Raw genomic sequence first — 576716 nt, 5'->3', positions numbered from 1 at the left:
AAATGCTCTAGTTGAGCTGTTATAATGTCATAAACAAGCTTTCTGAGCTGAAAACTGCATTTTGTTACAAAGTGCATCAGTGGATGATGAGAATGTCAGTTTTGACAAAGAACACAGTTCATTACTAAAATGCTCTAATTGAGCTGTTAGAATGTCAGAAACGAGCTTTCTGAGCTGAAAACTGCATTTTGTGACAAATTGGATCAGTGGATGATGAGAATGTCAGTTTTGACAAAGAACACTGTTCATTACTAAAATGCTCTAATTGAGCTGTTAGAATGTCAGAAACAAGCTTTCTGAGCTGAAAACTGCATTTTGTTACAAAGTGCATCAGTGGATGATGAGAATGTCAGTTTTGACAAAGAACACTGTTCATTACTAAAATGCTCTAATTGAGCTGTTAGAATGTCAGAAACAAGCTTTCTGAGCTGAAAACTGCATTTTGTTACAAAGTGCATCAGTGGATGATGAGAATGTCAGTTTTGACAAAGAACACTGTTCATTACTAAAATGCTCTAATTGAGCTGTTAGAATGTCAGAAACAAGCTTTCTGAGCTGAAAATTGCATTTTGTTACAAAGTGCATCAGTGGATGATGAGAATGTCAGTTTTGACAAAGAACACTGTTCATTACTAAAATGCTCTAATTGAGCTGTTAGAATGTCAGAAACAAGCTTTCTGAGCTGAAAACTGCATTTTGTTACAAAGTGCATCAGTGGATGATGAGAATGTCAGTTTTGACAAAGAACACTGTTCATTACTAAAATGTTCTAATTGAGCTGTTAGAATGTCAGAAACGAGCTTTCTGAGCTGAAAACTGCATTTTGTTACAAAGTGCTTCAGTGGATGATGAGAATGTCAGTTTTGACAAAGAACGCTGTTCATTACTAAAATGCTCTAATTGAGCTGTTAGAATGTCAGAAACGAGCTTTCTGTGCTGAAAACTGCATTTTGTTACAAAGTGCATCAGTGGATGATGAGAATGTCAGTTTTGACAAAGAACAATGTTCATTACTAAAATGCTCTAATTGAGCTGCTAGAATGTCAGAAACGAGCTTTCTGTGCTGAAAACTGCATTTTATTACAAAATGCATCAGTGGATGATGAGAATGTCAGTTTTGACAAAGAACAATGTTCATTACTAAAATGCTCTAATTGAGCTGCTAGAATGTCAGAAACGAGCTTTCTGAGCTGAAAACTGCATTTTGTTACAAAGTGCATCAGTGGATGATGAGATAGTCAGTTTTGACAAAGAACACTGTTCATTACTAAAATGCTCTAATTGAGTTGCTAGAATGTCAGAAACGAGCTTTCTGTGCTGAAAACTGCATTTTGTTACAAAATGCATCAGTGGATGATGAGAATGTCAGTTTTGACAAAGAACAATTTTCATTACTAAAATGCTCTAATTGAGCTGCTAGAATGTCAGAAACGAGCTTTCTGAGCTGAAAATTGCATTTTGTTACAAAGTGCATCAGTGGATTGTGAGAATGTCAGTTTTGACAAAGAACACTATTCATTACTAAAATGCTCTAATTGAGCTGTTAGAATGTCAGAAACGAGCTTTCTGAGCTGAAAACTGCATTTTGTGACAAAGTGGATCAGAGGATGATGAGAAACTCAGTTTTGACAAAGAACACAGTTCATTACTGAAATGCTCTAGTTGAGCTGTTAGAATGTCACAAACAAGCTTTCTGAGCTGAAAACTGCATTTTGTAACAAAGTGCATCAGTGGATGATGAGAATAACAGTTTTGACAAAGAACACAGTTCATTTCTAAAATGCTCTAGTTGAGCTGTTATAATGTCATAAACAAGCTTTCTGAGCTGAAAACTGCATTTTGTTACAAAGTGCATCAGTGGATGATGAGAATGTCAGTTTTGACAAAGAACACAGTTCATTACTAAAATGCTCTAATTGAGCTGTTAGAATGTCAGAAACGAGCTTTCTGAGCTGAAAACTGCATTTTGTGACAAATTGGATCAGTGGATGATGAGAATGTCAGTTTTGACAAAGAACACTGTTCATTACTAAAATGCTCTAATTGAGCTGTTAGAATGTCAGAAACAAGCTTTCTGAGCTGAAAACTGCATTTTGTTACAAAGTGCATCAGTGGATGATGAGAATGTCAGTTTTGACAAAGAACACTGTTCATTACTAAAATGCTCTAATTGAGCTGTTAGAATGTCAGAAACAAGCTTTCTGAGCTGAAAACTGCATTTTGTTACAAAGTGCATCAGTGGATGATGAGAATGTCAGTTTTGACAAAGAACACTGTTCATTACTAAAATGCTCTAATTGAGCTGTTAGAATGTCAGAAACAAGCTTTCTGAGCTGAAAATTGCATTTTGTTACAAAGTGCATCAGTGGATGATGAGAATGTCAGTTTTGACAAAGAACACTGTTCATTATTAAAATGCTCTAATTGAGCTGTTAGAATGTCAGAAACAAGCTTTCTGAGCTGAAAACTGCATTTTGTTACAAAGTGCATCAGTGGATGATGAGAATGTCAGTTTTGACAAAGAACACTGTTCATTACTAAAATGTTCTAATTGAGCTGTTAGAATGTCAGAAACGAGCTTTCTGAGCTGAAAACTGCATTTTGTTACAAAGTGCTTCAGTGGATGATGAGAATGTCAGTTTTGACAAAGAACGCTGTTCATTACTAAAATGCTCTAATTGAGCTGTTAGAATGTCAGAAACGAGCTTTCTGTGCTGAAAACTGCATTTTGTTACAAAATGCATCAGTGGATGATGAGAATGTCAGTATTGACAAAGAACAATGTTCATTACTAAAATGCTCTAATTGAGCTGCTAGAATGTCAGAAACGAGCTTTCTGTGCTGAAAACTGCATTTTATTACAAAATGCATCAGTGGATGATGAGAATGTCAGTTTTGACAAAGAACAATGTTCATTACTAAAATGCTCTAATTGAGCTGCTAGAATGTCAGAAACGAGCTTTCTGAGCTGAAAACTGCATTTTGTTACAAAGTGCATCAGTGGATGATGAGATAGTCAGTTTTGACAAAGAACACTGTTCATTACTAAAATGCTCTAATTGAGTTGCTAGAATGTCAGAAACGAGCTTTCTGTGCTGAAAACTGCATTTTGTTACAAAATGCATCAGTGGATGATGAGAATGTCAGTTTTGACAAAGAACAATTTTCATTACTAAAATGCTCTAATTGAGCTGCTAGAATGTCAGAAACGAGCTTTCTGAGCTGAAAATTGCATTTTGTTACAAAGTGCATCAGTGGATTGTGAGATAGTCAGTTTTGACAAAGAACACTGTTCATTACTAAAATGCTCTAATTGAGCTGCTAGAATGTCAGAAACGAGCTTTCTGAGCTGAAAACTGCATTTTGTGACAAAGTGGAACAGTGGATGATGAGAATGTCAGTTTTGACAAAGAACACTATTCATTACTAAAATGCTCTAATTGAGCTGTTAGAATGTCAGAAACGAGCTTTCTGAGCTGAAAACTGCATTTTGTGACAAAGTGGATCAGAGGATGATGAGAAACTCAGTTTTGACAAAGAACACAGTTCATTACTGAAATGCTCTAATTGAGCTGTTAGAATGTCAGAAACGAGCTTTCTGAGCTGAAAACTGCATTTTGTGACAAAGTTGATCAGAGGATGATGAGAATGTCAGTTTTGACAAAGAACACTATTCATAACTAAAATGTAATAATTGAGCTGTTAGAATGTCAGAAACGAGCTTTCTGAGCTGAAAACTGCATTTTGTTACAAAGTGCATCAGTGGATGATGAGAATGTCAGTTTTGACAAAGAACACTATTCATTACTAAAATGCTCTCATTGAGCTGTTAGAATGTAAGAAACAAGCTTTCTGAGCTGAAAACTGCATTTTGTTACAAAGTGCATCAGTGGATGATGAGAATGTCAGTTTTGACAAAGAACACAGTTCATTACTAAAATGCTCTAGTTGAGCTGTTAGAATGTCAGAAACAAGCTTTCTGAGCTGAAAACTGCATTTTGTTACAAAGTGCATCACTGGATGATGAGAATGTCAGTTTTGACAAAGAACACTGTTCATTACTAAAATGCTCTAATTGAGCTGTTAGAATGTCAGAAACAAGCTTTCTGAGTTGAAAACTGCATTTTGTGACAAAGTGCATCAGTGGATGATGAGAATGTCAGTTTTGACAAAGAACGCTGTTCATTACTAAAATGCTCTAATTGAGCTGTTAGAATGTCAGAAACAAGCTTTCTGAGTTGAAAACTGCATTTTGTGACAAAGTGCATCAGTTGATGATGAGAATGTCAGTTTTGACAAAGAACACTGTTCATTACTAAAATGCTCTAATTGAGCTGTTAGAATGTCAGAAACAAGCTTTCTGAGCTGAAAATTGCATTTTGTTACAAAGTGCATCAGTGGATGATGAGAATGTCAGTTTTGACAAAGAACACTGTTCATTACTAAAATGCTCTAATTGAGCTGTTAGAATGTCAGAAACAAGCTTTCTGAGCTGAAAACTGCATTTTGTTACAAAGTGCATCAGTGGATGATGAGAATGTCAGTTTTGACAAAGAACACTGTTCATTACTAAAATGTTCTAATTGAGCTGTTAGAATGTCAGAAACGAGCTTTCTGAGCTGAAAACTGTATTTTGTTACAAAGTGCTTCAGTGGATGATGAGAATGTCAGTTTTGACAAAGAACGCTGTTCATTACTAAAATGCTCTAATTGAGCTGTTAGAATGTCAGAAACGAGCTTTCTGTGCTGAAAACTGCATTTTGTTACAAAATGCATCAGTGGATGATGAGAATGTCAGTTTTGACAAAGAACAATGTTCATTACTAAAATGCTCTAATTGAGCTGCTAGAATGTTAGAAACGAGCTTTCTGTGCTGAAAACTGCATTTTATTACAAAATGCATCAGTGGATGATGAGAATGTCAGTTTTGACAAAGAACAATGTTCATTACTAAAATGCTCTAATTGAGCTGTTAGAATGTCAGAAACGAGCTTTCTGAGCTGAAAACTGCATTTTGTGACAAAGTGCATCAGTGGATTATGAGACAATCAGTTTTGACAAAGAACACTGTTCATTACTAAAATGCTCTAATTGAGCTGTTAGAATGTCAGAAACAAGCTTTCTGAGCTGAAAACTGCATTTTGTGACAAAGTGCATCAGTGGATGATGAGAATGTCAGTTTTGACAAAGAACACTGTTCGTTACTAAAATGGTCTAATTGAGCTGCTAGAATGTCAGAAACAAGCTTTCTGAGCTGAAAACTGCATTTTGTTACAAAGTGCATCAGTGGATGATGAGAATGTCAGTTTTGACAAAGAACGCTGTTCATTACTAAAATGCTCTAATTGAGCTGTTAGAATGTCAGAAACGAGCTTTCTGTGCTGAAAACTGCATTTTGTTACAAAATGCATCAGTGGATGATGAGAATGTCAGTTTTGACAAAGAACAATGTTCATTACTAAAATTCTCTAATTGAGCTGCTAGAATGTCAGAAACGAGCTTTCTGTGCTGAAAACTGCATTTTGTTACAAAATGCATCAGTGGATGATGAGAATGTCAGTTTTGACAAAGAACAATGTTCATTACTAAAATGCTCTAATTGAGCTGTTAGAATGTCAGAAACGAGCTTTCTGAGCTGAAAACTGCATTTTGTGACAAAGTGCATCAGTGGATTATGAGACAATCAGTTTTGACAAAGAACACTGTTCATTACTAAAATGCTCTAATTGAGCTGTTAGAATGTCAGAAACAAGCTTTCTGAGCTGAAAACTGCATTTTGTGACAAAGTGCATCAGTGGATGATGAGAATGTCAGTTTTGACAAAGAACACTGTTCGTTACTAAAATGTTCTAATTGAGCTGCTAGAATGTCAGAAACAAGCTTTCTGAGCTGAAAACTGCATTTTGTTACAAAGTATATCAGTGGATGATGAGAATGTCAGTTTTGACAAAGAACAATGTTCATTACTAAAATGCTCTAATTGAGCTGTTAGAATGTCAGAAAGCTCGTTTCTGAGTTGAAAACTGCATTTTGTGACAAAGTGGATCAGAGGATGACGAGAAACTCAGTTTTGACAAAGAACACAGTTCATTACTAAAATGCTCTAGTTGAGCTGTTAGAATGTCAGAAACGAGCTTTCTGAGCTGAAAACTGCATTTTGTTACAAAGTGCATCAGTGGATGATGAGAATGTCAGTTTTGACAAAGAACACTGTTCATTACTAAAATGCTCTAATTGAGCTGTTAGAACGTCAGAAACGAGCTTTCTGAGCTGAAAACTGCATTTTGTGACAAAGTGCATCAGTGGATGATGAGAATGTCAGTTTTGACAAAGAACGCTGTTCATTACTAAAATGCTCTAATTGAGCTGTTAGAATGTCAGAAACAAGCTTTCTGAGTTGAAAACTGCATTTTGTGACAAAGTGGATCAGAGGATGATGAGAAACTCAGTTTTGACAAAGAAAACAGTTCATTACTAAAATGCTCTAGTTGAGCTGTTAGATGTCGGAAACAAGCTTCCTGAGCTGAAAACTGCATTTTGTGACAAAGTGCATCAGTGGATGATGAGAATGTCAGTTTTGACAAAGAACACTGTTCATTACTAAAATGCTCTAATTGAGCTGTTAGAATGTCAGAAACAAGCTTTCTGAGCTGAAAACTGCATTTTGTGACAAAGTGCATCAGTGGATGATGAGAATGTCAGTTTTGACAAAGAACACTGTTCGTTACTAAAATGCTCTAATTGAGCTGTAAGAATGTCAGAAACAAGCTTTCTGAGCTGAAAATTGCATTTTGTTACAAAGTGCATCAGTGGATGATGAGAATGTCAGTTTTGACAAAGAACACTATTCATTACTAAAATGTAATAATTAAGCTGTTAGAATGTCAGAAACAAGCTTTCTGAGCTGAAAACTTTATGCATCAGTGGATGATTAGAATGTCAGTTTTGACAAAGAACACTGTTCATTACTAAAATGCTCTAATTGAGCTGTTAGAATGTCAGAAACAAGCTTTCTGAGTTGAAAACTGCATTTTGTTACAAAGTGCATCAGTGGATGATGAGAATGTCAGTTTTGACAAAGAACACTGTTCATTACTAAAATGCTCTAATTGAGCTGTTAGAATGTCAGAAACAAGCTTTCTGAGCTGAAAACTGCATTTTGTTACAAAGTGCATCACTGGATGATGAGAATGTCAGTTTTGACCAAGAACACTGTTCATTACTAAAATGCTCTAATTGAGCTGTTAGATGTCGGAAACAAGCTTTCTGAGCTGAAAACTGCATTTTGTGACAAAGTGCATCAGTGGATGATGAGAATGTCAGTTTTGACAAAGAACGCTGTTCATTACTAAAATACTCTAATTGAGCTGTTAGAATGTCAGAAACAAGCTTTCTGAGCTGAAAACTGCATTTTGTTACAAAGTGCATCAGTGGATGATGAGAATGTCAGTTTTGACAAAGAACACTATTCATTACTAAAATGCTCTAATTGAGCTGTTAGAATGTCAGAAACGAGCTTTCTGAGCTGAAAACTGCATTTTGTTACAAAGTGCATCAGTGGATGATGAGAATGTCAGTTTTAACAAAGAACACTGTTCATTACTAAAATGCTCTAATTGAGCTGTTAGAATGTCAGAAACGAGCTTTCTGAGCTGAAAACTGCATTTTGTGACAAATTGGATCAGTGGATGATGAGAATGTCAGTTTTGACAAAGAACACAGTTCATTACTAAAATGCTCTAGTTGAGCTGTTAGAATGTCAGAAACGAGCTTTCTGAGCTGAAAACTGCATTTTGTTACAAAGTGCATCAGTGGATGATGAGATAGTCAGTTTTGACAAAGAACACTGTTCATTACTAAAATGCTCTAATTGAGCTGCTAGAATGTCAGAAACGAGCTTTCTGAGCTGAAAACTGCATTTTGTGACAAAGTGGATCAGAGGATGATGAGAAACTCAGTTTTGACAAAGAACACAGTTCATTACTGAAATGCTCTAGTTGAGCTGTTAGAATGTCAGAAACGAGCTTTCTGAGCTGAAAACTGCATTTTGTGACAAAGTGGAACAGTGGATGATGAGAATGTCAGTTTTGACGAAGAACACTATTCATTACTAAAATAGTCTAATTGAGCTGTTAGAATGTCAGAAACGAGCTTTCTGAGCTGAAAACTGCATTTTGTGACAAAGTGGATCAGAGGATGATGAGAAACTCAGTTTTGACAAAGAACACAGTTCATTACTGAAATGCTCTAGTTGAGCTGTTAGAATGTCAGAAACAAGCTTTCTGAACTGAAAACTGCATTTTGTTACAAAATGCATCAGTGGATGACGAGAATGTCTGTTTTGACAAAGAACAGCGTTCATTACTAAAATGCTCTAATTGAGCTTTTAGAATGTCAGAAACAAGCTTTCTGAGCTGAAAACTGCATTTTGTGACAAAGTGCATCAGTGGATGATGAGAATGTCAGTTTTGACAAAGAACACTGTTCATTACTAAAATGCTCTAATTGGGCTAATAGAATGTCAGAAACAAGCTTTCTGAGCTGAAAACTGCATTTTGTTACAAAGTGCATCAGTGGATGATGAGAATGTCAGTTTTGACAAAGAACAATGTTCATTACTAAAATGCTCTAATTGAGCTGTTAGAATGTCAGAAACGAGCTTTCTGAGCTGAAAACTGCATTTTGTGACAAAGTGCATCAGTGGATGATGAGAATGTCAGTTTTGACAAAGAACACTGTTCATTACTAAAATGCTCTAATTGAGCTGTTAGAATGTCAGAAACGAGCTTTCTGAGCTGAAAACTGCATTTTGTGACAAATTGGATCAGTGGATGATGAGAATGTCAGTTTTGACAAAGAACACAGTTCATTACTAAAATGCTCTAGTTGAGCTGTTAGAATGTCAGAAACGAGCTTTTTGAGCTGAAAACTGCATTTTGTTACAAAGTGCATCAGTGGATGATGAGATAGTCAGTTTTGACAAAGAACACTGTTCATTACTAAAATGCTCTAATTGAGCTGTTAGAATGTCAGAAACGAGCTTTCTGAGCTGAAAACTGCATTTTGTGACAAATTGGATCAGAGGATGATGAGAAACTCAGTTTTGACAAAGAACACAGTTCATTACTGAAATGCTCTAATTGAGCTGCTAGAATGTCAGAAACGAGCTTTCTGTGCTGAAAACTGCATTTTGTTACAAAGTGCATCAGTGGATGATGAGAATGTCAGTTTTGACAAAGAACAATGTTCATTACTAAAATGCTCTAATTGAGCTGCTAGAATGTCAGAAACGAGCTTTCTGAGCTGAAAACTGCATTTTGTGACAAATTGGATCAGTGGATGATGAGAATGTCAGTTTTGACAAAGAACACTGTTCATTACTAAAATGCTCTAATTGAGCTGTTAGAATGTCAGAAACGAGCTTTCTGAGCTGAAAACTGCATTTTGTGACAAAGTGGATCAGAGGATGATGAGAATGTCAGTTTTGACAAAGAACACTATTCATAACTAAAATGTAATAATTGAGCTGTTAGAATGTCAGAAACGAGCTTTCTGAGCTGAAAACTGCATTTTGTTACAAAGTGCATCAGTGGATGATGAGATAGTCAGTTTTGACAAAGAACACTGTTCATTACTAAAATGCTCTAATTGAGCTGTTAGAATGTCAGAAACGAGCTTTTTGAGCTGAAAACTGCATTTTGTTACAAAGTGCATCAGTGGATGATGAGAATGTCAGTTTTGACCAAGAACACTGTTCATTAATAAAATGCTCTAATTGAGCTGTTAGAATGTCAGAAACGAGCTTTATGAGCTGAAAACTGCATTTTGTTACAAAGTGCATCAGTGGATGATGAGAATGTCAGTTTTGACCAAGAACACTGTTCATTACTAAAATGCTCTAGTTGAGCTGTTAGAATGTCAGAAACGAGCTTTCTGAGCTGAAAACTGCATTTTGTTACAAAGTGCATCAGTGGATGATGAGATAGTCAGTTTTGACAAAGAACACTGTTCATTACTAAAATGCTCTAATTGAGCTGTTAGAATGTCAGAAACGAGCTTTCTGAGCTGAAAACTGCATTTTGTGACAAAGTGGATCAGAGGATGATGAGAAACTCAGTTTTGACAAAGAACACAGTTCATTACTGAAATGCTCTAGTTGAGCTGTTAGAATGTCAGAAACGAGCTTTCTAAACAGAAAACTGCATTTTGTTACAAAGTGCATCAGTGGATGATGAGAATGTCAGTTTTGACAAAGAACACTGTTAATTTCTAAAATGCTCTAATTGAGCTGCTAGAATGTCAGAAACGAGCTTTCTGTGCTGAAAACTGCATTTTTGTGACAAAGTGCATCAGTGGATGATGAGAATGTCAGTTTTGACAAAGAACAATGTTCATTACTAAAATGCTCTAATTGAGCTGCTAGAATGTCAGAAACGAGCTTTCTGAGCTGAAAACTGCATTTTGTTACAAAGTGCATAAGTCGATGATGAGAATGTCAGTTTTGACAAAGAACACTGTTCATTACTAAAATGCTCTAATTGAGCTGCTAGAATGTCAGAAACGAGCTTTCTGTGCTGAAAACTGCATTTTGTTACAAAATGCATCAGTGGATGATGAGAATGTCAGTTTTGACAAAGAACAATGTTCATTACTAAAATGCTCTAATTGAGCTGTTAGAATGTCAGAAACAAGCTTTCTGAGCTGAAAACTGCATTTTGTTACAAAGTGCATCAGTGGATGATGAGAATGTCAGTTTTGACCAAGAACACTGTTCATTACTAAAATGCTCTAATTGAGCTGTTAGAATGTCAGAAACGAGCTTTCTGAGCTGAAAACTGCATTTTGTTACAAAGTGCATCAGTGGATGATGAGAATGTCAGTTTTGACCAAGAACACTGTTCATTACTAAAATGCTCTAATTGAGCTGTTAGAATGTCAGAAACGAGCTTTCTGAGCTGAAAACTGCATTTTGTTACAGAGTGCATCAGTGGATGATGAGAATATCAGTTTTGACCAAGAACACTGTTCATTACTAAAATGCTCTAGTTGAGCTGTTAGAATGTCAGAAACGAGCTTTCTGAGCTGAAAACTGCATTTTGGGGCAAAGTGCATCAGTGGATGATGAGAATGTCAGTTTTGACAAAGAACAATGTTCATTACTAAAATGCTCTAATTGAGCTGCTAGAATGTCAGAAACGAGCTTTCTGAGCTGAAAACTGCATTTTGTGACAAAGTGCTTCAGTGGATGATGAGAATGTCAGTTTTGACAAAGAACACTGTTCATTACTAAAATGCTCTAATTGAGCTGCTAGAATGTCAGAAACGAGCTTTCTAAGCGGAAAACTGCATTTTGTGACAAAGTGGATCAGTGGATGATGAGAATGTCAGTTTTGACAAAGAACACTATTCATTACTAAAATGCTCTAATTGAGCTGTTAGAATGTCAGAAACGAGCTTTCTGAGCTGAAAACTGCATTTTGTAACAAAGTGGATAAGTGGATGATGAGAATGTCAGTTTTGACAAAGAACACAGTTCATTTCTAAAATGCTCTAGTTGAGCTGTTAGAATGTCAGAAACAAGCTTTCTGAGCTGAAAACTGCATTTTGTTACAAAGTGCATCAGTGGATGATGAGAATGTCAGTTTTGACAAAGAACACAGTTCATTACTAAAATGCTCTAGTTGAGCTGTTAGAATGTCAGAAACAAGCTTTCTGAGCTGAAAACTGCATTTTGTTACAAAGTGCATCAGTGGATTATGAGAATGTCAGTTTTGACAAAGAACACTGTTCATAAGTAAAATGTTCTAATTGAGCTGTTAGAATGTCAGAAACGAGCTTTCTGAGCTGAAAATTGCATTTTGTTACAAAGTGCATCAGTGGATTGTGAGATAGTCAGTTTTGACAAAGAACACTGTTCATTACTAAAATGCTCTAATTGAGCTGTTAGAATGTCAGAAACGAGCTTTTTGAGCTGAAAACTGCATTTTGTTACAAAGTGCATCAGTGGATGATGAGAATGTCAGTTTTGACCAAGAACACTGTTCATTAATAAAATGCTCTAATTGAGCTGTTAGAATGTCAGAAACGAGCTTTATGAGCTGAAAACTGCATTTTGTTACAAAGTGCATCAGTGGATGATGAGAATGTCAGTTTTGACAAAGAACACAGTTCATTACTAAAATGCTCTAATTGAGCTGTTAGAATGTCAGAAACGAGCTTTCTGAGCTGAAAACTGCATTTTGTGACAAATTGGATCAGTGGATGATGAGAATGTCAGTTTTGACAAAGAACACTGTTCATTACTAAAATGCTCTAATTGAGCTGTTAGAATGTCAGAAACGAGCTTTCTGAGCTGAAAACTGCATTTTGTGACAAAGTGGATCAGAGGATGATGAGAATGTCAGTTTTGACAAAGAACACTGTTCATTACTAAAATGCTCTAATTGAGCTGTTAGAATGTCAGAAACGAGCTTTTTGAGCTGAAAACTGCATTTTGTTACAAAGTGCATCAGTGGATGATGAGAATGTCAGTTTTGACCAAGAACACTGTTCATTAATAAAATGCTCTAATTGAGCTGTTAGAATGTCAGAAACGAGCTTTATGAGCTGAAAACTGCATTTTGTTACAAAGTGCATCAGTGGATGATGAGAATGTCAGTTTTGACCAAGAACACTGTTCATTACTAAAATGCTCTAGTTGAGCTGTTAGAATGTCAGAAACGAGCTTTCTGAGCTGAAAACTGCATTTTGTTACAAAGTGCATCAGTGGATGATGAGATAGTCAGTTTTGACAAAGAACACTGTTCATTACTAAAATGCTCTAATTGAGCTGTTAGAATGTCAGAAACGAGCTTTCTGAGCTGAAAACTGCATTTTGTGACAAAGTGGATCAGAGGATGATGAGAAACTCAGTTTTGACAAAGAACACAGTTCATTACTGAAATGCTCTAGTTGAGCTGTTAGAATGTCAGAAACGAGCTTTCTAAACAGAAAACTGCATTTTGTTACAAAGTGCATCAGTGGATGATGAGAATGTCAGTTTTGACAAAGAACACTGTTAATTTCTAAAATGCTCTAATTGAGCTGCTAGAATGTCAGAAACGAGCTTTCTGTGCTGAAAACTGCATTTTTGTGACAAAGTGCATCAGTGGATGAGGAGAATGTCAGTTTTGACAAAGAACAATGTTCATTACTAAAATGCTCTAATTGAGCTGCTAGAATGTCAGAAACGAGCTTTCTGAGCTGAAAACTGCATTTTGTTACAAAGTGCATAAGTCGATGATGAGAATGTCAGTTTTGACAAAGAACACTGTTCATTACTAAAATGCTCTAATTGAGCTGCTAGAATGTCAGAAACGAGCTTTCTGTGCTGAAAACTGCATTTTGTTACAAAATGCATCAGTGGATGATGAGAATGTCAGTTTTGACAAAGAACACTGTTCATTACTAAAATGCTCTAATTGAGCTGTTAGAATGTCAGAAACGAGCTTTCTGAGCTGAAAACTGCATTTTGTTACAGAGTGCATCAGTGGATGATGAGAATGTCAGTTTTGACCAAGAACACTGTTCATTACTAAAATGCTCTAGTTGAGCTGTTAGAATGTCAGAAACGAGCTTTCTGAGCTGAAAACTGCATTTTGGGGCAAAGTGCATCAGTGGATGATGAGAATGTCAGTTTTGACAAAGAACAATGTTCATTACTAAAATGCTCTAATTGAGCTGCTAGAATGTCAGAAACGAGCTTTCTGAGCTGAAAACTGCATTTTGTTACAAAGTGCATCAGTGGATTGTGAGATAGTCAGTTTTGACAAAGAACACTGTTCATTACTAAAATGCTCTAATTGAGCTGCTAGAATGTCAGAAACGAGCTTTCTAAGCGGAAAACTGCATTTTGTGACAAAGTGGATCAGTGGATGATGAGAATGTCAGTTTTGACAAAGAACACTATTCATTACTAAAATGCTCTAATTGAGCTGTTAGAATGTCAGAAACGAGCTTTCTGAGCTGAAAACTGCATTTTGTAACAAAGTGGATAAGTGGATGATGAGAATGTCAGTTTTGACAAAGAACACAGTTCATTTCTAAAATGCTCTAGTTGAGCTGTTAGAATGTCAGAAACAAGCTTTCTGAGCTGAAAACTGCATTTTGTTACAAAGTGCATCAGTGGATGATGAGAATGTCAGTTTTGACAAAGAACACAGTTCATTACTAAAATGCTCTAGTTGAGCTGTTAGAATGTCAGAAACAAGCTTTCTGAGCTGAAAACTGCATTTTGTTACAAAGTGCATCAGTGGATTATGAGAATGTCAGTTTTGACAAAGAACACTGTTCATTAGTAAAATGTTCTAATTGAGCTGTTAGAATGTCAGAAACGAGCTTTCTGAGCTGAAAATTGCATTTTGTTACAAAGTGCATCAGTGGATTGTGAGATAGTCAGTTTTGACAAAGAACACTGTTCATTACTAAAATGCTCTAATTGAGCTGCTAGAATGTCAGAAACGAGCTTTCTGAGCTGAAAACTGCATTTTGTGACAAAGTGGAACAGTGGATGATGAGAATGTCAGTTTTGACAAAGAACACTAATCATTACTAAAATGCTCTAATTGAGCTGTTAGAATGTCAGAAACGAGCTTTCTGAGCTGAAAACTGCATTTTGTGACAAAGTGGATCAGAGGATGATGAGAAACTCAGTTTTGACAAAGAACACAGTTCATTACTGAAATGCTCTAGTTGAGCTGTTAGAATGTCACAAACAAGCTTTCTGAGCTGAAAACTGCATTTTGTAACAAAGTGCATCAGTGGATGATGAGAATGACAGTTTTGACAAAAGAACACAGTTCATTTCTTAAATGCTCTAGTTGAGCTGTTAGAATGTCAGAAACAAGCTTTCTGAGCTGAAAACTGCATTTTGTTACAAAGTGCATCATTGGATGATGAGAATGTCAGTTTTGACAAAGAACACAGTTCATTACTAAAATGCTCTAGTTGAGCTGTTAGAATGTCAGAAACGAGCTTTCTGAGCTGAAAACTGCATTTTGTGACAAATTGGATCAGTGGATGATGAGAATGTCAGTTTTGACAAAGAACACTGTTCATTACTAAAATGCTCTAATTGAGCTGTTAGAATGTCAGAAACGAGCTTTCTGAGCTGAAAACTGCATTTTGTGACAAAGTGGATCAGAGGATGATGAGAATGTCAGTTTTGACAAAGAACACTATTCATAACTAAAATGTAATAATTGAGCTGTTAGAATGTCAGAAACGAGCTTTCTGAGCTGAAAACTGCATTTTGTTACAAAGTGCATCAGTGGATGATGAGATAGTCAGTTTTGACAAAGAACACTGTTCATTACTAAAATGCTCTAATTGAGCTGTTAGAATGTCAGAAACGAGCTTTTTGAGCTGAAAACTGCATTTTGTTACAAAGTGCATCAGTGGATGATGAGAATGTCAGTTTTGACCAAGAACACTGTTCATTAATAAAATGCTCTAATTGAGCTGTTAGAATGTCAGAAACGAGCTTTATGAGCTGAAAACTGCATTTTGTTACAAAGTGCATCAGTGGATGATGAGAATGTCAGTTTTGACCAAGAACACTGTTCATTACTAAAATGCTCTAGTTGAGCTGTTAGAATGTCAGAAACGAGCTTTCTGAGCTGAAAACTGCATTTTGTTACAAAGTGCATCAGTGGATGATGAGATAGTCAGTTTTGACAAAGAACACTGTTCATTACTAAAATGCTCTAATTGAGCTGTTAGAATGTCAGAAACGAGCTTTCTGAGCTGAAAACTGCATTTTGTGACAAAGTGGATCAGAGGATGATGAGAAACTCAGTTTTGACAAAGAACACAGTTCATTACTGAAATGCTCTAGTTGAGCTGTTAGAATGTCAGAAACGAGCTTTCTAAACAGAAAACTGCATTTTGTTACAAAGTGCATCAGTGGATGATGAGAATGTCAGTTTTGACAAAGAACACTGTTAATTTCTAAAATGCTCTAATTGAGCTGCTAGAATGTCAGAAACGAGCTTTCTGTGCTGAAAACTGCATTTTTGTGACAAAGTGCATCAGTGGATGATGAGAATGTCAGTTTTGACAAAGAACAATGTTCATTACTAAAATGCTCTAATTGAGCTGCTAGAATGTCAGAAACGAGCTTTCTGAGCTGAAAACTGCATTTTGTTACAAAGTGCATAAGTCGATGATGAGAATGTCAGTTTTGACAAAGAACACTGTTCATTACTAAAATGCTCTAATTGAGCTGCTAGAATGTCAGAAACGAGCTTTCTGTGCTAAAAACTGCATTTTGTTACAAAGTGCATCAGTGGATGATGAGAATGTCAGTTTTGACCAAGAACACTGTTCATTACTAAAATGCTCTAATTGAGCTGTTAGAATGTCAGAAACGAGCTTTCTGAGCTGAAAACTGCATTTTGTTACAAAGTGCATCAGTGGATGATGAGAATGTCAGTTTTGACCAAGAACACTGTTCATTACTAAAATGCTCTAATTGAGCTGTTAGAATGTCAGAAACGAGCTTTCTGAGCTGAAAACTGCATTTTGTTACAGAGTGCATCAGTGGATGATGAGAATATCAGTTTTGACCAAGAACACTGTTCATTACTAAAATGCTCTAGTTGAGCTGTTAGAATGTCAGAAACGAGCTTTCTGAGCTGAAAACTGCATTTTGGGGCAAAGTGCATCAGTGGATGATGAGAATGTCAGTTTTGACAAAGAACAATGTTCATTACTAAAATGCTCTAATTGAGCTGCTAGAATGTCAGAAACGAGCTTTCTGAGCTGAAAACTGCATTTTGTTACAAAGTGCATCAGTGGATTGTGAGATAGTCAGTTTTGACAAAGAACACTGTTCATTACTAAAATGCTCTAATTGAGCTGCTAGAATGTCAGAAACGAGCTTTCTAAGCGGAAAACTGCATTTTGTGACAAAGTGGATCAGTGGATGATGAGAATGTCAGTTTTGACAAAGAACACTATTCATTACTAAAATGCTCTAATTGAGCTGTTAGAATGTCAGAAACGAGCTTTCTGAGCTGAAAACTGCATTTTGTAACAAAGTGGATAAGTGGATGATGAGAATGTCAGTTTTGACAAAGAACACAGTTCATTTCTAAAATGCTCTAGTTGAGCTGTTAGAATGTCAGAAACAAGCTTTCTGAGCTGAAAACTGCATTTTGTTACAAAGTGCATCAGTGGATGATGAGAATGTCAGTTTTGACAAAGAACACAGTTCATTACTAAAATGCTCTAGTTGAGCTGTTAGAATGTCAGAAACAAGCTTTCTGAGCTGAAAACTGCATTTTGTTACAAAGTGCATCAGTGGATTATGAGAATGTCAGTTTTGACAAAGAACACTGTTCATAAGTAAAATGTTCTAATTGAGCTGTTAGAATGTCAGAAACGAGCTTTCTGAGCTGAAAATTGCATTTTGTTACAAAGTGCATCAGTGGATTGTGAGATAGTCAGTTTTGACAAAGAACACTGTTCATTACTAAAATGCTCTAATTGAGCTGTTAGAATGTCAGAAACGAGCTTTTTGAGCTGAAAACTGCATTTTGTTACAAAGTGCATCAGTGGATGATGAGAATGTCAGTTTTGACCAAGAACACTGTTCATTAATAAAATGCTCTAATTGAGCTGTTAGAATGTCAGAAACGAGCTTTATGAGCTGAAAACTGCATTTTGTTACAAAGTGCATCAGTGGATGATGAGAATGTCAGTTTTGACAAAGAACACAGTTCATTACTAAAATGCTCTAATTGAGCTGTTAGAATGTCAGAAACGAGCTTTCTGAGCTGAAAACTGCATTTTGTGACAAATTGGATCAGTGGATGATGAGAATGTCAGTTTTGACAAAGAACACTGTTCATTACTAAAATGCTCTAATTGAGCTGTTAGAATGTCAGAAACGAGCTTTCTGAGCTGAAAACTGCATTTTGTGACAAAGTGGATCAGAGGATGATGAGAATGTCAGTTTTGACAAAGAACACTGTTCATTACTAAAATGCTCTAATTGAGCTGTTAGAATGTCAGAAACGAGCTTTTTGAGCTGAAAACTGCATTTTGTTACAAAGTGCATCAGTGGATGATGAGAATGTCAGTTTTGACCAAGAACACTGTTCATTAATAAAATGCTCTAATTGAGCTGTTAGAATGTCAGAAACGAGCTTTATGAGCTGAAAACTGCATTTTGTTACAAAGTGCATCAGTGGATGATGAGAATGTCAGTTTTGACCAAGAACACTGTTCATTACTAAAATGCTCTAGTTGAGCTGTTAGAATGTCAGAAACGAGCTTTCTGAGCTGAAAACTGCATTTTGTTACAAAGTGCATCAGTGGATGATGAGATAGTCAGTTTTGACAAAGAACACTGTTCATTACTAAAATGCTCTAATTGAGCTGTTAGAATGTCAGAAACGAGCTTTCTGAGCTGAAAACTGCATTTTGTGACAAAGTGGATCAGAGGATGATGAGAAACTCAGTTTTGACAAAGAACACAGTTCATTACTGAAATGCTCTAGTTGAGCTGTTAGAATGTCAGAAACGAGCTTTCTAAACAGAAAACTGCATTTTGTTACAAAGTGCATCAGTGGATGATGAGAATGTCAGTTTTGACAAAGAACACTGTTAATTTCTAAAATGCTCTAATTGAGCTGCTAGAATGTCAGAAACGAGCTTTCTGTGCTGAAAACTGCATTTTTGTGACAAAGTGCATCAGTGGATGAGGAGAATGTCAGTTTTGACAAAGAACAATGTTCATTACTAAAATGCTCTAATTGAGCTGCTAGAATGTCAGAAACGAGCTTTCTGAGCTGAAAACTGCATTTTGTTACAAAGTGCATAAGTCGATGATGAGAATGTCAGTTTTGACAAAGAACACTGTTCATTACTAAAATGCTCTAATTGAGCTGCTAGAATGTCAGAAACGAGCTTTCTGTGCTGAAAACTGCATTTTGTTACAAAATGCATCAGTGGATGATGAGAATGTCAGTTTTGACAAAGAACACTGTTCATTACTAAAATGCTCTAATTGAGCTGTTAGAATGTCAGAAACGAGCTTTCTGAGCTGAAAACTGCATTTTGTTACAGAGTGCATCAGTGGATGATGAGAATGTCAGTTTTGACCAAGAACACTGTTCATTACTAAAATGCTCTAGTTGAGCTGTTAGAATGTCAGAAACGAGCTTTCTGAGCTGAAAACTGCATTTTGGGGCAAAGTGCATCAGTGGATGATGAGAATGTCAGTTTTGACAAAGAACAATGTTCATTACTAAAATGCTCTAATTGAGCTGCTAGAATGTCAGAAACGAGCTTTCTGAGCTGAAAACTGCATTTTGTTACAAAGTGCATCAGTGGATTGTGAGATAGTCAGTTTTGACAAAGAACACTGTTCATTACTAAAATGCTCTAATTGAGCTGCTAGAATGTCAGAAACGAGCTTTCTAAGCGGAAAACTGCATTTTGTGACAAAGTGGATCAGTGGATGATGAGAATGTCAGTTTTGACAAAGAACACTATTCATTACTAAAATGCTCTAATTGAGCTGTTAGAATGTCAGAAACGAGCTTTCTGAGCTGAAAACTGCATTTTGTAACAAAGTGGATAAGTGGATGATGAGAATGTCAGTTTTGACAAAGAACACAGTTCATTTCTAAAATGCTCTAGTTGAGCTGTTAGAATGTCAGAAACAAGCTTTCTGAGCTGAAAACTGCATTTTGTTACAAAGTGCATCAGTGGATGATGAGAATGTCAGTTTTGACAAAGAACACAGTTCATTACTAAAATGCTCTAGTTGAGCTGTTAGAATGTCAGAAACAAGCTTTCTGAGCTGAAAACTGCATTTTGTTACAAAGTGCATCAGTGGATTATGAGAATGTCAGTTTTGACAAAGAACACTGTTCATTAGTAAAATGTTCTAATTGAGCTGTTAGAATGTCAGAAACGAGCTTTCTGAGCTGAAAATTGCATTTTGTTACAAAGTGCATCAGTGGATTGTGAGATAGTCAGTTTTGACAAAGAACACTGTTCATTACTAAAATGCTCTAATTGAGCTGCTAGAATGTCAGAAACGAGCTTTCTGAGCTGAAAACTGCATTTTGTGACAAAGTGGAACAGTGGATGATGAGAATGTCAGTTTTGACAAAGAACACTAATCATTACTAAAATGCTCTAATTGAGCTGTTAGAATGTCAGAAACGAGCTTTCTGAGCTGAAAACTGCATTTTGTGACAAAGTGGATCAGAGGATGATGAGAAACTCAGTTTTGACAAAGAACACAGTTCATTACTGAAATGCTCTAGTTGAGCTGTTAGAATGTCACAAACAAGCTTTCTGAGCTGAAAACTGCATTTTGTAACAAAGTGCATCAGTGGATGATGAGAATGACAGTTTTGACAAAAGAACACAGTTCATTTCTTAAATGCTCTAGTTGAGCTGTTAGAATGTCAGAAACAAGCTTTCTGAGCTGAAAACTGCATTTTGTTACAAAGTGCATCAGTGGATGATGAGAATGTCAGTTTTGACAAAGAACACAGTTCATTACTAAAATGCTCTAGTTGAGCTGTTAGAATGTCAGAAACGAGCTTTCTGAGCTGAAAACTGCATTTTGTGACAAATTGGATCAGTGGATGATGAGAATGTCAGTTTTGACAAAGAACACTGTTCATTACTAAAATGCTCTAATTGAGCTGTTAGAATGTCAGAAACGAGCTTTCTGAGCTGAAAACTGCATTTTGTGACAAAGTGGATCAGAGGATGATGAGAATGTCAGTTTTGACAAAGAACACTATTCATAACTAAAATGTAATAATTGAGCTGTTAGAATGTCAGAAACGAGCTTTCTGAGCTGAAAACTGCATTTTGTTACAAAGTGCATCAGTGGATGATGAGATAGTCAGTTTTGACAAAGAACACTGTTCATTACTAAAATGCTCTAATTGAGCTGTTAGAATGTCAGAAACGAGCTTTTTGAGCTGAAAACTGCATTTTGTTACAAAGTGCATCAGTGGATGATGAGAATGTCAGTTTTGACCAAGAACACTGTTCATTAATAAAATGCTCTAATTGAGCTGTTAGAATGTCAGAAACGAGCTTTATGAGCTGAAAACTGCATTTTGTTACAAAGTGCATCAGTGGATGATGAGAATGTCAGTTTTGACCAAGAACACTGTTCATTACTAAAATGCTCTAGTTGAGCTGTTAGAATGTCAGAAACGAGCTTTCTGAGCTGAAAACTGCATTTTGTTACAAAGTGCATCAGTGGATGATGAGATAGTCAGTTTTGACAAAGAACACTGTTCATTACTAAAATGCTCTAATTGAGCTGTTAGAATGTCAGAAACGAGCTTTCTGAGCTGAAAACTGCATTTTGTGACAAAGTGGATCAGAGGATGATGAGAAACTCAGTTTTGACAAAGAACACAGTTCATTACTGAAATGCTCTAGTTGAGCTGTTAGAATGTCAGAAACGAGCTTTCTAAACAGAAAACTGCATTTTGTTACAAAGTGCATCAGTGGATGATGAGAATGTCAGTTTTGACAAAGAACACTGTTAATTTCTAAAATGCTCTAATTGAGCTGCTAGAATGTCAGAAACGAGCTTTCTGTGCTGAAAACTGCATTTTTGTGACAAAGTGCATCAGTGGATGATGAGAATGTCAGTTTTGACAAAGAACAATGTTCATTACTAAAATGCTCTAATTGAGCTGCTAGAATGTCAGAAACGAGCTTTCTGAGCTGAAAACTGCATTTTGTTACAAAGTGCATAAGTCGATGATGAGAATGTCAGTTTTGACAAAGAACACTGTTCATTACTAAAATGCTCTAATTGAGCTGCTAGAATGTCAGAAACGAGCTTTCTGTGCTAAAAACTGCATTTTGTTACAAAATGCATCAGTGGATGATGAGAATGTCAGTTTTGACAAAGAACAATGTTCATTACTAAAATGCTCTAATTGAGCTGTTAGAATGTCAGAAACAAGCTTTCTGAGCTGAAAACTGCATTTTGTTACAAAGTGCATCAGTGGATGATGAGAATGTCAGTTTTGACCAAGAACACTGTTCATTACTAAAATGCTCTAATTGAGCTGTTAGAATGTCAGAAACGAGCTTTCTGAGCTGAAAACTGCATTTTGTTACAAAGTGCATCAGTGGATGATGAGAATGTCAGTTTTGACCAAGAACACTGTTCATTACTAAAATGCTCTAATTGAGCTGTTAGAATGTCAGAAACGAGCTTTCTGAGCTGAAAACTGCATTTTGTTACAGAGTGCATCAGTGGATGATGAGAATGTCAGTTTTGACCAAGAACACTGTTCATTACTAAAATGCTCTAGTTGAGCTGTTAGAATGTCAGAAACGAGCTTTCTGAGCTGAAAACTGCATTTTGGGGCAAAGTGCATCAGTGGATGATGAGAATGTCAGTTTTGACAAAGAACAATGTTCATTACTAAAATGCTCTAATTGAGCTGCTAGAATGTCAGAAACGAGCTTTCTGAGCTGAAAACTGCATTTTGTTACAAAGTGCATCAGTGGATTGTGAGATAGTCAGTTTTGACAAAGAACACTGTTCATTACTAAAATGCTCTAATTGAGCTGCTAGAATGTCAGAAACGAGCTTTCTAAGCGGAAAACTGCATTTTGTGACAAAGTGGATCAGTGGATGATGAGAATGTCAGTTTTGACAAAGAACACTATTCATTACTAAAATGCTCTAATTGAGCTGTTAGAATGTCAGAAACGAGCTTTCTGAGCTGAAAACTGCATTTTGTAACAAAGTGGATAAGTGGATGATGAGAATGTCAGTTTTGACAAAGAACACAGTTCATTTCTAAAATGCTCTAGTTGAGCTGTTAGAATGTCAGAAACAAGCTTTCTGAGCTGAAAACTGCATTTTGTTACAAAGTGCATCAGTGGATGATGAGAATGTCAGTTTTGACAAAGAACACAGTTCATTACTAAAATGCTCTAGTTGAGCTGTTAGAATGTCAGAAACAAGCTTTCTGAGCTGAAAACTGCATTTTGTTACAAAGTGCATCAGTGGATTATGAGAATGTCAGTTTTGACAAAGAACACTGTTCATTAGTAAAATGTTCTAATTGAGCTGTTAGAATGTCAGAAATGAGCTTTCTGAGCTGAAAACTGCATTTTCTTACAAAGTGCATCAGTGGATGATGAGAATGTCAGTTTTGACAAAGAACGCTGTTCATTACTAAAATGCTCTAATTGAGCTGTTAGAATGTCAGAAACAAGCTTTCTGAGCTGAAAACTGCATTTTGTTACAAAGTGCATCAGTGGATGATGAGAATGTCAGTTTTGACAAAGAACACTGTTCATTAGTAAAATGTTCTAATTGAGCTGTTAGAATGTCAGAAATGAGCTTTCTGAGCTGAAAACTGCATTTTCTTACAAAGTGCATCAGTGGATGATGAGAATGTCAGTTTTGACAAAGAACGCTGTTCATTACTAAAATGCTCTAATTGAGCTGTTAGAATGTCAGAAACAAGCTTTCTGAGCTGAAAACTGCATTTTGTTACAAAGTGCATCAGTGGATGATGAGAATGTCAGTTTTGACAAAGAACACAGTTCATTACGAAAATGCTCTAGTTGAGCTGTTAGAATGTCAGAAACAAGCTTTCTGAGCTGAAAACTGCATTTTGTTACAAAGTGCATCAGTGGATGATGAGAATGTCAGTTTTGACAAAGAACACGGTTCATTACTAAAATGCTCTAATTGAGCTGTTAGAATGTCAGAAACGAGCTTTCTGAGCTGAAAACTGCATTTTGTGACAAATTGGATCAGTGGATGATGAGAATGTCAGTTTTGACAAAGAACACAGTTCATTACTAAAATGCTCTAGTTGAGCTGTTAGAATGTCAGAAACGAGCTTTCTGAGCTGAAAACGTCTCGGTTACGTCTGTAACCTCGGTTCCCTGATGGAGGGAACGAGACGTTGTGAGAGACTGACTGGGGTTTGATCCTGAGAACCTACCCTCTCCGAGATAATTAATAATTAAAAAACGCCAATGGGCTTGGCGAATGGCACGCGCACGCCAGTCTCCGCCCCGTGCATACGGGTATAAAAGGAAGATGGCGGCGGTCATTCACTTACCCTTTGTACTGAGGAACCTGGAACGTTCACTGCAGTGATTCGGTGCAGCGTTGTGGCATGAAGTCACAACGTCTCGTTCCCTCCATCAGGGAACCGAGGTTACAGACGTAACCGAGACGTTCCCCTTCAGTCGGTCTCTCGACGTTGTGAGAGACTGACTGGGGATCAATCTTAAACGCCACAGCGCTTGCACCGATATCACGACCTCTAGCGGAGCGACCCTGACTGGGCTAGTGCCAAATAGTGCTACCGCGAGACGTAATCTTCCAGTCACATAGTATTGGTCATACTGAGAAGCCTCTACTGACGGCCTCACGGACAGTGGCGTACGCCTCTAGTAGCGAGGAGCTGTCCGGAGCCGAATACTGGGGAACACTGCTCTTCTCTTAGAAGAGTGTGTTACGGAGGCCACATCCTACCAAGGGGAGGTTACATGTGGAGATACTAACATGGTCTCCCCTGCGGGGAGAACATCATGCGGAAGGTGTTAGCCCGAATAGGGGGACAATCCAGGTGGGATACCACCGGCGGGGAGGTCACAGATTCACCAATCGGGAAATCCTGAGTGAGGAATTCAACACACGGGACGACCCAGCGGGGAGTCACTACGTATGGGGCACTAGTCCTAATACAGGGGTCTGCCCGAGCGGGGATGACTCTACCTATAATGGACCTGGTTCTAACAGACGGCTCCGCTCAGTCTGTTACCAAGTGCAATGCTTAGTGATGGATGGAATGCCTATGCTTCGCCTAGAGGGGAAAGTAGGGAGGCTAATAACGCCGTAGTCTCACCTAGCAAGGGGAGAAGGCGTTTTCGCAGGCGTACGCCCAGAACAGGAGTCTGTCCTACACGCCGGGGGCGTTAAGGACATGGGCTGCTACTGGTTCTACGCGAAGATTGTAAAACCTTGCAAAGGTACTGGGTGTAGCCCAACCCGCAGCACTGCAGATGTCTGCCAGAGAGGCGCCTTGTGCCAGTGCCCACGAGGAGGCCACACTCCGGGTGGAGTGGGCCCTCACTGCCAGCGGGCACGGGCGATCTTGGGACTGGTATGCCACCATCCACAATCCAGTGCGCCAGTCTCTGTTTGGAGACAGCCCCCCCCGGGTGCTGTCCTCCGTAACAGACAAAGAGCTGCTCGGAGCTTCTTAGGCTCCGTGTGCGGTCCAGATAGAGGCGCAGCGCGCGTACTGGACACAACACATTAGAGGTTGGGTCTTCCTCCCCTGAGGGGAGCGCCTGCAGGCTCACCACCTGGTCCCGGAAGGGAGTGGTGGGAACCTTGGGCACGTAACCGGGCCGGGGTCTCAAGACCACGTGAGAGTCGCCGGGCCCGAACTCTAGGCACCCTTGGGACACGGAAAATGCCTGTAGGTCCCCCACCCTCTTGATAGAGGGGAGCGCCGTCAGGAGTGCAGCTTTCATCGACAGATGAGGGAGACTGGCAACTCCGAGGGGCTCAAACGGGGCCGTACCAAGGCCCTGTAGGACCACGTTAAGGTCCCAAGAGGGTACAGAGCGCGGTCGAGGTGGATTCACCCTTCTCGCGCCCTTGAGGAACCTGTTGACCAGGTCGTGCTGACCGAGAGACTTACCCTCCACGAGATCGTGATGTGCAGCAATGGCCGCAACATACACTCTCAGAGTGGAAGGGGAGAGATTACTCTCAAGTCTCTGCTGTAAAAAGGCCAGCACCGACCCGATCGGGCAATTCCGTGGGTTCTCCCCCCGGGGAGAACACCAGGACGAAAAGAGGCGCCACTTGTAGGCGTATAACCGCCTAGTGGCAGGGGCTCTAGCCTGTAGAACAGTCTCCCGGACCGCTACCGACAAGCCCCCTAGGGTCTCCTCGTCCCGTCCAGGGGCCAGGCATGGAGTCTCCAGAGGCCTGGGTTGGGGTGCCAAACCGTGCCCTTCCCCTGCGACAACAGGTCCTTCGACAGGGGAATGGGCCAGGGGGGGGCCGTCGTCAGATCTACCAGATCCGAGAACCAGGTCTGGGTGGGCCAGTATGGCGCAACTACCAGAACCTGATGCCCCTCTTCCCTGACCTTGCACAGGACCTGTGCAAGGAGGCTCACTGGGGGGAAGGCGTACTTCCGCTTGTCTCGCGGCCAGCTGTGTGCTAAGGCATCCGTGCCGAGGGGACCCTCGGTCAGGGAGTACCAGAGCGGGCAATGGGTGGAGTACGGGCAGGCAAACAGGTCCACCTGTGCTTGACCGAACCGCTCCCATATGAGCTGGACTGCGCGGGGATGGAGCCGCCATTCTCCGCGGGGAATGCCCTGACGAGAGAGCGCATCGGCTGCCTGGTTTAGGTATCCCGGGAGAAACGTGGCCCGCAGGGACTTCGTCACCTGCTGACTCCAGAGGAGGAGGCGTCGGGCGAGTTGCGACAACTGCCGTGAGCGTATGCCGCCCTGGTGATTGATGTACGCCACAGCAGTCGTGCTGTCCGACCGGACTAGCACGTGTTTGTCCTGCACGAGGGGCTGGAGCCTCCTCAGTGCCAGATGGACTGCTAGCAACTCTAGGCAGTTGATATGCCACCGCAGTCGGGGACCCGTCCAGTGACCCGATACTGCGTGCCCGTTGCACACCGCACCCCACCCTTGCAGGGAGGCGTCTGTCGTTACTACGACACGCCTCGAAACCTGTCCGAGCGGGACCCCCGCCCGGAGAAAGGTCAAGTCTGACCAGGGTAAGAGAGTGCGAAGGCACTGCGGCGTTACCGTAATCCGCCTGGTGCCGGCGTGCCACGCCGTCCAGGGAACCCGACTCTGTAGCCAGTGCTGAAGCGGCCGCATGTGCATCAACCCGAGAGGGATTACACCCGTCGAGGACGCCATGTGCCCCAGGAGCCTCTGAAAAATCTTCAGCGATGTCGAGGGATGCTGACTGATCAACCTCAGACAGCGCAGCACTGACTGTGCACGCTCGTTGGTGAGACGTGCTGTCATACGGACAGAGTCTAGTTCCATACCGAGGTAAGAGGTGCTCTGCGCGGGGGAGAGCTTGCTCTTCTCCTGGTTGACCCGGAGGCCTAGACGGTCTAGGTGCCGAAGCACAAGGTCCCTGTGCGTGCACAACACATCTCGCGAGTGTGCCAAGATAAGCCAGTCGTCGAGATAGTTTAGCACTCGCACGCCTTGCTCCCTGACAGGAGCTAAGGCAGCCTCCACTAGTTTGGAAAAAACCCGTGGAGACAGGGCCAGACCGAATGGCAGGACCCTGTACTGATACGCCCTTCCCTCGAACCGTAGGAACGGTCGGTGTCGGGGAAGAATAGAGACGTGAAAGTACGCGTCCTTCAGGTCGATTGCCACGAACCAATCCTGGTGACGTACCGAGCCCAGGATGCGTCTCTGCGTCAGCATTCTGAACGGCAGCCTGTGCAGGTGTTTGTTCAGGCGACGCAGATCCAATATGGGCCGCAGCCCCCCGCCCTTTTTGGGCACGATGAAGTACGGGCTGTAAAACCCGGACGACATCTCGGTTATAGGGACGGGTTCGACCGCACCCTTCGCCAGAAGGGCGGCAACCTCCTCCCGAAGCACGGAAGCATTCTCTCCTCGCACCGAGGTGTACAGAATGCCCCGAAACTTGGGGGGGCGCCTGGCGAATTGGATCGAGTAACCGAGACGGACTGTCCTCTCTATCCAATGTGACGGGCTGGTGCGCTGCCAAGCGCCCAAGAACCGCGACAGTGGGACCAGAGGGACAATCTGCTTCACCGTGCTGGCGAAGGCTGGTTCGGTGGCTGACAGTGCGGTCACCTCGCAAAGGGGGGACCCCCTGGGAGGCTGACGGCTCTGTAGTTTTACCTGCTTCCGGCGGCCTGACGCAACATCCGGGGGAGATTGCAGTCGGCGGCCCGATCCATCCAAGACACCGTCTGGACGAGAGTGCTGTGGAGGAAAACCCAGGGGAAATATCTCTCTTTGTGAGTAAGTGGGTGCCGGGCCCTGAAAAGGGCCCGGACTTGATGTAGACGCGGCAGGCAGCGTCCTTCCCCGATCCAGCGTTGGAAAGGCCGGGATCGGACCCAATGAAACTTCCCCTAGGTTCGTCCCGTCAGGGCCGCTTAGCAGCGCTCTTGGCGGACTGCTGACGGGGGACAGATGCCTTCTTCCGCGGGGCTCGACGTCTCTGGCGGGTCGTCCTATGGGAGGGTCCTGGAACCGGAGGTGCCACCGCTGGAGGGCGGGGCTGTTGGGAAGCAGACTGCGGCCGAGAACGTGACGACCTGCTGGTGGCCACGTCGCGGCGCGGCAGGATCTGCTTAATCGCCTCGGTCTGCTTCTGAACCGTGGAGAACTGCTGCGCTACGTCCTCCACGGTATCGCCAAACAGCCCGGCTTGCGAGATGGGCGCGTCTAGAAGGCGAGCCTTCTGGGCGTCGCTCATCTGCGCAAGGTTAAGCCACAGATGCCTTTCCTGGACCACCATTGTGGACATCGACCGACCCAGGGCGCCCGCCGTGGCCTTCGTCGCCCGTAGCGCGAGGTCTGTGGCAGTGCGCAATTCACTCATGCGAGTTGGGTCGGGCTTCCCGCCGTCTAAGTCCTTCAGGACTTTCGCCTGAAAGACCTGGAGGACTGCCATAGCGTGGAGTGCAGAAGCGGCTTGTCCAGCAGCACTGTAAGCCTTCGACACGAGTGTCGAAGAGAGCTTACATGCTCTGGACGGGAGTCTAGGTCGACCCCTCCAGGTGGCAGCCGTCTGCGGGCACAAGTGGCCCGCGACCGCACACTCCACCCGGGGAACGTCGACATAGCCTCTAGCCGCTCCTCCATCCAGGGAAGCCACAGCCGCCGAACCCTCCTGCCTGATACGCGCCGAAAAGGGCGCATTCCAAGACTTGGAGAGTTCTTCATGCACTTCCGGGAAGAACGGCACCGGGGCGGGGCGTGGCTTTTGACCACGCCCCGATCCCAGAAACCATGCATCCAGCCGCGAGCGTTTCGGGGAGGGTGGAGCCACACACTGCAACCCGATGCACGCGGCTGCCCGAGAGAGCATGGCCGACATCTCTGCGTCCGTCTCCTCTGGTACTCGACTGCCCGACGACAGGAGGTCAGAGGAATCTTCCGCATCAGATGCCAGCAGGCAGCTGTCCGATGCAGCGACAGAAATGGAGTCATCATCCCTATACGCAGTCTTTCCGCTATGAGACGGCTGTCTGCCGCTCATAGGGGACAAACCAGGTGAGCGTGCAGGGGTATGGATGGTCCGCGAGCATGTTGCTGACGGAGCGACATCCATAGGAATCCCCGAATCACCCCCGCCGCTCGCCAAAGCGATCAACCGCGCCGAAACAGCGGCTGAAGACGCCTGGGAAGCAGACGGGGTGGTGGCAGCGCTCGAAAAGAACGTAGCCAACCGTGACCGCAACACCCTGATTGACATGTCCGCACACACGGAACATGCCAAATCAGTGTAACCTGCCTCAGCATGCTTGAGCCCCAAACAAGTGACGCAGGTGTCATGGCCGTCAGACTCCGGGATGAGTCTGTCGCATCCGAGGACACAGCTACGAGACATACTCGTAGCCGGAGGGACTTACCTCTAAGGTCTGTAGCCTTCTGCCGAAACGCCCAGGGGAAGTCCACGAAAGGAGAAGTCCGCTGCTCCGCGTCGTAAATCCAGCAGGAAAAGTTTTCTCGAAGTCGAGTAAAAGTGCGTTGCATGAAGAAACACACAGGTTCCGAAGAACAAAGGATAAGTGAATGACCGCCGCCATCTTCCTTTTATACCCGTATGCACGGGGCGGAGACTGGCGTGCGCGTGCCATTCGCCAAGCCCATTGGCGTTTTTTAATTATTAATTATCTCGGAGAGGGTAGGTTCTCAGGATCAAACCCCAGTCAGTCTCTCACAACGTCGAGAGACCGACTGAAGGGGAACTGCATTTTGTTACAAAGTGCATTAGTGGATGATGAGATAGTCAGTTTTGACAAAGAACACTGTTCATTACTAAAATGCTCTAATTGAGCTGTTAGAATGTCAGAAACGAGCTTTCTGAGCTGAAAACTGCATTTTGTGACAAAGTGGATCAGAGGATGATGAGAAACTCAGTTTTGACAAAGAACACAGTTCATTACTGAAATGCTCTAGTTGAGCTGTTAGAATGTCACAAACAAGCTTTCTGAGCTGAAAACTGCATTTTGTAACAAAGTGCATCAGTAGATTGAGAATAACAGTTTTGACAAAAGAACACAGTTCATTTCTAAAATGCTCTAGTTGAGCTGTTAGAATGTCAGAAACAAGCTTTCTGAGCTGAAAACTGCATTTTGTTACAAAGTGCATCAGTGGATGATGAGAATGTCAGTTTTGACAAAGAACACAGTTCATTACTAAAATGCTCTAATTGAGCTGTTAGAATGTCAGAAACGAGCTTTCTGAGCTGAAAACTGCATTTTGTGACAAATTGGATCAGTGGATGATGAGAATGTCAGTTTTGACAAAGAACACTGTTCATTACTAAAATGCTCTAATTGAGCTGTTAGAATGTCAGAAACGAGCTTTCTGAGCTGAAAACTGCATTTTGTGACAAAGTGGATCAGAGGATGATGAGAATGTCAGTTTTGACAAAGAACACTATTCATAACTAAAATGTAATAATTGAGCTGTTAGAATGTCAGAAACGAGCTTTCTGAGCTGAAAACTGCATTTTGTTACAAAGTGCATCAGTGGATGATGAGAATGTCAGTTTTGACAAAGAACACAGTTCATTACTAAAATGCTCTAGTTGAGCTGTTAGAATGTCAGAAACAAGCTTTCTGAGCTGAAAACTGCATTTTGTTACAAAGTGCATCAGTGGATTATGAGAATGTCAGTTTTGACAAAGAACACTGTTCATTAGTAAAATGTTCTAATTGAGCTGTTAGAATGTCAGAAATGAGCTTTCTGAGCTGAAAACTGCATTTTCTTACAAAGTGCATCAGTGGATGATGAGAATGTCAGTTTTGACAAAGAACGCTGTTCATTACTAAAATGCTCTAATTGAGCTGTTAGAATGTCAGAAACAAGCTTTCTGAGCTGAAAACTGCATTTTGTTACAAAGTGCATCAGTGGATGATGAGAATGTCAGTTTTGACAAAGAACACTGTTCATTAGTAAAATGTTCTAATTGAGCTGTTAGAATGTCAGAAATTAGCTTTCTGAGCTGAAAACTTTATTTTCTTACAAAGTGCATCAGTGGATGATGAGAATGTCAGTTTTGACCAAGAACACTGTTCATTACTAAAATGCTCTAATTGAGCTGTTAGAATGTCAGAAACGAGCTTTCTGAGCTGAAAACTGCATTTTGTTACAAAGTGCATCAGTGGATGATGAGAATGTCAGTTTTGACAAAGAACACTGTTCATTACTAAAATGCTCTAATTGAGCTGTTAGAATGTCAGAAACGAGCTTTCTGAGCTGGAAACTGCATTTTGTGACAAAGTGGATCAGAGGATGATGAGAAACTCAGTTTTGACAAAGAACACAGTTCATTACTGAAATGCTCTAGTTGAGCTGTTAGAATGTCAGAAACGAGCTTTCTGAACTGAAAACTGCATTTTGTTACAAAGTGCATCAGTGGATGATGAGAATGTCAGTTTTGACAAAGAACACTGTTAATTTCTAAAATGCTCTCATTGAGCTGCTAGAATGTCAGAAACGAGCTTTCTGTGCTGAAAACTGCATTTTCTTACAAAGTGCATCAGTGGATGATGAGAATGTCAGTTTTGACAAAGAACAATGTTCATTACTAAAATGCTCTAATTGAGCTGCTAGAATGTCAGAAACGAGCTTTCTAAGCTGAAAACTGCATTTTGTTACAAAGTGCATCAGTGGATGATGAGATAGTCAGTTTTGACAAAGAACACTGTTCATTACTAAAATGCTCTAATTGAGCTGCTAGAATGTCAGAAACGAGCTTTCTGTGCTGAAAACTGCATTTTGTTACAAAATGCATCAGTGGATGATGAGAATGTCAGTTTTGACAAAGAACAATGTTCATTACTAAAATGCTCTAATTGAGCTGTTAGAATGTCAGAAACGAGCTTTCTGAGCTGAAAACTGCATTTTGTGACAAAGTGGATCAGAGGATGATGAGAAACTCAGTTTTGACAAAGAACACAGTTCATTACTGAAATGCTCTAGTTGAGCTGTTAGAATGTCAGAAACGAGCTTTCTGAACAGAAAACTGCATTTTGTTACAAAGTGCATCAGTGGATGATGAGAATGTCAGTTTTGACAAAGAACACTGTTAATTTCTAAAATGCTCTAATTGAGCTGCTAGAATGTCAGAAACGAGCTTTCTGTGCTGAAAACTGCATTTTGTAACAAAGTGCATCAGTGGATGATGAGAATAACAGTTTTGACAAAAGAACACAGTTCATTTCTAAAATGCTCTAGTTGAGCTGTTAGAATGTCAGAAACAAGCTTTCTGAGCTGAAAACTGCATTTTGTTACAAAGTGCATCAGTGGATGATGAGAATGTCAGTTTTGACAAAGAACACAGTTCATTACTAAAATGCTCTAATTGAGCTGTTAGAATGTCAGAAACGAGCTTTCTGAGCTGAAAACTGCATTTTGTGACAAATTGGATCAGTGGATGATGAGAATGTCAGTTTTTACAAAGAACACTGTTCATTACTAAAATGCTCTAATTGAGCTGTTAGAATGTCAGAAACGAGCTTTCTGAGCTGAAAACTGCATTTTGTGACAAAGTGGATCAGAGGATGATGAGAATGTCAGTTTTGACAAAGAACACTATTCATAACTAAAATGTAATAATTGAGCTGTTAGAATGTCAGAAACGAGCTTTCTGAGCTGAAAACTGCATTTTGTTACAAAGTGCATCAGTGGATGATGAGAATGTCAGTTTTGACAAAGAACACTATTCATTACTAAAATGTAATAATTGAGCTGTTAGAATGTCAGAAACGAGCTTTCTGAGCTGAAAACTGCATTTTGTTACAAAGTGCATCAGTGGATGATGAGATAGTCAGTTTTGACAAAGAACACTGTTCATTACTAAAATGCTCTAATTGAGCTGTTAGAATGTCAGAAACGAGCTTTTTGAGCTGAAAACTGCATTTTGTTACAAAGTGGATCAGAGGATGATGAGAATGTCAGTTTTGACAAAGAACACTATTCATAACTAAAATGTAATAATTGAGCTGTTAGAATGTCAGAAACGAGCTTTCTGAGCTGAAAACTGCATTTTGTTACAAAGTGCATCAGTGGATGATGAGAATGTCAGTTTTGACAAAGAACACAGTTCATTACTAAAATGCTCTAGTTGAGCTGTTAGAATGTCAGAAACAAGCTTTCTGAGCTGAAAACTGCATTTTGTTACAAAGTGCATCAGTGGATGATGAGAATGTCAGTTTTGACAAAGAACACAGTTCATTACTAAAATGCTCTAGTTGAGCTGTTAGAATGTCAGAAACAAGCTTTCTGAGCTGAAAACTGCATTTTGTTACAAAGTGCATCAGTGGATTATGAGAATGTCAGTTTTGACAAAGAACACTGTTCATTAGTAAAATGTTCTAATTGAGCTGTTAGAATGTCAGAAATGAGCTTTCTGAGCTGAAAACTGCATTTTCTTACAAAGTGCATCAGTGGATGATGAGAATGTCAGTTTTGACAAAGAACGCTGTTCATTACTAAAATGCTCTAATTGAGCTGTTAGAATGTCAGAAACAAGCTTTCTGAGCTGAAAACTGCATTTTGTTACAAAGTGCATCAGTGGATGATGAGAATGTCAGTTTTGACAAAGAACACTGTTCATTAGTAAAATGTTCTAATTGAGCTGTTAGAATGTCAGAAATGAGCTTTCTGAGCTGAAAACTGCATTTTCTTACAAAGTGCATCAGTGGATGATGAGAATGTCAGTTTTGACCAAGAACACTGTTCATTACTAAAATGCTCTAATTGAGCTGTTAGAATGTCAGAAACGAGCTTTCTGAGCTGAAAACTGCATTTTGTTACAAAGTGCATCAGTGGATGATGAGAATGTCAGTTTTGACAAAGAACACTGTTCATTACTAAAATGCTCTAATTGAGCTGTTAGAATGTCAGAAACGAGCTTTCTGAGCTGAAAACTGCATTTTGTGACAAAGTGGATCAGAGGATGATGAGAAACTCAGTTTTGACAAAGAACACAGTTCATTACTGAAATGCTCTAGTTGAGCTGTTAGAATGTCAGAAACGAGCTTTCTGAACTGAAAACTGCATTTTGTTACAAAGTGCATCAGTGGATGATGAGAATGTCAGTTTTGACAAAGTACACTGTTAATTTCTAAAATGCTCTCATTGAGCTGCTAGAATGTCAGAAACGAGCTTTCTGTGCTGAAAACTGCATTTTCTTACAAAGTGCATCAGTGGATGATGAGAATGTCAGTTTTGACAAAGAACAATGTTCATTACTAAAATGCTCTAATTGAGCTGCTAGAATGTCAGAAACGAGCTTTCTAAGCTGAAAACTGCATTTTGTTACAAAGTGCATCAGTGGATGATGAGATAGTCAGTTTTGACAAAGAACACTGTTCATTACTAAAATGCTCTAATTGAGCTGCTAGAATGTCAGAAACGAGCTTTCTGTGCTGAAAACTGCATTTTGTTACAAAATGCATCAGTGGATGATGAGAATGTCAGTTTTGACAAAGAACAATGTTCATTACTAAAATGCTCTAATTGAGCTGTTAGAATGTCAGAAACGAGCTTTCTGAGCTGAAAACTGCATTTTGTGACAAAGTGGATCAGAGGATGATGAGAAACTCAGTTTTGACAAAGAACACAGTTCATTACTGAAATGCTCTAGTTGAGCTGTTAGAATGTCAGAAACGAGCTTTCTGAACAGAAAACTGCATTTTGTTACAAAGTGCATCAGTGGATGATGAGAATGTCAGTTTTGACAAAGAACACTGTTAATTTCTAAAATGCTCTAATTGAGCTGCTAGAATGTCAGAAACGAGCTTTCCGTGCTGAAAACTGCATTTTGTAACAAAGTGCATCAGTGGATGATGAGAATAACAGTTTTGACAAAAGAACACAGTTCATTTCTAAAATGCTCTAGTTGAGCTGTTAGAATGTCAGAAACAAGCTTTCTGAGCTGAAAACTGCATTTTGTTACAAAGTGCATCAGTGGATGATGAGAATGTCAGTTTTGACAAAGAACACAGTTCATTACTAAAATGCTCTAATTGAGCTGTTAGAATGTCAGAAACGAGCTTTCTGAGCTGAAAACTGCATTTTGTGACAAATTGGATCAGTGGATGATGAGAATGTCAGTTTTTACAAAGAACACTGTTCATTACTAAAATGCTCTAATTGAGCTGTTAGAATGTCAGAAACGAGCTTTCTGAGCTGAAAACTGCATTTTGTGACAAAGTGGATCAGAGGATGATGAGAATGTCAGTTTTGACAAAGAACACTATTCATAACTAAAATGTAATAATTGAGCTGTTAGAATGTCAGAAACGAGCTTTCTGAGCTGAAAACTGCATTTTGTTACAAAGTGCATCAGTGGATGATGAGAATGTCAGTTTTGACAAAGAACACTATTCATTACTAAAATGTAATAATTGAGCTGTTAGAATGTCAGAAACGAGCTTTCTGAGCTGAAAACTGCATTGTGTTACAAAGTGCATCAGTGGATGATGAGAATGTCAGTTTTGACAAAGAACACTGTTCATTACTAAAATGCTCTAATTGAGCTGTTAGAATGTCAGAAACGAGCTTTCTGAGCTGAAAACTGCATTTTGTGACAAAGTGGATCAGAGGATGATGAGAAACTCAGTTTTGACAAAGAACACAGTTCATTACTGAAATGCTCTAGTTGAGCTGTTAGAATGTCAGAAACGAGCTTTCTGAACTGAGAACTGCATTTTGTTACAAAGTGCATCAGTGGATGATGAGAATGTCAGTTTTGACAAAGAACACTGTTAATTTCTAAAATGCTCTCATTGAGCTGCTAGAATGTCAGAAACGAGCTTTCTGTGCTGAAAACTGCATTTTCTTACAAAGTGCATCAGTGGATGATGAGAATGTCAGTTTTGACAAAGAACAATGTTCATTACTAAAATGCTCTAATTGAGCTGCTAGAATGTCAGAAACGAGCTTTCTAAGCTGAAAACTGCATTTTGTTACAAAGTGCATCAGTGGATGATGAAATAGTCAGTTTTGACAAAGAACACTGTTCATTACTAAAATGCTCTAATTGAGCTGCTAGAATGTCAGAAACGAGCTTTCTGTGCTGAAAACTGCATTTTGTTACAAAATGCATCAGTGGATGATGAGAATGTCAGTTTTGACAAAGAACAATGTTCATTACTAAAATGCTCTAATTGAGCTGTTAGAATGTCAGAAACGAGCTTTCTGAGCTGAAAACTGCATTTTGTGACAAAGTGGATCAGAGGATGATGAGAAAATCAGTTTTGACAAAGAACACAGTTCATTACTGAAATGCTCTAGTTGAGCTGTTAGAATGTCAGAAACGAGCTTTCTGAACAGAAAACTGCATTTTGTTACAAAGTGCATCAGTGGATGATGAGAATGTCAGTTTTGACAAAGAACACTGTTAATTTCTAAAATGCTCTAATTGAGCTGCTAGAATGTCAGAAACGAGCTTTCTGTGCTGAAAACTGCATTTTGTAACAAAGTGCATCAGTGGATGATGAGAATAACAGTTTTGACAAAAGAACACAGTTCATTTCTAAAATGCTCTAGTTGAGCTGTTAGAATGTCAGAAACAAGCTTTCTGAGCTGAAAACTGCATTTTGTTACAAAGTGCATCAGTGGATGATGAGAATGTCAGTTTTGACAAAGAACACAGTTCATTACTAAAATGTAATAATTGAGCTGTTAGAATGTCAGAAACGAGCTTTCTGAGCTGAAAACTGCATTTTGTTACAAAGTGCATCAGTGGATGATGAGAATGTCAGTTTTGACAAAGAACACTATTCATTACTAAAATGTAATAATTGAGCTGTTAGAATGTCAGAAACGAGCTTTCTGAGCTGAAAACTGCATTTTGTTACAAAGTGCATCAGTGGATGATGAGATAGTCAGTTTTGACAAAGAACATTGTTCATTACTAAAATGCTCTAATTGAGCTGTTAGAATGTCAGAAACGAGCTTTTTGAGCTGAAAACTGCATTTTGTTACAAAGTGCATCAGTGGATGATGAGAATGTCAGTTTTGACCAAGAACACTGTTCATTACTAAAATGCTCTAATTGAGCTGTTAGAATGTCAGAAACGAGCTTTCTGAGCTGAAAACTGCATTTTGTTACAAAGTGCATCAGTGGATGATGAGAATGTCAGTTTTGACCAAGAACACTGTTTATTACTAAAATGCTCTAGTTGAGCTGTTAGAATGTCAGAAACGAGCTTTCTGAGCTGAAAACTGCATTTTGTTACAAAGTGCATCAGTGGATGATGAGATAGTCAGTTTTGACAAAGAACACTGTTCATTACTAAAATGCTCTAATTGAGCTGTTAGAATGTCAGAAACGAGCTTTCTGAGCTGAAAACTGCATTTTGTGACAAAGTGGATCAGAGGATGATGAGAAACTCAGTTTTGACAAAGAACACAGTTCATTACTGAAATGCTCTAGTTGAGCTGTTAGAATGTCAGAAACGAGCTTTCTGAACTGAAAACTGCATTTTGTTACAAAGTGCATCAGTGGATGATGAGAATGTCAGTTTTGACAAAGAACACTGTTAATTTCTAAAATGCTCTCATTGAGCTGCTAGAATGTCAGAAACGAGCTTTCTGTGCTGAAAACTGCATTTTCTTACAAAGTGCATCAGTGGATGATGAGAATGTCAGTTTTGACAAAGAACAATGTTCATTACTAAAATGCTCTAATTGAGCTGCTAGAATGTCAGAAACGAGCTTTCTAAGCTGAAAACTGCATTTTCTTACAAAGTGCATCAGTGGATGATGAGATAGTCAGTTTTGACAAAGAACACTGTTCATTACTAAAATGCTCTAATTGAGCTGCTAGAATGTCAGAAACGAGCTTTCTGTGCTGAAAACTGCATTTTGTTACAAAATGCATCAGTGGATGATGAGAATGTCAGTTTTGACAAAGAACAATGTTCATTACTAAAATGCTCTAATTGAGCTGTTAGAATGTCAGAAACGAGCTTTCTGAGCTGAAAACTGCATTTTGTGACAAAGTGGATCAGAGGATGATGAGAAACTCAGTTTTGACAAAGAACACAGTTCATTACTGAAATGCTCTAGTTGAGCTGTTAGAATGTCAGAAACGAGCTTTCTAAACAGAAAACTGCATTTTGTTACAAAGTGCATCAGTGGATGATGAGAATGTCAGTTTTGACAAAGAACACTGTTAATTTCTAAAATGCTCTAATTGAGCTGCTAGAATGTCAGAAACGAGCTTTCTGTGCTGAAAACTGCATTTTTGTGACAAAGTGCATCAGTGGATGATGAGAATGTCAGTTTTGACAAAGAACAATGTTCATTACTAAAATGCTCTAATTGAGCTGCTAGAATGTCAGAAACGAGCTTTCTGAGCTGAAAACTGCATTTTGTTACAAAGTGCATAAGTCGATGATGAGAATGTCAGTTTTGACAAAGAACACTGTTCATTACTAAAATGCTCTAATTGAGCTGCTAGAATGTCAGAAACGAGCTTTCTGTGCTGAAAACTGCATTTTGTTACAAAATGCATCAGTGGATGATGAGAATGTCAGTTTTGACAAAGAACAATGTTCATTACTAAAATGCTCTAATTGAGCTGTTAGAATGTCAGAAACAAGCTTTCTGAGCTGAAAACTGCATTTTGTTACAAAGTGCATCAGTGGATGATGAGAATGTCAGTTTTGACCAAGAACACTGTTCATTACTAAAATGCTCTAATTGAGCTGTTAGAATGTCAGAAACGAGCTTTCTGAGCTGAAAACTGCATTTTGTTACAAAGTGCATCAGTGGATGATGAGAATGTCAGTTTTGACCAAGAACACTGTTCATTACTAAAATGCTCTAATTGAGCTGTTAGAATGTCAGAAACGAGCTTTCTGAGCTGAAAACTGCATTTTGTTACAGAGTGCATCAGTGGATGATGAGAATGTCAGTTTTGACCAAGAACACTGTTCATTACTAAAATGCTCTAGTTGAGCTGTTAGAATGTCAGAAACGAGCTTTCTGAGCTGAAAACTGCATTTTGGGGCAAAGTGCATCAGTGGATGATGAGATAGTCAGTTTTGACAAAGAACACTGTTCATTACTAAAATGCTCTAATTGAGCTGCTAGAATGTCAGAAACGAGCTTTCTGAGCTGAAAACTGCATTTTCTTACAAAGTACATCAGTGGATGATGAGAATGTCAGTTTTGACAAAGAACGCTGTTCATTACTAAAATGCTCTAATTGAGCTGTTAGAATGTCAGAAACAAGCTTTCTGAGCTGAAAACTGCATTTTGTTACAAAGTGCATCAGTGGATGATGAGAATGTCAGTTTTGACAAAGAACACTGTTCATTAGTAAAATGTTCTAATTGAGCTGTTAGAATGTCAGAAATGAGCTTTCTGAGCTGAAAACTGCATTTTCTTACAAAGTGCATCAGTGGATGATGAGAATGTCAGTTTTGACAAAGAACGCTGTTCATTACTAAAATGCTCTAATTGAGCTGTTAGAATGTCAGAAACAAGCTCTCTGAGCTGAAAACTGCATTTTGTTACAAAGTGCATCAGTGGATGATGAGAATGTCAGTTTTGACAAAGAACACAGTTCATTACTAAAATGCTCTAGTTGAGCTGTTAGAATGTCAGAAACAAGCTTTCTGAGCTGAAAACTGCATTTTGTTACAAAGTGCATCAGTGGATGATGAGAATGTCAGTTTTGACAAAGAACACAGTTCATTACTAAAATGCTCTAATTGAGCTGTTAGAATGTCAGAAACGAGCTTTCTGAGCTGAAAACTGCATTTTGTGACAAATTGGATCAGTGGATGATGAGAATGTCAGTTTTGACAAAGAACACAGTTCATTACTAAAATGCTCTAGTTGAGCTGTTAGAATGTCAGAAACGAGCTTTCTGAGCTGAAAACTGCATTTTGTTACAAAGTGCATTAGTGGATGATGAGATAGTCAGTTTTGACAAAGAACACTGTTCATTACTAAAATGCTCTAATTGAGCTGTTAGAATGTCAGAAACGAGCTTTCTGAGCTGAAAACTGCATTTTGTGACAAAGTGGATCAGAGGATGATGAGAAACTCAGTTTTGACAAAGAACACAGTTCATTACTGAAATGCTCTAGTTGAGCTGTTAGAATGTCACAAACAAGCTTTCTGAGCTGAAAACTGCATTTTGTAACAAAGTGCATCAGTGGATGATGAGAATAACAGTTTTGACAAAAGAACACAGTTCATTTCTAAAATGCTCTAGTTGAGCTGTTAGAATGTCAGAAACAAGCTTTCTGAGCTGAAAACTGCATTTTGTTACAAAGTGCATCAGTGGATGATGAGAATGTCAGTTTTGACAAAGAACACAGTTCATTACTAAAATGCTCTAATTGAGCTGTTAGAATGTCAGAAACGAGCTTTCTGAGCTGAAAACTGCATTTTGTGACAAATTGGATCAGTGGATGATGAGAATGTCAGTTTTGACAAAGAACACTGTTCATTACTAAAATGCTCTAATTGAGCCGTTAGAATGTCAGAAACGAGCTTTCTGAGCTGAAAACTGCATTTTGTGACAAAGTGGATCAGAGGATGATGAGAATGTCAGTTTTGACAAAGAACACTATTCATAACTAAAATGTAATAATTGAGCTGTTAGAATGTCAGAAACGAGCTTTCTGAGCTGAAAACTGCATTTTGTTACAAAGTGCATCAGTGGATGATGAGAATGTCAGTTTTGACAAAGAACACTATTCATTACTAAAATGTAATAATTGAGCTGTTAGAATGTCAGAAACGAGCTTTCTGAGCTGAAATCTGCATTTTGTTACAAAGTGCATCAGTGGATGATGAGATAGTCAGTTTTGACAAAGAACACTGTTCATTACTAAAATGCTCTAATTGAGCTGTTAGAATGTCAGAAACGAGCTTTTTGAGCTGAAAACTGCATTTTGTTACAAAGTGCATCAGTGGATGATGAGAATGTCAGTTTTGACCAAGAACACTGTTCATTACTAAAATGCTCTAATTGAGCTGTTAGAATGTCAGAAACGAGCTTTCTGAGCTGAAAACTGCATTTTGTTACAAAGTGCATCAGTGGATGATGAGAATGTCAGTTTTGACCAAGAACACTGTTCATTACTAAAATGCTCTAATTGAGCTGCTAGAATGTCAGAAACGAGCTTTCTGTGCTGAAAACTGCATTTTCTTACAAAGTGCATCAGTGGATGATGAGAATGTCAGTTTTGACAAAGAACTATGTTCATTACTAAAATGCTCTAATTGAGCTGCTAGAATGTCAGAAACGAGCTTTCTAAGCTGAAAATTGCATTTTGTTACAAAGTGCATCAGTGGATGATGAGATAGTCAGTTTTGACAAAGAACACTGTTCATTACTAAAATGCTCTAATTGAGCTGTTAGAATGTCAGAAACGAGCTTTCTGAGCTGAAAACTGCATTTTGTGACAAAGTGGATCAGAGGATGATGAGAAACTCAGTTTTGACAAAGAACACAGTTCATTACTGAAATGCTCTAGTTGAGCTGTTAGAATGTCAGAAACGAGCTTTCTGAACTGAAAACTGCATTTTGTTACAAAGTGCATCAGTGGATGATGAGAATGTCAGTTTTGACAAAGAACACTGTTAATTTCTAAAATGCTCTCATTGAGCTGCTAGAATGTCAGAAACGAGCTTTCTGTGCTGAAAACTGCATTTTCTTACAAAGTGCATCAGTGGATGATGAGAATGTCAGTTTTGACAAAGAACAATGTTCATTACTAAAATGCTCTAATTGAGCTGCTAGAATGTCAGAAACGAGCTTTCTAAGCTGAAAACTGCATTTTGTTACAAAGTGCATCAGTGGATGATGAGATAGTCAGTTTTGACAAAGAACACTGTTCATTACTAAAATGCTCTAATTGAGCTGCTAGAATGTCAGAAACGAGCTTTCTGTGCTGAAAACTGCATTTTGTTACAAAATGCATCAGTGGATGATGAGAATGTCAGTTTTGAAAAAGAACAATGTTCATTACTAAAATGCTCTAATTGAGCTGTTAGAATGTCAGAAACGAGCTTTCTGAGCTGAAAACTGCATTTTGTGACAAAGTGGATCAGAGGATGATGAGAAACTCAGTTTTGACAAAGAACACAGTTCATTACTGAAATGCTCTAGTTGAGCTGTTAGAATGTCAGAAACGAGCTTTCTGAACAGAAAACTGCATTTTGTTACAAAGTGCATCAGTGGATGATGAGAATGTCAGTTTTGACAAAGAACACTGTTAATTTCTAAAATGCTCTAATTGAGCTGCTAGAATGTCAGAAACGAGCTTTCTGTGCTGAAAACTGCATTTTGTAACAAAGTGCATCAGTGGATGATGAGAATAACAGTTTTGACAAAAGAACACAGTTCATTTCTAAAATGCTCTAGTTGAGCTGTTAGAATGTCAGAAACAAGCTTTCTGAGCTGAAAACTGCATTTTGTTACAAAGTGCATCAGTGGATGATGAGAATGTCAGTTTTGACAAAGAACACAGTTCATTACTAAAATGCTCTAATTGAGCTGTTAGAATGTCAGAAACGAGCTTTCTGAGCTGAAAACTGCATTTTGTGACAAATTGGATCAGTGGATGATGAGAATGTCAGTTTTGACAAAGAACACTGTTCATTACTAAAATGCTCTAATTGAGCTGTTAGAATGTCAGAAACGAGCTTTCTGAGCTGAAAACTGCATTTTGTGACAAAGTGGATCAGAGGATGATGAGAATGTCAGTTTTGACAAAGAACACTATTCATAACTAAAATGTAATAATTGAGCTGTTAGAATGTCAGAAACGAGCTTTCTGAGCTGAAAACTGCATTTTGTTACAAAGTGCATCAGTGGATGATGAGAATGTCAGTTTTGACAAAGAACACTATTCATTACTAAAATGTAATAATTGAGCTGTTAGAATGTCAGAAACGAGCTTTCTGAGCTGAAAACTGCATTTTGTTACAAAGTGCATCAGTGGATGATGAGATAGTCAGTTTTGACAAAGAACACTGTTCATTACTAAAATGCTCTAATTGAGCTGTTAGAATGTCAGAAACGAGCTTTTTGAGCTGAAAACTGCATTTTGTTACAAAGTGCATCAGTGGATGATGAGAATGTCAGTTTTGACCAAGAACACTGTTCATTACTAAAATGCTCTAATTGAGCTGTTAGAATGTCAGAAACGAGCTTTCTGAGCTGAAAACTGCATTTTGTTACAAAGTGCATCAGTGGATGATGAGAATGTCAGTTTTGACCAAGAACACTGTTCATTACTAAAATGCTCTAGTTGAGCTGTTAGAATGTCAGAAACGAGCTTTCTGAGCTGAAAACTGCATTTTGTTACAAAGTGCATCAGTGGATGATGAGATAGTCAGTTTTGACAAAGAACACTGTTCATTACTAAAATGCTCTAATTGAGCTGTTAGAATGTCAGAAACGAGCTTTCTGAGCTGAAAACTGCATTTTGTGACAAAGTGGATCAGAGGATGATGAGAAACTCAGTTTTGACAAAGAACACAGTTCATTACTGAAATGCTCTAGTTGAGCTGTTAGAATGTCAGAAACGAGCTTTCTGAACTGAAAACTGCATTTTGTTACAAAGTGCATCAGTGGATGATGAGAATGTCAGTTTTGACAAAGAACAATGTTCATTACTAAAATGCTCTAATTGAGCTGCTAGAATGTCAGAAACGAGCTTTCTAAGCTGAAAACTGCATTTTGTTACAAAGTGCATCAGTGGATGATGAGATAGTCAGTTTTGACAAAGAACACTGTTCATTACTAAAATGCTCTAATTGAGCTGCTAGAATGTCAGAAACGAGCTTTCTGTGCTGAAAACTGCATTTTGTTACAAAATGCATCAGTGGATGATGAGAATGTCAGTTTTGACAAAGAACAATGTTCATTACTAAAATGCTCTAATTGAGCTGTTAGAATGTCAGAAACGAGCTTTCTGAGCTGAAAACTGCATTTTGTGACAAAGTGGATCAGAGGATGATGAGAAACTCAGTTTTGACAAAGAACACAGTTCATTACTGAAATGCTCTAGTTGAGCTGTTAGAATGTCAGAAACGAGCTTTCTGAACAGAAAACTGCATTTTGTTACAAAGTGCATCAGTGGATGATGAGAATGTCAGTTTTGACAAAGAACACTGTTAATTTCTAAAATGCTCTAATTGAGCTGCTAGAATGTCAGAAACGAGCTTTCTGTGCTGAAAACTGCATTTTGTTACAAAGTGCATCAGTGGATGATGAGAATGTCAGTTTTGACAAAGAACAATGTTCATTACTAAAATGCTCTAATTGAGCTGCTAGAATGTCAGAAACAAGCTTTCTGAGCTGAAAACTGCATTTTGTTACAAAGTGCATAAGTCGATGATGAGAATGTCAGTTTTGACAAAGAACACTGTTCATTACTAAAATGCTCTAATTGAGCTGCTAGAATGTCAGAAACGAGCTTTCTGTGCTGAAAACTGCATTTTGTTACAAAATGCATCGGTGGATGATGAGAATGTCAGTTTTGACAAAGAACAATGTTCATTACTAAAATGCTCTAATTGAGCTGTTAGAATGTCAGAAACAAGCTTTCTGAGCTGAAAACTGCATTTTGTTACAAAGTGCATCAGTGGATGATGAGAATGTCAGTTTTGACCAAGAACACTGTTCATTACTAAAATGCTCTAGTTGAGCTGTTAGAATGTCAGAAACGAGCTTTCTGAGCTGAAAACTGCATTTTGTTACAAAGTGCATCAGTGGATGATGAGAATGTCAGTTTTGACCAAGAACACTGTTCATTACTAAAATGCTCTAATTGAGCTGTTAGAATGTCAGAAACGAGCTTTCTGAGCTGAAAACTGCATTTTGTTACAGAGTGCATCAGTGGATGATGAGAATGTCAGTTTTGACCAAGAACACTGTTCATTACTAAAATGCTCTAATTGAGCTGTTAGAATGTCAGAAACGAGCTTTCTGAGCTGAAAACTGCATTTTGGGGCAAAGTGCATCAGTGGATGATGAGAATGTCAGTTTTGACAAAGAACAATGTTCATTTCTAAAATGCTCTAATTGAGCTGTTAGAATGTCAGAAACAAGCTTTCTGAGCTGAAAACTGCATTTTGTGACAAAGTGCATCAGTGGATGATGAGAATGTCAGTTTTGACAAAGAACACTGTTCATTACTAAAATGCTCTAATTGAGCTGCTAGAATGTCAGAAACAAGCTTTCTGAGCTGAAAACTGCATTTTGTTACAAAGTGCATCAGTGGATGATGAGAATGTCAGTTTTGACAAAGAACAATGTTCATTACTAAAATGCTCTAATTGAGCTGTTAGAATGTCAGAAACGAGCTTTCTGAGCTGAAAACTGCATTTTGTGACAAAGTGGATCAGTGGATGATGAGAATGTCAGTTTTGACAAAGAACACAGTTCATTTCTAAAATGCTCTAGTTGAGCTGTTAGAATGTCAGAAACGAGCTTTCTGAGCTGAAAACTGCATTTTGTTACAAAGTGCATCAGTGGATGATGACATAGTCAGTTTTGACAAAGAACACTGTTCATTACTAAAATGCTCTAATTGAGCTGTTAGAATGTCAGAAACGAGCTTTCTGAGCTGAAAACTGCATTTTGTGACAAAGTGGATCAGAGGATGATGAGAAACTCAGTTTTGACAAAGAACACCGTTCATTACTGAAATGCTCTAGTTGAGCTGTTAGAATGTCAGAAACGAGCTTTCTTAACTGAAAACTGCATTTTGTTACAAAGTGCATCAGTGGATGATGAGAATGTCAGTTTTGACAAAGAACACTATTAATTTCTAAAATGCTCTAATTGAGCTGCTAGAATGTCAGAAACGAGCTTTCTGTGCTGAAAACTGCATTTTCTTACAAAGTGCATCAGTGGATGATGAGAATGTCAGTTTTGACAAAGAACAATGTTCATTACTAAAATGCTCTAATTGAGCTGCTAGAATGTCAGAAACGAGCTTTCTGAGCTGAAAACTGCATTTTGTTACAAAGTGCATCAGTGGATGATGAGATAGTCAGTTTTGACAAAGAACACTGTTCATTACTAAAATGCTCTAATTGAGCTGCTAGAATGTCAGAAACGAGCTTTCTGTGCTGAAAACTGCATTTTGTTACAAAATGCATCAGTGGATGATGACAATGTCAGTTTTGAAAAAGAACAATGTTCATTACTAAAATGCTCTAATTGAGCTGTTAGAATGTCAGAAACGAGCTTTCTGAGCAGAAAACTGCATTTTGTGACAAAGTGGATCAGAGGATGATGAGAAACTCAGTTTTGACAAAGAACACAGTTCATTACTGAAATGCTCTAGTTGAGCTGTTGAATGTCAGAAACGACCTTTCTGAACTGAAAACTGCATTTTGTTACAAAATGCATCAGTGGATGATGAGAATGTCAGTTTTGACAAAGAACAATGTTCATTACTAAAATGCTCTAATTGAGCTGTTAGAATGTCAGAAACAAGCTTTCTGAGCTGAAAACTGCATTTTGTGACAAAGTGCATCAGTGGATGATGAGAATGTCAGTTTTGACAAAGAACACTGTTCATTACTAAAATGCTCTAATTGAGCTGCTAGAATGTCAGAAACGAGCTTTCTGAGCAGAAAACTGCATTTTGTGACAAAGTGCATCAGTGGATGATGAGAATGTCAGTTTTGACAAAGAACACTGTTCATTACTAAAATGCTCTAATTGAGCTGTTAGAATGTCAGAAACAAGCTTTCTGAGCTGAAAACTGCATTTTGTGACAAAGTGCATCAGTGGATGATGAGAATGTCAGTTTTGACAAAGAACACTGTTCATTACTAAAATGCTCTAATTGAGCTGCTAGAATGTCAGAAACAAGCTTTCTGAGCTGAAAACTGCATTTTGTTACAAAGTGCATCAGTGGATGATGAGAATGTCAGTTTTGACAAAGAACAATGTTCATTACTAAAATGCTCTAATTGAGCTGTTAGAATGTCAGAAACGAGCTTTCTGAGCTGAAAACTGCATTTTGTGACAAAGTGGATCAGTGGATGATGAGAATGTCAGTTTTGACAAAGAACACAGTTCATTTCTAAAATGCTCTAGTTGAGCTGTTAGAATGTCAGAAACGAGCTTTCTGAGCTGAAAACTGCATTTTGTTACAAAGTGCATCAGTGGATGATGACATAGTCAGTTTTGACAAAGAACACTGTTCATTACTAAAATGCTCTAATTGAGCTGTTAGAATGTCAGAAACGAGCTTTCTGAGCTGAAAACTGCATTTTGTGACAAAGTGGATCAGAGGATGATGAGAAACTCAGTTTTGACAAAGAACACCGTTCATTACTGAAATGCTCTAGTTGAGCTGTTAGAATGTCAGAAACGAGCTTTCTTAACTGAAAACTGCATTTTGTTACAAAGTGCATCAGTGGATGATGAGAATGTCAGTTTTGACAAAGAACACTATTAATTTCTAAAATGCTCTAATTGAGCTGCTAGAATGTCAGAAACGAGCTTTCTGTGCTGAAAACTGCATTTTCTTACAAAGTGCATCAGTGGATGATGAGAATGTCAGTTTTGACAAAGAACAATGTTCATTACTAAAATGCTCTAATTGAGCTGCTAGAATGTCAGAAACGAGCTTTCTGAGCTGAAAACTGCATTTTGTTACAAAGTGCATCAGTGGATGATGAGATAGTCAGTTTTGACAAAGAACACTGTTCATTACTAAAATGCTCTAATTGAGCTGCTAGAATGTCAGAAACGAGCTTTCTGTGCTGAAAACTGCATTTTGTTACAAAATGCATCAGTGGATGATGACAATGTCAGTTTTGAAAAAGAACAATGTTCATTACTAAAATGCTCTAATTGAGCTGTTAGAATGTCAGAAACGAGCTTTCTGAGCAGAAAACTGCATTTTGTGACAAAGTGGATCAGAGGATGATGAGAAACTCAGTTTTGACAAAGAACACAGTTCATTACTGAAATGCTCTAGTTGAGCTGTTGAATGTCAGAAACGACCTTTCTGAACTGAAAACTGCATTTTGTTACAAAATGCATCAGTGGATGATGAGAATGTCAGTTTTGACAAAGAACAATGTTCATTACTAAAATGCTCTAATTGAGCTGTTAGAATGTCAGAAACAAGCTTTCTGAGCTGAAAACTGCATTTTGTGACAAAGTGCATCAGTGGATGATGAGAATGTCAGTTTTGACAAAGAACACTGTTCATTACTAAAATGCTCTAATTGAGCTGCTAGAATGTCAGAAACGAGCTTTCTGAGCAGAAAACTGCATTTTGTGACAAAGTGGATCAGAGGATGATGAGAATGTCAGTTTTGACAAAGAACAATGTTCATTACTAAAATGCTCTAATTGAGCTGTTAGAATGTCAGAAACGAGCTTTCTGAGCAGAAAACTGCATTTTGTGACAAAGTGGATCAGAGGATGATGAGAAACTCAGTTTTGACATAGAACACTGTTCATTACTAAAATGCTCTAATTGAGCTGCTAGAATGTCAGAAACGAGCTTTCTGTGCTGAAAACTGCATTTTGTTACAAAATGCATCAGTGGATGATGAGAATGTCAGTTTTGACAAAGAACAATATACATTACTAAAATGCTCTAATTGAGCTGTTAGAATGTCAGAAACAAGCTTTCTGAGCTGAAAACTGCATTTTGCTACAAAGTGCATCAGTGGATGATGAGAATGTCAGTTTTGACCAAGAACACTGTTCATTACTAAAATGCTCTAGTTGAGCTGTTAGAATGTCAGAAACGAGCTTTCTGAGCTGAAAACTGCATTATGGGGCAAAGTGCATCAGTGGATGATGAGAATGTCAGTTTTGACAAAGAACAATGTTCATTACTAAAATGCTCTAATTGAGCTGCTAGAATGTCAGAAACGAGCTTTCTGAGCTGAAAACTGCATTTTGTTACAAAGTGCATCAGTGGATTGTGAGATAGTCAGTTTTGACAAAGAACACTGTTCATTACTAAAATGCTCTAATTGAGCTGCTAGAATGTCAGAAACGAGCTTTCTGAGCTGAAAACTGCATTTTGTGACAAAGTGGATCAGTGGATGATGAGAATGTCAGTTTTGACAAAGAACACTATTCATTACTAAAATGCTCTAATTGAGCTGTTAGAATGTCAGAAACAAGCTTTCTGAGCTGAAAACTGCATTTTGTAACAAAGTGCATCAGTGGATGATGAGAATGTCAGTTTTGACAAAGAACACAGTTCATTTCTAAAATGCTCTAGTTGAACTGTTAGAATGTCAGAAACAAGCTTTCTGAGCTGAAAACTGCATTTTGTTACAAAGTGCATCAGTGGATGATGAGAATGTCAGTTTTGACAAAGAACACAGTTCATTACTAAAATGCTCTAGTTGAGCTGTTAGAATGTCAGAAACAAGCTTTCTGAGCTGAAAACTGCATTTTCTTACAAAGTGCATCAGTGGATGATGAGAATGTCAGTTTTGACAAAGAACGCTGTTCATTACTAAAATGCTCTAATTGAGCTGTTAGAATGTCAGAAACAAGCTTTCTGAGCTGAAAACTGCATTTTGTTACAAAGTGCATCAGTGGATGATGAGAATGTCAGTTTTGACAGAGAACACAGTTCATTACTAAAATGCTCTAGTTGAGCTGTTAGAATGTCAGAAACAAGCTTTCTGAGCTGAAAACTGCATTTTGTTACAAAGTGCATCAGTGGATGATGAGAATGTCAGTTTTGACAAAGAACACTGTTCATTACTAAAATGCTCTAATTGAGCTGTTAGAATGTCAGAAACAAGCTTTCTGAGCTGAAAACTGCATTTTCTTACAAAGTGCATCAGTGGATGATGAGAATGTCAGTTTTGACAAAGAACGCTGTTCATTACTAAAATGCTCTAATTGAGCTGTTAGAATGTCAGAAACAAGCTTTCTGAGCTGAAAACTGCATTTTGTTACAAAGTGCATCAGTGGATGATGAGAATGTCAGTTTTGACAGAGAATACAGTTCATTACTAAAATGCTCTAGTTGAGCTGTTAGAATGTCAGAAACAAGCTTTCTGAGCTGAAAACTGCATTTTGTTACAAAGTGCATCAGTGGATGATGAGAATGTCAGTTTTGACAAAGAACACTGTTCATTACTAAAATGCTCTAATTGAGCTGTTAGAATGTCAGAAACGAGCTTTCTGAGCTGAAAACTGCATTTTGTGACAAATTGGATCAGTGGATGATGAGAATGTCAGTTTTGACAAAGAACACTGTTCATTACTAAAATGCTCTAGTTGAGCTGTTAGAATGTCAGAAACGAGCTTTCTGAGCTGAAAACTGCATTTTGTTACAAAGTGCATCAGTGGATGATGAGAATGTCAGTTTTGACAAAGAACACTGTTCATTACTAAAATGTTCTAATTGAGCTGTTAGAATGTCAGAAATGAGCTTTCTGAGCTGAAAACTGCATTTTCTTACAAAGTGCATCAGTGGATGATGAGAATGTCAGTTTTGACAAAGAACGCTGTTCATTACTAAAATGCTCTAATTGAGCTGTTAGAATGTCAGAAACAAGCTTTCTGAGCTGAAAACTGCATTTTGTTACAAAGTGCATCAGTGGATGATGAGAATGTCAGTTTTGACAAAGAACACAGTTCATTACTAAAATGCTCTAGTTGAGCTGTTAGAATGTCAGAAACAAGCTTTCTGAGCTGAAAACTGCATTTTGTTACAAAGTGCATCAGTGGATGATGAGAATGTCAGTTTTGACAAAGAACACTGTTCATTACTAAAATGCTCTAATTGAGCTGTTAGAATGTCAGAAACAAGCTTTCTGAGCTGAAAACTGCATTTTGTGACAAAGTGCATCAGTGGATGATGAGAATGTCAGTTTTGACAAAGAACACTGTTCATTACTAAAATGCTCTAATTGAGCTGCTAGAATGTCAGAAACAAGCTTTCTGAGCTGAAAACTGCATTTTGTTACAAAGTGCATCAGTGGATGATGAGAATGTCAGTTTTGACAAAGAACAATGTTCATTACTAAAATGCTCTAATTGAGCTGTTAGAATGTCAGAAACGAGCTTTCTGAGCTGAAAACTGCATTTTGTGACAAAGTGCATCAGTGGATGATGAGAATGTCAGTTTTGACAAAGAACACTGTTCATTACTAAAATGCTCTAATTGAGCTGTTAGAATGTCAGAAACGAGCTTTCTGAGCTGAAAACTGCATTTTGTGACAAATTGGATCAGTGGATGATGAGAATGTCAGTTTTGACAAAGAACACAGTTCATTACTAAAATGCTCTAGTTGAGCTGTTAGAATGTCAGAAACGAGCTTTCTGAGCTGAAAACTGCATTTTGTTACAAAGTGCATCAGTGGATGATGAGATAGTCAGTTTTGACAAAGAACACTGTTCATTACTAAAATGCTCTAATTGAGCTGTTAGAATGTCAGAAACAAGCTTTCTGAGCTGAAAACTGCATTTTGTGACAAAGTGGATCAGAGGATGATGAGAAACTCAGTTTTGACAAAGAACACCGTTCATTACTGAAATGCTCTAGTTGAGCTGTTAGAATGTCAGAAACGAGCTTTCTGAACTGAAAACTGCATTTTGTTACAAAGTGCATCAGTGGATGATGAGAATGTCAGTTTTGACAAAGAACACTGTTAATTTCTAAAATGCTCTAATTGAGCTGTTAGAATGTCAGAAACAAGCTTTCTGAGCTGAAAACTGCATTTTGTTACAAAGTGCATCAGTGGATGATGAGAATGTCAGTTTTGACAGAGAACACAGTTCATTACTAAAATGCTCTAGTTGAGCTGTTAGAATGTCAGAAACGAGCTTTCTGAGCTGAAAACTGCATTTTGTTACAAAGTGCATCAGTGGATGATGAGATAGTCAGTTTTGACAAAGAACACTGTTCATTACTAAAATGCTCTAATTGAGCTGTTAGAATGTCAGAAACGAGCTTTCTGAGCTGAAAACTGCATTTTGTGACAAAGTGGATCAGAGGATGATGAGAAACTCAGTTTTGACAAAGAACACAGTTCATTACTGAAATGCTCTAGTTGAGCTGTTGAATGTCAGAAACGAGCTTTCTGAACTGAAAACTGCATTTTGTTACAAAATGCATCAGTGGATGATGAGAATGTCAGTTTTGACAAAGAACAATGTTCATTACTAAAATGCTCTAATTGAGCTGTTAGAATGTCAGAAACAAGCTTTCTGAGCTGAAAACTGCATTTTGTGACAAAGTGCATCAGTGGATGATGAGAATGTCAGTTTTGACAAAGAACAATGTTCATTACTAAAATGCTCTAATTGAGCTGCTAGAATGTCAGAAACAAGCTTTCTGAGCTGAAAACTGCATTTTGTTACAAAGTGCATCAGTGGATGATGAGAATGTCAGTTTTGACAAAGAACAATGTTCATTACTAAAATGCTCTAATTGAGCTGTTAGAATGTCAGAAACGAGCTTTCTGAGCTGAAAACTGCATTTTGTGACAAAGTGCATCAGTGGATGATGAGAATGTCAGTTTTGACAAAGAACACTGTTCATTACTAAAATGCTCTAATTGAGCTGTTAGAATGTCAGAAACGAGCTTTCTGAGCTGAAAACTGCATTTTGTGACAAATTGGATCAGTGGATGATGAGAATGTCAGTTTTGACAAAGAACACAGTTCATTACTAAAATGCTCTAGTTGAGCTGTTAGAATGTCAGAAACGAGCTTTCTGAGCTGAAAACTGCATTTTGTTACAAAGTGCATCAGTGGATGATGACATAGTCAGTTTTGACAAAGAACACTGTTAATTTCTAAAATGCTCTAATTGAGCTGCTAGAATGTCAGAAACGAGCTTTCTGTGCTGAAAACTGCATTTTCTTACAAAGTGCATCAGTGGATGATGAGAATGTCAGTTTTGACAAAGAACAATGTTCATTACTAAAATGCTCTAATTGAGCTGCTAGAATGTCAGAAACGAGCTTTCTGAGCTGAAAACTGCATTTTGTTACAAAGTGCATCAGTGGATGATGAGATAGTCAGTTTTGACAAAGAACACTGTTCATTACTAAAATGCTCTAATTGAGCTGCTAGAATGTCAGAAACGAGCTTTCTGTGCTGAAAACTGCATTTTGTTACAAAATGCATCAGTGGATGATGAGAATGTCAGTTTTGACAAAGAACAATGTTCATTACTAAAATGCTCTAATTGAGCTGTTAGAATGTCAGAAACAAGCTTTCTGAGCTGAAAACTGCATTTTGTTACAAAGTGCATCAGTGGATGATGAGAATGTCAGTTTTGACCAAGAACACTGTTCATTCCTAAAATGCTCTAGTTGAGCTGTTAGAATGTCAGAAACGAGCTTTCTGAGCTGAAAACTGCATTTTGGGGCAAAGTGCATCAGTGGATTGTGAGATAGTCAGTTTTGACAAAGAACACTGTTCATTACTAAAATGCTCTAATTGAGCTGCTAGAATGTCAGAAACAAGCTTTCTGAGCTGAAAACTGCATTTTGTGACAAAGTGGATCAGTGGATGATGAGAATGTCAGTTTTGACAAAGAACACTATTCATTACTAAAATGCTCTAATTGAGCTGTTAGAATGTCAGAAACAAGCTTTCTGAGCTGAAAACTGCATTTTGTAACAAAGTGCATCAGTGGATGATGAGAATGTCAGTTTTGACAAAGAACACAGTTCATTACTAAAATGCTCTAGTTGAGCAGTTAGAATGTCAGAAACAAGCTTTCTGAGCTGAAAACTGCATTTTGTTACAAAGTGCATCAGTGGATGATGAGAATGTCAGTTTTGACAAAGAACACAGTTCATTACTAAAATGCTCTAGTTGAGCAGTTAGAATGTCAGAAACAAGCTTTCTGAGCTGAAAACTGCATTTTGTTACAAAGTGCATCAGTGGATTATGAGAATGTCAGTTTTGACAAAGAACACTGTTCATTACTAAAATGTTCTAATTGAGCTGTTAGAATGTCAGAAATGAGCTTTCTGAGCTGAAAATTGAATTTTCTTACAAAGTGCATCAGTGGATGATGAGAATGTCAGTTTTGACAAAGAACGCTGTTCATTACTAAAATGCTCTAATTGAGCTGTTAGAATGTCAGAAACGAGCTTTCTGAGCTGAAAACTGCATTTTGTGACAAAGTGGATCAGAGGATGATGAGAATGTCAGTTTTGACAAAGAACACTATTCATAACTAAAATGTAATAATTGAGCTGTTAGAATGTCAGAAACGAGCTTTCTGAGCTGAAAACTGCATTTTGTTACAAAGTGCATCAGTGGATGATGAGAATGTCAGTTTTGACAAAGAACACTATTCATTACTAAAATGTAATAATTGAGCTGTTAGAATGTCAGAAACGAGCTTTCTGAGCTGAAAACTGCATTTTGTTACAAAGTGCATCAGTGGATGATGAGATAGTCAGTTTTGACAAAGAACACTGTTCATTACTAAAATGCTCTATTTGAGCTGTTAGAATGTCAGAAACGAGCTTTCTGAGCTGAAAACTGCATTTTGTTACAAAGTGCATCAGTGGATGATGAGAATGTCAGTTTTGACCAAGAACACTGTTCATTACTAAAATGCTCTAATTGAGCTGTTAGAATGTCAGAAACGAGCTTTCTGAGCTGAAAACTGCATTTTGTTACAAAGTGCATCAGTGGATGATGAGAATGTCAGTTTTGACCAAGAACACTGTTTATTTCTAAAATGCTCTAGTTGAGCTGTTAGAATGTCAGAAACGAGCTTTCTGAGCTGAAAACTGCATTTTGGGGCAAAGTGCATCAGTGGATGATGAGAATGTCAGTTTTGACAAAGAACAATGTTCATTACTAAAATGCTCTAATTGAGCTGCTAGAATGTCAGAAACGAGCTTTCTGAGCTGAAAACTGCATTTTGTTACAAAGTGCATCAGTGGATTGTGAGATAGTCAGTTTTGACAAAGAACACTGTTCATTACTAAAATGCTCTAATTGAGCTGCTAGAATGTCAGAAACGAGCTTTCTGTGCTGAAAACTGCATTTTGTGACAAAGTGGATCAGTGGATGATGAGAATGTCAGTTTTGACAAAGAACACTATTCATTACTAAAATGCTCTAATTGAGCTGTTAGAATGTCAGAAACGAGCTTTCTGAGCTGAAAACTGCATTTTGTAACAAAGTGGATCAGTGGATGATGAGAATGTCAGTTTTGACAAAGAACACAGTTCATTTCTAAAATGCTCTAGTTGAGCTGTTAGAATGTCAGAAACAAGCTTTCTGAGCTGAAAACTGCATTTTGTTACAAAGTGCATCAGTGGATGATGAGAATGTCAGTTTTGACAAAGAACACAGTTCATTACTAAAATGCTCTAATTGAGCTGTTAGAATGTCAGAAACGAGCTTTCTGAGCTGAAAACTGCATTTTGTGACAAAGTGGATCAGAGGATGATGAGAAACTCAGTTTTGACAAAGAACACAGTTCATTACTGAAATGCTCTAGTTGAGCTGTTAGAATGTCACAAACAAGCTTTCTGAGCTGAAAACTGCATTTTGTAACAAAGTGCATCAGTGGATGATGAGAATAACAGTTTTGACAAAAGAACACAGTTCATTTCTAAAATGCTCTAGTTGAGCTGTTAGAATGTCAGAAACAAGCTTTCTGAGCTGAAAACTGCATTTTGTTACAAAGTGCATCAGTGGATGATGAGAATGTCAGTTTTGACAAAGAACACAGTTCATTACTAAAATGCTCTAATTGAGCTGCTAGAATGTCAGAAACGAGCTTTCTGAGCTGAAAACTGCATTTTGTGACAAATTGGATCAGTGGATGATGAGAATGTCAGTTTTGACAAAGAACAATGTTCATTACTAAAATGCTCTAATTGAGCTGCTAGAACGTCAGAAACGAGCTTTCTGAGCTGAAAACTGCATTTTGTTACAAAGTGCATCAGTGGATGATGAGATAGTCAGTTTTGACAAAGAACACTGTTCATTACTAAAATGCTCTAATTGAGCTGCTAGAATGTCAGAAACGAGCTTTCTGTGCTGAAAACTGCATTTTGTTACAAAATGATCAGTGGATGATGAGAATGTCAGTTTTGACAAAGAACAATGTTCATTACTAAAATGCTCTAATTGAGCTGTTAGAATGTCAGAAGCGAGCTTTCTGAGCTGAAAACTGCATTTTGTGACAAAGTGGATCAGAGGATGATGAGAAACTCAGTTTTGACTAAGAACACAGTTCATTACTAAAATGCTCTAGTTGAGCTGTTAGAATGTCAGAAACGAGCTTTCTGAGCTGAAAACTGCATTTTGTTACAAAGTGCATCAGTGGATGATGAGATAGTCAGTTTTGACAAAGAACACTGTTCATTACTAAAATGCTCTAATTGAGCTGTTAGAATGTCAGAAACGAGCTTTCTGAGCTGAAAACTGCATTTTGTGACAAAGTGGATCAGAGGATGATGAGAAACTCAGTTTTGACAAAGAACACAGTTCATTACTGAAATGCTCTAGTTGAGCTGTTGAATGTCAGAAACGAGCTTTCTGAACTGAAAACTGCATTTTGTGACAAAGTGCATCAGTGGATGATGAGAATGTCAGTTTTGACAAAGAACAATTTTCATTACTAAATGCTCTAATTGAGCTGCTAGAATGTCAGAAACAAGCTTTCTGAGCTGAAAACTGCATTTTGTTACAAAGTGCATCAGTGGATGATGAGAATGTCAGTTTTGACAAAGAACAATGTTCATTACTAAAATGCTCTAATTGAGCTGTTAGAATGTCAGAAACGAGCTTTCTGAGCTGAAAACTGCATTTTGTGACAAAGTGCATCAGTGGATGATGAGAATGTCAGTTTTGACAAAGAACACTGTTCATTACTAAAATGCTCTAATTGAGCTGTTAGAATGTCAGAAACGAGCTTTCTGAGCTGAAAACTGCATTTTGTGACAAAGTGGATCAGAGGATGATGAGAAACTCAGTTTTGACAAAGAACACCGTTCATTACTGAAATGCTCTAGTTGAGCTGTTAGAATGTCAGAAACGAGCTTTCTGAACTGAAAACTGCATTTTGTTACAAAGTGCATCAGTGGATGATGAGAATGTCAGTTTTGACAAAGAACACTGTTAATTTCTAAAATGCTCGAATTGAGCTGCTAGAATGTCAGAAACGAGCTTTCTGTGCTGAAAACTGCATTTTCTTACAAAGTGCATCAGTGGATGATGAGAATGTCAGTTTTGACAAAGAACAATGTTCATTACTAAAATGCTCTAATTGAGCTGCTAGAACGTCAGAAACGAGCTTTCTGAGCTGAAAACTGCATTTTGTTACAAAGTGCATCAGTGGATGATGAGATAGTCAGTTTTGACAAAGAACACTGTTCATTACTAAAATGCTCTAATTGAGCTGCTAGAATGTCAGAAACGAGCTTTCTGTGCTGAAAACTGCATTTTGTTACAAAATGCATCAGTGGATGATGACAATGTCAGTTTTGACAAAGAACAATGTTCATTACTAAAATGCTCTAATTGAGCTGTTAGAATGTCAGAAACGAGCTTTCTGAGCAGAAAACTGCATTTTGTGACAAAGTGGATCAGAGGATGATGAGAAACTCAGTTTTGACAAAGAACACAGTTCATTACTGAAATGCTCTAGTTGAGCTGTTGAATGTCAGAAACGAGCTTTCTGAACTGAAAACTGCATTTTGTTACAAAATGCATCAGTGGATGATGAGAATGTCAGTTTTGACAAAGAACAATGTTCATTACTAAAATGCTCTAGTTGAGCTGTTGAATGTCAGAAACGAGCTTTCTGAACTGAAAACTGCATTTTCTTACAAAGTGCATCAGTGGATGATGAGAATGTCAGTTTTGACAAAGAACAATGTTCATTACTAAAATGCTCTAATTGAGCTGCTAGTACGTCAGAAACGAGCTTTCTGAGCTGAAAACTGCATTTTGTTACAAAGTGCATCAGTGGATGATGAGATAGTCAGTTTTGACAAAGAACACTGTTAATTTCTAAAATGCTCTAATTGAGCTGCTAGAATGTCAGAAACGAGCTTTCTGTGCTGAAAACTGCATTTTCTTACAAAGTGCATCAGTGGATGATGAGAATGTCAGTTTTGACAAAGAACAATGTTCATTACTAAAATGCTCAAATTGAGCTGCTAGAACGTCAGAAACGAGCTTTCTGAGCTGAAAACTGCATTTTGTTACAAAGTGCATCAGTGGATGATGAGATAGTCAGTTTTGACAAAGAACACTGTTCATTACTAAAATGCTCTAATTGAGCTGCTAGAATGTCAGAAACGAGCTTTCTGTGCTGAAAACTGCATTTTGTTACAAAATGCATCAGTGGATGATGAGAATGTCAGTTTTGACAAAGAACAATGTTCATTACTAAAATGCTCTAATTGAGCTGTTAGAATGTCAGAAGCGAGCTTTCTGAGCTGAAAACTGCATTTTGTGACAAAGTGGATCAGAGGATGATGAGAAACTCAGTTTTGACAAAGAACACAGTTCATTACTAAAATGCTCTAGTTGAGCTGTTAGAATGTCAGAAACGAGCTTTCTGAGCTGAAAACTGCATTTTGTTACAAAGTGCATCAGTGGATGATGAGATAGTCAGTTTTGACAAAGAACACTGTTCATTACTAAAATGCTCTAATTGAGCTGTTAGAATGTCAGAAACGAGCTTTCTGAGCTGAAAACTGCATTTTGTGACAAAGTGGATCAGAGGATGATGAGAAACTCAGTTTTGACAAAGAACACAGTTCATTACTGAAATGCTCTAGTTGAGCTGTTGAATGTCAGAAACGAGCTTTCTGAACTGAAAACTGCATTTTGTTACAAAATGCATCAGTGGATGATGAGAATGTCAGTTTTGACAAAGAACAATGTTCATTACTAAAATTTACTAATTGAGCTGTTAGAATGTCAGAAACAAGCTTTCTGAGCTGAAAACTGCATTTTGTGACAAAGTGCATCAGTGGATGATTAGAATGTCAGTTTTGACAAAGAACAATGTTCATTACTAAAATGCTCTAATTGAGCTGCTAGAATGTCAGAAACAAGCTTTCTGAGCTGAAAACTGCATTTTGTTACAAAGTGCATCAGTGGATGATGAGAATGTCAGTTTTGACAAACAACAATGTTCATTACTAAAATGCTCTAATTGAGCTGTTAGAATGTCAGAAACGAGCTTTCTGAGCTGAAAACTGCATTTTGTGACAAAGTGCATCAGTGGATGATGAGAATGTCAGTTTTGACAAAGAACACTGTTCATTACTAAAATGCTCTAATTGAGCTGTTAGAATGTCAGAAACGAGCTTTCTGAGCTGAAAACTGCATTTTGTGACAAATTGGATCAGTGGATGATGAGAATGTCAGTTTTGACAAAGAACACAGTTCAGTTACTAAAATGCTCTAGTTGAGCTGTTAGAATGTCAGAAACGAGCTTTCTGAGCTGAAAACTGCATTTTGTTACAAAGTGCATCAGTGGATGATGACATAGTCAGTTTTGACAAAGAACACTGTTCATTACTAAAATGCTCTAATTGAGCTGTTAGAATGTCAGAAACGAGCTTTCTGAGCTGAAAACTGCATTTTGTGACAAAGTGGATCAGATGATGATGAGAAACTCAGTTTTGACAAAGAACACCGTTCATTACTGAAATGCTCTAGTTGAGCTGTTAGAATGTCAGAAACGAGCTTTCTGAACTGAAAACTGCATTTTGTTACAAAGTGCATCAGTGGATGATGAGAATGTCAGTTTTGACAAAGAACACTGTTAATTTCTAAAATGCTCTAATTGAGCTGCTAGAATGTCAGAAACGAGCTTTCTGTGCTGAAAACTGCATTTTCTTACAAAGTGCATCAGTGGATGATGAGAATGTCAGTTTTGACAAAGAACAATGTTCATTACTAAAATGCTCTAATTGAGCTGCTAGAATGTCAGAAACGAGCTTTCTGAGCTGAAAACTGCATTTTGTTACAAAGTGCATCAGTGGATGATGAGATAGTCAGTTTTGACAAAGAACACTGTTCATTACTAAAATGCTCTAATTGAGCTGCTAGAATGTCAGAAACGAGCTTTCTGTGCTGAAAACTGCATTTTGTTACAAAATGCATCAGTGGATGATGACAATGTCAGTTTTGACAAAGAACAATGTTCATTACTAAAATGCTCTAATTGAGCTGTTAGAATGTCAGAAACGAGCTTTCTGAGCAGAAAACTGCATTTTGTGACAAAGTGGATCAGAGGATGATGAGAAACTCAGTTTTGACAAAGAACACAGTTCATTACTGAAATGCTCTAGTTGAGCTGTTGAATGTCAGAAACGAGCTTTCTGAACTGAAAACTGCATTTTGTTACAAAATGCATCAGTGGATGATGAGAATGTCAGTTTTGACAAAGAACAATGTTCATTACTAAAATGCTCTAATTGAGCTGTTAGAATGTCAGAAACAAGCTTTCTGAGCTGAAAACTGCATTTTGTTACAAAGTGCATCAGTGGATGATGACATAGTCAGTTTTGACAAAGAACACTGTTCATTACTAAAATGCTCTAATTGAGCTGTTAGAATGTCAGAAACGAGCTTTCTGAGCTGAAAACTGCATTTTGTGACAAAGTGGATCAGATGATGATGAGAAACTCAGTTTTGACAAAGAACACCGTTCATTACTGAAATGCTCTAGTTGAGCTGTTAGAATGTCAGAAACGAGCTTTCTGAACTGAAAACTGCATTTTGTTACAAAGTGCATCAGTGGATGATGAGAATGTCAGTTTTGACAAAGAACACTGTTAATTTCTAAAATGCTCTAATTGAGCTGCTAGAATGTCAGAAACGAGCTTTCTGTGCTGAAAACTGCATTTTCTTACAAAGTGCATCAGTGGATGATGAGAATGTCAGTTTTGACAAAGAACAATGTTCATTACTAAAATGCTCTAATTGAGCTGCTAGAATGTCAGAAACGAGCTTTCTGAGCTGAAAACTGCATTTTGTTACAAAGTGCATCAGTGGATGATGAGATAGTCAGTTTTGACAAAGAACACTGTTCATTACTAAAATGCTCTAATTGAGCTGCTAGAATGTCAGAAACGAGCTTTCTGTGCTGAAAACTGCATTTTGTTACAAAATGCATCAGTGGATGATGACAATGTCAGTTTTGACAAAGAACAATGTTCATTACTAAAATGCTCTAATTGAGCTGTTAGAATGTCAGAAACGAGCTTTCTGAGCAGAAAACTGCATTTTGTGACAAAGTGGATCAGAGGATGATGAGAAACTCAGTTTTGACAAAGAACACAGTTCATTACTGAAATGCTCTAGTTGAGCTGTTGAATGTCAGAAACGAGCTTTCTGAACTGAAAACTGCATTTTGTTACAAAATGCATCAGTGGATGATGAGAATGTCAGTTTTGACAAAGAACAATGTTCATTACTAAAATGCTCTAATTGAGCTGTTAGAATGTCAGAAACAAGCTTTCTGAGCTGAAAACTGCATTTTGTGACAAAGTGCATCAGTGGATGATGAGAATGTCAGTTTTGACAAAGAACACTGTTCATTACTAAAATGCTCTAATTGAGCTGCTAGAATGTCAGAAACGAGCTTTCTGTGCTGAAAACTGCATTTTGTTACAAAATGCATCAGTGGATGATGACAATGTCAGTTTTGACAAAGAACAATGTTCATTACTAAAATGCTCTAATTGAGCTGTTAGAATGTCAGAAACGAGCTTTCTGAGCAGAAAACTGCATTTTGTGACAAAGTGGATCAGAGGATGATGAGAAACTCAGTTTTGACAAAGAACACTGTTCATTACTAAAATGCTCTAATTGAGCTGCTAGAATGTCAGAAACGAGCTTTCTGTGCTGAAAACTGCATTTTGTTACAAAATGCATCAGTGGATGATGAGGATGTCAGTTTTGACAAAGAACAATATACATTACTAAAATGCTCTAATTGAGCTGTTAGAATGTCAGAAACAAGCTTTCTGAGCTGAAAACTGCATTTTGTTACAAAGTGCATCAGTGGATGATGAGAATGTCAGTTTTGACCAAGAACACTGTTCATTACTAAAATGCTCTAGTTGAGCTGTTAGAATGTCAGAAACGAGCTTTCTGAGCTGAAAACTGCATTTTGGGGCAAAGTGCATCAGTGGATGATGAGAATGTCAGTTTTGACAAAGAACAATGTTCATTACTAAAATGCTCTAATTGAGCTGCTAGAATGTCAGAAACGAGCTTTCTGAGCTGAAAACTGCATTTTGTTACAAAGTGCATCAGTGGATTGTGAGATAGTCAGTTTTGACAAAGAACACTGTTCATTACTAAAATGCTCTAATTGAGCTGCTAGAATGTCAGAAACGAGCTTTCTGAGCTGAAAACTGCATTTTGTGACAAAGTGGATCAGTGGATGATGAGAATGTCAGTTTTGACAAAGAACACTATTCATTACTAAAATGCTCTAATTGAGCTGTTAGAATGTCAGAAACAAGCTTTCTGAGCTGAAAACTGCATTTTGTAACAAAGTGCATCTGTGGATGATGAGAATGTCAGTTTTGACAAAGAACACAGTTCATTTCTAAAATGCTCTAGTTGAGCTGTTAGAATGTCAGAAACAAGCTTTCTGAGCTGAAAACTGCATTTTGTTACAAAGTGCATCAGTGGATGATGAGAATGTCAGTTTTGACAAAGAACACAGTTCATTACTAAAATGCTCTAGTTGAGCTGTTAGAATGTCAGAAACAAGCTTTCTGAGCTGAAAACTGCATTTTCTTACAAAGTGCATCAGTGGATGATGAGAATGTCAGTTTTGACAAAGAACGCTGTTCATTACTAAAATGCTCTAATTGAGCTGTTAGAATGTCAGAAACAAGCTTTCTGAGCTGAAAACTGCATTTTGTTACAAAGTGCATCAGTGGATGATGAGAATGTCAGTTTTGACAGAGAACACAGTTCATTACTAAAATGCTCTAGTTGAGCTGTTAGAATGTCAGAAACAAGCTTTCTGAGCTGAAAACTGCATTTTGTTACAAAGTGCATCAGTGGATGATGAGAATGTCAGTTTTGACAAAGAACACTGTTCATTACTAAAATGCTCTAATTGAGCTGTTAGAATGTCAGAAACGAGCTTTCTGAGCTGAAAACTGCATTTTGTGACAAATTGGATCAGTGGATGATGAGAATGTCAGTTTTGACAAAGAACACAGTTCATTACTAAAATGCTCTAGTTGAGCTGTTAGAATGTCAGAAACGAGCTTTCTGAGCTGAAAACTGCATTTTGTTACAAAGTGCATCAGTGGATGATGAGAATGTCAGTTTTGACAAAGAACACTGTTCATTACTAAAATGTTCTAATTGAGCTGTTAGAATGTCAGAAATGAGCTTTCTGAGCTGAAAACTGCATTTTCTTACAAAGTGCATCAGTGGATGATGAGAATGTCAGTTTTGACAAAGAACGCTGTTCATTACTAAAATGCTCTAATTGAGCTGTTAGAATGTCAGAAACAAGCTTTCTGAGCTGAAAACTGCATTTGGTTACAAAGTGCATCAGTGGATGATGAGAATGTCAGTTTTGACAAAGAACACAGTTCATTACTAAAATGCTCTAGTTGAGCTGTTAGAATGTCAGAAACAAGCTTTCTGAGGTGAAAACTGCATTTTGTTACAAAGTGCATCAGTGGATGATGAGAATGTCAGTTTTGACAAAGAACACTGTTCATTACTAAAATGCTCTAATTGAGCTGTTAGAATGTCAGAAACAAGCTTTCTGAGCTGAAAACTGCATTTTGTGACAAAGTGCATCAGTGGATGATGAGAATGTCAGTTTTGACAAAGAACACTGTTCATTACTAAAATGCTCTAATTGAGCTGCTAGAATGTCAGAAACAAGCTTTCTGAGCTGAAAACTGCATTTTGTTACAAAGTGCATCAGTGGATGATGAGAATGTCAGTTTTGACAAAGAACAATGTTCATTACTAAAATGCTCTAATTGAGCTGTTAGAATGTCAGAAACGAGCTTTCTGAGCTGAAAACTGCATTTTGTGACAAAGTGCATCAGTGGATGATGAGAATGTCAGTTTTGACAAAGAACACAGTTCATTACTAAAATGCTCTAGTTGAGCTGTTAGAATGTCAGAAACGAGCTTTCTGAGCTGAAAACTGCATTTTGTTACAAAGTGCATCAGTGGATGATGAGATAGTCAGTTTTGACAAAGAACACTGTTCATTACTAAAATGCTCTAATTGAGCTGTTAGAATGTCAGAAACGAGCTTTCTGAGCTGAAAACTGCATTTTGTGACAAAGTGGATCAGAGGATGATGAGAAACTCAGTTTTGAAAAAAGAACACCGTTCATTACTGAAATGCTCTAGTTGAGCTGTTAGAATGTCAGAAACGAGCTTTCTGAACTGAAAACTGCATTTTGTTACAAAGTGCATCAGTGGATGATGAGAATGTCAGTTTTGACAAAGAACACTGTTAATTTCTAAAATGCTCTAATTGAGCTGCTAGAATGTCAGAAACGAGCTTTCTGTGCTGAAAACTGCATTTTCTTACAAAGTGCATCAGTGGATGATGAGAATGTCAGTTTTGACAAAGAACAATGTTCATTACTAAAATGCTCTAATTGAGCTGCTAGAATGTCAGAAACGAGCTTTCTGAGCTGAAAACTGCATTTTGTTACAAAGTGCTTCAGTGGATGATGAGATAGTCAGTTTTGACAAAGAACACTGTTCATTACTAAAATGCTCTAATTGAGCTACTAGAATGTCAGAAACGAGCTTTCTGTGCTGAAAACTGCATTTTGTTACAAAATGCATCAGTGGATGATGAGAATGTCAGTTTTGACAAAGAACACAGTTCATTACTAAAATGCTCTAGTTGAGCTGTTAGAATGTCAGAAACGAGCTTTCTGAGCTGAAAACTGCATTTTGTTACAAAGTGCATCAGTGGATGATGAGATAGTCAGTTTTGACAAAGAACACTGTTCATTACTAAAATGCTCTAATTGAGCTGTTAGAATGTCAGAAACGAGCTTTCTGAGCTGAAAACTGCATTTTGTGACAAAGTGGATCAGAGGATGATGAGAAACTCAGTTTTGAAAAAAGAACACCGTTCATTACTGAAATGCTCTAGTTGAGCTGTTAGAATGTCAGAAACGAGCTTTCTGAACTGAAAACTGCATTTTGTTACAAAGTGCATCAGTGGATGATGAGAATGTCAGTTTTGACAAAGAACACTGTTAATTTCTAAAATGCTCTAATTGAGCTGCTAGAATGTCAGAAACGAGCTTTCTGTGCTGAAAACTGCATTTTCTTACAAAGTGCATCAGTGGATGATGAGAATGTCAGTTTTGACAAAGAACAATGTTCATTACTAAAATGCTCTAATTGAGCTGCTAGAATGTCAGAAACGAGCTTTCTGAGCTGAAAACTGCATTTTGTTACAAAGTGCTTCAGTGGATGATGAGATAGTCAGTTTTGACAAAGAACACTGTTCATTACTAAAATGCTCTAATTGAGCTACTAGAATGTCAGAAACGAGCTTTCTGTGCTGAAAACTGCATTTTGTTACAAAATGCATCAGTGGATGATGAGAATGTCAGTTTTGACAAAGAACAATGTTCATTACTAAAATGCTCTAATTGAGCTGTTAGAATGTCAGAAACGAGCTTTCTGAGCTGAAAACTGCATTTTGTGACACAGTGGATCAGAGGATGATGAGAATGTCAGTTTTGACAAAGAACACTGATCATTACTAAAATGCTCTAATTGAGCTGTTAGAATGTCAGAAACGAGCTTTCTGAGCTGAAAACTGCATTTTGTTACAAAGTGCATCAGTGGATGATGAGAATGTCAGTTTTGACAAAGAACACTGATCATTACTAAAATGCTCTAATTGAGCTGTTAGAATGTCAGAAACAAGCTTTCTGAGCTGAAAACTGCATTTTGTTACAAAGTGCATCAGTGGATTATGAGAATGTCAGTTTTGACAAAGAACACTGTTCATTACTAAAATGCTCTAATTGAGCTGTTAGAATGTCAGAAACAAGCTTTCTGAGCTGAAAACTGCATTTTGTTACAAAGTGCATCAGTGGATGATGAGAATGTCAGTTTTGACAAAGAACACTGTTCATTACTAAAATGTTCTAATTGAGCTGTTAGAATGTCAGAAATGAGCTTTCTGAGCTGAAAACTGCATTTTCTTACAAAGTGCATCAGTGGATGATGAGAATGTCAGTTTTGACAAAGAACGCTGTTCATTACTAAAATGCTCTAATTGAGCTGTTAGAATGTCAGAAACAAGCTTTCTGAGCTGAAAACTGCATTTTGTTACAAAGTGCATCAGTGGATGATGAGAATGTCAGTTTTGACAAAGAACAGGTTCATTACTAAAATGCTCTAGTTGAGCTGTTAGAATGTCAGAAACAAGCTTTCTGAGCTGAAAACTGCATTTTGTTACAAAGTGCATCAGTGGATGATGAGAATGTCAGTTTTGACAAAGAACACGGTTCATTACTAAAATGCTCTAATTGAGCTGTTAGAATGTCAGAAACGAGCTTTCTGAGTTGAAAACTGTATTTTGTGACAAATTGGATCAGTGGATGATGAGAATGTCAGTTTTGACAAAGAACACAGTTCATTACTAAAATGCTCTAGTTGAGCTGTTAGAATGTCAGAAACGAGCTTTCTGAGCTGAAAACTGCATTTTGTTACAAAGTGCATTAGTGGATGATGAGATAGTCAGTTTTGACAAAGAACACTGTTCATTACTAAAATGCTCTAATTGAGCTGTTAGAATGTCAGAAACGAGCTTTCTGAGCTGAAAACTGCATTTTGTGACAAAGTGGATCAGAGGATGATGAGAAACTCAGTTTTGACAAAGAACACAGTTCATTACTGAAATGCTCTAGTTGAGCTGTTGAATGTCAGAAACGAGCTTTCTGAACTGAAAACTGCATTTTGTGACAAAGTGCATCAGTGGATGATGAGAATGTCAGTTTTGACAAAGAACAATGTTCATTACTAAAATGCTCTAATTGAGCTGCTAGAATGTCAGAAACAAGCTTTCTGAGCTGAAAACTGCATTTTGTTACAAAGTGCATCAGTGGATGATGAGAATGTCAGTTTTGACAAAGAACAATGTTCATTACTAAAATGCTCTAATTGAGCTGTTAGAATGTCAGAAACGAGCTTTCTGAGCTGAAAACATTATTTTGTGACAAAGTGCATCAGTGGATGATGAGAATGTCAGTTTTGACAAAGAACACTGTTCATTACTAAAATGCTCTAATTGAGCTGTTAGAATGTCAGAAACGAGCTTTCTGAGCTGAAAACTGCATTTTGTGACAAATTGGATCAGTGGATGATGAGAATGTCAGTTTTGACAAAGAACACAGTTCATTACTAAAATGCTCTAGTTGAGCTGTTAGAATGTCAGAAACGAGCTTTCTGAGCTGAAAACTGCATTTTGTTACAAAGTGCATCAGTGGATGATGACATAGTCAGTTTTGACAAAGAACACTGTTCATTACTAAAATGCTCTAATTGAGCTGTTAGAATGTCAGAAACGAGCTTTCTGAGCTGAAAACTGCATTTTGTGACAAAGTGCATCAGTGGATGATGAGAATGTCAGTTTTGACAAAGAACACTGTTCATTACTAAAATGCTCTAATTGAGCTGTTAGAATGTCAGAAACGAGCTTTCTGAGCTGAAAACTGCATTTTGTGACAAATTGGATCAGTGGATGATGAGAATGTCAGTTTTGACAAAGAACACAGTTCATTACTAAAATGCTCTAGTTGAGCTGTTAGAATGTCAGAAACGAGCTTTCTGAGCTGAAAACTGCATTTTGTTACAAAGTGCATCAGTGGATGATGACATAGTCAGTTTTGACAAAGAACACTGTTCATTACTAAAATGCTCTAATTGAGCTGTTAGAATGTCAGAAACGAGCTTTCTGAGCTGAAAACTGCATTTTGTGACAAAGTGGATCAGAGGATGATGAGAAACTCAGTTTTGACAAAGAACACCGTTCATTACTGAAATGCTCTAGTTGAGCTGTTAGAATGTCAGAAACGAGCTTTCTGAACTGAAAACTGCATTTTGTTACAAAGTGCATCAGTGGATGATGAGAATGTCAGTTTTGACAAAGAACACTGTTAATTTCTAAAATGCTCTAATTGAGCTGCTAGAATGTCAGAAACGAGCTTTCTGTGCTGAAAACTGCATTTTCTTACAAAGTGCATCAGTGGATGATGAGAATGTCAGTTTTGACAAACAACAATGTTCATTACTAAAATGCTCTAATTGAGCTGCTAGAACGTCAGAAACGAGCTTTCTGAGCTGAAAACTGCATTTTGTTACAAAGTGCATCAGTGGATGAAGAGATAGTCAGTTTTGACAAAGAACAATGTTCATTACTAAAATGCTCTAATTGAGCTGTTAGAATGTCAGAAACGAGCTTTCTGATCAGAAAACTGCATTTTGTGACAAAGTGGATCAGAGGATGATGAGAAACTCAGTTTTGACAAAGAACACAGTTCATTACTGAAATGCTCTAGTTGAGCTGTTGAATGTCAGAAACGAGCTTTCTGAACTGAAAACTGCATTTTGTTACAAAATGCATCAGTGGATGATGAGAATGTCAGTTTTGACAAAGAACAATGTTCATTATTAAAATGCTCTAGTTGAGCTGTTGAATGTCAGAAACGAGCTTTCTGAACTGAAAACTGCATTTTCTTACAAAGTGCATCAGTGGATGATGAGAATGTCAGTTTTGACTAAGAACAATGTTCATTACTAAAATGCTCTAATTGAGCTGCTAGAACGTCAGAAACGAGCTTTCTGAGCTGAAAACTGCATTTTGTTACAAAGTGCATCAGTGGATGATGAGATAGTCAGTTTTGACAAAGAACACTGTTAATTTCTAAAATGCTCTAATTGAGCTGCTAGAATGTCAGAAACGAGCTTTCTGTGCTGAAAACTGCATTTTCTTACAAAGTGCATCAGTGGATGATGAGAATGTCAGTTTTGACAAAGAACAATGTTCATTACTAAAATGCTCTAATTGAGCTGCTAAGAACGTCAGAAACGAGCTTTCTGAGCTGAAAACTGCATTTTGTTACAAAATGCATCAGTGGATGATGAGAATGTCAGTTTTGACAAAGAACAATATACATTACTAAAATGCTCTAATTGAGCTGTTAGAATGTCAGAAACAAGCTTTCTGAGCTGAAAACTGCATTTTGTTACAAAATGCATCAGTGGATGATGAGAATGTCAGTTTTGACAAAGAACAATGTTCATTACTAAAATGCTCTAATTGAGCTGTTAGAATGTCAGAAGCGAGCTTTCTGAGCTGAAAACTGCATTTTGTTACAAAGTGCATCAGTGGATGATGAGATAGTCAGTTTTGACAAAGAACACTGTTCATTACTAAAATGCTCTAATTGAGCTGTTAGAATGTCAGAAACGAGCTTTCTGAGCTGAAAACTGCATTTTGTGACAAAGTGGATCAGAGGATGATGAGAAACTCAGTTTTGACAAAGAACACAGTTCATTACTGAAATGCTCTAGTTGAGCTGTTGAATGTCAGAAACGAGCTTTCTGAACTGAAAACTGCATTTTGTTACAAAATGCATCAGTGGATGATGAGAATGTCAGTTTTGACAAAGAACAATGTTCATTACTAAAATGCTCTAATTGAGCTGTTAGAATGTCAGAAACAAGCTTTCTGAGCTGAAAACTGCATTTTGTGACAAAGTGCATCAGTGGATGATGAGAATGTCAGTTTTGACAAAGAACAATGTTCATTACTAAAATGCTCTAATTGAGCTGCTAGAATGTCAGAAACAAGCTTTCTGAGCTGAAAACTGCATTTTGTTACAAAGTGCATCAGTGGATGATGAGATAGTCAGTTTTGACAAAGAACACTGTTCATTACTAAAATGCTCTAATTGAGCTGTTAGAATGTCAGAAACGAGCTTTCTGAGCTGAAAACTGCATTTTGTGACAAAGTGGATCAGAGGATGATGAGAAACTCAGTTTTGACAAAGAACACAGTTCATTACTGAAATGCTCTAGTTGAGCTGTTAGAATGTCACAAACAAGCTTTCTGAGCTGAAAACTGCATTTTGTAACAAAGTGCATCAGTGGATGATGAGAATAACAGTTTTGACAAAAGAACACAGTTCATTTCTAAAATGCTCTAGTTGAGCTGTTAGAATGTCAGAAACAAGCTTTCTGAGCTGAAAACTGCATTTTGTTACAAAGTGCATCAGTGGATGATGAGAATGTCAGTTTTGACAAAGAACACTGTACATTACTAAAATGCTCTAATTGAGCTGCTAGAATGTCAGAAACGAGCTTTCTGTGCTGAAAACTGCATTTTGTTACAAAATGCATCAGTGGATGATGAGAATGTCAGTTTTGACAAAGAACAATGTTCATTACTAAAATGCTCTAATTGAGCTGTTAGAATGTCAGAAGCGAGCTTTCTGAGCTGAAAACTGCATTTTGTGACAAAGTGGATCAGAGGATGATGAGAAACTCAGTTTTGACAAAGAACACAGTTCATTACTAAAATGCTCTAGTTGAGCTGTTAGAATGTCAGAAACGAGCTTTCTGAGCTGAAAACTGCATTTTGTTACAAAGTGCATCAGTGGATGATGAGATAGTCAGTTTTGACAAAGAACACTGTTCATTACTAAAATGCTCTAATTGAGCTGTTAGAATGTCAGAAACGAGCTTTCTGAGCTGAAAACTGCATTTTGTGACAAAGTGGATCAGAGGATGATGAGAAACTCAGTTTTGACAAAGAACACAGTTCATTACTGAAATGCTCTAGTTGAGCTGTTGAATGTCAGAAACGAGCTTTCTGAACTGAAAACTGCATTTTGTAACAAAGTGCATCAGTGGATGATGAGAATAACAGTTTTGACAAAAGAACACAGTTCATTTCTAAAATGCTCTAGTTGAGCTGTTAGAATGTCAGAAACAAGCTTTCTGAGCTGAAAACTGCATTTTGTTACAAAGTGCATCAGTGGATGATGAGAATGTCAGTTTTGACAAAGAACACTGTACATTACTAAAATGCTCTAATTGAGCTGCTAGAATGTCAGAAACGAGCTTTCTGTGCTGAAAACTGCATTTTGTTACAAAATGCATCAGTGGATGATGAGAATGTCAGTTTTGACAAAGAACAATGTTCATTACTAAAATGCTCTAATTGAGCTGTTAGAATGTCAGAAGCGAGCTTTCTGAGCTGAAAACTGCATTTTGTGACAAAGTGGATCAGAGGATGATGAGAAACTCAGTTTTGACAAAGAACACAGTTCATTACTAAAATGCTCTAGTTGAGCTGTTAGAATGTCAGAAACGAGCTTTCTGAGCTGAAAACTGCATTTTGTTACAAAGTGCATCAGTGGATGATGAGATAGTCAGTTTTGACAAAGAACACTGTTCATTACTAAAATGCTCTAATTGAGCTGTTAGAATGTCAGAAACGAGCTTTCTGAGCTGAAAACTGCATTTTGTGACAAAGTGGATCAGAGGATGATGAGAAACTCAGTTTTGACAAAGAACACAGTTCATTACTGAAATGCTCTAGTTGAGCTGTTGAATGTCAGAAACGAGCTTTCTGAACTGAAAACTGCATTTTGTGACAAAGTGCATCAGTGGATGATGAGAATGTCAGTTTTGACAAAGAACAATGTTCATTACTAAAATGCTCTAATTGAGCTGCTAGAATGTCAGAAACAAGCTTTCTGAGCTGAAAACTGCATTTTGTTACAAAGTGCATCAGTGGATGATGAGAATGTCAGTTTTGACAAAGAACAATGTTCATTACTAAAATGCTCTAATTGAGCTGTTAGAATGTCAGAAACGAGCTTTCTGAGCTGAAAACATTATTTTGTGACAAAGTGCATCAGTGGATGATGAGAATGTCAGTTTTGACAAAGAACACTGTTCATTACTAAAATGCTCTAATTGAGCTGTTAGAATGTCAGAAACGAGCTTTCTGAGCTGAAAACTGCATTTTGTGACAAATTGGATCAGTGGATGATGAGAATGTCAGTTTTGACAAAGAACACAGTTCATTACTAAAATGCTCTAGTTGAGCTGTTAGAATGTCAGAAACGAGCTTTCTGAGCTGAAAACTGCATTTTGTTACAAAGTGCATCAGTGGATGATGACATAGTCAGTTTTGACAAAGAACACTGTTCATTACTAAAATGCTCTAATTGAGCTGTTAGAATGTCAGAAACGAGCTTTCTGAGCTGAAAACTGCATTTTGTGACAAAGTGCATCAGTGGATGATGAGAATGTCAGTTTTGACAAAGAACACTGTTCATTACTAAAATGCTCTAATTGAGCTGTTAGAATGTCAGAAACGAGCTTTCTGAGCTGAAAACTGCATTTTGTGACAAATTGGATCAGTGGATGATGAGAATGTCAGTTTTGACAAAGAACACAGTTCATTACTAAAATGCTCTAGTTGAGCTGTTAGAATGTCAGAAACGAGCTTTCTGAGCTGAAAACTGCATTTTGTTACAAAGTGCATCAGTGCATGATGACATAGTCAGTTTTGACAAAGAACACTGTTCATTACTAAAATGCTCTAATTGAGCTGTTAGAATGTCAGAAACGAGCTTTCTGAGCTGAAAACTGCATTTTGTGACAAAGTGGATCAGAGGATGATGAGAAACTCAGTTTTGACAAAGAACACCGTTCATTACTGAAATGCTCTAGTTGAGCTGTTAGAATGTCAGAAACGAGCTTTCTGAACTGAAAACTGCATTTTGTTACAAAGTGCATCAGTGGATGATGAGAATGTCAGTTTTGACAAAGAACACTGTTAATTTCTAAAATGCTCTAATTGAGCTGCTAGAATGTCAGAAACGAGCTTTCTGTGCTGAAAACTGCATTTTCTTACAAAGTGCATCAGTGGATGATGAGAATGTCAGTTTTGACAAACAACAATGTTCATTACTAAAATGCTCTAATTGAGCTCCTAGAATGTCAGAAACGAGCTTTCTGAGCTGAAAACTGCATTTTGTTACAAAGTGCATCAGTGGATGATGAGATAGTCAGTTTTGACAAAGAACACTGTTCATTACTAAAATGCTCTAATTGAGCTGCTAGAATGTCAGAAAAGAGCTTTCTGTGCTGAAAACTGCATTTTGTTACAAAATGCATCAGTGGATGATGACAATGTCAGTTTTGACAAAGAACAATGTTCATTACTAAAATGCTCTAATTGAGCTGTTAGAATGTCAGAAACGAGCTTTCTGAGCAGAAAACTGCATTTTGTGACAAAGTGGATCAGAGGATGATGAGAAACTCAGTTTTGACAAAGAACACAGTTCATTACTGAAATGCTCTAGTTGAGCTGTTGAATGTCAGAAACGAGCTTTCTGAACTGAAAACTGCATTTTGTTACAAAATGCATCAGTGGATGATGAGAATGTCAGTTTTGACAAAGAACAATGTTCATTATTAAAATGCTCTAGTTGAGCTGTTGAATGTCAGAAACGAGCTTTCTGAACTGAAAACTGCATTTTCTTACAAAGTGCATCAGTGGATGATGAGAATGTCAGTTTTGACTAAGAACAATGTTCATTGCTAAAATGCTCTAATTGAGCTGCTAGAACGTCAGAAACGAGCTTTCTGAGCTGAAAACTGCATTTTGTTACAAAGTGCATCAGTGGATGATGAGATAGTCAGTTTTGACAAAGAACACTGTTCATTTCTAAAATGCTCTAATTGAGCTGCTAGAATGTCAGAAACGAGCTTTCTGTGCTGAAAACTGCATTTTCTTACAAAGTGCATCAGTGGATGATGAGAATGTCAGTTTTGACAAAGAACAATGTTCATTACTAAAATGCTCTAATTGAGCTGCTAGAACGTCAGAAACGAGCTTTCTGAGCTGAAAACTGCATTTTGTTACAAAATGCATCAGTGGATGATGAGAATGTCAGTTTTGACAAAGAACAATGTTCATTACTAAAATGCTCTAATTGAGCTGTTAGAATGTCAGAAACGAGCTTTCTGAGCAGAAAACTGCATTTTGTGACAAAGTGGATCAGAGGATGATGAGAAACTCAGTTTTGACAAAGAACACTGTTCATTACTAAAATGCTCTAATTGAGCTGCTAGAATGTCAGAAACGAGCTTTCTGTGCTGAAAACTGCATTTTGTTACAAAATGCATCAGTGGATGATGAGAATGTCAGTTTTGACAAAGAACAATATACATTACTAAAATGCTCTAATTGAGCTGTTAGAATGTCAGAAACAAGCTTTCTGAGCTGAAAACTGCATTTTGCTACAAAGTGCATCAGTGGATGATGAGAATGTCAGTTTTGACCAAGAACACTGTTCATTACTAAAATGCTCTAGTTGAGCTGTTAGAATGTCAGAAACGAGCTTTCTGAGCTGAAAACTGCATTTTGGGGCAAAGTGCATCAGTGGATGATGAGAATGTCAGTTTTGACAAAGAACAATGTTCATTACTAAAATGCTCTAATTGAGCTGCTAGAATGTCAGAAACGAGCTTTCTGAGCTGAAAACTGCATTTTGTTACAAAGTGCATCAGTGGATTGTGAGATAGTCAGTTTTGACAAAGAACACTGTTCATTACTAAAATGCTCTAATTGAGCTGCTAGAATGTCAGAAACGAGCTTTCTGAGCTGAAAACTGCATTTTGTGACAAAGTGGATCAGTGGATGATGAGAATGTCAGTTTTGACAAAGAACACTATTCATTACTAAAATGCTCTAATTGAGCTGTTAGAATGTCAGAAACAAGCTTTCTGAGCTGAAAACTGCATTTTGTAACAAAGTGCATCAGTGGATGATGAGAATGTCAGTTTTGACAAAGAACACAGTTCATTTCTAAAATGCTCTAGTTGAACTGTTAGAATGTCAGAAACAAGCTTTCTGAGCTGAAAACTGCATTTTGTTACAAAGTGCATCAGTGGATGATGAGAATGTCAGTTTTGACAAAGAACACAGTTCATTACTAAAATGCTCTAGTTGAGCTGTTAGAATGTCAGAAACAAGCTTTCTGAGCTGAAAACTGCATTTTCTTACAAAGTGCATCAGTGGATGATGAGAATGTCAGTTTTGACAAAGAACGCTGTTCATTACTAAAATGCTCTAATTGAGCTGTTAGAATGTCAGAAACAAGCTTTCTGAGCTGAAAACTGCATTTTGTTACAAAGTGCATCAGTGGATGATGAGAATGTCAGTTTTGACAGAGAACACAGTTCATTACTAAAATGCTCTAGTTGAGCTGTTAGAATGTCAGAAACAAGCTTTCTGAGCTGAAAACTGCATTTTGTTACAAAGTGCATCAGTGGATGATGAGAATGTCAGTTTTGACAAAGAACACTGTTCATTACTAAAATGCTCTAATTGAGCTGTTAGAATGTCAGAAACAAGCTTTCTGAGCTGAAAACTGCATTTTCTTACAAAGTGCATCAGTGGATGATGAGAATGTCAGTTTTGACAAAGAACGCTGTTCATTACTAAAATGCTCTAATTGAGCTGTTAGAATGTCAGAAGCGAGCTTTCTGAGCTGAAAACTGCATTTTGTTACAAAATGCATCAGTGGATGATGAGAATGTCAGTTTTGACAAAGAACGATATACATTACTAAAATGCTCTAATTGAGCTGTTAGAATGTCAGAAACAAGCTTTCTGAGCTGAAAACTGCATTTTGTTACAAAGTGCATCAGTGGATGATGACATAGTCAGTTTTGACAAAGAACACTGTTCATTACTAAAATGCTCTAATTGAGCTGTTAGAATGTCAGAAACGAGCTTTCTGAGCTGAAAACTGCATTTTCTTACAACGTGCATCAGTGGATGATGAGAATGTCAGTTTTGACAAAGAACAATGTTCATTACTAAAATGCTCTAATTGAGCTGCTAGAATGTCAGAAACGAGCTTTCTGAGCTGAAAACTGCATTTTGTTACAAAGTGCATCAGTGGATGATTAGATAGTCAGTTTTGACAAAGAACACTGTTCATTACTAAAATGCTCTAATTGAGCTGCTAGAATGTCAGAAACGAGCTTTCTGTGCTGAAAACTGCATTTTCTTACAAAGTGCATCAGTGGATGATGAGAATGTCAGTTTTGACAAAGAACAATGTTCATTACTAAAATGCTCTAATTGAGCTGCTAGAATGTCAGAAACGAGCTTTCTGAGCAGAAAACTGCATTTTGTGACAAAGTGGATCAGAGGATGATGAGAATGTCAGTTTTGACAAAGAACAATGTTCATTACTAAAATGCTCTAATTGAGCTGTTAGAATGTCAGAAACGAGCTTTCTGAACTGAAAACTGCATTTTGTTACAAAATGCATCAGTGGATGATGAGAATGTCAGTTTTGACAAAGAACAATGTTCATTACTAAAATGCTCTAATTGAGCTGTTAGAATGTCAGAAACAAGCTTTCTGAGCTGAAAACTGCATTTTGTGACAAAGTGCATCAGTGGATGATGAGAATGTCAGTTTTGACAAAGAACACTGTTCATTACTAAAATGCTCTAATTGAGCTGCTAGAATGTCAGAAACGAGCTTTCTGTGCTGAAAACTGCATTTTGTTACAAAATGCATCAGTGGATGATGACAATGTCAGTTTTGACAAAGAACAATGTTCATTATTAAAATGCTCTAGTTGAGCTGTTGAATGTCAGAAACGAGCTTTCTGAACTGAAAACTGCATTTTCTTACAAAGTGCATCAGTGGATGATGAGAATGTCAGTTTTGACTAAGAACAATGTTCATTACTAAAATGCTCTAATTGAGCTGCTAGAACGTCAGAAACGAGCTTTCTGAGCTGAAAACTGCATTTTGTTACAAAGTGCATCAGTGGATGATGAGATAGTCAGTTTTGACAAAGAACACTGTTAATTTCTAAAATGCTCTAATTGAGCTGCTAGAATGTCAGAAACAAGCTTTCTGTGCTGAAAACTGCATTTTCTTACAAAGTGCATCAGTGGATGATGAGAATGTCAGTTTTGACAAAGAACAATGTTCATTACTAAAATGCTCTAATTGAGCTGCTAGAACGTCAGAAACGAGCTTTCTGAGCTGAAAACTGCATTTTGTTACAAAATGCATCAGTGGATGATGAGAATGTCAGTTTTGACAAAGAACACTGTTCATTACTAAAATGCTCTAATTGAGCTGTTAGAATGTCAGAAACAAGCTTTCTGAGCTGAAAACTGCATTTTGTTACAAAATGCATCAGTGGATGATGAGAATGTCAGTTTTGACAAAGAACAATGTTCATTACTAAAATGCTCTAATTGAGCTGTTAGAATGTCAGAAGCGAGCTTTCTGAGCTGAAAACTGCATTTTGTGACAAAGTGGATCAGAGGATGATGAGAAACTCAGTTTTGACAAAGAACACAGTTCATTACTAAAATGCTCTAGTTGAGCTGTTAGAATGTCAGAAACGAGCTTTCTGAGCTGAAAACTGCATTTTGTTACAAAGTGCATCAGTGGATGATGAGATAGTCAGTTTTGACAAAGAACACTGTTCATTACTAAAATGCTCTAATTGAGCTGTTAGAATGTCAGAAACGAGCTTTCTGAGCTGAAAACTGCATTTTGTGACAAAGTGGATCAGAGGATGATGAGAAACTCAGTTTTGACAAAGAACACAGTTCATTACTGAAATGCTCTAGTTGAGCTGTTGAATGTCAGAAACGAGCTTTCTGAACTGAAAACTGCATTTTGTTACAAAATGCATCAGTGGATGATGAGAATGTCAGTTTTGACAAAGAACAATGTTCATTACTAAAATGCTCTAATTGAGCTGTTAGAATGTCAGAAACAAGCTTTCTGAGCTGAAAACTGCATTTTGTGACAAAGTGCATCAGTGGATGATGAGAATGTCAGTTTTGACAAAGAACAATGTTCATTACTAAAATGCTCTAATTGAGCTGCTAGAATGTCAGAAACAAGCTTTCTGAGCTGAAAACTGCATTTTGTTACAAAGTGCATCAGTGGATGATGAGAATGTCAGTTTTGACAAAGAACAATGTTCATTACTAAAATGCTCTAATTGAGCTGTTAGAATGTCAGAAACGAGCTTTCTGAGCTGAAAACAGCATTTTGTGACAAAGTGCATCAGTGGATGATGAGAATGTCAGTTTTGACAAAGAACACTGTTCATTACTAAAATGCTCTAATTGAGCTGTTAGAATGTCAGAAACGAGCTTTCTGAGCTGAAAACTGCATTTTGTGACAAATTTGATCAGTGGATGATGAGAATGTCAGTTTTGACAAAGAACACAGTTCATTACTAAAATGCTCTAGTTGAGCTGTTAGAATGTCAGAAACGAGCTTTCTGAGCTGAAAACTGCATTTTGTTACAAAGTGCATCAGTGGATGATGACATAGTCAGTTTTGACAAAGAACACTGTTCATTACTAAAATGCTCTAATTGAGCTGTTAGAATGTCAGAAACGAGCTTTCTGAGCTGAAAACTGCATTTTGTGACAAAGTGGATCAGAGGATGATGAGAAACTCAGTTTTGACAAAGAACACCGTTCATTACTGAAATGCTCTAGTTGAGCTGTTAGAATGTCAGAAACGAGCTTTCTGAACTGAAAACTGCATTTTGTTACAAAGTGCATCAGTGGATGATGAGAATGTCAGTTTTGACAAAGAACACTATTAATTTCTAAAATGCTCTAATTGAGCTGCTAGAATGTCAGAAACGAGCTTTCTGTGCTGAAAACTGCATTTTCTTACAAAGTGCATCAGTTGATGATGAGAATGTCAGTTTTGACAAAGAACAATGTTCATTACTAAAATGCTCTAATTGAGCTGCTAGAATGTCAGAAACGAGCTTTCTGAGCTGAAAACTGCATTTTGTTACAAAGTGCATCAGTGGATGATGAGATAGTCAGTTTTGACAAAGAACACTGTTCATTACTAAAATGCTCTAATTGAGCTGCTAGAATGTCAGAAACGAGCTTTCTGTGCTGAAAACTGCATTTTGTTACAAAATGCATCAGTGGATGATGACAATGTCAGTTTTGAAAAAGAACAATGTTCATTACTAAAATGCTCTAATTGAGCTGTTAGAATGTCAGAAACGAGCTTTCTGAGCAGAAAACTGCATTTTGTGACAAAGTGGATCAGAGGATGATGAGAAACTCAGTTTTGACAAAGAACACAGTTCATTACTGAAATGCTCTAGTTGAGCTGTTGAATGTCAGAAACGAGCTTTCTGAACTGAAAACTGCATTTTGTTACAAAATGCATCAGTGGATGATGAGAATGTCAGTTTTGACAAAGAACAATGTTCATTACTAAAATGCTCTAATTGAGCTGTTAGAATGTCAGAAACAAGCTTTCTGAGCTGAAAACTGCATTTTGTGACAAAGTGCATCAGTGGATGATGAGAATGTCAGTTTTGACAAAGAACACTGTTCATTACTAAAATGCTCTAATTGAGCTGTTAGAATGTCAGAAACGAGCTTTCTGAGCAGAAAACTGCATTTTGTGACAAAGTGGATCAGAGGATGATGAGAAACTCAGTTTTGACAAAGAACACTGTTCATTACTAAAATGCTCTAATTGAGCTGCTAGAATGTCAGAAACGAGCTTTCTGTGCTGAAAACTGCATTTTGTTACAAAATGCATCAGTGGATGATGAGAATGTCAGTTTTGACAAAGAACAATATACATTACTAAAATGCTCTAATTGAGCTGTTAGAATGTCAGAAACAAGCTTTCTGAGCTGAAAACTGCATTTTGCTACAAAGTGCATCAGTGGATGATGAGAATGTCAGTTTTGACCAAGAACACTGTTCATTACTAAAATGCTCTAGTTGAGCTGTTAGAATGTCAGAAACGAGCTTTCTGAGCTGAAAACTGCATTTTGGGGCAAAGTGCATCAGTGGATGATGAGAATGTCAGTTTTGACAAAGAACAATGTTCATTACTAAAATGCTCTAATTGAGCTGCTAGAATGTCAGAAACGAGCTTTCTGAGCTGAAAACTGCATTTTGTTACAAAGTGCATCAGTGGATTGTGAGAATGTCAGTTTTGACAAAGAACACTATTCATTACTAAAATGCTCTAATTGAGCTGTTAGAATGTCAGAAACAAGCTTTCTGAGCTGAAAACTGCATTTTGTAACAAAGTGCATCAGTGGATGATGAGAATGTCAGTTTTGACAAAGAACACAGTTCATTTCTAAAATGCTCTAGTTGAACTGTTAGAATGTCAGAAACAAGCTTTCTGAGCTGAAAACTGCATTTTGTTACAAAGTGCATCAGTGGATGATGAGAATGTCAGTTTTGACAAAGAACACAGTTCATTACTAAAATGCTCTAGTTGAGCTGTTAGAATGTCAGAAACAAGCTTTCTGAGCTGAAAACTGCATTTTCTTACAAAGTGCATCAGTGGATGATGAGAATGTCAGTTTTGACAAAGAACACAGTTCATTACTAAAATGCTCTAGTTGAGCTGTTAGAATGTCAGAAACAAGCTTTCTGAGCTGAAAACTGCATTTTCTTACAAAGTGCATCAGTGGATGATGAGAATGTCAGTTTTGACAAAGAACGCTGTTCATTACTAAAATGCTCTAATTGAGCTGTTAGAATGTCAGAAACAAGCTTTCTGAGCTGAAAACTGCATTTTGTTACAAAGTGCATCAGTGGATGATGAGAATGTCAGTTTTGACAGAGAACACAGTTCATTACTAAAATGCTCTAGTTGAGCTGTTAGAATGTCAGAAACAAGCTTTCTGAGCTGAAAACTGCATTTTGTTACAAAGTGCATCAGTGGATGATGAGAATGTCAGTTTTGACAAAGAACACTGTTCATTACTAAAATGCTCTAATTGAGCTGTTAGAATGTCAGAAACGAGCTTTCTGAGCTGAAAACTGCATTTTGTGACAAATTGGATCAGTGGATGATGAGAATGTCAGTTTTGACAAAGAACACTGTTCATTACTAAAATGCTCTAATTGAGCTGTTAGAATGTCAGAAACGAGCTTTCTGAGCTGAAAACTGCATTTTGTGACAAATTGGATCAGTGGATGATGAGAATGTCAGTTTTGACAAAGAACACAGTTCATTACTAAAATGCTCTAGTTGAGCTGTTAGAATGTCAGAAACGAGCTTTCTGAGCTGAAAACTGCATTTTGTTACAAAGTGCATCAGTGGATGATGACATAGTCAGTTTTGACAAAGAACACTGTTCATTACTAAAATGCTCTAATTGAGCTGTTAGAATGTCAGAAACGAGCTTTCTGAGCTGAAAACTGCATTTTGTGACAAAGTGGATCAGAGGATGATGAGAAACTCAGTTTTGACAAAGAACACCGTTCATTACTGAAATGCTCTAGTTGAGCTGTTAGAATGTCAGAAACGAGCTTTCTGAACTGAAAACTGCATTTTGTTACAAAGTGCATCAGTGGATGATGAGAATGTCAGTTTTGACAAAGAACACTATTAATTTCTAAAATGCTCTAATTGAGATGCTAGAATGTCAGAAACGAGCTTTCTGTGCTGAAAACTGCATTTTCTTACAAAGTGCATCAGTGGATGATGAGAATGTCAGTTTTGACAAAGAACAATGTTCATTACTAAAATGCTCTAATTGAGCTGCTAGAATGTCAGAAACGAGCTTTCTGAGCTGAAAACTGCATTTTGTTACAAAGTGCATCAGTGGATGATGAGATAGTCAGTTTTGACAAAGAACACTGTTCATTACTAAAATGCTCTAATTGAGCTGCTAGAATGTCAGAAACGAGCTTTCTGTGCTGAAAACTGCATTTTGTTACAAAATGCATCAGTGGATGATGACAATGTCAGTTTTGAAAAAGAACAATGTTCATTACTAAAATGCTCTAATTGAGCTGTTAGAATGTCAGAAACGAGCTTTCTGAGCAGAAAACTGCATTTTGTGACAAAGTGGATCAGAGGATGATGAGAAACTCAGTTTTGACAAAGAACACAGTTCATTACTGAAATGCTCTAGTTGAGCTGTTGAATGTCAGAAACGAGCTTTCTGAACTGAAAACTGCATTTTGTTACAAAATGCATCAGTGGATGATGAGAATGTCAGTTTTGACAAAGAACAATGTTCATTACTAAAATGCTCTAATTGAGCTGTTAGAATGTCAGAAACAAGCTTTCTGAGCTGAAAACTGCATTTTGTGACAAAGTGCATCAGTGGATGATGAGAATGTCAGTTTTGACAAAGAACACTGTTCATTACTAAAATGCTCTAATTGAGCTGCTAGAATGTCAGAAACGAGCTTTCTGAGCAGAAAACTGCATTTTGTGACAAAGTGGATCAGAGGATGATGAGAATGTCAGTTTTGACAAAGAACAATGTTCATTACTAAAATGCTCTAATTGAGCTGTTAGAATGTCAGAAACGAGCTTTCTGAGCAGAAAACTGCATTTTGTGACAAAGTGGATCAGAGGATGATGAGAAACTCAGTTTTGACAAAGAACACTGTTCATTACTAAAATGCTCTAATTGAGCTGCTAGAATGTCAGAAACGAGCTTTCTGTGCTGAAAACTGCATTTTGTTACAAAATGCATCAGTGGATGATGAGAATGTCAGTTTTGACAAAGAACAATATACATTACTAAAATGCTCTAATTGAGCTGTTAGAATGTCAGAAACAAGCTTTCTGAGCTGAAAACTGCATTTTGCTACAAAGTGCATCAGTGGATGATGAGAATGTCAGTTTTGACCAAGAACACTGTTCATTACTAAAATGCTCTAGTTGAGCTGTTAGAATGTCAGAAACGAGCTTTCTGAGCTGAAAACTGCATTTTGGGGCAAAGTGCATCAGTGGATGATGAGAATGTCAGTTTTGACAAAGAACAATGTTCATTACTAAAATGCTCTAATTGAGCTGCTAGAATGTCAGAAACGAGCTTTCTGAGCTGAAAACTGCATTTTGTTACAAAGTGCATCAGTGGATTGTGAGATAGTCAGTTTTGACAAAGAACACTGTTCATTACTAAAATGCTCTAATTGAGCTGCTAGAATGTCAGAAACGAGCTTTCTGAGCTGAAAACTGCATTTTGTGACAAAGTGGATCAGTGGATGATGAGAATGTCAGTTTTGACAAAGAACACTATTCATTACTAAAATGCTCTAATTGAGCTGTTAGAATGTCAGAAACAAGCTTTCTGAGCTGAAAACTGCATTTTGTAACAAAGTGCATCAGTGGTTGATGAGAATGTCAGTTTTGACAAAGAACACAGTTCATTTCTAAAATGCTCTAGTTGAACTGTTAGAATGTCAGAAACAAGCTTTCTGAGCTGAAAACTGCATTTTGTTACAAAGTGCATCAGTGGATGATGAGAATGTCAGTTTTGACAAAGAACACAGTTCATTACTAAAATGCTCTAGTTGAGCTGTTAGAATGTCAGAAACAAGCTTTCTGAGCTGAAAACTGCATTTTGTTACAAAGTGCATCAGTGGATGATGAGAATGTCAGTTTTGACAAAGAACGCTGTTCATTACTAAAATGCTCTAATTGAGCTGTTAGAATGTCAGAAACAAGCTTTCTGAGCTGAAAACTGCATTTTGTTACAAAGTGCATCAGTGGATGATGAGAATGTCAGTTTTGACAGAGAACACAGTTCATTACTAAAATGCTCTAATTGAGCTGTTAGAATGTCAGAAACAAGCTTTCTGAGCTGAAAACTGCATTTTGTTACAAAGTGCATCAGTGGATGATGAGAATGTCAGTTTTGACAAAGAACACTGTTCATTACTAAAATGCTCTAATTGAGCTGTTAGAATGTCAGAAACAAGCTTTCTGAGCTGAAAACTGCATTTTCTTACAAAGTGCATCAGTGGATGATGAGAATGTCAGTTTTGACAAAGAACACTGTTCATTACTAAAATGCTCTAATTGAGCTGTTAGAATGTCAGAAACAAGCTTTCTGAGCTGAAAACTGCATTTTCTTACAAAGTGCATCAGTGGATGATGAGAATGTCAGTTTTGACAAAGAACGCTGTTCATTACTAAAATGCTCTAATTGAGCTGTTAGAATGTCAGAAACAAGCTTTCTGAGCTGAAAACTGCATTTTGTTACAAAGTGCATCAGTGGATGATGAGAATGTCAGTTTTGACAGAAAACACAGTTCATTACTAAAATGCTCTAGTTGAGCTGTTAGAATGTCAGAAACAAGCTTTCTGAGCTGAAAACTGCATTTTGTTACAAAGTGCATCAGTGGATGATGAGAATGTCAGTTTTGACAAAGAACACTGTTCATTACTAAAATGCTCTAATTGAGCTGTTAGAATGTCAGAAACGAGCTTTCTGAGCTGAAAACTGCATTTTGTGACAAATTGGATCAGTGGATGATGAGAATGTCAGTTTTGACAAAGAACACAGTTCATTACTAAAATGCTCTAGTTGAGCTATTAGAATGTCAGAAACGAGCTTTCTGAATTGAAAACTGCATTTTGTTACAAAATGCATCAGTGGATGATGAGAATGTCAGTTTTGACAAAGAACAATGTTCATTACTAAAATGCTCTAATTGAGCTGTTAGAATGTCAGAAACAAGCTTTCTGAGCTGAAAACTGCATTTTGTGACAAAGTGCATCAGTGGATGATGAGAATGTCAGTTTTGACGAAGAACAATGTTCATTACTAAAATGCTCTAATTGAGCTGCTAGAATGTCAGAAACAAGCTTTCTGAGCTGAAAACTGCATTTTGTTACAAAGTGCATCAGTGGATGATGAGAATGTCAGTTTTGACAAAGAACAATGTTCATTACTAAAATGCTCTAATTGAGCTGTTAGAATGTCAGAAACGAGCTTTCTGAGCTGAAAACTGCATTTTGTGACAAAGTGCATCAGTGGATGATGAGAATGTCAGTTTTGACAAAGAACACTGTTCATTACTAAAATGCTCTAATTGAGCTGTTAGAATGTCAGAAACGAGCTTTCTGAGCTGAAAACTGCATTTTGTGACAAATTGGATCAGTGGATGATGAGAATGTCAGTTTTGACAAAGAACACAGTTCATTACTAAAATGCTCTAGTTGAGCTGTTAGAATGTCAGAAACGAGCTTTCTGAGCTGAAAACTGCATTTTGTTACAAAGTGCATCAGTGGATGATGACATAGTCAGTTTTGACAAAGAACACTGTTAATTTCTAAAATGCTCTAATTGAGCTGCTAGAATGTCAGAAACGAGCTTTCTGTGCTGAAAACTGCATTTTCTTACAAAGTGCATCAGTGGATGATGAGAATGTCAGTTTTGACAAAGAACAATGTTCATTACTAAAATGCTCTAATTGAGCTGCTAGAATGTCAGAAACGAGCTTTCTGAGCTGAAAACTGCATTTTGTTACAAAGTGCATCAGTGGATGATGAGATAGTCAGTTTTGACAAAGAACACTGTTCATTACTAAAATGCTCTAATTGAGCTGCTAGAATGTCAGAAACGAGCTTTCTGTGCTGAAAACTGCATTTTGTTACAAAATGCATCAGTGGATGATGAGAATGTCAGTTTTGACAAAGAACAATGTTCATTACTAAAATGCTCTAATTGAGCTGTTAGAATGTCAGAAACAAGCTTTCTGAGCTGAAAACTGCATTTTGTTACAAAGTGCATCAGTGGATGATGAGAATGTCAGTTTTGACCAAGAACACTGTTCATTCCTAAAATGCTCTAGTTGAGCTGTTAGAATGTCAGAAACGAGCTTTCTGAGCTGAAAACTGCATTTTGGGGCAAAGTGCATCAGTGGATTGTGAGATAGTCAGTTTTGACAAAGAACACTGTTCATTACTAAAATGCTCTAATTGAGCTGCTAGAATGTCAGAAACAAGCTTTCTGAGCTGAAAACTGCATTTTGTGACAAAGTGGATCAGTGGATGATGAGAATGTCAGTTTTGACAAAGAACACTATTCATTACTAAAATGCTCTAATTGAGCAGTTAGAATGTCAGAAACAAGCTTTCTGAGCTGAAAACTGCATTTTGTTACAAAGTGCATCAGTGGATGATGAGAATGTCAGTTTTGACAAAGAACACTGTTAATTTCTAAAATGCTCTAATTGAGCTGTTAGAATGTCAGAAACAAGCTTTCTGAGCTGAAAACTGCATTTTGTTACAAAGTGCATCAGTGGATGATGAGAATGTCAGTTTTGACAGAGAACACAGTTCATTACTAAAATGCTCTAGTTGAGCTGTTAGAATGTCAGAAACGAGCTTTCTGAGCTGAAAACTGCATTTTGTTACAAAGTGCATCAGTGGATGATGAGATAGTCAGTTTTGACAAAGAACACTGTTCATTACTAAAATGCTCTAATTGAGCTGTTAGAATGTCAGAAACGAGCTTTCTGAGCTGAAAACTGCATTTTGTGACAAAGTGGATCAGAGGATGATGAGAAACTCAGTTTTGACAAAGAACACAGTTCATTACTGAAATGCTCTAGTTGAGCTGTTGAATGTCAGAAACGAGCTTTCTGAATTGAAAACTGCATTTTGTTACAAAATGCATCAGTGGATGATGAGAATGTCAGTTTTGACAAAGAACAATGTTCATTACTAAAATGCTCTAATTGAGCTGTTAGAATGTCAGAAACAAGCTTTCTGAGCTGAAAACTGCATTTTGTGACAAAGTGCATCAGTGGATGATGAGAATGTCAGTTTTGACGAAGAACAATGTTCATTACTAAAATGCTCTAATTGAGCTGCTAGAATGTCAGAAACAAGCTTTCTGAGCTGAAAACTGCATTTTGTTACAAAGTGCATCAGTGGATGATGAGAATGTCAGTTTTGACAAAGAACAATGTTCATTACTAAAATGCTCTAATTGAGCTGTTAGAATGTCAGAAACGAGCTTTCTGAGCTGAAAACTGCATTTTGTGACAAAGTGCATCAGTGGATGATGAGAATGTCAGTTTTGACAAAGAACACTGTTCATTACTAAAATGCTCTAATTGAGCTGTTAGAATGTCAGAAACGAGCTTTCTGAGCTGAAAACTGCATTTTGTGACAAATTGGATCAGTGGATGATGAGAATGTCAGTTTTGACAAAGAACACAGTTCATTACTAAAATGCTCTAGTTGAGCTGTTAGAATGTCAGAAACGAGCTTTCTGAGCTGAAAACTGCATTTTGTTACAAAGTGCATCAGTGGATGATGACATAGTCAGTTTTGACAAAGAACACTGTTAATTTCTAAAATGCTCTAATTGAGCTGCTAGAATGTCAGAAACGAGCTTTCTGTGCTGAAAACTGCATTTTCTTACAAAGTGCATCAGTGGATGATGAGAATGTCAGTTTTGACAAAGAACAATGTTCATTACTAAAATGCTCTAATTGAGCTGCTAGAATGTCAGAAACGAGCTTTCTGAGCTGAAAACTGCATTTTGTTACAAAGTGCATCAGTGGATGATGAGATAGTCAGTTTTGACAAAGAACACTGTTCATTACTAAAATGCTCTAATTGAGCTGCTAGAATGTCAGAAACGAGCTTTCTGTGCTGAAAACTGCATTTTGTTACAAAATGCATCAGTGGATGATGAGAATGTCAGTTTTGACAAAGAACAATGTTCATTACTAAAATGCTCTAATTGAGCTGTTAGAATGTCAGAAACAAGCTTTCTGAGCTGAAAACTGCATTTTGTTACAAAGTGCATCAGTGGATGATGAGAATGTCAGTTTTGACCAAGAACACTGTTCATTCCTAAAATGCTCTAGTTGAGCTGTTAGAATGTCAGAAACGAGCTTTCTGAGCTGAAAACTGCATTTTGGGGCAAAGTGCATCAGTGGATTGTGAGATAGTCAGTTTTGACAAAGAACACTGTTCATTACTAAAATGCTCTAATTGAGCTGCTAGAATGTCAGAAACAAGCTTTCTGAGCTGAAAACTGCATTTTGTGACAAAGTGGATCAGTGGATGATGAGAATGTCAGTTTTGACAAAGAACACTATTCATTACTAAAATGCTCTAATTGAGCAGTTAGAATGTCAGAAACAAGCTTTCTGAGCTGAAAACTGCATTTTGTTACAAAGTGCATCAGTGGATGATGAGAATGTCAGTTTTGACAAAGAACACAGTTCATTACTAAAATGTTCTAATTGAGCTGTTAGAATGTCAGAAATGAGCTTTCTGAGCTGAAAATTGAATTTTCTTACAAAGTGCATCAGTGGATGATGAGAATGTCAGTTTTGACAAAGAACGCTGTTCAGTACTAAAATGCTCTAATTGAGCTGTTAGAATGTCAGAAACGAGCTTTCTGAGCTGAAAACTGCATTTTGTGACAAAGTGGATCAGAGGATGATGAGAATGTCAGTTTTGACAAAGAACACTATTCATAACTAAAATGTAATAATTGAGCTGTTAGAATGTCAGAAACGAGCTTTCTGAGCTGAAAACTGCATTTTGTTACAAAGTGCATCAGTGGATGATGAGAATGTCAGTTTTGACAAAGAACACTATTCATTACTAAAATGTAATAATTGAGCTGTTAGAATGTCAGAAACGAGCTTTCTGAGCTGAAAACTGCATTTTGTTACAAAGTGCATCAGTGGATGATGAGATAGTCAGTTTTGACAAAGAACACTGTTCATTACTAAAATGCTCTATTTGAGCTGTTAGAATGTCAGAAACGAGCTTTCTGAGCTGAAAACTGCATTTTGTTACAAAGTGCATCAGTGGATGATGAGAATGTCAGTTTTGACCAAGAACACTGTTCATTACTAAAATGCTCTAATTGAGCTGTTAGAATGTCAGAAACGAGCTTTCTGAGCTGAAAACTGCATTTTGTTACAAAGTGCATCAGTGGATGATGAGAATGTCAGTTTTGACCAAGAACACTGTTCATTTCTAAAATGCTCTAGTTGAGCTGTTAGAATGTCAGAAACGAGCTTTCTGAGCTGAAAACTGCATTTTGGGGCAAAGTGCATCAGTGGATGATGAGAATGTCAGTTTTGACAAAGAACAATGTTCATTACTAAAATGCTCTAATTGAGCTGCTAGAATGTCAGAAACGAGCTTTCTGAGCTGAAAACTGCATTTTGTTACAAAGTGCATCAGTGGATTGTGAGATAGTCAGTTTTGACAAAGAACACTGTTCATTACTAAAATGCTCTAATTGAGCTGCTAGAATGTCAGAAACGAGCTTTCTGTGCTGAAAACTGCATTTTGTGACAAAGTGGATCAGTGGATGATGAGAATGTCAGTTTTGACAAAGAACACTATTCATTACTAAAATGCTCTAATTGAGCTGTTAGAATGTCAGAAACGAGCTTTCTGAGCTGAAAACTGCATTTTGTAACAAAGTGGATCAGTGGATGATGAGAATGTCAGTTTTGACAAAGAACACAGTTCATTTCTAAAATGCTCTAGTTGAGCTGTTAGAATGTCAGAAACAAGCTTTCTGAGCTGAAAACTGCATTTTGTTACAAAGTGCATCAGTGGATGATGAGAATGTCAGTTTTGACAAAGAACACAGTTCATTACTAAAATGCTCTAATTGAGCTGTTAGAATGTCAGAAACGAGCTTTCTGAGCTGAAAACTGCATTTTGTGACAAAGTGGATCAGAGGATGATGAGAAACTCAGTTTTGACAAAGAACACAGTTCATTACTGAAATGCTCTAGTTGAGCTGTTAGAATGTCACAAACAAGCTTTCTGAGCTGAAAACTGCATTTTGTAACAAAGTGCATCAGTGGATGATGAGAATAACAGTTTTGACAAAAGAACACAGTTCATTTCTAAAATGCTCTAGTTGAGCTGTTAGAATGTCAGAAACAAGCTTTCTGAGCTGAAAACTGCATTTTGTTACAAAGTGCATCAGTGGATGATGAGAATGTCAGTTTTGACAAAGAACACAGTTCATTACTAAAATGCTCTAATTGAGCTGCTAGAATGTCAGAAACGAGCTTTCTGAGCTGAAAACTGCATTTTGTGACAAATTGCATCAGTGGATGATGAGAATGTCAGTTTTGACAAAGAACAATGTTCATTACTAAAATGCTCTAATTGAGCTGCTAGAACGTCAGAAACGAGCTTTCTGAGCTGAAAACTGCATTTTGTTACAAAGTGCATCAGTGGATGATGAGATAGTCAGTTTTGACAAAGAACACTGTTCATTACTAAAATGCTCTAATTGAGCTGCTAGAATGTCAGAAACGAGCTTTCTGTGCTGAAAACTGCATTTTGTTACAAAATGATCAGTGGATGATGAGAATGTCAGTTTTGACAAAGAACAATGTTCATTACTAAAATGCTCTAATTGAGCTGTTAGAATGTCAGAAGCGAGCTTTCTGAGCTGAAAACTGCATTTTGTGACAAAGTGGATCAGAGGATGATGAGAAACTCAGTTTTGACTAAGAACACAGTTCATTACTAAAATGCTCTAGTTGAGCTGTTAGAATGTCAGAAACGAGCTTTCTGAGCTGAAAACTGCATTTTGTTACAAAGTGCATCAGTGGATGATGAGATAGTCAGTTTTGACAAAGAACACTGTTCATTACTAAAATGCTCTAATTGAGCTGTTAGAATGTCAGAAACGAGCTTTCTGAGCTGAAAACTGCATTTTGTGACAAAGTGGATCAGAGGATGATGAGAAACTCAGTTTTGACAAAGAACACAGTTCATTACTGAAATGCTCTAGTTGAGCTGTTGAATGTCAGAAACGAGCTTTCTGAACTGAAAACTGCATTTTGTGACAAAGTGCATCAGTGGATGATGAGAATGTCAGTTTTGACAAAGAACAATTTTCATTACTAAAATGCTCTAATTGAGCTGCTAGAATGTCAGAAACAAGCTTTCTGAGCTGAAAACTGCATTTTGTTACAAAGTGCATCAGTGGATGATGAGAATGTCAGTTTTGACAAAGAACAATGTTCATTACTAAAATGCTCTAATTGAGCTGTTAGAATGTCAGAAACGAGCTTTCTGAGCTGAAAACTGCATTTTGTGACAAAGTGCATCAGTGGATGATGAGAATGTCAGTTTTGACAAAGAACACTGTTCATTACTAAAATGCTCTAATTGAGCTGTTAGAATGTCAGAAATGAGCTTTCTGAGCTGAAAACTGCATTTTGTGACAAATTGGATCAGTGGATGATGAGAATGTCAGTTTTGACAAAGAACACTGTTCATTACTAAAATGCTCTAGTTGAGCTGTTAGAATGTCAGAAACGAGCTTTCTGAGCTGAAAACTGCATTTTGTGACAAAGTGGATCAGAGGATGATGAGAAACTCAGTTTTGACAAAGAACACAGTTCATTACTGAAATGCTCTAGTTGAGCTGTTAGAATGTCACAAACAAGCTTTCTGAGCTGAAAACTGCATTTTGTAACAAAGTGCATCAGTGGATGATGAGAATAACAGTTTTGACAAAAGAACACAGTTCATTTCTAAAATGCTCTAGTTGAGCTGTTAGAATGTCAGAAACAAGCTTTCTGAGCTGAAAACTGCATTTTGTTACAAAGTGCATCAGTGGATGATGAGAATGTCAGTTTTGACAAAGAACACTGTTAATTTCTAAAATGCTCTAATTGAGCTGTTAGAATGTCAGAAACAAGCTTTCTGAGCTGAAAACTGCATTTTGTTACAAAGTGCATCAGTGGATGATGAGAATGTCAGTTTTGACAGAGAACACAGTTCATTACTAAAATGCTCTAGTTGAGCTGTTAGAATGTCAGAAACGAGCTTTCTGAGCTGAAAACTGCATTTTGTTACAAAGTGCATCAGTGGATGATGAGATAGTCAGTTTTGACAAAGAACACTGTTCATTACTAAAATGCTCTAATTGAGCTGTTAGAATGTCAGAAACGAGCTTTCTGAGCTGAAAACTGCATTTTGTGACAAAGTGGATCAGAGGATGATGAGAAACTCAGTTTTGACAAAGAACACAGTTCATTACTGAAATGCTCTAGTTGAGCTGTTGAATGTCAGAAACGAGCTTTCTGAATTGAAAACTGCATTTTGTTACAAAATGCATCAGTGGATGATGAGAATGTCAGTTTTGACAAAGAACAATGTTCATTACTAAAATGCTCTAATTGAGCTGTTAGAATGTCAGAAACAAGCTTTCTGAGCTGAAAACTGCATTTTGTGACAAAGTGCATCAGTGGATGATGAGAATGTCAGTTTTGACGAAGAACAATGTTCATTACTAAAATGCTCTAATTGAGCTGCTAGAATGTCAGAAACAAGCTTTCTGAGCTGAAAACTGCATTTTGTTACAAAGTGCATCAGTGGATGATGAGAATGTCAGTTTTGACAAAGAACAATGTTCATTACTAAAATGCTCTAATTGAGCTGTTAGAATGTCAGAAACGAGCTTTCTGAGCTGAAAACTGCATTTTGTGACAAAGTGCATCAGTGGATGATGAGAATGTCAGTTTTGACAAAGAACACTGTTCATTACTAAAATGCTCTAATTGAGCTGTTAGAATGTCAGAAACGAGCTTTCTGAGCTGAAAACTGCATTTTGTGACAAATTGGATCAGTGGATGATGAGAATGTCAGTTTTGACAAAGAACACAGTTCATTACTAAAATGCTCTAGTTGAGCTGTTAGAATGTCAGAAACGAGCTTTCTGAGCTGAAAACTGCATTTTGTTACAAAGTGCATCAGTGGATGATGACATAGTCAGTTTTGACAAAGAACACTGTTAATTTCTAAAATGCTCTAATTGAGCTGCTAGAATGTCAGAAACGAGCTTTCTGTGCTGAAAACTGCATTTTCTTACAAAGTGCATCAGTGGATGATGAGAATGTCAGTTTTGACAAAGAACAATGTTCATTACTAAAATGCTCTAATTGAGCTGCTAGAATGTCAGAAACGAGCTTTCTGAGCTGAAAACTGCATTTTGTTACAAAGTGCATCAGTGGATGATGAGATAGTCAGTTTTGACAAAGAACACTGTTCATTACTAAAATGCTCTAATTGAGCTGCTAGAATGTCAGAAACGAGCTTTCTGTGCTGAAAACTGCATTTTGTTACAAAATGCATCAGTGGATGATGAGAATGTCAGTTTTGACAAAGAACAATGTTCATTACTAAAATGCTCTAATTGAGCTGTTAGAATGTCAGAAACAAGCTTTCTGAGCTGAAAACTGCATTTTGTTACAAAGTGCATCAGTGGATGATGAGAATGTCAGTTTTGACCAAGAACACTGTTCATTCCTAAAATGCTCTAGTTGAGCTGTTAGAATGTCAGAAACGAGCTTTCTGAGCTGAAAACTGCATTTTGGGGCAAAGTGCATCAGTGGATTGTGAGATAGTCAGTTTTGACAAAGAACACTGTTCATTACTAAAATGCTCTAATTGAGCTGCTAGAATGTCAGAAACAAGCTTTCTGAGCTGAAAACTGCATTTTGTGACAAAGTGGATCAGTGGATGATGAGAATGTCAGTTTTGACAAAGAACACTATTCATTACTAAAATGCTCTAATTGAGCAGTTAGAATGTCAGAAACAAGCTTTCTGAGCTGAAAACTGCATTTTGTTACAAAGTGCATCAGTGGATGATGAGAATGTCAGTTTTGACAAAGAACACAGTTCATTACTAAAATGTTCTAATTGAGCTGTTAGAATGTCAGAAATGAGCTTTCTGAGCTGAAAATTGAATTTTCTTACAAAGTGCATCAGTGGATGATGAGAATGTCAGTTTTGACAAAGAACGCTGTTCAGTACTAAAATGCTCTAATTGAGCTGTTAGAATGTCAGAAACGAGCTTTCTGAGCTGAAAACTGCATTTTGTGACAAAGTGGATCAGAGGATGATGAGAATGTCAGTTTTGACAAAGAACACTATTCATAACTAAAATGTAATAATTGAGCTGTTAGAATGTCAGAAACGAGCTTTCTGAGCTGAAAACTGCATTTTGTTACAAAGTGCATCAGTGGATGATGAGAATGTCAGTTTTGACAAAGAACACTATTCATTACTAAAATGTAATAATTGAGCTGTTAGAATGTCAGAAACGAGCTTTCTGAGCTGAAAACTGCATTTTGTTACAAAGTGCATCAGTGGATGATGAGATAGTCAGTTTTGACAAAGAACACTGTTCATTACTAAAATGCTCTATTTGAGCTGTTAGAATGTCAGAAACGAGCTTTCTGAGCTGAAAACTGCATTTTGTTACAAAGTGCATCAGTGGATGATGAGAATGTCAGTTTTGACCAAGAACACTGTTCATTACTAAAATGCTCTAATTGAGCTGTTAGAATGTCAGAAACGAGCTTTCTGAGCTGAAAACTGCATTTTGTTACAAAGTGCATCAGTGGATGATGAGAATGTCAGTTTTGACCAAGAACACTGTTCATTTCTAAAATGCTCTAGTTGAGCTGTTAGAATGTCAGAAACGAGCTTTCTGAGCTGAAAACTGCATTTTGGGGCAAAGTGCATCAGTGGATGATGAGAATGTCAGTTTTGACAAAGAACAATGTTCATTACTAAAATGCTCTAATTGAGCTGCTAGAATGTCAGAAACGAGCTTTCTGAGCTGAAAACTGCATTTTGTTACAAAGTGCATCAGTGGATTGTGAGATAGTCAGTTTTGACAAAGAACACTGTTCATTACTAAAATGCTCTAATTGAGCTGCTAGAATGTCAGAAACGAGCTTTCTGTGCTGAAAACTGCATTTTGTGACAAAGTGGATCAGTGGATGATGAGAATGTCAGTTTTGACAAAGAACACTATTCATTACTAAAATGCTCTAATTGAGCTGTTAGAATGTCAGAAACGAGCTTTCTGAGCTGAAAACTGCATTTTGTAACAAAGTGGATCAGTGGATGATGAGAATGTCAGTTTTGACAAAGAACACAGTTCATTTCTAAAATGCTCTAGTTGAGCTGTTAGAATGTCAGAAACAAGCTTTCTGAGCTGAAAACTGCATTTTGTTACAAAGTGCATCAGTGGATGATGAGAATGTCAGTTTTGACAAAGAACACAGTTCATTACTAAAATGCTCTAATTGAGCTGTTAGAATGTCAGAAACGAGCTTTCTGAGCTGAAAACTGCATTTTGTGACAAAGTGGATCAGAGGATGATGAGAAACTCAGTTTTGACAAAGAACACAGTTCATTACTGAAATGCTCTAGTTGAGCTGTTAGAATGTCACAAACAAGCTTTCTGAGCTGAAAACTGCATTTTGTAACAAAGTGCATCAGTGGATGATGAGAATAACAGTTTTGACAAAAGAACACAGTTCATTTCTAAAATGCTCTAGTTGAGCTGTTAGAATGTCAGAAACAAGCTTTCTGAGCTGAAAACTGCATTTTGTTACAAAGTGCATCAGTGGATGATGAGAATGTCAGTTTTGACAAAGAACACAGTTCATTACTAAAATGCTCTAATTGAGCTGCTAGAATGTCAGAAACGAGCTTTCTGAGCTGAAAACTGCATTTTGTGACAAATTGCATCAGTGGATGATGAGAATGTCAGTTTTGACAAAGAACAATGTTCATTACTAAAATGCTCTAATTGAGCTGCTAGAACGTCAGAAACGAGCTTTCTGAGCTGAAAACTGCATTTTGTTACAAAGTGCATCAGTGGATGATGAGATAGTCAGTTTTGACAAAGAACACTGTTCATTACTAAAATGCTCTAATTGAGCTGCTAGAATGTCAGAAACGAGCTTTCTGTGCTGAAAACTGCATTTTGTTACAAAATGATCAGTGGATGATGAGAATGTCAGTTTTGACAAAGAACAATGTTCATTACTAAAATGCTCTAATTGAGCTGTTAGAATGTCAGAAGCGAGCTTTCTGAGCTGAAAACTGCATTTTGTGACAAAGTGGATCAGAGGATGATGAGAAACTCAGTTTTGACTAAGAACACAGTTCATTACTAAAATGCTCTAGTTGAGCTGTTAGAATGTCAGAAACGAGCTTTCTGAGCTGAAAACTGCATTTTGTTACAAAGTGCATCAGTGGATGATGAGATAGTCAGTTTTGACAAAGAACACTGTTCATTACTAAAATGCTCTAATTGAGCTGTTAGAATGTCAGAAACGAGCTTTCTGAGCTGAAAACTGCATTTTGTGACAAAGTGGATCAGAGGATGATGAGAAACTCAGTTTTGACAAAGAACACAGTTCATTACTGAAATGCTCTAGTTGAGCTGTTGAATGTCAGAAACGAGCTTTCTGAACTGAAAACTGCATTTTGTGACAAAGTGCATCAGTGGATGATGAGAATGTCAGTTTTGACAAAGAACAATTTTCATTACTAAAATGCTCTAATTGAGCTGCTAGAATGTCAGAAACAAGCTTTCTGAGCTGAAAACTGCATTTTGTTACAAAGTGCATCAGTGGATGATGAGAATGTCAGTTTTGACAAAGAACAATGTTCATTACTAAAATGCTCTAATTGAGCTGTTAGAATGTCAGAAACGAGCTTTCTGAGCTGAAAACTGCATTTTGTGACAAAGTGCATCAGTGGATGATGAGAATGTCAGTTTTGACAAAGAACACTGTTCATTACTAAAATGCTCTAATTGAGCTGTTAGAATGTCAGAAATGAGCTTTCTGAGCTGAAAACTGCATTTTGTGACAAATTGGATCAGTGGATGATGAGAATGTCAGTTTTGACAAAGAACACTGTTCATTACTAAAATGCTCTAGTTGAGCTGTTAGAATGTCAGAAACGAGCTTTCTGAGCTGAAAATTGCATTTTGTTACAAAGTGCATCAGTGGATGATGACATAGTCAGTTTTGACAAAGAACACTGTTCATTACTAAAATGCTCTAATTGAGCTGTTAGAATGTCAGAAACGAGCTTTCTGAGCTGAAAACTGCATTTTGTGACAAAGTGGATCAGAGGATGATGAGAAACTCAGTTTTGACAAAGAACACCGTTCATTACTGAAATGCTCTAGTTGAGCTGTTAGAATGTCAGAAACGAGCTTTCTGAACTGAAAACTGCATTTTGTTACAAAGTGCATCAGTGGATGATGAGAATGTCAGTTTTGACAAAGAACACTGTTAATTTCTAAAATGCTCTAATTGAGCTGCTAGAATGTCAGAAACGAGCTTTCTGTGCTGAAAACTGCATTTTCTTACAAAGTGCATCAGTGGATGATGAGAATGTCAGTTTTGACAAAGAACAATGTTCATTACTAAAATGCTCTAATTGAGCTGCTAGAACGTCAGAAACGAGCTTTCTGAGCTGAAAACTGCATTTTGTTACAAAGTGCATCAGTGGATGATGAGATAGTCAGTTTTGACAAAGAACACTGTTCATTACTAAAATGCTCTAATTGAGCTGCTAGAATGTCAGAAACGAGCTTTCTGTGCTGAAAACTGCATTTTGTTACAAAATGCATCAGTGGATGATGACAATGTCAGTTTTGACAAAGAACAATGTTCATTACTAAAATGCTCTAATTGAGCTGTTAGAATGTCAGAAACGAGCTTTCTGAGCAGAAAACTGCATTTTGTGACAAAGTGGATCAGAGGATGATGAGAAACTCAGTTTTGACAAAGAACACAGTTCATTACTGAAATGCTCTAGTTGAGCTGTTGAATGTCAGAAACGAGCTTTCTGAACTGAAAACTGCATTTTGTTACAAAATGCATCAGTGGATGATGAGAATGTCAGTTTTGACAAAGAACAATGTTCATTACTAAAATGCTCTAGTTGAGCTGTTGAATGTCAGAAACGAGCTTTCTGAACTGAAAACTGCATTTTCTTACAAAGTGCATCAGTGGATGATGAGAATGTCAGTTTTGACAAAGAACAATGTTCATTACTAAAATGCTCTAATTGAGCTGCTAGAACGTCAGAAACGAGCTTTCTGAGCTGAAAACTGCATTTTGTTACAAAGTGCATCAGTGGATGATGAGATAGTCAGTTTTGACAAAGAACACTGTTAATTTCTAAAATGCTCTAATTGAGCTGCTAGAATGTCAGAAACGAGCTTTCTGTGCTGAAAACTGCATTTTCTTACAAAGTGCATCAGTGGATGATGAGAATGTCAGTTTTGACAAAGAACAATGTTCATTACTAAAATGCTCAAATTGAGCTGCTAGAACGTCAGAAACGAGCTTTCTGAGCTGAAAACTGCATTTTGTTACAAAGTGCATCAGTGGATGATGAGATAGTCAGTTTTGACAAAGAACACTGTTCATTACTAAAATGCTCTAATTGAGCTGCTAGAATGTCAGAAACAAGCTTTCTGTGCTGAAAACTGCATTTTGTTACAAAATGCATCAGTGGATGATGAGAATGTCAGTTTTGACAAAGAACAATGTTCATTACTAAAATGCTCTAATTGAGCTGTTAGAATGTCAGAAGCGAGCTTTCTGAGCTGAAAACTGCATTTTGTGACAAAGTGGATCAGAGGATGATGAGAAACTCAGTTTTGACAAAGAACACAGTTCATTACTAAAATGCTCTAGTTGAGCTGTTAGAATGTCAGAAACGAGCTTTCTGAGCTGAAAACTGCATTTTGTTACAAAGTGCATCAGTGGATGATGAGATAGTCAGTTTTGACAAAGAACACTGTTCATTACTAAAATGCTCTAATTGAGCTGTTAGAATGTCAGAAACGAGCTTTCTGAGCTGAAAACTGCATTTTGTGACAAAGTGGATCAGAGGATGATGAGAAACTCAGTTTTGACAAAGAACACAGTTCATTACTGAAATGCTCTAGTTGAGCTGTTGAATGTCAGAAACGAGCTTTCTGAACTGAAAACTGCATTTTGTTACAAAATGCATCAGTGGATGATGAGAATGTCAGTTTTGACAAAGAACAATGTTCATTACTAAAATTTACTAATTGAGCTGTTAGAATGTCAGAAACAAGCTTTCTGAGCTGAAAACTGCATTTTGTGACAAAGTGCATCAGTGGATGATGAGAATGTCAGTTTTGACAAAGAACAATGTTCATTACTAAAATGCTCTAATTGAGCTGCTAGAATGTCAGAAACAAGCTTTCTGAGCTGAAAACTGCATTTTGTTACAAAGTGCATCAGTGGATGATGAGAATGTCAGTTTTGACAAAGAACAATGTTCATTACTAAAATGCTCTAATTGAGCTGTTAGAATGTCAGAAACGAGCTTTCTGAGCTGAAAACTGCATTTTGTGACAAAGTGCATCAGTGGATGATGAGAATGTCAGTTTTGACAAAGAACACTGTTCATTACTAAAATGCTCTAATTGAGCTGTTAGAATGTCAGAAACGAGCTTTCTGAGCTGAAAACTGCATTTTGTGACAAATTGGATCAGTGGATGATGAGAATGTCAGTTTTGACAAAGAACACAGTTCATTACTAAAATGCTCTAGTTGAGCTGTTAGAATGTCAGAAACGAGCTTTCTGAGCTGAAAACTGCATTTTGTTACAAAGTGCATCAGTGGATGATGACATAGTCAGTTTTGACAAAGAACACTGTTCATTACTAAAATGCTCTAATTGAGCTGTTAGAATGTCAGAAACGAGCTTTCTGAGCTGAAAACTGCATTTTGTGACAAAGTGGATCAGAGGATGATGAGAAACTCAGTTTTGACAAAGAACACCGTTCATTACTGAAATGCTCTAGTTGAGCTGTTAGAATGTCAGAAACGAGCTTTCTGAACTGAAAACTGCATTTTGTTACAAAGTGCATCAGTGGATGATGAGAATGTCAGTTTTGACAAAGAACACTGTTAATTTCTAAAATGCTCTAATTGAGCTGCTAGAATGTCAGAAACGAGCTTTCTGTGCTGAAAACTGCATTTTCTTACAAAGTGCATCAGTGGATGATGAGAATGTCAGTTTTGACAAAGAACAATGTTCATTACTAAAATGCTCTAATTGAGCTGCTAGAATGTCAGAAACGAGCTTTCTGAGCTGAAAACCGCATTTTGTTACAAAGTGCATCAGTGGATGATGAGATAGTCAGTTTTGACAAAGAACACTGTTCATTACTAAAATGCTCTAATTGAGCTGCTAGAATGTCAGAAACGAGCTTTCTGTGCTGAAAACTGCATTTTGTTACAAAATGCATCAGTGGATGATGACAATGTCAGTTTTGACAAAGAACAATGTTCATTACTAAAATGCTCTAATTGAGCTGTTAGAATGTCAGAAACGAGCTTTCTGAGCAGAAAACTGCATTTTGTGACAAAGTGGATCAGAGGATGATGAGAAACTCAGTTTTGACAAAGAACACAGTTCATTACTGAAATGCTCTAGTTGAGCTGTTGAATGTCAGAAACGAGCTTTCTGAACTGAAAACTGCATTTTGTTACAAAATGCATCAGTGGATGATGAGAATGTCAGTTTTGACAAAGAACAATGTTCATTACTAAAATGCTCTAATTGAGCTGTTAGAATGTCAGAAACAAGCTTTCTGAGCTGAAAACTGCATTTTGTGACAAAGTGCATCAGTGGATGATGAGAATGTCAGTTTTGACAAAGAACACTGTTCATTACTAAAATGCTCTAATTGAGCTGCTAGAATGTCAGAAACGAGCTTTCTGTGCTGAAAACTGCATTTTGTTACAAAATGCATCAGTGGATGATGACAATGTCAGTTTTGACAAAGAACAATGTTCATTACTAAAATGCTCTAATTGAGCTGTTAGAATGTCAGAAACGAGCTTTCTGAGCAGAAAACTGCATTTTGTGACAAAGTGGATCAGAGGATGATGAGAAACTCAGTTTTGACAAAGAACACTGTTCATTACTAAAATGCTCTAATTGAGCTGCTAGAATGTCAGAAACGAGCTTTCTGTGCTGAAAACTGCATTTTGTTACAAAATGCATCAGTGGATGATGAGAATGTCAGTTTTGACAAAGAACAATATACATTACTAAAATGCTCTAATTGAGCTGTTAGAATGTCAGAAACAAGCTTTCTGAGCTGAAAACTGCATTTTGTTACAAAGTGCATCAGTGGATGATGAGAATGTCAGTTTTGACCAAGAACACTGTTCATTACTAAAATGCTCTAGTTGAGCTGTTAGAATGTCAGAAACGAGCTTTCTGAGCTGAAAACTGCATTTTGGGGCAAAGTGCATCAGTGGATGATGAGAATGTCAGTTTTGACAAAGAACAATGTTCATTACTAAAATGCTCTAATTGAGCTGCTAGAATGTCAGAAACGAGCTTTCTGAGCTGAAAACTGCATTTTGTTACAAAGTGCATCAGTGGATTGTGAGATAGTCAGTTTTGACAAAGAACACTGTTCATTACTAAAATGCTCTAATTGAGCTGCTAGAATGTCAGAAACGAGCTTTCTGAGCTGAAAACTGCATTTTGTGACAAAGTGGATCAGTGGATGATGAGAATGTCAGTTTTGACAAAGAGCACTATTCATTACTAAAATGCTCTAATTGAGCTGTTAGAATGTCAGAAACAAGCTTTCTGAGCTGAAAACTGCATTTTGTAACAAAGTGCATCAGTGGATGATGAGAATGTCAGTTTTGACAAAGAACACAGTTCATTTCTAAAATGCTCTAGTTGAGCTGTTAGAATGTCAGAAACAAGCTTTCTGAGCTGAAAACTGCATTTTGTTACAAAGTGCATCAGTGGATGATGAGAATGTCAGTTTTGACAAAGAACACAGTTCATTACTAAAATGCTCTAGTTGAGCTGTTAGAATGTCAGAAACAAGCTTTCTGAGCTGAAAACTGCATTTTCTTACAAAGTGCATCAGTGGATGATGAGAATGTCAGTTTTGACAAAGAACGCTGTTCATTACTAAAATGCTCTAATTGAGCTGTTAGAATGTCAGAAACAAGCTTTCTGAGCTGAAAACTGCATTTTGTTACAAAGTGCATCAGTGGATGATGAGAATGTCAGTTTTGACAGAGAACACAGTTCATTACTAAAATGCTCTAGTTGAGCTGTTAGAATGTCAGAAACAAGCTTTCTGAGCTGAAAACTGCATTTTGTTACAAAGTGCATCAGTGGATGATGAGAATGTCAGTTTTGACAAAGAACACTGTTCATTACTAAAATGCTCTAATTGAGCTGTTAGAATGTCAGAAACGAGCTTTCTGAGCTGAAAACTGCATTTTGTGACAAATTGGATCAGTGGATGATGAGAATGTCAGTTTTGACAAAGAACACAGTTCATTACTAAAATCCTCTAGTTGAGCTGTTAGAATGTCAGAAACGAGCTTTCTGAGCTGAAAACTGCATTTTGTTACAAAGTGCATCAGTGGATGATGAGAATGTCAGTTCCCCTTCAGTCGGTCTCTCGACGTTGTGAGAGACTGACTGGGGTTTGATCTTGAGAACCTACCTTCTCCGAGATAATTAATTAATAAAACGCCAATGGGCTTGGCGAATGGCACGCGCACGCCAGTCTCCGCCCCGTGCATACGGGTATAAAGGAAGATGGCGGCGGTCATTCACTCATCCTTTGTTCTTCGGAACCTGTGTGTTTGCTGATGCTACACGCGATACTCGACTTCGAGAAAAACCTGCTGGATTTATGACGCGGAGCAGCGGACTTCTCCTTTCAGTGGACTTCCCCTGGGCGTTTCGGCAGAAGGCTACAGACCTTAAGAGGTAAGTCCCTCCGGCTACGAGCATGTTTCGTAGCTGTATCCTTGGGTGCGACAGACTCATCCCGGAGTCTGACGGCCATGATTCCTGTGTCACTTGCTTGGGGCTCAAGCATGCTGAGGCAGGTTTTCACTGATGCAATGTCCCGTGTGTGCGGACATAGCAATCAGGGTGTTGCGGTCACGGTTGGCTACGTTCTTTCGAGCGCTGCCACCACCCCGTCTGTTTCCCAGGCGTGTTCAGCTGCCGTTTCGGCGAGGTTGACCGCTTTGGCGAGCGGCGGGGGTGATTTAGGGACGCGATAGATGTCGCTCCGTCAGCTTCACGCTCGCGGACCATCTATACCCCTTCACGCTCACCTGGTTCGTCCCCTACGAGCGGCAGACGGCCGTCTCATAGTGGTAAGACTTCGCACACGGATGATGACGCTATCTCTGTCGCTGCGTCGGACAGCTGCCTGCTGGCATCGGATGCGGAAGAGAGCTCCGGAGGAGACTCAGGCTAAGATGTCGGCCATGCTTTCCCGGGCAGCCGCGTGCATCAGGTTGCAGGGTGTAACAACATCCTCGCCGGAACGCTCGCGGCTAGATGCGCGGTTTCGGGGGCGTGGTCAAAAGCCACGCCCCGCTCCGTTACCATTTTTCCCGGAGGTGCATGACGAGCTCGCCAAGTCCTGGAATGCGCTCCTTTTGGCGCGTTTCAGGCCGGAGGGCTCTGTGGCTGTGACTTCCCTGGTTGGTGGGGCGGCTAGAGTCTATGTTGACGTTCCCCGCGTGGAGCGTGCAGTCGCGGGCCACTTGTGCCCGCAGACAGCTGCCACTTGGGGGGGCTAGACCTAGACTCCCGTCCAGAGCACGTAAGCTCTTCGACACTCGTCGAAGACTTGCAGTGCTGCTGGACGAACCGCCTCCGCTCTCCACGCCATGGCGGTCCTCCGGGTTTTTCAGGTAAGTCCTGAAGGATTTGGACGGCGGGAAGTTCGACCCAACTCGTATGAGAGCTACTTACTGCCACAGACCGCGCGCTACGAGCGACGAAGGCCACGGCACGTGCACTGGGTCGGTCGATGTCCACAATGGTGGTCCAAGAGAGGCATCTGTGGCTTAGTCTTGCGCAGGTGAGCGGCGCCCAGAACGTCGGTTCTGGATGCGCCCATCTCGCAAGCAGGGCTGCTTGGTGATACCGCGGAGGACGGCAGTTCTCCGCGGTCTGGCAGACTGAGGCGATCGAACAGATCCTGCCACGCGCCAACGTGCCCGCCAACAGGTCGGCATGGTCTCGGGCACAGTCTGGTTCCCAGCAGCCCTGCCCTCCCGCGGCGGCCCTCCGGTTAAGGAACCTCCCAGAGGACGACCCACCAGAGGTGGACCCCCGCGGAAGAGGGCATCTGTTCCCCGTCAGCAGCCCGCCAAGAGGTTCTTTAAGCGGCCCTGACGGGACGAACCAGGGGGAGATTTTACTGGGCCCGAATCCCGGCCTTTCCAATGCCGGATCGGAAAAGGACGCTGCCTGCCGCGTTCCATTGAGTCTGGGCCCTTTTCAGGGTCCGGCGCCCACATACTCTCAAAGAGACAAATCTCCCCTGGGTTTTCCTCCACAACACTCTCGTCCAGACGGTGTATGGGATGGATCGGGCCGCCGACCGCAATCTCCTCCGGACATTGCGTTGGGCCGCCTGAAGCAGGTAAACATACAGAGCCGTCAACCTCCCTGGGGGTCCCCCCTGTGCGAGGTGACCGTACTGTCAGCCACCGAACCAGCCTCCCCCGGCACGGTGAGGCAGATTGTCCTTCTGGTCCCGTTGTCACGGTTCTTGGGCGCTTGGTAGCGCACCAGCCCGTCACACTGGATAGAGAGGACGGTCCGTCTCGGTTACTCGATCCAATTCGCCAGGCGCCCCCCCCAAGTTTCGTGGCATTCTGTACACCTCGGGGCGAGGAGAGAATGCTTCCGTACTTCGGCAGGAGGTCGCCGCCCTTCTGGCGAAGGGTGCGGTCGAACCCGTCCCTATAACCGAGATGTCGTACGAGTTTTACATACTTCATCGTGCCCAAAAAAGGGCGGGGGGCTGCGGCCCATTTTTGGATCTGCGGCACCTGAACAAGCACCTGCACAAGCTGCCGTTCAGAGTGCTGACGCAGAGGCGCATCCTGGTCTCGGTACGTCACCAGGATTGGTTCGTGGCGATCGACCTGAAGGACGGGTACTTTCACGTCTCTATTCTCCCCCGACACCGGCCGTTTCTACGGTTCGCGTTCGAGGGAAGGGCGTATCAGTACAGGGTCCTGCCATTCGGTCTGGCCCTGTCTCCACGTGTTTTTTCAAACAAGTGGAGGCTGCCTTAGCTCCTGTCAGGGAGCAAGGCGTGCGAGTGCTAAACTATCTTGACGACTGGCTTATCTTGGCACACTCGCGAGATGTGTTGTGCACGCACAGGGACCTTGTGCTTCGGCACCTAGACCGTCTAGGCCTCCGGGTCAACCAGGAGAAGAGCAAGCTCTCCCCCGCGCAGAGCACCTCTTACCTCGGTATGGAACTAGACTCTGTCCGTATGTCAGCACGTCTCACCAACGAGCGTGCACAGTCAGTGCTGCGTTGTCTGAGGTTGATCAGTCAGAATCCCTCGACGCCGCTGAAGAATTTTCAGAGGCTCCTGGGGCACATGCCGTCCTCGACGGGGGTAAACCCTCTCGGGTTGATGCACATGCGGGGGTCCCGCTCGGACAGGTTTCGAGGCGTGTCGTGGGAACGACAGACGCCTCCCTGCAAGGGTGGGGTGCGGTGTGCAAGTGGGCACGCAGTATCGGGTCGGTGGACAGGTCCCCGACTGCGTTGGCATATCAACTGCCTAGAGTTGTTGGCAGTCCTTCTGGCACTGAGGAGGCTCCAGCCCCTCGTGCAGGACAAACACGTGCTAGTCCGGTTGGACAGCACGACTGCCGTAGCGTACATCAATCGCAAGGCGGCATACGCTCACCGCAGTTATCACAACTCGCCCGACGCCTCCTCCTTGGGAGTCAGCAGGTGAATCCCTGCGGGCCACGTTTCTTCTGGGCAACCTGAACCAGACAGCCGATGCGCTCTCTCGACAGTGTACTCCCCACGGAGAGTGGCGACTCCATCCCCGTGCAGCCCGGCTCATGTGGGAAGCGGTTCGGCAGGCACAGGTGGACCTGTTGCCTCCCCGGACTCCACCCATTACCCGCTATGGTATTCCCAGACCGAGGGTCCCCTCGGCACGGATGCCCTAGCACACAGCTGGCCGCGGGACAAGCGGAAGTACGCCTTCCCCCCAGTGAGCCTCCTTGCACAGGTCCTGTGCAAGGTCAGAGAAAGGGGCATCAGGTTCTGGTGAGTGGTGCCATACTGGCCCAACCAGACCTGGCTCTCGGATCTGGTAGATCAGTTTTGACAAAGAACAATGTTCATTACTAAAATGCTCTAATTGAGCTGTTAGAATGTCAGAAACGAGCTTTCTGAGCTGAAAACTGCATTTTGTGACAAAGTGCATCAGTGGATGATGAGAATGTCAGTTTTGACAAAGAACACTGTTCATTACTAAAATGCTCTAATTGAGCTGTTAGAATGTCAGAAACGAGCTTTCTGAGCTGAAAACTGCATTTTGTGACAAATTGGATCAGTGGATGATGAGAATGTCAGTTTTGACAAAGAACACAGTTCATTACTAAAATGCTCTAGTTGAGCTGTTAGAATGTCAGAAACGAGCTTTCTGAGCTGAAAACTGCATTTTGTTACAAAGTGCATCAGTGGATGATGAGATAGTCAGTTTTGACAAAGAACACTGTTCATTACTAAAATGCTCTAATTGAGCTGTTAGAATGTCAGAAACGAGCTTTCTGAGCTGAAAACTGCATTTTGTGACAAAGTGGATCAGAGGATGATGAGAAACTCAGTTTTGAAAAAAGAACACCGTTCATTACTGAAATGCTCTAGTTGAGCTGTTAGAATGTCAGAAACGAGCTTTCTGAACTGAAAACTGCATTTTGTTACAAAGTGCATCAGTGGATGATGAGAATGTCAGTTTTGACAAAGAACACTGTTAATTTCTAAAATGCTCTAATTGAGCTGCTAGAATGTCAGAAACGAGCTTTCTGTGCTGAAAACTGCATTTTCTTACAAAGTGCATCAGTGGATGATGAGAATGTCAGTTTTGACAAAGAACAATGTTCATTACTAAAATGCTCTAATTGAGCTGCTAGAATGTCAGAAACGAGCTTTCTGAGCTGAAAACTGCATTTTGTTACAAAGTGCATCAGTGGATGATGAGATAGTCAGTTTTGACAAAGAACACTGTTCATTACTAAAATGCTCTAATTGAGCTGCTAGAATGTCAGAATCGAGCTTTCTGTGCTGAAAACTGCATTTTGTTACAAAATGCATCAGTGGATGATGAGAATGTCAGTTTTGACAAAGAACAATGTTCATTACTAAAATGCTCTAATTGAGCTGTTAGAATGTCAGAAACGAGCTTTCTGAGCTGAAAACTGCATTTTGTGACACAGTGGATCAGAGGATGATGAGAAACTCAGTTTTGACAAAGAACAAAGTTCATTACTGAAATGCTCTAGTTGAGCTGTTAGAATGTCAGAAACGAGCTTTCTGAACTGAAAACTGCATTTTGTTACAAAGTGCATCAGTGGATGATGAGAATGTCAGTTTTGACAAAGAACAATGTTAATTTCTAAAATGCTCTAATTGAGCTGCCTTAATGTCAGAAACAAGCTTTCTGAGCTGAAAACTGCATTTTGTTACAAAGTGCATCAGTGGATGATGAGAATGTCAGTTTTGACAAAGAACACTGTTCATTACTAAAATGCTCTAATTGAGCTGTTAGAATGTCAGAAACAAGCTTTCTGAGCTGAAAACTGCATTTTGTGACAAAGTGCATCAGTGGATGATGAGAATGTCAGTTTTGACAAAGAACACTGTTCATTACTAAAATGCTCTAATTGAGCTGCTAGAATGTCAGAAACAAGCTTTCTGAGCTGAAAACTGCATTTTGTTACAAAGTGCATCAGTGGATGATGAGAATGTCAGTTTTGACAAAGAACAATGTTCATTACTAAAATGCTCTAATTGAGCTGTTAGAATGTCAGAAACGAGCTTTCTGAGCTGAAAACTGCATTTTGTGACAAATTGGATCAGTGGATGATGAGAATGTCAGTTTTGACAAAGAACACTGTTCATTACTAAAATGCTCTAATTGAGCTGCTAGAATGTCAGAAACGAGCTTTCTGTGCTGAAAACTGCATTTTGTTACAAAATGCATCAGTGGATGATGACAATGTCAGTTTTGACAAAGAACAATGTTCATTACTAAAATGCTCTAATTGAGCTGTTAGAATGTCAGAAACGAGCTTTCTGAGCAGAAAACTGCATTTTGTGACAAAGTGGATCAGAGGATGATGAGAAACTCAGTTTTGACAAAGAACACTGTTCATTACTAAAATGCTCTAATTGAGCTGCTAGAATGTCAGAAACGAGCTTTCTGTGCTGAAAACTGCATTTTGTTACAAAATGCATCAGTGGATGATGAGAATGTCAGTTTTGACAAAGAACAATATACATTACTAAAATGCTCTAATTGAGCTGTTAGAATGTCAGAAACAAGCTTTCTGAGCTGAAAACTGCATTTTGTTACAAAGTGCATCAGTGGATGATGAGAATGTCAGTTTTGACCAAGAACACTGTTCATTACTAAAATGCTCTAGTTGAGCTGTTAGAATGTCAGAAACGAGCTTTCTGAGCTGAAAACTGCATTTTGGGGCAAAGTGCATCAGTGGATGATGAGAATGTCAGTTTTGACAAAGAACAATGTTCATTACTAAAATGCTCTAATTGAGCTGTTAGAATGTCAGAAACGAGCTTTCTGAGCTGAAAACTGCATTTTGTGACAAATTGGATCAGTGGATGATGAGAATGTCAGTTTTGACAAAGAACACTGTTCATTACTAAAATGCTCTAATTGAGCTGCTAGAATGTCAGAAACGAGCTTTCTCTGCTGAAAACTGCATTTTCTTACAAAGTGCATCAGTGGATGATGAGAATGTCAGTTTTGACAAAGAACAATGTTCATTACTAAAATGCTCAAATTGAGCTGCTAGAACGTCAGAAACGAGCTTTCTGAGCTGAAAACTGCATTTTGTTACAAAGTGCATCAGTGGATGATGAGATAGTCAGTTTTGACAAAGAACACTGTTCATTACTAAAATGCTCTAATTGAGCTGCTAGAATGTCAGAAACGAGCTTTCTGTGCTGAAAACTGCATTTTGTTACAAAATGCATCAGTGGATGATGACAATGTCAGTTTTGACAAAGAACAATGTTCATTACTAAAATGCTCTAATTGAGCTGTTAGAATGTCAGAAACGAGCTTTCTGAGCAGAAAACTGCATTTTGTGACAAAGTGGATCAGAGGATGATGAGAAACTCAGTTTTGACAAAGAACACAGTTCATTACTGAAATGCTCTAGTTGAGCTGTTGAATGTCAGAAACGAGCTTTCTGAACTGAAAACTGCATTTTGGGGCAAAGTGCATCAGTGGATGATGAGAATGTCAGTTTTGACAAAGAACAATGTTCATTACTAAAATGCTCTAATTGAGCTGCTAGAATGTCAGAAACGAGCTTTCTGAGCTGAAAACTGCATTTTGTTACAAAGTGCATCAGTGGATTGTGAGATAGTCAGTTTTGACAAAGAACACTGTTCATTACTAAAATGCTCTAATTGAGCTGCTAGAATGTCAGAAACGAGCTTTCTGAGCTGAAAACTGCATTTTGTGACAAAGTGGATCAGTGGATGATGAGAATGTCAGTTTTGACAAAGAACACTATTCATTACTAAAATGCTCTAATTGAGCTGTTAGAATGTCAGAAACAAGCTTTCTGAGCTGAAACTGCATTTTGTAACAAAGTGCATCAGTGGATGATGAGAATGTCAGTTTTGACAAAGAACACAGTTCATTTCTAAAATGCTCTAGTTGAGCTGTTAGAATGTCAGAAACAAGCTTTCTGAGCTGAAACTGCATTTTGTTACAAAGTGCATCAGTGGATGATGAGAATGTCAGTTTTGACAAAGAACACAGTTCATTACTAAAATGCTCTAGTTGAGCTGTTAGAATGTCAGAAACAAGCTTTCTGAGCTGAAAACTGCATTTTCTTACAAAGTGCATCAGTGGATGATGAGAATGTCAGTTTTGACAAAGAACGCTGTTCATTACTAAAATGCTCTAATTGAGCTGTTAGAATATCAGAAACAAGCTTTCTGAGCTGAAAACTGCATTTTGTTACAAAGTGCATCAGTGGATGATGAGAATGTCAGTTTTGACAGAGAACACAGTTCATTACTAAAATGCTCTAGTTGAGCTGTTAGAATGTCAGAAACAAGCTTTCTGAGCTGAAAACTGCATTTTGTTACAAAGTGCATCAGTGGATGATGAGAATGTCAGTTTTGACAAAGAACACTGTTCATTACTAAAATGCTCTAATTGAGCTGTTAGAATGTCAGAAACGAGCTTTCTGAGCTGAAAACTGCATTTTGTGACAAATTGGATCAGTGGATGATGAGAATGTCAGTTTTGACAAAGAACACAGTTCATTACTAAAATGCTCTAGTTGAGCTGTTAGAATGTCAGAAACGAGCTTTCTGAGCTGAAAACTGCATTTTGTTACAAAGTGCATCAGTGGATGATGAGAATGTCAGTTTTGACAAAGAACACTGTTCATTACTAAAATGTTCTAATTGAGCTGTTAGAATGTCAGAAATGAGCTTTCTGAGCTGAAAACTGCATTTTCTTACAAAGTGCATCAGTGGATGATGAGAATGTCAGTTTTGACAAAGAACGCTGTTCATTACTAAAATGCTCTAATTGAGCTGTTAGAATGTCAGAAACAAGCTTTCTGAGCTGAAAACTGCATTTGGTTACAAAGTGCATCAGTGGATGATGAGAATGTCAGTTTTGACAAAGAACACAGTTCATTACTAAAATGCTCTAGTTGAGCTGTTAGAATGTCAGAAACAAGCTTTCTGAGCTGAAAACTGCATTTTGTTACAAAGTGCATCAGTGGATGATGAGAATGTCAGTTTTGACAAAGAACACTGTTCATTACTAAAATGCTCTAATTGAGCTGTTAGAATGTCAGAAACAAGCTTTCTGAGCTGAAAACTGCATTTTGTGACAAAGTGCATCAGTGGATGATGAGAATGTCAGTTTTGACAAAGAACAATGTTCATTACTAAAATGCTCTAATTGAGCTGTTAGAATGTCAGAAACGAGCTTTCTGAGCTGAAAACTGCATTTTGTGACAAAGTGCATCAGTGGATGATGAGAATTTCTGTTTTGACAAAGAACACTGTTCATTACTAAAATGCTCTAATTGAGCTGTTAGAATGTCAGAAACGAGCTTTCTGAGCTGAAAACTGCATTTTGTGACAAATTGGATCAGTGGATGATGAGAATGTCAGTTTTGACAAAGAACACAGTTCATTACTAAAATGCTCTAGTTGAGCTGTTAGAATGTCAGAAACGAGCTTTCTGAGCTGAAAACTGCATTTTGTTACAAAGTGCATCAGTGGATGATGAGATAGTCAGTTTTGACAAAGAACACTGTTCATTACTAAAATGCTCTAATTGAGCTGTTAGAATGTCAGAAACGAGCTTTCTGAGCTGAAAACTGCATTTTTTGACAAAGTGGATCAGAGGATGATGAGAAACTCAGTTTTGAAAAAAGAACACCGTTCATTACTGAAATGCTCTAGTTGAGCTGTTAGAATGTCAGAAACGAGCTTTCTGAACTGAAAACTGCATTTTGTTACAAAGTGCATCAGTGGATGATGAGAATGTCAGTTTTGACAAAGAACACTGTTAATTTCTAAAATGCTCTAATTGAGCTGCTAGAATGTCAGAAACGAGCTTTCTGTGCTGAAAACTGCATTTTCTTACAAAGTGCATCAGTGGATGATGAGAATGTCAGTTTTGACAAAGAACAATGTTCATTACTAAAATGCTCTAATTGAGCTGCTAGAATGTCAGAAACGAGCTTTCTGAGCTGAAAACTGCATTTTGTTACAAAGTGCATCAGTGGATGATGAGATAGTCAGTTTTGACAAAGAACACTGTTCATTACTAAAATGCTCTAATTGAGCTGCTAGAATGTCAGAAACGAGCTTTCTGTGCTGAAAACTGCATTTTGTTACAAAATGCATCAGTGGATGATGAGAATGTCAGTTTTGACAAAGAACAATGTTCATTACTAAAATGCTCTAATTGAGCTGTTAGAATGTCAGAAACGAGCTTTCTGAGCTGAAAACTGCATTTTGTGACACAGTGGATCAGAGGATGATGAGAAACTCAGTTTTGACAAAGAACACAGTTCATTACTGAAATGCTCTAGTTGAGCTGTTAGAATGTCAGAAACGAGCTTTCTGAACTGAAAACTGCATTTTGTTACAAAGTGCATCAGTGGATGATGAGAATGTCAGTTTTGACAAAGAACAATGTTCATTACTAAAATGCTCTAATTGAGCTGTTAGAATGTCAGAAACGAGCTTTCTGAGCTGAAAACTGCATTTTGTGACAAAGTGCATCAGTGGATGATGAGAATGTCAGTTTTGACAAAGAACACTGTTCATTACTAAAATGCTCTAATTGAGCTGTTAGAATGTCAGAAACAAGCTTTCTGAGCTGAAAACTGCATTTTGTAACAAAGTGCATCAGTGGATGATGAGAATGTCAGTTTTGACAAAGAACACAGTTCATTTCTAAAATGCTCTAGTTGAGCTGTTAGAATGTCAGAAACAAGCTTTCTGAGCTGAAAACTGCATTTTGTTACAAAGTGCATCAGTGGATGATGAGAATGTCAGTTTTGACAAAGAACACAGTTCATTACTAAAATGCTCTAGTTGAGCAGTTAGAATGTCAGAAACAAGCTTTCTGAGCTGAAAACTGCATTTTGTTACAAAGTGCATCAGTGGATTATGAGAATGTCAGTTTTGACAAAGAACACTGTTCATTACTAAAATGCTGTAATTGAGCTGTTAGAATGTCAGAAACAAGCTTTCTGAGCTGAAAACTGCATTTTGTGACAAAGTGGATCAGAGGATGATGAGAATGTCAGTTTTGACAAAGAACACTATTCATAACTAAAATGTAATAATTGAGCTGTTAGAATGTCAGAAACGAGCTTTCTGAGCTGAAAACTGCATTTTGTTACAAAGTGCATCAGTGGATGATGAGAATGTCAGTTTTGACAAAGAACACAGTTCATTACTAAAATGCTCTAGTTGAGCTGTTAGAATGTCAGAAACAAGCTTTCTGAGCTGAAAACTGCATTTTGTTACAAAGTGCATCAGTGGATGATGAGAATGTCAGTTTTGACAAAGAACACTGTTCATTACTAAAATGCTCCAATTGAGCTGTTAGAATGTCAGAAACAAGCTTTCTGAGCTGAAAACTGCATTTTGTTACAAAGTGCATCAGTGGATTATGAGAATGTCAGTTTTGACAAAGAACACTGTTCATTACTAAAATGCTCTAATTGAGCTGTTAGAATGTCAGAAACGAGCTTTCTGAGCTGAAAACTGCATTTTGGGGCAAAGTGCATCAGTGGATGATGAGAATGTCAGTTTTGACAAAGAACACTGTTCATTACTAAAATGCTCCAATTGAGCTGTTAGAATGTCAGAAACAAGCTTTCTGAGCTGAAAACTGCATTTTGTTACAAAGTGCATCAGTGGATTATGAGAATGTCAGTTTTGACAAAGAACACTGTTCATTACTAAAATGCTCTAATTGAGCTGTTAGAATGTCAGAAACTAGCTTTCTGAGCTGAAAACTGCATTTTGTGACAAATTGGATCAGTGGATGATGAGAATGTCAGTTTTGACAAAGAACACAGTTCATTACTAAAATGCTCTAGTTGAGCTGTTAGAATGTCAGAAACGAGCTTTCTGAGCTGAAAACTGCATTTTGTTACAAAGTGCATCAGTGGATGATGAGAATGTCAGTTTTGACAAAGAACACTGTTAATTTCTAAAATGCTCTAATTGAGCTGCTAGAATGTCAGAAACGAGCTTTCTGAGCTGAAAACTGCATTTTGTGACAAAGTGGATCAGAGGATGATGAGAAACTCAGTTTTGACAAAGAACACAGTTCATTACTGAAATGCTCTAGTTGAGCTGTTGAATGTCAGAAACGAGCTTTCTGAGCTGAAAACTGCATTTTGTTACAAAATGCATCAGTGGATGATGAGAATGTCAGTTTTGACAAAGAACAATGTTCATTACTAAAATGCTCTAATTGAGCTGTTAGAATGTCAGAAACAAGCTTTCTGAGCTGAAAACGTCTCGGTTACGTCTGTAACCTCGGTTCCCTGATGGAGGGAACGAGACGTTGTGAGAGACTGACTGGGGTTTGATCTTGAGAACCTACCTTCTCCGAGATAATTAATTAATAAAACGCCAATGGGCTTGGCGAATGGCACGCGCACGCCAGTCTCCGCCCCGTGCATACGGGTATAAAGGAAGATGGCGGCGGTCATTCACTCACCCTTTGTACTGAGGAACCTGAGAGGGCACTCCCGTTCACTGCAGTGATTCGGTGCAGCGTTGTGGCATGAAGTCACAACGTCTCGTTCCCTCCATCAGGGAACCGAGGTTACAGACTTAACCGAGACGTTCCCCTTCAGTCGGTCTCTCGACGTTGTGAGAGACTGACTGGGGATCAATCTTAAACGCCACAGCGCTTGCACCGATATCACGACCTCTAGCGGAGCGACCCTGACTGGGCTAGCGAGTCCCAGAGTGCTACCGCGAGACGTAATCTTCCAGTCATATAGTATTGGTCATACCGAGAAGCCTCTACTGACGGCCTCACGGACAGTGGCGTACGCCTCTAGTAGCGAGGAGCTGTCCGGAGCCGAACACTGGGGAAACACTGCTCTCCTTTTAGAAGAGTGTGCTACGGAGGCCACATCCTACCCGGAGGGGAGGTACATGTGGAGACATGACATGGTCTCCCCGGCGGGGAGAACAACATGCGGAACGGTGTTAGCTCGAATAGGGGGACAATCCAGGTGGGATTACCACCGGCGGGGAGGTCACAGATTCACCAATCGGGAAATCCTGAGTGAGGAATTCAACACACGGGACGACCCAAAGGGGAGTCACTACGTATGGGGCACTAGTCCTAATACAGGGGTCTGCCTGAGCAGGGATGACTCTACCTGTAACGGACCTGGTTCTAACAGACGGCTCCGCCCAGTCTGTTACCAAGTGCAATGCTTAGTGATGGATGGAATGCCTATACTTCGCCCGAGAGGGGAAAGTAGGTAGGCTACAATAGCGCACTAGTCTCACCTGGTGAGGGGAGAAGGCGCTTTCGCAGGCGTACGCCCAAACCAGGAGCCCACCCTAAACGTTGGCGGCGTTTAAGGGATGTGCTGCAACTGGTTCCACGTGGAGATTGTAAAATCTCGTGAAGGTACTGGGCGTAGCCCAACCCGCAGTTCTACAAATGTCTGCCAGAGAGGCGCCCTGTGCCAGTGCCCACGAGTGGAGTGGGCTCTCACTGCCAGCGGGCACGGCGATCCTGGGATTGGTACCCAGTGCACCACTTCTGTTTGGAGACAGCCCCCCCCGGGTGCCGTCTCCCAGAACAGACAAAGAGCTGCTCAGAGCTTCTGAGGCTCTGTGTGCGGTCCAGACCGAGGCGCAGCGCGCGTACTGGACACAACACATAGAAAGGTTGGGTCTTCCTCTCCGGAGGGGAGCGCCTGCAGGTTCACCACCTGGTCCCGGAAGGGAGTAGTGGGAAGCTTGGGCACGTCGTCGGGATAGGATCTCAGGACCACGTGAGAATTACCGATCCCGAGTTCCAGGCACCTTTGGGACACAGAGAATGCCTGTAGGTCCCCCACCCTCTTGATGGAGGTGAGCGCCACAAAGAGTGCATCTTTCATCCGACTGAGGAAGATTGGCAATACTTAGGGGCTCACCAGGGCCGTACCAAGGCCCTGTAGGACCACATTAGGGTCCCAAGAGGGTACGGAGCGCGGCCAGGGTGGACACACCCCTCTCGCGCTCCTGAGGAACCTGGTGACCAGGTTGTGCTGACGGGGATACTTACCTGCGGGTCAGCACTGATCCGATCAGGCAACTCCGCGGGTTCTCCTCCCAGGGAGAACACCAGGACAATTGGCGCCACTTATAAGCGTATGACCGCCTAGAGGCGGGGCTCTAGCCTGTAAGACAGTCTCCCGGACCGCTAACGGGCAAGCCCTCGTCCCGTCCAGGGGCCAGGCATGGAGGTTCCAGAGGCCTGCGTTGGGGTGCCACAACGTGCCCTTCCCCTGCAACGGAAGGTCCTTCGTCAGGGGAATGGGCCAGGGGGGGCTGTCGTCAGATCTACCAGATCCGAGAGCCAGGTCTGGTTGGGCCAGTATGGCACCACTCACCAGAACCTGATGCCCCTTTCTCTGACCTTGCACAGGACCTGTGCAAGGAGGCTCACTGGGGGGAAGGCGTACTTCCGCTTGTCCCGCGGCCAGCTGTGTGCTAGGGCATCCGTGCCGAGGGGACCCTCGGTCTGGGAATACCATAGCGGGTAATGGGTGGAGTCCGGGGAGGCAACAGGTCCACCTGTGCCTGCCGAACCGCTTCCCACATGAGCCGGGCTGCACGGGGATGGAGTCGCCACTCTCCGTGGGGAGTACACTGTCGAGAGAGCGCATCGGCTGTCTGGTTCAGGTTGCCCAGAAGAAACGTGGCCCGCAGGGATTCACCTGCTGACTCCCAAGGAGGAGGCGTCGGGCGAGTTGTGATAACTGCGGTGAGCGTATGCCGCCTTGCGATTGATGTACGCTACGGCAGTCGTGCTGTCCAACCGGACTAGCACGTGTTTGTCCTGCACGAGGGGCTGGAGCCTCCTCAGTGCCAGAAGGACTGCCAACAACTCTAGGCAGTTGATATGCCAACGCAGTCGGGGACCTGTCCACCGACCCGATACTGCGTGCCCACTTGCACACCGCACCCCACCCTTGCAGGGAGGCGTCTGTCGTTCCCACGACACGCCTCGAAACCTGTCCGAGCGGGACCCCCGCTCGGAGAAAAGGTCAAGTCTGACCAGGGTAAGACAGTGCGAAGGCACTGAGGCGTCACCGTAATCCGCCTGGTGCCGGCGTGCCACGCCGTCCAGGGAACCCGACTCTGTAGCCAGTGCTGAAGCGGCCGCATGTGCATCAACCCGAGAGGGTTTACCCCCGTCGAGGACGGCATGTGCCCCAGGAGCCTCTGAAAATTCTTCAGCGGCGTCGAGGGATTCTGACTGATCAACCTCAGACAACGCAGCACTGACTGTGCACGCTCGTTGGTGAGACGTGCTGACATACGGACAGAGTCTAGTTCCATACCGAGGTAAGAGGTGCTCTGCGCGGGGGAGAGCTTGCTCTTCTCCTGGTTGACCCGGAGGCCTAGACGGTCTAGGTGCCGAAGCACAAGGTCCCTGTGCGTGCACAACACATCTCGCGAGTGTGCCAAGATAAGCCAGTCGTCAAGATAGTTTAGCACTCGCACGCCTTGCTCCCTGACAGGAGCTAAGGCAGCCTCCACTTGTTTGAAAAAACACGTGGAGACAGGGCCAGACCGAATGGCAGGACCCTGTACTGATACGCCCTTCCCTCGAACGCGAACCGTAGAAACGGCCGGTGTCGGGGGAGAATAGAGACGTGAAAGTACCCGTCCTTCAGGTCGATCGCCACGAACCAATCCTGGTGACGTACCGAGACCAGGATGCGCCTCTGCGTCAGCACTCTGAACGGCAGCTTGTGCAGGTGCTTGTTCAGGTGCCGCAGATCCAAAAATGGGCCGCAGCCCCCCGCCCTTTTTTGGGCACGATGAAGTATGTAAAACTCGTACGACATCTCGGTTATAGGGACGGGTTCGACCGCACCCTTCGCCAGAAGGGCGGCGACCTCCTGCCGAAGTACGGAAGCATTCTCTCCTCGCCCCGAGGTGTACAGAATGCCACGAAACTTGGGGGGGGCGCCTGGCGAATTGGATCGAGTAACCGAGACGGACCGTCCTCTCTATCCAGTGTGACGGGCTGGTGCGCTACCAAGCGCCCAAGAACCGTGACAACGGGACCAGAAGGACAATCTGCCTCACCGTGCCGGGGGAGGCTGGTTCGGTGGCTGACAGTACGGTCACCTCGCACAGGGGGGACCCCCAGGGAGGTTGACGGCTCTGTATGTTTACCTGCTTCAGGCGGCCCAACGCAATGTCCGGAGGAGATTGCGGTCGGCGGCCCGATCCATCCCATACACCGTCTGGACGAGAGTGTTGTGGAGGAAAACCCAGGGGAGATTTGTCTCTTTGAGAGTATGTGGGCGCCGGACCCTGAAAAGGGCCCAGACTCAATGGAACGCGGCAGGCAGCGTCCTTTTCCGATCCGGCATTGGAAAGGCCGGGATTCGGGCCCAGTAAAATCTCCCCCTGGTTCGTCCCGTCAGGGCCGCTTAAAGAACCTCTTGGCGGGCTGCTGACGGGGAACAGATGCCCTCTTCCGCGGGGGTCCACCTCTGGTGGGTCGTCCTCTGGGAGGTTCCTTAACCGGAGGGCCGCCGCGGGAGGGCAGGGCTGCTGGGAACCAGACTGTGCCCGAGACCATGCCGACCTGTTGGCGGGCACGTTGGCATGTGGCAGGATCTGTTCGATCGCCTCAGTCTGCCAGACCGCGGAGAACTGCCGTCCTCCGCGGTATCACCAAGCAGCCCTGCTTGCGAGATGGGCGCATCCAGAACCGACGTTCTGGGCGCCGCTCACCTGCGCAAGACTAAGCCACAGATGCCTCTCTTGGACCACCATTGTGGACATCGACCGACCCAGTGCACGTGCCGTGGCCTTCGTCGCTCGTAGCGCGCGGTCTGTGGCATCATACGAGTTGGGTCGAACTTCCCGCCGTCCAAATCCTTCAGGACTTACCTGAAAAACCCGGAGGACCGCCATGGCGTGGAGAGCGGAGGCGGTTCGTCCAGCAGCACTGCAAGTCTTCGACGAGTGTCGAAGAGCTTACGTGCTCTGGACGGGAGTCTAGGTCTAGCCCCCCCAAGTGGCAGCTGTCTGCGGGCACAAGTGGCCCGCGACTGCACGCTCCACGCGGGGAACGTCAACATAGACTCTAGCCGCCCCACCAACCAGGGAAGTCACAGCCACAGAGCCCTCCGGCCTGAAACGCGCCAAAAGGAGCGCATTCCAGGACTTGGCGAGCTCTTCATGCACCTCCGGGAAAAATGGTAACGGAGCGGGGCGTGGCTTTTGACCACGCCCCCGAAACCGCGCATCTAGCCGCGAGCGTTCCGGCGAGGATGTTGTTACACCCTGCAACCCGATGCACGCGGCTGCCCGGGAAAGCATGGCCGACATCTTAGCCTGAGTCTCCTCCGGAGCTCTCTTCCGCATCCGATGCCAGCAGGCAGCTGTCCGACGCAGCGACAGAGATAGCGTCATCATCCGTGTGCGAAGTCTTACCACTATGAGACGGCCGTCTGCCGCTCGTAGGGGACGAACCAGGTGAGCGTGAAGGGGTATAGATGGTCCGCGAGCGTGAAGCTGACGGAGCGACATCTATCGCGTCCCTAAATCACCCCCGCCGCTCGCCAAAGCGGTCAACCTCGCCGAAACGGCAGCTGAACACGCCTGGGAAACAGACGGGGTGGTGGCAGCGCTCGAAAGAACGTAGCCAACCGTGACCGCAACACCCTGATTGCTATGTCCGCACACACGGGACATTGCATCAGTGAAAACCTGCCTCAGCATGCTTGAGCCCCAAGCAAGTGACACAGGAATCATGGCCGTCAGACTCCGGGATGAGTCTGTCGCACCCAAGGATACAGCTACGAAACATGCTCGTAGCCGGAGGGACTTACCTCTTAAGGTCTGTAGCCTTCTGCCGAAACGCCCAGGGGAAGTCCACTGAAAGGAGAAGTCCGCTGCTCCGCGTCATAAATCCAGCAGGTTTTTCTCGAAGTCGAGTATCGCGTGTAGCATCAGCAAACACACAGGTTCCGAAGAACAAAGGATGAGTGAATGACCGCCGCCATCTTCCTTTATACCCGTATGCACGGGGCGGAGACTGGCGTGCGCGTGCCATTCGCCAAGCCCATTGGCGTTTTATTAATTAATTATCTCGTAGAAGGTAGGTTCTCAAGATCAAACCCCAGTCAGTCTCTCACAACGTCGAGAGACCGACTGAAGGGGAACTGCATTTTGTGACAAAGTGCATCAGTGGATGATGAGAATGTCAGTTTTGACAAAGAACACTGTTCATTACTAAAATGCTCTAATTGAGCTGCTAGAATGTCAGAAACAAGCTTTCTGAGCTGAAAACTGCATTTTGTTACAAAGTGCATCAATGGATGATGAGAATGTCAGTTTTGACAAAGAACAATGTTCATTACTAAAATGCTCTAATTGAGCTGTTAGAATGTCAGAAACGAGCTTTCTGAGCTGAAAACTGCATTTTGTGACAAAGTGCATCAGTGGATGATGAGAATGTCAGTTTTGACAAAGAACACAGTTCATTACTAAAATGCTCTAGTTGAGCTGTTAGAATGTCAGAAACGAGCTTTCTGAGCTGAAAACTGCATTTTGTGACAAATTGGATCAGTGGATGATGAGAATGTCAGTTTTGACAAAGAACACAGTTCATTACTAAAATGCTCTAGTTGAGCTGTTAGAATGTCAGAAACGAGCTTTCTGAGCTGAAAACTGCATTTTGTTACAAAGTGCATCAGTGGATGATGAGATAGTCAGTTTTGACAAAGAACACTGTTCATTACTAAAATGCTCTAATTGAGCTGTTAGAATGTCAGAAACGAGCTTTCTGAGCTGAAAACTGCATTTTGTGACAAAGTGGATCAGAGGATGATGAGAAACTCAGTTTTGACAAAGAACACCGTTCATTACTGAAATGCTCTAGTTGAGCTGTTAGAATGTCAGAAACGAGCTTTCTGTGCTGAAAACTGCATTTTCTTACAAAGTGCATCAGTGGATGATGAGAATGTCAGTTTTGACAAAGAACAATGTTCATTACTAAAATGCTCTAATTGAGCTGCTAGAATGTCAGAAACGAGCTTTCTGAGCTGAAAACTGCATTTTGTGACAAAAAGCATCAGTGGATGATGAGAATGTCAGTTTTGACAAAGAACACTGTTCATTACTAAAATGCTCTAATTGAGCTGTTAGAATGTCAGAAACGAGCTTTCTGAGCTGAAAACTGCATTTTGTGACAAAGTGGATCAGAGGATGATGAGAAACTCAGTTTTGACAAAGAACACAGTTCATTACTGAAATGCTCTAGTTGAGCTGTTGAATGTCAGAAACGAGCTTTCTGAACTGAAAACTGCATTTTGTTACAAAGTGCATCAGTGGATGATGAGAATGTCAGTTTAGACAAAGAACAATGTTCATTACTAAAATGCTCTAATTGAGCTGTTAGAATGTCAGAAACGAGCTTTCTGAGCTGAAAACTGCATTTTGTGACAAAGTGCATCAGTGGATGATGAGAATGTCAGTTTTGACAAAGAACACTGTTCATTACTAAAATGCTCTAATTGAGCTGTTAGAATGTCAGAAACGAGCTTTCTGAGCTGAAAACTGCATTTTGTGACAAATTGGATCAGTGGATGATGAGAATGTCAGTTTTGAAAAAGAAAACAGTTCATTACTAAAATGCTCTAGTTGAGCTGTTAGAATGTCTGAAACGAGCTTTCTGTGCTGAAAACTGCATTTTGTTACAAAGTGCATCAGTGGATGATGAGAATGTCAGTTTTGACAAAGAACACTATTCATTACTAAAATGTAATAATTGAGCTGTTAGAATGTCAGAAACGAGCTTTCTGAGCTGAAAACTGCATTTTGTTACAAAGTGCATCAGTGGATGATGAGATAGTCAGTTTTGACAAAGAACACTGTTCATTACTAAAATGCTCTAATTGAGCTGTTAGAATGTCAGAAACAAGCTTTCTGAGCTGAAAACTGCATTTTGTGACAAAGTGCATCAGTGGATGATGAGAATGTCAGTTTTGACAAAGAACACTGTTCATTACTAAAATGCTCTAATTGAGCTGCTAGAATGTCAGAAACAAGCTTTCTGAGCTGAAAACTGCATTTTGTTACAAAGTGCATCAGTGGATGATGAGAATGTCAGTTTTGACAAAGAACAATGTTCATTACTAAAATGCTCTAATTGAGCTGTTAGAATGTCAGAAACGAGCTTTCTGAGCTGAAAACTGCATTTTGTGACAAAGTGCATCAGTGGATGATGAGAATGTCAGTTTTGACAAAGAACACAGTTCATTACTAAAATGCTCTAGTTGAGCTGTTAGAATGTCAGAAACGAGCTTTCTGAGCTGAAAACTGCATTTTGTGACAAATTGGATCAGTGGATGATGAGAATGTCAGTTTTGACAAAGAACACAGTTCATTACTAAAATGCTCTAGTTGAGCTGTTAGAATGTCAGAAACGAGCTTTCTGAGCTGAAAACTGCATTTTGTTACAAAGTGCATCAGTGGATGATGAGATAGTCAGTTTTGACAAAGAACACTGTTCATTACTAAAATGCTCTAATTGAGCTGTTAGAATGTCAGAAACGAGCTTTCTGAGCTGAAAACTGCATTTTGTTACAAAGTGCATCAGTGGATGATGAGAATGTCAGTTTTGACCAAGAACACTGTTCATTACTAAAATGCTCTTAATTGAGCTGTTAGAATGTCAGAAACGAGCTTTCTGAGCTGAAAACTGCATTTTGTTACAAAGTGCATCAGTGGATGATGAGAATGTCAGTTTTGAAAAAGAACACTGTTCATTACTAAAATGCTCTAGTTGAGCTGTTAGAATGTCAGAAACGAGCTTTCTGAGCTGAAAACTGCATTTTGGGGCAAAGTGCATCAGTGGATGATGAGAATGTCAGTTTTGACAAAGAACAATGTTCATTACTAAAATGCTCTAATTGAGCTGCTAGAATGTCAGAAACGAGCTTTCTGAGCTGAAAACTGCATTTTGTTACAAAGTGCATCAGTGGATTGTGAGATAGTCAGTTTTGACAAAGAACACTGTTCATTACTAAAATGCTCTAATTGAGCTGCTAGAATGTCAGAAACGAGCTTTCTGAGCTGAAAACTGCATTTTGTGACAAAGTGGATCAGTGGATGATGAGAATGTCAGTTTTGACAAAGAACACTATTCATTACTAAAATGCTCTAATTGAGCTGTTAGAATGTCAGAAACGAGCTTTCTGAGCTGAAAACTGCATTTTGTAACAAAGTGGATCAGTGGATGATGAGAATGTCAGTTTTGACAAAGAACACAGTTCATTTCTAAAATGCTCTAGTTGAGCTGTTAGAATGTCAGAAACGAGCTTTCTGAGCTGAAAACTGCATTTTGTTACAAAGTGCATCAGTGGATTATGAGAATGTCAGTTTTGACAAAGAACACTGTTCATTACTAAAATGCTCTAATTGAGCTGTTAGAATGTCAGAAACAAGCTTTCTGAGCTGAAAACTGCATTTTGTTACAAAGTGCATCAGTGGATGATGAGAATGTCAGTTTTGACAAAGAACACTGTTCATTACTAAAATGTTCTAATTGAGCTGTTAGAATGTCAGAAATTAGCTTTCTGAGCTGAAAACTGCATTTTCTTACAAAGTGCATCAGTGGATGATGAGAATGTCAGTTTTGACAAAGAACGCTGTTCATTACTAAAATGCTCTAATTGAGCTGTTAGAATGTCAGAAACAAGCTTTCTGAGCTGAAAACTGCATTTTGTTACAAAGTGCATCAGTGGATGATGAGAATGTCAGTTTTGACAAAGAACACAGTTCATTACTAAAATGCTCTAGTTGAGCTGTTAGAATGTCAGAAACGAGCTTTCTGAGCTGAAAACTGCATTTTGTGACAAATTGGATCAGTGGATGATGAGAATGTCAGTTTTGACAAAGAACACAGTTCATTACTAAAATGCTCTAGTTGAGCTGTTAGAATGTCAGAAACGAGCTTTCTGAACTGAAAACTGCATTTTGTTACAAAATGCATCAGTGGATGATGAGAATGTCAGTTTTGACAAAGAACACTGTTCATTACTAAAATGCTCTAATTGAGCTGCTAGAATGTCAGAAACAAGCTTTCTGAGCTGAAAACTGCATTTTGTGACAAAGTGCATCAGTGGGTGATGAGAATGTCAGTTTTGACAAAGAACACTATTCATTACTAAAATGCTCTAATTGAGCTGTTAGAATGTCAGAAACGAGCTTTCTGAGCTGAAAACTGCATTATGTGACAAAGTGGATCAGAGGATGATGAGAAACTCAGTTTTGACAAAGAACACAGTTCATTACTGAAATGCTCTAGTTGAGCTGTTGAATGTCAGAAACGAGCTTTCTGAACTGAAAACTGCATTTTGTTACAAAATGCATCAGTGGATGATGAGAATGTCAGTTTTGACAAAGAACACTGTTCATTACTAAAATGCTCTAATTGAGCTGCTAGAATGTCAGAAACGAGCTTTCTGAGCTGAAAACTGCATTTTGTTACAAAGTGCATCAGTGGATGATGAGATAGTCAGTTTTGACAAAGAACACTGTTCATTACTAAAATGCTCTAATTGAGCTGCTAGAATGTCAGAAACGAGCTTTCTGTGCTGAAAACTGCATTTTGTTACAAAATGCATCAGTGGATGATGAGAATGTCAGTTTTGACAAAGAACAATGTTCATTATTAAAATGCTCTAATTGAGCTGTTAGAATGTCAGAAACGAGCTTTCTGAGCTGAAAACTGCATTTTGTGACAGAGTGGATCAGAGGATGATGAGAAACTCAGTTTTGACAAAGAACACTATTCATTACTAAAATGCTCTAATTGAGCTGTTAGAATGTCAGAAACGAGCTTTCTGAGCTGAAAACTGCATTTTGTAACAAAGTGGATCAGTGGATGATGAGAATGTCAGTTTTGACAAAGAACACAGTTCATTTCTAAAATGCTCTAGTTGAGCTGTTAGAATGTCAGAAACGAGCTTTCTGAGCTGAAAACTGCATTTTGTTACAAAGTGCATCAGTGGATTATGAGAATGTCAGTTTTGACAAAGAACACTGTTCATTACTAAAATGCTCTAATTGAGCTGTTAGAATGTCAGAAACAAGCTTTCTGAGCTGAAAACTGCATTTTGTTACAAAGTGCATCAGTGGATGATGAGAATGTCAGTTTTGACAAAGAACACTGTTCATTACTAAAATGTTCTAATTGAGCTGTTAGAATGTCAGAAATTAGCTTTCTGAGCTGAAAACTGCATTTTCTTACAAAGTGCATCAGTGGATGATGAGAATGTCAGTTTTGACAAAGAACGCTGTTCATTACTAAAATGCTCTAATTGAGCTGTTAGAATGTCAGAAACAAGCTTTCTGAGCTGAAAACTGCATTTTGTTACAAAGTGCATCAGTGGATGATGAGAATGTCAGTTTTGACAAAGAACACAGTTCATTACTAAAATGCTCTAATTGAGCTGTTAGAATGTCAGAAACGAGCTTTCTGAGCTGAAAACTGCATTATGTGACAAAGTGGATCAGAGGATGATGAGAAACTCAGTTTTGACAAAGAACACAGTTCATTACTGAAATGCTCTAGTTGAGCTGTTGAATGTCAGAAACGAGCTTTCTGAACTGAAAACTGCATTTTGTTACAAAATGCATCAGTGGATGATGAGAATGTCAGTTTTGACAAAGAACACTGTTCATTACTAAAATGCTCTAATTGAGCTGCTAGAATGTCAGAAACAAGCTTTCTGAGCTGAAAACTGCATTTTGTTACAAAATGCATCAGTGGATGATGAGAATGTCAGTTTTGACAAAGAACAATGTTCATTACTAAAATGCTCTAATGGAGCTGTTAGAATGTCAGAAACGAGCTTTCTGAGCTGAAAACTGCATTTTGTGACAAAGTGCATCAGTGGATGATGAGAATGTCAGTTTTGACAAAGAACACTGTTCATTACTAAAATGCTCTAATTGAGCTGTTAGAATGTCAGAAACGAGCTTTCTGAGCTGAAAACTGCATTTTGTGACAAATTGGATCAGAGGATGATGAGAAACTCAGTTTTGACAAAGAACACTATTCATTACTAAAATGCTCTAATTGAGCTGTTAGAATGTCAGAAACGAGCTTTCTGAGCTGAAAACTGCATTTTGTAACAAAGTGGATCAGTGGATGATGAGAATGTCAGTTTTGACAAAGAACACAGTTCATTTCTAAAATGCTCTAGTTGAGCTGTTAGAATGTCAGAAACGAGCTTTCTGAGCTGAAAACTGCATTTTGTTACAAAGTGCATCAGTGGATTATGAGAATGTCAGTTTTGACAAAGAACACTGTTCATTACTAAAATGCTCTAATTGAGCTGTTAGAATGTCAGAAACAAGCTTTCTGAGCTGAAAACTGCATTTTGTTACAAAGTGCATCAGTGGATGATGAGAATGTCAGTTTTGACAAAGAACACTGTTCATTACTAAAATGTTCTAATTGAGCTGTTAGAATGTCAGAAATTAGCTTTCTGAGCTGAAAACTGCATTTTCTTACAAAGTGCATCAGTGGATGATGAGAATGTCAGTTTTGACAAAGAACGCTGTTCATTACTAAAATGCTCTAATTGAGCTGTTAGAATGTCAGAAACAAGCTTTCTGAGCTGAAAACTGCATTTTGTTACAAAGTGCATCAGTGGATGATGAGAATGTCAGTTTTGACAAAGAACACAGTTCATTACTAAAATGCTCTAATTGAGCTGTTAGAATGTCAGAAACGAGCTTTCTGAGCTGAAAACTGCATTATGTGACAAAGTGGATCAGAGGATGATGAGAAACTCAGTTTTGACAAAGAACACAGTTCATTACTGAAATGCTCTAGTTGAGCTGTTGAATGTCAGAAACGAGCTTTCTGAACTGAAAACTGCATTTTGTTACAAAATGCATCAGTGGATGATGAGAATGTCAGTTTTGACAAAGAACACTGTTCATTACTAAAATGCTCTAATTGAGCTGCTAGAATGTCAGAAACAAGCTTTCTGAGCTGAAAACTGCATTTTGTTACAAAATGCATCAGTGGATGATGAGAATGTCAGTTTTGACAAAGAACAATGTTCATTACTAAAATGCTCTAATGGAGCTGTTAGAATGTCAGAAACGAGCTTTCTGAGCTGAAAACTGCATTTTGTGACAAAGTGCATCAGTGGATGATGAGAATGTCAGTTTTGACAAAGAACACTGTTCATTACTAAAATGCTCTAATTGAGCTGTTAGAATGTCAGAAACGAGCTTTCTGAGCTGAAAACTGCATTTTGTGACAAATTGGATCAGTGGATGATGAGAATGTCAGTTTTGAAAAAGAACACAGTTCATTACTAAAATGCTCTAGTTGAGCTGTTAGAATGTCTGAAACGAGCTTTCTGAGCTGAAAACTGCATTTTGTTACAAAGTGCATCAGTGGATGATGAGATAGTCAGTTTTGACAAAGAACACTGTTAATTTCTAAAATGCTCTAATTGAGCTGCTAGAATGTCAGAAACGAGCTTTCTGTGCTGAAAACTGCATTTTCTTACAAAGTGCATCAGTGGATGATGAGAATGTCAGTTTTGACAAAGAACAATGTTCATTACTAAAATGCTCTAATTGAGCTGCTAGAATGTCAGAAACGAGCTTTCTGAGCTGAAAACTGCATTTTGTTACAAAGTGCATCAGTGGATGATGAGATAGTCAGTTTTGACAAAGAACACTGTTCATTACTAAAATGCTCTAATTGAGCTGCTAGAATGTCAGAAACGAGCTTTCTGTGCTGAAAACTGCATTTTGTTACAAAATGCATCAGTGGATGATGAGAATGTCAGTTTTGACAAAGAACAATGTTCATTATTAAAATGCTCTAATTGAGCTGTTAGAATGTCAGAAACGAGCTTTCTGAGCTGAAAACTGCATTTTGTGACAAAGTGGATCAGAGGATGATGAGAAACTCAGTTTTGACAAAGAACACTATTCATTACTAAAATGCTCTAATTGAGCTGTTAGAATGTCAGAAACGAGCTTTCTGAGCTGAAAACTGCATTTTGTAACAAAGTGGATCAGTGGATGATGAGAATGTCAGTTTTGACAAAGAACACAGTTCATTTCTAAAATGCTCTAGTTGAGCTGTTAGAATGTCAGAAACGAGCTTTCTGAGCTGAAAACTGCATTTTGTTACAAAGTGCATCAGTGGATTATGAGAATGTCAGTTTTGACAAAGAACACTGTTCATTACTAAAATGCTCTAATTGAGCTGTTAGAATGTCAGAAACAAGCTTTCTGAGCTGAAAACTGCATTTTGTTACAAAGTGCATCAGTGGATGATGAGAATGTCAGTTTTGACAAAGAACACTGTTCATTACTAAAATGTTCTAATTGAGCTGTTAGAATGTCAGAAATTAGCTTTCTGAGCTGAAAACTGCATTTTCTTACAAAGTGCATCAGTGGATGATGAGAATGTCAGTTTTGACAAAGAACGCTGTTCATTACTAAAATGCTCTAATTGAGCTGTTAGAATGTCAGAAACAAGCTTTCTGAGCTGAAAACTGCATTTTGTTACAAAGTGCATCAGTGGATGATGAGAATGTCAGTTTTGACAAAGAACACAGTTCATTACTAAAATGCTCTAGTTGAGCTGTTAGAATGTCAGAAACGAGCTTTCTGAGCTGAAAACTGCATTTTGTGACAAATTGGATCAGTGGATGATGAGAATGTCAGTTTTGACAAAGAACACAGTTCATTACTAAAATGCTCTAGTTGAGCTGTTAGAATGTCAGAAACGAGCTTTCTGAACTGAAAACTGCATTTTGTTACAAAATGCATCAGTGGATGATGAGAATGTCAGTTTTGACAAAGAACACTGTTCATTACTAAAATGCTCTAATTGAGCTGCTAGAATGTCAGAAACAAGCTTTCTGAGCTGAAAACTGCATTTTGTGACAAAGTGCATCAGTGGATGATGAGAATGTCAGTTTTGACAAAGAACACTGTTCATTACTAAAATGCTCTAATTGAGCTGTTAGAATGTCAGAAACGAGCTTTCTGAGCTGAAAACTGCATTTTGTGACAAAGTGGATCAGAGGATGATGAGAAACTCAGTTTTGACAAAGAACACAGTTCAATACTGAAATGCTCTAGTTGAGCTGTTGAATGTCAGAAACGAGCTTTCTGAACTGAAAACTGCATTTTGTTACAAAGTGCATCAGTGGATGATGAGAATGTCAGTTTTGACAAAGAACACTGTTAATTTCTAAAATGCTCTAATTGAGCTGCTAGAATGTCAGAAACGAGCTTTCTGTGCTGAAAACTGCATTTTCTTACAAAGTGCATCAGTGGATGATGAGAATGTCAGTTTTGACAAAGAACAATGTTCATTACTAAAATGCTCTAATTGAGCTGCTAGAATGTCAGAAACGAGCTTTCTGAGCTGAAAACTGCATTTTGTTACAAAGTGCATCAGTGGATGATTAGATAGTCAGTTTTGACAAAGAACACTGTTCATTACTAAAATGCTCTAATTGAGCTGCTAGAATGTCAGAAACGAGCTTTCTGTGCTGAAAACTGCATTTTGTTACAAAATGCATCAGTGGATGATGAGAATGTCAGTTTTGACAAAGAACAATGTTCATTACTAAAATGCTCTAATTGAGCTGTTAGAATGTCAGAAACGAGCTTTCTGAGCTGAAAACTGCATTTTGTGACAAAGTGGATCAGAGGATGATGAGAAACTCAGTTTTGACAAAGAACACTATTCATTACTAAAATGCTCTAATTGAGCTGTTAGAATGTCAGAAACGAGCTTTCTGAGCTGAAAACTGCATTTTGTAACAAAGTGGATCAGTGGATGATGAGAATGTCAGTTTTGACAAAGAACACAGTTCATTTCTAAAATGCTCTAGTTGAGCTGTTAGAATGTCAGAAACGAGCTTTCTGAGCTGAAAACTGCATTTTGTTACAAAGTGCATCAGTGGATTATGAGAATGTCAGTTTTGACAAAGAACACTGTTCATTACTAAAATGCTCTAATTGAGCTGTTAGAATGTCAGAAACAAGCTTTCTGAGCTGAAAACTGCATTTTGTTACAAAGTGCATCAGTGGATGATGAGAATGTCAGTTTTGACAAAGAACACTGTTCATTACTAAAATGTTCTAATTGAGCTGTTAGAATGTCAGAAATTAGCTTTCTGAGCTGAAAACTGCATTTTCTTACAAAGTGCATCAGTGGATGATGAGAATGTCAGTTTTGACAAAGAACGCTGTTCATTACTAAAATGCTCTAATTGAGCTGTTAGAATGTCAGAAACAAGCTTTCTGAGCTGAAAACTGCATTTTGTTACAAAGTGCATCAGTGGATGATGAGAATGTCAGTTTTGACAAAGAACACAGTTCATTACTAAAATGCTCTAGTTGAGCTGTTAGAATTTCAGAAACGAGCTTTCTGAGCTGAAAACTGCATTTTGTGACAAATTGGATCAGTGGATGATGAGAATGTCAGTTTTGACAAAGAACACAGTTCATTACTAAAATGCTCTAGTTGAGCTGTTAGAATGTCAGAAACGAGCTTTCTGAACTGAAAACTGCATTTTGTTACAAAATGCATCAGTGGATGATGAGAATGTCAGTTTTGACAAAGAACACTGTTCATTACTAAAATGCTCTAATTGAGCTGCTAGAATGTCAGAAACAAGCTTTCTGTGCTGAAAACTGCATTTTGTGACAAAATGCATCAGTGGATGATGAGAATGTCAGTTTTGACAAAGAACAATGTTCATTACTAAAATGCTCTAATTGAGCTGTTAGAATGTCAGAAACGAGCTTTCTGAGCTGAAAACTGCATTTTGTGACAAAGTGGATCAGAGGATGATGAGAAACTCAGTTTTGACAAAGAACACAGTTCATTACTAAAATGCTCTAGTTGAGCTGTTAGAATGTCAGAAACGAGCTTTCTGAGCTGAAAACTGCATTTTGTTACAAAGTGCATCAGTGGATGATGAGATAGTCAGTTTTGACAAAGAACACTGTTCATTACTAAAATGCTCTAATTGAGCTGTTAGAATGTCAGAAACGAGCTTTCTGAGCTGAAAACTGCATTTTGTGACAAAGTGGATCAGAGGATGATGAGAAACTCAGTTTTGACAAAGAACACAGTTCATTACTGAAATGCTCTAGTTGAGCTGTTGAATGTCAGAAACGAGCTTTCTGAACTGAAAACTGCATTTTGTTACAAAATGCATCAGTGGATGATGAGAATGTCAGTTTTGACAAAGAACACTGTTCATTACTAAAATGCTCTAATTGAGCTGCTAGAATGTCAGAAACGAGCTTTCTGTGCTGAAAACTGCATTTTGTTACAAAATGCATCAGTGGATGATGAGAATGTCAGTTTTGACAAAGAACAATGTTCATTACTAAAATGCTCTAATTGAGCTGTTAGAATGTCAGAAACGAGCTTTCTGAGCTGAAAACTGCATTTTGTGACAAAGTGGATCAGAGGATGATGAGAAACTCAGTTTTGACAAAGAACACAGTTCATTACTAAAATGCTCTAGTTGAGCTGTTAGAATGTCAGAAACGAGCTTTCTGAGCTGAAAACTGCATTTTGTTACAAAGTGCATCAGTGGATGATGAGATAGTCAGTTTTGACAAAGAACACTGTTCATTACTAAAATGCTCTAATTGAGCTGTTAGAATGTCAGAAACGAGCTTTCTGAGCTGAAAACTGCATTTTGTGACAAAGTGGATCAGAGGATGATGAGAAACTCAGTTTTGACAAAGAACACAGTTCATTACTGAAATGCTCTAGTTGAGCTGTTGAATGTCAGAAACGAGCTTTCTGAACTGAAAACTGCATTTTGTTACAAAATGCATCAGTGGATGATGAGAATGTCAGTTTTGACAAAGAACACTGTTCATTACTAAAATGCTCTAATTGAGCTGCTAGAATGTCAGAAACAAGCTTTCTGAGCTGAAAACTGCATTTTGTTACAAAGTGCATCAGTGGATGATGAGAATGTCAGTTTTGACAAAGAACAATGTTCATTACTAAAATGCTCTAATTGAGCTGTTAGAATGTCAGAAACGAGCTTTCTGAACTGAAAACTGCATTTTGTGACAAAGTGCATCAGTGGATGATGAGAATGTCAGTTTTGACAAAGAACACTGTTCATTACTAAAATGCTCTAATTGAGCTGTTAGAATGTCAGAAACGAGCTTTCTGAGCTGAAAACTGCATTTTGTGACAAATTGGATCAGTGGATGATGAGAATGTCAGTTTTGACAAAGAACACAGTTCATTACTAAAATGCTCTAGTTGAGCTGTTAGAATGTCAGAAACGAGCTTTCTGAGCTGAAAACTGCATTTTGTTACAAAGTGCATCAGTGGATGATGACATAGTCAGTTTTGACAAAGAACACAGTTCATTACTAAAATGCTCTAATTGAGCTGCTAGAATGTCAGAAACGAGCTTTCTGTGCTGAAAAATGCATTTTGTTACAAAATGCATCAGTGGATGATGAGAATGTCAGTTTTGACAAAGAACAATGTTCATTACTAAAATGCTCTAATTGAGCTGTTAGAATGTCAGAAACAAGCTTTCTGAGCTGAAAACTGCATTTTGTTACAAAGTGCATCAGTGGATGATGAGAATGTCAGTTTTGACCAAGAACACTGTTCATTACTAAAATGCTCTAGTTGAGCTGTTAGAATGTCAGAAACGAGCTTTCTGAGCTGAAAACTGCATTTTGGGGCAAAGTGCATCAGTGGATGATGAGAATGTCAGTTTTGACAAAGAACAATGTTCATTACTAAAATGCTCTAATTGAGCTGCTAGAATGTCAGAAACGAGCTTTCTGAGCTGAAAACTGCATTTTGTTACAAAGTGCATCAGTGGATTGTGAGATAGTCAGTTTTGACAAAGAACACTGTTCATTACTAAAATGCTCTAATTGAGCTGCTAGAATGTCAGAAACGAGCTTTCTGAGCTGAAAACTGCATTTTGTGACAAAGTGGATCAGTGGATGATGAGAATGTCAGTTTTGACAAAGAACACTATTCATTACTAAAATGCTCTAATTGAGCTGTTAGAATGTCAGAAACAAGCTTTCTGAGCTGAAAACTGCATTTTGTAACAAAGTGCATCAGTGGATGATGAGAATGTCAGTTTTGACAAAGAACACAGTTCATTTCTAAAATGCTCTAGTTGAGCTGTTAGAATGTCAGAAACAAGCTTTCTGAGCTGAAAACTGCATTTTGTTACAAAGTGCATCAGTGGATGATGAGAATGTCAGTTTTGACAAAGAACACAGTTCATTACTAAAATGCTCTAGTTGAGCTGTTAGAATGTCAGAAACAAGCCTTCTGAGCTGAAAACTGCATTTTGTTACAAAGTGCATCAGTGGATTATGAGAATGTCAGTTTTGACAAAGAACACTGTTCATTACTAAAATGCTCTAATTGAGCTGTTAGAATGTCAGAAACAAGCTTTCTGAGCTGAAAACTGCATTTTGTTACAAAGTGCATCAGTGGATGATGAGTATGTCAGTTTTGACAAAGAACACTGTTCATTACTAAAATGTTCTAATTGAGCTGTTAGAATGTCAGAAATGAGCTTTCTGAGCTGAAAACTGCATTTTCTTACAAAGTGCATCAGTGGATGATGAGAATGTCAGTTTTGACAAAGAACGCTGTTCATTACTAAAATGCTCTAATTGAGCTGTTAGAATGTCAGAAACAAGCTTTCTGAGCTGAAAACTGCATTTTGTTACAAAGTGCATCAGTGGATGATGAGAATTTCAGTTTTGACAAAGAACACAGTTCATTACTAAAATGCTCTAGTTGAGCTGTTAGAATGTCAGAAACAAGCTTTCTAAGCTGAAAACTGCATTTTGTTACAAAGTGCATCAGTGGATGATGAGAATGTCAGTTTTGACAAAGAACACTGTTCATTACTAAAATGCTCTAATTGAGCTATTAGAATGTCAGAAACGAGCTTTCTGAGCTGAAAACTGCATTTTGTGACAAATTGGATCAGTGGATGATGAGAATGTCAGTTTTGACAAAGAACACAGTTCATTACTAAAATGCTCTAGTTGAGCTGTTAGAATGTCAGAAACGAGCTTTCTGAGCTGAAAACTGCATTTTGTTACAAAGTGCATCAGTGGATGATGAGAATGTCAGTTTTGACAAAGAACACTGTTCATTACTAAAATGTTCTAATTGAGCTGTTAGAATGTCAGAAATGAGCTTTCTGAGCTGAAAACTGCATTTTCTTACAAAGTGCATCAGTGGATGATGAGAATGTCAGTTTTGACAAAGAACGCTTTTCATTACTAAAATGCTCTAATTGAGCTGTTAGAATGTCAGAAACAAGCTTTCTGAGCTGAAAACTGCATTTTGTTACAAAGTGCATCAGTGGATGATGAGAATGTCAGTTTTGACAAAGAACACAGTTCATTACTAAAATGCTCTAATTGAGCTGCTAGAATGTCAGAAACGAGCTTTCTGAGCTGAAAACTGCATTTTGTGACAAAGTGGATCAGTGGATGATGAGAATGTCAGTTTTGACAAAGAACACTATTCATTACTAAAATGCTCTAATTGAGCTGTTAGAATGTCAGAAACGAGCTTTCTGAGCTGAAAACTGCATTTTGTAACAAAGTGGATCAGTGGATGATGAGAATGTCAGTTTTGACAAAGAACACAGTTCATTTCTAAAATGTTCTAGTTGAGCTGTTAGAATGTCAGAAACAAGCTTTCTGTGCTGAAAACTGCATTTTGTTACAAAGTGCATCAGTGGATGATGCGAATGTCAGTTTTGACAAAGAATACAGTTCATTACTAAAATGCTCTAGTTGAGCTGTTAGAATGTCAGAAACGAGCTTTCTGAGCTGAAAACTGCATTTTGTGACAAAGTGCATCAGTGGATGATGAGAATGTCAGTTTTGACAAAGAACACTGTTCATTACTAAAATGCTCTAATTGAGCTGTTAGAATGTCAGAAACGAGCTTTCTGAGCTGAAAACTGCATTTTGTGACAAATTGGATCAGTGGATGATGAGAATGTCAGTTTTGAAAAAGAACACAGTTCATTACTAAAATGCTCTAGTTGAGCTGTTAGAATGTCTGAAACGAGCTTTCTGAGCTGAAAACTGCATTTTGTTACAAAGTGCATCAGTGGATGATGAGATAGTCAGTTTTGACAAAGAACACTGTTCATTACTAAAATGCTCTAATTGAGCTGTTAGAATGTCAGAAACGAGCTTTCTGAGCTGAAAACTGCATTTTGTGACAAAGTGGATCAGAGGATGATGAGAAACTCAGTTTTGACAAAGAACACCGTTCATTACTTAAATGCTCTAGTTGAGCTGTTAAGAAAGTCAGAAACGAGCTTTCTGAACTGAAAACTGAATTTTGTTACAAAGTGCATCAGTGGATGATGAGAATGTCAGTTTTGACAAAGAACACTGTTAATTTCTAAAATGCTCTAATTGAGCTGCTAGAATGTCAGAAACGAGCTTTCTGAGCTGAAAACTGCATTTTGTTACAAAGTGCATCAGTGGATGATGAGATAGTCAGTTTTGACAAAGAACACTGTTCATTACTAAAATGCTCTAATTGAGCTGTTAGAATGTCAGAAACGAGCTTTCTGAGCTGAAAACTGCATTTTGTGACAAAGTGGATCAGAGGATGATGAGAAACTCAGTTTTGACAAAGAACACAGTTCATTACTGAAATGCTCTAGTTGAGCTGTTGAATGTCAGAAACGAGCTTTCTGAACTGAAAACTGCATTTTGTTACAAAATGCATCAGTGGATGATGAGAATGTCAGTTTTGACAAAGAACACTGTTCATTACTAAAATGCTCTAATTGAGCTGCTAGAATGTCAGAAACAAGCTTTCTGAGCTGAAAACTGCATTTTGTTACAAAGTGCATCAGTGGATGATGAGAATGTCAGTTTTGACAAAGAACAATGTTCATTACTAAAATGCTCTAATTGAGCTGTTAGAATGTCAGAAACGAGCTTTCTGAACTGAAAACTGCATTTTGTGACAAAGTGCATCAGTGGATGATGAGAATGTCAGTTTTGACAAAGAACACTGTTCATTACTAAAATGCTCTAATTGAGCTGTTAGAATGTCAGAAACGAGCTTTCTGAGCTGAAAACTGCATTTTGTGACAAATTGGATCAGTGGATGATGAGAATGTCAGTTTTGACAAAGAACACAGTTCATTACTAAAATGCTCTAGTTGAGCTGTTAGAATGTCAGAAACGAGCTTTCTGAGCTGAAAACTGCATTTTGTTACAAAGTGCATCAGTGGATGATGACATAGTCAGTTTTGACAAAGAACACAGTTCATTACTAAAATGCTCTAATTGAGCTGCTAGAATGTCAGAAACGAGCTTTCTGTGCTGAAAAATGCATTTTGTTACAAAATGCATCAGTGGATGATGAGAATGTCAGTTTTGACAAAGAACAATGTTCATTACTAAAATGCTCTAATTGAGCTGTTAGAATGTCAGAAACGAGCTTTCTGAGCTGAAAACTGCATTTTGTTACAAAGTGCATCAGTGGATGATGAGAATGTCAGTTTTGACCAAGAACACTGTTCATTACTAAAATGCTCTAGTTGAGCTGTTAGAATGTCAGAAACGAGCTTTCTGAGCTGAAAACTGCATTTTGGGGCAAAGTGCATCAGTGGATGATGAGAATGTCAGTTTTGACAAAGAACAATGTTCATTACTAAAATGCTCTAATTGAGCTGCTAGAATGTCAGAAACGAGCTTTCTGAGCTGAAAACTGCATTTTGTTACAAAGTGCATCAGTGGATAATGAGAATGTCAGTTTTGACAAAGAACACAGTTAATTTCTAAAATGCTCTAGTTGAGCTGTTAGAATGTCAGAAACAAGCTTTCTGAGCTGAAAACTGCATTTTGTTACAAAGTGCATCAGTGGATGATGAGAATGTCAGTTTTGACAAAGAACACAGTTCATTACTAAAATGCTCTAGTTGAGCTGTTAGAATGTCAGAAACAAGCTTTCTGAGCTGAAAACTGCATTTTGTTACAAAGTGCATCAGTGGATTATGAGAATGTCAGTTTTGACAAAGAACACTGTTCATTACTAAAATGCTCTAATTGAGCTGCTAGAATGTCAGAAACAAGCTTTCTGAGCTGAAAACTGCATTTTGTTACAAAGTGCATCAGTGGATTATGAGAATGTCAGTTTTGACAAAGAACACAGTTCATTACTAAAATGCTCTAGTTGAGCTGTTAGAATGTCAGAAACAAGCTTTCTAAGCTGAAAACTGCATTTTGTTACAAAGTGCATCAGTGGATGATGAGAATGTCAGTTTTGACAAAGAACACTGTTCATTACTAAAATGCTCTAATTGAGCTGTTAGAATGTCAGAAACGAGCTTTCTGAGCTGAAAACTGCATTTTGTGACAAATTGGATCAGTGGATGATGAGAATGTCAGTTTTGACAAAGAACACAGTTCATTACTAAAATGCTCTAGTTGAGCTGTTAGAATGTCACAAACAAGCTTTCTGAGCTGAAAACTGCATTTTGTAACAAAGTGCATCAGTGGATGATGAGAATAACAGTTTTGACAAAGAACACTGTTCATTACTAAAATGCTCTAATTGAGCTGTTAGAATGTCAGAAACGAGCTTTCTGAGCTGAAAACTGCATTTTGTGACAAAGTGGATCAGAGGATGATGAGAAACTCAGTTTTGACAAAGAACACCGTTCATTACTTAAATGCTCTAGTTGAGCTGTTAAGAAAGTCAGAAACGAGCTTTCTGAACTGAAAACTGAATTTTGTTACAAAGTGCATCAGTGGATGATGAGAATGTCAGTTTTGACAAAGAACACTGTTAATTTCTAAAATGCTCTAATTGAGCTGCTAGAATGTCAGAAACGAGCTTTCTGTGCTGAAAACTGCATTTTCTTACAAAGTGCATCAGTGGATGATGAGAATGTCAGTTTTGACAAAGAACAATGTTCATTACTAAAATGCTCTAATTGAGCTGCTAGAATGTCAGAAACGAGCTTTCTGAGCTGAAAACTGCATTTTGTTACAAAGTGCATCAGTGGATGATGAGATAGTCAGTTTTGACAAAGAACACTGTTCATTACTAAAATGCTCTAATTGAGCTGCTAGAATGTCAGAAACGAGCTTTCTGTGCTGAAAACTGCATTTTGTTACAAAATGCATCAGTGGATGATGAGAATGTCAGTTTTGACAAAGAACAATGTTCATTACTAAAATGCTCTAATTGAGCTGTTAGAATGTCAGAAACGAGCTTTCTGAGCTTAAAACTGCATTTTGTGACAAAGTGGATCAGAGGATGATGAGAAACTCAGTTTTGACAAAGAACACAGTTCATTACTAAAATGCTCTAGTTGAGCTGTTAGAATGTCAGAAACGAGCTTTCTGAGCTGAAAACTGCATTTTGTTACAAAGTGCATCAGTGGATGATGAGATAGTCAGTTTTGACAAAGAACACTGTTCATTACTAAAATGCTCTAATTGAGCTGTTGAATGTCAGAAACGAGCTTTCTGAACTGAAAACTGCATTTTGTTACAAAATGCATCAGTGGATGATGAGAATGTCAGTTTTGACAAAGAACACTGTTCATTACTAAAATGCTCTAATTGAGCTGCTAGAATGTCAGAAACAAGCTTTCTGAGCTGAAAACTGCATTTTGTTACAAAGTGCATCAGTGGATGATGAGAATGTCAGTTTTGACAAAGAACAATGTTCATTACTAAAATGCTCTAATTGAGCTGTTAGAATGTCAGAAACGAGCTTTCTGAACTGAAAACTGCATTTTGTGACAAAGTGCATCAGTGGATGATGAGAATGTCAGTTTTGACAAAGAACACTGTTCATTACTAAAATGCTCTAATTGAGCTGTTAGAATGTCAGAAACGAGCTTTCTGAGCTGAAAACTGCATTTTGTGACAAATTGGATCAGTGGATGATGAGAATGTCAGTTTTGACAAAGAACACAGTTCATTACTAAAATGCTCTAGTTGAGCTGTTAGAATGTCAGAAACGAGCTTTCTGAGCTGAAAACTGCATTTTGTTACAAAGTGCATCAGTGGATGATGACATAGTCAGTTTTGACAAAGAACACAGTTCATTACTAAAATGCTCTAATTGAGCTGCTAGAATGTCAGAAACGAGCTTTCTGTGCTGAAAAATGCATTTTGTTACAAAATGCATCAGTGGATGATGAGAATGTCAGTTTTGACAAAGAACACAGTTCATTACTAAAATGCTCTAATTGAGCTGTTAGAATGTCAGAAACAAGCTTTCTGAGCTGAAAACTGCATTTTGTTACAAAGTGCATCAGTGGATGATGAGAATGTCAGTTTTGACCAAGAACACAGTTCATTACTAAAATGCTCTAGTTGAGCTGTTAGAATGTCAGAAACGAGCTTTCTGAGCTGAAAACTGCATTTTGGGGCAAAGTGCATCAGTGGATGATGAGAATGTCAGTTTTGACAAAGAACAATGTTCATTACTAAAATGCTCTAATTGAGCTGCTAGAATGTCAGAAACGAGCTTTCTGAGCTGAAAACTGCATTTTGTTACAAAGTGCATCAGTGGATTGTGAGATAGTCAGTTTTGACAAAGAACACTGTTCATTACTAAAATGCTCTAATTGAGCTGCTAGAATGTCAGAAACGAGCTTTCTGAGCTGAAAACTGCATTTTGTGACAAAGTGGATCAGTGGATGATGAGAATGTCAGTTTTGACAAAGAACACTATTCATTACTAAAATGCTCTAATTGAGCTGTTAGAATGTCAGAAACGAGCTTTCTGAGCTGAAAACTGCATTTTGTAACAAAGTGCATCAGTGGATGATGAGATTGTCAGTTTTGACAAAGAACACAGTTCATTTCTAAAATGCTCTAGTTGAGCTGTTAGAATGTCAGAAACAAGCTTTCTGAGCTGAAAACTGCATTTTGTTACAAAGTGCATCAGTGGATGATGAGAATGTCAGTTTTGACAAAGAACACAGTTCATTACTAAAATGCTCTAGTTGAGCTGTTAGAATGTCAGAAACAAGCCTTCTGAGCTGAAAACTGCATTTTGTTACAAAGTGCATCAGTGGATTATGAGAATGTCAGTTTTGACAAAGAACACTGTTCATTACTAAAATGCTCTAATTGAGCTGTTAGAATGTCAGAAACAAGCTTTCTGAGCTGAAAACTGCATTTTGTTACAAAGTGCATCAGTGGATGATGAGTATGTCAGTTTTGACAAAGAACACTGTTCATTACTAAAATGTTCTAATTGAGCTGTTAGAATGTCAGAAATGAGCTTTCTGAGCTGAAAACTGCATTTTCTTACAAAGTGCATCAGTGGATGATGAGAATGTCAGTTTTGACAAAGAACGCTGTTCATTACTAAAATGCTCTAATTGAGCTGTTAGAATGTCAGAAACAAGCTTTCTGAGCTGAAAACTGCATTTTGTTACAAAGTGCATCAGTGGATGATGAGAATTTCAGTTTTGACAAAGAACACAGTTCATTACTAAAATGCTCTAGTTGAGCTGTTAGAATGTCAGAAACAAGCTTTCTAAGCTGAAAACTGCATTTTGTTACAAAGTGCATCAGTGGATGATGAGAATGTCAGTTTTGACAAAGAACACTGTTCATTACTAAAATGCTCTAATTGAGCTATTAGAATGTCAGAAACGAGCTTTCTGAGCTGAAAACTGCATTTTGTGACAAATTGGATCAGTGGATGATGAGAATGTCAGTTTTGACAAAGAACACAGTTCATTACTAAAATGCTCTAGTTGAGCTGTTAGAATGTCAGAAACGAGCTTTCTGAGCTGAAAACTGCATTTTGTTACAAAGTGCATCAGTGGATGATGAGAATGTCAGTTTTGACAAAGAACACTGTTCATTACTAAAATGTTCTAATTGAGCTGTTAGAATGTCAGAAATGAGCTTTCTGAGCTGAAAACTGCATTTTCTTACAAAGTGCATCAGTGGATGATGAGAATGTCAGTTTTGACAAAGAACGCTTTTCATTACTAAAATGCTCTAATTGAGCTGTTAGAATGTCAGAAACAAGCTTTCTGAGCTGAAAACTGCATTTTGTTACAAAGTGCATCAGTGGATGATGAGAATGTCAGTTTTGACAAAGAACACAGTTCATTACTAAAATGCTCTAATTGAGCTGCTAGAATGTCAGAAACGAGCTTTCTGAGCTGAAAACTGCATTTTGTGACAAAGTGGATCAGTGGATGATGAGAATGTCAGTTTTGACAAAGAACACTATTCATTACTAAAATGCTCTAATTGAGCTGTTAGAATGTCAGAAACGAGCTTTCTGAGCTGAAAACTGCATTTTGTAACAAAGTGGATCAGTGGATGATGAGAATGTCAGTTTTGACAAAGAACACAGTTCATTTCTAAAATGTTCTAGTTGAGCTGTTAGAATGTCAGAAACAAGCTTTCTGTGCTGAAAACTGCATTTTGTTACAAAGTGCATCAGTGGATGATGCGAATGTCAGTTTTGACAAAGAATACAGTTCATTACTAAAATGCTCTAGTTGAGCTGTTAGAATGTCAGAAACGAGCTTTCTGAGCTGAAAACTGCATTTTGTGACAAAGTGCATCAGTGGATGATGAGAATGTCAGTTTTGACAAAGAACACTGTTCATTACTAAAATGCTCTAATTGAGCTGTTAGAATGTCAGAAACGAGCTTTCTGAGCTGAAAACTGCATTTTGTGACAAATTGGATCAGTGGATGATGAGAATGTCAGTTTTGAAAAAGAACACAGTTCATTACTAAAATGCTCTAGTTGAGCTGTTAGAATGTCTGAAACGAGCTTTCTGAGCTGAAAACTGCATTTTGTTACAAAGTGCATCAGTGGATGATGAGATAGTCAGTTTTGACAAAGAACACTGTTCATTACTAAAATGCTCTAATTGAGCTGTTAGAATGTCAGAAACGAGCTTTCTGAGCTGAAAACTGCATTTTGTGACAAAGTGGATCAGAGGATGATGAGAAACTCAGTTTTGACAAAGAACACCGTTCATTACTTAAATGCTCTAGTTGAGCTGTTAAGAAAGTCAGAAACGAGCTTTCTGAACTGAAAACTGAATTTTGTTACAAAGTGCATCAGTGGATGATGAGAATGTCAGTTTTGACAAAGAACACTGTTAATTTCTAAAATGCTCTAATTGAGCTGCTAGAATGTCAGAAACGAGCTTTCTGAGCTGAAAACTGCATTTTGTTACAAAGTGCATCAGTGGATGATGAGATAGTCAGTTTTGACAAAGAACACTGTTCATTACTAAAATGCTCTAATTGAGCTGTTAGAATGTCAGAAACGAGCTTTCTGAGCTGAAAACTGCATTTTGTGACAAAGTGGATCAGAGGATGATGAGAAACTCAGTTTTGACAAAGAACACAGTTCATTACTGAAATGCTCTAGTTGAGCTGTTGAATGTCAGAAACGAGCTTTCTGAACTGAAAACTGCATTTTGTTACAAAATGCATCAGTGGATGATGAGAATGTCAGTTTTGACAAAGAACACTGTTCATTACTAAAATGCTCTAATTGAGCTGCTAGAATGTCAGAAACAAGCTTTCTGAGCTGAAAACTGCATTTTGTTACAAAGTGCATCAGTGGATGATGAGAATGTCAGTTTTGACAAAGAACAATGTTCATTACTAAAATGCTCTAATTGAGCTGTTAGAATGTCAGAAACGAGCTTTCTGAACTGAAAACTGCATTTTGTGACAAAGTGCATCAGTGGATGATGAGAATGTCAGTTTTGACAAAGAACACTGTTCATTACTAAAATGCTCTAATTGAGCTGTTAGAATGTCAGAAACGAGCTTTCTGAGCTGAAAACTGCATTTTGTGACAAATTGGATCAGTGGATGATGAGAATGTCAGTTTTGACAAAGAACACAGTTCATTACTAAAATGCTCTAGTTGAGCTGTTAGAATGTCAGAAACGAGCTTTCTGAGCTGAAAACTGCATTTTGTTACAAAGTGCATCAGTGGATGATGACATAGTCAGTTTTGACAAAGAACACAGTTCATTACTAAAATGCTCTAATTGAGCTGCTAGAATGTCAGAAACGAGCTTTCTGTGCTGAAAAATGCATTTTGTTACAAAATGCATCAGTGGATGATGAGAATGTCAGTTTTGACAAAGAACAATGTTCATTACTAAAATGCTCTAATTGAGCTGTTAGAATGTCAGAAACGAGCTTTCTGAGCTGAAAACTGCATTTTGTTACAAAGTGCATCAGTGGATGATGAGAATGTCAGTTTTGACCAAGAACACTGTTCATTACTAAAATGCTCTAGTTGAGCTGTTAGAATGTCAGAAACGAGCTTTCTGAGCTGAAAACTGCATTTTGGGGCAAAGTGCATCAGTGGATGATGAGAATGTCAGTTTTGACAAAGAACAATGTTCATTACTAAAATGCTCTAATTGAGCTGCTAGAATGTCAGAAACGAGCTTTCTGAGCTGAAAACTGCATTTTGTTACAAAGTGCATCAGTGGATAATGAGAATGTCAGTTTTGACAAAGAACACAGTTAATTTCTAAAATGCTCTAGTTGAGCTGTTAGAATGTCAGAAACAAGCTTTCTGAGCTGAAAACTGCATTTTGTTACAAAGTGCATCAGTGGATGATGAGAATGTCAGTTTTGACAAAGAACACAGTTCATTACTAAAATGCTCTAGTTGAGCTGTTAGAATGTCAGAAACAAGCTTTCTGAGCTGAAAACTGCATTTTGTTACAAAGTGCATCAGTGGATTATGAGAATGTCAGTTTTGACAAAGAACACTGTTCATTACTAAAATGCTCTAATTGAGCTGCTAGAATGTCAGAAACAAGCTTTCTGAGCTGAAAACTGCATTTTGTTACAAAGTGCATCAGTGGATTATGAGAATGTCAGTTTTGACAAAGAACACAGTTCATTACTAAAATGCTCTAGTTGAGCTGTTAGAATGTCAGAAACAAGCTTTCTAAGCTGAAAACTGCATTTTGTTACAAAGTGCATCAGTGGATGATGAGAATGTCAGTTTTGACAAAGAACACTGTTCATTACTAAAATGCTCTAATTGAGCTGTTAGAATGTCAGAAACGAGCTTTCTGAGCTGAAAACTGCATTTTGTGACAAATTGGATCAGTGGATGATGAGAATGTCAGTTTTGACAAAGAACACAGTTCATTACTAAAATGCTCTAGTTGAGCTGTTAGAATGTCACAAACAAGCTTTCTGAGCTGAAAACTGCATTTTGTAACAAAGTGCATCAGTGGATGATGAGAATAACAGTTTTGACAAAGAACACTGTTCATTACTAAAATGCTCTAATTGAGCTGTTAGAATGTCAGAAACGAGCTTTCTGAGCTGAAAACTGCATTTTGTGACAAAGTGGATCAGAGGATGATGAGAAACTCAGTTTTGACAAAGAACACCGTTCATTACTTAAATGCTCTAGTTGAGCTGTTAAGAAAGTCAGAAACGAGCTTTCTGAACTGAAAACTGAATTTTGTTACAAAGTGCATCAGTGGATGATGAGAATGTCAGTTTTGACAAAGAACACTGTTAATTTCTAAAATGCTCTAATTGAGCTGCTAGAATGTCAGAAACGAGCTTTCTGTGCTGAAAACTGCATTTTCTTACAAAGTGCATCAGTGGATGATGAGAATGTCAGTTTTGACAAAGAACAATGTTCATTACTAAAATGCTCTAATTGAGCTGCTAGAATGTCAGAAACGAGCTTTCTGAGCTGAAAACTGCATTTTGTTACAAAGTGCATCAGTGGATGATGAGATAGTCAGTTTTGACAAAGAACACTGTTCATTACTAAAATGCTCTAATTGAGCTGCTAGAATGTCAGAAACGAGCTTTCTGTGCTGAAAACTGCATTTTGTTACAAAATGCATCAGTGGATGATGAGAATGTCAGTTTTGACAAAGAACAATGTTCATTACTAAAATGCTCTAATTGAGCTGTTAGAATGTCAGAAACGAGCTTTCTGAGCTTAAAACTGCATTTTGTGACAAAGTGGATCAGAGGATGATGAGAAACTCAGTTTTGACAAAGAACACAGTTCATTACTAAAATGCTCTAGTTGAGCTGTTAGAATGTCAGAAACGAGCTTTCTGAGCTGAAAACTGCATTTTGTTACAAAGTGCATCAGTGGATGATGAGATAGTCAGTTTTGACAAAGAACACTGTTCATTACTAAAATGCTCTAATTGAGCTGTTGAATGTCAGAAACGAGCTTTCTGAACTGAAAACTGCATTTTGTTACAAAATGCATCAGTGGATGATGAGAATGTCAGTTTTGACAAAGAACACTGTTCATTACTAAAATGCTCTAATTGAGCTGCTAGAATGTCAGAAACAAGCTTTCTGAGCTGAAAACTGCATTTTGTTACAAAGTGCATCAGTGGATGATGAGAATGTCAGTTTTGACAAAGAACAATGTTCATTACTAAAATGCTCTAATTGAGCTGTTAGAATGTCAGAAACGAGCTTTCTGAACTGAAAACTGCATTTTGTGACAAAGTGCATCAGTGGATGATGAGAATGTCAGTTTTGACAAAGAACACTGTTCATTACTAAAATGCTCTAATTGAGCTGTTAGAATGTCAGAAACGAGCTTTCTGAGCTGAAAACTGCATTTTGTGACAAATTGGATCAGTGGATGATGAGAATGTCAGTTTTGACAAAGAACACAGTTCATTACTAAAATGCTCTAGTTGAGCTGTTAGAATGTCAGAAACGAGCTTTCTGAGCTGAAAACTGCATTTTGTTACAAAGTGCATCAGTGGATGATGACATAGTCAGTTTTGACAAAGAACACAGTTCATTACTAAAATGCTCTAATTGAGCTGCTAGAATGTCAGAAACGAGCTTTCTGTGCTGAAAAATGCATTTTGTTACAAAATGCATCAGTGGATGATGAGAATGTCAGTTTTGACAAAGAACACAGTTCATTACTAAAATGCTCTAATTGAGCTGTTAGAATGTCAGAAACAAGCTTTCTGAGCTGAAAACTGCATTTTGTTACAAAGTGCATCAGTGGATGATGAGAATGTCAGTTTTGACCAAGAACACTGTTCATTACTAAAATGCTCTAGTTGAGCTGTTAGAATGTCAGAAACGAGCTTTCTGAGCTGAAAACTGCATTTTGGGGCAAAGTGCATCAGTGGATGATGAGAATGTCAGTTTTGACAAAGAACAATGTTCATTACTAAAATGCTCTAATTGAGCTGCTAGAATGTCAGAAACGAGCTTTCTGAGCTGAAAACTGCATTTTGTTACAAAGTGCATCAGTGGATTGTGAGATAGTCAGTTTTGACAAAGAACACTGTTCATTACTAAAATGCTCTAATTGAGCTGCTAGAATGTCAGAAACGAGCTTTCTGAGCTGAAAACTGCATTTTGTGACAAAGTGGATCAGTGGATGATGAGAATGTCAGTTTTGACAAAGAACACTATTCATTACTAAAATGCTCTAATTGAGCTGTTAGAATGTCAGAAACGAGCTTTCTGAGCTGAAAACTGCATTTTGTAACAAAGTGCATCAGTGGATGATGAGATTGTCAGTTTTGACAAAGAACACAGTTCATTTCTAAAATGCTCTAGTTGAGCTGTTAGAATGTCAGAAACAAGCTTTCTGAGCTGAAAACTGCATTTTGTTACAAAGTGCATCAGTGGATGATGAGAATGTCAGTTTTGACAAAGAACACAGTTCATTACTAAAATGCTCTAGTTGAGCTGTTAGAATGTCAGAAACAAGCTTTCTGAGCTGAAAACTGCATTTTGTTACAAAGTGCATCAGTGGATTATGAGAATGTCAGTTTTGACAAAGAACACTGTTCATTACTAAAATGCTCTAATTGAGCTGTTAGAATGTCAGAAACAAGCTTTCTGAGCTGAAAACTGCATTTTGTTACAAAGTGCATCAGTGGATGATGAGAATGTCAGTTTTGACAAAGAACACTCTTCATTACCAAAATGCTCTAATTGAGCTGCTAGAATGTCAGAAACAAGCTTTCTGAGCTGAAAACTGCATTTTGTTACAAAGTGCATCAGTGGATGATGAGAATGTCAGTTTTGACAAAGAACACAGTTCATTACTAAAATGCTCTAGTTGAGCTGTTAGAATGTCAGAAACAAGCTTTCTGAGCTGAAAACTGCATTTTGTTACAAAGTGCATCAGTGGATGATGAGAATGTCAGTTTTGACAAAGAACACTGTTCATTACTAAAATGCTCTAATTGAGCTGTTAGAATGTCAGAAACGAGCTTTCTGAGCTGAAAACTGCATTTTGTGACAAATTGGATCAGTGGATGATGAGAATGTCAGTTTTGACAAAGAACACAGTTCATTACTAAAATGCTCTAGTTGAGCTGTTAGAATGTCAGAAACGAGCTTTCTGAGCTGAAAACTGCATTTTGTGACAAAGTGGATCAGAGGATGATGAGAAACTCAGTTTTGACAAAGAACACAGTTCATTACTAAAATGCTCTAGTTGAGCTGTTAGAATGTCAGAAACGAGCTTTCTGAGCTGAAAACTGCATTTTGTTACAAAGTGCATCAGTGGATGATGAGAATGTCAGTTTTGACAAAGAACACTGTTCATTACTAAAATGCTCTAATTGAGCTGCTAGAATGTCAGAAACGAGCTTTCTGTGCTGAAAACTGCATTTTGTTACAAAATGCATCAGTGGATGATGAGAATGTCAGTTTTGACAAAGAACAATGTTCATTACTAAAATGCTCTAATTGAGCTGTTAGAATGTCAGAAACGAGCTTTCTGAGCTGAAAACTGCATTTTGTGACAAAGTGGATCAGAGGATGATGAGAAACTCAGTTTTGACAAAGAACACAGTTCATTACTGAAATGCTCTAGTTGAGCTGTTAGAATGTCAGAAACGAGCTTTCTGAACTGAAAACTGCATTTTGTTACAAAGTGCATCCATCAGTGGATGATGAGAATGTCAGTTTTGACAAAGAACACTGTTAATTTCTAAAATGCTCTAATTGAGATGCTAGAATGTCAGAAACGAGCTTTCTGTGCTGAAAACTGCATTTTGTTACAAAGTGCATCAGTGGATGATGAGAATGTCAGTTTTGACAAAGAACAATGTGCATTACTAAAATGCTCTAATTGAGCTGCTAGAATGTCAGAAACTAGCTTTCTGAGCTGAAAACTGCATTTTGTTACAAAGTGCATCAGTGGATGATGAGAATGTCAGTTTTGACAAAGAACACTGTTCATTACTAAAATGCTCTAATTGAGCTGTTAGAATGTCAGAAACGAGCTTTCTGAGCTGAAAACTGCATTTTGTTACAAAGTGCATCAGTGGATCATGAGAATGTCAGTTTTGACAAAGAACACTGTTCATTACTAAAATGCTCTAGTTGAGCTGCTAGAATGTCAGAAACTAGCTTTCTGAGCTGAAAACTGCATTTTGTTACAAAGTGCATCAGTGGATGATGAGAATGTCAGTTTTGACAAAGAACAATGTTCATTACTAAAATGCTCTAATTGAGCTGCTAGAATGTCAGAAACGAGCTTTCTGAGCTGAAAACTGCATTTTGTTACAAAGTGCATCAGTGGATGATGAGAATGTCAGTTTTGACAAAGAACAATGTTCATTACTAAAATGCTCTAATTGAGCTGCTAGAATGTCAGAAACGAGCTTTCTGAGCTGAAAACTGCATTTTGTTACAAAGTGCATCAGTGGATGATGAGAATGTCAGTTTTGACAAAGAACACTGTTCATTACTAAAATGCTCTAATTGAGCTGCTAGAATGTCAGAAACGAGCTTTCTGAGCTGAAAACTGCATTTTGTTACAAAGTGCATCAGTGGATGATGAGAATGTCAGTTTTGACCAGAGGCGGACAGAGTACACAGGTTCATTACTTGAGTAAAAGTACAGATACCCCTTGCTAAATTTTACTCAAGTACAAGTAAAAGTACTACAGTCAGATGTGTACTTAAGTAAAAGTACTGAAGTTCATGTTTTTAAAAGTACTTGAGTATCAAGAGTACAAGAGTACATTTTCTAAATATTGCATTACTACTGCCACAGTGCTTACATTTATGTACAGAAACGTCCTACATGGAGTTATGAAAAATGTTAATGTTAATACCTTGGAGAATGTTAAAGGAATTTAAAGTAAAATAAAGTAATTTTAATCTTTTTACCATGCTTTATTCTTTTCACCTCTGCTAGAGTTTTAATGGATTTTTTGCACCCACATTTGAACCGAACAGTTTTAAACAACACACCGCATACTCAAGAACATCAAAGCAAATACTCGGCTTACATTAATGAGTAATATTAGAAAATACAATTCAGCTAACAATTGTGTGTACATGTGAGTTTCTCTGTTTTTTCATCAATCAGTAGTGGCGTTTCATCAAAACCTAGGGTATGGCGAAATTTCCTCAGACCATACAAAAACGAACCACAATGAAACCAAATTATACCACATATATGTAACCACAAAACTTAAAGTAGTAAAAAATAACCCAGCCAGATGTTGTCATAACCACCACCAACTACGTTAATCGACTATGAGACTAAAATATAAACCAACCATTGATCAGATTCAGCAAACAAGATTAAATATAAAACATGTCTTGTCGCAGGGTTGTTAAGCCTTGATTCTTTTCATTTTTAAGCTAATCCTGGCATAGCTAGTGGCAAATCGCAAAATACATAATAGCCTAAACTGCGACTGCACTACAAAGTCTTTCCGTACAATATATTTTTTTAATTTTTCACAGATAGCGTTGTACATTATGAATGAAATACAATAACAATAGTGTAAATTATTCGATTTATTAAAATTATTAAATGGATGCCAACTAATTGGGAAAGTAAAGACCATCCCCACTACCCATAACCTCACACTTGATTCCAAAACCACTGTTAGGCATTTTGTAGACAGTTTCTTTATTTTATTGAAAATAAATGCCTGTATATGATCTTAAATGTGGAAAATGCAGACAAACGAGTTTAGCCAAAAAGAGCTTCGAACCAACATTACGATGATGTCACGTCAAAACTACATATCTTCGGTCTTACCGACTATACGTCAATGACGCTATGTGAATTAACGGTGTTTATACATTCTCAAATACACATGCTTCCGACGCCTATGCTACATGTACACATCAGTGTAAAGTAGTTTAATTATCTTTAATGAGTCTCATTATGCACACGTACTTTGTTTCAACAATGTTTTCTGAACGCTAGGGCCATACACAAACGCCGCCCCTGAAATCATTAAACCTAAACCAGCAAAGAAGGCGATATAGCAATGTTCTGACACACCTCTGAACCTGACCGTGTTATACACGCAGCATAGAGCAAAGAAGAGAAAATAATAATGATTAAAGAAAATCAGCTGACCGGTCGCGATGTTTTCAAGTTCATTTCATGTTATATTTACCATTTTATATGACGCTATTGGCTACTCTTCCCTTACCTTTATTCTTTATTCGTATAAAAATACACACAAAACACATATTCTTCAATCGTGCATTTATTAGCTTCTTGTTGAAGAAATGTTACTTTAGCTTCATCGCGGATGTCCTGAATGAGGAAGTGTACACAGGACGTGTCATGCAGACGTGAGATGATTGACAGCTGTGTACAGCAAATGATAGAGCTCTGAGGTCTGGGTGATTGTTGCTGATAGGCTCGCCCAATAAGTGGCGCCTGCACAATCCAATCACGTTTGAGAGGGAAAAAACAAATTGGTGGTTTCCGAGATTTTTCTTTTTCCTTTTTAGAAGTAACGTGTACTTACGGTTATGGATAGAAATGTAGCGGAGTAAAGAGTACAATATTTGCCTCTCAAATGTACTTGAGTAAAGTCATGAGTACTCCCCAAAAATTATACTCAAGTAAAGTACAGATCCCTCAAAATTGTACTTAAGTACTGTACTCGAGTAAATGTACTCCGTTACTGTCCGGCTCTGGTTTTGACCAAGAACACTGTTCATTACTAAAATGCTCTAGTTGAGCTGTTAGAATGTCAGAAACGAGCTTTCTGAGCTGAAAACTGCATTTTGGGGCAAAGTGCATCAGTGGATGATGAGAATGTCAGTTTTGACAAAGAACAATGTTCATTACTAAAATGCTCTAATTGAGCTGCTAGAATGTCAGAAACGAGCTTTCTGAGCTGAAAACTGCATTTTGTTACAAAGTGCATCAGTGGATTGTGAGATAGTCAGTTTTGACAAAGAACACTGTTCATTACTAAAATGCTCTAATTGAGCTGCTAGAATGTCAGAAACGAGCTTTCTGAGCTGAAAACTGCATTTTGTGACAAAGTGGATCAGTGGATGATGAGAATGTCAGTTTTGACAAAGAACACTATTCATTACTAAAATGCTCTAATTGAGCTGTTAGAATGTCAGAAACAAGCTTTCTGAGCTGAAAACTGCATTTTGTAACAATGTGCATCAGTGGATGATGAGAATGTCAGTTTTGACAAAGAACACAGTTCATTTCTAAAATGCTCTAGTTGAGCTGTTAGAATGTCAGAAACAAGCTTTCTGAGCTGAAAACTGCATTTTGTTACAAAGTGCATCAGTGGATGATGAGAATGTCAGTTTTGACAAAGAACACAGTTCATTACTAAAATGCTCTAGTTGAGCTGTTAGAATGTCAGAAACAAGCTTTCTGAGCTGAAAACTGCATTTTGTTACAAAGTGCATCAGTGGATTATGAGAATGTCAGTTTTGACAAAGAACACTGTTCATTACTAAAATGCTCTAATTGAGCTGTTAGAATGTCAGAAACAAGCTTTCTGAGCTGAAAACTGCATTTTGTTACAAAGTGCATCAGTGGATGATGAGAATGTCAGTTTTGACAAAGAACACTCTTCATTACCAAAATGCTCTAATTGAGCTGCTAGAATGTCAGAAACAAGCTTTCTGAGCTGAAAACTGCATTTTGTTACAAAGTGCATCAGTGGATGATGAGAATGTCAGTTTTGACAAAGAACACAGTTCATTACTAAAATGCTCTAGTTGAGCTGTTAGAATGTCAGAAACAAGCTTTCTGAGCTGAAAACTGCATTTTGTTACAAAGTGCATCAGTGGATGATGAGAATGTCAGTTTTGACAAAGAACACTGTTCATTACTAAAATGCTCTAATTGAGCTGTTAGAATGTCAGAAACGAGCTTTCTGAGCTGAAAACTGCATTTTGTGACAAATTGGATCAGTGGATGATGAGAATGTCAGTTTTGACAAAGAACACAGTTCATTACTAAAATGCTCTAGTTGAGCTGTTAGAATGTCAGAAACGAGCTTTCTGAGCTGAAAACTGCATTTTGTGACAAAGTGGATCAGAGGATGATGAGAAACTCAGTTTTGACAAAGAACACAGTTCATTACTAAAATGCTCTAGTTGAGCTGTTAGAATGTCAGAAACGAGCTTTCTGAGCTGAAAACTGCATTTTGTTACAAAGTGCATCAGTGGATGATGAGAATGTCAGTTTTGACAAAGAACACTGTTCATTACTAAAATGCTCTAATTGAGCTGCTAGAATGTCAGAAACGAGCTTTCTGTGCTGAAAACTGCATTTTGTTACAAAATGCATCAGTGGATGATGAGAATGTCAGTTTTGACAAAGAACAATGTTCATTACTAAAATGCTCTAATTGAGCTGTTAGAATGTCAGAAACGAGCTTTCTGAGCTGAAAACTGCATTTTGTGACAAAGTGGATCAGAGGATGATGAGAAACTCAGTTTTGACAAAGAACACAGTTCATTACTGAAATGCTCTAGTTGAGCTGTTAGAATGTCAGAAACGAGCTTTCTGAACTGAAAACTGCATTTTGTTACAAAGTGCATCCATCAGTGGATGATGAGAATGTCAGTTTTGACAAAGAACACTGTTAATTTCTAAAATGCTCTAATTGAGATGCTAGAATGTCAGAAACGAGCTTTCTGTGCTGAAAACTGCATTTTGTTACAAAGTGCATCAGTGGATGATGAGAATGTCAGTTTTGACAAAGAACACTGTTCATTACTAAAATGCTCTAATTGAGCTGCTAGAATGTCAGAAACGAGCTTTCTGTGCTGAAAACTGCATTTTGTTACAAAATGCATCAGTGGATGATGAGAATGTCAGTTTTGACAAAGAACAATGTTCATTACTAAAATGCTCTAATTGAGCTGTTAGAATGTCAGAAACAAGCTTTCTGAGCTGAAAACTGCATTTTGTTACAAAGTGCATCAGTGGATGATGAGAATGTCAGTTTTGACCAAGAACACTGTTCATTACTAAAATGCTCTAGTTGAGCTGTTAGAATGTCAGAAACGAGCTTTCTGAGCTGAAAACTGCATTTTGGGGCAAAGTGCATCAGTGGATGATGAGAATGTCAGTTTTGACAAAGAACACTGTTCATTACTAAAATGCTCTAATTGAGCTGCTAGAATGTCAGAAACGAGCTTTCTGAGCTGAAAACTGCATTTTGTGACAAGGTGGATCAGTGGATGATGAGAATGTCAGTTTTGACAAAGAACACTATTCATTACTAAAATGCTCTAATTGAGCTGTTAGAATGTCAGAAACAAGCTTTCTGAGCTGAAAACTGCATTTTGTAACAAAGTGCATCAGTGGATGATGAGAATGTCAGTTTTGACAAAGAACACAGTTCATTTCTAAAATGCTCTAGTTGAGCTGTTAGAATGTCAGAAACAAGCTTTCTGAGCTGAAAACTGCATTTTGTTACAAAGTGCATCAGTGGATGATGAGAATGTCAGTTTTGACAAAGAACACTGTTCATTACTAAAATGCTCTAATTGAGCTGTTAGAATGTCAGAAACGAGCTTTCTGAGCTGAAAACTGCATTTTGTGACAAATTGGATCAGTGGATGATGAGAATGTCAGTTTTGACAAAGAACACAGTTCATTACTAAAATGCTCTAGTTGAGCTGTTAGAATGTCAGAAACGAGCTTTCTGAGCTGAAAACTGCATTTTGTGACAAAGTGGATCAGAGGATGATGAGAAACTCAGTTTTGACAAAGAACACAGTTCATTACTAAAATGCTCTAGTTGAGCTGTTAGAATGTCAGAAACGAGCTTTCTGAGCTGAAAACTGCATTTTGTTACAAAGTGCATCAGTGGATGATGAGAATGTCAGTTTTGACAAAGAACACTGTTCATTACTAAAATGCTCTAATTGAGCTGCTAGAATGTCAGAAACGAGCTTTCTGTGCTGAAAACTGCATTTTGTTACAAAATGCATCAGTGGATGATGAGAATGTCAGTTTTGACAAAGAACAATGTTCATTACTAAAATGCTCTAATTGAGCTGTTAGAATGTCAGAAACGAGCTTTCTGAGCTGAAAACTGCATTTTGTGACAAAGTGGATCAGAGGATGATGAGAAACTCAGTTTTGACAAAGAACACAGTTCATTACTGAAATGCTCTAGTTGAGCTGTTAGAATGTCAGAAACGAGCTTTCTGAACTGAAAACTGCATTTTGTTACAAAGTGCATCCATCAGTGGATGATGAGAATGTCAGTTTTGACAAAGAACACTGTTAATTTCTAAAATGCTCTAATTGAGATGCTAGAATGTCAGAAACGAGCTTTCTGTGCTGAAAACTGCATTTTGTTACAAAGTGCATCAGTGGATGATGAGAATGTCAGTTTTGACAAAGAACACTGTTCATTACTAAAATGCTCTAATTGAGCTGCTAGAATGTCAGAAACGAGCTTTCTGTGCTGAAAACTGCATTTTGTTACAAAATGCATCAGTGGATGATGAGAATGTCAGTTTTGACAAAGAACAATGTTCATTACTAAAATGCTCTAATTGAGCTGTTAGAATGTCAGAAACAAGCTTTCTGAGCTGAAAACTGCATTTTGTTACAAAGTGCATCAGTGGATGATGAGAATGTCAGTTTTGACCAAGAACACTGTTCATTACTAAAATGCTCTAGTTGAGCTGTTAGAATGTCAGAAACGAGCTTTCTGAGCTGAAAACTGCATTTTGGGGCAAAGTGCATCAGTGGATGATGAGAATGTCAGTTTTGACAAAGAACACTGTTCATTACTAAAATGCTCTAATTGAGCTGCTAGAATGTCAGAAACGAGCTTTCTGAGCTGAAAACTGCATTTTGTGACAAGGTGGATCAGTGGATGATGAGAATGTCAGTTTTGACAAAGAACACTATTCATTACTAAAATGCTCTAATTGAGCTGTTAGAATGTCAGAAACAAGCTTTCTGAGCTGAAAACTGCATTTTGTAACAAAGTGCATCAGTGGATGATGAGAATGTCAGTTTTGACAAAGAACACAGTTCATTTCTAAAATGCTCTAGTTGAGCTGTTAGAATGTCAGAAACAAGCTTTCTGAGCTGAAAACTGCATTTTGTTACAAAGTGCATCAGTGGATGATGAGAATGTCAGTTTTGACAAAGAACACAGTTCATTACTAAAATGCTCTAGTTGAGCAGTTAGAATGTCAGAAACAAGCTTTCTGAGCTGAAAACTGCATTTTGTTACAAAGTGCATCAGTGGATGATGAGAATGTCAGTTTTGACCAAGAACACTGTTCATTACTAAAATGCTCTAATTGAGCTGTTAGAATGTCAGAAACGAGCTTTCTGAGCTGAAAACTGCATTTTGTAACAAAGTGGATCAGTGGATGATGAGAATGTCAGTTTTGACAAAGAACACAGTTCATTTCTAAAATGCTCTAGTTGAGCTGTTAGAATGTCAGAAACAAGCTTTTTGAGCTGAAAACAGCATTTTGTTACAAAGTGCATCAGTGGATGATGAGAATGTCAGTTTTGACAAAGAACACAGTTCATTACTAAAATGCTCTAGTTGAGATGTTAGAATGTCAGAAACAAGCTTTCTGAGCTGAAAACTGCATTTTGTTACAAAGTGCATCAGTGGATTATGAGAATGTCAGTTTTGACAAAGAACACTGTTCATTACTAAAATGCTCTAATTGAGCTGTTAGAATGTCAGAAACAAGCTTTCTGAGCTGAAAACTGCATTTTGTTACAAAGTGCATCAGTGGATGATGAGAATGTCAGTTTTGACAAAGAACACTGTTCATTACTAAAATGTTCTAATTGAGCTGTTAGAATGTCAGAAATGAGCTTTCTGAGCTGAAAACTGCATTTTCTTACAAAGTGCATCAGTGGATGATGAGAATGTCAGTTTTGACAAAGAACGCTGTTCATTACTAAAATGCTCTAATTAAGCTGTTAGAATGTCAGAAACAAGCTTTCTGAGCTGAAAACTGCATTTTGTTACAAAGTGCATCAGTGGATGATGAGAATGTCAGTTTTGACAAAGAACACAGTTCATTACTAAAATGCTCTAGTTGAGCTGTTAGAATGTCAGAAACAAGCTTTCTGAGTTGAAAACTGCATTTTGTTACAAAGTGCATCAGTGGATGATGAGAATGTCAGTTTTGACAAAGAACACTGTTCATTACTAAAATGCTCTAATTGAGCTGTTAGAATGTCAGAAACGAGCTTTCTGAGCTGAAAACTGCATTTTGTGACAAATTGGATCAGTGGATGATGAGAATGTCATTTTTGACAAAGAACACAGTTCATTACTAAAATGCTCTAGTTGAGCTATTAGAATGTCAGAAACGAGCTTTCTGAGCTGAAAACTGCATTTTGTTACAAAGTGCATTAGTGGATGATGAGATAGTCAGTTTTGACAAAGAACACTGTTCATTACTAAAATGCTCTAATTGAGCTGTTAGAATGTCAGAAACGAGCTTTCTGAGCTGAAAACTGCATTTTGTGACAAAGTGGATCAGAGGATGATGAGAAACTCAGTTTTGACAAAGAACACAGTTCATTACTAAAATGCTCTAATTGAGCTGTTAGAATGTCAGAAATGAGCTTTCTGAGCTGAAAACTGCATTTTCTTACAAAGTGCATCAGTGGATGATGAGAATGTCAGTTTTGACAAAGAACAATGTTCATTACTAAAATGCTCTAATGGAGCTGTTAGAATGTCAGAAACGAGCTTTCTGAGCTGAAAACTGCATTTTGTGACAAAGTGCATCAGTGGATGATGAGAATGTCAGTTTTGACAAAGAACGCTGTTCATTACTAAAATGCTCTAATTGAGCTGTTAGAATGTCAGAAACAAGCTTTCTGAGCTGAAAACTGCATTTTGTTACAAAGTGCATCAGTGGATGATGAGAATGTCAGTTTTGACAAAGAACACAGTTCATTACTAAAATGCTCTAGTTGAGCTGTTAGAATGTCAGAAACAAGCTTTCTGAGCTGAAAACTGCATTTTGTTACAAATTGCATCAGTGGATGATGAGAATGTCAGTTTTGACAAAGAACACTGTTCATTACTAAAATGCTCTAATTGAGCTGTTAGAATGTCAGAAACGAGCTTTCTGAGCTGAAAACTGCATTTTGTGACAAAGTGGATCAGAGGATGATGAGAAACTCAGTTTTGACAAAGAACACAGTTCATTACTGAAATGCTCTAGTTGAGCTGTTGAATGTCAGAAACGAGCTTTCTGAACTGAAAACTGCATTTTGTTACAAAATGCATCAGTGGATGATGAGAATGTCAGTTTTGACAAAGAACAATGTTCATTACTAAAATGCTCTAATTGAGCTGTTAGAATGTCAGAAACAAGCTTTCTGAGCTGAAAACTGCATTTTGTGACAAAGTGCATCAGTGGATAATGAGAATGTCAGTTTTGACAAAGAACACTGTTCATTACTAAAATGCTCTAATTGAGCTGCTAGAATGTCAGAAACAAGCTTTCTGAGCTGAAAACTGCATTTTGTTACAAAGTGCATCAGTGGATGATGAGAATGTCAGTTTTGACAAAGAACAATGTTCATTACTAAAATGCTCTAATTGAGCTGTTAGAATGTCAGAAACGAACTTTCTGAGCTGAAAACTGCATTTTGTGACAAAGTGCATCAGTGGATGATGAGAATGTCAGTTTTGACAAATAACACAGTTCATTACTAAAATGCTCTAGTTGAGCTGTTAGAATGTCAGAAACGAGCTTTCTGAGCTGAAAACTGCATTTTGTGACAAATTGGATCAGTGGATGATGAGAATGTCAGTTTTGACAAAGAACACAGTTCATTACTAAAATGCTCTAGTTGAGCTGTTAGAATGTCAGAAACGAGCTTTCTGAGCTGAAAACTGCATTTTGTTACAAAGTGCATCAGTGGATGATGAGATAGTCAGTTTTGACAAAGAACACTGTTCATTACTAAAATGCTCTAATTGAGCTGTTAGAATGTCAGAAACGAGCTTTCTGAGCTGAAAACTGCATTTTGTGACAAAGTGGATCAGAGGATGATGAGAAACTCAGTTTTGACAAAGAACACCGTTCATTACTGAAATGCTCTAGTTGAGCTGTTAGAATGTCAGAAACGAGCTTTCTGAACTGAAAACTGCATTTTGTTACAAAGTGCATCAGTGGATGATGAGAATGTCAGTTTTGACAAAGAACACTGTTAATTTCTAAAATGCTCTAATTGAGCTGCTAGAATGTCAGAAACGAGCTTTCTGTGCTGAAAACTGCATTTTCTTACAAAGTGCATCAGTGGATGATGAGAATGTCAGTTTTGACAAAGAACAATGTTCATTACTAAAATGCTCTAATTGAGCTGCTAGAATGTCAGAAACGAGCTTTCTGAGCTGAAAACTGCATTTTGTTACAAAGTGCATCAGTGGATGATGAGATAGTCAGTTTTGACAAAGAACACTGTTCATTACTAAAATGCTCTAATTGAGCTGCTAGAATGTCAGAAACGAGCTTTCTGTGCTGAAAACTCTATTTTGTTACAAAATGCATCAGTGGATGATGAGAATGTCAGTTTTGACAAAGAACAATGTTCATTACTAAAATGCTCTAATTGAGCTGTTAGAATGTCAGAAACGAGCTTTCTGAGCTGAAAACTGCATTTTGTGACAAAGTGGATCAGAGGATGATGAGAAACTCAGTTTTGACAAAGAACACAGTTCATTACTGAAATGCTCTAGTTGAGCTGTTAGAATGTCAGAAACGAGCTTTCTGAACTGAAAACTGCATTTTGTTACAAAGTGCATCAGTGGATGATGAGAATGTCAGTTTTGACAAAGAACAATGTTCATTACTAAAATGCTCTAATTGAGCTGCTAGAATGTCAGAAACGAGCTTTCCGAGCTGAAAACTGCATTTTGCTACAAAGTGCATCAGTGGATGATGAGAATGTCAGTTTTGACAAAGAACAATGTTCATTACTAAAATGCTCTAATTGAGCTGTTAGAATGTCAGAAACAAGCTTTCTGAGCTGAAAACTGCATTTTGTTACAAAGTGCATCAGTGGATGATGAGAATGTCAGTTTTGACCAAGAACACTGTTCATTACTAAAATGCTCTAGTTGAGCTGTTAGAATGTCAGAAACGAGCTTTCTGAGCTGAAAACTGCATTTTGTTACAAAGTGCATCAGTGTTTTGTGAGATAGTCAGTTTTGACAAAGAACACTGTTCATTACTAAAATGCTCTAATTGAGCTGTTAGAATGTCAGAAATGAGCTTTCTGAGCTGAAAACTGCATTTTCTTACAAAGTGCATCAGTGGATGATGAGAATGTCAGTTTTGACAAAGAACGCTGTTCATTACTAAAATGCTCTAATTGAGCTGTTAGAATGTCAGAAACAAGCTTTCTGAGCTGAAAACTGCATTTTGTTACAAAGTGCATCAGTGGATGATGAGAATGTCAGTTTTGACAAAGAACACAGTTCATTACTAAAATGCTCTAATTGAGCTGTTAGAATGTCAGAAACGAGCTTTCTGAGCTGAAAACTGCATTTTGTGACAAAGTGGATCAGAGGATGATGAGAAACTCAGTTTTGACAAAGAACACAGTTCATTACTGAAATGCTCTAGTTGAGCTGTTAGAATGTCAGAAACGAGCTTTCTGAACTGAAAACTGCATTTTGTTACAAAATGCATCAGTGGATGATGAGAATGTCAGTTTTGACGAAGAACAATGTTCATTACTAAAATGCTCTAATTGAGCTGTTAGAATGTCAGAAACAAGCTTTCTGAGCTGAAAACTGCATTTTGTGACAAAGTGCATCAGTGGATGATGAGAATGTCAGTTTTGACAAAGAACACTGTTCATTACTAAAATGCTCTAATTGAGCTGCTAGAATGTCAGAAACAAGCTTTCTGAGCTGAAAACTGCATTTTGTTACAAAGTGCATCAGTGGATGATGAGAATGTCAGTTTTGACAAAGAACAATGTTCATTACTAAAATGCTCTAATTGAGCTGTTAGAATGTCAGAAACGAGCTTTCTGAGCTGAAAACTGCATTTTGTGACAAAGTGCATCAGTGGATGATGAGAATGTCAGTTTTGACAAAGAACACTGTTCATTACTAAAATGCTCTAATTGAGCTGTTAGAATGTCAGAAACGAGCTTTCTGAGCTGAAAACTGCATTTTGTGACAAATTGGATCAGTGGATGATGAGAATGTCAGTTTTGACAAAGAACACAGTTCATTACTAAAATGCTCTAGTTGAGCTGTTAGAATGTCAGAAACGAGCTTTCTGAGCTGAAAACTGCATTTTGTTACAAAGTGCATCAGTGGATGATGAGATAGTCAGTTTTGACAAAGAACACTGTTCATTACTAAAATGCTCTAATTTAGCTGTTAGAATGTCAGAAACGAGCTTTCTGAGCTGAAAACTGCATTTTGTGACAAAGTGCATCAGTGGATGATGAGAATGTCAGTTTTGACAAAGAACAATGTTCATTACTGAAATGCTCTATTTGAGCTGTTAGAATGTCAGAAACGAGCTTTCTGAACTGAAAACTGCATTTTGTTACAAAGTGCATCAGTGGATGATGAGATAGTCAGTTTTGACAAAGAACACTGTTCATTACTAAAATGCTCTAATTGAGCTGCTAGAATGTCAGAAACGAGCTTTCTGAGCTGAAAACTGCATTTTGTTACAAAGTGCATCAGTGGATGATGAGATAGTCAGTTTTGACAAAGAACACTGTTCATTACTAAAATGCTCTAATTGAGCTGCTAGAATGTCAGAAATGAGCTTTCTGTGCTGAAAACTGCATTTTGTTACAAAATGCATCAGTGGATGATGAGAATGTCAGTTTTGACAAAGAACAATGTTCATTACTAAAATGCTCTAATTGAGCTGTTAGAATGTCAGAAACGAGCTTTCTGAGCTGAAAACTGCATTTTGTGACAAAGTGGATCAGAGGATGATGAGAAACTCAGTTTTGACAAAGAACACAGTTCATTACTGAAATGCTCTAGTTGAGCTGTTAGAATGTCAGAAACGAGCTTTCTGAACTGAAAACTGCATTTTGTTACAAAGTGCATCAGTGGATGATGAGAATGTCAGTTTTGACAAAGAACAATGTTCATTACTAAAATGCTCTAATTGAGCTGTTAGAATGTCAGAAACGAGCTTTCTGAGCTGAAAACTGCATTTTGTGACAAAGTGGATCAGAGGATGATGAGAAACTCAGTTTTGACAAAGAACACAGTTCATTACTGAAATGCTCTAGTTGAGCTGTTAGAATGTCAGAAACGAGCTCTCTGAGCTGAAAACTGCATTTTGTGACAAAGTGCATAAGTGGATGATGAGAATGTCAGTTTTGACAAAGAACACAGTTCATTACTAAAATGCTCTAGTTGAGCTGTTAGAATGTCAGAAACAAGCTTTCTGAGCTGAAAACTGCATTTTGTTACAAAGTGCATCAGTGGATGATGAGAATGTCAGTTTTGACAAAGAACACTGTTCATTACTAAAATGCTCTCATTGAGCTGTTAGAATGTCAGAAACAAGCTTTCTGAGCTGAAAACTGCATTTTGTTACAAAGTGCATCAGTTGATGATGAGAATGTCAGTTTTGACAAAGAACACTGTTCATTACTAAAATGCTCTCATTGAGCTGTTAGAATGTCAGAAACAAGCTTTCTGAGCTGAAAACTGCATTTTGTTACAAAGTGCATCAGTGGATGATGAGAATGTCAGTTTTGACCAAGAACACTATTCATTACTAAAATGCTCTCATTGAGCTGTTAGAATGTCAGAAACAAGCTTTCTGAGCTGAAAACTGCATTTTGTGACAACGTACATCAGAGGATGATGAGAATGTCAGTTTTGACAAAGAACACTCTTCATTACTAAAATGCTCTAGTTGAGCTGTTAGAATGTCAGAAACAAGCTTTCTGAGCTGAAAACTGCATTTTGTTACAAAGTGCATCACTGGATGATGAGAATGTCAGTTTTGACAAAGAACACTGTTCTTTACTAAAATGCTCTAATTGAGCTGCTCTAATTGAAAGTGCATCAGTGGATGATGAGAATGTCAGTTTTGACAAAGAACACTGTTCATTACTAAAATGCTCTAATTGAGCTGTTAGAATGTCAGAAACAAGCTTTCTGAGCTGAAAACTGCATTTTGTTACAAAGTGCATCAGTGGATGATGAGAATGTCAGTTTTGACCAAGAACACTATTCATTACTAAAATGCTATCATTGAGCTGTTAGAATGTAAGAAACAAGCTTTCTGAGCTGAAAACTGCATTTTGTTACAAAGTGCATCAGTGGATGATGAGAATTTCAGTTTTGACAAAGAACACTGTTCATTACTAAAATGCTCTAATTGAGCTGTTAGAATGTCAGAAACGAGCTTTCTGAGCTGAAACTGCATTTTGTTACAAAGTGCATCAGTGGATGATGAGAATGTCAGTTTTGACAAAGAACAATATTCATTACTAAAATTTTCTAATTGAGCTGTTAGAATGTCAGAAACAAGCTTTCTGAGCTGAAAACTGCATTTTGTGACAAAGTGGATCAGAGGATGATGAGAAACTCAGTTTTGACAAAGAACACAGTTCATTACTGAAATGCTCTAGTTGAGCTGTTAGAATGTCAGAAACAAGCTTTCTGAGCTGAAAACTGCATTTTGTGACAAAGTGCATCAGTGGATGATGAGAATGTCAGTTTTGACAAAGAACACTGTTCATTACTAAAATGCTCTAATTGAGCTGTTAGAATGTCAGAAACGAGCTTTCTGAGCTGAAAACTGCATTTTGTTACAAAGTGCATCAGTGGATGATGAGAATGTCAGTTTTGACAAAGAACAATGTTCATTACTAAAATGCTCTAATTGAGCTGTTAGAATGTCAGAAACTAGCTTTCTGAGCTGAAAACTGCATTTTGTGACAAAGTGCATCAGTGGATGATGAGAATGTCAGTTTTGACAAAGAACACTGTTCATTACTAAAATGCTCTAATTGAGCTGTTAGAATGTCAGAATCGAGCTTTCTGACCTGAAAACTGCATTTTGTGACAAATTGGATCAGTGGATGATGAGAATGTCAGTTTTGACAAAGAACACAGTTCATTACTAAAATGCTCTAGTTGAGCTGTTAGAATGTCAAAAACGAGCTTTCTGAGCTGAAAACTGCATTTTGTTACAAAGTGCATCAGTGGATGATGAGATAGTCAGTTTTGACAAAGAACACTGTTCATTACTAAAATGCTCTAATTGAGCTGTTAGAATGTCAGAAACGAGCTTTCTGAGCTGAAAACTGCATTTTGTGACAAAGTGGATCAGAGGATGATGAGAAACTCAGTTTTGACAAAGAACACAGTTCATTACTGAAATGCTCTAGTTGAGCTGTTAGAATGTCAGAAACGAGCTTTCTGAACTGAAAACTGCATTTTGTTACAAAGTGCATCAGTGGATGATGAGAATGTCAGTTTTGACAAAGAACACTGTTAATTTCTAAAATGCTCTAATTGAGCTGCTAGAATGTCAGAAACGAGCTTTCTGTGCTGAAAACTGCATTTTCTTACAAAGTGCATCAGTGGATGATGAGAATGTCAGTTTTGACAAAGAACAATGTTCATTACTAAAATGCTCTAATTGAGCTGCTAGAATGTCAGAAACGAGCTTTCTGAGCTGAAAACTGCATTTTGTTACAAAGTGCATCAGTGGATGATGAGAATGTCAGTTTTGACAAAGAACACTGTTAATTACTAAAATGCTCTAATTGAGCTGCTAGAATGTCAGAAACGAGCTTTCTGAGCTGAAAACTGCATTTTGTTACAAAGTGCATCAGTGGATGATGAGATAGTCAGTTTTGACAAAGAACACTGTTCATTACTAAAATGCTCTAATTGAGCTGCTAGAATGTCAGAAACGAGCTTTCTGTGCTGAAAACTGCATTTTGTTACAAAATTCATCAGTGGATGATGAGAATGTCACTTTTGACAAAGAACAATGTTCATTACTAAAATGCTCTAATTGAGCTGTTAGAATGTCAGAAACGAGCTTTCTGAGCTGAAAACTGCATTTTGTGACAAAGTGGATCAGAGGATGATGAGAAACTCAGTTTTGACAAAGAACACAGTTCATTACTGAAATGCTCTAGTTGAGCTGTTAGAATGTCAGAAACGAGCTTTCTGAACTGAAAACTGCATTTTGTTACAAAGTGCATCAGTGGATGATGAGAATGTCAGTTTTGACAAAGAACAATGTTCATTACTAAAATGCTCTAATTGAGCTGTTAGAATGTCAGAAACAAGCTTTCTGAGCTGAAAACTGCATTTTGTGACAAAGTGGATCAGAGGATGATGAGAAACTCAGTTTTGACAAAGAACACAGTTCATTACTGAAATGCTCTAGTTGAGCTGTTAGAATGTCAGAAACAAGCTTTCTGAGCTGAAAACTGCATTTTGTCACAAAGTGCATCAGTGGATGATGAGAATGTCAGTTTTGACAAAGAACACTGTTCATTACTAAAATGCTCTCATTGAGCTGTTAGAATGTCAGAAACAAGCTTTCTGAGCTGAAAACTGCATTTTGTTACAAAGTGCATCAGTGGATGATGAGAATGTCAGTTTTGACCAAGAACACTATTCATTACTAAAATGCTCTCATTGAGCTGTTAGAATGTCAGAAACAAGCTTTCTGAGCTGAAAACTGCATTTTGTGACAACGTGCATCAGAGGATGATGAGAATGTCAGTTTTGACAAAGAACACTGTTCATTACTAAAATGCTCTAGTTGAGCTGTTAGAATGTCAGAAACAAGCTTTCTGAGCTGAAAACTGCATTTTGTTACAAAGTGCATCACTGGATGATGAGAATGTCAGTTTTGACAAAGAACACTGTTCTTTACTAAAATGCTCTAATTGAGCTGCTCTAATTGAAAGTGCATCAGTGGATGATGAGAATGTCAGTTTTGCCAAAGAACACTGTTCATTACTAAAATGCTCTAATTGAGCTGTTAGAATGTCAGAAACAAGCTTTCTGAGCTGAAAACTGCATTTTGTTACAAAGTGCATCAGTGGATGATGAGAATGTCAGTTTTGACCAAGAACACTATTCATTACTAAAATGCTATCATTGAGCTGTTAGAATGTAAGAAACAAGCTTTCTGAGCTGAAAACTGCATTTTGTTACAAAGTGCATCAGTGGATGATGAGAATTTCAGTTTTGACAAAGAACACTGTTCATTACTAAAATGCTGTAATTGAGCTGTTAGAATGTCAGAAACGAGCTTTCTGAGCTGAAACTGCATTTTGTTACAAAGTGCATCAGTGGATGATGAGAATGTAAGTTTTGACAAAGAACACTATTCATTACTAAAATGCTCTAATTGAGCTGTTAGAATGTCAGAAACGAGCTTTCTGAGCTGAAAAAATCGTTTTGTGACAAAGTGGATCAGAGGATGATGAGAAACTCAGTTTGACAAAGAACACAGTTCATTACTGAAATGCTCTAGTTGAGCTGTTAGAATGTCAGAAACAAGCTTTCTGAGCTGAAAACTGCATTTTTTTACAAAGTTCATCAGTGGATGATGAGAATGTCAGTTTTGACAAAGAACACAGTTCATTACTAAAATGCTCTAGTTGAGCTGTTAGAATGTCAGAAACAAGCTTTCTGAGCTGAAAACTGCATTTTGTTACAAAGTGCATCAGTGGATGATGAGAATGTCAGTTTTGACAAAGAACACTGTTCATTACTAAAATGCTCTAATTGAGCTGTTAGAATGTCAGAAACGAGCTTTCTGAGCTGAAAACTGCATTTTGTGACAAATTGGATCAGTGGATGATGAGAATGTCAGTTTTGACAAAGAACACAGTTCATTACTAAAATGCTCTAGTTGTGCTGTTAGAATGTCAGAAACGAGCTTTCTGAGCTGAAAACTGCATTTTGTTACAAAGTGCATCAGTGGATGATGAGATAGTCAGTTTTGACAAAGAACACTGTTCATTACTAAAATGCTCTAATTGAGCTGTTAGAATGTCAGAAACGAGCTTTCTGAGCTGAAAACTGCATTTTGTGACAAAGTGGATCAGAGGATGATGAGAAACTCAGTTTTGACAAAGAACACAGTTCATTACTGAAATGCTCTAGTTGAGCTGTTAGAATGTCAGAAACGAGCTTTCTGAACAAAAAACTGCATTTTGTTACAAAATGCATCAGTGGATGATGAGAATGTCAGTTTTGACAAAGAACACTGTTCATTACTAAAATACTCTAATTGAGCTGTTAGAATGTCAGAAACGAGCTTTCTGAGCTGAAAACGGCATTTTGTTACAAAGTGCATCAGTGGATGATGAGAATGTCAGTTTTGACAAAGAACAATGTTCATTACTAAAATGCTCTAATTGAGCTGTTAGAATGTCAGAAACTAGCTTTCTGAGCTGAAAACTGCATTTTGTGACAAAGTGCATCAGTGGATGATGAGAATGTCAGTTTTGACAAAGAACACTGTTCATTACTAAAATGCTCTAATTGAGCTGTTAGAATGTCAGAAACGAGCTTTCTGACCTGAAAACTGCATTTTGTGACAAATTGGATCAGTGGATGATGAGAATGTCAGTTTTGACAAAGAACACAGTTCATTACTAAAATGCTCTAGTTGAGCTGTTAGAATGTCAGAAACGAGCTTTCTGAGCTGAAAACTGCATTTTGTTACAAAGTGCATCAGTGGATGATGAGATAGTCAGTTTTGACAAAGAACACTGTTCATTACTAAAATGCTCTAATTGAGCTGTTAGAATGTCAGAAACGAGCTTTCTGAGCTGAAAACTGCATTTTGTGACAAAGTGGATCAGAGGATGATTAGAAACTCAGTTTTGACAAAGAACACAGTTCATTACTGAAATGCTCTAGTTGAGCTGTTAGAATGTCAGAAACGAGCTTTCTGAACTGAAAACTGCATTTTGTTACAAAGTGCATCAGTGGATGATGAGAATGTCAGTTTTGACAAAGAACACTGTTAATTTCTAAAATGCTCTAATTGAGCTGCTAGAATGTCAGAAACGAGCTTTCTGTGCTGAAAACTGCATTTTCTTACAAAGTGCATCAGTGGATGATGAGAATGTCAGTTTTGACAAAGAACAATGTTCATTACTAAAATGCTCTAATTGAGCTGCTAGAATGTCAGAAACGAGCTTTCTGAGCTGAAAACTGCATTTTGTTACAAAGTGCATCAGTGGATGATGAGAATGTCAGTTTTGACAAAGAACAATGTTCATTACTAAAATGCTCTAATTGAGCTGTTAGAATGTAAGAAACGAGCTTTCTGAGCTGAAAACTGCATTTTGTGACAAAGTGGATCAGAGGATGATGAGAAACTCAGTTTTGACAAAGAACACAGTTCATTACTGAAATGCTCTAGTTGAGCTGTTAGAATGTCAGAAACGAGCTTTCTGAACTGAAAACTGCATTATGTTACAAAGTGCATCAGTGGATGATGAGAATGTCAGTTTTGACAAAGAACACTGTTAATTTCTAAAATGCTCTAATTGAGCTGCTAGAATATCAGAAACGAGCTTTCTGTGCTGAAAACTGCATTTTGTTACAAAGTGCATCACTGGATGATGAGAATGTCAGTTTTGACAAAGAACACTGTTCTTTACTAAAATGCTCTAATTGAGCTGCTCTAATTGAAAGTGCATCAGTGGATGATGAGAATGTCAGTTTTGCCAAAGAACACTGTTCATTACTAAAATGCTCTAATTGAGCTGTTAGAATGTCAGAAACAAGCTTTCTGAGCTGAAAACTGCATTTTGTGACAAAGTGGATCAGAGGATGATGAGAAACTCAGTTTTGACAAAGAACACAGTTCATTACTGAAATGCTCTAGTTGAGCTGTTAGAATGTCAGAAACAAGCTTTCTGAGCTGAAAACTGCATTTTGTCACAAAGTGCATCAGTGGATGATGAGAATGTCAGTTTTGACAAAGAACACTGTTCATTACTAAAATGCTCTCATTGAGCTGTTAGAATGTCAGAAACAAGCTTTCTGAGCTGAAAACTGCATTTTGTTACAAAGTGCATCAGTGGATGATGAGAATGTCAGTTTTGACCAAGAACACTATTCATTACTAAAATGCTCTCATTGAGCTGTTAGAATGTCAGAAACAAGCTTTCTGAGCTGAAAACTGCATTTTGTGACAACGTGCATCAGAGGATGATGAGAATGTCAGTTTTGACAAAGAACACTGTTCATTACTAAAATGCTCTAGTTGAGCTGTTAGAATGTCAGAAACAAGCTTTCTGAGCTGAAAACTGCATTTTGTTACAAAGTGCATCACTGGATGATGAGAATGTCAGTTTTGACAAAGAACACTGTTCTTTACTAAAATGCTCTAATTGAGCTGCTCTAATTGAAAGTGCATCAGTGGATGATGAGAATGTCAGTTTTGCCAAAGAACACTGTTCATTACTAAAATGCTCTAATTGAGCTGTTAGAATGTCAGAAACAAGCTTTCTGAGCTGAAAACTGCATTTTGTTACAAAGTGCATCAGTGGATGATGAGAATGTCAGTTTTGACCAAGAACACTATTCATTACTAAAATGCTATCATTGAGCTGTTAGAATGTAAGAAACAAGCTTTCTGAGCTGAAAACTGCATTTTGTTACAAAGTGCATCAGTGGATGATGAGAATTTCAGTTTTGACAAAGAACACTGTTCATTACTAAAATGCTGTAATTGAGCTGTTAGAATGTCAGAAACGAGCTTTCTGAGCTGAAACTGCATTTTGTTACAAAGTGCATCAGTGGATGATGAGAATGTAAGTTTTGACAAAGAACACTATTCATTACTAAAATGCTCTAATTGAGCTGTTAGAATGTCAGAAACGAGCTTTCTGAGCTGAAAAAATTGTTTTGTGACAAAGTGGATCAGAGGATGATGAGAAACTCAGTTTGACAAAGAACACAGTTCATTACTGAAATGCTCTAGTTGAGCTGTTAGAATGTCAGAAACAAGCTTTCTGAGCTGAAAACTGCATTTTTTTACAAAGTTCATCAGTGGATGATGAGAATGTCAGTTTTGACAAAGAACACAGTTCATTACTAAAATGCTCTAGTTGAGCTGTTAGAATGTCAGAAACAAGCTTTCTGAGCTGAAAACTGCATTTTGTTACAAAGTGCATCAGTGGATGATGAGAATGTCAGTTTTGACAAAGAACACTGTTCATTACTAAAATGCTCTAATTGAGCTGTTAGAATGTCAGAAACGAGCTTTCTGAGCTGAAAACTGCATTTTGTGACAAATTGGATCAGTGGATGATGAGAATGTCAGTTTTGACAAAGAACACAGTTCATTACTAAAATGCTCTAGTTGTGCTGTTAGAATGTCAGAAACGAGCTTTCTGAGCTGAAAACTGCATTTTGTTACAAAGTGCATCAGTGGATGATGAGATAGTCAGTTTTGACAAAGAACACTGTTCATTACTAAAATGCTCTAATTGAGCTGTTAGAATGTCAGAAACGAGCTTTCTGAGCTGAAAACTGCATTTTGTGACAAAGTGGATCAGAGGATGATGAGAAACTCAGTTTTGACAAAGAACACAGTTCATTACTGAAATGCTCTAGTTGAGCTGTTAGAATGTCAGAAACGAGCTTTCTGAACAAAAAACTGCATTTTGTTACAAAATGCATCAGTGGATGATGAGAATGTCAGTTTTGACAAAGAACACTGTTCATTACTAAAATACTCTAATTGAGCTGTTAGAATGTCAGAAACGAGCTTTCTGAGCTGAAAACGGCATTTTGTTACAAAGTGCATCAGTGGATGATGAGAATGTCAGTTTTGACAAAGAACAATGTTCATTACTAAAATGCTCTAATTGAGCTGTTAGAATGTCAGAAACTAGCTTTCTGAGCTGAAAACTGCATTTTGTGACAAAGTGCATCAGTGGATGATGAGAATGTCAGTTTTGACAAAGAACACTGTTCATTACTAAAATGCTCTAATTGAGCTGTTAGAATGTCAGAAACGAGCTTTCTGACCTGAAAACTGCATTTTGTGACAAATTGGATCAGTGGATGATGAGAATGTCAGTTTTGACAAAGAACACAGTTCATTACTAAAATGCTCTAGTTGAGCTGTTAGAATGTCAGAAACGAGCTTTCTGAGCTGAAAACTGCATTTTGTTACAAAGTGCATCAGTGGATGATGAGATAGTCAGTTTTGACAAAGAACACTGTTCATTACTAAAATGCTCTAATTGAGCTGTTAGAATGTCAGAAACGAGCTTTCTGAGCTGAAAACTGCATTTTGTGACAAAGTGGATCAGAGGATGATTAGAAACTCAGTTTTGACAAAGAACACAGTTCATTACTGAAATGCTCTAGTTGAGCTGTTAGAATGTCAGAAACGAGCTTTCTGAACTGAAAACTGCATTTTGTTACAAAGTGCATCAGTGGATGATGAGAATGTCAGTTTTGACAAAGAACACTGTTAATTTCTAAAATGCTCTAATTGAGCTGCTAGAATGTCAGAAACGAGCTTTCTGTGCTGAAAACTGCATTTTCTTACAAAGTGCATCAGTGGATGATGAGAATGTCAGTTTTGACAAAGAACAATGTTCATTACTAAAATGCTCTAATTGAGCTGCTAGAATGTCAGAAACGAGCTTTCTGAGCTGAAAACTGCATTTTGTTACAAAGTGCATCAGTGGATGATGAGAATGTCAGTTTTGACAAAGAACAATGTTCATTACTAAAATGCTCTAATTGAGCTGTTAGAATGTAAGAAACGAGCTTTCTGAGCTGAAAACTGCATTTTGTGACAAAGTGGATCAGAGGATGATGAGAAACTCAGTTTTGACAAAGAACACAGTTCATTACTGAAATGCTCTAGTTGAGCTGTTAGAATGTCAGAAACGAGCTTTCTGAACTGAAAACTGCATTATGTTACAAAGTGCATCAGTGGATGATGAGAATGTCAGTTTTGACAAAGAACACTGTTAATTTCTAAAATGCTCTAATTGAGCTGCTAGAATATCAGAAACGAGCTTTCTGTGCTGAAAACTGCATTTTGTTACAAAGTGCATCAGTGGATGATGAGAATGTCAGTTTTGACAAAGAACAATGTTCATTACTAAAATGCTCTAATTGAGCTGCTAGAATGTCAGAAACGAGCTTTCTGAGCTGAAAACTGCATTTTGTTACAAAGTGTATCAGTGGATGATGAGAATGTCAGTTTTGACAAAGAACACTGTTCATTACTTAAATGCTCTAATTGAGCTGCTAGAATGTCAGAAACGAGCTTTCTGTGCTGAAAACTGCATTTTGTTACAAAATGCATCAGTGGATGATGAGAATGTCAGTTTTGACAAAGAACAATGTTCATTACTAAAATGCTATAATTGAGCTGTTAGAATGTCAGAAACAAGCTTTCTGAGCTGAAAACTGCATTTTGTAACAAAGTGCATCAGTGGATGATGAGAATGTCAGTTTTGACAAAGAACACTGTTCATTACCAAAATGCTCTAATTGAGCTGCTAGAATGTCAGAAACAAGCTTTCTGAGCTGAAAACTGCATTTTGTTACAAAGTGCATCAGAGGATGATGAGAAACTCAGTTTTGACAAAGAACACAGTACATTACTAAAATGCTCTAGTTGAGCTGTTAGAATGTCAGAAACGAGCTTTCTGAGCTGAAAACTGCATTTTGTTACAAAGTGCATCAGTGGATGATGAGATAGTCAGTTTTGACAAAGAACACTGTTCATTACTAAAATGCTCTAATTGAGCTGCTAGAATGTCAGAAACGAGCTTTCTGTGCTGAAAACTGCATTTTGTTACAAAATGCATCAGTGGATGATGAGAATGTCAGTTTTGACAAAGAACAATGTTCATTACTAAAATGCTCTAATTGAGCTGTTAGAATGTCAGAAACGAGCTTTCTGAGCTGAAAACTGCATTTTGTGACAAAGTGGATCAGAGGATGATGAGAAACTCAGTTTTGACAAAGAACACAGTTCATTACTGAAATGCTCTAGTTGAGCTGTTAGAATGTCAGAAACGAGCTTTCTGAACTGAAAACTGCATTTTATTACAAAGTGCATCCATCAGTGGATGATGAGAATGTCAGTTTTGACAAAGAACACTGTTAATTTCTAAAATGCTCTAATTGAGATGCTAGAATGTCAGAAACGAGCTTTCTGTGCTGAAAACTGCATTTTGTTACAAAGTGCATCAGTGGATGATGAGAATGTCAGTTTTGACAAAGAACAATGTTCATTACTAAAATGCTCTAATTGAGCTGCTAGAATGTCAGAAACGAGCTTTCTGAGCTGAAAACTGCATTTTGTTACAAAGTGCATCAGTGGATGATGAGAATGTCAGTTTTGACAAAGAACACTGTTCATTACTAAAATGCTCTAATTGAGCTGCTAGAATGTCAGAAACGAGCTTTCTGTGCTGAAAACTGCATTTTGTTACAAAATGCATCAGTGGATGATGAGAATGTCAGTTTTGACAAAGAACAATGTTCATTACTAAAATGCTCTAATTGAGCTGTTAGAATGTCAGAAACGAGCTTTCTGAGCTGAAAACTGCATTTTGTGACAAAGTGGATCAGAGGATGATGAGAAACTCAGTTTTGACAAAGAACACAGTTCATTACTAAAATGCTCTAGTTGAGCTGTTAGAATGTCAGAAACGAGCTTTCTGAGCTGAAAACTGCATTTTGTTACAAAGTGCATCAGTGGATGATGAGAATGTCAGTTTTGACAAAGAACACTGTTCATTACTAAAATGCTCTAATTGAGCTGTTAGAATGTCAGAAACGAGCTTTCTGAGCTGAAAACTGCATTTTGTGACAAAGTGGATCAGTGGATGATGAGAATGTCAGTTTTGACAAAGAACACAGTTCATTACTAAAATGCTCTAATTGAGCTGCTAGAATGTCAGAAACGAGCTTTCTGTGCTGAAAACTGCATTTTGTTACAAAATGCATCAGTGGATGATGAGAATGTCAGTTTTGACAAAGAACACTGTTCATTACTAAAATGCTCTAATTGAGCTGCTAGAATGTCAGAAACAAGCTTTCTGAGCTGAAAACTGCATTTTGTTACAAAGTGCATCAGTGGATGATGAGAATGTCAGTTTTGACAAAGAACAATGTTCATTACTAAAATGCTCTAATTGAGCTGTTAGAATGTCAGAAACGAGCTTTCTGAGCTGAAAACTGCATTTTGTGACAAAGTGGATCAGAGGATGATGAGAAACTCAGTTTTGACAAAGAACACAGTTCATTACTGAAATGCTCTAGTTGAGCTGTTAGAATGTCAGAAACGAGCTCTCTGAGCTGAAAACTGCATTTTGTGACAAAGTGCATAAGTGGATGATGAGAATGTCAGTTTTGACAAAGAACACAGTTCATTACTAAAATGCTCTAGTTGAGCTGTTAGAATGTCAGAAACAAGCTTTCTGAGCTGAAAACTGCATTTTGTTACAAAGTGCATCAGTGGATGATGAGAATGTCAGTTTTGACAAAGAACACTGTTCATTACTAAAATGCTCTCATTGAGCTGTTAGAATGTCAGAAACAAGCTTTCTGAGCTGAAAACTGCATTTTGTTACAAAGTGCATCAGTTGATGATGAGAATGTCAGTTTTGACAAAGAACACTGTTCATTACTAAAATGCTCTCATTGAGCTGTTAGAATGTCAGAAACAAGCTTTCTGAGCTGAAAACTGCATTTTGTTACAAAGTGCATCACTGGATGATGAGAATGTCAGTTTTGACAAAGAACACTGTTCTTTACTAAAATGCTCTAATTGAGCTGCTCTAATTGAAAGTGCATCAGTGGATGATGAGAATGTCAGTTTTGACAAAGAACACTGTTCATTACTAAAATGCTCTTATTGAGCTGCTAGTATGTCAGAAACGAGCTTTCTGTGCTGAAAACTGCATTTTGTTACAAAGTGCATCAGTGGATGATGAGAATGTCAGTTTTGACAAAGAACAATGTTCATTACTAAAATGCTCTAATTGAGCTGCTAGAATGTCAGAAACGAGCTTTCTGAGCTGAAAACTGCATTTTGTTACAAAGTGTATCAGTGGATGATGAGAATGTCAGTTTTGACAAAGAACACTGTTCATTACTAAAATGCTCTAATTGAGCTGCTAGAATGTCAGAAACGAGCTTTCTGTGCTGAAAACTGCATTTTGTTACAAAATGCATCAGTGGATGATGAGAATGTCAGTTTTGACAAAGAACAATGTTCATTACTAAAATGCTATAATTGAGCTGTTAGAATGTCAGAAACAAGCTTTCTGAGCTGAAAACTGCATTTTGTGACAAAGTGCATCAGTGGATGATGAGAATGTCAGTTTTGACAAAGAACACTGTTCATTACCAAAATGCTCTAATTGAGCTGCTAGAATGTCAGAAACAAGCTTTCTGAGCTGAAAACTGCATTTTGTTACAAAGTGCATCAGTGGATGATGAGAATGTCAGTTTTGACAAAGAACAATGTTCATTACTAAAATGCTCTAATTGAGCTGTTAGAATGTCAGAAATGAGCTTTCTGAGCTGAAAACTGCATTTTGTGACAAAGTGGATCAGAGGATGATGAGAAACTCAGTTTTGACAAAGAACACAGTACATTACTAAAATGCTCTAGTTGAGCTGTTAGAATGTCAGAAACGAGCTTTCTGAGCTGAAAACTGCATTTTGTTACAAAGTGCATCAGTGGATGATGAGATAGTCAGTTTTGACAAAGAACACTGTTCATTACTAAAATGCTCTAATTGAGCTGCTAGAATGTCAGAAACGAGCTTTCTGTGCTGAAAACTGCATTTTGTTACAAAATGCATCAGTGGATGATGAGAATGTCAGTTTTGACAAAGAACAATGTTCATTACTAAAATGCTCTAATTGAGCTGTTAGAATGTCAGAAACGAGCTTTCTGAGCTGAAAACTGCATTTTGTGACAAAGTGGATCAGAGGATGATGAGAAACTCAGTTTTGACAAAGAACACAGTTCATTACTGAAATGCTCTAGTTGAGCTGTTAGAATGTCAGAAACGAGCTTTCTGAGCTGAAAACTGCATTTTGTTACAAAGTGCATCAGTGGATGATGAGATAGTCAGTTTTGACAAAGAACACTGTTCATTACTAAAATGCTCTAATTGAGCTGCTAGAATGTCAGAAACAAGCTTTCTGAGCTGAAAACTGCATTATGTTACAAAGTGCATCAGTGGATGATGAGAATGTCAGTTTTGACAAAGAACAATGTTCATTACTAAAATGCTCTAATTGAGCTATTAGAATGTCAGAAACGAGCTTTCTGAGCTGAAAACTGCATTTTGTGACAAAGTGGATCAGAGGATGATGAGAAACTCAGTTTTGACAAAGAACACAGTTCATTACTAAAATGCTCTCATTGAGCTGTTAGAATGTCAGAAACAAGCTTTCTGAGCTGAAAACTGCATTTTGTTACAAAGTGCATCAGTTGATGATGAGAATGTCAGTTTTGACAAAGAACACTGTTCATTACTAAAATGCTCTCATTGAGCAGTTAGAATGTCAGAAACAAGCTTTCTGAGCTGAAAACTGCATTTTGTTACAAAGTGCATCACTGGATGATGAGAATGTCAGTTTTGACAAAGAACACTGTTCTTTACTAAAATGCTCTAATTGAGCTGCTCTAATTGAAAGTCTATCAGTGGATGATGAGAATGTCAGTTTTTACAAAGAACACTGTTCATTACTAAAATGCTCTAATTGAGCTGCTAGAATGTCAGAAACAAGCTTTCTGAGCTGAAAACTGCATTTTGTTACAAAGTGCATCAGTGGATGATGAGAATGTCAGTTTTGACAAAGAACAATTTTCATTACTAAAATGCTCTAATTGAGCTGTTAGAATGTCAGAAACGAGCTTTCTGAGCTGAAAACTGCATTTTGTGACAAAGTGGATCAGAGGATGATGAGAAACTCAGTTTTGACAAAGAACACAGTTCATTACTAAAATGCTCTAGTTGAGCTGTTAGAATGTCAGAAACGAGCTTTCTGAGCTGAAAACTGCATTTTGTTACAAAGTGCATCAGTGGATGATGAGATAGTCAGTTTTGACAAAGAACACTGTTCATTACTAAAATGCTCTAATTGAGCTGCTAGAATGTCAGAAACGAGCTTTCTGTGCTGACAACTGCATTTTGTTACAAAATGCATCAGTGGATGATGAGAATGTCAGTTTTGACAAAGAACAATGTTCATTACTAAAATGCTCTAATTGAGCTGTTAGAATGTCATAAACGAGCTTTCTGAGCTGAAAACTGCATTTTGAGACAAAGTGGATCAGAGGATGATGAGAAACTCAGTTTTGACAAAGAACACAGTTCATTACTGAAATGCTCTAGTTGAGCTGTTAGAATGTCAGAAACGAGCTTTCTGAACTGAAAACTGCATTTTGTTACAAAGTGCATCAGTGGATGATGAGAATGTCAGTTTTGACAAAGAACACTGTTAATTTCTAAAATGCTCTAATTGAGATGCTAGAATGTCAGAAACGAGCTTTCTGTGCTGAAAACTGCATTTTGTTACAAAATGCATCAGTGGATGATGAGAATGTCAGTTTTGACAAAGAACAATGTTCATTACTAAAATGCTCTAATTGAGCTGCTAGAATGTCAGAAACGAGCTTTCTGAGCTGAAAACTGCATTTTGTTACAAAGTGCATCAGTGGATGATGAGAATGTCAGTTTTGACAAAGAACACTGTTCATTACTAAAATGCACTAATTGAGCTGCTAGAATGTCAGAAACGAGCTTTCTGTGCTGAAAACTGCATTTTGTTACAAAATGCATCAGTGCATGATGAGAATGTCAGTTTTGACAAAGAACAATGTTCATTACTAAAATGCTCTAATTGAGCTGTTAGAATGTCAGAAACAAGCTTTCTGAGCTGAAAACTGCATTTTGTGACAAAGTGCATCAGTGGATGATGAGAATGTCAGTTTTGACAAAGAACACTGTTCATTACCAAAATGCTCTAATTGAGCTGCTAGAATGTCAGAAACAAGCTTTCTGAGCTGAAAACTGCATTTTGTTACAAAGTGCATCAGTGGATGATGAGAATGTCAGTTTTGACAAAGAACAATGTTCATTACTAAAATGCTCTAATTGAGCTGTTAGAATGTCAGAAACGAGCTTTCTGAGCTGAAAACTGCATTTTGTGACAAAGTGGATCAGAGGATGATGAGAAACTCAGTTTTGACAAAGAACACAGTTCATTACTAAAATGCTCTAGTTGAGTTGTTAGAATGTCAGAAACGAGCTTTCTGAGCTGAAAACTGCATTTTGTTACAAAGTGCATCAGTGGATGATGAGATAGTCGGTTTTGACAAAGAACACTGTTCATTACTAAAATGCTCTAATTGAGCTGTTAGAATGTCAGAAACGAGCTTTCTGAGCTGAAAACTGCATTTTGTGACAAAGTGGATCAGTGGATGATGAGAATGTCAGTTTTGACAAAGAACACAGTTCATTACTAAAATGCTCTAATTGAGCTGCTAGAATGTCAGAAACGAGCTTTCTGTGCTGAAAACTGCATTTTGTTACAAAATGCATCAGTGGATGATGAGAATGTCAGTTTTGACAAAGAACACTGTTCATTACTAAAATGCTCTAATTGAGCTGCTAGAATGTCAGAAACGAGCTTTCTGAGCTGAAAACTGCATTTTGTTACAAAGTGCATCAGTGGATGATGAGAATGTCAGTTTTGACAAAGAACACTGTTCATTACTAAAATGCTCTAATTGAGCTGCTAGAATGTCAGAAACGAGCTTTCTGTGCTGAAAACTGCATTTTGTTACAAAATGCATCAGTGGATGATGAGAATGTCAGTTTTGACAAAGAACAATGTTCATTACTAAAATGCTCTAATTGAGCTGTTAGAATGTCAGAAACAAGCTTTCTGAGCTGAAAACTGCATTTTGTTACAAAGTGCATCAGTGGATGATGAGAATGTCAGTTTTGACCAAGAACACTGTTCATTACTAAAATTCTCTAATTGAGCTGTTAGAATGTCAGAAACAAGCTTTCTGAGCATAAAACTGCATTTTGTGACAAAGTGCATCAGTGGATGATGAGATAGTCAGTTTTGACAAAGAACACTGTTCATTACTAAAATGCTCTAATTGAGCTGCTAGAATGTCAGAAACAAGCTTTCTGAGCTGAAAACTGCATTTTGTTACAAAGTGCATCAGTTGATGATGAGAATGTCAGTTTTGACAAAGAACACTGTTCATTACTAAAATGCTCTCATTGAGCTGTTAGAATGTCAGAAACAAGCTTTCTGAGCTGAAAACTGCATTTTGTTACAAAGTGCATCACTGGATGATGAGAATGTCAGTTTTGACAAAGAACACTGTTCTTTACTAAAATGCTCTAATTGAGCTGCTCTAATTGAAAGTGCATCAGTGGATGATGAGAATGTCAGTTTTGACAAAGAACACTGTTCATTACTAAAATGCTCTTATTGAGCTGCTAGTATGTCAGAAACGAGCTTTCTGTGCTGAAAACTGCATTTTGTTACAAAGTGCATCAGTGGATGATGAGAATGTCAGTTTTGACAAAGAACAATGTTCATTACTAAAATGCTCTAATTGAGCTGCTAGAATGTCAGAAACGAGCTTTCTGAGCTGAAAACTGCATTTTGTTACAAAGTGTATCAGTGGATGATGAGAATGTCAGTTTTGACAAAGAACACTGTTCATTACTAAAATGCTCTAATTGAGCTGCTAGAATGTCAGAAACGAGCTTTCTGTGCTGACAACTGCATTTTGTTACAAAGTGTATCAGTGGATGATGAGAATGTCAGTTTTGACAAAGAACACTGTTCATTACTAAAATGCTCTAATTGAGCTGCTAGAATGTCAGAAACGAGCTTTCTGTGCTGACAACTGCATTTTGTTACAAAATGCATCAGTGGATGATGAGAATGTCAGTTTTGACAAAGAACAATGTTCATTACTAAAATGCTCTAATTGAGCTGTTAGAATGTCATAAACGAGCTTTCTGAGCTGAAAACTGCATTTTGAGACAAAGTGGATCAGAGGATGATGAGAAACTCAGTTTTGACAAAGAACACAGTTCATTACTGAAATGCTCTAGTTGAGCTGTTAGAATGTCAGAAACGAGCTTTCTGAACTGAAAACTGCATTTTGTTACAAAGTGCATCAGTGGATGATGAGAATGTCAGTTTTGACAAAGAACAATGTTCATTACTAAAATGCTCTAATTGAGCTGCTAGAATGTCAGAAACGAGCTTTCTGAGCTGAAAACTGCATTTTGTTACAAAGTGTATCAGTGGATGATGAGAATGTCAGTTTTGACAAAGAACACTGTTCATTACTAAAATGCTCTAATTGAGCTGCTAGAATGTCAGAAACGAGCTTTCTGTGCTGACAACTGCATTTTGTTACAAAATGCATCAGTGGATGATGAGAATGTCAGTTTTGACAAAGAACAATGTTCATTACTAAAATGCTCTAATTGAGCTGTTAGAATGTCATAAACGAGCTTTCTGAGCTGAAAACTGCATTTTGAGACAAAGTGGATCAGAGGATGATGAGAAACTCAGTTTTGACAAAGAACACAGTTCATTACTGAAATGCTCTAGTTGAGCTGTTAGAATGTCAGAAACGAGCTTTCTGAACTGAAAACTGCATTTTGTTACAAAGTGCATCAGTGGATGATGAGAATGTCAGTTTTGACAAAGAACACTGTTAATTTCTAAAATGCTCTAATTGAGATGCTAGAATGTCAGAAACGAGCTTTCTGTGCTGAAAACTGCATTTTGTTACAAAGTGCATCAGTGGATGATGAGAATGTCAGTTTTGACAAAGAACAATGTTCATTACTAAAATGCTCTAATTGAGCTGCTAGAATGTCAGAAACGAGCTTTCTGAGCTGAAAACTGCATTTTGTTACAAAGTGCATCAGTGGATGATGAGAATGTCAGTTTTGACAAAGAACACTGTTCATTACTAAAATGCTCTAATTGAGCTGCTAGAATGTCAGAAACGAGCTTTCTGTGCTGAAAACTGCATTTTGTTACAAAATGCATCAGTGCATGATGAGAATGTCAGTTTTGACAAAGAACAATGTTCATTACTAAAATGCTCTAATTGAGCTGTTAGAATGTCAGAAACAAGCTTTCTGAGCTGAAAACTGCATTTTGTGACAAAGTGCATCAGTGGATGATGAGAATGTCAGTTTTGACAAAGAACACTGTTCATTACCAAAATGCTCTAATTGAGCTGCTAGAATGTCAGAAACAAGCTTTCTGAGCTGAAAACTGCATTTTGTTACAAAGTGCATCAGTGGATGATGAGAATGTCAGTTTTGACAAAGAACAATGTTCATTACTAAAATGCTCTAATTGAGCTGTTAGAATGTCAGAAACGAGCTTTCTGAGCTGAAAACTGCATTTTGTGACAAAGTGGATCAGAGGATGATGAGAAACTCAGTTTTGACAAAGAACACAGTTCATTACTAAAATGCTCTAGTTGAGTTGTTAGAATGTCAGAAACGAGCTTTCTGAGCTGAAAACTGCATTTTGTTACAAAGTGCATCAGTGGATGATGAGATAGTCGGTTTTGACAAAGAACACTGTTCATTACTAAAATGCTCTAATTGAGCTGTTAGAATGTCAGAAACGAGCTTTCTGAGCTGAAAACTGCATTTTGTGACAAAGTGGATCAGTGGATGATGAGAATGTCAGTTTTGACAAAGAACACAGTTCATTACTAAAATGCTCTAATTGAGCTGCTAGAATGTCAGAAACGAGCTTTCTGTGCTGAAAACTGCATTTTGTTACAAAATGCATCAGTGGATGATGAGAATGTCAGTTTTGACAAAGAACACTGTTCATTACTAAAATGCTCTAATTGAGCTGCTAGAATGTCAGAAACGAGCTTTCTGAGCTGAAAACTGCATTTTGTTACAAAGTGCATCAGTGGATGATGAGAATGTCAGTTTTGACAAAGAACACTGTTCATTACTAAAATGCTCTAATTGAGCTGCTAGAATGTCAGAAACGAGCTTTCTGTGCTGAAAACTGCATTTTGTTACAAAATGCATCAGTGGATGATGAGAATGTCAGTTTTGACAAAGAACAATGTTCATTACTAAAATGCTCTAATTGAGCTGTTAGAATGTCAGAAACAAGCTTTCTGAGCTGAAAACTGCATTTTGTTACAAAGTGCATCAGTGGATGATGAGAATGTCAGTTTTGACCAAGAACACTGTTCATTACTAAAATTCTCTAATTGAGCTGTTAGAATGTCAGAAACAAGCTTTCTGAGCATAAAACTGCATTTTGTGACAAAGTGCATCAGTGGATGATGAGATAGTCAGTTTTGACAAAGAACACTGTTCATTACTAAAATGCTCTAATTGAGCTGCTAGAATGTCAGAAACAAGCTTTCTGAGCTGAAAACTGCATTATGTTACAAAGTGCATCAGTGGATGATGAGAATGTCAGTTTTGACAAAGAACACTGTTCATTACTAAAATGCTCTCATTGAGCTGTTAGAATGTCAGAAACAAGCTTTCTGAGCTGAAAACTGCATTTTGTTACAAAGTGCATCAGTTGATGATGAGAATGTCAGTTTTGACAAAGAACACTGTTCATTACTAAAATGCTCTCATTGAGCTGTTAGAATGTCAGAAACAAGCTTTCTGAGCTGAAAACTGCATTTTGTTACAAAGTGCATCACTGGATGATGAGAATGTCAGTTTTGACAAAGAACACTGTTCTTTACTAAAATGCTCTAATTGAGCTGCTCTAATTGAAAGTGCATCAGTGGATGATGAGAATGTCAGTTTTGACAAAGAACACTGTTCATTACTAAAATGCTCTTATTGAGCTGCTAGTATGTCAGAAACGAGCTTTCTGTGCTGAAAACTGCATTTTGTTACAAAGTGCATCAGTGGATGATGAGAATGTCAGTTTTGACAAAGAACAATGTTCATTACTAAAATGCTCTAATTGAGCTGCTAGAATGTCAGAAACGAGCTTTCTGAGCTGAAAACTGCATTTTGTTACAAAGTGTATCAGTGGATGATGAGAATGTCAGTTTTGACAAAGAACACTGTTCATTACTAAAATGCTCTAATTGAGCTGCTAGAATGTCAGAAACGAGCTTTCTGTGCTGAAAACTGCATTTTGTTACAAAATGCATCAGTGGATGATGAGAATGTCAGTTTTGACAAAGAACAATGTTCATTACTAAAATGCTATAATTGAGCTGTTAGAATGTCAGAAACAAGCTTTCTGAGCTGAAAACTGCATTTTGTGACAAAGTGCATCAGTGGATGGTGAGAATGTCAGTTTTGACAAAGAACACTGTTCATTACCAAAATGCTCTAATTGAGCTGCTAGAATGTCAGAAACAAGCTTTCTGAGCTGAAAACTGCATTTTGTTACAAAGTGCATCAGTGGATGATGAGAATGTCAGTTTTGACAAAGAACAATGTTCATTACTAAAATGCTCTAATTGAGCTGTTAGAATGTCAGAAATGAGCTTTCTGAGCTGAAAACTGCATTTTGTGACAAAGTGGATCAGAGGATGATGAGGAACTCAGTTTTGACAAAGAACACAGTACATTACTAAAATGCTCTAGTTGAGCTGTTAGAATGTCAGAAACGAGCTTTCTGAGCTGAAAACTGCATTTTGTTACAAAGTGCATCAGTGGATGATGAGATAGTCAGTTTTGACAAAGAACACTGTTCATTACTAAAATGCTCTAATTGAGCTGGTAGAATGTCAGAAATGAGCTTTCTGAGCTGAAAACTGCATTTTGTGACAAAGTGGATCAGAGGATGACGAGAAACTCAGTTTTGACAAAGAACACAGTTCATTACTAAAATGCTCTAATTGAGCTGTTAGAATGTCAGAAACGAGCTCTCTGAGCTGAAAACTGCATTTTGTGACAAAGTGCATAGGTGGATGATAAGAATGTCAGTTTTGACAAAGAACACAGTTCATTACTAAAATGCTCTAGTTGAGCTGTTAGAATGTCAGAAACAAGCTCTCTGAGCTGAAAACTGCATTTTGTTACAAAGTGCATCAGTGGATGATGAGAAAGTCAGTTTTGACAAAGAACACTGTTCGTTACTAGAATGCTCTAATTGAGCTGATAGAATGTCAGAATCAAGCTTTCTGAGCTGAAAACTTTATTTTGTGACAAAGTGCATCAGTGGATGTTGAGAAAGTCAGTTTTGACAAAGAACACAGTTCATCACTGAAATGCTCTAATAGAGCAGTTAGAATGTCAGAAACAAGCTTTCTGAACTGAAAACTGCATTTTGTGAAAAAGTGCATCAGTGGATGATGAGGAAGTCAGTTATGACAAAGATCATGATGAGATGATGAGAACGTCAGTTTTGACAAAGAACACAGTTCATCACTGAAATGCTCTAATAGAGCAGTTAGAATGTCAGAAACAAGCTTTCTGAACTGAAAACTGCTTTTTGTGACAAAGTGCATCAGTGGATGATGAGAAAGTCAGTTATGACAAAGATCATGAAGAGATGATGAGAAAGTCAGTTTTGACAAAGAACACTGTTCATTTCTAAAATGCTCTAATTGAGCGGTTAGAATGTCAGAATCAAGCTTTCTGAACTGAAAACTGCATTTTGTGACAAAGTGCATCAGTGGATGATGAGAAAGTCAGTTTTGACAAAGAACACTGTTCATTACTGAAATGCTCTAATTGAGCTGTTAGAATGTCAGAAACAAGCTTTCTGAGCCGAAAACTGCATTTTGTGACAAAGTGCATCAGTGGATGATGAGAATGTCAGTTTTGACAAAGAACACTGTACATCACTGAAATGCTCTAATTGAGCTGTTAGAGTGTCAGAAAGAAGCTTTCTGAGCTGAAAACTTCATTTTGTGACAAAGTGCATCAGGGGATGATGAGAAAGTTAGTTTTGACAAAGAACACTGTTCATTACTGAAATGCTCTAGTGGAGCTGTTAGAGTGTCAGAAAGAAGCTTTCTGAGCTGAAAACTGCATTTTGTGACAAAGTGCATCAGTGGATGATGAGAAAGTCAGTTTTGCCCAAGAACACTGTTCAGTGTTAGAATGCTCTAATTGAGCTGTTAGAATGTCAAAATCAAGCTTTCTGAGCTGAAAACGGCATTTTGTTACAAAGTGCATCAGTGGATGATGAGAATGTCAGTTTTGACAAAGAACACTGTTCATTACTAAAATGCTCTAATTGAGCTGTTAGAATGTCAGAAACAAGCTTTCTGAGCTGAAAACTGTATTTTGTTACAAAGTGCATCAGTGGATGATGAGAATGTCAGTTTTGACAAAGAACACTGTTCATTACTAAAATGCTCTAGTTGAGCTGTTAGAATGTCAGAAACAAGCTTTCTGAGCTGAAAAATGCATTTTGTTACAAAGTGCATCAGTGGATGATGAGAATGTCAGTTTTGACAAAGAACACTGTTCATTACTAAAATGCTCTAGTTGAGCTGTTGGAATGTCAGAAACAAGCTTTCTGAGCTGAAAACTGTATTTTGTTACAAAGTGCATCAGTGGATGATGAGAATGTCAGTTTTGACAAAGAACACTGTTCATTACTAAAATGCTCTAGTTGAGCTGTTAGAATGTCAGAAACAAGCTTTCTGAGCTGAAAATGCATTTTGTTACAAAGTGCATCAGTGGATGATGAGAATGTCAGTTTTGACAAAGAACACTATTCATTACTAAAATGTACTAATTGAGCTGTTAGAATGTCAGAAACGAGCTTTCTGAGCTGAAAACTGCATTTTGTTACAAAGTGCATCAGTGGATGATGAGAATGTCAGTTTTGACAAAGAACACTATTCATTACTAAAATGTACTAATTGAGCTGTTAGAATGTCAGAAACAAGCTTTCTGAGCTGAAAACTGTATTTTGTTACAAAGTTCATCAGTGGATGATGAGAATGTCAGTTTTGACAAAGAACACTGTTCATTACTAAAATGCTCTAATTGAGCTGTTAGAATGTCAGAAACAAGCTTTCTGAGCTGAAAACTGCATTTTGTTACAAAGTGCATCAGTGGATGATGAGAATGTCAGTTTTGACAAAGAACACTGTTCATTACTAAAATGCTCTAATTGAGCTGTTAGAATGTCAGAAATGAGCTTTCTGAGCTGAAAAATGCATTTTGTTACAAAGTGCATCAGTGGATGATGAGAATGTCAGTTTTGACAAAGAACACTATTCATTACTAAAATGTAATAATTGAGCTGTTAGAATGTCAGAAACAAGCTTTCTGAGCTGAAAACTGCATTTTGTTACAAAGTGCATCAGTGGATGATGAGAATGTCAGTTTTGACAAAGAACACTGTTCATTACTAAAATGCTCTAATTGAGCTGTTAGAATGTCAGAAACAAGCTTTCTGAGCTGAAAACTGCATTTTGTTACAAAGTGCATCAGTGGATGATGAGAATGTCAGTTTTGACAAAGAACACTGTTCATTACTAAAATGCTCTAATTGAGCTGTTAGAATGTCAGAAACAAGCTTTCTGAGCTGAAAACTGCATTTTGTTACAAAGTGCATCAGTGGATGATGAGAATGTCAGTTTTGACAAAGAACACTATTCATTACTAAAATGTACTAATTGAGCTGTTAGAATGTCAGGAACAAGCTTTCTGAGCTGAAAACTGTATTTTGTTACAAAGTGCATCAGTGGATGATGAGAATGTCAGTTTTGACAAAGAACACAGTTCATTACTAAAATGCTCTAGTTGAGCTGTTAGAATGTCAGAAACAAGCTCTCTGAGCTGAAAACTGCATTTTGTTACAAAGTGCATCAGTGAATTATGAGAATGTCAGTTTTGACAAAGAACACTATTCATTACTAAAATGTACTAATTGAGCTGTTAGAATGTCAGAAACAAGCTTTCTGAGCTGAAAACTGTATTTTGTTACAAAGTGCATCAGTGGATGATGAGAATGTCAGTTTTGACAAAGAACACTGTTCATTACTAAAATGTTCTAATTGAGCTGTTAGAATGTCAGAAACGAGCTTTCTGAGCTGAAAACTGCATTTTGGGGCAAAGTGCATCAGTGGATGATGAGAATGTCAGTTTTGACAAAGAACACTGTTCATTACTAAAATGCTCTAATTGAGCTGTTAGAATGTCAGAAACAAGCTTTCTGAGCTGAAAACTGCATTTTGTTACAAAGTGCATCAGTGGATGATGAGAATGTCAGTTTTGACAAAGAACACTGTTCATTACTAAAATGCTCTAATTGAGCTGTTAGAATGTCAGAAACAAGCTTTCTGAGCTGAAAACTGCATTTTGTTACAAAGTGCATCAGTGGATGATGAGAATGTCAGTTTTGACAAAGAACACTATTCATTACTAAAATGTACTAATTGAGCTGTTAGAATGTCAGGAACAAGCTTTCTGAGCTGAAAACTGTATTTTGTTACAAAGTGCATCAGTGGATGATGAGAATGTCAGTTTTGACAAAGAACACAGTTCATTACTAAAATGCTCTAGTTGAGCTGTTAGAATGTCAGAAACAAGCTCTCTGAGCTGAAAACTGCATTTTGTTACAAAGTGCATCAGTGAATTATGAGAATGTCAGTTTTGACAAAGAACACTATTCATTACTAAAATGTACTAATTGAGCTGTTAGAATGTCAGAAACAAGCTTTCTGAGCTGAAAACTGTATTTTGTTACAAAGTGCATCAGTGGATGATGAGAATGTCAGTTTTGACAAAGAACACTGTTCATTACTAAAATGTTCTAATTGAGCTGTTAGAATGTCAGAAACGAGCTTTCTGAGCTGAAAACTGCATTTTGGGGCAAAGTGCATCAGTGGATGATGAGAATGTCAGTTTTGACAAAGAACACTGTTCATTACTAAAATGCTCTAATTGAGCTGTTAGAATGTCAGAAACGAGCTTTCTGAGCTGAAAACTGCATTTTGTTACAAAGTGCATCAGTGGATGATGAGAATGTCAGTTTTGACAAAGAACACAGTTCATTACTAAAATGCTCTAGTTGAGCTGTTGGAATGTCAGAAACAAGCTCTCTGAGCTGAAAACTGCATTTTGTTACAAAGTGCATCAGTGGATGATGAGAATGTCAGTTTTGACAAAGAACATTATCATTACTAAAATATACAATTGAGCTGTTAGAATGTCAGAAACGAGCTTTCTGAGCTGAAAACTGCATTTTGTTACAAAGTGCATCAGTGGATGATGAGAATGTCAGTTTTGACAAAGAACACTATTCATTACTAAAATGTAATAATTGAGCTGTTAGAATGTCAGAAACAAGCTTTCTGAGCTGAAAACTGTATTTTGTTACAACGTGCATCAGTGGATGATGAGAATGTCAGTTTTGACAAAGAACAATGTTCATTACTAAAATGCTCTAATTGAGCTGTTAGAATGTCAGAAACAAGCTTTCTGAGCTGAAAACTGCATTTTGTTACAAAGTGCATCAGTGGATGATGAGAATGTCAGTTTTGACAAAGAACACTGTTCATTACTAAAATGCTCTAATTGAGCTGTTAGAATGTCAGAAACAAGCTTTCTGAGCTGAAAACTGCATTTTGTTACAAAGTGCATCAGTGGATGATGAGAATGTCAGTTTTGACAAAGAACACTGTTCATTACTAAAATGCTCCAATTGAGTTGTTAGAATGTCAGAAACAAGCTTTCTGAGCTGAAAACTGTATTTTGTTACAAAGTGCATCAGTGGATGATGAGAATGTCAGTTTTGGCAAAGAACACTATTCATTACTAAAATATAATAATTGAGCTGTTAGAATGTCAGAAACAAGCTTTCTGAGCTGAAAACTGCATTTTGTTACAAAGTGCATCAGTGGATGATGAGAATGTCAGTTTTGATAAAGAACACTGTTCATTACTAAAATGCTCTAATTGAGCTGTTAGAATGTCAGAAACAAGCTTTCTGAGTTGAAAACTGTATTTTGTTACAAAGTGCATCAGTGGATGATGGGATAGTCAGTTTTGACAAAGAACACTGTTCATTACTAAAAAGCTCTAATTGAGCTGTTAGAATGTCAGAAATGAGCTTTCTGAGCTGAAAACTGCATTTTGTGACAAAGTGGATCAGAGGATGATGAGAAACTCAGTTTTGACAAAGAACACAGTTCATTACTGAAATGCTCTAGTTGAGCTGTTAGAATGTCAGAAACGAGCTCTCTGAGCTGAAAACTGCATTTTGTGACAAAGTGCATAAGTGGATGATGAGAATGTCAGTTTTGACAAAGAACACAGTTCATTACTAAAATGCTCTAGTTGAGCTGTTAGAATGTCAGAAACAAGATTTCTGTGCTGAAAACTGCATTTTGTTACAAAGTGCATCAGTGGATGATGAGAATGTCAGTTTTGACAAAGAACATTGTTCATTACTAAAATGTTCTAATTGAGCTGTTAGAATGTCAGAAACGAGCTTTCTGAGCTGAAAACTGCATTTTGGGGCAAAGTGCATCAGTGGATGATGAGAATGTCAGTTTTGACAAAGAACACTATTCATTACTAAAATGTACAATTGAGCTGTTAGAATGTCAGAAACGAGCTTTCTGAGCTGAAAACTGCATTTTGTTACAAAGTGCATCAGTGGATGATGAGAATGTCAGTTTTGACAAAGAACGCTGTTCATTACTAAAATGCTCTAATTGAGCTGTTAGAATGTCAGAAACAAGCTTTCTGAGCTGAAAACTGCATTTTGTTACAAAGTGCATCAGTGGATGATGAGAATGTCAGTTTTGACAAAGAACACTGTTCATTACTAAAATGTTCTAATTGAGCTGTTAGAATGTCAGAAACAAGCTTTCTGAGCTGAAAACTGCATTTTCTTACAAAGTGCATCAGTGGATGATGAGAATGTCAGTTTTGACAAAGAACACTGTTCATTACTAAAATGTTCTAATTGAGCTGTTAGAATGTCAGAAACAAGCTTTCTGAGCTGAAAACTGCATTTTCTTACAAAGTGCATCAGTGGATGATGAGAATGTCAGTTTTGACAAAGAACACTGTTCATTACTAAAATGCTCTAGTTGAGCTGTTGAATGTCAGAAACGAGCTTTCTGAGCTGAAAACTGCATTTTGTTACAAAGTGCATCAGTGGATGATGAGAATGTCAGTTTTGACATAGAACACTATTCATTACTAAAATGTACTAATTGAGCTGTTAGAATGTCAGAAACAAGCTTTCTGAGCTGAAAACTGTATTTTGTTACAAAGTGCATCAGTGGATGATGAGAATGTCAGTTTTGACAAAGAACACAGTTCATTACTAAAATACTGTAGTTGAGCTGTTGGAATGTCAGAAACAAGCTCTCTGAGCTGAAAACTGCATTTTGTTACAAAGTGCATCAGTGGATTATGAGAATGTCAGTTTTGACAAAGAACACTATTCATTACTAAAATGTACTAATTGAGCTGTTAGAATGTCAGAAACGAGCTTTCTGAGTTGAAAACTGCATTTTGTGACAAAGTGCATCAGTGGATGATGAGAATGTCAGTTTTGACAAAGAACACTGTTCATTACTAAAATGCTCTAATTGAGCTGTTAGAATGTAAGAAACAAGCTTTCTGAGCTGAAAACTGCATTTTGTTACAAAGTGCATCAGTGGATGATGAGAATGTCAGTTTTGACCAAGAACACTATTCATTACTAAAATGCTCTCATTGAGCTGTTAGAATGTCAGAAACGAGCTTTCTGAGCTGAAAACTGCATTTTGTTACAAAGTGCATCAGTGGATGATGAGAATGTCAGTTTTGACAAAGAACACTATTCATTACTAAAATGTACTAATTGAGCTGTTAGAATGTCAGAAACAAGCTTTCTGAGCTGAAAACTGTATTTTGTTACAAAGTGCATCAGTGGATGATGAGAATGTCAGTTTTGACAAAGAACACTGTTCAATACTAAAATGCTCTAGTTGAGCTGTTAGAATGTCAGAAACAAGCTTTCTTTGGTGAAAACTGCAGTTTGTTACAAAGTGCATCAGTGGATGATGAGAATGTCAGTTTTGACAAAGAACACTGTTCATTACTAAAATGTTCTAATTGAGCTGTTAGAATGTCAGAAACGAGCTTTCTGAGCTGAAAACTGCATTTTGGGGCAAAGTGCATCAGTGGATGATGAGAATGTCAGTTTTGACAAAGAACACTGTTCATTACTAAAATGCTCTAATTGAGCTGTTAGAATGTCAGAAACGAGCTTTCTGAGCTGAAAACTGCATTTTGTTACAAAGTGCATCAGTGGATGATGAGAATGTCAGTTTTGATAAAGAACACAGTTCATTACTAAAATGTACAATTGAGCTGTTAGAATGTCAGAAACAAGCTCTCTGAGCTGAAAACTGCATTTTGTTACAAAGTGCATCAGTGGATGATGAGAATGTCAGTTTTGACAAAGAACACTATTCATTACTAAAATGTACAATTGAGCTGTTAGAATGTCAGAAACGAGCTTTCTGAGCTGAAAACTGCATTTTGTTACAAAGTGCATACGTGGATGATGAGAATGTCAGTTTTGACAAAGAACACAGTTCATTACTAAAATGCTCTAGTTGAGCTGTTAGAATGTCAGAAACAAGCTTTCTGAGCTGAAAACTGCATTTTCTTACAAAGTGCATCAGTGGATGATGAGAATGTCAGTTTTGACAAAGAACACAGTTCATTACTAAAATGCTCTAGTTGAGCTGTTAGAATGTCAGAAACAAGCTTTCTGAGTTGAAAACTGCATTTTGTGACAAAGTGCATCAGTGGATGATGAGAATGTCAGTTTTGACAAAGAACACTGTTCATTACTAAAATGCTCTAATTGAGCTGTTAGAATGTCAGAAACAAGCTTTCTGAGCTGAGAACTGCATTTTGTGACAAAAAGCATCAGTGGATGATGAGAATGTCAGTTTTGACAAAGAACACTGTTCATTACTAAAATGCTCCAATTGAGCTGTTAGAATGTCAGAAACGAGCTTTCTGAGCTGAAAACTGCATTTTCTTACAAAGTGCATCAGTGGATGATGAGAATGTCAGTTTTGACAAAGAACGCTGTTCATTACTAAAATGCTCTAATTGAGCTGCTAGAATGTCAGAAACGAGCTTTCTGAGCTGAAAACTGCATTTTGTTACAAAGTGCATCAGTGGATGATGAGATAGTCAGTTTTGACAAAGAACACTGTTCATTACTAAAATGCTCTAATTGAGCTGCTAGAATGTCAGAAACGAGCTTTCTGAGCTGAAAACTGCATTTTGTGACAAAGTGGATCAGTGGATGATAAGAATGTCACTTTTGACAAAGAACACTATTCATTACTAAAATGCTCTAATTGAGCTGTTTGAATGTCAGAAACAAGCTTTCTGAGCTGAAAACTGCATTTTGTTACAAAGTGCATCAGTGGATGATGAGAATGTCAGTTTTGACAAAGAACACTGTTCATTACTAAAATGCTCTAATTGAGCTGTTAGAATGTCAGAAACAAGCTTTCTGAGCTGAAAACTGCATTTTGTTACAAAGTGCATCAGTGGATGATGAGAATGTCAGTTTTGACAAAGAACACTATTCATTACTAAAATGCTCTAATTGAGCTGTTAGAATGTCAGAAACAAGCTTTCTGAGCTGAAAACTGCATTTTGTTACAAAGTGCATCAGTGGATGATGAGAATGTCAGTTTTGACAAAGAACACTGTTCATTACTAAAATGCTCTAATTTGAGCTGTTAGAATGTCAGAAACAAGCTTTCTGAGCTGAAAACTGCATTTTGTTACGAAGTGGATCAGTGGATGATGAGAATGTCAGTTTTGACAAAGAACACTATTCATTACTAAAATGCTCTAATTGAGCTGTTAGAATGTCAGAAACAAGCTTTCTGAGCTGAAAACTGCATTTTGTTACAAAGTGCATCAGTGGATGATGAGAATGTCAGTTTTGACAAAGAACACTGTTCATTACTAAAATGCTCTAGTTGAGCTGTTAGAATGTCAGAAACAAGCTTTCTGTGCTGAAAACTGCATTTTGTTACAAAGTGCATCAGTGGATGATGAGAATGTCAGTTTTGACAAAGAACACTGTTCATTACTAAAATGTTCTAATTGAGCTGTTAGAATTTCAGAAACGAGCTTTCTGAGCTGAAAACTGCATTTTGGGGCAAAGTGCATCAGTGGATGATGAGAATGTCAGGTTTGACAAAGAACACTGTTCATTACTAAAATGCTCTAATTGAGCTGTTAGAATGTCAGAAACGAGCTTTCTGAGCTGAAAACTGCATTTTGTTACAAAGTGCATCAGTGGATGATGAGAATGTCACTTTTGACAAAGAACACTATTCATTACTAAAATGTACAATTGAGCTGTTAGAATGTCAGAAACGAGCTTTCTGAGCTGAAAATTGCATTTTGTTACAAAGTTCATCAGTGGATGATGAGAATGTCAGTTTTGACAAAGAACACTATTCATTACTAAAATGTAATAATTGAGCTGTTAGAATGTCAGAAACAAGCTCTCTGAGCTGAAAACTGCATTTTGTTACAAAGTGCATCAGTGGATGATGAGAATGTCAGTTTTGACAAAGAACACTATTCATTACTAAAATGTACAATTGAGCTGTTAGAATGTCAGAAACGAGCTTTCTGAGCTGAAAACTGCTTTTTGTTACAAAGTGCATCAGTGGATGATGAGAATGTCAGTTTTGACAAAGAACACTATTCATTACTAAAATGCTCTAATTGAGCTGTTAGAATGTCAGAAACAAGCTTTCTGAGCTGAAAACTGCATTTTGTTACAAAGTGCATCAGTGGATGATGAGAATGTCAGTTTTGACAAAGAACACTGTTCATTACTAAAATGCTCTAATTGAGCTGTTAGAATGTCAGAAACAAGCTTTCTGAGCTGAAAACTGCATTTTGTTACGAAGTGGATCAGTGGATGATGAGAATGTCAGTTTTGACAAAGAACACTATTCATTACTAAAATGCTCTAATTGAGCTGTTAGAATGTCAGAAACAAGCTTTCTGAGCTGAAAACTGCATTTTGTTACAAAGTGCATCAGTGGATGATGAGAATGTCAGTTTTGACAAAGAACACTGTTCATTACTAAAATGCTCTAGTTGAGCTGTTAGAATGTCAGAAACAAGCTTTCTGTGCTGAAAACTGCATTTTGTTACAAAGTGCATCAGTGGATGATGAGAATGTCAGTTTTGACAAAGAACACTGTTCATTACTAAAATGTTCTAATTGAGCTGTTAGAATTTCAGAAACGAGCTTTCTGAGCTGAAAACTGCATTTTGGGGCAAAGTGCATCAGTGGATGATGAGAATGTCAGGTTTGACAAAGAACACTGTTCATTACTAAAATGCTCTAATTGAGCTGTTAGAATGTCAGAAACGAGCTTTCTGAGCTGAAAACTGCATTTTGTTACAAAGTGCATCAGTGGATGATGAGAATGTCAGTTTTGACAAAGAACACAGTTCATTACTAAAATGCTCTAATTGAGCTGTTAGAATGTCAGAAACAAGCTCTCTGAGCTGAAAACTGCATTTTGTTACAAAGTGCATCAGTGGATGATGAGAATGTCAGTTTTGACAAAGAACACTGTTCATTACTAAAATGCTCTAATTGAGCTGTTAGAATGTCAGAAACAAGCTTTCTGAGCTGAAAACTGCATTTTGTTACAAAGTGCATCAGTGGATGATGAGAATGTCAGTTTTGACAAAGAACGCTGTTCATTACTAAAATGCTCTAATTGAGCTGCTAGAATGTCAGAAACGAGCTTTCTGAGCTGAAAACTGCATTTTGTTACAAAGTGCATCAGTGGATGATGAGATAGTCAGTTTTGACAAAGAACACTGTTCATTACTAAAATGCTCTAATTGAGCTGCTAGAATGTCAGAAACGAGCTTTCTGAGCTGAAAACTGCATTTTGTGACAAAGTGGATCAGTGGATGATAAGAATGTCACTTTTGACAAAGAACACTATTCATTACTAAAATGCTCTAATTGAGCTGTTAGAATGTCAGAAACAAGCTTTCTGAGCTGAAAACTGCATTTTGTTACAAAGTGCATCAGTGGATGATGAGAATGTCAGTTTTGACAAAGAACACTGTTCATTACTAAAATGCTCTAATTGAGCTGTTAGAATGTCAGAAACAAGCTTTCTGAGCTGAAAACTGCATTTTGTTACAAAGTGGATCAGTGGATGATGAGAATGTCAGTTTTGACAAAGAACACTATTCATTACTAAAATGCTCTAATTGAGCTGTTAGAATGTCAGAAACAAGCTTTCTGAGCTGAAAACTGCATTTTGTTACAAAGTGCATCAGTGGATGATGAGAATGTCAGTTTTGACAAAGAACACTGTTCATTACTAAAATGCTCTAATTGAGCTGTTAGAATGTCAGAAACAAGCTTTCTGAGCTGAAAACTGCATTTTGTTACGAAGTGGATCAGTGGATGATGAGAATGTCAGTTTTGACAAAGAACACTATTCATTACTAAAATGCTCTAATTGAGCTGTTAGAATGTCAGAAACAAGCTTTCTGAGCTGAAAACTGCATTTTGTTACAAAGTGCATCAGTGGATGATGAGAATGTCAGTTTTGACAAAGAACACTGTTCATTACTAAAATGCTCTAGTTGAGCTGTTAGAATGTCAGAAACAAGCTTTCTGAGCTGAAAACTGCATTTTGTTACGAAGTGGATCAGTGGATGATGAGAATGTCAGTTTTGACAAAGAACACTATTCATTACTAAAATGCTCTAATTGAGCTGTTAGAATGTCAGAAACAAGCTTTCTGAGCTGAAAACTGCATTTTGTTACAAAGTGCATCAGTGGATGATGAGAATGTCAGTTTTGACAAAGAACACTGTTCATTACTAAAATGTTCTAATTGAGCTGTTAGAATTTCAGAAACGAGCTTTCTGAGCTGAAAACTGCATTTTGGGGCAAAGTGCATCAGTGGATGATGAGAATGTCAGGTTTGACAAAGAACACTGTTCATTACTAAAATGCTCTAATTGAGCTGTTAGAATGTCAGAAACGAGCTTTCTGAGCTGAAAACTGCATTTTGTTACAAAGTGCATCAGTGGATGATGAGAATGTCAGTTTTGACAAAGAACACAGTTCATTACTAAAATGCTCTAATTGAGCTGTTAGAATGTCAGAAACAAGCTCTCTGAACTGAAAACTGCATTTTGTTACAAAGTGCATCAGTGGATGATGAGAATGTCAGTTTTGACAAAGAACACTGTTCATTACTAAAATGCTCTAATTGAGCTGTTAGAATGTCAGAAACAAGCTTTCTGAGCTAAAAAAATTGCACTTTGTTACAAAGTGCATCAGTGGATGATGAGAATGTCAGTTTTGACAAAGAACACTGTTCATTACTAAAATGCTCTAATTGAGCTGTTAGAATGTCAGAAACAAGCTTTCTGAGCTGAAAACTGCATTTTGTTACAAAGTGCATCAGTGGATGATGAGAATGTCAGTTTTGACAAAGAACACTGTTCATTACTAAAATGCTCTAATTGAGCTGTTAGAATGTCAGAAACAAGCTTTCTGAGCTGAAAACTGCATTTTGTTACGAAGTGGATCAGTGGATGATGAGAATGTCAGTTTTGACAAAGAACACTATTCATAACTAAAATGCTCTAATTGAGCTGTTAGAATGTCAGAAACAAGCTTTCTGAGCTGAAAACTGCATTTTGTTACAAAGTGCATCAGTGGATGATGAGAATGTCAGTTTTGACAAAGAACACTGTTCATTACTAAAATGCTCTAGTTGAGCTGTTAGAATGTCAGAAACAAGCTTTCTGTGCTGAAAACTGCATTTTGTTACAAAGTGCATCAGTGGATGATGAGAATGTCAGTTTTGACAAAGAACACTGTTCATTACTAAAATGTTCTAATTGAGCTGTTAGAATTTCAGAAACGAGCTTTCTGAGCTGAAAACTGCATTTTGGGGCAAAGTGCATCAGTGGATGATGAGAATGTCAGGTTTGACAAAGAACACTGTTCATTACTAAAATGCTCTAATTGAGCTGTTAGAATGTCAGAAACGAGCTTTCTGAGCTGAAAACTGCATTTTGTTACAAAGTGCATCAGTGGATGATGAGAATGTCAGTTTTGACAAAGAACACTATTCATTACTAAAATGTACAATTGAGCTGTTAGAATGTCAGAAACGAGCTTTCTGAGCTGAAAACTGCATTTTGTTACAAAGTTCATCAGTGGATGATGAGAATGTCAGTTTTGACAAAGAACACTATTCATTACTAAAATGTAATAATTGAGCTGTTAGAATGTCAGAAACAAGCTCTCTGAGCTGAAAACTGCATTTTGTTACAAAGTGCATCAGTGGATGATGAGAATGTCAGTTTTGACAAAGAACACTATTCATTACTAAAATGTACAATTGAGCTGTTAGAATGTCAGAAACGAGCTTTCTGAGCTGAAACTGCTTTTTGTTACAAAGTGCATCAGTGGATGATGAGAATGTCAGTTTTGACAAAGAACACTATTCATTACTAAAATGCTCTAATTGAGCTGTTAGAATGTCAGAAACAAGCTTTCTGAGCTGAAAACTGCATTTTGTTACAAAGTGCATCAGTGGATGATGAGAATGTCAGTTTTGACAAAGAACACTGTTCATTACTAAAATGCTCTAATTGAGCTGTTAGAATGTCAGAAACAAGCTTTCTGAGCTGAAAACTGCATTTTGTTACGAAGTGGATCAGTTGATGATGAGAATGTCAGTTTTGACAAAGAACACTATTCATTACTAAAATGCTCTAATTGAGCTGTTAGAATGTCAGAAACAAGCTTTCTGAGCTGAAAACTGCATTTTGTTACAAAGTGCATCAGTGGATGATGAGAATGTCAGTTTTGACAAAGAACACTGTTCATTACTAAAATGCTCTAGTTGAGCTGTTAGAATGTCAGAAACAAGCTTTCTGTGCTGAAAACTGCATTTTGTTACAAAGTGCATCAGTGGATGATGAGAATGTCAGTTTTGACAAAGAACACTGTTCATTACTAAAATGTTCTAATTGAGCTGTTAGAATTTCAGAAACGAGCTTTCTGAGCTGAAAACTGCATTTTGGGGCAAAGTGCATCAGTGGATGATGAGAATGTCAGGTTTGACAAAGAACACTGTTCATTACTAAAATGCTCTAATTGAGCTGTTAGAATGTCAGAAACGAGCTTTCTGAGCTGAAAACTGCATTTTGTTACAAAGTGCATCAGTGGATGATGAGAATGTCAGTTTTGACAAAGAACACAGTTCATTACTAAAATGCTCTAATTGAGCTGTTAGAATGTCAGAAACAAGCTCTCTGAGCTGAAAACTGCATTTTGTTACAAAGTGCATCAGTGGATGATGAGAATGTCAGTTTTGACAAAGAACACTATTCATTACTAAAATGTACAATTGAGCTGTTAGAATGTCAGAAACGAGCTTTCTGAGCTAAAAAATGCATTTTGTTACAAAGTTCATCAGTGGATGATGAGAATGTCAGTTTTGACAAAGAACACTATTCATTACTAAAATGTAATAATTGAGCTGTTAGAATGTCAGAAACAAGCTCTCTGAGCTGAAAACTGCATTTTGTTACAAAGTGCATCAGTGGATGATGAGAATGTCAGTTTTGACAAAGAACACAGTTCATTACTAAAATGTACAATTGAGCTGTTAGAATGTCAGAAACGAGCTTTCTGAGCTGAAAACTGCTTTTTGTTAAAAAGTGCATCAGTGGATGATGAGAATGTCAGTTTTGACAAAGAACACTATTCATTACTAAAATGTAATAATTGAGCTGTTAGAATGTCCGAAACAAGCTTTCTGAGCTGAAAACTGTATTTTGTTACAAAGTGCATCAGTGGATGATGAGAATGTCAGTTTTGACCAAGAACACTATTCATTACTAAAATGCTCTCATTGAGCTGTTAGAATGTCAGAAACGAGCTTTCTGAGCTGAAAACTGCATTTTGTTACAAAGTGCATCAGTGGATTATGAGATAGTCAGTTTTGACAAAGAACACTGTTCATTACTAAAATGCTCTAATTGAGCTGCTAGAATGTCAGAAACGAGCTTTCTGTGCTGAAAACTGCATTTTGTTACAAAGTGCATCAGTGGATGATGAGAATGTCAGTTTTGACAAAGAACGCTGTTCATTACTAAAATATTCTAATTGAGCTGTTAGAATGTCAGAAACGAGCTTTCTGAGCTAAAAAAAACTGCATTTTGGGGCAAAGTGCATCAGTGGATGATGAGAATGTCAGTTTTGACAAAGAACACTGTTCATTACTAAAATGCTCTAATTGAGCTGTTAGAATGTCAGAAACAAGCTTTCTGAGCTGAAAACTGCATTTTGTTACAAAGTTTATCAGTGGATGATGAGAATGTCAGTTTTGACAAAGAACACAGTTCATTACTAAAATGCTCTAGTTGAGCTGTTGGAATGTCAGAAACAAGCTCTCTGAGCTGAAAACTGCATTTTGTTACAAAGTGCATCAGTGGATGATGAGAATGTCAGTTTTGACAAAGAACACTATTCATTACTAAAATGTACTAATTGAGCTGTTAGAATGTCAGAAACAAGCTTTCTGAGCTGAAAACTGTATTTTGTTACAAAGTGCATCAGTGGATGATGAGAATGTCAGTTTTGACAAAGAACACAGTTCATTACTGAAATGCTCTAGTTGAGCTGTTAGAATGTCAGAAACGAGCTCTCTGAGCTGAAAACTGCATTTTGTGACAAAGTGCATAAGTGGATGATGAGAATGTCAGTTTTGACAAAGAACACAGTTCATTACTAAAATGCTCTAGTTGAGCTGTTAGAATGTCAGAAACAAGATTTCTGTGCTGAAAACTGCATTTTGTTACAAAGTGCATCAGTGGATGATGAGAATGTCAGTTTTGACAAAGAACATTGTTCATTACTAAAATGTTCTAATTGAGCTGTTAGAATGTCAGAAACGAGCTTTCTGAGCTGAAAACTGCATTTTGGGGCAAAGTGCATCAGTGGATGATGAGAATGTCAGTTTTGACAAAGAACACTATTCATTACTAAAATGTACAATTGAGCTGTTAGAATGTCAGAAACGAGCTTTCTGAGCTGAAAACTGCATTTTGTTACAAAGTGCATCAGTGGATGATGAGAATGTCAGTTTTGACAAAGAACGCTGTTCATTACTAAAATGCTCTAATTGAGCTGTTAGAATGTCAGAAACAAGCTTTCTGAGCTGAAAACTGCATTTTGTTACAAAGTGCATCAGTGGATGATGAGAATGTCAGTTTTGACAAAGAACACTGTTCATTACTAAAATGTTCTAATTGAGCTGTTAGAATGTCAGAAACAAGCTTTCTGAGCTGAAAACTGCATTTTCTTACAAAGTGCATCAGTGGATGATGAGAATGTCAGTTTTGACAAAGAACACTGTTCATTACTAAAATGTTCTAATTGAGCTGTTAGAATGTCAGAAACAAGCTTTCTGAGCTGAAAACTGCATTTTCTTACAAAGTGCATCAGTGGATGATGAGAATGTCAGTTTTGACAAAGAACACTGTTCATTACTAAAATGCTCTAGTTGAGCTGTTGAATGTCAGAAACGAGCTTTCTGAGCTGAAAACTGCATTTTGTTACAAAGTGCATCAGTGGATGATGAGAATGTCAGTTTTGACATAGAACACTATTCATTACTAAAATGTACTAATTGAGCTGTTAGAATGTCAGAAACAAGCTTTCTGAGCTGAAAACTGTATTTTGTTACAAAGTGCATCAGTGGATGATGAGAATGTCAGTTTTGACAAAGAACACAGTTCATTACTAAAATACTGTAGTTGAGCTGTTGGAATGTCAGAAACAAGCTCTCTGAGCTGAAAACTGCATTTTGTTACAAAGTGCATCAGTGGATTATGAGAATGTCAGTTTTGACAAAGAACACTATTCATTACTAAAATGTACTAATTGAGCTGTTAGAATGTCAGAAACGAGCTTTCTGAGTTGAAAACTGCATTTTGTGACAAAGTGCATCAGTGGATGATGAGAATGTCAGTTTTGACAAAGAACACTGTTCATTACTAAAATGCTCTAATTGAGCTGTTAGAATGTAAGAAACAAGCTTTCTGAGCTGAAAACTGCATTTTGTTACAAAGTGCATCAGTGGATGATGAGAATGTCAGTTTTGACCAAGAACACTATTCATTACTAAAATGCTCTCATTGAGCTGTTAGAATGTCAGAAACGAGCTTTCTGAGCTGAAAACTGCATTTTGTTACAAAGTGCATCAGTGGATGATGAGAATGTCAGTTTTGACAAAGAACACTATTCATTACTAAAATGTACTAATTGAGCTGTTAGAATGTCAGAAACAAGCTTTCTGAGCTGAAAACTGTATTTTGTTACAAAGTGCATCAGTGGATGATGAGAATGTCAGTTTTGACAAAGAACACTGTTCAATACTAAAATGCTCTAGTTGAGCTGTTAGAATGTCAGAAACAAGCTTTCTTTGGTGAAAACTGCAGTTTGTTACAAAGTGCATCAGTGGATGATGAGAATGTCAGTTTTGACAAAGAACACTGTTCATTACTAAAATGTTCTAATTGAGCTGTTAGAATGTCAGAAACGAGCTTTCTGAGCTGAAAACTGCATTTTGGGGCAAAGTGCATCAGTGGATGATGAGAATGTCAGTTTTGACAAAGAACACTGTTCATTACTAAAATGCTCTAATTGAGCTGTTAGAATGTCAGAAACGAGCTTTCTGAGCTGAAAACTGCATTTTGTTACAAAGTGCATCAGTGGATGATGAGAATGTCAGTTTTGATAAAGAACACAGTTCATTACTAAAATGTACAATTGAGCTGTTAGAATGTCAGAAACAAGCTCTCTGAGCTGAAAACTGCATTTTGTTACAAAGTGCATCAGTGGATGATGAGAATGTCAGTTTTGACAAAGAACACTATTCATTACTAAAATGTACAATTGAGCTGTTAGAATGTCAGAAACGAGCTTTCTGAGCTGAAAACTGCATTTTGTTACAAAGTGCATACGTGGATGATGAGAATGTCAGTTTTTACAAAGAACACAGTTCATTACTAAAATGCTCTAGTTGAGCTGTTAGAATGTCAGAAACAAGCTTTCTGAGCTGAAAACTGCATTTTCTTACAAAGTGCATCAGTGGATGATGAGAATGTCAGTTTTGACAAAGAACACAGTTCATTACTAAAATGCTCTAGTTGAGCTGTTAGAATGTCAGAAACAAGCTTTCTGAGTTGAAAACTGCATTTTGTGACAAAGTGCATCAGTGGATGATGAGAATGTCAGTTTTGACAAAGAACACTGTTCATTACTAAAATGCTCTAATTGAGCTGTTAGAATGTCAGAAACAAGCTTTCTGAGCTGAGAACTGCATTTTGTGACAAAAAGCATCAGTGGATGATGAGAATGTCAGTTTTGACAAAGAACACTGTTCATTACTAAAATGCTCCAATTGAGCTGTTAGAATGTCAGAAACGAGCTTTCTGAGCTGAAAACTGCATTTTCTTACAAAGTGCATCAGTGGATGATGAGAATGTCAGTTTTGACAAAGAACGCTGTTCATTACTAAAATGCTCTAATTGAGCTGCTAGAATGTCAGAAACGAGCTTTCTGAGCTGAAAACTGCATTTTGTTACAAAGTGCATCAGTGGATGATGAGATAGTCAGTTTTGACAAAGAACACTGTTCATTACTAAAATGCTCTAATTGAGCTGCTAGAATGTCAGAAACGAGCTTTCTGAGCTGAAAACTGCATTTTGTGACAAAGTGGATCAGTGGATGATAAGAATGTCACTTTTGACAAAGAACACTATTCATTACTAAAATGCTCTAATTGAGCTGTTTGAATGTCAGAAACAAGCTTTCTGAGCTGAAAACTGCATTTTGTTACAAAGTGCATCAGTGGATGATGAGAATGTCAGTTTTGACAAAGAACACTGTTCATTACTAAAATGCTCTAATTGAGCTGTTAGAATGTCAGAAACAAGCTTTCTGAGCTGAAAACTGCATTTTGTTACAAAGTGCATCAGTGGATGATGAGAATGTCAGTTTTGACAAAGAACACTATTCATTACTAAAATGCTCTAATTGAGCTGTTAGAATGTCAGAAACAAGCTTTCTGAGCTGAAAACTGCATTTTGTTACAAAGTGCATCAGTGGATGATGAGAATGTCAGTTTTGACAAAGAACACTGTTCATTACTAAAATGCTCTAGTTGAGCTGTTAGAATGTCAGAAACAAGCTTTCTGTGCTGAAAACTGCATTTTGTTACAAAGTGCATCAGTGGATGATGAGAATGTCAGTTTTGACAAAGAACACTGTTCATTACTAAAATGTTCTAATTGAGCTGTTAGAATTTCAGAAACGAGCTTTCTGAGCTGAAAACTGCATTTTGGGGCAAAGTGCATCAGTGGATGATGAGAATGTCAGGTTTGACAAAGAACACTGTTCATTACTAAAATGCTCTAATTGAGCTGTTAGAATGTCAGAAACGAGCTTTCTGAGCTGAAAACTGCATTTTGTTACAAAGTGCATCAGTGGATGATGAGAATGTCACTTTTGACAAAGAACACTATTCATTACTAAAATGTACAATTGAGCTGTTAGAATGTCAGAAACGAGCTTTCTGAGCTGAAAATTGCATTTTGTTACAAAGTTCATCAGTGGATGATGAGAATGTCAGTTTTGACAAAGAACACTATTCATTACTAAAATGTAATAATTGAGCTGTTAGAATGTCAGAAACAAGCTCTCTGAGCTGAAAACTGCATTTTGTTACAAAGTGCATCAGTGGATGATGAGAATGTCAGTTTTGACAAAGAACACTATTCATTACTAAAATGTACAATTGAGCTGTTAGAATGTCAGAAACGAGCTTTCTGAGCTGAAAACTGCTTTTTGTTACAAAGTGCATCAGTGGATGATGAGAATGTCAGTTTTGACAAAGAACACTATTCATTACTAAAATGCTCTAATTGAGCTGTTAGAATGTCAGAAACAAGCTTTCTGAGCTGAAAACTGCATTTTGTTACAAAGTGCATCAGTGGATGATGAGAATGTCAGTTTTGACAAAGAACACTGTTCATTACTAAAATGCTCTAATTGAGCTGTTAGAATGTCAGAAACAAGCTTTCTGAGCTGAAAACTGCATTTTGTTACGAAGTGGATCAGTGGATGATGAGAATGTCAGTTTTGACAAAGAACACTATTCATTACTAAAATGCTCTAATTGAGCTGTTAGAATGTCAGAAACAAGCTTTCTGAGCTGAAAACTGCATTTTGTTACAAAGTGCATCAGTGGATGATGAGAATGTCAGTTTTGACAAAGAACACTGTTCATTACTAAAATGCTCTAGTTGAGCTGTTAGAATGTCAGAAACAAGCTTTCTGTGCTGAAAACTGCATTTTGTTACAAAGTGCATCAGTGGATGATGAGAATGTCAGTTTTGACAAAGAACACTGTTCATTACTAAAATGTTCTAATTGAGCTGTTAGAATTTCAGAAACGAGCTTTCTGAGCTGAAAACTGCATTTTGGGGCAAAGTGCATCAGTGGATGATGAGAATGTCAGGTTTGACAAAGAACACTGTTCATTACTAAAATGCTCTAATTGAGCTGTTAGAATGTCAGAAACGAGCTTTCTGAGCTGAAAACTGCATTTTGTTACAAAGTGCATCAGTGGATGATGAGAATGTCAGTTTTGACAAAGAACACAGTTCATTACTAAAATGCTCTAATTGAGCTGTTAGAATGTCAGAAACAAGCTCTCTGAGCTGAAAACTGCATTTTGTTACAAAGTGCATCAGTGGATGATGAGAATGTCAGTTTTGACAAAGAACACTGTTCATTACTAAAATGCTCTAATTGAGCTGTTAGAATGTCAGAAACAAGCTTTCTGAGCTGAAAACTGCATTTTGTTACAAAGTGCATCAGTGGATGATGAGAATGTCAGTTTTGACAAAGAACGCTGTTCATTACTAAAATGCTCTAATTGAGCTGCTAGAATGTCAGAAACGAGCTTTCTGAGCTGAAAACTGCATTTTGTTACAAAGTGCATCAGTGGATGATGAGATAGTCAGTTTTGACAAAGAACACTGTTCATTACTAAAATGCTCTAATTGAGCTGCTAGAATGTCAGAAACGAGCTTTCTGAGCTGAAAACTGCATTTTGTGACAAAGTGGATCAGTGGATGATAAGAATGTCACTTTTGACAAAGAACACTATTCATTACTAAAATGCTCTAATTGAGCTGTTAGAATGTCAGAAACAAGCTTTCTGAGCTGAAAACTGCATTTTGTTACAAAGTGCATCAGTGGATGATGAGAATGTCAGTTTTGACAAAGAACACTGTTCATTACTAAAATGCTCTAATTGAGCTGTTAGAATGTCAGAAACAAGCTTTCTGAGCTGAAAACTGCATTTTGTTACAAAGTGGATCAGTGGATGATGAGAATGTCAGTTTTGACAAAGAACACTATTCATTACTAAAATGCTCTAATTGAGCTGTTAGAATGTCAGAAACAAGCTTTCTGAGCTGAAAACTGCATTTTGTTACAAAGTGCATCAGTGGATGATGAGAATGTCAGTTTTGACAAAGAACACTGTTCATTACTAAAATGCTCTAATTGAGCTGTTAGAATGTCAGAAACAAGCTTTCTGAGCTGAAAACTGCATTTTGTTACGAAGTGGATCAGTGGATGATGAGAATGTCAGTTTTGACAAAGAACACTATTCATTACTAAAATGCTCTAATTGAGCTGTTAGAATGTCAGAAACAAGCTTTCTGAGCTGAAAACTGCATTTTGTTACAAAGTGCATCAGTGGATGATGAGAATGTCAGTTTTGACAAAGAACACTGTTCATTACTAAAATGCTCTAGTTGAGCTGTTAGAATGTCAGAAACAAGCTTTCTGAGCTGAAAACTGCATTTTGTTACGAAGTGGATCAGTGGATGATGAGAATGTCAGTTTTGACAAAGAACACTATTCATTACTAAAATGCTCTAATTGAGCTGTTAGAATGTCAGAAACAAGCTTTCTGAGCTGAAAACTGCATTTTGTTACAAAGTGCATCAGTGGATGATGAGAATGTCAGTTTTGACAAAGAACACTGTTCATTACTAAAATGTTCTAATTGAGCTGTTAGAATTTCAGAAACGAGCTTTCTGAGCTGAAAACTGCATTTTGGGGCAAAGTGCATCAGTGGATGATGAGAATGTCAGGTTTGACAAAGAACACTGTTCATTACTAAAATGCTCTAATTGAGCTGTTAGAATGTCAGAAACGAGCTTTCTGAGCTGAAAACTGCATTTTGTTACAAAGTGCATCAGTGGATGATGAGAATGTCAGTTTTGACAAAGAACACAGTTCATTACTAAAATGCTCTAATTGAGCTGTTAGAATGTCAGAAACAAGCTCTCTGAACTGAAAACTGCATTTTGTTACAAAGTGCATCAGTGGATGATGAGAATGTCAGTTTTGACAAAGAACACTGTTCATTACTAAAATGCTCTAATTGAGCTGTTAGAATGTCAGAAACAAGCTTTCTGAGCTAAAAAAATTGCACTTTGTTACAAAGTGCATCAGTGGATGATGAGAATGTCAGTTTTGACAAAGAACACTGTTCATTACTAAAATGCTCTAATTGAGCTGTTAGAATGTCAGAAACAAGCTTTCTGAGCTGAAAACTGCATTTTGTTACAAAGTGCATCAGTGGATGATGAGAATGTCAGTTTTGACAAAGAACACTGTTCATTACTAAAATGCTCTAATTGAGCTGTTAGAATGTCAGAAACAAGCTTTCTGAGCTGAAAACTGCATTTTGTTACGAAGTGGATCAGTGGATGATGAGAATGTCAGTTTTGACAAAGAACACTATTCATAACTAAAATGCTCTAATTGAGCTGTTAGAATGTCAGAAACAAGCTTTCTGAGCTGAAAACTGCATTTTGTTACAAAGTGCATCAGTGGATGATGAGAATGTCAGTTTTGACAAAGAACACTGTTCATTACTAAAATGCTCTAGTTGAGCTGTTAGAATGTCAGAAACAAGCTTTCTGTGCTGAAAACTGCATTTTGTTACAAAGTGCATCAGTGGATGATGAGAATGTCAGTTTTGACAAAGAACACTGTTCATTACTAAAATGTTCTAATTGAGCTGTTAGAATTTCAGAAACGAGCTTTCTGAGCTGAAAACTGCATTTTGGGGCAAAGTGCATCAGTGGATGATGAGAATGTCAGGTTTGACAAAGAACACTGTTCATTACTAAAATGCTCTAATTGAGCTGTTAGAATGTCAGAAACGAGCTTTCTGAGCTGAAAACTGCATTTTGTTACAAAGTGCATCAGTGGATGATGAGAATGTCAGTTTTGACAAAGAACACTATTCATTACTAAAATGTACAATTGAGCTGTTAGAATGTCAGAAACGAGCTTTCTGAGCTGAAAACTGCATTTTGTTACAAAGTTCATCAGTGGATGATGAGAATGTCAGTTTTGACAAAGAACACTATTCATTACTAAAATGTAATAATTGAGCTGTTAGAATGTCAGAAACAAGCTCTCTGAGCTGAAAACTGCATTTTGTTACAAAGTGCATCAGTGGATGATGAGAATGTCAGTTTTGACAAAGAACACTATTCATTACTAAAATGTACAATTGAGCTGTTAGAATGTCAGAAACGAGCTTTCTGAGCTGAAACTGCTTTTTGTTACAAAGTGCATCAGTGGATGATGAGAATGTCAGTTTTGACAAAGAACACTATTCATTACTAAAATGCTCTAATTGAGCTGTTAGAATGTCAGAAACAAGCTTTCTGAGCTGAAAACTGCATTTTGTTACAAAGTGCATCAGTGGATGATGAGAATGTCAGTTTTGACAAAGAACACTGTTCATTACTAAAATGCTCTAATTGAGCTGTTAGAATGTCAGAAACAAGCTTTCTGAGCTGAAAACTGCATTTTGTTACGAAGTGGATCAGTGGATGATGAGAATGTCAGTTTTGACAAAGAACACTATTCATTACTAAAATGCTCTAATTGAGCTGTTAGAATGTCAGAAACAAGCTTTCTGAGCTGAAAACTGCATTTTGTTACAAAGTGCATCAGTGGATGATGAGAATGTCAGTTTTGACAAAGAACACTGTTCATTACTAAAATGCTCTAGTTGAGCTGTTAGAATGTCAGAAACAAGCTTTCTGTGCTGAAAACTGCATTTTGTTACAAAGTGCATCAGTGGATGATGAGAATGTCAGTTTTGACAAAGAACACTGTTCATTACTAAAATGTTCTAATTGAGCTGTTAGAATTTCAGAAACGAGCTTTCTGAGCTGAAAACTGCATTTTGGGGCAAAGTGCATCAGTGGATGATGAGAATGTCAGGTTTGACAAAGAACACTGTTCATTACTAAAATGCTCTAATTGAGCTGTTAGAATGTCAGAAACGAGCTTTCTGAGCTGAAAACTGCATTTTGTTACAAAGTGCATCAGTGGATGATGAGAATGTCAGTTTTGACAAAGAACACAGTTCATTACTAAAATGCTCTAATTGAGCTGTTAGAATGTCAGAAACAAGCTCTCTGAGCTGAAAACTGCATTTTGTTACAAAGTGCATCAGTGGATGATGAGAATGTCAGTTTTGACAAAGAACACTATTCATTACTAAAATGTACAATTGAGCTGTTAGAATGTCAGAAACGAGCTTTCTGAGCTAAAAAATGCATTTTGTTACAAAGTTCATCAGTGGATGATGAGAATGTCAGTTTTGACAAAGAACACTATTCATTACTAAAATGTAATAATTGAGCTGTTAGAATGTCAGAAACAAGCTCTCTGAGCTGAAAACTGCATTTTGTTACAAAGTGCATCAGTGGATGATGAGAATGTCAGTTTTGACAAAGAACACAGTTCATTACTAAAATGTACAATTGAGCTGTTAGAATGTCAGAAACGAGCTTTCTGAGCTGAAAACTGCTTTTTGTTAAAAAGTGCATCAGTGGATGATGAGAATGTCAGTTTTGACAAAGAACACTATTCATTACTAAAATGTAATAATTGAGCTGTTAGAATGTCCGAAACAAGCTTTCTGAGCTGAAAACTGTATTTTGTTACAAAGTGCATCAGTGGATGATGAGAATGTCAGTTTTGACCAAGAACACTATTCATTACTAAAATGCTCTCATTGAGCTGTTAGAATGTCAGAAACGAGCTTTCTGAGCTGAAAACTGCATTTTGTTACAAAGTGCATCAGTGGATTATGAGATAGTCAGTTTTGACAAAGAACACTGTTCATTACTAAAATGCTCTAATTGAGCTGCTAGAATGTCAGAAACGAGCTTTCTGTGCTGAAAACTGCATTTTGTTACAAAGTGCATCAGTGGATGATGAGAATGTCAGTTTTGACAAAGAACGCTGTTCATTACTAAAATATTCTAATTGAGCTGTTAGAATGTCAGAAACGAGCTTTCTGAGCTAAAAAAAACTGCATTTTGGGGCAAAGTGCATCAGTGGATGATGAGAATGTCAGTTTTGACAAAGAACACTGTTCATTACTAAAATGCTCTAATTGAGCTGTTAGAATGTCAGAAACAAGCTTTCTGAGCTGAAAACTGCATTTTGTTACAAAGTTTATCAGTGGATGATGAGAATGTCAGTTTTGACAAAGAACACAGTTCATTACTAAAATGCTCTAGTTGAGCTGTTGGAATGTCAGAAACAAGCTCTCTGAGCTGAAAACTGCATTTTGTTACAAAGTGCATCAGTGGATGATGAGAATGTCAGTTTTGACAAAGAACACTATTCATTACTAAAATGTACTAATTGAGCTGTTAGAATGTCAGAAACAAGCTTTCTGAGCTGAAAACTGTATTTTGTTACAAAGTGCATCAGTGGATGATGAGAATGTCAGTTTTGACAAAGAACACTGTTCATTACTAAAATGCTCTAATTGAGCTGTTAGAATGTCAGAAACAAGCTTTCTGAGCTGAAAACTGCATTTTGTTACAAAGTGCATCAGTGGATGATGAGAATGTCAGTTTTGACAAAGAACACTATTCATTACTAAAATGTACTAATTGAGCTGTTAGAATGTCAGAAACAAGCTTTCTGAGCTGAAAACTGTATTTTGTTACAAAGTGCATCAGTGGATGATGAGAATGTCAGTTTTGACAAAGAACACTGTTCATTACTAAAATGCTCTAGTTGAGCTGTTAGAATGTCAGAAACAAGCTTTCTGTGCTGAAAACTGCATTTTGTTACAAAGTGCATCAGTGGATGATGTGAATGTCAGTTTTGACAAAGAACACTGTTCATTACTAAAATGTTCTAATTGAGCTGTTAGAATGTCAGAAACGAGCTTTCTGAGCTGAAAACTGCATTTTGGGGCAAAGTGCATCAGTGGATGATGAGAATGTCAGTTTTGACAAAGAACACTGTTCATTACTAAAATGCTCTAATTGAGCTGTTAGAATGTCAGAAACGAGCTTTCTGAGCTGAAAACTGCATTTTGTTACAAAGTGCATCAGTGGATGATGAGAATGTCAGTTTTGACAAACACTATTCATTACTAAAATGTACAATTGAGCTGTTAGAATGTCAGAAACGAGCTTTCTGAGCTGAAAACTGCATTTTGTTACAAAGTGCATCAGTGGATGATGAGAATGTCAGTTTTGACAAAGAACACTATTCATTACTAAAATGTAATAATTGAGCTGTTAGAATGTCAGAAACGAGCTTTCTGAGCTGAAAACTGCATTTTGTTACAAAGTGCATCAGTGGATGATGAGAATGTCAGTTTTGACAAAGAACACTATTCATTACTAAAATGTACTAATTGAGCTGTTAGAATGTCAGAAACAAGCTTTCTGAGCTGAAAACTGTATTTTGTTACAAAGTGCATCAGTGGATGATGAGAATGTCAGTTTTGACAAAGAACACTGTTCATTACTAAAATGCTCTAGTTGAGCTGTTAGAATGTCAGAAACAAGCTTTCTGTGCTGAAAACTGCATTTTGTTACAAAGTGCATCAGTGGATGATGAGAATGTCAGTTTTGACAAAGAACATTGTTCATTACTAAAACGTTCTAATTGAGCTGTTAGAATGTCAGAAACGAGCTTTCTGAGCTGAAAACTGCATTTTGGGGCAAAGTGCATCAGTGGATGATGAGATAGTCAGTTTTGACAAAGAACACTGTTCATTACTAAAATGCTCTAATTGAGCTGCTAGAATGTCAGAAACGAGCTTTCTGAGCTGAAAACTGCATTTTGTGACAAAGTGGATCAGTGGATGATGAGAATGTCAGTTTTGACAAAGAACACTATTCATTACTAAAATGCTCTAATTGAGCTGTTAGAATGTCAGAAACAAGCTTTCTGAGCTGAAAACTGCATTTTGTTACAAAGTGCATCAGTGGATGATGAGAATGTCAGTTTTGACAAAGAACACTGTTCATTACTAAAATGCTCTAATTGAGCTGTTAGAATGTCAGAAACAAGCTTTCTGAGCTGAAAACTGCATTTTGTTACAAAGTGCATCAGTGGATGATGAGAATGTCAGTTTTGACAAAGAACACTGTTCATTACTAAAATGCTCTAGTTGAGCTGTTAGAATGTCAGAAACAAGCTTTCTGTGCTGAAAACTGCATTTTGTTACAAAGTGCATCAGTGGATGATGAGAATGTCAGTTTTGACAAAGAACACTGTTCATTACTAAAATGTTCTAATTGAGCTGTTAGAATTTCAGAAACGAGCTTTCTGAGCTGAAAACTGCATTTTGGGGCAAAGTGCATCAGTGGATGATGAGAATGTCAGGTTTGACAAAGAACACTGTTCATTACTAAAATGCTCTAATTGAGTTGTTAGAATGTCAGAAACGAGCTTTCTGAGCTGAAAACTGCATTTTGTTACAAAGTGCATCAGTGGATGATGAGAATGTCAGTTTTGACAAAGAACACAGTTCATTACTAAAATGCTCTAATTGAGCTGTTAGAATGTCAGAAACAAGCTCTCTGAGCTGAAAACTGCATTTTGTTACAAAGTGCATCAGTGGATGATGAGAATGTCAGTTTTGACAAAGAACACTATTCATTACTAAAATGTACAATTGAGCTGTTAGAATGTCAGAAACGAGCTTTCTGAGCTAAAAAATGCATTTTGTTACAAAGTTCATCAGTGGATGATGAGAATGTCAGTTTTGACAAAGAACACTATTCATTACTAAAATGTAATAATTGAGCTGTTAGAATGTCAGAAACAAGCTCTCTGAGCTGAAAACTGCATTTTGTTACAAAGTGCATCAGTGGATGATGAGAATGTCAGTTTTGACAAAGAACACTATTCATTACTAAAATGTACAATTGAGCTGTTAAAATGTCAGAAACGAGCTTTCTGAGCTGAAAACTGCTTTTTGTTACAAAGTGCATCAGTGGATGATGAGAATGTCAGTTTTGACAAAGAACACTATTCATTACTAAAATGTAATAATTGAGCTGTTAGAATGTCCGAAACAAGCTTTCTGAGCTGAAAACTGTATTTTGTTACAAACTGCATCAGTGGATGATGAGAATGTCAGTTTTGACCAAGAACACTATTCATTACTAAAATGCTCTCATTGAGCTGTTAGAATGTCAGAAACGAGCTTTCTGAGCTGAAAACTGCATTTTGTTACAAAGTGCATCAGTGGATGATGATATAGTCAGTTTTGACAAAGAACACTGTTCATTACTAAAATGCTCTAATTGAGCTGCTAGAATGTCAGAAACGAGCTTTCTGTGCTGAAAACTGCATTTTGTTACAAACTGCATCAGTGGATGATGAGAATGTCAGTTTTGACCAAGAACACTATTCATTACTAAAATGCTCTCATTGAGCTGTTAGAATGTCAGAAACGAGCTTTCTGAGCTGAAAACTGCATTTTGTTACAAAGTGCATCAGTGGATGATGAGATAGTCAGTTTTGACAAAGAACACTGTTCATTGCTAAAATGCTCTAATTGAGCTGCTAGAATGTCAGAAACAAGCTTTCTGAGCTGAAAACTGCATTTTGTTACAAAGTTTATCAGTGGATGATGAGAATGTCAGTTTTGACAAAGAACACAGTTCATTACTAAAATGCTCTAGTTGAGCTGTTGGAATGTCAGAAACAAGCTCTCTGAGCTGAAAACTGCATTTTGTTACAAAGTGCATCAGTGGATGATGAGAATGTCAGTTTTGACAAAGAACACTATTCATTACTAAAATGTACTAATTGAGCTGTTAGAATGTCAGAAACAAGCTTTCTGAGCTGAAAACTGTATTTTGTTACAAAGTGCATCAGTGGATGATGAGAATGTCAGTTTTGACAAAGAACACTGTTCATTACTAAAATGCTCTAATTGAGCTGTTAGAATGTCAGAAACAAGCTTTCTGAGCTGAAAACTGCCTTTTGTTACAAAGTGCATCAGTGGATGATGAGAATGTCAGTTTTGACAAAGAACACTATTCATTACTAAAATGTACTAATTGAGCTGTTAGAATGTCAGAAACAAGCTTTCTGAGCTGAAAACTGTATTTTGTTACAAAGTGCATCAGTGGATGATGAGAATGTCAGTTTTGACAAAGAACACAGTTCATTACTAAAATGCTGTAGTTGAGCTGTTGGAATGTCAGAAACAAGCTCTCTGAGCTGAAAACTGCATTTTGTTACAAAGTGCATCAGTGGATTATGAGAATGTCAGTTTTGACAAAGAACACTATTCATTACTAAAATGTACTAATTGAGCTGTTAGAATGTCAGAAACAAGCTTTCTGAGCTGAAAACTGTATTTTGTTACAAAGTGCATCAGTGGATGATGAGAATGTCAGTTTTGACAAAGAACACTGTTCATTACTAAAATGCTCTAGTTGAGCTGTTAGAATGTCAGAAACAAGCTTTCTGTGCTGAAAACTGCATTTTGTTACAAAGTGCATCAGTGGATGATGAGAATGTCAGTTTTGACAAAGAACACTGTTCATTACTAAAATGTTCTAATTGAGCTGTTAGAATGTCAGAAACGAGCTTTCTGAGCTGAAAACTGCATTTTGGGGCAAAGTGCATCAGTGGATGATGAGAATGTCAGTTTTGACAAAGAACACTGTTCATTACTAAAATGCTCTAATTGAGCTGTTAGAATGTCAGAAACGAGCTTTCTGAGCTGAAAACTGCATTTTGTTACAAAGTGCATCAGTGGATGATGAGAATGTCAGTTTTGACTAAGAACATAGTTCATTACTAAAATGCTCTAGTTGAGCTGTTGGAATGTCAGAAACAAGCTCTCTGAGCTGAAAACTGCATTTTGTTACAAAGTGCATCAGTGGATGATGAGAATGTCAGTTTTGACAAACACTATTCATTACTAAAATGTACAATTGAGCTGTTAGAATGTCAGAAACGAGCTTTCTGAGCTGAAAACTGCATTTTGTTACAAAGTGCATCAGTGGATGATGAGAATGTCAGTTTTGACAAAGAACACTATTCATTACTAAAATGTAATAATTGAGCTGTTAGAATGTCAGAAACAAGCTTTCTGAGCTGAAAACTGTATTTTGTTACAAAGTGCATCAGTGGATGATGAGAATGTCAGTTTTGACAAAGAACACTATTCATTACTAAAATGTAATAATTGAGCTGTTAGAATGTCAGAAACGAGCTTTCTGAGCTGAAAACTGCATTTTGTTACAAAGTGCATCAGTGGATGATGAGAATGTCAGTTTTGACAAAGAACACTATTCATTACTAAAATGTACTAATTGAGCTGTTAGAATGTCAGAAACAAGCTTTCTGAGCTGAAAACTGTATTTTGTTACAAAGTGCATCAGTGGATGATGAGAATGTCAGTTTTGACAAAGAACACTGTTCATTACTAAAATGCTCTAGTTGAGCTGTTAGAATGTCAGAAACAAGCTTTCTGTGCTGAAAACTGCATTTTGTTACAAAGTGCATCAGTGGATGATGAGAATGTCAGTTTTGACAAAGAACATTGTTCATTACTAAAACGTTCTAATTGAGCTGTTAGAATGTCAGAAACGAGCTTTCTGAGCTGAAAACTGCATTTTGGGGCAAAGTGCATCAGTGGATGATGAGAATGTCAGTTTTGACAAAGAACACTATTCATTACTAAAATGCTCTAATTGAGCTGTTAGAATGTCAGAAACGAGCTTTCTGAGCTGAAAACTGCATTTTGTTACAAAGTGCATCAGTGGATGATGAGATAGTCAGTTTTGACAAAGAACACTGTTCATTACTAAAATGCTCTAATTGAGCTGCTAGAATGTCAGAAACGAGCTTTCTGAGTTGAAAACTGCATTTTGTTACAAAGTGCATCAGTGGATTATGAGAATGTCAGTTTTGACAAAGAAAACACTATTCATTACTAAAATGTACTAATTGAGCTGTTAGAATGTCAGAAACGAGCTTTCTGAGTTGAAAACTGCATTTTGTGACAAAGTGCATCAGTGGATGATGAGAATGTCAGTTTTGACCAAGAACACTATTCATTACTAAAATGCTCTAGTTGAGCTGTTAGAATGTCAGAAACAAGCTTTCTGAGCTGAAAACTGCATTTTGTTACAAAGTGCATCAGTGGATGATTAGAATGTCAGTTTTGACAAAGAACAATGTTCATTACTAAAATGCTCTAATTGAGCTGCTAGAATGTCAGAAACGAGCTTTCTGAGCTGAAAACTGCATTTTGTTACAAAGTGCATCAGTGGATGATGAGAATGTCAGTTTTGACAAAGAACACTGTTCATTACTAAAATGCTCTAATTGAGCTGCTAGAATGTCAGAAACGAGCTTCCTGTGCTGAAAATTGCATTTTGTTACAAAGTGCATCAGTGGATGATGAGAATGTCAGTTTTGACAAAGAACACAGTTCATTACTAAAATGCTCTAGTTGAGCTGTTGGAAGGTCAGAAACAAGCTCTCTGAGCTGAAAACTGCATTTTGTTACAAAGTGCATCAGTGGATGATGAGAATGTCAGTTTTGACAAAGAACACTATTCATAACTAAAATGTACAATTGAGCTGTTAGAATGTCAGAAACGAGCTTTCTGAGCTGAAAACTGCATTTTGTTACAAAGTGCATCAGTGGATGATGAGAATGTCAGTTTTGACAAAGAACACTATTCATTACTAAAATGTACTAATTGAGCTGTTAGAATGTCAGAAACAAGCTTTCTGAGCTGAAAACTGTATTTTGTTACAAAGTGCATCAGTGGATGATGAGAATGTCAGTTTTGACAAAGAACACTGTTCATTACTAAAATGCTCTAATTGAGCTGTTAGAATGTCAGAAACAAGCTTTCTGAGTTGAAAACTGTATTTTGTTACAAAGTGCATCAGTGGAATGATGGGATAGTCAGTTTTGACAAAGAAAACTGTTCATTACTAAAAAGCTCTAATTGAGCTGTTAGAATGTCAGAAATGAGCTTTCTGAGCTGAAAACTGCATTTTGTGACAAAGTGGATCAGAGGATGATGAGAAACTCAGTTTTGACAAAGAACACAGTTCATTACTGAAATGCTCTAGTTGAGCTGTTAGAATGTCAGAAACGAGCTCTCTGAGCTGAAAACTGCATTTTGTGACAAAGTGCATAAGTGGATGATGAGAATGTCAGTTTTGACAAAGAACACAGTTCATTACTAAAATGCTCTAGTTGAGCTGTTAGAATGTCAGAAACCAGCTTTCTGAGCTGAAAACTGCATTTTGTTACAAAGTGCATCAGTGGATGATGAGAATGTCAGTTTTGACAAAGAACACTGTTCATTACTAAAATGCTCTAATTGAGCTGTTAGAATGTCAGAAACAAGCTTTCTGAGCTGAAAACTGCATTTTGTTACAAAGTGCATCAGTGGATGATGAGAATGTCAGATTTGACCAATAACACTATTCATTACTAAAATGCTCTCATTGAGCTGTTAGAATGTCAGAAACGAGCTTTCTGAGCTGAAAACTGCATTTTGTTACAAAGTGCATCAGTGGATGATGAGATAGTCAGTTTTGAGAAAGAACACTGTTCATTACTAAAATGCTCTAATTGAGCTGCTAGAATGTCAGAGACGAGCTTTCTGTGCTGAAAATTGCATTTTGTTACAAAGTGCATCAGTGGATGATGAGAATGTCAGTTTTGACAAAGAACACTGTTCATTACTAAAATGCTCTAATTGAGCTGTTAGAATGTCAGAAACGAGCTTTCTGAGCTGAAAACTGCATTTTGTTACAAAGTGCATCAGTGGATGATGAGAATGTCAGTTTTGACAAAGAACACAGTTCATTACTAAAATGCTCTAGTTGAGCTGTTGGAATGTCAGAAACAAGCTCTCTGAGCTGAAAACTGCATTTTGTTACAAAGTGCATCAGTGGATGATGAGAATGTCAGTTTTGACAAAGAACACTATTCATTACTAAAATGTACAATTGAGCTGTTAGAATGTCAGAAACGAGCTTTCTGAGCTGAAAACTGCATTTTGTTACAAAGTGCATCAGTGGATGATGAGAATGTCAGTTTTGACAAAGAACACTATTCATTACTAAAATGTACTAATTGAGCTGTTAGAATGTCAGAAACGAGCTTTCTGAGCTGAAAACTGCATTTTGTTACAAAGTGCATCAGTGGATGATGAGAATGTCAGTTTTGACAAAGAACATAGTTCATTACTAAAATGCTCTAGTTGAGCTGTTGGAATGTCAGAAACAAGCTCTCTGAGCTGAAAACTGCATTTTGTTACAAAGTGCATCAGTGGATGATGAGAATGTCAGTTTTGACAAACACTATTCATTACTAAAATGTACAATTGAGCTGTTAGAATGTCAGAAACGAGCTTTCTGAGCTGAAAACTGCATTTTGTTACAAAGTGCATCAGTGGATGATGAGAATGTCAGTTTTGACAAAGAACACTATTCATTACTAAAATGTAATAATTGAGCTGTTAGAATGTCAGAAACGAGCTTTCTGAGCTGAAAACTGCATTTTGTTACAAAGTGCATCAGTGGATGATGAGAATGTCAGTTTTGACAAAGAACACTATTCATTACAAAAATGTACTAATTGAGCTGTTAGAATGTCAGAAACAAGCTTTCTGAGCTGAAAACTGTATTTTGTTACAAAGTGCATCAGTGGATGATGAGAATGTCAGTTTTGACAAAGAACACTGTTCATTACTAAAATGCTCTAGTTAAGCTGTTAGAATGTCAGAAACAAGCTTTCTGTGCTGAAAACTGCATTTTGTTACAAAGTGCATCAGTGGATGATGAGAATGTCAGTTTTGACAAAGAACATTGTTCATTACTAAAACGTTCTAATTGAGCTGTTAGAATGTCAGAAACGAGCTTTCTGAGCTGAAAACTGCATTTTGGGGCAAAGTGCATCAGTGGATGATGAGAATGTCAGTTTTGACAAAGAACACTGTTCATTACTAAAATGCTCTAATTGAGCTGTTAGAATGTCAGAAACGAGCTTTCTGAGCTGAAAACTGCATTTTGTTACAAAGTGCATCAGTGGATGATGAGATAGTCAGTTTTGACAAAGAACACTGTTCATTACTAAAATGCTCTAATTGAGCTGCTAGAATGTCAGAAACGAGCTTTCTGAGCTGAAAACTGCATTTTGTGACAAAGTGGATCAGTGGATGATGAGAATGTCAGTTTTGACAAAGAACACTATTCATTACTAAAATGCTCTAATTGAGCTGTTAGAATGTCAGAAACAAGCTTTCTGAGCTGAAAACTGCATTTTGTTACAAAGTGCATCAGTGGATTATGAGAATGTCAGTTTTGACAAAGAACACTATTCATTACTAAAATGTACTAATTGAGCTGTTAGAATGTCAGAAACGAGCTTTCTGAGCTGAAAACTGCATTTTGTTACAAAGTGCATCAGTGGATGATGAGAATGTCAGTTTTGACAAAGAACACTATTCATTACAAAAATGTACTAATTGAGCTGTTAGAATGTCAGAAACAAGCTTTCTGAGCTGAAAACTGTATTTTGTTACAAAGTGCATCAGTGGATGATGAGAATGTCAGTTTTGACAAAGAACACTGTTCATTACTAAAATGCTCTAGTTGAGCTGTTAGAATGTCAGAAACAAGCTTTCTGTGCTGAAAACTGCATTTTGTTACAAAGTGCATCAGTGGATGATGAGAATGTCAGTTTTGACAAAGAACATTGTTCATTACTAAAACGTTCTAATTGAGCTGTTAGAATGTCAGAAACGAGCTTTCTGAGCTGAAAACTGCATTTTGGGGCAAAGTGCATCAGTGGATGATGAGAATGTCAGTTTTGACAAAGAACACTGTTCATTACTAAAATGCTCTAATTGAGCTGTTAGAATGTCAGAAACGAGCTTTCTGAGCTGAAAACTGCATTTTGTTACAAAGTGCATCAGTGGATGATGAGATAGTCAGTTTTGACAAAGAACACTGTTCATTACTAAAATGCTCTAATTGAGCTGCTAGAATGTCAGAAACGAGCTTTCTGAGCTGAAAACTGCATTTTGTGACAAAGTGGATCAGTGGATGATGAGAATGTCAGTTTTGACAAAGAACACTATTCATTACTAAAATGCTCTAATTGAGCTGTTAGAATGTCAGAAACAAGCTTTCTGAGCTGAAAACTGCATTTTGTTACAAAGTGCATCAGTGGATTATGAGAATGTCAGTTTTGACAAAGAACACTATTCATTACTAAAATGTACTAATTGAGCTGTTAGAATGTCAGAAACGAGCTTTCTGAGTTGAAAACTGCATTTTGTGACAAAGTGCATCAGTGGATGATGAGAATGTCAGTTTTGACCAAGAACACTATTCATTACTAAAATGCTCTAGTTGAGCTGTTAGAATGTCAGAAACAAGCTTTCTGAGCTGAAAACTGCATTTTGTTACAAAGTGCATCAGTGGATGATGAGAATGTCAGTTTTGACAAAGAACACAGTTCATTACTAAAATGCTCTAGTTGAGCTGTTAGAATGTCAGAAACAAGCTTTCTGAGTTGAAAACTGCATTTTGTGACAAAGTGCATCAGTGGATGATGAGAATGTCAGTTTTGACAAAGAACACTGTTCATTACTAAAATGCTCTAATTGAGCTGTTAGAATGTCAGAAACAAGCTTTCTGAGCTAAAAAAATTGCATTTTGTTACAAAGTGCATCAGTGGATGATGAGAATGTCAGTTTTGACAAAGAACACTGTTCATTACTAAAATGCTCTAATTGAGCTGTTAGAATGTCAGAAACAAGCTTTCTGAGCTGAAAACTGCATTTTGTTACAAAGTGCATCAGTGGATGATGAGAATGTCAGTTTTGACAAAGAACAATGTTCATTACTAAAATGCTCTAATTGAGCTGCTAGAATGTCAGAAACGAGCTTTCTGAGCTGAAAACTGCATTTTGTTACAAAGTGCATCAGTGGATGATGAGAATGTCAGTTTTGACAAAGAACACTGTTCATTACTAAAATGCTCTAATTGAGCTGTTAGAATGTCAGAAACAAGCTTTCTGAGCTGAAAACTGCATTTTGTTACAAAGTGGATCAGTGGATGATGAGAATGTCAGTTATGACAAAGAACACTATTCATTACTAAAATGCTCTAATTGAGCTGTTAGAATGTCAGAAACAAGCTTTCTGAGCTGAAAACTGCATTTTGTTACAAAGTGCATCAGTGGATGATGAGAATGTCAGTTTTGACAAAGAACACTGTTCATTACTAAAATGCTCTAATTGAGCTGTTAGAATGTCAGAAACAAGCTTTCTGAGCTGAAAACTGCATTTTGTTACAAAGTGGATCAGTGGATGATGAGAATGTCAGTTTTGACAAAGAACACTATTCATTACTAAAATGCTCTAATTGAGCTGTTAGAATGTCAGAAACAAGCTTTCTGAGCTGAAAACTGCATTTTGTTACAAAGTGCATCAGTGGATGATGAGAATGTCAGTTTTGACAAAGAACACTGTTCATTACTAAAATGCTCTAGTTGAGCTGTTAGAATGTCAGAAACAAGCTTTCTGTGCTGAAAACTGCATTTTGTTACAAAGTGCATCAGTGGATGATGAGAATGTCAGTTTTGACAAAGAACACTGTTCATTACTAAAATGTTCTAATTGAGCTGTTAGAATTTCAGAAACGAGCTTTCTGAGCTGAAAACTGCATTTTGGGGCAAAGTGCATCAGTGGATGATGAGAATGTCAGGTTTGACAAAGAACACTGTTCATTACTAAAATGCTCTAATTGAGCTGTTAGAATGTCAGAAACGAGCTTTCTGAGCTGAAAACTGCATTTTGTTACAAAGTGCATCAGTGGATGATGAGAATGTCAGTTTTGACAAAGAACACAGTTCATTACTAAAATGCTCTAATTGAGCTGTTAGAATGTCAGAAACAAGCTCTCTGAGCTGAAAACTGCATTTTGTTACAAAGTGCATCAGTGGATGATGAGATTGTCAGTTTTGACAAAGAACACTATTCATTACTAAAATGTACAATTGAGCTGTTAGAATGTCAGAAACGAGCTTTCTGAGCTGAAAACTGCATTTTGTTACAAAGTGCATCAGTGGATGATGAGAATGTCAGTTTTGACAAAGAACACTATTCATTACTAAAATGTAATAATTGAGCTGTTAGAATGTCAGAAACAAGCTCTCTGAGCTGAAAACTGCATTTTGATACAAAGTGCATCAGTGGATGATGAGAATGTCAGTTTTGACAAAGAACACTATTCATTACTAAAATGTACAATTGAGCTGTTAAAATGTCAGAAACGAGCTTTCTGAGCTGAAAACTGCTTTTTGTTACAAAGTGCATCAGTGGATGATGAGAATGTCAGTTTTGACAAAGAACACTATTCATTACTAAAATGTAATAATTGAGCTGTTAGAATGTCAGAAACAAGCTTTCTGAGCTGAAAACTGTATTTTGTTACAAAGTGCATCAGTGGATGATGAGAATGTCAGTTTTGACCAAGAACACTATTCATTACTAAAATGCTCTCATTGAGCTGTTAGAATGTCAGAAACGAGCTTTCTGAGCTGAAAACTGCATTTTGTTACAAAGTGCATCAGTGGATGATGAGATAGTCAGTTTTGACAAAGAACACTGTTCATTACTAAAATGCTCTAATTGAGCTGCTAGAATGTCAGAAACGAGCTTTCTGAGCTGAAAACTGCATTTTGTTACAAAGTGCATCAGTGGATGATGAGAATGTCAGTTTTGACAAAGAACACTATTCATTACTAAAATATACTAATTGAGCTGTTAGAATGTCAGAAACAAGCTTTCTGAGCTGAAAACTGTATTTTGTTACAAAGTGCATCAGTGGATGATGAGAATGTCAGTTTTGACAAAGAACACTGTTCATTACTAAAATGCTCTAATTGAGCTGTTAGAATGTCAGAAACAAGCTTTCTGAGTTGAAAACTGTATTTTGTTACAAAGTGCATCAGTGGAATGATGGGATAGTCAGTTTTGACAAAGAACACTGTTCATTACTAAAAAGCTCTAATTGAGCTGTTAGAATGTCAGAAATGAGCTTTCTGAGCTGAAAACTGCATTTTGTGACAAAGTGGATCAGAGGATGATGAGAAACTCAGTTTTGACAAAGAACACAGTTCATTACTGAAATGCTCTAGTTGAGCTGTTAGAATGTCAGAAACGAGCTCTCTGAGCTGAAAACTGCATTTTGTGACAAAGTGCATAAGTGGATGATGAGAATGTCAGTTTTGACAAAGAACACAGTTCATTACTAAAATGCTCTAGTTGAGCTGTTAGAATGTCAGAAACGAGCTCTCTGAGCTGAAAACTGCATTTTGTGACAAAGTGCATAAGTGGATGATGAGAATGTCAGTTTTGACAAAGAACACAGTTCATTACTAAAATGCTCTAGTTGAGCTGTTAGAATGTCAGAAACAAGCTTTCTGAGCTGAAAACTGCATTTTGTGACAAAGTGGATCAGTGGATGATGAGAATGTCAGTTTTGACAAAGAACACTATTCATTACTAAAATGCTCTAATTGAGCTGTTAGAATGTCAGAAACAAGCTTTCTGAGCTGAAAACTGCATTTTGTTACAAAGTGCATCAGTGGATGATGAGATAGTCAGTTTTGACAAAGAACACTGTTCATTACTAAAATGCTCTAATTGAGCTGTTAGAATGTCAGAAATGAGCTTTCTGAGCTGAAAACTGCATTTTGTGACAAAGTGGATCAGAGGATGATGAGAAACTCAGTTTTGACAAAGAACACAGTTCATTACTGAAATGCTCTAGTTGAGCTGTTAGAATGTCAGAAACGAGCTCTCTGAGCTGAAAACTGAATTTTGTGACAAAGTGCATTAGTGGATGATGAGAATGTCAGTTTTGACAAAGAACACAGTTCATTACTAAAATGCTCTAGTTGAGCTGTTAGAATGTCAGAAACAAGCTTTCTGAGCTGAAAACGTCTCGGTTACGTCTGTAACCTCGGTTCCCTGATGGAGGGAACGAGACGTTGTGAGAGACTGACTGGGGTTTGATCTTGAGAACCTACCTTCTCCGAGATAATTAATTAATAAAACGCCAATGGGCTTGGCGAATGGCACGCGCACGCCAGTCTCCGCCCCGTGCATACGGGTATAAAGGAAGATGGCGGCGGTCATTCACTCACCCTTTGTACTGAGGAACCTGAGAGGGCACTCCCGTTCACTGCAGTGATTCGGTGCAGCGTTGTGGCATGAAGTCACAACGTCTCGTTCCCTCCATCAGGGAACCGAGGTTACAGACGTAACCGAGACATTCCCCTTCAGTCGGTCTCTCGACGTTGTGAGAGACTGACTGGGGATCAATCTTAAACGCCACAGCGCTTGCACCGATATCACGACCTCTAGCGGAGCGACCCTGACTGGGCTAGCGAGTCCCAGAGTGCTACCGCGAGACGTAATCTTCCAGTCATATAGTATTGGTCATACCGAGAAGCCTCTACTGACGGCCTCACGGACAGTGGCGTACGCCTCTAGTAGCGAGGAGCTGTCCGGAGCCGAACACTGGGGAAACACTGCTCTCCTTTTAGAAGAGTGTGCTACGGAGGCCACATCCTACCCGGAGGGGAGGTACATGTGGAGACATGACATGGTCTCCCCGGCGGGGAGAACAACATGCGGAACGGTGTTAGCCCGGATAGGGGGACAATCCAGGTGGGATTACCACCGGCGGGGAGGTCACAGATTCACCAATCGGGAAATCCTGAGTGAGGAATTCAACACACGGGACGACCCAAAGGGGAGTCACTACGTATGGGGCACTAGTCCTAATACAGGGGTCTGCCTGAGCAGGGATGACTCTACCTGTAACGGACCTGGTTCTAACAGACGGCTCCGCCCAGTCTGTTACCAAGTGCAATGCTTAGTGATGGATGGAATGCCTATACTTCGCCCGAGAGGGGAAAGTAGGTAGGCTACAATAGCGCACTAGTCTCACCTGGTGAGGGGAGAAGGCGCTTTCGCAGGCGTACGCCCAAACCAGGAGCCCACCCTAAACGTTGGCGGCGTTTAAGGGATGTGCTGCAACTGGTTCCACGTGGAGATTGTAAAATCTCGTGAAGGTACTGGGCGTAGCCCAACCCGCAGTTCTACAAATGTCTGCCAGAGAGGCGCCCTGTGCCAGTGCCCACGAGTGGAGTGGGCTCTCACTGCCAGCGGGCACGGCGATCCTGGGATTGGTACCCAGTGCGCCACTTCTGTTTGGAGACAGCCCCCCCCGGGTGCCGTCTCCCAGAACAGACAAAGAGCTGCTCAGAGCTTCTGAGGCTCTGTGTGCGGTCCAGACCGAGGCGCAGCGCGCGTACTGGACACAACACATAGAAAGGTTGGGTCTTCCTCTCCGGAGGGGAGCGCCTGCAGGTTCACCACCTGGTCCCGGAAGGGAGTAGTGGGAAGCTTGGGCACGTCGTCGGGATAGGATCTCAGGACCACGTGAGAATTACCGATCCCGAGTTCCAGGCACCTTTGGGACACAGAGAATGCCTGTAGGTCCCCCACCCTCTTGATGGAGGTGAGCGCCACAAAGAGTGCATCTTTCATCCGACTGAGGAAGATTGGCAATACTTAGGGGCTCACCAGGGCCGTACCAAGGCCCTGTAGGACCACATTAGGGTCCCAAGAGGGTACGGAGCGCGGCCAGGGTGGACACACCCCTCTCGCGCTCCTGAGGAACCTGGTGACCAGGTTGTGCTGACGGGGATACTTACCTGCGGGTCAGCACTGATCCGATCAGGCAACTCCGCGGGTTCTCCTCCCAGGGAGAACACCAGGACAATTGGCGCCACTTATAAGCGTATGACCGCCTAGAGGCGGGGCTCTAGCCTGTAAGACAGTCTCCCGGACCGCTAACGGGCAAGCCCTCGTCCCGTCCAGGGGCCAGGCATGGAGGTTCCAGAGGCCTGCGTTGGGGTGCCACAACGTGCCCTTCCCCTGCAACGGAAGGTCCTTCGTCAGGGGAATGGGCCAGGGGGGGCTGTCGTCAGATCTACCAGATCCGAGAGCCAGGTCTGGTTGGGCCAGTATGGCACCACTCACCAGAACCTGATGCCCCTTTCTCTGACCTTGCACTGGACCTGTGCAAGGAGGCTCACTGGGGGGAAGGCGTACTTCCGCTTGTCCCGCGGCCAGCTGTGTGCTAGGGCATCCGTGCCGAGGGGACCCTCGGTCTGGGAATACCATAGCGGGTAATGGGTGGAGTCCGGGGAGGCAACAGGTCCACCTGTGCCTGCCGAACCGCTTCCCACATGAGCCGGGCTGCACGGGGATGGAGTCGCCACTCTCCGTGGGGAGTACACTGTCGAGAGAGCGCATCGGCTGTCTGGTTCAGGTTGCCCAGAAGAAACGTGGCCCGCAGGGATTCACCTGCTGACTCCCAAGGAGGAGGCGTCGGGCGAGTTGTGATAACTGCGGTGAGCGTATGCCGCCTTGCGATTGATGTACGCTACGGCAGTCGTGCTGTCCAACCGGACTAGCACGTGTTTGTCCTGCACGAGGGGCTGGAGCCTCCTCAGTGCCAGAAGGACTGCCAACAACTCTAGGCAGTTGATATGCCAACGCAGTCGGGGACCTGTCCACCGACCCGATACTGCGTGCCCACTTGCACACCGCACCCCACCCTTGCAGGGAGGCGTCTGTCGTTCCCACGACACGCCTCGAAACCTGTCCGAGCGGGACCCCCGCTCGGAGAAAAGGTCAAGTCTGACCAGGGTAAGACAGTGCGAAGGCACTGAGGCGTCACCGTAATCCGCCTGGTGCCGGCGTGCCACGCCGTCCAGGGAACCCGACTCTGTAGCCAGTGCTGAAGCGGCCGCATGTGCATCAACCCGAGAGGGTTTACCCCCGTCGAGGACGGCATGTGCCCCAGGAGCCTCTGAAAATTCTTCAGCGGCGTCGAGGGATTCTGACTGATCAACCTCAGACAACGCAGCACTGACTGTGCACGCTCGTTGGTGAGACGTGCTGACATACGGACAGAGTCTAGTTCCATACCGAGGTAAGAGGTGCTCTGCGCGGGGGAGAGCTTGCTCTTCTCCTGGTTGACCCGGAGGCCTAGACGGTCTAGGTGCCGAAGCACAAGGTCCCTGTGCGTGCACAACACATCTCGCGAGTGTGCCAAGATAAGCCAGTCGTCAAGATAGTTTAGCACTCGCACGCCTTGCTCCCTGACAGGAGCTAAGGCAGCCTCCACTTGTTTGAAAAAACACGTGGAGACAGGGCCAGACCGAATGGCAGGACCCTGTACTGATACGCCCTTCCCTCGAACGCGAACCGTAGAAACGGCCGGTGTCGGGGGAGAATAGAGACGTGAAAGTACCCGTCCTTCAGGTCGATCGCCACGAACCAATCCTGGTGACGTACCGAGACCAGGATGCGCCTCTGCGTCAGCACTCTGAACGGCAGCTTGTGCAGGTGCTTGTTCAGGTGCCGCAGATCCAAAAATGGGCCGCAGCCCCCCGCCCTTTTTTGGGCACGATGAAGTATGTAAAACTCGTACGACATCTCGGTTATAGGGACGGGTTCGACCGCACCCTTCGCCAGAAGGGCGGCGACCTCCTGCCGAAGTACGGAAGCATTCTCTCCTCGCCCCGAGGTGTACAGAATGCCACGAAACTTGGGGGGGGCGCCTGGCGAATTGGATCGAGTAACCGAGACGGACCGTCCTCTCTATCCAGTGTGACGGGCTGGTGCGCTACCAAGCGCCCAAGAACCGTGACAACGGGACCAGAAGGACAATCTGCCTCACCGTGCCGGGGGAGGCTGGTTCGGTGGCTGACAGTACGGTCACCTCGCACAGGGGGGACCCCCAGGGAGGTTGACGGCTCTGTATGTTTACCTGCTTCAGGCGGCCCAACGCAATGTCCGGAGGAGATTGCGGTCGGCGGCCCGATCCATCCCATACACCGTCTGGACGAGAGTGTTGTGGAGGAAAACCCAGGGGAGATTTGTCTCTTTGAGAGTATGTGGGCGCCGGACCCTGAAAAGGGCCCAGACTCAATGGAACGCGGCAGGCAGCGTCCTTTTCCGATCCGGCATTGGAAAGGCCGGGATTCGGGCCCAGTAAAATCTCCCCCTGGTTCGTCCCGTCAGGGCCGCTTAAAGAACCTCTTGGCGGGCTGCTGACGGGGAACAGATGCCCTCTTCCGCGGGGGTCCACCTCTGGTGGGTCGTCCTCTGGGAGGTTCCTTAACCGGAGGGCCGCCGCGGGAGGGCAGGGCTGCTGGGAACCAGACTGTGCCCGAGACCATGCCGACCTGTTGGCGGGCACGTTGGCGCGTGGCAGGATCTGTTCGATCGCCTCAGTCTGCCAGACCGCGGAGAACTGCCGTCCTCCGCGGTATCACCAAGCAGCCCTGCTTGCGAGATGGGCGCATCCAGAACCGACGTTCTGGGCGCCGCTCACCTGCGCAAGACTAAGCCACAGATGCCTCTCTTGGACCACCATTGTGGACATCGACCGAGCCAGTGCACGTGCCGTGGCCTTCGTCGCTCGTAGCGCGCGGTCTGTGGCATCATACGAGTTGGGTCGAACTTCCCGCCGTCCAAATCCTTCAGGACTTACCTGAAAAACCCGGAGGACCGCCATGGCGTGGAGAGCGGAGGCGGTTCGTCCAGCAGCACTGCAAGTCTTCGACGAGTGTCGAAGAGCTTACGTGCTCTGGACGGGAGTCTAGGTCTAGCCCCCCCAAGTGGCAGCTGTCTGCGGGCACAAGTGGCCCGCGACTGCACGCTCCACGCGGGGAACGTCAACATAGACTCTAGCCGCCCCACCAACCAGGGAAGTCACAGCCACAGAGCCCTCCGGCCTGAAACGCGCCAAAAGGAGCGCATTCCAGGACTTGGCGAGCTCGTCATGCACCTCCGGGAAAAATGGTAACGGAGCGGGGCGTGGCTTTTGACCACGCCCCCGAAACCGCGCATCTAGCCGCGAGCGTTCCGGCGAGGATGTTGTTACACCCTGCAACCCGATGCACGCGGCTGCCCGGGAAAGCATGGCCGACATCTTAGCCTGAGTCTCCTCCGGAGCTCTCTTCCGCATCCGATGCCAGCAGGCAGCTGTCCGACGCAGCGACAGAGATAGCGTCATCATCCGTGTGCGAAGTCTTACCACTATGAGACGGCCGTCTGCCGCTCGTAGGGGACGAACCAGGTGAGCGTGAAGGGGTATAGATGGTCCGCGAGCGTGAAGCTGACGGAGCGACATCTATCGCGTCCCTAAATCACCCCTGCCGCTCGCCAAAGCGGTCAACCTCGCCGAAACGGCAGCTGAACACGCCTGGGAAACAGACGGGGTGGTGGCAGCGCTCGAAAGAACGTAGCCAACCGTGACCGCAACACCCTGATTGCTATGTCCGCACACACGGGACATTGCATCAGTGAAAACCTGCCTCAGCATGCTTGAGCCCCAAGCAAGTGACACAGGAATCATGGCCGTCAGACTCCGGGATGAGTCTGTCGCACCCAAGGATACAGCTACGAAACATGCTCGTAGCCGGAGGGACTTACCTCTTAAGGTCTGTAGCCTTCTGCCGAAACGCCCAGGGGAAGTCCACTGAAAGGAGAAGTCCGCTGCTCCGCGTCATAAATCCAGCAGGTTTTTCTCGAAGTCGAGTATCGCGTGTAGCATCAGCAAACACACAGGTTCCGAAGAACAAAGGATGAGTGAATGACCGCCGCCATCTTCCTTTATACCCGTATGCACGGGGCGGAGACTGGCGTGCGCGTGCCATTCGCCAAGCCCATTGGCGTTTTATTAATTAATTATCTCGGAGAAGGTAGGTTCTCAAGATCAAACCCCAGTCAGTCTCTCACAACGTCGAGAGACCGACTGAAGGGGAACTGCATTTTGTTACAAAGTGCATCAGTGGATGATGAGAATGTCAGTTTTGACAAAGAACATTGTTCATTACTAAAATGTTCTAATTGAGCTGTTAGAATGTCAGAAACGAGCTCTCTGAGCTGAAAAATGCATTTTGTGACAAAGTGCATAAGTGGATGATGAGAATGTCAGTTTGGACAAAGAACACAGTTCATTACTAAAATGCTCTAATTGAGCTGTTAGAATGTCAGAAACGAGCTTTCTGAGCTGAAAACTGCATTTTGTTACAAAGTGCATCAGTGGATGATGAGAATGTCAGTTTTACAAAGAACACTATTCATTACCAAAATGTACTAATTGAGCTGTTAGAATGTCAGAAACAAGCTTTCTGAGCTGAAAACTGTATTTTGTTACAAAGTGCATCAGTGGATGATGAGAATGTCAGTTTTGACAAAGAACACAGTTCATTACTAAAATGCTCTAGTTGAGCTGTTGGAATGTCAGAAACAAGCTCTCTGAGCTGAAAACTGCATTTTGTTACAAAGTGTATCAGTGGATTATGAGAATGTCAGTTTTGACAAAGAACACTATTCATTACTAAAATGTACTAATTGAGCTGTTAGAATGTCAGAAACGAGCTTTCTGAGCTGAAAACTGCATTTTGTCACAAAGTGCATCAGTGGATGATGAGAATGTCAGTTTTGACAAAGAACACTATTCATTACTAAAATGTAATAATTGAGCTGTTAGAATGTCAGAAACAAGCTTTCTGAGCTGAAAACTGTATTTTGTTACAAAGTGCATCAGTGGATGATGAGAATGTCAGTTTTGACAAAGAACACTATTCATTACTAAAATGTAATAATTGAGCTGTTAGAATGTCAGAAACAAGCTTTCTGAGCTGAAAACTGCATTTTGTTACAAAGTGCATCAGTGGATGATGAGAATGTCAGTTTTGACAAAGAACACTATTCATTACTAAAATGTACTAATTGAGCTCTTAGAATGTCAGAAACGAGCTTTCTGAGCTGAAAACTGCATTTTGTTACAAAGTGCATCAGTGGATGATGAGAATGTCAGTTTTGACAAAGAACACTATTCATTACTAAAATGTACAATTGAGCTGTTAGAATGTCAGAAACAAGCTTTCTGAGCTGAAAACTGTATTTTGTTACAAAGTGCATCAGTGGATGATGAGAATGTCAGTTTTGACAAAGAACACTGTTCATTACTAAAATGCTCTAGTTGAGCTGTTAGAATGTCAGAAACAAGCTTTCTGTGCTGAAAACTGCATTTTGTTACAAAGTGCATCAGTGGATGATGAGAATGTCAGTTTTGACAAACAACATTGTTCATTACTAAAATGTTCTAATTGAGCTGTTAGAATGTCAGAAACGAGCTTTCTGAGCTGAAAACTGCATTTTGGGGCAAAGTGCATCAGTGGATGATGAGAATGTCAGTTTTGACAAAGAACACTGTTCATTACTAAAATGCTCTAATTGAGCTGTTAGAATGTCAGAAACGAGCTTTCTGAGCTGAAAACTGCATTTTGTTACAAAGTGCATCAGTGGATGATGAGAATGTCAGTTTTGACAAAGAACACTATTCATTACTAAAATGTAATAATTGAGCTGTTAGAATGTCAGAAACAAGCTTTCTGAGCTGAAAACTGTATTTTGTTACAAAGTGCATCAGTGGATGATGAGAATGTCAGTTTTGACAAAGAACACTATTCATTACTAAAATGCTCTCATTGAGCTGTTAGAATGTCAGAAACGAGCTTTCTGAGCTGAAAACTGCTTTTTGTTACAAAGTGCATCAGTGGATGATGAGAATGTCAGTTTTGACAAAGAAAACTATTCATTACTAAAATGCACTAATTGAGCTGTTAGAATGTCAGAAACGAGCTTTCTGAGCTGAAAACTGCATTTTGTTACAAAGTGCATCAGTGGATGATGAGAATGTCAGTTTTGACAAAGAACACTATTCATTACTAAAATGCTCTCATTGAGCTGTTAGAATGTCAGAAACGAGCTTTCTGAGCTGAAAACTGCTTTTTGTTACAAAGTGCATCAGTGGATGATGGGATAGTCAGTTTTGACAAAGAACACTATTCATTACTAAAATGCACTAATTGAGCTGTTAGAATGTCAGAAACGAGCTTTCTGAGCTGAAAACTGCATTTTGTTACAAAGTGCATCAGTGGATGATGAGAATGTCAGTTTTGACAAAGAACACAGTTCATTACTAAAATGCTCTAGTTGAGCTGTTAGAATGTCAGAAACGAGCTCTCTGAGCTGAAAACTGCATTTTGTGACAAAGTGCATAAGTGGATGATGAGAATGTCAGTTTTGACAAAGAACACAGTTCATTACTAAAATGCTCTAGTTGAGCTGTTAGAATGTCAGAAACGAGCTCTCTGAGCTGAAAACGGCATTTTGTGACAAAGTGCATAAGTGGATGATGAGAATGTCAGTTTTGACAAAGAACACTATTCATTACTAAAATGTACTAATTGAGCTGTTAGAATGTCAGAAACGAGCTTTCTGAGCTGAAAACTGCATTTTGTTACAAAGTGCATCAGTGGATGATGAGAATGTCAGTTTTAGCAAATAACACTATTCATTACTAAAATGTACTAATTGAGCTGTTAGAATGTCAGAAACAAGCTTTCTGAGGTGAAAACTGCATTTTGTGACAAAGTGAATCAGTGGATGATGAGAATGTCAGTTTTGACAAAGAACACTGATCATTACTAAAATGCTCTAATTGAGCTGTTAGAATGTCAGAAACAAGCTTTCTGAGCTGAGAACTGCATTTTGTGACAAAGTGAATCAGTGGATGATGAGAATGTCACTTTTGACAAAGAACACTGATCATTACTAAAATGCTCTAATTGAGCTGTTAGAATGTCAGAAACAAGCTTTCTGAGCTGAGAACTGCATTTTGTGACAAAAAGCATCAGTGGATGATGAGAATGTCAGTTTTGACAAAGAACACTGTTCATTACTAAAATGCTCCAATTGAGCTGTTAGAATGTCAGAAACGAGCTTTCTGAGCTGAAAACTGCATTTTCTTACAAAGTGCATCAGTGGATGATGAGAATGTCAGTTTTGACAAAGAACGCTGTTCATTACTAAAATGCTCTAATTGAGCTGCTAGAATGTCAGAAACGAGCTTTCTGAGCTGAAAACTGCATTTTGTGACAAAGTGCATAAGTGGATGATGAGAATGTCAGTTTTGACAAAGAACACAGTTCATTACTAAAATGCTCTAGTTGAGCTGTTAGAATGTCAGAAACGAGCTCTCTGAGCTGAAAACGGCATTTTGTGACAAAGTGCATAAGTGGATGATGAGAATGTCAGTTTTGACAAAGAACACTATTCATTACTAAAATGTACTAATTGAGCTGTTAGAATGTCAGAAACGAGCTTTCTGAGCTGAAAACTGCATTTTGTTACAAAGTGCATCAGTGGATGATGAGAATGTCAGTTTTAGCAAAGAACACTATTCATTACTAAAATGTACTAATTGAGCTGTTAGAATGTCAGAAACAAGCTTTCTGAGCTGAAAACTGTATTTTGTTACAAAGTGCATCAGTGGATGATGAGAATGTCAGTTTTGACAAAGAACACTGTTCATTACTAAAATGCTCTAGTTGAGCTGTTAGAATGTCAGAAACAAGCTTTCTGTGCTGAAAACTGCATTTTGTTACAAAGTGCATCAGTGGATGATGAGAATGTCAGTTTTGACAAAGAACATTGTTCATTACTAAAATGTTCTAATTGAGCTGTTAGAATGTCAGAAACGAGCTTTCTGAGCTGAAAACTGCATTTTGGGGCAAAGTGCATCAGTGGATGATGAGAATGTCAGTTTTGACAAAGAACACTGTTCATTACTAAAATGCTCTAATTGAGCTGTTAGAATGTCAGAAACGAGCTTTCTGAGCTGAAAACTGCATTTTGTTACAAAGTGCATCAGTGGATGATGAGAATGTCAGTTTTGACAAAGAACACTATTCATTACTAAAATGTACTAATTGAGCTGTTAGAATGTCAGAAACAAGCTTTCTGAGCTGAAAACTGTATTTTGTTACAAAGTGCATCAGTGGATGATGAGAATGTCAGTTTTGACAAAGAACACTGTTCATTACTAAAATGCTCTAGTTGAGCTGTTAGAATGTCAGAAACAAGCTTTCTGTGCTGAAAACTGCATTTTGTTACAAAGTGCATCAGTGGATGATGAGAATGTCAGTTTTGACAAAGAACATTGTTCATTACTAAAATGTTCTAATTGAGCTGTTAGAATGTCAGAAACGAGCTCTCTGAGCTGAAAACTGCATTTTGTTACAAAGTGCATCAGTGGATGATGAGAATGTCAGTTTTGACAAAAAACACAGTTCATTACTAAAATGCTCTAGTTGAGCTGTTGGAATGTCAGAAACAAGCTCTCTGAGCTGAAAACTGCATTTTGTTACAAAGTGCATCAGTGGATGATGAGAATGTCAGTTTTGACAAAGAACACTATTCATTACTAAAATGTACAATTGAGCTGTTAGAATGTCAGAAACGAGCTTTCTGAGCTGAAAACTGCATTTTGTTACAAAGTGCATCAGTGGATGATGAGAATGTCAGTTTTGACAAAGAACACTATTCATTACTAAAATGTAATAATTGAGCTGTTAGAATGTCAGAAACAAGCTTTCTGAGCTGAAAACTGTATTTTGTTACAAAGTGCATCAGTGGATGATGAGAATGTCAGTTTTGACCAAGAACACTATTCATTACTAAAATGTAATAATTGAGCTGTTAGAATGTCAGAAACGAGCTTTCTGAGCTGAAAACTGCATTTTGTTACAAAGTGCATCAGTGGATGATGAGAATGTCAGTTTTGACCAAGAACACTATTCATTACTAAAATGCTCTCATTGAGCTGTTAGAATGTCAGAAACGAGCTTTCTGAGCTGACAACTGCATTTTGTTACAAAGTGCATCAGTGGATGATGAGAATGTCAGTTTTGACAAAGAACACTATTCATTACTAAAATTTACTAATTGAGCTGTTAGAATGTCAGAAACAAGCTTTCTGAGCTGAAAACTGTATTTTGTTACAAAGTGCATCAGTGGATGATGAGAATGTCAGTTTTGACAAAGAACACTGTTCATTACTAAAATGCTCTAGTTGAGCTGTTAGAATGTCAGAAACAAGCTTTCTGTGCTGAAAACTGCATTTTGTTACAAAGTGCATCAGTGGATGATGAGAATGTCAGTTTTGACAAAGAACACTGTTCATTACTAAAATGTTCTAATTGAGCTGTTAGAATGTCAGAAACAAGCTTTCTTAGCTGAAAACTGCATTTTGTTACAAAGTGCATCAGTGGATGATGAGAATGTCAGTTTTGACAAAGAACACTGTTCATTACTAAAATGCTCTAATTGAGCTGTTAGAATGTCAGAAACAAGCTTTCTGAGCTGAAAACTGCATTTTGTTACAAAGTGCATCAGTGGATGATGAGAATGTCAGTTTTGACAAAGAACACTATTCATTACTAAAATGTAATAATTGAGCTGTTAGAATGTCAGAAAGAAGCTTTCTGAGCTGAAAACTGTATTTTGTTACAAAGTGCATCAGTGGATGATGAGAATGTCAGTTTTGACCAAGAACACTATTCATTACTAAAATGCTCTCATTGAGCTGTTAGAATGTCAGAAACGAGCTTTCTGAGCTGAAAACTGCTTTTTGTTACAAAGTGCATCAGTGGATGATGAGAATGTCAGTTTTGACAAAGAACACTATTCATTACTAAAATGCACTAATTGAGCTGTTAGAATGTCAGAAACGAGCTTTCTGAGCTGAAAACTGCATTTTGTTACAAAGTGCATCAGTGGATAATGAGAATGTCAGTTTTGACAAAGAACACTATTCATTACTAAAATGTAATAATTGAGCTGTTAGAATGTCAGAAACGAGCTTTCTGAGCTGAAAACTGCATTTTGTTACAAAGTGCATCAGTGGATGATGAGAATGTCAGTTTTGACAAAGAACACTATTCATTACTAAAATGTACTAATTGAGCTGTTAGAATGTCAGAAACAAGCTTTCTGAGCTGAAAACTGTATTTTGTTACAAAGTGCATCAGTGGATGATGAGAATGTCAGTTTTGACAAAGAACACTGTTCATTACTAAAATGCTCTAATTGAGCTGTTAGAATGTCAGAAACAAGCTTTCTGAGCTGAAAACTGCATTTTGTTACAAAGTGCATCAGTGGATGATGAGAATGTCAGTTTTGACAAAGAACACTGTTCATTACTAAAATGCTCTAATTGAGCTGTTAGAATGTCAGAAACAAGCTTTCTGAGCTGAAAACTGCATTTTGTTACAAAGTGCATCAGTGGATGATGAGTCAAGTCAAGTCAGCTTTATTTATAAAGCGCTTTTTACAATTTTCATTGTTACAAAGCAGCTGTACAAGAAAAAATGACTATAAGTAAAACATAAAAGGTTATGGAATTCAAAACACAGGTCAAATATCAGACACACAATAAATTCCTATATGCAGTGTTAATTAAATAAGACTAACAAATTCTAGCAGCCCCCCCGGCCAGGCAAAACAGTGCAAAACAGTATGCAAACGGTGGCGAGGAACCCAAAACTCCATTGGAGGAGAAAAAAAACCTCGGAGGGAAACCAGGCCTAACCAGGGGATTCCAGTTCCCCTCTGGCAAAAACTGCAGCCTCTGCACAAGCTCAACAGTGCTTGCACAACAAGGCGAAAATAAAAAAAATTAGATTTAAAATTATCATTAATAATCTAATAGTGGCTGAAGTTTTGTAGGGACGTCACTTCCTTCGTCCAGCATTTGTCAGGTCTAGGAATGGATTGCGCCCTGCCCGCTCCGCTCTTGTAACCTTGGAACAATGAGACAAGACTGGCTGAGAGTAGAGTACTGTTCTGCACTCTTTGATGCAACAAATGCATCAGTTGTTATTGGAAGTGTCCCTGGTTCCGGTTGATCTAACTAGTGCAGCCTAGATCTTTGAAATACATATATTATGATAATGTAGTGTATGCAAGATTAAAAAGATGCGTCTTTAGTCTAGATTTAAACTGACAGAGTGTGTCCGCCTCCCGGATATTGCAGGGAAGACTGTTCCAAAGTTTAGGCGCTAGATAAGAAAAGGATCTGCCGCCTGCACTTGATTTTGAAATTCTAGGTATTACCAACTGACCGGACGCCTGAGAGCGTAGTGCACGTGATGGACTATAATACGTAAGAAGTTCTCTCAAGTAGTGAGGAGCTAAACCATGCAAGGCTTTATAGGTAATAAGCAAGATTTTAAAATTTATGCGATGCTTTATAGGTAACCAGTGCAAGGTTGACAGAACCGGGCTAATATGCTCATACTTTTTTGTACGTGTAAGAACTCGAGCTGCCGCATTTTGGACCAGTTGGAGTTTTTGTAATAGGCCTGCAGGGCAACCACCTAATAGTGCATTACAGTAGTCTAGTCTTGATGTCATAAAGGCATGTATAAGCTTCTCCGCATCTGATGATGACAGCATATGACGTAATTTAGATATATTTTTAAGATGGAAAAACGCAATCTTACAGGTGTTGGCGATCTGGTTCTCAAATGACAGAGTACTATCGAATATAAAGCCAAGATTCTTAGCTGAAGATGAGGGTTTTATGGAACATCCATCAATAGTTAAGCAGTATTCTTGGTTGTTACGTAGGGCGGTTTTCGGTCCGATAAGTAACACCTCAGTTTTGTCCGAGTTCAGTAATAAAAAATTGCTACTCATCCACTTTTTTATATCGACTATGCATTCCACTATTCGATGGAATTGCTGTGTTTCGTGAGGCTTCGAGGAAATATAAAGTTGCGTATCATCAGCATAGCAGTGAAAGCTTATTCCGTGTCGCTTTATTATATCTCCTAGGGGTAACATGTATAATGTGAAGAGCATAGGCCCTAGTACTGAGCCCTGTGGTACACCGTACTGGACTTGCGATTTGCGTGATACCTCATTGTTTATCTTTACATATTGGAAACGGTCGCATAAATAAGATCTAAGCCATTTCAAAGCTATTTCCTTAATACCGACATCATTTTCAAGTCTATGTAGGAGCATGCTGTGGTCAATGGTGTCGAATGCAGCACTAAGATCTAGCAGCACCAATAAGGAGATACAACCTCGGTCAGACGCCATTAGCAGATCATTTGTAACTCTAATCAGAGCAGTCTCTGTACTGTGATGTGCTCTAAATCCAGACTGGAAATCTTCATTAATCTCATTCCTTTGGAGGAAGGAGCATATTTGAATTGAGACTACTTTTTCCAGAACTTTAGATAAGAAAGGTAGATTCGAAATAGGTCTATAGTTAACTAGTTCTCCAGGGTCCAGATGGGGTTTTTTGACAAGGGGCCTTATAACAGCCACCTTATATGCTTTAGGCACATGTCCTAATGTCAGAGATGAGTTAATAATGCTAAGTAGAGGATCTATAATTTCTGGGAGCATCTCTTTCAGAAGATTTGTAGGTATAGGGTCTAGCATGCATGTAGTCGATTTAGATGATCTAATGATTTTCGATAGTTCATCGTGATCTATAGTAGAAAATAAACATAATTTCTCCTTAGGGGTGCTGTAGTTAGTCATATGTTCAGCGGGTTTCGCATCTGGTTGCACAGCTATAATTTTCTCCCGACTATCTTGGATTTTATTTGTGAAATAGTTCATAAAATCATCACTGCTATGCTGGTATACAGCATCAGAAGTCGCTGACGATTTATTTTTGGTTAATTTAGCCACTGTATCAAATAAAAACCTAGGGTTATTTTGGTTTTCTTCTATTAATGATGAAATGTAGGCGGATCGAGACGTTTTTAGGGCTTTCCTGTATTTTTTTGTACTATCCTTCCAGGCAGTACGAAATACCTCTAATTTAGTCTTCTTAAAGTTGCGCTCCATTTTTCGTGCTGCTTTCTTTAGAGCCTGAGTGTGTTCATTATTCCACGGTGTCGGTCTGTCATTTTTAATCTTCTTTAAGCGCAAGGGAGCAACTATGTCTAGCGTTTCCGAGAAGGTGGCATTAATATTTTCAATGGTAAAGTCAAGATCTTCAACGTTATTACTCATGCTAGAGATTTGAGACAATTCAGGCAAATTATCAAGAAACGCACCTTTTGTAGTCGAAGTTAATGTTCTACAATATTTGTAACTTGGAGTTTGATTTGCCACCATTGGGTATTGAAGCAAGCATGATACCAGATAATGATCTGAGATGTCTTCGCTCTGCTGAAGGATTTTAACATCGACCACGTTTATACCGTAAGACAAAATTAAATCTAAAGTATGATTACGAAGGTGAGTAGGTCCTGACACATGTTGACTAACGCCCATGGAGTTAAGAGTGTCTTTAAAAGCCATTCCTAAAGCATCTGTATCATTATCTACATGAATGTTAAAGTCCCCAGCAACAAGGACTCTGTCTGCAGACAGTACTAGTTCTGATAAGAACCCACCAAATTCTTTTATAAAATCTGTGTGGTGCCCTGGAGGCCTATATACAATAGCCAGAATAAATTTTAAAGATGTTTTGTCCTTAGTATTAGGTATTGATGCATCAAGTACCATGACTTCAAAAGAATTGTATTTAGGATTAGACTTCTGGGAAATGCTAAAAGAGTTACGGTAAAGTGCAGCAACACCTCCCCCTCTGCCTTTTAGGCGAGGCTCGTGTTTATAATAATAATCTTGGGGGACAGACTCATTTAACGCAATATAATCATCTGGCTTTAGCCATGTTTCTGTCAGACAGAGCATGTCTATTGTATGATCTGTTATCATATCATTAACAAAAAGTGCTTTATTAGAGAGAGATCTAATATTTAGCAATCCGAGTCGTAACAGTTGATTATCTGTATTATGTTCATGTTTAGTTAGTTTAACGTAAATTAAATTACCTTTGAGAGGTTTACGCTTTATTTTATGTTTACTAATCCGGGGGACAGACACAGTCTCTATTTTATGATGTTTGGGAGAAAGTATTATCGCATGTTGTGTATTATGTGTGTTCTGCAACGTGAGACGGCAAGCAGACCGTTGGTTAAGCCATTCAGTCTGCTCCCTGACCTGGGCCCCAGTGAGTCAAGTTTTAGCATTAAGACTATGTGCCATATTTCTAGAGAGTAGAGAAGCTCCAGCCCAGGAGGGATGGAGACCATCACTTTTCATGAGAATGTCAGTTTTGACAAAGAACACTGTTCATTACTAAAATGCTCTAATTGAGCTGTTAGAATGTCAGAAACAAGCTTTCTGAGCTGAAAACTGTATTTTGTTACAAAGTGCATCAGTGGATGATGAGAATGTCAGTTTTGACAAAGAACACTATTCATTACTAAAATGTACTAATTGAGCTGTTAGAATGTCAGAAACGAGCTTTCTGAGCTGAAAACTCCATTTTGTTACAAAGTGCATCAGTGGATGATGAGAATGTCAGTTTTGACAAAGAACACTGTTCATTACTAAAATGCTCTAGTTGAGCTGTTAGAATGTCAGAAACAAGCTTTCTGTGCTGAAAACTGCATTTTGTTACAAAGTGCATCAGTGGATGATGAGAATGTCAGTTTTGACAAAGAACATTGTTCATTACTAAAATGTTCTAATTGAGCTGTTAGAATGTCAGAAACGAGCTCTCTGAGCTGAAAACTGCATTTTGTTACAAAGTGCATCAGTGGATGATGAGAATGTCAGTTTTGACAAAAAACACAGTTCATTACTAAAATGCTCTAGTTGAGCTGTTGGAATGTCAGAAACAAGCTCTCTGAGCTGAAAACTGCATTTTGTTACAAAGTGCATCAGTGGATGATGAGAATGTCAGTTTTGACAAAGAACACTATTCATTAATAAAATGTACAATTGAGCTGTTAGAATGTCAGAAACGAGCTTTCTGAGCTGAAAACTGCATTTTGTTACAAAGTGCATCAGTGGATGATGAGAATGTCAGTTTTGACAAAGAACACTATTCATTACTAAAATGTAATAATTGAGCTGTTAGAATGTCAGAAACAAGCTTTCTGAGCTGAAAACTGTATTTTGTTACAAAGTGCATCAGTGGATGATGAGAATGTCAGTTTTGACCAAGAACACTATTCATTACTAAAATGTAATAATTGAGCTGTTAGAATGTCAGAAACGAGCTTTCTGAGCTGAAAACTGCATTTTGTTACAAAGTGCATCAGTGGATGATGAGAATGTCAGTTTTGACCAAGAACACTATTCATTACTAAAATGCTCTCATTGAGCTGTTAGAATGTCAGAAACGAGCTTTCTGAGCTGAAAACTGCATTTTGTTACAAAGTGCATCAGTGGATGATGAGAATGTCAGTTTTGACAAAGAACACTATTCATTACTAAAATTTACTAATTGAGCTGTTAGAATGTCAGAAACAAGCTTTCTGAGCTGAAAACTGTATTTTGTTACAAAGTGCATCAGTGGATGATGAGAATGTCAGTTTTGACAAAGAACACTATTCATTACTAAAATGTAATAATTGAGCTGTTAGAATGTCAGAAACGAGCTTTCTGAGCTGAAAACTGCATTTTGTTACAAAGTGCATCAGTGGATGATGAGAATGTCAGTTTTGACAAAGAACACTATTCATTACTAAAATGTACTAATTGAGCTGTTAGAATGTCAGAAACAAGCTTTCTGAGCTGAAAACTGTATTTTGTTACAAAGTGCATCAGTGGATGATGAGAATGTCAGTTTTGACAAAGAACACTGTTCATTACTAAAATGCTCTAATTGAGCTGTTAGAATGTCAGAAACAAGCTTTCTGAGCTGAAAACTGCATTTTGTTACAAAGTGCATCAGTGGATGATGAGAATGTCAGTTTTGACAAAGAACACTGTTCATTACTAAAATGCTCTAATTGAGCTGTTAGAATGTCAGAAACAAGCTTTCTGAGCTGAAAACTGTATTTTGTTACAAAGTGCATCAGTGGATGATGAGAATGTCAGTTTTGACAAAGAACACTATTCATTACTAAAATGTACTAATTGAGCTGTTAGAATGTCAGAAACGAGCTTTCTGAGCTGAAAACTCCATTTTGTTACAAAGTGCATCAGTGGATGATGAGAATGTCAGTTTTGGCAAAGAACACTATTCATTACTAAAATGTACTAATTGAGCTGTTAGAATGTCAGAAACAAGCTTTCTGAGCTGAAAACTGTATTTTGTTACAAAGTGCATCAGTGGATGATGAGAATGTCAGTTTTGACAAAGAACACTGTTCATTACTAAAATGCTCTAGTTGAGCTGTTAGAATGTCAGAAACAAGCTTTCTGTGCTGAAAACTGCATTTTGTTACAAAGTGCATCAGTGGATGATGAGAATGTCAGTTTTGACAAAGAAGATTGTTCATTACTAAAATGTTCTAATTGAGCTGTTAGAATGTCAGAAACGAGCTTTCTGAGCTGAAAACTGCATTTTGGGGCAAAGTGCATCAGTGGATGATGAGAATGTCAGTTTTGACAAAGAACACAGTTCATTACTAAAATGCTCTAGTTGAGCTGTTGGAATGTCAGAAACAAGCTCTCTGAGCTGAAAACTGCATTTTGTTACAAAGTGCATCAGTGGATGATGAGAAACTCAGTTTTGACAAAGAACACTATTCATTACTAAAATGTACAATTGAGCTGTTAGAATGTCAGAAACGAGCTTTCTGAGCTGAAAACTGCATTTTGTTACAAAGTGCATCAGTGGATGATGAGAATGTCAGTTTTGACAAAGAACACTATTCATTACTAAAATGTAATAATTGAGCTGTTAGAATGTCAGAAACAAGCTTTCTGAGCTGAAAACTGTATTTTGTTACAAAGTGCATCAGTGGATGATGAGAATGTCAGTTTTGACCAAGAACACTATTCATTACTAAAATGTAATAATTGAGCTGTTAGAATGTCAGAAACAAGCTTTCTGAGCTGAAAACTGCATTTTGTTACAAAGTGAATCAGTGGATGATGAGAATGTCAGTTTTGACAAAGAACACTATTCATTACTAAAATGTACTAATTGAGCTGTTAGAATGTCAGAAACAAGCTTTCTGAGCTGAAAACTGTATTTTGTTACAAAGTGCATCAGTGGATGATGAGAATGTCAGTTTTGACAAAGAACACTGTTCATTACTAAAATGCTCTAATTGAGCTTTTAGAATGTCAGAAACAAGCTTTCTGAGCTGAAAACTGCATTTTGTTACAAAGTGCATCAGTGGATGATGAGAATGTCAGTTTTGACAAAGAACACTGTTCATTACTAAAATGCTCTAATTGAGCTGTTAGAATGTCAGAAACAAGCTTTCTGAGCTGAAAACTGCATTTTGTTACAAAGTGCATCAGTGGATGATGAGAATGTCAGTTTTGACAAAGAACACTGTTCATTACTAAAATGCTCCAATTGAGCTGTTAGAATGTCAGAAACAAGCTTTCTGAGCTGAAGACTGTATTTTGTTACAAAGTGCATCAGTGGATGATGAGAATGTCAGTTTTGGCAAAGAACACTATTCATTACTAAAATATAATAATTGAGCTGTTAGAATGTCAGAAACAAGCTTTCTGAGCTGAAAACTGCATTTTGTTACAAAGTGCATCAGTGGATGATGAGAATGTCAGTTTTGATAAAGAACACTGTTCATTACTAAAATGCTCTAATTGAGCTGTTAGAATGTCAGAAACAAGCTTTCTGAGTTGAAAACTGTATTTTGTTACAAAGTGCATCAGTGGATGATGGGATAGTCAGTTTTGACAAAGAACACTGTTCATTACTAAAAAGCTCTAATTGAGCTGTTAGAATGTCAGAAATGAGCTTTCTGAGCTGAAAACTGCATTTTGTGACAAAGTGGATCAGAGGATGATGAGAAACTCAGTTTTGACAAAGAACACAGTTCATTACTAAAATGCTCTAGTTGAGCTGTTAGAATGTCAGAAACAAGCTTTCTGTGCTGAAAACTGTATTTTGTTACAAAGTGCATCAGTGGATGATGAGAATGTCAGTTTTGACAAAGAACACTGTTCATTACTAAAATGCTCTAATTGAGCTGTTAGAATGTCAGAAACAAGCTTTCTGAGCTGAAAACTGCATTTTGTTACAAAGTGCATCAGTGGATGATGAGAATGTCAGTTTTGACAAAGAACACTGTTCATTACTAAAATGCTCTAATTGAGCTGTTAGAATGTCAGAAACAAGCTTTCTGAGCTGAAAACTGTATTTTGTTACAAAGTGCATCAGTGGATGATGAGAATGTCAGTTTTGACAAAGAACACTATTCATTACTAAAATGTACTAATTGAGCTGTTAGAATGTCAGAAACGAGCTTTCTGAGCTGAAAACTCCATTTTGTTACAAAGTGCATCAGTGGATGATGAGAATGTCAGTTTTGGCAAAGAACACTATTCATTACTAAAATGTACTAATTGAGCTGTTAGAATGTCAGAAACAAGCTTTCTGAGCTGAAAACTGTATTTTGTTACAAAGTGCATCAGTGGATGATGAGAATGTCAGTTTTGACAAAGAACACTGTTCATTACTAAAATGCTCTAGTTGAGCTGTTAGAATGTCAGAAACAAGCTTTCTGAGCTGAAAACTGTATTTTGTTACAAAGTGCATCAGTGGATGATGAGAATGTCAGTTTTGACAAAGAACACTATTCATTACTAAAATGTACTAATTGAGCTGTTAGAATGTCAGAAACGAGCTTTCTGAGCTGAAAACTCCATTTTGTTACAAAGTGCATCAGTGGATGATGAGAATGTCAGTTTTGGCAAAGAACACTATTCATTACTAAAATGTACTAATTGAGCTGTTAGAATGTCAGAAACAAGCTTTCTGAGCTGAAAACTGTATTTTGTTACAAAGTGCATCAGTGGATGATGAGAATGTCAGTTTTGACAAAGAACACTGTTCATTACTAAAATGCTCTAGTTGAGCTGTTAGAATGTCAGAAACAAGCTTTCTGTGCTGAAAACTGCATTTTGTTACAAAGTGCATCAGTGGATGATGAGAATGTCAGTTTTGACAAAGAAGATTGTTCATTACTAAAATGTTCTAATTGAGCTGTTAGAATGTCAGAAACGAGCTTTCTGAGCTGAAAACTGCATTTTGGGGCAAAGTGCATCAGTGGATGATGAGAATGTCAGTTTTGACAAAGAACACAGTTCATTACTAAAATGCTCTAGTTGAGCTGTTGGAATGTCAGAAACAAGCTCTCTGAGCTGAAAACTGCATTTTGTTACAAAGTGCATCAGTGGATGATGAGAAACTCAGTTTTGACAAAGAACACTATTCATTACTAAAATGTACAATTGAGCTGTTAGAATGTCAGAAACGAGCTTTCTGAGCTGAAAACTGCATTTTGTTACAAAGTGCATCAGTGGATGATGAGAATGTCAGTTTTGACAAAGAACACTATTCATTACTAAAATGTAATAATTGAGCTGTTAGAATGTCAGAAACAAGCTTTCTGAGCTGAAAACTGTATTTTGTTACAAAGTGCATCAGTGGATGATGAGAATGTCAGTTTTGACCAAGAACACTATTCATTACTAAAATGTAATAATTGAGCTGTTAGAATGTCAGAAACAAGCTTTCTGAGCTGAAAACTGCATTTTGTTACAAAGTGAATCAGTGGATGATGAGAATGTCAGTTTTGACAAAGAACACTATTCATTACTAAAATGTACTAATTGAGCTGTTAGAATGTCAGAAACAAGCTTTCTGAGCTGAAAACTGTATTTTGTTACAAAGTGCATCAGTGGATGATGAGAATGTCAGTTTTGACAAAGAACACTGTTCATTACTAAAATGCTCTAATTGAGCTTTTAGAATGTCAGAAACAAGCTTTCTGAGCTGAAAACTGCATTTTGTTACAAAGTGCATCAGTGGATGATGAGAATGTCAGTTTTGACAAAGAACACTGTTCATTACTAAAATGCTCTAATTGAGCTGTTAGAATGTCAGAAACAAGCTTTCTGAGCTGAAAACTGCATTTTGTTACAAAGTGCATCAGTGGATGATGAGAATGTCAGTTTTGACAAAGAACACTGTTCATTACTAAAATGCTCCAATTGAGCTGTTAGAATGTCAGAAACAAGCTTTCTGAGCTGAAGACTGTATTTTGTTACAAAGTGCATCAGTGGATGATGAGAATGTCAGTTTTGGCAAAGAACACTATTCATTACTAAAATATAATAATTGAGCTGTTAGAATGTCAGAAACAAGCTTTCTGAGCTGAAAACTGCATTTTGTTACAAAGTGCATCAGTGGATGATGGGATAGTCAGTTTTGACAAAGAACACTGTTCATTACTAAAAAGCTCTAATTGAGCTGTTAGAATGTCAGAAATGAGCTTTCTGAGCTGAAAACTGCATTTTGTGACAAAGTGGATCAGAGGATGATGAGAAACTCAGTTTTGACAAAGAACACAGTTCATTACTGAAATGCTCTAGTTGAGCTGTTAGAATGTCAGAAACGAGCTCTCTGAGCTGAAAACTGCATTTTGTGACAAAGTGCATAAGTGGATGATGAGAATGTCAGTTTTGACAAAGAACACAGTTCATTACTAAAATGCTCTAGTTGAGCTGTTAGAATGTCAGAAACAAGCTTTCTGTGCTGAAAACTGCATTTTGTTAAAAAGTGCATCAGTGGATGATGAGAATGTCAGTTTTGACAAAGAACATTGTTCATTACTAAAATGTTCTAATTGAGCTGTTAGAATGTCAGAAACGAGCTTTCTGAGCTGAAAACTGCATTTTGGGGCAAAGTGCATCAGTGGATGATGAGAATGTCAGTTTTGACAAAGAACACAGTTCATTACTAAAATGCTCTAGTTGAGCTGTTGGAATGTCAGAAACAAGCTCTCTGAGCTGAAAACTGCATTTTGTTACAAAGTGCATCAGTGGATGATGAGAATGTCAGTTTTGACAAAGAACACTATTCATTACTAAAATGTACAATTGAGCTGTTAGAATGTCAGAAACGAGCTTTCTGAGCTGAAAACTGCATTTTGTTACAAAGTGCATCAGTGGATGATGAGAATGTCAGTTTTGACAAAGAACACAGTTCATTACTAAAATACTGTAGTTGAGCTGTTGGAATGTCAGAAACAAGCTCTCTGAGCTGAAAACTGCATTTTGTTACAAAGTGCATCAGTGGATTATGAGAATGTCAGTTTTGACAAAGAACACTATTCATTACTAAAATGTACTAATTGAGCTGTTAGAATGTCAGAAACGAGCTTTCTGAGTTGAAAACTGCATTTTGTGACAAAGTGCATCAGTGGATGATGAGAATGTCAGTTTTGACAAAGAACACTGTTCATTACTAAAATGCTCTAATTGAGCTGTTAGAATGTAAGAAACAAGCTTTCTGAGCTGAAAACTGCATTTTGTTACAAAGTGCATCAGTGGATGATGAGAATGTCAGTTTTGACCAAGAACACTATTCATTACTAAAATGCTCTCATTGAGCTGTTAGAATGTCAGAAACGAGCTTTCTGAGCTGAAAACTGCATTTTGTTACAAAGTGCATCAGTGGATGATGAGAATGTCAGTTTTGACAAAGAACACTATTCATTACTAAAATGTACTAATTGAGCTGTTAGAATGTCAGAAACAAGCTTTCTGAGCTGAAAACTGTATTTTGTTACAAAGTGCATCAGTGGATGATGAGAATGTCAGTTTTGACAAAGAACACTGTTCATTACTAAAATGCTCTAGTTGAGCTGTTAGAATGTCAGAAACAAGCTTTCTTTGGTGAAAACTGCATTTTGTTACAAAGTGCATCAGTGGATGATGAGAATGTCAGTTTTGACAAAGAACACTGTTCATTACTAAAATGTTCTAATTGAGCTGTTAGAATGTCAGAAACGAGCTTTCTGAGCTGAAAACTGCATTTTGGGGCAAAGTGCATCAGTGGATGATGAGAATGTCAGTTTTGACAAAGAACACTGTTCATTACTAAAATGCTCTAATTGAGCTGTTAGAATGTCAGAAACGAGCTTTCTGAGCTGAAAACTGCATTTTGTTACAAAGTGCATCAGTGGATGATGAGAATGTCAGTTTTGATAAAGAACACAGTTCATTACTAAAATGCTCTAGTTGAGCTGTTGGAATGTCAGAAACAAGCTCTCTGAGCTGAAAACTGCATTTTGTTACAAAGTGCATCAGTGGATGATGAGAATGTCAGTTTTGACAAAGAACACTATTCATTACTAAAATGTACAATTGAGCTGTTAGAATGTCAGAAACGAGCTTTCTGAGCTGAAAACTGCATTTTTTTACAAAGTGCATACGTGGATGATGAGAATGTCAGTTTTGACAAAGAACACAGTTCATTACTAAAATGCTCTAGTTGAGCTGTTAGAATGTCAGAAACAAGCTTTCTGAGCTGAAAACTGCATTTTGTTACAAAGTGCATCAGTGGATGATGAGAATGTCAGTTTTGACAAAGAACACAGTTCATTACTAAAATGCTCTAGTTGAGCTGTTAGAATGTCAGAAACAAGCTTTCTGAGTTGAAAACTGCATTTTGTGACAAAGTGCATCAGTGGATGATGAGAATGTCAGTTTTGACAAAGAACACTGTTCATTACTAAAATGCTCTAATTGAGCTGTTAGAATGTAAGAAACAAGCTTTCTGAGCTGAAAACTGCATTTTGTTACAAAGTGCATCAGTGGATGATGAGAATGTCAGTTTTGACCAAGAACACTATTCATTACTAAAATGCTCTCATTGAGCTGTTAGAATGTCAGAAACGAGCTTTCTGAGCTGAAAACTGCATTTTGTTACAAAGTGCATCAGTGGATGATGAGAATGTCAGTTTTGACAAAGAACACTATTCATTACTAAAATGTACTAATTGAGCTGTTAGAATGTCAGAAACAAGCTTTCTGAGCTGAAAACTGTATTTTGTTACAAAGTGCATCAGTGGATGATGAGAATGTCAGTTTTGACAAAGAACACTGTTCATTACTAAAATGCTCTAGTTGAGCTGTTAGAATGTCAGAAACAAGCTTTCTTTGGTGAAAACTGCATTTTGTTACAAAGTGCATCAGTGGATGATGAGAATGTCAGTTTTGACAAAGAACACTGTTCATTACTAAAATGTTCTAATTGAGCTGTTAGAATGTCAGAAACGAGCTTTCTGAGCTGAAAACTGCATTTTGGGGCAAAGTGCATCAGTGGATGATGAGAATGTCAGTTTTGACAAAGAACACTGTTCATTACTAAAATGCTCTAATTGAGCTGTTAGAATGTCAGAAACGAGCTTTCTGAGCTGAAAACTGCATTTTGTTACAAAGTGCATCAGTGGATGATGAGAATGTCAGTTTTGACAAAGAACACTATTCATTACTAAAATGTACAATTGAGCTGTTAGAATGTCAGAAACGAGCTTTCTGAGCTGAAAACTGCATTTTGTTACAAAGTGCATACGTGGATGATGAGAATGTCAGTTTTGACAAAGAACACAGTTCATTACTAAAATGCTCTAGTTGAGCTGTTAGAATGTCAGAAACAAGCTTTCTGAGCTGAAAACTGCATTTTGTTACAAAGTGCATCAGTGGATGATGAGAATGTCACTTTTGACAAAGAACACTGATCATTACTAAAATGCTCCAATTGAGCTGTTAGAATGTCAGAAACAAGCTTTCTGAGCATTAAACTGCATTTTGTGACAAAGTGCATCAGTGGGTGATGAGAATGTCAGTTTTGACAAAGAACACTGTTCATTACTAAAATGCTCTAATTGAGCTGTTAGAATGTCAGAAACAAGCTTTCTGAGCTGAAAACTGCATTTTGTGACAAAGTGAATCAGTGGATGATGAGAATGTCAGTTTTGACAAAGAACACTGATCATTACTAAAATGCTCTAATTGAGCTGTTAGAATGTCAGAAACAAGCTTTCTGAGCTGAGAACTGCATTTTGTGACAAAGTGAATCAGTGGATGATGAGAATGTCACTTTTGACAAAGAACACTGATCATTACTAAAATGCTCCAATTGAGCTGTTAGAATGTCAGAAACAAGCTTTCTGAGCTGAAAACTGCATTTTTTTGACAAAGTGCATCAGTGGATGATGAGAATGTCACTTTTGACAAAGAACACTGTTCATTACTAAAATGCTCTAATTGAGCTGTTAGAATGTCAGAAACAAGCTTTCTGAGCTGAGAACTGCATTTTGTGAAATAGTTCATCAGTGGATGATGAGAATGTCAGTTTTGACAAAGAACACTGTTCATTACTAAAATGCTCTAATTGAGCTGTTAGAATGTCACAAAACAAGCTTTCTGAGCTGAGAACTGCATTTTGTGACATAGTTCATCAGTGGATGATGAGAATGTCAGTTTTGACAAAGAACACTGTTCATTACTGAAATGCTCCAATTGAGCTGTTAGAATGTCAGAAACAAGCTTTCTGAGCTGAGAACTGCATTTTGTGACATAGTTCATCAGTGGATGATGAGAATGTCAGTTTTGACAAAGAACACTGATCATCACTAAAATGCTCCAATTAAGCTGTTAGAATGTCAGAAACAAGCTTTCTGAGCTGAGAACTGCATTTTGTGACATAGTTCATCAGTGGATGATGAGAATGTCAGTTTTGACAAAGAACACTGTTCATTACTGAAATGCTCCAATTGAGCTGTTAGAATGTCAGAAACAAGCTTTCTGAGCTGAGAACTGCATTTTGTGACAAAAGCATCAGTGGATGATGAGAATGTCAGTTTTGACAAAGAACACTGATCATTACTAAAATGCTCCAATTGAGCTGTTAGAATGTCAGAAACAAGCTTTCTGAGCTGAGAAATGCATTTTGTGACAAAGTGCTTCAGTGGATGATGAGAATGTCAGTTTTGACAAAGAACACTGTTCATTACTAAAATGCTCTAACTGAGCTGTTAGAATGTCAGAAACAAGCTTTCTGAGCTGAGAACTGCATTTTGTGACATAGTTCATCAGTGGATGATGAGAATGTCAGTTTTGACAAAGAACACTGTTCATTACTAAAATGCTCTAATTGAGCTGTTAGAATGTTAGAAACAAGCTTTCTGAGCTGAGAACTGCATTTTGTGACATAGTTCATCAGTGGATGATGAGAATGTCAGTTTTGACAAAGAACACTGTTCATTACTAAAATGCTCCAATTGAGCTGTTAGAATGTCAGAAACAAGCTTTCTGAGCTGAGAACTGCATTTTGTGACATAGTTCATCAGTGGATGATGAGAATGTCAGTTTTGACAAAGAACTCTGTTCATTACTGAAATGCTCCAATTGAGCTGTTAGAATGTCAGAAACAAGCTTTCTGAGCTGAGAACTGCATTTTGTGACAAAGTGAATCAGTGGATGGATGAGAATGTCACTTTTGACAAAGAACACTGTTCATTAATGAAATGCTCCAATTGAGCTGTTAGAATGTCAGAAACAAGCTTTCTGAGCTGAAAACTGCATTTTGTGACAAAGTGAATCAGTGGATGGATGAGAATGTCACTTTTGACAAAGAACACTGTTCATTAATGAAATGCTCCAATTGAGCTGTTAGAATGTCAGAAACAAGCTTTCTGAGCTGAAAACTGCATTTTGTGACAAAAAGCATCAGTGGATGATGAGAATGTCAGTTTTGACAAAGAACACCAATCATTACTAAATTGCTCCAATTGAGCTGTTAGAATGTCAGAAACAAGCTTTCTGAGCTGAGAAATGCATTTTGTGACAAAGTGCATCAGTGGATGATGAGAATGTCAGTTTTGACAAAGAACACTGTTCATTACTAAAATGCTCTAATTGAGCTGTTAGAATATCAGAAACAAGCTTTCTGAGCTGAGAACTGCATTTTGTGACAAAGTTCATCAGTGGATGATGAGAATGTCAGTTTTGACAAAGAACACTGATCATTACTAAAATGCTCCAATTGAGCTGTTAGAATGTCAGAAACAAGCTTTCTGAGCTGAGAAATGCATTTTGTGATAAAGTGCTTCAGTGGATGATGAGAATGTCAGTTTTGACAAAGAACACTGTTCATTACTAAAATGCTCTAATTGAGTTGTTAGAATGTCAGAAACAAGCTTTCTGAGCTGAGAACTGCATTTTGTGACATAGTTCATCAGTGGATGATGAGAATGTCAGTTTTGACAAAGAACACTGTTCATTACTAAAATGCTCTAATTGAGCTGTTAGAATGTCAGAAACAAGCTTTCTGAGCTGAAAACTGCATTTTGTGACCAAAAGCATCAGTGGATGATGAGAATGTCAGTTTTGACAAAGAACACTGATCATTACTAAAATGCTCCAATTGAGCTGTTAGAATGTCAGAAACAAGCTTTCTGAGCTGAGAACTGCATTTTGTGACATAGTTCATCAGTGGATGATGAGAATGTCAGTTTTGACAAAGAACACTGTTCATTACTGAAATGCTCCAATTGAGCTGTTAGAATGTCAGAAACAAATTTTCTGAGCTGAGAAATGCATTTTGTGACAAAGTGCATCAGTGGATGATGAGAATGTCAGTTTTGACAAAGAACACTGATCATCACTAAAATGCTCTAATTAAGCTGTTAGAATGTCAGAAACAAGCTTTCTGAGCTGAGAACTGCATTTTGTGACAAAAAGCATCAGTGGATGATGAGAATGTCAGTTTTGACAAAGAACACTGATCATTACTAAAATGCTCCAATTGAGCTGTTAGAATGTCAGAAACAAGCTTTCTGAGCTGAGAAATGCATTTTGTGACAAAGTGCTTCAGTGGATGATGAGAATGTCAGTTTTGACAAAGAACACTTTTCATTACTAAAATGCTCTAATTGAGCTGTTAGAATGTCAGAAACAAGCTTTCTGAGCTGAGAACTGCATTTTGTGACATAGTTCATCAGTGGATGATGAGAATGTCGGTTTTGACAAAGAACACTAATCATTACTAAAATGCTCCAATTGAGCTGTTAGAATGTCAGAAACAAGCTTTCTGAGCTGAGAAATGCATTTTGTGACAAAGTGCATCAGTGGATGATGAGAATGTCACTTTTGACAAAGAACACTGTTCATTACTGAAATGCTCCAATTGAGCTGTTAGAATGTCAGAAACAAGCTTTCTGAGCTGAAAACTGCATTTTGTGACATAGTTCATCAGTGGATGATGAGAATGTCAGTTTTGACAAAGAACACTGATCATCACTAAAATGCTCCAATTAAGCTGTTAGAATGTCAGAAACAAGCTTTCTGAGCTGAGAACTGCATTTTGTGATATAGTTCATCAGTGGATGATGAGAATGTCAGTTTTGACAAAGAACACTGTTCATTACTAAAATTATCTAATTGAGCTGTTAGAATGTCAGAAACAAGCTTTCTGAGCTGAGAACTGCATTTTGTGAGAAAGTGAATCAGTGGATGTTGAGAATGTCAGTTTTGACAAAGAACACTGTTCATTACTAAAATGCTCCAATTGAGCTGTTAGAATGTCAGAAACAAGCTTTCTGAGCATAAAACTGCATTTTGTGACAAAGTGCATCAGTGGGTGATGAGAATGTCAGTTTTGACAAAGAACACTGTTCATTACTAAAATGCTCTAATTGAGCTGTTAGAATGTCAGAAACAAGCTTTCTGAGGTGAAAACTGCATTTTGTGACAAAGTGAATCAGTGGATGATGAGAATGTCAGTTTTGACAAAGAACACTGATCATTACTAAAATGCTCTAATTGAGCTGTTAGAATGTCAGAAACAAGCTTTCTGAGCTGAGAACTGCATTTTGTGACAAAGTGAATCAGTGGATGATGAGAATGTCACTTTTGACAAAGAACACTGATCATTACTAAAATGCTCCAATTGAGCTGTTAGAATGTCAGAAACAAGCTTTCTGAGCTGAAAACTGCATTTTTTTGACAAAGTGCATCAGTGGATGATGAGAATGTCAGTTTTGACAAAGAACACTGTTCATTACTAAAATGCTCTAATTGAGCTGTTAGAATGTCAGAAACAAGCTTTCTGAGCTGAGAACTGCATTTTGTGACAAAAAGCATCAGTGGATGATGAGAATGTCAGTTTTGACAAAGAACACTGATCATTACTAAAATGCTCCAATTGAGCTGTTAGAATGTCAGAAACAAGCTTTCTGGGCTGAGAAATGCATTTTGTGACAAAGTGCTTCAGTGGATGATGAGAATGTCAGTTTTGACAAAGAACACTGTTCATTACTAAAATGCTCTAATTGAGCTGTTAGAATGTCAGAAACAAGCTTTCTGAGCTGAGAACTGCATTTTGTGACATAGTTCATCAGTGGATGATGAGAATGTCAGTTTTGACAAAGAACACTGTTCATTACTGAAATGCTCTAATTGAGCTGTTAGAATGTCAGAAACAAGCTTTCTGAGCTGAGAACTGCATTTTGTGACAAAAAGCATCAGTGGATGATGAGAATGTCAGTTTTGACAAAGAACACTGATCATTACTAAAATGCTCCAATTGAGCTGTTAGAATGTCAGAAACAAGCTTTCTGAGCTGAGAAATGCATTTTGTGACAAAGTGCATCAGTGGATGATGAGAATGTCACTTTTGACAAAGAACACTGTTCATTACTAAAATGCTCTAATTGAGCTGTTAGAATGTCAGAAACAAGCTTTCTGAGCTGAGAACTGCATTTTGTGACATAGTTCATCAGTGGATGATGAGAATGTCAGTTTTGACAAAGAACACTGTTCATTACTAAAATGCTCTAATTGAGCTGTTAGAATGTTAGAAACAAGCTTTCTGAGCTGAGAACTGCATTTTGTGACATAGTTCATCAGTGGATGATGAGAATGTCAGTTTTGACAAAGAACACTGATCATTACTAAAATGCTCTAATTGAGCTGTTAGAATGTCAGAAACAAGCTTTCTGAGCTGAGAAATGCATTTTGTGACAAAGTGAATCAGTGGATGATGAGAATGTCAGTTTTGACAAAGAACACTGTTCATTACTAAAATGCTCCAATTGAGCTGTTCTGACTGAATGTCAGAAACAAGCTTTCTGAGCTGAGAACTGCATTTTGTGACATAGTTCATCAGTGGATGATGAGAATGTCAGTTTTGACAAAGAACACTGTTCATTACTAAAATGCTCTAATTGAGCTGTTAGAATGTCAGAAACAAGCTTTCTGAGCTGAGAAATGCATTTTGTGACAAAGTGAATCAGTGGATGATGAGAATGTCAGTTTTGACAAAGAACACTGATCATTACTAAAATGCTCCAATTGAGCTGTTAGAATGTCAGAAACAAGCTTTCTGAGCTGAGAACTGCATTTTGTGACAAAGTGAATCAGTGGATGGATGAGAATGTCACTTTTGACAAAGAACACTGTTCATTACTGAAATGCTCCAATTGAGCTGTTAGAATGTCAGAAACAAGCTTTCTGAGCTGAAAACTGCATTTTTTTGACAAAGTGCATCAGTGGATGATGAGAATGTCAGTTTTGACAAAGAACACTGTTCATTACTAAAATGCTCTAATTGAGCTGTTAGAATGTCAGAAACAAGCTTTCTGAGCTGAGAACTGCATTTTGTGACAAAAAGCATCAGTGGATGATGAGAATGTCAGTTTTGACAAAGAACACTGTTCATTACTAAAATGCTCTAATTGAGCTGTTAGAATGTCAGAAACAAGCTTTCTGAGCTGAGAACTGCATTTTGTGACATAGTTCATCAGTGGATGATGAGAATGTCAGTTTTGACAAAGAACACTGATCATCACTAAAATGCTCCAATTAAGCTGTTAGAATGTCAGAAACAAGCTTTCTGAGCTGAGAACTGCATTTTGTGACATAGTTCATCAGTGGATGATGAGAATGTCAGTTTTGACAAAGAACACTGTTCATTTCTGAAATGCTCCAATTGAGCTGTTAGAATGTCAGAAACAAGCTTTCTGAGCTGAGAACTGCATTTTGTGACAAAAGCATCAGTGGATGATGAGAATGTCAGTTTTGACAAAGAACACTGATCATTACTAAAATGCTCCAATTGAGCTGTTAGAATGTCAGAAACAAGCTTTCTGAGCTGAGAAATGCATTTTGTGACAAAGTGCTTCAGTGGATGATGAGAATGTCAGTTTTGACAAAGAACACTGTTCATTACTAAAATGCTCTAACTGAGCTGTTAGAATGTCAGAAACAAGCTTTCTGAGCTGAGAACTGCATTTTGTGACATAGTTCATCAGTGGATGATGAGAATGTCAGTTTTGACAAAGAACACTGTTCATTACTAAAATGCTCTAATTGAGCTGTTAGAATGTTAGAAACAAGCTTTCTGAGCTGAGAACTGCATTTTGTGACATAGTTCATCAGTGGATGATGAGAATGTCAGTTTTGACAAATAACACTGTTCATTACTAAAATGCTCCAATTGAGCTGTTAGAATGTCAGAAACAAGCTTTCTGAGCTGAAAACTGCATTTTGTGACAAAGTTCATCAGTGGATGATGAGAATGTCACTTTTGACAAAGAACACTGATCATTACTAAAATGCTCCAATTGAGCTGTTAGAATGTCAGAAACAAGCTTTCTGAGCTGAAAACTGCATTTTTTTGACAAAGTGCATCAGTGGATGATGAGAATGTCAGTTTTGACAAAGAACACTGTTCATTACTAAAATGCTCTAATTGAGCTGTTAGAATGTCAGAAACAAGCTTTCTGAGCTGAAAACTGCATTTTGTGACATAGTTCATCAGTGGATGATGAGAATGTCAGTTTTGACAAAGAACACTGATCATTACTAAAATGCTCCAATTGAGCTGTTAGAATGTCAGAAACAAGCTTTCTGGGCTGAGAAATGCATTTTGTGACAAAGTGCTTCAGTGGATGATGAGAATGTCAGTTTTGACAAAGAACACTGTTCATTACTAAAATGCTCCAATTGAGCTGTTAGAATGTCAGAAACAAGCTTTCTGAGCTGAAAACTGCATTTTGTGACAAAAAGCATCAGTGGATGATGAGAATGTCAGTTTTGACAAAGAACACTGTTCATTACTAAAATGCTCTAATTGAGCTGTTAGAATGTCAGAAACAAGCTTTCTGAGCTGAGAACTGCATTTTGTGACAAAAAGCATCAGTGGATGATGAGAATGTCAGTTTTGACAAAGAACACTGATCATTACTAAAATGCTCCAATTGAGCTGTTAGAATGTCAGAAACAAGCTTTCTGAGCTGAGAACTGCATTTTGTGACATAGTTCATCAGTGGATGATGAGAATGTCAGTTTTGACAAAGAACACTGTTCATTACTGAAATGCTCCAATTGAGCTGTTAGACTGTCAGAAACAAGCTTTCTGAGCTGAGAAATGCATTTTGTGACAAAGTGCTTCAGTGGATGATGAGAATGTCAGTTTTGACAAAGAACACTGTTCATTACTAAAATGCTCTAATTGAGCTGTTAGAATGTCAGAAACAAGCTTTCTGAGCTGAGAACTGCATTTTGTGACATAGTTCATCAGTGGATGATGAGAATGTCAGCTTTGACAAAGAACACTGTTCATTACTAAAATGCTCTAATTGAGCTGTTAGAATGTCAGAAACAAGCTTTCTGAGCTGAGAACTGCATTTTATGACATAGTTCATCAGTGGATGATGAGAATGTCAGTTTTGACAAAGAACACTGATCATCACTAAAATGCTCTAATTGAGCTGTTAGAATGTTAGAAACAAGCTTTCTGAGCTGAGAACTGCATTTTGTGACATAGTTCATCAGTGGATGATGAGAATGTCAGTTTTGACAAAGAACACTGTTCATTACTAAAATGCTCCAATTGAGCTGTTAGAATGTCAGAAACAAGCTTTCTGAGCTGTGAACCGCATTTTGTGACATAGTTCATCAGTGGATGATGAGAATGTCAGTTTTGACAAAGAACTCTGTTCATTACTGAAATGCTCCAATTGAGCTGTTAGAATGTCAGAAACAAGCTTTCTGAGCTGAAAACTGCATTTTGTGACAAAAAGCATCAGTGGATGATGAGAATGTCAGTTTTGACAAAGAACACTGATCATTACTAAAATGCTCCAATTGAGCTGTTAGAATGTCAGAAACAAGCTTTCTGAGCTGAGAAATGCATTTTGTGATAAAGTGCTTCAGTGGATGATGAGAATGTCAGTTTTGACAAAGAACACTGTTCATTACTAAAATGCTCTAATTGAGCTGTTAGAATGTCAGAAACAAGCTTTCTGAGCTGAGAACTGCATTTTGTGACAAAAAGCATCAGTGGATGATGAGAATGTCAGTTTTGACAAAGAACACTGATCATTACTAAAATGCTCCAATTGAGCTGTTAGAATGTCAGAAACAAGCTTTCTGAGCTGAGAACTGCATTTTGTGACATAGTTCATCAGTGGATGATGAGAATGTCAGTTTTGACAAAGAACACTGTTCATTACTGAAATGCTCCAATTGAGCTGTTAGAATGTCAGAAACAAATTTTCTGAGCTGAGAAATGCATTTTGTGACAAAGTGCATCAGTGGATGATGAGAATGTCAGTTTTGACAAAGAACACTGATCATCACTAAAATGCTCCAATTAAGCTGTTAGAATGTCAGAAACAAGCTTTCTGAGCTGAGAACTGCATTTTGTGACATAGTTCATCAGTGGATGATGAGAATGTCAGTTTTGACAAAGAACACTGTTCATTACTAAAATGCTCTAATTGAGCTGTTAGAATGTTAGAAACAAGCTTTCTGAGCTGAGAACTGCATTTTGTGACATAGTTCATCAGTGGATGATGAGAATGTCAGTTTTGACAAAGAACACTGTTCATTACTAAAATGCTCCAATTGAGCTGTTAGAATGTCAGAAACAAGCTTTCTGAACTGTGAACCGCATTTTGTGACATAGTTCATCAGTGGATGATGAGAATGTCAGTTTTGACAAAGAACTCTGTTCATTACTGAAATGCTCCAATTGAGCTGTTAGAATGTCAGAAACAAGCTTTCTGAGCTGAAAACTGCATTTTGTGACAAAAAGCATCAGTGGATGATGAGAATGTCAGTTTTGACAAAGAACACTGATCATTACTAAAATGCTCCAATTGAGCTGTTAGAATGTCAGAAACAAGCTTTCTGAGCTGAGAAATGCATTTTGTGATAAAGTGCTTCAGTGGATGATGAGAATGTCAGTTTTGACAAAGAACACTGTTCATTACTAAAATGCTCTAATTGAGCTGTTAGAATGTCAGAAACAAGCTTTCTGAGCTGAGAAATGCATTTTGTGATAAAGTGCTTCAGTGGATGATGAGAATGTCAGTTTTGACAAAGAACACTGATCATTACTAAAATGCTCCAATTGAGCTGTTAGAATGTCAGAAACAAGCTTTCTGAGCTGAAAACTGCATTTTGTGACAAAAAGCATCAGTGGATGATGAGAATGTCAGTTTTGACAAAGAACACTGATCATTACTAAAATGCTCCAATTGAGCTGTTAGAATGTCAGAAACAAGCTTTCTGAGCTGAGAAATGCATTTTGTGACAAAGTGCTTCAGTGGATGATGAGAATGTCAGTTTTGACAAAGAACACTGTTCATTACTAAAATGCTCTAATTGAGCTGTTAGAATGTCAGAAACAAGCTTTCTGAGCTGAGAACTGCATTTTGTGACAAAAAGCATCAGTGGATGATGAGAATGTCAGTTTTGACAAAGAACACTGTTCATTACTGAAATGCTCCAATTGAGCTGTTAGAATGTCAGAAACAAATTTTCTGAGCTGAGAAATGCATTTTGTGACAAAGTGCATCAGTGGATGATGAGAATGTCAGTTTTGACAAAGAACACTGTTCATTACTAAAATGCTCTAATTGAGATGTTAGAATGTTAGAAACAAGCTTTCTGAGCTGAGAACTGCATTTTGTGACATAGTTCATCAGTGGATGATGAGAATGTCAGTTTTGACAAAGAACACTGTTCATTACTAAAATGCTCCAATTGAGCTGTTAGAATGTCAGAAACAAGCTTTCTGAGCTGTGAACCGCATTTTGTGACATAGTTCATCAGTGGATGATGAGAATGTCAGTTTTGACAAAGAACTCTGTTCATTACTGAAATGCTCCAATTGAGCTGTTAGAATGTCAGAAACAAGCTTTCTGAGCTGAAAACTGCATTTTGTGACAAAAAGCATCAGTGGATGATGAGAATGTCAGTTTTGACAAAGAACACTGATCATTACTAAAATGCTCCAATTGAGCTGTTAGAATGTCAGAAACAAGCTTTCTGAGCTGAGAAATGCATTTTGTGACAAAGTGCTTCAGTGGATGATGAGAATGTCAGTTTTGACAAAGAACACTGTTCATTACTGAAATGCTCCAATTGAGCTGTTAGAATGTCAGAAACAAGCTTTCTGAGCTGAGAACTGCATTTTGTGACAAAAAGCATCAGTGGATGATGAGAATGTCAGTTTTGACAAAGAACACTGATCATTACTAAAATGCTCCAATTGAGCTGTTAGAATGTCAGAAACAAGCTTTCTGAGCTGAGAACTGCATTTTGTGACATAGTTCATCAGTGGATGATGAGAATGTCAGTTTTGACAAAGAACACTGTTCATTACTGAAATGCTACAATTGAGCTGTTAGAATGTCAGAAACAAATTTTCTGAGCTGAGAAATGCATTTTGTGACAAAGTGCATCAGTGGATGATGAGAATGTCAGTTTTGACAAAGAACACTGATCATCACTAAAATGCTCCAATTAAGCTGTTAGAATGTCAGAAACAAGCTTTCTGAGCTGAGAACTGCATTTTGTGACATAGTTCATCAGTGGATGATGAGAATGTCAGTTTTGACAAAGAACACTGTTCATTACTAAAATGCTCTAATTGAGCTGTTAGAATGTTAGAAACAAGCTTTCTGAGCTGAGAACTGCATTTTGTGACATAGTTCATCAGTGGATGATGAGAATGTCAGTTTTGACAAAGAACACTGTTCATTACTAAAATGCTCCAATTGAGCTGTTAGAATGTCAGAAACAAGCTTTCTGAGCTGAGAAATGCATTTTGTGACAAAGTGCTTCAGTGGATGATGAGAATGTCAGTTTTGACAAAGAACACTGTTCATTACTAAAATGCTCTAATTGAGCTGTTAGAATGTCAGAAACAAGCTTTCTGAGCTGAGAACTGCATTTTGTGACAAAAAGCATCAGTGGATGATGAGAATGTCAGTTTTGACAAAGAACACTGTTCATTACTGAAATGCTCCAATTGAGCTGTTAGAATGTCAGAAACAAATTTTCTGAGCTGAGAAATGCATTTTGTGACAAAGTGCATCAGTGGATGATGAGAATGTCAGTTTTGACAAAGAACACTGTTCATTACTAAAATGCTCTAATTGAGCTGTTAGAATGTTAGAAACAAGCTTTCTGAGCTGAGAACTGCATTTTGTGACATAGTTCATCAGTGGATGATGAGAATGTCAGTTTTGACAAAGAACACTGTTCATTACTAAAATGCTCCAATTGAGCTGTTAGAATGTCAGAAACAAGCTTTCTGAGCTGTGAACCGCATTTTGTGACATAGTTCATCAGTGGATGATGAGAATGTCAGTTTTGACAAAGAACTCTGTTCATTACTGAAATGCTCCAATTGAGCTGTTAGAATGTCAGAAACAAGCTTTCTGAGCTGAAAACTGCATTTTGTGACAAAAAGCATCAGTGGATGATGAGAATGTCAGTTTTGACAAAGAACACTGATCATTACTAAAATGCTCCAATTGAGCTGTTAGAATGTCAGAAACAAGCTTTCTGAGCTGAGAAATGCATTTTGTGACAAAGTGCTTCAGTGGATGATGAGAATGTCAGTTTTGACAAAGAACACTGTTCATTACTAAAATGCTCTAATTGAGCTGTTAGAATGTCAGAAACAAGCTTTCTGAGCTGAGAACTGCATTTTGTGACAAAAAGCATCAGTGGATGATGAGAATGTCAGTTTTGACAAAGAACACTGTTCATTACTGAAATGCTCCAATTGAGCTGTTAGAATGTCAGAAACAAATTTTCTGAGCTGAGAAATGCATTTTGTGACAAAGTGCATCAGTGGATGATGAGAATGTCAGTTTTGACAAAGAACACTGTTCATTACTGAAATGCTCCAATTGAGCTGTTAGAATGTCAGAAACAAATTTTCTGAGCTGAGAAATGCATTTTGTGACAAAGTGCATCAGTGGATGATGAGAATGTCAGTTTTGACAAAGAACACTGATCATCACTAAAATGCTCCAATTGAGCTGTTAGAATGTCAGAAACAAGCTTTCTGAGCTGAGAACTGCATTTTGTGACATAGTTCATCAGTGGATGATGAGAATGTCAGTTTTGACAAAGAACACTGTTCATTACTGAAATGCTCCAATTGAGCTGTTAGAATGTCAGAAACAAGCTTTCTGAGCTGAGAACTGCATTTTGTGACAAAAAGCATCAGTGGATGATGAGAATGTCAGTTTTGACAAAGAACACTGATCATTACTAAAATGCTCCAATTGAGCTGTTAGAATGTCAGAAACAAGCTTTCTGAGCTGAGAACTGCATTTTGTGACATAGTTCATCAGTGGATGATGAGAATGTCAGTTTTGACAAAGAACACTGTTCATTACTGAAATGCTACAATTGAGCTGTTAGAATGTCAGAAACAAATTTTCTGAGCTGAGAAATGCATTTTGTGACAAAGTGCATCAGTGGATGATGAGAATGTCAGTTTTGACAAAGAACACTGATCATCACTAAAATGCTCCAATTAAGCTGTTAGAATGTCAGAAACAAGCTTTCTGAGCTGAGAACTGCATTTTGTGACATAGTTCATCAGTGGATGATGAGAATGTCAGTTTTGACAAAGAACACTGTTTATTACTAAAATGCTCCAATTGAGCTGTTAGAATGTCAGAAACAAGCTTTCTGAGCTGAGAACTGCATTTTGTGACATAGTTCATCAGTGGATGATGAGAATGTCAGTTTTGACAAAGAACACTGTTCATTACTGAAATGCTACAATTGAGCTGTTAGAATGTCAGAAACAAATTTTCTGAGCTGAGAAATGCATTTTGTGACAAAGTGCATCAGTGGATGATGAGAATGTCAGTTTTGACAAAGAACACTGATCATCACTAAAATGCTCCAATTAAGCTGTTAGAATGTCAGAAACAAGCTTTCTGAGCTGAGAACTGCATTTTGTGACATAGTTCATCAGTGGATGATGAGAATGTCAGTTTTGACAAAGAACACTGATCATCACTAAAATGCTCCAATTAAGCTGTTAGAATGTCAGAAACAAGCTTTCTGAGCTGAGAACTGCATTTTGTGACATAGTTCATCAGTGGATGATGAGAATGTCAGTTTTGACAAAGAACACTGTTCATTACTAAAATGCTCTAATTGAGCTGTTAGAATGTTAGAAACAAGCTTTCTGAGCTGAGAACTGCATTTTGTGACATAGTTCATCAGTGGATGATGAGAATGTCAGTTTTGACAAAGAACACTGTTCATTACTAAAATGCTCCAATTGAGCTGTTAGAATGTCAGAAACAAGCTTTCTGAGCTGAGAAATGCATTTTGTGACAAAGTGCTTCAGTGGATGATGAGAATGTCAGTTTTGACAAAGAACACTGTTCATTACTAAAATGCTCTAATTGAGCTGTTAGAATGTCAGAAACAAGCTTTCTGAGCTGAGAACTGCATTTTGTGACAAAAAGCATCAGTGGATGATGAGAATGTCAGTTTTGACAAAGAACACTGTTCATTACTGAAATGCTCCAATTGAGCTGTTAGAATGTCAGAAACAAATTTTCTGAGCTGAGAAATGCATTTTGTGACAAAGTGCATCAGTGGATGATGAGAATGTCAGTTTTGACAAAGAACACTGTTCATTACTAAAATGCTCTAATTGAGCTGTTAGAATGTTAGAAACAAGCTTTCTGAGCTGAGAACTGCATTTTGTGACATAGTTCATCAGTGGATGATGAGAATGTCAGTTTTGACAAAGAACACTGTTCATTACTAAAATGCTCCAATTGAGCTGTTAGAATGTCAGAAACAAGCTTTCTGAGCTGTGAACCGCATTTTGTGACATAGTTCATCAGTGGATGATGAGAATGTCAGTTTTGACAAAGAACTCTGTTCATTACTGAAATGCTCCAATTGAGCTGTTAGAATGTCAGAAACAAGCTTTCTGAGCTGAAAACTGCATTTTGTGACAAAAAGCATCAGTGGATGATGAGAATGTCAGTTTTGACAAAGAACACTGATCATTACTAAAATGCTCCAATTGAGCTGTTAGAATGTCAGAAACAAGCTTTCTGAGCTGAGAAATGCATTTTGTGACAAAGTGCTTCAGTGGATGATGAGAATGTCAGTTTTGACAAAGAACACTGTTCATTACTAAAATGCTCTAATTGAGCTGTTAGAATGTCAGAAACAAGCTTTCTGAGCTGAGAACTGCATTTTGTGACAAAAAGCATCAGTGGATGATGAGAATGTCAGTTTTGACAAAGAACACTGTTCATTACTGAAATGCTCCAATTGAGCTGTTAGAATGTCAGAAACAAATTTTCTGAGCTGAGAAATGCATTTTGTGACAAAGTGCATCAGTGGATGATGAGAATGTCAGTTTTGACAAAGAACACTGTTCATTACTGAAATGCTCCAATTGAGCTGTTAGAATGTCAGAAACAAATTTTCTGAGCTGAGAAATGCATTTTGTGACAAAGTGCATCAGTGGATGATGAGAATGTCAGTTTTGACAAAGAACACTGATCATCACTAAAATGCTCCAATTGAGCTGTTAGAATGTCAGAAACAAGCTTTCTGAGCTGAGAACTGCATTTTGTGACATAGTTCATCAGTGGATGATGAGAATGTCAGTTTTGACAAAGAACACTGTTCATTACTGAAATGCTCCAATTGAGCTGTTAGAATGTCAGAAACAAGCTTTCTGAGCTGAGAACTGCATTTTGTGACAAAAAGCATCAGTGGATGATGAGAATGTCAGTTTTGACAAAGAACACTGATCATTACTAAAATGCTCCAATTGAGCTGTTAGAATGTCAGAAACAAGCTTTCTGAGCTGAGAACTGCATTTTGTGACATAGTTCATCAGTGGATGATGAGAATGTCAGTTTTGACAAAGAACACTGTTCATTACTGAAATGCTACAATTGAGCTGTTAGAATGTCAGAAACAAATTTTCTGAGCTGAGAAATGCATTTTGTGACAAAGTGCATCAGTGGATGATGAGAATGTCAGTTTTGACAAAGAACACTGATCATCACTAAAATGCTCCAATTAAGCTGTTAGAATGTCAGAAACAAGCTTTCTGAGCTGAGAACTGCATTTTGTGACATAGTTCATCAGTGGATGATGAGAATGTCAGTTTTGACAAAGAACACTGTTTATTACTAAAATGCTCCAATTGAGCTGTTAGAATGTCAGAAACAAGCTTTCTGAGCTGAGAACTGCATTTTGTGACATAGTTCATCAGTGGATGATGAGAATGTCAGTTTTGACAAAGAACACTGTTCATTACTGAAATGCTACAATTGAGCTGTTAGAATGTCAGAAACAAATTTTCTGAGCTGAGAAATGCATTTTGTGACAAAGTGCATCAGTGGATGATGAGAATGTCAGTTTTGACAAAGAACACTGATCATCACTAAAATGCTCCAATTAAGCTGTTAGAATGTCAGAAACAAGCTTTCTGAGCTGAGAACTGCATTTTGTGACATAGTTCATCAGTGGATGATGAGAATGTCAGTTTTGACAAAGAACACTGTTCATTACTAAAATGCTCTAATTGAGCTGTTAGAATGTTAGAAACAAGCTTTCTGAGCTGAGAACTGCATTTTGTGACATAGTTCATCAGTGGATGATGAGAATGTCAGTTTTGACAAAGAACACTGTTCATTACTAAAATGCTCCAATTGAGCTGTTAGAATGTCAGAAACAAGCTTTCTGAGCTGAGAAATGCATTTTGTGACAAAGTGCTTCAGTGGATGATGAGAATGTCAGTTTTGACAAAGAACACTGTTCATTACTAAAATGCTCTAATTGAGCTGTTAGAATGTCAGAAACAAGCTTTCTGAGCTGAGAACTGCATTTTGTGACAAAAAGCATCAGTGGATGATGAGAATGTCAGTTTTGACAAAGAACACTGTTCATTACTGAAATGCTCCAATTGAGCTGTTAGAATGTCAGAAACAAATTTTCTGAGCTGAGAAATGCATTTTGTGACAAAGTGCATCAGTGGATGATGAGAATGTCAGTTTTGACAAAGAACACTGTTCATTACTAAAATGCTCTAATTGAGCTGTTAGAATGTTAGAAACAAGCTTTCTGAGCTGAGAACTGCATTTTGTGACATAGTTCATCAGTGGATGATGAGAATGTCAGTTTTGACAAAGAACACTGTTCATTACTAAAATGCTCCAATTGAGCTGTTAGAATGTCAGAAACAAGCTTTCTGAGCTGTGAACCGCATTTTGTGACATAGTTCATCAGTGGATGATGAGAATGTCAGTTTTGACAAAGAACTCTGTTCATTACTGAAATGCTCCAATTGAGCTGTTAGAATGTCAGAAACAAGCTTTCTGAGCTGAAAACTGCATTTTGTGACAAAAAGCATCAGTGGATGATGAGAATGTCAGTTTTGACAAAGAACACTGATCATTACTAAAATGCTCCAATTGAGCTGTTAGAATGTCAGAAACAAGCTTTCTGAGCTGAGAAATGCATTTTGTGACAAAGTGCTTCAGTGGATGATGAGAATGTCAGTTTTGACAAAGAACACTGTTCATTACTAAAATGCTCTAATTGAGCTGTTAGAATGTCAGAAACAAGCTTTCTGAGCTGAGAACTGCATTTTGTGACAAAAAGCATCAGTGGATGATGAGAATGTCAGTTTTGACAAAGAACACTGTTCATTACTGAAATGCTCCAATTGAGCTGTTAGAATGTCAGAAACAAATTTTCTGAGCTGAGAAATGCATTTTGTGACAAAGTGCATCAGTGGATGATGAGAATGTCAGTTTTGACAAAGAACACTGTTCATTACTGAAATGCTCCAATTGAGCTGTTAGAATGTCAGAAACAAATTTTCTGAGCTGAGAAATGCATTTTGTGACAAAGTGCATCAGTGGATGATGAGAATGTCAGTTTTGACAAAGAACACTGATCATCACTAAAATGCTCCAATTGAGCTGTTAGAATGTCAGAAACAAGCTTTCTGAGCTGAGAACTGCATTTTGTGACATAGTTCATCAGTGGATGATGAGAATGTCAGTTTTGACAAAGAACACTGTTCATTACTGAAATGCTCCAATTGAGCTGTTAGAATGTCAGAAACAAGCTTTCTGAGCTGAGAACTGCATTTTGTGACAAAAAGCATCAGTGGATGATGAGAATGTCAGTTTTGACAAAGAACACTGATCATTACTAAAATGCTCCAATTGAGCTGTTAGAATGTCAGAAACAAGCTTTCTGAGCTGAGAACTGCATTTTGTGACATAGTTCATCAGTGGATGATGAGAATGTCAGTTTTGACAAAGAACACTGTTCATTACTGAAATGCTCCAATTGAGCTGTTAGAATGTCAGAAACAAATTTTCTGAGCTGAGAAATGCATTTTGTGACAAAGTGCATCAGTGGATGATGAGAATGTCAGTTTTGACAAAGAACACTGATCATCACTAAAATGCTCCAATTAAGCTGTTAGAATGTCAGAAACAAGCTTTCTGAGCTGAGAACTGCATTTTGTGACATAGTTCATCAGTGGATGATGAGAATGTCAGTTTTGACAAAGAACACTGTTCATTACTAAAATGCTCTAATTGAGCTGTTAGAATGTTAGAAACAAGCTTTCTGAGCTGAGAACTGCATTTTGTGACATAGTTCATCAGTGGATGATGAGAATGTCAGTTTTGACAAAGAACACTGTTCATTACTAAAATGCTCCAATTGAGCTGTTAGAATGTCAGAAACAAGCTTTCTGAACTGTGAACCGCATTTTGTGACATAGTTCATCAGTGGATGATGAGAATGTCAGTTTTGACAAAGAACTCTGTTCATTACTGAAATGCTCCAATTGAGCTGTTAGAATGTCAGAAACAAGCTTTCTGAGCTGAAAACTGCATTTTGTGACAAAAAGCATCAGTGGATGATGAGAATGTCAGTTTTGACAAAGAACACTGATCATTACTAAAATGCTCCAATTGAGCTGTTAGAATGTCAGAAACAAGCTTTCTGAGCTGAGAAATGCATTTTGTGATAAAGTGCTTCAGTGGATGATGAGAATGTCAGTTTTGACAAAGAACACTGTTCATTACTAAAATGCTCTAATTGAGCTGTTAGAATGTCAGAAACAAGCTTTCTGAGCTGAGAACTGCATTTTGTGACAAAAAGCATCAGTGGATGATGAGAATGTCAGTTTTGACAAAGAACACTGATCATTACTAAAATGCTCTAATTGAGCTGTTAGAATGTCAGAAACAAGCTTTCTGAGCTGAAAACTGCATTTTGTGACAAAAAGCATCAGTGGATGATGAGAATGTCAGTTTTGACAAAGAACACTGATCATTACTAAAATGCTCCAATTGAGATGTTAGAATGTCAGAAACAAGCTTTCTGAGCTGAGAAATGCATTTTGTGATAAAGTGCTTCAGTGGATGATGAGAATATCAGTTTTGACAAAGAACACTGATCATTACTAAAATGCTCCAATTGAGCTGTTAGAATGTCAGAAACAAGCTTTCTGAGCTGAGAAATGCATTTTGTGACAAAGTGCTTCAGTGGATGATGAGAATGTCAGTTTTGACAAAGAACACTGTTCATTACTAAAATGCTCTAATTGAGCTGTTAGAATGTCAGAAACAAGCTTTCTGAGCTGAGAACTGCATTTTGTGACAAAAAGCATCAGTGGATGATGAGAATGTCAGTTTTGACAAAGAACACTGTTCATTACTGAAATGCTCCAATTGAGCTGTTAGAATGTCAGAAACAAATTTTCTGAGCTGAGAAATGCATTTTGTGACAAAGTGCATCAGTGGATGATGAGAATGTCAGTTTTGACAAAGAACACTGATCATCACTAAAATGCTCCAATTAAGCTGTTAGAATGTCAGAAACAAGCTTTCTGAGCTGAGAACTGCATTTTGTGACATAGTTCATCAGTGGATGATGAGAATGTCAGTTTTGACAAAGAACACTGTTCATTACTAAAATGCTCTAATTGAGCTGTTAGAATGTTAGAAACAAGCTTTCTGAGCTGAGAACTGCATTTTGTGACATAGTTCATCAGTGGATGATGAGAATGTCAGTTTTGACAAAGAACACTGTTCATTACTAAAATGCTCCAATTGAGCTGTTAGAATGTCAGAAACAAGCTTTCTGAGCTGTGAACCGCATTTTGTGACATAGTTCATCAGTGGATGATGAGAATGTCAGTTTTGACAAAGAACTCTGTTCATTACTGAAATGCTCCAATTGAGCTGTTAAAATGTCAGAAACAAGCTTTCTGAGCTGAAAACTGCATTTTGTGACAAAAGCATCAGTGGATGATGAGAATGTCAGTTTTGACAAAGAACACTGATCATTACTAAAATGCTCCAATTGAGCTGTTAGAATGTCAGAAACAAGCTTTCTGAGCTGAGAAATGCATTTTGTGATAAAGTGCTTCAGTGGATGATGAGAATGTCAGTTTTGACAAAGAACACTGTTCATTACTAAAATGCTCTAATTGAGCTGTTAGAATGTCAGAAACAAGCTTTCTGAGCTGAGAACTGCATTTTGTGACAAAAAGCATCAGTGGATGATGAGAATGTCAGTTTTGACAAAGAACACTGATCATTACTAAAATGCTCCAATTGAGCTGTTAGAATGTCAGAAACAAGCTTTCTGAGCTGAGAAATGCATTTTGTGATAAAGTGCTTCAGTGGATGATGAGAATGTCAGTTTTGACAAAGAACACTGTTCATTACTAAAATGCTCTAATTGAGCTGTTAGAATGTCAGAAACAAGCTTTCTGAGCTGAGAACTGCATTTTGTGACAAAAAGCATCAGTGGATGATGAGAATGTCAGTTTTGACAAAGAACACTGATCATTACTAAAATGCTCCAATTGAGCTGTTAGAATGTCAGAAACAAGCTTTCTGAGCTGAGAACTGCATTTTGTGACATAGTTCATCAGTGGATGATGAGAATGTCAGTTTTGACAAAGAACACTGTTCATTACTGAAATGCTCCAATTGAGCTGTTAGAATTTCAGAAACAAGCTTTCTGAGCTGAGAACTGCATTTTGTGACAAAGTGCTTCAGTGGATGATGAGAATGTCAGTTTTGACAAAGAACACTGTTCATTACTAAAATGCTCCAATTGAGCTGTTAGAATTTCAGAAACAAGCTTTCTGAGCTGAGAAATGCATTTTGTGACAAAGTGCTTCAGTGGATGATGAGAATGTCAGTTTTGACAAAGAACACTGTTCATTACTAAAATGCTCTAATTGAGCTGTTAGAATGTCAGAAACAAGCTTTCTGAGCTGAGAACTGCATTTTGTGACATAGTTCATCAGTGGATGATGAGAATGTCAGTTTTGACAAAGAACACTGTTCATTACTAAAATGCTCTAATTGAGCTGTTAGAATGTCAGAAACAAGCTTTCTGAGCTGAGAACTGCATTTTATGACATAGTTCATCAGTGGATGATGAGAATGTCAGTTTTGACAAAGAACACTGATCATCACTAAAATGCTCCAATTAAGCTGTTAGAATGTCAGAAACAAGCTTTCTGAGCTGAGAACTGCATTTTGTGACATAGTTCATCAGTGGATGATGAGAATGTCAGTTTTGACAAAGAACACTGTTCATTACTAAATTGCTCCAATTGAGCTGTTAGAATGTCAGAAACAAGCTTTCTGAGCTGTGAACCGCATTTTGTGACATAGTTCATCAGTGGATGATGAGAATGTCAGTTTTGACAAAGAACTCTGTTCATTACTGAAATGCTCCAATTGAGCTGTTAGAATGTCAGAAACAAGCTTTCTGAGCTGAAAACTGCATTTTGTGACAAAAAGCATCAGTGGATGATGAGAATGTCAGTTTTGACAAAGAACACTGATCATTACTAAAATGCTCCAATTGAGCTGTTAGAATGTCAGAAACAAGCTTTCTGAGCTGAGAAATGCATTTTGTGATAAAGTGCTTCAGTGGATGATGAGAATGTCAGTTTTGACAAAAAACACTGTTCATTACTAAAATGCTCTAATTGAGCTGTTAGAATGTCAGAAACAAGCTTTCTGAGCTGAGAACTGTATTTTGTGACAAAAAGCATCAGTGGATGATGAGAATGTCAGTTTTGACAAAGAACACTGATCATTACTAAAATGCTCCAATTGAGCTGTTAGAATGTCAGAAACAAGCTTTCTGAGCTGAGAACTGCATTTTGTGACAAAGTGCATCAGTGGATGATGAGAATGTCAGTTTTGACAAAGAACACTGATCATCACTAAAATGCTCCAATTAAGCTGTTAGAATGTCAGAAACAAGCTTTCTGAGCTGACAACTGCATTTTGTGACAAAGTGCATCAGTGGATGATGAGAATGTCAGTTTTGACAAAGAACACTGATCATCACTAAAATGCTCCAATTAAGCTGTTAGAATGTCAGAAACAAGCTTTCTGAGCTGAGAACTGCATTTTGTGACAAAAAGCATCAGTGGATGATGAGAATGTCAGTTTTGACAAAGAACACTGTTCATTACTGAAATGCTCCAATTGAGCTGTTAGAATGTCAGAAACAAGCTTTCTGAGCTGAGAACTGCATTTTGTGACATAGTTCATCAGTGGATGATGAGAATGTCAGTTTTGACAAAGAACACTGTTCATTACTAAAATGCTCTAATTGAGCTGTTAGAATGTCAGAAACAAGCTTTCTGAGCTGAGAACTGCATTTTATGACATAGTTCATCAGTGGATGATGAGAATGTCAGTTTTGACAAAGAACACTGATCATCACTAAAATGCTCCAATTAAGCTGTTAGAATGTCAGAAACAAGCTTTCTGAGCTGAGAACTGCATTTTGTGACATAGTTCATCAGTGGATGATGAGAATGTCAGTTTTGACAAAGAACACTGTTCATTACTAAATTGCTCCAATTGAGCTGTTAGAATGTCAGAAACAAGCTTTCTGAGCTGTGAACCGCATTTTGTGACATAGTTCATCAGTGGATGATGAGAATGTCAGTTTTGACAAAGAACTCTGTTCATTACTGAAATGCTCCAATTGAGCTGTTAGAATGTCAGAAACAAGCTTTCTGAGCTGAAAACTGCATTTTGTGACAAAAAGCATCAGTGGATGATGAGAATGTCAGTTTTGACAAAGAACACTGATCATTACTAAAATGCTCCAATTGAGCTGTTAGAATGTCAGAAACAAGCTTTCTGAGCTGAGAAATGCATTTTGTGATAAAGTGCTTCAGTGGATGATGAGAATGTCAGTTTTGACAAAAAACACTGTTCATTACTAAAATGCTCTAATTGAGCTGTTAGAATGTCAGAAACAAGCTTTCTGAGCTGAGAACTGTATTTTGTGACAAAAAGCATCAGTGGATGATGAGAATGTCAGTTTTGACAAAGAACACTGATCATTACTAAAATGCTCCAATTGAGCTGTTAGAATGTCAGAAACAAGCTTTCTGAGCTGAGAACTGCATTTTGTGACAAAGTGCATCAGTGGATGATGAGAATGTCAGTTTTGACAAAGAACACTGATCATCACTAAAATGCTCCAATTAAGCTGTTAGAATGTCAGAAACAAGCTTTCTGAGCTGACAACTGCATTTTGTGACAAAGTGCATCAGTGGATGATGAGAATGTCAGTTTTGACAAAGAACACTGATCATCACTAAAATGCTCCAATTAAGCTGTTAGAATGTCAGAAACAAGCTTTCTGAGCTGAGAACTGCATTTTGTGACAAAAAGCATCAGTGGATGATGAGAATGTCAGTTTTGACAAAGAACACTGTTCATTACTGAAATGCTCCAATTGAGCAGTTAGAATGTCAGAAACAAGCTTTCTGAGCTGAGAACTGCATTTTGTGACAAAAAGCATCAGTGGATGATGAGAATGTCAGTTTTGACAAAGAACACTGATCATTACTGAAATGCTCCAATTGAGCTGTTAGAATGTCAGAAACAAGCTTTCTGAGCTGAGAACTGCATTTTGTGACATAGTTCATCAGTGGATGATGAGAATGTCAGTTTTGACAAAGAACACTGATCATTACTAAAATGCTCTAATTGAGCTGTTAGAATGTCAGAAACAAGCTTTCTGAGCTGAGAACTGCATTTTGTGACATAGTTCATCAGTGGATGATGAGAATGTCAGTTTTGACAAAGAACACTGTTCATTACTAAAATGCTCTAATTGAGCTGTTAGAATGTCAGAAACAAGCTTTCTGAGCTGAGAACTGCATTTTATGACATAGTTCATCAGTGGATGATGAGAATGTCAGTTTTGACAAAGAACACTGATCATTACTAAAATGCTCCAATTGAGCTGTTAGAATGTCAGAAACAAGCTTTCTGAGCTGAGAAATGCATTTTGTGACAAAGTGCTTCAGTGGATGATGAGAATGTCAGTTTTGACAAAGAACACTGTTCATTACTGAAATGCTCTAATTGAGCTGTTAGAATGTCAGAAACAAGCTTTCTGAGCTGAGAACTGCATTTTGTGACAAAAAGCATCAGTGGATGATGAGAATGTCAGTTTTGACAAAGAACACTGATCATTACTAAAATGCTCAAATTGAGCTGTTAGAATGTCAGAAACAAGCTTTCTGAGCTGAGAACTGCATTTTGTGACATAGTTCATCAGTGGATGATGAGAATGTCAGTTTTGACAAAGAACACTGTTCATTACTGAAATGCTCCAATTGAGCTGTTAGAATGTCAGAAACAAATTTTCTGAGCTGAGAAATGCATTTTGTGACAAAGTGCATCAGTGGATGATGAGAATGTCAGTTTTGACAAAGAACACTGATCATCACTAAAATGCTCCAATTAAGCTGTTAGAATGTCAGAAACAAGCTTTCTGAGCTGAGAACTGCATTTTGTGACATAGTTCATCAGTGGATGATGAGAATGTCAGTTTTGACAAAGAACACTGTTCATTACTAAAATGCTCCAATTGAGCTGTTAGAATGTCAGAAACAAGCTTTCTGAGCTGTGAACCGCATTTTGTGACATAGTTCATCAGTGGATGATGAGAATGTCAGTTTTGACAAAGAACTCTGTTCATTACTGAAATGCTCCAATTGAGCTGTTAGAATGTCAGAAACAAGCTTTCTGAGCTGAAAACTGCATTTTGTGACAAAAAGCATCAGTGGATGATGAGAATGTCAGTTTTGACAAAGAACACTGATCATTACTAAAATGCTCCAATTGAGCTGTTAGAATGTCAGAAACAAGCTTTCTGAGCTGAATAATGCATTTTGTGATAAAGTGCTTCAGTGGATGATGAGAATGTCAGTTTTGACAAAGAACACTGATCATTACTAAAATGCTCCAATTGAGCTGTTAGAATGTCAGAAACAAGCTTTCTGAGCTGAGAACTGCATTTTGTGACATAGTTCATCAGTGGATGATGAGAATGTCAGTTTTGACAAAGAACACTGTTCATTACTAAAATGCTCCAATTGAGCTGTTAGAATGTCAGAAACAAGCTTTCTGAGCTGTGAACCGCATTTTGTGATAAAGTGCTTCAGTGGATGATGAGAATGTCAGTTTTGACAAAGAACTCTGTTCATTACTGAAATGCTCCAATTGAGCTGTTAGAATGTCAGAAACAAGCTTTCTGAGCTGAAAACTGCATTTTGTGACAAAAAGCATCAGTGGATGATGAGAATGTCAGTTTTGACAAAGAACACTGATCATTACTAAAATGCTCCAATTGAGCTGTTAGAATGTCAGAAACAAGCTTTCTGAGCTGAATAATGCATTTTGTGATAAAGTGCTTCAGTGGATGATGAGAATGTCAGTTTTGACAAAGAACACTGTTCATTACTAAAATGCTCTAATTGAGCTGTTAGAATGTCAGAAACAAGCTTTCTGAGCTGAGAACTGCATTTTGTGACAAAAAGCATCAGTGGATGATGAGAATGTCAGTTTTGACAAAGAACACTGATCATTACTAAAATGCTCCAATTGAGCTGTTAGAATGTCAGAAACAAGCTTTCTGAGCTGAGAAATGCATTTTGTGATAAAGTGCTTCAGTGGATGATGAGAATGTCAGTTTTGACAAAGAACACTGTTCATTACTAAAATGCTCTAATTGAGCTGTTAGAATGTCAGAAACAAGCTTTCTGAGCTGAGAACTGCATTTTGTGACAAAAAGCATCAGTGGATGATGAGAATGTCAGTTTTGACAAAGAACACTGATCATTACTAAAATGCTCCAATTGAGCTGTTAGAATGTCAGAAACAAGCTTTCTGAGCTGAGAACTGCATTTTGTGACATAGTTCATCAGTGGATGATGAGAATGTCAGTTTTGACAAAGAACACTGTTCATTACTAAAATGCTCTAATTGAGCTGTTAGAATGTCAGAAACAAGCTTTCTGAGCTGAGAACTGCATTTTGTGACATAGTTCATCAGTGGATGATGAGAATGTCAGTTTTGACAAAGAACACTGTTCATTACTAAAATGCTCCAATTGAGCTGTTAGAATTTCAGAAACAAGCTTTCTGAGCTGAGAAATGCATTTTGTGACAAAGTGCTTCAGTGGATGATGAGAATGTCAGTTTTGACAAAGAACACTGTTCATCACTAAAATGCTCCAATTAAGCTGTTAGAATGTCAGAAACAAGCTTTCTGAGCTGAGAACTGCATTTTGTGACATAGTTCATCAGTGGATGATGAGAATGTCAGTTTTGACAAAGAACACTGTTCATTACTAAATTGCTCCAATTGAGCTGTTAGAATGTCAGAAACAAGCTTTCTGAGCTGTGAACCGCATTTTGTGACATAGTTCATCAGTGGATGATGAGAATGTCAGTTTTGACAAAGAACTCTGTTCATTACTGAAATGCTCCAATTGAGCTGTTAGAATGTCAGAAACAAGCTTTCTGAGCTGAAAACTGCATTTTGTGACAAAAAGCATCAGTGGATGATGAGAATGTCAGTTTTGACAAAGAACACTGATCATTACTAAAATGCTCCAATTGAGCTGTTAGAATGTCAGAAACAAGCTTTCTGAGCTGAGAAATGCATTTTGTGATAAAGTGCTTCAGTGGATGATGAGAATGTCAGTTTTGACAAAAAACACTGTTCATTACTAAAATGCTCTAATTGAGCTGTTAGAATGTCAGAAACAAGCTTTCTGAGCTGAGAACTGTATTTTGTGACAAAAAGCATCAGTGGATGATGAGAATGTCAGTTTTGACAAAGAACACTGATCATTACTAAAATGCTCCAATTGAGCTGTTAGAATGTCAGAAACAAGCTTTCTGAGCTGAGAACTGCATTTTGTGACAAAGTGCATCAGTGGATGATGAGAATGTCAGTTTTGACAAAGAACACTGATCATCACTAAAATGCTCCAATTAAGCTGTTAGAATGTCAGAAACAAGCTTTCTGAGCTGACAACTGCATTTTGTGACAAAGTGCATCAGTGGATGATGAGAATGTCAGTTTTGACAAAGAACACTGATCATCACTAAAATGCTCCAATTAAGCTGTTAGCATGTCAGAAACAAGCTTTCTGAGCTGAGAACTGCATTTTGTGACAAAAAGCATCAGTGGATGATGAGAATGTCAGTTTTGACAAAGAACACTGTTCATTACTGAAATGCTCCAATTGAGCAGTTAGAATGTCAGAAACAAGCTTTCTGAGCTGAGAACTGCATTTTGTGACAAAAAGCATCAGTGGATGATGAGAATGTCAGTTTTGACAAAGAACACTGATCATTACTGAAATGCTCCAATTGAGCTGTTAGAATGTCAGAAACAAGCTTTCTGAGCTGAGAACTGCATTTTGTGACATAGTTCATCAGTGGATGATGAGAATGTCAGTTTTGACAAAGAACACTGATCATTACTAAAATGCTCTAATTGAGCTGTTAGAATGTCAGAAACAAGCTTTCTGAGCTGAGAACTGCATTTTGTGACATAGTTCATCAGTGGATGATGAGAATGTCAGTTTTGACAAAGAACACTGTTCATTACTAAAATGCTCTAATTGAGCTGTTAGAATGTCAGAAACAAGCTTTCTGAGCTGAGAACTGCATTTTATGACATAGTTCATCAGTGGATGATGAGAATGTCAGTTTTGACAAAGAACACTGATCATTACTAAAATGCTCCAATTGAGCTGTTAGAATGTCAGAAACAAGCTTTCTGAGCTGAGAAATGCATTTTGTGACAAAGTGCTTCAGTGGATGATGAGAATGTCAGTTTTGACAAAGAACACTGTTCATTACTGAAATGCTCTAATTGAGCTGTTAGAATGTCAGAAACAAGCTTTCTGAGCTGAGAACTGCATTTTGTGACAAAAAGCATCAGTGGATGATGAGAATGTCAGTTTTGACAAAGAACACTGATCATTACTAAAATGCTCAAATTGAGCTGTTAGAATGTCAGAAACAAGCTTTCTGAGCTGAGAACTGCATTTTGTGACATAGTTCATCAGTGGATGATGAGAATGTCAGTTTTGACAAAGAACACTGTTCATTACTGAAATGCTCCAATTGAGCTGTTAGAATGTCAGAAACAAATTTTCTGAGCTGAGAAATGCATTTTGTGACAAAGTGCATCAGTGGATGATGAGAATGTCAGTTTTGACAAAGAACACTGATCATCACTAAAATGCTCCAATTAAGCTGTTAGAATGTCAGAAACAAGCTTTCTGAGCTGAGAACTGCATTTTGTGACATAGTTCATCAGTGGATGATGAGAATGTCAGTTTTGACAAAGAACACTGTTCATTACTAAAATGCTCCAATTGAGCTGTTAGAATGTCAGAAACAAGCTTTCTGAGCTGTGAACCGCATTTTGTGACATAGTTCATCAGTGGATGATGAGAATGTCAGTTTTGACAAAGAACTCTGTTCATTACTGAAATGCTCCAATTGAGCTGTTAGAATGTCAGAAACAAGCTTTCTGAGCTGAAAACTGCATTTTGTGACAAAAAGCATCAGTGGATGATGAGAATGTCAGTTTTGACAAAGAACACTGATCATTACTAAAATGCTCCAATTGAGCTGTTAGAATGTCAGAAACAAGCTTTCTGAGCTGAGAAATGCATTTTGTGATAAAGTGCTTCAGTGGATGATGAGAATGTCAGTTTTGACAAAGAACACTGTTCATTACTAAAATGCTCTAATTGAGCTGTTAGAATGTCAGAAACAAGCTTTCTGAGCTGGGAACTGCATTTTGTGACAAAAAGCATCAGTGGATGATGAGAATGTCAGTTTTGACAAAGAACACTGATCATTACTAAAATGCTCCAATTGAGCTGTTAGAATGTCAGAAACAAGCTTTCTGAGCTGAGAACTGCATTTTGTGACATAGTTCATCAGTGGATGATGAGAATGTCAGTTTTGACAAAGAACACTGTTCATTACTGAAATGCTCTAATTGAGCTGTTAGAATGTCAGAAACAAATTTTCTGAGCTGAGAAATGCATTTTGTGACAAAGTGCATCAGTGGATGATGAGAATGTCAGTTTTGACAAAGAACACTGATCATCACTAAAATGCTCCAATTAAGCTGTTAGAATGTCAGAAACAAGCTTTCTGAGCTGAGAACTGCATTTTGTGACATAGTTCATCAGTGGATGATGAGAATGTCAGTTTTGACAAAGAACACTGTTCATTACTGAAATGCTCCAATTGAGCTGTTAGAATGTCAGAAACAAGCTTTCTGAGCTGAGAACTGCATTTTGTGACAAAAAGCATCAGTGGATGATGAGAATGTCAGTTTTGACAAAGAACACTGATCATCACTAAAATGCTCCAATTAAGCTGTTAGAATGTCAGAAACAAGCTTTCTGAGCTGAGAACTGCATTTTGTGACATAGTTCATCAGTGGATGATGAGAATGTCAGTTTTGACAAAGAACACTGATCATTACTAAAATGCTCCAATTGAGCTGTTAGAATGTCAGAAACAAGCTTTCTGAGCTGAGAAATGCATTTTGTGACAAAGTGCTTCAGTGGATGATGAGAATGTCAGTTTTGACAAAGAACACTGTTCATTACTAAAATGCTCTAATTGAGCTGTTAGAATGTCAGAAACAAGCTTTCTGAGCTGAGAACTGCATTTTGTGACAAAAAGCATCAGTGGATGATGAGAATGTCAGTTTTGACAAAGAACACTGATCATTACTAAAATGCTCAAATTGAGCTGTTAGAATGTCAGAAACAAGCTTTCTGAGCTGAGAACTGCATTTTGTGACATAGTTCATCAGTGGATGATGAGAATGTCAGTTTTGACAAAGAACACTGTTCATTACTGAAATGCTCCAATTGAGCTGTTAGAATGTCAGAAACAAATTTTCTGAGCTGAGAAATGCATTTTGTGACAAAGTGCATCAGTGGATGATGAGAATGTCAGTTTTGACAAAGAACACTGATCATCACTAAAATGCTCCAATTAAGCTGTTAGAATGTCAGAAACAAGCTTTCTGAGCTGAAAACTGCATTTTGTGACAAAAAGCATCAGTGGATGATGAGAATGTCAGTTTTGACAAAGAACTCTGTTCATTACTGAAATGCTCCAATTGAGCTGTTAGAATGTCAGAAACAAGCTTTCTGAGCTGAGAAATGCATTTTGTGACAAAAAGCATCAGTGGATGATGAGAATGTCAGTTTTGACAAAGAACACTGATCATTACTAAAATGCTCCAATTGAGCTGTTAGAATGTCAGAAACAAGCTTTCTGAGCTGAGAAATGCATTTTGTGATAAAGTGCTTCAGTGGATGATGAGAATGTCAGTTTTGACAAAGAACACTGATCATCACTAAAATGCTCCAATTAAGCTGTTAGAATGTCAGAAACAAGCTTTCTGAGCTGAGAACTGCATTTTGTGACATAGTTCATCAGTGGATGATGAGAATGTCAGTTTTGACAAAGAACACTGATCATTACTAAAATGCTCCAATTGAGCTGTTAGAATGTCAGAAACAAGCTTTCTGAGCTGAGAAATGCATTTTGTGACAAAGTGCTTCAGTGGATGATGAGAATGTCAGTTTTGACAAAGAACACTGTTCATTACTAAAATGCTCTAATTGAGCTGTTAGAATGTCAGAAACAAGCTTTCTGAGCTGAGAACTGCATTTTGTGACAAAAAGCATCAGTGGATGATGAGAATGTCAGTTTTGACAAAGAACACTGATCATTACTAAAATGCTCAAATTGAGCTGTTAGAATGTCAGAAACAAGCTTTCTGAGCTGAGAACTGCATTTTGTGACATAGTTCATCAGTGGATGATGAGAATGTCAGTTTTGACAAAGAACACTGTTCATTACTGAAATGCTCCAATTGAGCTGTTAGAATGTCAGAAACAAATTTTCTGAGCTGAGAAATGCATTTTGTGACAAAGTGCATCAGTGGATGATGAGAATGTCAGTTTTGACAAAGAACACTGATCATCACTAAAATGCTCCAATTAAGCTGTTAGAATGTCAGAAACAAGCTTTCTGAGCTGAAAACTGCATTTTGTGACAAAAAGCATCAGTGGATGATGAGAATGTCAGTTTTGACAAAGAACTCTGTTCATTACTGAAATGCTCCAATTGAGCTGTTAGAATGTCAGAAACAAGCTTTCTGAGCTGAGAAATGCATTTTGTGACAAAAAGCATCAGTGGATGATGAGAATGTCAGTTTTGACAAAGAACACTGATCATTACTAAAATGCTCCAATTGAGCTGTTAGAATGTCAGAAACAAGCTTTCTGAGCTGAGAAATGCATTTTGTGATAAAGTGCTTCAGTGGATGATGAGAATGTCAGTTTTGACAAAGAACACTGTTCATTACTAAAATGCTCTAATTGAGCTGTTAGAATGTCAGAAACAAGCTTTCTGAGCTGAGAACTGCATTTTGTGACAAAAAGCATCAGTGGATGATGAGAATGTCAGTTTTGACAAAGAACACTGATCATTACTAAAATGCTCCAATTGAGCTGTTAGAATGTCAGAAACAAGCTTTCTGAGCTGAGAACTGCATTTTGTGACATAGTTCATCAGTGGATGATGAGAATGTCAGTTTTGACAAAGAACACTGTTCATTACTGAAATGCTCCAATTGAGCTGTTAGAATGTCAGAAACAAATTTTCTGAGCTGAGAAATGCATTTTGTGACAAAGTGCATCAGTGGATGATGAGAATGTCAGTTTTGACAAAGAACACTGATCATCACTAAAATGCTCCAATTAAGCTGTTAGAATGTCAGAAACAAGCTTTCTGAGCTGAGAACTGCATTTTGTGACATAGTTCATCAGTGGATGATGAGAATGTCAGTTTTGACAAAGAACACTGTTCATTACTGAAATGCTCCAATTGAGCTGTTAGAATGTCAGAAACAAGCTTTCTGAGCTGAGAACTGCATTTTGTGACAAAAAGCATCAGTGGATGATGAGAATGTCAGTTTTGACAAAGAACACTGATCATCACTAAAATGCTCCAATTAAGCTGTTAGAATGTCAGAAACAAGCTTTCTGAGCTGAGAACTGCATTTTGTGACATAGTTCATCAGTGGATGATGAGAATGTCAGTTTTGACAAAGAACACTGTTCATTACTAAAATTCTCTAATTGAGCTGTTAGAATGTCAGAAACAAGCTTTCTGAGCTGAGAACTGCATTTTGTGACAAAGTGAATCAGTGGATGATGAGAATGTCAGTTTTGACAAAGAACACTGATCATTACTAAAATGCTCTAATTGAGCTGTTAGAATGTCAGAAACAAGCTTTCTGAGCTGAGAACTGCATTTTGTGACAAAAAGCATCAGTGGATGATGAGAATGTCAGTTTTGACAAAGAACACTGATCATTACTAAAATGCTCCAATTGAGCTGTTAGAATGTCAGAAACAAGCTTTCTGAGCTGAGAACTGCATTTTGTGACATAGTTCATCAGTGGATGATGAGAATGTCAGTTTTGACAAAGAACACTGTTCATTACTGAAATGCTCCAATTAAGCTGTTAGAATGTCAGAAACAAGCTTTCTGAGCTGAGAACTGCATTTTGTGACAAAAAGCATCAGTGGATGATGAGAATGTCAGTTTTGACAAAGAACACTGATCATTACTAAAATGCTCCAATTGAGCTGTTAGAATGTCAGAAACAAGCTTTCTGAGCTGAGAACTGCATTTTGTGACATAGTTCATCAGTGGATGATGAGAATGTCAGTTTTGACAAAGAACACTGTTCATTACTAAAATGCTCAAATTGAGCTGTTAGAATGTCAGAAACAAGCTTTCTGAGCTGAGAACTGCATTTTATGACATAGTTCATCAGTGGATGATGAGAATGTCAGTTTTGACAAAGAACACTGATCATCACTAAAATGCTCCAATTAAGCTGTTAGAATGTCAGAAACAAGCTTTCTGAGCTGAGAACTGCATTTTGTGACAAAGTGAATCAGTGGATGATGAGAATGTCAGTTTTGACAAAGAACACTGATCATTACTAAAATGCTCCAATTGAGCTGTTAGAATGTCAGAAACAAGCTTTCTGAGCTGAGAAATGCATTTTGTGACAAAGTGCTTCAGTGGATGATGAGAATGTCATTTTTGACAAAGAACACTGTTCATTACTAAAATGCTCTAATTGAGCTGTTAGAATGTCAGAAACAAGCTTTCTGAGCTGTGAACCGCATTTTGTGACATAGTTCATCAGTGGATGATGAGAATGTCAGTTTTGACAAAGAACTCTGTTCATTACTGAAATGCTCCAATTGAGCTGTTAGAATGTCAGAAACAAGCTTTCTGAGCTGAAAACTGCATTTTGTGACAAAAAGCATCAGTGGATGATGAGAATGTCAGTTTTGACAAAGAACACTGATCATTACTAAAATGCTCCAATTGAGCTGTTAGAATGTCAGAAACAAGCTTTCTGAGCTGAGAAATGCATTTTGTGATAAAGTGCTTCAGTGGATGATGAGAATGTCAGTTTTGACAAAGAACACTGTTCATTACTAAAATGCTCTAATTGAGCTGTTAGAATGTCAGAAACAAGCTTTCTGAGCTGAGAACTGCATTTTGTGACAAAAAGCATCAGTGGATGATGAGAATGTCAGTTTTGACAAAGAACACTGATCATTACTAAAATGCTCCAATTGAGCTGTTAGAATGTCAGAAACAAGCTTTCTGAGCTGAGAACTGCATTTTGTGACATAGTTCATCAGTGGATGATGAGAATGTCAGTTTTGACAAAGAACACTGTTCATTACTGAAATGCTCCAATTGAGCTGTTAGAATGTCAGAAACAAATTTTCTGAGCTGAGAAATGCATTTTGTGACAAAGTGCATCAGTGGATGATGAGAATGTCAGTTTTGACAAAGAACACTGATCATCACTAAAATGCTCCAATTAAGCTGTTAGAATGTCAGAAACAAGCTTTCTGAGCTGAGAACTGCATTTTGTGACATAGTTCATCAGTGGATGATGAGAATGTCAGTTTTGACAAAGAACACTGTTCATTACTGAAATGCTCCAATTGAGCTGTTAGAATGTCAGAAACAAGCTTTCTGAGCTGAGAACTGCATTTTGTGACAAAAAGCATCAGTGGATGATGAGAATGTCAGTTTTGACAAAGAACACTGATCATCACTAAAATGCTCCAATTAAGCTGTTAGAATGTCAGAAACAAGCTTTCTGAGCTGAGAACTGCATTTTGTGACATAGTTCATCAGTGGATGATGAGAATGTCAGTTTTGACAAAGAACACTGATCATTACTAAAATGCTCCAATTGAGCTGTTAGAATGTCAGAAACAAGCTTTCTGAGCTGAGAAATGCATTTTGTGACAAAGTGCTTCAGTGGATGATGAGAATGTCCGTTTTGACAAAGAACACTGTTCATTACTAAAATGCTCTAATTGAGCTGTTAGAATGTCAGAAACAAGCTTTCTGAGCTGAGAACTGCATTTTGTGACAAAAAGCATCAGTGGATGATGAGAATGTAAGTTTTGACAAAGAACACTGATCATTACTAAAATGCTCCAATTGAGCTGTTAGAATGTCAGAAACAAGCTTTCTGAGCTGAGAACTGCATTTTGTGACATAGTTCATCAGTGGATGATGAGAATGTCAGTTTTGACAAAGCACACTGTTCATTACTGAAATGCTCCAATTGAGCTGTTAGAATGTCAGAAACAAATTTTCTGAGCTGAGAAATGCATTTTGTGACAAAGTGCATCAGTGGATGATGAGAATGTCAGTTTTGACAAAGAACACTGATCATCACTAAAATGCTCCAATTAAGCTGTTAGAATGTCAGAAACAAGCTTTCTGAGCTGAGAACTGCATTTTGTGACAAAAAGCATCAGTGGATGATGAGAATGTCAGTTTTGACAAAGAACACTGTTCATTACTAAAATGCTCTAATTGAGCTGTTAGAATGTCAGAAACAAGCTTTCTGAGCTGAGAACTGCATTTTGTGACATAGTTCATCAGTGGATGATGAGAATGTCAGTTTTGACAAAGAACACTGATCATCACTAAAATGCTCCAATTGAGCTGTTAGAATGTCAGAAACAAGCTTTCTGAGCTGAAAACTGCATTTTGTGACAAAGTGAATCAGTGGATGGATGAGAATGTCACGTTTGACAAAGAACACTGATCATCAATAAAATGCTCCAATTAAGCTGTTAGAATGTCAGAAACAAGCTTTCTGAGCTGAGAACTGCATTTTGTGACAAAAAGCATCAGTGGATGATGAGAATGTCAGTTTTGACAAAGAACACTGTTCATTACTAAAATGCTCTAATTGAGCTGTTAGAATGTCAGAAACGAGCTTTCTGAGCTGAAAACGGCATTTTGTTACAAAGTGCATCAGTGGATGATGAGAATGTCAGTTTTGACAGAGAACACTGTTCATTACTAAAATGCTCTAGTTGAGCTGTTGGAATGTCAGAAACAAGCTCTCTGAGCTGAAAACTGCATTTTGTTACAAAGTGCATCAGTGGATGATGAGAATGTCAGTTTTGACAAAGAACACTATTCATTACTAAAATGTACTAATTGAGCTGTTGGAATGTCAGAAACAAGCTCTCTGAGCTGAAAACTGCATTTTGTTACAAAGTGCATCAGTGGATGATGAGAATGTCAGTTTTGACAAAGAACACTATTCATTACTAAAATGTACTAATTGAGCTGTTAGAATGTCAGAAACAAGCTTTCTGAGCTGAAAACTGCATTTTGTTACAAAGTGCATCAGTGGATGATGAGAATGTCAGTTTTGACAAAGAACACTGTTCATTACTAAAATGCTCTAATTGAGCTGTTAGAATGTCAGAAACAAGCTTTCTGAGCTGAAAACTGTATTTTGTTACAAAGTGCATCAGTGGATGATGAGAATGTCAGTTTTGACAAAGAACACTATTCATTACTAAAATGTACTAATTGAGCTGTTAGAATGTCAGAAACGAGCTTTCTGAGCTGAAAACTGCATTTTGTTACAAAGTGCATCAGTGGATGATGAGAATGTCAGTTTTGACAAAGAACACTGTTCATCACTAAAATGCTCTAATTGAGCTGTTAGAATGTCAGAAACAAGCTTTCTGAGCTGAAAACTGTATTTTGTTACAAAGTGCATCAGTGGATGATGAGAATGTCAGTTTTGACAAAGAACACTATTCATTACTAAAATGTACTAATTGAGCTGTTAGAATGTCAGAAACAAGCTTTCTGAGCTGAAAACTGTATTTTGTTAAAAAGTGCATCAGTGGATGATGAGAATGTCAGTTTTGACAAAAACACTGTTCATTACTAAAATGCTCTAATTGAGCTGTTAGAATGTCAGAAACAAGCTTTCTGAGCTGAAAACTGTATTTTGTTACAAAGTGCATCAGTGGATGATGAGAATGTCAGTTTTGACAAAGAACACTATTCATTACTAAAATGTACTAATTGAGCTGTTAGAATGTCAGAAACAAGCTTTCTGAGCTGAAAACTGTATTTTGTTACAAAGTGCATCAGTGGATGATGAGAATGTCAGTTTTGACAAAGAACACAGTTCATTACTAAAATGCTGTAGTTGAGCTGTTGGAATGTCAGAAACAAGCTCTCTGAGCTGAAAACTGCATTTTGTTACAAAGTGCATCAGTGGATTATGAGAATGTCAGTTTTGACAAAGAACACTATTCATTACTAAAATGTACTAATTGAGCTGTTAGAATGTCAGAAACAAGCTTTCTGAGCTGAGAACTGCATTTTGTGACATAGTTCATCAGTGGATGATGAGAATGTCAGTTTTGACAAAGAACACTGTTCATTACTGAAATGCTCCAATTGAGCTGTTAGAATGTCAGAAACAAATTTTCTGAGCTGAGAAATGCATTTTGTGACAAAGTGCATCAGTGGATGATGAGAATGTCAGTTTTGACAAAGAACACTGATCATCACTAAAATGCTCCAATTAAGCTGTTAGAATGTCAGAAACAAGCTTTCTGAGCTGAGAACTGCATTTCGTGACATAGTTCATCAGTGGATGATGAGAATGTCAGTTTTGACAAAGAACACTGTTCATTACTGAAATGCTCCAATTGAGCTGTTAGAATGTCAGAAACAAGCTTTCTGAGCTGAGAACTGCATTTTGTGACAAAAAGCATCAGTGGATGATGAGAATGTCAGTTTTGACAAAGAACACTGATCATTACTAAAATGCTCCAATTGAGCTGTTAGAATGTCAGAAACAAGCTTTCTGAGCTGAGAACTGCATTTTGTGACAAAGTTCATCAGTGGATGATGAGAATGTCAGTTTTGACAAAGAACACTGATCATTACTAAAATGCTCCAATTGAGCTGTTAGAATGTCAGAAACAAGCTTTCTGAGCTGAGAAATGCATTTTGTGACAAAGTGCTTCAGTGGATGATGAGAATGTCAGTTTTGACAAAGAACACTGTTCATTACTAAAATGCTCTAATTGAGCTGTTAGAATGTCAGAAACAAGCTTTCTGAGCTGAGAACTGCATTTTGTGACAAAAAGCATCAGTGGATGATGAGAATGTCAGTTTTGACAAAGAACACTGATCATTACTAAAATGCTCAAATTGAGCTGTTAGAATGTCAGAAACAAGCTTTCTGAGCTGAGAACTGCATTTTGTGACATAGTTCATCAGTGGATGATGAGAATGTCAGTTTTGACAAAGAACACTGTTCATTACTGAAATGCTCCAATTGAGCTGTTAGAATGTCAGAAACAAATTTTCTGAGCTGAGAAATGCATTTTGTGACAAAGTGCATCAGTGGATGATGAGAATGTCAGTTTTGACAAAGAACACTGATCATCACTAAAATGCTCCAATTAAGCTGTTAGAATGTCAGAAACAAGCTTTCTGAGCTGAGAACTGCATTTTGTGACATAGTTCATCAGTGGATGATGAGAATATCAGTTTTGACAAAGAACACTGTTCATTACTGAAATGCTCCAATTGAGCTGTTAGAATGTCAGAAACAAGCTTTCTGAGCTGAGAAATGCATTTTGTGACAAAGTGCATCAGTGGATGATGAGAATGTCAGTTTTGACAAAGAACACTGTTCATTACTAAAATGCTCTAATTGAGCTGTTAGAATGTTAGAAACAAGCTTTCTGAGCTGAGAACTGCATTTTTTGACATAGTTCATCAGTGGATGATGAGAATGTCAGTTTTGACAAAGAACACTGTTCATTACTAAAATGCTCCAATTGAGCTGTTAGAATGTCAGAAACAAGCTTTCTGAGCTGAAAACTGCATTTTGTGACAAAAAGCATCAGTGGATGATGAGAATGTCAGTTTTGACAAAGAACACTGATCATTACTAAAATGCTCCAATTGAGCTGTTAGAATGTCAGAAACAAGCTTTCTGAGCTGAGAAATGCATTTTGTGACAAAGTGCTTCAGTGGATGATGAGAATGTCAGTTTTGACAAAGAACACTGTTCATTACTAAAATGCTCCAATTGAGCTGTTAGAATGTCAGAAACAAGCTTTCTGAGCTGAAAACTGCATTTTGTGACAAAAAGCATCAGTGGATGATGAGAATGTCAGTTTTGACAAAGAACACTGATCATTACTAAAATGCTCCAATTGAGCTGTTAGAATGTCAGAAACAAGCTTTCTGAGCTGAGAAATGCATTTTGTGACAAAGTGATTCAGTGGATGATGAGAATGTCAGTTTTGACAAAGAACACTGTTCATTACTAAAATGCTCTAATTGAGCTGTTAGAATGTCAGAAACAAGCTTTCTGAGCTGAGAACTGCATTTTGTGACAAAAAGCATCAGTGGATGATGAGAATGTCAGTTTTGACAAAGAACACTGATCATTACTAAAATGCTCCAATTGAGCTGTTAGAATGTCAGAAACAAGCTTTCTGAGCTGAGAACTGCATTTTGTGACATAGTTCATCAGTGGATGATGAGAATGTCAGTTTTGACAAAGAACACTGTTCATTACTGAAATGCTCCAATTGAGCTGTTAGAATGTCAGAAACAAATTTTCTGAGCTGAGAAATGCATTTTGTGACAAAGTGCATCAGTGGATGATGAGAATGTCAGTTTTGACAAAGAACACTGATCATCACTAAAATGCTCCAATTAAGCTGTTAGAATGTCAGAAACAAGTTTTCTGAGCTGAGAACTGCATTTTGTGACATAGTTCATCAGTGGATGATGAGAATGTCAGTTTTGACAAAGAACACTGTTCATTACTGAAATGCTCCAATTGAGCTGTTAGAATGTCAGAAACAAGCTTTCTGAGCTGAGAAATGCATTTTTTGACAAAAAGCATCAGTGGATGATGAGAATGTCAGTTTTGACAAAGAACACTGATCATTACTAAAATGCTCCAATTGAGCTGTTAGAATGTCAGAAACAAGCTTTCTGAGCTGAGAACTGCATTTTGTGACATAGTTCATCAGTGGATGATGAGAATGTCAGTTTTGACAAAGAACACTGATCATTACTAAAATGCTCCAATTGAGCTGTTAGAATGTCAGAAAAAAGCTTTCTGAGCTGAGAACTGCATTTTGTGACAAAGTGAATCAGTGGATGGATGAGAATGTCACTTTTGACAAAGAACACTGTTCATTAATGAAATGCTCCAATTGAGCTGTTAGAATGTCAGAAACAAGCTTTCTGAGCTGAAAACTGCATTTTGTGACAAAGTGAATCAGTGGATGGATGAGAATGTCACTTTTGACAAAGAACACTGATCATCACTAAAATGCTCCAATTAAGCTGTTAGAATGTCAGAAACAAGCTTTCTGAGCTGAGAACTGCATTTTGTGACAAAAAGCATCAGTGGATGATGAGAATGTCAGTTTTGACAAAGAACACTGATCATTACTAAAATGCTCCAATTGAGCTGTTAGAATGTCAGAAACAAGCTTTCTGAGCTGAGAAATGCATTTTGTGACAAAGTGCTTCAGTGGATGATGAGAATGTCAGTTTTGACAAAGAACACTGTTCATTACTAAAATGCTCTAATTGAGCTGTTAGAATGTCAGAAACAAGCTTTCTGAGCTGAGAACTGCATTTTGTGACATAGTTCATCAGTGGATGATGAGAATGTCAGTTTTGACAAAGAACACTGTTCATTACTAAAATGCTCTAATTGAGCTGTTAGAATGTCAGAAACAAGCTTTCTGAGCTGAGAACTGCATTTTATGACATAGTTCATCAGTGGATGATGAGAATGTCAGTTTTGACAAAGAACACTGATCATCACTAAAATGCTCCAATTAAGCTGTTAGAATGTCAGAAACAAGCTTTCTGAGCTGAGAACTGCATTTTATGACATAGTTCATCAGTGGATGATGAGAATGTCAGTTTTGACAAAGAACACTGATCATCACTAAAATGCTCCAATTAAGCTGTTAGAATGTCAGAAACAAGCTTTCTGAGCTGAGAACTGCATTTTGTGACATAGTTCATCAGTGGATGATGAGAATGTCTGTTTTGACAAAGAACACTGATCATTACTAAAATTCTCTAATTGAGCTGTTAGAATGTCAGAAACAAGCTTTCTGAGCTGAGAACTGCATTTTGTGACAAAAAGCATCAGTGGATGATGAGAATGTCAGTTTTGACAAAGAACACTGATCATTACTAAAATGCTCCAATTGAGCTGTTAGAATGTCAGAAACAAGCTTTCTGAGCTGAGAACTGCATTTTGTGACAAAGTGCTTCAGTGGATGATGAGAATGTCAGTTTTGACAAAGAACACTGTTCATTACTAAAATGCTCTAATTGAGCTGTTAGAATGTCAGAAACAAGCTTTCTGAGCTGAGAACTGCATTTTGTGACAAAAAGCATCAGTGGATGATGAGAATGTCAGTTTTGACAAAGAACACTGATCATTACTAAAATGCTCCAATTGAGCTGTTAGAATGTCAGAAACAAGCTTTCTGAGCTGAGAACTGCATTTTGTGACATAGTTCATCAGTGGATGATGAGAATGTCAGTTTTGACAAAGAACACTGTTCATTACTGAAATGCTCCAATTGAGCTGTTAGAATGTCAGAAACAAGCTTTCTGAGCTGAGAAATGCATTTTGTGACAAAGTGCTTCAGTGGATGATGAGAATGTCAGTTTTGACAAAGAACACTGTTCATTACTAAAATGCTCTAATTGAGCTGTTAGAATGTCAGAAACAAGCTTTCTGAGCTGAGAACTGCATTTTGTGACATAGTTCATCAGTGGATGATGAGAATGTCAGCTTTGACAAAGAACACTGTTCATTACTAAAATGCTCTAATTGAGCTGTTAGAATGTCAGAAACAAGCTTTCTGAGCTGAGAACTGCATTTTATGACATAGTTCATCAGTGGATGATGAGAATGTCAGTTTTGACAAAGAACACTGATCATCACTAAAATGCTCTAATTGAGCTGTTAGAATGTCAGAAACAAGCTTTCTGAGCTGAGAACTGCATTTTATGACATAGTTCATCAGTGGATGATGAGAATGTCAGTTTTGACAAAGAACACTGATCATCACTAAAATGCTCTAATTGAGCTGTTAGAATGTCAGAAACAAGCTTTCTGAGCTGAGAACTGCATTTTATGACATAGTTCATCAGTGGATGATGAGAATGTCAGTTTTGACAAAGAACACTGATCATCACTAAAATGCTCCAATTGAGCTGTTAGAATGTTAGAAACAAGCTTTCTGAGCTGAGAACTGCATTTTGTGACAAAAAGCATCAGTGGATGATGAGAATGTCAGTTTTGACAAAGAACACTGATCATTACTAAAATGCTCCAATTGAGCTGTTAGAATGTCAGAAACAAGCTTTCTGAGCTGAGAACTGCATTTTGTGACATAGTTCATCAATGGATGATGAGAATGTCAGTTTTGACAAAGAACACTGTTCATTACTGAAATGCTCCAATTGAGCTGTTAGAATGTCAGAAACAAGCTTTCTGAGCTGAGAACTGCATTTTGTGACAAAAAGCATCAGTGGATGATGAGAATGTCAGTTTTGACAAAGAACACTGATCATTACTAAAATGCTCCAATTGAGCTGTTAGAATGTCAGAAACAAGCTTTCTGAGCTGAGAACTGCATTTTGTGACATAGTTCATCAGTGGATGATGAGAATGTCAGTTTTGACAAAGAACACTGTTCATTACTGAAATGCTACAATTGAGCTGTTAGAATGTCAGAAACAAATTTTCTGAGCTGAGAAATGCATTTTGTGACAAAGTGCATCAGTGGATGATGAGAATGTCAGTTTTGACAAAGAACACTGATCATCACTAAAATGCTCCAATTAAGCTGTTAGAATGTCAGAAACAAGCTTTCTGAGCTGAGAACTGCATTTTGTGACATAGTTCATCAGTGGATGATGAGAATGTCAGTTTTGACAAAGAACACTGTTCATTACTAAAATGCTCTAATTGAACTGTTAGAATGTTAGAAACAAGCTTTCTGAGCTGAGAACTGCATTTTGTGACATAGTTCATCAGTGGATGATGAGAATGTCAGTTTTGACAAAGAACACTGTTCATTACTAAAATGCTCCAATTGAGCTGTTAGAATGTCAGAAACAAGCTTTCTGAACTGTGAACCGCATTTTGTGACATAGTTCATCAGTGGATGATGAGAATGTCAGTTTTGACAAAGAACTCTGTTCATTACTGAAATGCTCCAATTGAGCTGTTAGAATGTCAGAAACAAGCTTTCTGAGCTGAAAACTGCATTTTGTGACAAAAAGCATCAGTGGATGATGAGAATGTCAGTTTGACAAAGAACACTGATCATTACTAAAATGCTCCAATTGAGCTGTTAGAATGTCAGAAACAAGCTTTCTGAGCTGAGAAATGCATTTTGTGATAAAGTGCTTCAGTGGATGATGAGAATGTCAGTTTTGACAAAGAACACTGTTCATTACTAAAATGCTCTAATTGAGCTGTTAGAATGTCAGAAACAAGCTTTCTGAGCTGAGAACTGCATTTTGTGACAAAAAGCATCAGTGGATGATGAGAATGTCAGTTTTGACAAAGAACACTGATCATTACTAAAATGCTCCAATTGAGCTGTTAGAATGTCAGAAACAAGCTTTCTGAGCTGAGAAATGCATTTTGTGATAAAGTGCTTCAGTGGATGATGAGAATATCAGTTTTGACAAAGAACACTGATCATTACTAAAATGCTCCAATTGAGCTGTTAGAATGTCAGAAACAAGCTTTCTGAGCTGAGAAATGCATTTTGTGACAAAGTGCTTCAGTGGATGATGAGAATGTCAGTTTTGACAAAGAACACTGTTCATTACTAAAATGCTCCAATTGAGCTGTTAGAATGTCAGAAACAAGCTTTCTGAGCTGAGAACTGCATTTTGTGACAAAAAGCATCAGTGGATGATGAGAATGTCAGTTTTGACAAAGAACACTGTTCATTACTGAAATGCTCCAATTGAGCTGTTAGAATGTCAGAAACAAATTTTCTGAGCTGAGAAATGCATTTTGTGACAAAGTGCATCAGTGGATGATGAGAATGTCAGTTTTGACAAAGAACACTGATCATCACTAAAATGCTCCAATTAAGCTGTTAGAATGTCAGAAACAAGCTTTCTGAGCTGAGAACTGCATTTTGTGACATAGTTCATCAGTGGATGATGAGAATGTCAGTTTTGACAAAGAACACTGTTCATTACTAAAATGCTCTAATTGAGCTGTTAGAATGTTAGAAACAAGCTTTCTGAGCTGAGAACTGCATTTTGTGACATAGTTCATCAGTGGATGATGAGAATGTCAGTTTTGACAAAGAACACTGTTCATTACTAAAATGCTCCAATTGAGCTGTTAGAATGTCAGAAACAAGCTTTCTGAGCTGTGAACCGCATTTTGTGACAGAGTTCATCAGTGGATGATGAGAATGTCAGTTTTGACAAAGAACTCTGTTCATTACTGAAATGCTCCAATTGAGCTGTTAGAATGTCAGAAACAAGCTTTCTGAGCTGAAAACTGCATTTTGTGACAAAAGCATCAGTGGATGATGAGAATGTCAGTTTTGACAAAGAACACTGATCATTACTAAAATGCTCCAATTGAGCTGTTAGAATGTCAGAAACAAGCTTTCTGAGCTGAGAAATGCATTTTGTGATAAAGTGCTTCAGTGGATGATGAGAATGTCAGTTTTGACAAAGAACACTGTTCATTACTAAAATGCTCTAATTGAGCTGTTAGAATGTCAGAAACAAGCTTTCTGAGCTGAGAACTGCATTTTGTGACAAAAAGCATCAGTGGATGATGAGAATGTCAGTTTTGACAAAGAACACTGATCATTACTAAAATGCTCCAATTGAGCTGTTAGAATGTCAGAAACAAGCTTTCTGAGCTGAAAACTGCATTTTGTGACAAAAAGCATCAGTGGATGATGAGAATGTCAGTTTTGACAAAGAACACTGATCATTACTAAAATGCTCCAATTGAGCTGTTAGAATGTCAGAAACAAGCTTTCTGAGCTGAGAAATGCATTTTGTGATAAAGTGCTTCAGTGGATGATGAGAATGTCAGTTTTGACAAAGAACACTGATCATTACTAAAATGCTCCAATTGAGCTGTTAGAATGTCAGAAACAAGCTTTCTGAGCTGAGAAATGCATTTTGTGACAAAGTGCTTCAGTGGATGATGAGAATGTCAGTTTTGACAAAGAACACTGTTCATTACTAAAATGCTCTAATTGAGCTGTTAGAATGTCAGAAACAAGCTTTCTGAGCTGAGAACTGCATTTTGTGACAAAAAGCATCAGTGGATGATGAGAATGTCAGTTTTGACAAAGAACACTGTTCATTACTGAAATGCTCCAATTGAGCTGTTAGAATGTCAGAAACAAATTTTCTGAGCTGAGAAATGCATTTTGTGACAAAGTTTATCAGTGGATGATGAGAATGTCAGTTTTGACAAAGAACACTGATCATCACTAAAATGCTCCAATTAAGCTGTTAGAATGTCAGAAACAAGCTTTCTGAGCTGAGAACTGCATTTTGTGACATAGTTCATCAGTGGATGATGAGAATGTCAGTTTTGACAAAGAACACTGTTCATTACTAAAATGCTCTAATTGAGCTGTTAGAATGTTAGAAAAAAGCTTTCTGAGCTGAGAACTGCATTTTGTGACATAGTTCATCAGTGGATGATGAGAATGTCAGTTTTGACAAAGAACACTGTTCATTACTAAAATGCTCCAATTGAGCTGTTAGAATGTCAGAAACAAGCTTTCTGAGCTGTGAACCGCATTTTGTGACATAGTTCATCAGTGGATGATGAGAATGTCAGTTTTGACAAAGAACTCTGTTCATTACTGAAATGCTCCAATTGAGCTGTTAGAATGTCAGAAACAAGCTTTCTGAGCTGAAAACTGCATTTTGTGACAAAAAGCATCAGTGGATGATGAGAATGTCAGTTTTGACAAAGAACACTGATCATTACTAAAATGCTCCAATTGAGCTGTTAGAATGTCAGAAACAAGCTTTCTGAGCTGAGAAATGCATTTTGTGATAAAGTGCTTCAGTGGATGATGAGAATGTCAGTTTTGACAAAGAACACTGTTCATTACTAAAATGCTCTAATTGAGCTGTTAGAATGTCAGAAACAAGCTTTCTGAGCTGAGAACTGCATTTTGTGACAAAAAGCATCAGTGGATGATGAGAATGTCAGTTTTGACAAAGAACACTGATCATTACTAAAATGCTCCAATTGAGCTGTTAGAATGTCAGAAACAAGCTTTCTGAGCTGAGAACTGCATTTTGTGACATAGTTCATCAGTGGATGATGAGAATGTCAGTTTTGACAAAGAACACTGTTCATTACTGAAATGCTCCAATTGAGCTGTTAGAATGTCAGAAACAAATTTTCTGAGCTGAGAAATGCATTTTGTGACAAAGTGCATCAGTGGATGATGAGAATGTCAGTTTTGACAAAGAACACAGATCATCACTAAAATGCTCCAATTAAGCTGTTAGAATGTCAGAAACAAGCTTTCTGAGCTGAGAACTGCATTTTGTGACATAGTTCATCAGTGGATGATGAGAATGTCAGTTTTGACAAAGAACACTGTTCATTACTGAAATGCTCCAATTGAGCTGTTAGAATGTCAGAAACAAGCTTTCTGAGCTGAGAACTGCATTTTGTGACAAAAAGCATCAGTGGATGATGAGAATGTCAATTTTGACAAAGAACACTGATCATTACTAAAATGCTCCAATTGAGCTGTTAGAATGTCAGAAACAAGCTTTCTGAGCTGAGAAATGCATTTTGTGACAAAGTGCTTCAGTGGATGATGAGAATGTCAGTTTTGACAAAGAACACTGTTCATTACTAAAATGCTCTAATTGAGCTGTTAGAATGTCAGAAACAAGCTTTCTGAGCTGAGAACTGCATTTTGTGACAAAAAGCATCAGTGGATGATGAGAATGTCAGTTTTGACAAAGAACACTGATCATTACTAAAATGCTCAAATTGAGCTGTTAGAATGTCAGAAACAAGCTTTCTGAGCTGAGAACTGCATTTTGTGACATAGTTCATCAGTGGATGATGAGAATGTCAGTTTTGACAAAGAACACTGTTCATTACTGAAATGCTCCAATTGAGCTGTTAGAATGTCAGAAACAAATTTTCTGAGCTGAGAACTGCATTTTGTGACATAGTTCATCAGTGGATGATGAGAATATCAGTTTTGACAAAGAACACTGTTCATTACTGAAATGCTCCAATTGAGCTGTTAGAATGTTAGAAACAAGCTTTCTGAGCTGAGAACTGCATTTTTTGACATAGTTCATCAGTGGATGATGAGAATGTCAGTTTTGACAAAGAACACTGTTCATTACTAAAATGCTCCAATTGAGCTGTTAGAATGTCAGAAACAAGCTTTCTGAGCTGAAAACTGCATTTTGTGACAAAAAGCATCAGTGGATGATGAGAATGTCAGTTTTGACAAAGAACACTGATCATTACTAAAATGCTCCAATTGAGCTGTTAGAATGTCAGAAACAAGCTTTCTGAGCTGAGAAATGCATTTTGTGACAAAGTGCTTCAGTGGATGATGAGAATGTCAGTTTTGACAAAGAACACTGTTCATTACTAAAATGCTCCAATTGAGCTGTTAGAATGTCAGAAACAAGCTTTCTGAGCTGAGAAATGCATTTTGTGACAAAGTGCTTCAGTGGATGATGAGAATGTCAGTTTTGACAAAGAACACTGATCATTACTAAAATGCTCAAATTGAGCTGTTAGAATGTCAGAAACAAGCTTTCTGAGCTGAGAACTAAATTTTGTGACATAGTTCATCAGTGGATGATGAGAATGTCAGTTTTGACAAAGAACACTGTTCATTACTGAAATGCTCCAATTGAGCTGTTAGAATGTCAGAAACAAGCTTTCTGAGCTGAGAACTGCATTTTGTGACAAAAAGCATCAGTGGATGATGAGAATGTCAGTTTTGACAAAGAACACTGATCATTACTAAAATGCTCCAATTGAGCTGTTAGAATGTCAGAAACAAGCTTTCTGAGCTGAGAACTGCATTTTGTGACATAGTTCATCAGTGGATGATGAGAATGTCAGTTTTGACAAAGAACACTGATCATTACTAAAATGCTCCAATTGAGCTGTTAGAATGTCAGAAACAAGCTTTCTGAGCTGAGAAATGCATTTTGTGATAAAGTGCTTCAGTGGATGATGAGAATGTCAGTTTTGACAAAGAACACTGTTCATTACTAAAATGCTCTAATTGAGCTGTTAGAATGTCAGAAACAAGCTTTCTGAGCTGAGAACTGCATTTTGTGACAAAAAGCATCAGTGGATGATGAGAATGTCAGTTTTGACAAAGAACACTGATCATTACTAAAATGCTCCAATTGAGCTGTTAGAATGTCAGAAACAAGCTTTCTGAGCTGAAAACTGCATTTTGTGACAAAAAGCATCAGTGGATGATGAGAATGTCAGTTTTGACAAAGAACACTGATCATTACTAAAATGCTCCAATTGAGCTGTTAGAATGTCAGAAACAAGCTTTCTGAGCTGAGAAATGCATTTTGTGATAAAGTGCTTCAGTGGATGATGAGAATGTCAGTTTTGACAAAGAACACTGATCATTACTAAAATGCTCCAATTGAGCTGTTAGAATGTCAGAAACAAGCTTTCTGAGCTGAGAAATGCATTTTGTGACAAAGTGCTTCAGTGGATGATGAGAATGTCAGTTTTGACAAAGAACACTGTTCATTACTAAAATGCTCTAATTGAGCTGTTAGAATGTCAGAAACAAGCTTTCTGAGCTGAGAACTGCATTTTGTGACAAAAAGCATCAGTGGATGATGAGAATGTCAGTTTTGACAAAGAACACTGTTCATTACTGAAATGCTCCAATTGAGCTGTTAGAATGTCAGAAACAAATTTTCTGAGCTGAGAAATGCATTTTGTGACAAAGTGCATCAGTGGATGATGAGAATGTCAGTTTTGACAAAGAACACTGATCATCACTAAAATGCTCCAATTAAGCTGTTAGAATGTCAGAAACAAGCTTTCTGAGCTGAGAACTGCATTTTGTGACATAGTTCATCAGTGGATGATGAGAATGTCAGTTTTGACAAAGAACACTGATCATCACTAAAATGCTCCAATTAAGCTGTTAGAATGTCAGAAACAAGCTTTCTGAGCTGAGAACTGCATTTTGTGACATAGTTCATCAGTGGATGATGAGAATGTCAGTTTTGACAAAGAACACTGTTCATTACTAAAATGCTCTAATTGAGCTGTTAGAATGTTAGAAACAAGCTTTCTGAGCTGAGAACTGCATTTTGTGACATAGTTCATCAGTGGATGATGAGAATGTCAGTTTTGACAAAGAACACTGTTCATTACTAAAATGCTCCAATTGAGCTGTTAGAATGTCAGAAACAAGCTTTCTGAGCTGTGAACCGCATTTTGTGACATAGTTCATCAGTGGATGATGAGAATGTCAGTTTTGACAAAGAACTCTGTTCATTACTGAAATGCTCCAATTGAGCTGTTAGAATGTCAGAAACAAGCTTTCTGAGCTGAAAACTGCATTTTGTGACAAAAAGCATCAGTGGATGATGAGAATGTCAGTTTTGACAAAGAACACTGATCATTACTAAAATGCTCCAATTGAGCTGTTAGAATGTCAGAAACAAGCTTTCTGAGCTGAGAAATGCATTTTGTGATAAAGTGCTTCAGTGGATGATGAGAATGTCAGTTTTGACAAAGAACACTGTTCATTACTAAAATGCTCTAATTGAGCTGTTAGAATGTCAGAAACAAGCTTTCTGAGCTGAGAACTGCATTTTGTGACAAAAAGCATCAGTGGATGATGAGAATGTCAGTTTTGACAAAGAACACTGATCATTACTAAAATGCTCCAATTGAGCTGTTAGAATGTCAGAAACAAGCTTTCTGAGCTGAGAACTGCATTTTGTGACATAGTTCATCAGTGGATGATGAGAATGTCAGTTTTGACAAAGAACACTGTTCATTACTGAAATGCTCCAATTGAGCTGTTAGAATGTCAGAAACAAATTTTCTGAGCTGAGAAATGCATTTTGTGACAAAGTGCATCAGTGGATGATGAGAATGTCAGTTTTGACAAAGAACACAGATCATCACTAAAATGATCCAATTAAGCTGTTAGAATGTCAGAAACAAGCTTTCTGAGCTGAGAACTGCATTTTGTGACATAGTTCATCAGTGGATGATGAGAATGTCAGTTTTGACAAAGAACACTGTTCATTACTGAAATGCTCCAATTGAGCTGTTAGAATGTCAGAAACAAGCTTTCTGAGCTGAGAACTGCATTTTGTGACAAAAAGCATCAGTGGATGATGAGAATGTCAGTTTTGACAAAGAACACTGATCATTACTAAAATGCTCCAATTGAGCTGTTAGAATGTCAGAAACAAGCTTTCTGAGCTGAGAACTGCATTTTGTGACAAAGTTCATCAGTGGATGATGAGAATGTCAGTTTTGACAAAGAACACTGATCATTACTAAAATGCTCCAATTGAGCTGTTAGAATGTCAGAAACAAGCTTTCTGAGCTGAGAAATGCATTTTGTGACAAAGTGCTTCAGTGGATGATGAGAATGTCAGTTTTGACAAAGAACACTGTTCATTACTAAAATGCTCTAATTGAGCTGTTAGAATGTCAGAAACAAGCTTTCTGAGCTGAGAACTGCATTTTGTGACAAAAAGCATCAGTGGATGATGAGAATGTCAGTTTTGACAAAGAACACTGATCATTACTAAAATGCTCAAATTGAGCTGTTAGAATGTCAGAAACAAGCTTTCTGAGCTGAGAACTGCATTTTGTGACATAGTTCATCAGTGGATGATGAGAATGTCAGTTTTGACAAAGAACACTGTTCATTACTGAAATGCTCCAATTGAGCTGTTAGAATGTCAGAAACAAATTTTCTGAGCTGAGAAATGCATTTTGTGACAAAGTGCATCAGTGGATGATGAGAATGTCAGTTTTGACAAAGAACACTGATCATCACTAAAATGCTCCAATTAAGCTGTTAGAATGTCAGAAACAAGCTTTCTGAGCTGAGAACTGCATTTTGTGACATAGTTCATCAGTGGATGATGAGAATATCAGTTTTGACAAAGAACACTGTTCATTACTGAAATGCTCCAATTGAGCTGTTAGAATGTCAGAAACAAGCTTTCTGAGCTGAGAAATGCATTTTGTGATAAAGTGCTTCAGTGGATGATGAGAATGTCAGTTTTGACAAAGAACACTGTTCATTACTAAAATGCTCCAATTGAGCTGTTAGAATGTCAGAAACAAGCTTTCTGAGCTGAAAACTGCATTTTGTGACAAAAAGCATCAGTGGATGATGAGAATGTCAGTTTTGACAAAGAACACTGATCATTACTAAAATGCTCCAATTGAGCTGTTAGAATGTCAGAAACAAGCTTTCTGAGCTGAGAAATGCATTTTGTGACAAAGTGCTTCAGTGGATGATGAGAATGTCAGTTTTGACAAAGAACACTGTTCATTACTAAAATGCTCTAATTGAGCTGTTAGAATGTCAGAAACAAGCTTTCTGAGCTGAGAACTGCATTTTGTGACAAAAAGCATCAGTGGATGATGAGAATGTCAGTTTTGACAAAGAACACTGATCATTACTAAAATGCTCCAATTGAGCTGTTAGAATGTCAGAAACAAGCTTTCTGAGCTGAGAACTGCATTTTGTGACATAGTTCATCAGTGGATGATGAGAATGTCAGTTTTGACAAAGAACACTGTTCATTACTGAAATGCTCCAATTGAGCTGTTAGAATGTCAGAAACAAGCTTTCTGAGCTGAGAACTGCATTTTGTGACAAAAAGCATCAGTGGATGATGAGAATGTCAGTTTTGACAAAGAACACTGATCATTACTAAAATGCTCCAATTGAGCTGTTAGAATGTCAGAAACAAGCTTTCTTAGCTGAGAACTGCATTTTGTGACATAGTTCATCAGTGGATGATGAGAATGTCAGTTTTGACAAAGAACACTGTTCATTACTGAAATGCTCCAATTGAGCTGTTAGAATGTCAGAAAAAAATTTTCTGAGCTGAGAAATGCATTTTGTGACAAAGCGCATCAGTGGATGATGAGAATGTCAGTTTTGACAAAGAACACTGATCATCACTAAAATGCTCCAATTAAGCTGTTAGAATGTCAGAAACAAGCTTTCTGAGCTGAGAACTGCATTTTGTGACATAGTTCATCAGTGGATGATGAGAATGTCAGTTTTGACAAAGAACACTGTTCATTACTAAAATGCTCTAATTGAGCTGTTAGAATGTTAGAAACAAGCTTTCTGAGCTGAGAACTGCATTTTGTGACATAGTTCATCAGTGGATGATGAGAATGTCAGTTTTGACAAAGAACACTGTTCATTACTAAAATGCTCCAATTGAGCTGTTAGAATGTCAGAAACAAGCTTTCTGAACTGTGAACCGCATTTTGTGACATAGTTCATCAGTGGATGATGAGAATGTCAGTTTTGACAAAGAACTCTGTTCATTACTGAAATGCTCCAATTGAGCTGTTAGAATGTCAGAAACAAGCTTTCTGAGCTGAAAACTGCATTTTGTGACAAAAAGCATCAGTGGATGATGAGAATGTCAGTTTTGACAAAGAACACTGATCATTACTAAAATGCTCCAATTGAGCTGTTAGAATGTCAGAAACAAGCTTTCTGAGCTGAGAAATGCATTTTGTGATAAAGTGCTTCAGTGGATGATGAGAATGTCAGTTTTGACAAAGAACACTGATCATTACTAAAATGCTCCAATTGAGCTGTTAGAATGTCAGAAACAAGCTTTCTGAGCTGAGAACTGCATTTTGTGACATAGTTCATCAGTGGATGATGAGAATGTCAGTTTTGACAAAGAACACTGATCATCACTAAAATGCTCCAATTAAGCTGTTAGAATGTCAGAAACAAGCTTTCTGAGCTGAGAACTGCATTTTGTGACATAGTTCATCAGTGGATGATGAGAATGTCAGTTTTGACAAAGAACACTGTTCATTACTAAAATGCTCTAATTGAGCTTTTAGAATGTCAGAAACAAGCTTTCTGAGCTGAGAACTGCATTTTGTGACAAAAAGCATCAGTGGATGATGAGAATGTCAGTTTTGACAAAGAACACTGATCATTACTAAAATGCTCCAATTGAGCTGTTAGAATGTCAGAAACAAGCTTTCTGAGCTGAGAACTGCATTTTGTGACATAGTTCATCAGTGGATGATGAGAATGTCAGTTTTGACAAAGAACACTGTTCATTACTGAAATAATCCAATTGAGCTGTTAGAATGTCAGAAACAAATTTTCTGAGCTGAGAAATGCATTTTGTGACAAAGTGCGTCAGTGGATGATGATAATGTCAGTTTTGACAAAGAACACAGATCATCACTAAAATGCTCCAATTAAGCTGTTAGAATGTCAGAAACAAGCTTTCTGAGCTGAGAACTGCATTTTGTGACATAGTTCATCAGTGGATGATGAGAATGTCAGTTTTGACAAAGAACACTGTTCATTACTGAAATGCTCCAATTGAGCTGTTAGAATGTCAGAAACAAGCTTTCTGAGCTGATAACTGCATTTTGTGACAAAAAGCATCAGTGGATGATGAGAATGTCAGTTTTGACAAAGAACACTGATCATTACTAAAATGCTCCAATTGAGCTGTTAGAATGTCAGAAACAAGCTTTCTGAGCTGAGAACTGCATTTTGTGACAAAGTTCATCAGTGGATGATGAGAATGTCAGTTTTGACAAAGAACACTGATCATTACTCAAATGCTCCAATTGAGCTGTTAGAATGTCAGAAACAAGCTTTCTGAGCTGAGAAATGCATTTTGTGACAAAGTGCTTCAGTGGATGATGAGAATGTCAGTTTTGACAAAGAACACTGTTCATTACTAAAATGCTCTAATTGAGCTGTTAGAATGTCAGAAACAAGCTTTCTGAGCTGAGAACTGCATTTTGTGACAAAAAGCATCAGTGGATGATGAGAATGTCAGTTTTGACAAAGAACACTGATCATTACTAAAATGCTCAAATTGAGCTGTTAGAATGTCAGAAACAAGCTTTCTGAGCTGAGAACTGCATTTTGTGACATAGTTCATCAGTGGATGATGAGAATGTCAGTTTTGACAAAGAACACTGTTCATTACTGAAATGCTCCAATTGAGCTGTTAGAATGTCAGAAACAAATTTTCTGAGCTGAGAAATGCATTTTGTGACAAAGTGCATCAGTGGATGATGAGAATGTCAGTTTTGACAAAGAACACTGATCATCACTAAAATGCTCCAATTAAGCTGTTAGAATGTCAGAAACAAGCTTTCTGAGCTGAGAACTGCATTTTGTGACATAGTTCATCAGTGGATGATGAGAATATCAGTTTTGACAAAGAACACTGTTCATTACTGAAATGCTCCAATTGAGCTGTTAGAATGTCAGAAACAAGCTTTCTGAGCTGAGAAATGCATTTTGTGACAAAGTGCATCAGTGGATGATGAGAATGTCAGTTTTGACAAAGAACACTGTTCATTACTAAAATGCTCTAATTGAGCTGTTAGAATGTTAGAAACAAGCTTTCTGAGCTGAGAACTGCATTTTTTGACATAGTTCATCAGTGGATGATGAGAATGTCAGTTTTGACAAAGAACACTGTTCATTACTAAAATGCTCCAATTGAGCTGTTAGAATGTCAGAAACAAGCTTTCTGAGCTGAAAACTGCATTTTGTGACAAAAAGCATCAGTGGATGATGAGAATGTCAGTTTTGACAAAGAACACTGATCATTACTAAAATGCTCCAATTGAGCTGTTAGAATGTCAGAAACAAGCTTTCTGAGCTGAGAAATGCATTTTGTGACAAAGTGCTTCAGTGGATGATGAGAATGTCAGTTTTGACAAAGAACACTGTTCATTACTAAAATGCTCTAATTGAGCTGTTAGAATGTCAGAAACAAGCTTTCTGAGCTGAGAACTGCATTTTGTGACAAAAAGCATCAGTGGATGATGAGAATGTCAGTTTTGACAAAGAACACTGATCATTACTCAAATGCTCCAATTGAGCTGTTAGAATGTCAGAAACAAGCTTTCTGAGCTGAGAAATGCATTTTGTGACAAAGTGCTTCAGTGGATGATGAGAATGTCAGTTTTGACAAAGAACACTGTTCATTACTAAAATGCTCTAATTGAGCTGTTAGAATGTCAGAAACAAGCTTTCTGAGCTGAGAACTGCATTTTGTGACAAAAAGCATCAGTGGATGATGAGAATGTCAGTTTTGACAAAGAACACTGATCATTACTAAAATGCTCAAATTGAGCTGTTAGAATGTCAGAAACAAGCTTTCTGAGCTGAGAACTGCATTTTGTGACATAGTTCATCAGTGGATGATGAGAATGTCAGTTTTGACAAAGAACACTGTTCATTACTGAAATGCTCCAATTGAGCTGTTAGAATGTCAGAAACAAATTTTCTGAGCTGAGAAATGCATTTTGTGACAAAGTGCATCAGTGGATGATGAGAATGTCAGTTTTGACAAAGAACACTGATCATCACTAAAATGCTCCAATTAAGCTGTTAGAATGTCAGAAACAAGCTTTCTGAGCTGAGAACTGCATTTTGTGACATAGTTCATCAGTGGATGATGAGAATATCAGTTTTGACAAAGAACACTGTTCATTACTGAAATGCTCCAATTGAGCTGTTAGAATGTCAGAAACAAGCTTTCTGAGCTGAGAAATGCATTTTGTGACAAAGTGCATCAGTGGATGATGAGAATGTCAGTTTTGACAAAGAACACTGTTCATTACTAAAATGCTCTAATTGAGCTGTTAGAATGTTAGAAACAAGCTTTCTGAGCTGAGAACTGCATTTTTTGACATAGTTCATCAGTGGATGATGAGAATGTCAGTTTTGACAAAGAACACTGTTCATTACTAAAATGCTCCAATTGAGCTGTTAGAATGTCAGAAACAAGCTTTCTGAGCTGAAAACTGCATTTTGTGACAAAAAGCATCAGTGGATGATGAGAATGTCAGTTTTGACAAAGAACACTGATCATTACTAAAATGCTCCAATTGAGCTGTTAGAATGTCAGAAACAAGCTTTCTGAGCTGAGAAATGCATTTTGTGACAAAGTGCTTCAGTGGATGATGAGAATGTCAGTTTTGACAAAGAACACTGTTCATTACTAAAATGCTCTAATTGAGCTGTTAGAATGTCAGAAACAAGCTTTCTGAGCTGAGAACTGCATTTTGTGACAAAAAGCATCAGTGGATGATGAGAATGTCAGTTTTGACAAAGAACACTGATCATTACTAAAATGCTCCAATTGAGCTGTTAGAATGTCAGAAACAAGCTTTCTGAGCTGAGAACTGCATTTTGTGACATAGTTCATCAGTGGATGATGAGAATGTCAGTTTTGACAAAGAACACTGATCATTACTAAAATGCTCCAATTGAGCTGTTAGAATGTCAGAAAAAAGCTTTCTGAGCTGAGAAATGCATTTTGTGACAAAGTGCTTCAGTGGATGATGAGAATGTCAGTTTTGACAAAGAACACTGATCATCACTAAAATGCTCCAATTAAGCGGTTAGAATGTCAGAAACAAGCTTTCTGAGCTGAGAACTGCATTTTGTGACATAGTTCATCAGTGGATGATGAGAATGTCAGTTTTGACAAAGAACACTGTTCATTACTAAAATGCTCTAATTGAGCTGTTAGAATGTTAGAAACAAGCTTTCTGAGCTGAGAACTGCATTTTGTGACATAGTTCATCAGTGGATGATGAGAATGTCAGTTTTGACAAAGAACACTGTTCATTACTAAATTGCTCCAATTGAGCTGTTAGAATGTCAGAAACAAGCTTTCTGAGCTGAGAAATGCATTTTTTGACAAAAAGCATCAGTGGATGATGAGAATGTCAGTTTTGACAAAGAACACTGATCATTACTAACATGCTCCAATTGAGCTGTTAGAATGTCAGAAACAAGCTTTCTGAGCTGAGAACTGCATTTTGTGACATAGTTCATCAGTGGATGATGAGAATGTCAGTTTTGACAAAGAACACTGATCATTACTAAAATGCTCCAATTGAGCTGTTAGAATGTCAGAAACAAGCTTTCTGAGCTGAGAACTGCATTTTGTGACATAGTTCATCAGTGGATGATGAGAATGTCAGTTTTGACAAAGAACACTGATCATTACTAAAATGCTCCAATTGAGCTGTTAGAATGTCAGAAAAAAGCTTTCTGAGCTGAGAAATGCATTTTGTGACAAAGTGCTTCAGTGGATGATGAGAATGTCAGTTTTGACAAAGAACACTGATCATCACTAAAATGCTCCAATTAAGCGGTTAGAATGTCAGAAACAAGCTTTCTGAGCTGAGAACTGCATTTTGTGACATAGTTCATCAGTGGATGATGAGAATGTCAGTTTTGACAAAGAACACTGTTCATTACTAAAATGCTCTAATTGAGCTGTTAGAATGTTAGAAACAAGCTTTCTGAGCTGAGAACTGCATTTTGTGACATAGTTCATCAGTGGATGATGAGAATGTCAGTTTTGACAAAGAACACTGTTCATTACTAAATTGCTCCAATTGAGCTGTTAGAATGTCAGAAACAAGCTTTCTGAGCTGAGAAATGCATTTTTTGACAAAAAGCATCAGTGGATGATGAGAATGTCAGTTTTGACAAAGAACACTGATCATTACTAACATGCTCCAATTGAGCTGTTAGAATGTCAGAAACAAGCTTTCTGAGCTGAGAACTGCATTTTGTGACATAGTTCATCAGTGGATGATGAGAATGTCAGTTTTGACAAAGAACACTGATCATTACTAAAATGCTCCAATTGAGCTGTTAGAATGTCAGAAAAAAGCTTTCTGAGCTGAGAAATGCATTTTGTGACAAAGTGCTTCAGTGGATGATGAGAATGTCAGTTTTGACAAAGAACACTGATCATCACTAAAATGCTCCAATTAAGCGGTTAGAATGTCAGAAACAAGCTTTCTGAGCTGAGAACTGCATTTTGTGACATAGTTCATCAGTGGATGATGAGAATGTCAGTTTTGACAAAGAACACTGTTCATTACTAAAATGCTCTAATTGAGCTGTTAGAATGTTAGAAACAAGCTTTCTGAGCTGAGAACTGCATTTTGTGACATAGTTCATCAGTGGATGATGAGAATGTCAGTTTTGACAAAGAACACTGTTCATTACTAAATTGCTCCAATTGAGCTGTTAGAATGTCAGAAACAAGCTTTCTGAGCTGTGAACCGCATTTTGTGACATAGTTCATCAGTGGATGATGAGAATGTCAGTTTTGACAAAGAACTCTGTTCATTACTGAAATGCTCCAATTGAGCTGTTAGAATGTCAGAAACAAGCTTTCTGAGCTGAAAACTGCATTTTGTGACAAAAAGCATCAGTGGATGATGAGAATGTCAGTTTTGACAAAGAACACTGATCATTACTAAAATGCTCCAATTGAGCTGTTAGAATGTCAGAAACAAGCTTTCTGAGCTGAGAAATGCATTTTGTGATAAAGTGCTTCAGTGGATGATGAGAATGTCAGTTTTGACAAAGAACACTGTTCATTACTAAAATGCTCTAATTGAGCTGTTAGAATGTCAGAAACAAGCTTTCTGAGCTGAGAACTGTATTTTGTGACAAAAAGCATCAGTGGATGATGAGAATGTCAGTTTTGACAAAGAACACTGATCATTACTAAAATGCTCCAATTGAGCTGTTAGAATGTCAGAAACAAGCTTTCTGAGCTGAGAACTGCATTTTGTGACAAAGTGCATCAGTGGATGATGAGAATGTCAGTTTTGACAAAGAACACTGATCATCACTAAAATGCTCCAATTAAGCTGTTAGAATGTCAGAAACATGCTTTCTGAGCTGAGAACTGCATTTTGTGACAAAAAGCATCAGTGGATGATGAGAATGTCAGTTTTGACAAAGAACACTGTTCATTACTAAAATGCTCTAATTGAGCTGTTAGAATGTCAGAAACAAGCTTTCTGAGCTGAGAACTGCATTTTGTGACATAGTTCATCAGTGGATGATGAGAATGTCAGTTTTGACAAAGAACACTGTGCATTACTAAAATGCTCTAATTGAGCTGTTAGAATGTCAGAAACAAGCTTTCTGAGCTGAGAACTGCATTTTATGACATAGTTCATCAGTGGATGATGAGAATGTCAGTTTTGACAAAGAACACTGATCATCACTAAAATGCTCCAATTAAGCTGTTAGAATGTCAGAAACAAGCTTTCTGAGCTGAGAACTGCATTTTGTGACATAGTTCATCAGTGGATGATGAGAATGTCAGTTTTGACAAAGAACACTGTTCATTACTAAAATTCTCTAATTGAGCTGTTAGAATGTCAGAAACAAGCTTTCTGAGCTGAGAACTGCATTTTGTGACAAAGTGAATCAGTGGATGATGAGAATGTCAGTTTTGACAAAGAACACTGATCATTACTAAAATGCTCCAATTGAGCTGTTAGAATGTCAGAAACAAGCTTTCTGAGCTGAGAAATGCATTTTGTGACAAAGTGCTTCAGTGGATGATGAGAATGTCAGTTTTGACAAAGAACACTGTTCATTACTAAAATGCTCTAATTGAGCTGTTAGAATGTCAGAAACAAGCTTTCTGAGCTGAGAACTGCATTTTGTGACAAAAAGCATCAGTGGATGATGAGAATGTCAGTTTTGACAAAGAACACTGATCATTACTAAAATGCTCAAATTGAGCTGTTAGAATGTCAGAAACAAGCTTTCTGAGCTGAGAACTGCATTTTGTGACATAGTTCATCAGTGGATGATGAGAATGTCAGTTTTGACAAAGAACACTGTTCATTACTGAAATGCTCCAATTGAGCTGTTAGAATGTCAGAAACAAATTTTCTGAGCTGAGAAATGCATTTTGTGACAAAGTGCATCAGTGGATGATGAGAATGTCAGTTTTGACAAAGAACACTGATCATCACTAAAATGCTCCAATTAAGCTGTTAGAATGTCAGAAACAAGCTTTCTGAGCTGAGAACTGCATTTTGTGACATAGTTCATCAGTGGATGATGAGAATGTCAGTTTTGACAAAGAACACTGTTCATTACTAAAATGCTCTAATTGAGCTGTTAGAATGTTAGAAACAAGCTTTCTGAGCTGAGAACTGCATTTTGTGACATAGTTCATCAGTGGATGATGAGAATGTCAGTTTTGACAAAGAACACTGTTCATTACTAAAATGCTCCAATTGAGCTGTTAGAATGTCAGAAACAAGCTTTCTGAGCTGTGAACCGCATTTTGTGACATAGTTCATCAGTGGATGATGAGAATGTCAGTTTTGACAAAGAACTCTGTTCATTACTGAAATGCTCCAATTGAGCTGTTAGAATGTCAGAAACAAGCTTTCTGAGCTGAAAACTGCATTTTGTGACAAAAAGCATCAGTGGATGATGAGAATGTCAGTTTTGACAAAGAACACTGATCATTACTAAAATGCTCCAATTGAGCTGTTAGAATGTCAGAAACAAGCTTTCTGAGCTGAGAAATGCATTTTGTGATAAAGTGCTTCAGTGGATGATGAGAATGTCAGTTTTGACAAAGAACACTGTTCATTACTAAAATGCTCTAATTGAGCTGTTAGAATGTCAGAAACAAGCTTTCTGAGCTGAGAACTGCATTTTGTGACAAAAAGCATCAGTGGATGATGAGAATGTCAGTTTTGACAAAGAACACTGATCATTACTAAAATGCTCCAATTGAGCTGTTAGAATGTCAGAAACAAGCTTTCTGAGCTGAGAACTGCATTTTGTGACATAGTTCATCAGTGGATGATGAGAATGTCAGTTTTGACAAAGAACACTGTTTATTACTAAAATGCTCTAATTGAGCTGTTAGAATGTCAGAAACAAGCTTTCTGAGCTGAGAACTGCATTTTGTGACAAAAAGCATCAGTGGATGATGAGAATGTCAGTTTTGACAAAGAACACTGATCATTACTAAAATGCTCAAATTGAGCTGTTAGAATGTCAGAAACAAGCTTTCTGAGCTGAGAACTGCATTTTGTGACATAGTTCATCAGTGGATGATGAGAATGTCAGTTTTGACAAAGAACACTGTTCATTACTGAAATGCTCCAATTGAGCTGTTAGAATGTCAGAAACAAATTTTCTGAGCTGAGAAATGCATTTTGTGACAAAGTTCATCAGTGGATGATGAGAATGTCAGTTTTGACAAAGAACACTGATCATCACTAAAATGCTCCAATTAAGCTGTTAGAATGTCAGAAACAAGCTTTCTGAGCTGAGAACTGCATTTTGTGACATAGTTCATCAGTGGATGATGAGAATGTCAGTTTTGATAAAGAACACTGATCATCACTAAAATGCTCCAATTAAGCTGTTAGAATGTCAGAAACAAGCTTTCTGAGCTGAGAACTGCATTTTGTGACATAGTTCATCAGTGGATGATGAGAATGTCAGTTTTGACAAAGAACTCTGTTCATTACTGAAATGCTCCAATTGAGCTGTTAGAATGTCAGAAACAAGCTTTCTGAGCTGAAAACTGCATTTTGTGACAAAAAGCATCAGTGGATGATGAGAATGTCAGTTTTGACAAAGAACACTGATCATTACTAAAATGCTCCAATTGAGCTGTTAGAATGTCAGAAACAAGCTTTCTGAGCTGAGAAATGCATTTTGTGATAAAGTGCTTCAGTGGATGATGAGAATGTCAGTTTTGACAAAGAACACTGTTCATTACTAAAATGCTCTAATTGAGCTGTTAGAATGTCAGAAACAAGCTTTCTGAGCTGAGAACTGCATTTTGTGACAAAAAGCATCAGTGGATGATGAGAATGTCAGTTTTGACAAAGAACACTGTTCATTACTGAAATGCTCCAATTGAGCTGTTAGAATGTCAGAAACAAGCTTTCTGAGCTGAGAACTGCATTTTGTGACAAAAAGCATCAGTGGATGATGAGAATGTCAGTTTTGACAAAGAACACTGATCATTACTGAAATGCTCCAATTGAGCTGTTAGAATGTCAGAAACAAGCTTTCTGAGCTGAGAACTGCATTTTGTGACATAGTTCATCAGTGGATGATGAGAATGTCAGTTTTGACAAAGAACACTGATCATTACTAAAATGCTCTAATTGAGCTGTAAGAATGTTAGAAACAAGCTTTCTGAGCTGAGAACTGCATTTTGTGACATAGTTCATCAGTGGATGATGAGAATGTCAGTTTTGACAAAGAACACTGTTCATTACTAAAATGCTCCAATTGAGCTGTTAGAATGTCAGAAACAAGCTTTCTGAGCTGTGAACCGCATTTTGTGACATAGTTCATCAGTGGATGATGAGAATGTCAGTTTTGACAAAGAACTCTGTTCATTACTGAAATGCTCCAATTGAGCTGTTAGAATGTCAGAAACAAGCTTTCTGAGCTGAAAACTGCATTTTGTGACAAAAAGCATCAGTGGATGATGAGAATGTCAGTTTTGACAAAGAACACTGATCATTACTAAAATGCTCCAATTGAGCTGTTAGAATGTCAGAAACAAGCTTTCTGAGCTGAGAACTGCATTTTGTGACATAGTTCATCAGTGGATGATGAGAATGTCAGTTTTGACAAAGAACACTGTTCATTAATGAATTGCTCCAATTAACCTGTTAGAATGTCAGAAACAAGCTTTCTGAGCTGAGAACTGCATTTTGTGACAAAAAGCATCAGTGGATGATGAGAATGTCAGTTTTGACAAAGAACACTGATCATTACTAAAATGCTCCAATTGAGCTGTTAGAATTTCAGAAACAAGCTTTCTGAGCTGAGAAATGCATTTTGTGACAAAGTGCTTCAGTGGATGATGAGAATGTCAGTTTTGACAAAGAACACTGTTCATTACTAAAATGCTCTAATTGAGCTGTTAGAATGTCAGAAACAAGCTTTCTGAGCTGAGAACTGCATTTTGTGACATAGTTCATCAGTGGATGATGAGAATGTCAGTTTTGACAAAGAACACTGTACATCACTAAAATGCTCTAATTGAGCTGTTAGAATGTCAGAAACAAGCTTTCTGAGCTGAGAACTGCATTTTATGACATAGTTCATCAGTGGATGATGAGAATGTCAGTTTTGACAAAGAACACTGATCATTACTAAAATGCTCAAATTGAGCTGTTAGAATGTCAGAAACAAGCTTTCTGAGCTGAGAAATGCATTTTGTGACAAAGTGCTTCAGTGGATGATGAGAATGTCAGTTTTGACAAAGAACACTGTTCATTACTAAAATGTTCTAATTGAGCTGTTAGAATGTCAGAAACAAGCTTTCTGAGCTGAGAACTGCATTTTGTGACATAGTTCATCAGTGGATGATGAGAATGTCAGTTTTGACAAAGAACACTGTTCATTAATGAATTGCTCCAATTAACCTGTTAGAATGTCAGAAACAAGCTTTCTGAGCTGAGAACTGCATTTTGTGACAAAAAGCATCAGTGGATGATGAGAATGTCAGTTTTGACAAAGAACACTGATCATTACTAAAATGCTCCAATTGAGCTGTTAGAATTTCAGAAACAAGCTTTCTGAGCTGAGAAATGCATTTTGTGACAAAGTGCTTCAGTGGATGATGAGAATGTCAGTTTTGACAAAGAACACTGTTCATTACTAAAATGCTCTAATTGAGCTGTTAGAATGTCAGAAACAAGCTTTCTGAGCTGAGAACTGCATTTTGTGACATAGTTCATCAGTGGATGATGAGAATGTCAGTTTTGACAAAGAACACTGTACATTACTAAAATGCTCTAATTGAGCTGTTAGAATGTCAGAAACAAGCTTTCTGAGCTGAGAACTGCATTTTATGACATAGTTCATCAGTGGATGATGAGAATGTCAGTTTTGACAAAGAACACTGATCATTACTAAAATGCTCAAATTGAGCTGTTAGAATGTCAGAAACAAGCTTTCTGAGCTGAGAACTGCATTTTGTGACAAAGTGCATCAGTGGATGATGAGAATGTCAGTTTTGACAAAGAACACTGATCATCACTAAAATGCTCCAATTAAGCTGTTAGAATGTCAGAAACAAGCTTTCTGAGCTGAGAACTGCATTTTGTGACATAGTTCATCAGTGGATGATGAGAATGTCAGTTTTGACAAAGAACACTGTTCATTACTAAAATGCTCTAATTGAGCTGTTAGAATGTTAGAAACAAGCTTTCTGAGCTGAGAACTGCATTTTGTGACAAAGTTCATCAGTGGATGATGAGAATGTCAGTTTTGACAAAGAACACTGATCATTACTAAAATGCTCCAATTGAGCTGTTAGAATGTCAGAAACAAGCTTTCTGAGCTGAGAAATGCATTTTGTGACAAAGTGCTTCAGTGGATGATGAGAATGTCAGTTTTGACAAAGAACACTGTTCATTACTAAAATGCTCTAATTGAGCTGTTAGAATGTCAGAAACAAGCTTTCTGAGCTGAGAACTGCATTTTGTGACAAAAAGCATCAGTGGATGATGAGAATGTCAGTTTTGACAAAGAACACTGATCATTACTAAAATGCTCAAATTGAGCTGTTAGAATGTCAGAAACAAGCTTTCTGAGCTGAGAACTGCATTTTGTGACATAGTTCATCAGTGGATGATGAGAATGTCAGTTTTGACAAAGAACACTGTTCATTACTGAAATGCTCCAATTGAGCTGTTAGAATGTCAGAAACAAATTTTCTGAGCTGAGAAATGCATTTTGTGACAAAGTGCATCAGTGGATGATGAGAATGTCAGTTTTGACAAAGAACACTGATCATCACTAAAATGCTCCAATTAAGCTGTTAGAATGTCAGAAACAAGCTTTCTGAGCTGAGAACTGCATTTTGTGACATAGTTCATCAGTGGATGATGAGAATATCAGTTTTGACAAAGAACACTGTTCATTACTGAAATGCTCCAATTGAGCTGTTAGAATGTCAGAAACAAGCTTTCTGAGCTGAGAAATGCATTTTGTGACAAAGTGCATCAGTGGATGATGAGAATGTCAGTTTTGACAAAGAACACTGTTCATTACTAAAATGCTCTAATTGAGCTGTTAGAATGTTAGAAACAAGCTTTCTGAGCTGAGAACTGCATTTTTTGACATAGTTCATCAGTGGATGATGAGAATGTCAGTTTTGACAAAGAACACTGTTCATTACTAAAATGCTCCAATTGAGCTGTTAGAATGTCAGAAACAAGCTTTCTGAGCTGAAAACTGCATTTTGTGACAAAAAGCATCAGTGGATGATGAGAATGTCAGTTTTGACAAAGAACACTGATCATTACTAAAATGCTCCAATTGAGCTGTTAGAATGTCAGAAACAAGCTTTCTGAGCTGAGAAATGCATTTTGTGACAAAGTGCTTCAGTGGATGATGAGAATGTCAGTTTTGACAAAGAACACTGTTCATTACTAAAATGCTCTAATTGAGCTGTTAGAATGTCAGAAACAAGCTTTCTGAGCTGAGAACTGCATTTTGTGACAAAAAGCATCAGTGGATGATGAGAATGTCAGTTTTGACAAAGAACACTGATCATTACTAAAATGCTCCAATTGAGCTGTTAGAATGTCAGAAACAAGCTTTCTGAGCTGAGAACTGCATTTTGTGACATAGTTCATCAGTGGATGATGAGAATGTCAGTTTTGACAAAGAACACTGTTCATTACTGAAATGCTCCAATTGAGCTGTTAGAATGTCAGAAACAAATTTTCTGAGCTGAGAAATGCATTTTGTGACAAAGTGCATCAGTGGATGATGAGAATGTCAGTTTTGACAAAGTACACTGATCATCACTAAAATGCTCCAATTAAGCTGTTAGAATGTCAGAAACAAGCTTTCTGAGCTGAGAACTGCATTTTGTGACATAGTTCATCAGTGGATGATGAGAATGTCAGTTTTGACAAAGAACACTGTTCATTACTAAATTGCTCCAATTGAGCTGTTAGAATGTCAGAAACAAGCTTTCTGAGCTGAGAAATGCATTTTTTGACAAAAAGCATCAGTGGATGATGAGAATGTCAGTTTTGACAAAGAACACTGATCATTACTAACATGCTCCAATTGAGCTGTTAGAATGTCAGAAACAAGCTTTCTGAGCTGAGAACTGCATTTTGTGACATAGTTCATCAGTGGATGATGAGAATGTCAGTTTTGACAAAGAACACTGTTCATTACTGAAATGCTCCAATTGAGCTGTTAGAATGTCAGAAACAAATTTTCTGAGCTGAGAAATGCATTTTGTGACAAAGTGCATCAGTGGATGATGAGAATGTCAGTTTTGACAAAGAACACTGATCATCACTAAAATGCTCCAATTAAGCTGTTAGAATGTCAGAAACAAGCTTTCTGAGCTGAGAACTGCATTTTGTGACATAGTTCATCAGTGGATGATGAGAATATCAGTTTTGACAAAGAACACTGTTCATTACTGAAATGCTCCAATTGAGCTGTTAGAATGTCAGAAACAAGCTTTCTGAGCTGAGAAATGCATTTTGTGACAAAGTGCATCAGTGGATGATGAGAATGTCAGTTTTGACAAAGAACACTGTTCATTACTAAAATGCTCTAATTGAGCTGTTAGAATGTTAGAAACAAGCTTTCTGAGCTGAGAACTGCATTTTTTGACATAGTTCATCAGTGGATGATGAGAATGTCAGTTTTGACAAAGAACACTGTTCATTACTAAAATGCTCCAATTGAGCTGTTAGAATGTCAGAAACAAGCTTTCTGAGCTGAAAACTGCATTTTGTGACAAAAAGCATCAGTGGATGATGAGAATGTCAGTTTTGACAAAGAACACTGATCATTACTAAAATGCTCCAATTGAGCTGTTAGAATGTCAGAAACAAGCTTTCTGAGCTGAGAAATGCATTTTGTGACAAAGTGCTTCAGTGGATGATGAGAATGTCAGTTTTGACAAAGAACACTGTTCATTACTAAAATGCTCTAATTGAGCTGTTAGAATGTCAGAAACAAGCTTTCTGAGCTGAGAACTGCATTTTGTGACAAAAAGCATCAGTGGATGATGAGAATGTCAGTTTTGACAAAGAACACTGATCATTACTAAAATGCTCCAATTGAGCTGTTAGAATGTCAGAAACAAGCTTTCTGAGCTGAGAACTGCATTTTGTGACATAGTTCATCAGTGGATGATGAGAATGTCAGTTTTGACAAAGAACACTGTTCATTACTGAAATGCTCCAATTGAGCTGTTAGAATGTCAGAAACAAATTTTCTGAGCTGAGAAATGCATTTTGTGACAAAGTGCATCAGTGGATGATGAGAATGTCAGTTTTGACAAAGTACACTGATCATCACTAAAATGCTCCAATTAAGCTGTTAGAATGTCAGAAACAAGCTTTCTGAGCTGAGAACTGCATTTTGTGACATAGTTCATCAGTGGATGATGAGAATGTCAGTTTTGACAAAGAACACTGTTCATTACTGAAATGCTCCAATTGAGCTGTTAGAATGTCAGAAACAAGCTTTCTGAGCTGAGAAATGCATTTTTTGACAAAAAGCATCAGTGGATGATGAGAATGTCAGTTTTGACAAAGAACACTGATCATTACTAACATGCTCCAATTGAGCTGTTAGAATGTCAGAAACAAGCTTTCTGAGCTGAGAACTGCATTTTGTGACATAGTTCATCAGTGGATGATGAGAATGTCAGTTTTGACAAAGAACACTGATCATTACTAAAATGCTCCAATTGAGCTGTTAGAATGTCAGAAAAAAGCTTTCTGAGCTGAGAAATGCATTTTGTGACAAAGTGCTTCAGTGGATGATGAGAATGTCAGTTTTGACAAAGAACACTGATCATCACTAAAATGCTCCAATTAAGCGGTTAGAATGTCAGAAACAAGCTTTCTGAGCTGAGAACTGCATTTTGTGACATAGTTCATCAGTGGATGATGAGAATGTCAGTTTTGACAAAGAACACTGTTCATTACTAAAATGCTCTAATTGAGCTGTTAGAATGTTAGAAACAAGCTTTCTGAGCTGAGAACTGCATTTTGTGACATAGTTCATCAGTGGATGATGAGAATGTCAGTTTTGACAAAGAACACTGTTCATTACTAAATTGCTCCAATTGAGCTGTTAGAATGTCAGAAACAAGCTTTCTGAGCTGAGAAATGCATTTTTTGACAAAAAGCATCAGTGGATGATGAGAATGTCAGTTTTGACAAAGAACACTGATCATTACTAACATGCTCCAATTGAGCTGTTAGAATGTCAGAAACAAGCTTTCTGAGCTGAGAACTGCATTTTGTGACATAGTTCATCAGTGGATGATGAGAATGTCAGTTTTGACAAAGAACACTGATCATTACTAAAATGCTCCAATTGAGCTGTTAGAATGTCAGAAAAAAGCTTTCTGAGCTGAGAAATGCATTTTGTGACAAAGTGCTTCAGTGGATGATGAGAATGTCAGTTTTGACAAAGAACACTGATCATCACTAAAATGCTCCAATTAAGCGGTTAGAATGTCAGAAACAAGCTTTCTGAGCTGAGAACTGCATTTTGTGACATAGTTCATCAGTGGATGATGAGAATGTCAGTTTTGACAAAGAACACTGTTCATTACTAAAATGCTCTAATTGAGCTGTTAGAATGTTAGAAACAAGCTTTCTGAGCTGAGAACTGCATTTTGTGACATAGTTCATCAGTGGATGATGAGAATGTCAGTTTTGACAAAGAACACTGTTCATTACTAAATTGCTCCAATTGAGCTGTTAGAATGTCAGAAACAAGCTTTCTGAGCTGTGAACCGCATTTTGTGACATAGTTCATCAGTGGATGATGAGAATGTCAGTTTTGACAAAGAACTCTGTTCATTACTGAAATGCTCCAATTGAGCTGTTAGAATGTCAGAAACAAGCTTTCTGAGCTGAAAACTGCATTTTGTGACAAAAAGCATCAGTGGATGATGAGAATGTCAGTTTTGACAAAGAACACTGATCATTACTAAAATGCTCCAATTGAGCTGTTAGAATGTCAGAAACAAGCTTTCTGAGCTGAGAAATGCATTTTGTGATAAAGTGCTTCAGTGGATGATGAGAATGTCAGTTTTGACAAAGAACACTGTTCATTACTGAAATGCTCCAATTGAGCTGTTAGAATGTCAGAAACAAATTTTCTGAGCTGAGAAATGCATTTTGTGACAAAGTGCATCAGTGGATGATGAGAATGTCAGTTTTGACAAAGAACACTGATCATCACTAAAATGCTCCAATTAAGCTGTTAGAATGTCAGAAACAAGCTTTCTGAGCTGAGAACTGCATTTTGTGACATAGTTCATCAGTGGATGATGAGAATGTCAGTTTTGACAAAGAACACTGTTCATTACTAAAATGCTCTAATTGAGCTGTTAGAATGTTAGAAACAAGCTTTCTGAGCTGAGAACTGCATTTTGTGACATAGTTCATCAGTGGATGATGAGAATGTCAGTTTTGACAAAGAACACTGTTCATTACTAAAATGCTCCAATTGAGCTGTTAGAATGTCAGAAACAAGCTTTCTGAGCTGTGAACCGCATTTTGTGACATAGTTCATCAGTGGATGATGAGAATGTCAGTTTTGACAAAGAACTCTGTTCATTACTGAAATGCTCCAATTGAGCTGTTAGAATGTCAGAAACAAGCTTTCTGAGCTGAAAACTGCATTTTGTGACAAAAAGCATCAGTGGATGATGAGAATGTCAGTTTTGACAAAGAACACTGATCATTACTAAAATGCTCCAATTGAGCTGTTAGAATGTCAGAAACAAGCTTTCTGAGCTGAGAAATGCATTTTGTGATAAAGTGCTTCAGTGGATGATGAGAATGTCAGTTTTGACAAAGAACACTGTTCATTACTAAAATGCTCTAATTGAGCTGTTAGAATGTCAGAAACAAGCTTTCTGAGCTGAGAACTGCATTTTGTGACAAAAAGCATCAGTGGATGATGAGATTGTCAGTTTTGACAAAGAACACTGATCATTACTAAAATGCTCCAATTGAGCTGTTAGAATGTCAGAAACAAGCTTTCTGAGCTGAGAACTGCATTTTGTGACATAGTTCATCAGTGGATGATGAGAATGTCAGTTTTGACAAAGAACACTGTTCATTACTAAAATGCTCTAATTGAGCTGTTAGAATGTCAGAAACAAGCTTTCTGAGCTGAGAACTGCATTTTGTGACAAAAAGCATCAGTGGATGATGAGAATGTCAGTTTTGACAAAGAACACTGATCATTACTAAAATGCTCAAATTGAGCTGTTAGAATGTCAGAAACAAGCTTTCTGAGCTGAGAACTGCATTTTGTGACATAGTTCATCAGTGGATGATGAGAATGTCAGTTTTGACAAAGAACACTGTTCATTACTGAAATGCTCCAATTGAGCTGTTAGAATGTCAGAAACAAATTTTCTGAGCTGAGAAATGCATTTTGTGACAAAGTTCATCAGTGGATGATGAGAATGTCAGTTTTGACAAAGAACACTGATCATCACTAAAATGCTCCAATTAAGCTGTTAGAATGTCAGAAACAAGCTTTCTGAGCTGAGAACTGCATTTTGTGACATAGTTCATCAGTGGATGATGAGAATGTCAGTTTTGACAAAGAACACTGATCATCACTAAAATGCTCCAATTAAGCTGTTAGAATGTCAGAAACAAGCTTTCTGAGCTGAGAACTGCATTTTGTGACATAGTTCATCAGTGGATGATGAGAATGTCAGTTTTGACAAAGAACTCTGTTCATTACTGAAATGCTCCAATTGAGCTGTTAGAATGTCAGAAACAAGCTTTCTGAGCTGAAAACTGCATTTTGTGACAAAAAGCATCAGTGGATGATGAGAATGTCAGTTTTGACAAAGAACACTGATCATTACTAAAATGCTCCAATTGAGCTGTTAGAATGTCAGAAACAAGCTTTCTGAGCTGAGAAATGCATTTTGTGATAAAGTGCTTCAGTGGATGATGAGAATGTCAGTTTTGACAAAGAACACTGTTCATTACTAAAATGCTCTAATTGAGCTGTTAGAATGTCAGAAACAAGCTTTCTGAGCTGAGAACTGCATTTTGTGACAAAAAGCATCAGTGGATGATGAGAATGTCAGTTTTGACAAAGAACACTGTTCATTACTGAAATGCTCCAATTGAGCTGTTAGAATGTCAGAAACAAGCTTTCTGAGCTGAGAACTGCATTTTGTGACAAAAAGCATCAGTGGATGATGAGAATGTCAGTTTTGACAAAGAACACTGATCATTACTGAAATGCTCCAATTGAGCTGTTAGAATGTCAGAAACAAGCTTTCTGAGCTGAGAACTGCATTTTGTGACATAGTTCATCAGTGGATGATGAGAATGTCAGTTTTGACAAAGAACACTGATCATTACTAAAATGCTCTAATTGAGCTGTAAGAATGTTAGAAACAAGCTTTCTGAGCTGAGAACTGCATTTTGTGACATAGTTCATCAGTGGATGATGAGAATGTCAGTTTTGACAAAGAACACTGTTCATTACTAAAATGCTCCAATTGAGCTGTTAGAATGTCAGAAACAAGCTTTCTGAGCTGTGAACCGCATTTTGTGACATAGTTCATCAGTGGATGATGAGAATGTCAGTTTTGACAAAGAACTCTGTTCATTACTGAAATGCTCCAATTGAGCTGTTAGAATGTCAGAAACAAGCTTTCTGAGCTGAAAACTGCATTTTGTGACAAAAAGCATCAGTGGATGATGAGAATGTCAGTTTTGACAAAGAACACTGATCATTACTAAAATGCTCCAATTGAGCTGTTAGAATGTCAGAAACAAGCTTTCTGAGCTGAGAACTGCATTTTGTGACATAGTTCATCAGTGGATGATGAGAATGTCAGTTTTGACAAAGAACACTGTTCATTAATGAATTGCTCCAATTAACCTGTTAGAATGTCAGAAACAAGCTTTCTGAGCTGAGAACTGCATTTTGTGACAAAAAGCATCAGTGGATGATGAGAATGTCAGTTTTGACAAAGAACACTGATCATTACTAAAATGCTCCAATTGAGCTGTTAGAATTTCAGAAACAAGCTTTCTGAGCTGAGAAATGCATTTTGTGACAAAGTGCTTCAGTGGATGATGAGAATGTCAGTTTTGACAAAGAACACTGTTCATTACTAAAATGCTCTAATTGAGCTGTTAGAATGTCAGAAACAAGCTTTCTGAGCTGAGAACTGCATTTTGTGACATAGTTCATCAGTGGATGATGAGAATGTCAGTTTTGACAAAGAACACTGTACATTACTAAAATGCTCTAATTGAGCTGTTAGAATGTCAGAAACAAGCTTTCTGAGCTGAGAACTGCATTTTATGACATAGTTCATCAGTGGATGATGAGAATGTCAGTTTTGACAAAGAACACTGATCATTACTAAAATGCTCAAATTGAGCTGTTAGAATGTCAGAAACAAGCTTTCTGAGCTGAGAACTGCATTTTGTGACAAAGTGCATCAGTGGATGATGAGAATGTCAGTTTTGACAAAGAACACTGATCATCACTAAAATGCTCCAATTAAGCTGTTAGAATGTCAGAAACAAGCTTTCTGAGCTGAGAACTGCATTTTGTGACATAGTTCATCAGTGGATGATGAGAATGTCAGTTTTGACAAAGAACACTGTTCATTACTAAAATGCTCTAATTGAGCTGTTAGAATGTTAGAAACAAGCTTTCTGAGCTGAGAACTGCATTTTGTGACATAGTTCATCAGTGGATGATGAGAATGTCAGTTTTGACAAAGAACACTGTTCATTACTAAAATGCTCCAATTGAGCTGTTAGAATGTCAGAAACAAGCTTTCTGAACTGTGAACCGCATTTTGTGACATAGTTCATCAGTGGATGATGAGAATGTCAGTTTTGACAAAGAACTCTGTTCATTACTGAAATGCTCCAATTGAGCTGTTAGAATGTCAGAAACAAGCTTTCTGAGCTGAAAACTGCATTTTGTGACAAAAAGCATCAGTGGATGATGAGAATGTCAGTTTTGACAAAGAACACTGATCATTACTAAAATGCTCCAATTGAGCTGTTAGAATGTCAGAAACAAGCTTTCTGAGCTGAGAAATGCATTTTGTGATAAAGTGCTTCAGTGGATGATGAGAATGTCAGTTTTGACAAAGAACACTGTTCATTACTAAAATGCTCTAATTGAGCTGTTAGAATGTCAGAAACAAGCTTTCTGAGCTGAGAACTGCATTTTGTGACAAAAAGCATCAGTGGATGATGAGAATGTCAGTTTTGACAAAGAACACTGATCATTACTAAAATGCTCCAATTGAGCTGTTAGAATGTCAGAAACAAGCTTTCTGAGCTGAAAACTGCATTTTGTGACAAAAAGCATCAGTGGATGATGAGAATGTCAGTTTTGACAAAGAACACTGATCATTACTAAAATGCTCCAATTGAGCTGTTAGAATGTCAGAAACAAGCTTTCTGAGCTGAGAAATGCATTTTGTGATAAAGTGCTTCAGTGGATGATGAGAATATCAGTTTTGACAAAGAACACTGATCATTACTAAAATGCTCCAATTGAGCTGTTAGAATGTCAGAAACAAGCTTTCTGAGCTGAGAAATGCATTTTGTGACAAAGTGCTTCAGTGGATGATGAGAATGTCAGTTTTGACAAAGAACACTGTTCATTACTAAAATGCTCTAATTGAGCTGTTAGAATGTCAGAAACAAGCTTTCTGAGCTGAGAACTGCATTTTGTGACAAAAAGCATCAGTGGATGATGAGAATGTCAGTTTTGACAAAGAACACTGTTCATTACTGAAATGCTCCAATTGAGCTGTTAGAATGTCAGAAACAAATTTTCTGAGCTGAGAAATGCATTTTGTGACAAAGTGCATCAGTGGATGATGAGAATGTCAGTTTTGACAAAGAACACTGATCATCACTAAAATGCTCCAATTAAGCTCTTAGAATGTCAGAAACAAGCTTTCTGAGCTGAGAACTGCATTTTGTGACATAGTTCATCAGTGGATGATGAGAATGTCAGTTTTGACAAAGAACACTGTTCATTACTAAAATGCTCTAATTGAGCTGTTAGAATGTTAGAAACAAGCTTTCTGAGCTGAGAACTGCATTTTGTGACATAGTTCATCAGTGGATGATGAGAATGTCAGTTTTGACAAAGAACACTGTTCATTACTAAAATGCTCCAATTGAGCTGTTAGAATGTCAGAAACAAGCTTTCTGAGCTGTGAACCGCATTTTGTGACATAGTTCATCAGTGGATGATGAGAATGTCAGTTTTGACAAAGAACTCTGTTCATTACTGAAATGCTCCAATTGAGCTGTTAGAATGTCAGAAACAAGCTTTCTGAGCTGAAAACTGCATTTTGTGACAAAAGCATCAGTGGATGATGAGAATGTCAGTTTTGACAAAGAACACTGATCATTACTAAAATGCTCCAATTGAGCTGTTAGAATGTCAGAAACAAGCTTTCTGAGCTGAGAAATGCATTTTGTGATAAAGTGCTTCAGTGGATGATGAGAATGTCAGTTTTGACAAAGAACACTGTTCATTACTAAAATGCTCTAATTGAGCTGTTAGAATGTCAGAAACAAGCTTTCTGAGCTGAGAACTGCATTTTGTGACAAAAAGCATCAGTGGATGATGAGAATGTCAGTTTTGACAAAGAACACTGATCATTACTAAAATGCTCCAATTGAGCTGTTAGAATGTCAGAAACAAGCTTTCTGAGCTGAAAACTGCATTTTGTGACAAAAAGCATCAGTGGATGATGAGAATGTCAGTTTTGACAAAGAACACTGATCATTACTAAAATGCTCCAATTGAGCTGTTAGAATGTCAGAAACAAGCTTTCTGAGCTGAGAAATGCATTTTGTGATAAAGTGCTTCAGTGGATGATGAGAATGTCAGTTTTGACAAAGAACACTGATCATTACTAAAATGCTCCAATTGAGCTGTTAGAATGTCAGAAACAAGCTTTCTGAGCTGAGAAATGCATTTTGTGACAAAGTGCTTCAGTGGATGATGAGAATCTCAGTTTTGACAAAGAACACTGTTCATTACTAAAATGCTCTAATTGAGCTGTTAGAATGTCAGAAACAAGCTTTCTGAGCTGAGAACTGCATTTTGTGACAAAAAGCATCAGTGGATGATGAGAATGTCAGTTTTGACAAAGAACACTGTTCATTACTGAAATGCTCCAATTGCGCTGTTAGAATGTCAGAAACAAATTTTCTGAGCTGAGAAATGCATTTTGTGACAAAGTTTATCAGTGGATGATGAGAATGTCAGTTTTGACAAAGAACACTGATCATCACTAAAATGCTCCAATTAAGCTGTTAGAATGTCAGAAACAAGCTTTCTGAGCTGAGAACTGCATTTTGTGACATAGTTCATCAGTGGATGATGAGAATGTCAGTTTTGACAAAGAACACTGTTCATTACTAAAATGCTCTAATTGAGCTGTTAGAATGTTAGAAAAAAGCTTTCTGAGCTGAGAACTGCATTTTGTGACATAGTTCATCAGTGGATGATGAGAATGTCAGTTTTGACAAAGAACACTGTTCATTACTAAAATGCTCCAATTGAGCTGTTAGAATGTCAGAAACAAGCTTTCTGAGCTGTGAACCGCATTTTGTGACATAGTTCATCAGTGGATGATGAGAATGTCAGTTTTGACAAAGAACTCTGTTCATTACTGAAATGCTCCAATTGAGCTGTTAGAATGTCAGAAACAAGCTTTCTGAGCTGAAAACTGCATTTTGTGACAAAAAGCATCAGTGGATGATGAGAATGTCAGTTTTGACAAAGAACACTGATCATTACTAAAATGCTCCAATTGAGCTGTTAGAATGTCAGAAACAAGCTTTCTGAGCTGAGAAATGCATTTTGTGATAAAGTGCTTCAGTGGATGATGAGAATGTCAGTTTTGACAAAGAACACTGTTCATTACTAAAATGCTCTAATTGAGCTGTTAGAATGTCAGAAACAAGCTTTCTGAGCTGAGAACTGCATTTTGTGACAAAAAGCATCAGTGGATGATGAGAATGTCAGTTTTGACAAAGAACACTGATCATTACTAAAATGCTCCAATTGAGCTGTTAGAATGTCAGAAACAAGCTTTCTGAGCTGAGAACTGCATTTTGTGACATAGTTCATCAGTGGATGATGAGAATGTCAGTTTTGACAAAGAACACTGTTCATTACTGAAATGCTCCAATTGAGCTGTTAGAATGTCAGAAACAAATTTTCTGAGCTGAGAAATGCATTTTGTGACAAAGTGCATCAGTGGATGATGAGAATGTCAGTTTTGACAAAGAACACAGATCATCACTAAAATGCTCCAATTAAGCTGTTAGAATGTCAGAAACAAGCTTTCTGAGCTGAGAACTGCATTTTGTGACATAGTTCATCAGTGGATGATGAGAATGTCAGTTTTGACAAAGAACACTGTTCATTACTGAAATGCTCCAATTGAGCTGTTAGAATGTCAGAAACAAGCTTTCTGAGCTGAGAACTGCATTTTGTGACAAAAAGCATCAGTGGATGATGAGAATGTCAATTTTGACAAAGAACACTGATCATTACTAAAATGCTCCAATTGAGCTGTTAGAATGTCAGAAACAAGCTTTCTGAGCTGAGAAATGCATTTTGTGACAAAGTGCTTCAGTGGATGATGAGAATGTCAGTTTTGACAAAGAACACTGTTCATTACTAAAATGCTCTAATTGAGCTGTTAGAATGTCAGAAACAAGCTTTCTGAGCTGAGAACTGCATTTTGTGACAAAAAGCATCAGTGGATGATGAGAATGTCAGTTTTGACAAAGAACACTGATCATTACTAAAATGCTCAAATTGAGCTGTTAGAATGTCAGAAACAAGCTTTCTGAGCTGAGAACTGCATTTTGTGACATAGTTCATCAGTGGATGATGAGAATGTCAGTTTTGACAAAGAACACTGTTCATTACTGAAATGCTCCAATTGAGCTGTTAGAATGTCAGAAACAAATTTTCTGAGCTGAGAACTGCATTTTGTGACATAGTTCATCAGTGGATGATGAGAATATCAGTTTTGACAAAGAACACTGTTCATTACTGAAATGCTCCAATTGAGCTGTTAGAATGTTAGAAACAAGCTTTCTGAGCTGAGAACTGCATTTTTTGACATAGTTCATCAGTGGATGATGAGAATGTCAGTTTTGACAAAGAACACTGTTCATTACTAAAATGCTCCAATTGAGCTGTTAGAATGTCAGAAACAAGCTTTCTGAGCTGAAAACTGCATTTTGTGACAAAAAGCATCAGTGGATGATGAGAATGTCAGTTTTGACAAAGAACACTGATCATTACTAAAATGCTCCAATTGAGCTGTTAGAATGTCAGAAACAAGCTTTCTGAGCTGAGAAATGCATTTTGTGACAAAGTGCTTCAGTGGATGATGAGAATGTCAGTTTTGACAAAGAACACTGTTCATTACTAAAATGCTCTAATTGAGCTGTTAGAATGTCAGAAACAAGCTTTCTGAGCTGAGAACTGCATTTTGTGACAAAAAGCATCAGTGGATGATGAGAATGTCAGTTTTGACAAAGAACACTGATCATTACTAAAATGCTCCAATTGAGCTGTTAGAATGTCAGAAACAAGCTTTCTGAGCTGAGAACTAAATTTTGTGACATAGTTCATCAGTGGATGATGAGAATGTCAGTTTTGACAAAGAACACTGTTCATTACTGAAATGCTCCAATTGAGCTGTTAGAATGTCAGAAACAAGCTTTCTGAGCTGAGAACTGCATTTTGTGACAAAAAGCATCAGTGGATGATGAGAATGTCAGTTTTGACAAAGATCACTGATCATTACTAAAATGCTCCAATTGAGCTGTTAGAATGTCAGAAACAAGCTTTCTGAGCTGAGAACTGCATTTTGTGACATAGTTCATCAGTGGATGATGAGAATGTCAGTTTTGACAAAGAACACTGATCATTACTAAAATGCTCCAATTGAGCTGTTAGAATGTCAGAAACAAGCTTTCTGAGCTGAGAAATGCATTTTGTGATAAAGTGCTTCAGTGGATGATGAGAATGTCAGTTTTGACAAAGAACACTGTTCATTACTAAAATGCTCTAATTGAGCTGTTAGAATGTCAGAAACAAGCTTTCTGAGCTGAGAACTGCATTTTGTGACAAAAAGCATCAGTGGATGATGAGAATGTCAGTTTTGACAAAGAACACTGATCATTACTAAAATGCTCCAATTGAGCTGTTAGAATGTCAGAAACAAGCCTTCTGAGCTGAAAACTACATTTTGTGACAAAAAGCATCAGTGGATGATGAGAATGTCAGTTTTGACAAAGAACACTGATCATTACTAAAATGCTCCAATTGAGCTGTTAGAATGTCAGAAACAAGCTTTCTGAGCTGAGAAATGCATTTTGTGACAAAAAGCATCAGTGGATGATGAGAATGTCAGTTTTGACAAAGAACACTGATCATTACTAAAATGCTCCAATTGAGCTGTTAGAATGTCAGAAACAAGCTTTCTGAGCTGAGAACTGCATTTTGTGACAAAAAGCATCAGTGGATGATGAGAATGTCAGTTTTGACAAAGAACACTGATTATTACTAAAATGCTCAAATTGAGCTGTTAGAATGTCAGAAACAAGCTTTCTGAGCTGAGAACTGCATTTTGTGACATAGTTCATCAGTGGATGATGAGAATGTCAGTTTTGACAAAGAACACTGTTCATTACTGAAATGCTCCAATTGAGCTGTTAGAATGTCAGAAACAAATTTTCTGAGCTGAGAAATGCATTTTGTGACAAAGTGCATCAGTGGATGATGAGAATGTCAGTTTTGACAAAGAACACTGATCATCACTAAAATGCTCCAATTAAGCTGTTAGAATGTCAGAAACAAGCTTTCTGAGCTGAGAACTGCATTTTGTGACATAGTTCATCAGTGGATGATGAGAATATCAGTTTTGACAAAGAACACTGTTCATTACTGAAATGCTCCAATTGAGCTGTTAGAATGTCAGAAACAAGCTTTCTGAGCTGAGAAATGCATTTTGTGACAAAGTGCATCAGTGGATGATGAGAATGTCAGTTTTGACAAAGAACACTGTTCATTACTAAAATGCTCTAATTGAGCTGTTAGAATGTTAGAAACAAGCTTTCTGAGCTGAGAACTGCATTTTTTGACATAGTTCATCAGTGGATGATGAGAATGTCAGTTTTGACAAAGAACACTGTTCATTACTAAAATGCTCCAATAGAGCTGTTAGAATGTCAGAAACAAGCTTTCTGAGCTGAAAACTGCATTTTGTGACAAAAAGCATCAGTGGATGATGAGAATGTCAGTTTTGACAAAGAACACTGATCATTACTAAAATGCTCCAATTGAGCTGTTAGAATGTCAGAAACAAGCTTTCTGAGCTGAGAAATGCATTTTGTGACAAAGTGCTTCAGTGGATGATGAGAATGTCAGTTTTGACAAAGAACACTGTTCATTACTAAAATGCTCTAATTGAGCTGTTAGAATGTCAGAAACAAGCTTTCTGAGCTGAGAACTGCATTTTGTGACAAAAAGCATCAGTGGATGATGAGAATGTCAGTTTTGACAAAGAACACTGATCATTACTAAAATGCTCCAATTGAGCTGTTAGAATGTCAGAAACAAGCTTTCTGAGCTGAGAACTGCATTTTGTGACATAGTTCATCAGTGGATGATGAGAATGTCAGTTTTGACAAAGAACACTGTTCATTACTGAAATGCTCCAATTGAGCTGTTAGAATGTCAGAAACAAGCTTTCTGAGCTGAGAACTGCATTTTGTGACAAAAAGCATCAGTGGATGATGAGAATGTCAGTTTTGACAAAGAACACTGATCATTACTAAAATGCTCCAATTGAGCTGTTAGAATGTCAGAAACAAGCTTTCTGAGCTGAGAACTGCATTTTGTGACATAGTTCATCAGTGGATGATGAGAATGTCAGTTTTGACAAAGAACACTGTTCATTACTGAAATGCTCCAATTGAGCTGTTAGAATGTCAGAAACAAATTTTCTGAGCTGAGAAATGCATTTTGTGACAAAGCGCATCAGTGGATGATGAGAATGTCAGTTTTGACAAAGAACACTGATCATCACTAAAATGCTCCAATTAAGCTGTTAGAATGTCAGAAACAAGCTTTCTGGTTTGAGAACTTCATTTTGTGACATAGTTCATCAGTGGATGATGAGAATGTCAGTTTTGACAAAGAACACTGTTCAATACTAAAATGCTCTAATTGAGCTGTTAGAATGTTAGAAACAAGCTTTCTGAGCTGAGAACTGCATTTTGTGACATAGTTCATCAGTGGATGATGAGAATGTCAGTTTTGACAAAGAACACTGATCATTACTAAAATGCTCCAATTGAGCTGTTAGAATGTCAGAAACAAGCTTTCTGAGCTGAAAACTGCATTTTGTGACAAAAAGCATCAGTGGATGATGAGAATGTCAGTTTTGACAAAGAACACTGATCATTACTAAAATGCTCCAATTGAGCTGTTAGAATGTCAGAAACAAGCTTTCTGAGCTGAGAAATGCATTTTGTGATAAAGTGCTTCAGTGGATGATGAGAATGTCAGTTTTGACAAAGAACACTGTTCATTACTAAAATGCTCTAATTGAGCTGTTAGAATGTCAGAAACAAGCTTTCTGAGCTGAAAACCGCATTTTGTGACATAGTTCATCAGTGGATGATGAGAATGTCAGTTTTGACAAAGAACTCTGTTCATTACTGAAATGCTCCAATTGAGCTGTTAGAATGTCAGAAACAAGCTTTCTGAGCTGAAAACTGCATTTTGTGACAAAAAGCATCAGTGGATGATGAGAATGTCAGTTTTGACAAAGAACACTGATCATTACTAAAATGCTCCAATTGAGCTGTTAGAATGTCAGAAACAAGCTTTCTGAGCTGAGAAATGCATTTTGTGATAAAGTGCTTCAGTGGATGATGAGAATGTCAGTTTTGACAAAGAACACTGTTCATTACTAAAATGCTCTAATTGAGCTGTTAGAATGTCAGAAACAAGCTTTCTGAGCTGAGAACTGCATTTTGTGACAAAAAGCATCAGTGGATGATGAGAATGTCAGTTTTGACAAAGAACACTGATCATTACTAAAATGCTCCAATTGAGCTGTTAGAATGTCAGAAACAAGCTTTCTGAGCTGAAAACTGCATTTTGTGACAAAAAGCATCAGTGGATGATGAGAATGTCAGTTTTGACAAAGAACACTGATCATTACTAAAATGCTCCAATTGAGCTGTTAGAATGTCAGAAACAAGCTTTCTGAGCTGAGAAATGCATTTTGTGATAAAGTGCTTCAGTGGATGATGAGAATGTCAGTTTTGACAAAGAACACTGATCATTACTAAAATGCTCCAATTGAGCTGTTAGAATGTCAGAAACAAGCTTTCTGAGCTGAGAAATGCATTTTGTGACAAAGTGCTTCAGTGGATGATGAGAATGTCAGTTTTGACAAAGAACACTGTTCATTACTAAAATGCTCTAATTGAGCTGTTAGAATGTCAGAAACAAGCTTTCTGAGCTGAGAACTGCATTTTGTGACAAAATGCATCAGTGGATGATGAGAATGTCAGTTTTGACAAAGAACACTGTTCATTACTGAAATGCTCCAATTGAGCTGTTAGAATGTCAGAAACAAATTTTCTGAGCTGAGAAATGCATTTTGTGACAAAGTGCATCAGTGGATGATGAGAATGTCAGTTTTGACAAAGAACACTGATCATCACTAAAATGCTCCAATTAAGCTGTTAGAATGTCAGAAACAAGCTTTCTGAGCTGAGAACTGCATTTTGTGACATAGTTCATCAGTGGATGATGAGAATGTCAGTTTTGACAAAGAACACTGTTCATTACTAAAATGCTCTAATTGAGCTGTTAGAATGTTAGAAACAAGCTTTCTGAGCTGAGAACTGCATTTTGTGACATAGTTCATCAGTGGATGATGAGAATGTCAGTTTTGACAAAGAACACTGTTCATTACTAAAATGCTCCAATTGAGCTGTTAGAATGTCAGAAACAAGCTTTCTGAGCTGTGAACCGCATTTTGTGACATAGTTCATCAGTGGATGATGAGAATGTCAGTTTTGACAAAGAACTCTGTTCATTACTGAAATGCTCCAATTGAGCTGTTAGAATGTCAGAAACAAGCTTTCTGAGCTGAAAACTGCATTTTGTGACAAAAAGCATCAGTGGATGATGAGAATGTCAGTTTTGACAAAGAACACTGATCATTACTAAAATGCTCCAATTGAGCTGTTAGAATGTCAGAAACAAGCTTTCTGAGCTGAGAAATGCATTTTGTGATAAAGTGCTTCAGTGGATGATGAGAATGTCAGTTTTGACAAAGAACACTGTTCATTACTAAAATGCTCTAATTGAGCTGTTAGAATGTCAGAAACAAGCTTTCTGAGCTGAGAACTGCATTTTGTGACAAAAAGCATCAGTGGATGATGAGAATGTCAGTTTTGACAAAGAACACTGATCATTACTAAAATGCTCCAATTGAGCTGTTAGAATGTCAGAAACAAGCTTTCTGAGCTGAGAACTGCATTTTGTGACATAGTTCATCAGTGGATGATGAGAATGTCAGTTTTGACAAAGAACACTGTTCATTACTGAAATAATCCAATTGAGCTGTTAGAATGTCAGAAACAAATTTTCTGAGCTGAGAAATGCATTTTGTGACAAAGTGCATCAGTGGATGATGAGAATGTCAGTTTTGACAAAGAACACTGTTCATTACTAAAATGCTCTAATTGAGCTGTTAGAATGTCAGAAACAAGCTTTCTGAGCTGAGAACTGCATTTTGTGACAAAAAGCATCAGTGGATGATGAGAATGTCAGTTTTGACAAAGAACACTGATCATTACTAAAATGCTCAAATTGAGCTGTTAGAATGTCAGAAACAAGCTTTCTGAGCTGAGAACTGCATTTTGTGACATAGTTCATCAGTGGATGATGAGAATGTCAGTTTTGACAAAGAACACTGTTCATTACTGAAATGCTCCAATTGAGCTGTTAGAATGTCAGAAACAAATTTTCTGAGCTGAGAAATGCATTTTGTGACAAAGTGCATCAGTGGATGATGAGAATGTCAGTTTTGACAAAGAACACTGATCATCACTAAAATGCTCCAATTAAGCTGTTAGAATGTCAGAAACAAGCTTTCTGAGCTGAGAACTGCATTTTGTGACATAGTTCATCAGTGGATGATGAGAATGTCAGTTTTGACAAAGAACTCTGTTCATTACTGAAATGCTCCAATTGAGCTGTTAGAATGTCAGAAACAAGCTTTCTGAGCTGAAAACTGCATTTTGTGACAAAAAGCATCAGTGGATGATGAGAATGTCAGTTTTGACAAAGAACACTGATCATTACTAAAATGCTCCAATTGAGCTGTTAGAATGTCAGAAACAAGCTTTCTGAGCTGAGAAATGCATTTTGTGATAAAGTGCTTCAGTGGATGATGAGAATGTCAGTTTTGACAAAGAACACTGTTCATTACTAAAATGCTCTAATTGAGCTGTTAGAATGTCAGAAACAAGCTTTCTGAGCTGAGAACTGCATTTTGTGACAAAAAGCATCAGTGGATGATGAGAATGTCAGTTTTGACAAAGAACACTGTTCATTACTGAAATGCTCCAATTGAGCTGTTAGAATGTCAGAAACAAGCTTTCTGAGCTGAGAACTGCATTTTGTGACAAAAAGCATCAGTGGATGATGAGAATGTCAGTTTTGACAAAGAACACTGATCATTACTGAAATGCTCCAATTGAGCTGTTAGAATGTCAGAAACAAGCTTTCTGAGCTGAGAACTGCATTTTGTGACATAGTTCATCAGTGGATGATGAGAATGTCAGTTTTGACAAAGAACACTGATCATTACTAAAATGCTCTAATTGAGCTGTAAGAATGTTAGAAACAAGCTTTCTGAGCTGAGAACTGCATTTTGTGACATAGTTCATCAGTGGATGATGAGAATGTCAGTTTTGACAAAGAACACTGTTCATTACTAAAATGCTCCAATTGAGCTGTTAGAATGTCAGAAACAAGCTTTCTGAGCTGTGAACCGCATTTTGTGACATAGTTCATCAGTGGATGATGAGAATGTCAGTTTTGACAAAGAACTCTGTTCATTACTGAAATGCTCCAATTGAGCTGTTAGAATGTCAGAAACAAGCTTTCTGAGCTGAAAACTGCATTTTGTGACAAAAAGCATCAGTGGATGATGAGAATGTCAGTTTTGACAAAGAACACTGATCATTACTAAAATGCTCCAATTGAGCTGTTAGAATGTCAGAAACAAGCTTTCTGAGCTGAGAACTGCATTTTGTGACATAGTTCATCAGTGGATGATGAGAATGTCAGTTTTGACAAAGAACACTGTTCATTAATGAATTGCTCCAATTAACCTGTTAGAATGTCAGAAACAAGCTTTCTGAGCTGAGAACTGCATTTTGTGACAAAAAGCATCAGTGGATGATGAGAATGTCAGTTTTGACAAAGAACACTGATCATTACTAAAATGCTCCAATTGAGCTGTTAGAATTTCAGAAACAAGCTTTCTGAGCTGAGAAATGCATTTTGTGACAAAGTGCTTCAGTGCATGATGAGAATGTCAGTTTTGACAAAGAACACTGTTCATTACTAAAATGCTCTAATTGAGCTGTTAGAATGTCAGAAACAAGCTTTCTGAGCTGAGAACTGCATTTTGTGACATAGTTCATCAGTGGATGATGAGAATGTCAGTTTTGACAAAGAACACTGTGCATTACTAAAATGCTCTAATTGAGCTGTTAGAATGTCAGAAACAAGCTTTCTGAGCTGAGAACTGCATTTTATGACATAGTTCATCAGTGGATGATGAGAATGTCAGTTTTGACAAAGAACACTGATCATTACTAAAATGCTCAAATTGAGCTGTTAGAATGTCAGAAACAAGCTTTCTGAGCTGAGAACTGCATTTTGTGACAAAGTGCATCAGTGGATGATGAGAATGTCAGTTTTGACAAAGAACACTGATCATCACTAAAATGCTCCAATTAAGCTGTTAGAATGTCAGAAACAAGCTTTCTGAGCTGAGAACTGCATTTTGTGACATAGTTCATCAGTGGATGATGAGAATGTCAGTTTTGACAAAGAACACTGTTCATTACTAAAATGCTCTAATTGAGCTGTTAGAATGTTAGAAACAAGCTTTCTGAGCTGAGAACTGCATTTTGTGACATAGTTCATCAGTGGATGATGAGAATGTCAGTTTTGACAAAGAACACTGTTCATTACTAAAATGCTCCAATTGAGCTGTTAGAATGTCAGAAACAAGCTTTCTGAACTGTGAACCGCATTTTGTGACATAGTTCATCAGTGGATGATGAGAATGTCAGTTTTGACAAAGAACTCTGTTCATTACTGAAATGCTCCAATTGAGCTGTTAGAATGTCAGAAACAAGCTTTCTGAGCTGAAAACTGCATTTTGTGACAAAAAGCATCAGTGGATGATGAGAATGTCAGTTTTGACAAAGAACACTGATCATTACTAAAATGCTCCAATTGAGCTGTTAGAATGTCAGAAACAAGCTTTCTGAGCTGAGAAATGCATTTTGTGATAAAGTGCTTCAGTGGATGATGAGAATGTCAGTTTTGACAAAGAACACTGTTCATTACTAAAATGCTCTAATTGAGCTGTTAGAATGTCAGAAACAAGCTTTCTGAGCTGAGAACTGCATTTTGTGACAAAAAGCATCAGTGGATGATGAGAATGTCAGTTTTGACAAAGAACACTGATCATTACTAAAATGCTCCAATTGAGCTGTTAGAATGTCAGAAACAAGCTTTCTGAGCTGAAAACTGCATTTTGTGACAAAAAGCATCAGTGGATGATGAGAATGTCAGTTTTGACAAAGAACACTGATCATTACTAAAATGCTCCAATTGAGCTGTTAGAATGTCAGAAACAAGCTTTCTGAGCTGAGAAATGCATTTTGTGATAAAGTGCTTCAGTGGATGATGAGAATATCAGTTTTGACAAAGAACACTGATCATTACTAAAATGCTCCAATTGAGCTGTTAGAATGTCAGAAACAAGCTATCTGAGCTGAGAAATGCATTTTGTGACAAAGTGCTTCAGTGGATGATGAGAATGTCAGTTTTGACAAAGAACACTGTTCATTACTAAAATGCTCTAATTGAGCTGTTAGAATGTCAGAAACAAGCTTTCTGAGCTGAGAACTGCATTTTGTGACAAAAAGCATCAGTGGATGATGAGAATGTCAGTTTTGACAAAGAACACTGTTCATTACTGAAATGCTCCAATTGAGCTGTTAGAATGTCAGAAACAAATTTTCTGAGCTGAGAAATGCATTTTGTGACAAAGTGCATCAGTGGATGATGAGAATGTCAGTTTTGACAAAGAACACTGATCATCACTAAAATGCTCCAATTAAGCTGTTAGAATGTCAGAAACAAGCTTTCTGAGCTGAGAACTGCATTTTGTGACATAGTTCATCAGTGGATGATGAGAATGTCAGTTTTGACAAAGAACACTGTTCATTACTAAAATGCTCTAATTGAGCTGTTAGAATGTTAGAAACAAGCTTTCTGAGCTGAGAACTGCATTTTGTGACATAGTTCATCAGTGGATGATGAGAATGTCAGTTTTGACAAAGAACACTGTTCATTACTAAAATGCTCCAATTGAGCTGTTAGAATGTCAGAAACAAGCTTTCTGAGCTGTGAACCGCATTTTGTGACATAGTTCATCAGTGGATGATGAGAATGTCAGTTTTGACAAAGAACTCTGTTCATTACTGAAATGCTCCAATTGAGCTGTTAGAATGTCAGAAACAAGCTTTCTGAGCTGAAAACTGCATTTTGTGACAAAAGCATCAGTGGATGATGAGAATGTCAGTTTTGACAAAGAACACTGATCATTACTAAAATGCTCCAATTGAGCTGTTAGAATGTCAGAAACAAGCTTTCTGAGCTGAGAAATGCATTTTGTGATAAAGTGCTTCAGTGGATGATGAGAATGTCAGTTTTGACAAAGAACACTGTTCATTACTAAAATGCTCTAATTGAGCTGTTAGAATGTCAGAAACAAGCTTTCTGAGCTGAGAACTGCATTTTGTGACAAAAAGCATCAGTGGATGATGAGAATGTCAGTTTTGACAAAGAACACTGATCATTACTAAAATGCTCCAATTGAGCTGTTAGAATGTCAGAAACAAGCTTTCTGAGCTGAAAACTGCATTTTGTGACAAAAAGCATCAGTGGATGATGAGAATGTCAGTTTTGACAAAGAACACTGATCATTACTAAAATGCTCCAATTGAGCTGTTAGAATGTCAGAAACAAGCTTTCTGAGCTGAGAAATGCATTTTGTGATAAAGTGCTTCAGTGGATGATGAGAATGTCAGTTTTGACAAAGAACACTGATCATTACTAAAATGCTTCAATTGAGCTGTTAGAATGTCAGAAACAAGCTTTCTGAGCTGAGAAATGCATTTTGTGACAAAGTGCTTCAGTGGATGATGAGAATCTCAGTTTTGACAAAGAACACTGTTCATTACTAAAATGCTCTAATTGAGCTGTTAGAATGTCAGAAACAAGCTTTCTGAGCTGAGAACTGCATTTTGTGACAAAAAGCATCAGTGGATGATGAGAATGTCAGTTTTGACAAAGAACACTGTTCATTACTGAAATGCTCCAATTGAGCTGTTAGAATGTCAGAAACAAATTTTCTGAGCTGAGAAATGCATTTTGTGACAAAGTTTATCAGTGGATGATGAGAATGTCAGTTTTGACAAAGAACACTGATCATCACTAAAATGCTCCAATTAAGCTGTTAGAATGTCAGAAACAAGCTTTCTGAGCTGAGAACTGCATTTTGTGACATAGTTCATCAGTGGATGATGAGAATGTCAGTTTTGACAAAGAACACTGTTCATTACTAAAATGCTCTAATTGAGCTGTTAGAATGTTAGAAAAAAGCTTTCTGAGCTGAGAACTGCATTTTGTGACATATTTCATCAGTGGATGATGAGAATGTCAGTTTTGACAAAGAACACTGTTCATTACTAAAATGCTCCAATTGAGCTGTTAGAATGTCAGAAACAAGCTTTCTGAGCTGTGAACCGCATTTTGTGACATAGTTCATCAGTGGATGATGAGAATGTCAGTTTTGACAAAGAACTCTGTTCATTACTGAAATGCTCCAATTGAGCTGTTAGAATGTCAGAAACAAGCTTTCTGAGCTGAAAACTGCATTTTGTGACAAAAAGCATCAGTGGATGATGAGAATGTCAGTTTTGACAAAGAACACTGATCATTACTAAAATGCTCCAATTGAGCTGTTAGAATGTCAGAAACAAGCTTTCTGAGCTGAGAAATGCATTTTGTGATAAAGTGCTTCAGTGGATGATGAGAATGTCAGTTTTGACAAAGAACACTGTTCATTACTAAAATGCTCTAATTGAGCTGTTAGAATGTCAGAAACAAGCTTTCTGAGCTGAGAACTGCATTTTGTGACAAAAAGCATCAGTGGATGATGAGAATGTCAGTTTTGACAAAGAACACTGATCATTACTAAAATGCTCCAATTGAGCTGTTAGAATGTCAGAAACAAGCTTTCTGAGCTGAGAACTGCATTTTGTGACATAGTTCATCAGTGGATGATGAGAATGTCAGTTTTGACAAAGAACACTGTTCATTACTGAAATGCTCCAATTGAGCTGTTAGAATGTCAGAAACAAATTTTCTGAGCTGAGAAATGCATTTTGTGACAAAGTGCATCAGTGGATGATGAGAATGTCAGTTTTGACAAAGAACACAGATCATCACTAAAATGCTCCAATTAAGCTGTTAGAATGTCAGAAACAAGCTTTCTGAGCTGAGAACTGCATTTTGTGACATAGTTCATCAGTGGATGATGAGAATGTCAGTTTTGACAAAGAACACTGTTCATTACTGAAATGCTCCAATTGAGCTGTTAGAATGTCAGAAACAAGCTTTCTGAGCTGAGAACTGCATTTTGTGACAAAAAGCATCAGTGGATGATGAGAATGTCAATTTTGACAAAGAACACTGATCATTACTAAAATGCTCCAATTGAGCTGTTAGAATGTCAGAAACAAGCTTTCTGAGCTGAGAAATGCATTTTGTGACAAAGTGCTTCAGTGGATGATGAGAATGTCAGTTTTGACAAAGAACACTGTTCATTACTAAAATGCTCTAATTGAGCTGTTAGAATGTCAGAAACAAGCTTTCTGAGCTGAGAACTGCATTTTGTGACAAAAAGCATCAGTGGATGATGAGAATGTCAGTTTTGACAAAGAACACTGATCATTACTAAAATGCTCAAATTGAGCTGTTAGAATGTCAGAAACAAGCTTTCTGAGCTGAGAACTGCATTTTGTGACATAGTTCATCAGTGGATGATGAGAATGTCAGTTTTGACAAAGAACACTGTTCATTACTGAAATGCTCCAATTGAGCTGTTAGAATGTCAGAAACAAATTTTCTGAGCTGAGAACTGCATTTTGTGACATAGTTCATCAGTGGATGATGAGAATATCAGTTTTGACAAAGAACACTGTTCATTACTGAAATGCTCCAATTGAGCTGTTAGAATGTTAGAAACAAGCTTTCTGAGCTGAGAACTGCATTTTTTGACATAGTTCATCAGTGGATGATGAGAATGTCAGTTTTGACAAAGAACACTGTTCATTACTAAAATGCTCCAATTGAGCTGTTAGAATGTCAGAAACAAGCTTTCTGAGCTGAAAACTGCATTTTGTGACAAAAAGCATCAGTGGATGATGAGAATGTCAGTTTTGACAAAGAACACTGATCATTACTAAAATGCTCCAATTGAGCTGTTAGAATGTCAGAAACAAGCTTTCTGAGCTGAGAAATGCATTTTGTGACAAAGTGCTTCAGTGGATGATGAGAATGTCAGTTTTGACAAAGAACACTGTTCATTACTAAAATGCTCCAATTGAGCTGTTAGAATGTCAGAAACAAGCTTTCTGAGCTGAAAACTGCATTTTGTGACAAAAAGCATCAGTGGATGATGAGAATGTCAGTTTTGACAAAGAACACTGATCATTACTAAAATGCTCCAATTGAGCTGTTAGAATGTCAGAAACAAGCTTTCTGAGCTGAGAAATGCATTTTGTGACAAAGTGCTTCAGTGGATGATGAGAATGTCAGTTTTGACAAAGAACACTGTTCATTACTAAAATGCTCTAATTGAGCTGTTAGAATGTCAGAAACAAGCTTTCTGAGCTGAGAACTGCATTTTGTGACAAAAAGCATCAGTGGATGATGAGAATGTCAGTTTTGACAAAGAACACTGATCATTACTAAAATGCTCCAATTGAGCTGTTAGAATGTCAGAAACAAGCTTTCTGAGCTGAGAACTAAATTTTGTGACATAGTTCATCAGTGGATGATGAGAATGTCAGTTTTGACAAAGAACACTGTTCATTACTGAAATGCTCCAATTGAGCTGTTAGAATGTCAGAAACAAGCTTTCTGAGCTGAGAACTGCATTTTGTGACAAAAAGCATCAGTGGATGATGAGAATGTCAGTTTTGACAAAGAACACTGATCATTACTAAAATGCTCCAATTGAGCTGTTAGAATGTCAGAAACAAGCTTTCTGAGCTGAGAACTGCATTTTGTGACATAGTTCATCAGTGGATGATGAGAATGTCAGTTTTGACAAAGAACACTGATCATTACTAAAATGCTCCAATTGAGCTGTTAGAATGTCAGAAACAAGCTTTCTGAGCTGAGAAATGCATTTTGTGATAAAGTGCTTCAGTGGATGATGAGAATGTCAGTTTTGACAAAGAACACTGTTCATTACTAAAATGCTCTAATTGAGCTGTTAGAATGTCAGAAACAAGCTTTCTGAGCTGAGAACTGCATTTTGTGACAAAAAGCATCAGTGGATGATGAGAATGTCAGTTTTGACAAAGAACACTGATCATTACTAAAATGCTCCAATTGAGCTGTTAGAATGTCAGAAACAAGCTTTCTGAGCTGAAAACTGCATTTTGTGACAAAAAGCATCAGTGGATGATGAGAATGTCAGTTTTGACAAAGAACACTGATCATTACTAAAATGCTCCAATTGAGCTGTTAGAATGTCAGAAACAAGCTTTCTGAGCTGAGAAATGCATTTTGTGACAAAAAGCATCAGTGGATGATGAGAATGTCAGTTTTGACAAAGAACACTGATCATTACTAAAATGCTCCAATTGAGCTGTTAGAATGTCAGAAACAAGCTTTCTGAGCTGAGAACTGCATTTTGTGAAAAAAAGCATCAGTGGATGATGAGAATGTCAGTTTTGACAAAGAACACTGATCATTACTAAAATGCTCAAATTGAGCTGTTAGAATGTCAGAAACAAGCTTTCTGAGCTGAGAACTGCATTTTGTGACATAGTTCATCAGTGGATGATGAGAATGTCAGTTTTGACAAAGAACACTGTTCATTACTGAAATGCTCCAATTGAGCTGTTAGAATGTCAGAAACAAATTTTCTGAGCTGAGAAATGCATTTTGTGACAAAGTGCATCAGTGGATGATGAGAATGTCAGTTTTGACAAAGAACACTGATCATCACTAAAATGCTCCAATTAAGCTGTTAGAATGTCAGAAACAAGCTTTCTGAGCTGAGAACTGCATTTTGTGACATAGTTCATCAGTGGATGATGAGAATATCAGTTTTGACAAAGAACACTGTTCATTACTGAAATGCTCCAATTGAGCTGTTAGAATGTCAGAAACAAGCTTTCTGAGCTGAGAAATGCATTTTGTGACAAAGTGCATCAGTGGATGATGAGAATGTCAGTTTTGACAAAGAACACTGTTCATTACTAAAATGCTCTAATTGAGCTGTTAGAATGTTAGAAACAAGCTTTCTGAGCTGAGAACTGCATTTTTTGACATAGTTCATCAGTGGATGATGAGAATGTCAGTTTTGACAAAGAACACTGTTCATTACTAAAATGCTCCAATTGAGCTGTTAGAATGTCAGAAACAAGCTTTCTGAGCTGAAAACTGCATTTTGTGACAAAAAGCATCAGTGGATGATGAGAATGTCAGTTTTGACAAAGAACACTGATCATTACTAAAATGCTCCAATTGAGCTGTTAGAATGTCAGAAACAAGCTTTCTGAGCTGAGAAATGCATTTTGTGACAAAGTGCTTCAGTGGATGATGAGAATGTCAGTTTTGACAAAGAACACTGTTCATTACTAAAATGCTCCAATTGAGCTGTTAGAATGTCAGAAACAAGCTTTCTGAGCTGAAAACTGCATTTTGTGACAAAAAGCATCAGTGGATGATGAGAATGTCAGTTTTGACAAAGAACACTGATCATTACTAAAATGCTCCAATTGAGCTGTTAGAATGTCAGAAACAAGCTTTCTGAGCTGAGAAATGCATTTTGTGACAAAGTGCTTCAGTGGATGATGAGAATGTCAGTTTTGACAAAGAACACTGTTCATTACTAAAATGCTCTAATTGAGCTGTTAGAATGTCAGAAACAAGCTTTCTGAGCTGAGAACTGCATTTTGTGACAAAAAGCATCAGTGGATGATGAGAATGTCAGTTTTGACAAAGAACACTGATCATTACTAAAATGCTCCAATTGAGCTGTTAGAATGTCAGAAACAAGCTTTCTGAGCTGAGAACTGCATTTTGTGACATAGTTCATCAGTGGATGATGAGAATGTCAGTTTTGACAAAGAACACTGTTCATTACTGAAATGCTCCAATTGAGCTGTTAGAATGTCAGAAACAAGCTTTCTGAGCTGAGAACTGCATTTTGTGACAAAAAGCATCAGTGGATGATGAGAATGTCAGTTTTGACAAAGAACACTGATCATTACTAAAATGCTCCAATTGAGCTGTTAGAATGTCAGAAACAAGCTTTCTGAGCTGAGAACTGCATTTTGTGACATAGTTCATCAGTGGATGATGAGAATGTCAGTTTTGACAAAGAACACTGTTCATTACTGAAATGCTCCAATTGAGCTGTTAGAATGTCAGAAACAAATTTTCTGAGCTGAGAAATGCATTTTGTGACAAAGCGCATCAGTGGATGATGAGAATGTCAGTTTTGACAAAGAACACTGATCATCACTAAAATGCTCCAATTAAGCCGTTAGAATGTCAGAAACAAGCTTTCTGAGCTGAGAACTGCATTTTGTGACATAGTTCATCAGTGGATGATGAGAATGTCAGTTTTGACAAAGAACACTGTTCATTACTAAAATGCTCTAATTGAGCTGTTAGAATGTTAGAAACAAGCTTTCTGAGCTTAGAACTGCATTTTGTGACATAGTTCATCAGTGGATGATGAGAATGTCAGTTTTGACAAAGAACACTGTTCATTACTAAAATGCTCCAATTGAGCTGTTAGAATGTCAGAAACAAGCTTTCTGAACTGTGAACCGCATTTTGTGACATAGTTCATCAGTGGATGATGAGAATGTCAGTTTTGACAAAGAACTCTGTTCATTACTGAAATGCTCCAATTGAGCTGTTAGAATGTCAGAAACAAGCTTTCTGAGCTGAAAACTGCATTTTGTGACAAAAAGCATCAGTGGATGATGAGAATGTCAGTTTTGACAAAGAACACTGATCATTACTAAAATGCTCCAATTGAGCTGTTAGAATGTCAGAAACAAGCTTTCTGAGCTGAGAAATGCATTTTGTGATAAAGTGCTTCAGTGGATGATGAGAATGTCAGTTTTGACAAAGAACACTGTTCATTACTAAAATGCTCTAATTGAGCTGTTAGAATGTCAGAAACAAGCTTTCTGAGCTGAGAACTGCATTTTGTGACAAAAAGCATCAGTGGATGATGAGAATGTCAGTTTTGACAAAGAACACTGATCATTACTAAAATGCTCCAATTGAGCTGTTAGAATGTCAGAAACAAGCTTTCTGAGCTGAAAACTGCATTTTGTGACAAAAAGCATCAGTGGATGATGAGAATGTCAGTTTTGACAAAGAACACTGATCATTACTAAAATGCTCCAATTGAGCTGTTAGAATGTCAGAAACAAGCTTTCTGAGCTGAGAAATGCATTTTGTGATAAAGTGCTTCAGTGGATGATGAGAATGTCAGTTTTGACAAAGAACACTGATCATTACTAAAATGCTCCAATTGAGCTGTTAGAATGTCAGAAACAAGCTTTCTGAGCTGAGAAATGCATTTTGTGACAAAGTGCTTCAGTGGATGATGAGAATGTCAGTTTTGACAAAGAACACTGTTCATTACTCAAATGCTCTAATTGAGCTGTTAGAATGTCAGAAACAAGCTTTCTGAGCTGAGAACTGCATTTTGTGACAAAATGCATCAGTGGATGATGAGAATGTCAGTTTTGACAAAGAACACTGTTCATTACTGAAATGCTCCAATTGAGCTGTTAGAATGTCAGAAACAAATTTTCTGAGCTGAGAAATGCATTTTGTGACAAAGTGCATCAGTGGATGATGAGAATGTCAGTTTTGACAAAGAACACTGATCATCACTAAAATGCTCCAATTAAGCTGTTAGAATGTCAGAAACAAGCTTTCTGAGCTGAGAACTGCATTTTGTGACATAGTTCATCAGTGGATGATGAGAATGTCAGTTTTGACAAAGAACACTGTTCATTACTAAAATGCTCTAATTGAGCTGTTAGAATGTTAGAAACAAGCTTTCTGAGCTGAGAACTGCATTTTGTGACATAGTTCATCAGTGGATGATGAGAATGTCAGTTTTGACAAAGAACACTGTTCATTACTAAAATGCTCCAATTGAGCTGTTAGAATGTCAGAAACAAGCTTTCTGAGCTGAAAACTGCATTTTGTGACAAAAAGCATCAGTGGATGATGAGAATGTCAGTTTTGACAAAGAACACTGATCATTACTAAAATGCTCCAATTGAGCTGTTAGAATGTCAGAAACAAGCTTTCTGAGCTGAGAAATGCATTTTGTGATAAAGTGCTTCAGTGGATGATGAGAATGTCAGTTTTGACAAAGAACACTGTTCATTACTAAAATGCTCTAATTGAGCTGTTAGAATGTCAGAAACAAGCTTTCTGAGCTGAGAACTGCATTTTGTGACAAAAAGCATCAGTGGATGATGAGAATGTCAGTTTTGACAAAGAACACTGATCATTACTAAAATGCTCCAATTGAGCTGTTAGAATGTCAGAAACAAGCTTTCTGAGCTGAGAACTGCATTTTGTGACATAGTTCATCAGTGGATGATGAGAATGTCAGTTTTGACAAAGAACACTGTTCATTACTGAAATAATCCAATTGAGCTGTTAGAATGTCAGAAACAAATTTTCTGAGCTGAGAAATGCATTTTGTGACAAAGTGCATCAGTGGATGATGAGAATGTCAGTTTTGACAAAGAACACAGATCATCACTAAAATGCTCCAATTAAGCTGTTAGAATGTCAGAAACAAGCTTTCTGAGCTGAGAACTGCATTTTGTGACATAGTTCATCAGTGGATGATGAGAATGTCAGTTTTGACAAAGAACACTGTTCATTACTGAAATGCTCCAATTGAGCTGTTAGAATGTCAGAAACAAGCTTTCTGAGCTGAGAACTGCATTTTGTGACAAAAAGCATCAGTGGATGATGAGAATGTCAGTTTTGACAAAGAACACTGATCATTACTAAAATGCTCCAATTGAGCTGTTAGAATGTCAGAAACAAGCTTTCTGAGCTGAGAAATGCATTTTGTGACAAAGTGCTTCAGTGGATGATGAGAATGTCAGTTTTGACAAAGAACACTGTTCATTACTAAAATGCTCCAATTGAGCTGTTAGAATGTCAGAAACAAGCTTTCTGAGCTGAAAACTGCATTTTGTGACAAAAAGCATCAGTGGATGATGAGAATGTCAGTTTTGACAAAGAACACTGATCATTACTAAAATGCTCCAATTGAGCTGTTAGAATGTCAGAAACAAGCTTTCTGAGCTGAGAAATGCATTTTGTGACAAAGTGCTTCAGTGGATGATGAGAATGTCAGTTTTGACAAAGAACACTGTTCATTACTAAAATGCTCTAATTGAGCTGTTAGAATGTCAGAAACAAGCTTTCTGAGCTGAGAACTGCATTTTGTGACAAAAAGCATCAGTGGATGATGAGAATGTCAGTTTTGACAAAGAACACTGATCATTACTAAAATGCTCCAATTGAGCTGTTAGAATGTCAGAAACAAGCTTTCTGAGCTGAGAACTGCATTTTGTGACATAGTTCATCAGTGGATGATGAGAATGTCAGTTTTGACAAAGAACACTGTTCATTACTGAAATGCTCCAATTGAGCTGTTAGAATGTCAGAAACAAGCTTTCTGAGCTGAGAACTGCATTTTGTGACAAAAAGCATCAGTGGATGATGAGAATGTCAGTTTTGACAAAGAACACTGATCATTACTAAAATGCTCCAATTGAGCTGTTAGAATGTCAGAAACAAGCTTTCTGAGCTGAGAACTGCATTTTGTGACATAGTTCATCAGTGGATGATGAGAATGTCAGTTTTGACAAAGAACACTGTTCATTACTGAAATGCTCCAATTGAGCTGTTAGAATGTCAGAAACAAATTTTCTGAGCTGAGAAATGCATTTTGTGACAAAGCGCATCAGTGGATGATGAGAATGTCAGTTTTGACAAAGAACACTGATCATCACTAAAATGCTCCAATTAAGCTGTTAGAATGTCAGAAACAAGCTTTCTGAGCTGAGAACTGCATTTTGTGACATAGTTCATCAGTGGATGATGAGAATGTCAGTTTTGACAAAGAACACTGTTCATTACTAAAATGCTCTAATTGAGCTGTTAGAATGTTAGAAACAAGCTTTCTGAGCTGAGAACTGCATTTTGTGACATAGTTCATCAGTGGATGATGAGAATGTCAGTTTTGACAAAGAACACTGTTCATTACTAAAATGCTCCAATTGAGCTGTTAGAATGTCAGAAACAAGCTTTCTGAACTGTGAACCGCATTTTGTGACATAGTTCATCAGTGGATGATGAGAATGTCAGTTTTGACAAAGAACTCTGTTCATTACTGAAATGCTCCAATTGAGCTGTTAGAATGTCAGAAACAAGCTTTCTGAACTGAAAACTGCATTTTGTGACAAAAAGCATCAGTGGATGATGAGAATGTCAGTTTTGACAAAGAACACTGATCATTACTAAAATGCTCCAATTGAGCTGTTAGAATGTCAGAAACAAGCTTTCTGAGCTGAGAAATGCATTTTGTGATAAAGTGCTTCAGTGGATGATGAGAATGTCAGTTTTGACAAAGAACACTGTTCATTACTAAAATGCTCTAATTGAGCTGTTAGAATGTCAGAAACAAGCTTTCTGAGCTGAGAACTGCATTTTGTGACAAAAAGCATCAGTGGATGATGAGAATGTCAGTTTTGACAAAGAACACTGATCATTACTAAAATGCTCCAATTGAGCTGTTAGAATGTCAGAAACAAGCTTTCTGAGCTGAAAACTGCATTTTGTGACAAAAAGCATCAGTGGATGATGAGAATGTCAGTTTTGACAAAGAACACTGATCATTACTAAAATGCTCCAATTGAGCTGTTAGAATGTCAGAAACAAGCTTTCTGAGCTGAGAAATGCATTTTGTGATAAAGTGCTTCAGTGGATGATGAGAATGTCAGTTTTGACAAAGAACACTGATCATTACTAAAATGCTCCAATTGAGCTGTTAGAATGTCAGAAACAAGCTTTCTGAGCTGAGAAATGCATTTTGTGACAAAGTGCTTCAGTGGATGATGAGAATGTCAGTTTTGACAAAGAACACTGTTCATTACTAAAATGCTCTAATTGAGCTGTTAGAATGTCAGAAACAAGCTTTCTGAGCTGAGAACTGCATTTTGTGACAAAATGCATCAGTGGATGATGAGAATGTCAGTTTTGACAAAGAACACTGTTCATTACTGAAATGCTCCAATTGAGCTGTTAGAATGTCAGAAACAAATTTTCTGAGCTGAGAAATGCATTTTGTGACAAAGTGCATCAGTGGATGATGAGAATGTCAGTTTTGACAAAGAACACTGATCATCACTAAAATGCTCCAATTAAGCTGTTAGAATGTCAGAAACAAGCTTTCTGAGCTGAGAACTGCATTTTGTGACATAGTTCATCAGTGGATGATGAGAATGTCAGTTTTGACAAAGAACACTGTTCATTACTAAAATGCTCTAATTGAGCTGTTAGAATGTTAGAAACAAGCTTTCTGAGCTGAGAACTGCATTTTGTGACATAGTTCATCAGTGGATGATGAGAATGTCAGTTTTGACAAAGAACACTGTTCATTACTAAAATGCTCCAATTGAGCTGTTAGAATGTCAGAAACAAGCTTTCTGAGCTGTGAACCGCATTTTGTGACATAGTTCATCAGTGGATGATGAGAATGTCAGTTTTGACAAAGAACTCTGTTCATTACTGAAATGCTCCAATTGAGCTGTTAGAATGTCAGAAACAAGCTTTCTGAGCTGAAAACTGCATTTTGTGACAAAAAGCATCAGTGGATGATGAGAATGTCAGTTTTGACAAAGAACACTGATCATTACTAAAATGCTCCAATTGAGCTGTTAGAATGTCAGAAACAAGCTTTCTGAGCTGAGAAATGCATTTTGTGATAAAGTGCTTCAGTGGATGATGAGAATGTCAGTTTTGACAAAGAACACTGTTCATTACTAAAATGCTCTAATTGAGCTGTTAGAATGTCAGAAACAAGCTTTCTGAGCTGAGAACTGCATTTTGTGACAAAAAGCATCAGTGGATGATGAGAATGTCAGTTTTGACAAAGAACACTGATCATTACTAAAATGCTCCAATTGAGCTGTTAGAATGTCAGAAACAAGCTTTCTGAGCTGAGAACTGCATTTTGTGACATAGTTCATCAGTGGATGATGAGAATGTCAGTTTTGACAAAGAACACTGTTCATTACTGAAATAATCCAATTGAGCTGTTAGAATGTCAGAAACAAATTTTCTGAGCTGAGAAATGCATTTTGTGACAAAGTGCATCAGTGGATGATGAGAATGTCAGTTTTGACAAAGAACACAGATCATCACTAAAATGCTCCAATTAAGCTGTTAGAATGTCAGAAACAAGCTTTCTGAGCTGAGAACTGCATTTTGTGACATAGTTCATCAGTGGATGATGAGAATGTCAGTTTTGACAAAGAACACTGTTCATTACTGAAATGCTCCAATTGAGCTGTTAGAATGTCAGAAACAAGCTTTCTGAGCTGAGAACTGCATTTTGTGACAAAAAGCATCAGTGGATGATGAGAATGTCAGTTTTGACAAAGAACACTGATCATTACTAAAATGCTCCAATTGAGCTGTTAGAATGTCAGAAACAAGCTTTCTGAGCTGAGAACTGCATTTTGTGACAAAGTTCATCAGTGGATGATGAGAATGTCAGTTTTGACAAAGAACACTGATCATTACTAAAATGCTCCAATTGAGCTGTTAGAATGTCAGAAACAAGCTTTCTGAGCTGAGAAATGCATTTTGTGACAAAGTGCTTCAGTGGATGATGAGAATGTCAGTTTTGACAAAGAACACTGTTCATTACTAAAATGCTCTAATTGAGCTGTTAGAATGTCAGAAACAAGCTTTCTGAGCTGAGAACTGCATTTTGTGACAAAAAGCATCAGTGGATGATGAGAATGTCAGTTTTGACAAAGAACACTGATCATTACTAAAATGCTCAAATTGAGCTGTTAGAATGTCAGAAACAAGCTTTCTGAGCTGAGAACTGCATTTTGTGACATAGTTCATCAGTGGATGATGAGAATGTCAGTTTTGACAAAGAACACTGTTCATTACTGAAATGCTCCAATTGAGCTGTTAGAATGTCAGAAACAAATTTTCTGAGCTGAGAAATGCATTTTGTGACAAAGTGCATCAGTGGATGATGAGAATGTCAGTTTTGACAAAGAACACTGATCATCACTAAAATGCTCCAATTAAGCTGTTAGAATGTCAGAAACAAGCTTTCTGAGCTGAGAACTGCATTTTGTGACATAGTTCATCAGTGGATGATGAGAATATCAGTTTTGACAAAGAACACTGTTCATTACTGAAATGCTCCAATTGAGCTGTTAGAATGTCAGAAACAAGCTTTCTGAGCTGAGAAATGCATTTTGTGACAAAGTGCATCAGTGGATGATGAGAATGTCAGTTTTGACAAAGAACACTGTTCATTACTAAAATGCTCTAATTGAGCTGTTAGAATGTTAGAAACAAGCTTTCTGAGCTGAGAACTGCATTTTTTGACATAGTTCATCAGTGGATGATGAGAATGTCAGTTTTGACAAAGAACACTGTTCATTACTAAAATGCTCCAATTGAGCTGTTAGAATGTCAGAAACAAGCTTTCTGAGCTGAAAACTGCATTTTGTGACAAAAAGCATCAGTGGATGATGAGAATGTCAGTTTTGACAAAGAACACTGATCATTACTAAAATGCTCCAATTGAGCTGTTAGAATGTCAGAAACAAGCTTTCTGAGCTGAGAAATGCATTTTGTGACAAAGTGCTTCAGTGGATGATGAGAATGTCAGTTTTGACAAAGAACACTGTTCATTACTAAAATGCTCTAATTGAGCTGTTAGAATGTCAGAAACAAGCTTTCTGAGCTGAGAACTGCATTTTGTGACAAAAAGCATCAGTGGATGATGAGAATGTCAGTTTTGACAAAGAACACTGATCATTACTAAAATGCTCCAATTGAGCTGTTAGAATGTCAGAAACAAGCTTTCTGAGCTGAGAACTGCATTTTGTGACATAGTTCATCAGTGGATGATGAGAATGTCAGTTTTGACAAAGAACACTGTTCATTACTGAAATGCTCCAATTGAGCTGTTAGAATGTCAGAAACAAGCTTTCTGAGCTGAGAAATGCATTTTTTGACAAAAAGCATCAGTGGATGATGAGAATGTCAGTTTTGACAAAGAACACTGATCATTACTAACATGCTCCAATTGAGCTGTTAGAATGTCAGAAACAAGCTTTCTGAGCTGAGAACTGCATTTTGTGACATAGTTCATCAGTGGATGATGAGAATGTCAGTTTTGACAAAGAACACTGATCATTACTAAAATGCTCCAATTGAGCTGTTAGAATGTCAGAAAAAAGCTTTCTGAGCTGAGAAATGCATTTTGTGACAAAGTGCTTCAGTGGATGATGAGAATGTCAGTTTTGACAAAGAACACTGATCATCACTAAAATGCTCCAATTAAGCGGTTAGAATGTCAGAAACAAGCTTTCTGAGCTGAGAACTGCATTTTGTGACATAGTTCATCAGTGGATGATGAGAATGTCAGTTTTGACAAAGAACACTGTTCATTACTAAAATGCTCTAATTGAGCTGTTAGAATGTTAGAAACAAGCTTTCTGAGCTGAGAACTGCATTTTGTGACATAGTTCATCAGTGGATGATGAGAATGTCAGTTTTGACAAAGAACACTGTTCATTACTAAATTGCTCCAATTGAGCTGTTAGAATGTCAGAAACAAGCTTTCTGAGCTGTGAACCGCATTTTGTGACATAGTTCATCAGTGGATGATGAGAATGTCAGTTTTGACAAAGAACTCTGTTCATTACTGAAATGCTCCAATTGAGCTGTTAGAATGTCAGAAACAAGCTTTCTGAGCTGAAAACTGTATTTTGTGACAAAAAGCATCAGTGGATGATGAGAATGTCAGTTTTGACAAAGAACACTGATCATTACTAAAATGCTCCAATTGAGCTGTTAGAATGTCAGAAACAAGCTTTCTGAGCTGAGAAATGCATTTTGTGATAAAGTGCTTCAGTGGATGATGAGAATGTCAGTTTTGACAAAGAACACTGTTCATTACTAAAATGCTCTAATTGAGCTGTTAGAATGTCAGAAACAAGCTTTCTGAGCTGAGAACTGTATTTTGTGACAAAAAGCATCAGTGGATGATGAGAATGTCAGTTTTGACAAAGAACACTGATCATTACTAAAATGCTCCAATTGAGCTGTTAGAATGTCAGAAACAAGCTTTCTGAGCTGAGAACTGCATTTTGTGACAAAGTGCATCAGTGGATGATGAGAATGTCAGTTTTGACAAAGAACACTGATCATCACTAAAATGCTCCAATTAAGCTGTTAGAATGTCAGAAACATGCTTTCTGAGCTGAGAACTGCATTTTGTGACAAAAAGCATCAGTGGATGATGAGAATGTCAGTTTTGACAAAGAACACTGTTCATTACTGAAATGCTCCAATTGAGCTGTTAGAATGTCAGAAACAAGCTTTCTGAGCTGAGAACTGCATTTTGTGACATAGTTCATCAGTGGATGATGAGAATGTCAGTTTTGACAAAGAACACTGATCATTACTTAAATGCTCTAATTGAGCTGTAAGAATGTTAGAAACAAGCTTTCTGAGCTGAGAACTGCATTTTGTGACATAGTTCATCAGTGGATGATGAGAATGTCAGTTTTGACAAAGAACACTGTTCATTACTAAAATGCTCCAATTGAGCTGTTAGAATGTCAGAAACAAGCTTTCTGAGCTGTGAACCGCATTTTGTGACATAGTTCATCAGTGGATGATGAGAATGTCAGTTTTGACAAAGAACTCTGTTCATTACTGAAATGCTCCAATTGAGCTGTTAGAATGTCAGAAACAAGCTTTCTGAGCTGAAAACTGCATTTTGTGACAAAAAGCATCAGTGGATGATGAGAATGTCAGTTTTGACAAAGAACACTGATCATTACTAAAATGCTCCAATTGAGCTGTTAGAATGTCAGAAACAAGCTTTCTGAGCTGAGAACTGCATTTTGTGACATAGTTCATCAGTGGATGATGAGAATGTCAGTTTTGACAAAGAACACTGTTCATTACTGAATTGCTCCAATTAACCTGTTAGAATGTCAGAAACAAGCTTTCTGAGCTGAGAACTGCATTTTGTGACAAAAAGCATCAGTGGATGATGAGAATGTCAGTTTTGACAAAGAACACTGATCATTACTAAAATGCTCCAATTGAGCTGTTAGAATTTCAGAAACAAGCTTTCTGAGCTGAGAAATGCATTTTGTGACAAAGTGCTTCAGTGGATGATGAGAATGTCAGTTTTGACAAAGAACACTGTGCATTACTAAAATGCTCTAATTGAGCTGTTAGAATGTCAGAAACAAGCTTTCTGAGCTGAGAACTGCATTTTATGACATAGTTCATCAGTGGATGATGAGAATGTCAGTTTTGACAAAGAACACTGATCATCACTAAAATGCTCCAATTAAGCTGTTAGAATGTCAGAAACAAGCTTTCTGAGCTGAGAACTGCATTTTGTGACATAGTTCATCAGTGGATGATGAGAATGTCAGTTTTGACAAAGAACACTGTTCATTACTGAAATGCTCCAATTGAGCTGTTAGAATGTCAGAAACAAGCTTTCTGAGCTGAGAACTGCATTTTGTGACAAAAAGCATCAGTGGATGATGAGAATGTCAGTTTTGACAAAGAACACTGATCATTACTGAAATGCTCCAATTGAGCTGTTAGAATGTCAGAAACAAGCTTTCTGAGCTGTGAACCGCATTTTGTGACATAGTTCATCAGTGGATGATGAGAATGTCAGTTTTGACAAAGAACTCTGTTCATTACTGAAATGCTCCAATTGAGCTGTTAGAATGTCAGAAACAAGCTTTCTGAGCTGAAAACTGCATTTTGTGACAAAAAGCATCAGTGGATGATGAGAATGTCAGTTTTGACAAAGAACACTGATCATTACTAAAATGCTCCAATTGAGCTGTTAGAATGTCAGAAACAAGCTTTCTGAGCTGAGAACTGCATTTTGTGACATAGTTCATCAGTGGATGATGAGAATGTCAGTTTTGACAAAGAACACTGTTCATTAATGAATTGCTCCAATTAACCTGTTAGAATGTCAGAAACAAGCTTTCTGAGCTGAGAACTGCATTTTGTGACAAAAAGCATCAGTGGATGATGAGAATGTCAGTTTTGACAAAGAACACTGATCATTACTAAAATGCTCCAATTGAGCTGTTAGAATTTCAGAAACAAGCTTTCTGAGCTGAGAAATGCATTTTGTGACAAAGTGCTTCAGTGGATGATGAGAATGTCAGTTTTGACAAAGAACACTGTTCATTACTAAAATGCTCTAATTGAGCTGTTAGAATGTCAGAAACAAGCTTTCTGAGCTGAGAACTGCATTTTGTGACATAGTTCATCAGTGGATGATGAGAATGTCAGTTTTGACAAAGAACACTGTGCATTACTAAAATGCTCTAATTGAGCTGTTAGAATGTCAGAAACAAGCTTTCTGAGCTGAGAACTGCATTTTATGACATAGTTCATCAGTGGATGATGAGAATGTCAGTTTTGACAAAGAACACTGATCATTACTAAAATGCTCAAATTGAGCTGTTAGAATGTCAGAAACAAGCTTTCTGAGCTGAGAACTGCATTTTGTGACATAGTTCATCAGTGGATGATGAGAATGTCAGTTTTGACAAAGAACACTGTTCATTACTGAAATGCTCCAATTGAGCTGTTAGAATGTCAGAAACAAATTTTCTGAGCTGAGAAATGCATTTTGTGACAAAGTGCATCAGTGGATGATGAGAATGTCAGTTTTGACAAAGAACACTGATCATCACTAAAATGCTCCAATTAAGCTGTTAGAATGTCAGAAACAAGCTTTCTGAGCTGAGAACTGCATTTTGTGACATAGTTCATCAGTGGATGATGAGAATGTCAGTTTTGACAAAGAACACTGTTCATTACTAAAATGCTCTAATTGAGCTGTTAGAATGTTAGAAACAAGCTTTCTGAGCTGAGAACTGCATTTTGTGACATAGTTCATCAGTGGATGATGAGAATGTCAGTTTTGACAAAGAACACTGTTCATTACTAAAATGCTCCAATTGAGCTGTTAGAATGTCAGAAACAAGCTTTCTGAGCTGTGAACCGCATTTTGTGACATAGTTCATCAGTGGATGATGAGAATGTCAGTTTTGACAAAGAACTCTGTTCATTACTGAAATGCTCCAATTGAGCTGTTAGAATGTCAGAAACAAGCTTTCTGAGCTGAAAACTGCATTTTGTGACAAAAAGCATCAGTGGATGATGAGAATGTCAGTTTTGACAAAGAACACTGATCATTACTAAAATGCTCCAATTGAGCTGTTAGAATGTCAGAAACAAGCTTTCTGAGCTGAGAAATGCATTTTGTGATAAAGTGCTTCAGTGGATGATGAGAATGTCAGTTTTGACAAAGAACACTGTTCATTACTAAAATGCTCTAATTGAGCTGTTAGAATGTCAGAAACAAGCTTTCTGAGCTGAGAACTGCATTTTGTGACAAAAAGCATCAGTGGATGATGAGAATGTCAGTTTTGACAAAGAACACTGATCATTACTAAAATGCTCCAATTGAGCTGTTAGAATGTCAGAAACAAGCTTTCTGAGCTGAGAACTGCATTTTGTGACATAGTTCATCAGTGGATGATGAGAATGTCAGTTTTGACAAAGAACACTGTTCATTACTAAAATGCTCTAATTGAGCTGTTAGAATGTCAGAAACAAGCTTTCTGAGCTGAGAACTGCATTTTGTGACATAGTTCATCAGTGGATGATGAGAATGTCAGTTTTGACAAAGAACACTGATCATTACTAAAATGCTCAAATTGAGCTGTTAGAATGTCAGAAACAAGCTTTCTGAGCTGAGAACTGCATTTTGTGACATAGTTCATCAGTGGATGATGAGAATGTCAGTTTTGACAAAGAACACTGTTCATTACTGAAATGCTCCAATTGAGCTGTTAGAATGTCAGAAACAAATTTTCTGAGCTGAGAAATGCATTTTGTGACAAAGTGCATCAGTGGATGATGAGAATGTCAGTTTTGACAAAGAACACTGATCATCACTAAAATGCTCCAATTAAGCTGTTAGAATGTCAGAAACAAGCTTTCTGAGCTGAGAACTGCATTTTGTGACATAGTTCATCAGTGGATGATGAGAATGTCAGTTTTGACAAAGAACTCTGTTCATTACTGAAATGCTCCAATTGAGCTGTTAGAATGTCAGAAACAAGCTTTCTGAGCTGAAAACTGCATTTTGTGACAAAAAGCATCAGTGGATGATGAGAATGTCAGTTTTGACAAAGAACACTGATCATTACTAAAATGCTCCAATTGAGCTGTTAGAATGTCAGAAACAAGCTTTCTGAGCTGAGAAATGCATTTTGTGATAAAGTGCTTCAGTGGATGATGAGAATGTCAGTTTTGACAAAGAACACTGTTCATTACTAAAATGCTCTAATTGAGCTGTTAGAATGTCAGAAACAAGCTTTCTGAGCTGAGAACTGCATTTTGTGACAAAAAGCATCAGTGGATGATGAGAATGTCAGTTTTGACAAAGAACACTGTTCATTACTGAAATGCTCCAATTGAGCTGTTAGAATGTCAGAAACAAGCTTTCTGAGCTGAGAACTGCATTTTGTGACAAAAAGCATCAGTGGATGATGAGAATGTCAGTTTTGACAAAGAACACTGATCATTACTGAAATGCTCCAATTGAGCTGTTAGAATGTCAGAAACAAGCTTTCTGAGCTGAGAACTGCATTTTGTGACATAGTTCATCAGTGGATGATGAGAATGTCAGTTTTGACAAAGAACACTGATCATTACTAAAATGCTCTAATTGAGCTGTAAGAATGTTAGAAACAAGCTTTCTGAGCTGAGAACTGCATTTTGTGACATAGTTCATCAGTGGATGATGAGAATGTCAGTTTTGACAAAGAACACTGTTCATTACTAAAATGCTCCAATTGAGCTGTTAGAATGTCAGAAACAAGCTTTCTGAGCTGTGAACCGCATTTTGTGACATAGTTCATCAGTGGATGATGAGAATGTCAGTTTTGACAAAGAACTCTGTTCATTACTGAAATGCTCCAATTGAGCTGTTAGAATGTCAGAAACAAGCTTTCTGAGCTGAAAACTGCATTTTGTGACAAAAAGCATCAGTGGATGATGAGAATGTCAGTTTTGACAAAGAACACTGATCATTACTAAAATGCTCCAATTGAGCTGTTAGAATGTCAGAAACAAGCTTTCTGAGCTGAGAACTGCATTTTGTGACATAGTTCATCAGTGGATGATGAGAATGTCAGTTTTGACAAAGAACACTGTTCATTAATGAATTGCTCCAATTAACCTGTTAGAATGTCAGAAACAAGCTTTCTGAGCTGAGAACTGCATTTTGTGACAAAAAGCATCAGTGGATGATGAGAATGTCAGTTTTGACAAAGAACACTGATCATTACTAAAATGCTCCAATTGAGCTGTTAGAATTTCAGAAACAAGCTTTCTGAGCTGAGAAATGCATTTTGTGACAAAGTGCTTCAGTGGATGATGAGAATGTCAGTTTTGACAAAGAACACTGTTCATTACTAAAATGCTCTAATTGAGCTGTTAGAATGTCAGAAACAAGCTTTCTGAGCTGAGAACTGCATTTTGTGACATAGTTCATCAGTGGATGATGAGAATGTCAGTTTTGACAAAGAACACTGTGCATTACTAAAATGCTCTAATTGAGCTGTTAGAATGTCAGAAACAAGCTTTCTGAGCTGAGAACTGCATTTTATGACATAGTTCATCAGTGGATGATGAGAATGTCAGTTTTGACAAAGAACACTGATCATCACTAAAATGCTCCAATTAAGCTGTTAGAATGTCAGAAACAAGCTTTCTGAGCTGAGAACTGCATTTTGTGACATAGTTCATCAGTGGATGATGAGAATGTCAGTTTTGACAAAGAACACTGTTCATTACTAAAATTCTCTAATTGAGCTGTTAGAATGTCAGAAACAAGCTTTCTGAGCTGAGAACTGCATTTTGTGACAAAGTGAATCAGTGGATGATGAGAATGTCAGTTTTGACAAAGAACACTGATCATTACTAAAATTCTCCAATTGAGCTGTTAGAATGTCAGAAACAAGCTTTCTGAGCTGAGAAATGCATTTTGTGACAAAGTGCTTCAGTGGATGATGAGAATGTCAGTTTTGACAAAGAACACTGTTCATTACTAAAATGCTCTAATTGAGCTGTTAGAATGTCAGAAACAAGCTTTCTGAGCTGAGAACTGCATTTTGTGACAAAAAGCATCAGTGGATGATGAGAATGTCAGTTTTGACAAAGAACACTGATCATTACTAAAATGCTCAAATTGAGCTGTTAGAATGTCAGAAACAAGCTTTCTGAGCTGAGAACTGCATTTTGTGACATAGTTCATCAGTGGATGATGAGAATGTCAGTTTTGACAAAGAACACTGTTCATTACTGAAATGCTCCAATTGAGCTGTTAGAATGTCAGAAACAAATTTTCTGAGCTGAGAACTGCATTTTGTGACATAGTTCATCAGTGGATGATGAGAATGTCAGTTTTGACAAAGAACACTGTTCATTACTAAAATTCTCTAATTGAGCTGTTAGAATGTCAGAAACAAGCTTTCTGAGCTGAGAACTGCATTTTGTGACAAAGTGAATCAGTGGATGATGAGAATGTCAGTTTTGACAAAGAACACTGATCATTACTAAAATTCTCCAATTGAGCTGTTAGAATGTCAGAAACAAGCTTTCTGAGCTCAGAAATGCATTTTGTGACAAAGTGCTTCAGTGGATGATGAGAATGTCAGTTTTGACAAAGAACACTGTTCATTGCTAAAATGCTCTAATTGAGCTGTTAGAATGTCAGAAACAAGCTTTCTGAGCTGAGAACTGCATTTTGTGACAAAAAGCATCAGTGGATGATGAGAATGTCAGTTTTGACAAAGAACACTGATCATTACTAAAATGCTCAAATTGAGCTGTTAGAATGTCAGAAACAAGCTTTCTGAGCTGAGAAATGCATTTTGTGACAAAGTGCTTCAGTGGATGATGAGAATGTCAGTTTTGACAAAGAACACTGTTCATTACTAAAATGCTCTAATTGAGCTGTTAGAATGTCAGAAACAAGCTTTCTGAGCTGAGAACTGCATTTTGTGACAAAAAGCATCAGTGGATGATGAGAATGTCAGTTTTGACAAAGAACACTGATCATTACTAAAATGCTCCAATTGAGCTGTTAGAATTTCAGAAACAAGCTTTCTGAGCTGAGAAATGCATTTTGTGACAAAGTGCTTCAGTGGATGATGAGAATGTCAGTTTTGACAAAGAACACTGTTCATTACTAAAATGCTCTAATTGAGCTGTTAGAATGTCAGAAACAAGCTTTCTGAGCTGAGAACTGCATTTTGTGACATAGTTCATCAGTGGATGATGAGAATGTCAGTTTTGACAAAGAACACTGTGCATTACTAAAATGCTCTAATTGAGCTGTTAGAATGTCAGAAACAAGCTTTCTGAGCTGAGAACTGCATTTTATGACATAGTTCATCAGTGGATGATGAGAATGTCAGTTTTGACAAAGAACACTGATCATCACTAAAATGCTCCAATTAAGCTGTTAGAATGTCAGAAACAAGCTTTCTGAGCTGAGAACTGCATTTTGTGACATAGTTCATCAGTGGATGATGAGAATGTCAGTTTTGACAAAGAACACTGTTCATTACTAAAATTCTCTAATTGAGCTGTTAGAATGTCAGAAACAAGCTTTCTGAGCTGAGAACTGCATTTTGTGACAAAGTGAATCAGTGGATGATGAGAATGTCAGTTTTGACAAAGAACACTGATCATTACTAAAATTCTCCAATTGAGCTGTTAGAATGTCAGAAACAAGCTTTCTGAGCTGAGAAATGCATTTTGTGACAAAGTGCTTCAGTGGATGATGAGAATGTCAGTTTTGACAAAGAACACTGTTCATTACTAAAATGCTCTAATTGAGCTGTTAGAATGTCAGAAACAAGCTTTCTGAGCTGAGAACTGCATTTTGTGACAAAAAGCATCAGTGGATGATGAGAATGTCAGTTTTGACAAAGAACACTGATCATTACTAAAATGCTCAAATTGAGCTGTTAGAATGTCAGAAACAAGCTTTCTGAGCTGAGAACTGCATTTTGCGACATAGTTCATCAGTGGATGATGAGAATGTCAGTTTTGACAAAGAACACTGTTCATTACTGAAATGCTCCAATTGAGCTGTTAGAATGTCAGAAACAAATTTTCTGAGCTGAGAACTGCATTTTGTGACATAGTTCATCAGTGGATGATGAGAATGTCAGTTTTGACAAAGAACACTGTTCATTACTAAAATTCTCTAATTGAGCTGTTAGAATGTCAGAAACAAGCTTTCTGAGCTGAGAACTGCATTTTGTGACAAAGTGAATCAGTGGATGATGAGAATGTCAGTTTTGACAAAGAACACTGATCATTACTAAAATTCTCCAATTGAGCTGTTAGAATGTCAGAAACAAGCTTTCTGAGCTGAGAAATGCATTTTGTGACAAAGTGCTTCAGTGGATGATGAGAATGTCAGTTTTGACAAAGAACACTGTTCATTACTAAAATGCTCTAATTGAGCTGTTAGAATGTCAGAAACAAGCTTTCTGAGCTGAGAACTGCATTTTGTGACAAAAAGCATCAGTGGATGATGAGAATGTCAGTTTTGACAAAGAACACTGATCATTACTAAAATGCTCAAATTGAGCTGTTAGAATGTCAGAAACAAGCTTTCTGAGCTGAGAACTGCATTTTGTGACATAGTTCATCAGTGGATGATGAGAATGTCAGTTTTGACAAAGAACACTGTTCATTACTGAAATGCTCCAATTGAGCTGTTAGAATGTCAGAAACAAATTTTCTGAGCTGAGAAATGCATTTTGTGACAAAGTGCATCAGTGGATGATGAGAATGTCAGTTTTGACAAAGAACACTGATCATCACTAAAATGCTCCAATTAAGCTGTTAGAATGTCAGAAACAAGCTTTCTGAGCTGAGAACTGCATTTTGTGACATAGTTCATCAGTGGATGATGAGAATGTCAGTTTTGACAAAGAACACTGTTCATTACTAAAATGCTCTAATTGAGCTGTTAGAATGTTAGAAACAAGCTTTCTGAGCTGAGAACTGCATTTTGTGACATAGTTCATCAGTGGATGATGAGAATGTCAGTTTTGACAAAGAACACTGTTCATTACTAAAATGCTCCAATTGAGCTGTTAGAATGTCAGAAACAAGCTTTCTGAGCTGTGAACCGCATTTTGTGACATAGTTCATCAGTGGATGATGAGAATGTCAGTTTTGACAAAGAACTCTGTTCATTACTGAAATGCTCCAATTGAGCTGTTAGAATGTCAGAAACAAGCTTTCTGAGCTGAAAACTGCATTTTGTGACAAAAAGCATCAGTGGATGATGAGAATGTCAGTTTTGACAAAGAACACTGATCATTACTAAAATGCTCCAATTGAGCTGTTAGAATGTCAGAAACAAGCTTTCTGAGCTGAGAAATGCATTTTGTGATAAAGTGCTTCAGTGGATGATGAGAATGTCAGTTTTGACAAAGAACACTGTTCATTACTAAAATGCTCTAATTGAGCTGTTAGAATGTCAGAAACAAGCTTTCTGAGCTGAGAACTGCATTTTGTGACAAAAAGCATCAGTGGATGATGAGAATGTCAGTTTTGACAAAGAACACTGATCATTACTAAAATGCTCCAATTGAGCTGTTAGAATGTCAGAAACAAGCTTTCTGAGCTGAGAACTGCATTTTGTGACATAGTTCATCAGTGGATGATGAGAATGTCAGTTTTGACAAAGAACACTGTTCATTACTAAAATGCTCTAATTGAGCTGTTAGAATGTCAGAAACAAGCTTTCTGAGCTGAGAACTGCATTTTGTGACAAAAAGCATCAGTGGATGATGAGAATGTCAGTTTTGACAAAGAACACTGTTCATTACTAAAATGCTCAAATTGAGCTGTTAGAATGTCAGAAACAAGCTTTCTGAGCTGAGAACTGCATTTTGTGACATAGTTCATCAGTGGATGATGAGAATGTCAGTTTTGACAAAGAACACTGTTCATTACTGAAATGCTCCAATTGAGCTGTTAGAATGTCAGAAACAAATTTTCTGAGCTGAGAAATGCATTTTGTGACAAAGTGCATCAGTGGATGATGAGAATGTCAGTTTTGACAAAGAACACTGATCATCACTAAAATGCTCCAATTAAGCTGTTAGAATGTCAGAAACAAGCTTTCTGAGCTGAGAACTGCATTTTGTGACATAGTTCATCAGTGGATGATGAGAATGTCAGTTTTGACAAAGAACTCTGTTCATTACTGAAATGCTCCAATTGAGCTGTTAGAATGTCAGAAACAAGCTTTCTGAGCTGAAAACTGCATTTTGTGACAAAAAGCATCAGTGGATGATGAGAATGTCAGTTTTGACAAAGAACACTGATCATTACTAAAATGCTCCAATTGAGCTGTTAGAATGTCAGAAACAAGCTTTCTGAGCTGAGAAATGCATTTTGTGATAAAGTGCTTCAGTGGATGATGAGAATGTCAGTTTTGACAAAGAACACTGTTCATTACTAAAATGCTCTAATTGAGCTGTTAGAATGTCAGAAACAAGCTTTCTGAGCTGAGAACTGCATTTTGTGACAAAAAGCATCAGTGGATGATGAGAATGTCAGTTTTGACAAAGAACACTGTTCATTACTGAAATGCTCCAATTGAGCTGTTAGAATGTCAGAAACAAGCTTTCTGAGCTGAGAACTGCATTTTGTGACAAAAAGCATCAGTGGATGATGAGAATGTCAGTTTTGACAAAGAACACTGATCATTACTGAAATGCTCCAATTGAGCTGTTAGAATGTCAGAAACAAGCTTTCTGAGCTGAGAACTGCATTTTGTGACATAGTTCATCAGTGGATGATGAGAATGTCAGTTTTGACAAAGAACACTGATCATTACTAAAATGCTCTAATTGAGCTGTAAGAATGTTAGAAACAAGCTTTCTGAGCTGAGAACTGCATTTTGTGACATAGTTCATCAGTGGATGATGAGAATGTCAGTTTTGACAAAGAACACTGTTCATTACTAAAATGCTCCAATTGAGCTGTTAGAATGTCAGAAACAAGCTTTCTGAGCTGTGAACCGCATTTTGTGACATAGTTCATCAGTGGATGATGAGAATGTCAGTTTTGACAAAGAACTCTGTTCATTACTGAAATGCTCCAATTGAGCTGTTAGAATGTCAGAAACAAGCTTTCTGAGCTGAAAACTGCATTTTGTGACAAAAAGCATCAGTGGATGATGAGAATGTCAGTTTTGACAAAGAACACTGATCATTACTAAAATGCTCCAATTGAGCTGTTAGAATGTCAGAAACAAGCTTTCTGAGCTGAGAACTGCATTTTGTGACATAGTTCATCAGTGGATGATGAGAATGTCAGTTTTGACAAAGAACACTGTTCATTAATGAATTGCTCCAATTAACCTGTTAGAATGTCAGAAACAAGCTTTCTGAGCTGAGAACTGCATTTTGTGACAAAAAGCATCAGTGGATGATGAGAATGTCAGTTTTGACAAAGAACACTGATCATTACTAAAATGCTCCAATTGAGCTGTTAGAATTTCAGAAACAAGCTTTCTGAGCTGAGAAATGCATTTTGTGACAAAGTGCTTCAGTGGATGATGAGAATGTCAGTTTTGACAAAGAACACTGTTCATTACTAAAATGCTCTAATTGAGCTGTTAGAATGTCAGAAACAAGCTTTCTGAGCTGAGAACTGCATTTTGTGACATAGTTCATCAGTGGATGATGAGAATGTCAGTTTTGACAAAGAACACTGTGCATTACTAAAATGCTCTAATTGAGCTGTTAGAATGTCAGAAACAAGCTTTCTGAGCTGAGAACTGCATTTTATGACATAGTTCATCAGTGGATGATGAGAATGTCAGTTTTGACAAAGAACACTGATCATCACTAAAATGCTCCAATTAAGCTGTTAGAATGTCAGAAACAAGCTTTCTGAGCTGAGAACTGCATTTTGTGACATAGTTCATCAGTGGATGATGAGAATGTCAGTTTTGACAAAGAACACTGTTCATTACTAAAATTCTCTAATTGAGCTGTTAGAATGTCAGAAACAAGCTTTCTGAGCTGAGAACTGCATTTTGTGACAAAGTGAATCAGTGGATGATGAGAATGTCAGTTTTGACAAAGAACACTGATCATTACTAAAATTCTCCAATTGAGCTGTTAGAATGTCAGAAACAAGCTTTCTGAGCTGAGAAATGCATTTTGTGACAAAGTGCTTCAGTGGATGATGAGAATGTCAGTTTTGACAAAGAACACTGTTCATTACTAAAATGCTCTAATTGAGCTGTTAGAATGTCAGAAACAAGCTTTCTGAGCTGAGAACTGCATTTTGTGACAAAAAGCATCAGTGGATGATGAGAATGTCAGTTTTGACAAAGAACACTGATCATTACTAAAATGCTCAAATTGAGCTGTTAGAATGTCAGAAACAAGCTTTCTGAGCTGAGAACTGCATTTTGTGACATAGTTCATCAGTGGATGATGAGAATGTCAGTTTTGACAAAGAACACTGTTCATTACTGAAATGCTCAAATTGAGCTGTTAGAATGTCAGAAACAAATTTTCTGAGCTGAGAAATGCATTTTGTGACAAAGTGCATCAGTGGATGATGAGAATGTCAGTTTTGACAAAGAACACTGATCATCACTAAAATGCTCCAATTAAGCTGTTAGAATGTCAGAAACAAGCTTTCTGAGCTGAGAACTGCATTTTGTGACATAGTTCATCAGTGGATGATGAGAATGTCAGTTTTGACAAAGAACACTGTTCATTACTAAAATGCTCTAATTGAGCTGTTAGAATGTTAGAAACAAGCTTTCTGAGCTGAGAACTGCATTTTGTGACATAGTTCATCAGTGGATGATGAGAATGTCAGTTTTGACAAAGAACACTGTTCATTACTAAAATGCTCCAATTGAGCTGTTAGAATGTCAGAAACAAGCTTTCTGAGCTGTGAACCGCATTTTGTGACATAGTTCATCAGTGGATGATGAGAATGTCAGTTTTGACAAAGAACTCTGTTCATTACTGAAATGCTCCAATTGAGCTGTTAGAATGTCAGAAACAAGCTTTCTGAGCTGAAAACTGCATTTTGTGACAAAAAGCATCAGTGGATGATGAGAATGTCAGTTTTGACAAAGAACACTGATCATTACTAAAATGCTCCAATTGAGCTGTTAGAATGTCAGAAACAAGCTTTCTGAGCTGAGAAATGCATTTTGTGATAAAGTGCTTCAGTGGATGATGAGAATGTCAGTTTTGACAAAGAACACTGTTCATTACTAAAATGCTCTAATTGAGCTGTTAGAATGTCAGAAACAAGCTTTCTGAGCTGAGAACTGCATTTTGTGACAAAAAGCATCAGTGGATGATGAGAATGTCAGTTTTGACAAAGAACACTGATCATTACTAAAATGCTCAAATTGAGCTGTTAGAATGTCAGAAACAAGCTTTCTGAGCTGAGAACTGCATTTTGTGACATAGTTCATCAGTGGATGATGAGAATGTCAGTTTTGACAAAGAACACTGTTCATTACTAAAATGCTCTAATTGAGCTGTTAGAATGTTAGAAACAAGCTTTCTGAGCTGAGAACTGCATTTTGTGACATAGTTCATCAGTGGATGATGAGAATGTCAGTTTTGACAAAGAACACTGTTCATTACTGAAATGCTCCAATTGAGCTGTTAGAATGTCAGAAACAAGCTTTCTGAGCTGAAAACTGCATTTTGTGACAAAAAGCATCAGTGGATGATGAGAATGTCAGTTTTGACAAAGAACACTGATCATTACTAAAATGCTCCAATTGAGCTGTTAGAATGTCAGAAACAAGCTTTCTGAGCTGAGAAATGCATTTTGTGATAAAGTGCTTCAGTGGATGATGAGAATGTCAGTTTTGACAAAGAACACTGTTCATTACTAAAATGCTCTAATTGAGCTGTTAGAATGTCAGAAACAAGCTTTCTGAGCTGAGAACTGCATTTTGTGACAAAAAGCATCAGTGGATGATGAGAATGTCAGTTTTGACAAAGAACACTGATCATTACTAAAATGCTCAAATTGAGCTGTTAGAATGTCAGAAACAAGCTTTCTGAGCTGAGAACTGCATTTTGTGACATAGTTCATCAGTGGATGATGAGAATGTCAGTTTTGACAAAGAACACTGTTCATTACTGAAATGCTCCAATTGAGCTGTTAGAATGTCAGAAACAAATTTTCTGAGCTGAGAAATGCATTTTGTGACAAAGTGCATCAGTGGATGATGAGAATGTCAGTTTTGACAAAGAACACTGATCATCACTAAAATGCTCCAATTAAGCTGTTAGAATGTCAGAAACAAGCTTTCTGAGCTGAGAACTGCATTTTGTGACATAGTTCATCAGTGGATGATGAGAATGTCAGTTTTGACAAAGAACACTGTTCATTACTGAAATGCTCCAATTGAGCTGTTAGAATGTCAGAAACAAGCTTTCTGAGCTGAGAACTGCATTTTGTGACAAAAAGCATCAGTGGATGATGAGAATGTCAGTTTTGACAAAGAACACTGATCATCACTAAAATGCTCCAATTAAGCTGTTAGAATGTCAGAAACAAGCTTTCTGAGCTGAGAACTGCATTTTGTGACATAGTTCATCAGTGGATGATGAGAATGTCAGTTTTGACAAAGAACACTGATCATTACTAAAATGCTCCAATTGAGCTGTTAGAATGTCAGAAACAAGCTTTCTGAGCTGAGAAATGCATTTTGTGACAAAGTGCTTCAGTGGATGATGAGAATGTCAGTTTTGACAAAGAACACTGTTCATTACTAAAATGCTCTAATTGAGCTGTTAGAATGTCAGAAACAAGCTTTCTGAGCTGAGAACTGCATTTTGTGACAAAAAGCATCAGTGGATGATGAGAATGTCAGTTTTGACAAAGAACACTGATCATTACTAAAATGCTCAAATTGAGCTGTTAGAATGTCAGAAACAAGCTTTCTGAGCTGAGAACTGCATTTTGTGACATAGTTCATCAGTGGATGATGAGACTGTCAGTTTTGACAAAGAACACTGTTCATTACTGAAATGCTCCAATTGAGCTGTTAGAATGTCAGAAACAAATTTTCTGAGCTGAGAAATGCATTTTGTGACAAAGTGCATCAGTGGATGATGAGAATGTCAGTTTTGACAAAGAACACTGATCATCACTAAAATGCTCCAATTAAGCTGTTAGAATGTCAGAAACAAGCTTTCTGAGCTGAGAACTGCATTTTGTGACATAGTTCATCAGTGGATGATGAGAATGTCAGTTTTGACAAAGAACTCTGTTCATTACTGAAATGCTCCAATTGAGCTGTTAGAATGTCAGAAACAAGCTTTCTGAGCTGAAAACTGCATTTTGTGACAAAAAGCATCAGTGGATGATGAGAATGTCAGTTTTGACAAAGAACACTGATCATTACTAAAATGCTCCAATTGAGCTGTTAGAATGTCAGAAACAAGCTTTCTGAGCTGAGAAATGCATTTTGTGATAAAGTGCTTCAGTGGATGATGAGAATGTCAGTTTTGACAAAGAACACTGTTCATTACTAAAATGCTCTAATTGAGCTGTTAGAATGTCAGAAACAAGCTTTCTGAGCTGAGAACTGCATTTTGTGACAAAAAGCATCAGTGGATGATGAGAATGTCAGTTTTGACAAAGAACACTGATCATTACTAAAATGCTCCAATTGAGCTGTTAGAATGTCAGAAATAAGCTTTCTGAGCTGAGAACTGCATTTTGTGACATAGTTCATCAGTGGATGATGAGAATGTCAGTTTTGACAAAGAACACTGTTCATTACTGAAATGCTCCAATTGAGCTGTTAGAATGTCAGAAACAAGCTTTCTGAGCTGAGAACTGCATTTTGTGACAAAAAGCATCAGTGGATGATGAGAATGTCAGTTTTGACAAAGAACACTGATCATCACTAAAATGCTCCAATTAAGCTGTTAGAATGTCAGAAACAAGCTTTCTGAGCTGAGAACTGCATTTTGTGACATAGTTCATCAGTGGATGATGAGAATGTCAGTTTTGACAAAGAACACTGTTCATTACTGAAATGCTCCAATTGAGCTGTTAGAATGTCAGAAACAAGCTTTCTGAGCTGAGAACTGCATTTTGTGACAAAAAGCATCAGTGGATGATGAGAATGTCAGTTTTGACAAAGAACACTGTTCATTACTGAAATGCTCCAATTGAGCTGTTAGAATGTCAGAAACAAATTTTCTGAGCTGAGAAATGCATTTTGTGACAAAGTGCATCAGTAGATGATGAGAATGTCAGTTTTGACAAAGAACACTGATCATCACTAAAATGCTCCAATTGAGCTGTTAGAATGTCAGAAACAAGCTTTCTGAGCTGAGAACTGCATTTTGTGACAAAGTGCATCAGTGGATGATGAGAATGTCAGTTTTGACAAAGAACACTGTTCATTACTGAAATGCTCCAATTGAGCTGTTAGAATGTCAGAAACAAGCTTTCTGAGCTGAAAACTGCATTTTGTGACAAAAAGCATCAGTGGATGATGAGAATGTCAGTTTTGACAAAGAACACTGATCATTACTAAAATGCTCCAATTGAGCTGTTAGAATGTCAGAAACAAGCTTTCTGAGCTGAGAAATGCATTTTGTGACAAAGTGCTTCAGTGGATGATGAGAATGTCAGTTTTGACAAAGAACACTGTTCATTACTAAAATGCTCTAATTGAGCTGTTAGAATGTCAGAAACAAGCTTTCTGAGCTGAGAACTGCATTTTGTGACAAAAAGCATCAGTGGATGATGAGAATGTCAGTTTTGACAAAGAACACTGATCATTACTAAAATGCTCCAATTGAGCTGTTAGAATGTCAGAAACAAGCTTTCTGAGCTGAGAACTGCATTTTGTGACATAGTTCATCAGTGGATGATGAGAATGTCAGTTTTGACAAAGAACACTGTTCATTACTGAAATGCTCCAATTGAGCTGTTAGAATGTCAGAAACAAATTTTCTGAGCTGAGAAATGCATTTTGTGACAAAGTGCATCAGTGGATGATGAGAATGTCAGTTTTGACAAAGAACACTGATCATCACTAAAATGCTCCAATTAAGCTGTTAGAATGTCAGAAACAAGCTTTCTGAGCTGAGAACTGCATTTTGTGACATAGTTCATCAGTGGATGATGAGAATGTCAGTTTTGACAAAGAACACTGTTCATTACTAAAATGCTCTAATTGAGCTGTTAGAATGTCAGAAACAACTTTCTGAGCTGAGAAATGCATTTTGTGACAAAAAGCATCAGTGGATGATGAGAATGTCAGTTTTGACAAAGAACACTGATCATTACTAAAATGCTCCAATTGAGCTGTTAGAATGTCAGAAACAAGCTTTCTGAGCTGAGAACTGCATTTTGTGACATAGTTCATCAGTGGATGATGAGAATGTCAGTTTTGACAAAGAACACTGTTCATTACTAAAATGCTCTAATTGAGCTGTTAGAATGTTAGAAACAAGCTTTCTGAGCTGAGAACTGCATTTTTTGACATAGTTCATCAGTGGATGATGAGAATGTCAGTTTTGACAAAGAACACTGTTCATTACTTAAATGCTCCAATTGAGCTGTTAGAATGTCAGAAACAAGCTTTCTGAGCTGAAAACTGCATTTTGTGACAAAACGCATCAGTGGATGATGAGAATGTCAGTTTTGACAAAGAACACTGATCATTACTAAAATGCTCCAATTGAGCTGTTAGAATGTCAGAAACAAGCTTTCTGAGCTGAGAACTGCATTTTGTGACAAAAAGCGTCAGTGGATGATGAGAATGTCAGTTTTGACAAAGAACACTGATCATTACTAAAATGCTCCAATTGAGCTGTTAGAATGTCAGAAACAAGCTTTCTGAGCTGAGAAATGCATTTTGTGACAAAGTGCTTCAGTGGATGATGAGAATGTGAGTTTTGACAAAGAACACTGTTCATTACTAAAATGCTCTAATTGAGCTGTTAGAATGTCAGAAACAAGCTTTCTGAGCTGAGAACTGCATTTTGTGACATAGTTCATCAGTGGATGATGAGAATGTCAGTTTTGACAAAGAACACTGTTCATTAGTGAAATGCTCCAATTGAGCTGTTAGAATGTCAGAAACAAATTTTCTGAGCTGAGAAATGCATTTTGTGACAAAGTGCATCAGTGGATGATGAGAATGTCAGTTTTGACAAAGAACACTGATCATCACTAAAATGCTCCAATTAAGCTGTTAGAATGTCAGAAACAAGCTTTCTGAGCTGAGAACTGCATTTTGTGACATAGTTCATCAGTGGATGATGAGAATGTCAGTTTTGACAAAGAACACTGTTCATTACTGAAATGCTCCAATTGAGCTGTTAGAATGTCAGAAACAAGCTTTCTGAGCTGAGAAATGCATTTTTTGACAAAAAGCATCAGTGGATGATGAGAATGTCAGTTTTGACAAAGAACACTGATCATTACTAAAATGCTCCAATTGAGCTGTTAGAATGTCAGAAACAAGCTTTCTGAGCTGAGAACTGCATTTTGTGACATAGTTCATCAGTGGATGATGAGAATGTCAGTTTTGACAAAGAACACTGTTCAATACTGAAATGCTCCAATTGAGCTGTTAGAATGTCAGAAACAAGCTTTCTGAGCTGAGAACTGCATTTTGTGACAAAAAGCATCAGTGGATGATGAGAATGTCAGTTTTGACAAAGAACTCTGTTCATTACTGAAATGCTCCAATTGAGCTGTTAGAATGTCAGAAACAAGCTTTCTGAGCTGAAAACTGCATTTTGTGACAAAAAGCATCAGTGGATGATGAGAATGTCAGTTTTGACAAAGAACACTGATCATTACTAAAATGCTCCAATTGAGCTGTTAGAATGTCAGAAACAAGCTTTCTGAGCTGAGAAATGCATTTTGTGATAAAGTGCTTCAGTGGATGATGAGAATGTCAGTTTTGACAAAGAACACTGTTCATTACTAAAATGCTCTAATTGAGCTGTTAGAATGTCAGAAACAAGCTTTCTGAGCTGAGAACTGCATTTTGTGACAAAAAGCATCAGTGGATGATGAGAATGTCAGTTTTGACAAAGAACACTGATCATTACTAAAATGCTCCAATTGAGCTGTTAGAATGTCAGAAACAAGCTTTCTGAGCTGAAAACTGCATTTTGTGACAAAACGCATCAGTGGATGATGAGAATGTCAGTTTTGACAAAGAACACTGATCATTACTAAAATGCTCCAATTGAGCTGTTAGAATGTCAGAAACAAGCTTTCTGAGCTGAGAACTGCATTTTGTGACAAAAAGCGTCAGTGGATGATGAGAATGTCAGTTTTGACAAAGAACACTGATCATTACTAAAATGCTCCAATTGAGCTGTTAGAATGTCAGAAACAAGCTTTCTGAGCTGAGAAATGCATTTTGTGACAAAGTGCTTCAGTGGATGATGAGAATGTCAGTTTTGACAAAGAACACTGTTCATTACTAAAATGCTCTAATTGAGCTGTTAGAATGTCAGAAACAAGCTTTCTGAGCTGAGAACTGCATTTTGTGACATAGTTCATCAGTGGATGATGAGAATGTCAGTTTTGACAAAGAACACTGTTCATTACTGAAATGCTCCAATTGAGCTGTTAGAATGTCAGAAACAAATTTTCTGAGCTGAGAAATGCATTTTGTGACAAAGTGCATCAGTGGATGATGAGAATGTCAGTTTTGACAAAGAACACTGATCATCACTAAAATGCTCCAATTAAGCTGTTAGAATGTCAGAAACAAGCTTTCTGAGCTGAGAACTGCATTTTGTGACATAGTTCATCAGTGGATGATGAGAATGTCAGTTTTGACAAAGAACACTGTTCATTACTGAAATGCTCCATTTGAGCTGTTAGAATGTCAGAAACAAGCTTTCTGAGCTGAGAAATGCATTTTTTGACAAAAAGCATCAGTGGATGATGAGAATGTCAGTTTTGACAAAGAACACTGATCATTACTAAAATGCTCCAATTGAGCTGTTAGAATGTCAGAAACAAGCTTTCTGAGCTGAGAACTGCATTTTAAGACATAGTTCATCAGTGGATGATGAGAATGTCAGTTTTGACAAAGAACACTGTTCATTACTGAAATGCTCCAATTGAGCTGTTAGAATGTCAGAAACAAGCTTTCTGAGCTGAGAACTGCATTTTGTGACAAAAAGCATCAGTGGATGATGAGAATGTCAGTTTTGACAAAGAACTCTGTTCATTACTGAAATGCTCCAATTGAGCTGTTAGAATGTCAGAAACAAGCTTTCTGAGCTGAAAACTGCATTTTGTGACAAAAAGCATCAGTGGATGATGAGAATGTCAGTTTTGACAAAGAACACTGATCATTACTAAAATGCTCCAATTGAGCTGTTAGAATGTCAGAAACAAGCTTTCTGAGCTGAGAAATGCATTTTGTGATAAAGTGCTTCAGTGGATGATGAGAATGTCAGTTTTGACAAAGAACACTGTTCATTACTAAAATGCTCTAATTGAGCTGTTAGAATGTCAGAAACAAGCTTTCTGAGCTGAGAACTGCATTTTGTGACAAAAAGCATCAGTGGATGATGAGAATGTCAGTTTTGACAAAGAACACTGATCATTACTAAAATGCTCCAATTGAGCTGTTAGAATGTCAGAAACAAGCTTTCTGAGCTGAGAACTGCATTTTGTGACATAGTTCATCAGTGGATGATGAGAATGTCAGTTTTGACAAAGAACACTGTTCATTACTGAAATGCTCCAATTGAGCTGTTAGAATGTCAGAAACAAATTTTCTGAGCTGAGAAATGCATTTTGTGACAAAGTGCATCAGTGGATGATGAGAATGTCAGTTTTGACAAAGAACACTGATCATCACTAAAATGCCCCAATTAAGCTGTTAGAATGTCAGAAACAAGCTTTCTGAGCTGAGAACTGCATTTTGTGACAAAAAGCATCAGTGGATGATGAGAATGTCAGTTTTGACAAAGAACACTGATCATTACTAAAATGCTCAAATTGAGCTGTTAGAATGTCAGAAACAAGCTTTCTGAGCTGAGAACTGCATTTTGTGACATAGTTCATCAGTGGATGATGAGAATGTCAGTTTGGACAAAGAACACTGTTCATTACTGAAATGCTCCAATTGAGCTGTTAGAATGTCAGAAACAAGCTTTCTGAGCTGAGAACTGCATTTTGTGACATAGTTCATCAGTGGATGATGAGAATGTCAGTTTTGACAAAGAACACTGATCATCACTAAAATGCTCCAATTAAGCTGTTAGAATGTCAGAAACAAGCTTTCTGAGCTGAGAACTGCATTTTGTGACATAGTTCATCAGTGGATGATGAGAATGTCAGTTTTGACAAAGAACACTGTTCATTAGTGAAATGCTCCAATTGAGCTGTTAGAATGTCAGAAACAAATTTTCTGAGCTGAGAAATGCATTTTGTGACAAAGTGCATCAGTGGATGATGAGAATGTCAGTTTTGACAAAGAACACTGATCATCACTAAAATGCTCCAAATAAGCTGTTAGAATGTCAGAAACAAGCTTTCTGAGCTGAGAACTGCATTTTGTGACATAGTTCATCAGTGGATGATGAGAATGTCAGTTTTGACAAAGAACACTGTTCATTACTAAAATGCTCTAATTGAGCTGTTAGAATGTTAGAAACAAGCTTTCTGAGCTGAGAACTGCATTTTGTGACATAGTTCATCAGTGGATGATGAGAATGTCAGTTTTGACAAAGAACACTGTTCATTACTAAAATGCTCCAATTGAGCTGTTAGAATGTCAGAAACAAGCTTTCTGAGCTGTGAACCGCATTTTGTGACATAGTTCATCAGTGGATGATGAGAATGTCAGTTTTGACAAAGAACTCTGTTCATTACTGAAATGCTCCAATTGAGCTGTTAGAATGTCAGAAACAAGCTTTCTGAGCTGAAAACTGCATTTTGTGACAAAAAGCATCAGTGGATGATGAGAATGTCAGTTTTGACAAAGAACACTGATCATTACTAAAATGCTCCAATTGAGCTGTTAGAATGTCAGAAACAAGCTTTCTGAGCTGAGAAATGCATTTTGTGATAAAGTGCTTCAGTGCATGATGAGAATGTCAGTTTTGACAAAGAACACTGTTCATTACTAAAATGCTCTAATTGAGCTGTTAGAATGTCAGAAACAAGCTTTCTGAGCTGAGAACTGCATTTTGTGACAAAAAGCATCAGTGGATGATGAGAATGTCAGTTTTGACAAAGAACACTGATCATTACTAAAATGCTCCAATTGAGCTGTTAGAATGTCAGAAACAAGCTTTCTGAGCTGAGAACTGCATTTTGTGACATAGTTCATCAGTGGATGATGAGAATGTCAGTTTTGACAAAGAACACTGTTCATTACTGAAATGCTCCAATTGAGCTGTTAGAATGTCAGAAACAAATTTTCTGAGCTGAGAAATGCATTTTGTGACAAAGTGCATCAGTGGATGATGAGAATGTCAGTTTTGACAAAGAACACTGATCATCACTAAAATGCTCCAATTAAGCTGTTAGAATGTCAGAAACAAGCTTTCTGAGCTGAGAACTGCATTTTGTGACATAGTTCATCAGTGGATGATGAGAATGTCAGTTTTGACAAAGAACACTGTTCATTACTGAAATGCTCCAATTGAGCTGTTAGAATGTCAGAAACAAGCTTTCTGAGCTGAGAACTGCATTTTGTGACAAAAAGCATCAGTGGATGATGAGAATGTCAGTTTTGACAAAGAACACTGATCATCACTAAAATGCTCAAATTAAGCTGTTAGAATGTCAGAAACAAGCTTTCTGAGCTGAGAACTGCATTTTGTGACATAGTTCATCAGTGGATGATGAGAATGTCAGTTTTGACAAAGAACACTGATCATTACTAAAATGCTCCAATTGAGCTGTTAGAATGTCAGAAACAAGCTTTCTGAGCTGAGAACTGCATTTTGTGACAAAAAGCATCAGTGGATGATGAGAATGTCAGTTTTGACAAAGAACACTGATCATTACTAAAATGCTCCAATTGAGCTGTTAGAATGTCAGAAACAAGCTTTCTGAGCTGAGAACTGCATTTTGTGACAAAAAGCATCAGTGGATGATGAGAATGTCAGTTTTGACAAAGAACACTGATCATTACTAAAATGCTCCAATTGAGCTGTTAGAATGTCAGAAACAAGCTTTCTGAGCTGAGAACTGCATTTTGTGACATAGTTCATCAGTGGATGATGAGAATGTCAGTTTTGACAAAGAACACTGTTCATTACTGAAATGCTCCAATTGAGCTGTTAGAATGTCAGAAACAAATTTTCTGAGCTGAGAAATGCATTTTGTGACAAAGTGCATCAGTGGATGATGAGAATGTCAGTTTTGACAAAGAACACTGATCATCACTAAAATGCTCCAATTAAGCTGTTAGAATGTCAGAAACAAGCTTTCTGAGCTGAGAACTGCATTTTGTGACATAGTTCATCAGTGGATGATGAGAATGTCAGTTTTGACAAAGAACACTGTTCATTACTGAAATGCTCCAATTGAGCTGTTAGAATGTCAGAAACAAGCTTTCTGAGCTGAGAAATGCATTTTTTGACAAAAAGCATCAGTGGATGATGAGAATGTCAGTTTTGACAAAGAACACTGATCATTACTAAAATGCTCCAATTGAGCTGTTAGAATGTCAGAAACAAGCTTTCTGAGCCGAGAACTGCATTTTGTGACATAGTTCATCAGTGGATGATGAGAATGTCAGTTTTGACAAAGAACACTGTTCATTACTGAAATGCTCCAATTGAGCTGTTAGAATGTCAGAAACAAGCTTTCTGAGCTGAGAACTGCATTTTGTGACAAAAAGCATCAGTGGATGATGAGAATGTCAGTTTTGACAAAGAACACTGTTCATTACTGAAATGCTCCAATTGAGCTGTTAGAATGTCAGAAACAAATTTTCTGAGCTGAGAAATGCATTTTGTGACAAAGTGCATCAGTAGATGATGAGAATGTCAGTTTTGACAAAGAACACTGATCATCAATAAAATGCTCCAATTGAGCAGTTAGAATGTCAGAAACAAGCTTTCTGAGCTGAGAACTGCATTTTGTGACAAAAAGCATCAGTGGATGATGAGAATGTCAGTTTTGACAAAGAACACTGTTCATTACTGAAATGCTCCAATTGAGCTGTTAGAATGTCAGAAACAAATTTTCTGAGCTGAGAAATGCATTTTGTGACAAAGTGCATCAGTAGATGATGAGAATGTCAGTTTTGACAAAGAACACTGATCATCACTAAAATGCTCCAATTGAGCTGTTAGAATGTCAGAAACAAGCTTTCTGAGCTGAGAACTGCATTTTGTGACAAAAAGCATCAGTGGATGATGAGAATGTCAGTTTTGACAAAGAACACTGATCATTACTAAAATGCTCCAATTGAGCTGTTAGAATGTCAGAAACAAGCTTTCTGAGCTGAGAAATGCATTTTGTGACAAAGTGCTTCAGTGGATGATGAGAATGTCAGTTTTGACAAAGAACACTGTTCATTACTAAAATGCTCTAATTGAGCTGTTAGAATGTCAGAAACAAGCTTTCTGAGCTGAGAACTGCATTTTGTGACAAAAAGCATCAGTGGATGATGAGAATGTCAGTTTTGACAAAGAACACTGATCATTACTAAAATGCTCCAATTGAGCTGTTAGAATGTCAGAAACAAGCTTTCTGAGCTGAGAACTGCATTTTGTGACATAGTTCATCAGTGGATGATGAGAATGTCAGTTTTGACAAAGAACACTGTTCATTACTGAAATGCTCCAATTGAGCTGTTAGAATGTCAGAAACAAATTTTCTGAGCTGAGAAATGCATTTTGTGACAAAGTGCATCAGTGGATGATGAGAATGTCAGTTTTGACAAAGAACACTGATCATCACTAAAATGCTCCAATTGAGCTGTTAGAATGTCAGAAACAAGCTTTCTGAGCTGAGAACTGCATTTTGTGACATAGTTCATCAGTGGATGATGAGAATGTCAGTTTTGACAAAGAACACTGTTCATTACTGAAATGCTCCAATTGAGCTGTTAGAATGTCAGAAACAAATTTTCTGAGCTGAGAAATGCATTTTGTGACAAAGTGCATCAGTGGATGATGAGAATGTCAGTTTTGACAAAGAACACTGATCATCACTAAAATGCCCCAATTAAGCTGTTAGAATGTCAGAAACAAGCTTTCTGAGCTGAGAACTGCATTTTGTGACAAAAAGCATCAGTGGATGATGAGAATGTCAGTTTTGACAAAGAACACTGATCATTACTAAAATGCTCAAATTGAGCTGTTAGAATGTCAGAAACAAGCTTTCTGAGCTGAGAACTGCATTTTGTGACATAGTTCATCAGTGGATGATGAGAATGTCAGTTTTGACAAAGAACACTGTTCATTACTGAAATGCTCCAATTGAGCTGTTAGAATGTCAGAAACAAGCTTTCTGAGCTGAGAACTGCATTTTGTGACATAGTTCATCAGTGGATGATGAGAATGTCAGTTTTGACAAAGAACACTGATCATCACTAAAATGCTCCAATTAAGCTGTTAGAATGTCAGAAACAAGCTTTCTGAGCTGAGAACTGCATTTTGTGACATAGTTCATCAGTGGATGATGAGAATGTCAGTTTTGACAAAGAACACTGTTCATTAGTGAAATGCTCCAATTGAGCTGTTAGAATGTCAGAAACAAATTTTCTGAGCTGAGAAATGCATTTTGTGACAAAGTGCATCAGTGGATGATGAGAATGTCAGTTTTGACAAAGAACACTGATCATCACTAAAATGCTCCAAATAAGCTGTTAGAATGTCAGAAACAAGCTTTCTGAGCTGAGAACTGCATTTTGTGACATAGTTCATCAGTGGATGATGAGAATGTCAGTTTTGACAAAGAACACTGTTCATTACTAAAATGCTCTAATTGAGCTGTTAGAATGTTAGAAACAAGCTTTCTGAGCTGAGAACTGCATTTTGTGACATAGTTCATCAGTGGATGATGAGAATGTCAGTTTTGACAAAGAACACTGTTCATTACTAAAATGCTCCAATTGAGCTGTTAGAATGTCAGAAACAAGCTTTCTGAGCTGTGAACCGCATTTTGTGACATAGTTCATCAGTGGATGATGAGAATGTCAGTTTTGACAAAGAACTCTGTTCATTACTGAAATGCTCCAATTGAGCTGTTAGAATGTCAGAAACAAGCTTTCTGAGCTGAAAACTGCATTTTGTGACAAAAAGCATCAGTGGATGATGAGAATGTCAGTTTTGACAAAGAACACTGATCATTACTAAAATGCTCCAATTGAGCTGTTAGAATGTCAGAAACAAGCTTTCTGAGCTGAGAAATGCATTTTGTGATAAAGTGCTTCAGTGCATGATGAGAATGTCAGTTTTGACAAAGAACACTGTTCATTACTAAAATGCTCTAATTGAGCTGTTAGAATGTCAGAAACAAGCTTTCTGAGCTGAGAACTGCATTTTGTGACAAAAAGCATCAGTGGATGATGAGAATGTCAGTTTTGACAAAGAACACTGATCATTACTAAAATGCTCCAATTGAGCTGTTAGAATGTCAGAAACAAGCTTTCTGAGCTGAGAACTGCATTTTGTGACATAGTTCATCAGTGGATGATGAGAATGTCAGTTTTGACAAAGAACACTGTTCATTACTGAAATGCTCCAATTGAGCTGTTAGAATGTCAGAAACAAATTTTCTGAGCTGAGAAATGCATTTTGTGACAAAGTGCATCAGTGGATGATGAGAATGTCAGTTTTGACAAAGAACACTGATCATCACTAAAATGCTCCAATTAAGCTGTTAGAATGTCAGAAACAAGCTTTCTGAGCTGAGAACTGCATTTTGTGACATAGTTCATCAGTGGATGATGAGAATGTCAGTTTTGACAAAGAACACTGTTCATTACTGAAATGCTCCAATTGAGCTGTTAGAATGTCAGAAACAAGCTTTCTGAGCTGAGAACTGCATTTTGTGACAAAAAGCATCAGTGGATGATGAGAATGTCAGTTTTGACAAAGAACACTGATCATCACTAAAATGCTCAAATTAAGCTGTTAGAATGTCAGAAACAAGCTTTCTGAGCTGAGAACTGCATTTTGTGACATAGTTCATCAGTGGATGATGAGAATGTCAGTTTTGACAAAGAACACTGATCATTACTAAAATGCTCCAATTGAGCTGTTAGAATGTCAGAAACAAGCTTTCTGAGCTGAGAACTGCATTTTGTGACAAAAAGCATCAGTGGATGATGAGAATGTCAGTTTTGACAAAGAACACTGATCATTACTAAAATGCTCCAATTGAGCTGTTAGAATGTCAGAAACAAGCTTTCTGAGCTGAGAACTGCATTTTGTGACAAAAAGCATCAGTGGATGATGAGAATGTCAGTTTTGACAAAGAACACTGATCATTACTAAAATGCTCCAATTGAGCTGTTAGAATGTCAGAAACAAGCTTTCTGAGCTGAGAACTGCATTTTGTGACATAGTTCATCAGTGGATGATGAGAATGTCAGTTTTGACAAAGAACACTGTTCATTACTGAAATGCTCCAATTGAGCTGTTAGAATGTCAGAAACAAATTTTCTGAGCTGAGAAATGCATTTTGTGACAAAGTGCATCAGTGGATGATGAGAATGTCAGTTTTGACAAAGAACACTGATCATCACTAAAATGCTCCAATTAAGCTGTTAGAATGTCAGAAACAAGCTTTCTGAGCTGAGAACTGCATTTTGTGACATAGTTCATCAGTGGATGATGAGAATGTCAGTTTTGACAAAGAACACTGTTCATTACTGAAATGCTCCAATTGAGCTGTTAGAATGTCAGAAACAAGCTTTCTGAGCTGAGAAATGCATTTTTTGACAAAAAGCATCAGTGGATGATGAGAATGTCAGTTTTGACAAAGAACACTGATCATTACTAAAATGCTCCAATTGAGCTGTTAGAATGTCAGAAACAAGCTTTCTGAGCCGAGAACTGCATTTTGTGACATAGTTCATCAGTGGATGATGAGAATGTCAGTTTTGACAAAGAACACTGTTCATTACTGAAATGCTCCAATTGAGCTGTTAGAATGTCAGAAACAAGCTTTCTGAGCTGAGAACTGCATTTTGTGACAAAAAGCATCAGTGGATGATGAGAATGTCAGTTTTGACAAAGAACACTGTTCATTACTGAAATGCTCCAATTGAGCTGTTAGAATGTCAGAAACAAATTTTCTGAGCTGAGAAATGCATTTTGTGACAAAGTGCATCAGTAGATGATGAGAATGTCAGTTTTGACAAAGAACACTGATCATCAATAAAATGCTCCAATTGAGCAGTTAGAATGTCAGAAACAAGCTTTCTGAGCTGAGAACTGCATTTTGTGACAAAAAGCATCAGTGGATGATGAGAATGTCAGTTTTGACAAAGAACACTGTTCATTACTGAAATGCTCCAATTGAGCTGTTAGAATGTCAGAAACAAATTTTCTGAGCTGAGAAATGCATTTTGTGACAAAGTGCATCAGTAGATGATGAGAATGTCAGTTTTGACAAAGAACACTGATCATCACTAAAATGCTCCAATTGAGCTGTTAGAATGTCAGAAACAAGCTTTCTGAGCTGAGAACTGCATTTTGTGACAAAAAGCATCAGTGGATGATGAGAATGTCAGTTTTGACAAAGAACACTGATCATTACTAAAATGCTCCAATTGAGCTGTTAGAATGTCAGAAACAAGCTTTCTGAGCTGAGAAATGCATTTTGTGACAAAGTGCTTCAGTGGATGATGAGAATGTCAGTTTTGACAAAGAACACTGTTCATTACTAAAATGCTCTAATTGAGCTGTTAGAATGTCAGAAACAAGCTTTCTGAGCTGAGAACTGCATTTTGTGACAAAAAGCATCAGTGGATGATGAGAATGTCAGTTTTGACAAAGAACACTGATCATTACTAAAATGCTCCAATTGAGCTGTTAGAATGTCAGAAACAAGCTTTCTGAGCTGAGAACTGCATTTTGTGACATAGTTCATCAGTGGATGATGAGAATGTCAGTTTTGACAAAGAACACTGTTCATTACTGAAATGCTCCAATTGAGCTGTTAGAATGTCAGAAACAAATTTTCTGAGCTGAGAAATGCATTTTGTGACAAAGTGCATCAGTGGATGATGAGAATGTCAGTTTTGACAAAGAACACTGATCATCACTAAAATGCTCCAATTGAGCTGTTAGAATGTCAGAAACAAGCTTTCTGAGCTGAGAACTGCATTTTGTGACATAGTTCATCAGTGGATGATGAGAATGTCAGTTTTGACAAAGAACACTGTTCATTACTGAAATGCTCCAATTGAGCTGTTAGAATGTCAGAAACAAATTTTCTGAGCTGAGAAATGCATTTTGTGACAAAGTGCATCAGTGGATGATGAGAATGTCAGTTTTGACAAAGAACACTGATCATCACTAAAATGCTCCAATTAAGCTGTTAGAATGTCAGAAACAAGCTTTCTGAGCTGAGAACTGCATTTTGTGACATAGTTCATCAGTGGATGATGAGAATGTCAGTTTTGACAAAGAACACTGTTCATTACTAAAATGCTCTAATTGAGCTGTTAGAATGTTAGAAACAAGCTTTCTGAGCTGAGAACTGCATTTTGTGACATAGCTCATCAGTGGATGATGAGAATGTCAGTTTTGACAAAGAACACTGATCATTACTAAAATGCTCCAATTGAGCTGTTAGAATGTCAGAAACAAGCTTTCTGAGCTGAGAACTGCATTTTGTGACATAGTTCATCAGTGGATGATGAGAATGTCAGTTTTGACAAAGAACACTGTTCATTACTGAAATGCTCCAATTAAGCTGTTAGAATGTCAGAAACAAGCTTTCTGAGCTGAGAACTGCATTTTGTGACAAAAAGCATCAGTGGATGATGAGAATGTCAGTTTTGACAAAGAACACTGATCATTACTAAAATGCTCCAATTGAGCTGTTAGAATGTCAGAAACAAGCTTTCTGAGCTGAGAACTGCATTTTGTGACATAGTTCATCAGTGGATGATGAGAATGTCAGTTTTGACAAAGAACACTGTTCATTACTAAAATGCTCTAATTGAGCTGTTAGAATGTCAGAAACAAGCTTTCTGAGCTGAGAACTGCATTTTATGACATAGTTCATCAGTGGATGATGAGAATGTCAGTTTTGACAAAGAACACTGATCATCACTAAAATGCTCCAATTGAGCTGTTAGAATGTCAGAAACAAGCTTTCTGAGCTGAGAACTGCATTTTGTGACATAGTTCATCAGTGGATGATGAGAATGTCAGTTTTGACAAAGAACACTGTTCATTACTAAAATTCTCTAATTGAGCTGTTAGAATGTCAGAAACAAGCTTTCTGAGCTGAGAACTGCATTTTGTGACAAAGTGAATCAGTGGATGATGAGAATGTCAGTTTTGACAAAGAACACTGATCATTACTAAAATGCTCCAATTGAGCTGTTAGAATGTCAGAAACAAGCTTTCTGAGCTGAGAAATGCATTTTGTGACAAAGTGCTTCAGTGGATGATGAGAATGTCAGTTTTGACAAAGAACACTGTTCATTACTAAAATGCTCTAATTGAGCTGTTAGAATGTCAGAAACAAGCTTTCTGAGCTGAGAACTGCATTTTGTGACAAAAAGCATCAGTGGATGATGAGAATGTCAGTTTTGACAAAGAACACTGATCATTACTAAAATGCTCAAATTGAGCTGTTAGAATGTCAGAAACAAGCTTTCTGAGCTGAGAACTGCATTTTGTGACATAGTTCATCAGTGGATGATGAGAATGTCAGTTTTGACAAAGAACACTGTTCATTACTGAAATGCTCCAATTGAGCTGTTAGAATGTCAGAAACAAATTTTCTGAGCTGAGAAATGCATTTTGTGACAAAGTGCATCAGTGGATGATGAGAATGTCAGTTTTGACAAAGAACACTGATCATCACTAAAATGCTCCAATTAAGCTGTTAGAATGTCAGAAACAAGCTTTCTGAGCTGAGAACTGCATTTTGTGACATAGTTCATCAGTGGATGATGAGAATGTCAGTTTTGACAAAGAACACTGTTCATTACTAAAATGCTCTAATTGAGCTGTTAGAATGTTAGAAACAAGCTTTCTGAGCTGAGAACTGCATTTTGTGACATAGCTCATCAGTGGATGATGAGAATGTCAGTTTTGACAAAGAACACTGTTCATTACTAAAATGCTCCAATTGAGCTGTTAGAATGTCAGAAACAAGCTTTCTGAGCTGTGAACCGCATTTTGTGACATAGTTCATCAGTGGATGATGAGAATGTCAGTTTTGACAAAGAACTCTGTTCATTACTGAAATGCTCCAATTGAGCTGTTAGAATGTCAGAAACAAGCTTTCTGAGCTGAAAACTGCATTTTGTGACAAAAAGCATCAGTGGATGATGAGAATGTCAGTTTTGACAAAGAACACTGATCATTACTAAAATGCTCCAATTGAGCTGTTAGAATGTCAGAAACAAGCTTTCTGAGCTGAGAAATGCATTTTGTGATAAAGTGCTTCAGTGGATGATGAGAATGTCAGTTTTGACAAAGAACACTGTTCATTACTAAAATGCTCTAATTGAGCTGTTAGAATGTCAGAAACAAGCTTTCTGAGCTGAGAACTGCATTTTGTGACAAAAAGCATCAGTGGATGATGAGAATGTCAGTTTTGACAAAGAACACTGATCATTACTAAAATGCTCTAATTGAGCTGTTAGAATGTCAGAAACAAGCTTTCTGAGCTGAGAACTGCATTTTGTGACAAAAAGCATCAGTGGATGATGAGAATGTCAGTTTTGACAAAGAACACTGTTCATTACTGAAATGCTCCAATTGAGCTGTTAGAATGTCAGAAACAAATTTTCTGAGCTGAGAAATGCATTTTGTGACAAAGTGCATCAGTGGATGATGAGAATGTCAGTTTTGACAAAGAACACTGATCATCACTAAAATGCTCCAATTAAGCTGTTAGAATGTCAAAAACAAGCTTTCTGAGCTGAGAACTGCATTTTGTGACATAGTTCATCAGTGGATGATGAGAATGTCAGTTTTGACAAAGAACACTGATCATTACTAAAATGCTCCAATTGAGCTGTTAGAATGTCAGAAACAAGCTTTCTGAGCTGAGAAATGCATTTTGTGACAAAGTGCTTCAGTGGATGATGAGAATGTCAGTTTTGACAAAGAACACTGTTCATTACTAAAATGCTCTAATTGAGCTGTTAGAATGTCAGAAACAAGCTTTCTGAGCTGAGAACTGCATTTTGTGACAAAAAGCATCAGTGGATGATGAGAATGTCAGTTTTGACAAAGAACACTGATCATTACTAAAATGCTCAAATTGAGCTGTTAGAATGTCAGAAACAAGCTTTCTGAGCTGAGAACTGCATTTTGTGACATAGTTCATCAGTGGATGATGAGAATGTCAGTTTTGACAAAGAACACTGTTCATTACTGAAATGCTCCAATTGAGCTGTTAGAATGTCAGAAACAAATTTTCTGAGCTGAGAAATGCATTTTGTGACAAAGTGCATCAGTGGATGATGAGAATGTCAGTTTTGACAAAGAACACTGATCATCACTAAAATGCTCCAATTAAGCTGTTAGAATGTCAGAAACAAGCTTTCTGAGCTAAGAACTGCATTTTGTGACATAGTTCATCAGTGGATGATGAGAATGTCAGTTTTGACAAAGAACACTGTTCATTACTGAAATGCTCCAATTGAGCTGTTAGAATGTCAGAAACAAGCTTTCTGAGCTGAGAAATGCATTTTGTGACAAAGTGCATCAGTGGATGATGAGAATGTCAGTTTTGACAAAGAACACTGTTCATTACTAAAATGCTCCAATTGAGCTGTTAGAATGTTAGAAACAAGCTTTCTGAGCTGAGAACTGCATTTTTTGACATAGTTCATCAGTGGATGATGAGAATGTCAGTTTTGACAAAGAACACTGTTCATTACTAAAATACTCCAATTGAGCTGTTAGAATGTCAGAAACAAGCTTTCTGAGCTGAAAACTGCATTTTGTGACAAAACGCATCAGTGGATGATGAGAATGTCAGTTTTGACAAAGAACACTGATCATTACTAAAATGCTCCAATTGAGCTGTTAGAATGTCAGAAACAAGCTTTCTGAGCTGAGAACTGCATTTTGTGACAAAAAGCATCAGTGGATGATGAGAATGTCAGTTTTGACAAAGAACACTGATCATTACTAAAATGCTCCAATTGAGCTGTTAGAATGTCAGAAACAAGCTTTCTGAGCTGAGAACTGCATTTTGTGACATAGTTCATCAGTGGATGATGAGAATGTCAGTTTTGACAAAGAACACTGTTCATTACTGAAATGCTCCAATTGAGCTGTTAGAATGTCAGAAACAAATTTTCTGAGCTGAGAAATGCATTTTGTGACAAAGTGCATCAGTGGATGATGAGAATGTCAGTTTTGACAAAGAACACTGATCATCACTAAAATGCTCCAATTAAGCTGTTAGAATGTCAGAAACAAGCTTTCTGAGCTGAGAACTGCATTTTGTGACATAGTTCATCAGTGGATGATGAGAATGTCAGTTTTGACAAAGAACACTGTTCATTACTGAAATGCTCCAATTGAGCTGTTAGAATGTCAGAAACAAGCTTTCTGAGCTGAGAAATGCATTTTTTGACAAAAAGCATCAGTGGATGATGAGAATGTCAGTTTTGACAAAGAACACTGATCATTACTAAAATGCTCCAATTGAGCTGTTAGAATGTCAGAAACAAGCTTTCTGAGCTGAGAACTGCATTTTGTGACATAGTTCATCAGTGGATGATGAGAATGTCAGTTTTGACAAAGAACACTGTTCATTACTGAAATGCTCCAATTGAGCTGTTAGAATGTCAGAAACAAGCTTTCTGAGCTGAGAACTGCATTTTGTGACAAAAAGCATCAGTGGATGATGAGAATGTCAGTTTTGACAAAGAACACTGATCATCACTAAAATGCTCCAATTAAGCTGTTAGAATGTCAGAAACAAGCTTTCTGAGCTGAGAACTGCATTTTGTGACATAGTTCATCAGTGGATGATGAGAATGTCAGTTTTGACAAAGAACACTGTTCATTACTGAAATGCTCCAATTGAGCTGTTAGAATGTCAGAAACAAGCTTTCTGAGCTGAGAACTGCATTTTGTGACAAAAAGCATCAGTGGATGATGAGAATGTCAGTTTTGACAAAGAACACTGTTCATTACTGAAATGCTCCAATTGAGCTGTTAGAATGTCAGAAACAAATTTTCTGAGCTGAGAAATGCATTTTGTGACAAAGTGCATCAGTAGATGATGAGAATGTCAGTTTTGACAAAGAACACTGATCATCACTAAAATGCTCCAATTGAGCTGTTAGAATGTCAGAAACAAGCTTTCTGAGCTGAGAACTGCATTTTGTGACAAAGTGCATCAGTGGATGATGAGAATGTCAGTTTTGACAAAGAACACTGTTCATTACTGAAATGCTCCAATTGAGCTGTTAGAATGTCAGAAACAAGCTTTCTGAGCTGAAAACTGCATTTTGTGACAAAAAGCATCAGTGGATGATGAGAATGTCAGTTTTGACAAAGAACACTGATCATTACTAAAATGCTCCAATTGAGCTGTTAGAATGTCAGAAACAAGCTTTCTGAGCTGAGAAATGCATTTTGTGACAAAGTGCTTCAGTGGATGATGAGAATGTCAGTTTTGACAAAGAACACTGTTCATTACTAAAATGCTCTAATTGAGCTGTTAGAATGTCAGAAACAAGCTTTCTGAGCTGAGAACTGCATTTTGTGACAAAAAGCATCAGTGGATGATGAGAATGTCAGTTTTGACAAAGAACACTGATCATTACTAAAATGCTCCAATTGAGCTGTTAGAATGTCAGAAACAAGCTTTCTGAGCTGAGAACTGCATTTTGTGACATAGTTCATCAGTGGATGATGAGAATGTCAGTTTTGACAAAGAACACTGTTCATTACTGAAATGCTCCAATTGAGCTGTTAGAATGTCAGAAACAAATTTTCTGAGCTGAGAAATGCATTTTGTGACAAAGTGCATCAGTGGATGATGAGAATGTCAGTTTTGACAAAGAACACTGATCATCACTAAAATGCTCCAATTAAGCTGTTAGAATGTCAGAAACAAGCTTTCTGAGCTGAGAACTGCATTTTGTGACATAGTTCATCAGTGGATGATGAGAATGTCAGTTTTGACAAAGAACACTGTTCATTACTAAAATGCTCTAATTGAGCTGTTAGAATGTCAGAAACAACTTTCTGAGCTGAGAAATGCATTTTGTGACAAAAAGCATCAGTGGATGATGAGAATGTCAGTTTTGACAAAGAACACTGATCATTACTAAAATGCTCCAATTGAGCTGTTAGAATGTCAGAAACAAGCTTTCTGAGCTGAGAACTGCATTTTGTGACATAGTTCATCAGTGGATGATGAGAATGTCAGTTTTGACAAAGAACACTGTTCATTACTAAAATGCTCTAATTGAGCTGTTAGAATGTTAGAAACAAGCTTTCTGAGCTGAGAACTGCATTTTTTGACATAGTTCATCAGTGGATGATGAGAATGTCAGTTTTGACAAAGAACACTGTTCATTACTTAAATGCTCCAATTGAGCTGTTAGAATGTCAGAAACAAGCTTTCTGAGCTGAAAACTGCATTTTGTGACAAAACGCATCAGTGGATGATGAGAATGTCAGTTTTGACAAAGAACACTGATCATTACTAAAATGCTCCAATTGAGCTGTTAGAATGTCAGAAACAAGCTTTCTGAGCTGAGAACTGCATTTTGTGACAAAAAGCATCAGTGGATGATGAGAATGTCAGTTTTGACAAAGAACACTGATCATTACTAAAATGCTCCAATTGAGCTGTTAGAATGTCAGAAACAAGCTTTCTGAGCTGAGAAATGCATTTTGTGACAAAGTGCTTCAGTGGATGATGAGAATGTGAGTTTTGACAAAGAACACTGTTCATTACTAAAATGCTCTAATTGAGCTGTTAGAATGTCAGAAACAAGCTTTCTGAGCTGAGAACTGCATTTTGTGACATAGTTCATCAGTGGATGATGAGAATGTCAGTTTTGACAAAGAACACTGTTCATTACTGAAATGCTCCAATTGAGCTGTTAGAATGTCAGAAACAAATTTTCTGAGCTGAGAAATGCATTTTGTGACAAAGTGCATCAGTGGATGATGAGAATGTCAGTTTTGACAAAGAACACTGATCATCACTAAAATGCTCCAATTAAGCTGTTAGAATGTCAGAAACAAGCTTTCTGAGCTGAGAACTGCATTTTGTGACATAGTTCATCAGTGGATGATGAGAATGTCAGTTTTGACAAAGAACACTGTTCATTACTGAAATGCTCCAATTGAGCTGTTAGAATGTCAGAAACAAGCTTTCTGAGCTGAGAAATGCATTTTTTGACAAAAAGCATCAGTGGATGATGAGAATGTCAGTTTTGACAAAGAACACTGATCATTACTAAAATGCTCCAATTGAGCTGTTAGAATGTCAGAAACAAGCTTTCTGAGCTGAGAACTGCATTTTGTGACATAGTTCATCAGTGGATGATGAGAATGTCAGTTTTGACAAAGAACACTGTTCATTACTGAAATGCTCCAATTGAGCTGTTAGAATGTCAGAAACAAGCTTTCTGAGCTGAGAACTGCATTTTGTGACAAAAAGCATCAGTGGATGATGAGAATGTCAGTTTTGACAAAGAACTCTGTTCATTACTGAAATGCTCCAATTGAGCTGTTAGAATGTCAGAAACAAGCTTTCTGAGCTGAAAACTGCATTTTGTGACAAAAAGCATCAGTGGATGATGAGAATGTCAGTTTTGACAAAGAACACTGATCATTACTAAAATGCTCCAATTGAGCTGTTAGAATGTCAGAAACAAGCTTTCTGAGCTGAGAAATGCATTTTGTGATAAAGTGCTTCAGTGGATGATGAGAATGTCAGTTTTGACAAAGAACTCTGTTCATTACTAAAATGCTCTAATTGAGCTGTTAGAATGTCAGAAACAAGCTTTCTGAGCTGAGAACTGCATTTTGTGACAAAAAGCATCAGTGGATGATGAGAATGTCAGTTTTGACAAAGAACACTGATCATTACTAAAATGCTCCAATTGAGCTGTTAGAATGTCAGAAACAAGCTTTCTGAGCTGAAAACTGCATTTTGTGACAAAACGCATCAGTGGATGATGAGAATGTCAGTTTTGACAAAGAACACTGATCATTACTAAAATGCTCCAATTGAGCTATTAGAATGTCAGAAACAAGCTTTCTGAGCTGAGAACTGCATTTTGTGACAAAAAGCGTCAGTGGATGATGAGAATGTCAGTTTTGACAAAGAACACTGATCATTACTAAAATGCTCCAATTGAGCTGTTAGAATGTCAGAAACAAGCTTTCTGAGCTGAGAAATGCATTTTGTGACAAAGTGCTTCAGTGGATGATGAGAATGTCAGTTTTGACAAAGAACACTGTTCATTACTAAAATGCTCTAATTGAGCTGTTAGAATGTCAGAAACAAGCTTTCTGAGCTGAGAACTGCATTTTGTGACATAGTTCATCAGTGGATGATGAGAATGTCAGTTTTGACAAAGAACACTGTTCATTACTGAAATGCTCCAATTGAGCTGTTAGAATGTCAGAAACAAATTTTCTGAGCTGAGAAATGCATTTTGTGACAAAGTGCATCAGTGGATGATGAGAATGTCAGTTTTGACAAAGAACACTGATCATCACTAAAATGCTCCAATTAAGCTGTTAGAATGTCAGAAACAAGCTTTCTGAGCTGAGAACTGCATTTTGTGACATAGTTCATCAGTGGATGATGAGAATGTCAGTTTTGACAAAGAACACTGTTCATTACTGAAATGCTCCATTTGAGCTGTTAGAATGTCAGAAACAAGCTTTCTGAGCTGAGAAATGCATTTTTTGACAAAAAGCATCAGTGGATGATGAGAATGTCAGTTTTGACAAAGAACACTGATCATCACTAAAATGCTCCAATTAAGCTGTTAGAATGTCAGAAACAAGCTTTCTGAGCTGAGAACTGCATTTTGTGACATAGTTCATCAGTGGATGATGAGAATGTCAGTTTTGACAAAGAACACTGTTCATTACTGAAATGCTCCAATTGAGCTGTTAGAATGTCAGAAACAAGCTTTCTGAGCTGAGAACTGCATTTTGTGACATAGTTCATCAGTGGATGATGAGAATGTCAGTTTTGACAAAGAACACTGATCATTACTAAAATGCTCCAATTGAGCTGTTAGAATGTCAGAAACAAGCTTTCTGAGCTGAGAACTGCATTTTGTGACATAGTTCATCAGTGGATGATGAGAATGTCAGTTTTGACAAAGAACACTGTTCATTACTGAAATGCTCCAATTGAGCTGTTAGAATGTCAGAAACAAGCTTTCTGAGCTGAGAACTGCATTTTGTGACAAAAAGCATCAGTGGATGATGAGAATGTCAGTTTTGACAAAGAACACTGATCATCACTAAAATGCTCCAATTAAGCTGTTAGAATGTCAGAAACAAGCTTTCTGAGCTGAGAACTGCATTTTGTGACATAGTTCATCAGTGGATGATGAGAATGTCAGTTTTGACAAAGAACACTGTTCATTACTGAAATGCTCCAATTGAGCTGTTAGAATGTCAGAAACAAGCTTTCCCAGCAAACACAACCATGTGGGGCCCAAATGGGTTGCACTTGGGCTGATATCTGGGGCCCACCTGGGCAACCCAACTGGGACCCAGCTAATTTTGTCCGCAGTTTCCATGGTGGCCCCACATGTGTTAGCCCACATGGGCTTATGATGGGCCCTTAATGGACACCATACAGGCCCCACTTGGGTTAACCAGATAGCTCCCATTTGGTGTCTACAGTAGTTTGCCTAGATGGGTTAATGATGGGACCCAGCTAGGTCTTATATGGGTCTCCTATGGGCCACAGTTAGTATACATATGGGCTAATTTATTTGTATATACTGTATAGTTTGTATGGGTTAAATTATCTTACGCTAAATCCAAACATTTATCTTATAAAAATCCTAAAGGTATTTAATGAATCAAAACCAGCAGTGTATGCTTTTAAGCAAAGTTTATTTCAATTTAAAACTTCTTTTGAATCATACATACATAATCATACATACATCATTCATACATAAAATATAAATTCAAACTTTATAAAACACATGTACATTTAGAATTAAAAAAAACATATGTACATTTACAACTTTGTGTATTATAATCGTAGAAAAAACACTGTGCAGCTCCTCAGTCCTCGTTCCTCTCTCTCCCAACAGCCCTGTGAAAAGACAATAATTACTCAACCATGATTCCACTTTTCACAGTTAAAACAACGGGTGTCAGGTTAGCATTCTGGCGCCAAACATCAAGATTTAAAATTAAAGAGTCTTTTACCCACCCATCTTCTCCATGTGCCCTTGCAGAACGATTTGTTTGCATGATAAATATGAAATAATGTTTTATTTTTATGTATTGTTAAAAGTTGTTAAAGCCTATTTGTTAATTATTGACAGAGATCTGTCCCAAGCTGCTTTATACACTAGCGTATACTAGCTTCTCTGCTATGAGCCCTTTCATCTAATTATAACGCTAATCTTCCTCGATCGTGAGCACACCGCATTGTGCCAAACTTGTAGTTTAAGTATAAGCTTTTTCGTGTCTTGAACTATTAGATGGCGTTGGGAACAAAGGCATAATTTACAGCATTATCGTTTAGCATTGGCGCCAGAAATAAGAAAAATATGACGCGATATTGTCTTCATTCTATCATGACAAGTGTCAAAACTAAGTTTTTGAACCATAATGAAACAGTATTTTCATACTTAAAGAGTATATACATTGTGTGTATATATATATATATATATATATATATATTTGTTTAACTTGTAATTCTTACCTTCTATAAACTGCAGGCAAAGTTCAGCAAGTCTGTGGACGTGCAGGTAAATGCTGGCGGCGCGATTCAAATACTTATAGGGGGAGGGGAATTGCTAAAGGAAATCTCACCGGATCTTTCTGCGGCTGCATCTCGCGGTACTTTGATGACATACGCCAATGGTTCTGCGCAGTGAAGACCGTTCTTTTTTTATTCAAATATAAATGTTGGGTACATTATTCAAATACATAAAAAAACCAAACACAATATTTAAATTATAGCAATATCAAAATAAAACAATTAAAATGTTAAATTAACACTAAGTAACAAAATACTTTTATATTTGCTAAACATTACATTGAATTAGATAGGATTTCCGCCTTAACACCTATATAGGTTTGTCTCCTCGAAATGTACATTTGTGGACACTAAATTTGGCTAGAAAAAGAAACACATTAATTAAATAATACTCCTTGTGAAAAGACATAACTGTAGCCCATTTTAAACCCATGCACACATTTCCCATGAATTGCCCAACTAGAAACCACATGGGGAGCCCACCTGGGTTCACCCATGTAGGTCCTATCTGGGTCGCCCAAGTGGGCCCCAGATAAGATGCCCATTTTGAGCCCATGGCTATACCTACTAAATTTGGCTAGAAAAAGAAACAAATTAATTAAATAATACTCCTTGTGAAAAGACATAACTGTAGCCCATTTTAAACCCATGCACACATTTCACATGAATTACCCAACTAGAAACCACATGGGGAGCCCACCTGGGTTCACCCATGTAGGTCCTATCTGGGTCGCCCAAGTGGGCCCCAGATAAGATGCCCATTTTGAGCCCATGGCTATACCTACTAAATTTGGCTAGAAAAAGAAACAAATTAATTAAATAATACTCCTTGTGAAAAGACATAACTGTAGCCCATTTTAAACCCATGCACACATTTCACATGAATTACCCAACTAGAAACCACATGGGGAGCCCACCTGGGTTCACCCATGTAGGTCCTATCTGGGTCGCCCAAGTGGGCCCCAGATAAGATGCCCATTTTGAGCCCATGCCCAGTCTGTACCCCTGTAGCCCATTTACAACCCAAGTGGGCCCCAGATAAGATGCCCATTTTGAGCCCATGCCCAGTCTGTACCCCTGTAGCCCATTTACAACCCATGTGGGCCCCACATACACGTGTTTGCTGGGTTCTGAGCTGAGAACTGCATTTTGTGACAAAAAGCATCAGTGGATGATGAGAATGTCAGTTTTGACAAAGAACACTGTTCATTACTGAAATGCTCCAATTGAGCTGTTAGAATGTCAGAAACAAATTTTCTGAGCTGAGAAATGCATTTTGTGACAAAGTGCATCAGTAGATGATGAGAATGTCAGTTTTGACAAAGAACACTGATCATCACTAAAATGCTCCAATTGAGCTGTTAGAATGTCAGAAACAAGCTTTCTGAGCTGAGAACTGCATTTTGTGACAAAGTGCATCAGTGGATGATGAGAATGTCAGTTTTGACAAAGAACACTGTTCATTACTGAAATGCTCCAATTGAGCTGTTAGAATGTCAGAAACAAGCTTTCTGAGCTGAAAACTGCATTTTGTGACAAAAAGCATCAGTGGATGATGAGAATGTCAGTTTTGACAAAGAACACTGATCATTACTAAAATGCTCCAATTGAGCTGTTAGAATGTCAGAAACAAGCTTTCTGAGCTGAGAAATGCATTTTGTGACAAAGTGCTTCAGTGGATGATGAGAATGTCAGTTTTGACAAAGAACACTGTTCATTACTAAAATGCTCTAATTGAGCTGTTAGAATGTCAGAAACAAGCTTTCTGAGCTGAGAACTGCATTTTGTGACAAAAAGCATCAGTGGATGATGAGAATGTCAGTTTTGACAAAGAACACTGATCATTACTAAAATGCTCCAATTGAGCTGTTAGAATGTCAGAAACAAGCTTTCTGAGCTGAGAACTGCATTTTGTGACATAGTTCATCAGTGGATGATGAGAATGTCAGTTTTGACAAAGAACACTGTTCATTACTGAAATGCTCCAATTGAGCTGTTAGAATGTCAGAAACAAATTTTCTGAGCTGAGAAATGCATTTTGTGACAAAGTGCATCAGTGGATGATGAGAATGTCAGTTTTGACAAAGAACACTGATCATCACTAAAATGCCCCAATTAAGCTGTTAGAATGTCAGAAACAAGCTTTCTGAGCTGAGAACTGCATTTTGTGACAAAAAGCATCAGTGGATGATGAGAATGTCAGTTTTGACAAAGAACACTGATCATTACTAAAATGCTCAAATTGAGCTGTTAGAATGTCAGAAACAAGCTTTCTGAGCTGAGAACTGCATTTTGTGACATAGTTCATCAGTGGATGATGAGAATGTCAGTTTTGACAAAGAACACTGTTCATTACTGAAATGCTCCAATTGAGCTGTTAGAATGTCAGAAACAAGCTTTCTGAGCTGAGAACTGCATTTTGTGACATAGTTCATCAGTGGATGATGAGAATGTCAGTTTTGACAAAGAACACTGATCATCACTAAAATGCTCCAATTAAGCTGTTAGAATGTCAGAAACAAGCTTTCTGAGCTGAGAACTGCATTTTGTGACATAGTTCATCAGTGGATGATGAGAATGTCAGTTTTGACAAAGAACACTGTTCATTAGTGAAATGCTCCAATTGAGCTGTTAGAATGTCAGAAACAAATTTTCTGAGCTGAGAAATGCATTTTGTGACAAAGTGCATCAGTGGATGATGAGAATGTCAGTTTTGACAAAGAACACTGATCATCACTAAAATGCTCCAAATAAGCTGTTAGAATGTCAGAAACAAGCTTTCTGAGCTGAGAACTGCATTTTGTGACATAGTTCATCAGTGGATGATGAGAATGTCAGTTTTGACAAAGAACACTGTTCATTACTAAAATGCTCTAATTGAGCTGTTAGAATGTTAGAAACAAGCTTTCTGAGCTGAGAACTGCATTTTGTGACATAGTTCATCAGTGGATGATGAGAATGTCAGTTTTGACAAAGAACACTGTTCATTACTAAAATGCTCCAATTGAGCTGTTAGAATGTCAGAAACAAGCTTTCTGAGCTGTGAACCGCATTTTGTGACATAGTTCATCAGTGGATGATGAGAATGTCAGTTTTGACAAAGAACTCTGTTCATTACTGAAATGCTCCAATTGAGCTGTTAGAATGTCAGAAACAAGCTTTCTGAGCTGAAAACTGCATTTTGTGACAAAAAGCATCAGTGGATGATGAGAATGTCAGTTTTGACAAAGAACACTGATCATTACTAAAATGCTCCAATTGAGCTGTTAGAATGTCAGAAACAAGCTTTCTGAGCTGAGAAATGCATTTTGTGATAAAGTGCTTCAGTGCATGATGAGAATGTCAGTTTTGACAAAGAACACTGTTCATTACTAAAATGCTCTAATTGAGCTGTTAGAATGTCAGAAACAAGCTTTCTGAGCTGAGAACTGCATTTTGTGACAAAAAGCATCAGTGGATGATGAGAATGTCAGTTTTGACAAAGAACACTGATCATTACTAAAATGCTCCAATTGAGCTGTTAGAATGTCAGAAACAAGCTTTCTGAGCTGAGAACTGCATTTTGTGACATAGTTCATCAGTGGATGATGAGAATGTCAGTTTTGACAAAGAACACTGTTCATTACTGAAATGCTCCAATTGAGCTGTTAGAATGTCAGAAACAAATTTTCTGAGCTGAGAAATGCATTTTGTGACAAAGTGCATCAGTGGATGATGAGAATGTCAGTTTTGACAAAGAACACTGATCATCACTAAAATGCTCCAATTAAGCTGTTAGAATGTCAGAAACAAGCTTTCTGAGCTGAGAACTGCATTTTGTGACATAGTTCATCAGTGGATGATGAGAATGTCAGTTTTGACAAAGAACACTGTTCATTACTGAAATGCTCCAATTGAGCTGTTAGAATGTCAGAAACAAGCTTTCTGAGCTGAGAACTGCATTTTGTGACAAAAAGCATCAGTGGATGATGAGAATGTCAGTTTTGACAAAGAACACTGATCATCACTAAAATGCTCAAATTAAGCTGTTAGAATGTCAGAAACAAGCTTTCTGAGCTGAGAACTGCATTTTGTGACATAGTTCATCAGTGGATGATGAGAATGTCAGTTTTGACAAAGAACACTGATCATTACTAGAATGCTCCAATTGAGCTGTTAGAATGTCAGAAACAAGCTTTCTGAGCTGAGAACTGCATTTTGTGACAAAAAGCATCAGTGGATGATGAGAATGTCAGTTTTGACAAAGAACACTGATCATTACTAAAATGCTCCAATTGAGCTGTTAGAATGTCAGAAACAAGCTTTCTGAGCTGAGAACTGCATTTTGTGACAAAAAGCATCAGTGGATGATGAGAATGTCAGTTTTGACAAAGAACACTGATCATTACTAAAATGCTCCAATTGAGCTGTTAGAATGTCAGAAACAAGCTTTCTGAGCTGAGAACTGCATTTTGTGACATAGTTCATCAGTGGATGATGAGAATGTCAGTTTTGACAAAGAACACTGTTCATTACTGAAATGCTCCAATTGAGCTGTTAGAATGTCAGAAACAAATTTTCTGAGCTGAGAAATGCATTTTGTGACAAAGTGCATCAGTGGATGATGAGAATGTCAGTTTTGACAAAGAACACTGATCATCACTAAAATGCCCCAATTAAGCTGTTAGAATGTCAGAAACAAGCTTTCTGAGCTGAGAACTGCATTTTGTGACAAAAAGCATCAGTGGATGATGAGAATGTCAGTTTTGACAAAGAACACTGATCATTACTAAAATGCTCAAATTGAGCTGTTAGAATGTCAGAAACAAGCTTTCTGAGCTGAGAACTGCATTTTGTGACATAGTTCATCAGTGGATGATGAGAATGTCAGTTTTGACAAAGAACACTGTTCATTACTGAAATGCTCCAATTGAGCTGTTAGAATGTCAGAAACAAGCTTTCTGAGCTGAGAACTGCATTTTGTGACATAGTTCATCAGTGGATGATGAGAATGTCAGTTTTGACAAAGAACACTGATCATTACTAAAATGCTCCAATTGAGCTGTTAGAATGTCAGAAACAAGCTTTCTGAGCTGAGAACTGCATTTTGTGACATAGTTCATCAGTGGATGATGAGAATGTCAGTTTTGACAAAGAACACTGTTCATTACTGAAATGCTCCAATTGAGCTGTTAGAATGTCAGAAACAAGCTTTCTGAGCTGAGAACTGCATTTTGTGACAAAAAGCATCAGTGGATGATGAGAATGTCAGTTTTGACAAAGAACACTGATCATCACTAAAATGCTCCAATTAAGCTGTTAGAATGTCAGAAACAAGCTTTCTGAGCTGAGAACTGCATTTTGTGACATAGTTCATCAGTGGATGATGAGAATGTCAGTTTTGACAAAGAACACTGTTCATTACTGAAATGCTCCAATTGAGCTGTTAGAATGTCAGAAACAAGCTTTCTGAGCTGAGAACTGCATTTTGTGACAAAAAGCATCAGTGGATGATGAGAATGTCAGTTTTGACAAAGAACACTGTTCATTACTGAAATGCTCCAATTGAGCTGTTAGAATGTCAGAAACAAATTTTCTGAGCTGAGAAATGCATTTTGTGACAAAGTGCATCAGTAGATGATGAGAATGTCAGTTTTGACAAAGAACACTGATCATCACTAAAATGCTCCAATTGAGCTGTTAGAATGTCAGAAACAAGCTTTCTGAGCTGAGAACTGCATTTTGTGACAAAGTGCATCAGTGGATGATGAGAATGTCAGTTTTGACAAAGAACACTGTTCATTACTGAAATGCTCCAATTGAGCTGTTAGAATGTCAGAAACAAGCTTTCTGAGCTGAAAACTGCATTTTGTGACAAAAAGCATCAGTGGATGATGAGAATGTCAGTTTTGACAAAGAACACTGATCATTACTAAAATGCTCCAATTGAGCTGTTAGAATGTCAGAAACAAGCTTTCTGAGCTGAGAAATGCATTTTGTGACAAAGTGCTTCAGTGGATGATGAGAATGTCAGTTTTGACAAAGAACACTGTTCATTACTAAAATGCTCTAATTGAGCTGTTAGAATGTCAGAAACAAGCTTTCTGAGCTGAGAACTGCATTTTGTGACAAAAAGCATCAGTGGATGATGAGAATGTCAGTTTTGACAAAGAACACTGATCATTACTAAAATGCTCCAATTGAGCTGTTAGAATGTCAGAAACAAGCTTTCTGAGCTGAGAACTGCATTTTGTGACATAGTTCATCAGTGGATGATGAGAATGTCAGTTTTGACAAAGAACACTGTTCATTACTGAAATGCTCCAATTGAGCTGTTAGAATGTCAGAAACAAATTTTCTGAGCTGAGAAATGCATTTTGTGACAAAGTGCATCAGTGGATGATGAGAATGTCAGTTTTGACAAAGAACACTGATCATCACTAAAATGCTCCAATTAAGCTGTTAGAATGTCAGAAACAAGCTTTCTGAGCTGAGAACTGCATTTTGTGACAAAAAGCATCAGTGGATGATGAGAATGTCAGTTTTGACAAAGAACACTGATCATCACTAAAATGCTCCAATTAAGCTGTTAGAATGTCAGAAACAAGCTTTCTGAGCTGAGAACTGCATTTTGTGACATAGTTCATCAGTGGATGATGAGAATGTCAGTTTTGACAAAGAACACTGTTCATTACTGAAATGCTCCAATTGAGCTGTTAGAATGTCAGAAACAAGCTTTCTGAGCTGAGAACTGCATTTTGTGACAAAAAGCATCAGTGGATGATGAGAATGTCAGTTTTGACAAAGAACACTGTTCATTACTGAAATGCTCCAATTGAGCTGTTAGAATGTCAGAAACAAATTTTCTGAGCTGAGAAATGCATTTTGTGACAAAGTGCATCAGTAGATGATGAGAATGTCAGTTTTGACAAAGAACACTGATCATCACTAAAATGCTCCAATTGAGCTGTTAGAATGTCAGAAACAAGCTTTCTGAGCTGAGAACTGCATTTTGTGACAAAGTGCATCAGTGGATGATGAGAATGTCAGTTTTGACAAAGAACACTGTTCATTACTGAAATGCTCCAATTGAGCTGTTAGAATGTCAGAAACAAGCTTTCTGAGCTGAAAACTGCATTTTGTGACAAAAAGCATCAGTGGATGATGAGAATGTCAGTTTTGACAAAGAACACTGATCATTACTAAAATGCTCCAATTGAGCTGTTAGAATGTCAGAAACAAGCTTTCTGAGCTGAGAAATGCATTTTGTGACAAAGTGCTTCAGTGGATGATGAGAATGTCAGTTTTGACAAAGAACACTGTTCATTACTAAAATGCTCTAATTGAGCTGTTAGAATGTCAGAAACAAGCTTTCTGAGCTGAGAACTGCATTTTGTGACAAAAAGCATCAGTGGATGATGAGAATGTCAGTTTTGACAAAGAACACTGATCATTACTAAAATGCTCCAATTGAGCTGTTAGAATGTCAGAAACAAGCTTTCTGAGCTGAGAACTGCATTTTGTGACATAGTTCATCAGTGGATGATGAGAATGTCAGTTTTGACAAAGAACACTGTTCATTACTGAAATGCTCCAATTGAGCTGTTAGAATGTCAGAAACAAATTTTCTGAGCTGAGAAATGCATTTTGTGACAAAGTGCATCAGTGGATGATGAGAATGTCAGTTTTGACAAAGAACACTGATCATCACTAAAATGCTCCAATTAAGCTGTTAGAATGTCAGAAACAAGCTTTCTGAGCTGAGAACTGCATTTTGTGACATAGTTCATCAGTGGATGATGAGAATGTCAGTTTTGACAAAGAACACTGTTCATTACTAAAATGCTCTAATTGAGCTGTTAGAATGTCAGAAACAACTTTCTGAGCTGAGAAATGCATTTTGTGACAAAAAGCATCAGTGGATGATGAGAATGTCAGTTTTGACAAAGAACACTGATCATTACTAAAATGCTCCAATTGAGCTGTTAGAATGTCAGAAACAAGCTTTCTGAGCTGAGAACTGCATTTTGTGACATAGTTCATCAGTGGATGATGAGAATGTCAGTTTTGACAAAGAACACTGTTCATTACTAAAATGCTCTAATTGAGCTGTTAGAATGTTAGAAACAAGCTTTCTGAGCTGAGAACTGCATTTTTTGACATAGTTCATCAGTGGATGATGAGAATGTCAGTTTTGACAAAGAACACTGTTCATTACTTAAATGCTCCAATTGAGCTGTTAGAATGTCAGAAACAAGCTTTCTGAGCTGAAAACTGCATTTTGTGACAAAACGCATCAGTGGATGATGAGAATGTCAGTTTTGACAAAGAACACTGATCATTACTAAAATGCTCCAATTGAGCTGTTAGAATGTCAGAAACAAGCTTTCTGAGCTGAGAACTGCATTTTGTGACAAAAAGCATCAGTGGATGATGAGAATGTCAGTTTTGACAAAGAACACTGATCATTACTAAAATGCTCCAATTGAGCTGTTAGAATGTCAGAAACAAGCTTTCTGAACTGAGAAATGCATTTTGTGACAAAGTGCTTCAGTGGATGATGAGAATGTGAGTTTTGACAAAGAACACTGTTCATTACTAAAATGCTCTAATTGAGCTGTTAGAATGTCAGAAACAAGCTTTCTGAGCTGAGAACTGCATTTTGTGACATAGTTCATCAGTGGATGATGAGAATGTCAGTTTTGACAAAGAACACTGTTCATTACTGAAATGCTCCAATTGAGCTGTTAGAATGTCAGAAACAAATTTTCTGAGCTGAGAAATGCATTTTGTGACAAAGTGCATCAGTGGATGATGAGAATGTCAGTTTTGACAAAGAACACTGATCATCACTAAAATGCTCCAATTAAGCTGTTAGAATGTCAGAAACAAGCTTTCTGAGCTGAGAACTGCATTTTGTGACATAGTTCATCAGTGGATGATGAGAATGTCAGTTTTGACAAAGAACACTGTTCATTACTGAAATGCTCCAATTGAGCTGTTAGAATGTCAGAAACAAGCTTTCTGAGCTGAGAAATGCATTTTTTGACAAAAAGCATCAGTGGATGATGAGAATGTCAGTTTTGACAAAGAACACTGATCATTACTAAAATGCTCCAATTGAGCTGTTAGAATGTCAGAAACAAGCTTTCTGAGCTGAGAACTGCATTTTGTGACATAGTTCATCAGTGGATGATGAGAATGTCAGTTTTGACAAAGAACACTGTTCATTACTGAAATGCTCCAATTGAGCTGTTAGAATGTCAGAAACAAGCTTTCTGAGCTGAGAACTGCATTTTGTGACAAAAAGCATCAGTGGATGATGAGAATGTCAGTTTTGACAAAGAACTCTGTTCATTACTGAAATGCTCCAATTGAGCTGTTAGAATGTCAGAAACAAGCTTTCTGAGCTGAAAACTGCATTTTGTGACAAAAAGCATCAGTGGATGATGAGAATGTCAGTTTTGACAAAGAACACTGATCATTACTAAAATGCTCCAATTGAGCTGTTAGAATGTCAGAAACAAGCTTTCTGAGCTGAGAAATGCATTTTGTGATAAAGTGCTTCAGTGGATGATGAGAATGTCAGTTTTGACAAAGAACACTGTTCATTACTAAAATGCTCTAATTGAGCTGTTAGAATGTCAGAAACAAGCTTTCTGAGCTGAGAACTGCATTTTGTGACAAAAAGCATCAGTGGATGATGAGAATGTCAGTTTTGACAAAGAACACTGATCATTACTAAAATGCTCCAATTGAGCTGTTAGAATGTCAGAAACAAGCTTTCTGAGCTGAAAACTGCATTTTGTGACAAAACGCATCAGTGGATGATGAGAATGTCAGTTTTGACAAAGAACACTGATCATTACTAAAATGCTCCAATTGAGCTATTAGAATGTCAGAAACAAGCTTTCTGAGCTGAGAACTGCATTTTGTGACAAAAAGCGTCAGTGGATGATGAGAATGTCAGTTTTGACAAAGAACACTGATCATTACTAAAATGCTCCAATTGAGCTGTTAGAATGTCAGAAACAAATTTTCTGAGCTGAGAACTGCATTTTGTGACATAGTTCATCAGTGGATGATGAGAATGTCAGTTTTGACAAAGAACACTGTTCATTACTGAAATGCTCCAATTGAGCTGTTAGAATGTCAGAAACAAATTTTCTGAGCTGAGAAATGCATTTTGTGACAAAGTGCATCAGTGGATGATGAGAATGTCAGTTTTGACAAAGAACACTGATCATCACTAAAATGCTCCAATTAAGCTGTTAGAATGTCAGAAACAAGCTTTCTGAGCTGAGAACTGCATTTTGTGACATAGTTCATCAGTGGATGATGAGAATGTCAGTTTTGACAAAGAACACTGTTCATTACTGAAATGCTCCATTTGAGCTGTTAGAATGTCAGAAACAAGCTTTCTGAGCTGAGAAATGCATTTTTTGACAAAAAGCATCAGTGGATGATGAGAATGTCAGTTTTGACAAAGAACACTGATCATTACTAAAATGCTCCAATTGAGCTGTTAGAATGTCAGAAACAAGCTTTCTGAGCTGAGAACTGCATTTTAAGACATAGTTCATCAGTGGATGATGAGAATGTCAGTTTTGACAAAGAACACTGTTCATTACTGAAATGCTCCAATTGAGCTGTTAGAATGTCAGAAACAAGCTTTCTGAGCTGAGAACTGCATTTTGTGACAAAAAGCATCAGTGGATGATGAGAATGTCAGTTTTGACAAAGAACTCTGTTCATTACTGAAATGCTCCAATTGAGCTGTTAGAATGTCAGAAACAAGCTTTCTGAGCTGAAAACTGCATTTTGTGACAAAAAGCATCAGTGGATGATGAGAATGTCAGTTTTGACAAAGAACACTGATCATTACTAAAATGCTCCAATTGAGCTGTTAGAATGTCAGAAACAAGCTTTCTGAGCTGAGAAATGCATTTTGTGATAAAGTGCTTCAGTGGATGATGAGAATGTCAGTTTTGACAAAGAACACTGTTCATTACTAAAATGCTCTAATTGAGCTGTTAGAATGTCAGAAACAAGCTTTCTGAGCTGAGAACTGCATTTTGTGACAAAAAGCATCAGTGGATGATGAGAATGTCAGTTTTGACAAAGAACACTGATCATTACTAAAATGCTCCAATTGAGCTGTTAGAATGTCAGAAACAAGCTTTCTGAGCTGAGAAATGCATTTTTTGACAAAAAGCATCAGTGGATGATGAGAATGTCAGTTTTGACAAAGAACACTGTTCATTACTGAAATGCTCCAATTGAGCTGTTAGAATGTCAGAAACAAATTTTCTGAGCTGAGAAATGCATTTTGTGACAAAGTGCATCAGTGGATGATGAGAATGTCAGTTTTGACAAAGAACACTGATCATCACTAAAATGCCCCAATTAAGCTGTTAGAATGTCAGAAACAAGCTTTCTGAGCTGAGAACTGCATTTTGTGACAAAAAGCATCAGTGGATGATGAGAATGTCAGTTTTGACAAAGAACACTGATCATTACTAAAATGCTCAAATTGAGCTGTTAGAATGTCAGAAACAAGCTTTCTGAGCTGAGAACTGCATTTTGTGACATAGTTCATCAGTGGATGATGAGAATGTCAGTTTTGACAAAGAACACTGTTCATTACTGAAATGCTCCAATTGAGCTGTTAGAATGTCAGAAACAAGCTTTCTGAGCTGAGAACTGCATTTTGTGACATAGTTCATCAGTGGATGATGAGAATGTCAGTTTTGACAAAGAACACTGATCATCACTAAAATGCTCCAATTAAGCTGTTAGAATGTCAGAAACAAGCTTTCTGAGCTGAGAACTGCATTTTGTGACATAGTTCATCAGTGGATGATGAGAATGTCAGTTTTGACAAAGAACACTGTTCATTAGTGAAATGCTCCAATTGAGCTGTTAGAATGTCAGAAACAAATTTTCTGAGCTGAGAAATGCATTTTGTGACAAAGTGCATCAGTGGATGATGAGAATGTCAGTTTTGACAAAGAACACTGATCATCACTAAAATGCTCCAAATAAGCTGTTAGAATGTCAGAAACAAGCTTTCTGAGCTGAGAACTGCATTTTGTGACATAGTTCATCAGTGGATGATGAGAATGTCAGTTTTGACAAAGAACACTGTTCATTACTAAAATGCTCTAATTGAGCTGTTAGAATGTTAGAAACAAGCTTTCTGAGCTGAGAACTGCATTTTGTGACATAGTTCATCAGTGGATGATGAGAATGTCAGTTTTGACAAAGAACACTGTTCATTACTAAAATGCTCCAATTGAGCTGTTAGAATGTCAGAAACAAGCTTTCTGAGCTGTGAACCGCATTTTGTGACATAGTTCATCAGTGGATGATGAGAATGTCAGTTTTGACAAAGAACTCTGTTCATTACTGAAATGCTCCAATTGAGCTGTTAGAATGTCAGAAACAAGCTTTCTGAGCTGAAAACTGCATTTTGTGACAAAAAGCATCAGTGGATGATGAGAATGTCAGTTTTGACAAAGAACACTGATCATTACTAAAATGCTCCAATTGAGCTGTTAGAATGTCAGAAACAAGCTTTCTGAGCTGAGAAATGCATTTTGTGATAAAGTGCTTCAGTGCATGATGAGAATGTCAGTTTTGACAAAGAACACTGTTCATTACTAAAATGCTCTAATTGAGCTGTTAGAATGTCAGAAACAAGCTTTCTGAGCTGAGAACTGCATTTTGTGACAAAAAGCATCAGTGGATGATGAGAATGTCAGTTTTGACAAAGAACACTGATCATTACTAAAATGCTCCAATTGAGCTGTTAGAATGTCAGAAACAAGCTTTCTGAGCTGAGAACTGCATTTTGTGACATAGTTCATCAGTGGATGATGAGAATGTCAGTTTTGACAAAGAACACTGTTCATTACTGAAATGCTCCAATTGAGCTGTTAGAATGTCAGAAACAAATTTTCTGAGCTGAGAAATGCATTTTGTGACAAAGTGCATCAGTGGATGATGAGAATGTCAGTTTTGACAAAGAACACTGATCATCACTAAAATGCTCCAATTAAGCTGTTAGAATGTCAGAAACAAGCTTTCTGAGCTGAGAACTGCATTTTGTGACATAGTTCATCAGTGGATGATGAGAATGTCAGTTTTGACAAAGAACACTGTTCATTACTGAAATGCTCCAATTGAGCTGTTAGAATGTCAGAAACAAGCTTTCTGAGCTGAGAACTGCATTTTGTGACAAAAAGCATCAGTGGATGATGAGAATGTCAGTTTTGACAAAGAACACTGATCATCACTAAAATGCTCAAATTAAGCTGTTAGAATGTCAGAAACAAGCTTTCTGAGCTGAGAACTGCATTTTGTGACATAGTTCATCAGTGGATGATGAGAATGTCAGTTTTGACAAAGAACACTGATCATTACTAAAATGCTCCAATTGAGCTGTTAGAATGTCAGAAACAAGCTTTCTGAGCTGAGAACTGCATTTTGTGACAAAAAGCATCAGTGGATGATGAGAATGTCAGTTTTGACAAAGAACACTGATCATTACTAAAATGCTCCAATTGAGCTGTTAGAATGTCAGAAACAAGCTTTCTGAGCTGAGAACTGCATTTTGTGACAAAAAGCATCAGTGGATGATGAGAATGTCAGTTTTGACAAAGAACACTGATCATTACTAAAATGCTCCAATTGAGCTGTTAGAATGTCAGAAACAAGCTTTCTGAGCTGAGAACTGCATTTTGTGACATAGTTCATCAGTGGATGATGAGAATGTCAGTTTTGACAAAGAACACTGTTCATTACTGAAATGCTCCAATTGAGCTGTTAGAATGTCAGAAACAAATTTTCTGAGCTGAGAAATGCATTTTGTGACAAAGTGCATCAGTGGATGATGAGAATGTCAGTTTTGACAAAGAACACTGATCATCACTAAAATGCTCCAATTAAGCTGTTAGAATGTCAGAAACAAGCTTTCTGAGCTGAGAACTGCATTTTGTGACATAGTTCATCAGTGGATGATGAGAATGTCAGTTTTGACAAAGAACACTGTTCATTACTGAAATGCTCCAATTGAGCTGTTAGAATGTCAGAAACAAGCTTTCTGAGCTGAGAAATGCATTTTTTGACAAAAAGCATCAGTGGATGATGAGAATGTCAGTTTTGACAAAGAACACTGATCATTACTAAAATGCTCCAATTGAGCTGTTAGAATGTCAGAAACAAGCTTTCTGAGCCGAGAACTGCATTTTGTGACATAGTTCATCAGTGGATGATGAGAATGTCAGTTTTGACAAAGAACACTGTTCATTACTGAAATGCTCCAATTGAGCTGTTAGAATGTCAGAAACAAGCTTTCTGAGCTGAGAACTGCATTTTGTGACAAAAAGCATCAGTGGATGATGAGAATGTCAGTTTTGACAAAGAACACTGTTCATTACTGAAATGCTCCAATTGAGCTGTTAGAATGTCAGAAACAAATTTTCTGAGCTGAGAAATGCATTTTGTGACAAAGTGCATCAGTAGATGATGAGAATGTCAGTTTTGACAAAGAACACTGATCATCAATAAAATGCTCCAATTGAGCAGTTAGAATGTCAGAAACAAGCTTTCTGAGCTGAGAACTGCATTTTGTGACAAAAAGCATCAGTGGATGATGAGAATGTCAGTTTTGACAAAGAACACTGTTCATTACTGAAATGCTCCAATTGAGCTGTTAGAATGTCAGAAACAAATTTTCTGAGCTGAGAAATGCATTTTGTGACAAAGTGCATCAGTAGATGATGAGAATGTCAGTTTTGACAAAGAACACTGATCATCACTAAAATGCTCCAATTGAGCTGTTAGAATGTCAGAAACAAGCTTTCTGAGCTGAGAACTGCATTTTGTGACAAAAAGCATCAGTGGATGATGAGAATGTCAGTTTTGACAAAGAACACTGATCATTACTAAAATGCTCCAATTGAGCTGTTAGAATGTCAGAAACAAGCTTTCTGAGCTGAGAAATGCATTTTGTGACAAAGTGCTTCAGTGGATGATGAGAATGTCAGTTTTGACAAAGAACACTGTTCATTACTAAAATGCTCTAATTGAGCTGTTAGAATGTCAGAAACAAGCTTTCTGAGCTGAGAACTGCATTTTGTGACAAAAAGCATCAGTGGATGATGAGAATGTCAGTTTTGACAAAGAACACTGATCATTACTAAAATGCTCCAATTGAGCTGTTAGAATGTCAGAAACAAGCTTTCTGAGCTGAGAACTGCATTTTGTGACATAGTTCATCAGTGGATGATGAGAATGTCAGTTTTGACAAAGAACACTGTTCATTACTGAAATGCTCCAATTGAGCTGTTAGAATGTCAGAAACAAATTTTCTGAGCTGAGAAATGCATTTTGTGACAAAGTGCATCAGTGGATGATGAGAATGTCAGTTTTGACAAAGAACACTGATCATCACTAAAATGCTCCAATTAAGCTGTTAGAATGTCAGAAACAAGCTTTCTGAGCTGAGAACTGCATTTTGTGACATAGTTCATCAGTGGATGATGAGAATGTCAGTTTTGACAAAGAACACTGTTCATTACTAAAATGCTCTAATTGAGCTGTTAGAATGTCAGAAACAAGCTTTCTGAGCTGAGAAATGCATTTTGTGACAAAAAGCATCAGTGGATGATGAGAATGTCAGTTTTGACAAAGAACACTGATCATTACTAAAATGCTCCAATTGAGCTGTTAGAATGTCAGAAACAAGCTTTCTGAGCTGAGAACTGCATTTTGTGACATAGTTCATCAGTGGATGATGAGAATGTCAGTTTTGACAAAGAACACTGTTCATTACTAAAATGCTCTAATTGAGCTGTTAGAATGTTAGAAACAAGCTTTCTGAGCTGAGAACTGCATTTTTTGACATAGTTCATCAGTGGATGATGAGAATGTCAGTTTTGACAAAGAACACTGTTCATTACTTAAATGCTCCAATTGAGCTGTTAGAATGTCAGAAACAAGCTTTCTGAGCTGAAAACTGCATTTTGTGACAAAACGCATCAGTGGATGATGAGAATGTCAGTTTTGACAAAGAACACTGATCATTACTAAAATGCTCCAATTGAGCTGTTAGAATGTCAGAAACAAGCTTTCTGAGCTGAGAACTGCATTTTGTGACAAAAAGCATCAGTGGATGATGAGAATGTCAGTTTTGACAAAGAACACTGATCATTACTAAAATGCTCCAATTGAGCTGTTAGAATGTCAGAAACAAGCTTTCTGAGCTGAGAAATGCATTTTGTGACAAAGTGCTTCAGTGGATGATGAGAATGTCAGTTTTGACAAAGAACACTGTTCATTACTAAAATGCTCTAATTGAGCTGTTAGAATGTCAGAAACAAGCTTTCTGAGCTGAGAACTGCATTTTGTGACATAGTTCATCAGTGGATGATGAGAATGTCAGTTTTGACAAAGAACACTGTTCATTACTGAAATGCTCCAATTGAGCTGTTAGAATGTCAGAAACAAGCTTTCTGAGCTGAGAAATGCATTTTTTGACAAAAAGCATCAGTGGATGATGAGAATGTCAGTTTTGACAAAGAACACTGATCATTACTAAAATGCTCCAATTGAGCTGTTAGAATGTCAGAAACAAGCTTTCTGAGCTGAGAACTGCATTTTGTGACATAGTTCATCAGTGGATGATTAGAATGTCAGTTTTGACAAAGAACACTGTTCATTACTGAAATGCTCCAATTGAGCTGTTAGAATGTCAGAAACAAGCTTTCTGAGCTGAGAACTGCATTTTGTGACAAAAAGCATTAGTGGATGATGAGAATGTCAGTTTTGACAAAGAACACTGATCATTACTAAAATTCTCTAATTGAGCTGTTAGAATGTCAGAAACAAGCTTTCTGAGCTGAGAACTGCATTTTGTGACAAAGTGAATCAGTGGATGATGAGAATGTCAGTTTTGACAAAGAACACTGATCATTACTAAAATGCTCTAATTGAGCTGTTAGAATGTCAGAAACAAGCTTTCTGAGCTGAGAACTGCATTTTGTGACAAAAAGCATCAGTGGATGATGAGAATGTCAGTTTTGACAAAGAACACTGATCATTACTAAAATGCTCCAATTGAGCTGTTAGAATGTCAGAAACAAGCTTTCTGAGCTGAGAACTGCATTTTGTGACATAGTTCATCAGTGGATGATGAGAATGTCAGTTTTGACAAAGAACACTGTTCATTACTGAAATGCTCCAATTGAGCTGTTAGAATGTCAGAAACAAATTTTCTGAGCTGAGAAATGCATTTTGTGACAAAGTGCATCAGTGGATGATGAGAATGTCAGTTTTGACAAAGAACACTGATCATCACTAAAATGCTCCAATTAAGCTGTTAGAATGTCAGAAACAAGCTTTCTGAGCTGAGAACTGCATTTTGTGACATAGTTCATCAGTGGATGATGAGAATGTCAGTTTTGACAAAGAACACTGTTCATTACTGAAATGCTCCAATTGAGCTGTTAGAATGTCAGAAACAAGCTTTCTGAGCTGAGAACTGCATTTTGTGACAAAAAGCATCAGTGGATGATGAGAATGTCAGTTTTGACAAAGAACACTGATCATCACTAAAATGCTCCAATTAAGCTGTTAGAATGTCAGAAACAAGCTTTCTGAGCTGAGAACTGCATTTTGTGACATAGTTCATCAGTGGATGATGAGAATGTCAGTTTTGACAAAGAACACTGATCATTACTAAAATGCTCCAATTGAGCTGTTAGAATGTCAGAAACAAGCTTTCTGAGCTGAGAAATGCATTTTGTGACAAAGTGCTTCAGTGGATGATGAGAATGTCAGTTTTGACAAAGAACACTGTTCATTACTAAAATGCTCTAATTGAGCTGTTAGAATGTCAGAAACAAGCTTTCTGAGCTGAGAACTGCATTTTGTGACAAAAAGCATCAGTGGATGATGAGAATGTCAGTTTTGACAAAGAACACTGATCATTACTAAAATGCTCAAATTGAGCTGTTAGAATGTCAGAAACAAGCTTTCTGAGCTGAGAACTGCATTTTGTGACATAGTTCATCAGTGGATGATGAGAATGTCAGTTTTGACAAAGAACACTGTTCATTACTGAAATGCTCCAATTGAGCTGTTAGAATGTCAGAAACAAATTTTCTGAGCTGAGAAATGCATTTTGTGACAAAGTGCATCAGTGGATGATGAGAATGTCAGTTTTGACAAAGAACACTGATCATCACTAAAATGCTCCAATTAAGCTGTTAGAATGTCAGAAACAAGCTTTCTGAGCTGAGAACTGCATTTTGTGACATAGTTCATCAGTGGATGATGAGAATGTCAGTTTTGACAAAGAACTCTGTTCATTACTGAAATGCTCCAATTGAGCTGTTAGAATGTCAGAAACAAGCTTTCTGAGCTGAAAACTGCATTTTGTGACAAAAAGCATCAGTGGATGATGAGAATGTCAGTTTTGACAAAGAACACTGATCATTACTAAAATGCTCCAATTGAGCTGTTAGAATGTCAGAAACAAGCTTTCTGAGCTGAGAAATGCATTTTGTGATAAAGTGCTTCAGTGGATGATGAGAATGTCAGTTTTGACAAAGAACACTGTTCATTACTAAAATGCTCTAATTGAGCTGTTAGAATGTCAGAAACAAGCTTTCTGAGCTGAGAACTGCATTTTGTGACAAAAAGCATCAGTGGATGATGAGAATGTCAGTTTTGACAAAGAACACTGTTCATTACTGAAATGCTCCAATTGAGCTGTTAGAATGTCAGAAACAAATTTTCTGAGCTGAGAAATGCATTTTGTGACAAAGTGCATCAGTAGATGATGAGAATGTCAGTTTTGACAAAGAACACTGATCATCACTAAAATGCTCCAATTGAGCTGTTAGAATGTCAGAAACAAGCTTTCTGAGCTGAGAACTGCATTTTGTGACAAAAAGCATCAGTGGATGATGAGAATGTCAGTTTTGACAAAGAACACTGATCATTACTAAAATGCTCCAATTGAGCTGTTAGAATGTCAGAAACAAGCTTTCTGAGCTGAGAAATGCATTTTGTGACAAAGTGCTTCAGTGGATGATGAGAATGTCAGTTTTGACAAAGAACACTGTTCATTACTAAAATGCTCTAATTGAGCTGTTAGAATGTCAGAAACAAGCTTTCTGAGCTGAGAACTGCATTTTGTGACAAAAAGCATCAGTGGATGATGAGAATGTCAGTTTTGACAAAGAACACTGATCATTACTAAAATGCTCCAATTGAGCTGTTAGAATGTCAGAAACAAGCTTTCTGAGCTGAGAACTGCATTTTGTGACATAGTTCATCAGTGGATGATGAGAATGTCAGTTTTGACAAAGAACACTGTTCATTACTGAAATGCTCCAATTGAGCTGTTAGAATGTCAGAAACAAATTTTCTGAGCTGAGAAATGCATTTTGTGACAAAGTGCATCAGTGGATGATGAGAATGTCAGTTTTGACAAAGAACACTGATCATCACTAAAATGCTCCAATTAAGCTGTTAGAATGTCAGAAACAAGCTTTCTGAGCTGAGAACTGCATTTTGTGACATAGTTCATCAGTGGATGATGAGAATGTCAGTTTTGACAAAGAACACTGTTCATTACTAAAATGCTCTAATTGAGCTGTTAGAATGTCAGAAACAAGCTTTCTGAGCTGAGAAATGCATTTTGTGACAAAAAGCATCAGTGGATGATGAGAATGTCAGTTTTGACAAAGAACACTGATCATTACTAAAATGCTCCAATTGAGCTGTTAGAATGTCAGAAACAAGCTTTCTGAGCTGAGAACTGCATTTTGTGACATAGTTCATCAGTGGATGATGAGAATGTCAGTTTTGACAAAGAACACTGTTCATTACTAAAATGCTCTAATTGAGCTGTTAGAATGTTAGAAACAAGCTTTCTGAGCTGAGAACTGCATTTTTTGACATAGTTCATCAGTGGATGATGAGAATGTCAGTTTTGACAAAGAACACTGTTCATTACTTAAATGCTCCAATTGAGCTGTTAGAATGTCAGAAACAAGCTTTCTGAGCTGAAAACTGCATTTTGTGACAAAACGCATCAGTGGATGATGAGAATGTCAGTTTTGACAAAGAACACTGATCATTACTAAAATGCTCCAATTGAGCTGTTAGAATGTCAGAAACAAGCTTTCTGAGCTGAGAACTGCATTTTGTGACAAAAAGCATCAGTGGATGATGAGAATGTCAGTTTTGACAAAGAACACTGATCATTACTAAAATGCTCCAATTGAGCTGTTAGAATGTCAGAAACAAGCTTTCTGAGCTGAGAAATGCATTTTGTGACAAAGTGCTTCAGTGGATGATGAGAATGTCAGTTTTGACAAAGAACACTGTTCATTACTAAAATGCTCTAATTGAGCTGTTAGAATGTCAGAAACAAGCTTTCTGAGCTGAGAACTGCATTTTGTGACATAGTTCATCAGTGGATGATGAGAATGTCAGTTTTGACAAAGAACACTGTTCATTACTGAAATGCTCCAATTGAGCTGTTAGAATGTCAGAAACAAGCTTTCTGAGCTGAGAAATGCATTTTTTGACAAAAAGCATCAGTGGATGATGAGAATGTCAGTTTTGACAAAGAACACTGATCATTACTAAAATGCTCCAATTGAGCTGTTAGAATGTCAGAAACAAGCTTTCTGAGCTGAGAACTGCATTTTGTGACATAGTTCATCAGTGGATGATTAGAATGTCAGTTTTGACAAAGAACACTGTTCATTACTGAAATGCTCCAATTGAGCTGTTAGAATGTCAGAAACAAGCTTTCTGAGCTGAGAACTGCATTTTGTGACAAAAAGCATTAGTGGATGATGAGAATGTCAGTTTTGACAAAGAACACTGATCATTACTAAAATTCTCTAATTGAGCTGTTAGAATGTCAGAAACAAGCTTTCTGAGCTGAGAACTGCATTTTGTGACAAAGTGAATCAGTGGATGATGAGAATGTCAGTTTTGACAAAGAACACTGATCATTACTAAAATGCTCTAATTGAGCTGTTAGAATGTCAGAAACAAGCTTTCTGAGCTGAGAACTGCATTTTGTGACAAAAAGCATCAGTGGATGATGAGAATGTCAGTTTTGACAAAGAACACTGATCATTACTAAAATGCTCCAATTGAGCTGTTAGAATGTCAGAAACAAGCTTTCTGAGCTGAGAACTGCATTTTGTGACATAGTTCATCAGTGGATGATGAGAATGTCAGTTTTGACAAAGAACACTGTTCATTACTGAAATGCTCCAATTGAGCTGTTAGAATGTCAGAAACAAATTTTCTGAGCTGAGAAATGCATTTTGTGACAAAGTGCATCAGTGGATGATGAGAATGTCAGTTTTGACAAAGAACACTGATCATCACTAAAATGCTCCAATTAAGCTGTTAGAATGTCAGAAACAAGCTTTCTGAGCTGAGAACTGCATTTTGTGACATAGTTCATCAGTGGATGATGAGAATGTCAGTTTTGACAAAGAACACTGTTCATTACTGAAATGCTCCAATTGAGCTGTTAGAATGTCAGAAACAAGCTTTCTGAGCTGAGAACTGCATTTTGTGACAAAAAGCATCAGTGGATGATGAGAATGTCAGTTTTGACAAAGAACACTGATCATCACTAAAATGCTCCAATTAAGCTGTTAGAATGTCAGAAACAAGCTTTCTGAGCTGAGAACTGCATTTTGTGACATAGTTCATCAGTGGATGATGAGAATGTCAGTTTTGACAAAGAACACTGATCATTACTAAAATGCTCCAATTGAGCTGTTAGAATGTCAGAAACAAGCTTTCTGAGCTGAGAAATGCATTTTGTGACAAAGTGCTTCAGTGGATGATGAGAATGTCAGTTTTGACAAAGAACACTGTTCATTACTAAAATGCTCTAATTGAGCTGTTAGAATGTCAGAAACAAGCTTTCTGAGCTGAGAACTGCATTTTGTGACAAAAAGCATCAGTGGATGATGAGAATGTCAGTTTTGACAAAGAACACTGATCATTACTAAAATGCTCAAATTGAGCTGTTAGAATGTCAGAAACAAGCTTTCTGAGCTGAGAACTGCATTTTGTGACATAGTTCATCAGTGGATGATGAGAATGTCAGTTTTGACAAAGAACACTGTTCATTACTGAAATGCTCCAATTGAGCTGTTAGAATGTCAGAAACAAATTTTCTGAGCTGAGAAATGCATTTTGTGACAAAGTGCATCAGTGGATGATGAGAATGTCAGTTTTGACAAAGAACACTGATCATCACTAAAATGCTCCAATTAAGCTGTTAGAATGTCAGAAACAAGCTTTCTGAGCTGAGAACTGCATTTTGTGACATAGTTCATCAGTGGATGATGAGAATGTCAGTTTTGACAAAGAACTCTGTTCATTACTGAAATGCTCCAATTGAGCTGTTAGAATGTCAGAAACAAGCTTTCTGAGCTGAAAACTGCATTTTGTGACAAAAAGCATCAGTGGATGATGAGAATGTCAGTTTTGACAAAGAACACTGATCATTACTAAAATGCTCCAATTGAGCTGTTAGAATGTCAGAAACAAGCTTTCTGAGCTGAGAAATGCATTTTGTGATAAAGTGCTTCAGTGGATGATGAGAATGTCAGTTTTGACAAAGAACACTGTTCATTACTAAAATGCTCTAATTGAGCTGTTAGAATGTCAGAAACAAGCTTTCTGAGCTGAGAACTGCATTTTGTGACAAAAAGCATCAGTGGATGATGAGAATGTCAGTTTTGACAAAGAACACTGTTCATTACTTAAATGCTCCAATTGAGCTGTTAGAATGTCAGAAACAAGCTTTCTGAGCTGAAAACTGCATTTTGTGACAAAACGCATCAGTGGATGATGAGAATGTCAGTTTTGACAAAGAACACTGATCATTACTAAAATGCTCCAATTGAGCTGTTAGAATGTCAGAAACAAGCTTTCTGAGCTGAGAACTGCATTTTGTGACAAAAAGCATCAGTGGATGATGAGAATGTCAGTTTTGACAAAGAACACTGATCATTACTAAAATGCTCCAATTGAGCTGTTAGAATGTCAGAAACAAGCTTTCTGAGCTGAGAAATGCATTTTGTGACAAAGTGCTTCAGTGGATGATGAGAATGTCAGTTTTGACAAAGAACACTGTTCATTACTAAAATGCTCTAATTGAGCTGTTAGAATGTCAGAAACAAGCTTTCTGAGCTGAGAACTGCATTTTGTGACATAGTTCATCAGTGGATGATGAGAATGTCAGTTTTGACAAAGAACACTGTTCATTACTGAAATGCCCCAATTGAGCTGTTAGAATGTCAGAAACAAATTTTCTGAGCTGAGAAATGCATTTTGTGACAAAGTGCATCAGTGGATGATGAGAATGTCAGTTTTGACAAAGAACACTGATCATCACTAAAATGCTCCAATTAAGCTGTTAGAATGTCAGAAACAAGCTTTCTGAGCTGAGAACTGCATTTTGTGACATAGTTCATCAGTGGATGATGAGAATGTCAGTTTTGACAAAGAACACTGTTCATTACTGAAATGCTCCAATTGAGCTGTTAGAATGTCAGAAACAAGCTTTCTGAGCTGAGAACTGCATTTTGTGACAAAAAGCATCAGTGGATGATGAGAATGTCAGTTTTGACAAAGAACACTGATCATCACTAAAATGCTCCAATTAAGCTGTTAGAATGTCAGAAACAAGCTTTCTGAGCTGAGAACTGCATTTTGTGACATAGTTCATCAGTGGATGATGAGAATGTCAGTTTTGACAAAGAACACTGATCATTACTGAAATGCTCCAATTGAGCTGTTAGAATGTCAGAAACAAGCTTTCTGAGCTGAGAACTGCATTTTGTGACAAAAAGCATCAGTGGATGATGAGAATGTCAGTTTTGACAAAGAACACTGATCATTACTGAAATGCTCCAATTGAGCTGTTAGAATGTCAGAAACAAGCTTTCTGAGCTGAGAACTGCATTTTGTGACAAAAAGCATCAGTGGATGATGAGAATGTCAGTTTTGACAAAGAACACTGATCATTACTAAAATTCTCTAATTGAGCTGTTAGAATGTCAGAAACAAGCTTTCTGAGCTGAGAACTGCATTTTGTGACAAAGTGAATCAGTGGATGATGAGAATGTCAGTTTTGACAAAGAACACTGATCATTACTAAAATGCTCCAATTGAGCTGTTAGAATGTCAGAAACAAGCTTTCTGAGCTGAGAACTGCATTTTGTGACAAAAAGCATCAGTGGATGATGAGAATGTCAGTTTTGACAAAGAACACTGATCATTACTAAAATGCTCCAATTGAGCTGTTAGAATGTCAGAAACAAGCTTTCTGAGCTGAGAACTGCATTTTGTGACATAGTTCATCAGTGGATGATGAGAATGTCAGTTTTGACAAAGAACTCTGTTCATTACTGAAATGCTCCAATTGAGCTGTTAGAATGTCAGAAACAAGCTTTCTGAGCTGAAAACTGCATTTTGTGACAAAAAGCATCAGTGGATGATGAGAATGTCAGTTTTGACAAAGAACACTGATCATTACTAAAATGCTCCAATTGAGCTGTTAGAATGTCAGAAACAAGCTTTCTGAGCTGAGAAATGCATTTTGTGATAAAGTGCTTCAGTGGATGATGAGAATGTCAGTTTTGACAAAGAACACTGTTCATTACTAAAATGCTCTAATTGAGCTGTTAGAATGTCAGAAACAAGCTTTCTGAGCTGAGAACTGCATTTTGTGACAAAAAGCATCAGTGGATGATGAGAATGTCAGTTTTGACAAAGAACACTGATCATTACTAAAATGCTCCAATTGAGCTGTTAGAATGTCAGAAACAAGCTTTCTGAGCTGAGAACTGCATTTTGTGACATAGTTCATCAGTGGATGATGAGAATGTCAGTTTTGACAAAGAACACTGTTCATTACTGAAATGCTCCAATTAAGCTGTTAGAATGTCAGAAACAAGCTTTCTGAGCTGAGAACTGCATTTTGTGACAAAAAGCATCAGTGGATGATGAGAATGTCAGTTTTGACAAAGAACACTGATCATTACTAAAATGCTCCAATTGAGCTGTTAGAATGTCAGAAACAAGCTTTCTGAGCTGAGAACTGCATTTTGTGACATAGTTCATCAGTGGATGATGAGAATGTCAGTTTTGACAAAGAACACTGTTCATTACTGAAATGCTCCAATTGAGCTGTTAGAATGTCAGAAACAAATTTTCTGAGCTGAGAAATGCATTTTGTGACAAAGTGCATCAGTGGATGATGAGAATGTCAGTTTTGACAAAGAACACTGATCATCACTAAAATGCTCAAATTAAGCTGTTAGAATGTCAGAAACAAGCTTTCTGAGCTGAGAACTGCATTTTGTGACATAGTTCATCAGTGGATGATGAGAATGTCAGTTTTGACAAAGAACTCTGTTCATTACTGAAATGCTCCAATTGAGCTGTTAGAATGTCAGAAACAAGCTTTCTGAGCTGAAAACTGCATTTTGTGACAAAAAGCATCAGTGGATGATGAGAATGTCAGTTTTGACAAAGAACACTGATCATTACTAAAATGCTCCAATTGAGCTGTTAGAATGTCAGAAACAAGCTTTCTGAGCTGAGAAATGCATTTTGTGATAAAGTGCTTCAGTGGATGATGAGAATGTCAGTTTTGACAAAGAACACTGTTCATTACTAAAATGCTCTAATTGAGCTGTTAGAATGTCAGAAACAAGCTTTCTGAGCTGAGAACTGCATTTTGTGACAAAAAGCATCAGTGGATGATGAGAATGTCAGTTTTGACAAAGAACACTGATCATTACTAAAATGCTCCAATTGAGCTGTTAGAATGTCAGAAACAAGCTTTCTGAGCTGAGAACTGCATTTTGTGACATAGTTCATCAGTGGATGATGAGAATGTCAGTTTTGACAAAGAACACTGTTCATTACTGAAATGCTCCAATTAAGCTGTTAGAATGTCAGAAACAAGCTTTCTGAGCTGAGAACTGCATTTTGTGACAAAAAGCATCAGTGGATGATGAGAATGTCAGTTTTGACAAAGAACACTGATCATTACTAAAATGCTCCAATTGAGCTGTTAGAATGTCAGAAACAAGCTTTCTGAGCTGAGAACTGCATTTTGTGACATAGTTCATCAGTGGATGATGAGAATGTCAGTTTTGACAAAGAACACTGTTCATTACTAAAATGCTCTAATTGAGCTGTTAGAATGTCAGAAACAAGCTTTCTGAGCTGAGAACTGCATTTTATGACATAGTTCATCAGTGGATGATGAGAATGTCAGTTTTGACAAAGAACACTGATCATCACTAAAATGCTCCAATTGAGCTGTTAGAATGTCAGAAACAAGCTTTCTGAGCTGAGAACTGCATTTTGTGACATAGTTCATCAGTGGATGATGAGAATGTCAGTTTTGACAAAGAACACTGTTCATTACTAAAATTCTCTAATTGAGCTGTTAGAATGTCAGAAACAAGCTTTCTGAGCTGAGAACTGCATTTTGTGACAAAGTGAATCAGTGGATGATGAGAATGTCAGTTTTGACAAAGAACACTGATCATTACTAAAATGCTCCAATTGAGCTGTTAGAATGTCAGAAACAAGCTTTCTGAGCTGAGAACTGCATTTTGTGACAAAAAGCATCAGTGGATGATGAGAATGTCAGTTTTGACAAAGAACACTGATCATCACTAAAATGCTCCAATTAAGCTGTTAGAATGTCAGAAACAAGCTTTCTGAGCTGAGAACTGCATTTTGTGACATAGTTCATCAGTGGATGATGAGAATGTCAGTTTTGACAAAGAACACTGATCATTACTAAAATGCTCCAATTGAGCTGTTAGAATGTCAGAAACAAGCTTTCTGAGCTGAGAACTGCATTTTGTGACAAAAAGCATCAGTGGATGATGAGAATGTCAGTTTTGACAAAGAACACTGATCATTACTAAAATGCTCAAATTGAGCTGTTAGAATGTCAGAAACAAGCTTTCTGAGCTGAGAACTGCATTTTGTGACATAGTTCATCAGTGGATGATGAGAATGTCAGTTTTGACAAAGAACTCTGTTCATTACTGAAATGCTCCAATTGAGCTGTTAGAATGTCAGAAACAAGCTTTCTGAGCTGAAAACTGCATTTTGTGACAAAAAGCATCAGTGGATGATGAGAATGTCAGTTTTGACAAAGAACACTGATCATTACTAAAATGCTCCAATTGAGCTGTTAGAATGTCAGAAACAAGCTTTCTGAGCTGAGAAATGCATTTTGTGATAAAGTGCTTCAGTGGATGATGAGAATGTCAGTTTTGACAAAGAACACTGTTCATTACTAAAATGCTCTAATTGAGCTGTTAGAATGTCAGAAACAAGCTTTCTGAGCTGAGAACTGCATTTTGTGACATAGTTCATCAGTGGATGATGAGAATGTCAGTTTTGACAAAGAACACTGTTCATTACTGAAATGCTCCAATTAAGCTGTTAGAATGTCAGAAACAAGCTTTCTGAGCTGAGAACTGCATTTTGTGACAAAAAGCATCAGTGGATGATGAGAATGTCAGTTTTGACAAAGAACACTGATCATTACTAAAATGCTCCAATTGAGCTGTTAGAATGTCAGAAACAAGCTTTCTGAGCTGAGAACTGCATTTTGTGACATAGTTCATCAGTGGATGATGAGAATGTCAGTTTTGACAAAGAACACTGTTCATTACTAAAATGCTCTAATTGAGCTGTTAGAATGTCAGAAACAAGCTTTCTGAGCTGAGAACTGCATTTTATGACATAGTTCATCAGTGGATGATGAGAATGTCAGTTTTGACAAAGAACACTGTTCATGACTAAAATGCTCTAATTGAGCTGTTAGAATGTCAGAAACAAGCTTTCTGAGCTGAGAACTGCATTTTGTGACAAAAAGCATCAGTGGATGATGAGAATGTCAGTTTTGACAAAGAACACTGATCATTACTAAAATGCTCAAATTGAGCTGTTAGAATGTCAGAAACAAGCTTTCTGAGCTGAGAACTGCATTTTGTGACATAGTTCATCAGTGGATGATGAGAATGTCAGTTTTGACAAAGAACACTGTTCATTACTGAAATGCTCCAATTGAGCTGTTAGAATGTCAGAAACAAATTTTCTGAGCTGAGAAATGCATTTTGTGACAAAGTGCATCAGTGGATGATGAGAATGTCAGTTTTGACAAAGAACACTGATCATCACTAAAATGCTCCAATTAAGCTGTTAGAATGTCAGAAACAAGCTTTCTGAGCTGAGAACTGCATTTTGTGACATAGTTCATCAGTGGATGATGAGAATGTCAGTTTTGACAAAGAACTCTGTTCATTACTGAAATGCTCCAATTGAGCTGTTAGAATGTCAGAAACAAGCTTTCTGAGCTGAAAACTGCATTTTGTGACAAAAAGCATCAGTGGATGATGAGAATGTCAGTTTTGACAAAGAACACTGATCATTACTAAAATGCTCCAATTGAGCTGTTAGAATGTCAGAAACAAGCTTTCTGAGCTGAGAAATGCATTTTGTGATAAAGTGCTTCAGTGGATGATGAGAATGTCAGTTTTGACAAAGAACACTGTTCATTACTAAAATGCTCTAATTGAGCTGTTAGAATGTCAGAAACAAGCTTTCTGAGCTGAGAACTGCATTTTGTGACAAAAAGCATCAGTGGATGATGAGAATGTCAGTTTTGACAAAGAACACTGATCATTACTAAAATGCTCCAATTGAGCTGTTAGAATGTCAGAAACAAGCTTTCTGAGCTGAGAACTGCATTTTGTGACATAGTTCATCAGTGGATGATGAGAATGTCAGTTTTGACAAAGAACACTGTTCATTACTGAAATGCTCCAATTAAGCTGTTAGAATGTCAGAAACAAGCTTTCTGAGCTGAGAACTGCATTTTGTGACAAAAAGCATCAGTGGATGATGAGAATGTCAGTTTTGACAAAGAACACTGATCATTACTAAAATGCTCCAATTGAGCTGTTAGAATGTCAGAAACAAGATTTCTGAGCTGAGAACTGCATTTTGTGACATAGTTCATCAGTGGATGATGAGAATGTCAGTTTTGACAAAGAACACTGTTCATTACTAAAATGCTCTAATTGAGCTGTTAGAATGTCAGAAACAAGCTTTCTGAGCTGAGAACTGCATTTTATGACATAGTTCATCAGTGGATGATGAGAATGTCAGTTTTGACAAAGAACACTGATCATCACTAAAATGCTCCAATTGAGCTGTTAGAATGTCAGAAACAAGCTTTCTGAGCTGAGAACTGCATTTTGTGACATAGTTCATCAGTGGATGATGAGAATGTCAGTTTTGACAAAGAACACTGTTCATTACTAAAATTCTCTAATTGAGCTGTTAGAATGTCAGAAACAAGCTTTCTGAGCTGAGAACTGCATTTTGTGACAAAGTGAATCAGTGGATGATGAGAATGTCAGTTTTGACAAAGAACACTGATCATTACTAAAATGCTCCAATTGAGCTGTTAGAATGTCAGAAACAAGCTTTCTGAGCTGAGAAATGCATTTTGTGACAAAGTGCTTCAGTGGATGATGAGAATGTCAGTTTTGACAAAGAACACTGTTCATTACTAAAATGCTCTAATTGAGCTGTTAGAATGTCAGAAACAAGCTTTCTGAGCTGAGAACTGCATTTTGTGACAAAAAGCATCAGTGGATGATGAGAATGTCAGTTTTGACAAAGAACACTGATCATTACTAAAATGCTCAAATTGAGCTGTTAGAATGTCAGAAACAAGCTTTCTGAGCTGAGAACTGCATTTTGTGACATAGTTCATCAGTGGATGATGAGAATGTCAGTTTTGACAAAGAACACTGTTCATTACTGAAATGCTCCAATTGAGCTGTTAGAATGTCAGAAACAAATTTTCTGAGCTGAGAAATGCATTTTGTGACAAAGTGCATCAGTGGATGATGAGAATGTCAGTTTTGACAAAGAACACTGATCATCACTAAAATGCTCCAATTAAGCTGTTAGAATGTCAGAAACAAGCTTTCTGAGCTGAGAACTGCATTTTGTGACATAGTTCATCAGTGGATGATGAGAATGTCAGTTTTGACAAAGAACACTGTTCATTACTAAAATGCTCTAATTGAGCTGTTAGAATGTTAGAAACAAGCTTTCTGAGCTGAGAACTGCATTTTGTGACATAGTTCATCAGTGGATGATGAGAATGTCAGTTTTGACAAAGAACACTGTTCATTACTAAAATGCTCCAATTGAGCTGTTAGAATGTCAGAAACAAGCTTTCTGAGCTGTGAACCGCATTTTGTGACATAGTTCATCAGTGGATGATGAGAATGTCAGTTTTGACAAAGAACTCTGTTCATTACTGAAATGCTCCAATTGAGCTGTTAGAATGTCAGAAACAAGCTTTCTGAGCTGAAAACTGCATTTTGTGACAAAAAGCATCAGTGGATGATGAGAATGTCAGTTTTGACAAAGAACACTGATCATTACTAAAATGCTCCAATTGAGCTGTTAGAATGTCAGAAACAAGCTTTCTGAGCTGAGAAATGCATTTTGTGATAAAGTGCTTCAGTGGATGATGAGAATGTCAGTTTTGACAAAGAACACTGTTCATTACTAAAATGCTCCAATTGAGCTGTTAGAATGTCAGAAACAAATTTTCTGAGCTGAGAAATGCATTTTGTGACAAAGTGCATCAGTGGATGATGAGAATGTCAGTTTTGACAAAGAACACTGATCATCACTAAAATGCTCCAATTAAGCTGTTAGAATGTCAGAAACAAGCTTTCTGAGCTGAGAACTGCATTTTGTGACAAAAAGCATCAGTGGATGATGAGAATGTCAGTTTTGACAAAGAACACTGATCATTACTAAAATGCTCAAATTGAGCTGTTAGAATGTCAGAAACAAGCTTTCTGAGCTGAGAACTGCATTTTGTGACATAGTTCATCAGTGGATGATGAGAATGTCAGTTTTGACAAAGAACACTGTTCATTACTGAAATGCTCCAATTGAGCTGTTAGAATGTCAGAAACAAATTTTCTGAGCTGAGAAATGCATTTTGTGACAAAGTGCATCAGTGGATGATGAGAATGTCAGTTTTGACAAAGAACACTGATCATCACTAAAATGCTCCAATTAAGCTGTTAGAATGTCAGAAACAAGCTTTCTGAGCTGAGAACTGCATTTTGTGACATAGTTCATCAGTGGATGATGAGAATGTCAGTTTTGACAAAGAACACTGTTCATTACTGAAATGCTCCAATTGAGCTGTTAGAATGTCAGAAACAAATTTTCTGAGCTGAGAAATGCATTTTGTGACAAAGTGCATCAGTGGATGATGAGAATGTCAGTTTTGACAAAGAACACTGATCATCACTAAAATGCTCCAATTAAGCTGTTAGAATGTCAGAAACAAGCTTTCTGAGCTGAGAACTGCATTTTGTGACATAGTTCATCAGTGGATGATGAGAATGTCAGTTTTGACAAAGAACACTGTTCATTACTAAAATGCTCTAATTGAGCTGTTAGAATGTTAGAAACAAGCTTTCTGAGCTGAGAACTGCATTTTGTGACATAGTTCATCAGTGGATGATGAGAATGTCAGTTTTGACAAAGAACACTGTTCATTACTAAAATGCTCCAATTGAGCTGTTAGAATGTCAGAAACAAGCTTTCTGAGCTGTGAACCGCATTTTGTGACATAGTTCATCAGTGGATGATGAGAATGTCAGTTTTGACAAAGAACTCTGTTCATTACTGAAATGCTCCAATTGAGCTGTTAGAATGTCAGAAACAAGCTTTCTGAGCTGAAAACTGCATTTTGTGACATAGTTCATCAGTGGATGATGAGAATGTCAGTTTTGACAAAGAACTCTGTTCATTACTGAAATGCTCCAATTGAGCTGTTAGAATGTCAGAAACAAGCTTTCTGAGCTGTGAACCGCATTTTGTGACATAGTTCATCAGTGGATGATGAGAATGTCAGTTTTGACAAAGAACACTGATCATTACTAAAATGCTCCAATTGAGCTGTTAGAATGTCAGAAACAAGCTTTCTGAGCTGAGAAATGCATTTTGTGATAAAGTGCTTCAGTGGATGATGAGAATGTCAGTTTTGACAAAGAACACTGTTCATTACTAAAATGCTCTAATTGAGCTGTTAGAATGTCAGAAACAAGCTTTCTGAGCTGAGAACTGCATTTTGTGACAAAAAGCATCAGTGGATGATGAGAATGTCAGTTTTGACAAAGAACACTGATCATTACTAAAATGCTCTAATTGAGCTGTTAGAATGTTAGAAACAAGCTTTCTGAGCTGAGAACTGCATTTTGTGACATAGTTCATCAGTGGATGATGAGAATGTCAGTTTTGACAAAGAACACTGTTCATTACTAAAATGCTCCAATTGAGCTGTTAGAATGTCAGAAACAAGCTTTCTGAGCTGTGAACCGCATTTTGTGACATAGTTCATCAGTGGATGATGAGAATGTCAGTTTTGACAAAGAACTCTGTTCATTACTGAAATGCTCCAATTGAGCTGTTAGAATGTCAGAAACAAGCTTTCTGAGCTGAAAACTGCATTTTGTGACAAAAAGCATCAGTGGATGATGAGAATGTCAGTTTTGACAAAGAACACTGATCATTACTAAAATGCTCCAATTGAGCTGTTAGAATGTCAGAAACAAGCTTTCTGAGCTGAGAAATGCATTTTGTGATAAAGTGCTTCAGTGGATGATGAGAATGTCAGTTTTGACAAAGAACACTGTTCATTACTAAAATGCTCTAATTGAGCTGTTAGAATGTCAGAAACAAGCTTTCTGAGCTGAGAACTGCATTTTGTGACAAAAAGCATCAGTGGATGATGAGAATGTCAGTTTTGACAAAGAACACTGATCATTACTAAAATGCTCCAATTGAGCTGTTAGAATGTCAGAAACAAGCTTTCTGAGCTGAGAACTGCATTTTGTGACAAAGTGCATCAGTGGATGATGAGAATGTCAGTTTTGACAAAGAACACTGATCATCACTAAAATGCTCCAATTAAGCTGTTAGAATGTCAGAAACAATCTTTCTGAGCTGAGAACTGCATTTTGTGACATAGTTCATCAGTGGATGATGAGAATGTCAGTTTTGACAAAGAACACTGTTCATTACTGAAATGCTCCAATTGAGCTGTTAGAATGTCAGAAACAAGCTTTCTGAGCTGAGAACTGCATTTTGTGACAAAAAGCATCAGTGGATGATGAGAATGTCAGTTTTGACAAAGAACACTGATCATCACTAAAATGCTCCAATTAAGCTGTTAGAATGTCAGAAACAAGCTTTCTGAGCTGAGAACTGCATTTTGTGACAAAAAGCATTAGTGGATGATGAGAATGTCAGTTTTGACAAAGAACACTGATCATTACTAAAATTCTCTAATTGAGCTGTTAGAATGTCAGAAACAAGCTTTCTGAGCTGAGAACTGCATTTTGTGACAAAGTGAATCAGTGGATGATGAGAATGTCAGTTTTGACAAAGAACACTGTTCATTACTGAAATGCTCCAATTGAGCTGTTAGAATGTCAGAAACAAGCTTTCTGAGCTGAGAACTGCATTTTGTGACAAAAAGCATCAGTGGATGATGAGAATGTCAGTTTTGACAAAGAACACTGATCATCACTAAAATGCTCCAATTAAGCTGTTAGAATGTCAGAAACAAGCTTTCTGAGCTGAGAACTGCATTTTGTGACATAGTTCATCAGTGGATGATGAGAATGTCAGTTTTGACAAAGAACACTGATCATTACTAAAATGCTCCAATTGAGCTGTTAGAATGTCAGAAACAAGCTTTCTGAGCTGAGAAATGCATTTTGTGACAAAGTGCTTCAGTGGATGATGAGAATGTCAGTTTTGACAAAGAACACTGTTCATTACTAAAATGCTCTAATTGAGCTGTTAGAATGTCAGAAACAAGCTTTCTGAGCTGAGAACTGCATTTTGTGACATAGTTCATCAGTGGATGATGAGAATGTCAGTTTTGACAAAGAACACTGTTCATTACTGAAATGCTCCAATTGAGCTGTTAGAATGTCAGAAACAAATTTTCTGAGCTGAGAAATGCATTTTGTGACAAAGTGCATCAGTGGATGATGAGAATGTCAGTTTTGACAAAGAACACTGATCATCACTAAAATGCTCCAATTAAGCTGTTAGAATGTCAGAAACAAGCTTTCTGAGCTAAGAACTGCATTTTGTGACATAGTTCATCAGTGGATGATGAGAATGTCAGTTTTGACAAAGAACACTGTTCATTACTGAAATGCTCCAATTGAGCTGTTAGAATGTCAGAAACAAGCTTTCTGAGCTGAGAAATGCATTTTGTGACAAAGTGCATCAGTGGATGATGAGAATGTCAGTTTTGACAAAGAACACTGTTCATTACTAAAATGCTCCAATTGAGCTGTTAGAATGTTAGAAACAAGCTTTCTGAGGTGAGAACTGCATTTTTTGACATAGTTCATCAGTGGATGATGAGAATGTCAGTTTTGACAAAGAACACTGTTCATTACTAAAATACTCCAATTGAGCTGTTAGAATGTCAGAAACAAGCTTTCTGAGCTGAAAACTGCATTTTGTGACAAAACGCATCAGTGGATGATGAGAATGTCAGTTTTGACAAAGAACACTGATCATTACTAAAATGCTCCAATTGAGCTGTTAGAATGTCAGAAACAAGCTTTCTGAGCTGAGAACTGCATTTTGTGACAAAAAGCATCAGTGGATGATGAGAATGTCAGTTTTGACAAAGAACACTGATCATTACTAAAATGCTCCAATTGAGCTGTTAGAATGTCAGAAACAAGCTTTCTGAGCTGAGAACTGCATTTTGTGACATAGTTCATCAGTGGATGATGAGAATGTCAGTTTTGACAAAGAACACTGTTCATTACTGAAATGCTCCAATTGAGCTGTTAGAATGTCAGAAACAAATTTTCTGAGCTGAGAAATGCATTTTGTGACAAAGTGCATCAGTGGATGATGAGAATGTCAGTTTTGACAAAGAACACTGATCATCACTAAAATGCTCCAATTAAGCTGTTAGAATGTCAGAAACAAGCTTTCTGAGCTGAGAACTGCATTTTGTGACATAGTTCATCAGTGGATGATGAGAATGTCAGTTTTGACAAAGAACACTGTTCATTACTGAAATGCTCCAATTGAGCTGTTAGAATGTCAGAAACAAGCTTTCTGAGCTGAGAAATGCATTTTTTGACAAAAAGCATCAGTGGATGATGAGAATGTCAGTTTTGACAAAGAACACTGATCATTACTAAAATGCTCCAATTGAGCTGTTAGAATGTCAGAAACAAGCTTTCTGAGCTGAGAACTGCATTTTGTGACATAGTTCATCAGTGGATGATGAGAATGTCAGTTTTGACAAAGAACACTGTTCATTACTGAAATGCTCCAATTGAGCTGTTAGAATGTCAGAAACAAGCTTTCTGAGCTGAGAACTGCATTTTGTGACAAAAAGCATCAGTGGATGATGAGAATGTCAGTTTTGACAAAGAACACTGATCATCACTAAAATGCTCCAATTAAGCTGTTAGAATGTCAGAAACAAGCTTTCTGAGCTGAGAACTGCATTTTGTGACATAGTTCATCAGTGGATGATGAGAATGTCAGTTTTGACAAAGAACACTGTTCATTACTGAAATGCTCCAATTGAGCTGTTAGAATGTCAGAAACAAGCTTTCTGAGCTGAGAACTGCATTTTGTGACAAAAAGCATCAGTGGATGATGAGAATGTCAGTTTTGACAAAGAACACTGTTCATTACTGAAATGCTCCAATTGAGCTGTTAGAATGTCAGAAACAAATTTTCTGAGCTGAGAAATGCATTTTGTGACAAAGTGCATCAGTAGATGATGAGAATGTCAGTTTTGACAAAGAACACTGATCATCACTAAAATGCTCCAATTGAGCTGTTAGAATGTCAGAAACAAGCTTTCTGAGCTGAGAACTGCATTTTGTGACAAAGTGCATCAGTGGATGATGAGAATGTCAGTTTTGACAAAGAACACTGTTCATTACTGAAATGCTCCAATTGAGCTGTTAGAATGTCAGAAACAAGCTTTCTGAGCTGAAAACTGCATTTTGTGACAAAAAGCATCAGTGGATGATGAGAATGTCAGTTTTGACAAAGAACACTGATCATTACTAAAATGCTCCAATTGAGCTGTTAGAATGTCAGAAACAAGCTTTCTGAGCTGAGAAATGCATTTTGTGACAAAGTGCTTCAGTGGATGATGAGAATGTCAGTTTTGACAAAGAACACTGTTCATTACTAAAATGCTCTAATTGAGCTGTTAGAATGTCAGAAACAAGCTTTCTGAGCTGAGAACTGCATTTTGTGACAAAAAGCATCAGTGGATGATGAGAATGTCAGTTTTGACAAAGAACACTGATCATTACTAAAATGCTCCAATTGAGCTGTTAGAATGTCAGAAACAAGCTTTCTGAGCTGAGAACTGCATTTTGTGACATAGTTCATCAGTGGATGATGAGAATGTCAGTTTTGACAAAGAACACTGTTCATTACTGAAATGCTCCAATTGAGCTGTTAGAATGTCAGAAACAAATTTTCTGAGCTGAGAAATGCATTTTGTGACAAAGTGCATCAGTGGATGATGAGAATGTCAGTTTTGACAAAGAACACTGATCATCACTAAAATGCTCCAATTAAGCTGTTAGAATGTCAGAAACAAGCTTTCTGAGCTGAGAACTGCATTTTGTGACATAGTTCATCAGTGGATGATGAGAATGTCAGTTTTGACAAAGAACACTGTTCATTACTAAAATGCTCTAATTGAGCTGTTAGAATGTTAGAAACAAGCTTTCTGAGCTGAGAACTGCATTTTTTGACATAGTTCATCAGTGGATGATGAGAATGTCAGTTTTGACAAAGAACACTGTTCATTACTTAAATGCTCCAATTGAGCTGTTAGAATGTCAGAAACAAGCTTTCTGAGCTGAAAACTGCATTTTGTGACAAAACGCATCAGTGGATGATGAGAATGTCAGTTTTGACAAAGAACACTGATCATTACTAAAATGCTCCAATTGAGCTGTTAGAATGTCAGAAACAAGCTTTCTGAGCTGAGAACTGCATTTTGTGACAAAAAGCGTCAGTGGATGATGAGAATGTCAGTTTTGACAAAGAACACTGATCATTACTAAAATGCTCCAATTGAGCTGTTAGAATGTCAGAAACAAGCTTTCTGAGCTGAGAAATGCATTTTGTGACAAAGTGCTTCAGTGGATGATGAGAATGTCAGTTTTGACAAAGAACACTGTTCATTACTAAAATGCTCTAATTGAGCTGTTAGAATGTCAGAAACAAGCTTTCTGAGCTGAGAACTGCATTTTGTGACATAGTTCATCAGTGGATGATGAGAATGTCAGTTTTGACAAAGAACACTGTTCATTACTGAAATGCTCCAATTGAGCTGTTAGAATGTCAGAAACAAATTTTCTGAGCTGAGAAATGCATTTTGTGACAAAGTGCATCAGTGGATGATGAGAATGTCAGTTTTGACAAAGAACACTGATCATCACTAAAATGCTCCAATTAAGCTGTTAGAATGTCAGAAACAAGCTTTCTGAGCTGAGAACTGCATTTTGTGACATAGTTCATCAGTGGATGATGAGAATGTCAGTTTTGACAAAGAACACTGTTCATTACTGAAATGCTCCAATTGAGCTGTTAGAATGTCAGAAACAAGCTTTCTGAGCTGAGAAATGCATTTTTTGACAAAAAGCATCAGTGGATGATGAGAATGTCAGTTTTGACAAAGAACACTGATCATTACTAAAATGCTCCAATTGAGCTGTTAGAATGTCAGAAACAAACTTTCTGAGCTGAGAACTGCATTTTGTGACATAGTTCATCAGTGGATGATGAGAATGTCAGTTTTGACAAAGAACACTGTTCATTACTGAAATGCTCCAATTGAGCTGTTAGAATGTCAGAAACAAGCTTTCTGAGCTGAGAACTGCATTTTGTGACAAAAAGCATCAGTGGATGATGAGAATGTCAGTTTTGACAAAGAACACTGATCATTACTAAAATGCTCCAATTGAGCTGTTAGAATGTCAGAAACAAGCTTTCTGAGCTGAGAAATGCATTTTGTGACAAAGTGCTTCAGTGGATGATGAGAATGTCAGTTTTGACAAAGAACACTGTTCATTACTAAAATGCTCTAATTGAGCTGTTAGAATGTCAGAAACAAGCTTTCTGAGCTGAGAACTGCATTTTGTGACAAAAAGCATCAGTGGATGATGAGAATGTCAGTTTTGACAAAGAACACTGATCATTACTAAAATGCTCCAATTGAGCTGTTAGAATGTCAGAAACAAGCTTTCTGAGCTGAGAACTGCATTTTGTGACATAGTTCATCAGTGGATGATGAGAATGTCAGTTTTGACAAAGAACACTGTGCATTACTGAAATGCTCCAATTGAGCTGTTAGAATGTCAGAAACAAATTTTCTGAGCTGAGAAATGCATTTTGTGACAAAGTGCATCAGTGGATGATGAGAATGTCAGTTTTGACAAAGAACACTGATCATCACTAAAATGCTCCAATTAAGCTGTTAGAATGTCAGAAACAAGCTTTCTGAGCTGAGAACTGCATTTTGTGACATAGTTCATCAGTGGATGATGAGAATGTCAGTTTTGACAAAGAACACTGATCATTACTAAAATGCTCCAATTGAGCTGTTAGAATGTCAGAAACAAGCTTTCTGAGCTGAGAACTGCATTTTGTGACATAGTTCATCAGTGGATGATGAGAATGTCAGTTTTGACAAAGAACACTGTTCATTACTAAAATGCTCTAATTGAGCTGTTAGAATGTTAGAAACAAGCTTTCTGAGCTGAGAACTGCATTTTTTGACATAGTTCATCAGTGGATGATGAGAATGTCAGTTTTGACAAAGAACACTGTTCATTACTTAAATGCTCCAATTGAGCTGTTAGAATGTCAGAAACAAGCTTTCTGAGCTGAAAACTGCATTTTGTGACAAAACGCATCAGTGGATGATGAGAATGTCAGTTTTGACAAAGAACACTGATCATTACTAAAATGCTCCAATTGAGCTGTTAGAATGTCAGAAACAAGCTTTCTGAGCTGAGAACTGCATTTTGTGACAAAAAGCATCAGTGGATGATGAGAATGTCAGTTTTGACAAAGAACACTGATCATTACTAAAATGCTCCAATTGAGCTGTTAGAATGTCAGAAACAAGCTTTCTGAGCTGAAAACTGCATTTTGTGACAAAAAGCATCAGTGGATGATGAGAATGTCAGTTTTGACAAAGAACACTGATCATTACTAAAATGCTCCAATTGAGCTGTTAGAATGTCAGAAACAAGCTTTCTGAGCTGAGAACTGCATTTTGTGACATAGTTCATCAGTGGATGATGAGAATGTCAGTTTTGACAAAGAACACTGTTCATTACTGAAATGCTCCAATTGAGCTGTTAGAATGTCAGAAACAAGCTTTCTGAGCTGAGAACTGCATTTTGTGACAAAAAGCATCAGTGGATGATGAGAATGTCAGTTTTGACAAAGAACACTGATCATTACTAAAATGCTCCAATTGAGCTGTTAGAATGTCAGAAACAAGCTTTCTGAGCTGAGAACTGCATTTTGTGACATAGTTCATCAGTGGATGATGAGAATGTCAGTTTTGACAAAGAACACTGTTCATTACTGAAATGCTCCAATTGAGCTGTTAGAATGTCAGAAACAAATTTTCTGAGCTGAGAAATGCATTTTGTGACAAAGCGCATCAGTGGATGATGAGAATGTCAGTTTTGACAAAGAACACTGATCATCACTAAAATGCTCTAATTGAGCTGTTAGAATGTCAGAAACAAGCTTTCTGAGCTGAGAACTGCATTTTGTGACAAAAAGCATCAGTGGATGATGAGAATGTCAGTTTTGACAAAGAACACTGATCATTACTAAAATGCTCCAATTGAGCTGTTAGAATGTCAGAAACAAGCTTTCTGAGCTGAGAACTGCATTTTGTGACATAGTTCATCAGTGGATGATGAGAATGTCAGTTTTGACAAAGAACACTGTTCATTACTGAAATGCTCCAATTGAGCTGTTAGAATGTCAGAAACAAATTTTCTGAGCTGAGAAATGCATTTTGTGACAAAGTGCATCAGTGGATGATGAGAATGTCAGTTTTGACAAAGAACACTGATCATCACTAAAATGCTCCAATTAAGCTGTTAGAATGTCAGAAACAAGCTTTCTGAGCTGAGAACTGCATTTTGTGACATAGTTCATCAGTGGATGATGAGAATGTCAGTTTTGACAAAGAACACTGATCATTACTAAAATGCTCCAATTGAGCTGTTAGAATGTCAGAAACAAGCTTTCTGAGCTGAGAACTGCATTTTGTGACATAGTTCATCAGTGGATGATGAGAATGTCAGTTTTGACAAAGAACACTGTTCATTACTAAAATGCTCTAATTGAGCTGTTAGAATGTTAGAAACAAGCTTTTTGAACTGAGAACTGCATTTTTTGACATAGTTCATCAGTGGATGATGAGAATGTCAGTTTTGACAAAGAACACTGTTCATTACTTAAATGCTCCAATTGAGCTGTTAGAATGTCAGAAACAAGCTTTCTGAGCTGAAAACTGCATTTTTTGACAAAACGCATCAGTGGATGATGAGAATGTCAGTTTTGACAAAGAACACTGATCATTACTAAAATGCTCCAATTGAGCTGTTAGAATGTCAGAAACAAGCTTTCTGAGCTGAGAACTGCATTTTGTGACAAAAAGCATCAGTGGATGATGAGAATGTCAGTTTTGACAAAGAACACTGATCATTACTAAAATGCTCCAATTGAGCTGTTAGAATGTCAGAAACAAGCTTTCTGAGCTGAGAAATGCATTTTGTGACAAAGTGCTTCAGTGGATGATGAGAATGTCAGTTTTGACAAAGAACACTGTTCATTACTAAAATGCTCTAATTGAGCTGTTAGAATGTCAGAAACAAGCTTTCTGAGCTGAGAACTGCATTTTGTGACATAGTTCATCAGTGGATGATGAGAATGTCAGTTTTGACAAAGAACACTGTTCATTACTAAAATGCTCTAATTGAGCTGTTAGAATGTCAGAAACAAGCTTTCTGAGCTGAGAACTGCATTTTGTGACATAGTTCATCAGTGGATGATGAGAATGTCAGTTTCTTACAAAGAACACTGTTCATTACTGAAATGCTCCGATTGAGCTGTTAGAATGTCAGAAACAAGCTTTCTGAGCTGAGAACTGCATTTTGTGACATAGTTCATCAGTGGATGATGAGAATGTCAGTTTTGACAAAGAACACTGTTCATTACTGAAATGCTCCAATTGAGCTGTTAGAATGTCAGAAACAAATTTTCTGAGCTGAGAAATGCATTTTGTGACAAAGTGCATCAGTGGATGATGAGAATGTCAGTTTTGACAAAGAACACTGATCATCACTAAAATGCTCCAATTAAGCTGTTAGAATGTCAGAAACAAGCTTTCTGAGCTGAGAACTGCATTTTGTGACATAGTTCATCAGTGGATGATGAGAATGTCAGTTTTGACAAAGAACACTGTTCATTACTAAAATGCTCTAATTGAGCTGTTAGAATGTCAGAAACAACTTTCTGAGCTGAGAAATGCATTTTGTGACAAAAAGCATCAGTGGATGATGAGAATGTCAGTTTTGACAAAGAACACTGATCATTACTAAAATGCTCCAATTGAGCTGTTAGAATGTCAGAAACAAGCTTTCTGAGCTGAGAACTGCATTTTGTGACATAGTTCATCAGTGGATGATGAGAATGTCAGTTTTGACAAAGAACACTGTTCATTACTAAAATGCTCTAATTGAGCTGTTAGAATGTTAGAAACAAGCTTTCTGAGCTGAGAACTGCATTTTTTGACATAGTTCATCAGTGGATGATGAGAATGTCAGTTTTGACAAAGAACACTGTTCATTACTTAAATGCTCCAATTGAGCTGTTAGAATGTCAGAAACAAGCTTTCTGAGCTGAAAACTGCATTTTGTGACAAAACGCATCAGTGGATGATGAGAATGTCAGTTTTGACAAAGAACACTGATCATTACTAAAATGCTCCAATTGAGCTGTTAGAATGTCAGAAACAAGCTTTCTGAGCTGAGAACTGCATTTTGTGACAAAAAGCGTCAGTGGATGATGAGAATGTCAGTTTTGACAAAGAACACTGATCATTACTAAAATGCTCCAATTGAGCTGTTAGAATGTTAGAAACAAGCTTTCTGAGCTGAGAAATGCATTTTGTGACAAAGTGCTTCAGTGGATGATGAGAATGTCAGTTTTGACAAAGAACACTGTTCATTACTGAAATGCTCCAATTGAGCTGTTAGAATGTCAGAAACAAATTTTCTGAGCTGAGAAATGCATTTTGTGACAAAGTGCATCAGTGGATGATGAGAATGTCAGTTTTGACAAAGAACACTGATCATCACTAAAATGCTCCAATTAAGCTGTTAGAATGTCAGAAACAAGCTTTCTGAGCTGAGAACTGCATTTTGTGACATAGTTCATCAGTGGATGATGAGAATGTCAGTTTTGACAAAGAACACTGTTCATTACTGAAATGCTCCAATTGAGCTGTTAGAATGTCAGAAACAAATTTTCTGAGCTGAGAAATGCATTTTGTGACAAAGTGCATCAGTGGATGATGAGAATGTCAGTTTTGACAAAGAACACTGATCATCACTAAAATGCTCCAATTAAGCTGTTAGAATGTCAGAAACAAGCTTTCTGAGCTGAGAACTGCATTTTGTGACAAAAAGCATCAGTGGATGATGAGAATGTCAGTTTTGACAAAGAACACTGATCATTACTAAAATGCTCCAATTGAGCTGTTAGAATGTCAGAAACAAGCTTTCTGAGCTGAGAAATGCATTTTGTGACAAAGTGCTTCAGTGGATGATGAGAATGTCAGTTTTGACAAAGAACACTGTTCATTACTAAAATGCTCTAATTGAGCTGTTAGAATGTCAGAAACAAGCTTTCTGAGCTGAGAACTGCATTTTGTGACATAGTTCATCAGTGGATGATGAGAATGTCAGTTTTGACAAAGAACACTGTTCATTACTGAAATGCTCCAATTGAGCTGTTAGAATGTCAGAAACAAGCTTTCTGAGCTGAGAAATGCATTTTGTGACAAAGTGCTTCAGTGGATGATGAGAATGTCAGTTTTGACAAAGAACACTGTTCATTACTGAAATGCTCCAATTGAGCTGTTAGAATGTCAGAAACAAATTTTCTGAGCTGAGAAATGCATTTTGTGACAAAGTGCATCAGTGGATGATGAGAATGTCAGTTTTGACAAAGAACACTGATCATCACTAAAATGCTCCAATTAAGCTGTTAGAATGTCAGAAACAAGCTTTCTGAGCTGAGAACTGCATTTTGTGACATAGTTCATCAGTGGATGATGAGAATGTCAGTTTTGACAAAGAACACTGTTCATTACTAAAATGCTCTAATTGAGCTGTTAGAATGTCAGAAACAACTTTCTGAGCTGAGAAATGCATTTTGTGACAAAAAGCATCAGTGGATGATGAGAATGTCAGTTTTGACAAAGAACACTGTTCATTACTAAAATGCTCCAATTGAGCTGTTAGAATGTCAGAAACAAGCTTTCTGAGCATAGAAATGCATTTTGTGACATAGTTCATAAGTGGATGATGAGAATGTCAGTTTTGACAAAGAACACTGTTCATTACTAAAATGCTCTAATTGAGCTGTTAGAATGTTAGAAACAAGCTTTCTGAGCTGAGAACTGCATTTTTTGACATAGTTCATCAGTGGATGATGAGAATGTCAGTTTTGACAAAGAACACTGTTCATTACTTAAATGCTCCAATTGAGCTGTTAGAATGTCAGAAACAAGCTTTCTGAGCTGAAAACTGCATTTTGTGACAAAACGCATCAGTGGATGATGAGAATGTCAGTTTTGACAAAGAACACTGATCATTACTAAAATGCTCCAATTGAGCTGTTAGAATGTCAGAAACAAGCTTTCTGAGCTGAGAACTGCATTTTGTGACAAAAAGCGTCAGTGGATGATGAGAATGTCAGTTTTGACAAAGAACACTGATCATTACTAAAATGCTCCAATTGAGCTGTTAGAATGTCAGAAACAAGCTTTCTGAGCTGAGAAATGCATTTTGTGACAAAGTGCTTCAGTGGATGATGAGAATGTCAGTTTTGACAAAGAACACTGTTCATTACTAAAATGCTCTAATTGAGCTGTTAGAATGTCAGAAACAAGCTTTCTGAGCTGAGAACTGCATTTTGTGACATAGTTCATCAGTGGATGATGAGAATGTCAGTTTTGACAAAGAACACTGTTCATTACTGAAATGCTCCAATTGAGCTGTTAGAATGTCAGAAACAAATTTTCTGAGCTGAGAAATGCATTTTGTGACAAAGTGCATCAGTGGATGATGAGAATGTCAGTTTTGACAAAGAACACTGATCATCACTAAAATGCTCCAATTAAGCTGTTAGAATGTCAGAAACAAGCTTTCTGAGCTGAGAACTGCATTTTGTGACATAGTTCATCAGTGGATGATGAGAATGTCAGTTTTGACAAAGAACACTGTTCATTACTGAAATGCTCCAATTGAGCTGTTAGAATGTCAGAAACAAGCTTTCTGAGCTGAGAAATGCATTTTTTGACAAAAAGCATCAGTGGATGATGAGAATGTCAGTTTTGACAAAGAACACTGATCATTACTAAAATGCTCCAATTGAGCTGTTAGAATGTCAGAAACAAGCTTTCTGAGCTGAGAACTGCATTTTGTGACATAGTTCATCAGTGGATGATGAGAATGTCAGTTTTGACAAAGAACACTGTTCATTACTGAAATGCTCCAATTGAGCTGTTAGAATGTCAGAAACAAGCTTTCTGAGCTGAGAACTGCATTTTGTGACAAAAAGCATCAGTGGATGATGAGAATGTCAGTTTTGACAAAGAACACTGATCATTACTAAAATGCTCCAATTGAGCTGTTAGAATGTCAGAAACAAGCTTTCTGAGCTGAGAAATGCATTTTGTGACAAAGTGCTTCAGTGGATGATGAGAATGTCAGTTTTGACAAAGAACACTGTTCATTACTAAAATGCTCTAATTGAGCTGTTAGAATGTCAGAAACAAGCTTTCTGAGCTGAGAACTGCATTTTGTGACAAAAAGCATCAGTGGATGATGAGAATGTCAGTTTTGACAAAGAACACTGATCATTACTAAAATGCTCCAATTGAGCTGTTAGAATGTCAGAAACAAGCTTTCTGAGCTGAGAACTGCATTTTGTGACATAGTTCATCAGTGGATGATGAGAATGTCAGTTTTGACAAAGAACACTGTTCATTACTGAAATGCTCCAATTGAGCTGTTAGAATGTCAGAAACAAATTTTCTGAGCTGAGAAATGCATTTTGTGACAAAGTGCATCAGTGGATGATGAGAATGTCAGTTTTGACAAAGAACACTGATCATCACTAAAATGCTCCAATTAAGCTGTTAGAATGTCAGAAACAAGCTTTCTGAGCTGAGAACTGCATTTTGTGACATAGTTCATCAGTGGATGATGAGAATGTCAGTTTTGACAAAGAACACTGATCATTACTAAAATGCTCCAATTGAGCTGTTAGAATGTCAGAAACAAGCTTTCTGAGCTGAGAACTGCATTTTGTGACATAGTTCATCAGTGGATGATGAGAATGTCAGTTTTGACAAAGAACACTGTTCATTACTAAAATGCTCTAATTGAGCTGTTAGAATGTTAGAAACAAGCTTTCTGAGCTGAGAACTGCATTTTTTGACATAGTTCATCAGTGGATGATGAGAATGTCAGTTTTGACAAAGAACACTGTTCATTACTTAAATGCTCCAATTGAGCTGTTAGAATGTCAGAAACAAGCTTTCTGAGCTGAAAACTGCATTTTGTGACAAAACGCATCAGTGGATGATGAGAATGTCAGTTTTGACAAAGAACACTGATCATTACTAAAATGCTCCAATTGAGCTGTTAGAATGTCAGAAACAAGCTTTCTGAGCTGAGAACTGCATTTTGTGACAAAAAGCATCAGTGGATGATGAGAATGTCAGTTTTGACAAAGAACACTGATCATTACTAAAATGCTCCAATTGAGCTGTTAGAATGTCAGAAACAAGCTTTCTGAGCTGAGAACTGCATTTTGTGACATAGTTCATCAGTGGATGATGAGAATGTCAATTTTGACAAAGAACACTGTTCATTACTGAAATGCTCCAATTGAGCTGTTAGAATGTCAGAAACAAATTTTCTGAGCTGAGAAATGCATTTTGTGACAAAGTGCATCAGTGGATGATGAGAATGTCAGTTTTGACAAAGAACACTGATCATCACTAAAATGCTCCAATTAAGCTGTTAGAATGTCAGAAACAAGCTTTCTGAGCTGAGAACTGCATTTTGTGACATAGTTCATCAGTGGATGATGAGAATGTCAGTTTTGACAAAGAACACTGTTCATTACTAAAATGCTCTAATTGAGCTGTTAGAATGTTAGAAACAAGCTTTCTGAGCTGAGAACTGCATTTTTTGACATAGTTCATCAGTGGATGATGAGAATGTCAGTTTTGACAAAGAACACTGTTCATTACTTAAATGCTCCAATTGAGCTGTTAGAATGTCAGAAACAAGCTTTCTGAGCTGAAAACTGCATTTTGTGACAAAACGCATCAGTGGATGATGAGAATGTCAGTTTTGACAAAGAACACTGATCATTACTAAAATGCTCCAATTGAGCTGTTAGAATGTCAGAAACAAGCTTTCTGAGCTGAGAACTGCATTTTGTGACAAAAAGCATCAGTGGATGATGAGAATGTCAGTTTTGACAAAGAACACTGATCATTACTAAAATGCTCCAATTGAGCTGTTAGAATGTCAGAAACAAGCTTTCTGAGCTGAAAACTGCATTTTGTGACAAAAAGCATCAGTGGATGATGAGAATGTCAGTTTTGACAAAGAACACTGATCATTACTAAAATGCTCCAATTGAGCTGTTAGAATGTCAGAAACAAGCTTTCTGAGCTGAGAACTGCATTTTGTGACATAGTTCATCAGTGGATGATGAGAATGTCAGTTTTGACAAAGAACACTGTTCATTACTGAAATGCTCCAATTGAGCTGTTAGAATGTCAGAAACAAGCTTTCTGAGCTGAGAACTGCATTTTGTGACAAAAAGCATCAGTGGATGATGAGAATGTCAGTTTTGACAAAGAACACTGATCATTACTAAAATGCTCCAATTGAGCTGTTAGAATGTCAGAAACAAGCTTTCTGAGCTGAGAACTGCATTTTGTGACATAGTTCATCAGTGGATGATGAGAATGTCAGTTTTGACAAAGAACACTGTTCATTACTAAAATGCTCCAATTGAGCTGTTAGAATGTCAGAAACAAGCTTTCTGAGCTGAGAACTGCATTTTGTGACAAAGTTCATCAGTGGATGATGAGAATGTCAGCTTTGACAAAGAACACTGATCATTACTAAAATGCTCCAATTGAGCTGTTCGAATGTCAGAAACAAGCTTTCTGAGCTGAGAAATGCATTTTGTGACAAAGTGCTTCAGTGGATGATGAGAGTGTCAGTTTTGACAAAGAACACAGTTCATTACTAAAATGCTCTAATTGAGCTGTTAGAATGTCAGAAACAAGCTTTCTGAGCTGAGAACTGCATTTTGTGACAAAAAGCATCAGTGGATGATGAGAATGTCAGTTTTGACAAAGAACACTGATCATTACTAAAATGCTCCAATTGAGCTGTTAGAATGTCAGAAACAAGCTTTCTGAGCTGAGAACTGCATTTTGTGACATAGTTCATCAGTGGATGATGAGAATGTCAGTTTTGACAAAGAACACTGTTCATTACTAAAATGCTCTAATTGAGCTGTTAGAATGTTAGAAACAAGCTTTCTGAGCTGAGAACTGCATTTTTTGACATAGTTCATCAGTGGATGATGAGAATGTCAGTTTTGACAAAGAACACTGTTCATTACTTAAATGCTCCAATTGAGCTGTTAGAATGTCAGAAACAAGCTTTCTGAGCTGAAAACTGCATTTTGTGACAAAACGCATCAGTGGATGATGAGAATGTCAGTTTTGACAAAGAACACTGATCATTACTAAAATGCTCCAATTGAGCTGTTAGAATGTCAGAAACAAGCTTTCTGAGCTGAGAACTGCATTTTGTGACAAAAAGCGTCAGTGGATGATGAGAATGTCAGTTTTGACAAAGAACACTGATCATTACTAAAATGCTCCAATTGAGCTGTTAGAATGTTAGAAACAAGCTTTCTGAGCTGAGAAATGCATTTTGTGACAAAGTGCTTCAGTGGATGATGAGAATGTCAGTTTTGACAAAGAACACTGTTCATTACTAAAATGCTCTAATTGAGCTGTTAGAATGTCAGAAACAAGCTTTCTGAGCTGAGAACTGCATTTTGTGACATAGTTCATCAGTGGATGATGAGAATGTCAGTTTTGACAAAGAACACTGTTCATTACTGAAATGCTCCAATTGAGCTGTTAGAATGTCAGAAACAAATTTTCTGAGCTGAGAAATGCATTTTGTGACAAAGTGCATCAGTGGATGATGAGAATGTCAGTTTTGACAAAGAACACTGATCATCACTAAAATGCTCCAATTAAGCTGTTAGAATGTCAGAAACAAGCTTTCTGAGCTGAGAACTGCATTTTGTGACAAAAAGCATCAGTGGATGATGAGAATGTCAGTTTTGACAAAGAACACTGATCATTACTAAAATGCTCCAATTGAGCTGTTAGAATGTCAGAAACAAGCTTTCTGAGCTGAGAAATGCATTTTGTGACAAAGTGCTTCAGTGGATGATGAGAATGTCAGTTTTGACAAAGAACACTGTTCATTACTAAAATGCTCTAATTGAGCTGTTAGAATGTCAGAAACAAGCTTTCTGAGCTGAGAACTGCATTTTGTGACATAGTTCATCAGTGGATGATGAGAATGTCAGTTTTGACAAAGAACACTGTTCATTACTGAAATGCTCCAATTGAGCTGTTAGAATGTCAGAAACAAGCTTTCTGAGCTGAGAAATGCATTTTGTGACAAAGTGCTTCAGTGGATGATGAGAATGTCAGTTTTGACAAAGAACACTGTTCATTACTGAAATGCTCCAATTGAGCTGTTAGAATGTCAGAAACAAATTTTCTGAGCTGAGAAATGCATTTTGTGACAAAGTGCATCAGTGGATGATGAGAATGTCAGTTTTGACAAAGAACACTGATCATCACTAAAATGCTCCAATTAAGCTGTTAGAATGTCAGAAACAAGCTTTCTGAGCTGAGAACTGCATTTTGTGACATAGTTCATCAGTGGATGATGAGAATGTCAGTTTTGACAAAGAACACTGTTCATTACTAAAATGCTCTAATTGAGCTGTTAGAATGTCAGAAACAACTTTCTGAGCTGAGAAATGCATTTTGTGACAAAAAGCATCAGTGGATGATGAGAATGTCAGTTTTGACAAAGAACACTGATCATTACTAAAATGCTCCAATTGAGCTGTTAGAATGTCAGAAACAAGCTTTCTGAGCTGAGAAATGCATTTTGTGACATAGTTCATCAGTGGATGATGAGAATGTCAGTTTTGACAAAGAACACTGTTCATTACTAAAATGCTCTAATTGAGCTGTTAGAATGTTAGAAACAAGCTTTCTGAGCTGAGAACTGCATTTTTTGACATAGTTCATCAGTGGATGATGAGAATGTCAGTTTTGACAAAGAACACTGTTCATTACTTAAATGCTCCAATTGAGCTGTTAGAATGTCAGAAACAAGCTTTCTGAGCTGAAAACTGCATTTTGTGACAAAACGCATCAGTGGATGATGAGAATGTCAGTTTTGACAAAGAACACTGATCATTACTAAAATGCTCCAATTGAGCTGTTAGAATGTCAGAAACAAGCTTTCTGAGCTGAGAACTGCATTTTGTGACAAAAAGCGTCAGTGGATGATGAGAATGTCAGTTTTGACAAAGAACACTGATCATTACTAAAATGCTCCAATTGAGCTGTTAGAATGTCAGAAACAAGCTTTCTGAGCTGAGAAATGCATTTTGTGACAAAGTGCTTCAGTGGATGATGAGAATGTCAGTTTTGACAAAGAACACTGTTCATTACTAAAATGCTCTAATTGAGCTGTTAGAATGTCAGAAACAAGCTTTCTGAGCTGAGAACTGCATTTTGTGACATAGTTCATCAGTGGATGATGAGAATGTCAGTTTTGACAAAGAACACTGTTCATTACTGAAATGCTCCAATTGAGCTGTTAGAATGTCAGAAACAAATTTTCTGAGCTGAGAAATGCATTTTGTGACAAAGTGCATCAGTGGATGATGAGAATGTCAGTTTTGACAAAGAACACTGATCATCACTAAAATGCTCCAATTAAGCTGTTAGAATGTCAGAAACAAGCTTTCTGAGCTGAGAACTGCATTTTGTGACATAGTTCATCAGTGGATGATGAGAATGTCAGTTTTGACAAAGAACACTGTTCATTACTGAAATGCTCCAATTGAGCTGTTAGAATGTCAGAAACAAGCTTTCTGAGCTGAGAAATGCATTTTTTGACAAAAAGCATCAGTGGATGATGAGAATGTCAGTTTTGACAAAGAACACTGATCATTACTAAAATGCTCCAATTGAGCTGTTAGAATGTCAGAAACAAGCTTTCTGAGCTGAGAACTGCATTTTGTGACATAGTTCATCAGTGGATGATGAGAATGTCAGTTTTGACAAAGAACACTGTTCATTACTGAAATGCTCCAATTGAGCTGTTAGAATGTCAGAAACAAGCTTTCTGAGCTGAGAACTGCATTTTGTGACAAAAAGCATCAGTGGATGATGAGAATGTCAGTTTTGACAAAGAACACTGATCATTACTAAAATGCTCCAATTGAGCTGTTAGAATGTCAGAAACAAGCTTTCTGAGCTGAGAAATGCATTTTGTGACAAAGTGCTTCAGTGGATGATGAGAATGTCAGTTTTGACAAAGAACACTGTTCATTACTAAAATGCTCTAATTGAGCTGTTAGAATGTCAGAAACAAGCTTTCTGAGCTGAGAACTGCATTTTGTGACAAAAAGCATCAGTGGATGATGAGAATGTCAGTTTTGACAAAGAACACTGATCATTACTAAAATGCTCCAATTGAGCTGTTAGAATGTCAGAAACAAGCTTTCTGAGCTGAGAACTGCATTTTGTGACATAGTTCATCAGTGGATGATGAGAATGTCAGTTTTGACAAAGAACACTGTTCATTACTGAAATGCTCCAATTGAGCTGTTAGAATGTCAGAAACAAATTTTCTGAGCTGAGAAATGCATTTTGTGACAAAGTGCATCAGTGGATGATGAGAATGTCAGTTTTGACAAAGAACACTGATCATCACTAAAATGCTCCAATTAAGCTGTTAGAATGTCAGAAACAAGCTTTCTGAGCTGAGAACTGCATTTTGTGACATAGTTCATCAGTGGATGATGAGAATGTCAGTTTTGACAAAGAACACTGATCATTACTAAAATGCTCCAATTGAGCTGTTAGAATGTCAGAAACAAGCTTTCTGAGCTGAGAACTGCATTTTGTGACATAGTTCATCAGTGGATGATGAGAATGTCAGTTTTGACAAAGAACACTGTTCATTACTAAAATGCTCTAATTGAGCTGTTAGAATGTTAGAAACAAGCTTTCTGAGCTGAGAACTGCATTTTTTGACATAGTTCATCAGTGGATGATGAGAATGTCAGTTTTGACAAAGAACACTGTTCATTACTTAAATGCTCCAATTGAGCTGTTAGAATGTCAGAAACAAGCTTTCTGAGCTGAGAACTGCATTTTGTGACATAGTTCATCAGTGGATGATGAGAATGTCAGTTTTGACAAAGAACACTGTTCATTACTAAAATGCTCCAATTGAGCTGTTAGAATGTCAGAAACAAGCTTTCTGAGCTGAGAAATGCATTTTGTGACAAAGTGAATCAGTGGATGATGAGAATGTCAGTTTTGACAAAGAACACTGTTCATTACTGAAATGCTCCAATTGAGCTGTTAGAATGTCAGAAACAAGCTTTCTGAGCTGAGAAATGCATTTTTTGACAAAAAGCATCAGTGGATGATGAGAATGTCAGTTTTGACAAAGAACACTGATCATTACTAAAATGCTCCAATTGAGCTTTTAGAATGTCAGAAACAAGCTTTCTGAGCTGAGAACTGCATTTTGTGACATAGTTCATCAGTGGATGATGAGAATGTCAGTTTTGACAAAGAACACTGATCATTACTAAAATGCTCCAATTGAGCTGTTAGAATGTCAGAAAAAAGCTTTCTGAGCTGAGAAGTGCATTTTGTGACAAAGTGCTTCAGTGGATGATGAGAATGTCAGTTTTGACAAAGAACACTGATCATTACTAAAATGCTCCAATTGAGCTGTTAGAATGTCAGAAACAAGCTTTCTGAGCTGAGAACTGCATTTTGTGACAAAAAGCATCAGTGGATGATGAGAATGTCAGTTTTGACAAAGAACACTGATCATTACTAAAATGCTCCAATTGAGCTGTTAGAATGTCAGAAACAAGCTTTCTGAGCTGAGAACTGCATTTTGTGACATAGTTCATCAGTGGATGATGAGAATGTCAGTTTTGACAAAGAACACTGTTCATTACTGAAATGCTCCAATTGAGCTGTTAGAATGTCAGAAACAAGCTTTCTGAGCTGAGAACTGCATTTTGTGACAAAAAGCATCAGTGGATGATGAGAATGTCAGTTTTGACAAAGAACACTGATCATTACTAAAATGCTCCAATTGAGCTGTTAGAATGTCAGAAACAAGCTTTCTGAGCTGAGAACTGCATTTTGTGACATAGTTCATCAGTGGATGATGAGAATGTCAGTTTTGACAAAGAACACTGTTCATTACTAAAATGCTCCAATTGAGCTGTTAGAATGTCAGAAACAAGCTTTCTGAGCTGAGAACTGCATTTTGTGACAAAGTTCATCAGTGGATGATGAGAATGTCAGCTTTGACAAAGAACACTGATCATTACTAAAATGCTCCAATTGAGCTGTTCGAATGTCAGAAACAAGCTTTCTGAGCTGAGAAATGCATTTTGTGACAAAGTGCTTCAGTGGATGATGAGAGTGTCAGTTTTGACAAAGAACACTGTTCATTACTAAAATGCTCTAATTGAGCTGTTAGAATGTCAGAAACAAGCTTTCTGAGCTGAGAACTGCATTTTGTGACAAAAAGCATCAGTGGATGATGAGAATGTCAGTTTTGACAAAGAACACTGATCATTACTAAAATGCTCCAATTGAGTTGTTAGAATGTCAGAAACAAGCTTTCTGAGCTGAGAAATGCATTTTGTGACAAAGTGCTTCAGTGGATGATGAGAATGTCAGTTTTGACAAAGAACACTGTTCATTACTGAAATGCTCCAATTGAGCTGTTAGAATGTCAGAAACAAGCTTTCTGAGCTGAGAAATGCATTTTTTGACAAAAAGCATCAGTGGATGATGAGAATGTCAGTTTTGACAAAGAACACTGATCATTACTAAAATGCTCCAATTGAGCTGTTAGAATGTCAGAAACAAGCTTTCTGAGCTGAGAAATGCATTTTGTGACAAAGTGCATCAGTGGATGATGAGAATGTCAGTTTTGACAAAGAACACTGATCATCACTAAAATGCTCCAATTAAGCTGTTAGAATGTCAGAAACAAGCTTTCTGAGCTGAGAACTGCATTTTGTGACATAGTTCATCAGTGGATGATGAGAATGTCAGTTTTGACAAAGAACACTGTTCATTACTGAAATGCTCCAATTGAGCTGTTAGAATGTCAGAAACAAGCTTTCTGAGCTGAGAAATGCATTTTTTGACAAAAAGCATCAGTGGATGATGAGAATGTCAGTTTTGACAAAGAACACTGATCATTACTAAAATGCTCCAATTGAGCTGTTAGAATGTCAGAAACAAGCTTTCTGAGCTGAGAACTGCATTTTGTGACATAGTTCATCAGTGGATGATGAGAATGTCAGTTTTGACAAAGAACACTGTTCATTACTGAAATGCTCCAATTGAGCTGTTAGAATGTCAGAAACAAGCTTTCTGAGCTGAGAACTGCATTTTGTGACAAAAAGCATCAGTGGATGATGAGAATGTCAGTTTTGACAAAGAACACTGATCATTACTAAAATGCTCCAATTGAGCTGTTAGAATGTCAGAAACAAGCTTTCTGAGCTGAGAAATGCATTTTGTGACAAAGTGCTTCAGTGGATGATGAGAATGTCAGTTTTGACAAAGAACACTGTTCATTACTAAAATGCTCTAATTGAGCTGTTAGAATGTCAGAAACAAGCTTTCTGAGCTGAGAACTGCATTTTGTGACAAAAAGCATCAGTGGATGATGAGAATGTCAGTTTTGACAAAGAACACTGATCATTACTAAAATGCTCCAATTGAGCTGTTAGAATGTCAGAAACAAGCTTTCTGAGCTGAGAACTGCATTTTGTGACATAGTTCATCAGTGGATGATGAGAATGTCAGTTTTGACAAAGAACACTGTTCATTACTGAAATGCTCCAATTGAGCTGTTAGAATGTCAGAAACAAATTTTCTGAGCTGAGAAATGCATTTTGTGACAAAGTGCATCAGTGGATGATGAGAATGTCAGTTTTGACAAAGAACACTGATCATCACTAAAATGCTCCAATTAAGCTGTTAGAATGTCAGAAACAAGCTTTCTGAGCTGAGAACTGCATTTTGTGACATAGTTCATCAGTGGATGATGAGAATGTCAGTTTTGACAAAGAACACTGATCATTACTAAAATGCTCCAATTGAGCTGTTAGAATGTCAGAAACAAGCTTTCTGAGCTGAGAACTGCATTTTGTGACATAGTTCATCAGTGGATGATGAGAATGTCAGTTTTGACAAAGAACACTGTTCATTACTAAAATGCTCTAATTGAGCTGTTAGAATGTTAGAAACAAGCTTTCTGAGCTGAGAACTGCATTTTTTGACATAGTTCATCAGTGGATGATGAGAATGTCAGTTTTGACAAAGAACACTGTTCATTACTTAAATGCTCCAATTGAGCTGTTAGAATGTCAGAAACAAGCTTTCTGAGCTGAAAACTGCATTTTGTGACAAAACGCATCAGTGGATGATGAGAATGTCAGTTTTGACAAAGAACACTGATCATTACTAAAATGCTCCAATTGAGCTGTTAGAATGTCAGAAACAAGCTTTCTGAGCTGAGAACTGCATTTTGTGACAAAAAGCATCAGTGGATGATGAGAATGTCAGTTTTGACAAAGAACACTGATCATTACTAAAATGCTCCAATTGAGCTGTTAGAATGTCAGAAACAAGCTTTCTGAGCTGAGAAATGCATTTTGTGACAAAGTGCTTCAGTGGATGATGAGAATGTCAGTTTTGACAAAGAACACTGTTCATTACTAAAATGCTCTAATTGAGCTGTTAGAATGTCAGAAACAAGCTTTCTGAGCTGAGAACTGCATTTTGTGACATAGTTCATCAGTGGATGATGAGAATGTCAGTTTTGACAAAGAACACTGTTCATTACTGAAATGCTCCAATTGAGCTGTTAGAATGTCAGAAACAAGCTTTCTGAGCTGAGAAATGCATTTTTTGACAAAAAGCATCAGTGGATGATGAGAATGTCAGTTTTGACAAAGAACACTGATCATTACTAAAATGCTCCAATTGAGCTGTTAGAATGTCAGAAACAAGCTTTCTGAGCTGAGAACTGCATTTTGTGACATAGTTCATCAGTGGATGATGAGAATGTCAGTTTTGACAAAGAACACTGTTCATTACTGAAATGCTCCAAATGAGCTGTTAGAATGTCAGAAACAAGCTTTCTGAGCTGAGAACTGCATTTTGTGACAAAAAGCATCAGTGGATGATGAGAATGTCAGTTTTGACAAAGAACACTGATCATTACTAAAATGCTCCAATTGAGCTGTTAGAATGTCAGAAACAAGCTTTCTGAGCTGAGAACTGCATTTTGTTACATAGTTCATCAGTGGATGATGAGAATGTCAGTTTTGACAAAGAACACTGTTCATTACTAAAATGCTCCAATTGAGCTGTTAGAATGTCAGAAACAAGCTTTCTGAGCTGAGAACTGCATTTTGTGACAAAGTTCATCAGTGGATGATGAGAATGTCAGTTTTGACAAAGAACACTGATCATTACTAAAATGCTCCAATTGAGCTGTTAGAATGTCAGAAACAAGCTTTCTGAGCTGAGAAATGCATTTTGTGACATAGTTCATCAGTGGATGATGAGAATGTCAGTTTTGACAAAGAACACTGTTCATTACTAAAATGCTCTAATTGAGCTGTTAGAATGTTAGAAACAAGCTTTCTGAGCTGAGAACTGCATTTTTTGACATAGTTCATCAGTGGATGATGAGAATGTCAGTTTTGACAAAGAACACTGTTCATTACTTAAATGCTCCAATTGAGCTGTTAGAATGTCAGAAACAAGCTTTCTGAGCTGAAAACTGCATTTTGTGACAAAACGCATCAGTGGATGATGAGAATGTCAGTTTTGACAAAGAACACTGATCATTACTAAAATGCTCCAATTGAGCTGTTAGAATGTCAGAAACAAGCTTTCTGAGCTGAGAACTGCATTTTGTGACAAAAAGCGTCAGTGGATGATGAGAATGTCAGTTTTGACAAAGAACACTGATCATTACTAAAATGCTCCAATTGAGCTGTTAGAATGTCAGAAACAAGCTTTCTGAGCTGAGAAATGCATTTTGTGACAAAGTGCTTCAGTGGATGATGAGAATGTCAGTTTTGACAAAGAACACTGTTCATTACTAAAATGCTCTAATTGAGCTGTTAGAATGTCAGAAACAAGCTTTCTGAGCTGAGAACTGCATTTTGTGACATAGTTCATCAGTGGATGATGAGAATGTCAGTTTTGACAAAGAACACTGTTCATTACTGAAATGCTCCAATTGAGCTGTTAGAATGTCAGAAACAAATTTTCTGAGCTGAGAAATGCATTTTGTGACAAAGTGCATCAGTGGATGATGAGAATGTCAGTTTTGACAAAGAACACTGATCATCACTAAAATGCTCCAATTAAGCTGTTAGAATGTCAGAAACAAGCTTTCTGAGCTGAGAACTGCATTTTGTGACATAGTTCATCAGTGGATGATGAGAATGTCAGTTTTGACAAAGAACACTGTTCATTACTGAAATGCTCCAATTGAGCTGTTAGAATGTCAGAAACAAGCTTTCTGAGCTGAGAAATGCATTTTTTGACAAAAAGCATCAGTGGATGATGAGAATGTCAGTTTTGACAAAGAACACTGATCATTACTAAAATGCTCCAATTGAGCTGTTAGAATGTCAGAAACAAGCTTTCTGAGCTGAGAACTGCATTTTGTGACATAGTTCATCAGTGGATGATGAGAATGTCAGTTTTGACAAAGAACACTGTTCATTACTGAAATGCTCCAATTGAGCTGTTAGAATGTCAGAAACAAGCTTTCTGAGCTGAGAACTGCATTTTGTGACAAAAAGCATCAGTGGATGATGAGAATGTCAGTTTTGACAAAGAACACTGATCATTACTAAAATGCTCCAATTGAGCTGTTAGAATGTCAGAAACAAGCTTTCTGAGCTGAGAAATGCATTTTGTGACAAAGTGCTTCAGTGGATGATGAGAATGTCAGTTTTGACAAAGAACACTGTTCATTACTAAAATGCTCTAATTGAGCTGTTAGAATGTCAGAAACAAGCTTTCTGAGCTGAGAACTGCATTTTGTGACAAAAAGCATCAGTGGATGATGAGAATGTCAGTTTTGACAAAGAACACTGATCATTACTAAAATGCTCCAATTGAGCTGTTAGAATGTCAGAAACAAGCTTTCTGAGCTGAGAACTGCATTTTGTGACATAGTTCATCAGTGGATGATGAGAATGTCAGTTTTGACAAAGAACACTGTTCATTACTAAAATGCTCTAATTGAGCTGTTAGAATGTTAGAAACAAGCTTTCTGAGCTGAGAACTGCATTTTTTGACATAGTTCATCAGTGGATGATGAGAATGTCAGTTTTGACAAAGAACACTGTTCATTACTTAAATGCTCCAATTGAGCTGTTAGAATGTCAGAAACAAGCTTTCTGAGCTGAGAACTGCATTTTGTGACATAGTTCATCAGTGGATGATGAGAATGTCAGTTTTGACAAAGAACACTGTTCATTACTAAAATGCTCCAATTGAGCTGTTAGAATGTCAGAAACAAGCTTTCTGAGCTGAGAAATGCATTTTGTGACAAAGTGAATCAGTGGATGATGAGAATGTCAGTTTTGACAAAGAACACTGTTCATTACTGAAATGCTCCAATTGAGCTGTTAGAATGTCAGAAACAAGCTTTCTGAGCTGAGAAATGCATTTTTTGACAAAAAGCATCAGTGGATGATGAGAATGTCAGTTTTGACAAAGAACACTGATCATTACTAAAATGCTCCAATTGAGCTTTTAGAATGTCAGAAACAAGCTTTCTGAGCTGAGAACTGCATTTTGTGACATAGTTCATCAGTGGATGATGAGAATGTCAGTTTTGACAAAGAACACTGATCATTACTAAAATGCTCCAATTGAGCTGTTAGAATGTCAGAAAAAAGCTTTCTGAGCTGAGAAGTGCATTTTGTGACAAAGTGCTTCAGTGGATGATGAGAATGTCAGTTTTGACAAAGAACACTGATCATTACTAAAATGCTCCAATTGAGCTGTTAGAATGTCAGAAACAAGCTTTCTGAGCTGAGAACTGCATTTTGTGACAAAAAGCATCAGTGGATGATGAGAATGTCAGTTTTGACAAAGAACACTGATCATTACTAAAATGCTCCAATTGAGCTGTTAGAATGTCAGAAACAAGCTTTCTGAGCTGAGAACTGCATTTTGTGACATAGTTCATCAGTGGATGATGAGAATGTCAGTTTTGACAAAGAACACTGTTCATTACTGAAATGCTCCAATTGAGCTGTTAGAATGTCAGAAACAAGCTTTCTGAGCTGAGAACTGCATTTTGTGACAAAAAGCATCAGTGGATGATGAGAATGTCAGTTTTGACAAAGAACACTGATCATTACTAAAATGCTCCAATTGAGCTGTTAGAATGTCAGAAACAAGCTTTCTGAGCTGAGAACTGCATTTTGTGACATAGTTCATCAGTGGATGATGAGAATGTCAGTTTTGACAAAGAACACTGTTCATTACTAAAATGCTCCAATTGAGCTGTTAGAATGTCAGAAACAAGCTTTCTGAGCTGAGAACTGCATTTTGTGACAAAGTTCATCAGTGGATGATGAGAATGTCAGCTTTGACAAAGAACACTGATCATTACTAAAATGCTCCAATTGAGCTGTTCGAATGTCAGAAACAAGCTTTCTGAGCTGAGAAATGCATTTTGTGACAAAGTGCTTCAGTGGATGATGAGAGTGTCAGTTTTGACAAAGAACACTGTTCATTACTAAAATGCTCTAATTGAGCTGTTAGAATGTCAGAAACAAGCTTTCTGAGCTGAGAACTGCATTTTGTGACAAAAAGCATCAGTGGATGATGAGAATGTCAGTTTTGACAAAGAACACTGATCATTACTAAAATGCTCCAATTGAGTTGTTAGAATGTCAGAAACAAGCTTTCTGAGCTGAGAAATGCATTTTGTGACAAAGTGCTTCAGTGGATGATGAGAATGTCAGTTTTGACAAAGAACACTGTTCATTACTGAAATGCTCCAATTGAGCTGTTAGAATGTCAGAAACAAGCTTTCTGAGCTGAGAAATACATTTTTTGACAAAAAGCATCAGTGGATGATGAGAATGTCAGTTTTGACAAAGAACACTGATCATTACTAAAATGCTCCAATTGAGCTGTTAGAATGTCAGAAACAAGCTTTCTGAGCTGAGAAATGCATTTTGTGACAAAGTGCATCAGTGGATGATGAGAATGTCAGTTTTGACAAAGAACACTGATCATCACTAAAATGCTCCAATTAAGCTGTTAGAATGTCAGAAACAAGCTTTCTGAGCTGAGAACTGCATTTTGTGACATAGTTCATCAGTGGATGATGAGAATGTCAGTTTTGACAAAGAACACTGTTCATTACTGAAATGCTCCAATTGAGCTGTTAGAATGTCAGAAACAAGCTTTCTGAGCTGAGAAATGCATTTTTTGACAAAAAGCATCAGTGGATGATGAGAATGTCAGTTTTGACAAAGAACACTGATCATTACTAAAATGCTCCAATTGAGCTGTTAGAATGTCAGAAACAAGCTTTCTGAGCTGAGAACTGCATTTTGTGACATAGTTCATCAGTGGATGATGAGAATGTCAGTTTTGACAAAGAACACTGTTCATTACTGAAATGCTCCAATTGAGCTGTTAGAATGTCAGAAACAAGCTTTCTGAGCTGAGAACTGCATTTTGTGACAAAAAGCATCAGTGGATGATGAGAATGTCAGTTTTGACAAAGAACACTGATCATTACTAAAATGCTCCAATTGAGCTGTTAGAATGTCAGAAACAAGCTTTCTGAGCTGAGAAATGCATTTTGTGACAAAGTGCTTCAGTGGATGATGAGAATGTCAGTTTTGACAAAGAACACTGTTCATTACTAAAATGCTCTAATTGAGCTGTTAGAATGTCAGAAACAAGCTTTCTGAGCTGAGAACTGCATTTTGTGACAAAAAGCATCAGTGGATGATGAGAATGTCAGTTTTGACAAAGAACACTGATCATTACTAAAATGCTCCAATTGAGCTGTTAGAATGTCAGAAACAAGCTTTCTGAGCTGAGAACTGCATTTTGTGACATAGTTCATCAGTGGATGATGAGAATGTCAGTTTTGACAAAGAACACTGTTCATTACTGAAATGCTCCAATTGAGCTGTTAGAATGTCAGAAACAAATTTTCTGAGCTGAGAAATGCATTTTGTGACAAAGTGCATCAGTGGATGATGAGAATGTCAGTTTTGACAAAGAACACTGATCATCACTAAAATGCTCCAATTAAGCTGTTAGAATGTCAGAAACAAGCTTTCTGAGCTGAGAACTGCATTTTGTGACATAGTTCATCAGTGGATGATGAGAATGTCAGTTTTGACAAAGAACACTGATCATTACTAAAATGCTCCAATTGAGCTGTTAGAATGTCAGAAACAAGCTTTCTGAGCTGAGAACTGCATTTTGTGACATAGTTCATCAGTGGATGATGAGAATGTCAGTTTTGACAAAGAACACTGTTCATTACTAAAATGCTCTAATTGAGCTGTTAGAATGTTAGAAACAAGCTTTCTGAGCTGAGAACTGCATTTTTTGACATAGTTCATCAGTGGATGATGAGAATGTCAGTTTTGACAAAGAACACTGTTCATTACTTAAATGCTCCAATTGAGCTGTTAGAATGTCAGAAACAAGCTTTCTGAGCTGAAAACTGCATTTTGTGACAAAACGCATCAGTGGATGATGAGAATGTCAGTTTTGACAAAGAACACTGATCATTACTAAAATGCTCCAATTGAGCTGTTAGAATGTCAGAAACAAGCTTTCTGAGCTGAGAACTGCATTTTGTGACAAAAAGCATCAGTGGATGATGAGAATGTCAGTTTTGACAAAGAACACTGATCATTACTAAAATGCTCCAATTGAGCTGTTAGAATGTCAGAAACAAGCTTTCTGAGCTGAGAAATGCATTTTGTGACAAAGTGCTTCAGTGGATGATGAGAATGTCAGTTTTGACAAAGAACACTGTTCATTACTAAAATGCTCTAATTGAGCTGTTAGAATGTCAGAAACAAGCTTTCTGAGCTGAGAACTGCATTTTGTGACATAGTTCATCAGTGGATGATGAGAATGTCAGTTTTGACAAAGAACACTGTTCATTACTGAAATGCTCCAATTGAGCTGTTAGAATGTCAGAAACAAGCTTTCTGAGCTGAGAAATGCATTTTTTGACAAAAAGCATCAGTGGATGATGAGAATGTCAGTTTTGACAAAGAACACTGATCATTACTAAAATGCTCCAATTGAGCTGTTAGAATGTCAGAAACAAGCTTTCTGAGCTGAGAACTGCATTTTGTGACATAGTTCATCAGTGGATGATGAGAATGTCAGTTTTGACAAAGAACACTGTTCATTACTGAAATGCTCCAAATGAGCTGTTAGAATGTCAGAAACAAGCTTTCTGAGCTGAGAACTGCATTTTGTGACAAAAAGCATCAGTGGATGATGAGAATGTCAGTTTTGACAAAGAACACTGATCATTACTAAAATGCTCCAATTGAGCTGTTAGAATGTCAGAAACAAGCTTTCTGAGCTGAGAACTGCATTTTGTTACATAGTTCATCAGTGGATGATGAGAATGTCAGTTTTGACAAAGAACACTGTTCATTACTAAAATGCTCCAATTGAGCTGTTAGAATGTCAGAAACAAGCTTTCTGAGCTGAGAACTGCATTTTGTGACAAAGTTCATCAGTGGATGATGAGAATGTCAGTTTTGACAAAGAACACTGATCATTACTAAAATGCTCCAATTGAGCTGTTAGAATGTCAGAAACAAGCTTTCTGAGCTGAGAACTGCATTTTGTGACAAAGTTCATCAGTGGATGATGAGAATGTCAGTTTTGACAAAGAACACTGTTCATTACTAAAATGCTCTAATTGAGCTGTTAGAATGTCAGAAACAAGCTTTCTGAGCTGAGAACTGCATTTTGTGACAAAAAGCATCAGTGGATGATGAGAATGTCAGTTTTGACAAAGAACACTGATCATTACTAAAATGCTCCAATTGAGCTGTTAGAATGTCAGAAACAAGCTTTCTGAGCTGAGAAATGCATTTTGTGACAAAGTGCTTCAGTGGATGATGAGAATGTCAGTTTTGACAAAAAAGACTGTTCATTACTAAAATGCTCTAATTGAGCTGTTAGAATGTCAGAAACAAGCTTTCTGAGCTGAAAACTGCATTTTGTGACAAAAAGCATCAGTGGATGATGAGAATGTAAGTTTTGACAAAGAACACTGATCATTACTAAAATGCTCCAATTGAGCTGTTAGAATGTCAGAAACAAGCTTTCTGAGCTGAGAAATGCATTTTGTGACAAAGTGCTTCAGTGGATGATGAGAATGTCAGTTTTGACAAAGAACACTGATCATTACTAAAATGCTCCAATTGAGCTGTTAGAATGTCAGAAACAAGCTTTCTGAGCTGAGAAATGCATTTTGTGACAAAGTGCTTCAGTGGATGATGAGAATGTCAGTTTTGACAAAAAAGACTGTTCATTACTAAAATGCTCTAATTGAGCTGTTAGAATGTCAGAAACAAGCTTTCTGAGCTGAAAACTGCATTTTGTGACAAAAAGCATCAGTGGATGATGAGAATGTAAGTTTTGACAAAGAACACTGTTCATTACTAAAATGCTCCAATTGAGCTGTTAGAATGTCAGAAACAAGCTTTCTGAGCTGAGAAATGCATTTTGTGACAAAGTGCTTCAGTGGATGATGAGAATGTCAGTTTTGACAAAGAACACTGTTCATTACTAAAATGCTCTAATTGAGCTGTTAGAATGTCAGAAACAAGCTTTCTGAGCTGAGAACTGCATTTTGTGACATAGTTCATCAGTGGATGATGAGAATGTCAGTTTTGACAAAGAAGACTGTTCATTACTAAAATGCTCTAATTGAGCTGTTAGAATGTTAGAAACAAGCTTTCTGAGCTGAGAACTGCATTTTGTGACATAGTTCATCAGTGGATGATGAGAATGTCAGTTTTGACAAAGAACACTGTTCATTACTATAATGCTCCAATTGAGCTGTTAGAATGTCAGAAACAAGCTTTCTGAGCTGAGAACTGCATTTTGTGACAAAAAGCATCAGTGGATGATGAGAATGTCAGTTTTGACAAAGAACACTGTTCATTACTGAAATGCTCCAATTGAGCTGTTAGAATGTCAGAAACAAATTTTCTGAGCTGAGAAATGCATTTTGTGACAAAGTGCATCAGTGGATGATGAGAATGTCAGTTTTGACAAAGAACACTGATCATCACTAAAATGCTCCAATTGAGCTGTTAGAATGTCAGAAACAAGCTTTCTGAGCTGAGAACTGCATTTTGTGACAAAGTGCATCAGTGGATGATGAGAATGTCAGTTTTGACAAAGAACACTGTTCATTACTGAAATGCTCCAATTGAGCTGTTAGAATGTCAGAAACAAGCTTTCTGAGCTGAAAACTGCATTTTGTGACAAAAAGCATCAGTGGATGATGAGAATGTCAGTTTTGACAAAGAACACTGATCATTACTAAAATGCTCCAATTGAGCTGTTAGAATGTCAGAAACAAGCTTTCTGAGCTGAGAAATGCATTTTGTGACAAAGTGCTTCAGTGGATGATGAGAATGTCAGTTTTGACAAAGAACACTGTTCATTACTAAAATGCTCTAATTGAGCTGTTAGAATGTCAGAAAAAGCTTTCTGAGCTGAAAACTGTATTTTGTTACAAAGTGCATCAGTTGATGATGAGAATGTCAGTTTTGACAAAGAACACTATTCATTACTAAAATGCTCCAATTGAGCTGTTAGAATGTCAGAAACAAGCTTTCTGAGCTGAGAACTGCATTTTGTGACAAAAAGCATCAGTGGATGATGAGAATGTCAGTTTTGACAAAGAACACTGATCATTACTAAAATGCTCCAATTGAGCTGTTAGAATGTCAGAAACAAGCTTTCTGAGCTGAAAACTGCATTTTGTGACAAAAAGCATCAGTGGATGATGAGAATGTCAGTTTTGACAAAGAACACTGATCATTACTAAAATGCTCCAATTGAGCTGTTAGAATGTCAGAAACAAGCTTTCTGAGCTGAGAACTGCATTTTGTGACATAGTTCATCAGTGGATGATGAGAATGTCAGTTTGGACAAAGAACACTGTTCATTACTGAAATGCTCCAATTGAGCTGTTAGAATGTCAGAAACAAGCTTTCTGAGCTGAGAACTGCATTTTGTGACAAAAAGCATCAGTGGATGATGAGAATGTCAGTTTTGACAAAGAACACTGATCATTACTAAAATGCTCCAATTGAGCTGTTAGAATGTCAGAAACAAGCTTTCTGAGCTGAGAACTGCATTTTGTGACATAGTTCATCAGTGGATGATGAGAATGTCAGTTTTGACAAAGAACACTGTTCATTACTAAAATGCTCCAATTGAGCTGTTAGAATGTCAGAAACAAGCTTTCTGAGCTGAGAACTGCATTTTGTGACAAAGTTCATCAGTGGATGATGAGAATGTCAGTTTTGACAAAGAACACTGATCATTACTAAAATGCTCCAATTGAGCTGTTCGAATGTCAGAAACAAGCTTTCTGAGCTGAGAAATGCATTTTGTGACAAAGTGCTTCAGTGGATGATGAGAGTGTCAGTTTTGACAAAGAACACTGTTCATTACTAAAATGCTCTAATTGAGCTGTTAGAATGTCAGAAACAAGCTTTCTGAGCTGAGAACTGCATTTTGTGACAAAAAGCATCAGTGGATGATGAGAATGTCAGTTTTGACAAAGAACACTGATCATTACTAAAATGCTCCAATTGAGTTGTTAGAATGTCAGAAACAAGCTTTCTGAGCTGAGAAATGCATTTTGTGACAAAGTGCTTCAGTGGATGATGAGAATGTCAGTTTTGACAAAGAACACTGTTCATTACTGAAATGCTCCAATTGAGCTGTTAGAATGTCAGAAACAAGCTTTCTGAGCTGAGAAATGCATTTTTTGACAAAAAGCATCAGTGGATGATGAGAATGTCAGTTTTGACAAAGAACACTGATCATTACTAAAATGCTCCAATTGAGCTGTTAGAATGTCAGAAACAAGCTTTCTGAGCTGAGAAATGCATTTTGTGACAAAGTGCATCAGTGGATGATGAGAATGTCAGTTTTGACAAAGAACACTGATCATCACTAAAATGCTCCAATTAAGCTGTTAGAATGTCAGAAACAAGCTTTCTGAGCTGAGAACTGCATTTTGTGACATAGTTCATCAGTGGATGATGAGAATGTCAGTTTTGACAAAGAACACTGTTCATTACTGAAATGCTCCAATTGAGCTGTTAGAATGTCAGAAACAAGCTTTCTGAGCTGAGAAATGCATTTTTTGACAAAAAGCATCAGTGGATGATGAGAATGTCAGTTTTGACAAAGAACACTGATCATTACTAAAATGCTCTAATTGAGCTGTTAGAATGTCAGAAACAAGCTTTCTGAGCTGAAAACTGCATTTTGTGACAAAAAGCATCAGTGGATGATGAGAATGTAAGTTTTGACAAAGAACACTGTTCATTACTAAAATGCTCCAATTGAGCTGTTAGAATGTCAGAAACAAGCTTTCTGAGCTGAGAAATGCATTTTGTGACAAAGTGCTTCAGTGGATGATGAGAATGTCAGTTTTGACAAAGAACACTGTTCATTACTAAAATGCTCTAATTGAGCTGTTAGAATGTCAGAAACAAGCTTTCTGAGCTGAGAACTGCATTTTGTGACATAGTTCATCAGTGGATGATGAGAATGTCAGTTTTGACAAAGAAGACTGTTCATTACTAAAATGCTCTAATTGAGCTGTTAGAATGTTAGAAACAAGCTTTCTGAGCTGAGAACTGCATTTTGTGACATAGTTCATCAGTGGATGATGAGAATGTCAGTTTTGACAAAGAACACTGTTCATTACTAAAATGCTCCAATTGAGCTGTTAGAATGTCAGAAACAAGCTTTCTGAGCTGAGAACTGCATTTTGTGACAAAAAGCATCAGTGGATGATGAGAATGTCAGTTTTGACAAAGAACACTGTTCATTACTGAAATGCTCCAATTGAGCTGTTAGAATGTCAGAAACAAATTTTCTGAGCTGAGAAATGCATTTTGTGACAAAGTGCATCAGTGGATGATGAGAATGTCAGTTTTGACAAAGAACACTGATCATCACTAAAATGCTCCAATTGAGCTGTTAGAATGTCAGAAACAAGCTTTCTGAGCTGAGAACTGCATTTTGTGACAAAGTGCATCAGTGGATGATGAGAATGTCAGTTTTGACAAAGAACACTGTTCATTACTGAAATGCTCCAATTGAGCTGTTAGAATGTCAGAAACAAGCTTTCTGAGCTGAAAACTGCATTTTGTGACAAAAAGCATCAGTGGATGATGAGAATGTCAGTTTTGACAAAGAACACTGATCATTACTAAAATGCTCCAATTGAGCTGTTAGAATGTCAGAAACAAGCTTTCTGAGCTGAGAAATGCATTTTGTGACAAAGTGCTTCAGTGGATGATGAGAATGTCAGTTTTGACAAAGAACACTGTTCATTACTAAAATGCTCTAATTGAGCTGTTAGAATGTCAGAAAAAGCTTTCTGAGCTGAAAACTGTATTTTGTTACAAAGTGCATCAGTTGATGATGAGAATGTCAGTTTTGACAAAGAACACTATTCATTACTAAAATGCTCCAATTGAGCTGTTAGAATGTCAGAAACAAGCTTTCTGAGCTGAGAACTGCATTTTGTGACAAAAAGCATCAGTGGATGATGAGAATGTCAGTTTTGACAAAGAACACTGATCATTACTAAAATGCTCCAATTGAGCTGTTAGAATGTCAGAAACAAGCTTTCTGAGCTGAAAACTGCATTTTGTGACAAAAAGCATCAGTGGATGATGAGAATGTCAGTTTTGACAAAGAACACTGATCATTACTAAAATGCTCCAATTGAGCTGTTAGAATGTCAGAAACAAGCTTTCTGAGCTGAGAACTGCATTTTGTGACATAGTTCATCAGTGGATGATGAGAATGTCAGTTTTGACAAAGAACACTGTTCATTACTGAAATGCTCCAATTGAGCTGTTAGAATGTCAGAAACAAGCTTTCTGAGCTGAGAACTGCATTTTGTGACAAAAAGCATCAGTGGATGATGAGAATGTCAGTTTTGACAAAGAACACTGATCATTACTAAAATGCTCCAATTGAGCTGTTAGAATGTCAGAAACAAGCTTTCTGAGCTGAGAACTGCATTTTGTGACATAGTTCATCAGTGGATGATGAGAATGTCAGTTTTGACAAAGAACACTGTTCATTACTAAAATGCTCCAATTGAGCTGTTAGAATGTCAGAAACAAGCTTTCTGAGCTGAGAACTGCATTTTGTGACAAAGTTCATCAGTGGATGATGAGAATGTAAGTTTTGACAAAGAACACTGTTCATTACTAAAATGCTCCAATTGAGCTGTTAGAATGTCAGAAACAAGCTTTCTGAGCTGAGAAATGCATTTTGTGACAAAGTGCTTCAGTGGATGATGAGAATGTCAGTTTTGACAAAGAACACTGTTCATTACTAAAATGCTCTAATTGAGCTGTTAGAATGTCAGAAACAAGCTTTCTGAGCTGAGAACTGCATTTTGTGACATAGTTCATCAGTGGATGATGAGAATGTCAGTTTTGACAAAGAAGACTGTTCATTACTAAAATGCTCTAATTGAGCTGTTAGAATGTTAGAAACAAGCTTTCTGAGCTGAGAACTGCATTTTGTGACATAGTTCATCAGTGGATGATGAGAATGTCAGTTTTGACAAAGAACACTGTTCATTACTATAATGCTCCAATTGAGCTGTTAGAATGTCAGAAACAAGCTTTCTGAGCTGAGAACTGCATTTTGTGACAAAAAGCATCAGTGGATGATGAGAATGTCAGTTTTGACAAAGAACACTGTTCATTACTGAAATGCTCCAATTGAGCTGTTAGAATGTCAGAAACAAATTTTCTGAGCTGAGAAATGCATTTTGTGACAAAGTGCATCAGTGGATGATGAGAATGTCAGTTTTGACAAAGAACACTGATCATCACTAAAATGCTCCAATTGAGCTGTTAGAATGTCAGAAACAAGCTTTCTGAGCTGAGAACTGCATTTTGTGACAAAGTGCATCAGTGGATGATGAGAATGTCAGTTTTGACAAAGAACACTGTTCATTACTGAAATGCTCCAATTGAGCTGTTAGAATGTCAGAAACAAGCTTTCTGAGCTGAAAACTGCATTTTGTGACAAAAAGCATCAGTGGATGATGAGAATGTCAGTTTTGACAAAGAACACTGATCATTACTAAAATGCTCCAATTGAGCTGTTAGAATGTCAGAAACAAGCTTTCTGAGCTGAGAAATGCATTTTGTGACAAAGTGCTTCAGTGGATGATGAGAATGTCAGTTTTGACAAAGAACACTGTTCATTACTAAAATGCTCTAATTGAGCTGTTAGAATGTCAGAAAAAGCTTTCTGAGCTGAAAACTGTATTTTGTTACAAAGTGCATCAGTTGATGATGAGAATGTCAGTTTTGACAAAGAACACTATTCATTACTAAAATGCTCCAATTGAGCTGTTAGAATGTCAGAAACAAGCTTTCTGAGCTGAGAACTGCATTTTGTGACAAAAAGCATCAGTGGATGATGAGAATGTCAGTTTTGACAAAGAACACTGATCATTACTAAAATGCTCCAATTGAGCTGTTAGAATGTCAGAAACAAGCTTTCTGAGCTGAAAACTGCATTTTGTGACAAAAAGCATCAGTGGATGATGAGAATGTCAGTTTTGACAAAGAACACTGATCATTACTAAAATGCTCCAATTGAGCTGTTAGAATGTCAGAAACAAGCTTTCTGAGCTGAGAACTGCATTTTGTGACATAGTTCATCAGTGGATGATGAGAATGTCAGTTTGGACAAAGAACACTGTTCATTACTGAAATGCTCCAATTGAGCTGTTAGAATGTCAGAAACAAGCTTTCTGAGCTGAGAACTGCATTTTGTGACAAAAAGCATCAGTGGATGATGAGAATGTCAGTTTTGACAAAGAACACTGATCATTACTAAAATGCTCCAATTGAGCTGTTAGAATGTCAGAAACAAGCTTTCTGAGCTGAGAACTGCATTTTGTGACATAGTTCATCAGTGGATGATGAGAATGTCAGTTTTGACAAAGAACACTGTTCATTACTAAAATGCTCCAATTGAGCTGTTAGAATGTCAGAAACAAGCTTTCTGAGCTGAGAACTGCATTTTGTGACAAAGTTCATCAGTGGATGATGAGAATGTCAGTTTTGACAAAGAACACTGATCATTACTAAAATGCTCCAATTGAGCTGTTCGAATGTCAGAAACAAGCTTTCTGAGCTGAGAAATGCATTTTGTGACAAAGTGCTTCAGTGGATGATGAGAGTGTCAGTTTTGACAAAGAACACTGTTCATTACTAAAATGCTCTAATTGAGCTGTTAGAATGTCAGAAACAAGCTTTCTGAGCTGAGAACTGCATTTTGTGACAAAAAGCATCAGTGGATGATGAGAATGTCAGTTTTGACAAAGAACACTGATCATTACTAAAATGCTCCAATTGAGTTGTTAGAATGTCAGAAACAAGCTTTCTGAGCTGAGAAATGCATTTTGTGACAAAGTGCTTCAGTGGATGATGAGAATGTCAGTTTTGACAAAGAACACTGTTCATTACTGAAATGCTCCAATTGAGCTGTTAGAATGTCAGAAACAAGCTTTCTGAGCTGAGAAATGCATTTTTTGACAAAAAGCATCAGTGGATGATGAGAATGTCAGTTTTGACAAAGAACACTGATCATTACTAAAATGCTCCAATTGAGCTGTTAGAATGTCAGAAACAAGCTTTCTGAGCTGAGAAATGCATTTTGTGACAAAGTGCATCAGTGGATGATGAGAATGTCAGTTTTGACAAAGAACACTGATCATCACTAAAATGCTCCAATTAAGCTGTTAGAATGTCAGAAACAAGCTTTCTGAGCTGAGAACTGCATTTTGTGACATAGTTCATCAGTGGATGATGAGAATGTCAGTTTTGACAAAGAACACTGTTCATTACTGAAATGCTCCAATTGAGCTGTTAGAATGTCAGAAACAAGCTTTCTGAGCTGAGAAATGCATTTTTTGACAAAAAGCATCAGTGGATGATGAGAATGTCAGTTTTGACAAAGAACACTGATCATTACTAAAATGCTCTAATTGAGCTGTTAGAATGTCAGAAACAAGCTTTCTGAGCTGAAAACTGCATTTTGTGACAAAAAGCATCAGTGGATGATGAGAATGTAAGTTTTGACAAAGAACACTGTTCATTACTAAAATGCTCCAATTGAGCTGTTAGAATGTCAGAAACAAGCTTTCTGAGCTGAGAAATGCATTTTGTGACAAAGTGCTTCAGTGGATGATGAGAATGTCAGTTTTGACAAAGAACACTGTTCATTACTAAAATGCTCTAATTGAGCTGTTAGAATGTCAGAAACAAGCTTTCTGAGCTGAGAACTGCATTTTGTGACATAGTTCATCAGTGGATGATGAGAATGTCAGTTTTGACAAAGAAGACTGTTCATTACTAAAATGCTCTAATTGAGCTGTTAGAATGTTAGAAACAAGCTTTCTGAGCTGAGAACTGCATTTTGTGACATAGTTCATCAGTGGATGATGAGAATGTCAGTTTTGACAAAGAACACTGTTCATTACTAAAATGCTCCAATTGAGCTGTTAGAATGTCAGAAACAAGCTTTCTGAGCTGAGAACTGCATTTTGTGACAAAAAGCATCAGTGGATGATGAGAATGTCAGTTTTGACAAAGAACACTGTTCATTACTGAAATGCTCCAATTGAGCTGTTAGAATGTCAGAAACAAATTTTCTGAGCTGAGAAATGCATTTTGTGACAAAGTGCATCAGTGGATGATGAGAATGTCAGTTTTGACAAAGAACACTGATCATCACTAAAATGCTCCAATTGAGCTGTTAGAATGTCAGAAACAAGCTTTCTGAGCTGAGAACTGCATTTTGTGACAAAGTGCATCAGTGGATGATGAGAATGTCAGTTTTGACAAAGAACACTGTTCATTACTGAAATGCTCCAATTGAGCTGTTAGAATGTCAGAAACAAGCTTTCTGAGCTGAAAACTGCATTTTGTGACAAAAAGCATCAGTGGATGATGAGAATGTCAGTTTTGACAAAGAACACTGATCATTACTAAAATGCTCCAATTGAGCTGTTAGAATGTCAGAAACAAGCTTTCTGAGCTGAGAAATGCATTTTGTGACAAAGTGCTTCAGTGGATGATGAGAATGTCAGTTTTGACAAAGAACACTGTTCATTACTAAAATGCTCTAATTGAGCTGTTAGAATGTCAGAAAAAGCTTTCTGAGCTGAAAACTGTATTTTGTTACAAAGTGCATCAGTTGATGATGAGAATGTCAGTTTTGACAAAGAACACTATTCATTACTAAAATGCTCCAATTGAGCTGTTAGAATGTCAGAAACAAGCTTTCTGAGCTGAGAACTGCATTTTGTGACAAAAAGCATCAGTGGATGATGAGAATGTCAGTTTTGACAAAGAACACTGATCATTACTAAAATGCTCCAATTGAGCTGTTAGAATGTCAGAAACAAGCTTTCTGAGCTGAAAACTGCATTTTGTGACAAAAAGCATCAGTGGATGATGAGAATGTCAGTTTTGACAAAGAACACTGATCATTACTAAAATGCTCCAATTGAGCTGTTAGAATGTCAGAAACAAGCTTTCTGAGCTGAGAACTGCATTTTGTGACATAGTTCATCAGTGGATGATGAGAATGTCAGTTTTGACAAAGAACACTGTTCATTACTGAAATGCTCCAATTGAGCTGTTAGAATGTCAGAAACAAGCTTTCTGAGCTGAGAACTGCATTTTGTGACAAAAAGCATCAGTGGATGATGAGAATGTCAGTTTTGACAAAGAACACTGATCATTACTAAAATGCTCCAATTGAGCTGTTAGAATGTCAGAAACAAGCTTTCTGAGCTGAGAACTGCATTTTGTGACATAGTTCATCAGTGGATGATGAGAATGTCAGTTTTGACAAAGAACACTGTTCATTACTAAAATGCTCCAATTGAGCTGTTAGAATGTCAGAAACAAGCTTTCTGAGCTGAGAACTGCATTTTGTGACAAAGTTCATCAGTGGATGATGAGAATGTCAGTTTTGACAAAGAACACTGATCATTACTAAAATGCTCCAATTGAGCTGTTCGAATGTCAGAAACAAGCTTTCTGAGCTGAGAAATGCATTTTGTGACAAAGTGCTTCAGTGGATGATGAGAGTGTCAGTTTTGACAAAGAACACTGTTCATTACTAAAATGCTCTAATTGAGCTGTTAGAATGTCAGAAACAAGCTTTCTGAGCTGAGAACTGCATTTTGTGACAAAAAGCATCAGTGGATGATGAGAATGTCAGTTTTGACAAAGAACACTGATCATTACTAAAATGCTCCAATTGAGTTGTTAGAATGTCAGAAACAAGCTTTCTGAGCTGAGAAATGCATTTTGTGACAAAGTGCTTCAGTGGATGATGAGAATGTCAGTTTTGACAAAGAACACTGTTCATTACTGAAATGCTCCAATTGAGCTGTTAGAATGTCAGAAACAAGCTTTCTGAGCTGAGAAATGCATTTTTTGACAAAAAGCATCAGTGGATGATGAGAATGTCAGTTTTGACAAAGAACACTGATCATTACTAAAATGCTCCAATTGAGCTGTTAGAATGTCAGAAACAAGCTTTCTGAGCTGAGAAATGCATTTTGTGACAAAGTGCATCAGTGGATGATGAGAATGTCAGTTTTGACAAAGAACACTGATCATCACTAAAATGCTCCAATTAAGCTGTTAGAATGTCAGAAACAAGCTTTCTGAGCTGAGAACTGCATTTTGTGACATAGTTCATCAGTGGATGATGAGAATGTCAGTTTTGACAAAGAACACTGTTCATTACTGAAATGCTCCAATTGAGCTGTTAGAATGTCAGAAACAAGCTTTCTGAGCTGAGAAATGCATTTTTTGACAAAAAGCATCAGTGGATGATGAGAATGTCAGTTTTGACAAAGAACACTGATCATTACTAAAATGCTCCAATTGAGCTGTTAGAATGTCAGAAACAAGCTTTCTGAGCTGAGAACTGCATTTTGTGACAAAGTTCATCAGTGGATGATGAGAATGTCAGTTTTGACAAAGAACACTGATCATTACTAAAATGCTCCAATTGAGCTGTTCGAATGTCAGAAACAAGCTTTCTGAGCTGAGAAATGCATTTTGTGACAAAGTGCTTCAGTGGATGATGAGAGTGTCAGTTTTGACAAAGAACACTGTTCATTACTAAAATGCTCTAATTGAGCTGTTAGAATGTCAGAAACAAGCTTTCTGAGCTGAGAACTGCATTTTGTGACAAAAAGCATCAGTGGATGATGAGAATGTCAGTTTTGACAAAGAACACTGATCATTACTAAAATGCTCCAATTGAGTTGTTAGAATGTCAGAAACAAGCTTTCTGAGCTGAGAAATGCATTTTGTGACAAAGTGCTTCAGTGGATGATGAGAATGTCAGTTTTGACAAAGAACACTGTTCATTACTGAAATGCTCCAATTGAGCTGTTAGAATGTCAGAAACAAGCTTTCTGAGCTGAGAAATGCATTTTTTGACAAAAAGCATCAGTGGATGATGAGAATGTCAGTTTTGACAAAGAACACTGATCATTACTAAAATGCTCCAATTGAGCTGTTAGAATGTCAGAAACAAGCTTTCTGAGCTGAGAAATGCATTTTGTGACAAAGTGCATCAGTGGATGATGAGAATGTCAGTTTTGACAAAGAACACTGATCATCACTAAAATGCTCCAATTAAGCTGTTAGAATGTCAGAAACAAGCTTTCTGAGCTGAGAACTGCATTTTGTGACATAGTTCATCAGTGGATGATGAGAATGTCAGTTTTGACAAAGAACACTGTTCATTACTGAAATGCTCCAATTGAGCTGTTAGAATGTCAGAAACAAGCTTTCTGAGCTGAGAAATGCATTTTTTGACAAAAAGCATCAGTGGATGATGAGAATGTCAGTTTTGACAAAGAACACTGATCATTACTAAAATGCTCCAATTGAGCTGTTAGAATGTCAGAAACAAGCTTTCTGAGCTGAGAACTGCATTTTGCGACATAGTTCATCAGTGGATGATGAGAATGTCAGTTTTGACAAAGAACACTGTTCATTACTGAAATGCTCCAATTGAGCTGTTAGAATGTCAGAAACAAGCTTTCTGAGCTGAGAACTGTATTTTGTGACAAAAAGCATCAGTGGATGATGAGAATGTCAGTTTTGACAAAGAACACTGATCATTACTAAAATGCTCCAATTGAGCTGTTAGAATGTCAGAAACAAGCTTTCTGAGCTGAGAAATGCATTTTGTGACAAAGTGCTTCAGTGGATGATGAGAATGTCAGTTTTGACAAAGAACACTGTTCATTACTAAAATGCTCTAATTGAGCTGTTAGAATGTCAGAAACAAGCTTTCTGAGCTGAGAACTGCATTTTGTGACAAAAAGCATCAGTGGATGATGAGAATGTCAGTTTTGACAAAGAACACTGATCATTACTAAAATGCTCCAATTGAGCTGTTAGAATGTCAGAAACAAGCTTTCTGAGCTGAGAACTGCATTTTGTGACATAGTTCATCAGTGGATGATGAGAATGTCAGTTTTGACAAAGAACACTGTTCATTACTGAAATGCTCCAATTGAGCTGTTAGAATGTCAGAAACAAATTTTCTGAGCTGAGAAATGCATTTTGTGACAAAGTGCATCAGTGGATGATGAGAATGTCAGTTTTGACAAAGAACACTGATCATCACTAAAATGCTCCAATTAAGCTGTTAGAATGTCAGAAACAAGCTTTCTGAGCTGAGAACTGCATTTTGTGACATAGTTCATCAGTGGATGATGAGAATGTCAGTTTTGACAAAGAACACTGATCATTACTAAAATGCTCCAATTGAGCTGTTAGAATGTCAGAAACAAGCTTTCTGAGCTGAGAACTGCATTTTGTGACATAGTTCATCAGTGGATGATGAGAATGTCAGTTTTGACAAAGAACACTGTTCATTACTAAAATGCTCTAATTGAGCTGTTAGAATGTTAGAAACAAGCTTTCTGAGCTGAGAACTGCATTTTTTGACATAGTTCATCAGTGGATGATGAGAATGTCAGTTTTGACAAAGAACACTGTTCATTACTTAAATGCTCCAATTGAGCTGTTAGAATGTCAGAAACAAGCTTTCTGAGCTGAAAACTGCATTTTGTGACAAAACGCATCAGTGGATGATGAGAATGTCAGTTTTGACAAAGAACACTGATCATTACTAAAATGCTCCAATTGAGCTGTTAGAATGTCAGAAACAAGCTTTCTGAGCTGAGAAATGCATTTTGTGACAAAGTGCTTCAGTGGATGATGAGAATGTCAGTTTTGACAAAGAACACTGTTCATTACTAAAATGCTCTAATTGAGCTGTTAGAATGTCAGAAACAAGCTTTCTGAGCTGAGAACTGCATTTTGTGACATAGTTCATCAGTGGATGATGAGAATGTCAGTTTTGACAAAGAACACTGTTCATTACTGAAATGCTCCAATTGAGCTGTTAGAATGTCAGAAACAAGCTTTCTGAGCTGAGAAATGCATTTTTTGACAAAAAGCATCAGTGGATGATGAGAATGTCAGTTTTGACAAAGAACACTGATCATTACTAAAATGCTCCAATTGAGCTGTTAGAATGTCAGAAACAAGCTTTCTGAGCTGAGAACTGCATTTTGTGACATAGTTCATCAGTGGATGATGAGAATGTCAGTTTTGACAAAGAACACTGTTCATTACTGAAATGCTCCAAATGAGCTGTTAGAATGTCAGAAACAAGCTTTCTGAGCTGAGAACTGCATTTTGTGACAAAAAGCATCAGTGGATGATGAGAATGTCAGTTTTGACAAAGAACACTGATCATTACTAAAATGCTCCAATTGAGCTGTTAGAATGTCAGAAACAAGCTTTCTGAGCTGAGAACTGCATTTTGTGACATAGTTCATCAGTGGATGATGAGAATGTCAGTTTTGACAAAGAACACTGTTCATTACTAAAATGCTCCAATTGAGCTGTTAGAATGTCAGAAACAAGCTTTCTGAGCTGAGAACTGCATTTTGTGACAAAGTTCATCAGTGGATGATGAGAATGTCAGTTTTGACAAAGAACACTGATCATTACTAAAATGCTCCAATTGAGCTGTTAGAATGTCAGAAACAAGCTTTCTGAGCTGAGAACTGCATTTTGTGACAAAGTTCATCAGTGGATGATGAGAATGTCAGTTTTGACAAAGAACACTGTTCATTACTAAAATGCTCTAATTGAGCTGTTAGAATGTCAGAAACAAGCTTTCTGAGCTGAGAACTGCATTTTGTGACAAAAAGCATCAGTGGATGATGAGAATGTCAGTTTTGACAAAGAACACTGATCATTACTAAAATGCTCCAATTGAGCTGTTAGAATGTCAGAAACAAGCTTTCTGAGCTGAGAAATGCATTTTGTGACAAAGTGCTTCAGTGGATGATGAGAATGTCAGTTTTGACAAAAAAGACTGTTCATTACTAAAATGCTCTAATTGAGCTGTTAGAATGTCAGAAACAAGCTTTCTGAGCTGAAAACTGCATTTTGTGACAAAAAGCATCAGTGGATGATGAGAATGTAAGTTTTGACAAAGAACACTGATCATTACTAAAATGCTCCAATTGAGCTGTTAGAATGTCAGAAACAAGCTTTCTGAGCTGAGAAATGCATTTTGTGACAAAGTGCTTCAGTGGATGATGAGAATGTCAGTTTTGACAAAGAACACTGATCATTACTAAAATGCTCCAATTGAGCTGTTAGAATGTCAGAAACAAGCTTTCTGAGCTGAGAAATGCATTTTGTGACAAAGTGCTTCAGTGGATGATGAGAATGTCAGTTTTGACAAAAAAGACTGTTCATTACTAAAATGCTCTAATTGAGCTGTTAGAATGTCAGAAACAAGCTTTCTGAGCTGAAAACTGCATTTTGTGACAAAAAGCATCAGTGGATGATGAGAATGTAAGTTTTGACAAAGAACACTGTTCATTACTAAAATGCTCCAATTGAGCTGTTAGAATGTCAGAAACAAGCTTTCTGAGCTGAGAAATGCATTTTGTGACAAAGTGCTTCAGTGGATGATGAGAATGTCAGTTTTGACAAAGAACACTGTTCATTACTAAAATGCTCTAATTGAGCTGTTAGAATGTCAGAAACAAGCTTTCTGAGCTGAGAACTGCATTTTGTGACATAGTTCATCAGTGGATGATGAGAATGTCAGTTTTGACAAAGAAGACTGTTCATTACTAAAATGCTCTAATTGAGCTGTTAGAATGTTAGAAACAAGCTTTCTGAGCTGAGAACTGCATTTTGTGACATAGTTCATCAGTGGATGATGAGAATGTCAGTTTTGACAAAGAACACTGTTCATTACTAAAATGCTCCAATTGAGCTGTTAGAATGTCAGAAACAAGCTTTCTGAGCTGAGAACTGCATTTTGTGACATAGTTCATCAGTGGATGATGAGAATGTCAGTTTTGACAAAGAACACTGTTCATTACTAAAATGCTCCAATTGAGCTGTTAGAATGTCAGAAACAAGCTTTCTGAGCTGAGAAATGCATTTTGTGACAAAGTGAATCAGTGGATGATGAGAATGTCAGTTTTGACAAAGAACACTGATCATCACTAAAATGCTCCAATTAAGCTGTTAGAATGTCAGAAACAAGCTTTCTGAGCTGAGAACTGCATTTTGTGACATAGTTCATCAGTGGATGATGAGAATGTCAGTTTTGACAAAGAACACTGTTCATTACTGAAATGCTCCAATTGAGCTGTTAGAATGTCAGAAACAAGCTTTCTGAGCTGAAAACTGCATTTTGTGACAAAAAGCATCAGTGGATGATGAGAATGTCAGTTTTGACAAAGAACACTGATCATTACTAAAATGCTCCAATTGAGCTGTTAGAATGTCAGAAAAAAGCTTTCTGAGCTGAGAAATGCATTTTGTGACAAAGTGCTTCAGTGGATGATGAGAATGTCAGTTTTGACAAAGAACACTGTTCATTACTAAAATGCTCTAATTGAGCTGTTAGAATGTCAGAAAAAGCTTTCTGAGCTGAAAACTGTATTTTGTTACAAAGTGCATCAGTTGATGATGAGAATGTCAGTTTTGACAAAGAACACTATTCATTACTAAAATGCTCCAATTGAGCTGTTAGAATGTCAGAAACAAGCTTTCTGAGCTGAGAACTGCATTTTGTGACAAAAAGCATCAGTGGATGATGAGAATGTCAGTTTTGACAAAGAACACTGATCATTACTAAAATGCTCCAATTGAGCTGTTAGAATGTCAGAAACAAGCTTTCTGAGCTGAAAACTGCATTTTGTGACAAAAAGCATCAGTGGATGATGAGAATGTCAGTTTTGACAAAGAACACTGATCATTACTAAAATGCTCCAATTGAGCTGTTAGAATGTCAGAAACAAGCTTTCTGAGCTGAGAACTGCATTTTGTGACATAGTTCATCAGTGGATGATGAGAATGTCAGTTTTGACAAAGAACACTGTTCATTACTGAAATGCTCCAATTGAGCTGTTAGAATGTCAGAAACAAGCTTTCTGAGCTGAGAACTGCATTTTGTGACAAAAAGCATCAGTGGATGATGAGAATGTCAGTTTTGACAAAGAACACTGATCATTACTAAAATGCTCCAATTGAGCTGTTAGAATGTCAGAAACAAGCTTTCTGAGCTGAGAACTGCATTTTGTGACATAGTTCATCAGTGGATGATGAGAATGTCAGTTTTGACAAAGAACACTGTTCATTACTAAAATGCTCCAATTGAGCTGTTAGAATGTCAGAAACAAGCTTTCTGAGCTGAGAACTGCATTTTGTGACAAAGTTCATCAGTGGATGATGAGAATGTCAGTTTTGACAAAGAACACTGATCATTACTAAAATGCTCCAATTGAGCTGTTCGAATGTCAGAAACAAGCTTTCTGAGCTGAGAAATGCATTTTGTGACAAAGTGCTTCAGTGGATGATGAGAGTGTCAGTTTTGACAAAGAACACTGTTCATTACTAAAATGCTCTAATTGAGCTGTTAGAATGTCAGAAACAAGCTTTCTGAGCTGAGAACTGCATTTTGTGACAAAAAGCATCAGTGGATGATGAGAATGTCAGTTTTGACAAAGAACACTGATCATTACTAAAATGCTCCAATTGAGTTGTTAGAATGTCAGAAACAAGCTTTCTGAGCTGAGAAATGCATTTTGTGACAAAGTGCTTCAGTGGATGATGAGAATGTCAGTTTTGACAAAGAACACTGTTCATTACTGAAATGCTCCAATTGAGCTGTTAGAATGTCAGAAACAAGCTTTCTGAGCTGAGAAATGCATTTTTTGACAAAAAGCATCAGTGGATGATGAGAATGTCAGTTTTGACAAAGAACACTGATCATTACTAAAATGCTCCAATTGAGCTGTTAGAATGTCAGAAACAAGCTTTCTGAGCTGAGAAATGCATTTTGTGACAAAGTGCATCAGTGGATGATGAGAATGTCAGTTTTGACAAAGAACACTGATCATCACTAAAATGCTCCAATTAAGCTGTTAGAATGTCAGAAACAAGCTTTCTGAGCTGAGAACTGCATTTTGTGACATAGTTCATCAGTGGATGATGAGAATGTCAGTTTTGACAAAGAACACTGTTCATTACTGAAATGCTCCAATTGAGCTGTTAGAATGTCAGAAACAAGCTTTCTGAGCTGAGAAATGCATTTTTTGACAAAAAGCATCAGTGGATGATGAGAATGTCAGTTTTGACAAAGAACACTGATCATTACTAAAATGCTCCAATTGAGCTGTTAGAATGTCAGAAACAAGCTTTCTGAGCTGAGAACTGCATTTTGTGACATAGTTCATCAGTGGATGATGAGAATGTCAGTTTTGACAAAGAACACTGTTCATTACTGAAATGCTCCAATTGAGCTGTTAGAATGTCAGAAACAAGCTTTCTGAGCTGAGAACTGCATTTTGTGACAAAAAGCATCAGTGGATGATGAGAATGTCAGTTTTGACAAAGAACACTGATCATTACTAAAATGCTCCAATTGAGCTGTTAGAATGTCAGAAACAAGCTTTCTGAGCTGAGAAATGCATTTTGTGACAAAGTGCTTCAGTGGATGATGAGAATGTCAGTTTTGACAAAGAACACTGTTCATTACTAAAATGCTCTAATTGAGCTGTTAGAATGTCAGAAACAAGCTTTCTGAGCTGAGAACTGCATTTTGTGACAAAAAGCATCAGTGGATGATGAGAATGTCAGTTTTGACAAAGAACACTGATCATTACTAAAATGCTCCAATTGAGCTGTTAGAATGTCAGAAACAAGCTTTCTGAGCTGAGAACTGCATTTTGTGACATAGTTCATCAGTGAATGATGAGAATGTCAGTTTTGACAAAGAACACTGATCATTACTAAAATGCTCCAATTGAGCTGTTAGAATGTCAGAAACAAGCTTTCTGAGCTGAAAACTGCATTTTGTGACAAAAAGCATCAGTGGATGATGAGAATGTCAGTTTTGACAAAGAACACTGATCATTACTAAAATGCTCCAATTGAGCTGTTAGAATGTCAGAAACAAATTTTCTGAGCTGAGAAATGCATTTTGTGACAAAGTGCATCAGTGGATGATGAGAATGTCAGTTTTGACAAAGAACACTGATCATCACTAAAATGCTCCAATTAAGCTGTTAGAATGTCAGAAACAAGCTTTCTGAGCTGAGAACTGCATTTTGTGACATAGTTCATCAGTGGATGATGAGAATGTCAGTTTTGACAAAGAACACTGATCATTACTAAAATGCTCCAATTGAGCTGTTAGAATGTCAGAAACAAGCTTTCTGAGCTGAGAACTGCATTTTGTGACATAGTTCATCAGTGGATGATGAGAATGTCAGTTTTGACAAAGAACACTGTTCATTACTAAAATGCTCTAATTGAGCTGTTAGAATGTTAGAAACAAGCTTTCTGAGCTGAGAACTGCATTTTTTGACATAGTTCATCAGTGGATGATGAGAATGTCAGTTTTGACAAAGAACACTGTTCATTACTTAAATGCTCCAATTGAGCTGTTAGAATGTCAGAAACAAGCTTTCTGAGCTGAAAACTGCATTTTGTGACAAAACGCATCAGTGGATGATGAGAATGTCAGTTTTGACAAAGAACACTGATCATTACTAAAATGCTCCAATTGAGCTGTTAGAATGTCAGAAACAAGCTTTCTGAGCTGAGAACTGCATTTTGTGACAAAAAGCATCAGTGGATGATGAGAATGTCAGTTTTGACAAAGAACACTGATCATTACTAAAATGCTCCAATTGAGCTGTTAGAATGTCAGAAACAAGCTTTCTGAGCTGAGAAATGCATTTTGTGACAAAGTGCTTCAGTGGATGATGAGAATGTCAGTTTTGACAAAGAACACTGTTCATTACTAAAATGCTCTAATTGAGCTGTTAGAATGTCAGAAACAAGCTTTCTGAGCTGAGAACTGCATTTTGTGACATAGTTCATCAGTGGATGATGAGAATGTCAGTTTTGACAAAGAACACTGTTCATTACTGAAATGCTCCAATTGAGCTGTTAGAATGTCAGAAACAAATTTTCTGAGCTGAGAAATGCATTTTGTGACAAAGTGCATCAGTGGATGATGAGAATGTCAGTTTTGACAAAGAACACTGATCATCACTAAAATGCTCCAATTAAGCTGTTAGAATGTCAGAAACAAGCTTTCTGAGCTGAGAACTGCATTTTGTGACATAGTTCATCAGTGGATGATGAGAATGTCAGTTTTGACAAAGAACACTGTTCATTACTGAAATGCTCCAATTGAGCTGTTAGAATGTCAGAAACAAGCTTTCTGAGCTGAGAAATGCATTTTTTGACAAAAAGCATCAGTGGATGATGAGAATGTCAGTTTTGACAAAGAACACTGATCATTACTAAAATGCTCCAATTGAGCTGTTAGAATGTCAGAAACAAGCTTTCTGAGCTGAGAACTGCATTTTGTGACATAGTTCATCAGTGGATGATGAGAATGTCAGTTTTGACAAAGAACACTGTTCATTACTGAAATGCTCCAAATGAGCTGTTAGAATGTCAGAAACAAGCTTTCTGAGCTGAGAACTGCATTTTGTGACAAAAAGCATCAGTGGATGATGAGAATGTCAGTTTTGACAAAGAACACTGATCATTACTAAAATGCTCCAATTGAGCTGTTAGAATGTCAGAAACAAGCTTTCTGAGCTGAGAACTGCATTTTGTGACATAGTTCATCAGTGGATGATGAGAATGTCAGTTTTGACAAAGAACACTGTTCATTACTAAAATGCTCCAATTGAGCTGTTAGAATGTCAGAAACAAATTTTCTGAGCTGAGAAATGCATTTTGTGACAAAGTGCATCAGTGGATGATGAGAATGTCAGTTTTGACAAAGAACACTGATCATCACTAAAATGCTCCAATTAAGCTGTTAGAATGTCAGAAACAAGCTTTCTGAGCTGAGAACTGCATTTTGTGACATAGTTCATCAGTGGATGATGAGAATGTCAGTTTTGACAAAGAACACTGATCATTACTAAAATGCTCCAATTGAGCTGTTAGAATGTCAGAAACAAGCTTTCTGAGCTGAGAACTGCATTTTGTGACATAGTTCATCAGTGGATGATGAGAATGTCAGTTTTGACAAAGAACACTGTTCATTACTAAAATGCTCTAATTGAGCTGTTAGAATGTTAGAAACAAGCTTTCTGAGCTGAGAACTGCATTTTTTGACATAGTTCATCAGTGGATGATGAGAATGTCAGTTTTGACAAAGAACACTGTTCATTACTTAAATGCTCCAATTGAGCTGTTAGAATGTCAGAAACAAGCTTTCTGAGCTGAAAACTGCATTTTGTGACAAAACGCATCAGTGGATGATGAGAATGTCAGTTTTGACAAAGAACACTGATCATTACTAAAATGCTCCAATTGAGCTGTTAGAATGTCAGAAACAAGCTTTCTGAGCTGAGAACTGCATTTTGTGACAAAAAGCATCAGTGGATGATGAGAATGTCAGTTTTGACAAAGAACACTGATCATTACTAAAATGCTCCAATTGAGCTGTTAGAATGTCAGAAACAAGCTTTCTGAGCTGAGAAATGCATTTTGTGACAAAGTGCTTCAGTGGATGATGAGAATGTCAGTTTTGACAAAGAACACTGTTCATTACTAAAATGCTCTAATTGAGCTGTTAGAATGTCAGAAACAAGCTTTCTGAGCTGAGAACTGCATTTTGTGACATAGTTCATCAGTGGATGATGAGAATGTCAGTTTTGACAAAGAACACTGTTCATTACTGAAATGCTCCAATTGAGCTGTTAGAATGTCAGAAACAAGCTTTCTGAGCTGAGAAATGCATTTTTTGACAAAAAGCATCAGTGGATGATGAGAATGTCAGTTTTGACAAAGAACACTGATCATTACTAAAATGCTCCAATTGAGCTGTTAGAATGTCAGAAACAAGCTTTCTGAGCTGAGAACTGCATTTTGTGACATAGTTCATCAGTGGATGATGAGAATGTCAGTTTTGACAAAGAACACTGTTCATTACTGAAATGCTCCAAATGAGCTGTTAGAATGTCAGAAACAAGCTTTCTGAGCTGAGAACTGCATTTTGTGACAAAAAGCATCAGTGGATGATGAGAATGTCAGTTTTGACAAAGAACACTGATCATTACTAAAATGCTCCAATTGAGCTGTTAGAATGTCAGAAACAAGCTTTCTGAGCTGAGAACTGCATTTTGTGACATAGTTCATCAGTGGATGATGAGAATGTCAGTTTTGACAAAGAACACTGTTCATTACTAAAATGCTCCAATTGAGCTGTTAGAATGTCAGAAACAAGCTTTCTGAGCTGAGAACTGCATTTTGTGACAAAGTTCATCAGTGGATGATGAGAATGTCAGTTTTGACAAAGAACACTGATCATTACTAAAATGCTCCAATTGAGCTGTTAGAATGTCAGAAACAAGCTTTCTGAGCTGAGAACTGCATTTTGTGACAAAGTTCATCAGTGGATGATGAGAATGTCAATTTTGACAAAGAACACTGTTCATTACTAAAATGCTCTAATTGAGCTGTTAGAATGTCAGAAACAAGCTTTCTGAGCTGAGAACTGCATTTTGTGACAAAAAGCATCAGTGGATGATGAGAATGTCAGTTTTGACAAAGAACACTGATCATTACTAAAATGCTCCAATTGAGCTGTTAGAATGTCAGAAACAAGCTTTCTGAGCTGAGAAATGCATTTTGTGACAAAGTGCTTCAGTGGATGATGAGAATGTCAGTTTTGACAAAGAACACTGATCATTACTAAAATGCTCCAATTGAGCTGTTAGAATGTCAGAAACAAGCTTTCTGAGCTGAGAAATGCATTTTGTGACAAAGTGCTTCAGTGGATGATGAGAATGTCAGTTTTGACAAAGAACACTGTTCATTACTAAAATGCTCTAATTGAGCTGTTAGAATGTCAGAAACAAGCTTTCTGAGCTGAGAACTGCATTTTGTGACAAAAAGAATCAGTGGATGATGAGAATGTCAGTTTTGACAAAGAACACTGATCATTACTAAAATGCTCAAATTGAGCTGTTAGAATGTCAGAAACAAGCTTTCTGAGCTGAGAACTGCATTTTGTGACATAGTTCATCAGTGGATGATGAGAATGTCAGTTTTGACAAAGAACACTGTTCATTACTGAAATGCTCCAATTGAGCTGTTAGAATGTCAGAAACAAATTTTCTGAGCTGAGAAATGCATTTTGTGACAAAGTGCATCAGTGGATGATGAGAATGTCAGTTTTGACAAAGAACACTGATCATCACTAAAATGCTCCAATTAAGCTGTTAGAATGTCAGAAACAAGCTTTCTGAGCTGAGAACTGCATTTTGTGACATAGTTCATCAGTGGATGATGAGAATGTCAGTTTTGACAAAGAACTCTGTTCATTACTGAAATGCTCCAATTGAGCTGTTAGAATGTCAGAAACAAGCTTTCTGAGCTGAAAACTGCATTTTGTGACAAAAAGCATCAGTGGATGATGAGAATGTCAGTTTTGACAAAGAACACTGATCATTACTAAAATGCTCCAATTGAGCTGTTAGAATGTCAGAAACAAGCTTTCTGAGCTGAGAAATGCATTTTGTGATAAAGTGCTTCAGTGGATGATGAGAATGTCAGTTTTGACAAAGAACACTGTTCATTACTAAAATGCTCTAATTGAGCTGTTAGAATGTCAGAAACAAGCTTTCTGAGCTGAGAACTGCATTTTGTGACATAGTTCATCAGTGGATGATGAGAATGTCAGTTTTGACAAAGAACACTGATCATCACTAAAATGCTCCAATTGAGCTGTTAGAATGTTAGAAATAAGCTTTCTGAGCTGAGAACTGCATTTTGTGACATAGTTCATCAGTGGATGATGAGAATGTCAGTTTTGACAAACAACACTGTTCATTACTGAAATGCTCCAATTAAGCTGTTAGAATGTCAGAAACAAGCTTTCTGAGCTGAGAACTGCATTTTGTGACAAAAAGCATCAGTGGATGATGAGAATGTCAGTTTTGACAAAGAACACTGATCATTACTAAAATGCTCCAATTGAGCTGTTAGAATGTCAGAAACAAGCTTTCTGAGCTGAGAAATGCATTTTGTGACAAAGTGCTTCAGTGGATGATGAGAATGTCAGTTTTGACAAAGAACACTGTTCATTACTAAAATGCTCTAATTGAGCTGTTAGAATGTCAGAAACAAGCTTTCTGAGCTGAGAACTGCATTTTATGACATAGTTCATCAGTGGATGATGAGAATGTCAGTTTTGACAAAGAACACTGATCATCACTAAAATGCTCCAATTAAGCTGTTAGAATGTCAGAAACAAGCTTTCTGAGCTGAGAACTGCATTTTGTGACAAAGTGAATCAGTGGATGATGAGAATGTCAGTTTTGACAAAGAACACTGATCATTACTAAAATGCTCTAATTGAGCTGTTAGAATGTCAGAAACAAGCTTTCTGAGCTGAGAACTGCATTTTGTGACAAAGTGAATCAGTGGATGATGAGAATGTCAGTTTTGACAAAGAACACTGATCATTACTAAAATGCTCTAATTGAGCTGTTAGAATGTCAGAAACAAGCTTTCTGAGCTGAGAACTGCATTTTGTGACAAAAAGCATCAGTGGATGATGAGAATGTCAGTTTTGACAAAGAACACTGATCATTACTAAAATGCTCCAATTGAGCTGTTAGAATGTCAGAAACAAGCTTTCTGAGCTGAGAACTGCATTTTGTGACATAGTTCATCAGTGGATGATGAGAATGTCAGTTTTGACAAAGAACACTGTTCATTACTGAAATGCTCCAATTGAGCTGTTAGAATGTCAGAAACAAATTTTCTGAGCTGAGAAATGCATTTTGTGACAAAGTGCATCAGTGGATGATGAGAATGTCAGTTTTGACAAAGAACACTGATCATCACTAAAATGCTCCAATTAAGCTGTTAGAATGTCAGAAACAAGCTTTCTGAGCTGAGAACTGCATTTTGTGACATAGTTCTCAGTGGATGATGAGAATGTCAGTTTTGACAAAGAACACTGTTCATTACTGAAATGCTCCAATTGAGCTGTTAGAATGTCAGAAACAAGCTTTCTGAGCTGAGAACTGCATTTTGTGACAAAAAGCATCAGTGGATGATGAGAATGTCAGTTTTGACAAAGAACACTGATCATCACTAAAATGCTCCAATTAAGCTGTTAGAATGTCAGAAACAAGCTTTCTGAGCTGAGAACTGCATTTTGTGACATAGTTCATCAGTGGATGATGAGAATGTCAGTTTTGACAAAGAACACTGATCATTACTAAAATGCTCCAATTGAGCTGTTAGAATGTCAGAAACAAGCTTTCTGAGCTGAGAAATGCATTTTGTGACAAAGTGCTTCAGTGGATGATGAGAATGTCAGTTTTGACAAAGAACACTGTTCATTACTAAAATGCTCTAATTGAGCTGTTAGAATGTCAGAAACAAGCTTTCTGAGCTGAGAACTGCATTTTGTGACAAAAAGCATCAGTGGATGATGAGAATGTCAGTTTTGACAAAGAACACTGATCATTACTAAAATGCTCAAATTGAGCTGTTAGAATGTCAGAAACAAGCTTTCTGAGCTGAGAACTGCATTTTGTGACATAGTTCATCAGTGGATGATGAGAATGTCAGTTTTGACAAAGAACACTGTTCATTACTGAAATGCTCCAATTGAGCTGTTAGAATGTCAGAAACAAATTTTCTGAGCTGAGAAATGCATTTTGTGACAAAGTGCATCAGTGGATGATGAGAATGTCAGTTTTGACAAAGAACACTGATCATCACTAAAATGCTCCAATTAAGCTGTTAGAATGTCAGAAACAAGCTTTCTGAGCTGAGAACTGCATTTTGTGACATAGTTCATCAGTGGATGATGAGAATGTCAGTTTTGACAAAGAACTCTGTTCATTACTGAAATGCTCCAATTGAGCTGTTAGAATGTCAGAAACAAGCTTTCTGAGCTGAGAAATGCATTTTGTGACAAAGTGCTTCAGTGGATGATGAGAATGTCAGTTTTGACAAAGAACACTGTTCATTACTAAAATGCTCTAATTGAGCTGTTAGAATGTCAGAAACAAGCTTTCTGAGCTGAGAACTGCATTTTGTGACAAAAAGCATCAGTGGATGATGAGAATGTCAGTTTTGACAAAGAACACTGATCATTACTAAAATGCTCAAATTGAGCTGTTAGAATGTCAGAAACAAGCTTTCTGAGCTGAGAACTGCATTTTGTGACATAGTTCATCAGTGGATGATGAGAATGTCAGTTTTGACAAAGAACACTGATCATCACTAAAATGCTCCAATTAAGCTGTTAGAATGTCAGAAACAAGCTTTCTGAGCTGAGAACTGCATTTTGTGAAATAGTTCATCAGTGGATGATGAGAATGTCAGTTTTGACAAAGAACACTGTTCATTACTAAAATGCTCTAATTGAGCTGTTAGAATGTTAGAAACAAGCTTTCTGAGCTGAGAACTGCATTTTGTGACATAGTTCATCAGTGGATGATGAGAATGTCAGTTTTGACAAAGAACTCTGTTCATTACTGAAATGCTCCAATTGAGCTGTTAGAATGTCAGAAACAAGCTTTCTGAGCTGAAAACTGCATTTTGTGACAAAAAGCATCAGTGGATGATGAGAATGTCAGTTTTGACAAAGAACACTGATCATTACTAAAATGCTCCAATTGAGCTGTTAGAATGTCAGAAACAAGCTTTCTGAGCTGAGAAATGCATTTTGTGATAAAGTGCTTCAGTGGATGATGAGAATGTCAGTTTTGACAAAGAACACTGTTCATTACTAAAATGCTCTAATTGAGCTGTTAGAATGTCAGAATCAAGCTTTCTGAGCTGAGAACTGCATTTTGTGACAAAAAGCATCAGTGGATGATGAGAATGTCAGTTTTGACAAAGAACACTGATCATTACTAAAATGCTCCAATTGAGCTGTTAGAATGTCAGAAACAAGCTTTCTGAGCTGAGAACTGCATTTTGTGACAAAAAGCATCAGTGGATGATGAGAATGTCAGTTTTGACAAAGAACACTTATCATCACTAAAATGCTCCAATTAAGCTGTTAGAATGTCAGAAACAAGCTTTCTGAGCTGAGAACTGCATTTTGTGACATAGTTCATCAGTGGATGATGAGAATGTCAGTTTTGACAAAGAACACTGTTCATTACTGAAATGCTCTAATTGAGCTGTTAGAATGTCAGAAACAAGCTTTCTGAGCTGAGAACTGCATTTTGTGACATAGTTTATCAGTGGATGATGAGAATGTCAGTTTTGACAAAGAACACTGATCATTACTAAAATGCTCCAATTGAGCTGTTAGAATGTCAGAAACAAGCTTTCTGAGCTGAGAAATGCATTTTGTGACAAAGTGCTTCAGTGGATGATGAGAATGTCAGTTTTGACAAAGAACACTGTTCATTACTAAAATGCTCTAATTGAGCTGTTAGAATGTCAGAAACAAGCTTTCTGAGCTGAGAACTGCATTTTGTGACAAAAAGAATCAGTGGATGATGAGAATGTCAGTTTTGACAAAGAACACTGATCATTACTAAAATGCTCAAATTGAGCTGTTAGAATGTCAGAAACAAGCTTTCTGAGCTGAGAACTGCATTTTGTGACATAGTTCATCAGTGGATGATGAGAATGTCAGTTTTGACAAAGAACACTGTTCATTACTGAAATGCTCCAATTGAGCTGTTAGAATGTCAGAAACAAATTTTCTGAGCTGAGAAATGCATTTTGTGACAAAGTGCATCAGTGGATGATGAGAATGTCAGTTTTGACAAAGAACACTGATCATCACTAAAATGCTCCAATTAAGCTGTTAGAATGTCAGAAACAAGCTTTCTGAGCTGAGAACTGCATTTTGTGACATAGTTCATCAGTGGATGATGAGAATGTCAGTTTTGACAAAGAACTCTGTTCATTACTGAAATGCTCCAATTGAGCTGTTAGAATGTCAGAAACAAGCTTTCTGAGCTGAAAACTGCATTTTGTGACAAAAAGCATCAGTGGATGATGAGAATGTCAGTTTTGACAAAGAACACTGATCATTACTAAAATGCTCCAATTGAGCTGTTAGAATGTCAGAAACAAGCTTTCTGAGCTGAGAAATGCATTTTGTGATAAAGTGCTTCAGTGGATGATGAGAATGTCAGTTTTGACAAAGAACACTGTTCATTACTAAAATGCTCTAATTGAGCTGTTAGAATGTCAGAAACAAGCTTTCTGAGCTGAGAACTGCATTTTGTGACAAAAAGCATCAGTGGATGATGAGAATGTCAGTTTTGACAAAGAACACTGATCATTACTAAAATGCTCCAATTGAGCTGTTAGAATGTCAGAAATAAGCTTTCTGAGCTGAGAACTGCATTTTGTGACATAGTTCATCAGTGGATGATGAGAATGTCAGTTTTGACAAACAACACTGTTCATTACTGAAATGCTCCAATTAAGCTGTTAGAATGTCAGAAACAAGCTTTCTGAGCTGAGAACTGCATTTTGTGACAAAAAGCATCAGTGGATGATGAGAATGTCAGTTTTGACAAAGAACACTGATCATTACTAAAATGCTCCAATTGAGCTGTTAGAATGTCAGAAACAAGCTTTCTGAGCTGAGAAATGCATTTTGTGACAAAGTGCTTCAGTGGATGATGAGAATGTCAGTTTTGACAAAGAACACTGTTCATTACTAAAATGCTCTAATTGAGCTGTTAGAATGTCAGAAACAAGCTTTCTGAGCTGAGAACTGCATTTTGTGACATAGTTCATCAGTGGATGATGAGAATGTCAGTTTTGACAAAGAACACTGTTCATTACTAAAATGCTCTAATTGAGCTGTTAGAATGTCAGAAACAAGCTTTCTGAGCTGAGAACTGCATTTTATGACATAGTTCATCAGTGGATGATGAGAATGTCAGTTTTGACAAAGAACACTGTTCATTACTAAAATTCTCTAATTGAGCTGTTAGAATGTCAGAAACAAGCTTTCTGAGCTGAGAACTGCATTTTGTGACAAAGTGAATCAGTGGATGATGAGAATGTCAGTTTTGACAAAGAACACTGATCATTACTAAAATTCTCCAATTGAGCTGTTAGAATGTCAGAAACAAGCTTTCTGAGCTGAGAAATGCATTTTGTGACAAAGTGCTTCAGTGGATGATGAGAATGTCAGTTTTGACAAAGAACACTGTTCATTACTAAAATGCTCTAATTGAGCTGTTAGAATGTCAGAAACAAGCTTTCTGAGCTGAGAACTGCATTTTGTGACATAGTTCATCAGTGGATGATGAGAATGTCAGTTTTGACAAAGAACACTGTTCATTACTAAAATTCTCTAATTGAGCTGTTAGAATGTCAGAAACAAGCTTTCTGAGCTGAGAACTGCATTTTGTGACAAAGTGAATCAGTGGATGATGAGAATGTCAGTTTTGACAAAGAACACTGATCATTACTAAAATTCTCCAATTGAGCTGTTAGAATGTCAGAAACAAGCTTTCTGAGCTGAGAAATGCATTTTGTGACAAAGTGCTTCAGTGGATGATGAGAATGTCAGTTTTGACAAAGAACACTGTTCATTACTAAAATGCTCTAATTGAGCTGTTAGAATGTCAGAAACAAGCTTTCTGAGCTGAGAACTGCATTTTGTGACAAAAAGCATCAGTGGATGATGAGAATGTCAGTTTTGACAAAGAACACTGATCATTACTAAAATGCTCAAATTGAGCTGTTAGAATGTCAGAAACAAGCTTTCTGAGCTGAGAACTGCATTTTGTGACATAGTTCATCAGTGGATGATGAGAATGTCAGTTTTGACAAAGAACACTGTTCATTACTGAAATGCTCCAATTGAGCTGTTAGAATGTCAGAAACAAATTTTCTGAGCTGAGAAATGCATTTTGTGACAAAGTGCATCAGTGGATGATGAGAATGTCAGTTTTGACAAAGAACACTGATCATCACTAAAATGCTCCAATTAAGCTGTTAGAATGTCAGAAACAAGCTTTCTGAGCTGAGAACTGCATTTTGTGAAATAGTTCATCAGTGGATGATGAGAATGTCAGTTTTGACAAAGAACACTGTTCATTACTAAAATGCTCTAATTGAGCTGTTAGAATGTTAGAAACAAGCTTTCTGAGCTGAGAACTGCATTTTGTGACATAGTTCATCAGTGGATGATGAGAATGTCAGTTTTGACAAAGAACTCTGTTCATTACTGAAATGCTCCAATTGAGCTGTTAGAATGTCAGAAACAAGCTTTCTGAGCTGAAAACTGCATTTTGTGACAAAAAGCATCAGTGGATGATGAGAATGTCAGTTTTGACAAAGAACACTGATCATTACTAAAATGCTCCAATTGAGCTGTTAGAATGTCAGAAACAAGCTTTCTGAGCTGAGAAATGCATTTTGTGATAAAGTGCTTCAGTGGATGATGAGAATGTCAGTTTTGACAAAGAACACTGTTCATTACTAAAATGCTCTAATTGAGCTGTTAGAATGTCAGAAACAAGCTTTCTGAGCTGAGAACTGCATTTTGTGACAAAAAGCATCAGTGGATGATGAGAATGTCAGTTTTGACAAAGAACACTGATCATTACTAAAATGCTCCAATTGAGCTGTTAGAATGTCAGAAACAAGCTTTCTGAGCTGAGAACTGCATTTTGTGACAAAAAGCATCAGTGGATGATGAGAATGTCAGTTTTGACAAAGAACACTTATCATCACTAAAATGCTCCAATTAAGCTGTTAGAATGTCAGAAACAAGCTTTCTGAGCTGAGAACTGCATTTTGTGACATAGTTCATCAGTGGATGATGAGAATGTCAGTTTTGACAAAAAGAACACTGTTCATTACTGAAATGCTCTAATTGAGCTGTTAGAATGTCAGAAACAAGCTTTCTGAGCTGAGAACTGCATTTTGTGACATAGTTTATCAGTGGATGATGAGAATGTCAGTTTTGACAAAGAACACTGATCATTACTAAAATGCTCCAATTGAGCTGTTAGAATGTCAGAAACAAGCTTTCTGAGCTGAGAAATGCATTTTGTGACAAAGTGCTTCAGTGGATGATGAGAATGTCAGTTTTGACAAAGAACACTGTTCATTACTAAAATGCTCTAATTGAGCTGTTAGAATGTCAGAAACAAGCTTTCTGAGCTGAGAACTGCATTTTGTGACAAAAAGAATCAGTGGATGATGAGAATGTCAGTTTTGACAAAGAACACTGATCATTACTAAAATGCTCAAATTGAGCTGTTAGAATGTCAGAAACAAGCTTTCTGAGCTGAGAACTGCATTTTGTGACATAGTTCATCAGTGGATGATGAGAATGTCAGTTTTGACAAAGAACACTGTTCATTACTGAAATGCTCCAATTGAGCTGTTAGAATGTCAGAAACAAATTTTCTGAGCTGAGAAATGCATTTTGTGACAAAGTGCATCAGTGGATGATGAGAATGTCAGTTTTGACAAAGAACACTGATCATCACTAAAATGCTCCAATTAAGCTGTTAGAATGTCAGAAACAAGCTTTCTGAGCTGAGAACTGCATTTTGTGACATAGTTCATCAGTGGATGATGAGAATGTCAGTTTTGACAAAGAACTCTGTTCATTACTGAAATGCTCCAATTGAGCTGTTAGAATGTCAGAAACAAGCTTTCTGAGCTGAAAACTGCATTTTGTGACAAAAAGCATCAGTGGATGATGAGAATGTCAGTTTTGACAAAGAACACTGATCATTACTAAAATGCTCCAATTGAGCTGTTAGAATGTCAGAAACAAGCTTTCTGAGCTGAGAAATGCATTTTGTGATAAAGTGCTTCAGTGGATGATGAGAATGTCAGTTTTGACAAAGAACACTGTTCATTACTAAAATGCTCTAATTGAGCTGTTAGAATGTCAGAAACAAGCTTTCTGAGCTGAGAACTGCATTTTGTGACATAGTTCATCAGTGGATGATGAGAATGTCAGTTTTGACAAAGAACACTGATCATCACTAAAATGCTCCAATTGAGCTGTTAGAATGTTAGAAATAAGCTTTCTGAGCTGAGAACTGCATTTTGTGACATAGTTCATAAGTGGATGATGAGAATGTCAGTTTTGACAAACAACACTGTTCATTACTGAAATGCTCCAATTAAGCTGTTAGAATGTCAGAAACAAGCTTTCTGAGCTGAGAACTGCATTTTGTGACAAAAAGCATCAGTGGATGATGAGAATGTCAGTTTTGACAAAGAACACTGATCATTACTAAAATGCTCCAATTGAGCTGTTAGAATGTCAGAAACAAGCTTTCTGAGCTGAGAAATGCATTTTGTGACAAAGTGCTTCAGTGGATGATGAGAATGTCAGTTTTGACAAAGAACACTGTTCATTACTAAAATGCTCTAATTGAGCTGTTAGAATGTCAGAAACAAGCTTTCTGAGCTGAGAACTGCATTTTATGACATAGTTCATCAGTGGATGATGAGAATGTCAGTTTTGACAAAGAACACTGATCATCACTAAAATGCTCCAATTAAGCTGTTAGAATGTCAGAAACAAGCTTTCTGAGCTGAGAACTGCATTTTGTGACAAAGTGAATCAGTGGATGATGAGAATGTCAGTTTTGACAAAGAACACTGATCATTACTAAAATGCTCTAATTGAGCTGTTAGAATGTCAGAAACAAGCTTTCTGAGCTGAGAACTGCATTTTGTGACAAAGTGAATCAGTGGATGATGAGAATGTCAGTTTTGACAAAGAACACTGATCATTACTAAAATGCTCTAATTGAGCTGTTAGAATGTCAGAAACAAGCTTTCTGAGCTGAGAACTGCATTTTGTGACAAAAAGCATCAGTGGATGATGAGAATGTCAGTTTTGACAAAGAACACTGATCATTACTAAAATGCTCCAATTGAGCTGTTAGAATGTCAGAAACAAGCTTTCTGAGCTGAGAACTGCATTTTGTGACATAGTTCATCAGTGGATGATGAGAATGTCAGTTTTGACAAAGAACACTGTTCATTACTGAAATGCTCCAATTGAGCTGTTAGAATGTCAGAAACAAATTTTCTGAGCTGAGAAATGCATTTTGTGACAAAGTGCATCAGTGGATGATGAGAATGTCAGTTTTGACAAAGAACACTGATCATCACTAAAATGCTCCAATTAAGCTGTTAGAATGTCAGAAACAAGCTTTCTGAGCTGAGAACTGCATTTTGTGACATAGTTCTCAGTGGATGATGAGAATGTCAGTTTTGACAAAGAACACTGTTCATTACTGAAATGCTCCAATTGAGCTGTTAGAATGTCAGAAACAAGCTTTCTGAGCTGAGAACTGCATTTTGTGACAAAAAGCATCAGTGGATGATGAGAATGTCAGTTTTGACAAAGAACACTGATCATCACTAAAATGCTCCAATTAAGCTGTTAGAATGTCAGAAACAAGCTTTCTGAGCTGAGAACTGCATTTTGTGACATAGTTCATCAGTGGATGATGAGAATGTCAGTTTTGACAAAGAACACTGGTCATTACTAAAATGCTCCAATTGAGCTGTTAGAATGTCAGAAACAAGCTTTCTGAGCTGAGAAATGCATTTTGTGACAAAGTGCTTCAGTGGATGATGAGAATGTCAGTTTTGACAAAGAACACTGTTCATTACTAAAATGCTCTAATTGAGCTGTTAGAATGTCAGAAACAAGCTTTCTGAGCTGAGAACTGCATTTTGTGACAAAAAGCATCAGTGGATGATGAGAATGTCAGTTTTGACAAAGAACACTGATCATTACTAAAATGCTCAAATTGAGCTGTTAGAATGTCAGAAACAAGCTTTCTGAGCTGAGAACTGCATTTTGTGACATAGTTCATCAGTGGATGATGAGAATGTCAGTTTTGACAAAGAACACTGTTCATTACTGAAATGCTCCAATTGAGCTGTTAGAATGTCAGAAACAAATTTTCTGAGCTGAGAAATGCATTTTGTGACATAGTTCATCAGTGGATGATGAGAATGTCAGTTTTGACAAAGAACTCTGTTCATTACTGAAATGCTCCAATTGAGCTGTTAGAATGTCAGAAACAAGCTTTCTGAGCTGAAAACTGCATTTTGTGACAAAAAGCATCAGTGGATGATGAGAATGTCAGTTTTGACAAAGAACACTGATCATTACTAAAATGCTCCAATTGAGCTGTTAGAATGTCAGAAACAAGCTTTCTGAGCTGAGAAATGCATTTTGTGATAAAGTGCTTCAGTGGATGATGAGAATGTCAGTTTTGACAAAGAACACTGTTCATTACTAAAATGCTCTAATTGAGCTGTTAGAATGTCAGAAACAAGCTTTCTGAGCTGAGAACTGCATTTTGTGACAAAAAGCATCAGTGGATGATGAGAATGTCAGTTTTGACAAAGAACACTGATCATTACTAAAATGCTCCAATTGAGCTGTTAGAATGTCAGAAACAAGCTTTCTGAGCTGAGAACTGCATTTTGTGACATAGTTCATCAGTGGATGATGAGAATGTCAGTTTTGACAAAGAATACTGTTCATTACTGAAATGCTCCAATTAAGCTGTTAGAATGTCAGAAACAAGCTTTCTGAGCTGAGAACTGCATTTTGTGACAAAAAGCATCAGTGGATGATGAGAATGTCAGTTTTGACAAAGAACACTGATCATTACTAAAATGCTCCAATTGAGCTGTTAGAATGTCAGAAACAAGCTTTCTGAGCTGAGAACTGCATTTTGTGACATAGTTCATCAGTGGATGATGAGAATGTCAGTTTTGACAAAGAACACTGTTCATTACTAAAATGCTCTAATTGAGCTGTTAGAATGTCAGAAACAAGCTTTCTGAGCTGAGAACTGCATTTTGTGACAAAGTGAATCAGTGGATGATGAGAATGTCAGTTTTGACAAAGAACACTGATCATTACTAAAATGCTCCAATTGAGCTGATAGAATGTCAGAAACAAGCTTTCTGAGCTGAGAAATGCATTTTGTGACAAAGTGCTTCAGTGGATGATGAGAATGTCAGTTTTGACAAAGAACACTGATCATTACTGAAATGCTCCAATTGAGCTGTTAGAATGTCAGAAACAAATTTTCTGAGCTGAGAAATGCATTTTGTGACAAAGTGCATCAGTGGATGATGAGAATGTCAGTTTTGACAAAGAACACTGATCATCACTAAAATGCTCCAATTAAGCGGTTAGAATGTCAGAAACAAGCTTTCTGAGCTGAGAACTGCATTTTGTGACATAGTTCATCAGTGGATGATGAGAATGTCAGTTTTGACAAAGAACACTGTTCATTACTAAAATGCTCTAATTGAGCTGTTAGAATGTTAGAAACAAGCTTTCTGAGCTGAGAACTGCATTTTGTGACATAGTTCATCAGTGGATGATGAGAATGTCAGTTTTGACAAAGAACACTGTTCATTACTAAATTGCTCCAATTGAGCTGTTAGAATGTCAGAAACAAGCTTTCTGAGCTGTGAACCGCATTTTGTGACAAAAAGCATCAGTGGATGATGAGAATGTCAGTTTTGACAAAGAACACTGATCATTACTAAAATGCTCCAATTGAGCTGTTAGAATGTCAGAAACAAGCTTTCTGAGCTGAGAAATGCATTTTGTGATAAAGTGCTTCAGTGGATGATGAGAATGTCAGTTTTGACAAAGAACACTGTTCATTACTAAAATGCTCTAATTGAGCTGTTAGAATGTCAGAAACAAGCTTTCTGAGCTGAGAACTGCATTTTGTGACAAAAAGCATCAGTGGATGATGAGAATGTCAGTTTTGACAAAGAACACTGATCATTACTAAAATGCTCCAATTGAGCTGTTAGAATGTCAGAAACAAGCTTTCTGAGCTGAGAACTGCATTTTGTGACATAGTTCATCAGTGGATGATGAGAATGTCAGTTTTGACAAAGAATACTGTTCATTACTGAAATGCTCCAATTAAGCTGTTAGAATGTCAGAAACAAGCTTTCTGAGCTGAGAACTGCATTTTGTGACAAAAAGCATCAGTGGATGATGAGAATGTCAGTTTTGACAAAGAACACTGATCATTACTAAAATGCTCCAATTGAGCTGTTAGAATGTCAGAAACAAGCTTTCTGAGCTGAGAACTGCATTTTGTGACATAGTTCATCAGTGGATGATGAGAATGTCAGTTTTGACAAAGAACACTGTTCATTACTAAAATGCTCTAATTGAGCTGTTAGAATGTCAGAAACAAGCTTTCTGAGCTGAGAACTGCATTTTGTGACAAAGTGAATCAGTGGATGATGAGAATGTCAGTTTTGACAAAGAACACTGATCATTACTAAAATGCTCCAATTGAGCTGATAGAATGTCAGAAACAAGCTTTCTGAGCTGAGAAATGCATTTTGTGACAAAGTGCTTCAGTGGATGATGAGAATGTCAGTTTTGACAAAGAACACTGATCATTACTGAAATGCTCCAATTGAGCTGTTAGAATGTCAGAAACAAATTTTCTGAGCTGAGAAATGCATTTTGTGACAAAGTGCATCAGTGGATGATGAGAATGTCAGTTTTGACAAAGAACACTGATCATCACTAAAATGCTCCAATTAAGCGGTTAGAATGTCAGAAACAAGCTTTCTGAGCTGAGAACTGCATTTTGTGACATAGTTCATCAGTGGATGATGAGAATGTCAGTTTTGACAAAGAACACTGTTCATTACTAAAATGCTCTAATTGAGCTGTTAGAATGTTAGAAACAAGCTTTCTGAGCTGAGAACTGCATTTTGTGACATAGTTCATCAGTGGATGATGAGAATGTCAGTTTTGACAAAGAACACTGTTCATTACTAAATTGCTCCAATTGAGCTGTTAGAATGTCAGAAACAAGCTTTCTGAGCTGTGAACCGCATTTTGTGACATAGTTCATCAGTGGATGATGAGAATGTCAGTTTTGACAAAGAACTCTGTTCATTACTGAAATGCTCCAATTGAGCTGTTAGAATGTCAGAAACAAGCTTTCTGAGCTGAAAACTGCATTTTGTGACAAAAAGCATCAGTGGATGATGAGAATGTCAGTTTTGACAAAGAACACTGATCATTACTAAAATGCTCCAATTGAGCTGTTAGAATGTCAGAAACAAGCTTTCTGAGCTGAGAAATGCATTTTGTGATAAAGTGCTTCAGTGGATGATGAGAATGTCAGTTTTGACAAAGAACACTGTTCATTACTAAAATGCTCTAATTGAGCTGTTAGAATGTCAGAAACAAGCTTTCTGAGCTGAGAACTGCATTTTGTGACAAAAAGCATCAGTGGATGATGAGAATGTCAGTTTTGACAAAGAACACTGATCATTACTAAAATGCTCCAATTGAGCTGTTAGAATGTCAGAAACAAGCTTTCTGAGCTGAGAACTGCATTTTGTGACATAGTTCATCAGTGGATGATGAGAATGTCAGTTTTGACAAAGAACACTGTTCATTACTGAAATGCTCCAATTAAGCTGTTAGAATGTCAGAAACAAGCTTTCTGAGCTGAGAACTGCATTTTGTGACAAAAAGCATCAGTGGATGATGAGAATGTCAGTTTTGACAAAGAACACTGATCATTACTAAAATGCTCCAATTGAGCTGTTAGAATGTCAGAAACAAGCTTTCTGAGCTGAGAACTGCATTTTGTGACATAGTTCATCAGTGGATGATGAGAATGTCAGTTTTGACAAAGAACACTGTTCATTACTAAAATGCTCTAATTGAGCTGTTAGAATGTCAGAAACAAGCTTTCTGAGCTGAGAACTGCATTTTGTGACAAAGTGAATCAGTGGATGATGAGAATGTCAGTTTTGACAAAGAACACTGATCATTACTAAAATGCTCCAATTGAGCTGTTAGAATGTCAGAAACAAGCTTTCTGAGCTGAGAAATGCATTTTGTGACAAAGTGCTTCAGTGGATGATGAGAATGTCAGTTTTGACAAAGAACACTGATCATTACTGAAATGCTCCAATTGAGCTGTTAGAATGTCAGAAACAAATTTTCTGAGCTGAGAAATGCATTTTGTGACAAAGTGCATCAGTGGATGATGAGAATGTCAGTTTTGACAAAGAACACTGATCATCACTAAAATGCTCCAATTAAGCGGTTAGAATGTCAGAAACAAGCTTTCTGAGCTGAGAACTGCATTTTGTGACATAGTTCATCAGTGGATGATGAGAATGTCAGTTTTGACAAAGAACACTGTTCATTACTAAAATGCTCTAATTGAGCTGTTAGAATGTTAGAAACAAGCTTTCTGAGCTGAGAACTGCATTTTGTGACATAGTTCATCAGTGGATGATGAGAATGTCAGTTTTGACAAAGAACACTGTTCATTACTAAATTGCTCCAATTGAGCTGTTAGAATGTCAGAAACAAGCTTTCTGAGCTGTGAACCGCATTTTGTGACATAGTTCATCAGTGGATGATGAGAATGTCAGTTTTGACAAAGAACTCTGTTCATTACTGAAATGCTCCAATTGAGCTGTTAGAATGTCAGAAACAAGCTTTCTGAGCTGAAAACTGCATTTTGTGACAAAAAGCATCAGTGGATGATGAGAATGTCAGTTTTGACAAAGAACACTGATCATTACTAAAATGCTCCAATTGAGCTGTTAGAATGTCAGAAACAAGCTTTCTGAGCTGAGAACTGCATTTTGTGACATAGTTCATCAGTGGATGATGAGAATGTCAGTTTTGACAAAGAACACTGTTCATTACTGAAATGCTCCAATTGAGCTGTTAGAATGTCAGAAACAAGCTTTCTGAGCTGAGAAATGCATTTTTTGACAAAAAGCATCAGTGGATGATGAGAATGTCAGTTTTGACAAAGAACACTGATCATTACTAAAATGCTCCAATTGAGCTTTTAGAATGTCAGAAACAAGCTTTCTGAGCTGAGAACTGCATTTTGTGACATAGTTCATCAGTGGATGATGAGAATGTCAGTTTTGACAAAGAACACTGATCATTACTAAAATGCTCCAATTGAGCTGTTAGAATGTCAGAAAAAAGCTTTCTGAGCTGAGAAGTGCATTTTGTGACAAAGTGCTTCAGTGGATGATGAGAATGTCAGTTTTGACAAAGAACACTGTTCATTACTAAAATGCTCCAATTGAGCTGTTAGAATGTCAGAAACAAGCTTTCTGAGCTGAGAACTGCATTTTGTGACAAAGTGAATCATTGGATGGATGAGAATGTCACTTTTGACAAAGAACACTGTTCATTAATGAAATGCTCCAATTGAGCTGTTAGAATGTCAGAAACAAGCTTTCTGAGCTGAAAACTGCATTTTGTGACAAAGTGAATCAGTGGATGGATGAGAATGTCACTTTTGACAAAGAACACTGATCATCACTAAAATGCTCCAATTGAGCTGTTAGAATGTCAGAAACAAGCTTTCTGAGCTGAGAACTGCATTTTGTGACAAAAAGCATCAGTGGATGATGAGAATGTCAGTTTTGACAAAGAACACTGATCATTACTAAAATGCTCCAATTGAGCTGTTAGAATGTCAGAAACAAGCTTTCTGAGCTGAGAAATGCATTTTGTGACAAAGTGCTTCAGTTGATGATGAGAATGTCAGTTTTGACAAAGAACACTGTTCATTACTAAAATGCTCTAATTGAGCTGTTAGAATGTCAGAAACAAGCTTTCTGAGCTGAGAACTGCATTTTGTGACATAGTTCATCAGTGGATGATGAGAATGTCAGTTTTGACAAAGAACACTGTTCATTACTAAAATGCTCTAATTGAGCTGTTAGAATGTCAGAAACAAGCTTTCTGAGCTGAGAACTGCATTTTATGACATAGTTCATCAGTGGATGGATGAGAATGTCAGTTTTGACAAAGAACACTGTTCATTACTAAAATGCTCTAATTGAGCTGTTAGAATGTCAGAAACAAGCTTTCTGAGCTGAGAACTGCATTTTGTGACAAAAAGCATTAGTGGATGATGAGAATGTCAGTTTTGACAAAGAACACTGATCATTACTAAAATGCTCCAATTGAGCTGTTAGAATGTCAGAAACAAGCTTTCTGAGCTGAGAACTGCATTTTGTGACATAGTTCATCAGTGGATGATGAGAATGTCAGTTTTGACAAAGAACACTGTTCATTACTGAATTGCTCCAATTAACCTGTTAGAATGTCAGAAACAAGCTTTCTGAGCTGAGAACTGCATTTTGTGACAAAAAGCATCAGTGGATGATGAGAATGTCAGTTTTGACAAAGAACACTGATCATTACTAAAATGCTCCAATTGAGCTGTTAGAATTTCAGAAACAAGCTTTCTGAGCTGAGAAATGCATTTTGTGACAAAGTGCTTCAGTGGATGATGAGAATGTCAGTTTTGACAAAGAACACTGTTCATTACTAAAATGCTCTAATTGAGCTGTTAGAATGTCAGAAACAAGCTTTCTGAGCTGAGAACTGCATTTTGTGTCATAGTTCATCAGTGGATGATGAGAATGTCAGTTTTGACAAAGAACACTGTGCATTACTAAAATGCTCTAATTGAGCTGTTAGAATGTCAGAAACAAGCTTTCTGAGCTGAGAACTGCATTTTATGACATAGTTCATCAGTGGATGATGAGAATGTCAGTTTTGACAAAGAACACTGATCATCACTAAAATGCTCCAATTAAGCTGTTAGAATGTCAGAAACAAGCTTTCTGAGCTGAGAACTGCATTTTGTGACATAGTTCATCAGTGGATGATGAGAATGTCAGTTTTGACAAAGAACACTGTTCATTACTAAAATGCTCCAATTGAGCTGTTAGAATGTCAGAAACAAGCTTTCTGAGCTGAGAAATGCATTTTGTGACAAAGTGCTTCAGTGGATGATGAGAATGTCAGTTTTGACAAAGAACACTGTTCATTACTAAAATGCTCTAATTGAGCTGTTAGAATGTCAGAAACAAGCTTTCTGAGCTGAGAACTGCATTTTGTGACAAAAAGCATCAGTGGATGATGAGAATGACAGTTTTGACAAAGAACACTGATCATTACTAAAATGCTCAAATTGAGCTGTTAGAATGTCAGAAACAAGCTTTCTGAGCTGAGAACTGCATTTTGTGACATAGTTCATCAGTGGATGATGAGAATGTCAGTTTTGACAAAGAACACTGTTCATTACTGAAATGCTCCAATTGAGCTGTTAGAATGTCAGAAACAAATTTTCTGAGCTGAGAAATGCATTTTGTGACAAAGTGCATCAGTGGATGATGAGAATGTCAGTTTTGACAAAGAACACTGATCATCACTAAAATGCTCCAATTAAGCTGTTAGAATGTCAGAAACAAGCTTTCTGAGCTGAGAACTGCATTTTGTGACATAGTTCATCAGTGGATGATGAGAATGTCAGTTTTGACAAAGAACACTGTTCATTACTAAAATGCTCTAATTGAGCTGTTAGAATGTTAGAAACAAGCTTTCTGAGCTGAGAACTGCATTTTGTGACATAGTTCATCAGTGGATGATGAGAATGTCAGTTTTGACAAAGAACACTGTTCATTACTAAAATGCTCCAATTGAGCTGTTAGAATGTCAGAAACAAGCTTTCTGAGCTGTGAACCGCATTTTGTGACATAGTTCATCAGTGGATGATGAGAATGTCAGTTTTGACAAAGAACTCTGTTCATTACTGAAATGCTCCAATTGAGCTGTTAGAATGTCAGAAACAAGCTTTCTGAGCTGAAAACTGCATTTTGTGACAAAAAGCATCAGTGGATGATGAGAATGTCAGTTTTGACAAAGAACACTGATCATTACTAAAATGCTCCAATTGAGCTGTTAGAATGTCAGAAACAAGCTTTCTGAGCTGAGAAATGCATTTTGTGATAAAGTGCTTCAGTGGATGATGAGAATGTCAGTTTTGACAAAGAACACTGTTCATTACTAAAATGCTCTAATTGAGCTGTTAGAATGTCAGAAACAAGCTTTCTGAGCTGAGAACTGCATTTTGTGACAAAAAGCATCAGTGGATGATGAGAATGTCAGTTTTGACAAAAAACACTGATCATTACTAAAATGCTCCAATTGAGCTGTTAGAATGTCAGAAACAAGCTTTCTGAGCTGAGAACTGCATTTTGTGACATAGTTCATCAGTGGATGATGAGAATGTCAGTTTTGACAAAGAACACTGTTCATTACTAAAATGCTCTAATTGAGCTGTTAGAATGTCAGAAACAAGCTTTCTGAGCTGAGAACTGCATTTTGTGACAAAAAGCATCAGTGGATGATGAGAATGTCAGTTTTGACAAAGAACACTGATCATTACTAAAATGCTCAAATTGAGCTGTTAGAATGTCAGAAACAAGCTTTCTGAGCTGAGAACTGCATTTTGTGACATAGTTCATCAGTGGATGATGAGAATGTCAGTTTTGACAAAGAACACTGTTCATTACTGAAATGCTCCAATTGAGCTGTTAGAATGTCAGAAACAAATTTTCTGAGCTGAGAAATGCATTTTGTGACAAAGTGCATCAGTGGATGATGAGAATGTCAGTTTTGACAAAGAACACTGATCATCACTAAAATGCTCCAATTAAGCTGTTAGAATGTCAGAAACAAGCTTTCTGAGCTGAGAACTGCATTTTGTGACATAGTTCATCAGTGGATGATGAAAATGTCAGTTTTGACAAAGAACTCTGTTCATTACTGAAATGCTCCAATTGAGCTGTTAGAATGTCAGAAACAAGCTTTCTGAGCTGAAAACTGCATTTTGTGACAAAAAGCATCAGTGGATGATGAGAATGTCAGTTTTGACAAAGAACACTGATCATTACTAAAATGCTCCAATTGAGCTGTTAGAATGTCAGAAACAAGCTTTCTGAGCTGAGAAATGCATTTTGTGATAAAGTGCTTCAGTGGATGATGAGAATGTCAGTTTTGACAAAGAACACTGTTCATTACTAAAATGCTCTAATTGAGCTGTTAGAATGTCAGAAACAAGCTTTCTGAGCTGAGAACTGCATTTTGTGACAAAAAGCATCAGTGGATGATGAGAATGTCAGTTTTGACAAAGAACACTGTTCATTACTGAAATGCTCCAATTGAGCTGTTAGAATGTCAGAAACAAGCTTTCTGAGCTGAGAACTGCATTTTGTGACAAAAAGCATCAGTGGATGATGAGAATGTCAGTTTTGACAAAGAACACTGATCATTACTGAAATGCTCCAATTGAGCTGTTAGAATGTCAGAAACAAGCTTTCTGAGCTGAGAACTGCATTTTGTGACATAGTTCATCAGTGGATGATGAGAATGTCAGTTTTGACAAAGAACACTGATCATTACTAAAATGCTCTAATTGAGCTGTAAGAATGTTAGAAACAAGCTTTCTGAGCTGAGAACTGCATTTTGTGACATAGTTCATCAGTGGATGATGAGAATGTCAGTTTTGACAAAGAACACTGTTCATTACTAAAATGCTCTAATTGAGCTGTTAGAATGTCAGAAACAAGCTTTCTGAGCTGTGAACTGCATTTTGTGACATAGTTCATCAGTGGATGATGAGAATGTCAGTTTTGACAAAGAACACTGTGCATTACTAAAATGCTCTAATTGAGCTGTTAGAATGTCAGAAACAAGCTTTCTGAGCTGAGAACTGCATTTTATGACATAGTTCATCAGTGGATGATGAGAATGTCAGTTTTGACAAAGAACACTGATCATCACTAAAATGCTCCAATTAAGCTGTTAGAATGTCAGAAACAAGCTTTCTGAGCTGAGAACTGCATTTTGTGACATAGTTCATCAGTGGATGATGAGAATGTCAGTTTTGACAAAGAACACTGTTCATTACTAAAATTCTCTAATTGAGCTGTTAGAATGTCAGAAACAAGCTTTCTGAGCTGAGAACTGCATTTTGTGACAAAGTGAATCAGTGGATGATGAGAATGTCAGTTTTGACAAAGAACACTGATCATTACTAAAATTCTCCAATTGAGCTGTTAGAATGTCAGAAACAAGCTTTCTGAGCTGAGAAATGCATTTTGTGACAAAGTGCTTCAGTGGATGATGAGAATGTCAGTTTTGACAAAGAACACTGTTCATTACTAAAATGCTCTAATTGAGCTGTTAGAATGTCAGAAACAAGCTTTCTGAGCTGAGAACTGCATTTTGTGACAAAAAGCATCAGTGGATGATGAGAATGTCAGTTTTGACAAAGAACACTGATCATTACTAAAATGCTCAAATTGAGCTGTTAGAATGTCAGAAACAAGCTTTCTGAGCTGAGAACTGCATTTTGTGACATAGTTCATCAGTGGATGATGAGAATGTCAGTTTTGACAAAGAACACTGTTCATTACTGAAATGCTCCAATTGAGCTGTTAGAATGTCAGAAACAAATTTTCTGAGCTGAGAAATGCATTTTGTGACAAAGTGCATCAGTGGATGATGAGAATGTCAGTTTTGACAAAGAACACTGATCATCACTAAAATGCTCCAATTAAGCTGTTAGAATGTCAGAAACAAGCTTTCTGAGCTGAGAACTGCATTTTGTGAAATAGTTCATCAGTGGATGATGAGAATGTCAGTTTTGACAAAGAACACTGTTCATTACTAAAATGCTCTAATTGAGCTGTTAGAATGTTAGAAACAAGCTTTCTGAGCTGAGAACTGCATTTTGTGACATAGTTCATCAGTGGATGATGAGAATGTCAGTTTTGACAAAGAACTCTGTTCATTACTGAAATGCTCCAATTGAGCTGTTAGAATGTCAGAAACAAGCTTTCTGAGCTGAAAACTGCATTTTGTGACAAAAAGCATCAGTGGATGATGAGAATGTCAGTTTTGACAAAGAACACTGATCATTACTAAAATGCTCCAATTGAGCTGTTAGAATGTCAGAAACAAGCTTTCTGAGCTGAAAACTGCATTTTGTGATAAAGTGCTTCAGTGGATGATGAGAATGTCAGTTTTGACAAAGAACACTGTTCATTACTAAAATGCTCTAATTGAGCTGTTAGAATGTCAGAAACAAGCTTTCTGAGCTGAGAACTGCATTTTGTGACAAAAAGCATCAGTGGATGATGAGAATGTCAGTTTTGACAAAGAACACTGATCATTACTAAAATGCTCCAATTGAGCTGTTAGAATGTCAGAAACAAGCTTTCTGAGCTGAGAACTGCATTTTGTGACATAGTTCATCAGTGGATGATGAGAATGTCAGTTTTGACAAAGAACACTGTTCATTACTGAAATGCTCCAATTGAGCTGTTAGAATGTCAGAAACAAATTTTCTGAGCTGAGAAATGCATTTTGTGACAAAGTGCATCAGTGGATGATGAGAATGTCAGTTTTGACAAAGAACACTGATCATCACTAAAATGCTCCAATTAAGCTGTTAGAATGTCAGAAACAAGCTTTCTGAGCTGAGAACTGCATTTTGTGAAATAGTTCATCAGTGGATGATGAGAATGTCAGTTTTGACAAAGAACACTGTTCATTACTAAAATGCTCTAATTGAGCTGTTAGAATGTTAGAAACAAGCTTTCTGAGCTGAGAACTGCATTTTGTGACATAGTTCATCAGTGGATGATGAGAATGTCAGTTTTGACAAAGAACTCTGTTCATTACTGAAATGCTCCAATTGAGCTGTTAGAATGTCAGAAACAAGCTTTCTGAGCTGAAAACTGCATTTTGTGACAAAAAGCATCAGTGGATGATGAGAATGTCAGTTTTGACAAAGAACACTGATCATTACTAAAATGCTCCAATTGAGCTGTTAGAATGTCAGAAACAAGCTTTCTGAGCTGAAAACTGCATTTTGTGATAAAGTGCTTCAGTGGATGATGAGAATGTCAGTTTTGACAAAGAACACTGTTCATTACTAAAATGCTCTAATTGAGCTGTTAGAATGTCAGAAACAAGCTTTCTGAGCTGAGAACTGCATTTTGTGACAAAAAGCATCAGTGGATGATGAGAATGTCAGTTTTGACAAAGAACACTGATCATTACTAAAATGCTCCAATTGAGCTGTTAGAATGTCAGAAACAAGCTTTCTGAGCTGAGAACTGCATTTTGTGACAAAAAGCATCAGTGGATGATGAGAATGTCAGTTTTGACAAAGAACACTTATCATCACTAAAATGCTCCAATTAAGCTGTTAGAATGTCAGAAACAAGCTTTCTGAGCTGAGAACTGCATTTTGTGACATAGTTCATCAGTGGATGATGAGAATGTCAGTTTTGACAAAGAACACTGATCATTACTAAAATGCTCCAATTGAGCTGTTAGAATGTCAGAAACAAGCTTTCTGAGCTGAGAAATGCATTTTGTGACAAAGTGCTTCAGTGGATGATGAGAATGTCAGTTTTGACAAAGAACACTGTTCATTACTAAAATGCTCTAATTGAGCTGTTAGAATGTCAGAAACAAGCTTTCTGAGCTGAGAACTGCATTTTGTGACAAAAAGAATCAGTGGATGATGAGAATGTCAGTTTTGACAAAGAACACTGATCATTACTAAAATGCTCAAATTGAGCTGTTAGAATGTCAGAAACAAGCTTTCTGAGCTGAGAACTGCATTTTGTGACATAGTTCATCAGTGGATGATGAGAATGTCAGTTTTGACAAAGAACACTGTTCATTACTGAAATGCTCCAATTGAGCTGTTAGAATGTCAGAAACAAATTTTCTGAGCTGAGAAATGCATTTTGTGACAAAGTGCATCAGTGGATGATGAGAATGTCAGTTTTGACAAAGAACACTGATCATCACTAAAATGCTCCAATTAAGCTGTTAGAATGTCAGAAACAAGCTTTCTGAGCTGAGAACTGCATTTTGTGACATAGTTCATCAGTGGATGATGAGAATGTCAGTTTTGACAAAGAACACTGTTCATTACTAAAATGCTCTAATTGAGCTGTTAGAATGTTAGAAACAAGCTTTCTGAGCTGAAAACTGCATTTTGTGACAAAAAGCATCAGTGGATGATGAGAATGTCAGTTTTGACAAAGAACACTGATCATTACTAAAATGCTCCAATTGAGCTGTTAGAATGTCAGAAACAAGCTTTCTGAGCTGAGAAATGCATTTTGTGATAAAGTGCTTCAGTGGATGATGAGAATGTCAGTTTTGACAAAGAACACTGTTCATTACTAAAATGCTCTAATTGAGCTGTTAGAATGTCAGAAACAAGCTTTCTGAGCTGAGAACTGCATTTTGTGACAAAAAGCATCAGTGGATGATGAGAATGTCAGTTTTGACAAAGAACACTGATCATCACTAAAATGCTCTAATTGAGCTGTTAGAATGTCAGAAACAAGCTTTCTGAGCTGAGAAATGCATTTTGTGATAAAGTGCTTCAGTGGATGATGAGAATGTCAGTTTTGACAAAGAACACTGATCATCACTAAAATGCTCTAATTGAGCTGTTAGAATGTCAGAAACAAGCTTTCTGAGCTGAGAACTGCATTTTGTGACAAAAAGCATCAGTGGATGATGAGAATGTCAGTTTTGACAAAGAACACTGATCATCACTAAAATGCTCTAATTGAGCTGTTAGAATGTCAGAAACAAGCTTTCTGAGCTGAGAAATGCATTTTGTGATAAAGTGCTTCAGTGGATGATGAGAATGTCAGTTTTGACAAAGAACACTGTTCATTACTGAAATGCTCCAATTGAGCTGTTAGAATGTCAGAAACAAGCTTTCTGAGCTGAAAACTGCATTTTGTGACAAAAAGCATCAGTGGATGATGAGAATGTCAGTTTTGACAAAGAACACTGATCATTACTAAAATGCTCCAATTGAGCTGTTAGAATGTCAGAAACAAGCTTTCTGAGCTCAGAAATGCATTTTGTGATAAAGTGCTTCAGTGGATGATGAGAATGTCAGTTTTGACAAAGAACACTGTTCATTACTAAAATGCTCTAATTGAGCTGTTAGAATGTCAGAAACAAGCTTTCTGAGCTGAGAACTGCATTTTGTGACAAAAAGCATCAGTGGATGATGAGAATGTCAGTTTTGACAAAGAACACTGATCATTACTAAAATGCTCCAATTGAGCTGTTAGAATGTCAGAAATAAGCTTTCTGAGCTGAGAACTGCATTTTGTGACATAGTTCATCAGTGGATGATGAGAATGTCAGTTTTGACAAACAACACTGTTCATTACTGAAATGCTCCAATTAAGCTGTTAGAATGTCAGAAACAAGCTTTCTGAGCTGAGAACTGCATTTTGTGACAAAAAGCATCAGTGGATGATGAGAATGTCAGTTTTGACAAAGAACACTGATCATTACTAAAATGCTCCAATTGAGCTGTTAGAATGTCAGAAACAAGCTTTCTGAGCTGAGAACTGCATTTTGTGACAAAAAGCATCAGTGGATGATGAGAATGTCAGTTTTGACAAAGAACACTTATCATCACTAAAATGCTCCAATTAAGCTGTTAGAATGTCAGAAACAAGCTTTCTGAGCTGAGAACTGCATTTTGTGACATAGTTCATCAGTGGATGATGAGAATGTCAGTTTTGACAAAGAACACTGTTCATTACTGAAATGCTCTAATTGAGCTGTTAGAATGTCAGAAACAAGCTTTCTGAGCTGAGAACTGCATTTTGTGACATAGTTTATCAGTGGATGATGAGAATGTCAGTTTTGACAAAGAACACTGATCATTACTAAAATGCTCCAATTGAGCTGTTAGAATGTCAGAAACAAGCTTTCTGAGCTGAGAAATGCATTTTGTGACAAAGTGCTTCAGTGGATGATGAGAATGTCAGTTTTGACAAAGAACACTGTTCATTACTAAAATGCTCTAATTGAGCTGTTAGAATGTCAGAAACAAGCTTTCTGAGCTGAGAACTGCATTTTGTGACAAAAAGAATCAGTGGATGATGAGAATGTCAGTTTTGACAAAGAACACTGATCATTACTAAAATGCTCAAATTGAGCTGTTAGAATGTCAGAAACAAGCTTTCTGAGCTGAGAACTGCATTTTGTGACATAGTTCATCAGTGGATGATGAGAATGTCAGTTTTGACAAAGAACACTGTTCATTACTGAAATGCTCCAATTGAGCTGTTAGAATGTCAGAAACAAATTTTCTGAGCTGAGAAATGCATTTTGTGACAAAGTGCATCAGTGGATGATGAGAATGTCAGTTTTGACAAAGAACACTGATCATCACTAAAATGCTCCAATTAAGCTGTTAGAATGTCAGAAACAAGCTTTCTGAGCTGAGAACTGCATTTTGTGACATAGTTCATCAGTGGATGATGAGAATGTCAGTTTTGACAAAGAACTCTGTTCATTACTGAAATGCTCCAATTGAGCTGTTAGAATGTCAGAAACAAGCTTTCTGAGCTGAAAACTGCATTTTGTGACAAATAGCATCAGTGGATGATGAGAATGTCAGTTTTGACAAAGAACACTGATCATTACTAAAATGCTCCAATTGAGCTGTTAGAATGTCAGAAACAAGCTTTCTGAGCTGAGAAATGCATTTTGTGATAAAGTGCTTCAGTGGATGATGAGAATGTCAGTTTTGACAAAGAACACTGTTCATTACTAAAATGCTCTAATTGAGCTGTTAGAATGTCAGAAACAAGCTTTCTGAGCTGAGAACTGCATTTTGTGACATAGTTCATCAGTGGATGATGAGAATGTCAGTTTTGACAAAGAACACTGATCATCACTAAAATGCTCCAATTGAGCTGTTAGAATGTTAGAAATAAGCTTTCTGAGCTGAGAACTGCATTTTGTGACATAGTTCATCAGTGGATGATGAGAATGTCAGTTTTGACAAACAACACTGTTCATTACTGAAATGCTCCAATTAAGCTGTTAGAATGTCAGAAACAAGCTTTCTGAGCTGAGAACTGCATTTTGTGACAAAAAGCATCAGTGGATGATGAGAATGTCAGTTTTGACAAAGAACACTGATCATTACTAAAATGCTCCAATTGAGCTGTTAGAATGTCAGAAACAAGCTTTCTGAGCTGAGAAATGCATTTTGTGACAAAGTGCTTCAGTGGATGATGAGAATGTCAGTTTTGACAAAGAACACTGCTCATTACTAAAATGCTCTAATTGAGCTGTTAGAATGTCAGAAACAAGCTTTCTGAGCTGAGAACTGCATTTTATGACATAGTTCATCAGTGGATGATGAGAATGTCAGTTTTGACAAAGAACACTGATCATCACTAAAATGCTCCAATTAAGCTGTTAGAATGTCAGAAACAAGCTTTCTGAGCTGAGAACTGCATTTTGTGACATAGTTCATCAGTGGATGATGAGAATGTCAGTTTTGACAAAGAACACTGTTCATTACTAAAATTCTCTAATTGAGCTGTTAGAATGTCAGAAACAAGCTTTCTGAGCTGAGAACTGCATTTTGTGACAAAGTGAATCAGTGGATGATGAGAATGTCAGTTTTGACAAAGAACACTGATCATTACTAAAATGCTCTAATTGAGCTGTTAGAATGTCAGAAACAAGCTTTCTGAGCTTAGAACTGCATTTTGTGACAAAAAGCATCAGTGGATGATGAGAATGTCAGTTTTGACAAAGAACACTGATCATTACTAAAATGCTCCAATTGAGCTGTTAGAATGTCAGAAACAAGCTTTCTGAGCTGAGAACTGCATTTTGTGACATAGTTCATCAGTGGATGATGAGAATGTCAGTTTTGACAAAGAACACTGTTCATTACTGAAATGCTCCAATTGAGCTGTTAGAATGTCAGAAACAAATTTTCTGAGCTGAGAAATGCATTTTGTGACAAAGTGCATCAGTGGATGATGAGAATGTCAGTTTTGACAAAGAACACTGTTCATTACTAAAATGCTCTAATTGAGCTGTTAGAATGTCAGAAACAAGCTTTCTGAGCTGAGAACTGCATTTTGTGACAAAAAGCATCAGTGGATGATGAGAATGTCAGTTTTGACAAAGAACACTGTTCATTACTGAAATGCTCCAATTGAGCTGTTAGAATGTCAGAAACAAATTTTCTGAGCTGAGAAATGCATTTTGTGACAAAGTGCATCAGTGGATGATGAGAATGTCAGTTTTGACAAAGAACACTGTTCATTACTAAAATTCTCTAATTGAGCTGTTAGAATGTCAGAAACAAGCTTTCTGAGCTGAGAACTGCATTTTGTGACAAAGTGAATCAGTGGATGATGAGAATGTCAGTTTTGACAAAGAACACTGATCATTACTAAAATGCTCTAATTGAGCTGTTAGAATGTCAGAAACAAGCTTTCTGAGCTTAGAACTGCATTTTGTGACAAAAAGCATCAGTGGATGATGAGAATGTCAGTTTTGACAAAGAACTCTGTTCATTACTGAAATGCTCCAATTGAGCTGTTAGAATGTCAGAAACAAGCTTTCTGAGCTGAAAACTGCATTTTGTGACAAATAGCATCAGTGGATGATGAGAATGTCAGTTTTGACAAAGAACACTGATCATTACTAAAATGCTCCAATTGAGCTGTTAGAATGTCAGAAACAAGCTTTCTGAGCTGAGAAATGCATTTTGTGATAAAGTGCTTCAGTGGATGATGAGAATGTCAGTTTTGACAAAGAACACTGTTCATTACTAAAATGCTCTAATTGAGCTGTTAGAATGTCAGAAACAAGCTTTCTGAGCTGAGAACTGCATTTTGTGACATAGTTCATCAGTGGATGATGAGAATGTCAGTTTTGACAAAGAACACTGATCATCACTAAAATGCTCCAATTGAGCTGTTAGAATGTTAGAAATAAGCTTTCTGAGCTGAGAACTGCATTTTGTGACATAGTTCATCAGTGGATGATGAGAATGTCAGTTTTGACAAACAACACTGTTCATTACTGAAATGCTCCAATTAAGCTGTTAGAATGTCAGAAACAAGCTTTCTGAGCTGAGAACTGCATTTTGTGACAAAAAGCATCAGTGGATGATGAGAATGTCAGTTTTGACAAAGAACACTGATCATTACTAAAATGCTCCAATTGAGCTGTTAGAATGTCAGAAACAAGCTTTCTGAGCTGAGAAATGCATTTTGTGACAAAGTGCTTCAGTGGATGATGAGAATGTCAGTTTTGACAAAGAACACTGCTCATTACTAAAATGCTCTAATTGAGCTGTTAGAATGTCAGAAACAAGCTTTCTGAGCTGAGAACTGCATTTTATGACATAGTTCATCAGTGGATGATGAGAATGTCAGTTTTGACAAAGAACACTGATCATCACTAAAATGCTCCAATTAAGCTGTTAGAATGTCAGAAACAAGCTTTCTGAGCTGAGAACTGCATTTTGTGACATAGTTCATCAGTGGATGATGAGAATGTCAGTTTTGACAAAGAACACTGTTCATTACTAAAATTCTCTAATTGAGCTGTTAGAATGTCAGAAACAAGCTTTCTGAGCTGAGAACTGCATTTTGTGACAAAGTGAATCAGTGGATGATGAGAATGTCAGTTTTGACAAAGAACACTGATCATTACTAAAATGCTCTAATTGAGCTGTTAGAATGTCAGAAACAAGCTTTCTGAGCTTAGAACTGCATTTTGTGACAAAAAGCATCAGTGGATGATGAGAATGTCAGTTTTGACAAAGAACACTGATCATTACTAAAATGCTCCAATTGAGCTGTTAGAATGTCAGAAACAAGCTTTCTGAGCTGAGAACTGCATTTTGTGACATAGTTCATCAGTGGATGATGAGAATGTCAGTTTTGACAAAGAACACTGTTCATTACTGAAATGCTCCAATTGAGCTGTTAGAATGTCAGAAACAAATTTTCTGAGCTGAGAAATGCATTTTGTGACAAAGTGCATCAGTGGATGATGAGAATGTCAGTTTTGACAAAGAACACTGTTCATTACTAAAATGCTCTAATTGAGCTGTTAGAATGTCAGAAACAAGCTTTCTGAGCTGAGAACTGCATTTTGTGACAAAAAGCATCAGTGGATGATGAGAATGTCAGTTTTGACAAAGAACACTGTTCATTACTGAAATGCTCCAATTGAGCTGTTAGAATGTCAGAAACAAATTTTCTGAGCTGAGAAATGCATTTTGTGACAAAGTGCATCAGTGGATGATGAGAATGTCAGTTTTGACAAAGAACACTGTTCATTACTAAAATTCTCTAATTGAGCTGTTAGAATGTCAGAAACAAGCTTTCTGAGCTGAGAACTGCATTTTGTGACAAAGTGAATCAGTGGATGATGAGAATGTCAGTTTTGACAAAGAACACTGATCATTACTAAAATGCTCTAATTGAGCTGTTAGAATGTCAGAAACAAGCTTTCTGAGCTTAGAACTGCATTTTGTGACAAAAAGCATCAGTGGATGATGAGAATGTCAGTTTTGACAAAGAACACTGATCATTACTAAAATGCTCCAATTGAGCTGTTAGAATGTCAGAAACAAGCTTTCTGAGCTGAGAACTGCATTTTGTGACATAGTTCATCAGTGGATGATGAGAATGTCAGTTTTGACAAAGAACACTGTTCATTACTGAAATGCTCCAATTGAGCTGTTAGAATGTCAGAAACAAATTTTCTGAGCTGAGAAATGCATTTTGTGACAAAGTGCATCAGTGGATGATGAGAATGTCAGTTTTGACAAAGAACACTGTTCATTACTAAAATGCTCTAATTGAGCTGTTAGAATGTCAGAAACAAGCTTTCTGAGCTGAGAACTGCATTTTGTGACAAAAAGCATCAGTGGATGATGAGAATGTCAGTTTTGACAAAGAACACTGTTCATTACTGAAATGCTCCAATTGAGCTGTTAGAATGTCAGAAACAAATTTTCTGAGCTGAGAAATGCATTTTGTGACAAAGTGCATCAGTAGATGATGAGAATGTCAGTTTTGACAAAGAACACTGATCATCAATAAAATGCTCCAATTGAGCAGTTAGAATGTCAGAAACAAGCTTTCTGAGCTGAGAACTGCATTTTGTGACAAAAAGCATCAGTGGATGATGAGAATGTCAGTTTTGACAAAGAACACTGTTCATTACTGAAATGCTCCAATTGAGCTGTTAGAATGTCAGAAACAAATTTTCTGAGCTGAGAAATGCATTTTGTGACAAAGTGCATCAGTAGATGATGAGAATGTCAGTTTTGACAAAGAACACTGATCATCACTAAAATGCTCCAATTGAGCTGTTAGAATGTCAGAAACAAGCTTTCTGAGCTGAGAACTGCATTTTGTGACAAAAAGCATCAGTGGATGATGAGAATGTCAGTTTTGACAAAGAACACTGATCATTACTAAAATGCTCCAATTGAGCTGTTAGAATGTCAGAAACAAGCTTTCTGAGCTGAGAAATGCATTTTGTGACAAAGTGCTTCAGTGGATGATGAGAATGTCAGTTTTGACAAAGAACACTGTTCATTACTAAAATGCTCTAATTGAGCTGTTAGAATGTCAGAAACAAGCTTTCTGAGCTGAGAACTGCATTTTGTGACAAAAAGCATCAGTGGATGATGAGAATGTCAGTTTTGACAAAGAACACTGATCATTACTAAAATGCTCCAATTGAGCTGTTAGAATGTCAGAAACAAGCTTTCTGAGCTGAGAACTGCATTTTGTGACATAGTTCATCAGTGGATGATGAGAATGTCAGTTTTGACAAAGAACACTGTTCATTACTGAAATGCTCCAATTGAGCTGTTAGAATGTCAGAAACAAATTTTCTGAGCTGAGAAATGCATTTTGTGACAAAGTGCATCAGTGGATGATGAGAATGTCAGTTTTGACAAAGAACACTGATCATCACTAAAATGCTCCAATTAAGCTGTTAGAATGTCAGAAACAAGCTTTCTGAGCTGAGAACTGCATTTTGTGACATAGTTCATCAGTGGATGATGAGAATGTCAGTTTTGACAAAGAACACTGTTCATTACTAAAATGCTCTAATTGAGCTGTTAGAATGTCAGAAACAAGCTTTCTGAGCTGAGAAATGCATTTTGTGACAAAAAGCATCAGTGGATGATGAGAATGTCAGTTTTGACAAAGAACACTGATCATTACTAAAATGCTCCAATTGAGCTGTTAGAATGTCAGAAACAAGCTTTCTGAGCTGAGAACTGCATTTTGTGACATAGTTCATCAGTGGATGATGAGAATGTCAGTTTTGACAAAGAACACTGTTCATTACTAAAATGCTCTAATTGAGCTGTTAGAATGTTAGAAACAAGCTTTCTGAGCTGAGAACTGCATTTTTTGACATAGTTCATCAGTGGATGATGAGAATGTCAGTTTTGACAAAGAACACTGTTCATTACTTAAATGCTCCAATTGAGCTGTTAGAATGTCAGAAACAAGCTTTCTGAGCTGAAAACTGCATTTTGTGACAAAACGCATCAGTGGATGATGAGAATGTCAGTTTTGACAAAGAACACTGATCATTACTAAAATGCTCCAATTGAGCTGTTAGAATGTCAGAAACAAGCTTTCTGAGCTGAGAACTGCATTTTGTGACAAAAAGCATCAGTGGATGATGAGAATGTCAGTTTTGACAAAGAACACTGATCATTACTAAAATGCTCCAATTGAGCTGTTAGAATGTCAGAAACAAGCTTTCTGAGCTGAGAAATGCATTTTGTGACAAAGTGCTTCAGTGGATGATGAGAATGTCAGTTTTGACAAAGAACACTGTTCATTACTAAAATGCTCTAATTGAGCTGTTAGAATGTCAGAAACAAGCTTTCTGAGCTGAGAACTGCATTTTGTGACATAGTTCATCAGTGGATGATGAGAATGTCAGTTTTGACAAAGAACACTGTTCATTACTGAAATGCTCCAATTGAGCTGTTAGAATGTCAGAAACAAGCTTTCTGAGCTGAGAACTGCATTTTGTGACATAGTTCATCAGTGGATGATGAGAATGTCAGTTTTGACAAAGAACACTGTTCATTACTGAAATGCTCCAATTGAGCTGTTAGAATGTCAGAAACAAATTTTCTGAGCTGAGAAATGCATTTTGTGACAAAGTGCATCAGTGGATGATGAGAATGTCAGTTTTGACAAAGAACACTGATCATCACTAAAATGCTCCAATTAAGCTGTTAGAATGTCAGAAACAAGCTTTCTGAGCTGAGAACTGCATTTTGTGACATAGTTCATCAGTGGATGATGAGAATGTCAGTTTTGACAAAGAACACTGTTCATTACTGAAATGCTCCAATTGAGCTGTTAGAATGTCAGAAACAAGCTTTCTGAGCTGAGAACTGCATTTTGTGACAAAAAGCATCAGTGGATGATGAGAATGTCAGTTTTGACAAAGAACACTGATCATCACTAAAATGCTCCAATTAAGCTGTTAGAATGTCAGAAACAAGCTTTCTGAGCTGAGAACTGCATTTTGTGACATAGTTCATCAGTGGATGATGAGAATGTCAGTTTTGACAAAGAACACTGATCATTACTAAAATGCTCCAATTGAGCTGTTAGAATGTCAGAAACAAGCTTTCTGAGCTGAGAAATGCATTTTGTGACAAAGTGCTTCAGTGGATGATGAGAATGTCAGTTTTGACAAAGAACACTGTTCATTACTAAAATGCTCTAATTGAGCTGTTAGAATGTCAGAAACAAGCTTTCTGAGCTGAGAACTGCATTTTGTGACAAAAAGCATCAGTGGATGATGAGAATGTCAGTTTTGACAAAGAACACTGATCATTACTAAAATGCTCAAATTGAGCTGTTAGAATGTCAGAAACAAGCTTTCTGAGCTGAGAACTGCATTTTGTGACATAGTTCATCAGTGGATGATGAGAATGTCAGTTTTGACAAAGAACACTGTTCATTACTGAAATGCTCCAATTGAGCTGTTAGAATGTCAGAAACAAATTTTCTGAGCTGAGAAATGCATTTTGTGACAAAGTGCATCAGTGGATGATGAGAATGTCAGTTTTGACAAAGAACACTGATCATCACTAAAATGCTCCAATTAAGCTGTTAGAATGTCAGAAACAAGCTTTCTGAGCTGAGAACTGCATTTTGTGACATAGTTCATCAGTGGATGATGAGAATGTCAGTTTTGACAAAGAACTCTGTTCACTACTGAAATGCTCCAATTGAGCTGTTAGAATGTCAGAAACAAGCTTTCTTGAGCTGAAAACTGCATTTTGTGACAAAAAGCATCAGTGGATGATGAGAATGTCAGTTTTGACAAAGAACACTGATCATTACTAAAATGCTCCAATTGAGCTGTTAGAATGTCAGAAACAAGCTTTCTGAGCTGAGAAATGCATTTTGTGATAAAGTGCTTCAGTGGATGATGAGAATGTCAGTTTTGACAAAGAACACTGTTCATTACTAAAATGCTCTAATTGAGCTGTTAGAATGTCAGAAACAAGCTTTCTGAGCTGAGAACTGCATTTTGTGACAAAAAGCATCAGTGGATGATGAGAATGTCAGTTTTGACAAAGAACACTGTTCATTACTTAAATGCTCCAATTGAGCTGTTAGAATGTCAGAAACAAGCTTTCTGAGCTGAAAACTGCATTTTGTGACAAAACGCATCAGTGGATGATGAGAATGTCAGTTTTGACAAAGAACACTGATCATTACTAAAATGCTCCAATTGAGCTGTTAGAATGTCAGAAACAAGCTTTCTGAGCTGAGAACTGCATTTTGTGACAAAAAGCATCAGTGGATGATGAGAATGTCAGTTTTGACAAAGAACACTGATCATTACTAAAATGCTCCAATTGAGCTGTTAGAATGTCAGAAACAAGCTTTCTGAGCTGAGAAATGCATTTTGTGACAAAGTGCTTCAGTGGATGATGAGAATGTCAGTTTTGACAAAGAACACTGTTCATTACTAAAATGCTCTAATTGAGCTGTTAGAATGTCAGAAACAAGCTTTCTGAGCTGAGAACTGCATTTTGTGACATAGTTCATCAGTGGATGATGAGAATGTCAGTTTTGACAAAGAACACTGTTCATTACTGAAATGCCCCAATTGAGCTGTTAGAATGTCAGAAACAAATTTTCTGAGCTGAGAAATGCATTTTGTGACATAGTTCATCAGTGGATGATGAGAATGTCAGTTTTGACAAAGAACACTGATCATCACTAAAATGCTCCAATTAAGCTGTTAGAATGTCAGAAACAAGCTTTCTGAGCTGAGAACTGCATTTTGTGACATAGTTCATCAGTGGATGATGAGAATGTCAGTTTTGACAAAGAACACTGTTCATTACTGAAATGCTCCAATTGAGCTGTTAGAATGTCAGAAACAAGCTTTCTGAGCTGAGAACTGCATTTTGTGACAAAAAGCATCAGTGGATGATGAGAATGTCAGTTTTGACAAAGAACACTGATCATCACTAAAATGCTCCAATTAAGCTGTTAGAATGTCAGAAACAAGCTTTCTGAGCTGAGAACTGCATTTTGTGACATAGTTCATCAGTGGATGATGAGAATGTCAGTTTTGACAAAGAACACTGATCATTACTGAAATGCTCCAATTGAGCTGTTAGAATGTCAGAAACAAGCTTTCTGAGCTGAGAACTGCATTTTGTGACAAAAAGCATCAGTGGATGATGAGAATGTCAGTTTTGACAAAGAACACTGATCATTACTGAAATGCTCCAATTGAGCTGTTAGAATGTCAGAAACAAGCTTTCTGAGCTGAGAACTGCATTTTGTGACAAAAAGCATCAGTGGATGATGAGAATGTCAGTTTTGAAAAAGAACACTGATCATTACTAAAATTCTCTAATTGAGCTGTTAGAATGTCAGAAACAAGCTTTCTGAGCTGAGAACTGCATTTTGTGACAAAGTGAATCAGTGGATGATGAGAATGTCAGTTTTGACAAAGAACACTGATCATTACTAAAATGCTCCAATTGAGCTGTTAGAATGTCAGAAACAAGCTTTCTGAGCTGAGAACTGCATTTTGTGACAAAAAGCATCAGTGGATGATGAGAATGTCAGTTTTGACAAAGAACACTGATCATTACTAAAATGCTCCAATTGAGCTGTTAGAATGTCAGAAACAAGCTTTCTGAGCTGAGAACTGCATTTTGTGACATAGTTCATCAGTGGATGATGAGAATGTCAGTTTTGACAAAGAACTCTGTTCATTACTGAAATGCTCCAATTGAGCTGTTAGAATGTCAGAAACAAGCTTTCTGAGCTGAAAACTGCATTTTGTGACAAAAAGCATCAGTGGATGATGAGAATGTCAGTTTTGACAAAGAACACTGATCATTACTAAAATGCTCCAATTGAGCTGTTAGAATGTCAGAAACAAGCTTTCTGAGCTGAGAAATGCATTTTGTGATAAAGTGCTTCAGTGGATGATGAGAATGTCAGTTTTGACAAAGAACACTGTTCATTACTAAAATGCTCTAATTGAGCTGTTAGAATGTCAGAAACAAGCTTTCTGAGCTGAGAACTGCATTTTGTGACAAAAAGCATCAGTGGATGATGAGAATGTCAGTTTTGACAAAGAACACTGATCATTACTAAAATGCTCCAATTGAGCTGTTAGAATGTCAGAAACAAGCTTTCTGAGCTGAGAACTGCATTTTGTGACATAGTTCATCAGTGGATGATGAGAATGTCAGTTTTGACAAAGAACACTGTTCATTACTGAAATGCTCCAATTAAGCTGTTAGAATGTCAGAAACAAGCTTTCTGAGCTGAGAACTGCATTTTGTGACAAAAAGCATCAGTGGATGATGAGAATGTCAGTTTTGACAAAGAACACTGATCATTACTAAAATGCTCCAATTGAGCTGTTAGAATGTCAGAAACAAGCTTTCTGAGCTGAGAACTGCATTTTGTGACATAGTTCATCAGTGGATGATGAGAATGTCAGTTTTGACAAAGAACACTGTTCATTACTGAAATGCTCCAATTGAGCTGTTAGAATGTCAGAAACAAATTTTCTGAGCTGAGAAATGCATTTTGTGACAAAGTGCATCAGTGGATGATGAGAATGTCAGTTTTGACAAAGAACACTGATCATCACTAAAATGCTCAAATTAAGCTGTTAGAATGTCAGAAACAAGCTTTCTGAGCTGAGAACTGCATTTTGTGACATAGTTCATCAGTGGATGATGAGAATGTCAGTTTTGACAAAGAACTCTGTTCATTACTGAAATGCTCCAATTGAGCTGTTAGAATGTCAGAAACAAGCTTTCTGAACTGAAAACTGCATTTTGTGACAAAAAGCATCAGTGGATGATGAGAATGTCAGTTTTGACAAAGAACACTGATCATTACTAAAATGCTCCAATTGAGCTGTTAGAATGTCAGAAACAAGCTTTCTGAGCTGAGAAATGCATTTTGTGATAAAGTGCTTCAGTGGATGATGAGAATGTCAGTTTTGACAAAGAACACTGTTCATTACTAAAATGCTCTAATTGAGCTGTTAGAATGTCAGAAACAAGCTTTCTGAGCTGAGAACTGCATTTTGTGACAAAAAGCATCAGTGGATGATGAGAATGTCAGTTTTGACAAAGAACACTGATCATTACTAAAATGCTCCAATTGAGCTGTTAGAATGTCAGAAACAAGCTTTCTGAGCTGAGAACTGCATTTTGTGACATAGTTCATCAGTGGATGATGAGAATGTCAGTTTTGACAAAGAACACTGTTCATTACTGAAATGCTCCAATTAAGCTGTTAGAATGTCAGAAACAAGCTTTCTGAGCTGAGAACTGCATTTTGTGACAAAAAGCATCAGTGGATGATGAGAATGTCAGTTTTGACAAAGAACACTGATCATTACTAAAATGCTCCAATTGAGCTGTTAGAATGTCAGAAACAAGCTTTCTGAGCTGAGAACTGCATTTTGTGACATAGTTCATCAGTGGATGATGAGAATGTCAGTTTTGACAAAGAACACTGTTCATTACTAAAATGCTCTAATTGAGCTGTTAGAATGTCAGAAACAAGCTTTCTGAGCTGAGAACTGCATTTTATGACATAGTTCATCAGTGGATGATGAGAATGTCAGTTTTGACAAAGAACACTGATCATCACTAAAATGCTCCAATTGAGCTGTTAGAATGTCAGAAACAAGCTTTCTGAGCTGAGAACTGCATTTTGTGACATAGTTCATCAGTGGATGATGAGAATGTCAGTTTTGACAAAGAACACTGTTCATTACTAAAATTCTCTAATTGAGCTGTTAGAATGTCAGAAACAAGCTTTCTGAGCTGAGAACTGCATTTTGTGACAAAGTGAATCAGTGGATGATGAGAATGTCAGTTTTGACAAAGAACACTGATCATTACTAAAATGCTCCAATTGAGCTGTTAGAATGTCAGAAACAAGCTTTCTGAGCTGAGAACTGCATTTTGTGACAAAAAGCATCAGTGGATGATGAGAATGTCAGTTTTGACAAAGAACACTGATCATCACTAAAATGCTCCAATTAAGCTGTTAGAATGTCAGAAACAAGCTTTCTGAGCTGAGAACTGCATTTTGTGACATAGTTCATCAGTGGATGATGAGAATGTCAGTTTTGACAAAGAACACTGATCATTACTAAAATGCTCCAATTGAGCTGTTAGAATGTCAGAAACAAGCTTTCTGAGCTGAGAACTGCATTTTGTGACAAAAAGCATCAGTGGATGATGAGAATGTCAGTTTTGACAAAGAACACTGATCATTACTAAAATGCTCAAATTGAGCTGTTAGAATGTCAGAAACAAGCTTTCTGAGCTGAGAACTGCATTTTGTGACATAGTTCATCAGTGGATGATGAGAATGTCAGTTTTGACAAAGAACACTGTTCATTACTGAAATGCTCCAATTGAGCTGTTAGAATGTCAGAAACAAATTTTCTGAGCTGAGAAATGCATTTTGTGACAAAGTGCATCAGTGGATGATGAGAATGTCAGTTTTGACAAAGAACACTGATCATCACTAAAATGCTCCAATTAAGCTGTTAGAATGTCAGAAACAAGCTTTCTGAGCTGAGAACTGCATTTTGTGACATAGTTCATCAGTGGATGATGAGAATGTCAGTTTTGACAAAGAACTCTGTTCATTACTGAAATGCTCCAATTGAGCTGTTAGAATGTCAGAAACAAGCTTTCTGAGCTGAAAACTGCATTTTGTGACAAAAAGCATCAGTGGATGATGAGAATGTCAGTTTTGACAAAGAACACTGATCATTACTAAAATGCTCCAATTGAGCTGTTAGAATGTCAGAAACAAGCTTTCTGAGCTGAGAAATGCATTTTGTGATAAAGTGCTTCAGTGGATGATGAGAATGTCAGTTTTGACAAAGAACACTGTTCATTACTAAAATGCTCTAATTGAGCTGTTAGAATGTCAGAAACAAGCTTTCTGAGCTGAGAACTGCATTTTGTGACATAGTTCATCAGTGGATGATGAGAATGTCAGTTTTGACAAAGAACACTGTTCATTACTGAAATGCTCCAATTAAGCTGTTAGAATGTCAGAAACAAGCTTTCTGAGCTGAGAACTGCATTTTGTGACAAAAAGCATCAGTGGATGATGAGAATGTCAGTTTTGACAAAGAACACTGATCATTACTAAAATGCTCCAATTGAGCTGTTAGAATGTCAGAAACAAGCTTTCTGAGCTGAGAACTGCATTTTGTGACATAGTTCATCAGTGGATGATGAGAATGTCAGTTTTGACAAAGAACACTGTTCATTACTAAAATGCTCTAATTGAGCTGTTAGAATGTCAGAAACAAGCTTTCTGAGCTGAGAACTGCATTTTATGACATAGTTCATCAGTGGATGATGAGAATGTCAGTTTTGACAAAGAACACTGTTCATGACTAAAATGCTCTAATTGAGCTGTTAGAATGTCAGAAACAAGCTTTCTGAGCTGAGAACTGCATTTTGTGACAAAAAGCATCAGTGGATGATGAGAATGTCAGTTTTGACAAAGAACACTGATCATTACTAAAATGCTCCAATTGAGCTGTTAGAATGTCAGAAACAAGCTTTCTGAGCTGAGAAATGCATTTTGTGATAAAGTGCTTCAGTGGATGATGAGAATGTCAGTTTTGACAAAGAACACTGTTCATTACTAAAATGCTCTAATTGAGCTGTTAGAATGTCAGAAACAAGCTTTCTGAGCTGAGAACTGCATTTTGTGACAAAAAGCATCAGTGGATGATGAGAATGTCAGTTTTGACAAAGAACACTGATCATTACTAAAATGCTCCAATTGAGCTGTTAGAATGTCAGAAACAAGCTTTCTGAGCTGAGAACTGCATTTTGTGACATAGTTCATCAGTGGATGATGAGAATGTCAGTTTTGACAAAGAACACTGTTCATTACTGAAATGCTCCAATTAAGCTGTTAGAATGTCAGAAACAAGCTTTCTGAGCTGAGAACTGCATTTTGTGACAAAAAGCATCAGTGGATGATGAGAATGTCAGTTTTGACAAAGAACACTGATCATTACTAAAATGCTCCAATTGAGCTGTTAGAATGTCAGAAACAAGCTTTCTGAGCTGAGAACTGCATTTTGTGACATAGTTCATCAGTGGATGATGAGAATGTCAGTTTTGACAAAGAACACTGTTCATTACTAAAATGCTCTAATTGAGCTGTTAGAATGTCAGAAACAAGCTTTCTGAGCTGAGAACTGCATTTTATGACATAGTTCATCAGTGGATGATGAGAATGTCAGTTTTGACAAAGAACACTGATCATCACTAAAATGCTCCAATTGAGCTGTTAGAATGTCAGAAACAAGCTTTCTGAGCTGAGAACTGCATTTTGTGACATAGTTCATCAGTGGATGATGAGAATGTCAGTTTTGACAAAGAACACTGTTCATTACTAAAATTCTCTAATTGAGCTGTTAGAATGTCAGAAACAAGCTTTCTGAGCTGAGAACTGCATTTTGTGACAAAGTGAATCAGTGGATGATGAGAATGTCAGTTTTGACAAAGAACACTGATCATTACTAAAATGCTCCAATTGAGCTGTTAGAATGTCAGAAACAAGCTTTCTGAGCTGAGAACTGCATTTTGTGACAAAAAGCATCAGTGGATGATGAGAATGTCAGTTTTGACAAAGAACACTGATCATCACTAAAATGCTCCAATTAAGCTGTTAGAATGTCAGAAACAAGCTTTCTGAGCTGAGAACTGCATTTTGTGACATAGTTCATCAGTGGATGATGAGAATGTCAGTTTTGACAAAGAACACTGATCATTACTAAAATGCTCCAATTGAGCTGTTAGAATGTCAGAAACAAGCTTTCTGAGCTGAGAACTGCATTTTGTGACAAAAAGCATCAGTGGATGATGAGAATGTCAGTTTTGACAAAGAACACTGATCATTACTAAAATGCTCAAATTGAGCTGTTAGAATGTCAGAAACAAGCTTTCTGAGCTGAGAACTGCATTTTGTGACATAGTTCATCAGTGGATGATGAGAATGTCAGTTTTGACAAAGAACACTGTTCATTACTGAAATGCTCCAATTGAGCTGTTAGAATGTCAGAAACAAATTTTCTGAGCTGAGAAATGCATTTTGTGACAAAGTGCATCAGTGGATGATGAGAATGTCAGTTTTGACAAAGAACACTGATCATCACTAAAATGCTCCAATTAAGCTGTTAGAATGTCAGAAACAAGCTTTCTGAGCTGAGAACTGCATTTTGTGACATAGTTCATCAGTGGATGATGAGAATGTCAGTTTTGACAAAGAACTCTGTTCATTACTGAAATGCTCCAATTGAGCTGTTAGAATGTCAGAAACAAGCTTTCTGAGCTGAAAACTGCATTTTGTGACAAAAAGCATCAGTGGATGATGAGAATGTCAGTTTTGACAAAGAACACTGATCATTACTAAAATGCTCCAATTGAGCTGTTAGAATGTCAGAAACAAGCTTTCTGAGCTGAGAAATGCATTTTGTGATAAAGTGCTTCAGTGGATGATGAGAATGTCAGTTTTGACAAAGAACACTGTTCATTACTAAAATGCTCTAATTGAGCTGTTAGAATGTCAGAAACAAGCTTTCTGAGCTGAGAACTGCATTTTGTGACATAGTTCATCAGTGGATGATGAGAATGTCAGTTTTGACAAAGAACACTGTTCATTACTGAAATGCTCCAATTAAGCTGTTAGAATGTCAGAAACAAGCTTTCTGAGCTGAGAACTGCATTTTGTGACAAAAAGCATCAGTGGATGATGAGAATGTCAGTTTTGACAAAGAACACTGATCATTACTAAAATGCTCCAATTGAGCTGTTAGAATGTCAGAAACAAGCTTTCTGAGCTGAGAACTGCATTTTGTGACATAGTTCATCAGTGGATGATGAGAATGTCAGTTTTGACAAAGAACACTGTTCATTACTAAAATGCTCTAATTGAGCTGTTAGAATGTCAGAAACAAGCTTTCTGAGCTGAGAACTGCATTTTATGACATAGTTCATCAGTGGATGATGAGAATGTCAGTTTTGACAAAGAACACTGTTCATGACTAAAATGCTCTAATTGAGCTGTTAGAATGTCAGAAACAAGCTTTCTGAGCTGAGAACTGCATTTTGTGACAAAAAGCATCAGTGGATGATGAGAATGTCAGTTTTGACAAAGAACACTGATCATTACTAAAATGCTCAAATTGAGCTGTTAGAATGTCAGAAACAAGCTTTCTGAGCTGAGAACTGCATTTTGTGACATAGTTCATCAGTGGATGATGAGAATGTCAGTTTTGACAAAGAACACTGTTCATTACTGAAATGCTCCAATTGAGCTGTTAGAATGTCAGAAACAAATTTTCTGAGCTGAGAAATGCATTTTGTGACAAAGTGCATCAGTGGATGATGAGAATGTCAGTTTTGACAAAGAACACTGATCATCACTAAAATGCTCCAATTAAGCTGTTAGAATGTCAGAAACAAGCTTTCTGAGCTGAGAACTGCATTTTGTGACATAGTTCATCAGTGGATGATGAGAATGTCAGTTTTGACAAAGAACTCTGTTCATTACTGAAATGCTCCAATTGAGCTGTTAGAATGTCAGAAACAAGCTTTCTGAGCTGAAAACTGCATTTTGTGACAAAAAGCATCAGTGGATGATGAGAATGTCAGTTTTGACAAAGAACACTGATCATTACTAAAATGCTCCAATTGAGCTGTTAGAATGTCAGAAACAAGCTTTCTGAGCTGAGAAATGCATTTTGTGATAAAGTGCTTCAGTGGATGATGAGAATGTCAGTTTTGACAAAGAACACTGTTCATTACTAAAATGCTCTAATTGAGCTGTTAGAATGTCAGAAACAAGCTTTCTGAGCTGAGAACTGCATTTTGTGACAAAAAGCATCAGTGGATGATGAGAATGTCAGTTTTGACAAAGAACACTGATCATTACTAAAATGCTCCAATTGAGCTGTTAGAATGTCAGAAACAAGCTTTCTGAGCTGAGAACTGCATTTTGTGACATAGTTCATCAGTGGATGATGAGAATGTCAGTTTTGACAAAGAACACTGTTCATTACTGAAATGCTCCAATTAAGCTGTTAGAATGTCAGAAACAAGCTTTCTGAGCTGAGAACTGCATTTTGTGACAAAAAGCATCAGTGGATGATGAGAATGTCAGTTTTGACAAAGAACACTGATCATTACTAAAATGCTCCAATTGAGCTGTTAGAATGTCAGAAACAAGATTTCTGAGCTGAGAACTGCATTTTGTGACATAGTTCATCAGTGGATGATGAGAATGTCAGTTTTGACAAAGAACACTGTTCATTACTAAAATGCTCTAATTGAGCTGTTAGAATGTCAGAAACAAGCTTTCTGAGCTGAGAACTGCATTTTATGACATAGTTCATCAGTGGATGATGAGAATGTCAGTTTTGACAAAGAACACTGATCATCACTAAAATGCTCCAATTGAGCTGTTAGAATGTCAGAAACAAGCTTTCTGAGCTGAGAACTGCATTTTGTGACATAGTTCATCAGTGGATGATGAGAATGTCAGTTTTGACAAAGAACACTGTTCATTACTAAAATTCTCTAATTGAGCTGTTAGAATGTCAGAAACAAGCTTTCTGAGCTGAGAACTGCATTTTGTGACAAAGTGAATCAGTGGATGATGAGAATGTCAGTTTTGACAAAGAACACTGATCATTACTAAAATGCTCCAATTGAGCTGTTAGAATGTCAGAAACAAGCTTTCTGAGCTGAGAAATGCATTTTGTGACAAAGTGCTTCAGTGGATGATGAGAATGTCAGTTTTGACAAAGAACACTGTTCATTACTAAAATGCTCTAATTGAGCTGTTAGAATGTCAGAAACAAGCTTTCTGAGCTGAGAACTGCATTTTGTGACAAAAAGCATCAGTGGATGATGAGAATGTCAGTTTTGACAAAGAACACTGATCATTACTAAAATGCTCAAATTGAGCTGTTAGAATGTCAGAAACAAGCTTTCTGAGCTGAGAACTGCATTTTGTGACATAGTTCATCAGTGGATGATGAGAATGTCAGTTTTGACAAAGAACACTGTTCATTACTGAAATGCTCCAATTGAGCTGTTAGAATGTCAGAAACAAATTTTCTGAGCTGAGAAATGCATTTTGTGACAAAGTGCATCAGTGGATGATGAGAATGTCAGTTTTGACAAAGAACACTGATCATCACTAAAATGCTCCAATTAAGCTGTTAGAATGTCAGAAACAAGCTTTCTGAGCTGAGAACTGCATTTTGTGACATAGTTCATCAGTGGATGATGAGAATGTCAGTTTTGACAAAGAACACTGTTCATTACTAAAATGCTCTAATTGAGCTGTTAGAATGTTAGAAACAAGCTTTCTGAGCTGAGAACTGCATTTTGTGACATAGTTCATCAGTGGATGATGAGAATGTCAGTTTTGACAAAGAACACTGTTCATTACTAAAATGCTCCAATTGAGCTGTTAGAATGTCAGAAACAAGCTTTCTGAGCTGTGAACCGCATTTTGTGACATAGTTCATCAGTGGATGATGAGAATGTCAGTTTTGACAAAGAACTCTGTTCATTACTGAAATGCTCCAATTGAGCTGTTAGAATGTCAGAAACAAGCTTTCTGAGCTGAAAACTGCATTTTGTGACAAAAAGCATCAGTGGATGATGAGAATGTCAGTTTTGACAAAGAACACTGATCATTACTAAAATGCTCCAATTGAGCTGTTAGAATGTCAGAAACAAGCTTTCTGAGCTGAGAAATGCATTTTGTGATAAAGTGCTTCAGTGGATGATGAGAATGTCAGTTTTGACAAAGAACACTGTTCATTACTAAAATGCTCCAATTGAGCTGTTAGAATGTCAGAAACAAATTTTCTGAGCTGAGAAATGCATTTTGTGACAAAGTGCATCAGTGGATGATGAGAATGTCAGTTTTGACAAAGAACACTGATCATCACTAAAATGCTCCAATTAAGCTGTTAGAATGTCAGAAACAAGCTTTCTGAGCTGAGAACTGCATTTTGTGACAAAAAGCATCAGTGGATGATGAGAATGTCAGTTTTGACAAAGAACACTGATCATTACTAAAATGCTCAAATTGAGCTGTTAGAATGTCAGAAACAAGCTTTCTGAGCTGAGAACTGCATTTTGTGACATAGTTCATCAGTGGATGATGAGAATGTCAGTTTTGACAAAGAACACTGTTCATTACTGAAATGCTCCAATTGAGCTGTTAGAATGTCAGAAACAAATTTTCTGAGCTGAGAAATGCATTTTGTGACAAAGTGCATCAGTGGATGATGAGAATGTCAGTTTTGACAAAGAACACTGATCATCACTAAAATGCTCCAATTAAGCTGTTAGAATGTCAGAAACAAGCTTTCTGAGCTGAGAACTGCATTTTGTGACATAGTTCATCAGTGGATGATGAGAATGTCAGTTTTGACAAAGAACACTGTTCATTACTGAAATGCTCCAATTGAGCTGTTAGAATGTCAGAAACAAATTTTCTGAGCTGAGAAATGCATTTTGTGACAAAGTGCATCAGTGGATGATGAGAATGTCAGTTTTGACAAAGAACACTGATCATCACTAAAATGCTCCAATTAAGCTGTTAGAATGTCAGAAACAAGCTTTCTGAGCTGAGAACTGCATTTTGTGACATAGTTCATCAGTGGATGATGAGAATGTCAGTTTTGACAAAGAACACTGTTCATTACTAAAATGCTCTAATTGAGCTGTTAGAATGTTAGAAACAAGCTTTCTGAGCTGAGAACTGCATTTTGTGACATAGTTCATCAGTGGATGATGAGAATGTCAGTTTTGACAAAGAACACTGTTCATTACTAAAATGCTCCAATTGAGCTGTTAGAATGTCAGAAACAAGCTTTCTGAGCTGTGAACCGCATTTTGTGACATAGTTCATCAGTGGATGATGAGAATGTCAGTTTTGACAAAGAACTCTGTTCATTACTGAAATGCTCCAATTGAGCTGTTAGAATGTCAGAAACAAGCTTTCTGAGCTGAAAACTGCATTTTGTGACATAGTTCATCAGTGGATGATGAGAATGTCAGTTTTGACAAAGAACTCTGTTCATTACTGAAATGCTCCAATTGAGCTGTTAGAATGTCAGAAACAAGCTTTCTGAGCTGTGAACCGCATTTTGTGACATAGTTCATCAGTGGATGATGAGAATGTCAGTTTTGACAAAGAACACTGATCATTACTAAAATGCTCCAATTGAGCTGTTAGAATGTCAGAAACAAGCTTTCTGAGCTGAGAAATGCATTTTGTGATAAAGTGCTTCAGTGGATGATGAGAATGTCAGTTTTGACAAAGAACACTGTTCATTACTAAAATGCTCTAATTGAGCTGTTAGAATGTCAGAAACAAGCTTTCTGAGCTGAGAACTGCATTTTGTGACAAAAAGCATCAGTGGATGATGAGAATGTCAGTTTTGACAAAGAACACTGATCATTACTAAAATGCTCCAATTGAGCTGTTAGAATGTCAGAAACAAGCTTTCTGAGCTGAGAAATGCATTTTGTGATAAAGTGCTTCAGTGGATGATGAGAATGTCAGTTTTGACAAAGAACACTGTTCATTACTAAAATGCTCTAATTGAGCTGTTAGAATGTCAGAAACAAGCTTTCTGAGCTGAGAACTGCATTTTGTGACAAAAAGCATCAGTGGATGATGAGAATGTCAGTTTTGACAAAGAACACTGATCATTACTAAAATGCTCCAATTGAGCTGTTAGAATGTCAGAAACAAGCTTTCTGAGCTGAGAACTGCATTTTGTGACAAAGTGCATCAGTGGATGATGAGAATGTCAGTTTTGACAAAGAACACTGATCATCACTAAAATGCTCCAATTAAGCTGTTAGAATGTCAGAAACAATCTTTCTGAGCTGAGAACTGCATTTTGTGACATAGTTCATCAGTGGATGATGAGAATGTCAGTTTTGACAAAGAACACTGTTCATTACTGAAATGCTCCAATTGAGCTGTTAGAATGTCAGAAACAAGCTTTCTGAGCTGAGAACTGCATTTTGTGACAAAAAGCATCAGTGGATGATGAGAATGTCAGTTTTGACAAAGAACACTGATCATCACTAAAATGCTCCAATTAAGCTGTTAGAATGTCAGAAACAAGCTTTCTGAGCTGAGAACTGCATTTTGTGACAAAAAGCATTAGTGGATGATGAGAATGTCAGTTTTGACAAAGAACACTGATCATTACTAAAATTCTCTAATTGAGCTGTTAGAATGTCAGAAACAAGCTTTCTGAGCTGAGAACTGCATTTTGTGACAAAGTGAATCAGTGGATGATGAGAATGTCAGTTTTGACAAAGAACACTGTTCATTACTGAAATGCTCCAATTGAGCTGTTAGAATGTCAGAAACAAGCTTTCTGAGCTGAGAACTGCATTTTGTGACAAAAAGCATCAGTGGATGATGAGAATGTCAGTTTTGACAAAGAACACTGATCATCACTAAAATGCTCCAATTAAGCTGTTAGAATGTCAGAAACAAGCTTTCTGAGCTGAGAACTGCATTTTGTGACATAGTTCATCAGTGGATGATGAGAATGTCAGTTTTGACAAAGAACACTGATCATTACTAAAATGCTCCAATTGAGCTGCTAGAATGTCAGAAACAAGCTTTCTGAGCTGAGAAATGCATTTTGTGACGAAGTGCTTCAGTGGATGATGAGAATGTCAGTTTTGACAAAGAACACTGTTCATTACTAAAATGCTCTAATTGAGCTGTTAGAATGTCAGAAACAAGCTTTCTGAGCTGAGAACTGCATTTTGTGACATAGTTCATCAGTGGATGATGAGAATGTCAGTTTTGACAAAGAACACTGTTCATTACTGAAATGCTCCAATTGAGCTGTTAGAATGTCAGAAACAAATTTTCTGAGCTGAGAAATGCATTTTGTGACAAAGTGCATCAGTGGATGATGAGAATGTCAGTTTTGACAAAGAACACTGATCATCACTAAAATGCTCCAATTAAGCTGTTAGAATGTCAGAAACAAGCTTTCTGAGCTAAGAACTGCATTTTGTGACATAGTTCATCAGTGGATGATGAGAATGTCAGTTTTGACAAAGAACACTGTTCATTACTGAAATGCTCCAATTGAGCTGTTAGAATGTCAGAAACAAGCTTTCTGAGCTGAGAAATGCATTTTGTGACAAAGTGCATCAGTGGATGATGAGAATGTCAGTTTTGACAAAGAACACTGTTCATTACTAAAATGCTCCAATTGAGCTGTTAGAATGTTAGAAACAAGCTTTCTGAGGTGAGAACTGCATTTTTTGACATAGTTCATCAGTGGATGATGAGAATGTCAGTTTTGACAAAGAACACTGTTCATTACTAAAATACTCCAATTGAGCTGTTAGAATGTCAGAAACAAGCTTTCTGAGCTGAAAACTGCATTTTGTGACAAAACGCATCAGTGGATGATGAGAATGTCAGTTTTGACAAAGAACACCGATCATTACTAAAATGCTCCAATTGAGCTGTTAGAATGTCAGAAACAAGCTTTCTGAGCTGAGAACTGCATTTTGTGACAAAAAGCATCAGTGGATGATGAGAATGTCAGTTTTGACAAAGAACACTGATCATTACTAAAATGCTCCAATTGAGCTGTTAGAATGTCAGAAACAAGCTTTCTGAGCTGAGAACTGCATTTTGTGACATAGTTCATCAGTGGATGATGAGAATGTCAGTTTTGACAAAGAACACTGTTCATTACTGAAATGCTCCAATTGAGCTGTTAGAATGTCAGAAACAAATTTTCTGAGCTGAGAAATGCATTTTGTGACAAAGTGCATCAGTGGATGATGAGAATGTCAGTTTTGACAAAGAACACTGATCATCACTAAAATGCTCCAATTAAGCTGTTAGAATGTCAGAAACAAGCTTTCTGAGCTGAGAACTGCATTTTGTGACATAGTTCATCAGTGGATGATGAGAATGTCAGTTTTGACAAAGAACACTGTTCATTACTGAAATGCTCCAATTGAGCTGTTAGAATGTCAGAAACAAGCTTTCTGAGCTGAGAAATGCATTTTTTGACAAAAAGCATCAGTGGATGATGAGAATGTCAGTTTTGACAAAGAACACTGATCATTACTAAAATGCTCCAATTGAGCTGTTAGAATGTCAGAAACAAGCTTTCTGAGCTGAGAACTGCATTTTGTGACATAGTTCATCAGTGGATGATGAGAATGTCAGTTTTGACAAAGAACACTGTTCATTACTGAAATGCTCCAATTGAGCTGTTAGAATGTCAGAAACAAGCTTTCTGAGCTGAGAACTGCATTTTGTGACAAAAAGCATCAGTGGATGATGAGAATGTCAGTTTTGACAAAGAACACTGATCATCACTAAAATGCTCCAATTAAGCTGTTAGAATGTCAGAAACAAGCTTTCTGAGCTGAGAACTGCATTTTGTGACATAGTTCATCAGTGGATGATGAGAATGTCAGTTTTGACAAAGAACACTGTTCATTACTGAAATGCTCCAATTGAGCTGTTAGAATGTCAGAAACAAGCTTTCTGAGCTGAGAACTGCATTTTGTGACAAAAAGCATCAGTGGATGATGAGAATGTCAGTTTTGACAAAGAACACTGTTCATTACTGAAATGCTCCAATTGAGCTGTTAGAATGTCAGAAACAAATTTTCTGAGCTGAGAAATGCATTTTGTGACAAAGTGCATCAGTAGATGATGAGAATGTCAGTTTTGACAAAGAACACTGATCATCACTAAAATGCTCCAATTGAGCTGTTAGAATGTCAGAAACAAGCTTTCTGAGCTGAGAACTGCATTTTGTGACAAAGTGCATCAGTGGATGATGAGAATGTCAGTTTTGACAAAGAACACTGTTCATTACTGAAATGCTCCAATTGAGCTGTTAGAATGTCAGAAACAAGCTTTCTGAGCTGAAAACTGCATTTTGTGACAAAAAGCATCAGTGGATGATGAGAATGTCAGTTTTGACAAAGAACACTGATCATTACTAAAATGCTCCAATTGAGCTGTTAGAATGTCAGAAACAAGCTTTCTGAGCTGAGAAATGCATTTTGTGACAAAGTGCTTCAGTGGATGATGAGAATGTCAGTTTTGACAAAGAACACTGTTCATTACTAAAATGCTCTAATTGAGCTGTTAGAATGTCAGAAACAAGCTTTCTGAGCTGAGAACTGCATTTTGTGACAAAAAGCATCAGTGGATGATGAGAATGTCAGTTTTGACAAAGAACACTGATCATTACTAAAATGCTCCAATTGAGCTGTTAGAATGTCAGAAACAAGCTTTCTGAGCTGAGAACTGCATTTTGTGACATAGTTCATCAGTGGATGATGAGAATGTCAGTTTTGACAAAGAACACTGTTCATTACTGAAATGCTCCAATTGAGCTGTTAGAATGTCAGAAACAAATTTTCTGAGCTGAGAAATGCATTTTGTGACAAAGTGCATCAGTGGATGATGAGAATGTCAGTTTTGACAAAGAACACTGATCATCACTAAAATGCTCCAATTAAGCTGTTAGAATGTCAGAAACAAGCTTTCTGAGCTGAGAACTGCATTTTGTGACATAGTTCATCAGTGGATGATGAGAATGTCAGTTTTGACAAAGAACACTGTTCATTACTAAAATGCTCTAATTGAGCTGTTAGAATGTTAGAAACAAGCTTTCTGAGCTGAGAACTGCATTTTTTGACATAGTTCATCAGTGGATGATGAGAATGTCAGTTTTGACAAAGAACACTGTTCATTACTTAAATGCTCCAATTGAGCTGTTAGAATGTCAGAAACAAGCTTTCTGAGCTGAAAACTGCATTTTGTGACAAAACGCATCAGTGGATGATGAGAATGTCAGTTTTGACAAAGAACACTGATCATTACTAAAATGCTCCAATTGAGCTGTTAGAATGTCAGAAACAAGCTTTCTGAGCTGAGAACTGCATTTTGTGACAAAAAGCGTCAGTGGATGATGAGAATGTCAGTTTTGACAAAGAACACTGATCATTACTAAAATGCTCCAATTGAGCTGTTAGAATGTCAGAAACAAGCTTTCTGAGCTGAGAAATGCATTTTGTGACAAAGTGCTTCAGTGGATGATGAGAATGTCAGTTTTGACAAAGAACACTGTTCATTACTAAAATGCTCTAATTGAGCTGTTAGAATGTCAGAAACAAGCTTTCTGAGCTGAGAACTGCATTTTGTGACATAGTTCATCAGTGGATGATGAGAATGTCAGTTTTGACAAAGAACACTGTTCATTACTGAAATGCTCCAATTGAGCTGTTAGAATGTCAGAAACAAATTTTCTGAGCTGAGAAATGCATTTTGTGACAAAGTGCATCAGTGGATGATGAGAATGTCAGTTTTGACAAAGAACACTGATCATCACTAAAATGCTCCAATTAAGCTGTTAGAATGTCAGAAACAAGCTTTCTGAGCTGAGAACTGCATTTTGTGACATAGTTCATCAGTGGATGATGAGAATGTCAGTTTTGACAAAGAACACTGTTCATTACTGAAATGCTCCAATTGAGCTGTTAGAATGTCAGAAACAAGCTTTCTGAGCTGAGAAATGCATTTTTTGACAAAAAGCATCAGTGGATGATGAGAATGTCAGTTTTGACAAAGAACACTGATCATTACTAAAATGCTCCAATTGAGCTGTTAGAATGTCAGAAACAAACTTTCTGAGCTGAGAACTGCATTTTGTGACATAGTTCATCAGTGGATGATGAGAATGTCAGTTTTGACAAAGAACACTGTTCATTACTGAAATGCTCCAATTGAGCTGTTAGAATGTCAGAAACAAGCTTTCTGAGCTGAGAACTGCATTTTGTGACAAAAAGCATCAGTGGATGATGAGAATGTCAGTTTTGACAAAGAACACTGATCATTACTAAAATGCTCCAATTGAGCTGTTAGAATGTCAGAAACAAGCTTTCTGAGCTGAGAAATGCATTTTGTGACAAAGTGCTTCAGTGGATGATGAGAATGTCAGTTTTGACAAAGAACACTGTTCATTACTAAAATGCTCTAATTGAGCTGTTAGAATGTCAGAAACAAGCTTTCTGAGCTGAGAACTGCATTTTGTGACAAAAAGCATCAGTGGATGATGAGAATGTCAGTTTTGACAAAGAACACTGATCATTACTAAAATGCTCCAATTGAGCTGTTAGAATGTCAGAAACAAGCTTTCTGAGCTGAGAACTGCATTTTGTGACATAGTTCATCAGTGGATGATGAGAATGTCAGTTTTGACAAAGAACACTGTGCATTACTGAAATGCTCCAATTGAGCTGTTAGAATGTCAGAAACAAATTTTCTGAGCTGAGAAATGCATTTTGTGACAAAGTGCATCAGTGGATGATGAGAATGTCAGTTTTGACAAAGAACACTGATCATCACTAAAATGCTCCAATTAAGCTGTTAGAATGTCAGAAACAAGCTTTCTGAGCTGAGAACTGCATTTTGTGACATAGTTCATCAGTGGATGATGAGAATGTCAGTTTTGACAAAGAACACTGATCATTACTAAAATGCTCCAATTGAGCTGTTAGAATGTCAGAAACAAGCTTTCTGAGCTGAGAACTGCATTTTGTGACATAGTTCATCAGTGGATGATGAGAATGTCAGTTTTGACAAAGAACACTGTTCATTACTAAAATGCTCTAATTGAGCTGTTAGAATGTTAGAAACAAGCTTTCTGAGCTGAGAACTGCATTTTTTGACATAGTTCATCAGTGGATGATGAGAATGTCAGTTTTGACAAAGAACACTGTTCATTACTTAAATGCTCCAATTGAGCTGTTAGAATGTCAGAAACAAGCTTTCTGAGCTGAAAACTGCATTTTGTGACAAAACGCATCAGTGGATGATGAGAATGTCAGTTTTGACAAAGAACACTGATCATTACTAAAATGCTCCAATTGAGCTGTTAGAATGTCAGAAACAAGCTTTCTGAGCTGAGAACTGCATTTTGTGACAAAAAGCATCAGTGGATGATGAGAATGTCAGTTTTGACAAAGAACACTGATCATTACTAAAATGCTCCAATTGAGCTGTTAGAATGTCAGAAACAAGCTTTCTGAGCTGAAAACTGCATTTTGTGACAAAAAGCATCAGTGGATGATGAGAATGTCAGTTTTGACAAAGAACACTGATCATTACTAAAATGCTCCAATTGAGCTGTTAGAATGTCAGAAACAAGCTTTCTGAGCTGAGAACTGCATTTTGTGACATAGTTCATCAGTGGATGATGAGAATGTCAGTTTTGACAAAGAACACTGTTCATTACTGAAATGCTCCAATTGAGCTGTTAGAATGTCAGAAACAAGCTTTCTGAGCTGAGAACTGCATTTTGTGACAAAAAGCATCAGTGGATGATGAGAATGTCAGTTTTGACAAAGAACACTGATCATTACTAAAATGCTCCAATTGAGCTGTTAGAATGTCAGAAACAAGCTTTCTGAGCTGAGAACTGCATTTTGTGACATAGTTCATCAGTGGATGATGAGAATGTCAGTTTTGACAAAGAACACTGTTCATTACTGAAATGCTCCAATTGAGCTGTTAGAATGTCAGAAACAAATTTTCTGAGCTGAGAAATGCATTTTGTGACAAAGCGCATCAGTGGATGATGAGAATGTCAGTTTTGACAAAGAACACTGATCATCACTAAAATGCTCTAATTGAGCTGTTAGAATGTCAGAAACAAGCTTTCTGAGCTGAGAACTGCATTTTGTGACAAAAAGCATCAGTGGATGATGAGAATGTCAGTTTTGACAAAGAACACTGATCATTACTAAAATGCTCCAATTGAGCTGTTAGAATGTCAGAAACAAGCTTTCTGAGCTGAGAACTGCATTTTGTGACATAGTTCATCAGTGGATGATGAGAATGTCAGTTTTGACAAAGAACACTGTTCATTACTGAAATGCTCCAATTGAGCTGTTAGAATGTCAGAAACAAATTTTCTGAGCTGAGAAATGCATTTTGTGACAAAGTGCATCAGTGGATGATGAGAATGTCAGTTTTGACAAAGAACACTGATCATCACTAAAATGCTCCAATTAAGCTGTTAGAATGTCAGAAACAAGCTTTCTGAGCTGAGAACTGCATTTTGTGACATAGTTCATCAGTGGATGATGAGAATGTCAGTTTTGACAAAGAACACTGATCATTACTAAAATGCTCCAATTGAGCTGTTAGAATGTCAGAAACAAGCTTTCTGAGCTGAGAACTGCATTTTGTGACATAGTTCATCAGTGGATGATGAGAATGTCAGTTTTGACAAAGAACACTGTTCATTACTAAAATGCTCTAATTGAGCTGTTAGAATGTTAGAAACAAGCTTTTTGAGCTGAGAACTGCATTTTTTGACATAGTTCATCAGTGGATGATGAGAATGTCAGTTTTGACAAAGAACACTGTTCATTACTTAAATGCTCCAATTGAGCTGTTAGAATGTCAGAAACAAGCTTTCTGAGCTGAAAACTGCATTTTTTGACAAAACGCATCAGTGGATGATGAGAATGTCAGTTTTGACAAAGAACACTGATCATTACTAAAATGCTCCAATTGAGCTGTTAGAATGTCAGAAACAAGCTTTCTGAGCTGAGAACTGCATTTTGTGACAAAAAGCATCAGTGGATGATGAGAATGTCAGTTTTGACAAAGAACACTGATCATTACTAAAATGCTCCAATTGAGCTGTTAGAATGTCAGAAACAAGCTTTCTGAGCTGAGAAATGCATTTTGTGACAAAGTGCTTCAGTGGATGATGAGAATGTCAGTTTTGACAAAGAACACTGTTCATTACTAAAATGCTCTAATTGAGCTGTTAGAATGTCAGAAACAAGCTTTCTGAGCTGAGAACTGCATTTTGTGACATAGTTCATCAGTGGATGATGAGAATGTCAGTTTTGACAAAGAACACTGTTCATTACTAAAATGCTCTAATTGAGCTGTTAGAATGTCAGAAACAAGCTTTCTGAGCTGAGAACTGCATTTTGTGACATAGTTCATCAGTGGATGATGAGAATGTCAGTTTCTTACAAAGAACACTGTTCATTACTGAAATGCTCCAATTGAGCTGTTAGAATGTCAGAAACAAGCTTTCTGAGCTGAGAACTGCATTTTGTGACATAGTTCATCAGTGGATGATGAGAATGTCAGTTTTGACAAAGAACACTGTTCATTACTGAAATGCTCCAATTGAGCTGTTAGAATGTCAGAAACAAATTTTCTGAGCTGAGAAATGCATTTTGTGACAAAGTGCATCAGTGGATGATGAGAATGTCAGTTTTGACAAAGAACACTGATCATCACTAAAATGCTCCAATTAAGCTGTTAGAATGTCAGAAACAAGCTTTCTGAGCTGAGAACTGCATTTTGTGACATAGTTCATCAGTGGATGATGAGAATGTCAGTTTTGACAAAGAACACTGTTCATTACTAAAATGCTCTAATTGAGCTGTTAGAATGTCAGAAACAACTTTCTGAGCTGAGAAATGCATTTTGTGACAAAAAGCATCAGTGGATGATGAGAATGTCAGTTTTGACAAAGAACACTGATCATTACTAAAATGCTCCAATTGAGCTGTTAGAATGTCAGAAACAAGCTTTCTGAGCTGAGAACTGCATTTTGTGACATAGTTCATCAGTGGATGATGAGAATGTCAGTTTTGACAAAGAACACTGTTCATTACTAAAATGCTCTAATTGAGCTGTTAGAATGTTAGAAACAAGCTTTCTGAGCTGAGAACTGCATTTTTTGACATAGTTCATCAGTGGATGATGAGAATGTCAGTTTTGACAAAGAACACTGTTCATTACTTAAATGCTCCAATTGAGCTGTTAGAATGTCAGAAACAAGCTTTCTGAGCTGAAAACTGCATTTTGTGACAAAACGCATCAGTGGATGATGAGAATGTCAGTTTTGACAAAGAACACTGATCATTACTAAAATGCTCCAATTGAGCTGTTAGAATGTCAGAAACAAGCTTTCTGAGCTGAGAACTGCATTTTGTGACAAAAAGCGTCAGTGGATGATGAGAATGTCAGTTTTGACAAAGAACACTGATCATTACTAAAATGCTCCAATTGAGCTGTTAGAATGTTAGAAACAAGCTTTCTGAGCTGAGAAATGCATTTTGTGACAAAGTGCTTCAGTGGATGATGAGAATGTCAGTTTTGACAAAGAACACTGTTCATTACTGAAATGCTCCAATTGAGCTGTTAGAATGTCAGAAACAAATTTTCTGAGCTGAGAAATGCATTTTGTGACAAAGTGCATCAGTGGATGATGAGAATGTCAGTTTTGACAAAGAACACTGATCATCACTAAAATGCTCCAATTAAGCTGTTAGAATGTCAGAAACAAGCTTTCTGAGCTGAGAACTGCATTTTGTGACATAGTTCATCAGTGGATGATGAGAATGTCAGTTTTGACAAAGAACACTGTTCATTACTAAAATGCTCTAATTGAGCTGTTAGAATGTTAGAAACAAGCTTTCTGAGCTGAGAACTGCATTTTTTGACATAGTTCATCAGTGGATGATGAGAATGTCAGTTTTGACAAAGAACACTGTTCATTACTTAAATGCTCCAATTGAGCTGTTAGAATGTCAGAAACAAGCTTTCTGAGCTGAGAACTGCATTTTGTGACAAAACGCATCAGTGGATGATGAGAATGTCAGTTTTGACAAAGAACACTGATCATTACTAAAATGCTCCAATTGAGCTGTTAGAATGTCAGAAACAAGCTTTCTGAGCTGAGAACTGCATTTTGTGACAAAAAGCGTCAGTGGATGATGAGAATGTCAGTTTTGACAAAGAACACTGATCATTACTAAAATGCTCCAATTGAGCTGTTAGAATGTCAGAAACAAGCTTTCTGAGCTGAGAAATGCATTTTGTGACAAAGTGCTTCAGTGGATGATGAGAATGTCAGTTTTGACAAAGAACACTGTTCATTACTAAAATGCTCTAATTGAGCTGTTAGAATGTCAGAAACAAGCTTTCTGAGCTGAGAACTGCATTTTGTGACATAGTTCATCAGTGGATGATGAGAATGTCAGTTTTGACAAAGAACACTGTTCATTACTGAAATGCTCCAATTGAGCTGTTAGAATGTCAGAAACAAATTTTCTGAGCTGAGAAATGCATTTTGTGACAAAGTGCATCAGTGGATGATGAGAATGTCAGTTTTGACAAAGAACACTGATCATCACTAAAATGCTCCAATTAAGCTGTTAGAATGTCAGAAACAAGCTTTCTGAGCTGAGAACTGCATTTTGTGACATAGTTCATCAGTGGATGATGAGAATGTCAGTTTTGACAAAGAACACTGTTCATTACTGAAATGCTCCAATTGAGCTGTTAGAATGTCAGAAACAAGCTTTCTGAGCTGAGAAATGCATTTTTTGACAAAAAGCATCAGTGGATGATGAGAATGTCAGTTTTGACAAAGAACACTGATCATTACTAAAATGCTCCAATTGAGCTGTTAGAATGTCAGAAACAAACTTTCTGAGCTGAGAACTGCATTTTGTGACATAGTTCATCAGTGGATGATGAGAATGTCAGTTTTGACAAAGAACACTGTTCATTACTGAAATGCTCCAATTGAGCTGTTAGAATGTCAGAAACAAGCTTTCTGAGCTGAGAACTGCATTTTGTGACAAAAAGCATCAGTGGATGATGAGAATGTCAGTTTTGACAAAGAACACTGATCATTACTAAAATGCTCCAATTGAGCTGTTAGAATGTCAGAAACAAGCTTTCTGAGCTGAGAAATGCATTTTGTGACAAAGTGCTTCAGTGGATGATGAGAATGTCAGTTTTGACAAAGAACACTGTTCATTACTAAAATGCTCTAATTGAGCTGTTAGAATGTCAGAAACAAGCTTTCTGAGCTGAGAACTGCATTTTGTGACAAAAAGCATCAGTGGATGATGAGAATGTCAGTTTTGACAAAGAACACTGATCATTACTAAAATGCTCCAATTGAGCTGTTAGAATGTCAGAAACAAGCTTTCTGAGCTGAGAACTGCATTTTGTGACATAGTTCATCAGTGGATGATGAGAATGTCAGTTTTGACAAAGAACACTGTGCATTACTGAAATGCTCCAATTGAGCTGTTAGAATGTCAGAAACAAATCTTCTGAGCTGAGAAATGCATTTTGTGACAAAGTGCATCAGTGGATGATGAGAATGTCAGTTTTGACAAAGAACACTGATCATCACTAAAATGCTCCAATTAAGCTGTTAGAATGTCAGAAACAAGCTTTCTGAGCTGAGAACTGCATTTTGTGACATAGTTCATCAGTGGATGATGAGAATGTCAGTTTTGACAAAGAACACTGATCATTACTAAAATGCTCCAATTGAGCTGTTAGAATGTCAGAAACAAGCTTTCTGAGCTGAGAACTGCATTTTGTGACATAGTTCATCAGTGGATGATGAGAATGTCAGTTTTGACAAAGAACACTGTTCATTACTAAAATGCTCTAATTGAGCTGTTAGAATGTTAGAAACAAGCTTTCTGAGCTGAGAACTGCATTTTTTGACATAGTTCATCAGTGGATGATGAGAATGTCAGTTTTGACAAAGAACACTGTTCATTACTTAAATGCTCCAATTGAGCTGTTAGAATGTCAGAAACAAGCTTTCTGAGCTGAAAACTGCATTTTGTGACAAAACGCATCAGTGGATGATGAGAATGTCAGTTTTGACAAAGAACACTGATCATTACTAAAATGCTCCAATTGAGCTGTTAGAATGTCAGAAACAAGCTTTCTGAGCTGAGAACTGCATTTTGTGACAAAAAGCATCAGTGGATGATGAGAATGTCAGTTTTGACAAAGAACACTGATCATTACTAAAATGCTCCAATTGAGCTGTTAGAATGTCAGAAACAAGCTTTCTGAGCTGAAAACTGCATTTTGTGACAAAAAGCATCAGTGGATGATGAGAATGTCAGTTTTGACAAAGAACACTGATCATTACTAAAATGCTCCAATTGAGCTGTTAGAATGTCAGAAACAAGCTTTCTGAGCTGAGAACTGCATTTTGTGACATAGTTCATCAGTGGATGATGAGAATGTCAGTTTTGACAAAGAACACTGTTCATTACTGAAATGCTCCAATTGAGCTGTTAGAATGTCAGAAACAAGCTTTCTGAGCTGAGAACTGCATTTTGTGACAAAAAGCATCAGTGGATGATGAGAATGTCAGTTTTGACAAAGAACACTGATCATTACTAAAATGCTCCAATTGAGCTGTTAGAATGTCAGAAACAAGCTTTCTGAGCTGAGAACTGCATTTTGTGACATAGTTCATCAGTGGATGATGAGAATGTCAGTTTTGACAAAGAACACTGTTCATTACTGAAATGCTCCAATTGAGCTGTTAGAATGTCAGAAACAAATTTTCTGAGCTGAGAAATGCATTTTGTGACAAAGCGCATCAGTGGATGATGAGAATGTCAGTTTTGACAAAGAACACTGATCATCACTAAAATGCTCTAATTGAGCTGTTAGAATGTCAGAAACAAGCTTTCTGAGCTGAGAACTGCATTTTGTGACAAAAAGCATCAGTGGATGATGAGAATGTCAGTTTTGACAAAGAACACTGATCATTACTAAAATGCTCCAATTGAGCTGTTAGAATGTCAGAAACAAGCTTTCTGAGCTGAGAACTGCATTTTGTGACATAGTTCATCAGTGGATGATGAGAATGTCAGTTTTGACAAAGAACACTGTTCATTACTGAAATGCTCCAATTGAGCTGTTAGAATGTCAGAAACAAATTTTCTGAGCTGAGAAATGCATTTTGTGACAAAGTGCATCAGTGGATGATGAGAATGTCAGTTTTGACAAAGAACACTGATCATCACTAAAATGCTCCAATTAAGCTGTTAGAATGTCAGAAACAAGCTTTCTGAGCTGAGAACTGCATTTTGTGACATAGTTCATCAGTGGATGATGAGAATGTCAGTTTTGACAAAGAACACTGATCATTACTAAAATGCTCCAATTGAGCTGTTAGAATGTCAGAAACAAGCTTTCTGAGCTGAGAACTGCATTTTGTGACATAGTTCATCAGTGGATGATGAGAATGTCAGTTTTGACAAAGAACACTGTTCATTACTAAAATGCTCTAATTGAGCTGTTAGAATGTTAGAAACAAGCTTTTTGAGCTGAGAACTGCATTTTTTGACATAGTTCATCAGTGGATGATGAGAATGTCAGTTTTGACAAAGAACACTGTTCATTACTTAAATGCTCCAATTGAGCTGTTAGAATGTCAGAAACAAGCTTTCTGAGCTGAAAACTGCATTTTTTGACAAAACGCATCAGTGGATGATGAGAATGTCAGTTTTGACAAAGAACACTGATCATTACTAAAATGCTCCAATTGAGCTGTTAGAATGTCAGAAACAAGCTTTCTGAGCTGAGAACTGCATTTTGTGACAAAAAGCATCAGTGGATGATGAGAATGTCAGTTTTGACAAAGAACACTGATCATTACTAAAATGCTCCAATTGAGCTGTTAGAATGTCAGAAACAAGCTTTCTGAGCTGAGAAATGCATTTTGTGACAAAGTGCTTCAGTGGATGATGAGAATGTCAGTTTTGACAAAGAACACTGTTCATTACTAAAATGCTCTAATTGAGCTGTTAGAATGTCAGAAACAAGCTTTCTGAGCTGAGAACTGCATTTTGTGACATAGTTCATCAGTGGATGATGAGAATGTCAGTTTTGACAAAGAACACTGTTCATTACTAAAATGCTCTAATTGAGCTGTTAGAATGTCAGAAACAAGCTTTCTGAGCTGAGAACTGCATTTTGTGACATAGTTCATCAGTGGATGATGAGAATGTCAGTTTCTTACAAAGAACACTGTTCATTACTGAAATGCTCCAATTGAGCTGTTAGAATGTCAGAAACAAGCTTTCTGAGCTGAGAACTGCATTTTGTGACATAGTTCATCAGTGGATGATGAGAATGTCAGTTTTGACAAAGAACACTGTTCATTACTGAAATGCTCCAATTGAGCTGTTAGAATGTCAGAAACAAATTTTCTGAGCTGAGAAATGCATTTTGTGACAAAGTGCATCAGTGGATGATGAGAATGTCAGTTTTGACAAAGAACACTGATCATCACTAAAATGCTCCAATTAAGCTGTTAGAATGTCAGAAACAAGCTTTCTGAGCTGAGAACTGCATTTTGTGACATAGTTCATCAGTGGATGATGAGAATGTCAGTTTTGACAAAGAACACTGTTCATTACTAAAATGCTCTAATTGAGCTGTTAGAATGTCAGAAACAACTTTCTGAGCTGAGAAATGCATTTTGTGACAAAAAGCATCAGTGGATGATGAGAATGTCAGTTTTGACAAAGAACACTGATCATTACTAAAATGCTCCAATTGAGCTGTTAGAATGTCAGAAACAAGCTTTCTGAGCTGAGAACTGCATTTTGTGACATAGTTCATCAGTGGATGATGAGAATGTCAGTTTTGACAAAGAACACTGTTCATTACTAAAATGCTCTAATTGAGCTGTTAGAATGTTAGAAACAAGCTTTCTGAGCTGAGAACTGCATTTTTTGACATAGTTCATCAGTGGATGATGAGAATGTCAGTTTTGACAAAGAACACTGTTCATTACTTAAATGCTCCAATTGAGCTGTTAGAATGTCAGAAACAAGCTTTCTGAGCTGAAAACTGCATTTTGTGACAAAACGCATCAGTGGATGATGAGAATGTCAGTTTTGACAAAGAACACTGATCATTACTAAAATGCTCCAATTTGAGCTGTTAGAATGTCAGAAACAAGCTTTCTGAGCTGAGAACTGCATTTTGTGACAAAAAGCGTCAGTGGATGATGAGAATGTCAGTTTTGACAAAGAACACTGATCATTACTAAAATGCTCCAATTGAGCTGTTAGAATGTTAGAAACAAGCTTTCTGAGCTGAGAAATGCATTTTGTGACAAAGTGCTTCAGTGGATGATGAGAATGTCAGTTTTGACAAAGAACACTGTTCATTACTGAAATGCTCCAATTGAGCTGTTAGAATGTCAGAAACAAATTTTCTGAGCTGAGAAATGCATTTTGTGACAAAGTGCATCAGTGGATGATGAGAATGTCAGTTTTGACAAAGAACACTGATCATCACTAAAATGCTCCAATTAAGCTGTTAGAATGTCAGAAACAAGCTTTCTGAGCTGAGAACTGCATTTTGTGACATAGTTCATCAGTGGATGATGAGAATGTCAGTTTTGACAAAGAACACTGTTCATTACTGAAATGCTCCAATTGAGCTGTTAGAATGTCAGAAACAAATTTTCTGAGCTGAGAAATGCATTTTGTGACAAAGTGCATCAGTGGATGATGAGAATGTCAGTTTTGACAAAGAACACTGATCATCACTAAAATGCTCCAATTAAGCTGTTAGAATGTCAGAAACAAGCTTTCTGAGCTGAGAACTGCATTTTGTGACAAAAAGCATCAGTGGATGATGAGAATGTCAGTTTTGACAAAGAACACTGATCATTACTAAAATGCTCCAATTGAGCTGTTAGAATGTCAGAAACAAGCTTTCTGAGCTGAGAAATGCATTTTGTGACAAAGTGCTTCAGTGGATGATGAGAATGTCAGTTTTGACAAAGAACACTGTTCATTACTAAAATGCTCTAATTGAGCTGTTAGAATGTCAGAAACAAGCTTTCTGAGCTGAGAACTGCATTTTGTGACATAGTTCATCAGTGGATGATGAGAATGTCAGTTTTGACAAAGAACACTGATCATCACTAAAATGCTCCAATTAAGCTGTTAGAATGTCAGAAACAAGCTTTCTGAGCTGAGAACTGCATTTTGTGACATAGTTCATCAGTGGATGATGAGAATGTCAGTTTTGACAAAGAACACTGTTCATTACTAAAATGCTCTAATTGAGCTGTTAGAATGTCAGAAACAACTTTCTGAGCTGAGAAATGCATTTTGTGACAAAAAGCATCAGTGGATGATGAGAATGTCAGTTTTGACAAAGAACACTGTTCATTACTAAAATGCTCCAATTGAGCTGTTAGAATGTCAGAAACAAGCTTTCTGAGCTGAGAAATGCATTTTGTGACATAGTTCATAAGTGGATGATGAGAATGTCAGTTTTGACAAAGAACACTGTTCATTACTAAAATGCTCTAATTGAGCTGTTAGAATGTTAGAAACAAGCTTTCTGAGCTGAGAACTGCATTTTTTGACATAGTTCATCAGTGGATGATGAGAATGTCAGTTTTGACAAAGAACACTGTTCATTACTTAAATGCTCCAATTGAGCTGTTAGAATGTCAGAAACAAGCTTTCTGAGCTGAAAACTGCATTTTGTGACAAAACGCATCAGTGGATGATGAGAATGTCAGTTTTGACAAAGAACACTGATCATTACTAAAATGCTCCAATTGAGCTGTTAGAATGTCAGAAACAAGCTTTCTGAGCTGAGAACTGCATTTTGTGACAAAAAGCGTCAGTGGATGATGAGAATGTCAGTTTTGACAAAGAACACTGATCATTACTAAAATGCTCCAATTGAGCTGTTAGAATGTCAGAAACAAGCTTTCTGAGCTGAGAAATGCATTTTGTGACAAAGTGCTTCAGTGGATGATGAGAATGTCAGTTTTGACAAAGAACACTGTTCATTACTAAAATGCTCTAATTGAGCTGTTAGAATGTCAGAAACAAGCTTTCTGAGCTGAGAACTGCATTTTGTGACATAGTTCATCAGTGGATGATGAGAATGTCAGTTTTGACAAAGAACACTGTTCATTACTGAAATGCTCCAATTGAGCTGTTAGAATGTCAGAAACAAATTTTCTGAGCTGAGAAATGCATTTTGTGACAAAGTGCATCAGTGGATGATGAGAATGTCAGTTTTGACAAAGAACACTGTTCATTACTGAAATGCTCCAATTGAGCTGTTAGAATGTCAGAAACAAGCTTTCTGAGCTGAGAAATTCATTTTTTGACAAAAAGCATCAGTGGATGATGAGAATGTCAGTTTTGACAAAGAACACTGATCATTACTAAAATGCTCCAATTGAGCTGTTAGAATGTCAGAAACAAGCTTTCTGAGCTGAGAACTGCATTTTGTGACATAGTTCATCAGTGGATGATGAGAATGTCAGTTTTGACAAAGAACACTGTTCATTACTGAAATGCTCCAATTGAGCTGTTAGAATGTCAGAAACAAGCTTTCTGAGCTGAGAACTGCATTTTGTGACAAAAAGCATCAGTGGATGATGAGAATGTCAGTTTTGACAAAGAACACTGATCATTACTAAAATGCTCCAATTGAGCTGTTAGAATGTCAGAAACAAGCTTTCTGAGCTGAGAAATGCATTTTGTGACAAAGTGCTTCAGTGGATGATGAGAATGTCAGTTTTGACAAAGAACACTGTTCATTACTAAAATGCTCTAATTGAGCTGTTAGAATGTCAGAAACAAGCTTTCTGAGCTGAGAACTGCATTTTGTGACAAAAAGCATCAGTGGATGATGAGAATGTCAGTTTTGACAAAGAACACTGATCATTACTAAAATGCTCCAATTGAGCTGTTAGAATGTCAGAAACAAGCTTTCTGAGCTGAGAACTGCATTTTGTGACATAGTTCATCAGTGGATGATGAGAATGTCAGTTTTGACAAAGAACACTGTTCATTACTGAAATGCTCCAATTGAGCTGTTAGAATGTCAGAAACAAATTTTCTGAGCTGAGAAATGCATTTTGTGACAAAGTGCATCAGTGGATGATGAGAATGTCAGTTTTGACAAAGAACACTGATCATCACTAAAATGCTCCAATTAAGCTGTTAGAATGTCAGAAACAAGCTTTCTGAGCTGAGAACTGCATTTTGTGACATAGTTCATCAGTGGATGATGAGAATGTCAGTTTTGACAAAGAACACTGATCATTACTAAAATGCTCCAATTGAGCTGTTAGAATGTCAGAAACAAGCTTTCTGAGCTGAGAACTGCATTTTGTGACATAGTTCATCAGTGGATGATGAGAATGTCAGTTTTGACAAAGAACACTGTTCATTACAAAAATGCTCTAATTGAGCTGTTAGAATGTTAGAAACAAGCTTTCTGAGCTGAGAACTGCATTTTTTGACATAGTTCATCAGTGGATGATGAGAATGTCAGTTTTGACAAAGAACACTGTTCATTACTTAAATGCTCCAATTGAGCTGTTAGAATGTCAGAAACAAGCTTTCTGAGCTGAAAACTGCATTTTGTGACAAAACGCATCAGTGGATGATGAGAATGTCAGTTTTGACAAAGAACACTGATCATTACTAAAATGCTCCAATTGAGCTGTTAGAATGTCAGAAACAAGCTTTCTGAGCTGAGAACTGCATTTTGTGACAAAAAGCATCAGTGGATGATGAGAATGTCAGTTTTGACAAAGAACACTGATCATTACTAAAATGCTCCAATTGAGCTGTTAGAATGTCAGAAACAAGCTTTCTGAGCTGAGAACTGCATTTTGTGACATAGTTCATCAGTGGATGATGAGAATGTCAATTTTGACAAAGAACACTGTTCATTACTGAAATGCTCCAATTGAGCTGTTAGAATGTCAGAAACAAATTTTCTGAGCTGAGAAATGCATTTTGTGACAAAGTGCATCAGTGGATGATGAGAATGTCAGTTTTGACAAAGAACACTGATCATCACTAAAATGCTCCAATTAAGCTGTTAGAATGTCAGAAACAAGCTTTCTGAGCTGAGAACTGCATTTTGTGACATAGTTCATCAGTGGATGATGAGAATGTCAGTTTTGACAAAGAACACTGATCATTACTAAAATGCTCCAATTGAGCTGTTAGAATGTCAGAAACAAGCTTTCTGAGCTGAGAACTGCATTTTGTGACATAGTTCATCAGTGGATGATGAGAATGTCAGTTTTGACAAAGAACACTGTTCATTACTAAAATGCTCTAATTGAGCTGTTAGAATGTTAGAAACAAGCTTTCTGAGCTGAGAACTGCATTTTTTGACATAGTTCATCAGTGGATGATGAGAATGTCAGTTTTGACAAAGAACACTGTTCATTACTTAAATGCTCCAATTGAGCTGTTAGAATGTCAGAAACAAGCTTTCTGAGCTGAAAACTGCATTTTGTGACAAAACGCATCAGTGGATGATGAGAATGTCAGTTTTGACAAAGAACACTGATCATTACTAAAATGCTCCAATTGAGCTGTTAGAATGTCAGAAACAAGCTTTCTGAGCTGAGAACTGCATTTTGTGACAAAAAGCATCAGTGGATGATGAGAATGTCAGTTTTGACAAAGAACACTGATCATTACTAAAATGCTCCAATTGAGCTGTTAGAATGTCAGAAACAAGCTTTCTGAGCTGAAAACTGCATTTTGTGACAAAAAGCATCAGTGGATGATGAGAATGTCAGTTTTGACAAAGAACACTGATCATTACTAAAATGCTCCAATTGAGCTGTTAGAATGTCAGAAACAAGCTTTCTGAGCTGAGAACTGCATTTTGTGACATAGTTCATCAGTGGATGATGAGAATGTCAGTTTTGACAAAGAACACTGTTCATTACTGAAATGCTCCAATTGAGCTGTTAGAATGTCAGAAACAAGCTTTCTGAGCTGAGAACTGCATTTTGTGACAAAAAGCATCAGTGGATGATGAGAATGTCAGTTTTGACAAAGAACACTGATCATTACTAAAATGCTCCAATTGAGCTGTTAGAATGTCAGAAACAAGCTTTCTGAGCTGAGAACTGCATTTTGTGACATAGTTCATCAGTGGATGATGAGAATGTCAGTTTTGACAAAGAACACTGTTCATTACTAAAATGCTCCAATTGAGCTGTTAGAATGTCAGAAACAAGCTTTCTGAGCTGAGAACTGCATTTTGTGACAAAGTTCATCAGTGGATGATGAGAATGTCAGCTTTGACAAAGAACACTGATCATTACTAAAATGCTCCAATTGAGCTGTTCGAATGTCAGAAACAAGCTTTCTGAGCTGAGAAATGCATTTTTTGACAAAGTGCTTCAGTGGATGATGAGAGTGTCAGTTTTGACAAAGAACACTGTTCATTACTAAAATGCTCTAATTGAGCTGTTAGAATGTCAGAAACAAGCTTTCTGAGCTGAGAACTGCATTTTGTGACAAAAAGCATCAGTGGATGATGAGAATGTCAGTTTTGACAAAGAACACTGATCATTACTAAAATGCTCCAATTGAGCTGTTAGAATGTCAGAAACAAGCTTTCTGAGCTGAGAACTGCATTTTGTGACATAGTTCATCAGTGGATGATGAGAATGTCAGTTTTGACAAAGAACACTGTTCATTACTAAAATGCTCTAATTGAGCTGTTAGAATGTTAGAAACAAGCTTTCTGAGCTGAGAACTGCATTTTTTGACATAGTTCATCAGTGGATGATGAGAATGTCAGTTTTGACAAAGAACACTGTTCATTACTTAAATGCTCCAATTGAGCTGTTAGAATGTCAGAAACAAGCTTTCTGAGCTGAAAACTGCATTTTGTGACAAAACGCATCAGTGGATGATGAGAATGTCAGTTTTGACAAAGAACACTGATCATTACTAAAATGCTCCAATTGAGCTGTTAGAATGTCAGAAACAAGCTTTCTGAGCTGAGAACTGCATTTTGTGACAAAAAGCGTCAGTGGATGATGAGAATGTCAGTTTTGACAAAGAACACTGATCATTACTAAAATGCTCCAATTGAGCTGTTAGAATGTTAGAAACAAGCTTTCTGAGCTGAGAAATGCATTTTGTGACAAAGTGCTTCAGTGGATGATGAGAATGTCAGTTTTGACAAAGAACACTGTTCATTACTAAAATGCTCTAATTGAGCTGTTAGAATGTCAGAAACAAGCTTTCTGAGCTGAGAACTGCATTTTGTGACATAGTTCATCAGTGGATGATGAGAATGTCAGTTTTGACAAAGAACACTGTTCATTACTGAAATGCTCCAATTGAGCTGTTAGAATGTCAGAAACAAATTTTCTGAGCTGAGAAATGCATTTTGTGACAAAGTGCATCAGTGGATGATGAGAATGTCAGTTTTGACAAAGAACACTGATCATCACTAAAATGCTCCAATTAAGCTGTTAGAATGTCAGAAACAAGCTTTCTGAGCTGAGAAATGCATTTTGTGACAAAGTGCTTCAGTGGATGATGAGAATGTCAGTTTTGACAAAGAACACTGTTCATTACTAAAATGCTCTAATTGAGCTGTTAGAATGTCAGAAACAAGCTTTCTGAGCTGAGAACTGCATTTTGTGACATAGTTCATCAGTGGATGATGAGAATGTCAGTTTTGACAAAGAACACTGTTCATTACTGAAATGCTCCAATTGAGCTGTTAGAATGTCAGAAACAAGCTTTCTGAGCTGAGAAATGCATTTTGTGACAAAGTGCTTCAGTGGATGATGAGAATGTCAGTTTTGACAAAGAACACTGTTCATTACTGAAATGCTCCAATTGAGCTGTTAGAATGTCAGAAACAAATTTTCTGAGCTGAGAAATGCATTTTGTGACAAAGTGCATGAGTGGATGATGAGAATGTCAGTTTTGACAAAGAACACTGATCATCACTAAAATGCTCCAATTAAGCTGTTAGAATGTCAGAAACAAGCTTTCTGAGCTGAGAACTGCATTTTGTGACATAGTTCATCAGTGGATGATGAGAATGTCAGTTTTGACAAAGAACACTGTTCATTACTAAAATGCTCTAATTGAGCTGTTAGAATGTCAGAAACAACTTTCTGAGCTGAGAAATGCATTTTGTGACAAAAAGCATCAGTGGATGATGAGAATGTCAGTTTTGACAAAGAACACTGATCATTACTAAAATGCTCCAATTGAGCTGTTAGAATGTCAGAAACAAGCTTTCTGAGCTGAGAAATGCATTTTGTGACATAGTTCATCAGTGGATGATGAGAATGTCAGTTTTGACAAAGAACACTGTTCATTACTAAAATGCTCTAATTGAGCTGTTAGAATGTTAGAAACAAGCTTTCTGAGCTGAGAACTGCATTTTTTGACATAGTTCATCAGTGGATGATGAGAATGTCAGTTTTGACAAAGAACACTGTTCATTACTTAAATGCTCCAATTGAGCTGTTAGAATGTCAGAAACAAGCTTTCTGAGCTGAAAACTGCATTTTGTGACAAAACGCATCAGTGGATGATGAGAATGTCAGTTTTGACAAAGAACACTGATCATTACTAAAATGCTCCAATTGAGCTGTTAGAATGTCAGAAACAAGCTTTCTGAGCTGAGAACTGCATTTTGTGACAAAAAGCGTCAGTGGATGATGAGAATGTCAGTTTTGACAAAGAACACTGATCATTACTAAAATGCTCCAATTGAGCTGTTAGAATGTCAGAAACAAGCTTTCTGAGCTGAGAAATGCATTTTGTGACAAAGTGCTTCAGTGGATGATGAGAATGTCAGTTTTGACAAAGAACACTGTTCATTACTAAAATGCTCTAATTGAGCTGTTAGAATGTCAGAAACAAGCTTTCTGAGCTGAGAACTGCATTTTGTGACATAGTTCATCAGTGGATGATGAGAATGTCAGTTTTGACAAAGAACACTGTTCATTACTGAAATGCTCCAATTGAGCTGTTAGAATGTCAGAAACAAATTTTCTGAGCTGAGAAATGCATTTTGTGACAAAGTGCATCAGTGGATGATGAGAATGTCAGTTTTGACAAAGAACACTGATCATCACTAAAATGCTCCAATTAAGCTGTTAGAATGTCAGAAACAAGCTTTCTGAGCTGAGAACTGCATTTTGTGACATAGTTCATCAGTGGATGATGAGAATGTCAGTTTTGACAAAGAACACTGTTCATTACTGAAATGCTCCAATTGAGCTGTTAGAATGTCAGAAACAAGCTTTCTGAGCTGAGAAATGCATTTTTTGACAAAAAGCATCAGTGGATGATGAGAATGTCAGTTTTGACAAAGAACACTGATCATTACTAAAATGCTCCAATTGAGCTGTTAGAATGTCAGAAACAAGCTTTCTGAGCTGAGAACTGCATTTTGTGACATAGTTCATCAGTGGATGATGAGAATGTCAGTTTTGACAAAGAACACTGTTCATGACTGAAATGCTCCAATTGAGCTGTTAGAATGTCAGAAACAAGCTTTCTGAGCTGAGAACTGCATTTTGTGACAAAAAGCATCAGTGGATGATGAGAATGTCAGTTTTGACAAAGAACACTGATCATTACTAAAATGCTCCAATTGAGCTGTTAGAATGTCAGAAACAAGCTTTCTGAGCTGAGAAATGCATTTTGTGACAAAGTGCTTCAGTGGATGATGAGAATGTCAGTTTTGACAAAGAACACTGTTCATTACTAAAATGCTCTAATTGAGCTGTTAGAATGTCAGAAACAAGCTTTCTGAGCTGAGAACTGCATTTTGTGACAAAAAGCATCAGTGGATGATGAGAATGTCAGTTTTGACAAAGAACACTGATCATTACTAAAATGCTCCAATTGAGCTGTTAGAATGTCAGAAACAAGCTTTCTGAGCTGAGAACTGCATTTTGTGACATAGTTCATCAGTGGATGATGAGAATGTCAGTTTTGACAAAGAACACTGTTCATTACTGAAATGCTCCAATTGAGCTGTTAGAATGTCAGAAACAAATTTTCTGAGCTGAGAAATGCATTTTGTGACAAAGTGCATCAGTGGATGATGAGAATGTCAGTTTTGACAAAGAACACTGATCATCACTAAAATGCTCCAATTAAGCTGTTAGAATGTCAGAAACAAGCTTTCTGAGCTGAGAACTGCATTTTGTGACATAGTTCATCAGTGGATGATGAGAATGTCAGTTTTGACAAAGAACACTGATCATTACTAAAATGCTCCAATTGAGCTGTTAGAATGTCAGAAACAAGCTTTCTGAGCTGAGAACTGCATTTTGTGACATAGTTCATCAGTGGATGATGAGAATGTCAGTTTTGACAAAGAACACTGTTCATTACTAAAATGCTCTAATTGAGCTGTTAGAATGTTAGAAACAAGCTTTCTGAGCTGAGAACTGCATTTTTTGACATAGTTCATCAGTGGATGATGAGAATGTCAGTTTTGACAAAGAACACTGTTCATTACTTAAATGCTCCAATTGAGCTGTTAGAATGTCAGAAACAAGCTTTCTGAGCTGAGAACTGCATTTTGTGACATAGTTCATCAGTGGATGATGAGAATGTCAGTTTTGACAAAGAACACTGTTCATTACTAAAATGCTCCAATTGAGCTGTTAGAATGTCAGAAACAAGCTTTCTGAGCTGAGAAATGCATTTTGTGACAAAGTGAATCAGTGGATGATGAGAATGTCAGTTTTGACAAAGAACACTGTTCATTACTGAAATGCTCCAATTGAGCTGTTAGAATGTCAGAAACAAGCTTTCTGAGCTGAGAAATGCATTTTTTGACAAAAAGCATCAGTGGATGATGAGAATGTCAGTTTTGACAAAGAACACTGATCATTACTAAAATGCTCCAATTGAGCTTTTAGAATGTCAGAAACAAGCTTTCTGAGCTGAGAACTGCATTTTGTGACATAGTTCATCAGTGGATGATGAGAATGTCAGTTTTGACAAAGAACACTGATCATTACTAAAATGCTCCAATTGAGCTGTTAGAATGTCAGAAAAAAGCTTTCTGAGCTGAGAAGTGCATTTTGTGACAAAGTGCTTCAGTGGATGATGAGAATGTCAGTTTTGACAAAGAACACTGATCATTACTAAAATGCTCCAATTGAGCTGTTAGAATGTCAGAAACAAGCTTTCTGAGCTGAGAACTGCATTTTGTGACAAAAAGCATCAGTGGATGATGAGAATGTCAGTTTTGACAAAGAACACTGATCATTACTAAAATGCTCCAATTGAGCTGTTAGAATGTCAGAAACAAGCTTTCTGAGCTGAGAACTGCATTTTGTGACATAGTTCATCAGTGGATGATGAGAATGTCAGTTTTGACAAAGAACACTGTTCATTACTGAAATGCTCCAATTGAGCTGTTAGAATGTCAGAAACAAGCTTTCTGAGCTGAGAACTGCATTTTGTGACAAAAAGCATCAGTGGATGATGAGAATGTCAGTTTTGACAAAGAACACTGATCATTACTAAAATGCTCCAATTGAGCTGTTAGAATGTCAGAAACAAGCTTTCTGAGCTGAGAACTGCATTTTGTGACATAGTTCATCAGTGGATGATGAGAATGTCAGTTTTGACAAAGAACACTGTTCATTACTAAAATGCTCCAATTGAGCTGTTAGAATGTCAGAAACAAGCTTTCTGAGCTGAGAACTGCATTTTGTGACAAAGTTCATCAGTGGATGATGAGAATGTCAGCTTTGACAAAGAACACTGATCATTACTAAAATGCTCCAATTGAGCTGTTCGAATGTCAGAAACAAGCTTTCTGAGCTGAGAAATGCATTTTGTGACAAAGTGCTTCAGTGGATGATGAGAGTGTCAGTTTTGACAAAGAACACTGTTCATTACTAAAATGCTCTAATTGAGCTGTTAGAATGTCAGAAACAAGCTTTCTGAGCTGAGAACTGCATTTTGTGACAAAAAGCATCAGTGGATGATGAGAATGTCAGTTTTGACAAAGAACACTGATCATTACTAAAATGCTCCAATTGAGTTGTTAGAATGTCAGAAACAAGCTTTCTGAGCTGAGAAATGCATTTTGTGACAAAGTGCTTCAGTGGATGATGAGAATGTCAGTTTTGACAAAGAACACTGTTCATTACTGAAATGCTCCAATTGAGCTGTTAGAATGTCAGAAACAAGCTTTCTGAGCTGAGAAATGCATTTTTTGACAAAAAGCATCAGTGGATGATGAGAATGTCAGTTTTGACAAAGAACACTGATCATTACTAAAATGCTCCAATTGAGCTGTTAGAATGTCAGAAACAAGCTTTCTGAGCTGAGAAATGCATTTTGTGACAAAGTGCATCAGTGGATGATGAGAATGTCAGTTTTGACAAAGAACACTGATCATCACTAAAATGCTCCAATTAAGCTGTTAGAATGTCAGAAACAAGCTTTCTGAGCTGAGAACTGCATTTTGTGACATAGTTCATCAGTGGATGATGAGAATGTCAGTTTTGACAAAGAACACTGTTCATTACTGAAATGCTCCAATTGAGCTGTTAGAATGTCAGAAACAAGCTTTCTGAGCTGAGAAATGCATTTTTTGACAAAAAGCATCAGTGGATGATGAGAATGTCAGTTTTGACAAAGAACACTGATCATTACTAAAATGCTCCAATTGAGCTGTTAGAATGTCAGAAACAAGCTTTCTGAGCTGAGAACTGCATTTTGTGACATAGTTCATCAGTGGATGATGAGAATGTCAGTTTTGACAAAGAACACTGTTCATTACTGAAATGCTCCAATTGAGCTGTTAGAATGTCAGAAACAAGCTTTCTGAGCTGAGAACTGCATTTTGTGACAAAAAGCATCAGTGGATGATGAGAATGTCAGTTTTGACAAAGAACACTGATCATTACTAAAATGCTCCAATTGAGCTGTTAGAATGTCAGAAACAAGCTTTCTGAGCTGAGAAATGCATTTTGTGACAAAGTGCTTCAGTGGATGATGAGAATGTCAGTTTTGACAAAGAACACTGTTCATTACTAAAATGCTCTAATTGAGCTGTTAGAATGTCAGAAACAAGCTTTCTGAGCTGAGAACTGCATTTTGTGACAAAAAGCATCAGTGGATGATGAGAATGTCAGTTTTGACAAAGAACACTGATCATTACTAAAATGCTCCAATTGAGCTGTTAGAATGTCAGAAACAAGCTTTCTGAGCTGAGAACTGCATTTTGTGACATAGTTCATCAGTGGATGATGAGAATGTCAGTTTTGACAAAGAACACTGTTCATTACTGAAATGCTCCAATTGAGCTGTTAGAATGTCAGAAACAAATTTTCTGAGCTGAGAAATGCATTTTGTGACAAAGTGCATCAGTGGATGATGAGAATGTCAGTTTTGACAAAGAACACTGATCATCACTAAAATGCTCCAATTAAGCTGTTAGAATGTCAGAAACAAGCTTTCTGAGCTGAGAACTGCATTTTGTGACATAGTTCATCAGTGGATGATGAGAATGTCAGTTTTGACAAAGAACACTGATCATTACTAAAATGCTCCAATTGAGCTGTTAGAATGTCAGAAACAAGCTTTCTGAGCTGAGAACTGCATTTTGTGACATAGTTCATCAGTGGATGATGAGAATGTCAGTTTTGACAAAGAACACTGTTCATTACTAAAATGCTCTAATTGAGCTGTTAGAATGTTAGAAACAAGCTTTCTGAGCTGAGAACTGCATTTTTTGACATAGTTCATCAGTGGATGATGAGAATGTCAGTTTTGACAAAGAACACTGTTCATTACTTAAATGCTCCAATTGAGCTGTTAGAATGTCAGAAACAAGCTTTCTGAGCTGAAAACTGCATTTTGTGACAAAACGCATCAGTGGATGATGAGAATGTCAGTTTTGACAAAGAACACTGATCATTACTAAAATGCTCCAATTGAGCTGTTAGAATGTCAGAAACAAGCTTTCTGAGCTGAGAACTGCATTTTGTGACAAAAAGCATCAGTGGATGATGAGAATGTCAGTTTTGACAAAGAACACTGATCATTACTAAAATGCTCCAATTGAGCTGTTAGAATGTCAGAAACAAGCTTTCTGAGCTGAGAAATGCATTTTGTGACAAAGTGCTTCAGTGGATGATGAGAATGTCAGTTTTGACAAAGAACACTGTTCATTACTAAAATGCTCTAATTGAGCTGTTAGAATGTCAGAAACAAGCTTTCTGAGCTGAGAACTGCATTTTGTGACATAGTTCATCAGTGGATGATGAGAATGTCAGTTTTGACAAAGAACACTGTTCATTACTGAAATGCTCCAATTGAGCTGTTAGAATGTCAGAAACAAGCTTTCTGAGCTGAGAAATGCATTTTTTGACAAAAAGCATCAGTGGATGATGAGAATGTCAGTTTTGACAAAGAACACTGATCATTACTAAAATGCTCCAATTGAGCTGTTAGAATGTCAGAAACAAGCTTTCTGAGCTGAGAACTGCATTTTGTGACATAGTTCATCAGTGGATGATGAGAATGTCAGTTTTGACAAAGAACACTGTTCATTACTGAAATGCTCCAAATGAGCTGTTAGAATGTCAGAAACAAGCTTTCTGAGCTGAGAACTGCATTTTGTGACAAAAAGCATCAGTGGATGATGAGAATGTCAGTTTTGACAAAGAACACTGATCATTACTAAAATGCTCCAATTGAGCTGTTAGAATGTCAGAAACAAGCTTTCTGAGCTGAGAACTGCATTTTGTGACATAGTTCATCAGTGGATGATGAGAATGTCAGTTTTGACAAAGAACACTGTTCATTACTAAAATGCTCCAATTGAGCTGTTAGAATGTCAGAAACAAGCTTTCTGAGCTGAGAACTGCATTTTGTGACAAAGTTCATCAGTGGATGATGAGAATGTCAGTTTTGACAAAGAACACTGATCATTACTAAAATGCTCCAATTGAGCTGTTAGAATGTCAGAAACAAGCTTTCTGAGCTGAGAACTGCATTTTGTGACAAAGTTCATCAGTGGATGATGAGAATGTCAGTTTTGACAAAGAACACTGTTCATTACTAAAATGCTCTAATTGAGCTGTTAGAATGTCAGAAACAAGCTTTCTGAGCTGAGAACTGCATTTTGTGACAAAAAGCATCAGTGGATGATGAGAATGTCAGTTTTGACAAAGAACACTGATCATTACTAAAATGCTCCAATTGAGCTGTTAGAATGTCAGAAACAAGCTTTCTGAGCTGAGAAATGCATTTTGTGACAAAGTGCTTCAGTGGATGATGAGAATGTCAGTTTTGACAAAAAAGACTGTTCATTACTAAAATGCTCTAATTGAGCTGTTAGAATGTCAGAAACAAGCTTTCTGAGCTGAAAACTGCATTTTGTGACAAAAAGCATCAGTGGATGATGAGAATGTAAGTTTTGACAAAAAACACTGATCATTACTAAAATGCTCCAATTGAGCTGTTAGAATGTCAGAAACAAGCTTTCTGAGCTGAGAAATGCATTTTGTGACAAAGTGCTTCAGTGGATGATGAGAATGTCAGTTTTGACAAAGAACACTGATCATTACTAAAATGCTCCAATTGAGCTGTTAGAATGTCAGAAACAAGCTTTCTGAGCTGAGAAATGCATTTTGTGACAAAGTGCTTCAGTGGATGATGAGAATGTCAGTTTTGACAAAAAAGACTGTTCATTACTAAAATGCTCTAATTGAGCTGTTAGAATGTCAGAAACAAGCTTTCTGAGCTGAAAACTGCATTTTGTGACAAAAAGCATCAGTGGATGATGAGAATGTAAGTTTTGACAAAGAACACTGTTCATTACTAAAATGCTCCAATTGAGCTGTTAGAATGTCAGAAACAAGCTTTCTGAGCTGAGAAATGCATTTTGTGACAAAGTGCTTCAGTGGATGATGAGAATGTCAGTTTTGACAAAGAACACTGTTCATTACTAAAATGCTCTAATTGAGCTGTTAGAATGTCAGAAACAAGCTTTCTGAGCTGAGAACTGCATTTTGTGACATAGTTCATCAGTGGATGATGAGAATGTCAGTTTTGACAAAGAAGACTGTTCATTACTAAAATGCTCTAATTGAGCTGTTAGAATGTTAGAAACAAGCTTTCTGAGCTGAGAACTGCATTTTGTGACATAGTTCATCAGTGGATGATGAGAATGTCAGTTTTGACAAAGAACACTGTTCATTACTATAATGCTCCAATTGAGCTGTTAGAATGTCAGAAACAAGCTTTCTGAGCTGAGAACTGCATTTTGTGACAAAAAGCATCAGTGGATGATGAGAATGTCAGTTTTGACAAAGAACACTGTTCATTACTGAAATGCTCCAATTGAGCTGTTAGAATGTCAGAAACAAATTTTCTGAGCTGAGAAATGCATTTTGTGACAAAGTGCATCAGTGGATGATGAGAATGTCAGTTTTGACAAAGAACACTGATCATCACTAAAATGCTCCAATTGAGCTGTTAGAATGTCAGAAACAAGCTTTCTGAGCTGAGAACTGCATTTTGTGACAAAGTGCATCAGTGGATGATGAGAATGTCAGTTTTGACAAAGAACACTGTTCATTACTGAAATGCTCCAATTGAGCTGTTAGAATGTCAGAAACAAGCTTTCTGAGCTGAAAACTGCATTTTGTGACAAAAAGCATCAGTGGATGATGAGAATGTCAGTTTTGACAAAGAACACTGATCATTACTAAAATGCTCCAATTGAGCTGTTAGAATGTCAGAAACAAGCTTTCTGAGCTGAGAAATGCATTTTGTGACAAAGTGCTTCAGTGGATGATGAGAATGTCAGTTTTGACAAAGAACACTGTTCATTACTAAAATGCTCTAATTGAGCTGTTAGAATGTCAGAAAAAGCTTTCTGAGCTGAAAACTGTATTTTGTTACAAAGTGCATCAGTTGATGATGAGAATGTCAGTTTTGACAAAGAACACTATTCATTACTAAAATGCTCCAATTGAGCTGTTAGAATGTCAGAAACAAGCTTTCTGAGCTGAGAACTGCATTTTGTGACAAAAAGCATCAGTGGATGATGAGAATGTCAGTTTTGACAAAGAACACTGATCATTACTAAAATGCTCCAATTGAGCTGTTAGAATGTCAGAAACAAGCTTTCTGAGCTGAAAACTGCATTTTGTGACAAAAAGCATCAGTGGATGATGAGAATGTCAGTTTTGACAAAGAACACTGATCATTACTAAAATGCTCCAATTGAGCTGTTAGAATGTCAGAAACAAGCTTTCTGAGCTGAGAACTGCATTTTGTGACATAGTTCATCAGTGGATGATGAGAATGTCAGTTTTGACAAAGAACACTGTTCATTACTGAAATGCTCCAATTGAGCTGTTAGAATGTCAGAAACAAGCTTTCTGAGCTGAGAACTGCATTTTGTGACAAAAAGCATCAGTGGATGATGAGAATGTCAGTTTTGACAAAGAACACTGATCATTACTAAAATGCTCCAATTGAGCTGTTAGAATGTCAGAAACAAGCTTTCTGAGCTGAGAACTGCATTTTGTGACATAGTTCATCAGTGGATGATGAGAATGTCAGTTTTGACAAAGAACACTGTTCATTACTAAAATGCTCCAATTGAGCTGTTAGAATGTCAGAAACAAGCTTTCTGAGCTGAGAACTGCATTTTGTGACAAAGTTCATCAGTGGATGATGAGAATGTCAGTTTTGACAAAGAACACTGATCATTACTAAAATGCTCCAATTGAGCTGTTCGAATGTCAGAAACAAGCTTTCTGAGCTGAGAAATGCATTTTGTGACAAAGTGCTTCAGTGGATGATGAGAGTGTCAGTTTTGACAAAGAACACTGTTCATTACTAAAATGCTCTAATTGAGCTGTTAGAATGTCAGAAACAAGCTTTCTGAGCTGAGAACTGCATTTTGTGACAAAAAGCATCAGTGGATGATGAGAATGTCAGTTTTGACAAAGAACACTGATCATTACTAAAATGCTCCAATTGAGTTGTTAGAATGTCAGAAACAAGCTTTCTGAGCTGAGAAATGCATTTTGTGACAAAGTGCTTCAGTGGATGATGAGAATGTCAGTTTTGACAAAGAACACTGTTCATTACTGAAATGCTCCAATTGAGCTGTTAGAATGTCAGAAACAAGCTTTCTGAGCTGAGAAATGCATTTTTTGACAAAAAGCATCAGTGGATGATGAGAATGTCAGTTTTGACAAAGAACACTGATCATTACTAAAATGCTCCAATTGAGCTGTTAGAATGTCAGAAACAAGCTTTCTGAGCTGAGAAATGCATTTTGTGACAAAGTGCATCAGTGGATGATGAGAATGTCAGTTTTGACAAAGAACACTGATCATCACTAAAATGCTCCAATTAAGCTGTTAGAATGTCAGAAACAAGCTTTCTGAGCTGAGAACTGCATTTTGTGACATAGTTCATCAGTGGATGATGAGAATGTCAGTTTTGACAAAGAACACTGTTCATTACTGAAATGCTCCAATTGAGCTGTTAGAATGTCAGAAACAAGCTTTCTGAGCTGAGAAATGCATTTTTTGACAAAAAGCATCAGTGGATGATGAGAATGTCAGTTTTGACAAAGAACACTGATCATTACTAAAATGCTCTAATTGAGCTGTTAGAATGTCAGAAACAAGCTTTCTGAGCTGAAAACTGCATTTTGTGACAAAAAGCATCAGTGGATGATGAGAATGTAAGTTTTGACAAAGAACACTGTTCATTACTAAAATGCTCCAATTGAGCTGTTAGAATGTCAGAAACAAGCTTTCTGAGCTGAGAAATGCATTTTGTGACAAAGTGCTTCAGTGGATGATGAGAATGTCAGTTTTGACAAAGAACACTGTTCATTACTAAAATGCTCTAATTGAGCTGTTAGAATGTCAGAAACAAGCTTTCTGAGCTGAGAACTGCATTTTGTGACATAGTTCATCAGTGGATGATGAGAATGTCAGTTTTGACAAAGAAGACTGTTCATTACTAAAATGCTCTAATTGAGCTGTTAGAATGTTAGAAACAAGCTTTCTGAGCTGAGAACTGCATTTTGTGACATAGTTCATCAGTGGATGATGAGAATGTCAGTTTTGACAAAGAACACTGTTCATTACTAAAATGCTCCAATTGAGCTGTTAGAATGTCAGAAACAAGCTTTCTGAGCTGAGAACTGCATTTTGTGACAAAAAGCATCAGTGGATGATGAGAATGTCAGTTTTGACAAAGAACACTGTTCATTACTGAAATGCTCCAATTGAGCTGTTAGAATGTCAGAAACAAATTTTCTGAGCTGAGAAATGCATTTTGTGACAAAGTGCATCAGTGGATGATGAGAATGTCAGTTTTGACAAAGAACACTGATCATCACTAAAATGCTCCAATTGAGCTGTTAGAATGTCAGAAACAAGCTTTCTGAGCTGAGAACTGCATTTTGTGACAAAGTGCATCAGTGGATGATGAGAATGTCAGTTTTGACAAAGAACACTGTTCATTACTGAAATGCTCCAATTGAGCTGTTAGAATGTCAGAAACAAGCTTTCTGAGCTGAAAACTGCATTTTGTGACAAAAAGCATCAGTGGATGATGAGAATGTCAGTTTTGACAAAGAACACTGATCATTACTAAAATGCTCCAATTGAGCTGTTAGAATGTCAGAAACAAGCTTTCTGAGCTGAGAAATGCATTTTGTGACAAAGTGCTTCAGTGGATGATGAGAATGTCAGTTTTGACAAAGAACACTGTTCATTACTAAAATGCTCTAATTGAGCTGTTAGAATGTCAGAAAAAGCTTTCTGAGCTGAAAACTGTATTTTGTTACAAAGTGCATCAGTTGATGATGAGAATGTCAGTTTTGACAAAGAACACTATTCATTACTAAAATGCTCCAATTGAGCTGTTAGAATGTCAGAAACAAGCTTTCTGAGCTGAGAACTGCATTTTGTGACAAAAAGCATCAGTGGATGATGAGAATGTCAGTTTTGACAAAGAACACTGATCATTACTAAAATGCTCCAATTGAGCTGTTAGAATGTCAGAAACAAGCTTTCTGAGCTGAAAACTGCATTTTGTGACAAAAAGCATCAGTGGATGATGAGAATGTCAGTTTTGACAAAGAACACTGATCATTACTAAAATGCTCCAATTGAGCTGTTAGAATGTCAGAAACAAGCTTTCTGAGCTGAGAACTGCATTTTGTGACATAGTTCATCAGTGGATGATGAGAATGTCAGTTTTGACAAAGAACACTGTTCATTACTGAAATGCTCCAATTGAGCTGTTAGAATGTCAGAAACAAGCTTTCTGAGCTGAGAACTGCATTTTGTGACAAAAAGCATCAGTGGATGATGAGAATGTCAGTTTTGACAAAGAACACTGATCATTACTAAAATGCTCCAATTGAGCTGTTAGAATGTCAGAAACAAGCTTTCTGAGCTGAGAACTGCATTTTGTGACATAGTTCATCAGTGGATGATGAGAATGTCAGTTTTGACAAAGAACACTGTTCATTACTAAAATGCTCCAATTGAGCTGTTAGAATGTCAGAAACAAGCTTTCTGAGCTGAGAACTGCATTTTGTGACAAAGTTCATCAGTGGATGATGAGAATGTCAGTTTTGACAAAGAACACTGATCATTACTAAAATGCTCCAATTGAGCTGTTCGAATGTCAGAAACAAGCTTTCTGAGCTGAGAAATGCATTTTGTGACAAAGTGCTTCAGTGGATGATGAGAGTGTCAGTTTTGACAAAGAACACTGTTCATTACTAAAATGCTCTAATTGAGCTGTTAGAATGTCAGAAACAAGCTTTCTGAGCTGAGAACTGCATTTTGTGACAAAAAGCATCAGTGGATGATGAGAATGTCAGTTTTGACAAAGAACACTGATCATTACTAAAATGCTCCAATTGAGTTGTTAGAATGTCAGAAACAAGCTTTCTGAGCTGAGAAATGCATTTTGTGACAAAGTGCTTCAGTGGATGATGAGAATGTCAGTTTTGACAAAGAACACTGTTCATTACTGAAATGCTCCAATTGAGCTGTTAGAATGTCAGAAACAAGCTTTCTGAGCTGAGAAATGCATTTTTTGACAAAAAGCATCAGTGGATGATGAGAATGTCAGTTTTGACAAAGAACACTGATCATTACTAAAATGCTCCAATTGAGCTGTTAGAATGTCAGAAACAAGCTTTCTGAGCTGAGAAATGCATTTTGTGACAAAGTGCATCAGTGGATGATGAGAATGTCAGTTTTGACAAAGAACACTGATCATCACTAAAATGCTCCAATTAAGCTGTTAGAATGTCAGAAACAAGCTTTCTGAGCTGAGAACTGCATTTTGTGACATAGTTCATCAGTGGATGATGAGAATGTCAGTTTTGACAAAGAACACTGTTCATTACTGAAATGCTCCAATTGAGCTGTTAGAATGTCAGAAACAAGCTTTCTGAGCTGAGAAATGCATTTTTTGACAAAAAGCATCAGTGGATGATGAGAATGTCAGTTTTGACAAAGAACACTGATCATTACTAAAATGCTCCAATTGAGCTGTTAGAATGTCAGAAACAAGCTTTCTGAGCTGAGAACTGCATTTTGTGACAAAGTTCATCAGTGGATGATGAGAATGTCAGTTTTGACAAAGAACACTGATCATTACTAAAATGCTCCAATTGAGCTGTTCGAATGTCAGAAACAAGCTTTCTGAGCTGAGAAATGCATTTTGTGACAAAGTGCTTCAGTGGATGATGAGAGTGTCAGTTTTGACAAAGAACACTGTTCATTACTAAAATGCTCTAATTGAGCTGTTAGAATGTCAGAAACAAGCTTTCTGAGCTGAGAACTGCATTTTGTGACAAAAAGCATCAGTGGATGATGAGAATGTCAGTTTTGACAAAGAACACTGATCATTACTAAAATGCTCCAATTGAGTTGTTAGAATGTCAGAAACAAGCTTTCTGAGCTGAGAAATGCATTTTGTGACAAAGTGCTTCAGTGGATGATGAGAATGTCAGTTTTGACAAAGAACACTGTTCATTACTGAAATGCTCCAATTGAGCTGTTAGAATGTCAGAAACAAGCTTTCTGAGCTGAGAAATGCATTTTTTGACAAAAAGCATCAGTGGATGATGAGAATGTCAGTTTTGACAAAGAACACTGATCATTACTAAAATGCTCCAATTGAGCTGTTAGAATGTCAGAAACAAGCTTTCTGAGCTGAGAAATGCATTTTGTGACAAAGTGCATCAGTGGATGATGAGAATGTCAGTTTTGACAAAGAACACTGATCATCACTAAAATGCTCCAATTAAGCTGTTAGAATGTCAGAAACAAGCTTTCTGAGCTGAGAACTGCATTTTGTGACATAGTTCATCAGTGGATGATGAGAATGTCAGTTTTGACAAAGAACACTGTTCATTACTGAAATGCTCCAATTGAGCTGTTAGAATGTCAGAAACAAGCTTTCTGAGCTGAGAAATGCATTTTTTGACAAAAAGCATCAGTGGATGATGAGAATGTCAGTTTTGACAAAGAACACTGATCATTACTAAAATGCTCCAATTGAGCTGTTAGAATGTCAGAAACAAGCTTTCTGAGCTGAGAACTGCATTTTGCGACATAGTTCATCAGTGGATGATGAGAATGTCAGTTTTGACAAAGAACACTGTTCATTACTGAAATGCTCCAATTGAGCTGTTAGAATGTCAGAAACAAGCTTTCTGAGCTGAGAACTGTATTTTGTGACAAAAAGCATCAGTGGATGATGAGAATGTCAGTTTTGACAAAGAACACTGATCATTACTAAAATGCTCCAATTGAGCTGTTAGAATGTCAGAAACAAGCTTTCTGAGCTGAGAAATGCATTTTGTGACAAAGTGCTTCAGTGGATGATGAGAATGTCAGTTTTGACAAAGAACACTGTTCATTACTAAAATGCTCTAATTGAGCTGTTAGAATGTCAGAAACAAGCTTTCTGAGCTGAGAACTGCATTTTGTGACAAAAAGCATCAGTGGATGATGAGAATGTCAGTTTTGACAAAGAACACTGATCATTACTAAAATGCTCCAATTGAGCTGTTAGAATGTCAGAAACAAGCTTTCTGAGCTGAGAACTGCATTTTGTGACATAGTTCATCAGTGGATGATGAGAATGTCAGTTTTGACAAAGAACACTGTTCATTACTGAAATGCTCCAATTGAGCTGTTAGAATGTCAGAAACAAATTTTCTGAGCTGAGAAATGCATTTTGTGACAAAGTGCATCAGTGGATGATGAGAATGTCAGTTTTGACAAAGAACACTGATCATCACTAAAATGCTCCAATTAAGCTGTTAGAATGTCAGAAACAAGCTTTCTGAGCTGAGAACTGCATTTTGTGACATAGTTCATCAGTGGATGATGAGAATGTCAGTTTTGACAAAGAACACTGATCATTACTAAAATGCTCCAATTGAGCTGTTAGAATGTCAGAAACAAGCTTTCTGAGCTGAGAACTGCATTTTGTGACATAGTTCATCAGTGGATGATGAGAATGTCAGTTTTGACAAAGAACACTGTTCATTACTAAAATGCTCTAATTGAGCTGTTAGAATGTTAGAAACAAGCTTTCTGAGCTGAGAACTGCATTTTTTGACATAGTTCATCAGTGGATGATGAGAATGTCAGTTTTGACAAAGAACACTGTTCATTACTTAAATGCTCCAATTGAGCTGTTAGAATGTCAGAAACAAGCTTTCTGAGCTGAAAACTGCATTTTGTGACAAAACGCATCAGTGGATGATGAGAATGTCAGTTTTGACAAAGAACACTGATCATTACTAAAATGCTCCAATTGAGCTGTTAGAATGTCAGAAACAAGCTTTCTGAGCTGAGAACTGCATTTTGTGACAAAAAGCATCAGTGGATGATGAGAATGTCAGTTTTGACAAAGAACACTGATCATTACTAAAATGCTCCAATTGAGCTGTTAGAATGTCAGAAACAAGCTTTCTGAGCTGAGAAATGCATTTTGTGACAAAGTGCTTCAGTGGATGATGAGAATGTCAGTTTTGACAAAGAACACTGTTCATTACTAAAATGCTCTAATTGAGCTGTTAGAATGTCAGAAACAAGCTTTCTGAGCTGAGAACTGCATTTTGTGACATAGTTCATCAGTGGATGATGAGAATGTCAGTTTTGACAAAGAACACTGTTCATTACTGAAATGCTCCAATTGAGCTGTTAGAATGTCAGAAACAAGCTTTCTGAGCTGAGAAATGCATTTTTTGACAAAAAGCATCAGTGGATGATGAGAATGTCAGTTTTGACAAAGAACACTGATCATTACTAAAATGCTCCAATTGAGCTGTTAGAATGTCAGAAACAAGCTTTCTGAGCTGAGAACTGCATTTTGTGACATAGTTCATCAGTGGATGATGAGAATGTCAGTTTTGACAAAGAACACTGATCATTACTAAAATGCTCCAATTGAGCTGTTCGAATGTCAGAAACAAGCTTTCTGAGCTGAGAAATGCATTTTGTGACAAAGTGCTTCAGTGGATGATGAGAGTGTCAGTTTTGACAAAGAACACTGTTCATTACTAAAATGCTCTAATTGAGCTGTTAGAATGTCAGAAACAAGCTTTCTGAGCTGAGAACTGCATTTTGTGACAAAAAGCATCAGTGGATGATGAGAATGTCAGTTTTGACAAAGAACACTGATCATTACTAAAATGCTCCAATTGAGTTGTTAGAATGTCAGAAACAAGCTTTCTGAGCTGAGAAATGCATTTTGTGACAAAGTGCTTCAGTGGATGATGAGAATGTCAGTTTTGACAAAGAACACTGTTCATTACTGAAATGCTCCAATTGAGCTGTTAGAATGTCAGAAACAAGCTTTCTGAGCTGAGAAATGCATTTTGTGACAAAGTGCATCAGTGGATGATGAGAATGTCAGTTTTGACAAAGAACACTGATCATCACTAAAATGCTCCAATTAAGCTGTTAGAATGTCAGAAACAAGCTTTCTGAGCTGAGAACTGCATTTTGTGACATAGTTCATCAGTGGATGATGAGAATGTCAGTTTTGACAAAGAACACTGTTCATTACTGAAATGCTCCAATTGAGCTGTTAGAATGTCAGAAACAAGCTTTCTGAGCTGAGAAATGCATTTTTTGACAAAAAGCATCAGTGGATGATGAGAATGTCAGTTTTGACAAAGAACACTGATCATTACTAAAATGCTCCAATTGAGCTGTTAGAATGTCAGAAACAAGCTTTCTGAGCTGAGAACTGCATTTTGCGACATAGTTCATCAGTGGATGATGAGAATGTCAGTTTTGACAAAGAACACTGTTCATTACTGAAATGCTCCAATTGAGCTGTTAGAATGTCAGAAACAAGCTTTCTGAGCTGAGAACTGTATTTTGTGACAAAAAGCATCAGTGGATGATGAGAATGTCAGTTTTGACAAAGAACACTGATCATTACTAAAATGCTCCAATTGAGCTGTTAGAATGTCAGAAACAAGCTTTCTGAGCTGAGAAATGCATTTTGTGACAAAGTGCTTCAGTGGATGATGAGAATGTCAGTTTTGACAAAGAACACTGTTCATTACTAAAATGCTCTAATTGAGCTGTTAGAATGTCAGAAACAAGCTTTCTGAGCTGAGAACTGCATTTTGTGACAAAAAGCATCAGTGGATGATGAGAATGTCAGTTTTGACAAAGAACACTGATCATTACTAAAATGCTCCAATTGAGCTGTTAGAATGTCAGAAACAAGCTTTCTGAGCTGAGAACTGCATTTTGTGACATAGTTCATCAGTGGATGATGAGAATGTCAGTTTTGACAAAGAACACTGTTCATTACTGAAATGCTCCAATTGAGCTGTTAGAATGTCAGAAACAAATTTTCTGAGCTGAGAAATGCATTTTGTGACAAAGTGCATCAGTGGATGATGAGAATGTCAGTTTTGACAAAGAACACTGATCATCACTAAAATGCTCCAATTAAGCTGTTAGAATGTCAGAAACAAGCTTTCTGAGCTGAGAACTGCATTTTGTGACATAGTTCATCAGTGGATGATGAGAATGTCAGTTTTGACAAAGAACACTGATCATTACTAAAATGCTCCAATTGAGCTGTTAGAATGTCAGAAACAAGCTTTCTGAGCTGAGAACTGCATTTTGTGACATAGTTCATCAGTGGATGATGAGAATGTCAGTTTTGACAAAGAACACTGTTCATTACTAAAATGCTCTAATTGAGCTGTTAGAATGTTAGAAACAAGCTTTCTGAGCTGAGAACTGCATTTTTTGACATAGTTCATCAGTGGATGATGAGAATGTCAGTTTTGACAAAGAACACTGTTCATTACTTAAATGCTCCAATTGAGCTGTTAGAATGTCAGAAACAAGCTTTCTGAGCTGAAAACTGCATTTTGTGACAAAACGCATCAGTGGATGATGAGAATGTCAGTTTTGACAAAGAACACTGATCATTACTAAAATGCTCCAATTGAGCTGTTAGAATGTCAGAAACAAGCTTTCTGAGCTGAGAACTGCATTTTGTGACAAAAAGCATCAGTGGATGATGAGAATGTCAGTTTTGACAAAGAACACTGATCATTACTAAAATGCTCCAATTGAGCTGTTAGAATGTCAGAAACAAGCTTTCTGAGCTGAGAAATGCATTTTGTGACAAAGTGCTTCAGTGGATGATGAGAATGTCAGTTTTGACAAAGAACACTGTTCATTACTAAAATGCTCCAATTGAGCTGTTAGAATGTCAGAAACAAGCTTTCTGAGCTGAGAACTGCATTTTGTGACATAGTTCATCAGTGGATGATGAGAATGTCAGTTTTGACAAAGAACACTGTTCATTACTGAAATGCTCCAATTGAGCTGTTAGAATGTCAGAAACAAGCTTTCTGAGCTGAGAACTGCATTTTGTGACAAAAAGCATCAGTGGATGATGAGAATGTCAGTTTTGACAAAGAACACTGATCATTACTAAAATGCTCCAATTGAGCTGTTAGAATGTCAGAAACAAGCTTTCTGAGCTGAGAACTGCATTTTGTGACATAGTTCATCAGTGGATGATGAGAATGTCAGTTTTGACAAAGAACACTGTTCATTACTAAAATGCTCCAATTGAGCTGTTAGAATGTCAGAAACAAGCTTTCTGAGCTGAGAACTGCATTTTGTGACAAAGTTCATCAGTGGATGATGAGAATGTCAGTTTTGACAAAGAACACTGATCATTACTAAAATGCTCCAATTGAGCTGTTCGAATGTCAGAAACAAGCTTTCTGAGCTGAGAAATGCATTTTGTGACAAAGTGCTTCAGTGGATGATGAGAGTGTCAGTTTTGACAAAGAACACTGTTCATTACTAAAATGCTCTAATTGAGCTGTTAGAATGTCAGAAACAAGCTTTCTGAGCTGAGAACTGCATTTTGTGACAAAAAGCATCAGTGGATGATGAGAATGTCAGTTTTGACAAAGAACACTGATCATTACTAAAATGCTCCAATTGAGTTGTTAGAATGTCAGAAACAAGCTTTCTGAGCTGAGAAATGCATTTTGTGACAAAGTGCTTCAGTGGATGATGAGAATGTCAGTTTTGACAAAGAACACTGTTCATTACTGAAATGCTCCAATTGAGCTGTTAGAATGTCAGAAACAAGCTTTCTGAGCTGAGAAATGCATTTTTTGACAAAAAGCATCAGTGGATGATGAGAATGTCAGTTTTGACAAAGAACACTGATCATTACTAAAATGCTCCAATTGAGCTGTTAGAATGTCAGAAACAAGCTTTCTGAGCTGAGAAATGCATTTTGTGACAAAGTGCATCAGTGGATGATGAGAATGTCAGTTTTGACAAAGAACACTGATCATCACTAAAATGCTCCAATTAAGCTGTTAGAATGTCAGAAACAAGCTTTCTGAGCTGAGAACTGCATTTTGTGACATAGTTCATCAGTGGATGATGAGAATGTCAGTTTTGACAAAGAACACTGTTCATTACTGAAATGCTCCAATTGAGCTGTTAGAATGTCAGAAACAAGCTTTCTGAGCTGAGAAATGCATTTTTTGACAAAAAGCATCAGTGGATGATGAGAATGTCAGTTTTGACAAAGAACACTGATCATTACTAAAATGCTCCAATTGAGCTGTTAGAATGTCAGAAACAAGCTTTCTGAGCTGAGAACTGCATTTTGTGACATAGTTCATCAGTGGATGATGAGAATGTCAGTTTTGACAAAGAACACTGTTCATTACTGAAATGCTCCAATTGAGCTGTTAGAATGTCAGAAACAAGCTTTCTGAGCTGAGAACTGCATTTTGTGACAAAAAGCATCAGTGGATGATGAGAATGTCAGTTTTGACAAAGAACACTGATCATTACTAAAATGCTCCAATTGAGCTGTTAGAATGTCAGAAACAAGCTTTCTGAGCTGAGAACTGCATTTTGTGACATAGTTCATCAGTGGATGATGAGAATGTCAGTTTTGACAAAGAACACTGTTCATTACTAAAATGCTCTAATTGAGCTGTTAGAATGTCAGAAACAAGCTTTCTGAACTGAGAACTGCATTTTGTGACAAAAAGCATCAGTGGATGATGAGAATGTCAGTTTTGACAAAGAACACTGATCATTACTAAAATGCTCCAATTGAGCTGTTAGAATGTCAGAAACAAGCTTTCTGAGCTGAGAACTGCATTTTGTGACATAGTTCATCAGTGAATGATGAGAATGTCAGTTTTGACAAAGAACACTGATCATTACTAAAATGCTCTAATTGAGCTGTTAGAATGTCAGAAACAAGCTTTCTGAGCTGAGAACTGCATTTTGTGACAAAAAGCATCAGTGGATGATGAGAATGTCAGTTTTGACAAAGAACACTGATCATTACTAAAATGCTCCAATTGAGTTGTTAGAATGTCAGAAACAAGCTTTCTGAGCTGAGAAATGCATTTTGTGACAAAGTGCTTCAGTGGATGATGAGAATGTCAGTTTTGACAAAGAACACTGTTCATTACTGAAATGCTCCAATTGAGCTGTTAGAATGTCAGAAACAAGCTTTCTGAGCTGAGAAATGCATTTTTTGACAAAAAGCATCAGTGGATGATGAGAATGTCAGTTTTGACAAAGAACACTGATCATTACTAAAATGCTCCAATTGAGCTGTTAGAATGTCAGAAACAAGCTTTCTGAGCTGAGAAATGCATTTTGTGACAAAGTGCATCAGTGGATGATGAGAATGTCAGTTTTGACAAAGAACACTGATCATCACTAAAATGCTCCAATTAAGCTGTTAGAATGTCAGAAACAAGCTTTCTGAGCTGAGAACTGCATTTTGTGACATAGTTCATCAGTGGATGATGAGAATGTCAGTTTTGACAAAGAACACTGTTCATTACTGAAATGCTCCAATTGAGCTGTTAGAATGTCAGAAACAAGCTTTCTGAGCTGAGAAATGCATTTTTTGACAAAAAGCGTCAGTGGATGATGAGAATGTCAGTTTTGACAAAGAACACTGATCATTACTAAAATGCTCCAATTGAGCTGTTAGAATGTCAGAAACAAGCTTTCTGAGCTGAGAACTGCATTTTGTGACATAGTTCATCAGTGGATGATGAGAATGTCAGTTTTGACAAAGAACACTGTTCATTACTGAAATGCTCCAATTGAGCTGTTAGAATGTCAGAAACAAGCTTTCTGAGCTGAGAACTGCATTTTGTGACAAAAAGCATCAGTGGATGATGAGAATGTCAGTTTTGACAAAGAACACTGATCATTACTAAAATGCTCCAATTGAGCTGTTAGAATGTCAGAAACAAGCTTTCTGAGCTGAGAAATGCATTTTGTGACAAAGTGCTTCAGTGGATGATGAGAATGTCAGTTTTGACAAAGAACACTGTTCATTACTAAAATGCTCTAATTGAGCTGTTAGAATGTCAGAAACAAGCTTTCTGAGCTGAGAACTGCATTTTGTGACAAAAAGCATCAGTGGATGATGAGAATGTCAGTTTTGACAAAGAACACTGATCATTACTAAAATGCTCCAATTGAGCTGTTAGAATGTCAGAAACAAGCTTTCTGAGCTGAGAACTGCATTTTGTGACATAGTTCATCAGTGAATGATGAGAATGTCAGTTTTGACAAAGAACACTGATCATTACTAAAATGCTCCAATTGAGCTGTTAGAATGTCAGAAACAAGCTTTCTGAGCTGAAAACTGCATTTTGTGACAAAAAGCATCAGTGGATGATGAGAATGTCAGTTTTGACAAAGAACACTGATCATTACTAAAATGCTCCAATTGAGCTGTTAGAATGTCAGAAAGAAATTTTCTGAGCTGAGAAATGCATTTTGTGACAAAGTGCATCAGTGGATGATGAGAATGTCAGTTTTGACAAAGAACACTGATCATCACTAAAATGCTCCAATTAAGCTGTTAGAATGTCAGAAACAAGCTTTCTGAGCTGAGAACTGCATTTTGTGACATAGTTCATCAGTGGATGATGAGAATGTCAGTTTTGACAAAGAACACTGATCATTACTAAAATGCTCCAATTGAGCTGTTAGAATGTCAGAAACAAGCTTTCTGAGCTGAGAACTGCATTTTGTGACATAGTTCATCAGTGGATGATGAGAATGTCAGTTTTGACAAAGAACACTGTTCATTACTAAAATGCTCTAATTGAGCTGTTAGAATGTTAGAAACAAGCTTTCTGAGCTGAGAACTGCATTTTTTGACATAGTTCATCAGTGGATGATGAGAATGTCAGTTTTGACAAAGAACACTGTTCATTACTTAAATGCTCCAATTGAGCTGTTAGAATGTCAGAAACAAGCTTTCTGAGCTGAAAACTGCATTTTGTGACAAAACGCATCAGTGGATGATGAGAATGTCAGTTTTGACAAAGAACACTGATCATTACTAAAATGCTCCAATTGAGCTGTTAGAATGTCAGAAACAAGCTTTCTGAGCTGAGAACTGCATTTTGTGACAAAAAGCATCAGTGGATGATGAGAATGTCAGTTTTGACAAAGAACACTGATCATTACTAAAATGCTCCAATTGAGCTGTTAGAATGTCAGAAACAAGCTTTCTGAGCTGAGAAATGCATTTTGTGACAAAGTGCTTCAGTGGATGATGAGAATGTCAGTTTTGACAAAGAACACTGTTCATTACTAAAATGCTCTAATTGAGCTGTTAGAATGTCAGAAACAAGCTTTCTGAGCTGAGAACTGCATTTTGTGACATAGTTCATCAGTGGATGATGAGAATGTCAGTTTTGACAAAGAACACTGTTCATTACTGAAATGCTCCAATTGAGCTGTTAGAATGTCAGAAACAAATTTTCTGAGCTGAGAAATGCATTTTGTGACAAAGTGCATCAGTGGATGATGAGAATGTCAGTTTTGACAAAGAACACTGATCATCACTAAAATGCTCCAATTAAGCTGTTAGAATGTCAGAAACAAGCTTTCTGAGCTGAGAACTGCATTTTGTGACATAGTTCATCAGTGGATGATGAGAATGTCAGTTTTGACAAAGAACACTGTTCATTACTGAAATGCTCCAATTGAGCTGTTAGAATGTCAGAAACAAGCTTTCTGAGCTGAGAAATGCATTTTTTGACAAAAAGCATCAGTGGATGATGAGAATGTCAGTTTTGACAAAGAACACTGATCATTACTAAAATGCTCCAATTGAGCTGTTAGAATGTCAGAAACAAGCTTTCTGAGCTGAGAACTGCATTTTGTGACATAGTTCATCAGTGGATGATGAGAATGTCAGTTTTGACAAAGAACACTGTTCATTACTGAAATGCTCCAAATGAGCTGTTAGAATGTCAGAAACAAGCTTTCTGAGCTGAGAACTGCATTTTGTGACAAAAAGCATCAGTGGATGATGAGAATGTCAGTTTTGACAAAGAACACTGATCATTACTAAAATGCTCCAATTGAGCTGTTAGAATGTCAGAAACAAGCTTTCTGAGCTGAGAACTGCATTTTGTGACATAGTTCATCAGTGGATGATGAGAATGTCAGTTTTGACAAAGAACACTGTTCATTACTAAAATGCTCCAATTGAGCTGTTAGAATGTCAGAAACAAGCTTTCTGAGCTGAGAACTGCATTTTGTGACAAAGTTCATCAGTGGATGATGAGAATGTCAGTTTTGACAAAGAACACTGATCATTACTAAAATGCTCCAATTGAGCTGTTAGAATGTCAGAAACAAGCTTTCTGAGCTGAGAACTGCATTTTGTGACAAAGTTCATCAGTGGATGATGAGAATGTCAGTTTTGACAAAGAACACTGTTCATTACTAAAATGCTCTAATTGAGCTGTTAGAATGTCAGAAACAAGCTTTCTGAGCTGAGAACTGCATTTTGTGACAAAAAGCATCAGTGGATGATGAGAATGTCAGTTTTGACAAAGAACACTGATCATTACTAAAATGCTCCAATTGAGCTGTTAGAATGTCAGAAACAAGCTTTCTGAGCTGAGAAATGCATTTTGTGACAAAGTGCTTCAGTGGATGATGAGAATGTCAGTTTTGACAAAAAAGACTGTTCATTACTAAAATGCTCTAATTGAGCTGTTAGAATGTCAGAAACAAGCTTTCTGAGCTGAAAACTGCATTTTGTGACAAAAAGCATCAGTGGATGATGAGAATGTAAGTTTTGACAAAGAACACTGATCATTACTAAAATGCTCCAATTGAGCTGTTAGAATGTCAGAAACAAGCTTTCTGAGCTGAGAAATGCATTTTGTGACAAAGTGCTTCAGTGGATGATGAGAATGTCAGTTTTGACAAAGAACACTGATCATTACTAAAATGCTCCAATTGAGCTGTTAGAATGTCAGAAACAAGCTTTCTGAGCTGAGAAATGCATTTTGTGACAAAGTGCTTCAGTGGATGATGAGAATGTCAGTTTTGACAAAAAAGACTGTTCATTACTAAAATGCTCTAATTGAGCTGTTAGAATGTCAGAAACAAGCTTTCTGAGCTGAAAACTGCATTTTGTGACAAAAAGCATCAGTGGATGATGAGAATGTAAGTTTTGACAAAGAACACTGTTCATTACTAAAATGCTCCAATTGAGCTGTTAGAATGTCAGAAACAAGCTTTCTGAGCTGAGAAATGCATTTTGTGACAAAGTGCTTCAGTGGATGATGAGAATGTCAGTTTTGACAAAGAACACTGTTCATTACTAAAATGCTCTAATTGAGCTGTTAGAATGTCAGAAACAAGCTTTCTGAGCTGAGAACTGCATTTTGTGACATAGTTCATCAGTGGATGATGAGAATGTCAGTTTTGACAAAGAAGACTGTTCATTACTAAAATGCTCTAATTGAGCTGTTAGAATGTTAGAAACAAGCTTTCTGAGCTGAGAACTGCATTTTGTGACATAGTTCATCAGTGGATGATGAGAATGTCAGTTTTGACAAAGAACACTGTTCATTACTAAAATGCTCCAATTGAGCTGTTAGAATGTCAGAAACAAGCTTTCTGAGCTGAGAACTGCATTTTGTGACATAGTTCATCAGTGGATGATGAGAATGTCAGTTTTGACAAAGAACACTGTTCATTACTAAAATGCTCCAATTGAGCTGTTAGAATGTCAGAAACAAGCTTTCTGAGCTGAGAAATGCATTTTGTGACAAAGTGAATCAGTGGATGATGAGAATGTCAGTTTTGACAAAGAACACTGATCATCACTAAAATGCTCCAATTAAGCTGTTAGAATGTCAGAAACAAGCTTTCTGAGCTGAGAACTGCATTTTGTGACATAGTTCATCAGTGGATGATGAGAATGTCAGTTTTGACAAAGAACACTGTTCATTACTGAAATGCTCCAATTGAGCTGTTAGAATGTCAGAAACAAATTTTCTGAGCTGAGAAATGCATTTTGTGACAAAGTGCATCAGTGGATGATGAGAATGTCAGTTTTGACAAAGAACACTGATCATCACTAAAATGCTCCAATTGAGCTGTTAGAATGTCAGAAACAAGCTTTCTGAGCTGAGAACTGCATTTTGTGACAAAGTGCATCAGTGGATGATGAGAATGTCAGTTTTGACAAAGAACACTGTTCATTACTGAAATGCTCCAATTGAGCTGTTAGAATGTCAGAAACAAGCTTTCTGAGCTGAAAACTGCATTTTGTAACAAAAAGCATCAGTGGATGATGAGAATGTCAGTTTTGACAAAGAACACTGATCATTACTAAAATGCTCCAATTGAGCTGTTAGAATGTCAGAAACAAGCTTTCTGAGCTGAGAAATGCATTTTGTGACAAAGTGCTTCAGTGGATGATGAGAATGTCAGTTTTGACAAAGAACACTGTTCATTACTAAAATGCTCTAATTGAGCTGTTAGAATGTCAGAAAAAGCTTTCTGAGCTGAAAACTGTATTTTGTTACAAAGTGCATCAGTTGATGATGAGAATGTCAGTTTTGACAAAGAACACTATTCATTACTAAAATGTACAATTGAGCTGTTAGAATGTCAGAAACGAGCTTTCTGAGCTGAAAACTGCTTTTTGTTACAAAGTGCATCAGTGGATGATGAGAATGTCAGTTTTGACAAAGAACACTGTTCATTACTAAAATGCTCTAATTGAGCTGTTAGAATGTCAGAAACAAGCTTTCTGAGCTGAGAACTGCATTTTGTGACATAGTTCATCAGTGGATGATGAGAATGTCAGTTTTGACAAAGAACACTGTTCATTACTGAAATGCTCCAATTGAGCTGTTAGAATGTCAGAAACAAATTTTCTGAGCTGAGAAATGCATTTTGTGACAAAGTGCATCAGTGGATGATGAGAATGTCAGTTTTGACAAAGAACACTGATCATCACTAAAATGCTCCAATTAAGCTGTTAGAATGTCAGAAACAAGCTTTCTGAGCTGAGAACTGCATTTTGTGACATAGTTCATCAGTGGATGATGAGAATGTCAGTTTTGACAAAGAACACTGTTCATTACTAAAATGCTCCAATTGAGCTGTTAGAATGTCAGAAACAAGCTTTCTGAGCTGTGAACCGCATTTTGTGACATAGTTCATCAGTGGATGATGAGAATGTCAGTTTTGACAAAGAACTCTGTTCATTACTGAAATGCTCCAATTGAGCTGTTAGAATGTCAGAAACAAGCTTTCTGAGCTGAAAACTGCATTTTGTGACAAAAAGCATCAGTGGATGATGAGAATGTCAGTTTTGACAAAGAACACTGATCATTACTAAAATGCTCCAATTGAGCTGTTAGAATGTCAGAAACAAGCTTTCTGAGCTGAGAAATGCATTTTGTGATAAAGTGCTTCAGTGGATGATGAGAATGTCAGTTTTGACAAAGAACACTGTTCATTACTAAAATGCTCTAATTGAGCTGTTAGAATGTCAGAAACAAGCTTTCTGAGCTGAGAACTGCATTTTGTGACAAAAAGCATCAGTGGATGATGAGAATGTCAGTTTTGACAAAGAACACTGATCATTACTAAAATGCTCCAATTGAGCTGTTAGAATGTCAGAAACAAGCTTTCTGAGCTGAGAACTGCATTTTGTGACATAGTTCATCAGTGGATGATGAGAATGTCAGTTTTGACAAAGAACACTGTTCATTACTGAAATGCTCCAATTGAGCTGTTAGAATGTCAGAAACAAATTTTCTGAGCTGAGAAATGCATTTTGTGACAAAGTGCATCAGTGGATGATGAGAATGTCAGTTTTGACAAAGAACACTGATCATCACTAAAATGCTCCAATTAAGCTGTTAGAATGTCAGAAACAAGCTTTCTGAGCTGAGAACTGCATTTTGTGACATAGTTCATCAGTGGATGATGAGAATGTCAGTTTTGACAAAGAACACTGTTCATTACTGAAATGCTCCAATTAAGCTGTTAGAATGTCAGAAACAAGCTTTCTGAGCTGAGAACTGCATTTTGTGACAAAAAGCATCAGTGGATGATGAGAATGTCAGTTTTGACAAAGAACACTGATCATTACTAAAATGCTCCAATTGAGCTGTTAGAATGTCAGAAACAAGCTTTCTGAGCTGAGAAATGCATTTTGTGACAAAGTGCTTCAGTGGATGATGAGAATGTCAGTTTTGACAAAGAACACTGTTCATTACTAAAATGCTCTAATTGAGCTGTTAGAATGTCAGAAACAAGCTTTCTGAGCTGAGAACTGCATTTTGTGACATAGTTCATCAGTGGATGATGAGAATGTCAGTTTTGACAAAGAACACTGTTCATTTCTAAAATGCTCTAATTGGGCTGTTAGAATGTCAGAAACAAGCTTTCTGAGCTGAGAACTGCATTTTATGACATAGTTCATCAGTGGATGATGAGAATGTCAGTTTTGACAAAGAACACTGATCATCACTAAAATGCTCCAATTAAGCTGTTAGAATGTCAGAAACAAGCTTTCTGAGCTGAGAACTGCATTTTGTGACATAGTTCATCAGTGGATGATGAGAATGTCAGTTCTGACAAAGAACACTGTTCATTACTAAAATTCTCTAATTGAGCTGTTAGAATGTCAGAAACAAGCTTTCTGAGCTGAGAACTGCATTTTGTGACAAAAAGCATCAGTGGATGATGAGAATGTCAGTTTTGACAAAGAACACTGATCATTACTAAAATGCTCCAATTGAGCTGTTAGAATGTCAGAAACAAGCTTTCTGAGCTGAGAACTGCATTTTGTGACATAGTTCATCAGTGGATGATGAGAATGTCAGTTTTGACAAAGAACACTGTTCATTACTGAAATGCTCCAATTGAGCTGTTAGAATGTCAGAAACAAATTTTATGAGCTGAGAAATGCATTTTGTGACAAAGTGCATCAGTGGATGATGAGAATGTCAGTTTTGACAAAGAACACTGATCATCACTAAAATGCTCCAATTAAGCTGTTAGAATGTCAGAAACAAGCTTTCTGAGCTGAGAACTGCATTTTGTGACATAGTTCATCAGTGGATGATGAGAATGTCAAGTTTTGACAAAGAACACTGTTCATTACTGAAATGCTCCAATTGAGCTGTTAGAATGTCAGAAACAAGCTTTCTGAGCTGAGAAATGCATTTTTTGACAAAAAGCATCAGTGGATGATGAGAATGTCAGTTTTGACAAAGAACACTAATCATTACTAAAATGCTCCAATTGAGCTGTTAGAATGTCAGAAACAAGCTTTCTGAGCTGAGAACTGCATTTTGTGACATAGTTCATCAGTGGATGATGAGAATGTCAGTTTTGACAAAGAACACTGATCATTACTAAAATGCTCCAATTGAGCTGTTAGAATGTCAGAAAAAAGCTTTCTGAGCTGAGAAATGCATTTTGTGACAAAGTGCTTCAGTGGATGATGAGAATGTCAGTTTTGACAAAGAACACTGTTCATTACTAAAATGCTCCAATTGAGCTGTTAGAATGTCAGAAACAAGCTTTCTGAGCTGAGAACTGCATTTTGTGACAAAGTGAATCAGTGGATGGATGAGAATGTCACTTTTGACAAAGAACACTGTTCATTAATGAAATGCTCCAATTGAGCTGTTAGAATGTCAGAAACAAGCTTTCTGAGCTGAAAACTGCATTTTGTGACAAAGTGAATCAGTGGATGGATGAGAATGTCACTTTTGACAAAGAAAACTGATCATCACTAAAATGCTCCAATTAAGCTGTTAGAATGTCAGAAACAAGCTTTCTGAGCTGAGAACTGCATTTTGTGACATAGTTCATCAGTGGATGATGAGAATGTCAGTTTTGACAAAGAACACTGATCATTACTGAAATGCTCCAATTGAGCTGTTAGAATGTCAGAAACAAATTTTCTGAGCTGAGAAATGCATTTTGTGACAAAGTGCATCAGTGGATGATGAGAATGTCAGTTTTGACAAAGAACACTGATCATCACTAAAATGCTCCAATTAAGCGGTTAGAATGTCAGAAACAAGCTTTCTGAGCTGAGAACTGCATTTTGTGACATAGTTCATCAGTGGATGATGAGAATGTCAGTTTTGACAAAGAACACTGTTCATTACTAAAATGCTCTAATTGAGCTGTTAGAATGTTAGAAACAAGCTTTCTGAGCTGAGAACTGCATTTTGTGACATAGTTCATCAGTGGATGATGAGAATGTCAGTTTTGACAAAGAACACTGTTCATTACTAAATTGCTCCAATTGAGCTGTTAGAATGTCAGAAACAAGCTTTCTGAGCTGTGAACCGCATTTTGTGACATAGTTCATCAGTGGATGATGAGAATGTCAGTTTTGACAAAGAACTCTGTTCATTACTGAAATGCTCCAATTGAGCTGTTAGAATGTCAGAAACAAGCTTTCTGAGCTGAAAACTGCATTTTGTGACAAAAAGCATCAGTGGATGATGAGAATGTCAGTTTTGACAAAGAACACTGATCATTACTAAAATGCTCCAATTGAGCTGTTAGAATGTCAGAAACAAGCTTTCTGAGCTGAGAACTGCATTTTGTGACATAGTTCATCAGTGGATGATGAGAATGTCAGTTTTGACAAAGAACACTGTTCATTACTGAAATGCTCCAATTGAGCTGTTAGAATGTCAGAAACAAGCTTTCTGAGCTGAGAAATGCATTTTTTGACAAAAAGCATCAGTGGATGATGAGAATGTCAGTTTTGACAAAGAACACTGATCATTACTAAAATGCTCCAATTGAGCTTTTAGAATGTCAGAAAAAAGCTTTCTGAGCTGAGAAGTGCATTTTGTGACAAAGTGCTTCAGTGGATGATGAGAATGTCAGTTTTGACAAAGAACACTGTTCATTACTAAAATGCTCCAATTGAGCTGTTAGAATGTCAGAAACAAGCTTTCTGAGCTGAGAACTGCATTTTGTGACAAAGTGAATCAGTGGATGGATGAGAATGTCACTTTTGACAAAGAACACTGTTCATTAATGAAATGCTCCAATTGAGCTGTTAGAATGTCAGAAACAAGCTTTCTGAGCTGAAAACTGCATTTTGTGACAAAGTGAATCAGTGGATGGATGAGAATGTCACTTTTGACAAAGAACACTGATCATCACTAAAATGCTCCAATTAAGCTGTTAGAATGTCAGAAACAAGCTTTCTGAGCTGAGAACTGCATTTTGTGACAAAAAGCATCAGTGGATGATGAGAATGTCAGTTTTGACAAAGAACACTGATCATTACTAAAATGCTCCAATTGAGCTGTTAGAATGTCAGAAACAAGCTTTCTGAGCTGAGAAATGCATTTTGTGACAAAGTGCTTCAGTTGATGATGAGAATGTCAGTTTTGACAAAGAACACTGTTCATTACTAAAATGCTCTAATTGAGCTGTTAGAATGTCAGAAACAAGCTTTCTGAGCTGAGAACTGCATTTTGTGACATAGTTCATCAGTGGAT

Source organism: Barbatula barbatula (assembly GCF_947034865.1).
Source record: "Barbatula barbatula genome assembly, chromosome: 17".
NCBI lineage: Eukaryota > Metazoa > Chordata > Actinopteri > Cypriniformes > Nemacheilidae > Barbatula > Barbatula barbatula.
This window is presented reverse-complemented; position numbering follows the sequence as displayed.